The 576,716-nt window shown below is 37.0% G+C and overlaps 1 protein-coding gene and 1 non-coding gene across 3 annotated transcripts; one reads left to right on the top strand and one right to left on the bottom strand.

The window, feature by feature from the left end:
• Positions 1–64,761: 64,761 nt before the first annotated feature.
• Positions 64,762–64,894, bottom strand: LOC122112927. Its single transcript, XR_006148309.1, has one exon. It is a non-coding gene; the product is annotated as a U11 spliceosomal RNA (small nuclear RNA).
• A 127,807-nt stretch (positions 64,895–192,701) lies between these two features.
• Positions 192,702–547,461, top strand: Pde4b (phosphodiesterase 4B). Of its 2 annotated transcripts, XM_042676846.1 has the most exons (15): positions 192,702–193,146; positions 424,278–424,472; positions 432,551–432,587; positions 432,694–432,764; positions 440,908–440,957; positions 505,577–505,689; positions 529,393–529,486; positions 534,512–534,690; positions 535,785–535,883; positions 536,030–536,194; positions 538,037–538,136; positions 540,233–540,387; positions 540,483–540,605; positions 541,285–541,467; positions 545,054–547,461. In XM_042676846.1, exons 1-15 carry the CDS (start codon positions 192,911–192,913, stop codon positions 545,417–545,419), a joined length of 2,166 nt encoding a protein of 721 aa, XP_042532780.1. In that variant the 5' UTR covers positions 192,702–192,910; the 3' UTR covers positions 545,420–547,461. The 2 variants fall into 2 exon arrangements, with proteins under 2 accessions (XP_042532780.1, XP_042532790.1); XM_042676856.1 differs by lacking the exons at positions 192,702–193,146; positions 424,278–424,472; positions 432,551–432,587; positions 432,694–432,764; positions 440,908–440,957 and adding an exon at positions 504,941–505,104.
• The last annotated feature ends 29,255 nt before the right edge of the window (positions 547,462–576,716 follow it).

The raw sequence follows: 576,716 nt of genomic DNA, 5'->3' as shown, positions 1-576,716 counted from the left end.
TAGCTACTCAAAAGGTTGAGATCTGATGATTGCAGTTCAAAGCCAGCCATGAAAATTTTATCTCCAATTAATAGCAGGAAGTAGAGCTGTGGCTCTACTAATAGGTCTACTCAGGTATACAAACCTCTAACCTATTATGCCACCTGACATGACTGCAGTTCTTTCTTATCATCTCCAAAAGCTTTGACAGATGATCAGAAATCTCTTTACCACATAGCCAAGCTATGTGGTAAATAGCTGGAGGTAGAGCTGTGGCCCAAGTGGTAGGGTACTAGCCCTGAACAAAAAAGGCTCAGGGATAGTGCCCAGGCCCTGAGTTCAAGCCCTCATACTGGCACAAATATAAAACAAAACCCATCCAAAATGAAAACAAACAAAAATTAACAACAACAACAACAAAAACCTCACCAAAAACCACATCTTGTGTCATTCTTTGAGTAGATCAATATGAATTTATTTCAAAACAGTAGATTTTTAAGGGAGTTTGCTACATCTTATAACAGATATACAAATACACCAATTAGTTGGAATAATTCCATAAAGTGGACAATATCACCCAATGTTCCAAACCAAGAATTGAGCTAGACCGGCTGCTTAACATATAGAGCAACTTTCTGAAGAGGTTCCCAGGACTCATTATAGCATATGAGTAGGGGTTAGAATGAGAAGAGTATCCTAGGTAAAACTTAGATGCAAAGATATACGTCAGTAATGGTGCAGTATTTTATGTAAAAGTTGTATTTCTGATCAGAATATAGATGCTATGTGTTCATGTGCATCACGAACATCCCAGTTTTGCACATCAAGCATGCACTCTGCTAATACATGGAAACACTCAATTTGTAACATGCTACATTGCTTGACAACATTTCTAGATCAGATCAATAAGAATTGAAAAGACTGCTTGTCACACTCAACCTTGACAATTTCCTTTACACAAGAAAGATATGAAATGGTCATGTCATCTTTTCCCACCCAATTACTCAAGACAGACAAGGCCTTAAGAAGTAATGACTTTATTCCTTTCATCCATTCTCCTTCCTATATCTGTGTGTTTACAGAGGCTGAATAGACAGCTCTGAAAGCTGGAGGTTCAGAGGATAATAGCAATCCACAAATGTCTATTTAGCTGATAAAGTGGGGATGCCTTTATTTCTCTTGCTTAGAAGTCACATTGGGTATCAATCTGTGTCTCTGAGGCTTATATCAATTAATTTATTGTTATTTGTGACTTTGGTTCTACAGTTTTTGAATACAAATAGCTTGGCTATGTGGTAAAGAGATTTCTGATCATCTGTCAAAGCTTTTGGAGATAATAAGAAAGAGCAGCAGTAATGACAGGTGGCATTGTAGGTTAGAGATTTGTATAACTGAACAGACCTTCAAAGTTTGTGAGCTACCAAAGTAACAAAAATCAGATGTACTAAAAGATACAGTTTGGTAAAGAGGCCAGACAATTTTTTTCATCACAAATAATTTTCTCCTCTAGTCTTATGGTGTATGTTTTATACTTGGAGTAAAGTAAGGATTCAATAAGTGGACAATGCTTATTGAATAAATGAAATAGGAAAACATTACATGTCCAGCCTAATTTTATTTTCTACTAAGTCTGTGTAAAAATTCTACAGTGAAGATGAAGTAGCATGTAATTTCCTCTACTATTTAAATTTCCTTTAATACTTAATTGAATGAGAAAAGAAGTACTACTCCAATAAAACAAACAAGCAAACAAAATGCTAATGAAAAAGTAAGCATCAGAAACACGCCAGAGATATCGCCAATGATATATGGCATAAAAAATTACAAAGATATATATGTAGCCCTGGGAAAAAGAAAATTTCAGCCTTGTTTGGCTGTCTCCTAAACTGGCTCCATCTCCATACATTCAGTTCTAGGAGAAAACATGAGTCAACTACACTCTGCTCATTCTATTTTGCCTTTAATTTAGAAGACATATGAGGTCATCTCTTTCCTAATGGAATAGAAGTAGACTTGGGTGGGCAGGAAGAATAAATTTACCAATAGCAATGTCTGAGTCCGATGAGGTATAGATGCCAAATCTCAGAGCCAAAGATAGTCCCAGTGTAGGAAGTAGCTCCTCCAGGTCAAGTGTCAAAAGAAGTAACAGAATGTCAAATCATAACAAGAACCTCCTACAAAACTTGCATAGCTGGGTATCTGTGGCTCATGCCTGTAATCCTAGCTACTCAGGAGGCTGAGATCTGAGGATGGTGGTTCAAAGCAGCTTGGGCAGGAAAGGCGGTGAAACTCATCTTCAATAATTTGTGGAGGGGAAGGGGAAAAACAAATCGTTTAAATAGGGATACAGGTGGACCCATTGCAACAATGAGATGTACAAGCCGTTATGTCAAAAAATGAACTTTACAACTTTGGTGCAGGGCGGGGGTAGTGGGGAGAATTGGGAGGGGCAGGGGGGGAAGGATGGGAAGGGATGGGAAGAGGAAACAAAGGAGGAGGCTACAATGCTTGATAAGAAATGTACTCATTATCTTGCCCATGTAATTGTAACCCCTCTATACAGTAGTTTCACAATAAAAAAATACAAAATCTCATTGTGCATAATCTCACTACTAAACTAATATCACAGACTTTTATAGGCAGTTATCCTTGGAGAGACAGCTTTTCAGTCATTTCTTTTATCTCAAACCTAGTGTGAAGATACTAATAATGCTTTGAATCTGAAAACTTGCTGTACGTTTGGACAACTCCCTTTACTTTACTCCAAGCAAATTATCTCTTCTTTACTAAGATTTGGATATAGTTCGGCTCCCAAAGTTCCTGTCTAGTAGCTTGATACCAACTTTGGAACCTGTAGGAAGCAGGACCTAGCAGGAGATAATATGTCATTGGGGATTCCAGTTGCTGAGTGGATCTTTTGGAACTCAGTGTGCACAAAAATGAGCTGTGAATAGGTTGTTACAAAAAGTGAGTCCCACACTTCCTTGACCTCTCACTTCCTGTCTTGCCAGAATTTATGGTCTGTACACACAACAAGATATTTGCTGGCTCCTTATTAGAAATCCTACTTCTCAAACACTAACGTCTGGAGAGCCAGGCATCAGTGACTCACACTACTCAGGAAGCTAAGTTCTGGAAGATCTCATTTCACAGCTATTTCAGAGAGAAAAGAAATGTGGGACTCCATCTCCAACTAACCAGCAAAAAGCCAAACTAGAAATGTGGCTCAGGAGGTAGAGTTCCAGCTATGCACCAAGTCAAGCAAGCAAGACGCCCCGAATTCAAGTCCTACCTCTGGCAAAACAACAACAACAACAACAACAAAACACCTAAATTTGGTTATGAGTTTTTCCCTTTTCTTAGTTTACCTATGATTATATCTAAGTCATTTTGTACCCTTTATCTTATTTTCTCTTCACTCAGTGTGATTACTTCAACACTTTCTTCCTCACCAGTAATTTGGATGAGTCATGTACCGTTCATTTTCGGTGTCTCCCATTAATTTTTTCATTACATAATGATGTTATTCTGCTAGAACATTTCATTTTCACCTCCTAAATTTCCTGTATCAACTTGTTCTGTTGATTTATCAGGACTCACCAAATTGGTACTTGTACCATGCTCTTTCAGAGCGAAAAGCAATCATGGGCAATTGCCTTGTGACCTTGAGTTATATCTTTTTTTCAGACTGTTTCAATTTGTCTTTTTATATTATGTGTCTGTCTTTTCCATCTTTTTATTGTGGTTTTTGGCATAATTGCTCTATAATTTCTCTCAGATATGTCAAGAGCAGCCACTCTGAACATGTTTTAATTTCTCTGATCTGTGGCTCGGTTCTGTAAATTCCTCTTTCCATTCCACCTCATCCAAGCTATGGCTTGAGAATGGAGTTTGGACTTGGGGAGATAACAGCTTGAGGTTCACACAAGTTTTGTTTTAGTTTTCTTTTTTTGTCAGTTGTGGGGCTTGAACTCTGGGCCAGCACTGTCCCTTATCAATTCAGCTCAAGGCTAGCACTTTACCACTTGAGCCACAGAGCCACTTCCGGTTTTCTGGTAGTTTATTTTTTTTAAATTTTTTTTAAATTGTGAAAATACTATACAGAGGGGTTACAATTACATGGGCAAGATAGTGAGTACATTTCTTATCAAGCATTGTTCCCTCCTCCTTTGTTTCCCCTTTCCATCCCTTCCCAACCCTTCCCACCTCCCCCCACTCCTGCCAAACTTGTAAAGTTCATTTTTGACTTAACGACTTGTACATCTCATTGTTGCAATGGGTCCACCTGTATCCCTATTTAAATGATTTTTAATCTAGCTCATAAATATATGAAGTAAGCTAGGCGTAGAAAAACAAAAGCCATATGTTTTTTTCTCACACATAGGTGCTAGATCTAAAAGATAAAATGTATATGTAAATACACAGAGGATTATATATATTTCTTATGTGTGTGTATATATACATATGCTATATATTTGTCACTTTGGAATTATTTGAGACAATTAGAGAGGGAAAGGGAGAAGAGAATGTTAGAGGGTGAACAATATTCAAATATGGTACATCTGTGAACAAAGCCAGCAAAATCAAATTCACTGAAATCAGTTGAATTGCAGAATAGGGGGATGAGGAGAGAGAGAGAGTAAGCAGGGGATCATTCTTCTTAAAATCCTGCATGTACACATGTGAAATGCCACAGTCAACAATGAACATATGCACTGAACAATTAATATAAACTTCATTTGTTTTTTGGTCGGTTGTGAACTCTGGGCCTGGGCGCTGTCCCTCAGCTCTTCAGCCTAAGGCTAGCGCTCTATCACTTGAGCCACAGTGCCACTTCCGGGTTTTTTTGATTATTTGGTGGTGAGGAATTGAACCCAGGGCCTCATGTATGCAAGGTAAGCTGAGCCACCTTCCCAGCCCCTAATGTATACTTTAAAAAATGCAAGGCAAGAATGTAAAACATGCCCTGACCAGGAGCATGGATACTAGTGGGAGCTGAGAGGATAACTGGAGAGAGTAGCGAAGGGTGAATATGGTCAAAATATCTTACCAACATATGTGAAAATGGAACAAGGAAGCCTCCTGGAATTGTTGTGAGGTAACTCAATGCCTTCAGGAATTGGGGAAGGGGCCATGAGGGAGGATGATGGGGGACACAAATCTACTCAAGCTACATTGTATGCAAGTACTGACATGTCAAAACTCCCTGTACAACTAAGTGATAATAATAGAAATGGTAGAAAAGAGTAAGTCCTGTCAACTGCAAATTTCTGTTGCAATTTAAGAAAGCCAACTTTCTTATCTCTCTTAGAGTGTTTTATGTTCCAGTAACATCTTTGGGATGAATTAGAAATGTAGCTGAAAGATCATCCTATTCCTTTAATTTAAAAGTATATAAGGATGAGCTGGGTACCAGTGGCTCATGCCTGTAATCCTACCTACTTAGCAGGCTGAGATCTGAGGATAACAGTTTGAAGCCAGCAGAGGCAGAAAAGTCCCCTATGAAACTCTTACCTCCAATTAACCACGTCAAAACTGGAAGTGGCACTGTGGCTCAAAGTGGTACAGTATTAGCCTTTAGCAAAAGAGCTCAGAGACACAGCCCAAATCTGAGTTCAAGCCCCACAACTGACTAAAAGAAAAGGGTGAATTATTTTATTTCCTTGAGGCTCATTTTTATTAGTTTCAAACACCCTATCATATCATGGAACAGGATGTCCTGATTTTTGTCTTCCTGCTTTATGTTTGTCTCAAGTAGCTTTCAATTAGGATGATATTTGATCACAGAGCACAGCAAGTGGTACCCTCACAGGCCCAGGAGAAAGGATGGTTCTTTCTGTTCTTTCTTTTTACTGCCCAAATATGTCCCATAGTAGCTGATTCAACCAAAGGAAGAAGGGCAAATGAAGTTTACTAATGCATCAGCCCATGAAGTGGGAAAAATAGGAAGAAGACTTCCAGAAGAAAGATTATGATAGGACATTTATTAAATAAACCTGAGTTCAAACATTTCTCATCCTGGAAAATCAAGTTAAAACATGCAGCCTTGATGCACTTGGTATTTCTAAACCAGTTCCTGTGTAGCTTTCCTGAAGCTATCCAGTGTTTTCACTGTTGCCCCCAAAAAATAAACAAAACAAAACAAAGCATTGACAGCCCTGCATTTTCTATGCACTATTTAAAAATTTATTTTTGTTTGAACCATTTGTTCAACAAATACTTATTGAATTCTTACTTCAATGTGTCAGGTAATAAACTACATATGAAAATATTAATATATCCAATAAGGCACTTTGTTGACCTAATATTAGTTGTTCATGTATTCCAATGGCTGATTGGTTAGTCATGGCTATCTGCTTATCTAAGTAGCAAGACCATGCTAGCCTGGCCTCAGGTGTGTCCATAGTTAGGGACTAGACTGTTGTATTCTCTCTCTCTCTCTCTCTGTTTCATGGCTCTCCCATTTGCTCCTTTATCTGTTTCCAAATAAGTTATTGCCTTTCTCTTTTTACTTTGCCTACTAATTTCTTTTTACAAACTCCTTGAGCCCATAGGGAGCTCTGGATGTTTATCCTTATATATTTGTTTCTGGAGAAATCAACCCATTTAAGTTCACCAGAAGTGTACTATTGTACCTGAGGTGTGTTCGATTTGGATTAGGTCCTCTTGTGATCATATTTCATCCCTATGGTTGGAAGATAGGCTCTGCTATTATACTATGAGCTAGAAGGAAGAGATAAGGTGTACAATGTTATGTGAAGAACAGCTTTACAATGACAGCATCTCATTAGTGTGCTGTTCTAAGACATGCCCCCAAAGTTATTTAACATTATATGTTCACTTTGAAAGCAGGTAAAGTTTTGGTTAAAAGGCTCCTAAGCACAGGATCAGAAAAATCTAAGAATGAATAAGTAATATAACCAAAACCAGTTTTTAAATGTCCAACTACATCCCCCAATCACCAAGCCCCTCTATGTAATTTCCTTGCTATGTATTTACCTGACCCCAAATTGTTCTTATGAGCCTTCTCATTCCTAAGATTCTCTTTATTGTGTATACCTTGCAATAGCAGTACGCTCACAGTTGCCACAATGACAATCAGTTCCTCATATATTTAAGACCTTTCGGCGATATGTGAATGGTGTGAGAGCGGTATCAAGTCTAGAGCCTAATGTGACTGATATATAGTGAGTATCAGGGGATATTAATGAATAAAAGGAATCAAAGGGAAATCCATTTCCATCTCTGCAAGTCTTCTTCCAACCTGGGCTCACCTGCCCTCTGCATCTAGAAACTACAATTTGCGGCACTCAGTGAAATTTCCCATCACCCAACATTTTCTGCAAATACATATCAACCACCCTTTCTAAATTTATAAATATTTTCATTTGGTATCTTAATTCTTTTTATGACGCTTTCTCTGTTTACATTGCTGTGTAATTACTGCATTCATTGTCCTCTGATTGAAATACAGCAATATAGGAGATTTGAAGGATGGAAGTGCCTAAGGAAATGGGATTCTTTCTGTTCTAACCCTTAACCTGGACCTCAGGCATTTAAGCCTTGAGAGCTTGCTAGTGGCCTTTAATAGATCTCTGTTTTCCAGTCATTTGAGCTAAGCTATGACTATGACTATTTACTCACTCCTTGCATGAAAATGTTTGTGGAGGGCTGGGAAGATGGCTCAGTGGTAGAGTGCTTGCCTTGCATGCATGAGGCCCTGGGTTCAATTCCTCAGCACCACATATGCAGAAAAAGCCGCAAGTGGCGCTGTGGCTCAAGTGGTAGAGTGCTAGCTTTGAGCTGAAGAGCTGAGGGACAGCACCCAGGCCCAGAGTTCAGGCCCCACAACAGGCAAAAAAAAAAAAAAAAAAAAGGAAAAGAAAATGTTTGTGGAATAAATAAGAAAGCCTGTTTATCTCAAGGGATGTGAATTTTGGTTATATTTCTTTAAGAGATTCCAGGTCTAGTTTTTGTGTATGCATCTAAGAGTTAGACATTAAAAAATAGCTATGAATCTCAACTTTGAAAATTTCCTTTTTGTGTAAATTGTGAGACAAGACCTTGCAAATGGCCTTCTAATGGCTACTCTCATTTGATTTGTTTTAACAAAATTAATGACACCTCTCTTTAGTCACAGTTGCTGGACTACAGGTTGATGAATTTCAGTTATGCTTAAGGCTGGTTTGATTTTGCTTATTGAGAATAAAATGCAAGGAACCAAGGTCTAGAAAGCTTGTTTCTTGCATTACTAAATGCAAACAGTTAAGATCTTTTATTTACAGTAGTCATATTGCACAGCTCTTCTTACTCCAATGAGTCTTGCTGTGCTGTCATCCACTAGAAGCCTCCAGACAATAAGAAAGATATACAAACAATCAGCAGCAGGTGTGTGTTCCATAGTTATAAATTTTATGGAAAACACAGATGGTCTAATACATACTGAACAGTTTTGGAGCATGTTGTATGTGCTGAGCATGTGTTAGAGCATACTGGAAATATTTGTTTCTCACAAAATTCAGGAGTTCATTTGTTATATAAATATTTCCTGAAACTCTGTTATGCCTAAGCACCTTCTTGCTCTAGGTCTTGATCATGTGGCAGAGAATCACCTTAGTGCTTAGGATTAGGAATTAGTAGGAGAATTGGTGGTAGAAAGGAAGTGATGTATTTTCCTTATTTGTGAAACATTCACATTGTTTCCACTTGTTCTGTTCCTTCAGAATAATCAGACTCTGGATATATTTTGAAGATAGAATTGACTGCTACACCACCTTTATAAATAAAGGTTTAACACAGAGTTCATGAAGGTAAGATGAGGATAGGTAGACTTATAAAGCTTAAATATGATGTTACCTGAGTGACCACTGTAAGGTATTATTTTTTCCCACAAAGATAGTTCTCTTGGCTAGAAAATGCTGTCTTGCTTCATGGGCCAATCCAAAGCTCTGCTACCAGTGCAATGTACCCAGAGCATGACAAGCAATTTTTTTGGGGGGTGGGGGTCCAGTTGTGGGCCTGAACTCTGGGCCTGGGCGCTGTCCCTCAGCTCAAGGCTAGCACTCTACCACTTGTGCCACAGCACCACTTCTGACTTTTTTTCTGCTTATGTGGTACTGAGGAATCGAACCCAGGGCCTCAAGCATGCAAGGCAAGTGCTCTATCACTGAGCCACCTTCCCAGCCCCTACAAGCGATGTTTTGACTGTGGGTTACTCCATGTGGATTGGCCAGAGAGATCATGTGATAAAGCAATCCCTCTGTGAAAAAGCAAAGGGCCTAGCACGAATCTTTAATTTGGCATGGTTAACAAGTAGATAACCAACAGATGCACCCACTAAGGTGCTGAATAAATCTTCTTACTGATAATCTAGGAAGCTGACTGGTTGCTTCTTCAAAGTTTTAGAAGCAAGTCAAGAGAGTTAACGCTGAAAAGTTATGATTGAGCCATTTGAGAGATGTATTTTGGTCAGCGAATCTTGGATGCTCTCCTGCTCGTGATTCCTGTCATGGTATTCATGTAGCAAATTAGAACACAGTGCTTTATATTTGCTTGGTATTATCGTGTAGGCTTCTTGCCCTGACTCTTGAAAAATGAGTCAAAGTTAATAGGAAAGTATTTAATTCCTCAGATAGAAAAGAAAGCCAAGCAATGAGAAGTGACATGATTGGCATAGTGAGATCTATGGAAAACAATACTCATGTTTTTATATTTCTGCCCCCAAGATCACTCCATTGCTCCATAGTAGCACATCAGTGTGTGTGTGTGTGTGTGTGTGTGTGTGTGTGTGTGTGTGTGTGTCCCTGTGTGAGAAACCAACTCTGAATGTCAGAACCAAGTCATTGTCCAAACGAATTTACCACTGCAAAGGAAAAGCACATCCTATGACCTCCGAAAATACACAGGAAGCACTCTGGGTTAAAGAAGTGCTTTTCTTCTTAATTTGCTTATCATTTATATTCAGGAAATGTGATCTGGTGGTAGGAGTCACATTCTATTTGGCCTCCTGCTTATTACTTTTGCACTGGGCCACCTTCTTTTTGTCATTGAGGAGAATGACCGTCAGTACCGCACGCTCAGACTCATTTTGCCACCTCTTGTGAGCTTACCCCTTCTAAAACAAAATGGACACATTAATGTATTGCTACTTAAAGTCCCTGAAAAAGGTTAGGAAATGTGCATATAAATCATTGAGGCATTCATGAAGACTTAATTGCTTTCAAATACCAAAGACACTCAATAAACAATTGAAGAAAAATTAAAAGATACCTTAGTAGAAGCAGAAGGCATTAGTGAGCCATTTTCTTCTTTATAGGACTTGAATACCAAGGAATATAAAACACTAAACTATCTGCCTCCATCTCTGTATGCGTATGTAAGCAGGATTCTTACAATAAATCCTTTAAGGAGTGATATAATTACTTTGCTTTACTTGCTGAGAAACCTAATACATCTTAAAGAAAAATACAAATCAACAAAATTTATCAATGTCTTCTCTTGAGAGCAAAGACTCTAATCTTTGATTTCTAAATGCACCAGCCATTCTTACAACTTCCTTTTCTTAGCCTATTAGCTATTTAAGTTTGCAAAGTTGCTCAAATACTTAAAATTTCATCGCTTCTTTGTCTTTTAGATACACTCCTTAAGTTTCACAACTAATTTATTTATGCTATAGGCATTGTTTCAACATGTTTGAGTAGGTATTCTCAACTGGAAACCATCTTAGAATATCAGAAACATCTAAGAAGATTTCACAGTTGACCTCACTTTTCTTTCTCTCTCTTTTGCTATGCTCTGATTCTTCTCTTGACAATGATTTTTAAAATCATCCTTTATAGGATGACTTTGAAGAAATTCATGGGAGCGCTCGAAGATCATGCTCTCTGAAGCATTTCAGGTGACATATTTACCAAGGCAGCAAAGAGATTTACTGATTAGGAACAAGATTACAAACCACCCAAGCTTAGCAAAATACAGAAAATGAAAGAGGGCAATGAAATAGGAAAGAAAAAAACAAATTATATTTTTAATATTCTTTCTACATCAGTAATTTCTAAATTGTTCCTGAAAATAGTTGTAAGGAATTTAAAAATGCATTATCTCTGTGCAATCATGCTCCCAGTAGTTTATTAATATAAGGGTATTATTTGACAGAATAATTCCAAAGCATTCCTCCAAGTGATCATGACTTTGTAAGATCACTAAAAATTTGGCAAGTGCTTATCAGACACATTCAAGGGTATTCATGACTAACTATGCATACCTTCATTTAATGAACTGAGTACAATAAATCACTATAATAAGGTCTAATTGATTTGTTCAGTCCCTTCTTTATGAAAGCAATAAATACAAGTACAAATTAAGCATTTCCCAAAAGAAAGGCATGAAATTTAGTATGGACCAGGAGAAAAATTGAGATGTGTCAGCATGGATCAAAAGACTACAGAGGAAGCAAAAACAAACAAAACAAAACAAAACCCTAATGCTCAATGTTGGATGTTCTTTCACTCTGGACATGATGTCTTCTGTTCTAAGCTTTGAAATCTTGAATATCAGAAAATCTTGCCTCTCTGAGACTTTTCTCAATCCCCCTGAGTGGGATGGATCCCCGTTTGTGCTGTATTATCAGCACATTGTACACTGCACCCGTCCCACTGTTAGCTCCTAGACAGTCTTCATTTACTGCCATTGCTTTCTCCCAGCTATTGACAGCAAGATCACGAAAACAAACATGGATCTAAATTGTCATCAGTGGGCCAGCGCCAAATTCTGATATAGGGTTAAAATATGCTTTCACTGTATTTGATGTCGGTATAATTTGTGGAGGGGAAAGGGAAAAACAAGTCGTTTAAATAGGGATACAGGTGGACCCATTGCAACAATGAGATGTACAAGTTGTTATGTCAAAAACGAACTTTACAACTTTGGTACGGGGTGGGGGGGGGGGGGAGCGGGGAGGATTGGGTGGGGGGGGCGGGGGAGGATGGGATGGGAAGGGATGGGAAGGGGAAACAAAGGAGGAGGCTACAATGCTTGATAAGAAATGTACTCATTATCTTGCCCATGTAATTGTAACTCCTCTGTATAGTATTTTCACAATAAAAATAAAATATGGGGGCTGGGAAGGTGGCTCAGTGGTAGAGCGTTTGCCTTGCATGCCTGAGGCCCTGGGTTCGATTCCTTAGCACCACATAAGCAAAAAGAAAAAAGCTGGAAGTGGCACTGTAGCTCAAGTGGTAGAGCGCTAGCCTTGAGCTGAAGAGCTGAGGGACAGCGCCCAGGCCCAGAGTTCAGGCCTCACGACCAGACCCCCCCCAAAAAAAATATGGACCAAGCAAGTGAGATTTTTCCCTTTTGACTTCTGGAGTTGAAATGCAGGTTCTACAGAGAATAACAAGGTAGAAAATCACAAAAAAAAAACACAAAGATTAAGTCTAAATAAATATTTATACCCTTATTAATTTTATGGCAGGTTAAAAGAAATAATAGAAAATGGACAATAAACAATTATCCAAACCCTTGCAATAGACAACAGACTTTATTGGGGGTTCCTTCAGGGAAGTCTTGACTTTTCTTTTTAATGACTGGGCATTTTTATTTTTGAAGTACGGTCTCATTTTGGAGCGTAGGCTGGCCTTGAACTCACAATCAGGCACCAGAACACTGGGATTATGGGTATGGCCATGTCCAGCTTTAGACTACCTCATTTTATATCTGAGTTTGGCAGAAAGAGATAAGTAATAACTCTTGTATGGTCAATAGGTAAATCCTTTCCATCCAGCGGAACAGATAAAATAAACTTACAATTTATTGTGCTTGAAAACTTCACCATTTTTCTATTTAAGCCAGCTATAGTATCCTATTATTCTTTTCATTAAATTCCTCATAAACATTTTATTTCAGAAATATTCTTTTGGCCTATTTTAATACCTTTCTGATCAATGAATTAAATAAAATCTTTGCCTTGGGATTTAAATTGTAAGAGATCATAGTGTGTTTTCTTTTTGGCATTTTGAGAAGTATTTCAACAGTTTGGAAGCCAGCACTCATGTGCCCAATAAAACTAACCTAACAGAGAAAGTAAATTATGCCTCTGGAGTTGTGCACCTCTTGGAGCACTAAGCCCAGTTTCATCTTTTCTGGACTCCCAGAGTAAATTCCAAGTAATAAGGGAATTTTAAGCTTTGCTGACTCAAAAATTGTTTTCTCTGCTGTTTCAGTCTTTGCCCTTACTTTTTGATGGTTGGGATGCCATTCCCTGTGGGTGGAAGCTCAGACTGTGAACTTGTATTTATGATCTGATCGTTTGCTGATTGCTGTTCAAAGAAGGTGGAAATGCTTTCTCTGCAGGGCGAGAAAATAACAGAAGCCACTTGGCTAATTTTGTTTGGGTCTGTTCATGAGCTCAAGTCAGTTAAGAATTTCATGTCCACGGGGAAGAAAAAGCTATCTAAGATCTGCAACAACGAGTCTTATTATATTTCCTATATCTGATTGTGATAGAGCTCAAAACAAGCTAAAAACTGTATGTGTTAGTGTGTCTTAGATCCAAAAAGTCTACCTTTCAGGTATGTGAAACATTTTCCTAACGCTGGAAAGTGTGAATGAATTAGATTATTCTGATCCTTAGGTTACCTGAACATTGGTTGGATTTACGTAATGAGATCAATTATTACAAACTGTAATATTTGCTAATTTCACAGAAATATAAACCTCTGGACATCTAATTATTTTAAGTATGCTATATTAATTTTGCATGTGACCAGTGGACTATGAGTAAGCAAAGACACTCTCCGATTAAGGAATATCTGTATTTTGAATCCCAAGACAAAAGGAAGCAGTCAGGAAGCTGCTGGATAGACCACAGCCCTCTGAAGTTTTGGTCTTTAGCTCAAGGCAAAAGAAAGGCACAGGAAGCCATAGCTGGCCTCACAGTGTATATGATCCATCTGTCTTATAGGTTCCAAAGGAAACATTAGACTGGCACTTTAAATGGCAGTTGGAAAAATTTTACTATGGGAAGGGTGGAATGGTCATTGGACTCCCAGAGCAGGACAAAGTGTGGACTTCAGAAGTAGCAGATTACGACCCAGCAGATGTCTCAGAGACCCTTCCACTCACACCTCACTGTAGAAGAGACATAAAAGCTCACTTCAGATTAATAGAGGGAACAGTCCATAAAGAGGACATAACAATTGTTCACATTTGTGCATCAAATTTCTGTGCACCCCAAACACTATTAAATTTAAAAATAGAAATGGACTCCAACACAGAGATAACAGGAGATTTTAGTACCTAACTCTCATCAATAAACAGGTCAACTAGGAAATTTTCAATAAAGAAATCTGAGAATGAAGTGACGATATAGACCAAATAGATTTGACATCTATAGACTATTTCATCTAAGACATGAACAATATACATTCTTCTTAGCAGCTCATGGAATTTTCTCCAAAATAGATTCATATTTTAGCGTTGAAAGCAAGTCTTGGCAAATATAAGAAAATTGAAATAACTTCTTTTTTTTCAAAAATTTTATTGTGATTGAGTGGTTACATATTTTCCCAAATTTCACAGTATTGTGGGATAGTGATGCTTAGTTAAAGTCACAAACACATTCTAATAACTTCTTGTATTCTATCAGAACATAATGTAGTAAAACTAGATCTTCATAGAGAAATAAACAGCAAAAAACAAGATATGGCCTTACTAATCACCAGCATGCTTCATGCTCATTCTGCTTAATACTGAATTCTAAGAAATTCATTTCATTCAGGGCCTATAGAGTATGTGTTGTATGTTTGATAAATATTGTTTGAATGACTAAACACAGAGTAATCTTCTTTCATAATATTAGATATCAAATAAAGCTTTTTATTGTTTTCCTCTTTACAATTAACTTCAAATTGTCATACAAAATGATTTCAATATAACATGACTAGTGTCACTCTTTCCATCATTTTCCTTCCTTTCCCATCTATTCCATCCTTACCCATCTCAAGTGTTGTAGCTCATTTTCACATATGTATATTTGAGTTGTTATTATTATATTCACCTACTATTCCTTTCTCCATTTGTTCATCCCCCTTGGCCTTAGCCTCCACCCTACTCAGACAAGACAATTTCAACTTCCTGGTATTTATCTTGTTAAACTGTTAATTGTTCAAAGGTGCTTACACTATGGAACTCAGCATACATATGTAGTATTTTACTCAGTTTGATTGTATATGTATATATATATATATATATATATTGCATAAATATATATATATACATATATATGTCTTTTATATATGTCTATCTTTTAGGTCTAACTTCCACATATAAGAGGAAACATGCAATTTATCTCTTTGAGCCTGACTTACTTCACTTAATATGATTATTTCTAGGTCCATCCATGCCCCTACAGATGTTATTTTATTCTTCCTATTAAAGGAATAAAATTCCATTATAGTTAGAAGACTAAAACACCATTGTTTATGTATCTATGCACTTTCTTGATCCATTCATCAGTTGTAGGATATTTAGGCAATTTCCATAACGTGGCTCTTGTGAACAGTGCTGCGGTAAACCTTTATTGTATCCTGAATTGCAATATTTTGGATAAATGCTCAGTGGTATGGCTGGTTCATAGAGTAGTTCTAATTTTAGTTTTTTTTGTACTAACTTACTTTCTTGCCAACAGTGTAATAGGGTTCCCTTTCCCTTACATCCTCTCTAGAACATGTTCATATTCTTCATGATGGCCAATCTGAATGGAGATGAAATAATGTTGTAATGATTTGCATTTCCTTTATGGTCAGATATGTTGAGCATTTCTTCATGTACTTATTAGCCGCTTGTATTTCTTCTTCTGAGAAGTTTCTGCTTAGCTTCTTTGCCCATTTATTAATTAGGCTATTGGTTCTTTGGGGTTTAGCTTTTGGAATGCCTTGTATGTTCTGGCAATTAGACTTGTGGGAGTCATACAACTAGTAAAGATCTCCACAGGCTGTCTTTGTAGCTTAGTGACTATGTCCTTCACTGTGGTTGATACAGTATCATTTTTCATTTTATTGATGATTTGCTGATCCTATAGAATTCTATTCAGGAAATTCCCATCTGAGCCAACAAGTTCTACTGCTTTCACTGCTCTTTTCTGTAGTAGTTTCAAGGATTAAAGTATTCTTTGAAGTTTATGACCTTTTTTGAATTAATATTAGTACAAATTGACAGACATGTGTCTGCATGTGGATACCCAGATTTCATAGCATCATTTGTTTAAGAGGATATCTTTTTTCCAACATATATTTTTGGCTCCTTTGTCAAATATTGGATGACTGTAAATGTGTGAGTTCACTTCTGTTCTAGTCTTTTTTTTAATTTAAGGTTTATTTTTCAATATGTCATCAGAAAGGGGTATTTTTGCCTTCCTGTACAATTAATAGAATAATATGAAAGTAAACTTGTGGAAATAGACATGCTATATCTTGTATTTCTTTCATACCACTTTGTCTTTTATAGGATAAATAGTGCTTGCAATGAGATTAGAAGTTACTATTCAAAATTAGTTGAAAACATGTATTGCTGTAACTTCTTGGGAAAATGGTGAGAAAATGTAAATTTTAGACAATAGCAGACAATTGGTTAATAGATTTTGTTTAGAATTCCCCAAATTGTTAGAAGACAAAAAAATTAACCCTAGCTAGGAAGGTGGCAGAGGTTGAGGCAAGTTCAGGTCAAACTGAGACCTATTTCAAAGATCAAGCTGGGTGTGATGGAGCATGATTGTAACCCAAGCTAGTCAAGAGAAAATGTGAGATCCAATATGAAAATTAAATGAAGAGCTGGGGATATGGCTTGAGTACTAGAGTACTTGCTTAGAAATTGTAAGGCTTGTGGGGTATCTGGGTTGGTTCTATATCTTAGCTATGGTAAATAATGCTGCAATAAACATGGTTGTGCTAGTAGCTTTGGTATGCCTTGGTAAGCCTTGTTTGTGATCATTTGGGTAAATGCCCAAAAGTGGGATTGCTGGGTCATAGGGGAGCTCTTTGTGGAGTCTTTTGAGGAACCTCCATACTGCTTTTGAGAGTGGTTGAACAAGTTTACACTCCCACCAACAATGCAGTAGGATTCCCTTTTGGCCACCTTCCCTCCAGCATCTGCTGTTATTAGAGTTCTTGATTATAGCCATTCTAACTGGGGTGAGGTAGGATCTCAATATTGTCTTGATTTGTATTTCTTTTATGGCTAAAGAAGTTGAGCATTTCTTCATGTGTCTATTGGCCATTCTTATTTCCTTTTCAGAGAAGTCTCTCTTTAAGTCTTTACCCCACTTATTAATCAGGCAGTTGTTTCTTTGAGGATTTGTTGTTGGGGGACTTAATTTTTTTGAGTTCTAAGTATATTTTAGATATGAGACCCTTGTCCATTGTATGGCTAGTGAAGATCTGTGGACTTTCTATTGATCTTGCTGGCTATGTCCTTTGCCATGCAAAAACTCTGCAATTTCATGAAATCTCATTTGTCCAACCTTTCTTTCATTTGTTGTGTTTCATATATATAGGAATTCTATGCCTTCATCAGACAGAATGAAACCACCCCATTAGTTAGAAAATGGAAAGACTTGGAAAAAAATATATTAAGTGAAGAAAGCCAGACCTAAAGTGACATAGGTCCCATGGTTTCCTCTATCTGCAATAACTAGTGTATGTCTAGAATAAGCAGAAAAAGTCAAAATCTATGCACATATAACCATTTAAGATGATGCTAAGTGAAATGAACCCCAAGATAGGGACACAAGAGGCTTTTATCTTCCTTGCTCTTGTTTTTTTAATGTACTTATAATGTACTATGTGATTTTTTTGTTTCTTTTGTATGCTCTTCCCCCATGGTATAACACTTGTTTTCATTGTATTTGTTTCCGGTGCCCTGTATCTTGTATATACATTTTTCTAATTTGAGGAGGGGAAGGGAAATAACAAAATGCTGAAATAAGGATACAGCTGACCCATTGTAACAATGAGATGTACAAGGCACTATGTTGCAAACAAATTTTACAACTTTTGGGGGGGGAGGAGGGAAGAATTGGGGAGGCGGGGAAGAAAGGGATAGCAGGGGTAAAACAAAGGAGTGGTAACAATGTAGGGTAGGAAATGGACTCATTTCCTTGTTCATGTAACTAACTCCTCTGTATAGTATCTTTTTTTTCTTTTTTTTTTTTTTTTTATTGTAAAGCTACTATACAGAGGGTTACAGTTACATGAGTGAGGTTATGAGTACACTTCCTCTTGAACATTGTTACCCCCTCCATTGTTTTCCCCCTACCATCCCCTCCCTCCCTCCCTTCCCCGAGGTTCTTTTTTTTTTTTTTTTTTGATTGTGATTAAATGATTACATAATTTCAAAGTCACAAGTTCATTCTAACTTCCCTGGAGCAAATTGTCTACCACAGTCTGTAATATATAACAGTGTTCACATGTTATATACCATATTTGTGATCAGCAGCATGAGGATATTTAGTAGTGGTTCAACCAGATGAGCGGGAGTTCTTTGTTTCTTAAGTCCTGTTAGTTTTGTCGTATCACTAACCTTTTGGATTTAGCATCCACTTATGAGGGAGACCATGTACCGTTTGTCTCTTCGTTCTTGGCTTACCTCGCTCAACATGATTCCTTCTAGCTCCATCCATTTCCCTGCAAATGCCATTATTTTGTCATTTCTAATGGCTGCATAATATTCCATTGTGTATAGATACCACAATTTTTGGATCCATTCATCTGTGGTGGGGCACCTAGGTTGTTTCCATATCCTAGCTATTGCGAACAGTGCTGCAATAAACATGGAGGTGCACGTGTCCTTGTATATTGGTTCCTGTTGTTCAGGGTAGATGCCTAGAAGTGGTATGACTGGGTCGTAAGGGAGGTCAATCTTTAGCTTTCTAAGGACCCTCCAGACTGCTTTCCAAAGTGGTTGTATAAGTGTACATTCCCACCAGCAGTGTAATAGGGTTCCTCTTTCTCCACATCCCCTCCAGCATTTGTCGTTGGCTGATTTGTGGATGTGGGACATTCTGACTGGGGTAAGGTGGTATCTCAGGGTTGTCTTTATTTGCATTTCCTTCACCACCAGGGATGATGAACATTTCCTCATGTGTTTCTTTGCCATTTTTATTTCTTCATTTGAGAAGTCCCTCTTTAGTTCCCTTGCCCATTTAGTAATTGGTTTGTTAGGTTTGGGAGGGATTAGTTTCTTGAGTTCCCTGTATATACAGGATGTTAACCCCTTGTCTGATATATTGCTGGTAAATATTTTTTCCCAATTAGTTGGTTGTCTTTCTAGCTTAGTTGCGATAGATTTAGCTGTGCAGAAGCTTTTTATTTTAAGGTAGTCCCATTTGTCGAGTCTCTCTCCAACTTGTTGTGACCCTGGGACTCTGTTCAGGAAGTTCCTTCCTGTGCCTATTAGTTCAAGTGTCTCTCCTACTCTGTCCTGCAGTAGTTTCAGAGATTCAGGTTTAATGTTAAGGTCTTTAATCCATTTTGAGTTGATGTTGGTGCATGGTGATAGGCTGGGGTCCACTTTTAGTTTTCTGCATGTGGCTGCCCAGTTTTCCCAGCACCAGCGGTTGAAGAGGCTGTGTTTCTTCCATTGTATGTCTTTGGCTCCTTTGTCGAATATCAGCTGGCTGTAGGCCTGTGGATTTATATCTGGATCTTCTATTCTGTTCCATTGGTCTTCGGGTCTGTTTTTGTGCCAGTACCATGCTGTCTTTGTGATTATAGCTCTGTAGTAGAGTTTGAAGTTCGGCATGGATAGCCCTCCCATATTGTCTTTATCCCCTAGAATTGTTTTGGCTATTCTAGGTCTTTTGTTGTTCCATATAAATTTTTGGACTGTTTTCTGTATTTCAGTGATGTACGTCATTGGGATTTTAATAGGAATTGCATTGAATTTGTATATTAATTTTGGAAGTATCACCATCTTTACTATATTAAGTCGGCCTATCCAGGAGCATGGGAGGTCTTTCCATTTCCTAGTGTCTTCTGCAATTTCTTTCTTTAACTTTTTATAGTTCTCATTAAATAGTTCTTTTACATCTTTGGTTAGGTTAATTCCTAAATATTTTATTTTTTGGGAGGTTATTGTGAATGGGGTTGCTCCCTTTATTTCCCTCTCTTCCTGTGCATTATCAGTGTATAGGAAGGCAACTGATTTTTGTGGGTTTATTTTGTATCCTGCTATTTTGCCGAAGTGACTTATGATTTCTAAAAGTTTGGGGATGGAGTTTTTGGGATCGTGGAGGTATAGTATCATGTCGTCTGCAAAAAGGGATAGTTTCACTTCTTCTTTCCCTATGCGGATCCCTTTAATGTCTTTTTCTTGCCTTATTGCCCTGGCTAAGGGTTCTAGGACTATGTTGAAGAGGAGTGGAGACAGTGGACATCCTTGCCTTGTTCCTGTTTTTAGGAGGATTGGTTGTAGCTTTTCCCCATTAAGTATAATATTGGCTATTGGTCTGTCATAAATGGCTTTTATTGTTTTTAGAAATGTTCCTTCTATTCCTATTTTCTCCAGAGCTTTTAGCATGAATGAATGTTGAATTTTATCAAAGGCCTTTTCTGCATCTGTGGCGATAATCATGTGATTCTTGACCTTGGCTCTGTTGATATGCTGGATTACATTTATTGACTTACGTATGTTAAACCATCCCTGTGTCTCTGGGATGAAGCCTACCTGATCATAGTGTATTATTTTTTTTATGTGTTTCTGGATTCTGTTAGCTAGAATCTTGTTAAGGATCTTTGCATCTGTGTTCATCAAGGAGATTGGCCTGTAATTCTCCTTTTTGGTTGGGTCTTTGCCTGGTTTGGGGATGAGTGTGATATTGGCTTCGTAGAATGAGTTTGGGATAGCTCCCTCCTTCTCTGTTTCTCTGAAGAGCTTGAGGAGTATGGGTATTAGTTCTTCTTTAAAGGTCTTATAGAATTCTGCTGTGAATCCATCTGGTCCTGGGCTTTTTTTTGTTGGAAGACTTTTGATAGCTTCCTGTATCTCATTATAGGATATTGGCTTATTTAATTGGTTAACTTCTTCTTTGCTCAGTCTGTATAGTATCTTTACAATAAAAATATATAAGAAAATGTAAGGTTTTTGATTCAAACACCACAAACACACACAAACAGAACACAGACACACATACAGACACACACACACACACACACACACACACACACACACATACACACACACACACACACACACACACACACACCCAAGGGCCAGAGAAATTTGGTTGATTTTTCTTGTGGCCAAGAAAATACTGGTTCATTTCACTACTCAGAAAATAAGTGAATGACTCAAATTCATGCCAAGAGCTCTGTATTTAGATTTTCATCCAATCTCCCATCAGCTCTTTGGAGTACATACCATTGTGTACTTTGCAAGTTATCATATATTACAGATATCAACCAAATATATCCCAGATTCTGGCAACATCTTCTGCCAAGAGAATGCTGTAATTTCCATTATAAAGAAGACTGTTGAAAGCAGGGCACCAATGGTTTATGCCTGTAATCCTAGATACTCAGGAGGCTGAGATCTGAGGATCACAGTTCAAAGCCAGCCCGGGCAGGAAAGTCCGTGAGACTTTTATTTTAAATAAACCATGAGAAAATGGGAAGTGGCACTGTGGCTCAAGTGGTAGAGTGCTTGCTTTGAGCTGAAGAGCTCAGGGACAGCGTCCAGGTCCAGAGTTCTAGCCCCACAAACAGCAGAAGACTGTGAGCATTAGTGGCACAGCACTGCTGGTTCTTTTTGAGGATGAAATTAAGGGAGTGTCAAGCATTGCATGCCATCTTGTATATTGGTACTTTAGAAAACCAGGAGGAATTGAAGTTTATTTTGGAGGTAGGTTATACAGGGGATAGGAAGACTTGAGTAGCCTGGAAGCCAGGCTTCTACTTCAAAATAGGAAACTATTTTACTTACTACCCCAAAGGCTGTATCAGAGAGGGGAAGCCAGAGTTAAGTATGCAGTTTCCAAGATCATATATAAAACCCTTGTTGCTTCAGTACTGGTAAAGACCCCTCGAATTTTCTGCCGGTGGTTCTCTATAAGATGAGCTGAACTTTGTTCGGAGGCTGGCATCTCAAAGGCTTACTCTGCTCAAGAGCCATGAGTTAAGAAGAATAGAGTTGAATCTGTAGCTATTATAAGTTCATTAAGTGTCTAGGCTGATGATTTGACGAAGCCATCTTGGTCTAAAGTCTAGTATGAAGAGCTTTCAAATATAGCTGCAGTGTCTTTGGATGTTATCATTCCTTTTGACAGTTGAATATATGATTAATTAATAAAAAGAAAGATTACCTGAAATAAGATGTGAATTGTGCCTGTTCACATGATTATACCTTGCATGTGAAAATTAGTTTGACCTTTTCATGGAAAGAAATTACTTGGAGCACTGTTATTGCTCTGTGGAACAGCTTTTGGAATTATGTATTAATTGTACTTTTACTTTGGCTCTGAGGGTCAAACTCATTGTCTTACACGTGTTAGCTAAGAACTCTTTCACTGAGCTTTACCTTGGTTCCTCAAAATTTTGTAATTATGTTCTTCTGCTTTCCTTCTGTTTATTTATTAGTTGGTTTCTCTTTAATTTGGTGCTTAAGTCATTCATATCAGGAGGAGTATAATTTTCTAGAAATCTTACAATTTTTTTCACCAGAATTATTTAAGATACTTTTATTATTTTTTTCAGATAGAAATACTTACCTTTTTGGTTTTTTTACTTAAAAAAAATCATGATTACAGAATGTTGTACATTTTCCCCATAGTTTTGTATTTTGTCTTCTTGATATATCTGATGTAAACATGGCATTGTTAGTCACTTTTCCCCACTGTGACAAATAACCAAGGGAAACCACTGAAAGGAAGACATATGTATATTTGGACTTCCAGGTTCAGAAATTCAGTTCATGGTGACTTGGCTCTGTTGCGTCTGTGCCTGTGGGTGGAGATGCAGAGCATATGTTGGGAGCATATGGTGGCTCACCTCAAGACTGAGGAAGAGATAGAGCAGCTCTGGACAAGTTATAACCTCCCAAGGGCTATCCCCCAGTGACCCACTTCCTCCAGCAAGGCTGCACCCTTCAGTTTCCAGAACTTCCCAAAATACAACCAGCTAGGCAATTCATGAGCCTTCTGAGGGACACATCATATTCAAACCATAACAGTACCCTCTCCCCTCCCCACTTTTTGGGTTGGTCATGGGTCTTGAACTCAGCCTGGTGCTGTCCCTGAGCTCTTTAGCTCAAGGCTAGTGCTCTACCACTGGAGCCACAGAACTACTTCCAGTTTTCTGGTGGTTAATTGAAGATGTTTCACGGACTTTCCTGCTCAGGCTGGCTTTGACCTACCATCCTCACATCTCAGCCTCCTGAGTAGCTAGGATTACGGGAGTGAGCCACTAGCGCCCAGCTGCTCCCCCTCTTTTTATTTTGTCGGCTGTGAGGCTTGAACTCTGGGCCTGGATGCTATCCCTGAGCTCTTCAGCTCAAGGCTAGCACTCTACCCCTTGAGCCACAGCGCCACTTCCGGTTTTTTGAGTGATTTTTTTTTGGAGATAGGAGTCTCACAGACTTTCCTGCCCGGGCTGGCTTTGAATCGTGATCCTCAGATCTCAGCCTCCTGAGTAGCTAGAATTACGGGCATGAGCCACTGGCGCCTGCTGCTGTCCATTTTTTAAATGGATGAATATAATATTAGTCCTCAATCTCTATTTTTGAGGCACAGAATTGAATTATGTCCAAAATTAGCTGGAGAGAGATGCATAAAATTCTTCTACTTTTTAGTTTATTTCTTTTTACAAGTCTTTCTATCTCCTGTAACAGCTGTTTTATACAGGAGCCTGCATTTGGTTCAGAGACACTCATGACTTTCACATCTTCACTGTGATTCTTACATTTTCCATCAGAAATAATGATATTGTACCATTTGTAAGGAAATAGAAAGATTTGGAAACAATTATATTAAGTAAGCCAGACCCAATGAAACATAGGTTGCATGTTTTCCCTCATTTGTGGAAGCTAGAACATGTCTATAAGTCTACAAATAAATACACTGGATGAAAAAAACAAACACTGGAAAATGATAAAGTATGCAGGTCTCTAGGCATTCACACACAATGAGACCAAAGAAGATACTCTTCAGAGAGGAACACACAAAGGCACAATACTTGTGTGTATCTGATCATATAAAATAATATTTATTGAATTGAATTCCAGGAAATGGAAATGAGTCTTTTGTCTTTGTTGCTATATTGCTTTGTTTTCTTTTTATCTTGTTTGTTCATTTATCTGTCCTTGGGAGGGTAAGGGGGGCATAAAAATAATGGGACAAAAGGTGATCAAATACAGCAGTGGTACTCACTAGACACTAGGGTGAATATGAACTATGCAACTTGTGGATGGGGAGGGGAGAGGAAAACTGGGAGAGAGCGAGGGAAGGGGTGATCTTGTCCAAAAAGAAATGTACTCTTTACCTGACTTATATAACTATAAACTTCTATACATCACCTTTACGATATCAATAAAAATAAATTTTAAAAAGTTATGTTTTGTTTGACATAGTATTTATTCTGATTCCAACTTGTCTTCTGTAACCTTTACTTCACCATTTATTAAATTTCTTTTCTTCTGAAGTAGGGATGGGGCATTTTCTTGGTAAATCATTTACTTAAAAGTAACTAAAGTTAACTGGAACTTATTTTTAGTGTGTAGCTGGAATAAAGATATAGAATTTTGCTCTTAATGGTGAGTCTTACAAAATAGCTTCAATATTTAGCAACTAAGAAGCATTTGTCTTAATAATTTAATATAAATATACATTAAATATATAATTATCACAATTATATTATATTATATATACTATTATATAATAAAATATATAATTATAATTTACTGTATATAATATATATGTTATACTATAGTATATATTATGTTACATATATGATATATTTCATATGTAATAAAATATATACTGTAATATAATTATAATGTATTAACTTACAAAATTATAATATATTATATAATATGTACTTGTGATCACAATTATATATTATATATTTGTATAGATGTGTGTCTTTTTACTATATGGTTGGCCTTGCTATATGTATTTTTGCACATATGTACATGTAAGAAGGTGTGTCTTATGATCTAGATTGGCTCTATGTCTATGAATAATTACATCTTAAAAAACAATTTTTTTCTGCCTGTCCTAAGACTTGAACTCAGGGTCTGGGTGCTGTCCCTGAGCTTCTTTGCTCAGGGCTAGCACTCTACCACTTGAGCCACAGTGCCACTTCCAGCTTTTTCTATGTATGTGGTGCTGAGGAATTGAACCCAGGGCTTCATGCATGCTAGGCAAGCGCTCTACCACTGAGCCACATTCCCAGCCCCTACTTTATTGTTATCAGCTCATTTCAACATCCCCATCTATTATAGAAGTGGTTTTTTTTTGAGGAGGCAATGAAGATAATTCTTAAAACTTTTAAGTCTCCCTTTATGCATTATATTAATATTCATATGACAAAGCATTCCATTTACTATCACTATAATTCAATAAATACTTCACAGATAAAGCCCTAGAAGTCTATACTAGATTCAGCTACTTTAATAAATCATTAAAATAATAAAATAATGAAAATATTAGTATAATTATTTTTGAGCAATGCATTAAGAGGTAGTCTGGGAAAGAAGTTCTCTGAAAAGTAAAATGTGTTTTGTAACAATGAAATGTACAAGACATTATGTTGAAAATGAACAGTACTATGGTGAATAATGCTGCAATAAACATAGTTGTGCTGGTACCTTTAGTCTGGTCTTGTTTGTGACCAATCAAGTAAATGCACAAAAGTAGGATTTCTGGGTCATAGTGGAGCTCTATGTGGAGTCTTTTGAGGAACCTCCATACTGCTTTCTAAAGTGGTTGAACAAGTTTACACTCCCACCAACAATGCAGTAAGGTTCCCTTCTGTCCACATCCCCTCCAGCATCTGTTGTTATTAGAGTTTTGATTTTAGCCATTCTAACTGGAGTGAGGTGGTATCTCAATGTCTTATTTGCATTTCTTTTATGGCTAGAGAGGTTGAGCATTTCTTCATGTGTCTATTGGCTATTCTTCTTTCCTCTTCAGAGAACTTTCTCTTTAAGTCTTTAGCCCACTTATTTATCAGGCAGTTGTTTCTTTGAGGATTTGTTGGTGGGGGATTTAATTTTTTGAGTTCTAAGTATATTTTAGATATGAGACCCTTGTCCATTGTATGGCTAGTGAATATCTTCTCCCAATCTGTTGGCTTTCTATTGATCTTGCTAGCTATGTCCTTTGCCATGCAGAAACTCTGCAACTTCATGCAATCCCAGATATGGAACCAACCCAGATTCCTCTCAGTAGATGAATGGATCAAGAAAATGTGGTATATATACACAATGGAATTCTATGCCTCCATCAGAAAAAATGACATTGCACCATTTGTTAGGAAATGGAAAGACTTGAAAAAAAATTATATTGAGTGAAGTAAGCCAGGCCCAAAGAAACATAGGTCCCATGGTTTCCCTTATTTGCAATCACTAGTATATGTCAGAGACAAGCAGAAAAGGTCATGATGTTAAGCGAAATGAACCCCAAGATAAGGACACAAGTGTATTTATTTTCTTGCTTGCTATTGTTTCTAAGGTATTTATAAGGTACCACATGATTTTTTTGTTGTTGCTTTGTATGTCCCATTTTCCCTGTATTTGATGGTATAATTTGGGGAGTGGAAGGGAAGAAACAAATTGTTTAAATAGGGATACAGGTTGACCCATTGCAACAATGAGATGTACAAGATGCTATGTCAAAAAGCGAACTTTACAGTTTAGGAGGGGGGGTGGGGTGGCGGGAGTGTAGTTGTGGAGATGGGAGGGAAGGGATGGTAGGGGAAAAACAAAGGAGGAGGCAACACTGTTTGATAAGAAATGTACTCATTACCTTGCTTATGTAACTGTAACCCCTCTGTACAGTATTTTTACAATAAAAAACGTACAAAAAAGTAAAATGTGTCAATGGCTTCAGATTAACTGAATTTTTCATATGTATCTGAATTTTTCATTTGTACTGTATGGTCTTTCTTAATTAAGTCACTTATTTAATACATTATATTAGTATAGTAATGAACACATATGCATTTCACTTAAAGAGACACTCTCAGTTGAAAAATAAGTAAATTAATAAATGAATGTCAACTCAAGCAAGACTAACTGGGTTTAAGAACTGGCTCTTTGCTGGACACCAGTGGCTCACACCTGTAATCCTAGCTACACCGGAGGTGGAGATATAAGGATCCTGGTTCAAAGCCAACCTGGGCAGGAAAGTCTGTGAGACTCTTATCTCCAAATAACTACCAGAAAAAATGGAAGTGTCACTGTGGCTCAAGTGGTAGAGGGCTTGCCTTGAGCTGAATAGCTCAGGAATAGCGACCATGCCCAGAGTTCAAGCCCCACAACTGACCGAAAAATAAAAAACAAAAAGCAAAAAATAAAAACAATAACAAAACTGGCTTTTCTTCTCGTAAGTTATCTGATATTGAGCAAGTTATTTGTACCTTCTTGTTTTCATTTATAGAGTAGTAATAACAGCAGCAGTTAACTCACAGATTTGTGTTCGAGTTCATGTATAAAGGAGTAAGCAAAATAAAAAAAAAGAAAATTACCATAGGGGGGAAAAAAAGGAGTAAGCATATTACCTGATAACAGTAAATACAATGCAAGTCTTGTCTTCCCTTATAAGAGTTGAAATATTATGAAATTAATAGCATCAATTAAAAAGTTGTTATAAAATTAGTAAAATTTTATCATGAAATTAATAGTCAAATGTTTTATTGGTTCTGTGACATTTTTCTCTCATCTGTTGGTGTTGTTTTTTTTTTTTTTTTCCTTTTGTCAATCATAGGGCTTGAACTCTGGGCCTGGGTGCTGTCCCTGAGCTCTTCAACTCAAGGCCAATGCTGTACCACTTGATCCACAGTGCCACTTCACATTTTCTGGTAGTTAATTAGAGATAAGGGTCTCATGGATTTTCCTGCCCAGGCTGGCTTTGAACAGTGGTCCTCAGATCTCAGCCTCATGAGTAGCTAGGATTACAGGTGTGAGCCACCAGCACCTGGCTGTTAGTAAGTTTTAATGGCTACTCTCAGAACTTTTCTTATAGTACATTATTTTGGCTTCTGTCATGTGTCACTATTCATTACAGAATGAATTATTATCCTGGTCAAAGTCTTTAGGGAAATTTCCTGTAGTGGAGGCTTCAAACAAAAAAAATTAAACAAAATATTTTAAAACTCCCACTTTTGTGGAAGGTAGTTATTAGCTATTAGTTATATTATTTAGTTATATATTAGCATATTACTATGCTAATTATTACTATATTAATAACGTACTTATCTATATCAGTTATATTCATTGATCCTCAACAACTGACAATCTCTGTATCCATGCTCTTTTACAACCCTCTTACATTGGTTCTAGACTTACTGTTTTGACTTGCTTTATAGTCAGTGCTACATTAGAAGCATGGCCTATCCTGAAGCTTGAAGGATTGTTGAACATTAAGTCTGCTCTTCTTGTGAGAACTCAACTATCTGCATTGAAAAAGTTATACTGGCTTCCTAGGAAGAGATCCAGGTGCCTAAGTCATCCCTGCCAAGGCTCACATATATGAGTCAGACCTGATACCAAACGGGGCAGGGATGAAACTCCTAACCTGAGCCAGCCCAATTTCCCATGTAACTGAATTGTAGGCAGATTGGTAGTTCTTAAAATCCATGTTTCTTTCAGGGGTTTGTTATGAAACAGTAGATTGTAGATTCACTTTTATTGCTGCCTCAAAAATAGACTGCTTTCAGGAATTATGGTGTCTCTGTATACTTACTTCCTCCCAGTCTCTAAGGTGAATCAGGTCAAGAAGACTTTCTGCCAATAGGTCTGTGCTTCTCAGTACTTACAAGCAGTGCATTTCACTTCTGCATTTCATAATGATTTCATCATCTTCAGGGATTTAAGTTTTGCTGACTCCAAGATCTGCTACTACCTTGTTCCCTGTAAATTCAGACTCTTCTCTGCATTTGTCTTTCCATCTCTTTTGCCTTATTTCTTCTGCTTCTGCTCCAGTCTTTGAGAAACATAGCTCTTGCCTTTAATAAGTCCTTCATTTTTGGGAAGCACAGTTTTGATGTCTTTTTCTTTATTATTGACTCATGTTATATCTCTTTGGGCCTTTTCTGTATGACCTCTATCTCCAAATTCAACTGCCATTGACAATTGTGAGATTTGCAGGTGAAATCGATAGCAATTTGATGAAAATGATATTTAACCATTTGCCCCATTATCTTAGTTGGTTTATATAATTTCTAGGAACAGACAGAGCAGCTTTAAAATTGGCCGATGAATGTACTGGCATCTATTTAATTCTTTTTGTAATAAGAGCCACTGGACATGTTTTTTTTCTTCTTCTGAAGATGATGTAATAAACTTGAGAGCCTTAGTTACTGTTAGCATCCTTTAAAGTTCTAGAATTCAGAGACAGAAATCATGACGTTTAAATGTTTTTTTCTTCTTAGATCAAATCACATTTTAGGTTCTCATCCACTCTCTTTGGACAGTAATATCATCATATTTAATAACTGTAACTGACTAATTTGCACTGTATTCAGGAAAGGGTATAGATAGAGACCAGCAGAAGCATGGTGTGCTGTAGATCCACACTGTCTCAGTCTGATTAACTTTGGTTTGGGGCTCAATTTCAAGGTAATGGATAGTGTGGGCGATATAGAATACAAAGCAGAAAGTCCACTGGATCCTTGAAGAACTGGGTCTTAGTTAGGTCAGCAGCCAGTGTTTGAAAACACAGTGTAGATCAAGAGTCCATTTTGCCCCTATCATTGATAAACTGTGAGGTATGTCTTTCATTGTTAAGGATGTAAAAATGGTCCAAGTTTGGATTGTCATATCCTTGGTAAGCCTTATTCCGCCACCCCCTCCTTCTCTTTTTCTGTATCTCGTCAGATGTTATCTTCTTCCCTCACCCATTATCTCTCTCTTAACATAGAGAAAATTGCTTCAACTGATGCAATTGTTATGTGCTTCTTCTTTACAGAAAAAATAAAACTTGTATTGTCCATTTGGGGCCTGTCATTGTTTCTCCTATTAGACTGAGCTGCTTGGGTGCAGAAATTGTGTCCTCAAGCAGAAAAGGTCAAAAGCTATGTACATATGACCATATAAGATGATGTTAAGCAAAATGAACCACAGACAGGGACACAAATGTTTTTTATTTCTTGTTATTGTTTTTAATATACTTATAATATGCTATGTGATTTTTTTGTTTCTTTTGTATATTCTTCCCCCATGGTATAACCTCATTTTCACTGTACTTAATTCTGGTGCCCTGCATCTTGTATATACACTTTTCTAATTTGGGGAGGGAAGGGTAAAAACAAAATGCTTAAATAGGGATACAGGTTGACCCATTGTAACAATGAGATGTACAAGACACTATATTAAAAACTATCTTTACAACTTGTGGGTCGGGGAGGGAGGAGTTGGGGAGGTGTGGAGGGAAAGGATGGTAGGGAGGAAACAAAGGAGGAAGTAACAATGCTCTATAGGAAATGTACTTATTACCTTGCTCATGTAACTGCAACCCCTCTGTAAACTATTTTTACAATAAAAACATAAAAAAAGAAAAGAAATTGTGTCCTCATCATCCCTGTACCCCCAGGATCTGATGGGGGGAACTGTATTCCAGGTAGAGAGGGTGTGCCCTAAGGTTTATTGACATGAATGGAGAAATAGGCGAATATACTTCATTCAAGTCTTCTTACCCTCCAGCTAGGTTATTAGTTCAATAGGCAAAGTCATCCCAACCATATCTTCCATTTCTGTTCCTTACCAATTTCCTTCTCTTCTCTGACTGAAAGGACTAGACAACCAGGGAGAAGGAAACTTATGTTTCCCTGCATGCATGCATCCCTCCTCCGCTTCTCTGCACCACCCCTCCCCCTCCCCACACTGATTCAATCCAGCTGGTTTCTTAAGGCAGCATCAGATGAAGTTCTTTGGTGCCTGTTCCTGCCTGTTGCTCCATCGCGGGCATTCTCCTTCTCGGACCCACTGCCAGGGTGTCTTGTTGGACCTCCTTGGTGATGATCTGACCTCTTTTGGTTCTGGAGCACTGCAAGCATCACTCCAGAGTCCTTTGTGCAACAGGAGAGCAGCGCGCTCTTTCGCTCACACCAGCTCCTTCCACCAGCTCCTTCCAGGTAAGGTGCTTTCCAAGCCTCCTCTTCTCTGCCTCTGCCCACCTCTGGCCCTGCGTCTTCCCCATCCCTGCTTAGCTCCTGCCCCTTTGTGCATCCTGGATCTACGAGGAGCCCTGGGTACTGTATTTGCGGCAGATGAACAGCGAGGGACTGACACGTTCTAGGGATGGCGAATGGGAGTGCGCGGGCGGCCGGGAGGGGGCGGGGGGGGGGCGTGTAGTGGCAGACGGCCGCTGGGATTATGAATGGGGGCGGCGAGTTGAGGTTCAAACCAGGATTTTCAGCATCTGGCTGAGAAGGTACGCAAGGCTGTGCGTAATCCTTCAGCTCTGGCTGGAAAGGAGATACTGAGCTCCCAGCTGGAGTGAGGGCTTGCTTTATTTATTTATTTTTCCTGCTGAACACCCCAGGTACGGTACCCTGCAGGGTAGAGTATTGCGTGAGGGTGGCAAGGTAGGTGGGAAGGGAAGAGACGCAGAACGGGCAGTCTCGGGGACCAGCCGACTGGGGACCACATGCATCCCTCCTGAGGATTGACAGGTGGTGGCCGCAGCAGTTAGTCTACTACACAACATCTAATCCCGCAATATGGTCATGCTGTAATCCCCCCGCCCCGCACGGGGCTGAGGAGTGCAGCAAGGCAGCCCCAGTGACCCCCAGAAGCCGTCTCTTCCCCGGGGTGCAGGTGGGGGGCTAGGAACAGAGAGAAGAGCTTCGGAGCGCATTGCTGTCCACCGTGTCGTGCTTGCCTCGGTCCTCCACTCCCGTGGATCGGCTGTTTGGTGTGCGCTCCACCACCAGCCTGGGTCGGCCCCCGCGCGCGCGCCCCATTTCCCTGGGGGCTCCCAGCCCCGCCTCAGAGGCTGCGTGCGGGTTGCTGATTGCTGATTGCCGGCCAGGCTGCATGCGAGCCAGCGTCCTCTGGCTGGATCTCGCCCCCGGCGGGAGCTGGGAAGGCTGCCTTGCAGGGCTCCGTGGTGGTGGTGGAGCTGCTGCGGTGCCGGGTGGAGCCTCAGCCAGAGCCCAACTGTCCACAGATCGGTACCCAGCAGCGTGGTGCAGCAGAGGCAACCCGGGGCAGCAGGGCGGCTTGCACCAGGGTAGCCTGAGGTAAGAGCTGCTTAGGAGGCTGTGGCTTTATTTAATGGAGAGTGTGGAGGTACGGTGGGGCTGATGCAAAGCTAAGTGGGGAATGAAGTCACTGAGCCAGGATGGTTGGCGTCATTGTCCCCTCTGGCACTGCTCTTTGCTCTCTCTTTCTCCACTTCTCCATTACCCCCCCCCCCCCCCCCCCCCGCCACCTGCATAGATCTCTAGGCAAGTCATTGAGAAGGAGGAGGGAAAATGGAACGAGAAGCGATTCAGGGCTCTGAGACCCACGAGTGGATGTTGGCCAGGTGCTGGTGGCCAGGGATTGACTGCGGTGGCATAAGCCGCCGGAACCCCGAGTACCCAAGTGTTTGCTGGTTTGCGGGGACCCCAGATGATTGTGTACGCCCAGGCCCAAGTGTCCTGGGTTCTGTTTAGAACTTTTGGAAAACATTGTCTGTTTTTTTTTTTTTACCTGGCGGGGTGGTGGTGGTGGTGGTGGTGGTGTCTGCAGTGTATTACAGGCCTGGCTCATTCTGAAAGTGGGGAGCAAGAGACCCGCCTGCACCCCACCCCACTCTCGGGTTTTTATACCCCGCCCCCCTAAACAGGCACCTTTCCTATGCTATAAACACAAACATTGGAACCCACTGTAGGGAGAGCTGTAAACCACGTATCACGTCCAAGTATCAAAGGAATAGCTCTTAATTATGCGTGTATATGCTACTCTTTCTTTTCAAGAAAGTCTTTTGAGATGTACACCTAAAATTACACTGATTTTTACCTTACATTTGCATACCATGTGTTTCTTGCTACTGAATGGATATGTATTCCAATATTAGATCTGTCTGAGATAATCATCATTCCTTGAATCATATGTATCTTTTAAATTCAGAGTTTTTCAGCTGCTTAAAAGTTCTGGGCCATATTGTAAGAAACCAAAGTATATTAAGTTGAAAATTATGATTAAAAATATTCAAGTTCAGCCACAGATTTTATTGGAACATAATTTTCTCCCTCTTTCCATTTGCTAAGACCTGTTGTTATGCTCATATGCTTCATAAAAACAAAAGCATTTTCATAAAAACAAAAGCCCCAGCACCTCAAATATTTTAATCCAGACTACTTAAGCTACAGGGAGAGATTTGGAATCTTTCTAAACACGAGTCAACAAGAAGATGGAAAAGACCAATGACTTCACTTCAGGTAAAAGGAGATTTATCCCATGGTACCTCATTTATCTTCTGGCATCCATGAGAGAATCTGTCCCCCACCCCCATCCCATATCATCATGTGTCTTCAGCACAACATTGGTCTATTCAGTGTTTCAAATCAATAACACATTTAGTGTATGTCTCTATCCTTAATCTTTTTTATAAACAACATAGTGACAACTTGTTAACTTACCCCAAATAAGTAAGCATTATGTGGACTTGCGTTTTTGACATGGCATAATTGGTGCCCTGAGGTTGCATTGTGTTGACTTACCTTTTTCTCAGCTGATTTCAATTTATTTCTAGCTTGACATATTTTGCAAAGATGAATTGTCTCAAATGTCTCTAGAGAGTATCCACTTGGACATGCTTGCTTGCTTTTGTAATAAGGTTGGTTTTGACTTAAGGAATAAGAAATCAATCATATATGGTTATGAGTCCTTTACTAGCTAGAGACAGGTAAGTAAGAACAGCAGGTACAGTGGAAGGAAGAGTTTGTTGGTTAAGATGGGAAGGGATGGGAAGAGAAAACAAAGGAGGAGGCAACAATGCTTGATAAGAAATGGACTCATTACCTTGCCCATGTAATTGTAACCCCTCTGTACGGTATTTTCACAATAATTAAAAAAATCATATTATATATAGGAATCATATTTTTAGTTTTGTTTCTAAACTGTACAATCCTAGCTTATAATATTTTTGTATGTACATTTGCTGGTCCTGGGGCTTCTACTCAGTTCCTGATCACTATGCTGAGTTATTCTTTTTCTTTTTTTACCTCATCAAAGCTAGCCCTTTACTACTTGAGACACAGCTCCACTTCTGGCTTTTTGGAGGTTAACTGGAGATGAGTGTCATGGATTTTCTTGCCTAGGTTGGCTTAGAACTAAGATCCTCAGATCTCAGACTCCTTCATATCTAGGATTACAGGTGTCAGCCAATAGCACCTAGTTTAGGTCTCTTTCTATCTTACTTGGCTTCTTTTGTTTAGAGAGCAAGAATAAGATGAAGAGATCTTGAATAAGAAGTATTTGGGTCTCTTATTATGATATGCAACTTCACCTATTTTTCTTTTTAAGAAAATTCAAGCAGCATGGTTTGGAGGGATGAGGATGTTGTTCATCACAAGACAAATGGATTCATTGGAGTACTGTTGCAAACAACTTGCAATATATGGCAGACACTTCTTTAAGAAGGCCCTGTTGCCTTAGCTGCTAGAAATATTGTTGACAGACAGTCTTCAGTGGCCAGAAATTTGGAGGGATGCTTGAGGTATAAGAAGGTTATACTCCTTTCTGGCACAGCTCATCTCCAATGGTTAATCCATGTACGGTTGTAAAGGTCAGGCTGTCTCAGCATAATTCTGCATAATTAGGGTTTTTTTTTTTTTTAGCTCTGGAGCTCCCAGGATTTGTGTCGGGTCTTGAATGGCACTTTTCTTTCTCCATTTGTCCACTTCTATTTTTCCTTGCTTTCCTACCTTTCTTCCTTTGACCATAGCAAGAAAGTCCTCAGTGAAGCGGCATATTGATGTTCCTATTAGCATGGCTAAGGAAACCAGCCTGGGACAATGACCTTCCAAACACATTCATTTTACTGGTTTGAATCCATTTGTTTTGTGAAACATTCTTTCTAGACTTTTATTGGATTTATAGTTTCTGTAGATCTTTTCATACTGATTGAAGTGTTTTTTATGTTTCTTAATTGTAAAAATAGTGTACAGACGGGTTACAGTTACATGAGTAAGGTAATGAGTACATTTCCTATGGAGCATTGTTACCACCTCCTTTGTTTTTCCCCTCCATTCCTTCCCTCCCCACCTCCTCAATTCCCCTTTTCCCTCAAGTTGTAAAGTTCATTTTCTACATAGTGTCTTTGTATATCTCATCGTTACAATGGACCATCCTGTTTCAGCATTTTGTTATTTCCCTTCCCCTCCCCAAATTAGAAAAATGTACATACAAGATGCAGGGCACTGACATCAAATACAGTGAAAACAGGGATTTTACTGGGGGAAGAACATACAAGAGAAACAAAAAAATCACATTGTATATTTTAGATACATTAAAAACAATAGCAAGAAAGAAAAAACAATTTATGTCCCTATCTTGGGGTTCATTTCACTTAACATCATCTTATATGGTCATATGTACATAGCTTTTGACATTTTCTGCTTATCTTAAACTTATACTAATTATTGAAAATAAGGGAAACCATGGGACTTATGTCTCTTTGGGCCTGGCTTACTTCACTTAATATAATTTTTTTCAAGTCTTTCTATTTCCTAACAAATGGGGCAATTTCATTCTTTCTAATGGAGGCATAGAATTCCAGTGTGTGTGTGTGTGTGTGTGTGTGTGTGTGTGTGTGTGTGTGTGTGTACCACATTTTCTTGATCCATTCATCTATTGAGGAGCATCTGGTTTGGTTCCATATCTTAGCTATGGTAAATAATGCTGTGATAAACATAGTTGTGCTGGTAGCTTTAGTATAGCCTGGTTTGTGATTGTTTGGGTAAATGCCCAAAAGTGGGATTGCTGGGTCATAGGGAGCTCTAAGTGGAGTCTTTTGAGGTGATTGAAATGTTATACATCCTATTTGTTTTTCTTGTTCTGGGGCTTGGACTTTGAGCCTGAGTATTATCTCTGAGCTTCTTTTTGCTCAAGGTTAGTGCTCTATCACTTGAGCCACAGCTCTAATTCTGGCTTTTTCTACAATTAATTGGAAATAAGAGTCTCATGGACTTTCCTGCCCAGGTTGATCTTCAGATCTATGCCTCCTGAGTAGCTAGGACTGGGCATGAGCCACCAGCACCTGGCTATTTTTTAAGTTTTTTTAATATTGTTTTTATTATTCAGATTTTGTATTATTGGGTGAAATGAATCAAAATACCAGTTCCTGTCTTGAATTACGTAAGGTCTTTATAATGTTACAATTCAGATCATCTATTTCAAAATGCCATGTTAATAAAGCCACCACAATTTTATACCTTGCTTGTCATTATGTAAGTAGTTTTTATCTTTAGTTTGTCTCTTATAACCAATGATTATTTAAATGTACCCACATTTTCTGTTTACTGTTGCTTCTTGCATCTGTCTTCTTCATTTCAAATTCACATTCCTTCCTTATGAACTCTGTTTTTTTGTAAGCATGCACAAATGATAGAAATATATTAATCTTTTTCATTGTTGTTTGAAACTATTTCACCATAACACATAGATAATGGGTTGTATGAGGAGAATCCTAAGTTAACAATTATTTTCCTCATCACTCTTGTCTTGTAGTCCGGACTGTTGAAAGTGAGAGATTTATTTCTTGGTTACATTAACTGTTCTTTGTCGTTGGTATACTGCAGTTTCTCTGTAGTGTTCCCAAGTGCGGGTTTGTTCCTTCATGAGGAATCTTGTTCTCCTTTAACCCAATGACTTCTGTGTTTCTTGATTTATTAAAAAGCTCATTGTAGAATCTTAATACTATAATGCAAGATTAGATGACTCTATGTTGTATTGTCCACATTGTAAACATGCTTTAAAAAATTCCAGTTTAACTCTTTATTTAAATACTACTCAGATATTGTCTTGATTCTGTCCAATTATTTTCTCTGAATTTCTAAAATTTCTTTATGTACATGTTAGACACTTTTAAAATTATCCATTCTATTGATTTCCTGTTAGTTTTTAGTTACAAATGTTTTAAAGAGACCTTCAGGTGAGTATAAAGAACAATTTTTCAGCTGTCTCTATTTTCATTGATGCTTCATCTGTTGATTAAATTGTTCATTGACTTAGTTTCATTTGATGCTTTTATTTTGCTCACTTTCCCTGCTGGATTTTCTACTCTTTTCTTACAGATTCTTTAACTTTATTTCTTAGTATGATACCTGTATTTGTTTTCAAGTATTTTCTGTTGTGATTGTTGTATTTTAATATATATTATTGTAAAGATACTGTACAGAGGGGTTACAGTTATATGAGAAAGGTAATGAGCACATTTCCTATTGAGCATTTCTCCCCCTTCTTTCTTTTTTCCCTACCATTCCTTCTCTCCCACCTCTCTTACTCCCCCCCACCAGAAGTTGTAAAGTTGGTTTTCATCAGTCTTGTACATCTCATTGTTACAATAGGTCAACCTGTATCCCAGTTTCAGCATTCTGTTGATGCAGGAAGAGGTTTTAAAAAAATCTTTCTTGCTGTTGTTTTTAATGTACTTATAGTGGTTGTTGTTTTTAACTTGAAATCTTTCTGGGAGTTACTTCATCCTAGTGGCTATATAGACTGGCTCTTTTTGTATTAATTAGTAGCTTTTAATGTGTATTATTTCTTTAGGTGGGGTATTATTTGGGTTATGAACTCACCTTTGACCAGTTTACTTTATCTGCCTTGTTCAGATTGGATACATTCTGTTCTCATGGTCATTGATTCCAGCCACTGTCATCTCCATTACAGAACTCATTCAATAAGTTTCAATTTGACTACTTTATTTTTCAGTTGTATACATTCTTTGGGTCTTATATACCTGCTGATACTTTCTAGATTCTTATTTCTAGAGCATTTAGGTTTGTTTGTTGAAGGATTTTTGGTAATGTATGAATTACACTTCTTGTCAGGAAATCTTCACATCTGATTTACTTAACTGCTAGTATCATTTGATTGTCTTTTATCTTTCAAATTGTGAACATATCCTGTATTTATTTATTCATTTTTACTATGACATCAGGGGGCTCTCGATCATATTTAAATCTTGTATTTCATGTTTAGTACATAGATCTTGGTCTGTTTTTGTGGGCAGTGGTAGCAATGTCAATTTAAGTTCTAGGCATGTTTTGATGCAAGTTTAGTCTGCCTCATCTTTCTGGTACTTCTGGAGTTTCTGCTGAATTCTTTCTGGGGCCACCTGAGTAGGTTGAAGAAGCCTTCTCAAGCCAGGCCTGGGATACCTTAGAAGACTTTTTTTTTCAGGCCTACTAGGAGAAGGCCTTGACTTGGCGCTGCTTGGAACATAGATACTTCTAAGTCCTAATCAGGACAATCTGCAGCTGGGTAGCCTACCATGGGGTAGGGTATCAAGATACTACTGCCATTCCTACAATCCAGAAATTACAGGCCTGCCCACCACCCTTTCACCCCTCTTCTGAGGCCTCCTTTATGTGGCTATTAGACTATTTCTAGGGTTTGCAGTTGAACTTGGCAGCAGAAGCAGGGGAATTTGATGTGTGTTGTCTTGTCTTCATTGGGAGTATGCACTTAAACTCTCTGATTGAACTTAGCCACATTGTCCATTAGTGTAGCTGAGAGTAATGGTTTGATTGTGTTTCCCCACAATATGTGTTTGCTGTAGAGAAAAAAGTCAAAACTTCAGTTTAAATAATTTGAGTTAAATCAATGGATGCTGCTGTAGCTAGAGATTTAAATGTCAAGCCCCATCCTATCAGTGGAATCTAAGACAAAAATCTATGCGATATTTTCTCTATGAAACATTTTTTCTCCATGTTGTCTTAAATCATTTGAAAAAGCTTAGCAGTTTTTGTCTGTTGCCATCTCTATGGGAAATGCTAAAAGACCCTTTAGTAGATGGAAACTTTAAATCTGGAAAAAAATAAATAGTATTATTTGCACAAGCAACTTGCTGATATTTTCAATGGATTATGGAAATAATACTAGGGTCTTGGTGTTTGGCCTCCTGATGTGTGCCACAGTGCTGGTTTGTAAAATCCTGGCATTTCAGAACTGAAAGTAATTTTAGAAGTCAACTATTTCAATCTTATTGTTTTATATTTAAGAGAACTGAGACTTTGAACTATCATAAAGAAATTAAATTCCTTCAATTCAATGATGTCAGGACTTCTTTAGTCTGAGTTCTTAGTGTTTTGTAATACTGCTTCCTTAAAGTACTTTGGAATCACCTTCTTGACATTAAAATATATAATAAGACGTAATTCTTTTGTCCTGCCTTTCCTTGCTTCCTTCCTTCCTTCCTTGCTTGCTTGCTTGCTTCCTTCCTTCCTTCCTTCATTCCTTCCTTCCTTCCTATCTTCCTTCCTTCCTTTCTTTTTTGTGCTGGTCCTGGGGCTTGAACTAAGGGCCTGGGCACTGCCACTGAACTTTTGTGCTTAATGCTAGTACTCTACGAGTTGAGCCACAACTCCATTTTGGCTCTTTTCTTTTGGTGCTTAATTGGAGATAATAGTTTTATGGACTTTCCTGTTCAGGCTGGTTTTGAACCAGGATCCTTAGATATCAACCTCTTAAGTAGCTAAGATTAGAGGCATGAGTCACCAGTGCCCAGTTTTGTCCCCTAATGAGAAAAAATATGTTGAGATGACATGATAATCCTTTAAGAATATAGACATGTTTGAAAATTTGATGATCATACAGATCAATTATCCAGAAACATGTACATATCCTCCAAAATTTGCATCCAGTATTGACAGGATGAACTTCTAAAGAGAACTTCCAGGTATGGTTTTGTGTTATACTTACTATGCATTAATTGTGGATTGTCTTTGCTGGGAAAAGTGACTTAGGAATAGTGACCTTTACTGCCTGTATCTATAGTGGTAACTGCCCTGTGCACAGCCCACTGGTCCCTTACAGGTTTATTTTCCTACAGATTCTAGAAAGCCAGTAGGTGAGAAGGACAAAGCAGGACCAACAGATGTTCAAACAGACTGCATGAAATACAAACAGGCAACTCAACCCACAGTGCTTCTCTTTTCCTCTATATGAGTGGGCAGGTGTGAACACACACACACACATACACACACACACACTCACACACACCTCACATGTACCTTAAGACTTCTTGGAAAGATTCTTCCATCTGCTTCTGTCTGCTTCCACCCTTTACTGTACAGAGAAACAATGCCTCTTTAAGATTATACTTTCTCTTTTCGGAGAAGCTGCTGCTCTGATGGTCACTTAAAACTAATTTCATCCACATCTCAAATGTTAGTGATTGAAAAAAGAAGAGTAGAGTGGCATTTGCTATATTTCCTGTGGGATTTTTTTTGATGGTAAAGGAAAAGTACACTCATATCTGTTATTTTTTGTCTTAGACCAAAATAATTAAAGATCACAGAACGGTAAGTCAATGAACTAAGAGTTCAGGAGGTAAGGCCTGATCTTGTTTTAGTTATTTATTAAAGTATTTGAAATTACTTTTAAGCAGGCTTTAATATATATTAAATATATATAGTATATATAATACATAATTAATATATATGTATGTATGTATATATATACATATTATATACATATTATATATATATGTATATATATATATAATGGCCTATGTACTTCTCAGGATTAGTTCAACTCCCAGGGAAAATACTCAATTGTATATTGTAGTGCCATGAAATATATAACACTGTGAAACAAGTGCAAAAAAAAGAAAGAAAAGACAAAAATAACAACAGAATGGAAGAGCTTTATTTTCTAAACTTTTCTAAATATTTTGTTTGCAAGGTTATTCTTTAAGGACTTAGTGAAGACTAGGAAATGATGTACTAGATTCCTGTTAAGTTGCAATTGAATGGACAGTGGCATTTTTTTGTAAAAATAAAACTATTATTTGGTCAGACTTCAGTCTCACAAATATTATTTGAAAAAAACATGGAAAGAATTATGTGATTGGTCTATGTAAAAAAGTTGAAATTGGAATATTACCTTGAAATTGTTGCAATTTACTCAGCTACAGTAGTATAGCACATGGCACAGTGAAAAGAACAAATATCTATGTGTGGGCAATGATCATAATAACAATAATGCTGCTTACGTGGATTGATTTAGATTTCATTGGTCTGGAGGTATGGTTAATACTGTTGGCTCATTCCACATCCATTCATCCTCTTTCTCACTCATTTTCCTTTGCTATACAACTTGAAAGGCTATACATTCAATTTCTCGCATCCACACTGAAGGAGGGGCTCCCTTAACAAACTGGATGGAGATTTCTTTCTGAACAAAAGATATATATATATATATATATATATATATATATATATATATATATATATCTCAAGGCTTGGTCATCCATGCCCTGTTTTTGGTGTGAGCAGCCATCTTGCAGGCATGATGCTTCATATGCCTAAATGATAGGATGAGGAAAGAGAAAAACAAATGTAGCTTTGATCCTCAGTGAGATCTTGTAGATTTGCTGCCTACCTCTTGACTTAATGTTCATGAGATAAAATACTCCCTTGCAAATTATTTCCTCCTCTCTTTGTTAGGTTTTCTGTTCTTTCAAGCCAGACACATTAACAGCTGAATACAAAAAGTAACTGTTACGATTCTGCATTAAAATTTTTGAAGGATAAAATTAATGTGTAAATCTTTGCAATTACCAACCTTTGGTTGCAAAGTTTAGGCCACTTTGCTGACTTTATTGCAAATATTTCTATTTTGAAGAAGCTTGGGGGTGACTGTTTTGGATAACTTCTAAAATGTTTATTGTTTATTGAATAAGGAACGGCGGCATGAAACTCTAAGAGCTTCTGTTTTGCATTACTCAGAAAGGATTTTAAATTTTATTCAATGAGTGAAATATACAAGGGGACAACTCTATTTCTGTAAGTCACACCTCCTACTGAGCTATAGTCCTTGGTAAGATGAGGATACAGATGGTGAATACCAATGAGCCTTGAAAAAATTGTTTTCCCCATTTGGATGAAGGAAAAATGTATAGCAGAGTGGGGTACCTTCTTTACCATTTAATGTTTCTTTCCAGCAGTTTCCTTCTGACTTCACACTACCACAGAGATCAGAAATACTTTAAAAGATAGATTTTAAAGATTAAGGAATGGTGTCCATTTGCATGAAGTGCGTAAAAGATAGAATTTTGTTTTTGCATATGATATATATTCTTCACTTGGACTTGCTTGATTTAAGTGGAGGGACTTAATAATTGTATTAAATCATTAAGAGAAAAATGAAAAATCCAATTGAGATATAATAGTCCTACTTTGTCTGTTGGGATTGTCTGATGGAATGGTGTCCATTTGCACGAAGTGCATAAAAGATAGAATTTTGTTTTTGCATATGATATATATTCTTCACTTGGACTTGCTTGATTTAACTAGAGGGACTTAATAATTGTATTGAATCATATAAGAGAAAAATGAAAAATCCAATTGAGATATAATGGTCCTATTTTGTCTGTTGGGATTACATTTATGTGACATATAATGCTACAGGTAAACTTATCTTTTTACATGCTATAAAGTGTTTGGAGAGAGATGGTCATTCAAAACTAAAGGGCTATGAATCAAGGACCCAGGCCTTTTTAAAAATTCCTTGGTTTCATGAGAGTGAATGTGTGCTTTTCACTCTCCAGGTAGAAAGACAGTAACACTTTCCAGGCACGACATCTGCTTCACAGACAGGAGCAGGGATCAGGGCAGAAGACATGCAGAAACTGAATTTATCTTGTAAAGAAAAAGAAAGCTGTCTGGGAAGATTCATCAGATAGACTTCTACTAATAATTTATTGATCAGAATTATGATAATGGCCATCCTTAAGTACAGAAAAGTCTAAACAATAGTTTTATAAATTTTATTTTAATCTAGCAAAATTGATTCCTTAAAGAAATATCTGAATTATATTATTCAATGAAGAGAAAAATAGCTCGTGGTTTGGTAATGACCACTGTCATTGCAACTGAAGAAAATGTCTCAGCTTTTGAAATCATACTTGTAGTTTTGTCTCATTAAGTTTATGATCTTGAGATTTCTTAAAATATATATGACAGCCAAAATATATATGACCGTTTAATAGTGATTAGCATTTGCATTAAGTTATTAGAAGGTACAATCATTGAAAATTTATCAGTTGTCACTTTGTATCATGAAAACTGACTTGATGTATAAAATGGAAAGGAACTTTGGTAGTTATTGATATTGAACTAATTATGGCCAATTATGTTCTATTTTCCTTCCATAAATAATAATGACATGTAGCAGTGTACCTATTGAAAATCATACAGTGAAAATATTATTCACTATTTAGTCACAACTTCTATGCATTTTATTGCTCAAGTTAGTGTCTATGGATTTTGTTTTAGGGGGCTATTTTGTTGTCCCAATATTTTAAAATGATATATGTGTTTATTATCTGAGATAAATATTTATTTCAAGAAAAGTAAAATTGGCTGAATCCTAGAGGTTTTACTTAGCTATTTTCATTTAGGGTATTGGCAAAAACAGCCTGAGAAATTTAGGATTTATTCCCTAATTAAGGTAGGCTCTCTACTTAGAAGGTATTTGTTCACATTAAGTAAGGATAATAGATCTTTTTTGATTTTTTTCTCATCAAAATGGAGTGAGACAATGGTTTTTTTTTTTTTTATTACATTTCAGGACACATTACAAACATAAATGAAATAATGAATGTACTGTATAGTATTATGTTCTGGATAATATTTTCTAAATTTTATAAATAATGCTGTTAATGTGTGAATGTTTAAACGTTTTACATTTGAATATATTTTTATTCGGTTTTACAGATGGATAGTTTTATGTGTATAGAATCCCGAGGAAACATTTTTGCTTCAGAGTTTTGAAGACATAGTTTCGTTTTGTTGTCTTTTAATTAGAAAAGTATTCTTAATCTTAATTATTTAAATTTGATTTCTTTAAAAAAAGTTTTATTATCTTTAAGTGGTGTACAAAGGAGGTGCCATATAACAATGCAGTTTATGAACACAATGCATCTTATCAGTGTCACCTCCTTCAACATTCTCACCCCACTTAGACATGAACTAAACTGTGGAACCTCCATATGGTTTCCCTACTTTTGTTAATTTTGTGATATATACAATGAATTCTTGACTGAATTCTCCCCACTTCCTTTCTTTATTGTCTATCTCTGTCCTTTTGGTCCCAATCCCACTCTGAGGCTTTGATTTTAAATAGATTGTACTATTTAAGCTCCTCATTGAGTCTATTATACTTCAGTTACCACATTTGTAACCATTTGCATACCACCCAATGTATTTACTTCTAGTTTATAGGTACATTCTAACTACCACAAATGAAGGAAACCATGCAACCTTTGTTTCTCTGTGTCTGGCCTACTTCAATTAATATGGTTTTTTCCAAGTCTTTCTACTTCCTTATGAATGGTACAATATCATTCTTTCTAATAGATGAATAAAATTCTATTATGTATATATGCCACATTTTCTTCATTCATTTGTTCATTTAGGGGCATCTGGGGTAATTCCATATCTTGGCTATGGTAAATAGTGCTGCAGTGAACACGGCTGTGCTGATGGCTTTACAGTAACCTTGATTGCGTTCTATTGGATAAATGCCCAGGAGTGGAAATGCTGGATCATAGGGTAGCTTTATGTATAGTTTTTTAAAAAACCTCGATAATACTTTCCAGAGTTGTTGAACAAGCTTACATTCCTCCCAGAAGTGTATTAGAGTTCCCTTTTGGCTGCACCCTTGCCAAAATTTGTTATTGTATTCTTGATAGTGGCTATTCTGGGGCCGGGAAGGTGGCTCAGTGGTAGAGCGCTTGCCTTGCATGCATGAGGCCCTGGGTTTGATTCCTCAGCACCACATAAGCAGAAAACAACAACAAACCGGAAGTGGCGCTGTGGCTCAAGTGGTAGAGTGCTAGCCTTGAGCTGAAGAGCTGAGGGACAGCGCCCAGGCCCAGAGTTCAGGCCCACGACTGGACCCCTCTCTCCGCCCCCCCCCAAAAAAGGATGGTGATAGTGTCTATTCTAACTGGGGTTAGGTGGAATCTCAGTGTTGTTCTGATTTGCCTTTTTTAATGGCCAGAGCTGTTGAGCATTTCTTCAGGAGTTCATTGGCCATTTTACTTCTTCTTCTTCTGAAAAGTCTCTCTTTAAGTTATTAGCACATTTATTAATTGGATTGTTGTTTCTTTGAGGATGTAATTTCTGACGATTTAATATTTTAATCTTAATTTCTAGTATTGTCCCATTATCCTTGGAATTAAAAAATTTCCAGACAATTTGACTTGGCTCATGTGAGTTCTAATATATTGTATGGAGAACTCAATGGATGTCTTCTTTCTAGACATTCCATTGTGAGAATTTTTGTTATATTCTATTATATCAATACTATCTAAATTTCTCTTACAACTAAGCATCCCAAACTAAAATTTCAAAATGCATCTTAAGTCCACTGAGTCTTCTATTTTCTAGGTGGCAGTTACAGCCTGTCAATGTAAAAAATATTCTGTGGGCACTTTCTGATATGATAAAGAAATATACTACCAACAAAATGTCTTAGATGCCGTGAAATACTGCAGATTACTTCATTTTATTTCCTTCATTTCATTTTTTTCTGAGATTTTATTACAGTTTCATCTAATCTAATATTCTTTTGATTGAAAAATACATAATTCTTTTATGGAATAAAATAATGTCTCTAACCATTACTTTAAGAAAAATATATTGACAAACTCCAAGCAATGTTTTCTATCACTTAAAAAATTAGTTTTCTTTTTTTTTTACTGAATTTTTATTGAAAAAAATGGTTAGACTCAGTTAAATATAAAATATATCATATATATTTCCTATGAATGCATAATAAGAAACACTAAATTGCATGGATTATCTTAAAAACTTACTCATATTCAGAATGCTGAGAAGTCATAAGACATAATTTTCTAACAGTCCCTCTTCATAGATTCGTAATTACACGAAACATGCAGATTTATAACTTGATTTTCTACTCAAAATTGATTAAACGTGTAAATTTCTGGTACCTTCATGCAGGGTTACATTACAAATACAATATGTTTCATTTAACGATGATTTTTTGGGGGGAGTGGTCCTGTCGTGGGGCCTAAACTCTGGGCCTGGGCGCTGTCCCTCAGCTCTTCAGCTCAAGGCTAGCACTCTACCACTTGAGCCACAGCGCCACTTCCGGCTTTTTTCTTTTTGCTTATGTGGTGCTGAGGAATCGAACCCAGGGCCTCATGCATACAAGGCAAGCTCTCTACCACTGAGCCACCTTTCCAGCCCTTAACAATGATTTTTTAAGTTGTTTTCTATATTTAATTTTTACAATACACCAAATAAACCATCCCAATGGTTGTAATCAAGGGATATATACACATTGTAAACCTTTGTAACCACATATATTTCCATCCAAAAAGATTATGTCAATTTATGCTTTAACTAGCCATCAAAGTGGTCAGTTTTTTCCCTATAATTCTGCTTATCAGCTTTTGATCAATATGAGGAGCAAGTTTAACAATTCCTTGGCTATTGTCTGTTTTTTCTGAGCTCCAGGAAGTCAGCAAAACTTTTTAATGTGATGTGGTCCTCTTTATGAGAGACAGAGCCTGCTGGAGGAGGATGGGCATGGAATGGAGCACCTCCTTGACTGACTGTTAGCAGAAGAAATTTGATTGGCAGGGAATGAATAGTTACCTATTTAGAGTCCTGAGGTCTGGGGAACTCTGTGGCTTAAATCTTTTTACTCTGTATAGAAATGCTTTTCATTGCCTTCCCTAGCGGCTGGATGGTGTCCAGGTACCACAGTATCTGATATTTTGACCACAAAATCTACGTGAGCACAGAGTCACAACCTCCAGACCACAAGATGGTCACTCAACTTACATACTTGAGTCACTTAAGGGCAAAAACCAGTGAGATATAAGTGGTCCTTTGAACCAGTGGAGATCTGTGGGAAGACTGACCAAGCATATTGAAAAACACAAACATCTGAAGGTAGAAGTTATGAGGTATGGCTTGAAAATAGTAACTAGATAATTGTTTTATAGGAAAAGAATGGTAGGATGGCTTGGCACTGGAGGCTAAAACCTATAACCCTAGCTCTTCAGAAGGCTGAGATCTGAGGATCATGGTTTAAAGCCAGCCCTGGCAGGAAAGGCCTTGAAATTTTTATCTCTGATTAACTACCGAAAAAGCTGGAAATGGAGCAGTGGTACAAAGTGGTAGAGTGCTAGTCTTGAGCACAAAAGTTCAGGAACAAGACCTGGGCCTAGAGTTCAAGTCCCAGGACTAGCTCTAAAAAAAGAAAAGGAAAAAAAAAGAATAGTAGGATATACTTGAAAGGTAGCTGAAGTCACATTCACATTATGAACTCTGAGTGGGCTTCAAGGGAAATTTAAGGAGTTTATTCTTTACCTCAATGACATGGAGTTTATTTTTTACCTCAATGAGCAGCCATCTGAAATCTTTGAAATTTGGATATGAGATTTGATAAATAGATGTCCAGTTTGAGGAAAGTTAATCACATAAGACATAAAACAGCATTGGAAATAAGAGCAAATAATCTGTAAGGTTTCATTACTGATTTCTACATGTAGCTTGTATCCAATAAAAGTGAGCTTTTTAAATTTTTCATTTGTGGCTGACCTGAGCTTAGGACTCTCATAGAATCACTTGATTATTTCCAGTACAGGGCTGTTGTTATTCATTTTCCAGAAAGAGAACCTTAGAAAAATAAGAAAATAGCTCAGTTTGTAACAGACAGATCAGATCTTTTAGAATATGTATAGTTTGTAACAGGAAGTACCTGTGCTGTTAAATGTGTCATGTAATTTGTGAGTAGATTTTTGGCATATTAGATGCAAAACAAGTTCAGAAAATGCAGTCAATGTGCCCTATAGCCTGGTCTTAAGATCAGCTTTTCTAGAGGACAACAAATGTGTTATTTCCAATGGAAAATGCACTCATTAAAACATTTAAACTAGTAAAATTAAAAAGTTGCATTTGTAGCATATTATATTTTATATTTCATTTGTATATGAGCACATCTTTTGTACTAGAAATAAGATAAACAAGTATTTATCATAAGCAAGCTCACAATCAGCCTTCATTTGATTGGGATATGGTCTTAAGCTCTGGTACAAGATATTTTGGAATCAGATGATTTCTGATTAGATGATTTTCATTGCACTTTAAACTGCATTTTCTGTCTTGGCATTTTTTAATACTTTTAGAGATAATCTATCTTGGTGAGGGTGTCAGTTACTGAATATGTAATTTCACCTCTGGTGTTACTGTGTGACATGCATTCAATTTCAGAGACGGTTATAAAACCATCATTCACCATCAGTTTTAGAAGTGTAGAATGGCAACTATCTCCTGATAAATCATGCCTGGTGCTTAGTTCATTTATGAATAGTTACTGCTGGGGATCTTTTTGGTGCATATGAAGTGCAGTTAATTTGTAGCTCAAGAATTCAATTTTTCTTCTTCCAGTAGCTGCAGCCCAGGGCTATGCTCTTATTCAGCCTAAATAAGTCATGGTGACATTCCTAGGCCAACAGAGGGTTGCTTGCAGAAGGTTGGTGGGTGGAGAGGAGATGCAGTCAAGAGCTTCTACTCAAATGCAGTGGCAGGACTTGGGTGTGGATACCTCATTCATTTTCTGTGCTGCTCTAGCAAAGGCAATTTGTAGTCTTTATTTCAACTTTAGTATCTTTATAAAGATTTTGTTTTTCTTTTCCATTGGAGACTCAAGAACAAATATTATTGAGTATCCACCAAGGGGCCACCAGTCAACTTACTAAAATGCCATCACATGTAATGTTTAATACAATGTTGTGAGGAAAGCATTATTATCTCATTTTTGAAGATGAAAACACCTAAGGACTAGCCAAGTAAATGCCTTTCTCCTTCTCATCGGTCCAAAACCTTTACTTTTGTGAATCCCTGATACTCTCAAATATCAAAATTAAAAATATGGAGCTTATTATGTTCCAAGCCCATGAATTATCTTATTTATTTATGATACAAAAATGGGTAGGTATATTTGTGTTTATTTTAAAAGTGAGTAAACTAAGAGGTTCAGAGAGTCTGGGTAATTTGTTTAACATCATAAAGAGATAGTATCAAAACTAGCCAGGAGCTAGTGGTTCATGCCTGTAATCCTAACTACTCAGGAGGCTGAGATCTAAGGATCACAGTTTGAAGCCAGCTTGGGCAGGGAAGTCCATGAGATACTTGTCTCCAGTTAACCACTGAAAAACTAGAAGTGGAACTGTGACTCAAGTGGTAGAATGCTATCCTTGCCCATAAAAGCTCAGAGGCAGTGCCTAGGCCCTGAGTTCAAGCCTCACATCCAAAACAAACAAAAACCCAACTTATGTATATCTTATGGTCTAACCTAGAACGATGGCTTATTGGATTTTTTGAATGATTATATTTTTAGAATATTATTATTTTTTTTACAATTACTTTCTACTTAGCTCTTTTGTTGCTTACGTACATCAAGGGCACTACTTTTCATGTAAATGCAATAAAGAAATATAAACGATCTACTAAATGCCTTCAGCACTTTGCTGAATTCTATGTCTACATTAGGTTTCTTATCCTTGACTCCTGGCATTCTAGGCAAGACTAGTCCGTATTATTGGGCAAAGAAGATGTCTCGTGTCTTATGAGATGCTTAGTAGCATCTTTGGCCTCCCTCTGTCTACCAGATTTTAATAGTACTCTTCCCTCTGACCTAAGATATGAAATAAAACTACAGCCAGGCAAATAGCCATTGCTGGGAAGGAAATCACCTACAGTTGAGAACCACTGTCCCATATTATCGCATCTTATCCTCAACACCCAGTGAGCTAATATTTTTATGATCTTATTTATATTCAGTAAGAATGACTTGCTGAAGGTCATATTTCTCGGAAATGATATTGCCAAAACTCATACTCATGTCTTTGGGTTGATTTTTATTATCTTTTATGGATTAAGTCTTGTCTTCAAACTTGAGAGTTCTGGAAGACTTGGGTTATGTTACATTTTCCTTTCCCCTTCCCCCAAAGACACCTAGAAAAGCACTTAATATCCAGCAGTGCTTTGCCAACTATACCTATGCCACACTTTATGTGGGTATGTTTAAATGAAACTCATTGAAATAAAATGTAGGTTAGTGAAGTAATTAAAAATGTGGGTTTTAGAATTAGACATGCCACATATTTGTCCCTTAGTATTGCCATTTAGTAACATTTAGAAACATTTTTGGTCTACCTTTTAATTTTACTTTTCTCATTTAATTGGGATTATTAATCTCTTCTGTGGATATTGTCAGGAATTTATAATCTACAGAAGTCATGCAGTATAGTATCTGACAGAGGGTTACTAAATTTTATTAGTAATAATAAATAGTAGTAGTAAATAGTAATAGCTAATAGTAATGTAATACTAATGTTAATGTGAACAAAATGGCTCAAACTTTCCCTCTATGAGATTATTATATACACTTTCATTGAAACCAAATTAGAAGAATTATTTTCTTTCATTTACTTAGCATAACTTGGAAGGTGCTATTAACATCAAATAACTGCATAAAATAAAAAAATACAGAGCTAAATTAGAAAGCAGAGGAAGAAAGTAAAGTTAAACAATAACACAATCCACAAAGATTACACAACTAAAATAATGTAGTGCATTGCTTAGCTCTCAGAGAAGAACTTAGTTTAGTGGATGGGGGAATGAATACAATTAAATACTTTATTTGCATCTATTAAAACAGAGTGTTGAATCCCATTAACAGGTAAAAAATAATGAGAAGGAATAAAAAGTGGAATAGAAGGTGTGAATTTGATCAAATCAGAGTATATGCACATTTGGAAATATCAAAATAAAGCCCTTGGGTACAATTAATATATTCAAAAATTATAATCAAATACAAGAAGTTATTATCAACCATTTGGGTAGCTTCAGAGGGACAGGTTTAGTTGACCTCAAGGACAGCTAAATTGACTCATTTCTGATCTCAGCCCTCAGCCTTCTGCTGGCCTGGCATCTGTCGCTTCCTTCTCCAAGGTCTGACCTTTTGCTACATTTCCTCTGAGTCACTTTTGGGTTATGCTCTTGGCTTTTAGCCTTTGTTTTGGGGTTTCCTTTTCCAGGTCTCTGGTAGTTCTTGAGTTGATTTAGTTTACCCACTGGACTCCTTCCATATTGGATAACACTCTTTACACTGTCACGCCTTCATTGATGGGAGTTGGCATTCCTCACCTTCTGTTGTTCCCCTTGGTCCTGTGCCAACTTGGATGAATCCTTTCCCAACGTAAGTGGCTGCACTCATGTATATTTTAACCTAGATTAGACATGCTGAATTTATCAGACAGTAAAATTCCATGGTGATATTTTTTGTTGGTTGTGGGGCTTGAACTCGGGGACTGGGCAGTCACTGAGCACTTTTGCTCAGGTGAATTCTCTACTACTTTGAGCTATAGCATCACTTCAAATTTTAGAATGGTTAATTGGAGATAAGAGTCTCATGGGGACTTTTCTGCCTGGGCTGGCTTTGAACCATGATCTCCAGATCTAAGTCTCCTGAGTAGCTAGGATTACAGGTGTGAGACACTGGTGTCTGGCTCCATGATGCATTTTTAAGTGTCTATCTAATTTTTTTCTATTGCATTTTGTCCTACTTTAAAAATGTCAATATGTGTAGGAAATACTGAAATACATAGCAAAAATGTCTTTGTTTCAGAACCTGTATAGCTAACTTGAATACCTCAACTTCTTATGTAAAACTTTGCACAGAGGCATAAGGGGTAGGATGCCTTCACAGTAGCACAAATAGATAATCATTCCCTAGCATTTCCATATCTATTTTGTCTTATCAAATATTTTCTGAAAAATCCCCTCAAGCTATTAGAACCCGAAAGAGATTAGGAATAGGGAGAGAGCCCCTTATTGAGAAAAGTCAGGTTTAAGGTATTGACAGTTTAAAGTATTGGTTACTGTCTTAGTACTTTTATATTACTATGATGAATTACCTGAGACAATTAACCTTACAAGAGGAAAAGGTTTATTACCTCATGCTTTTAGAGGTTCCAATCCAAGATGGAGTTGTCCCATTGCATGGCTCCCTGGTGAGGATGCCAGTTGGCAATGGCAGGGAATCTGTGTGTCAGAACAAAACATTCACATTGAAAGCATGAAGAAATGGAGGTTCTACTTCAAGGGAGTGTTTGTAATGTGGTAAGGACCAGCTAGCAGGCCCAGTTTCTCAAAGGTTCCCCACTTTCAAACTGCAGTACTTTGAGGACCAAACCTTTAACACTAGCCCAGCTCTTTGATATGATAATACAAGCACAAGATGTACATCTAACCTCTTGCTTGGCAAATGGAAATATATTGACACAACCAATCCACAGGTGACAACAGGTCACCATCATTACAGTTTGGACGTGAGATGTGTAGGAAGAAAGAAGCTAGTATTAACATTCATTTTCATTAGGTTTGAGTGAAGTGTTGTCATTGGTTCATAAAATAGGCATAGGAAGAAGAAACAGTTTGGATAGGAAGAAGACATGTTGTGAATTGAAATTCTAGTTCAGAACAAAATTACAGTTATCTGAAAAGTATTTGGAATGTGGTTCTAGAGCACTTGAAAGTCAAATCAGAGAAACTAGATTTTAGAAGTAAATCTTGTTTTCATTAGTGGCTCTATGAAAATATACAAAACTATGTGGAAAAAAATGTTGTGTACAAGCCTAGCTTTTCTGAGGAGAACATTTCTTCACAGTTTCAAAATAATACTGTTATAAAAAATAAACCAGAAGGTCAAATTCAGGGATTGTAGTTTTTAATATAAATCAAAGATCACTGTAGGGTATTTTGTTCTTGATGGTAACACAAGAATAGGAAAGAGAATCTTTTGGGGAAAGACATGTTTAGAAATACTGAATTGAACCAGGTGTCAGTGACGCATGCCTATGATCCTAGCTACTCAGGAGGCTTAGATCTGAGGATCCCAGTTTAAAGCCAATCCTGGCAGGAAAAAAACCCATGGAACTCTTACTTTGATTACTCACCAATATGCCAGAAGTAGAGTTATGGTTCAAATAGTAACCTTAAGCACAAAGGCTCAGGGATAGTACCAAGCTCTGAGTTCAAGTCTCAAGACTGGCAATAACACAAAAATAAAAACAAAACAAGACGAAAAACTTGCTAAATTAACAGTTAAAACAGAAATCTGGGAAATAATTCCATACTGCCTGAGCAGCAGGAGTTTGTGGAGAGTAAAGTATGTAAGAGATCCATAATATGGATGGTTTGGTCTGTATTAGAGTGATGGAATTAGAATGAAATGGTTAGGAGAAAGAATAGTGAAGAAAGCCAAGTTTGAAGCCTTAGGCATAACACAGAGTAGAGGGCCAGGTGAACAGAAGGGCTGGGGCACTCCAGGTTCTGGACAGAAAATTCAGTCGTGAATTGACTACAGCACTTTGCCTGCCAAAGCCTTGCTAGAAGCAGCTGCTTGTTGAAAGAAATGCTCCAGATAGGTACCAGCACTTGGCCTCTAGTTTGCTAAGTTGTTGTTCTCAAAATCCTTTCTCATCTTCACTCTTGTAACTCAATTTCCTTCAATCAGACTATTTTAATATAGGCCTGCGTGCAGATATTTTCATGGACAAAAACAGAAAATTTCAAAGGTAAAACAAATGGATACACAGATCGATTGGAATGGATTTCTAGAACTGAGGTATTTTGTACACCTTCTACAATTATTAAAAATCTTTATTGACTTCTTCACTAAGCACAATGAGTGACATTCATTTGAAGACTTCAGTCTTGGGATTTTCTGTTGAACATGTATTCAATTGTGAAACTACTACAACAAAGATAGCTCATTATGGCCTCAAAGTTTCCTTAGGAGACTGGCATCCAGCCTTTCCTCTAGCCCAGCACTTAACATCTATAATCTACTTTCCTATGTTGTTCATTAGTCTGCAGTTTTTAGGATTTTTAGTAAATGGAGTTATATATCTATACATTTTGTCTCTTTCTTCAGTTATTGTTTTTCTTTCACATGTCAAAATTTGTTCATCCAATTACATGTGGATTGCGTTTTAGATTATTATAAACCCATATGTTTTTTGTATAAGTGTCTCTGGAAATGTGTTTTAATTTGTCATGGGTAAAAACCTTGTTAAAAAAATAGCATTGTTGTGGTAGGTAATTAGAAAGTACAAGGCTACATGGAAGTTATTGCCTTTCTCAGAATAAGTATGTTCATTCATTCTTCAGTTAGCACATTGTTGAGCAAACAGACTTGGTGATTTGAGAGCCAAAATTAAATACTGCATCTCTGCTTCTGCAGAAATTTAATTTAAGGAATACCGATTTGGAAGCCACTGATATCATTAAATTGAAATTTCAAGTCACAAGAGAACATAATTATTTATCAAATATTTAATTCTTGTAAGGGAAGAAATTGAACATTTCTGGCTCTTTCAACCCAAAAGAAGGACAACTAAAATTAAAAGCCAAACTGGGATTACATGCAATATGGTATCTGGGATCGGAAGCTAGAAGAACAAGAGAACATAAGTGGGAATGGGTGAAGAAGTATTTATGGCAAGTCCAAAAAGCCTTGCTTTTTCAACAAGTTATTGAGATAATTAAGAGTTTCTACTCAATTAAATTTGTACTAAAACCTTAAGACAGAGGGAAAAGCATTTTGTGTGTTTATGACAATTTCCAACCTTACTAAATCAAATGTAGTTCCAAGTCAGCAACAAGAATGCCAAACCTCCAGAAGATAGATTGGCCAAGAACATAAAGGCAAGCAGTGAAATAACTTGTGCGTATTGCTATTTAAGAAATGAACCCTATTCATCTGCCACATGTTTTTCTGTAAGGGGAGTTGAGCAATCTTGGGGCAATTTCCCCATTTGTTTCCATTTTTAGTGAGAAGAATTTACTTACCATTTTAAGGGTTTTGGAGGAAGAGGTCAAATATGTATGGCTCAGTTCTCTGGATTTAGTTTTTTTTTTTTTTTTTAAAGAAAAGTCTTGATGGCCCTATTTACTGTCAAACTCTGAGTATCTTTTTTTTTGTTTGTTTGTTTTTCTTGTGTCTGCCTTGGGCTTGAATTCAGGGCCTGGGCACTGTCCCTGAGCTCTTTTGCTCAAGGCTAATATTCTACCACTTGAGCCACAGCTCCACTTCTGGCTATTTTGGTGCTTAATTTGAGATAAGAGTCTCACAGACTTTCCTACCCAGGCTGGCTTCCAACCACAATCCTTAGATGTCAACCTCCTGAGTAGCTAGTATTATAGGTATGAGGCATTGGAGCCTTGCTTTGAGTATTCTTTTTAGATGAGCCTAAACATTGAGAAAGCTATGTGTGCGCGTGCGCATGCGCGTGCAAGCACTCTGATATGGGAGCTTGAACTGAGGGCCTTGGTGCTGTCATTTTGCTTTTTTGATCAAAGCTAATGTCTACCAGTTGAGCCACAGCTTCATTTCCAGCTCTTTGGTGGTTAAATAGAGATAAGACCCCCTAACTGACCTTGCTTCAAGCTGCAATCCTCAGATCTCAGCTGCCTGATTAGGATTACTGGTATGAATGACAGATTCCCAGTTTAAGAAAGCTATTTTTTTAATCAACACAATTCCTGTTTCTATGATTTAGTGACGATTAATTCACTTTGGGTACATGTATGAGCATGTATGTGCAAACATGTAGTAATCTGGAAGGGAGAGGTTGAGGAAAGAGGGAGTCTTGGGAAGGGAAAGAGGGACTGTGATGCTTGTGATATGATGAGTAATTATCTCAAACCCTGACAACTAACAAATACTTGAATGTATATTACTCCTTCATAGTAATTAAGTAATACAGCTTAAAACAAAAATAAATCAAGCAAGTCAGGAAGGTTGATGGAATTGATACTATTGAAAGAGTTTATAGTGAAAGGATCTTTACAACTGTGAGTGAAATATTAATTGGTATAATTTTCTCAAAAGGCATAATACTATGTAGAATCAATATCACAAAATGGTTCATACCCAATTCCAATGTTAGGATAATATCCAAGGAAGTGATCAAAAATGAATTTAATCATAGCAATGTAAGTAATGGTCTTATTGTCTGGTATAGGTATATTGTGCTACTTAGGATTAAATCTGAATATTTATTAAATTGGGAAAATGGATATATAGCATCAATTAGATAAAAGCAAAGCACAATCCCAAGTATTTGACTTAAATAGTTCATAAGCAGCTTCTCTCAACAAAAGTATTTTTCTAAAATTATAATTTTGACAGGCATTTGCCTTCCACCAAATCAAAACTTCTTACTCTATGTGCTCATTATGAGCTGGGTGCTCTTCTGCCACAGCTAAATTTCATTCTGGGATCTATCTGACAGAGCATTCTCTATTTGGAACATTGCCATTTATCACAGCAGATAGGGACATGGTGCCACAAAATGACTTTTAAAGTCTGTTCGGTTTGATTGGACAAAGAAAGTCACATGGACAGTTTTAAGTACAGGATAGTAGGTACATGTGTTGTTGTATAATGATGGTACACAGGGAGGAAAAATGAAATATGTGACAAAAAATATAATCTTCCATACAGTGGGCCTAACTGTTTTGCTGACCATTGTTCATGCTCTAACCTATTCCTGTCGCAGTTCTCAGAATTTGATAGATGCATGATTTAATGTCATTAGCTAGGGTCCTGGAGCTGTGATTTATCAGCCTAATTTCAGAGAACACCCCAAGAAACTTCATATTTATATTACTTGGTGTAAGTACTTACTAATATCCTTTCTCTGCTCACCCTCTCTTATTTTTGTTTTGTTTTTAATGTATCCTACAAATAGCAAGGAGTTAGTTGCCATGACCATAAAAGAAGTTAAAGAAAATGTAAAATTTGAGGCAAGTCATGTTAAAAATAATCACAAACATTATCAAGTATAATAAAAAAGTTATTAGGGAATAAAATGGTCAATAATAAGATTCCATTAGTTTACATCTTTTCCATAAGTCATTTAATAAAGCAAATTTTTTTCAAAATATAGACAAATAGATAAAAATTTCAGAGAACTAAGTTTCAAAGTAGAAATCATGGTGATAATAGGGTTTTTTGTGGAGGGCATTCTGAGATTAAGGATAGAGTTTCAGGCAAAATCCATATTCAGTATAAAGAGATCGTTTCTCTTTGTAACTTAGTCAGGGGGCTGGCTCTCTATTTTTCAGACACAATAAGGGAAATATACTTAAAAGTGAAAATTAGATTCAAACTCTGCACATATAATAACTGAAACTAATATCAGTAATTCACTCTAGAAAACAATGTGATTTCAGATATTGTGTCTTAAATAGACATTCTTTTTTGATTCTAACATTCCTAATATCTGGTGAAAGTAAATATGAAATCACATTCCTCAGAACACTGTTTTCTCATATATGAGATTAGATTATGTGTGGTCAGAATGACATATTAGTACAAGAGACTTGGTAGGATGATGTGTACTTCCTTGGGAGGAAATCTAAAATCAGCAAAAAAAAAAAAAAAAAAAAAAAGCATAGGTTTTAAATAAGACGGCCCTCAGTTATTTCAAAATTATGGGGAAATTAAATCCTTTTGGTTCTTCCTTTCTTTGTTTGTAAAGGGAGACTACAATATTCACCTTGATTTTTAAAAAATAAATAATATGTGTGTATGTTGCTGACTAGTGCTGGTGAGATATTGTTAGAAATAATTACAGTGATCATTGCTTATCTATCCACCTTTAGCTCTTTGGACAAAACAGGGAAAGTAAGGGTAGAAGAGTAGAATTTAATCAATGATGATTTACGGTTTGATCTGTGTTGATGTCTCTGTGGTGGTTTTCTGTCACTGGGATAGGTATCTGAGGCAAATTAATTTAAAAAGAGGAAAGGTTTATTTTGTCTCATCCGTAGTTTCAGAGGTTACAGTCCAGAGTCAGTGGCTCTGATGCTACTGAGGAAGAACATGACGATAGATAGAATAATGGAGCCAAGCTGCTCATTCCATGCATCTGGGAAGCAAAGAAGGAGGAAGGAGCCGAGATCCCAAGACCCACTTCAAGGGCTTACCTCTCCAGTGCCCCCATTTCCTCCCACTGGGCCCAAGTTCCTAAGTTTCTTACACTCTAAATAGTGCCTCAGGAGAGTGAACAAACCTTTAAAGGACCCTCTACCTCTGGCCCAAATTACTACAGTAAGGTAAATCAGGTTTAACAATGCTATATGGAGGTCGCTGGCAGAAGAAGATCTCCCACTATTACTGGCTTTAATTCGCAAATCCTACAGCTTGTCTGAGTCTACTGAGGAGAGAAAAGTGCGGGGCAGGAAGCAGGGCACTCTGTCTCTTATGATGACTCTAACATGACTGCGGCATGGTCAGGCACAATGGAATACAGCTCATGCTGCCCCCAGAAAGCTTAAAGTGGTGTGTCATCTTTAAACAGCCAGGATGCTTTCTTTTCTTTTTTTCTTCCTTGTTTAAAGTGGCAGGAGAGTTATTACCATAGCAACAGCCACCCTTTCCGATTCAGAAAAGTACAAGACTGGAGGTTTGGGGTATTCTAATCCTGTTGTTATTTATTGAAGAACTCCTCAGTATTAAAGCAATCTACTTCTTTCGCTACTGTTTCCTGGAAGGTAGCATAGACGCTGCATCACAATTCATAGGGTGACAAGCTACTGTCTAAGGAAATATGTTCTCTCAAGCCTGGTCTTCAGGTAGATTGAAGTTCTCTATTTTAAGAAAAACAACAGAAAATCAGTTGCTCATTCATGTACTATGCCTTAGATGCATTTTGTCTGCACCTCATCCCATTCCAATTCTTCGTTTGACTTCCCATTTTGATTAATGGCACCCATTCCTCTTTCTACAAAGAAAAGCTCAAAACAGTGTTGTTTTACACTCCTTATCAACAAAACTTCCATTGGTTATCTGCCCATTTTGCCTGCCAAATCCTCATTGCTAATATATATGAGAGTCACCTATGTGTCCTGTAAAAAAGATTCATTTTGAAACCCTTCCCTGGATACACTGGGGTAAAAGGATCCATCATTTTGCATTGTGGAAGTTTTGAGTATATTAAAAATTGAAGTGTGGAGGGCATAGCCAGTACATACTCCCAGCATGTAAGGACACAGAATTTGTCCTCCCTGGAGCATACAGCAACAAGGTATCGTTTTGGAATAAGAAGAGATAGCCCTTTCAAGGCACCAAATTTACCAATGCCTTGACTTTACACTAGTCAGGCTTCAGTACTGGGCAGAATACGTTTTTATTATTTGTAAAATATATGTCTGTGATTTTGTTATGCCAGCTAAAACAGAGCAAGGCATTATTCAAGTTTTTATTTGTACTTTTCATCCAGGATGTGAATTGCTATCTCATAGTGATTTATTCCTTTTATGGTATTCTTGGGACTGAACCCAGGGTGGCCTCTTGCATGCAAAGCAAGTGCTCTTCTACTGAACTATACCTCCATCTCTCACAGTGATTTTAATTTATACTTCTCTGGAAAAGAATGAGGCTGAATATATATGTGCACCTACTCGTCTTGCTGTTGTGCAGAATTCTTATTCTCTCTTGTTCATTTGCATTTTAAAAAATTCCAGAAGAGCAGCCGATGGGATGAGCCAGCAACAGCCTTTATGTCTGTTCCTTCTGTTTCTTCCTCATGATTACCAGTTCTGTACTAGCTCAGACGCTCAGCATCTTCAACCGGCTCATCTATTTGTAGAACTCTTCTCACTGATCTCTAAGCCTCTACCTTCCCATTTAGGAAGCTTTAGGATCTTCTTCCTAAATCTCAGTTCTGACTGATCATCGAATTTTCTAGCTCAAAATATTGGTAACTTTCCATTTTCTCCAATTAAAATCGGAAGCTCATCTGTGCTTCTCAGGTTCAAATTTACTTTCTTTTCGAGTGCTGAGCCTAATTTCATCACCATCTTTACATTAACCACAACATAACTACTGCATTTTCTTTCATTCATGCCTGTGAACCCATATGTGCTGTTATTTTATTCCCCACCTACCAACTCTAAATTGGAACAAGCTCTTTTTTTATTTTGTTGTAACATTTTTATGTATGTATGTATGTATGTATTTTCGCCAGTCCTGGGGACTGAATTCAAGGCTTGGGCACTGTCCTGGAGCTTCTTTTGCTCAAGACTAGTGCTCTACAAATTTGAGTCACAGCGCCACTTCCAGCTTTTTGTGTATGTGTACTGAGGAATCGAACCCAGAACTTCATGCATGCTAGTAAAGCACTCTACCACTAAGCCATATTCCCAGCAACATTTTAAAATTGTTTATATTTCCTTATCCTCTGAACTTCTGCTTGGTATTATTATAGTTGTGTTTTCCAGAGAGTAAAGCTATGAATGTACCGTCTTTTATTTTCCCCTTGCCATCTCAGTACCTTTTATATGCTAGGTGATGATACTTTTTGGTGAATGAATGAAATTGTGAAGTGGAAACAATCTGTTTGAAATGTCTGTATTTTTATATCTGTGTATCTGTCTATCTACCCATCCATCATAGCAGCAAGATCTTGTAGAGTTTTCAGTTATCTGCCCTGAAACGAGAGCAAGAGCTTCCATTGGTATTTTTCCTTGAGACTTTTTAAAAAACAACTTCTTACTCATTCTCCTTATATACAACATCCTTCTGGCACATTTGTGAATAATTTTACAGTGATGATATTCTCATCTTTAGGGTAATCTGACTCATATTCAAATTGCATCATATTTTACATCTGGACTAACATCAGATATTCTATACTCATCTACATGGAAGCTTTGCCTGGTTTACCAAGGAATTGCTGATTCTGGCCAAATGCCAATTGCTAATTTTAACAAAGTCATTAACAGATTTTTTACTTAAACATTGGTTTCTCTTTAAAAGTCCATATTCGCTAGAAATTCATGGAACTTTTAATTTTGGACAGGTTGTCAATGGGGGCTAGATCCAGCCATAAATCTTTCCATACTTCCCTGGCAAAATTACCTTAATGGTTTAAATTATTATGCTTTTACCCATGTTCCCATGTTCCTAATCACTGAGTTTGCAACAGGCATATCTAATAACTATAGTCTATTTTTTTAAAAATCTAGAACTAGAAGCAGTAGACTCTTTCAGTAAAGCAGTAAGTAGTATGTAGTTAAAGATGTCAGTCTTGGATATTTTGTTTGTCTTTGGTTTTTATACCCATTCCAAGATGTAAAATACATTCTCAACTCATGGGTCACACAGAAATAAAGTTTGGTATGGACTTGTCACATAGATTACGGTTTGCCATTTTTCTTTCTTTAGCAAGACTTTCTTCAACATAAGTCTAAGAAGCTTGTACCATTTGAAACCCAGGTAAAACAGCTTGGGGTACTTAACAGAGAGACAGACCCAAATGAAAAGACAATATTCTAACCTTCCATGATTCTAGCCTTCCAGCATTTGCATGTGTATAGTAAGTGTGAGGGCAACTTTTTAGCTTGGAAATATAGAGAACTAAAAATAGTGCTAGTTATACAAAGAATACCAGTTCCACCCCTATAACAGAAATAAATCTTGACAAGCTGAAATTTAATAATGTCAAGGAAATCCCATAAAGGAAATGAGGCCTCAAGGCAAACAACAAATGTAATTTGGAGAATGAGAGGTAGCTACAGTGAGGTCCTGAACATTGCTTATTAGGATATTTTTGTGCTGCTAAGCACACTCATTATTAACAATTAAATTATATAAACATAAAGGGGAAGGGAAAAAACAAATTGCTTAAATAGGGATACAGGTTGACCCATTGCAACAATGAGATGTACAAGACGCTATGTCGAAAACAAACTTTACAATTTAGGCCAGGGGGTGGGAGTGGGGGAATGTAGTTGTGGAGGTGGGAGGGAAGGGATGGTAAGGGAAAAACAAAGCAGGAGGCAACAATGCTTGATAAGACATGTACTCATTACCTTGTTCATGTAATTGTAACCCCTCTGTACAGTATTTTCACAATAAAAAACATTAAAAATTATATAAACATAAAATGGAAAGAATAAAAACAACCCAATAACTTTAAAACTCACCATTTCCTGTTTACTATATTTTGTGATTATGTGTGTTCATGAACTTATTTACATTTACCAAATCTGATTAAGGGATACATTATATAATGGTTGCTATTGACTGTGTTTCTCCCAATTCTCCATTTGTGGAGTCACACTGGCAGTTTGAAGTCATCCATGGTAATTTGATCACTGGATAACGAAAAATTATCAATTTGATTATGCACAATTATCAAGTAGTACGAACTAGAGCCTCACCTTGGAAAACTACTAGTTCAGCATTTACCAGCACATCATTGCACCTGTCTTTCTGTCTCTGGAATTTAGGTTCTATAAGGATACAGATTTTATTATAATCACTGTAGTCAGTGTTCACAACTATTTGCTTATTGAATAAATTAGTGGCTTCCTCATAACAGGGCCAGCAGGACTTTGAAAGAAACAAGATGAGAGAAATCAGGGATGGAGCCTGAGTGGGAAGGCTTAGATGGGTTTAAAATTGCTTTCTGGAAACAGCCTGCTGTGACTGTTTCATAGGGCCAGTGCATCGGAAATGGCATCTAACACCATTCAGTCTGCAAATCAAAGTCATCCCCCTCATTTCTCCACACACAGCTTTCCAGAGCAACCCCAGAGCCATTCACAAGTTTGTGACGAAAAGTTGACATTTCCTTCCCTTCTTTTCTGGTGTTCAGTGCAAGTACATGTAGGCAGCAGTGTTGATTTTATGGGCAAAGAGAGAAAAAGCTTGACTCAGAAAAATCCTAATCCTCAAAAGTCGATCTTATGAAGCCTCAAGTGAAATGGTCTATCTGTCCGTTGAGAAGGCAAGTTCAACTAGGTGACCCTCAGGGGAGGACAGGTAAGCAAAAATGCAGATCATACCAAGCATCTTGGAGGATTTACTGAAAGGTCTCAGGACTGATAGTGTTTACTGTATTGGATATCCTAATGAAGCCACTAGAGGTGTTACTTTTTGACCAGTTTGGTCACATGTAAAAAATGTTATTTGAAGACATTCTCACTGCTGTAAACGAGTTCTAATGCTTCACTTGCAGTTTGCATGGGACTTGAAGCAGCAAAACATACTGATTCTAAAAGAGGATTTTAGAATTCGGAGAGAACAATCTCTTTTTTACTTTCACTATATTTTCTCAGTGTCATTTGTTTATATAAAGAACCAATTCCAGTTGGTGAAAATGTTTACTTCATACTTCTCAGTCTTAAATGTCAGCCAGGACCAGTAATTATTAAGCTTCCATGGTGATAGATATCCTAGACACAGATGTGTAAAGATCAATTCGCAAGCCACGTGCTGGTAGCTCAGTCTGTAATCTTAGCTGCTTAGCAATTGAGAACTGAGGATCAAGGTTCAAAGCCAGCCTAGGCAGATAAATCCAAGAGACTATTATTTCCAACTAAATAGAAAAGAGTGGAAAATGGATCTATGGCTCAAGTAGTATATTACTTGCTCTTGAGTGAAAATGCTAAGTAAGGGGGGGGGGGCCTTGAGTTCAAGACTCAGTACCAGCACAAACACACACACACACACACACACAGACACACACACACACACACACACACACACACACACACACACACACACGATGAATTGCATTTCCTTCCTTCCATTCTTCCTTCTTCCCTCCCTCTCTCTCTTCCTCCCTCCATCTTTCCTCCCTTTCTCCCTCCCTCCCTCCCTCCTCTCTCTCTCTCTTTCTTTCTTTCTTTTTTCATTTTTTCTTTCTTTCTCTCTTTTTTTTCTCTCTCTCTCTTTCTTTCTCTCTCTCTCTTAATTTTTTTTTTGGGGGGTCTGGTCGTGGGGCCTGAACTCTGGGCCCTTCAGCTCTTCAGCTCAAGGCCAGCGCTCCACCAGTTGAGCCACAGCACCACTTCCAGCTTTATTTTTCCTGCTTGTGTGGTGCTGAGGAATCGAACCCAGGGCTTCATGCATACAAGGCAAGTGCTCTACCACTGAGCCACCTTCCCAGCCCCCCTCCCCCGGTCTGTCTTTCTTTCTTTCTTTCTTTCTTTCTTTCTTTCTTTCTTTCTTTCTTTCTTTCTTTCTTTCTTCTTTCTTTCTTTCTTTCTTTCTTTCTTTCTTTCTTTCTTTCTTTCTTTCTTTCTTTCTTTCTTTCTTTCTTTCTTTCTTTCTTTCTTTCTTTCTTTCTTTCTTTCTTTCTTTCTTTCTTTCTTTCCTTTTCTTTCTTTCTGCTGGTCCTGGGGATCGAACTGAAGGCCTAGGCACTGTCCCTGAGCTTTCCTGCTCAAGGTTCGTATTCTACCACTTGAGCCTCAGCTCCACTTCTGGCTTTTTTAGAATTATCATTATTTTTAGGACACCAGGACCAATGATCACCAGCTGTCCAGGTACCAAAAAAATATACTTCTGAAATCTCTTGATGTTGGTTCTGCACTCAGAGCAGTGGAGTTGCCTTACATGTGCCACTCACGCAGAAGCTCTTTTTCCTGGTTTTTTTTTGGGTGCTTAATTGGAGATATGGATCTCATGGACTTTTCTGCACAGGCTGGTTTTGACCCTTGATCCTCAGATCTCAGCCTCCTGAGTAGCTAGGATTACAGATGTGAGCCTTGCATTTTTATTTATTTATTTATATATACTAGACAATACACTCATTCTTACAAAGGACAAAGTATTCTTCATAGCTATCTAAATGGATAACTTCTGAGATAGCATTTTTCAAACCTGATTCATGAGAATAAGGACTCTGTCTCTAATATACTAGATGACCTGGCAACCTGAGGGCTACAGTGTTGGTGAGGGTAAAGATGAGAACAGCTCTGCAGGAGAGGATTATAATGTGAGCATGCCAAATATAGAGTACTTTTGTCATGTCTTTCTTCCCCCTTTATTTGTAGAATGGTGATCTAAAGTAGCAATACATGTTACTTTAGTTTAATAACTAAAAATACATGGTTGTGTGAAAGGATTGTTTTTAATACCCTTTCAATTTATTTTCTCTTTAAACCAGAAATACATTTCTCCCAGTTAAATCTCAGCATATAATCTGTAAAGCATTGAGGAGCTGATGTTTATTTTTTTGAAGCAGTCAAGACATTTCACAAATATATTTTCTTATTTTTGTGTTCTAGATCAACAAAAAGTACACAGTGATAAGAAATTTAATTGTCTCCTGGTTGTGGAGGATGACATTAAAGATTAGATGAAGATACAATCAACAGCAGCAATATGCTTTAAATGCTTCATAAGGTACCTAATTTAGAAATAATTTGGATTAGAACAGCTTAAACTTCACCCCCAGTGATTCTTCTTTGCAGTAGGTCATTACAAACATATGTGCTTGTGTGTGTGTGTGTGTGTGTGTGTGTGTACACAGGTATTATCCTTTCTTTAAAGCAGGAACAGTGTCCGTGATCCATCTTGCCCTGGGAGATGGCTGGATAACAAAAGTATTCCTTGCATTGCTTTCCTTAATAAAGCCTTCCTTGCATTACTTTTGTTTTCCTTTAATAAGAAAGACAGAAGAACAATCCTGTATCCCTGCATGCTTGGAAAGGCTCCTTTTACTACTAAGTATTCCTAATGATTCATAAGATTCTGAATTTTTGTTTCTTAAAAGTGACACGTTTAAGGAAGGTTTTTGTGGAAGCAAAATAATAATCTTGATGCTAATAAATGCTTTGTATAATTTCATTATGTTGGATGATGAACATAAAAAGTTGTATTAAGGAAGATAATTTATTTGTGAAAGCTGGTTGTAACTAGGGACTTGTGCAATGAACATGTGATATATGTATTTTAGAGTTTGGAAAGAACTGTGGAAGTGAAAATCTCTATGATTTCCTTCCATCTTTCCAAGATTGAAGTTCTTTTGTTAGGTTCATAGATTGCTGTATATATATATATATGTTTGTACATACATGTATATATATGTACATACACACACACACACACACACACATATATATATAAAACTCCCATATGTAGTGTGTGTAAATTTCAAGATGTAACAAAAAAATAACTACTGAAGTTAATAGTTATGTTGTGGAATCTAATCTTGAAGCTCAGTTAATAAATATTTGTGTTAAGTGTATTGTTCCTCAACAAATATGGTAAGGATTTTGGTTTAAAATAAATTTGTGCATATATGTGGATAAATAATGTATACATGAATATATACATATATAAGCATATATAATGAGAAGTCCAGGAAAGTTTAATAAATGCAAACAAAATATATTATAAATTCTTCTAGATTAGACAAAGGAACACATATTTTTCATGCAGCATCTTTTCAAATAACTAATTAAAATCATAGATTAAAATTGAAATATTTAAATTTAATATTCAGCACACAAAATTGAATTTTAAAATGATTATTTTCTTAAAATATTAAAAGTCATACAAATTTTGATGACTAATTTCCCTTTGAATAACTTTAAAGAAATTTAGTTGATTTATGGCATTTTCTTCATAGTATTATACGCATTGACAGTGCTAATACAATGAATCAAAATAGCATTGAATGATTCAATCAGGAATAAAGAAACCAGTAGAAAAATGTTCAAAGAAAATATGAGCTATTTAAGGCATGAGCCAGTTCTTAAATTGTTTCAGTCTCACAAATAACTCATGTGCTCTTTAGCTACCAACCCTATGCTGGGTAGTGAATGCTCTAGACATCCTTCCTGTCTTCACAGATGAAGTGGCTCTCTGTGTTCCCAGAATGTGTACTATTCATTCCTGTCCTTTTAGTACCTTTCACATAGATTAACACAGAAACATTAATCAATAGCTTCATCAAGTAAAATTTTTGTTGTCAGACTGAACAATTAAAAGTTTGGAATCACTGTGTTGAGTCATGTTTGGAGTCTTAAAAGTTTTGTCAGTTGAACACAGGTATAGGATCTCTTGAACTTGCTAAAACTACAGCAAGGATGCAAATGATTTAAGAATATTCAAATAAAATTATTGCAGTTGAAGCTTACTATATTAAGCATTCTCATTAAGTTTAATGCTTAATAAAGTAGCAAGAGCAGGCATCTGGCAATAGCACTGTGATCTTGGACAGGAAGCCTACCCATTTTTTGACCTTAAAATTTCTCCCACTTTAAAATGAATGCAAAAGAAGCATTTGTAGCCTGGAATTTCATGTGGTCTTAAAGGAATCCTTGAATTACTTACAATGGAATATAAAAAATGATACTAGAAAGTTAAAAAATATATTTTACTTTGAGAGGGTCCATTAGATATAAATTATCTCAAAAGCTTATTTTGCCTGGAAGACATAGTCTTCAGATTAATATGCAAGAAAAATCCATCTGTGATAAAATCTAAAAAACAAACTGTCAACTGTTATAAGAGAAATGCTATTCCAGATTGTTCCTTCCTTTACATCCTAATAGAATAATTAACTCACAAAGTAACTCACAATCATTTAATAATAACCACAATATATTCTAAACTGAAGTAACACCAGACAATAGTGAGAGACATACCTATATCTTTCTTTAAGAAACCCACCACCTAGTTAGACCAATCTGGTCTGATGAAATCAACCCAGTGTTTTCATCCATAGTGGTCTCGGAAATGAATTTTGCACCATGGAAAATTACAGGGAAGCATATTTAAATTATATTGGCTTTAACTGAAAAATATTTCCTCAGATCTATTAAAATGTATCATTTTCATGGTATAGTCTAACCCATTTATGTATGGCATATTATACTTATGGATTGACTTGATGCCAATAGCAAAAATATGTTAAATAATATAGAATCTTTCAACATTAAGGATTATTTTATTATAGAAAATAAACAGAGACAAATAATTGTATTGCTGCTAACCAGTATTTAGTTTAGATTTGAAAAAGTTGCATTAGAAAAACAAGACTCATTCTAAAGTTACTTGCTTTATTTTAGTGGTCTCAGGTCTAGCAGAATGGTCCCCCCAAATACAAAAACAACTGAAAGCTGGACAAAACACAGTATATCACAATTAGTTCTCAAGTGTCCTGATGTTACTTCTGAGAAAAAAAGGCTAACTATCTGCTACATGGGTAAGGAAAGTGAGCAAATAACCCAAACAAGACTTAGTTGAAAAATGAGGAACCATGACTGGGTAGATGAGCAGGTGGGGTGGCAGGAACAAGGACAATGTCTGAGGAACATTTGTGTCACAGAATGTCTTGTTTGGCTGAAGCAATTCAGAGAAATGTCCAAGAGTAATAGTGTAAGATCACAGGGTAGGTCTATGTTTAGTTTTCTGAGGAATCTTCAAACTGCCTTCTATAGTGGTTGTGCTAGTTAACATTCTCAACAAAAAATGTAATAGGGTTCCATTTCCCCACTTCCCCACCAGCATTTGTTGTTTGTTTTTGATGATGGCCATTTTTACTGGGGTGAGGTATAATTTCAAGGTTTTTGGATTTGCGTTTTCTTTATGGTCAGAGATGCAGATCGCTTCTATCTGTGTTTATTGCTTGTTTTTAACTTTAACTTTTGAGAATTCTCTATCTCGTTTGCATAGTTGTTAATTGGGTCACTGATTCTTTGGGGATTTAGTTTCTTGAGCTCCTTGTACATTCTGGAAGTTGGCTCTTATCAGAAATACAGCTTATGGGATCTTCTCCCATTCTGTTGGCTGTAGTTTGTAACATAGTAACTATATCTTTCACTGTGCAGAAATGTTTAGCTCCATGCAATCCCATTTGTTAGTTTTCTCTCCTATTTGTCGGGACTCTGGAATTCTACTCAGAAAATTCCTACCTCTACCAGTAAATTCTAATGTTTCTCTTACTCCTTACTGTAGTAGTTTCGAGTCTTACACTGAGGTCTTTGATCAGTTTTGAATTGATATTAGTACAAGCTTACAGATAAGGTTTCAGTTTCACTCTTCTACACGTGGATGTACCGTTTTCCAAACTCCATTTGTTGAACAGCTTTGTCCAGTATATTGTTGGTTCCCTTGTCTAATATCAGGTGACTCCAGATATATGATTTTATTTCTAAGTCTTCTATTATGTGCCATCGATCTTCAGGTCTGTTTTTGTGTCAGTACAAAGCTGTATTTTTTATAGCTCTGTAGTAAAGTTTGAAGTCTGGAATTAAGATACCTTCAGCAATGCTTATTTGCTCAGGATTGTTACTATTCAGAATCTTTTGAGGTGCTGTATGAATTTTTTTCATTCGTGGGGCCTGAACTCTGGGCCTGGGTGCTGTCCTCAGCTCTTCAGCTCAAGGCTAGCGCTCTACTACTTGAGCCACAGTGCTACTTCTGGTTTTTTCTGCTTTTGTGGTGTTGAGGAATCAAACCCAGGGCCTCATGCATGCAAGTCAAGCACTCTACCACTGAACCACCTTCCCAGCCCTTGTATAAATTTTTGAATTGTTTTCTCTAGCTTTGTGAAGCATGCAATTGGGATTTTGATGAATATTGAATTGAGTTGTAGATTGCTTTTAGGGAATATAGCAATTTTCATGATATTAATTCTGTTGATTTATGAACATGGTAAGTTTTTCTACTTCCTCATGTCTTCATCCATTTCTTTCCCTTAGATTTTACTGTAGAGGCCCTATAGTAGATGAGAGGATCAAACAAATGTGGGATATATATGAATAATATGTTTTATATAATATATATCATACCTATCTCTATCTATATTAGAATTTACTCATCTTTATTAAGAAGAATATGTTAATTTTATATATAGTCCTGGAAAATTCTCTGTTAGTGAAGTAAGTCAGGCTTAGAGAAATGTATGTCAAAGTTAGATTCAAACTACAAACATGTATGAAAACAGACACAAGGTCATATACAATATATACCAAAAAATTTGACTAAAATATGATATACACAGAAAAGCATCTCATCATTTAACTCCAATAAATAACAACTTACAGTTTGAAAATTATTATCAAGAAGCTGAACCATGTATTATTGGGAGGAGGAAAATCAAGAGAAGAGAGGTTGGGCTATGGAAGAGAGGAAAGCTGGGCAAATACAATCATAACATTCACTGTTCACATAGGAAAGTGGTACCAGATAACTTGTAGAGATGGGTAGGGTTAGAAGCGATGGGAGAAAATGATGGGTGACACTGATAAAGATGCATTGCACTCATAAACTGGTATGTTGAATTGAAACTTCTTTGTAAAACTAGTTAAGAATAATAATTTTTCTAAGAAGCAACTTGAACAAAGATTAGAAAAGTGAATAAGGGTATGAATCTTATCTTTTAGTTGGTGAAAAAGTATTGTAGAAAAAAAGCCAGGCTAAACTATGCTATTTTGAAGCTTCACTAGAGGTGGGCTGAAGCCTGAAGAGTATCAGAGAAAGGCCTGCTGCAGCAATAGAAAAGTAATGAGAAGCTAAGCAGAGGGGATCACAGTAGGAACAAAGATAGGGATGGATTTCTATGGTACCACAGATGCACAGTAGGAGGATCTGACAGGGGCTGAAGTGTGAGAATGCACCAGCTAACAAGCAAAGATGAATCAGTTCCCTCACCTCCTCCAAGTCACTGGAAACGTGCTGTTGCAAGTGACAGAAAGTCAGAAGGTCAATTGTGTGTGGACAAATGCCACTATCATGTTTTACTCTCACTGGCATCAATGTGGGGAGGAACAGCCCTGCCAACCCTTGAAGTATAGAATATAGGTTCTGAAGGACATACTCAATTTGGATTAATATGAAGGAGAAGTTTGGATGTTCCAGCCGGAGAGACTAGGGACTCTGAAGAGAGATTTAAGCAGACCATCATGAGGAATATTTTTAATTGGTCATATTAGAAATATTATTTAATATGTCTTGAATGATGCTGGATTTCAAGTGTTATAAAGTTCATCTGACTTGCTATTCCAAGCTTTAGATGCTGCCCAGTAAATACCATGTGTCCAGTGCAGATTTGCTGAACAGACGCATGGAGACTTATTATATGCCAGGAAGGATTCATATATCCAGAGTAGAAGCAGACAAAAGAAAGCTCATGTCCTCAAAAAGCTCCCATTGTACAAGATGATGTGCAATATGGTCACTGAGTTATTTGTGGCATGTAGGGAATACATCCAAATGGACCTAACAGAAATGACAGACACTCCTAGAACTTGAATGATTTCTGGGAGAATGGGTAAGAGCTAATGTCACAGTGAATTGGAGGAAGGAATTACAGAGGGTATCTCATGTGTGTAAGCATGTTGAAGGGAATGGATAGCTTTATAGGATGTCTGTGGATAGGACTCAGTGGGATAGGTAAGACTGAAGATGTGCTTGTTGAAGAACCCATCTTCCGTATTAAGGGACTATGGATTATTCGGAAGGTCTCGGGTATATGAAGGGATTATAATGAATGAGGTGATGTAGGAGCAAAACTTTAGAGCATAGTGGGCAGTAAAATTGGACTGGGAAGCTCAAGCTTTGTGCATACCGGAAGTGTTCTCATAACTTGTAGAAAAATTCAGTAAATCCTTTTAAAGGATATTGCAAATTATTCATTTGTTGCCATCTCTTCTATTTCATTTAGTTTGGCCTTTAGATCCTGAAAGAGCCTATAAAAAATTTCCATTACTAAAGCCATAGGTGGCTGTGAGAAATACGTGATATAAACAAGTTTTTTTTAAAAGTGTTACGTTAGCTCTTCAGCTTTTCTATTTCTTAAATATGTGACTTGGGCTCATGTTTATAAGGTATCTAAACATAACTATATGTATCTGGAAAAACTAAGCTTAAAAGTTTATAGGTAAAATTGTATGGATTTGATCTATTTGTTGGATTATGTTTAAAGCAGTCGATGTTTAAGGACAAGATATATCTTTTCTGAGTCTGATTTTTTCTTATATCTGCAAATAAGTTTTGTACATAAACATCATTCTTACAAAATTAAAAAAAAGATCCAATTTTTAAAAAGCACTATTACTTAAAATTCCCTTTGGGTTAAATATACTTTTCTAAAACTGGCATATCTCTACATATGCTTGCTTGATGCATGTAACATGACTGGCCTGTTTCTAGATTGTGACATAAGTGGGAATAAAACAATTATAGACAATTGTGGTAACAAAACAAAAGCATATGAGGTCTATATAAATGAATGGCTTAGATTCTCATTTTTTAGTGACTCAAAGTTTTCCTTTTTAAAAGATGTTCTGTTTGACCTTGAGGGAAACTAATTGCATTTATTGCGAGCATTTCTTATCCATATGTCTTCAATATATAATCATAATATTAGGTATACCTGAAGTGCCTGGCATTTGGTGCTCATAAATTGCTTTATAAATGTGGACTTAGGCCTGTGGGCAAGACAAGAAAAGCAGTTAACAGAATAAGAGAATTTGCTGGCAACTAATGATTGTATGTGTGCTGTAGGGTATAACAAAATTGAGAAAGAAAATGTTTTCTGTGCTTTTAGGTAGCCTGCAATTTAGCTAGACAGCCAAATACAAACACTTTAATACTTCTTTTTTGAGGAGGGCAAAAGTAGCATACATGGGTGTAAGGTTACCACTGTCTTCGTATTAGGTAAAAAATTACCAAAGAAATGTGTTCTCACCGCTTCAATTGTAGAGACTATTGTATTTTCTTTGACAAATGGAAACTTTTTAGCAATATCGGTTTTGTCATTACTATTAATTTTGGCAGACAAAATAGCTTACTAACTAATTTTGTGCTGGATTTGAAATAAAAAAACAAAATAAAACTAAGTTTTATATATATATACAGGTAATCTGTCAGTGATTTCTTATAGAATTAATAGGGAATTCAGGAGTGAAAATGATTCGTAAGGCATTTCTATCTAGGAGGAATTCTGTAGAGCCTAGGGGTTGTAGTTTGACAAATGAAATGATAACTACAGGCACAAACTGTGCTAGCTTTGAAATATACAACTACAGTAAAGCTTTCTGTCCACCCTCATCTGTGTAGGTATCTTGTCTCTGTACTCTGTACTCCTGGATTCTGTAATGTGATAAATTATGTTTAATTAGTACTTCAGATCATTGTTCCTTGTCTGCATAATATCTCATCATACAAGATAACATCCAACCTAAGAACTTTGGCAGCTCAGAAGAGAGCTTTTGTAATATACTTACTTCACTGATGAATATTCCTTCCAATATAAACAGGAAATACCTTTTTTCCTATATAAAATTTTATCTCTCCTTTCTGAGTCCTTTTTTGTTTTAACAACATAATTCTGAGATTTTTCTGTGGTTATCGAACTATGTTTTAGTTATTAGAACTTAGTTTAGCCCAGTCTAATACATCCAACTAACATATCACCCAAAGCTCTCTCTTCTTATCATCTTTAGCCCTGACTTTATAATAGGAATAAAATGTGGTCTGGCTCCCAGAAAACTTTATTTTATTTCCTCTTTGAGGTTAAGCATCTCTTGTTTGGAGAAAGTAGACAGCATGAAGAAACAAGAAAACAGAGGTTTGTAAGTGTACCCTGTGTCATAGTAATGATACTGGGATGTCACTGTCTTTGTAATAGTCCATCCTGGTACTAGCTTTTTCTGGTGGTCTCTGTCAACCTAGAATGATGTTCACAGAAGTACTGGGAGGAGTCTTCTCTGAGTAATGGTCTTCTTTATGCCTTTCCTCTTTATTCCCAAAGATTCCTTCAGACTGAAGATGTCAAATCTTTAGTATAGAGTTCTGTATCTCAATACAGGAACCCATGAAAACTCCGAAGGATATCTCCAAAGACTTCCCAGGAGCTTAGAGAATGGAGAAGTAGGTAATCATCTTGCTTTCAAAGCAGATTGTATGATGGTCTCTAAATTTTGCTAGCGTGACTACCTCAGTGGGCTTTCTATCTTCACAACTCTTTTATAGAATAGTCCCTAATCCCTATGTTCATATATTCCCTCAAATTTCTAGGACTATATTCTAAATAATCCCTTACCTTAATTCCAAAATATCATGGGGTAGGCATGAATGCTCTTTTCTTCTGGGATTCATCCAAGCTGTGGAGATATCAGGAATTCTAACTAGTTATAAATGAGTTTTCCAAAGCAGGAAGGGCAAAAAGATGAGCAATGACCTTTCTCCATTAGCTTTTCACTCCACAAAGCATGTAGAGACCAACAAGCTTCAGCAGACTCAATTAAGTATTAGCTAAACTATATATCAACAAGCAAACATAGGACAAGATTAAAAGGTGTTAGGAAATGGACAAAAATGAACACAGTATTGAAGCAGAATGTTTGTATTAAAAACTAAGGCTAATCTGGTCATAACATAGGGAAGTAATAAAAATTAAATTGAAGACAGGAGAAAACATTGAGACATGAGATTTCTTTGAACAGCAGGTTGACAATCTTTAAATATTTAAGAAGAGTTATGAAACTAACATTCTAAGGACTTAAATTGGGAAAAACAGAGAGAATAAAGCTTACAAGCTTGAACATTGTCTGTGCTGCATTTCCCAAACCTGTTTGGTGAAGAAGAGCAAATGCTCCTGAAAGTTCTCGAATTCCAGTTTGGTATCTGGTACTTGTCAGAGGCATTTCATCTATAGTAATAGAGAATTCTAATGGTTTATATTTCACTGACCTGATACATGTGAAATCTATTTTTGGCAGTTTTGGAATTTGAACCCAGGGCCTTATCCTTGGTAGGCAGGTACTCTACAATTGAACCATGCATATAGCCTTATATTTGAGATAAGCTCTAACTTTGCACCCCTGCTTGGTTAGAATTGTGATCTACCTGCTATTTATACTTCTTCCCGTCATAACTAGAATGAGTGGTGCATGATATTGCATCCAACTTCTTTCTTTTACATGGAATCTTGGCAGTTTTTGTCTGGCTGGCCTAGAGCTTTGAACTTCCCTCTTAGTCTCCATGTAGCAGGGATAACAGGCATGTGACGCTTCAACCTACTGTTGGGTGAGAAAGATGTCTTTTGTGTGTATCTATTTGGGCTGGCTTTGAACCACAATTCTACTTATCTCACCCTCTCATTTAGGTAGGATTGTAAACATAGCTGCTGGCACCTGTCTGAGATTGTTTTTTTTTCTTATCAGAAATTTGTGTTATTACAATTTTCTGAGTTTCACATTTTCGTTTCTGCAAGATAAGCTCAAGAAAATGGGCTAATCGATTCAATTCTTTACTTGGAGTTATACAGATAACATCTCTGTCTTTGTATAGAGTAAATAACACTTCCCTAATATTTATTCAAAATGTAGAAAGACTTGGAACAACAATGCAGGGGCAATAAGTTCTGATTGAACTCATTCATTCTGTAGATTTAAGAGATAGTTTTGTGCTAAGAGTCATATTGTTAGAGAGTAGCATTTATTTCTCTTGGTATAACCACAATTCTAAACACAGTGCAAAAATAAGAGTGTCTATGAATGTATGTATGTGTGTGTGTGTATATATAATGTATTGTACTATTTGAGCTTCATATGTGTGTATACACATATATATTAACAGTATGTAGTAGAACAATAGTAGCAACACAGCATAATATTGAGATCTTACTATGTGCTTACATTTATTTCTTTATTGGTAAAATATTTTTGCTATCTTTAAGTAGTTGTACAAAGGAGTTCCCATTCAATGAAGCAGTTTATGAATCCAGTACGTCTTGATCCATGTCACCCCTTTCAACATTCTCACTACTCCTTTCCAAACCACCCCTTGAATCACTTGTGATATGTATTGAATATTTGCCATTTAACGCGAAGTTTCTGAATACAATGCATCTTGATCTATGTCACGCCCTTCATCATTTTCACCCCCTCAACTCACCCCCAGCAGAAGCATAATAGCCTTTATAGAAACCTCAAATCATACAATTTGTTAGAAAGACTAAGTCAAAGCCCAAACAAAATAAGCACCAGGAAATGGGTACTTGCAAGAGACGGGGTGGGGGTGGGCAAGGGAAGAGGGGTAGATGAATGAAGGAAGATGTGGGGGAAGAATGCAGTCAAGTAATGGTCAATAGCGATTCCATTCATCCCTACCCTCCTGTGAGTGATAGACTGATAGAGAATGCTCAGATGGTATCATGAGAAGTGGCAGAAGGTGGCTGGCCTATAGCATAATATCAATATTTAGTATTAAGTCCTCACTTTGGAATGTCTGGAAAATAATTCTGTCAATGTAAGCTTGGAGAGATAACTATGTCAAAAGTAAGTGGATATCAACTAATGTGTTGATTGCTTTCATAAATTCACTCGCTTTTAAGGCAGCTATGAAGAACAATTTTTCAATGATAAAATCAGACTTATTTTTAGATCCAAGACTTGATAGATGTTGTCAAATGTATGAAACAGTGAAAGAATCCCACAATCAGCTTGTTGAGTTTTTTTTTCTTTAATCCTCAAAAGTGGCTTTTATCATCCCCTTGTGACTTTCCATGCATTATGTTCAACTCCAGGCAAACATGATAGGGTATCTTTTCTTTTCTTTTTAAGTTTTATGTAAAGATAATCACATACTCTTACATATCTAGTTTCTCCATAAAAATGTTTGTAAGACTGCCAGTTCTATCCAGCAGATTCTGGGGAGATGGATGAAGAACTGCTCATGCAGTGATATCTCAGAAGATTGTCTATTAAATAATTAATATTCCAGGTACCATCATGGGGTGAGGAATGAATTTTACTAACAGATTTGCCTTAGCTGAAGTTATCTTCCTCAATCTGTGCTATATAGATTCATATTAGCCTATGCAAAATTAAGGTGGTTACAGGAAAATAAACAAAAGTGCACATTTGAAAATGTAGAAGACAAAGAGGCAAGAAGCACTAAGCAGTTTTATTAAGGGATCTAGAAATTTCCTCACTAAGATAAGTATATACAGACATCTGTCATTTGATAGAAATGAATACAAAAGGTCAAACATTCATAATCCCGTGTCTTTAGACATAGGATAAAAGAAAGCAACCCACTATAAGCCAGTAGGATTCCATTGGTATCATTCATACTAAAAGCGCAGAGTCAAATCTCCTACAACCATTCTCAGTTCCCATAGGGCTCTAGGATTCCCACAGAAGACTTATTTATGTTCTTTCATGTAGTTCATTCCTTCATTTATACTGCTAATAATATTTTACTGTGTTGATATATAGCAAATTGTTCATCCATTTACCTTTATTGAACATTTGACTTGTTTTCAACTGTTAGTTAATGTGAATGAATATTTCTGAATATTTAAGTAAGTATAAGTTTTTTGGGGGGAATAAAGTTTCTACTTATCTTGGACTATGAGTCAGGGCCCAATTAAAAACCAGATACCACAAAGTAATATGAACATGGCACATTCCATTAAAAGTAATATTAAAATTATTAAGTGGGGTTTATTACATTGATGTAGTAATTAATGTAGTTACATTATATTATTACATTATTAGAAGCTTATTATTAGAGTGTTGGAGAATTGAACAGTGGCCTTTGAGAGGAAAAGAGAGTTCTAAAAATATGAAATTAGTAGAACAAGAAGGCAATCTTCCCAAGACTGAGAAAGAATAGCCAAAGAGGAATCTACTCCTCATCTTGGGCTGAGAGATATGGCTCACTGGAGAAGACAGGGATGTGGCTCACAAGATGGTGCAGATGTTCTGTGAAGCATCTCATCCACAGGACTCCATGGTCCATCTTCCCGCAGGCGTGTCTTCTGTATTTGTGGTAGAGAATAGTCCTCAGGGTTGCGCTTCACTAAGAACCCACTGCACAAATTCCCAAAAGAAGGTTGTGAAGCAGTTCAAGAGGCGGTAGACACACTACTCTCTGAATTATGAAGGGAAATTGTTTATACCAAAAAGGGATATGCAGTAGCACTTAATAGGAAGCAGCCCAGAGGAATCCAAGGAGAATGTAGGAATTCTCAGGCTAGTAGAAGCATCCTGGTGGAGTGTTGAGGAAAGCCAGGGAAATGGAGTTGGCCTACCAGGGAAACTTTCCTCTGACCAGGAAGAGGTATTCAAGTGGATTTGCCTAGCACATGTGGAATCTATGGTATGGACCTAGGGGCTATTGACAGATTCCCTATGGGGGTAGGAAGGAAAGTGGCATATGATTTTGGCCACTGGCCACTACAAAATAAAGCACAAAAGAAAAGAAAGAGTCTTGTGTAAAGAACATACCAGAATCAGAAAAAGAAACCTATTTTTATCATTTATATATTTATTGTGAAGATACTGTACAGATAGGTTACAGTTACATGAGTAAGGTAATGAGCACATTTCCTATCGAGCATTATTACCCCTCCTTTGTTTTTCCTCTACCATCCCTTCCCTCCCCACCTCCCCAACTCCTCTCTCCCTTAACCAAAGTTGTAAAGTTCATTTTCAACAGTGTCTTGTACATCTCATTGTTACATGGATCAACCTCTATCCTTGCTTCAGCATTTTGTTATTTCCCTTCCTCTCCCCAAATCAGAAAAATGTATATACAAGATACAGGGCACCGGAATCAAATACCATGCAAACAGGGGTTGTACCATGGGGGAAAAACACACAAAAGAAACAAAAAATCATATGGCACATAAAAACAACAGTGACAAAGAAAACCTCTTGTGTCCCTACCTTGGGGTTCATTTCACTTAGCATCATCTTATATGGTCATATGGTACATAACTTTTGACCTTTTATGTTTGTCTGGTAAGATTATCTTAGACATATACTAGTTATTGCAAATAAGGGAAACCATGGGACCTATGTTTCTTTGTTTCTTTGGGCCTGGCTTACTTCACTTAATATGATTTTCCCAAGTCTTTCCATTTCTTAACAAATGAAGCAGTGTCATTCTTTCTGATGGAGGCATAGAATTCATATATATATATATATATATATATATATATATATATATATATATCACATTTTCTTGAGGGGCATCTGGCTTGGTTCCATATCTTAGCTTTGGCGAATAATGCTGCAATAAACATAGGTGTGCTGGTAGCCTTAGAATGGCCTTGTTTGTGATTGTTTGAGTAGATACCCAAAAGTGGGATGGATTGCTGGGTCCTAGGGGAGCTCTATGTGAAGTCTTTTGAGGAAATCTCCATACTGCTTTCCAAAGTGTTTGAACAAGTTTACACTCCAACAATGCAGTATGGTTCTTTTTGGCCACATCCCTTCCAGCATCTGCTGTTATTAGATTTCTTGATTACAGCCATTCTAACTGGAGTGAGGTAGAATCTCAATGTTGTTTTGATTTGCATTCTTTTATGGTTAGAGAGTTGAGCATTTCTTCATGTGACTATTGGCCATTCTTATTTCCTCCTTAGAGAAGTCTCTCTTTGTCTTTTTTTTTAAATTTAATTTTATTTTATTTGTGAACATACTGTACAGAGGTCTCTTTAAGTCTTTAGCCCACTTATTTATTGAGTGGTTGAAGAAACCTCTTTTCTTATATTGTCCTTCCAGAATACGTTCTTACAAAGTTTCACATTGTGCTACTTGGTAAAGGAGAGATGCTAATTAAAATTCAGCTCCGTTATCACAGAATGGAAAATGGTAAGTGGCTATGGAGTTGAGATTCAATCACTTGGGAACCAACACACTTGGTGAGGAGAGTGACTATATCATATGTCACTACTGTGGGAACATATAAGCAATTTTCAAACTGCTTCCGAAGGGGTTGCCCCATTTGTCTTCACTGCCCATAGATGAGGACTGCAGTTGTTGCAACTTATTCCCACTTGGTAGTATTATTCATCTTGTAAAGTTTATATTTTTATTATCTGTAGGTAGTTGTACAAAGGAGTTACCATTCAACCAGTTTATGAATATAATGCATCTTGATTGAAATCACCCCTTTACTCATTCTCCCCCTTCCCTGAGAACCAAACCTCTCCCCTCAGTTTAATTTCACAGGATATGCATTGACTATTATGCCTGCATTCTTCCTTTTCTCTCTTCCTATCAGTCCTCCTCTCCTTGACCTCCTCCCACATCTGTCCAGTACCAGGTTTCCATTATACATTTTGTTGGACTATGAGTTTTTCTAAGGAGTTACATTCTTTGAATTCTCTCCTGCAAATGCTATCTTTTAGTTGATACATTTGTGTACATTTGCATAACATTCTGTACATGATTACCTGTGTTTTTATAAATTAGATCTACCTGTTACATATGAGAGAAAACGTGAATCTTTTGTCTCTGAGCTTGGCTTCATTTAACAAGTTTTTTTAGGACCATTCAGTCCTAAGCAAGTGATATTATATCATTCTTCTGGATTTATGAGTAAAATTCCATTGCATATACCACTTCCCTTCCCTTCTCCTCCCTTCCCCTCCCTTCCCCTCCCCTCTCCTCCCCTTCCCTTTCTTTTTTTGTGCATCATGGGGCTTGAATTCTGGACCTGCAGTGCCATTCCTCAGCTCTTCAGCTCTAGGCCAGCATTCTATCATTTGAGCCACAGAGCCACTTCTGGTTTTCTTAGAGGTTTATTGGAGATAAGAGTCTCATGGCCTTTCCTGCTCAGACTGGCTTTGAACTGTGATTCTCAGATCTCAGCCTCCTGAGTAACTAGGATTATAGGAGTGAGCCACTGGTGCCCAAGACATATTACATTTTCTTGATCCATTCATCTGTTGAAGAGCATCTGGGTTGTTTCCATATTATAGCATCATTTTTTTTTTTTGTTGGTTGTGGGGCCTGAACTCTGAGCCTGGGCGCTCTCCCAGAGCAACTCAGGTCAAGGTTTGTGCTGTACCAGTTGAGCCACAGTGCCACTTCCAGCTTTTTCTGCTTATGTGGTGCTGAAGAATCGAATCCATGGCATCATGCCTGCAAGGCAAGCACTGTATCATTGAGCCACCTTCCCAGCCCTCATCATTCAATTTTATTAAGCCAGTTTTAGTAAAATTTCTTGTGCGGAATTTTTTTTAACAATTTTATTTATGTTTTCAAAGAACCTGCCTTTATTTCCATTCATTTTTCTGTTGTTAATTCATTTTGCATTTCATTACTTTCTAGTTTATCTTTATTATTTTCCGTGACTTTATCTTGATATTCTACACTCAGGATGACATCTTACAGTATTGACTTTGAAAAATTATTCTTTTCTAATTTTCTTATTTTATAACTTGTAACTTAAAGCTATTTTTTCCTTGTAAACACTGAATTAGCTGTGAATCACCACCGGGGTTTGAATCCAAGGCCTTGTGCTTGTTCAGTTTCCTTGCTCAAGTGATGTCACCCTCCAGCTCAAAACTATTTTAACGCTAGCTACTAAAGAAGCTGAGATCTGTGGATCTTGGAAGCCAGTCTGGACAAACACATGAGATGCTTGTTGACAGGTAACTAGCAAAAATCCAGAAGTGAAGCTGTGGCTCAAGTAGTAGAGCACCAGCTGTAAGCAAAAAGCCAGAGCATTAGGTTCTGAATTCAAACTCCAGTATAAGTACTAAATAAATAGATAAATAATTTGTTTTGAATCTGTATGTACTTGCAGATGGATCTTTTCTAATGATTTCTACTTTGTTGTGGTCACACAGTATTATCTCAATAACTATAATTCTTTAAAATTAATTAATCTCTCCTTGATTGCCTCTGCTGTTGTTATCTTGAACTTCTAGAAATTTTGAATTCTATTGTGTTTCAGCTGTATATATTATGAATATTAATTTGGTAAATTTGATGATAATCGTGTGCAAGAATTCTTGGTTTTTAAATTTTTTACTTTTATCACCAAGAAAAAAATTTAGATTGTAGGTTTGTTTTACCTTTCAGGTTTGCCAATCTCTGTCTCATGTATTTTGAAGCATGTAAGCACATACACATTTGCAATTACTATGTTCACTTTATCAGTTGATACCCTTATCATTACAAATGCTACCTTTTGTCCTGGTCAGGTGTTTTTTTTTTTTTAAAAATCCCTTATCTGATATTAACATTATATTCATAGTAGGAGTACTACTATTTTTCTAATTATAGTATTTTTGACAGGTCGATTTATTTTTTTAAATCAATTTTATTGTCAAGGTGATGTACAGAGAGGTTACAGTTGCATATGTAAGGTAATGAGTACACTTCTTGTTGAACATTGTTACCCTATCCCAGGTTATTTTTTCTGACACTCCCTCCCCCCATCTCCCTCCCAAGTTGTAAGGTTCATTTCCAATAAATTGTTTTGTGAGGATTGCTATTGCATTGGTTTGCCTTTTGTCTTTTGTCTCACCATTTTGTTGTTTCCCGCCCATTCCCCAATTCAGATAAATGTATATACAAGACACAGGATACCAGAAATGAAGTACAGTGACAATAGGGGATAAACCAAAGGCAAAAAGAACAAAAGAAAAAAGAAATACCTAGTTATTAGTATTTTTATATGTTTTCCCATGCAATCTATTTGTCCTTCTGTATTTTGAGTTCTCTGTACACAGCATAGAGTTAGAGCCATTTCCTTTGTTTAGTCAAATTCAATAATCTCTGCATTTTAATTGATACATATAAACTTCTATTTCATGTAGTTATAAAAATTTTAGTTCAAAATAAAAATAGCTTCTTCTTTTCTTTTTGTGTTCTATGTAGACCAAGATGGGCTTAAAATTTTAATCGTATTGCTTCTTCCTTCCAAGGGCTGGGGTTACAAGAATGTTTTTACATTATAAATAATATGTTTTTAATTGGTGAAATTTTTATTTAAAACTATTTAATCTGCTATTAATATTAAATCCAAATATTTATTCTTTTCAACTTTTTATTTCAAAATATTCCATTTTGTTCTTTGTTATAATTGATGTCCCATCTCATTATGGGTAAATTTTCCTTTAAATAGTGGGAAATAGTTATATGTGCTTTAGTTTTTTTTGCTTACCTATTCCCTTATTTTCTTAATTTAGATCTGGCTTGTGTTAACTGATCTTATTTAATAGTGTTTTTCATCATTGAACTAACCCTAAGTGTTTTTCAATTTTGTGTTATTTTTTCCTTTATCCAACCTAGAATGTGGAATTGCTGGACTATCTCGATTGTCTATAAAATTACTGAGTACATTTATATAATCCATAGAGATTCCTGATGGATGTGTAGCTAGATGAATATGTGGCATACAGTATCTCACTGACTAGATATTTTATACCTTCTCAAATCAGAATGTTTTTGCCCTTGATGGTGTTATGTAAAAATTTCTCTGGCACTGTTTTTACACATGCCAACGGTATTGCCAAGTTCTCCTTTATGTAGATATGCGACTCAATATAGAAGATTTGGCTAGAGCTTGCTTTTGTATTCAGACATATTTTCCTGGCATTGCAAACTGGTTATTTGGCACAGAATTAAAAGTCTCCAAATAGATTTAGGTGTATATCTTTTGTAGTGAGTTATTTCAACTGAGAACTAATTTTGTCATTTGTAGTTTCTTTCTAAAGATTTCTTTCTCAGATGGCAACATTAATTTAAGTTCCAAGGCAACCCATTGTAGTCACCAGGAGCCCTGTGAAAGTGCTCAAAAGGACTTTAGTTCAGCCGTGAACCTTTGAATTCGTATAATCAGTGTTTATTCTTTGCCACCTCCTTGTTGTAAATGGTGGTTCATTGCACAAGCCAACCCACAAAGCCTATTTTATCCACATGCATCTTAACTGTAGTTCCAATAATACTGTGTATACATGATTTATACTCATTGTGACCTCATAACTGTATCCAATTTCTTCTATGCTGCTGTGAAAGTTATCTAGTGACAAGTGCCAAGTAATTGATCTCTACAAAGTTTTGAAATATAAGCCAGTGATAAACTGGGGTGCACATTTAGTTGGAAACAAAGCAAAGATTTGTTGGATCGAAGATTGCAGTCATTGTTGGTGAGTATTGTTAGCAGAAAGACAAATAATATACCACAGAATGACAAGGAGCTATTCTTGTGGTTCTTGCTTTGATTTTCATACAACCTCCTAACAGAGTTGGTGAGTGATGAGTATATAGTTTAGGTCTGAATTCTTTTCTGGAACATTCATGCAGGTAAATCATGTTCATGCAACCAAAATGCTGGAACTGCAATCTCTTGGAACTGCAGAGTGAGCTATAGGAGAAAGAGATTAACATCTTTCAGAAAAGTGAGTGAACTTCCAAATCTCATCATGATCATTAGCAGTATGAGCTGAGACTATGTGATGCCTCTGGGCTGATTCAATAGCTTAACAAAGGATTTTGTGCATGTGCTTTTCTTACAGCTATCAATATCTCTTTCATTTTCTAATAATTACCATTCTTCAACAGAGCAGCACCAAAAACGTTAGGAAGAAGGAGGCCTTTTCTTTCATTTCAGTTATATTTGCTTTGGCAGTATGAATTCTCACTTGAGGGCATTTAAAAAACATTGTTAAATACAGTATTGCTGCAATGTAGTATCTAAATATTCTACTTCAGGCAATTGTGCATTGTCCTTCAGTGCCCAGCATTTTTCTTAAAGTGATATCCACATATCCATGGATCTTTGAGAATATTTTGGATATCTATGAGTATATTGATAATGTATAGGCCTTCTACTTGGTGATTCAAAAGAATCCATATGTTATAGTTTATCCCATACTCAGTTAATATTTTGAGTTCACATTTACAATGAAACAAAGGGAACATTAACTAACATCATAATAGATAGTATTCAGGTATTTTTTTCAGCTGAAGATGCTCGATAAATATAATTGTTTAGAGTTTGTGATTTTAAACTAATGTTGGTTGAAGCATATCCTGAAAGATGAAAGGGTAAGATGAATAGGTGTGTGTATGTGTATGATACAGACTTAAAGACTGTAGAAACCAATAAAGTATCACAAAAATCTTAATTTGTGAACTGTGAATGGTGATGTCATTACATGGGTTTAAATATCAGTTATTAGTTTCCAATAACAAGAATTTATGTGAACATTTTTCACGAGCTGAGTGAAATTTAGTGTTTGTAGTATCTGAGATGTGATTTTTACTAATTTGTTTTAGTATTTAGCCACTATGTTGCTGGAAAAGTTGTACCAATAAGTTGCATTTATCACATCCTAAGCAATGCGAGTTTTTGTATCATTTAGTAAAAATGACAAACTTCTAATTCATGTTAGTTTCTAACTAGTGACTTTTCCCCCCACAAGTTCATGGAAATGTTTCCGTTAAAGCAATTAGAACCATTAGTTCTCAATTTTTGTTGCTTTCATTAGAGAGGAGAAAAAGAAAAGCTTGGTTATATGATTAAAGAACTAATGACAGCTCACATATGTCATAAGTTAATTTTAGACCAGGTTTTCTTTCCACTTAATGCTCACTGTCTTCCTTCATTTTACAGTATCTTGCTAAGGAAAGAGATAGGAAAGAGATTTTCTATGAGGGAAAGAAGGATAGAGTGAGGGGAGGAGAGAGAGAGTGTGAGAGAGAATTGAAAATTGCTTCCCAGGGGAATTGATTTATTATGCATTTATATTCTTCTCCAAGCTGACTAAATTGTAGAATGAGGCTAAGAAATATAAAGAAGATTTGCATAACCTAACCGTGTCTCTAACACGAGGATATTCATTCACTCAGGTATTATTTTGTTTTCAAAATACGTTCTAAATATTCAACAGCAGTAGGTTTTATTGCTTAACAAGCATAAAGAAAAGTAGAGCAAAAGTCTTCCATATAGTCCTTGATTTTCTTACTACATCCCACTCCAAGGAAAAAACCTACTAAAAATCTAAGGACTAGAAATAGCTAAAATGCTCTCTTTTTTGGGACACATCAGAATTATTGAGAGATTATGTGAGATTTAACTTCTGAAAGTGGAAGAAAAACCAATCAACATATTTCCATCTGAGTGTTTAGGTGGCACTTTTTTTTTTCTTGGCCAGTACTGGGGCTTGTGCTTAAGGCCTGACTGATGTCCCTGAGCTTCTTTGTTCAAGGATAGTGTTCTACTACTTGAACTATGACTCCACTTCCAGCTTTTTGCTGCTTAATTGAAGATAAGAATCTCACAAACCTTCCTACTCATGCTGGCTTTAAACTGAGATCCTCAGAGCTCATTCTCCTGAGTAGCTAGGATTACAGACATGATAAAGTGGTGCCTGGTAGATGATACTTTTTAGTAAAAACAAATCTTTGCTATAGACATGGTGGTACATATCTATACATCCAGGTTGTGGGAAGCAAGTCCTTGATTTAACCAGTGATCAAGGTCAGCTTGAACTACATGATGAGATCCTGCTCAAAAAACCAGTAGCTCACTGGTAGAATATTTGCCTAGCATGAGTAAAGCCTTCAGTTCAAACCCCAGCAAAGAAGAAAATAACCAAAATCTTTGAGACGAAAAACAAAATTAGCAAAATATATCACATGCATTCTCTTTCAAATCATCAGTAACTAAAGTTTCCAGTTAGAGGAGCGTGATTGCATTTTTTGATGTATATCAAGCGACGTAAGCAAATTATAATTAGTAAGTTCAAGTGTCTTATAATCACATGGGTCTGGCTAAATTTATTCTTGCTTACATCGGATCTTAGCAAGATTATCAGATGACATAATGATAGTAATATCTTGCAATCTGGTCAGGTCCAGGTATAAGGAATTTTTAAAACATTTTTATCAGCATATATTTCGTTGTGATATATTAATATATGAATATAATTAACCCTAAAAAATTATCCCCTTTACCACTCTTCTATATTTCCTGATGTCTTGTTAAAGAAATCAACAGGTTTCATTACTCCATTTTCATACATGTATATGAGGTATTTCAATCATATTCACCCTCATTCAACCTCTACATTTTTCTTGCTCCTTACAAGTACCCATCTTCCAACAGAATGATATTCCTGTCATTCATTATTTTTAGTGTATATCAATTGTATAAAGAGGTATCACCATATTTTCCACATGAACAGAATATATTTCAATCAGATCAACTCCTTCTATTTCTTTCTATTTCTCTGTTCTCTGCACTATAGTTTCCACACCCTAGTTTTCAGTTAGTGTCCTTATACCATCTTGATGCATAAACATAATATATATGTTAATATTATCAACACTCCCTTTTATCTTTCACTTTTTTCTTTCTCCCTTGTTCCTCCAAAGAGTCTCAGAATTATAATCATATCCTCTTTCTATGTGTATTTATAAAATCTGTGTATATGCATATTTTCAGGTATATATTCCATATATGAGTAAAAACCTGTGACCTTTGTCTTTCTGAACCTAGATTACTTTGCTTAAAAGGATATACTCCAATTCCACCCATTTTCCTGCAAATAATATATTTCATTCTCTATGTCTGGATAATACTTCAAAGTGTATTTATACACCACAATTTCTTTATCCATTCATCAGTTTCAGGAATTTTAATGAGCCAGGTATGTAAGAATAAGGATATCAGATGGAGGGAATTTGACATAGAGAATTTGACATGTTAGAGATACTAACATTAGAGGGAGAATATTCTGCAAGCCTGATGCCCAAGGGTGGCAGAACTGTAGCTCTGGGTTAGGATCCACATTAGAATCCTGGGAAGAATATTTAAACGAGTAGTGAGGATTGATACCTGGTTTCCTCTATGTGAGTTTAAAGTAGAGGCTTGTTCCCAAACATGAAATAGAAGCTGGTGTGTTAGGTAAATTCTGATTAGATGCCTTTGGATAACAGCCTAATTTGATATCTTTGAAGTTAGCTTCATATCTTTTCATAATAAAGGTAAGAATTGATCCTAGACCTAGAAAGGCTAGACCAGGGCTTGTGAGGAAGAATATGAATACAGATGTTCTCCATGTATGATTATGGTGAAACACCGAGTATCTTCACTCTAAGCTGACCAAGTGTGTTAGTTTAACTACTGCTTGTGTACAGCATAGTGATGAAAGGCGGAGGCTGTAGTAATTGACAGATGCCCTTAGTTGCTTTGGAGACCTATATGATGCTATTCTTAAAACTTCTGTCTCCTTATCTATAAAATGCAAATACGAAGATGCTTATACCATGTTATTGCTAGGGTTGGTACAGAACACATGCCATTCTCCTTGGCATTTTGTTCATCATAATTTCTGTTTTACTTGTATTTCTAAGTAGTTAGCAGGTAAGAAGAGATGACCAGAGGCTTGCCTGAAGGATTGATGGTCAGCTCCCCAGGGACACGCAGCTTCCCATCATCTGACTGTGCATCAGCAGGCTTCCCCTTCTGCTTCCTTCACTCTACCTGTCAGCCTGGCTGGATTGTGTGACAGTCCTATTATAAGTATCAATAAAACCCTGTAATAATGGCATGCCAAGAAATGCAGTATCTGAAGTCCTATCTCTAGAGATCTTTTAAATATATTAATCAATTCAATCTAAGCTTTGAATATAACTTCACTCTTGACTACAATAGATTTTTCATATACAAATCTTTTGTGGAAATGTGAGCATTATGCTAAGTATAAGACTTGAGCATCCTTTTCATAATAAAAGCACTGAAGCTTAGAATTTTTCTCTTATGGTGACTGTTTGGTTTCATGTGTAATTTTATGGGAAACCATACATGATTCTGCTACAAGCTACCTTCTAATATTTTCCTTTGTGCAGAGCAAGCTCATGTCTGTCCTCCAAATTTGTATGTACCCGATGTAAACATATTTTAGAGAATGTGAATTTAAAATAATATTTTTTCTACTTACTCATCAAATTATTTCATACTTTGAAATTCCACGTAGAAAAAAAGGGTCACATTTATCAGCAATGAAATTACTTTTTACTGAATAAATGTTAATAATTGATGACAAATAATGAACCCCAGTCAAGAGGACTGATTCTGCCCTTGAATAATGAACAGTCTTAAAAATGATGATCAGAGAGTGGTCAGTAAGGCCAGCCTTTCAGCTGACACAGGGTTAATGGAGAATGAGAAGGAAACGAAGGAGGCTGGTGCTTTTAATGCTGCTTGTACTTAATGTCTACATCAAAGTCACTAACAATTCTAAACCATAGCAGCTTTACAACCCTCAGCACTCAGTGACTAGATTGTCAAAGTAATCTCCATTTGTTTAATGTCTAGCAAAGCAGGAAAAAGCAGCTAGGAGCCATCACCATTTTCAAAGGACAGAATGACAGTGCTAATGGACGTGGAATTTTCTGCATTCCTCATCAACTATCACACTTCATTGGATATTGTTTGCTACATATTGCAATGCTTGATAAGAAATGTACTCATTATCTTGCCCATGTAATTGCAACCCCTCTGTACAGTATGTTCACAAAAAAATAAAAATAAAAATTAAAAAAAATAAATAAATAAAAAAAAGAAAAAAAAAGGTACTCAAAGCATTTGTGTAGTGCTTTTCAGATAAAAGAAATTCTTTGCAACATCCGTGTGAGGAAGGACCTATACATGTTATGTGATTTTCTCAATAACCTACAAAGCTGGCCTTGGCTCTACATCCTCATATACAAACATACATTGAAAAACAAATTATTGATTCACTAGACTTGTGAAGCACTCTCCCAAGCACTGCTACTCTTTTTTGGGGGGGGGGGAGGGTCCAGTCGTGGGGCCTGAACTCTGGGCCTGGGTGCTGTCCCTCAGCTCTTCAGCTCAAGGCTAGCGCTCTACCAATTGAGCCACAGGGCCACTTCCGGCTTTTTTCTTATGTGGTGCTGAGGAATTGAACCCAGAGCCTCAGGCATGCAAGGCAAGCGCTCTACCACTGAGCCACCTTCCCAGCCCAGCACTGATACTCTTGTGAAACAGTCTCCTGGGTTTCTCTAGACCTCTTATGGCAGAAGGAAGATGGCTGTATAAACATTCCAGGTAGAAAATACTGGGCTCCAGATAGGTGACAAAGGGAAGTGAGATGCCATGACAAGCAGGAAAGGGAGTGTTGTACAGAAGAAAGGGATTTCTGCCTAGTGCTTGTGGGATAAGTATATCCTGAAGGGGAAGACTGACTGATAGCACAAGTAGCAAGTTGGAACCTGAGACTTACCACCTACGTAAGAGGCAGAAATAAAAGATGACTAGAAATTTTAGGATCGGTGTTCTCAAGATCCAGACAAAAAAGTCTGAACTGTGTGAGGTGAGGTACACTGACAGATTTCACAGATTAGAGTGATCTAAAAAAAAAAAATCAAGATAGTAGAGATGGATGTGTACATTACAATGTGTGAGATTAGTGGCAAGAAGTCATTTTTAATGATCAATTTAAAACATCATCTTTTAAAATTAACCATGCTCTGTAATGCAATTACTATAAAAATCTTAACAGATGTTTCTTAATTATGTGGTTGAACTATGCAAATGATATTTTAAAATATTTGAGATAATTAAGACTTAAAAGTAATTAAGATTTTAACATAAAAGAAACCTTTTGATTTCATATATAGGATGAGCAGTTTTCCTATTTGGTTACTAAGATAGCTTTTATACTGTCTAAGACCTAGACAGTAGTCTACTTACATGTGCTAGGATCCACAAGGTAGTCTATAAATAAAGCTAGAGACTTAAAAATTCTGTTTATTTTTCTTCTGTAATTTATACAAGGACATTGTCTCTAAATCCGTTTTCTTCGGTTTGCACTCTAATATTTATTGCTTTATTTTTTAAGAACTGTCCAAATAATTGAAAAATTAAGTTGGGAATGGGATGAACTTTTCAGAACTTAAACAAGAACATAGATGAAAAGCTTTACTACAAAATTCTAGTCAAGGTTTTTAAATAAAAATAAGTAATTCCAGAGCATCAGTTCTTTTTTTAATTGCAAACATTTCTTTGATATTTAATACAGCCAATCTTAATAGAAATTCAATGAACTAAAGCATTATCCCTAAAAATGATCTCTTTTAGAATCATAAACTTCTCATGAAGATAATATCACATGATAGAAAAATACATATGTTTATTCAAATTGTTAAATATTAATAAAACACACACAGTTGTATTACATAATACATACATACACACATATAAAATTTGTTTTTAAATTAGAAAAATTAAAAGGAGTTTATTTTATTAATTTTTGTGTGAGTATGAGTGCCTGGCCATGTTGTTTTTTAATATAATTAATAATCTCAGTTTCCTAAATATGTGATCTCAAAAAAGCTATTGACTAATAAATTATAGACTTGTTGATATAATACATATACATATAGAATTATTAACATGAAAACATTTAGAAAATACCCAAGTGAGAATAATTTGCCACAGTGTTATGATGTGCTATTTATTATCTAAAGTTGTTGAACACTAATCTTTACGTATACTCTGTGCTATTATTTTCACCTCAGAAATGTAATATCTGAGAGGCAGAAGTGCCATCTTGATTTTTCCCCTTGTCATAACCTCTTTTTCTTTAAATATGAACATTTTTATTGTAATGATACTGTACAGAGGGGTTACAGTTACATGAGTAAAGTAATGAGTACATTTCTATCCAACATTGTTACCCCTCCTTTGTTTTTCCCCTACCACCTTTTTCCTCCCCACCTCCCCAACTCTTCCCTTCCCCGTCCCCTCCACCCTGGCAAAATTGTAAAATTTGTTTTCAACATAGTGTCTTGTACATCTCATTGTTACAATAGGTCATCCTGTATCCTTATTTCAGCATTTTGTCATTTCCCTTCCCCTCCTTTAATTAGAAAAATGTATATACAAGGTGCAAGACACTGAAATCAAATGCAGTGACAACAGGGGTTATACCACGGGGGGAAGAACATACAAAGAAACAAAACAAAATAATATAGGACATTATAAATACATTAAAAACAACAACAAGAAAGATAAAACCTCTTGTATCCCTATCTTGGGGTTCATTTCCCTTAGCATCAGGTTATATGGTCATAGGTACATAGCTTTTAAGGAGTGGAAATCTGTATTCTTTTTTTTAAAAAATTTTTTTATTGTAAAAATACCGTACAGAGCGGTTACAATTACATGGGCAAGGTAATGAGTACATTTCTTATCAAGCATTGTTGCCTCCTCCTTTGTTTTCCCTTCCCAGCCCTTCCCATCCCCTCCCCCCCCACCAAAGTTGTAAAGTTCGTTTTTGTTTTATTTTTTTTTTTAATTTTATTTTATATTATTTGAGAACATACTGTACAGAGGGGTTACAATTACATGGGCAGGATAATGCATACATTTCTTACCAAGCATTGCAGCCTCCTCCTTTGTTTACCCTTCACCTCCCTTCCCCCCTCCCCCTCCCCCCCACTCAATCAAACCCCCCCTCCCCCCCTCCCCACTCCGACATTGTAAAGCTGGTTTTGACATGACATTTTGTACTTCTCATTGTTGCAACAGGTCCACCTGAATCCTTAAACGACTTGTTTGTCCCCGTCTCCTCCACATGTTATACTGACATCAAATATAGTGAAAGCAGGGGTTACACTGTGGGGGAGGGACATACAAAGCAACAAAGAAATAATCTTATAAATGCGTTAGAAACACATGCATGAAAGAAACAAAAACATTAAAATACATATTTGAGGGTTCGTTTCCCTAACATCACATTATCTGACTTTTTCCGCTTGACTCATACCTATACTAGATATTGCAAATAAGGGAAACCATGGGACCTATGTTTCTTTGGGCCTGGCTTACTTTAAAGTTCGTTTTTGGACATAATGACTTGTACATCTCATTGTTGCAATGGGTCCACCTGTAACCTATTTAAATGGTTTGTTTTTGCCCTTCCCCTCCCCAAATTATAACAACACCGAATACAATGAAAGCGGGGGTTATACCATGGGGGAGGGACATACAAAGCAACAAAGAAATCATCTTACAAATATGTTAGAAACAATGCAAGAAAGAAAAAAAAAACATTTGAATACTTATCTTGGGGTTCATTTCACCTAACATCGACTTATCTGACCTTTTCTGCTTGTCTCAGACATATACTAGTTATTGCAAATAAGGGAAACCATGGGACCTATGTTTCTTTGGGCCTGGCTTACTTCACTTAATATAATTTTTTCCAAGTCTTTCCATTTCCTAACAAATGGGGCAATGTCATTCTTTCTGATGGAGGCACAGAATTCCATTGTGTATATATATACCACATTTTCTTGATCCATTCATCTACTGAGGGGCATCTGGGTTGGTTCCATAGCTTACCTATGGTAAATAATGCTGCAATAAACATAGTTGTGCTGGTGGTTTTAGTATGGTCTTGTTTGTGATCATTTGGGTAAATGCCCAAAAGTGAGATTGCTGGGTCATAGGGGAGCTCTATGTGGAGTCTTTTGAGGAACCTCCATGCTGCTTTCCAAAGTGGTTGAACAAGTTTACACTCCCACCAACAATGCAGTAAGGTTCCTTTCTGTCCACATCCCCTCCAGCATCTGTTGTTCTTAGAGTTCTTGATTATAGCCATTTTAACTGGGGTGAGGTGGTATCTCAATGTTGTTTTGATTTGCATTTCTTTTATGGCTAAAGAAGTTGAGCATTTCTTCATGTGTCTATTGGCCATCCTTCTTTCCTCTTCAGAGAAGTTTCTCTTTAAGCCTTTAGCCCACTTATTTATTGGGCTGTTGTTTCGTTGAGGATTTGTTGTTTGGGGATTTAATTTTTTGAGCTCCAGGTAAATTTTAGGTATGAGACCCTTGTCAGTTGTATGGCTAGTGAAGATCTTTTTCCAATCCGTGGGCTTTCTATTGATCTTGCTAGCTATGTCGTTTGCCATGCAGAAACTCTGCAACTTCATGCAATCCCATTTGTCCAATCTTTCTTTGATTTGTTGTGTTTCTGGGTCTCTATTAAGAAAATTTTGGCCTGTGCCAAGGAGACCCAGGGTTTCTCCTATTCCATCCTGTAATGTTTTCAGAGTGTCTGCTTTGACTCCGAGGTCTTTGATCCATTTGGAGTTGATTCTGGTGCAGGGTGATATAAAAGGATCTAGCTTTAGTTTTCTACAAGTGATTAACCATTTTTGCCAGCACCATTTATTGAAGAGGCTGTCTTTCTTCCATTCTATTTTTTTTAGCTCCCTTATCAAAGATTAGATGGCTATATGTCTGTAGGTTGATTTCTAGGTTTTCTTTTTTTTTTTTTTTTGGTCAGTCGTGGGGCTTGAACTCTGGGCCTGGGCGCTGTCCTTGTGCTCTTCAGCTCAAGGCGACCGCTCTACCGCTTGAGCTACAGCACCACTTCCGGTTTTCGAGTGATGAGAGGTCCATGGACTTTCCTGCCGGGGATGGCTTTGAACCGTGATCCTCAGATCTCAGCCTCCTGAGTAGCTAGGATTACAGGCGTGAGCCACCGGCTCCCTGCTGTAGGTTTTCAATTCTATTCCATTGGTCCTGAGGTCTGTTCTTGTGCCAGTACCAAGCTGTTTTGATTACTATGGCTTTGTAGTAGAGTTTGAAATTTGGTATTGATATTCCTTCAGTACTGTTCTTTCTTAACAGGATCGTTTTTTGCTGTTCGGGGTCTTTTATTGTTCCATATGAATTTTTGGATTGCCTCTTCTATGGAAGTCTTTATTGTGACGTAACCTCTTGTCTCCCATTAGCAACCTATTGCCTGAATCCAGACAGAAGTCATCTGATGGAAGCCTGGAAAGAGGTATATTCAAAATTTAACAAAGCAGAGAAATGATAAAGAGTGGCACCCCTGGGTAAACAGACCCAGAACTAATAGGTAACTGCTAGGTAGTGGGCACAGGTTTGTGTTATTTGCTTTTGATCTTTTCAAGGCTTTATATGAAATTTGCTTGATCATTCATTTATTTAAATATATTAAGCACTTGCTATGTGAATGTGAAGATAGACAACCAGGTTAGTTGGGAAAGGAATAAAAGATCATAAGTAAGTTCTGGAAGATATAATACCTTAAGGTAAATATGTAAAAGGTATTATAGAAAAATAGGTGAACTGAGATTTAATTTTCTTGGAGGAAAGAGAAGTCTGCAATGGTTATGGAGAAAGAATGTGATGTCAGCTGGGTTTTGGGGTAGATTAGTGGCACCCTGTTTGGCACAGGATAATCATAAATTAAAACATAAAAGATGAAATGGAACTTGTGGATCTAGTACAACGACTAAATCTGTACTGTTGTTTGTCATAACAAAGTCTATAGAAAAGTGTGGAAAGAAAAGTGTCCATTGCAATTTAGTTCATAATCATTTATACATTTGAAGAATCTAAAGTTCTGACTATGTTAAATGAAGATTAGTTTTCTCTGTTGCCTTTCTCTTAGCATTTCTTTATCTATCATAGATTTATGTTGCATTTTTCTTTGGTCTTCATTTTTCTTTGGTCTTGTATTATGTAAGAAATGGAATTGTAAGGAAAAATGTAGCTGGCTTGCCTTCCCCAAAAGACTTGTGTTCTCAGCTTCCCAAAATGTTTGCAATTTGCACAATCACTGTAACACATTTAAAGGTGGTGTCAATGTGTCTGACTCTTTACTCTCTGTGCCTTTGTGGTGTGGGGATAGATTTGAAGTCTGGCCAGTGAAGAAGCCATCTTGACAATTGTTCAAGCTGTACTGATTCAGCTTCCTCTTTAGTACCAGATCAGAAGCAGGCTTCTGCTGTGTGGCCACTGTGAACACCTGCTAGTCCTTTACTCAGACTTTGCAGGAAATTGAATCATGTCAGCCTGAATAGGTGACTACCAAAGCAAGGTAAGACTTTTGCAGTAACAAAATATGTCCCTTACAATGCTGGTCATTCTGTCTGCTTCTGCAAACCATTCTCTGTTCTTCTTTGCACAGGGGTCTTGCTTGAAGGAACTCTAATTGTGGTCTAAATGTTTGCTCCTACTTCTCCCTAATTCACCTCAAGATTCTAATCTCCAAGCTGATAGAATTAAGATGTGGGAATCTTTGGTTGATGATTAGATCATAATGCCTTACAGATAAGACTAGTACCATTGTAAAAGAGACCCTAGAGAGCCATCATCCTTTCACACATCTACCACATCATCTCTTCCTGTGGTAAACACTGAGAAAGCAGTTTATTGAGCCAGGATGTGGGTCCACATCAGACAACTAAGCGATTTATTTCTTAATTTTGTATAGCTCAGTCTCTAGAACTATGAAGAATATATTTATATGGTCTAAATGTCACAAAGTCTATGGTATTTTGTTACAACAGCCCAGAAATTCTAAGACAAAGCTCCTTATCTTTGGATTCCAGTTGATTTTGGCCTTGTGGAGACAATAGAAGAAGGCAAAGAGAATAAGAGGACCAACTTTAATGAGAACTGGAGTCAGTTCAAGAACACTGTGCTTCTTTCCTTGCCCTTTAGGCCTAAGAGTAATAACAATTTCCTAATGTTGTTAGTTTATGGGTTCAGTTTCCTTAACTCTGGACATCCCTCTATAAAGTCAGCCTTCATTTGGTGCTCTTAGATTCAATTACATTCTTTGTTTGTCTTGGATGCTATGTTATATCATGCAGATCCCCTTTTCAGAACTGAAAAACAACCCAGCTGTTAGAAATTGTCCCGAGGCAAATTGCCCTCACTGAAGTCCTGTGCACTTCCTAGGGGCAGCCTGTATCCAATGATTAAGCAATGAAAAGTTCTGAAGACTGATTGATTGGACTCAACATAGTATAACCCTAAGATTGAGACCCTTGATTGTAAAACAACAAAGTTTTGAATCTTCTGCCTGCCATACCACCTTCCCTGTGCTCATTTCTACAAATGTGGGCCCTGAGAATGCTCTCCAATAATAAGTTTCCAAGGTGCTGCTTTCACTGTCTGAATTATGGATGAAGCAACTTAAAACATGATTTCTTAAAAGTATGTATGCTGGTTAATTTGTGAAGACTGTCTTCACTTAGCCCACCAATAGGAACTACGACAGGCATGTAACTTTGTAGTAACTTTACAAGGGTATGAAAGTACTTCCCTTTTCCTGGGTTCCTTTATGATCTTACACTTATTTTAGTCTGTGCTTTTGAAAAATGATCCACAAATACTAGCAACAACTTAAATAATCAGTTTATGCCTGTTATGTTAGCAAGCATTTAAAATATATTAGCCTGCAGTATTAGTGAAGTTGTTAGGGCCAAGATGTACTTATGCAGTGCCTGGTGATTGTAAAACAAAACAACTCTTGAGAAGAATAGCAAACCATTGTAGCAAGCCATCATGTGTCATTATACTACTTGAAATAATGAGCACTTTCATGAGATTTATTCTTAAGCAATTAAAATGAAGAACAAATCTACATGTACAAATTATCCTCTTTCATAAAAAAGAGACCACCACTCAATAACTGAATTTTCCCTCACACACAGTTTATTTCTTTTTGAAGCAAAAGGGAACCTTCTTGTGAGACAGTGTACTTGTGACAAAAGCCTGAAGCTGATTTTATGTGGAATTTTGGGAAGGGTGATATCCAGGAATTTTAAGGTCTTCTGAAGTAGGTCTGTTTAGTGATAGGTTGACCCTTACTTTTAGTGGTGTATTTGCCAATATGTGTCTATTGCTGATTGCCTGACTGTAAAAGTATGGTTTCCGAAGTGAAGCTGTTTCCCATGGACTGAATTTCAGAATCCTGAGCTGTCTCCATTGACTAGCTGGCTTGTAGAATGGAGGCTACTGAAAATGTGTTACCCTTGACCAATTATATATGTTTAAACACATTTGAAAAGTTATTTATTACCATGGCTATTGAGAAATTGGATTTTTCCTAGAAATGTAGAACATTTTTACTCTCAACAGTATATTCTCTAATAGAAACCTGGACATTATCTGTATGTCTATTAATATGCAAATGGTTAATGAAATTATGATAAAGACAATGTGCTGCTATACCGTTAATTACAGTTATTAATATTAGATGCGTGCATAGTTAAAAATTTATAAAAGTAGTTAAAGGGCTTGTTTTTTAAATTTAAGTTATCTTTAAATAGGAGTTGCCATACAACAAAGCAGTTTATAAGCAACGTAAATCTTTTTTTTTATAATTATCTTTAAGTAGTTGTTCAAAGCAGTTGTCATTTACAAAGCAGCTTATCAATACAATGCATCTTGATCAATGTAACCCCTTTTAATGTCCCCCATCCCTTGCTTTTTTATGCTTTGTAGTATATACCTTGAATTCTCCACTGCCTTCTCCCCTTCCCCCACCTCTTCATTTACCTCTCTTGCTTTGATCCTCCCCTGCCCCTTTCAAGTACTTGTTTCATGGGGTTTATTTTGTTGAGCTTTGACTTTGCCTTTCTAAGGAATTACACTATTAGACTTCTCTCTTGAATCTACCATAATTCAGTAAATACATTTATATATACTCTTGTACCACCCAAAATATTTACTTATATGTTTATAAGCAAATTCTAGCTTCTACATATAAGAGAAAATATGTGACCTTTGTTTCTTTGGGCCTGACATCTCATTTAACATATTTTTTTCAGATCTTTCATTTCTTTATAAATTATATAATTCTTTCTAATGGATGAGTAAAATTCCATTGTGTGATACACAGCACATTTTCTTGATCCATTTATCCATTGAGGGGTATCTTAGCAGATCAAGTTTTCTTGATGATGAAAGGTGTTTTCAATGTTTTCTGTTATGTATACATGTATGGCACACATACACTGTGCTTTTCAACACAGATTTTGAAAGAAGAAACAATTGAAGTAGAGTTTGCAGCTTAATACGTGCTATGGTTTTTATATGGTTTGTTTGCTCAGAAACTCATCTGAAATTCAGTTGTCATTGTGACAGTGTTGGGAGGTTCTAGTGTGAGTTCGTGGCTTACAGGAGGACAACCTTTAAGAATAGATTCATGGGCTGGGAATGTGGCTTAGTGGTAGAGTGCTTGTATAGCATTCATGAAGCCTTGGGTTTGACTCCTCAGTATCACATAAACAGAAAAAGCCAGAAGTGGTGCTGTGGCTCAAGTGGTAAAGTGCTAGCATTGAGCAAAAGAAGCTAAGGGACATTGCCCAGGCCCTGAGTCCAAACCCAAGGACAAGAAGAAGAAGAAGAAGAAGAGGAGGAGGAGGAGGAGGAGGAGGAAAGTCAGAGAAGGAGGGGGGAGGGGGGAGGGGGGAGAGGGAGGGGGAGGGGGAGGGGGAGGGGGGGAGGAGGAGGAAGAGGAGGAAGTCTAAGTAGGAAAAAGAGGCCTGAATTTCAAGCCCCCATACCAGCATCAAATAAACAAAGGAAACATAGCTTCAATATATGATAAAGTTCCTCTCCTTAAATGAAAATTGGCAGTATTTTCCCTTCTTTCTATACTGTCTCTTCTATACTGAGTTGTAATTTTTTTAAATTTTGTTGCTTATGGAGCTAGAACTCAAGGCCTGGGCACTGTCCCTGAGCTTCTTTGCTCAAGGTTAGCACTCTGCCATTTTAATCACAGCACCACTTATGGTGTTCTGGTATTTAACTGGAGATAAGAGTCTTACAGATTTTCCTGCCTGGGCTGGCTTCAAAGAGTAATCCTCAGATCTCAGCTTCCTGAGTAGTTAGGATCACAGACATAAGCCGCCAGTGCCCAGTTTTGAAAATCATTTTTTAAGTTAGTGTAGACAAAAGTCATATAGCAATGTGGAATCCTCCTTTCCTGTCAATGGCCATTCAGATATTTATAACACCATTGGCAGGCCTACATAGTTATCAGCACAGGCAGACGGCACAGAGCAGTTCACAAGAACCATACAAGGGGCAGATGTGTGTGTCCCATCATGTCCCAGGTAAATTTTGTGGCCTCGTTTGGCTACCAGGCTAGAGATTCCCCCACCCCTGGTGCTGAAAGTGCACTGGGGATAAATTGGAGGGTCAGATCTTCCTTTCATTTTCAAAGACCCCAGACACACAGTGTCAACTTAAATGTTTTCTTTCTTGAGAGGAAAACAAACCAACAAAATTGATTATTGTGTTGAGTAAGCATACACAAAATTTCTTTGTTCTTTTCCCCAAAGCATGAATACCACATTATTACAAACTTCCTCTAGGGGAGAACATATGAAGAATTTTCTTAGTGTATCAGATGAATTAATTGCATTATATTTACTACTTTAGCTAAATGAATTGGATAGTAACCCTGGCAATCATTACTCCCTACTTAAAAGCTGATACTCAATTCTGGGCCAACATTCTAGTCTAGTCATACTTAAAAATAATCAAGGAATTCAGAGCCATGTAGACGTTATGATCTCAATCTCAAAAGTGTAAACTAATGTAATAACAATAGAATGATATGTAGTATTGTTTTGCTAAGTCACAAAGGAGTATACAAAAATAATGAATGATTTTTAGGAATCTTTTTACTCACAATTATTAACTCCACGTTTATTTTAAGAAGCAAAATTAGGCTTTGCCCTCAGAATGAATGAGTTCACCCATGAATTTGACAAGTATCTAATACAGTTGGTATTTAGAAAATGCAGAAAAGCAATTTTTCAGAAACAAGAGGTTCAGCAGCCATAGTATCAGTTTTTATTGATTTATATTCTAGAATTCTACATATGATTTTACTGAAGAGGTTCTGCTACTTAAAATAAAACTTGAAAATCACCACAGTATTGCCAATAATACACTCCGATAAAATGTCAAAAGTGATATCCAGGCTCTACTTGAAAATATCACATGTGATTTTTACCATAAATTATTCCTCCAAAAGTCATAACTGTAAAAGTTAACTTATCATTCACTTAGTTAAGCTATTAATAGTTCTGTAATTGCAGCCACAGCAGAGTACACTCACATTTTATTTGATACAAGATCCTGGTTGACTTAAACAATGTTAGTCTAAAGTAGTGACTCAATTCAGGCAGCCTGTATTAAGTCATACTATTGCTATTAGGGGGCACCCAGTTGGAAGGTACTTGGAAACAAACAAAAAAAGAAAACAGTTCCAATCTGGATTCCTGCCCCTCCCATACCAAGTCTTAAATAAGTATGATAATTCAGCAAGCCTGTTTCCCCACCAGGTCTATATATAGCTTTGTCACATTTTAAAAGGCACAGACGTAAACTCAGGGGGACTACTATTATGAAAGTTTTTCATTGATCAGGGCACAAATAGATGAAACTAAAACAAAATATGCACAGATGAGATTAAAGGGCAGCTTTACCTCAGACAAGGATATTTAAGGGGATTATCAGGTCCCAAAGGTCTGACATCATAGGTCATTCAAGCAGTTCTCAATTCAGTTAATGACTTCTAGAACAAATGCTTGACCTCTAAACGATATTGAATTCATTTTCGACAATGAGAACTAAAACTCCTATCCTTTTAATATTAATCAAAATCCATCACAATTTACATATTGTCAGCTATTATTAGTTTATTGCACCTTGGCAATCAGCTATAGTTTTCATTACATAAGAAAGCATCTCAGCATTGCATGTAGTAAAACACTGAGATTAACTAAGATCAGTCACATCAATATAAATCTATTCAGTATTTTTCTTGTAACAGAGACTTCTTTCACTGAACTAAGAAAAGCATATTTTGTAATACTGACTTTGACATGCGTGATAAGCTACTTCCTCTACTCATAGAACACAAAGATGAGTCACCAAATGAGAACATAGCATGGTTATTATAAAAGCTATCTACTAAGAATTAATTGAATTGCCCAAAACATGTAAGTGGCTAACACTGAGGACAGTATGGATTTCCATCAACTGATAATTACTAACTTTAATTCAACAAGCTTGAATTATGTAACTCATGTGAACACCAATACCTTTTCCTAAATTATCTCATTTTAAACAATTGACCTAATAAAGCATGGATGCTTAATGAATTAACTAATTAAAACAAATGACATTTCTATAGCAATAACCTTGATATTATGTGATATGATATATTTTATATGTAAACCATATGATAAGGTATACAGTCAAAAAACACTTTCCTATAGGTATTTCATCCAATTTTCTTAAACTTATGGCATTTGAAATTATTTGCCCCATTTAAAGGTAAGTAAAGCTTTGAAAATGGTTTGCCAAGCAACATGACAAAGAGAAGACTCCAATTAAGAATCAGTTCTGTGGTTAGTGCTTTTTCCACTTTTGTAGACCAAATGGAGATGAATTAATTTATTAATTTATTAATTAACTAGCCTTAGTTTCCTTAGTCAAATTTCTTTACTAGAATACCTGAGACTTGGTAATTTACAAAAGCAAGAGGTACACTTTGTCTTAAAATTCTGGAGGCTGAGATATCAGGTGACTACCTTGTATAGCTTCAAGTCATGGCAGAAATCATATGCAAGCAGATGCATGTAAAAGAAACAAAACACAAAGGGTGGACTCGCTTTGTTACAACTCACTTTCAGGGTAACTAATCCAATCCACAAAAGCAAAAATATACTCATGTAAGGAAGGCATGAATCTCTTCTTCTTCTTCTTCTTCTCCTTCTCCTCCTCCTCCTCCTCCTCCTCCTCCTCCTCCTCCTCCTCCTCCTCCTCCTCCTCCTCCTCCTCCTCCTCCTCCTCCTCCTCCTCCTCCTCCTCCTCCTCCTCCTCCTCCTCCTCCTCCTCCTCCTCCTCGTCCTCCTCCTTCTTCCTCCTCCTCTTCCTCCTCCTCCTCCTTCTTCCTCCTCCTCCTCTTCCTCCTCCTCCTCCTCCTCCTCCTCCTCCTCCTCCTTCTCCTTCTTCTTCCTCCTCCTCCTCTTCCTCTCCTTCTTCTTCCTCCTCCTCCTCTTCCTCTTCTTCTTCCTCTCCTTCTTCTTCCTCTCCTTCTTCTTCCTCTCCTCCTCCTCCTCCTCCTTCTTCTTTTCTTCTTTGTTTATTTGATGCTGGTATGGGGGCTTGAAATTCAGGCCTCTTTTTCCTACTTAGACTTTTTCCTTGAGGCTAGTGCTCAGCCACTTGAGCTATGGTTCTACTTCTGACTTTTTGCTGGTTAATTAGAATTAAAAGTCTCTCAGGTGTATCTGTAATGCTGGCATCAAACTTCAGATCTCAGCCTCTGACTAAGTTAGGAGTGCAGGCATGAGCCACTAGCATGTTTTTAAAGCTATGTTTAGATGTACAACGTTGTACATATAACCCTAACTTTTCTAATTTAATGCAACTTCCTCTTAGTGAAAACTTCAGAGCCTTCTTTTTTTGTTTTGTCATTAAAACAGTCTGGTTTCTTTCTTCTTCTGAAATCTCATTTTTATTCCCAGTCATTATTTATATCTTGGCTCATATATGCTGCTTGTTCTCTGATAAATGCTGCTGCTTCTGCTTCAAAGATGAAGCAGAGGATGATGATTGGTTTCTTTTTTTCTTTTCTTTTTTTTGGGGGTCTGGTTGTGTGACCGGTCTGGGCCTGGGCGCTGTCCCTCAGCTCTTCAGCTCAAGGCTAGCGCTCTACCACTTGAGCCACAGCGCCACTTCCAACTTTTTTCTTCTTGCTTATGTGGTGCTGAGGAATCAAACCCAGGGCCTCAGGCATGCAAGGCAAGCGCTTTACCACTGAGCCAACTTCCTAGCCCGATGATTGGTTTCTTAAACTCTGTAGGTTTACACAGATGTGCATAGATAATACACATGTAATTCTGTGCACAGATGTGCATGTACCTGTATATACACATATATGTATATGTGCATATATACATGTATGTGTTTGTAGATGGGCACTCAGCATAAGGAAAACCCATCAAACGTGATTTGAAAAAGTGGGGGAAGGGAAAGAGGGGAATGAAAATATAAAAGTGGGATAAACTTCTTCAAGGTACACTGTAAAGATATACAGAATGGTCACAAGGAATCCCTCTCAGGTTATTAATGTCTGCTAATTATACAAGGAGAAAATAGGGCTAGCCAGGCAAAATTGAAAATGCATTTCAGTGTACAAAAGTTTTTAGATAAGTAAAGTATGCTTGATCAACTCTAAATCCAGTTTGACTACGGTTAAGTGAATTAAAAGGGTAGGTTCAGGAAACCAGAGGGAGTCAGGGCAGGAAATGAAGCTGCAAAGATAAATAGGGACCAGGTCTGCAGGAGCCTCTATTAGTCATCATAATAGAGGTTTTACATTTTGCTTGAAATGACAGGAAATCGTTATGAATGCAAAAAAGATGAAGAATATAAGAAATAGCTCTTGAGCACTCTAAGAATTAAATGGGGAGCTTGACTGGGGGCTTGTTTCTTTGTTCTTTAGCTACAGTGCATGTAAGGGGACTGTAGCTTTCTCATCCAAGCTGCCCTTGGATATTTTCTGTCCACAGAGGTAGCCTTCACTCATCCATCCACCTAATGAACCTATTGTGTATTCCTGTCATAGCCCTTCTCACGCTGAACTGTGAGCCAGACTCCTGCCAAGGACACATTCAGTATTATAGAATGAATAATCATTGATTCTTGTAGACAGTGGGCTTTTTAAGGTCAAGGACTATATTATATTCATCTTTGTATGACTCACCATATCTAGCATGCCTCAGCTACTTGTTGGATATTCAATTACTTTTCATTGAGGAACTAACAAAAAGAAGTAGACAGTATTCATGGTGTGTTAAAATAGGGGTATTGGGACCATGAATGTAATTCAGTTTTTTATACTTCCACTCAAGGTTGGTAAGATTAGTTGGGATCTAAGAGCAGTTGTTGTAGGATTATAAACTTTTCTAAATAGTTCTGACAGTAGCATTAGAAGATCTAAATTTAATAGAACATCTAGAGGTAGGGGTGAGAAAGATGTGGGAGAATGATGAAGTTGATATTGATCAAGTTGCATTTGTACTTAACCACCTGACATACTTAATTGAAATCCCTTATACGACTACTTAAGGAAAATGAAAAAATTAAACTCAGTCATGAAAAAAAGAACTAAATTTGAGCATGAACTGTTACTTATCTGCTACGTATTAAGTATACTGACGGAAATATGTTACAGCTTTCATTTGTTTGTGTAACTTCTGTGGATCATTTTAGGAGCCAGTAAAAAATCCTGAATCTCTCATTAATCACATTAATCACATGTTGAAAAAGCTTGAAAATTATTAATCTATTACTGATTTGAATAGAGATGTGATAGTCTGCACCAGCAATAACCCTCAAAGACCTCTATGTTGAAGACTTGGTCTCTAGTTCATGCTACTCTTTGGTGGTAGAACCTCTAAAAGATAGGACCCTTGCATAGAGTGGAAGTTAGGTCAGTGAGAGTGTGTTCTTGAAGGGGGTATTGGGATGTCAGACCCTCCTGCCCTGTCTTTTGCTTCCTGTCCACTATGAGGTGAACAGATACCCCGACGATGTGCTCCTCACATGAAGTATTGTGTAACAACAGGCCCAAAGCAACGTGGTGAAGTGATCATGAATTGAAACAACTATGATGTAACATAAACCTTTCCTCTTCATAAATCATTAAGCTTGGGTATTCTGTCAGTGATTGAAATGGAACCACATATGACAGGAAAAAAACAATGTATATCATGATATGATCCTTTAATACACAGATTAATTAATGTACCAGCTATTTTTTTCTTTTCTAGTAACCAAAGGAAGAACTCAATTCCTTAAAACTTTCCCATTTAGTATTTACCACAGAGAAATCCACTAAAAATGCATTAAAGTGCAATTTACAAAAGGAGAAATGTGGGATTAATCTGTCACTGATATGTTATTGTTAGAAATTAACATTCATCTGATAAATTGTATGCTCAGTATTCTTTTTGTCAACATGGGTATAGATTTCAATTTTGTACTCTATTAGTAATTTACAAGAACAGCTTTTATAGTAGAATGTACTTCTAAGAGGTCGTCTGGAGACATGTTTTACACAGAATAGCATTTAGTGCAGCTACTTTGCTTTCTGAAGACTGTTAAAAGATTGTCATTATCTTTGCTACTTATCATTTTCTTAGCCTAAGTTAATGGTTTAAGTTCATATTAATACCTTGTACTTTTCAATTTTGTTATCAAAATTCTTAGATGCTTATTATCTTGTGAAACAATCTGGTTTTTCTTTCCAAGAAGTACTTACATTTAAAAATGTTGATGTAATCTTAAACTGCTTTACATGGAACATGACTTTTCTTATTTCTTATAAAATTTTCTTAGGTTTGTTTACTCTCCATTATTTGAATCATCGCCTCAAACCCTTTTTGGTATGAAGTACATTTGTGTATCCTGTTTATCCCCACTGCTATTCTGACATGAAGGTAGCAATTATCAAATGCAGTAGATCTGAGCTCTAGCAAGCATAATGAGACCTGTAGAAGTGAACTCAGAGGGAGAATTTAATAATATATTTGTTGAAATCTGGAAATATTTATTTGATTGTTGAGTCTTGGGGTTTGCTTTTTATTTATTTCTAATGGTTTCTTGAAATTTTACCAGACCCAAGGAGTTCATAATAATTATAATCTATTTCTTTCATCTTGACAATTGAGGGAAATAAAATTCTAGAACTTAGAAAATGATTACAACGAGGAGGACTATGAGTAGAGATGGGTTTTTGGCTTCCTTTGTGGTCATTATTTCTTCCCTCAATTCGTACTACTTTAAATGCTAGCTCAATCTAGAACATCCTCAGTTTCTTGAAATTGGCTTTAAAAAAGTATTGAAAAGGGTCAAGACCCACTGGTCTAGTGTCAACAGATCTCCACAAAATTAAAAGCCTGATATAGACTTGTCAACTTTTAGTTTTCTTTGTTAAAGTCAGGCTTTTCCATATCTGAAAATTTGATGAGTAGGGAATTTCCTGATATGCTAGGTAGGACAGCTGTAACTGAATTATAGTTGGAAAAAACCACCAAAGAACTTCACATCCTTTAAGGTACACCATGTGCAAATAGAGTCAGGCATCTTCCGCTGTGCCCACTCGATTGTTTATTAACAAACATTAAGTTGTTCAGGGTATACGATTTCAATGTGACATTTTTACATGCCTATGGTATATTTTGTTCATATTTTCTCCTTCTGTTATGCTTCCATATCCCTGAACCCAACAAGTTCTGATGTGGATCATCATCCTGGCTATTTCTGAACTCTAATATAAATACACTGAGTATGGACATGAGGAAATGCAAATAGATGTTGGAGAAGGATGATATTGGCCTACTGAAAATGAAGGACCACTTCTAGAGGTGGGAGGACTATCTTCAACAAAGGGAAGTTTAGTTAGTATCTGTAACCCTTATCATTCCAGCCAGGAAAACCAAAGTCTGATAGTGCCAGGGAAGCAGTGATACATGAAAAAATATCTTTTTAAATTGTTCCTTTTTGTTCTTATCCTATTAAGAGTATGATTCATGAAAACTGATCTACTTAATTTGTATTTCCAACATTAGAACAAATGAAAAACTAAAATTATTTTTTTTCGCTCCTACCTAGAAAAGCTGTTAATAAGACTCAATCAGTTGTATGACAAGGTAAAGGTATGCTTATAGCTTAGTTATACAAAATAATAGGTTTCTTTATGACTTATTCATACACACATATAATGTACTTTGGTTATATTCACCCCTTATTAATTCCCCCGATTCCTTTCCTTTTCCTCAATATTATTCCTTCTGCTTTCATGTCATATGAGAGGAAACATGCTTATGTTGCAGTATGTAGCTTTGGCATGTTCCACTATCACCCCCAAACTTGATTTCCTCACATGGCAAGAAAATCTAGGCTACCTCATTGGGTTGATTGCTGTTATGTGCCTAACGAGGCCCAAAGGTTTCATTCAATATGTACAGCCCATGAGAAAAAGGCAGACAGTAACCATCAGCAGTAACAGGCCACATGTAATCCCTGTTCTTTTTTTTTTAAATCTCTTGTTTCAGTTTCCTGAAGTTTATTTAGATAAATATTATTTTGTATGGTCAGATGCACAGAGGCATGATGCCTTTGTGTTCCTCTCCTAAATGTATTTTCTTTTGGTTTCACTGTGTGGATGCCTAGAGTCCTGTATAATTTATCTTGTCCTGGTGCATTTTCAATCTAGCTTCTGCATATGAGAGAACACATGTGCCATTTGTTTGTCTGAGCTTGGCTTACTTCACTTAACACAATTTGTTTTCAGTCCACCCATGTCCCTGCAAATGACATAATATTCTTTCTAGTGGCTGTGTAAAATTCCATTGTGTATAGGTACCATTTTTAAAAAATCAACTCATCCATTGTAGGGCATCTGGGCTGTTTCCATAACTTGGATATTGTGAATAGTGCAGCAATGAACATGGACATACAAATGTCTTTATGGTATCCTGGTTTGTGGTATTCTGGATAGATGCCTAGAAGTGGTATGGCTAAGCTGTAGGGAAGACCTATGTTTAGTTTTTTTGAGGACCCTCTGGACTGCTGTCCAGAGTTATTGTACTAGTTTCCGTTCCAACCAATGGTGCAGTAGGGTTTCTTTGCCCTCACATCTGCGCCAGCATTCTTTTTTGTTAGAATTCATGATGTTGGCCAATGTAACTGAGGTGAGATGGAATCTCAGAGTTGTTTTGATTTATATTTCCTTTATGGCTCAGAATGTTGAGCATTTCCTCATATTTTTTTTTGCCATTCTTACCTCTTCTAAGAAGTCTCTCCTTAGCTCCTTTGTTTACTTAGTGATTGGTTGACTAGCTTTGGGAGGGGTTGGTTTCTTGAACTCCTTGTATATTTTGGATATTAGACTCTTGTCAAATGTATTTCAGGTAAAGCTCATCTCCCAGTCTATTGACTATCTTTCTAGTTTGCTTTGCAGAGACTTTTAATTTTTATGTATCCCATTTGTCAATCTCTCCTATCTGATGTACCCCTGGGACTCTTTCCAAAAATTTTTGCCTATGCTGATAATTTTTAGTGTTCTCTTACTCTCTCTTACAGTAATTTCAGATTCAGGTCTGTCAGGGAAGTGTTTGATCCACTTGGAGCTGATATTAGTAATGGAGACTTTTAGTTTTCTGCATATGAATGCCCAATTTCCCCAACACCAATTATTGAAGAAGTTATCTTTTTGTCCATTGCTTATCTTTGACTCCTTTATCAAGTATTAGATAGCAATAAACATATGATTTTATTTCTAGGTCCTCTATTCTGTTCCATTGATCTTCAGGTTTATTTTTATGCCAGTACCAAGTTGCTTTTGTTACTATAGCTCTGGAGTAGAGTTTGAGGTCTGAGATTGTGATACCACCAGCATTGCTTTTTTTTTGCTTAGAGTTGCTTAGGCTATTTGAGGTTTTTATATTATTCCACATGGATTTTTGGATTTTTTTTCTCTATCTCAATAGAGAACACCATTGGAATTTTGATGGGGATTGCGTAAAATTTGTAGCAATCACTGCTCTTGATGTTTCTCAGAATTCCCAGAGTCAAAATTGCCACCCATAATTGAAGATGTAAAACTGTTTCTGCCCCCCTGAAACCAGCTTGAGATATTGCCCATTAACTTTTTCTCAAAGTCCTAAAACCATTTTATAACTCCAACTAGAATTTGCTCATGTATTCTTTGAAGAATTATTTATGGAGACAATAATTTTGTCAGTCAGTGTACTAGGCACTGAGATGGGACATTTTTAAATTGCCTTCTAGATTTGGAAAGATTAGAGAGTAAGTAAATCTCTGACTTTCAGGGCCCTAGTAGGAAACAAATGGCAATTCCAAAGGAACGAAAGGAAATATCCTTGATAAATGGTGTAGGCCAGGGCTGAGAATGGCCATAATGAACGATGCCTCTCCAATGAAACAACAGTGAGAAGCTGCTACTAGTTAGATCTACCTAAAGAAGAAGGTAGGTTTGCAGCAACTGCATTCTAGAATGCAGGACTTGGGCTGGTGTTGCTCCATGGAACAGAGAGGTACTTCTCTTTCTTCTTTGTTTTCCACTGTCCTGACATATTCTCTGATTGGCTGAGTCTACCCAGGTGTCTACCCAGGACACAATACCTGCAGACCAGCCTCCTAGGTGGGAACACAGCATGATTGAGAAATGTGAGAGGGCATATCTTTGGAGGGGCAATAAAAACCATCCAGAAAAGAATCTGTCTTTTCTACATTCTTGGTTCTTGACTCTAAATGGATGTTGGCTTAAAAAAAAAAACGGACTATAAAAGTGATATATTTTTATTGGAGAACATTTGGAAAACTGCCTGAATCTTGCAATTCTGCTTTTGCCTGGTCAGGATAAGTTACTGGATGAAGTCACGGAGTTTGTCCAGTAAACTCTGACATCCAAAGAATCATAAACTAGAAAATTTATTTCTATAACCATGACTTCACAGAAGCATTCTTGCTTTTCAGAAAGATGTACTGACATTACCTTGTAATGTTTTAGTGATCATAACTTTCCTTAGCATGTATCTTCCTATATGGGCTGCACTTGGTATATTACATTCCTTTCAATACTTTTGAGTGTAATATTCTTCTATACTATTTGCACTGAAGTCATTATACATATGATTTAATACAAAACCGTTGTATACCCTTATGAAACTTCCACTGTTCTCATTTTACATAATTTCTTTAATAGTCAATAGGCCTGTTTATTAGTTCTATAGTCTGTATTTAGAAACAAATATGAAGTGTACCTTTCAATTTTCTTTATTTGGAGGTACTAGATTTTGAACTCAGACCATCCTGCTTGTTTAAGCCTCCCTCTCCAGCCTTAAGTTTTGGGTTTGGGGTTTTTTTTTTTTTTTTTTGCTTTAGTTTTTTTCAGATAGAATCTCTATTATATTAGCAACCTCAGACCATGGTCTGCTTATCTTATCTTTTACTCCCAACTATGGCTATAGGCATGACCTACCACTCGACTGATACTTGCTTTTTTTTTTTTTTTTAAAAAAAAAAAATGTCTTAGTAATATAAGCTTCTTTTTTCCAGGTCAGCCTTATAGGGACACAGATTGAATTAAACTGGGATGAAATAACTATTGCTTATCTACTTTTGCTTGAATTCAAGCAGATTTACTGTGAGAGCTTTACAGTTTCATTTGCCACTGTCTGGCCAGCATGAGAGGAACATAGTATTTGTACTCACTCCCTGGTGTATACTGAGAGAATGCTTTATTTGGCACATTGAATCAGATGCCTGACAAGCGTATGGGGCTCACTACAAAGGCAAAGGCAGAGAGAGTTCTCGCTCCCCCACTCACTTAGCTACCTTGTCAGGGTTCACTGCAGTCTTCTGCATAATATAGTCAAATTATGTGTTAGAAATTTAACCCTGGTTTCCTGGGTGATGGTACGATGCCACTGCTTAGTATTCCTATTCACACATCACATAGCTACAATTCTATTGCTCAGTCACTCTATCTATATCTATTTATCTATCTATCATCTATCTGTTTCTTCATAGTAGAGAAGTAGACTTTTCAAATCTGTATATTAAGAATTCAAATATGCAGTAAAAGGAACATATAGGACATTAACATTTTGCAGGTTTGGGTATTGGTGTTTGTGTTTGCTAGGCAAGTGCACTAATATTTGAGCCATACTTCCAGCCTATTTATTTATTTATTTGTTAATTGCTTTTCAAATAGAGTTTCATGTTTTTGCTTGCATCTGGCCTTGGATGCAGTCTTCCTATCTATGGCCCCCATATATCTAGGACTACAGATTTGTCTCACAAGCCCAGCTTGTTTTGTTGAAGTAGGTTTTGCTAACTCTGTTGCCTGGGTTAACAGTCAGCCACTATCCTTCCATTCTCTCCACCAACTCTGCCTCCTGAGTGGCAAGGATTACAGGCAGGAACCATAGCCATAACATTTGGCCTCGATGCTCTTGAGCTCAGCAACAACCCAGGTCACTTTTATGAAAACATTATATGGGCTAGCGGTTTCTAGACTTGATATTTCTTTTCTTTTTATTTTTTATTGTGAAAATACCATATAGAGGAGTTACAATTAGATGGGCAAGATATCGAGTACATTTCTTATCAAGCATTGTTGCCTCCTCTTTGTTTCCCCTTCCCACCCCTTCCCATACTCCCTCCACCTCCACACACCCGATCCTCCCCTCCCACCAAAGTTGTAAAGTTCGTTTTTACATCTCATTGTTGCAATGGGTCCACCTGTATCCCCAGTTAAACGATTTATTTTTCCCCTTCCCCTCCACAAATTATACCAACATCAAATACAGTGAAAGTAGGGGTCATACCGTGGGGGAGGGTCATACAAAGCAATATTTCTTTAGTATGTTTCCAGTTAAATTTTCAGAATCCTTTGTATTCTCTTGTCATCTACCATATGGGTGGATTTTACACTGGGTCCTATGTTAATAGCCCGTGTCTTCATAAAACAGTGACTAATTTGCCTCTGAAGCTTATAGAATCAAGGCATGGCTTGATGTTTTAGTGGTGCTGCTGAAGTTCTCCTAACAAACCATATAAAGCAAAACTGTACTGTCTTGACTTCAAATTGGCTAGATTTGTGATTGAAACCAGGAGATTATGGCTCATTGTTGATACTGGTTGCTGAAGTTATTTTTGTTGACTACTTGTCTATGCAAGAGGTTAAAACTTACATATATAGACATTGAACTTATAGGCACAGGCAGGAACTTCCTGAACAGAGTCCCAGGGTCACAACAAATTGGAAAGAGACTTGATAAATGGGACTACCTTAAAATAAAAAAGTTTCTGCACAGCTAAAGAAATAGCAACAACCAACTAGAAAGACAGCCAATTAACTGGGAAAAATATTTACCAGCAATGTATCAGACAAGGGCCTAATATACATTATACACAGGGAACTCAAGAAACTAACACCTCCCAAATCTAACAAACCAATCATTAAATGGGCAAGGGTGGGCTGGGAATGTCTCTTAGTAGTAGAGTGCTTGCCTTGCCTGCATGAAGCCCTGGGTTTGATTCCTCAGTACCACATACACACAAAAAGCTGGAACTGGCACTGTGGCTCAAGTAATGGAGTACTAGCCTTGAGCAAAAGAAGCTCAGGGACAGTGGACAGGTCCTGAGTCCAAGCCCCAGGACTTGCCAAAAAAAAAAAAAAAAAAAGGCAATGGAGGTAAACAGAAACTTCTCAGAAGAAGAGATCAAAATAGCAAAGAAACACATGGGAAAATGTTCATCATCCCTGGCTGTAAGGGAAATGCAAATAAAAATAATACTGAGATACCACTTTACCTCAGTTGGAATGGCCTACATCCTAAATTTGGCCAACGACAATTACTGGAGGGTATGCAGAGAAAGAGGAACCCTACTGCATTGCTGGTAGGAATGTACACTAATGCAACCACTTTGCAAAGCAGTCTGGAGGTACCTCAGAAAGCTAAATATAGACCTCCCCTCTGACCCAGCCATACTACTCCTAGGCATCTACCCTGAGCAACAGGAACCAGTATACAAAGACACATACACCTCCATGTTCATTGCAGCACTATTCACAATAACCAAGATATGAAAACACTCAGATGCCCCACTGCAGATGAATGGATCCAAAAATTGTGGTACCTATATACAATGGGATATTATACAGTCATTAGAAAGGACAAAATAATGGCATTCGTATGCGACTTTAAATATCACTACTCAACAATATTGTGAAATATGTGAAATTTATCTAATCACCTAATCTCAATAAAAATTATTTAAAATGAAAAACTTACATATGTGAGTGCTTTAAACTGGAGATAAGAATTGAGATGAGGGTTTTCTCTCTTATGTTATTTTTTATTGGTTTACTTTTACTTTCTTTTTTATTTTTACCATATCAATGAGCCATTTATTTTAATTCTGAATCTGATACCTTTTAATGCCTTAGGCAAATAATTTTTCTGACCCCTTTCTCTCATTAGGAAGAAAAACTCGAAAACAATGTTATAATACATAATTGTAATTGTAGCAGAATTTGGAGGGATAAGGGGAGGGAATAAAGGGAAAAGGAAGAAGAAGGATGTAGGGTAAATAATATTAAACTGCACTGCATCTATGTATGAAGATGGCATAAAGAAACTCACTGAAAGCTCTTGAATAATCAAGAGTTATTAGAGGGAGGCAGCAACAGAGAGATGCAATCTAATTAAAATATAATGCATGATCGTGTGAGCAACCATGCTGAAAATCTTTGCACGATTAATATACCCTAAAAATGAATGAGTAATGGAAAATATGTTTGTTTTGGATTAGGTATCAGTGGAAGAGGGAAGGTAAATTAGAGAGCGAAGGATGAATATGCTTAAAGTAGTGTGTGTGTGTGTGTGTGTGTGTGTGTGTGTGTGTCCGTGTGTCTGTGTGTCCATGTATCTGGGAATCGAACAATGAAAACTGTTGAAATTGTTCTGATGGGGGATGGGAGGAATGATGGGATAAATTTGACCTGGGCATAATTTATACACATATAGATATCACAATGAAACCCCCTGTGCTACTCATATATGCTAATAAAAATGGGAAAAAATCTTACAGATATCAAGGGGTTCAATAAAGTATTTTATTGGGAAGTACAATTAAGTATAAATGCTCATTATTTTCATATTCCATGGTCAATGATCATTTGGAAGCCTAATTATTAACCACCATGTTTTCTCAATAGCTTTGTACTGATTTCTTGTATGGTATGAACTTCTTAGCATGTCAAACATAACTGGCTTGGTAAATCATTATATTTGTTTAACACACACAATGTACACATTTCAAATGTTAAAGAATTTACCATATGTTTTTCTTTAACTAAGGATACAAAGCTATGCCATTTTGTGTATGTTTTTCTCCTGTAGGTCTTAATAACAGTCAGCAAAACTGCATTGAACAGCAGCCATTGTAAGAGGTGATATTTCCCACCTCTATAATGAAGAAAAGCAGGAGTGTGATGACAGTGACAGCAGATGATGTAAGTAGATGATGTAAGTAGAGCTGATGTATTCTTATTGCACTTACTTCAATAAAGAAGTCATACAGTAATTACATTCAAAGGCAGACAAGGTCTGTAACTAGATGACTGAGTGACATGGACACAATCAGAATCCAGCATTTTGTGAACTGGCTAATAGAAACAATTCCCTTTCGGCATTCTGTAGATTCGTTGAGTTTCATCTTTGTAGTTTTCATTCATGAAACCAGCACTCTCCAATCTGTGATCACATCCTAACTCTTAGCTAATTTGTTTGTCTATATTGCTTTGTTTAACATTCTTTGATGAGTTCCTTCCACACTTTGCCCATGTGTGGCTAACACTTGAACAGAACAGATCTTTGATGACTCCTAAGCTACTTGTGATAAGCACAATGTAATGTAATATTACACAGTGTAGTATTAGCCTTACCTGGGTGCATATTAGGAAGGGAGATTGTCAGACATTGCTCATATTTACAAATCAGACTATTTTTTTGTTTTTAATTTTTATTTTTTATTGTGAAAATACATACAGAGGGGTTACAATTAGATGGGCAAGATAATGAGTACATTTCTTATCAAGCATTGTAGCCTCCTCTTTTGTTTCCCCTTCGCATCCCTTCCCATCCTTCCCCCGCCCCCCACCAATCCTCCCCACCCCACCCCCACCAAAGTTGTAAATTTCGTTTTCGACATGACAACTTGTACTTCTCATAGTTGCAATGGGTTCACCTAGATCCTTATTTAAACGACTTGTTTTTCCCCTTCCCCTCCACAAATTATACCGACATCAAGTACAGTGAAAGCAGGGGTTATACTGTGGGGGAGGGACATACAAAGCAACAAAGAAATAATGATTCTAGAGTGGCTTGGTAATTACTTTCCATTTGAAAAACCCAATCGAAGTCATTTGAAGGAGTCTACAGACTCAACTATCTTCATAGCTTTGGATTTTATTCAGTTGATATTCATTTTTCTTACTTTTTTTCTATTGTGAAAATACTGTATAGAGGGGTTACAATTACATGGGCAAGATAATGAGTACATTTTTTTTTCATTTTTTATTGTGAAAATACTGTATAGATGGGGTTACAATTAGATGGGCAAGATAATGAGTACATTGCTTATTAAGCATTGTTGCCTCCTCCTTTGTTTCCCCTTCCCATCCCTTTCCAGTCCTCCCCCCCACCAAAGTTGTAAAGTTCATTTTTCGACATACTGTCTTGTACATCTCATTGTTGCAATGGGTCCACCTGTATCCCTATTTAAATGATTTGTTTTTCCCCTTCCAATCCACAAATTATACCAACATCAAATACAGTGAAAGCAGGAGTTATACCGTGAGGGGCGGGGGAACATACAAGGCAACAAAGAAATCATCTTACAAATATGTTAGAAATAATTGCATGAAAGAAAAAAAACATTTGAATACTTATCTTGGGGTTCATTTCACCTAACATTGACTTATCTGACCTTTTCTGCTTGACTCAGACATATACTAGTTATTGCAAATAAGGGAAACCATGGGGCCTATGTTTCTTTGGGCCTGGCTTACTTCACTTAATATAATTTTGCCCCATTTGTTAGGATATGGAAAGACTTGGAAAAAATTATATTAAGTCAGTTGATAATCATTTTTTCCCTGCTTTCAATTGACTGGTCCCTCACTAGTGTGCCTTTATTGTGTAATCCTTAACTATTTATCCTAAAAAGTATTTGTCAGTAATCAGATTGCACAAAGAAAGTAGAGAAAAGAGAACATTTATCCTTCTTTCTGCAGTAGTTCTTCTTACTGTTAAGCTATTTCACAGATGGGAGTGCTGGGAAGCACTTCATCTAAAATATCTCATAGGAATGTTTCATATTTCAGAATTTCATTCAGTTCTTATTCTTTTTCTTTAATTAAGTGATGCATAATCAAATTGGAACTTTGAACTTAATTACATTATTATAGAGAGGAAAAGAGGTATGTGGCACTGTCCTCGTCTTTGTCTTTTGTACTAGCTCCTATTGTTATACAGTTGAAGAATCACTCATTTCCTAGGCCTTTTGTTGTCATCTGTCTTGTTTCAGTACTGATTGGGCATGATGGCATGTATAGCAAAAAGATTATTGCTTTCCATGTGAGCAGTGCACTTTTCCAGTTATAGAGAGCTTCAACTTTCCTTCCATGCCTGAGCTCTTCACCTAACCTCTGAGTGGAACTTTAATAATTTAAAAACTCATCCCAGCCAGGTTGGGTGGCTCACACCTATAATCCCAGCTAGTCAGGAGGCTGAGATCTGAGGATCGCTGTTCAAAGCCAGATGGGCCAGGGAAGTCTATAAGACTCTTATCTCCATTAAAATACCAGAAAACCAGAAATATCTCTGTGCCTCAAGGGGTAGAGTGCTAGCCTTGAGCTGAAGAGCTCAGGGACAGCACCCAGTCGCAGAATTTAAGCCTCATGACCAACCTTAACATCAACAACAACAAACAAAAAACAAAACTAAGCCAACAGCCCAGTGTACTTGCCAGCCCTTTCTTTTGAGTGTTTTCTTCTTAGACTTCATAGTCCCTTCTTACTCTATAGCAGACAAATTGTCAGGTTGGTTTTAGGTTTAATTCACAGCCTTCAGGACTTGTGAGAATTTCTAGAACTTTAATGGTCAGAAGCAAAGACGTACATGTACTGTTTTGGCTATTTCTTCCAAAACATAATCATGCCCATTGCCTATTTGGTATTGAGAACATTTGGTATTGAGAACATTTAGTATTGAGAACATTTTTGGCAAAGGGAACAGTGAATGCAAAGGCCTTTGCTCTGTAGGGACACTTGCTTGGGCTCATGCATATACATCAATAAATGAACTATGGATTCTGCTTTATATACTTGTAGTACACAAAGATCATTAACAGGAGCTTAGTGTGATGAATGTTGTAAGAATAGCATGCATTCCATTCTTTGCATTTGAAAATTAATTTCTAGTAGTAAGAGGTAGACTAAGTAGAACACAAGTACTGAACACAAAAGCTATGTGTGTAGGTGACAGAAATAGAGATAGAAATTCGTATATGTACATATGCATGGATATGTATGCATATTATATATGTATGTGCTAGAGTTTAGAATATATGTGTACTTATATTATACATATTTGTATGTATATATATATGGTATCATTGCAAAAAAGACAAATATCCACATCTACATCCCAGTTATAGTTTTGTATTTCTAGTCACTGGCCTTAGGAGAACGTTTCAAAGAGGGGAACATAGCTACTAAGAGCAAAGAGAATTACCTCCAGGCAAAATTCTCTTGTAATTGGTGATAACTGTGATAAAAACCACATTTTTAAAAAATATGAAATTACTTTTTATAATTGTCTCATAGAACATCATGATATTTAGTCTTGCTGGGAGCCCTAAGTGTCATTTGATACATTACATAATTTTTTAAATGTGATTTCATAAAGTTTGAAAAACAGCCTCTGGTCAAGATTTAATGTGACCCTAAGCACACTACCGGTTCTGGGAAATACATCTTATTCTATTTCATAATATCCCAAAATACAACTGGAAGAATTGTAAAGAATTAAGAACCAAGAAAACCTTTTGCATATAATATTTCTTACTGGGAAGGGTGCAAGGAATATGGGTACAAGGAATGAAATTAATTGGAGTGCAATGTGTAGAGATATAACAATGAAACATGAACCCCTTATGTAACTGACACAATCAATGAAAAAGAAACATATAAAATAAAAAATAAAAATTAGGAACACATCAAAAATAGCTTAAAATAAGACATGTTTCTTTTTTATGGCTAGAGAGGTTGAGCATTTCTTCATGTGTCTATTGGCCATCCTTCTTTCCTCTTCAAAGAAGTTTCTCTGTAAGTCTTTAGCCCGCTTATTTATTAGGGAGTTGTTTCTTTGAGGATTTGTTGTTGGGGGATTTATTTTTTTGAGTTCCAGGTATATTTTAGATATGAGACCCTAACACTGAGATACAATCTCACCCCAGTTAGAATGGCTATAGTCAAGAACTCTAATAACAGATGCTGGAGGGGATGTGGAGAGAAGGGAACCTTACTGCATTGTTGGTAGGATTGTAAACTTGTTCAACCACTTTGGAAAGTAATATGGAGGTTCCTCAAAAAACTCCACATAGAGCTCCCCTGTGACCCAACAATCCCACTTTTGGGGATTTATCCTAATGATCACAAACAAGACACCATATTAAAGGTACCAGCACAACTATGTTTATTGCAGCATTATTGACCATAGCTAAGATATGGAACCAATCCAGATACCCCTCAGTAGATGAATGGATCAAGAAAATGTGGTGTATATACACAATGGAATTCTATGCCTCCATCAGAAGAATGACATTGCCCCATTTGTAGGAAATGGAAAGACTTGGAAAAAGTTATATTAAGTGAAGTGAAAAAGTTATATTAAGGCCCAAAGAAACATAGGTCCCATTGTTTCCCTTATTTGCAATAACTAGTATATGTCTGAGACAAGCAGAAACAGTCTAAGTTGATATTAGGTGAAATGAACCCCAAGATAAGGACTCAAATGGTTTTTCTTTCTTGATATTGTTTCTAACATATTTATAAGGTGAATTTTGTTTCTCTGTATGTCCCTTCCCCACAGTATAACCCCTGTTTTCACTGTATTTGGTGTTGGTATAATTTGGGGAGGGGAAGGGAAAAAAACAAATGGTTTAAATAGGATACAGTTGGGCCCATTGCAACAATGAGTTATACAAGATGTTATGTTGAAAAACGAACTTTATAACTTTGGCAAGGGGGGAGGGAGAGGGGAGGGCAGGGATGTTAAGGGGAAACAGGAGGAGGCAACAATGCTTGATAAGAAATGTACTCATTACCTTGCTCATGTAATTGTGACCCCTCTGTATGGTATTTTCACATTAAAAAACTTATTAATAAAAACAAAGCAAAACAAAAAAAAACATGTTCAGCAACAGAATAAGATCTTGACAACTTAGGCACCAATATATTGTATTTGGACATATGTCTTAATTTTTAATATGATGATGAATGAAGATCAGCCCCTTTGTTGTCTCTTTGCCTTCCTGTAGTATAATGGCAACAACACTGATTTCTAAAGAAATAATTGTTTAAAAAACATGAAGATAATAAAAAGGAACTAGCTTGTTTCTTTTTTAAAATAATTACTGTACTGAGGGGTTAGAGGTACATGAGTAAGGTAATGAGTACACTTTCTATCAAGCATTGTTACCTCCTCCTTTGTTTTTCCTCTACCATCCCTTCCCTCCCCACCTCCACAACTTCTCCCTTTGCCCCCCCAAAGTTGTAAAGTTCATTTCAACTAGTGTCTTGTACATCTGATTGCTACAATGGGTCAACCTCTATCCTTATTTCAGCATTTTGTTATTTCCTTTCCCTTCCCCAAATTAGAAAAATGTATATACGAGATGCAGGGCACCAGAATCAAATACAGTGAAAACAGGGATTATGTCATGGGGGAAGAACATAAAAAAGAAACAAAAAAATCACATGGTACATTATAAATATATAAAAAATAGTAGCAAGAGATAAAAACCACTTGTGTCCCTATCTTGGGGATTATTTTGCTTAGCATCATCTTTTTTTCTTCTTCTTTGTTAATTGTGAAAATACCATATAGAGGGGTTACAATTACGTGAGCAAGATAATGAGTACATTTCTTATCAAGCATTGTTGCCTCCTCCTTTGTTTCCCCTTACCATCCCTTCCAACCTCCCCCCCCACCCCCTAATCCCTCCCCAGCCCCCCACTCTGCCAAAGTTGTAAAGTTCATTTTTCGACTTAATGTCTTCTCATTGTTGCAATGGGTCCACCTGTATCCCTATTTAAACCATTTGTTTTTTCCCTTCCCCTCCCCAAATTATACCAACATCAAATACAGTGAAAATAGGGGTTATACCGTGGGGGAGGGACATACAAAGTAACAAAGAAATCATCTTATAAATATGTTAGAAACAATATCAAGAAAGAAAAACCATTTGAGTCCTTATCTTGGGGTTCATTTCACCTAACATCAACTTACCTGACTGTTTCTGCTTGTTTCAGACATATACTAGCTATTGCAAATAAGGGAAACCATAGGACCTATGTTTCTTTGAGCCTGGCTTACTTCATTTAATATAATTTTTTCCAAGTCTTTCCACTTCCTACAAATGGGCAATGTCATTCTTTCTGATGGAAGCATAGAATTCCATTGTGTATATATACCACATTTTCTTGATCCATTCATCTTCTGAGAGTCATCTGGGTTGGTTCCATATTTAGCTATGGTAAATAATGCTGCAGTAAACATAGTTGTGCTGGTAGCTTTAGTATGGTTTTGTTTGTGATCATTTGGGTAATACCCAAAAGTGGGATTGCTGGGTCATAGGGGAGCTCTATGTGGAGTCTTTTGAGGAACCTCCATACTACTTTCCAAAGTGGTTGAACAAGTTTACACTCCCACCAACAATGCAGTAGGGTTCCCTTCTGTCCACATCCCCTCCAGCATCTGTTGTTATTAGAGTTCTTGATTATAGCCATTTTAACTGGGGTGAGGTGGTATCTCAATGTTGTTTTGATTTGCCTTTTTTTTTTTTTTTGGTCGGTCTTGGAGCTTGAACTCTGGGCCTGGGTGCTGTCCCTCAGCTCTTCAGCTCAAGGCTAGCGCTCTACCACTTGAGCCACAGCGCCACTGATTTGCTTTTCTTTTATGGCTAGGGAGGTTAAGCATTTCTTCATGTGTCTATTGGCCATCCTTCTTTCCTCTTCAGAGAAGTTACTCTGTAAGTTTTTAGCCCACTTATTAATCAGGCAGTTGTTTCTTTGAGGATTTGTTGTTGGGGGATTTAATTTTTTGAGTTCTAAGTATATTTTAGATATGAGACCCTTGTCCGTTGTATGGCTAGTGAAGATCTCCCAATCCATGGGCTTTCTATTGATCTTGCTAGCTATGCAGAAGCTCTGCAATTTCATGCAATCCAATTTGTCCAACCTTTCTTAGATTTGTTGTGTTTCTGGGTTTTTATATGGTCATATGTACATAGCTTTTGACCTTTTGCTTATCCTATATACTAGTTATTGCACATAAGGGAAACCATGGGACCTATGTTTCTTTGGACCTGGCTTACTTCACTTAATATAATTTTTTCCAAGTCTTTGCATTTCCTAACAAATTGGGGCAATGCCATTCTTTCTGATGGAGGCATAGAATTTCATTATATATATGCATATATATATATATATTCATATATCACATTTTCTTGATCCATTCATCTACTGAGGGGCATTTGGGGTGGTTTCATATCTTAGCTATGGTAAATAATGCTGCAATAAACATAGTTGTGCTGGTTGCTTTAGTATAGTGTTGTTTTAAGGATTATTCAGGCATATGGTGAAGTTTAGAAAGTATGGTGCATGATGTTCCAATTAATGTTCCTATCCCCTAAACACTGATTTGCTGTGTAGCTTACAGTTAATTATAACCATAATAGTCAAAATAAGAAACTATGGTGAAGATAAGATCACAAATTTAGTTACTGAAATAACCACTTAGATTTTGCCTTTGAGGCAGTTAATAATTTGAGGGAGTAATATGAATTATGAGTATGAGCTTTGCAGAGTGTGGTAATTATGAATAACTCTACATGTATTAATGGGTGTATTTTAAAATAATGTTAATGTCTTCAGTAGTTAATTGAATTTCTGGAAAGTTATTCCATTATGTTTTTCTTTTGTGGCAATACATGTTGCATTAACTAAGGTTTTCTGAAACAAATGCTTTTGTCAAAGATATGCTTCAAATCTGCAAACTCAAGCTTGTTGTTGGCAAGTTAGTGTGAAAACTATTTTGTGGTAGATGGGATTCTGTTAGTTGTCAAGTCCCAAGTATAAAACAAAGATCCCTTTCATTCATTTATTGTAATTAAACCTGGTATGTTTAAAAGAAAAATAACTAATAGCTTTACTGGCAGTCCCAGTGACTGGCAGTTTTGCTCAAGAGTTTCTTTACTTATGCTTTTTAGGATAATGTTTCTTGTATAAAATATAAAAAGACATTGCTTTCCAGGTAACTATGACTTTTTTACAAGCATATTTAAAGCCAGATTAATTAGTTATTACTATGATTTCTGATGTTTAATTTATTCTTAAGTTTCTTCAGGAACATTTTGTTTACTCTTGCTCCTCAACTAGTTTGAAACTTTTTTTAGGAAGGACACACACACACACACACACACACACACACACACACACACACACACATCCCTTCAGTCTCTAATTTCTAACAAATACATACCTACTAACAGACATACATACTCACCCTCACCAACTCATACCAGCATTCAGTAAGTGCTAAATCTAACCATTTGCTTAGAATATTTCTAGAATATTTCAACCTCTGAAAAAATCTTAGATTGTTTTATTATCTTCCTGTTATCAAATTGTGGTTCTATTTAAATTTAAATAAGGGCTATTTCTAAACAATAAGTCAAGCATACGAAAATATAGTAACATCCCATTTCCAGAGAAGGAAAATGGGATTCGTGAAAATACTTAAACCTTGTCTTGTCCAACTTTCTGTCATATGAATGTCATCTTGTCAGTATATTGGAAATGAACTTTACAACTTTGGGCGGGGAGGGGGGAGGAGTGCGGGAGGTGAGGGAGGGCAAGGATAATGGGAGAACAACAAGGAAAGGGGTAACAATGATCAACAAGAAATGTGCTCATTACCTTACTCATGTAACTGTAACCCCTCTGTACAGCATCTTTACAATAAAAAATTTAAAAAATAAAATAAAACTGTTTAGGAAAGCAAAAATAAACAACAACAACAACAACAACAAAAAGATTGTTGTCTTGTGTGGGTCATATAAGTGCAAGAGGTTTCATCAGAAGAGATACTATGCTTCTTTTTGCTGTTGTATCATTGTGAAGTAACAGTACAAAATTATAATAGTTTTACACCAAATATTTGTTGAGTGAATAAAAACCTTGAGACTCCAGAACATTGAATGTGAGTTACAGGTTCCTCATTGAATAGAAAAGATGAAGATAGAGAACTTTTGTTAGTTTAAACCCCAGAAAATCAACCTCAAGTTGATGGGCTGGCAGGAAATACTTGTGATTTTAGTACCATAGATTTTTAGGTGAGCAACCTTGATTTGATGGTAGGACTTCCATAACTCTCTGTTAATGTAAGTGGAGAGGATCAGGTATATGGTGCAAACCAATAATCCCAGTACTCCACAGCCTAAGGCAGAGGAATTGTGAATTTCAGACCAGTGTGGGCTACGTATGGAGTTGGAAGTCAATCAGGTCAACATAGTCAGATCTTGTCCAAAAAAAAAAAAAAAGGAAGTGGAAGTCATGGGTTTTAAATGCCAAGTTGCTCTAGGTGGTCATTGTATTGTCATAGCATTTCCTGTCTTTGATCTGGGGAATCTCACTCCTAGCAGTGCCAGGAACCATAGTCACCCCAGAGATATGGGAAAGATGAATAGCTCTTATCATGCTTCCAGCACAATGCTTTTGTCTTCTTACAAGTACTCAATTCATGGCAGCATTAAGGCATGGGGCTTTAGCACAGCAGTTCAAGACTGTATTGAGTACTTATTCTGTGAGCTCTGATCCTTTCTCTGAGATCTTCTATAAGTTTAATAAAATCATAACAATCATCATCTACAAGAAGGACCCCCCCCCTTTTAAAAACAGAAAGAGGAACAGTCAGTCAACCCATGTATCATCCTGCATCCTAATATATGTTTTTTTGTGTGTTTTAACATCAAAACACTTCCTAGTTTATTATAGTTTTTATATGCCACACAGTGATAACACTTATTTTCAAAATATACTTTCAACCTTGAAAATTAGAAAAAGAAGAGAAAATAGGAAGTAAAACATAAAGAGAAAGAAGAGAAAAAGCCTTCCAGTCCATTTTTGCCATTCCTGGTAAACATTATCTATGGGCATAAAGATCTCTGGAAATTTTCAGCAGATAAGTTTATTTACCTTTGCAGTCTCTTAAGCATTTGAAATCAGTGTTAGTTTCCAAATAACTTGTCAGAACTGCATAGTGGCAGATTGATGATTTATTTTCTTATTTGCTTTACCAGTTTATATATTTGAATTTCATTCTCTTTTTCTTCTCCCCCCCCCCCCTTTTTCCATGGCTCCTACAGAATGTTAAAGATTATTTTGAATGTAGCTTGAGTAAATCCTACAGCTCTTCCAGTAATACACTGGGGATTGACCTCTGGAGAGGGAGAAGGTGTTGCTCAGGAAACTTACAGTTACCACCATTGTCCCAAAGGCAGAGTGAAAGGGCAAGGACTCCTGAGGGAGATGGCATTTCCAGGCCGACCACACTACCTTTGACAACGCTTCCAAGTATTGCTATAACAACTGTTAGCCAAGAGTGGTGAGTAGCCTTGAAATAAATGTCCATGCTAAAGTTCGTTTTGTAATGACTGCAGAATACAATTCCGTGACCAAAGAGGTGAAATAATGAAGTTGCTGACATTTTGAGAATGTAGTTACCAAGATGAACCTTTTAAACAGTAGCAATATTTTCTATTTCTTGAGCTCATTTTATATAGAGTCCATTGAGGAGGGAATGAAATATATTTGCATTTGTGACCTGTTGTTCATTTAAAACAGAATTATGCAGTGAGTGTTAATATTTCCTAATTTAGAAAAGCAAAAATAGTTCCAAGTACTTTGTGTAATATATATTATATTTTTTTTGCTTTCATCTTATACTCTATATGTGTTCCTAGTATCTTTATAATTCCATTTTATAAATATTTTTAATTATCTATAAAAATGTTTATAAATCAAAAGAAGAATTAGAGGTGAGAGTCAAAAGAGCTATAAGAAATGCCTATTTTATGGTCTATATTTGTGAAGTTTTTTTTTTTTTTGTTTTGTTTCTGTTTTGTTGGTCATGGGGCTTGAACTCTGGGCCTGGGTGCTCTTCAGTTCAAGGTGAGTGCTCTACCACTTGAGCCACAGCACCACTTCTGTTTTCTGGTGATGAACTGGAGATAAGAGTATCATGGACTTTCCTGCCCAGGCTGACTTTGACCTGTGATCCTCAGATCTCAGCCTCCTGAGTAGCTAGGATTACAGGCATGAGCCACCAGTGCCCAGCTGAGAGTTTATTTTTAACCAGTGTTAAAATACTAATGAAGAATATGATATCAAGTCAGTGTGGTAGTGCACACCGAGCCCTCTTGAGGCTGAGGCAGAAGGATCTCAAGTTCTAGGACAGGTTATACCTTCTAGTCAGACTCCCTTAAAAATTTAAAGTAAATATAATTTTGTAACTGTGATTAACATTGTGCCACAACACTACTCAAAGCGGTGTTTAGCATATATTTAATTATGAGTAGTTCCTCACTTTTTCTTTTCTTGTTCCTCACATAACTTTCAAATATTTTCCAAAAATACCTTGTTTGCCTAAGTTGGAAAATTATTGTTAAACTGAAAAACAATCTATAACTTACATAATTATAAATTGCAATAATGTGGTGCTTTTTTTTTTTTTTTAACTCTGGGCTTGGGTGATGTCCCTGCGTTCTTCAGCTCAAGGCGAGTACTCTACCACGTGAGCCACAGTGCCACTTCCTTATTTAATGTTTTGGTTATACCTCATTTAGCAAATTATCTCAGTGTTTTGTTTTTTTTTTTTTTGTCAGTCGTGGGGCTTGAACTCTGGGCTTGGGCACTGTCCTTGTTCTCTTTAGCTCAAGGTGAGCGCTCTACTGCTTGAGCCACAGCACCACTTCCTAATGTGGTGCTTTTCAAATCCTGTTTTGTTTAAATCATTTATTAAGGAGGATTGAATATAGTGAATTATTGTGGGACCATCACTATAATAAATTATGTAAAGTCTATGCCTTTGATGGTGTGCTGTGTGGCCTCGGTACATGCTTAGCTGCATAGTGCTTACAAGCAAGCCCTGGGTGCTCTTTCAGATAATACCAGACATCTTCAGTCTGTGTTTATTTAATATTGTGAGAATCTAATTATGAAAACTCTGGATATCACTGCTAACAGCAGGAAGCACATCAAACAGCCTGAATATGGCAAAGCAGCACAGAAACTATTGCAGGGAGAATGCATTAATACCATATAGCTCTGCTTCCCCTCTTGTTTTGCTGAATGAGTATGGCAACCATCCTAGCCAATTATTGAGAACTAAAATGGGCAGATTGCTCCCATAGAGCTTACTTGGTCAAGTAGCTTGCATGATTAATCTTGTTCTGTTGCTGCATAATTGTAGATTTGGAGTCTTAGAGACTTCCAGATTTCTATTTTCAGCAGTTTGGTACTGGTACAGTTGAAGCTGTTGTTAAAATATTAAAATGCATTCCTGAACTTTCCAACTACCCTTGTAAAACTAACCCCTTCCTCCAAAGCCCTCATTTCCCCAAATTCAGCCATGGCAAGGTGTGTTGTTGGTAAGTGTTGTTAATGTCATTGTTTTTTCATGTTATTTGAATACCTAAAACATAGTGTACTTTAAAGTGTAAGTTCATGTCACTGAAGGACATTTTAGGATTTGTGGAATTGTCTCTCCCTTAGGAGTATCAAATCTAGACTCTGATGCTTACAACTTTCTTGTTTACTTCTCTTAGTTGACTGTTTTTTTTATCCATACAGTAAAGGTGATAATTATACATAGGCCATTGAAGTTACTCAGTATGAGGTTCTGTGCTTATGTAAGGCTATCATCAGAGGTTACCTTCCCTATTCTTAATCATTAGGCAATAAATTCTTTGGAAAATTACAAATCATGTCATTTTCAGGATCAGTAGCTTCATGCTGGTATCTATATTTTTGTATGAATTGCAGGATTTAGTTATTACCCAGAAAGATCGTATTGTATATCTAGCTAACATCCCATGTTACTAATTCATTCATATCATGCTTATTTTAGTTAACTATATACTTTTAAAGGTGTTGAAACCTTAGCTCTAGTTTTATTTCAAAGTATTACAACTAAAATCTTTTTTGTATACATCCCTGTAAAATGCTTCCATTGGGATATGGGTGATTGAAAACAACTGTGATTACTCTAGCGGAATCTGTTCCAAAGATTATTTGATTCAAGTGGATGGGGTCCTAGATGTCTTTGATGTACCAATTTGATGGAAAGGCAGCCTCAGTTGCGCATAAGAACAAATCACAGTTAACAAATAACAAGAATATTGTGTCTCTGTCAGTGAGTTCTCTGTACAATGTCAGTTAGGGAATATTCCCAGTGTTGGAAGTTGTATGGTATGTCATAATTATTCAGCACTGCTGCAGTATGGTGAAAATAGCCATAGATAAATTGTCTATGAGTGAGCCTAGTTGTGTTCAAATAAAACTTGTTTACAAAAACAGGGACTGGCTTTATTCTTCACTCCTAAACATGTTAGAACAGAACTTTTTATTTTTATAATTGCTTTGATGTTACCAAGGAGAGAAACTGACCTTGGGTCCCTGACTTGTGTGTTAAAATTCATGTAAAAAATGGGATTAGGTATGCTAGATCAAGCTATCAAAGCTAGTGAAAGGATTTGAGTGACTACTAATGAAAAGTATTGGCTTGTTGTATATAAAGGGTAGAGTACATTGATGAGGAGGGATGCCTGTCATTACAGGAGAAAGGTGTGGAATGTAAGGATACAGATTTTATTTATCATGGGGAAAGAAAGCATTAGGACATTACATGACCTTCATCACCATCCCCCTCAACACCCAAATGAATTAACAATGAAAACGATAAGGCCTACTTTTCTGGATTTGGGTGAGATGTAAAGAAAATGTTCACGATGCACATAGCACATGAACTAGTACTACTAGGATGCTGACTACTTGGATGCTATTCTTTTTGTTGTTTTACTGTCCTCTGTAGATGGAGTAGCAGACTGGAGGTTCAAGGGAACTTCACTGCCTGAATTCTCAGAACTAATGTTGAAAGCAGAAGTCAGATGGGGATAAGATGTTACCTTTATTACTGATAATAATACTGATGCTGGAATTTGTAATTTATGTCACGCCAGAACTAGGCTCCTAACACTGAGTCTCTGTGGTTAGTCTGATGTTCACATAGTAATAGGAGGTGTTAGAGTTAGGCAGGTTTTCCTCCATCCCTATATACACATGCAGAGAAACCTATTCCTATAAAATGTAAAGGCCAGGAAGATCTGGAGAAATCCTACTCTTGGGAAAGAGCTAAAGAGAAGGCTTGCATTGTTCATGGCTAGTTTATCCTTTGCCAAGAACCAAGTAAACTTAAATTGCCCCTTCTCTTTGACAAGAGAGGAAAGATGAAGAAGAAGCTGCTACTCCTGACCCTTGGAAGAGACATCAAATTGTGGTAGAATCATACTCATCCTTAAAATTCCAGAGTTTAATGTCATAACAGGAGCATAGGAATTCTTTATGGGGAGACCCTGGGAATGTACCAGGACAGTCTTACTGCCATCTTGTGAAGTTTTTCCTCACAATATCAACCACAGTCCTTTTGAATCTTCAAAGAAAGTAAAAGCTGAAATCAAAGTTTCTTGTCCTTCCCTGTAAACTAAATTACAAAGAAATTAAAGCTTCAAATTTTTCCTCCACCTTCTTAATTTACTAATTTTATTAGTGGATTCTTAAGGCTTTGTGTAGAGTGTAGGTTTCCTATACAGTGGAGCCTCTGCCATCTTTTGCAGAATAGGCTATAGTTCCTCTATTCACATGTAAATCTCATGTAAATCACATGTAAAGTCCCTGGAAGACTTTACTTTTTCAATACAGGACATTTTTGATTTGTCAAACTTATCAAAGCAATATATGGCAATCAAATTTTAAAAAGCTAATTCTGAACCTTGAAAATCTATAGCTAGTCTATAGTATTAATCTTTCTATAAGATGTAGAGCCCTTTAACTCCTCCATTCCTTCTCCTTTTATAATTTAATTTCATGTATTATAATTCTATCTATCTATCTATCTACCTTCTATCATTTTGTGTATGTCCTCCATAATACATTAGCATTAGTGTTTTTATTCGGCTTTTGGTTTAAAACTTTTTGGATATTTACCAGTATTTTTGTTTTCAGTTCTTTCTAAAGTTCTCTAGAAAAGGAAAAGACTTAGAACAATTCTTATAATAAATACTGAGGAACAAGGAGAAGCAGAAGGGGAGGAAAGACGATACAAAGTCTGAAGACAAACATACTTGATTCAAGATTAATTATATAAGGCTGAGAAGGTGGCTCAGTGGTAGAGTGCTTGCCTTGCATGCATGAGGCCCTGGGTTTGATTCCTCAGCACCACATAAGCAGAAAAAGCCAGAAGTGGCACTGTGACTCAAGTGGTAGAGCTCTAGCCTTGAGCTGAAGAGCTGAGGGACAGCGCCAGGTCCAGAGGTGAGGCCCCATGACCAACAAAAAAAAAAGACTAATTATATAAAGGAAACATGTTTTCTCTCATATATGGTGATTACACCTAAAATATTTGTAAACACACACAAGGTCATATGCATATAATCCTGATCAAAACTGACTAAAGGGTAGTATAAGTAGGAGTGAGATTCTGTGGTATAACCCCTTTTGAACAATTCAAGGCAATTCAACAATATGAATACCAGGAGCTAATGTGTCTTGACTGAAATGAGATAGTCAGGACTAAAAGTAGAAGGAAGATGATGAAATGGGGAATGGTGGATGAATACAATCACAATACTTAATATAACCCTGAAACTTGTTTAAAACATAGAACTCTGAAAAGACAGGTGGGGACAGGATGCATGAAAGGGTGAGAATAATGGAAGAGGTGATTTTGATTCACATACATAATACATGTAGGTTAATGTGTTAAACAGAAACCCCTTTCTGCAACTTTGAAGACAGTAGTGAAAAAGATTAATGATAAAGCCACAATAATCAATATTGGCAAAAAAATAGATACACCCATCAATGGAATAAAATCACCCCCAAAATTTCCTCACAAAATATATCCAACTGGTTATTGACCAAAACAACTCCCCAAACCCAAAGTTCCAATAACAAAGATAATTTATTGGAAAAAGTGTTGGGTTTTCAGCAAATGATGTTGGAACAAGTTAATCTAAACAGAAACCCTTATATTTTTCATAAAAAGTAGCTCAAAAATGGTCATAGATCGACATAATCACAAGGTGCAAACCTATAAAGCTCCTTGCAGAGAGCAGGAAAATCTTGGTTGACCTTTATCTTAGCATAGAGATTTTACACATAACACCGAAAGCACAGTTGTGGGAAAAAATAAAAGATAAATCAGACTTGATGACAATTCAGAATTTATGTCCTGTAGAAGATAATGTTAAGAGAATGAAATGAAAAATCATAGATTTGGAAAAAATATTTTCAGAACCTATCTGATAAAGGACTTACAGCCAAGAAAAGGAGAAACCAAGAAACTTGGAAACACTTAACAATAAGAAAACAATTTCAGTTTCTAGTGGCTCACTCTTGTAATCCTAGCTACTCGTTTTCAACATAGTGTCTTGTACATCTCATTGTTACAACGAGTCAATCTGTAACCCTATTTAAGCATTTTATTTTTTCTCTTCCCCTCCCCAAATTAGAAAAATGTATATACAATATGCAGGGCACTGGAATTAAATGTAGTGAAAACAGGGGTTATACCATGGGGGAGGAACATACCAAAGAAACAAAAAAAATCACATAGCATATTATAAATATGTTGAAAAATAGCAAGAAACAAAAAAAGAGTCTGAGAGCTGAGGATAATGGTTTTAAGCCATCCTGGGCAGAAAAGTCCATGAGACTTGTATCTCTAATAAACTATTTAGAAAAAGCTGGAAGTAGCCATGTGGCTCAAGTAGTAGAGCATTAGTCTTGAGCAAAAGAAGCTCAGGGACAGCACCTAGGCCCTGAGTTCAAGCTCCAGGACTGGCAAGAGAGAGAGAGAGAGAGAGAGAGAGAGAGAGAGAGAGAGAGAGAGACAGACAGACAGACAGACAGACAGACAGACAGACAGACAGACAGACAGACACAGAGACAGAGAGAGACAGAGAGACAGAGACACAGAGAAAGAGACAGAGAGAGACAAAGAAAAAGAGGAAAAAGAGAAAAAGAGCGACAGAGAGACACACAGAGACAGAGAAACACACAGAGACACAGAGAGAGACAGAGACAGAGATGAGAGACAACAATCAACTCAATTAGAAAATAGACAGATGATGTCAACAGACATTTTCCCAAAAAATGACAGATGGCAAGCAAACATTTGCAAATATGGTCAATATCATTTGCCATCGAGAATTACAAATCAAAACAATTATAGATACTACAGCACATTAATTGACAATGGGTAATATTCAGAGAATTAAGAATATTTTCCTGCATTAATAATATTTTCCTATATTTTAGTGTTCTTTTACATATTGGATGTTATTGTAAATGTAAATATGTTGGCTCACACCTATGATACTAGCTACCAAGGAGGGTGAGTTATCACAGTTCAAAGCCAGCAAGGGAAAAATGTGAGACTCCATATCAACCAAAGAAAAGCTTGGTATGTTGTTGTGTGCCTGTCATTCCTATTTGGGAATGATAGGCTATTTGGGAATCATAAGCAGTACAATGAAGGCCACAACATCCTAGAAATGAGCATGAGACCTTATTCAAAAAATAACTAGAAACAGAAATGCTTTAGTTATAGCTTAAGTGTTAGATGGTCAGCCTTAGCAAGCATAAAGTTCCAAGCTCAAACTAATTACTGCAACAAAGCAAAACAAAAAGGGTTAACAGAGAATAGAAGAACATTTTAAAACACGCATCCATTATAGTTGAGAAATAGCAATAAAATTTGCTTCATTATATTTTTGTCTGTCCCAGCTTACCACAATCTTGTTCAGCAAGATCTCTACCACTTGAGCCATGCTCATTCTCTCTGCTTCTCTCCCTCTCTCTTCCTCTTTTTTCCTCCCTCACTCCCTCCCTATCTCCCTCTCTCTCTCCTTCCCTCTATCTCATCTCTCTCTTTTTTCTCTCCCTCTCTTCTGTCCCTCTCTCTCTGTTTCTCTCTCTGTTTCTCTCTCTGTGTTTCTGTTTCTCTGTTTCTCTCTCTCTCTCTCTCTTTCTCTCTCTCTCTCTCTCTCTCACTCTCTCTCTCTCTCCCTCTCTCTCTCCCCCCCTCTCTCTGTTTTTGGCTTTAGTTATTTTTTAGAAAAGGTCTCAGTGTTTTGACTATGCTTAATTGAACTGCAATCCTTCTTCATGCAGCCTGTGTGTACCTGGGATCAAGAGATCGAGAGGTCTCATTAACGTTTTGTCAAGGGTGGCTTTGAACTTGATCCTCCCACTTATGGATGTGAGGCCCCGTGTCTGGCTCTAAAAGGCCTTTCACAGGATTATTGCTGGTGAAAGCAGAGTGAGAGCGGAAGCTGATTAGGACTTAAAAAAGTAGCAAGGAAAGTTTTCCAATGTGGAGACTTGGCCACATCAATCTTGAAGAGAAGGAACCATTTGTTGAGGAGGAGTAGTTGATGGGCAGTAGTTGATGAAGTCTGAATTAAATGATGCACAGGGGAAAAGTTGAACTTTCAATAGGATCAAATACATCTTTTAAAATGCATGCATCCAATAGAGAAAAAATGATTAAATTGGAAAAAAAAACAGGAAGAAAAATCAGGATAGGAAAGTTACATTTTCAAAGGTAGAGCACAGTAGTTATAAAATATAAGGTGTCCCACAATGTCCTCAAGTTGTAACTGTTTGCTGGACAGTGGGAAAGGAAGGGGGAAAGGATTGGGAGGGGGGAGTGGGACTGAGGTGGGAGACTTGAGGATCTGGGGGAGGATCTGAAATTGTGTGTCTCTAACAAGTTCCTAGGTGATATCTGTAGTATATACTTAGGAACCTCATTTTGGGGACTATTTAGATTTTCTCATAGGCTAGTGAGGTAATCTGTCCGCCTCCTTCCTTTCAGCTATAGGAAAGAATGGTCCAGATCACTGAAGTGTTTTAGTTGCTAAGGTCTTGCTTGGAAAGACTTTTTTATTTTTACTTTTTTGGTATGCCAAGTCAGCTGATCTGTGGTAGGATTGAAACCCCAGTTATATAACTGCTAAAGTTGGGAGGATATTCAGGTCTAAATGATAAAGCAGGGCTAAGGTCAGCCACATCTTCAGGTGAGCAGGAAAAGGCAAAGGAACAAGGAAGGCAGGGAATTTAGTTTCAAGGTTTTCCTGAAGAACAGTTCTGATTTTTCTCTTATTGCGCCCACAAAGCAAATATAAATCTTAAGTTTTTCTCCTGCCTCAAGGTGCCTGAAGACTGTGCTTTGCTTCTCTAATAATTCAGCTGTGAACGGATTGGGCATCTATTAACTTAGTTGTAATGTACTTAGTGTTTGCTGCCCCAACTTCCACCTCCACTGGGCAGTCACACTGTTGCTGCTGCTGCCTGGCAGGCTGCAGTCCGCTTCCAGTGTTCTCATTACACTCACAGGAAACCTGGTCCTCTGGGAAGGGGGCTGTGAATTTCAGATTACTTCTTCCCTGCTCTGTTACAATTTAATAAAAAATATTTCATACTTTCATGCTGCCTTTCCACTACAGATCCTAAAGCGCTGTTTGCAAGATCAAAAGAACCCGTAGTCTCTGTGTGCAAAAGCCAGTGATTCAACAACAAGCTGGTGTGAAGAGAGGAAATTGATGACACACGTAGCTGTTCAGCTCTCACCAGACTTTGACTCCCACTGAAATCTTCTGGCTACAGAAAGCATATTTGTGATTTGTGCACCAAGTGTTGCAATTGATAACTCAGCAACTCTGAAAGTCCCCTTTCAGCTCCTTATATCAGATGTATAAAATAACTGAATGATGTATATTTAAAATCTCACATCATCTCCTCTGCAGTCATTGCTAATAACATTCTGTTATCAGCACAGGTATTTATAAAATGTACCTATTATTGATTCTGGCTTATATGATTATAATAATTACTGTAATGCTTTATAGGTAATATTCTCATTATAATCCATGAGAGTATATAATGTATAATTTCCATTCCCATCTTATTGAAGCTTAAATCCACCATGACCTTGTTAGGTGGACATTATTCCTTCAGGTAAAGCAAAAATACAAACAAAAGTATCTATAGTTAAATATATGATACCTGAGGTGAAGAATTTCACAATTAGAAAAGGCCCCATTTGTGTGTGTGTGTGTGTGTGTGTGTGTGTGCGTGTGTGTTTGATGACTAATAGATTTCAACTCTTACCTTTCTTCTTTCTCCTTTGCCTCAGATCTATAAAGAATAAGAAAATTTGTGGATGTGGGAGGGAAGGGATGGTACTGGGAAAACAAAGGAGGAGGCAACAATGCTCAATAGGAAATGTACTCATTACCTTGCTCATGTAACTGTTACCCCTCTGTACAGCATTTTTACAATAGAAAATGTACAAAAAAAAAAGAATAAGAAAATTAAGCACTCCCTCTGTTGATGATGGTGGCGAAGTTCAGACTATGCAAACCCCTCCCTCTCTAGGAACTCTCACCCAGACCCCCAGGTCCTTAACCTGTCTTCACTCTCCACTCCGCTTCCCCCCCCCCCCCCATTCATTGGCTTATTTCAAGTTAAACAAAACCTGATAATTTCACCTTAGAGAACACATGAATGGTAAACTTTATTTCTATTGTTCCTAGGGAATATTCATTCTGATTTTGGAAGTTCCTGGCCAGGTGGCTGCCCAGCTTTGGAAGGACCTGCTACGTGTTCATAGAAACAAATTTCTTAGTTTCATATAGGATAATGATACTTCATCCTGTCAAATGTTGTTGTTATAGTTGTCTCCAGGCTAAGAACTGAAAGCAGAACAAAACATGGCCCCTGCTCTTCCCTGTTATGGCTCTAACCTAATGGGTTCAGTATGAACTGAATCTACACAGCTTAATGTAGCGCTATTCACAGTAAGCAGTAGCTTTACTTTGCATGCAAGGAGGAGAGTTATAGGCACATAAAACAGTATAAAAGAATGTCATACAAGGCATGTATGAGCTACTGTGCGAATGCAGAAGGGGGAATTAAGGAATGAAGCAATAAGTATACAAAGCCATGAAAAAGGTAGCATATTGAAGAAGCTATATTTAGCTTTCCTAAGTTGGAGAACAGGGTGAATATGGTGAGGTGTAATTGGAAATGGCCTTGAAGGCTCTGCTGGAAAATTGGATTTTATCCTGAGGATACTAGACCTTTATAAGGGCTATACAGAATGAAATGAAAGAATGTTTTTATTTAGTTCATTCTGATGGCAGCCTGAATGATAGGCTGAGGGAATAGAGACAGGAAAATGGTTTAGAACAATGCATCGTTAAGGCCAAGCAAGCAGTGATAGTGACTAAATTAGGACCAGGGTAGGGAGATGATCAGAGGAAATCTAATGAGCCAGGCACTATGCTTGGAGCTGGGGGACAATATTGAAAGAGGACAGAGAAATTCCCTGTATCCATGTAGTTTATGTTCCAATGGGCTGTAGGGTAGAGCCCCATCCACTTTTCCTTCTCCAACAGCAAGAGAACTCCAGAGCTGAGGCTCAGCCTTTTTTATTGCTTCCTCTTAGTTTTGCTAGAACCTAGGAGACTAGATTGTGGCCATATGATGCCCTGGGAATGACATAGTAGCCTTCTCCTCCCCATTTCTGTTTTACTGCTGGTTGGAATGGGCATTCAGTGGTGACATGTCTGTGTTATGTGGCCAAGGGAACAGCACAGGCCTAATGGATCACCAAGCCTGAAGGCCCTGAGCTTGTGATAAATCCACCATGCCAGATTAGATTTTAATGTGAAATAAATAAAAACCTATATTGTTCTGGGTTTCTCTCTGTCAGAGAAACTTAGCCTGTATTATAGATGATATTTTTACATGATGAAGATACTTAGGTTATGAACCGTATAAAGACACTTAAAAGTATAAATTATACAAATACAGGTATTTACCTAAGTATAAACAGAAGCTGTTCAACTTAATATGCTGTTATTCAAAATAAGCAGTTGCTTTAATTTGCATGCAAGGAAGAGGGTTATTGGCTGTTCAAGCATATTCGCAGTGGTAGCTCTCCTGAGACCAGAAAGAGCCCCCGGAACTGATATTATTTTATCATGTTATCTAATGCAATTGTGAATCCTACATCTAGTAACTGATTATGGCAAGTCCATTTATTGAGGTGTAGCTGATCACAGAGTAATTACAACTTACAAGAATACGGTTGACCAAAGGAATGTGATAAGGAAATAAGCAGGGTGAAATTAAGTTGAGGAAAGGAAATGTTTCTTTACATATAGTAGTTCTGGAATTTCTCAAAGATGGGATAATATTAGATTAACACTAAAGTGATAAAAGGCAACTATTCTATGTCAACTAAGAGGCAGGGGAGAAACTTTAGACACAAAGGAAACATAAATATAAAAACCCTGAGGTGGAAAAACATAGTAGAAAGGAGGCCAGGGGCTCTGGAGTAAGAAGGAGGAAGGAAGCTGTGATTGTAGAGCCAAGAGTGAGGACATCCCCAAATTACTTAAGGAATATGGGAAAGGATTTTTTTTGTCTTGTTTTTAAGTTCAGTGGAGAGAGTAACTTTAGTGAAATGTCCCTATACAAAATGATTGCTTTCCAGGTGCCTATGGCTCATGCTTGTAAACCTATTTGGGAGGCTAAAAATAGGAGGATCACAATTTAAGGTCAATCTCAATAGAAATGCTGAGAAACTGTCTCAATAGAAGAAATTGAGCAAGACAGCATAGAGAATGGTCCAGGTGCACACCAGTAGCAGGAAGCAAGACCCTATCCCCAAAATAGTGCTAAAAGGGGCTAGAGTCATGGCTCATCTGGAGATTGTTTACCTAGTAAATGTCAGGTCCTGAGTTCACTGCTCTTAATTATTTTTTACAATCTTATTGTCAAGGTGATGTACATAGGGGTTACATAGTAAGGTAGTGAGTACATATCTTGGTGAACTTGTTCGTTTTGTATGCATAATGTTTATTGGGTATCAGACATTGTAAAACCATCATATCAGTGAATTAGTATATCCATCAACTCAAATATTTATTATTTCTTTGTGCTGATAAATCACTTATAATAATCTTTTTTTGCTATTTGGAAATACAAAAAGTTTAATATTAACTATAGTCAACATGCATTTGCTAGGATGTATTATTCCTATCCATCAGTAACTCTGCGGCCTTGAGTAATGTCTCCCCTTTCTCTGTCACCATTCCCCCAGTCCTGGCCCCTAGTAACCAACCTTTTACTCTCCACTTCCATGAGTTTAACCTTTTAGACTCACACGTAAGTAAATTCGTACAGCATTTGCTTCTCAGTGCGAGGGTATTTCACTTAGCCTAAGCCTTCTAGATTCATTCGTGTTATTGCAAATGTTAGGGTTTCCTGATTTTATAAGGGCGTATAGTCTATGTGTTGTATGTGTGTATGACATTTTAAAAAATCCAGTCATCTGTTGATGGACATTAGAGTTGCTTCTATCTCTTGGCTATTGTGAATGACACTGCAGTGAATATGGGAACAGAATCATCAGTGTTGAGGAATTTTATCATAACTGCAATGAGAAGCCATTGCAAGGTTATAGATTAGAATGTGATATAATTGGACTTAAAAATAATGTTTGCGGTATAGGCGGGATGAATTTCAGGGGCAAAGTAGAAGCAGATTACAGCAAGCAGGTGGTATGAAACAGATGGAGTGGAGAGAAGTGAAATTGTTTAGCTGAGTTTCAGAAGTGTGTTGAGAGGGCTTGCTACTTACTAGATGGTGACTACTGGGAAAGGAAACCACCAAAGACCTACCGTGCTGTTTGTTCAGATAGCTGGGCTGGTAGTGGTACCATTTGTTGACAATGAAGGCACCTAGGAAAATAATTCTGAAAGTAAAAAACAAATGATACACAAGTATAATGGTACCAGTGAGTTGTAGACACACCGTTATGTGAGTCTAAACTTCAGAGAAGAGGGAGAAATTGGATAAGTGACCATAATAAATGTGGTACTTTAAAACACATTTACAAAGTATTGAAAATAAAATAGAGAGAACAATTTAATAGACATCATCTATTGATGTGTCCCATCAAATGTTGACTTTCATAATTCATACTTCTTTTGGTATGTATGCTGGTCCTGAATGCTGTCCCTGGACATTTTTTGCTCAAGGTTAACACTCTACCACTTGAAACACACTCCACTTCCACCTTTTTTTTTGCTTGTTAATAGACATAAAAGGCTCACATACTTCCCTTCCTGTACTGCATTCAAACATGATCCTTAGATATCAGCCTTCTGAGTAGCTAGGATTACATGTGTGAGCCATTAGTACCCAGTTAAATTCATACATTTTAAAACTGTGATGTCAGGATAAGACTAAAGTAGTGAGGGCATGATTGAGGATGTGGAGGAGATAGTGGCTTGGGTGCATCTTAGTTCTCATCCATTCCCAAATCTACCTCTTTTATGAGTAGACTGCTTCTGAAATCTTAGGATCTGTCAGTTCTGTCAAACAGTATCAGCAGGAATTTCTCTTCGTTATAAATTGGAGAGCTTGGAGGCTGGCACTGAAGAGTCACAGGATGATTAGAATGCTGGGATGCTGGGACTGTGCATTCCTCAGAGACACAGTCTTCCACAAATCCATGTCTGTATTAATGTACCTAACATTCTTTTGTGCATTCTTAAACACCAAGGAACAACCTAATGGGCAGGCTAGAGACTTCCTACCTCTTAGATTGTGAGAGCATAAAAAGGCCAAAACAAAATCAAAGACTTTCCTTCTGATGCCTTGACATGGTACCAATAAAATGCTCACTTGGGCACTACCGAATGTTAAGAGCAGAATGTTGTAAGACACTTATAGAATCCCATTATCTGTGAGCAGCCCACGGAATATCGATGATATTGCTGAGGGTGTTAAATTGTGAGAGAAATGAAGAGGAAGGTAGGAAAAGAGAATATGTGTCTTTTAAAAAAATTTTTTTTATTTTATTAATAACTTTTTTAATTGTGAAAATAGCATACAGAGGGGTTACAGTTACACAAGCAAGGTAATGAGTACATTTCTTATCAAGCATTGTTGCCTCTTTCTTTGTTTCCCCTTCCCATCCCTGCCCTCCCAGCTCCCCCACTACCCCCTCACCGCCCCCCCGCCACCGAAGTTGTAAAGTTTATTTTTCAACATAACACCTTGTACATCTCATTGTTGCAATGGGTCCACCTGTATCCCTATTTAAACATTTTGAAATATAATTACTTGAAGACACTGTCTTAGAGCAAAAATACAATGTATGTAAGGGGATTCCAGTACAGGACAAAAATGATGTCTAGATGAAGCAGAATTAAAGCTGCATAATACTATGAACAGCGCATACATAAACACATCACTTACACAAAGACAAGCTAATGTTCTGGAAGGTCATGCAGGGGAACTATCTCTAATGGAGAGAGAGAGAGAGAGAGAGAGAGAGAGAGCGCACCCTACTGGGAGGCTAAATCAATAAGCCTTAGCAATACTGTTCTGGGAGAGGGCAATGAAATAGAAGCTAGCCAATAATCAAATGAATGTCAATCAAACATTTCCCAGAGCTTGAGGAAGTCCTAGTTTGCAGACTGAAAATGGTTCTAACTCCATGCAAATTTACTAAGAACAGACTCATACTAAACACATCCTAGCAGAGTATCTGAATTTCAAATATACAAATATATACACATAAATGTATACAAATTTACATTTTCAGTAGAATAGTGCAATTTATTAACAAGAAGAAAAATTACAAAATAGGAGTTGACTATTAATCTTTTTTTTGTCTGTATGTATGAGTGCCAGTCCTAAGGCTTGAGCTCAGGGCCTGGTACTGTCCCTAAGCTTTTGTTCTCTATGCCAGAACTCCACTTTCAGCTTTTGACTATTCATCTTTAGCATAAGAAACTAAGTAAAAGATAGGTATCATCTATATTTTACTAAGGGATAAAGAGTACAGCCCATTAACCCTGTACTTAGCACATTGTCATTGACAGCTGTATTAAAACAATGGAAGCCATTAATTTTAAGGACTTGCCATGGAGAATTTATTCTGGAAATATCCAAGTGGGTTCTATCTAATAACATGCATACTTAAATATAGAGAACATTTCCCAGCTGCAAAGTGGCCATGTGAGAAGGACTTGGCTTGCTGTTTCTAGCTTTGATAGTGAAGAAAATGGCCATAAGCCAAGGAAGGAGGGTGGTATCTAATATTTCAGAAAGTCAAGGAACAGATTCTCCAGAGCCACTAGGAAAGAAGTCAGGCCCCTGTACACAGTTTTAGTCCAGTGGGACCTGAAATGAATTTCTGACCTACAGGACAGTGATCCAGCAAAACTTGGTGGTTAAAAGCCACTAAATTGGTCATAATTAGCTGTGAGAAGAGTAGAAACTAGTAACAATTCATCTTGACAAACAAGTTTTTTGTAGCACTAGAATGATTCTTAGAATTTATCTGTATGCCCAGTCTGAGAGAAGTTCTTAATAAAGAACAGGCAATTCCAGATAGTAATTTAAAAACCATGATTAGAAATAAATACCCTCCTCCCCAAATAAAGAGAAATGGACATTGTAATATATAGACTTTAAATTAAGAAGGCAAATGTTCATGTAATTGTTTCTAACATATTTATAAGATGATTTCTATATTGCTTTGTATGTCCCTCCCCCATGGTATAACCCCTGCTTTCACTGTATTTGATGTTGGTATAATTTGTGGAGGGGAAGGGCAAAAACAAATCATTTAACTAGGAATACAGGTGGACCCATTGCAACAATGAGATGTACAAGTTGTTATGTCGAAAAACGAACTTTACAACTTTGGTGGGGGTGGGGGGAGGATTGGGTGTGTGGAGGTGGGGGGAGTATGGGAAGGGATGGGAAGGGAAAACAAAGAGGAGGCAATAATGCTTGATAAGAAATGAACTCGTTATCTTGCCCATGTAATTGTGACTCCTCTGCATGGTATTTTCACAATAAAAAAAAAAAGACACAGTTTGTTGAATAACCAGAAAAAAGAAGGCAATTATGGACTATTGGGGAATACATTAGGAATAAATAAGAAATGTGAAATAAAAGGGCATGAAGAAATAACTCATAATAATCTGATAATAAATATGGTGAATCTTTCAGCACAGGCAAGGAATTGGGAATGCATATAAACGCCTTTCAAAGCTCTCTTCTGAATAGTTTGGGAAAGGGGTCTTCCAAGGATAAAATGTAAAAAGTCCAACCACATTTGGAGGGCAAAAAACATTATGGTAAATGATATATTTCAAATTGTGTTGTCATGGAATATTGAGAATTTGATTTGATTACAAACACTGGAAAAGGTAAAGCCATTATTAATGGAATATAAAAATAGAGCAGTCTTTCCAAATTAAAGTAGGGAGAAATAAATGTAAATTTAATCAAATCAGAAGAAAAGAAAGGAAGATGGAATTCTCAAAGACTTTCTAGAATGCGCAAGGTCATTTGAAAGAGCAAGATAAGACAATGGGGAATGAATGTCCCTGGCAGTATAGGGATTAAGGACATCAGTGTCAGCAAACTAAAGGAAATTCCATTTTCCATACTGTGGAGAAGCCAAGTAAAATGAGGGCAGAAGCTAGAATTTGAGTCGGGCAATATGAAGACTGTTTAAATTTATATTTACTAACTTTAGGCTGTATATGAATCTAGTTTCAGCTCTGTGTCATGTGTTTCTCATTTTAGATACTTCGTTCTGGGCACATTCACTGGGAAATGGCCTTTGGTATTTCAAGGGCTTCTTCTCCAGTGGTGGGCATGACCATACATGTCGCAATTTTCACTCTGTGCCCACTTCTGTAGATCCCTCTGCATGGGTCTTACTCGCAGCTTCTCAGTCCAGTCTTCCAATTCTGCTCACTCCAAGACCCTAAGCAGTCAATCTTTAGTCCACACATCCCAATTTCAGGCCACTTTTCTTCTTCTAATGACTACTTATCAGGGGTACTCTGAAATGCATTGACAATTTATTTCTTGTTCTATTTATATTTTGATTTGCTTCATCTATGAACTAGTCCTGAGCTTTTTCTTCCTTCATCAGCTCAAAATAGAAAACTTTCCTTGAGTACATAGGTATGAAATAATGAGAAATAATTTTGCAATAGTGGCAGATTGCCTGGGAGCATGGGTTGTACATTTCTATAGCTTTTTTATAGCCTCTGGACCTGCTTAAGTCCCATCCTGGATGTATCACACCCAGGTTATGGTATGATGGATTACTGCAGGACTCACCCGACATCATAACTTGTATCTATCATGGGATATTCATTAGTGTTGAATAATTACATCTAAAAAATACTGCTGTATGTTGCAGCTCTTGTAAAGTTCTGTGGCATAAATATTTCCACTAGGGCTTATTTCACATGCCAAGTGATTTCATAGAATGTAGAATCCAGAAGAGATATATTGGTGCTAAGTGTCTCTAGTACAACAACTTTCAGAGAGTGATGACCAGTTTGATTGGAGTCACAGGATTTGATGTTCAGTTTCTTTTGAAGCTTAATAACATTCCACAGACTGTTTGCGTATTGTTTATAACTCTGTGCTGCAGATGTCGTAGTTTTGCTCTGGAATTCAAATGCAAGTATGAAATCATGCCAAAGTGCTGGTGGCTCACACCTATAATCCTAGGTACTCAGGAAGCTGAGATGTGAGGAGTCCAGTTTGAATATAGCCTGGGCAGAAGAGCCTGTAAGACTACTATACCCAATTAACCAGCAAAAAACTAGAAGTGGAGATGTGATTCAAGTGGTAGAAAACAAGCCTCAAGAAAAAGAAACCACATGAGAGCATTCAGCTCTGAGTTCTAGCCCTACTACCAACACACACACACACACACACACACACACACACACACACACACACACACACACACACACACACACACACTGTAGATTCTACATATTTTACTACCTCAAATTCAAATTCCAGGACCATGAGTCTATACAACAATTGTGAATGTTATGCACAGTCCTTCTGAACTCTGGGCTATCATTTATTTGCCTCACCTGGCAAATGGCCCATGGCAGCACTTTGCCCTGTCCCCTGTATTACAGGATTCTTCTCAAACTCAAAGAGGTCTATCAAATATGTGGATTCTCTCCCAGTGCTGAGAGATTACTAATAAATTATTCTTTACTTTGGAGTATATATTCCAGGATGCCCAGATCTGGACACTATAGATCTCTAAAAATATCTATATGGCATTTTCTGGAGTCTCTCTGGGTTTATCTTCCTCTGGGGAAAACATACATTTTTCCAAAGCATCTAGAATACCTGCCACTTCCAGCTCATCAGGTAATTAGTCTGACATCCTTAACTGAGTGGCCTGGCATGATGTTATACAGAGTGCCCAAATGATCCAAGATTTTATCAATAATATAATATGGCAGTGAGCAAGAGCATCAGCAGAGCCCTGCTGTGATCATCCACTGTTATCTTTATGAACAGGAACTTATTTAAATGCTTCTTCCTGATGTGAATGAAACAGAAAACATTTTTTATTCAATAATGACATACCATGTCTAGATAAGACTCTATTAATCACTACTAAATAAACCACATATGGAGACACAGCTCAGTTAACGTGATATTTTGATGTAATCTTTTATGTTATTTTCATAGGGCAATGTTAGCATAGTATGTAGAAATGTTTTTTTACTATACTTTTTCTATGTTTAGCTGTGCTTAAGACATACATTCTTACTTGTATCTGTGTATTTATTGTAGGCATTGTGTCACCATACCTACAGTGTTCAAGACAATATTATACTGTGCAGATTAGTGGCTCCATGTGATTTTTTTGTTGCTTTTTATGTTCCTCCCCCATGATTTTCACTGTATTTGATGTCTGTGCCCTGCATCTTGTATATTCACTTCTCTAATTCAGGGAGGGGAAGGGAAAAAACAAAATGCTTAAATAAGAATACAGGTTGACCCATTGTAACAGGGAGATGTACAAAACACTATGTTGAAAACGAACTTTACAACTTCGGCAGAGGGGGAGTAGTTGTGGAGGTGAGAGGGAAGGGATGGTAGGGGGAAAACAAAGGAGGAGGCAACAATGCTCAATAGGAAATGTGCTCATTACCTTGCTCATGTAACTGTAACCCCTCTGTACAGTATTTTTACAATAAAAAAGTACAAAATTAAAAATAAAAAAAATAAAAAGAGCAATAGGCTATTTCATATGGCCGAAGTGATAGCAGGCTATTCTGTTTAGATTTATAATGTGAGGCTACATTTAAAAAGCAATACTTTTATTGGCTGCCCATCTATCTTGCTTCCAAAGATAAAAACTTCTATGGGCTATTTGCATAAATTCTGTGTGCTGGGAATTGCTGACTCTCTTTAAACTTGCTACAGATTATAGTAATTCTGTTCACTTCCCTTCTAATGGCTGTGTGCTGCTAGCTGGGCCCTGCTATTCTCAGCTGCTAACATCTTCATTGTTATTGTCTCCTTTCTACTAGTATTCCCAGCCTTTTGAGTGATACAAATGTCCCTCCAACCTTACTGCCTTGATAATGGAGCGTTTTCTGAGATTCCTTAAGGAATATGGGCAGTTACAGGGCTTTATGTTTTATACCATGGACTCCATTCCTGGCAAGTATGCTTTGCTGAGCCTTTGAAGCCCTTACTTCTTCATTTGCTACAGCTATTCGGGCATGTCTCTATGTAGACCTTTCCTTTCTGTCAAGCTTTCAAAGACCATTCCAACTATCACTTGCCAGACGGTTGAATCCCCTGTCTCCGGAAAGTATCACCGCGTTGCCGAACTTTCTCTAACACAGCTTTATATTCTGCCCATCTTAGCCTAATTCTCCTTAGCCACTACATCCAATTTCTCATGGTAACAGGTAATCTAAGTCCTGATGTTTTATAGGCATATCATTCCTCTTTTGTCTTATCTAAACAAGCATTTGCTGAATCTGATTACACAGATATTTCACTCTGCTTATGAGCCAAGAGAAGATGTTGAAGAAATCCTAGTTACAAGAGATGTCATCTAAGCCACCTGCCTCATTTGAGGCCTTTGTATGAACTCTGTGTATGTGTGTGTGTGTGTGTGTGCGCGCGCGCACGCGCATGAGTGTGTGCACATACTTGCGTTTCTAACTCAATCTTCCAATAAGAGAAATGTAGCCACTTCTTTGGGCACATGGGATTCAGGATAACCTCCAGAGTTTAGGTTCTTAATGGTGTCTACAAAGAAACCCTATTCCTTCTCTTTTAGAGCCCTGAGTCTAGGTAAGAGACCTGCCTATGCTGAGATTCAGCTCCTTTGAAAATCTGCTAGTAAATGAGTGCTAGCTCTGTCCCTCGGCTGTGGCTGCTATCCAGCTGTAGCAGGGAAGTTCTATTTAAATGATGACAAGGAGGCTCTCTCATTCTCACACTTTGCTTTAATTTGTTGATTAATAGCTTGAGTCTGTCGTGTTTTTTATTTCATGCCAATCAATAGTGCTAAGCAACAGCCAACCAAACCTTGAGTTCTTATAGTTATTATTGACCAACCCTTCTAAAATACCTAGGATATTTTTTTCCAGCAATGGCATCCTCTTGCATTTGCATCTGACCTCAAGTCACCATGGGTGAAAAGCAACAAAATGTATCAGCCTTCCAAGGACTGTTAGTATTCTTCCTGTCACCAGTGGAAAGCGCTCAGTGTGAACAAGCTAGAAAACGATCAAACTTCACAATCTCCATCTTTAAAATCTGCTTCCTAGCAACACATTCTAGTATCAATTATTCTCATTTGACTCCTCTAGAGCAGAACCTGAGATAAGAATCCTTGTTTAGAATATTTGTTGAAGATGTGCCCCCCCCCCAAAAAAAAGAGTGTGAGAAGAGAATAGGCGGAGGGAAGATGACAGAAGATGTGGCTTCATATCTTCATTCTGATCCCACAAGACACTTGGAAGGACAAATTGTATGACAGAGCTAGTTCTAAATTGGAACAAAGAGACTAGTCTTATAGCTACCATACCAGCAGGTTATTATCCAATTTGAACCTGATGTGGCCTTGAGGCAAAGAGACTCCCATATGATATAAGGCAAACATACTGTAGACATGCCATTATCTCCATCACTCACCGCAAATAGGAAGAAGGTGGGTGCCTGCAAGAGGAGTCTGAGTGGACAACAGCATCATCTACTGCAATGCACAGGATGATTAGGAAGTGGAATGATCATTATTCTTAGACAAAGGGCCTAATCTCTAGGCGTGGGTAGAAATGTTATGTTTTAATGGATTTTCTCTCAATCCCACTGGCCAAAAAAGCCACATGAGCCCTCACACTATCTCTTTAATCAGTTTATTTTCTTCATTAAATTTAAGTAGTTGTACAAAGGGGTTTTGATTCAACATGGCAGTTTTCGAATACGGTGCATCTTAATAAATGTCGCCCTTTCATCCATCCCTTCATCACAGCATCTTTGGTTCAAGAGGCCCTGCAAATGGGATTTCCCCTTCGGTTCTTCTGTCAACTGAGTTCACAGATTGAAAACATCATTTCTCACTCTGACCTCAGGCTAGTTTAATCTTTTTCTTTCTCCTTGTCCTTGTTCTTTTCTTATAATTGAAATATGTATTTGTAACAAGAGTTTTAATTCCTACCTCTTACAGTAATGAGCCTATGATTCCATTATTTACATAGTCTTTAACATTACTTAGTTTTATAAAAGAACAGGAAGAGAAAGTGGGGAAGGATTTTCTTTGAACAAAATATTTTCAAGAAACAATGGGGAATACTTCACCGGAGGAAGACGAAATGAATGGAAACAGAAAGAAACTAGGAGCTGTTAACCTTGTCACTGTTTCTATGACATCCATGGATTAAATGTCAATCTCTTTTCTTAAGGAGAGATGACTAACATATTCCACATAAAATGATATTTATTATCCCACTGATAAACTCTATATCATTTAATTAGCCTTTCAAAATTCTATACTTACAAGAACAAATTGTGAAATGGTGTTTGGTATCATCAAATTGATGGAATTCTAAGGACTTATTGTTATGACTACTATACATAACATGGAGGAAATTTGGGGATATTATTGCAACATGAGATTGACAATGAAATAATTGTTTCTCTTTGTTATTTTCCCAGAATTATATAAATGATGTGATCTAGCTACCTCTTGTGTCTTAAGAAATTATATCATGGATGATATCAGAGTGCTATAACATTGAATTTCTTCAGGTTGAGGTCTAGATATTTTGTGTTTTTATACCCAAGAATTTATGGAGTTGGACATTACAATGGTTTTAGGCATGTACTATACATTTTATAGTTATAAGACATATTTATACTGTTGAAATAACAAAACTAAATCATTGAAGCTTAGGCTATAATTTTTCTTTTATAAGTTATTTATTGTTATTGTAAAGGTGATGTACAGAGAGGGTATGGTTATGTAAGTCAGATAAAGAGTATGATATCATTTACCATGATTTGGTTTCAAACCCCTGATAAAAAGAAATCACATAAGCAAAGCAGGTAACATCTGTACTACACACACTGTAAGTCTTTACATGGCAAAGACAAAGTTAGTCTTACCTGTATTCTTATTCTGTTGCTTGAGTGACAGATTATAAGACCATCTTTTACATGTATTATCCAATTTGGACAAAAAATGTTTTATGCTTTTGCTTTCCATGTGTAGGTGAAAACATCTCTAGTCTAATATGTTCTGTCTCTGAAAAGGGGACAGTTAGAAAGAAATCTATAAATGGTTGAGAGATGTTGATTTTCTATATTTGCATCCTGAATTCATGAGTTTGTATTATTTTAATTCAGCAAAAAGGATAAAACACAGCTCAGGTTTTCAGTGTGCTGGAAGGGTCAGGATCTAAGTCATTGTGTCCTGTATTGATTTCAGGGAGCTTACAATAAAAACTATCATGTCCCTTTTTATTCCTTCAAAGCCTGAGCACATTGCTGAGTGACTATTCTCTGAAGTAGTTGAAAAATAGTGATACATGCCAAAATGCTTTGAAGACTGCAAAAATAAAGCCACAAATCACTCCCTCATTTCTAATACACAACTACTTTGCCTGCTCCTCCCCAAAGTCAGCACTGAAGTTGTATTTCACTTTATATTCAATTTCCTCCATCAATAACCGCCCCTTCTCGGCCTTAAGGTTCTTTCATTCACTTTTAAAAGAATATAAATTTCACTTTCTCCTTTCTAGCATTGAAATTTCACCTTAAATCTATGTGTGGTTTAAATCTCACTGGGAGGAAGCAAGCCTTAGAACATTAAGGAATTGCAATGGAGGAATATGATAATGAAAATCTACCTGTGAGGCAAATGATAATGAAAATCTACCTGTAAAGAAAATGATAATGAAAACTTCACTTAGGCCCACTAAGATTCTCTTTTCTCAAAGGAACCACCTTTCAACAGGATGTTGTTCTTCAAGTATAGTCTCCAGGCAGAGTATGTGAAGAAGATTTCTGGAAGTTCCCACTACAGAAATTCTTAAAAATAAAAATTACTGGTACTATCATAATAATGAAAGAAATTATTATGCTTTTTATTAAGCCACTTTTACTTGTTGCAATATGGAAATGAAAGGTATAATATTAAGGAACATAAGCCAGACACAGAATGATAGCTATTGCAATGCTATCTTATGTAGAAACTAAATAAATTAGTGATGAGTAGAGACTGGAATGATTACAAAGGCTATGGGGAGATTAAAGAAGTTTTGTTAGAGGGAATCTCTTTTCAATCATACTTGGTATCTCCTCATGTTGGCCTGAATAAGTACTCACCAATGAAACACTCCAATCAAATCAAATCTTAACTTTCATAGTACATTTAGAGTACTCACACTAACTTTCTTAATGGCTTGTCCATAATAGAAGGGAAATTTATTCCTTGTATATAATGAGCTATAATGATTCATAAGATCTAGAACAGCGTTACAGTGGTTAAAAGCACCATAATTTTAGTCAAATAAATTAAACTTTGATTCCAGCTAGTCACTTAATCATGTTCATGTTAAGGCTCTGAGGGTGTGAAATGATGATAATAACACATACATCTGTAAGACTGTTCAGGAAGTTGAGATCTTGAAAGCAAAGCACTTAGCAAAGCGCTTGATTTATGGAAGGTGTTCATTAAGTTATATTTAGTCATCATTAGTTTATAGTTTCCTACTGCAGTGGGTCTCAGTGACAACCTCCTGGCCACCTCTACAGGAAATGGAGCAATTTGCACTCTAGAAATCCCATGCAGCCCATATTTCAAACTCTACTACAAAGCCATAGTAATCAAAACAGCTTGGTACTGGCACAAGAACAGACCTCAGAACCAATGGAATAGGATGGAAACCCAGAAATGAACCCCAGACCTATAGCCATCTAATCTTCAATAAAGGAGCTAAAAAAATAGAATGGAAGAAAGACAGCCTCTTCAGTAAACGGTGCTGGCAAAATTGGTTAATCACTCGCAGAAAACTAAAACTAGATCCTTATATATCATCCTGCACCAGAATCAACTCCAAATGGATCAAAGACCTTGAAGTCAAAGCAGACACCCTGAAAATATTACAGGAAGGAATAGAGAAACCCTAGGTCTCCTTGGCACAGCCCAAAATTTTCTTAATAGAGACCCAGAAACACAACAAATCAAAGAAAGGTTGAACAAATTGGATTGCATGAAATTGCAGAGCTTCTGCATGGCAAAGGACATAGCTAGCAAGATCAATAGAAAGCCCATGGATTGGGAGAAGATCTTCACTAGCCATACAATTGACAAGGGTCTGATCTAAAATATACCTGGAACTCAAAAAATTAAATCCCCCAACAACAAATCCTCAAAGAAACAACTGCCCAATAAATAAGTGGGCTAAAGACTTAAAGAGCAACTTCTCTGAAGAGGAAAGAAAGATGGCCAATAGACACATGAAGAAATGCTCAACCTCTCTAGCCATAAAAGAAATGCAAATCAAGACAACATTGAGATACCACCTCACCCCAGTTAGAATGGCTATAATCAAGAATTCTAATAACAGATGCTGAAGGGGATGTGGACAGAAGGGAACTCTATTGCATTGTTGGTGGGAATGTAAACTTGTTCAACCACTTTGGAAAGTAATATGGAGTTTTCTTAAAAGACTCCACATAGAGCTCCTCTATGACCCAGCAATCCCACTTTTGGGCATTTACCCGGATGATCACAAACAAGACCATACTAAAGCTACCAGAACAACTATGTTTATTGCAGCATTATTTACCATAGCTAAGGTATGGAACCAACCCAGATGACCCTCAGTAGATGAATGGAACAAGAAAATGTGGAAATGGAATTCTATGCCTCCATCAGAAAGAATGACATTGTCCCATTTGTTAGGAAATGGAAAGACTTGGAAAAAATTATATTAAGTGAAGTAAGTCAGGTGCAAAGAAACATAGGTCCCATGGTTTCCCTATTTACAATAACTAGTATATGTCTGAGACAAGCAGAAATTGTCAGATAAGTTGATGTTAGGTGAAATGAACTCCAAGATAAGGAGTCAAATGGTTTTTCTTTCTTGCTATTGTTTCTAACATTGTTTCTTTGTGTGTCCCTCCCCCACAGTATAACCCCTGTTTTCACTGTATTTGATGCTGGTATAATTTGGGGAGGAGAAGGGAAAAAACAAATTGTTTAAATAGGGATACAGGTGGACCCATTGCAACAATGAGATGTACAAGACATTATGTCGAAAAACAAACTTTACAACTTTGGCAGGGGAGGGGGGAGCTGGGAGAGCAGGGATGCTAAGGGGAAATTAAGGAGGAAGCAACACTGCTTGATAAGAAATATACTCATTACCTTGCTCATGTAATGGTAACCCCTCTGTACAGTATTTTCACAATATAAAATTATCAATTAAAAAAAAAGAAATTCCATGGATCCTCAAGCATATATTGAGTCCTTGGAACCTAGGTTAAGATAGCAGCAGGAATTCTTTCTTTCATGTTCAACTCCAACAGTTCAAATTCAAATTTACTTGTCTCAACAAGAAACCCTAAGTTTTCTGGGACACTTTAGGGGTCCTCCCAACAATTATAGTACCAGGGTCATAGAAATTGGAGTAGTAGAATTGGAGCATCTATTTATATTTATAATGTGCAGAGCACATTAAAAACGTGTTAATCTCTATGAAGTCTGGAAAAAACAACCCTACCATCCCTCGATTACATGAATGTGTGATTTTATGATTAGTGGACATGACAGCTGTCAGTAAGTTAAGGAGCTGAGATGAGAGGGTCAGCTGCATGATTTAGCCTAGAAGGTTCTTACAAGGGGGAGGCAGGGGTGGGAGGTTCCAAGAAGATGTGACTGAAGAACCGAAGTTTGGTGGTGATAGCTTCTAGAAGCTCTAAGAAGGCAGAAGGGTGGATTCTGGCCTGAGGCCTCCAAAAGGTATGCAGCAATGCTGGCCCACTTTAAATTACTAACCTTCAGAATAGTCACATAATACATTTACATTGTTTTTATACCAAGTCTGTGGTGGTTTATTATTGCAGTAATAAGAAATTAATAACCCTCCTATCTTCAGAGCACTGAAAATAAATACATAAATACAAATATGTTTTAGAACTCAGAGTAGAAACAATAGCAGCGACAATTGGCTTTAGTGATTATTTTGCATTGCAGAAGTCTTTGAATGGTCTAAAAATAGTTGAATGAATGTTTAAAAATGTAATTTATTATTTTAAATGTAGAACACATATATTTCTTGCACGTATTTCAACACAATTATGAATTACATTGTTGAGAACTTCTTAAAAATAGAAATATCTGTCTTCAGCTATTTTATTTCTTGGATAATTTCTTAAATTGATTCATTTTAGGTAAGTGGTTCTACTGATACAAGAATAGCTGAATTATTATTAAAATTCATAGAATACTTAGATTAAGAAATAAAACATAGGTTTATATATTTACATATTTCAAATTGATCATATATGTGATCTCTAAAAAATTAACAAGTTTAACTGAATAGATTATTGTTGCTATACATTGTAACTTTCAACAACTTTAAAATTAAGGGTTTTTCCCCTATAAAAATCTCCTCATTTTTACAATAACAGATTATTTTTTGTATGTTTTTATTGTAAAAATGCTGCACAGAGGGGTTACAATTACATGAGCAAGGTAACGAGTACATTTTCTATTGATCATTGTTGCCTCCTCCTTTGTTTTTCCCCTACCATCCCTTCCCTCCCACCTCCAAAACTACCCCCTTCCCCACCCCTGCCAAGGTTGTAAAGTTCATTTTCAACATAGTGTTTTGTACATCTCTTTGTTACAATGGTCAACATATATCCTTATTTAAGCATTTTGTTTTTTCCCTTCCCCTCCCCGAATTAGAGAAGTATATATACAAGATGCAGGGCATCGACATCAAATACAGTGAAAACAGGAGTTTACCATGGGGGAGGAACATACAAAGCAACAAAAAACAATCACATGGTACATTATAAATACATTAGAAACAATTGCAAGAAAGAAAAAAAGATATTTGTGTCCCTATCTTGGGGTTCATTTCGCTTAATATCATCTTATATGGTCATACATACATATTTTTAAAAATTGAAAATATAAGTCTTATGCTTGATTTGTTCACCCTTCTGACTTCATTTGAAGCTGTAGTTAGAGCTAGAATGCCACAATGTTGAAGCACATTTATTTATACATAAAACTTCTCCTTCATGCTCTTGCAAATTACTTTTGATTTCTTCTTTCTACTTAATTTATATTTTATTTGAATGTAACTTTGTTGTTATTTCACATACATTATTGAATTCAACTTGGGAGACCATTTACAAACATTTTTTTTTTCTAAACAAAATGGCCAAACCAATGTTTGATTTGTTTTGTATGCTTTTGCTAAGTTATTAATGGTAAGGCAATTTGCACTGTAATAGTTTGTCAGTGCTTCAAGAACCATGAACAGAAACATAAGAGATGTAGGAAAATGAAATTTTGCACTACTGGACAAAGTGATACATTATAATACAAGAATCCATTGCATCTGTTCTATCTGAGAGGATATAAATGAGCAATTCATCTTCTCTTCTAACTCGGTTCTCTCCTGTGTCATGTCTGTCTCAGATGTCATTTTAGGCACAGCTCGTAAACCTTCAGGCATTGACACGCAATGACCTTTTTTTCTTTTTTTCTGGGACAGAAGCTGGAGGTGGGTGTTTTCCCAGCAGTTTATGACATACTATCCAATTTAAAGCAGGATTCTGGAGCTTAATCTACTCTTTCAGGGAATAGGGCAGTCAAAGAAATGCCTATTACCTTCTCCCATCCAAATGACCATATAACACAATGAGAAAAGTGGTCCATTGTGCACTGCCATGGGATTGCACATACCAATGTAGAATTTAGATAATTATCCAAACTTCCAGTAGTAACAATCAGAGCTGAGATTCAAGACTCGGTTTGTCTCCAAGGGACAGATAGAAGACTGGAAGTGCTCTGTTTTGATTCTGTGAATAAAAAGAATCTGGTATCAAAGAAGTGACTGTGTTTTGGAAAGAGAAAGAGAGGAAGAACATTGGAAATCACAATATAGGCGGCAAGACAACAACAAAACTCTGTACAGAGAAACAGACGCAACATGGAAAAGCAGGAAACAGTTCCCTATCCCCTTCCTAGCTTTCTGGGAGAGGGAGAAGCTACAGACACAATCACAAAGTAAGTGAGATGACCCTGGCGATAGATGGGCAATTCTGGCGACAAGAAAAGTCTCCAGGCACCTTAAACTCAGTGCAGGAATTTGACACACAGCCTGCCCGCTCCAGTGTTATGAATAAAGCCCCTGTGAAGGAAGACATTCTGTCACAGCTCTCTCAGAGGGCTCTTGCAGAGCACTGTCTTGAGAGAGAGTGCTATTGGAGCTGAGCTACGCTGGGGGCTTGTGAGTAAGGCACAATCCTGGCTCAAGGAGTCTAACAACGCGCCGCCATAACGTGGGTGGGAGACAGCTATGAGAAGCGGTTGGGAAGAAGAGGGTCTCACAGGCAGCCCATTGACAGTTAAGCAGTGGGGAGTTCCAATAGTAGAGGATGTGATGGGCAAAGTGCCACTCTCCCCACTAAGGAAAGAGGCCCAGTCCCTGAGGGCCACAAACTGAGCTGTGGCTGCGGCTGATGTACTGTGACTTCCTGGTCCTGCTTTCTGATGGTGTGCTCTGGCTGTTGTCAGGTGGGGCCGAGGAAATGAAAAGTACGGAAAAAAATCAGCCACACAGAACCAACCAAAAGGGTGCTGGAGGCATGGGTTCAGGTGGCAGAGCGTAAACATCAGCTCTTAAGTTCAAGTCTCAGTCCTGGCAGAAAAAATATGCAAAACAAACAAAAACAGACAAAGCCCACTGTATACAGTAACAATTGTGGTACTCATGGTCGCAATTCTATGAGCAGAAGACACAGACTGATGGCTTATATTTAAAAACGAAAACAGAAACAAGATCCAAGCATGTGTTATTTAAAGCAAAAGCACCTCAGTAACTAAGGCAGAGATTGAAAGTAAAAGAGTAGGAAAATATTTCCAAGCAAATGAAGGCCAAGCAAGCAACAGTTTTTATATCTGGCAAAGCAGGCTTCAAGCTAAGATTATCCAGAAGAGACAAATAAGGCCCTTCCTTATGATAAAATGAGTGTGTTCAACTTCAGAAATCAAACACTACTGCACTTAAAAAGCACAGGTAGACACCCAACACACCAATAGTGGGTGATTTTAATATCTTACTAAAGCAATATACATAATTTAGTAATGTTTCTATATGTCAACAATGAGCAGGGCAAGAAGAAAGAACCAGTAAAGAGTTCTATCCACAGTGGCTTCAAATAAACACCTAGGAATAAACCTAAAAAAGCCTTAAAGAAGGAATGAAAGACCTTAGAAGAGGGAAAGATATCCCATGCTCATGAATTGGTAGAATTTATATTGTAAATTTGGTCATTCTACTAATAGCAGTCTACAGATTCATTGCAATCCCCATTTAATTTTCAATATTTTTATAGACATAGAAAAAAATCCTCAAATTTATGTGGGGTGACAAAATAGCCTGAATAGATAAAACAATCCTGGGTTAAAGCAAATTACTGGATGAATCACATTACTTAACTTCAAAGTTATAGCACAGAACTATAGTCACACAAAGAGCATGGTACTGGAACAGAATTTGGTATATAAGCCAGTGGAATATGATAGATAATCCAGTGATAAATACAGCTATAACCAAATGATTTACAACCAAGGCATGAAAAACATACATTAGAGAAAAGATAGACTCTCTAAAAAATGATGATAGAAAAACTGGATATTTACATGTACGACATTGAAATTCGATTTCTGTATCTTATCATATATAAAAATTAATGTGGATGAAAGTTCTAAATGCAAGATGTGAAACTTTGAAACCAGTAGAAGAAAACAGGGAAAACCCTCGACATTAGTAAAGTCTTTGGTAATGTCTTTGAAACATTACTCCAATTGCTCAGGAAAGAAAGCACAATAATTGATAAATGTGTACTGCGAAACAGCAACAATAACAACAAACACCGAATTACTAGAATCAGGAGACAATCTACAGAATGTGTGAAAAGCTTTGCCAGCTATTCACTGGAGGATAGCCGACATACACAATACATAAAAAGCTCCAAAAATTAAATACCAAAAGAACAATGATCTAACTAATAAGTAGGAAGATGAATTGAAATGATACTTCTCCAAGACTAATTATAAGTGGTCAAAAACAACATCATTAATCATAAAGGAAATGCAAATCAAAACATTGAGATTCTATCTCACTCCAGTCAGAACATAAACAACAAGTGCTTTCAAGAAGGTAGGGAACAAAAGAAGTCTCACACATTAATGATAGGAACTTAAATTAATAAAACCACAATCAATGTGGAAGTTCTTACAAAAAACCCCTAAAAGTAGAACAGTAATATGAGCCTGCTATACCACCTTGGGGCAGATAGCCAAAGAATATGTTGGCATAAAATAGAGATCTTACCTGCACATTCCACACTATTCACATTAGCTTGGGATCAACTTTGCTTTCTATCAACTGACGAATGGAGTAAATAAAATGTGGTGTAGATACACAATGGAATGTAGTTAGCCATAAAGATGAATGGAATTGTAGCTTTTTGCCTGAAAATGGATGGAACTGGAGATGATGATAGTGATATAAACCAGATTGAGAAAGACAAAAATGACATGTTCACACTCATAGGCAGAAATAAATGATACAAAGCTAAGTAAGGACCTTTTGGGGATAGAAACCAGACAGGTAGAAAGGCAAAAGGAAAAAGTGAAGGAGAGTGAATTTGATACAGATACTTCATTTGCACACATGAAAATAGAACAAGGAATACTGATAAATAGAATAATAATAGAATAATGTTGTAAAAGGGGGGAAAGGAGAATAAAGAGGATGTAATTAACGGGTGAATTTCACCAAAGTATAGTTTATATGTATCACATACCACTATATTAATTTTTCAAATACATTTATACACTCAAAAAAGTTTTCAAAACACAGATTTGCTTTACATGGGTTTTTATTCTGGTACAGCAGGTATTTCCCCCCAGAGTAGGATTTTATCCTGGTTTTTCTTAATTTAATGACCTAGTATCTTAACTATATGTGTCACTCCAAACTGGCTCCTATTCAACTTGTTAACCATCTTTGAGCTCCTGATTGTCTCTTGAACTTAGTATTCATAACTCAGGACTTCAAGTAATATGTGAATCAATGCATTTATTGGATCGAATGATAGTTTTAGGGAGGGGAAAATAGAGTATTGGGAATGTATTAAGACCCAAATATGGTATTAAGTTTAAAATGAAATAAGCTCTTGATTAAAAACAAGAAATTTAGTATCATAACTTGCAAATATAGAGCCAAGCAACTTAAGGGCATGTCATTCTGAAGTCACTCAAAAGTCCCAGACCACTCAGAAGTCATTTAAATATCCCAGACCACTGAGAAGTCGTTTAAATGTCCCAGACCACTGAGAAGTCACTCAAATGTCTGCTGGGATATTTTAAGAAGAGTGTTGAGAAGATTTCACAGTTTTCCTCAATAATTTATTCAAACAGGAGCCATTGTAGGGTGTCAGCAAATTCTTTCTGATATTTAACTTGCAGTGGAACCCTATAAATGATACACCAAGGTCATAAGAGAAGGCTGTAATTGCCAGAGATTTATTCTTACTACTAAGGTTTAGGGAAGTCTTAACTCAGCACAATGTAAATGCCAATATTTTTAGATCCTTGAGAACAGGGTCTTATTTTAATTCAGGAAAGAAAAGGTGTTAGTTTGATAACTAATACCTAACTGTTAGCTAATAGGTCGATAGTACCTTCAATTGTTTTCAAAGTCTGTGAATCTATTCCACTGTCATTCTCTCAAAATCAATATGCTTGCCATCTTTTTGTAAATTGTATTTTTTGTTGTCAAGGTGAGGTACAGAGGGGTTACATTTACAGAAGTAAGGTAGTGAGTACATTTCTTGTCAAACATTTTACCCCTTCCTTCGTTTTTCTCTTACTTTCCCTGCCCCACCCCACCCCTCAAGTTGTACAGATGATCATTTCCAACATATTGTCTTGTGTATATCGCTCTTGCATTGGTTCTTTGTTGTTCCCCTTCCCTTTCCTAATTCAAATAAATGTATATATAATACTAGGATACCAAAATCAAATACAGTTACAACAGGGGACAAATGTAGTGAGAAAAACATACAAAAGAAACCAAAAAAAATCACATAGTACATTAAAAAAAAACAACAAACACACTTCTAGTGTTCATGTCCTGGAGTTCATTTCACTTAGCCTCATCTTCTATGGGCATACATTCATAGCTATGGAGCCATCTTGTTTAAACTGCTTTATTTGAAACACACATCCATGCCTATAGGTTTGTATACTCCTCCCCCACATATAATTATAATACTACCATTATACTGTATTTTAGGTAGTATGCTTCAGTTTTTGAGGATTTTCTCTTCATGTCTTTTCAGTGACTAGCAAATTTCCAGGAAATGCTTAGAAATTATTTGAAGAATGAATGAGAAAAAGTGAAATGAGCTAATATTTTTGTGAATATCATGTGCACATGTCTTTTAGAATGTATGCACAAAGTTTTTCTCTAAGAGATGTGTCTTTATGTTTGGCATTTACTGTAATGTGTATGCCTTCAATCTGACCAAGAAACAAAAGTTATTTTTCAGAGTAAATGAAAATTTACACTATACTAGCAGTGCTTGAAAGTTTGGATTCCTTGGTTTACTCTCTGGCCCTTGGTAATCTCATTTGCTTGTCCCCCGCCCCAATCTAGTCAGTTTGGAGTGATATTTCATTGCCGTTTCAATTTGAGTTTGCATAATTATGAATTTAACTTTTAAATAACTTTTAAATCTATAATAGCATTTTATTTATAATTTCTTAAGTTTAAAATTCCTTTGTGTTTTTTTATTGTCAAGGTGATGTACAGAGGGGTTACAATTACATAAGTGAGGTAATAAGTACATTTCTTGTCAAACTTGTTAGCTCTTCCCTCATTTTTCTCCTACTTTCCCTTCCCAACCCCTGCCAAATTGTACAAATCATTTCCAACATATTGTCTGGTGTATGTCGCTGTTGCATTGGTCCCCCTTGTCCTTCTCACTCCTTTGTGTTTTGCATGTGTGAATTTTCTGCAAATATTAACAACTTACCTTTCTCTAATTGCAGTAGCTGTCCAGTATACTATTAGACAGAAATGGTGAGGTCTTATTTTTTGTTGTAAAGGGGACCACCATCAATATTAAAATGATGCTTACTTAGCATCTTTTTTATCAAGTTGTGGAAATTTCCTTGCATTCTTGATTTTATAAGGTATTTTTGTTGCTTATATTATGCTTGGGCTAGACTTTTTAAAACTATAGCGTTTATTCATTCATTGAGGTGTTCTCGTGTAGTGAGAGAGAGTATGTATTTTCTAATATAAACTACCTTTTGATTCCCACATTCAAACCAACTGGGTGAAGATAAATTATCTTTAAACGTGAACATTGGAAATACTTTGCATTGAATTTTATTTTAAAAATTTGTACCTACTTTCACAGTGAAGATGATCTACATTTGTCTAAATATTTGTGATATTGTGTTAAGGGTTTACTAGCCCTAAAACTGGGCTGAGTAATAAACCATCTTTTTCTTTTGGGGGGAATAACATAAAAAATTGTTATGAAAATGTGATGGAATTTAACTACATAATATTAGGACCTGGTATTTTCCCAGTGAAAAGAATTTTAAAACCATAATAAAGATTTTGATTGGTTTCAAGCTTGCAATTTAGTTTTAATATCTTCACCCAGTTCATTTTATTAGTTTAAATAAACAGTATATTTTTGAGATTGTGCTCATTTGCCCTATTTTTTTAATTTGACACAAATTTCACTCTACTAACAAGAAATAATCTCTCCATTTTGAGTTTTGGTGGCCCCTGCTGAATATCATTCTTTTACCCTTTCTCTCTGTCCTTCTGAGAATCTAGTAGCTAAATATTCTATTCCATTCTTCCGTTAAGACTGACTTATTAATTTCTAAAGTAAGTGAGAACTTGTGATATTTGTCTTTCAGTTTCTCCTTATTTTACTCCTCGCAATTGCTTAGTTTACATTCACACTTCTGCAAATGACAGGATTTTTTAAATGGCTACACAGTATTCCATCATGTATAGGTAACAGATTTTTTTTTTAAATCCATTCATCCATCGAAGGGTATCTAGATTGATCCCATAGTTTGGTTATTTATTCTATTTTGTTTTGTCAGTCATGGGTCCTGAACTCTGGGCCTGGGCGCTGTCCCTCAGCTCTTCAGCTCAAGGCTAGTGCTCTACCACTTGAACCACAGCGCCACTTCTGGCTTTTTCTGCTTACGTAGTGCTGAGGAATCAAACCCAGGGCCTCAGGCATGCAAGGCAAGCACTCTACCACTGAGCCACCTTCCCAGCCCCATAGGTTATTTGTGAATTGTGCTGCAATAAGTATGGTAGTGCAAGTATCTATTCGTTGTAATGATCTCCCTTGGAAAGATACCCAGTAGCAGAATTGGTAGACCAGGAGCTAGGAAGAAGCAGAGGAAGATTTTACCCAGAATTTCAAGGGATGTGGTTGATATTTTTTTTTTGTTTCAGACTTTTATCTTCCAGTCCTAGGAGAGAATACATTTTTAGTATTAGCTCTCTAATTAACACCACTTTGTTAGAGCAGCCATAGAAATCAAAAGCACTTACATATTTCATTCAACCAGTATTCTACTTTTGTTTTTAGTTTTTCTTCTTGGTGGTTGTCAGAAGTTAACATTGCCTTCAGAGCCAACAGAGAAGACACATAGGTGAAACATAGAACTACCTTATGATCCAATGATACCATTCTTTGCCACCAACCCAGAATTTTGCAAGTCAAGATAGAGTAAAGATATTTGAACATCCATATTCATTGCTGAACTAATTGTGATAACCAAGTTATGGAAACAGTTTAGGCTCCATCCAACAGATGAATGGATGAAGGAAAGGTTGTACATATACATAATGTAACTTTACTCATCTATCAGAAAGAATAATATGCAATTTACAGGGAAGTGGGTGGACCCAAAAAGTAATGCCAAGTGAAGTAAGTCAGGCTTAGAGAGAAAAACAGCACGTTTTCTCACGTGTGAAAATTAGATCTAACTTACAAACATGTGATAACATATACATGGTTATAGACATATACACACAAACCAACTGAATGAAGAATAGCCTACTTAAGGGAGGAAACCAAGGATACAAATCCCCTGAACAGCCAATAAAAAATTTAACAAAATTAATATAAGGAAGTTGGACCATTCTGGCAGGAAGGAAAGGAAAGGTAGGAAGGGACCCAAAAGGAGGGAGGAAATGTGATGAAATACAGTCATTATAGTCAATGCACATTATATATATATATATATATATATATATGAAGTGACATAATTTGGGGTAGGAACAGGAAGGGGAAAGATGAGGAGAACAATGCATTCTTACAATCTGACATCTAGAATTTAAACCTATTTGTACAATTAACAAGGAAATAATAAAAGACACATAGGTATAAAGATCTACGAGCTTCTAGTTATCTAGTCTAAAAGATCATCTTCAAAGGAGACTTAGAGAAGGTATAGAATTCATGCCAAAGTGCCCTCTGATCTCTCTCTGACCCTTAGGTGTAATCACCAGCACACAAAATGTACATATGGCATATGGGAGGTGATTTCACGCTGTGCCATGCCAAATAACCCCAGGATGTTTGCCTTACTTGTGGAGCTAGCTGTACAAAAGATAGTAGTAGAGCCATGTGGCAGTTGGCACGAAAGAGACACTTCTGACTACGAACATGTTCTTTTTAGGACTTCTTTTTGAAAAAAACGTTAAATTTGTAACTATGCACCAGAAGAGTAGTGTGGAATATGTTAAGATAATCACTGATTTAAGTGTGCTTTCAAATGTATGAGTATTTGCATCTGTTTTCATTTTTCAACACAAGGGGGCACCATTGCTGCACCGTTCATTACTTGCAGACTTACCATTGCATGACTGTAGGTGTGAATACACACTGCATCTTTTTCAAATTGATAAATCGTTTAAAAATTATATACACATAGTCTTGGTTATTTATCATGTAGGAGACATTCATGTTAATATCAGTTTTGAACACTGTACCTGTTTTATACACGTATATTTATAGACATGCTAGATTTGCTTCATTCTTCCTAATTATGTAACCATCAACGAATTTGAAAACACCTAGGCACTGCTGTGTTCCATAGAGTGTGTATCTGATAATTTTCTACAAACATGAACTCCTTTAAATTGGCTTTTTAATCATGTTGTTGGGAAATAGATAGGGTACCAGAAGATAGACCTATTTGACATCAAAGATTAGTAATCTGCGAAGATAAATTTCCTGTTGGATGTGACAATATATCAGTAAGAAACAAAGTACAATTTAATCCAGATACTGTTGGAACACACTTGTGATCTTAGCTACTCAAGACACAGATCTGAGTATCATGGTTGGAGGCTAGTCTAGACAGAAAAGTCTCTGAGACCCTTCCCCTACAGAAGCGGCCTAGATGTGGTAGCACATGGCTGTTACTCCAGCAATGTCAGGGGGCCTGCAGCAAGCAGATTAAATAGTTCAGATTAAATACTGCACTTGGGCAGGAAGAAAGGCTGTATCTCAAAATCACCTGTGATAAGTAGGACTGGAGCTGGGGCTCAGTGGCAAAACACTTGCCTAGTAAACGTAATAGAGGCCCTGAATATAAAACGCCAGTACCATAAAAAAAAAATAAGTACATAACATTTTTTAAAAGAAAATACAGTTTAAGTCAACAAATTTTCAGGTTCATACAAATATGTTTTTTTGGGTAGGAGTACATATCAGTAGTGATGATACTATTAAATGTTTTGTTATTACCTTACTTTTGTCTACTTGATCTGTGTGTGTGTGGGGGGGTGGGTGGGTGAGAGAGAGAGAGAGAGAAAGAGGGGAGAGAGAGAGATATGAGGGGAAAGAGAGATTGAATATGAAGACTTGAACTCAGGATCTGGACTCTAGCCTTTAACTTTTTCATGCAAGGCTGATATTATACCGCTAAAAACCACATCTCTACTTCTATTTGAAGGCCAATTGGAGATAAGAGTCTCTCTGGCTTTTCTTCTGAAATGTCTTCAAACCAGGACCCTTGGATCTTAGCCTCTTGAGTAGCTAGGATTACAGGTATGAGCCACCAGTGCCTGGCAGATGTAATCCTGTGTTTGTGACCCTCTTGCTTCATTTTCCTTGTTGGTTATCAATGTGAACCTCTATGCCCAACCAGATTATATCTTATATTCTTTATTTGTTTTATTTAGATTTTTAAACTAAGAGAATCTGGGGCTGGGAATGTGGCTTCGTGGTAGAGTGTTTGTCTAGCATGCATGAAGCCCAGAGTTTGATTCCTCTGTACCACATAAACATAAAAAGCTGGAAGTGGCACTGTGGTTCAAGTGGTAGAGTGCTAGTCTTGAGCAAAAGAAGCTCAGGGATAGTGCCGAGGCCCCAAGTTCAAGCTCTAGGACTGGCAAAAAATAGTAAAGAAGAAAAGCCAGCAAAATAGGTGTCCTAACTCCCATTTTTTTTCAGCAAAGTAAGTGGAAGCTTGGTTTGGTCGAATCACCCCTTCTTCATGAAGTTCAAAGGTCGCGGCACCTACACACGGACTCTACATTGCCACTCAACCAGTACTTACAGAGGCCCATTAAATGGCTCAACAAAAGTAAATTTATTTGCTATTCATATTTAATCATTGACCACATCTACTTTGTATATTTGACTTAGTCTAGGTTATCCTAAGCAAAATACAAAATGCCCTATTACTCTTCATTTTATTAGTTTATTCATTACTTTTAGTGCCTTCTATTTGGAGAGTTATTCAATAACTTATATATGAAGAACTTGATCTCCAAAGAATGGGAGGAAGGTTCCAGGAAACCCCAGTACCTTTAAGAGTTCTTGTTTCAGGATACCAGTGACTTAATGACTAAGAAGAGGTGTTCATTTTTATACAGGCAGCAGAGTAGATTCACATAACACAAGGAGGGACTAACGATAGCATATCATCATCTGCATTATCTGCCAGCGGCTGATTTGGTTTTTGGCCCATGAGGGTCATGCATCTTTTATAAAATGCATTTTACTGCTATTACAAAGGTGATATACAGAGGGGTTACAGTTCTAGAAGTCAGATAAAGAGTACATTTGCTTTTGTATAATGTCACCCTTTCCTTCTCTCCCAGTTTTTCCCTCTTGTCCCCACCCACAAATTGTACAGTTTGTTTTCAACTAGTGAGTGCATCGCTGTATCGATTTTCCCTTTGTTCCACCATTTCTGTGCCTCCCTTACCCTCCCAAAGACAGATAAATGAACAAACAAGACAAGAGGAAAAGAAAACCAAAACAGGAATAAAGGAAAAAAGACCCTCTGTTTCCATTTCCTGGAGTACATGTCAATGATCAGATGCACATAGCTATTGTGCCTTTGTGGTCCTCTCCTAAGAATATCCTTCTTTGATCTCACTGTGTGTGAATGCCTAGAGACCTGTATAATTTATCATGTTCCAGTGTATTATATTTTTTTACCATCCAGAGTGTGGAAAGACTTGAAAAAATTATATTAAGCAAAGTAAGCTAGACCCAGAGAAACATAACTTGCATGGTTTCCCTCACTTTTGGTAGCTAGAATGGTAGCCTATAAATCTACATGGTTTTTTTTAAAAGGTAGGATTCCATCTTTTGAGAAAAAATTGAAGCAAGGCTCCATTGCTGATATAAATTCTCAATTATATGAGAATTTGAAATATGAAAGAAATAAAGAAGAGTAGAAAATATTACAAAATATAGACATAAAAATTATTTAAAATCCACCATTAATCTTTTTTTTTTTGCCAGACCTGGAGTTTGAACTCAGGGCCTGGGTGCTGTCCCTGAGCTTTTGTGTTCAAGGCTAGTACTCTACCACTTAAGCTACATTTTTACTTCCTGTTTAAAAAAATTCTCAGTTATTACTAATATTTGAAGTTCTTGAGCTAGCCTTCCCTCCTCCACCTTGGTGCTAACAGTGCTTGAACTCTGGTCCTTATGCTACCTATGCAGGTGCATCATAGGCAAGTCCCTGGGTTCACTGACTATTTTTGAGATAGGGTATTGCTTTCTACCTAAGTGCATGCCTGGACCATTATCTCTTATTTTAGGCTCCCCAATATTGCTGGGATGACAGACATATGCTACTGCATCCAGATTGTCTCCCTTGAGATGGAGACTTGTGGACTTTTCCCTTGGTTCCAGGCTAGCCAGGAATCAGAACTAGGATTCCCTGAACCTTAGCCTCCTGAAGAGCTTAAGATGAGAGGCACACATCACTGTGATGAACTATGGGTTAAGAAATGACTTTGCAGACTTTTCTACCTATGCTGTCTTCCAACCCCAATCCTATTACATGTATAACATTATTACATGTAGGAACCATAGGGCCTCACTGAGCTAGCACCTCTTATTCCTGCCCCAGGGCTGTGCATTTTAAGTTTTCCATCACTTGGAGTAAGATATGCTTGAATTTCATTCTCAGCTCTGTCTTTTTCTAGCTCTTTGGCCTTGGAAAAAAACTCTCTGAGCTTCACAACCTTCAGCTATGAAAGGGCACAAATACCAGTTTTTAGACAGCAAAACAGAAATTTACACACATATGTAAACATGTGTGTAAATATATGTATTTATAGTATATATATTAATATTTGGATTGTATATATATTATATTATATGCATACATATATGCAGTATACACACACAATCTACACCTGCAAGAACACTAAGCATGTTTTGTGAATCTACCCAGATTTGTGACAAGGGTTTGAATCTCTCATGCAAAGCATGTTCAGTGCAGTATCCATTGAGGCCATTAGGTGTCTCTAGAAAGCTTAAAGGGGAGGAGAAAAGTTGCTGATGAACAAGCTTTTAAGCTGTGATGTGAAAAATGAAATTATTTTTCTCTGAATTCAACTTCCAATGCCTGTGAATTTATACTAATCTATTTAATTCACCTCAACAAACATTTAATAAACACTACAGAATCATTCACTGATTTAAAAATATTCATTAAAGATCTATAAGGTACATTGTTCCAAGTACTAGACTTTGAACAAGGAAACAAGACTTTCCCCACTGGGGAATATGTAGAATTTTTGGTGACAACATATAAAAAATGGAACATTTAGAGTAAGAGGGCTGTTGGGGCTGGGAATGTGGCTTAGTGGTAGAGTGCTTGCCTAGCATGCTTGAAGCCCTAGGTTTGATTCCTCAGTACTGCAATAACAGAAAATGCTGGAAGTAGCACTCTGTCTCAAGTGGTAGAGCTAGCCTTGAGTAAAAAGTAGCTCAGGGACAATGCCCAGACCCTGAGTTCAAGTCTCAGGACTGGCAAGAAAGAAAGAAAGGAAAGAAAAAGAAAGAAAGAACACAGTAAGAAGTTTGTGAAGACTGCTATTCTAGATAGAATTATCTAAAAAGCCTTCCTTGAATAGATAAAAACTGAGGAAAGAGATGAAGGAAGTCAGAAATGAGCCACACAGACACCTCAGAAAAGAGAATTCTTAGAAAAAAGAACAGAAATCCCAAGGTCTTGAAATAAAAGAAGTGTGCCTGGCATGTTGCAAAATATGGAGACCAAGGAAAGGCACATTGATGAGTTTCTATTGTAGTTCATTGTCTCTGAGCGGTAATATTATGATTTATAGTTCCTCCTTTATAAGTGTTCAGAGTGGTAATAATTAATACTTCTTGAGTCCTTGCTATGTGCTAGCTTAGTCCTCACAACCTTTCAAAATAAATATAATTATCTGCTATTATTTGAAGAATCCGAATAGCTTTCCTATAGTAACATATCCAGTAAGTCAGTGAGATCATACATTATTTTGTTTCCAAGTGCAGACCACAGAGCTACCTAAGGGCAGGACAGAGGAGTGAAATTCATCTGTGTGGAGGGGTTGTGGAGAGGTAGGAGAGCAGTTCATGTGACTTAAGCCAGGGAGGAAGAGGTCGAGTTCATGAAGGAAGGAGCATGTGGTGATAATAGATTGGGAATCCCCTTGTAGAAACAAAAGCATGAAAGCTTGAAGACTACAGCATATGCACCCATGAGGTAAGAAAGAGAAAATGATGGGTGAAGAGTCTGTAACATTCATTTGCCTATCCTGCAGGCAGGGTCAGCTGCTGTAATGTAAGACACCTCCCAGCCATGGCTGATTGGGCAGAGGTGGAATTTCAGCTTCTCCACAAATGTAGCAGGACCTGTTCTTTTCCTCGGGATATCTGATTTGTGTAACTTGCCACAACTCTCTGAATCAACTTATCAAGATGGGTGCTGAGAACAGTATCTTTCCTCTAGTCTGTGGAAGGACCAAGAATATGGAAGCTGTCCAAATTTGGAGGCTCTAGAAATCATGTGAGCATATCTGAAATCTAATTAGGAAGCTGTCTGGGCAAAGAAAAATGGAGCATGCTCAGAGAAGAACAAAGATAGAACCCTAGGTCTCCAAGAAAAAAGAAGGAGGGGTGGTGCTGGCATCACAAGGACCTCAGTTTCTGTATCATTTTTAGTTCCCACTTCCTTAGTTCTCGTGAACTGAGTTGGTCTCTTGTCCTAAATCCCAACAATCTCTAGATCCTCTAATTCAGGTGACAATGAATTTCTAACCCAACCTGGCACACTTTTAGATGCTATTAATAATCATAAATATTATACTGGGAAAGTTCTGAGGAACTTGGGGTCTGTGCTGGGGGTCTTGGGACATAAGAATAGCTGGCCAACAGACAACAGCAGAAACAGCATCCACAGTAAACCACAAATGGCTTGGCAGTATGGGCCAATTTCCGTGTTGTAAATACTGCACCATGGTTCCTGATGATCAGTGTGCTGTCCACTGCCTTGAAATCTTTCTGAAATTTCGTATCAAATTTCTCAAGCTATGGCAGATTGGCTATAGCACACCACAGCATGCACGCTTCCCACTGTGATGGCCTCCCTTTATTTTTACTTGGGTCTTTTGAGTATATGTGCTCTTTGAAACTGTAATATTGCATTTGGACCTGCAACAGGACAGTGGGAAGCCTGCTGCCAAGCTCTGTGCAGGAAGAGACTGAGTCATATTTCCTCTTCATTCCTCATCATGGCCAGCACAGCGAGGAATGGTAGCTGTAGGTACGTAGTTGCTGAGCTAAAGCTTCAGGTTCCACTTCTTGCACCCCTAGGGAGGTTATCCAGCTGTGATTTACAATTTCCCTCCCAGCAGTGGGAGAGTAACTTGAGACAGCAGTTAAGCCAGCTTCTCAAGGGACTTTGAGACCAGGACTCTGACAATCCACCCAGATTTGATTGTTGTCAACCATTCTCAGTCAAACTCACCAATAGAAAATGAAATTTCTTAATTCAAGAATGTGTTTGTCGCTGGGAAGGTGGCTCAGTGGTAGAGCGCTTGCCTTGCATGCATGAGGCCCTGGGTTCGATTCCTCAGCACCACATAAGCAAAAAAAAAAAAAAGCCGGAAGTGGCGCTGTGGCTCAAGTGGTAGAGTGCTAGCCTTGAGCTGAAGAGCTGAGGGACAGCGCCCAGGCCCAGAGTTCAGGCCCCATGACCGGACCTAAAAAAAAAAAAAAAAAAATGTTTTCAAGTCGTTTAAGGATTCAGGTGGACCTGTTGCAACAATGAGAAGTACAAAATGTCATGTCAAAACCAGCTTTACAATGTCGGTGGGGGCGGGGAGAGGGGGGTATGATTGGGTGGGGGGGAGGGGGGAGGCTGGGAAGGGAGGTGAAGGGTAAACAAAGGAGGAGGTTGCAATGCTTGGTAAGAAATGTATGCATTTTTCTGCCCATGTAATTGTAACCCCTCTGTACAGTATGTTCTCAAATAAAATAAAATAAAATTAAAAAAAAAAAAGAATGTGTTTGTCTTCTGTAGTGACACAAGGATCAGCTGACTAATCAATGCTTCTTAGTTTATTCACATTGTACCAAGTCAAAAACTGTCATGGCCATTCTTCATTTGTTGAGTGACAGAATTTTGGCCTTCCAAAACCCCAAATCTTCTTCTATTCTGTTTTTTTTAATCAGTTATACCAGCTTATTAGATGAACGTAGGTTTTATAATTTGATTTTTGCTTAAAATCTAAAATTTTCCTTTTCATTCCAGTTTCCATTGTTTATATATAACAAGGCTTGTATATTTTCAAAGATTTATGAAATATCAAAGCACTCAGTTTCAACCAGATATTCTAAAAATGAGTATTTTACTTTTCTGGGAAGTGATAAAATGGAAGACATTCCCTTTGAATATCTTAAATATCTTAAATAATTAACATAGTACCTGTGCTGCGATAAAACTTCAAGTCAGCCATGTATATGTGCTCACATGTGCACACATGCATGCGTGTACAGACACACACATCACAACCCTTCTCTAGTACTGCTCAGATGAAATAGAATCAAGTGAAATTCTATACTTTTGTCTTTTAAAATAAATTGCTAGATAACAGTTTATTCATAAAAGTCTTCTCCAGTTATATGCCACGCAATAAAAATGGCTAAATGATTAATGTTTCCAATTCAAGTTATACCAAAATATTGAAATCACATGTGAAACTAGAGACTATAGGCCCAAGTACACAATAGACACATATTAATATCAAGTAGTTTAACATTCACTGTTTCTGGTGCTTTTGATTACAGGAAGAGAAATGAACTTTTAAACCACAGAATGAAAATCAGTCCACCACACGATATATTGTTATTCAATGTATCTATAAATATCCTTTAGGGTCAATAATAGAAGCTCATTTAGTACTACATACATATGTATTTGCTGGAGAATTCTTTAAAATTCTGAGAAAAAATACTAGAAACTCTCCATCTCAAACAAGTATGATTTAATTGCAGGTAGATAATGGATTGCTGTCAACCATTTAAAGCCATTAAAAGAGGACTATTTGCTACTGTGCAAAGATATTAAGAATATAGAGCCAAAAAATTTATGACAGCACTTTTTAATGTAATGTATGTGTATGTTTTATAGATATAAGACTGGAGAAAATAGGATTTGCTAATAGTTGTTATACCCAGTGGTTATTCCTGAATAGAGTGCTAAACTCCAATTGCATTGTTTCCATTTTCCATTGTGTTCTGTGATTCTTCTTATGAGCTTACCGAATTTTGAAGGAACAGAGCTTATTCTAATAGTGACAGAGTTTACCATAATAGAATAAGGGACACAGTTTACTATAATATGAGGTATATTTAAACTAATTTATGGAGCAGGGATATGTAAGTCATTGAACCACTGTCATTTTACATAGGCACAGATTTTAGGAAGGTGAGCTGGGGTAACTCAGAGGAATGAGAATACCTTGGGCAGTAGAAACCAATGCCTAGTTAAAGAGTTAAGGCATCTTATCCCTTTCTGGAGCAAAGAGAACAAAGCCTTTACTGTACTATTAATTAGAATTCAGCTTTGCATAGTCTGGTTACAGACTTCAGTGAAACTGGTACAGGATCCTATTTTCACAGGGTTACAAAGCCCATATTGTCAAAGTAAATCCAACACAGAAAGATGGCATCATTGGAATAAAAATTAAATATATTTGATATGGAGAGTAAAACACATTGGCCACTTTCATACTTTTAAATATAAAACAATAGTGAACGGTTCCAGTGATCTTGTCAGTTTTTTACTGAAAAATTAATGCCCTTGTTTCCTGGAAATCTAAGTCTTCTCTTTTTTGAAAATAGTTTATCTGAGAGAAAAAATAATCTAACAAAATATTGCCACAGTGATTTCTAATTCATGGATCAAAGTTATTATTAATTCATTCCCATAAAGCACAATTTATGTTAGTCACCTTTAACTTTCAATTCTTAGAATAGTACACACATGTAATAGGTACTCAATGACATTGTGCAAATTTTATGGAACTAGAAAGTATGCTTACCTGGAGGTCTTTAGTCAGTGTTTGCTATTGAACAGAACGAACTGATGGGAAAAATAATGGAAGGAGACACCAGTGACTTGTGGTCTAACAATGTCTCGATTTAAATTAAATCTATAACCTACTGGATGGCTCCTCCTCTTTGTGGCTTCATTTATCCAATTATTTAAAAGGGGGTTGGACTACACTAACTTCAATGGCATCATTTTTTTTTGTATCTAAGTACTTACTATTCTAAAGGATCCCTGGGCATCTTTTCTTCCCTTCCTAGTGCCAGAGCTCCTACATTCATTAATGTATTCTGCAGATGTGCACTGAATATCTTCTGTGTGTGTCAGGCATTGCAATTTGGAATAGGCCTGAAAACAAGGCATACACAGTTTTGGTCTTAGCATCCCTTCCTCCAGCAAGAGAGTTGTTTTCACTTGCACTATATTTTACCTATTATTTGACATGAGATGATGGAGAGGTGGGAGGTTATTCTTACTGAGGAAATGGCTGGTCACCAGGTAATGCTCTTTGACAAAAAAGAGAAATTTTAAAAATTTAAATGTGTAGCTTGCCTTTGCTAATGAATTATTTATATGGACCAAAATGATGACAACCTTGAATTTTTCCATCTTTTTAGTGGCATTGTGGCCATATTTCTCCTTACATTGTATACACATGCTTAAAATGCAGCTTATAGAATATACTTTACAAATTGCCATATTTTAGTCTACCAAAGTTTGATCAATTAAGAAGAGATTTGAATAACATATAGTGAGTCAAATTGTCATACAATTACTGCTCAAGCTATATTTTCTTTTACTGTAAGATATTTCTTTTTTTGTAAGAGATTTCTTAACTCAAAGCATCTCCAAATTTTAATACAATGGAAATAATTATAATGAAATATTTATAGTCACATTTTAGCATTCACATTGCTCTTTTCATTGCTCTGGACAAGAGAGAATGTACTAAACTATCTTATCTATGGTTATCAGAGAGGTACTCTACTTTTTAAGTAAGTCATGTGAATCAGGACACTTGGTTATAATGCTTAAAAAACAACTTGAAAAGCTCCAAGATGGACTTTTCTTCATCCTCACACTACACATTAATCTTGGGCATAGATTCACTATAATAATAATGTTCACTCTGGAACTGGAAATGACATTACTGTCGCTGCTATCTCAAATGTTTTTGTGTAAGTACAAGAAGGCAAAAGGTGCTTTAGAGAGAGTCCCTGGCAGAGAATTCCTTGCTTACATCCAGTGACAAATCATTGGTCAGAATTGTTCCCATGCTCCGGATGCTCACCATGGCCAGGAAATACCATCTGGCCATCTGCTTCAGAGGAAGACAGCTGGGATACATGATAAATAACCCTGATTACTTTCTTATCACACACATGGTGTGAAAGAATTGTTTTCAGGCTCTTTTAATTTGGTATGGAATCAAGTTACTGTTGGCTATTGAGTTGGCAATATGTTTCTTTGAGAAACTATTACTTTAAAAACTATATCAAAGTCTTAACTTTCCCTAAATGACCTAATGCTTAAAATGAAACATTAGAAACATTACTTGAATTGTATATCTTCAGGAATTAAATTTATATTGTGTAGTTTTACATTGTGTGTGTGTGTGTGTGTGTGTGTGTGTGTGTGTGTGTGTGTGTGTGTGTGTGTATGTGTATGCCAGTCCTGGGGCTTGAACTCAGGGCCTGAGTGATGACCCTGAGCTTTTGTGCTCAAGGCTAGTGCTCTACCACTTAGTCACAGCTCCAGTTCCTACTGTTTTGATAGTTCAGTGGACAGTTAGAATCTTACAGACTTTCTTGCTCAGGCTAGCTTTGAACTGCAATCCTCAAATCTCTGAATAGCTAGGATTATAGGCTGTGAGCTATCTGTGACCAACTTGTTTTTACACTTTATTGATGAATATTAAACATTTTAATTCCAAAAGTATCAGAAAAAGCAAGAAAAGTTAGTTTGTGGTAGAGGTTTTACTTTTTTAATTATTTATCCTTTTGTGTCTTTGTAAAATTTGGAGCCACACACTGGTGGCTCCACCTGGATCTGAACACAGAGAACTCATAACTGACAACTGAAGCTTGATTTTGCAGTAATTAGAATCTAGGTAACTGGAATAGTTGAACAATGCTTGTACTTTACAATATTTTGACTCTGTACTAAAGAATGGCAGCTGGTCCTTCAATAACTCAACTGCTATTTCTACATAAAACATTTCCATTAAATTTCCCTTGAAGTAGCAGTGCACTTGTTAGAAAGCAACAGAATTGTTAATAGCTATTGCCTCTTATAGCTGTGAAAATCTATGCAGTATGGACTACTTCTTATGCCGTTCTCTTAAGAGATAGTAATGGGTATGTTGGGGAGATTTCTAAGGATTCATTTCCTGAGGAACCTTATGTGATTTAAATCCAAGAACTCTTTAGCAAGTGAAGACATATGTCCCATATGTAACTATTAGCATAGTTTGAAAACTGATAGGGAACTGAAGTGAAATTACTGAGTTGGATTTTTATTCTACCAAATTCAAAACTGGTGTTTTAAAAATCTATAATAAAAATGAAGCAGAATTACAAGTGTCAAACTTGATTAACTCTAAATACTATCTCTATAATAATTAGGTAGGTATATTGGTATTCTTTACAACTATCACGGTACCCAATGCAAGATATTTCAGAAACAAGAATTGTTATAAATTTGAAACAAAAGTAAGTCATACTTTCTTCTTTTTGGATTTTTAAATTCCATGTATTATATCTTAGGAATGTAAGCCATTGTCTGGGCTCTAAGAAATGCCCATCTCTGTTAATGCTCTTTGATATGAAATCATAACTGTTTTTACAGTTAGAATGGATATAGACTCTGGTACAAAAAAACCCTTTGGATTACATATTATGACTGTGCACTTATGGGATTTTCTGTTTCTTTTAAATAGACATATTTGATTTTTAAGTTTCTAGATATGGTTAAATATATCAATAAGCTATATATACATTTTATATCTATTCATATCTATTTATATATTCATATATATTCTATATACATAACATATGCACATATATATACCCATATAGGTGTATATACACCCATATAAGTCTATATATGCATATATCTCATAGATGTATTTATATGCATATATCTCATATATGTATACATATATATATATTGTGTGTATATATACATATGTTTTGTTTAAGATCACCATTTGGATAGCTGGTCCCAAAATTTCCAGGAGATTACTTCATCAAATTGTATGCTGGACATATTTATATAAGTCTCTAGCTTGCTGTATCCATGAACATTATTTGGGCTATATATCTACCTTTCAGAAATACATACATTTCTGAGTATATGGAGTCATAGAGCCATGTTTTTCTTACAACATTTCATGGGTCTAGATTATTTGAGAAAAGATATGCTAAATCTAAATATTTCTCTGAAGAGAAGATTATTTGTAAACTTTTTGTTCAGACTTTGTGGAATGGAAAGTACTTTAGCCATAGGTAATTCTTCTATTGGTAAATGTAGCATTAGATGAGAGACAAAATCAATCTAAGGCTCCATGCTATTTACTAGGAAGTAGACTAACAATAAAGAAAAAGCTCTACCAGGAGTTATATTCTATTTGATATATTTGACTTAGTGTTTCTGCATAGCTAGTGTATCAACTTTTCCCTTACTTAGAAACAGTTGTATGATGCATAGTCTTCTTACAAAAAAGTGTTTCCAATAAGAGACTAAAAACAAAACCCAAGGGTTGTTTCGGACATCTATAGGACAAAACATTTATTAAATGCTCACTTTATATCAAAAATAAAATTTAATATGACAATTGTTGCTTTGGAAAAGTTGTAGATAATCACTATTTTGTCCGGAATAGTTTTGTGATTGTGTTTAAGTGAAGCTCTAGCAGCAACATGTTCTGTTTTTGGAAGGACAACTCAAGACTAACCAGCTGTTTGCATTAGGTAACTGACAATAGTGGGAAAAAATACCATCTTCAGAAACAAGTCATTTCTCTATTAATCAGAATTACACTCACAAATATACTTAAATGTAGTCCCAATTCACAGATGAATTAGTAACATAGAAATGCTTTCATTCATACATAATTATGAATGAATGTAGCCTTACTGTCAGCTATTCAAACTCAGTGGCAATTTTTACTTTATTTTTATTTTATTCCCTGTTTAATAAAGCAATTGAGGTTTAGAGAAGATACATTAGGTGGAGAAAGAATTTGAAAGTAGCAGAGCTGGATTTGAGTAATGTCTCTCACTCTTATTAGTTTTGGGGTTTGAATCTCGGATCATGAGATTTAAGTGTACAACGGGAGATGAAAATATATGTATTACAAAATTATTATTAATGATGTAAAACAGCTAGAATAAAGTAGATACCCATGAATCTAGCTCTTTTTTTGTTAATTTTTTTTTTTTTTTTGTTAGTCGTTGGGCTTGAACTCTGGGCCTGAGCGCTGTCCCTGAGCTATTCAGTTCAAGGCTAGTACTCTACCACTTCAGCCACAGTGCCACTTCCATGTTAATTTCTTTATATGAGTATTTGAGTGCTATTATAAGCAAAAGACTGCAGGAAATTATTGCAGAATGATACTGAAGACAAAGATTGTAAGATATTTATCTGTAGTAGAGAATTTGGTTATATAGATAGACATACTCACAGATTGAGCAAATGTGAAATATATTCTGTTGTAAAACACATAAAAAATGCAATATTGTTGCTTAATATTTAGGCCACCAATCTGAATATTCTAGACCATTAGTCTTTTCTGTTTCATCTCTTTTTACAGATCTTCCTAGTATCATAGATACCAAAATACTCTTACTAAACTTGAAGGTGTTCTTATCAATACATGCATGTTCTTATTAATTCATGTGCTTGCAACCACAATCAGAATTTGCTTGTGAATATGATAAGATTTCTTCAACTCAATTTCATATTAACATCTCATTGTGATTTCCAACAAATCATCAATCTCTAAAATGCTATCTTTAAAATAGTATCTTTAAGCCGGGCGCTGGTGGCTCACGCCTGTAATCCTAGCTACTCAGGAGGCTGAGATCTGAGGATCGCGGTTCAAAGCCAGCCTGGGCAGGAAAGACCGTGAGACTCCTATCTCCAATAAACCACCAGAAAACCGGAAGTGGCACTGTAGCTCAAGTGGTAGAGCACTTGCCTTGAGCTGAAGAGCTGAGGGACAGTGCCCAGGCCCAGAGTTCAAGCCCCACGACTGACAAAAAAAAAAAAAAAAAGTATCTTTAAAGTTGGTTTATTGCATAGAAAATAATTAGATGGTAAAATTACAAGTGCTCACAATTGACCATATTGCTTGGGTGCTGCCAATTGCTTTTCCTTCTCCCGTGGAGGATATTGATTATGGTACTCCATTGCAATGAGTGCAGCCTCACAAACCTCTTACCTTTGTGTTTCAACCAGTCTCAGCTAAGTATTTATTTGACACCTAAGATAATGACTATTTTTCATCCTGACAGTAAGCATTTTTGTGTTTGAGAAAGTCCATGCGAATCATTATAACTAAAGATACCTTCAGATTCCCTTCCCCCCCAATTTACATTCCAGAAATGTGAACAACAAGCTTTAATACCATTATTATTATTCTTTTTGGTCTCAGCATATGGTGAAATTCCATAGTATCAATTCTGAACATAGGAAGGAATGTATTGGTTGGTCAGAATCACACACAGAAATTGTGTCAAAAGCACAAATTTCCATGTCTTACCACTAGACATTCTGACACAAAAGGTGAAAAGCTTTAAGAATGTCAGAATACTGAGGAAGATAAAATTCTAAGTGATAACAATGGTAAAAATCATGGAATCACATTTAGAAAGCCATATGTATAAAGAAAAGAGCTAAGAATGACAGATAAAAGCTTTTAAGTATAATTTCTTAACTATAAATTGTTCAAACCTCAAATTTTCTCTATAAAATTTCCTTATAGTTAAGATAGTAGACTGGGAATATGTTACCAATAACCTGAGAGTACACTTCAGACATTTAGTAAGAATAATCTTTCAGCAAATATTTCCCCCATATTGTATTTTTTGTGATTTAATAAAAATATAATATTGTTCTGGATACTTGACAGTGATTTATTGTTCTTGTTCTTTAAAAAGTATCACATTTTCTAATTTTTGGAAACCCACTGTGTTTTATTCTAAAAATCATACCATGTTTGTCCTTTATTCTGAAAATCTTCTTAGTCTTGAGAAGAAATCTTTTACTAAATTTGGGAAAATGGAGAAATGGTAATCCAGGAAATAACTGATTATAAAGGCTAGATCTATTATTCCATATGAATTTTTATATTGCTTTCTCTATCACTTTGAAAATATTGGGATTTTGATGAGTATTGCATTGAATTTGTACATTGCTTTGGGAAGTATTGCCATTTTCACAATGTTAATCCTTTCAATACAGGATAGCAAAAACAATACTTAGCAAAAACAGTGTTGGAGAACTATCAATTCCAAACTTCAACCTCTTTTATACAAAGCCATGGTAAAACAACAACAACAACAACAACAACAACAAAACCCAGCTTGGTACTGGCATAAGAATAGGCCTGAAGATAATGGAACAGACAAAAAGACCCAGAAATTAACCCACAGATACACATCTACCTAATATTTGACAAAGGAGCCAAAAACAAATGTTGGAAGATAGCCTCTTCAACAAATGATGTCAGCAAAATTAACTGTCCAGCTGCTGAAAAATGAAGTTAGATCCTTATATATCACCCTGCACCAGATCTAGTTCCAAATGGATGAAAGACCTTAATATAAGGCCAAACAGATACCATGAAAATATTACAGGAAGGGGTAGGGTAAACACTAGGGCTCTTAGGAATGGATTGAAACTAGGTAAAACAACAAATCAAAGAAAGACTGAATAAATGGGATTGCATCAAACTGATGAGTTTCTGCACTGCAAAGGACATAGCTAACAACATAAATAGAAAGCCCATAGAATGAGAGAGGATTTTTACTAGCTATGTATCAGACAAGGGTCTCACATCTAAAATATACTTAGAACTCAAAAATTAACACCTCCCCAAAAGTAAACCCTCAAAGAAACAACCCAATGAATAAATGGCTAAAGACTGAAAGATACACTTCTCAGAAGAAGTAAGAATGGACAATAGACACATGAAGAAATGTTCATCATCTCTGGTCATAAAAGAAATGCAAATCAAAACAACATTGTGGATTCCACCTTATCCCAGTTAGAATGGCCATTATTGCTAACAGATGCTGGTGGGAATGTGGCCAAAAGGAACACTATGCTGTTGGTGGAAATGTGAACTTGTTTAACCACTCTGGAATGCAGTGTGGAGGTTCCTCAAAACACTAAACATAGAACTTCCCTATGACCCAGCAATTCCATTCCTGTGCATTTATCCAATAGAGCAAAAACAAGGCCACACTAAGGCTACCAGCACAACCATGTTCAGTGCAGCATTGTTTACCATAGCCAAGATGACTGGATTAAAAAAATGTGGTATATATACACAATGGATTTCTACTCTTGCATCACAAAGAATGATATTGTACCTTTTGTAAGGAAATGGGAAGAGTTGAAAAAAAATCATATTAAGCAAGGTAAGCCAGGCCCAAAGAAATAGAGGTTGCATGTTTCTCTCATTTGTAGTAACTAGAATGCCCCTATATATCCACAAGTAAACACACTGGAAGGTAAAAGACAAACACAAAAAATACCCTGGGACATGATAAACTATATAGGTCTCTAGACATTCACAAAGAGAGATCAAAGAAAGATATACACTAGGAGAGGATCATAAAAGCTCAAAAACTGTGTGCATATGATCACATAAAATAATATTTTTGAAATGAACTCCTAAGAAATAGAAATGAAAGGGATTTTTTTTCTTTGTTGCTGTTTTTGTTTTCTTTATCTTTGTATTGTTTGTTAGTTTCCCTATCTTTGGGAGGGTAAGTGGGGCACAGCAGAGTGGAACAAAGGGTAAACAAATGTAGCAGTGGTACTCACTAGGCACTTTGTTGAAATGAATTATTCAGCTTGTGGGTTGGGGAAGAAGGGACAAACTGGGAGAGAGAGAAAGAAGGGTGACATTGTTCAAAAAGAAATGTACTCATTTGACTTATGTAACTGTAACTCCTCTGTACATCACCTTTACAATAGCAATCACAATAACTAGATCTTTGTTGAGGCTGGAATTTCTGTCATTACTATTACTCCTTAAAACTAAATGAGATTAGGACTGGAATCATGGCTTAAGTGGTACAGATTCTGCCAAGTAAACATGAAGACCTGTGTTCAGGCTGCAGTAATTCCAAAAAAACAAGAATGTGATCATGCCTATGACACTTTTTAAATCTTGCAAGATTCTAAATTTACATTGCAAATGTAGTATGATTTAAATTTTAAATTGTAATTTGTTTATTTATATGAATCACCTTGCAGAATACTTGGTTCAAACACTTATATCTATGGATGAGAAATTGAAAATCAGATGGCTTTCAGGAATTGCCCAAGGATGATGGAGAAGGTAGCTTAGGTTTGATCTAAAAGCACAAACTATAAATAATTCACTCATTTAGGCCATTCTACTTGATTGCTCTTCGATTTAAATTGTTTCTGCATACGTATTTTATATGCAGATTCTTCACAGGCTGCTTTATTTTTGTCTTTAGCAATCGTAATAAGACACATCAGAAGTACTCCTTAAGAAATACAATGTTATCTATTGCAAAATAGTTCTTAATTATAATGCTGTGTTTGGGGACAATATAAATGGTACCTCAGGATTAAGAAGAGAATTACTACACTTCACATAAATCTCCTTAACAACAAGCTCAGTATTTCAAATATTGAATCAGTTGGAATTTTATGCAGATGTACAGGTTTCTCACCTTGGCATCTTATTCATTTTTCTTCATCTATTATGCAGTATTGCTCACTACAATTGTTTGGCATTCTATGTCTGTTGCATTTGGCTTTTTAATCTAATTTTTGCTATCATCATCATCATCTCCTTCCTCCAACATTTATTGAATTGTGAAAAATCTAAATTAAATGACTTTTTGTGAAAACTAAATTCAAATAACATTTTGATTGATTTACTGAAATGAAGGCTCTTATCAGACGTCTCTTTTAAAAAGGAGTGATAAGGATTCAGGGGTCCTTGGTCTTCTACCTAAAGAACATATGACATTAGGGCAGTAAACCATCTTCCAAACTGCTTTGCTTCCCATTTTAGAATCCAAAGAAATTCCTCTCAGCATATAGTACTCTGTACAGATTGCCTTCCTGCACTTGGCTGAGCTCCTGCTTCTCCTGTGAATCATTTCTCAGAACACAGTGTTACCATTGTGTTATCTGAAACAGCCAATCCTGCTGGGTGGTGGTGCAGCTACTCCACTGGGAAGGTCACAAGTTCACCTCTGCTTTGCCGTCTGTCTAGCAAGAAGTGTTCTCCCTATGGAATGGAGAATCACAATATGTCTTGGTGTATGGACAGTCAATCTTTCAATGGAACTCCAGCAGTGGTGGCTAAAAGGCCATTAGTAATGGTGAATTTAAGACAAGGCCTAGCCTGGCCTATAGTCTACCATTCTGAGTATGTGTTTCAGCATCTCTCTTTGGTGGCTATAGAAATGAAAACACCTATGAAGTTGGTTGACAGGGCTGAGAATGAGGCAGATGGTGCCAAATGGGAGCTCAGAGAGCATGCTCCTGCAGTTTAATTACAAGAGCTGTCTTTATTAAACAGATACTTATTGAATATCTACCATATGCCAGGCATTGTTATAGGTGCTGAAATTAGTGTGGTGTATAAAATGTCAAAGACTGCTGCTCTCATGGGTTTTTTATTTTACTGGGGAGTGTCAGACAGTAGCAATGCACAAGAGTGAGACAAGCTGGTGGAAAAGCAAAGCAGTAAGGTGGGAAGGACAAAAGGTCATTAGGGACAGATTCCCTGAGGGGAAGACATATGAACAGAAAAGATAGAGGAAGGAAAAAGGAGGGAGACATAGAAAGATACTGAGAAAGTGCTTTCCAGGAAAGGGTAAAGCAAATAGTCCCTGAGCAGTCCCTGTACTTGGCCACAGGAAGGAACCACATGTAAAGTTAACAGTTGTCTTCAAAATGAGAATGCACTGATAATGGCTACTATACATCTATATAAAATATGTTTGAAAATATTTATCAATTAAAAAGAACAGAGGTTGTAATGAAGGCATAAAACCATAGTTTTACATATCTTTCTCCCTGTGAACATCATAGGGTTAAAACAATAGAACTCATATATAATGTACTGTAACTGCTTTTTAAACAACTGAAAATGTACAGAAAATGGTGTTTTGACTGTCTATCTTTAGTCTTCAGCTGTTGCTGTCACGATTCAGAAGTTTGGATCTGTGCCTTGGGAGGCACATTTTCTTAGCTGTAAAAAATCTGATGGAATTTACAACTGTAATCAGAGGCTCTGATTTTAGAATATAAATCACTTGTTATGAAGAAGGGGGGTGTTGGTGTTTCTTTTTTCTTCATTTGCATCTCATTTGTGTTCTCAGTATGAATTAGTTTGAATTCTTTCACATTTTGACTGCAACATGTAGCATGCAGTGCCCGTTTATTTGAATAGATAGTATACCAAGAAATCCCAATATGTGTCAGAAAATGCAGACATGAAACCCAGAAATGGTGCTAGGCAGAGACAGAAGGAGGAATCAGAAAACCTCTGTGTTACTTTGATAGTTGGTGTGAAGTGGCACCTTAATGTATCTTTAGAAATTTTCATCTGCATGTAAACAATGTGGAAAAATTTAAAGAGATTAAACAAAGGTAGAATTAATAATCATTTAGTCATTTGCCTCTGCAATTTTTAAATTACCAAAAACAAAGTGAAATTATTGATTGTAGCTAATGGATCACAAATTAAAAATTTTCAAATTTCAGCAGAGTTGACTAAATCAGTGAGAAATCTTACCAAAACATTGGTCTAATAATGATAGTAAAGAGAATTAAGTATTGAACTCTTAATCAGTCCCACAACATCAGGAGTTTCTTTAGAAGGTAAAAGAGGTTAGACATAGAATCATAGGACAGCATTCTATCTTGAATATTTAAGATAAGAAAATAAAAATGATACATAAGGGGCTGGGAAGGTGGCTCAGAGGTAGAGCGCTTGCCTTGCATGCATGAGACCCTGGGTTCGATTCCTCAGCACCACATAAGCAAAAAAGAAAAAAAACGAAAGTGGCACTGTGGCTCAAGTGGTAGAGCGCTAGCCTTGAGCTGAAGAGCTGAGGGACAGTGCCCAGGACCAGTGTTCAAGCCCCACAACCGGACCCCCCCCCCAAAAAAAAATAAAAATAAATGATACATAAGAAAAATTTCTAGATTTTTAACAACACATGAAGGCCAAATAAATTCTAATTTTGAATTGCAAATGAATCAACATCCCAAGGCACATTGAGCCAATAATTCTCTTCCAAATTGGCTTAAGATTGATAAAAGGGAATTTAGATAAATTTATTTTTAAATACCTCATTAATAAAATTAGTTTACTGCCTGTGAAAACTCAATTTTTGTCACATATTCAAATTCCTTGGCGTAGCTCTGAAATATTACATATATGGAGATGCATGGAGGATTCTAGTCTCAGGATAGGACATAATTAGGATTGACAGGTGTTTGTAGAAACAAACAACATTCTTATTTAGGGCATATCTATGCTTCTTTTTTATTTAAATCATTTGAATATAAATAATTAAATCATATTTTGTTTTAAATGATTTAAACATAATCATAAATGTTAAGTTTTGAATTTTATGGCTTTTGACTCTAATTTTTATTAACAGCATGAGCATGGGTAATTCATTCTATCTTCCTGTAACTCATTTTTCATCTTTAAAGGATACATTGTATCATTTAAAAACATATTATTAAGATTAAATGTGGGGTTGGGAAGGTGGCTCAGTGGTAGAGCGCTTACCTTGCATGCCTGAGGCCCTGGGTTCGATTCCTCAGCACCACATAAGCAAAAAGAAAAAAGCCGGAAGTGGCGCTGTGACACAAGTGGTAGAGTGCTAGCCTTGAGCTGAAGAGCTGAGGGACAGTGCCCAGGCCCAGAGTTCAGGCCCCAGGATCAGACCCCCCCCCAAAAAAAAAACAAAAGATTAAATGTGATAGTCATGTGGCTAAAAATGCTTATACACACTAACCTCTTATTCTTCAAAGCATTCCTCTCCTTCCACACTTCTTTTTTTTTTTTTTGTCAGTCATGGAGCTTGAACTCTGGGCCTGGGTGCTGTCCCTGAGTTCTTCAGCTTGAGGCTAGAGCTCCACCACCTGAGCCACAGTGCCACTTCTGGTTTTCTGGCAATTAATTGGAGATAAGAGTAATCACAGACTTTCCTGCCCTGGCTGGCTTTGAACTGTGATCCTCAGATCTCAGCCTCCTGAGTAGTTAGGATTACAGGTATAAGCCACTGGTGCCCAGCTTCATTCTTCCCTCTTGCTGCTCAGAAAGGCCTGGAATCCAACCTTCATTCATGTCCTCAGGGGGGAATAAGATCTCAATCCTGATGAGTTTTTGTTTTTAGATTTCTAGCCTCTAGAAATGTGAGACAATAAATCTCTATTGTTTAAGCCAATCAGTTTGTAGTACTACCAAGAAGGAGTAGAATTCTATTGTAAAAAATATTTTACATGTGGAAAAACCTTTGGAATCTCACTAAAATAGACTTGAAGTATTTGATAGAATAACAATAAAAAAACCCACTTTATTTCCTTGAGGAGACTATTGGGGAAAATACAAATTAGAGGTGTTTCAGATAAAGTCATAGATGGAAATATTTTATTGGAAAATTAAAGAAAAGGTGATCGTCATTATAACAGAGAAGCTGAGACGCTGGCATAATTAGGCTCCTTTTCTGAAATGTAGATTTGCAAGTGATGAATTTGGTATTTTAGCTGAGGAGACATCTAAGAAGTTTTGCAAGCACCCTGCTTTCATCTTTTGTCTATGGTAAAATGGGAAAGAGAGAGATCAATTGAAGCAGGAATTGTTAGGCAAAAATAATCAGAACCTGAAGATTTGAAGAAAAATTCAGCGTAGATATATTTAAACAAATGAATGTACATGTTTTAGAAAGAACATAAAAACTGTGACTGGACAACTACTTATTAAAATTGAAATTATATAAAGTCATTTTTATCTTTTAAAATATGAATTAATGCTGTACCTGAGTTCAAGGGACAGCATTTAGGCCTTTAATTCAAGCCCCAGGACCAGCACCATAAACCATAATAATAAGATATTAAACATTAGCTCTTGCCCTAAATTGGAGAGAAAGTTTATTCCATTTTTGACTGATGTATTCCATTTTTTGTTTATTCCATGTGTTTGTTTACTGTCTTTCACTTTCTAGTGCTGGGGAGATCAGCTATTTACTCATTCAACTATTATTTATTTTAAACCTTACTATGCAAACGCTTACCTAGATTGAGATTATAGAAATAAAAAAGGTAAAGTCCTTCCCTTCAACTTAAATTTGGAAAGGACAAGATAGATAGTTCATAGGTAATTAAGTACTATTTATTGTATTTAATGCTGAATTTTCTATAGAAAAAAGTAAAGTACTATGGGAGGTTGCAGTTTTAAGCAGGTACAATTTCATCAGGCAAGGGCTGCTGGGGCAAATGATGGAAGGCCATGAGGAAGCATGCTTACCTTGGAGAAAAGGAAACTTGCAGGACATATTCAGTTAATGAGGAGGCAAAGTGTGATGGACGAAGAATGAGCCTGTGGGAAAGGGAAGGAGGGAAGGTTAGTGAGGGACAGCTGGCCATGGAGGGCTCATGTCAGGCCATGGAGGATATCTTGTGACCACTGAGTTTTGAGAAGGCATTGAGAAATTTACAGGGATAATTCTTTTTTGATTTCTAAGAGTTACATGCTTCACAATTCAATAGCAGAATATGAATAAAAGTGAAATAGCAGTGCTGTGGCAGTGCTGTGAACACTGCTGTACTATAATGAAATGGATGCAATGGATAGAATGGGAAGGGTGTTAGATTATTGAATTCACTCTTTGATAGCTATGCAAATTTCTATCTTCATGCTCTTATCTGAAAGATGGGCAAAATAATACACATTTACGCAAATGAGGGTCTACTATTAGTCTCACATATGGTATTATAGAACAGTATCTTAGAGTTAATGTCAAACAAGAAACTTGAATGGTGTAGGAAGATAAATTTAAAATATTTGATAAAAATTCTTTCTACCATATTTGGAGGTTATAAAATCTGAAATAATGTGTGATACCTTGGTAGTGTTTGTTTTGTTTTGTTTTGCTTTTGTGATTGATAGCAAACTGAAGGTCTTGAGCATATCAGGCAAGGCCTCTACCACTTAATATATTCCCCAACCCTTATAAGATTTTTATTTTCCAATTTGATTCTACAGATCCTAGGGCTTGAACTCAGGGCATGGGTATTGTCCCTAAGCTTTTTACTCAAGACTAGAGCTCTATCATGTGAGTCATACCTCCACTTCCACCTTTGTTGGTGGTTAATTGGGGATAAGAGTCTCTAGGTCTTTCCTTCATGGGATAGCTTTGAATCCAGATCTCAGCCTTCTGAGCAGCTAGGATTACATGTGTGAGCCACTGGAGTCTGGCAAACTTTTTATTCTTAAGAGTTATTAGTTAAGGGCTTAACGTTACATGTCAAAATGAATCTAATTGATGCTAATAAAAAAAGTAGAGGCAAATGAGATGTTAATTAGTGGGTTTTTTTTCAAAATTGATAGAGAACTATTTTTATTCAGTTTATATTCTTTTTCTAAAAATCATTTTAGAAAAGTTTTCTGGCTACATTTCTTTTTTCTTTTTCTTCGTTTACAGTCCTGGGGCTTGAAGTCAGGGCCTGGGCACTGTCCCTGAGCTTCTTTTGTTCAAGGCCACAGTGCCACTTCTGGCCTTTTCTGTTTATGTGGTACTGAGGAATCGAACTTAGGGCTTCATGCATGCTAGATAAGCGCTCTACCACTAAGCCACATTCCCAGCCCCTGGCTGTATTTCTTTAAACTACAATGGAACATTGGAGAAGTTACAATTTGTGGTGATACAGTTGCATGTAACTTTGTGTCTATTGTTTTACATGGTTAGATGAGGCTATGTATGTTTGTAGCTTGCTTTTGTGTTCTCACTGTCTACCTGTGAATTTATGTGTCTTTCATTGAATAGCAATAACAGCAATGCTCAGAAAGCATATTGTCTTAGCAGAAAAGACCTAAGAAATGAAAGAAGACATACTTAATAATTTAACAATTACATTATTATTCTTAAAGAGGAGTCTTTAAAAAAAACCTTTGAGAATGTTGAAAGGGGTGACACTGATCATAATGTGTTATAGTCATCAACCACTTTGTTAAATTACAACTCCTTTGTACATCTACTTAAATGTAATTTAAAAATTGAAAAAAGGGTGTAAAAAAACCCCCCAAAGTATGAAGTAATTCTTTGCAAATATCCAGTTGCTTTTGTTTTTGTTTTAACAGAAAATTTGAACATTTTTATTTGAGTTTAGTATTACAGGAGATACAAGATTGCTGTACACACACACCACAGTTAGTTTATTGTCTTTAAAATACTTTTGTTTTGCAAGGTGCTGATGGCTCACACTTGTAATCCTAGCTTCTCAGGAGGCTGAGATCTTAAGATCACAAACAACAACAACAACAAAAGCTCAAGCACAGTGCCCACATCTGAGTTCAAGCTCTAGGATGGGCACACACACACACACACACTAAAAAAGAATAAAAAAGACTTTGGTTTTATAATAGTGAATTACAAAACTTGTCTCTATGAGAAAATGTACTCCATGACAACTTTTAGAGTTCTAACAACATTAAATAGATAAAGAATGTAATAATTTTCATCTAAAATTTTATTAGTAGGCTATTGACTTTTAAAAACATTTAAAACAGTATCACTGCAGTTGTAAATTTATAATTTTGGTTGTAATTAATTGGCTTCCCTTTTCAATTTAGCAAACACTAAAATATGTTTAGTTTTTCATAGTATTTATAAATAATACATAATTTGACTATAGTTACTATATAATTTTATTTTTTATTATTATGTTTTTGGCAGATTGTAGATACTAGGAGTTTCATTATTTGATAAAGAAAACATTTAGTTGGAATTCTCAAGTAATTCTCAAAGGAAATATTGGTATACTGATAAATTGAGAAGTACCCACTATTCCTTCTGAAGTGCCATGGGCTAAACATTATATTTGGACAGGCATGTTTCATTTTATTCAATAGCTCCTTCTTAGTTACTAAACAGGATATTATATTTTGAGTCTTAAATGGCCTCCATCAGATTAGCCACCAGGCTTTGATTTTATTGGGACCTGGTGAAACCTTTGGGAGGTATAGCCTAATGGAAGCAAGTTAGGTCATTGCACAGTGTCTTTTTTTTTTTTTTTAAATTTTATTTTATTTTATTTGAGAACATACTGTACAGAGGAGTTACAATTACATGGGCAGGATAATGCATACATTTCTTACCAAGCATTGCAGCCTCCTCCTTTGTTTACCCTTCACCTCCCTTCCCCCCCTCCCCCCTCCCCCCCACCCAATCAAACTCCCCCTCCCCCCCCCCCATTCCGACATTGTAAAGCTGGTTTTGACATGACATTTTGTACTTCTCATTGTTGCAATAGGTCCACCTGAATCCTTAAACGACTTGTTTGTCCCCGTCTCCTCCACATGTTATACTGACATCAAATATAGTGAAAGCGGGGGTTACACTGTGGGGGAGGGACATACAAAGCAACAAAGAAATAATCTTTTTTTTTTTTTCTTTTTTAAAAAGTGTTTTATTGTTACTATTAGGCTGTTGTACAAAAAGGTTATCATTTCGTAAGTCAAGTAATAAGTACTTTTTTTTTGGACAATGTCACTCTTCCCTTTCCTTCCCCTCCCCCCTTATCTCTGCCTTATAAAGAAATAATCTTATAAATGCGTTAGAAACACATGCATGAAAGAAACAAAAACATTAAAATACATATTTGAGGGTTCGTTTTCCTAACATCACATTATCTGACTTTTTCCGCTTGACTCATACCTATACTAGATATTGCAAATAAGGGAAACCATGGGACCTATGTTTCTTTGGGCCTGGCTTACTTCACTTAATATAATTTTTTCCAAGCCTTTCCATTTCCTAACAAATGGGGCAATGTCATTCTTTCTGATGGAGGCATAGAATTCCATTGTGTATATATACCACATTTTCTTGATCCATTCATCTACTGAGGGGCATCTGGGTTGGTTCCATATCTTAGCTATGGTAAATAATGCTGCAATAAACATAGTTGTGCTGGTAGCTTTAGTGTGGTCTTTTTTGTAAACATTAGGGTAAATGCCCAAAAGTGGGATTGCTGGGTCATAGGGGAGTTCTATGTGAAGTCTTTTGAGGAACCTCCATACTGCTTTCCAAAGTGGTTGAACAAGTTTACATTCCCACCAACAATGAAGTAAGGTTCCTTTCTGTCCACATCCCCTCCAGCATCTGTTGTTGTTAGAGTTCTTGATTTTTGCTGTTCTAACTGGAGTGAGGTGATATCTCAATGTTGTTTTGATTTGCATTTCTTTTATGGCTAGGGATGTTGAACATTTCTTCATGTGTCTATTGGCTATCCTTCTTTCTTCTTCAGAGAAGCTTCTCTTTAAGTCTTTCGCCCACTTACTTATTGGGCAGTTGTTTCTTTGAGGATTTGTTGTTGGGTGGTTTAATTTTTTGAGTTCCAAGTATATTTTAGATATGAGACCCTTGTCCGTTGTATGGCTAGTAAAGATCTTCTCCCAATCCGTGGGCTTTCTATTGATCTTGCTAGCTATGTCATTTGCCCTGCAGAAGCTCTGCAACCTTATGCAATCCCATTTGTCCAACCTTTCTTTGATTTGTTGCATTGCACAGTGTCTTAAGACCCTCTGTGCTTTTTGCTTTTTGGCCTATGAGGTTAAAAGAGCTCTTCACCCATTTTTTTTGTTGTTGTTGGTTTTTTTGGGGGGTGGGGGTTCACCATAAGACACTGGCTTGCCACAGGCCCAAAGACAATAAGTACAACCTCTATACTGTGAGTCACAATAGGCCCTTCCTCCTTTTAAGTTGGTTATAGAAGGCATTTTGTCACTGTGATTGAAAGCTAACTAACACATAGTACACATAAATTCTATTTTCTCTCCCATAAGATACTATACTTTGCTGAAACAGATCAGGCTATTTTCATTCACTAGCTTTTGTGCACTTTTTCTTAGCATTGTTTGTTATCTGTCTTCCAGATTCATTTTTTTTTTTTTGAACTATAACACAGGGCCTCAAATTCAAGTTCTCTACCACCTGACTCAGTTCCAGATTTACCTTTGATTTCAATATTTGGCCTAGTATCTTTTTTTGGTGTGTGAGGGATAGTTAATGCTAAAAAAAGCCCAAACAAACAAAATCAGAATTTTTGGATTTTTCTCTAAACATGCATACTCTTGTTATCTAGGTGATAAGGAACTTGGGCCTTCAAAGCGTTTTCTTTTCTTTTGAATTTCATATTTTAATCAACTCTCTCTGGCATTCCTGAACTTTAGCTAATGTAGATGGAATTAATAGGCTTTACATATTTGTGAGAACTTTTCAAAGCTTCTTTAGCTGAGACACTGAGATAAATAAAGCAAAAACAGTAATGAGGAATGCCATATAAAACCCATTGAATTGGCAATGAAGAGTCAGAAAATAATTTTAATTGCATTATTGTGCTGCTTTAGTTAAATTTATATCAGTATTTCCTGATTCAAACCCCAGTTTACATACAGCTAAATCTGAGTTATGAAGTCTGTCATAGTATTTTTTGGAAGAGATTTCTAAAGTGCTTATTGTATTTTGTTAGCTTTGAAAATTAGGTGTGATAAATACCTTTCTTCCAATTGCTATTTTATTTTTTGCTGAGAAGGCACATTGAATCACTGTAGAAGTAAGAGCATAATTTCATATTATTAGTGTGGAAAGTCTCAGATTTCATTTCATAATACAGCAAATAATAAAAATCATTAATCTTATTTTCTCCTACAGTATTACTAACAATCTGTCCCTTCAAATAGGGTAATCAAAATGTCTTTAGGTATTAAAACACATGTACAAGGGCCTAATTGGACAGAAGCGTGTGTTTGTAATTGAATTAAAGGGACACTCCTTTGGGAATCAGGAAATAGGCTTTAAGTTAAGGATAACATCCATTGCCAATATGACTTTGTACTACCCAATTCAGTTTTCTAGCTGGATTTCCTGATCTTTGGAATAAGCTGCTAAACAAATCTCTACTAGGGCTTTATGTAAATCTAAAATTCCATGATTGTGCTTTTGTTCCTAATGTATGTCATTTAAATATTGATAAGAGTTCTTATCAATATTTACGTAGTATTTGTAAATCAGTAATCTAAATGCCTCCTAGTATGCTTGAATCAGTTCCCAAAGGGCTGCTATAGGATCTACTTGCTCCCACATGTAGGCAATAGTCTGCTCTTATTTAGCCTTTAGCTATTTAGCACATTTTAGCTGGCATGTATGACATGTATGAATGATTTTCTAAGGCTGGAAGACCTCACACATTAGGAGAAAAAGAATCTCTTCCCTGTTCACTGACATCCTGCTACCAATCGTTCTTTTTCTTTCATTATTCCAACTAGACCTGTTTCTGCTTTATCAAATTAGTTTGAGATCTGGTTGACAATCATTTACTGATAGAGAATTTTCACTGCATCCAGAAACTTCAAACACTATGATATTCCTTCTACTTTCATCTTCTTTTTAAAAACTGTAAGTTGTATTATTATGCTAAATAAAAATATCAGATTATACTGATCTTACTTTTGGACTGAGACTTTCCTACCCATATGTCTAACTTGGAATTCTTGTGAATAAAACTGATACCCTAGGAAGTACATATATCTACACACAATCATACAGCATACAACATGCTTGTCTGTACCTACTGCACACACACACACACACACACACACACACACACACAAACACACACACATGTACATTTGGTACTTAACCTTTGACTAGATTTTAAGTGGGAACACTCATTTTTTCTTAGTTGTCTGGGGATGATTTTTGTTCTCAAAATGCTTTGCTTCTAACATCAAGTAGCTGCTGAGAGAAACTCAGCAACAGAGCCTAAACAGAAGAATGAGGGTAGTATTTGTTGAAATAAAAAATTAGATTTTCAATTCCTTGGGGGAATCAACCAAATTCAATATTTTCCTGCTCACTGACATTTTCTTATATTGATGCTTTTTTGGATCTTCTGGAGAAAGGAGGATTAAAAAAAAGAAAACCTTCAGCAAATCAGCTTTTAGATTCAGAAATGGAATTTGGAAGACTGTTTTAGCTAGGCTTTCTGACAATCTCTGATTTAATCAGCTTGAACTGTCTTGAAGACAGTAGCCTCACAAATTCAGTGAAAATATGAGCCGTGGAGAGTGTTTAGAAAAGGAAACAGAGTGCAGTGGTTTAAATAATCCTGGGCCAATAGCATTTGGTAGGTGGAGTTATCATTTGCATTACAGAACTAGATAATTCTGAATGAAGACTTTATACATTGCACATGCTGGATGGATTCCGGTTCTGCTCTTTGTGCAAACAAAACTAGTGACTAGGTAAGTAGGTTTTACTTACCATCTATTAGTGAATGCAGCTTGTTCAATAGGATTTTTGAAAATATATACATGTAAAGGATTTATCAGGAGCCCTCATGAATATTCATGAGTTGATATATTCAGCTGAATGAATTCAGTGAGTGTCAGTGTGTAGCTTGCAGACAAACCTCATCCACAAGGAGGCTACTGACATAGGAATCACTTTGGCGTGTTTTCAGAGGCAAAGCCAGCCTGATAAAGCTCCTTGTGACAGCCTGACTTGCTATTCTTTCAGTATGCTGCCTTTGCTCTGAGCAGCTCCAATATTGAAGCCCCGAGCTTCCCCAATGAAACTGGAGTTTGGAGATTGATCAGCTTTTTAACCAGCCGCACTGGCTGTTATGTGTGTGGTTTTTGTTTTGAATGGTGAAAGCTAGCACTCCATACAAGACATGACAGCAAAAAATTCTTCAAAGGAACTTCTTGCTTCTGAATCTGAGGTTTGCATCAAGACTTTCAAAGAGCAAATGCACTTAGAACTTGAGCTTCCGAGAATCCCGGGAAACCGACCTACATCTCCCAAAATTTCTCCACGCAGTTCGCCAAGGAACTCACCATGCTTTTTCAGAAAGTTGCTGGTGAATAGAAGCATTCGTCAGCGCCGTCGCTTCACTGTGGCACATACGTGGTAAGATGGGACTTGGAGGTGTATACGGTATTGGCAGCAGTGATTTAGAAGTATAGGAAATGGAACATCTTAATTTTGTTCCAAACACATACCACAAGTGTGACAGGAATGGAGAGAGGGCAGCTGAAGGTACACACATGCCCTGTGTGCTAATTTTTCATTGTACTTGCTGTTTGCAGAAAAACGAGAGACTTCAAAATTACGATTTAGCCAATTACATAGCTCATTCTAGATAATGGGGTAGTAAAAGAGTCTTTAAAAGCCAGATTTTTGTTTAGTTTCTGTTGAGGTGGTAGGTGACTTTTTTGTTGTTGTTGTTGTTTATTTTGAGGTAGTTGCTTTTTAATGTATTTTTTGGTACAAGAAACTGTTTTTAGTTTGGTTCTAATTTATTTTATGGCATCATCAGGTTTATAGCCTGCGAACCAGTGAGCTTTTGATATATTGACTTTCATCTTTGCACTAGGAAAAGAAAAGGAAACTAAGTTTCTACTTCTGAAATAGTACAGTTAATTACTCTTATCTTTAAGAGCCTTCTGTTTGAGATAAGTTAATTTAAATTTATAGATAGAGAAATTTATGTCTGTTAGTCCAAGACCCCTTTGTAAAAATTGCACCGATTCTGTCACCTTTGATATATATATATATATATATATATATATATACACACACACACATATACATATTGCAAGGAATGTAAATAGATGAGGTGTCCTCCTTAAACCAATGTATTAATGAAATAAAATTTAAAGGCACAGTAAAATTAAGTCATATTGGCTTGCAAGATTTAGGCAACCCACATTTCTTTAAAGATTATACCTTCTCCCAGATTAAGGTGCCCTTCACAATTGGGTTTCTGTATTTCTACTTTGTTTCATTGAGACCATAACAAAAAGGGAATGAGTAGCTCTTAAAAATTAATTTTAGCAGTAATTATTTTGTGGCTCTAGGCTAGATTGCCAATCAAAATTATAAGCTGAGGACAAAAATTAATATTCTGGGGGATTTTTTCTACTCATCTGTAATATTTGTTTCCTAATGCAATGCATGAAGTGTTAGGAAAATGAAGTTAACCATCAGAGGATGTAGCTTGCTTTTGATGGGTACCATATATTTAGCCAACATATCCTGTACCTGACTAGATATGATATGATTATTCTTTTTTTTCTGACTGTGCACTACTATATGTATCTACTAACTTTATTGGAGAATGTTTGGTGCATGATTTAAACCTTATTATTAATTGGTATCTATTACTCATAGAATATATGTGATTTGCTTTAAAAAAAACCTACCAATTGTTTTAGCATTTTTAGAAAGGCAGGGTTTATAGAAAAGTATGCTTTAAGTTGAGGAAGTCCTGTCTCTCATGCTTTATCCAATCTCTGACATATGCATATTTTCACAGAGTTTGCTGAATGGTATAATTAAACAGAAGAAGATAACTCTATTGTTAATTAGTTCTCCTAAAAGGAGCACATGTACAAAATATACAAATAATTAATAAATGGACAGATGGGTCTTATTATTTAAGTCAGTAATAAACTATTTTTGTCCTCAAAGGATTTAATTTAATAAAGTATTTTATAAAAGATTCCTCTTAAGACCTTGGTAATATCTTCCTCAATATAGGGGGATTTTTTTTCCCCTCTGCATGTAATAACGTGACCTTTCTTTTTCTTAGAATAGATTTTTGATGTGCTAGGAACATAGAACTATAAATACTGGTGTTATTTTTTTCTTTTCAAATAACTCAAATTTTAGAATGATTAAAGAGCCAGTTTTACTCATGCATTATACAGATATTTCTTGCAGTAAGTTGCAAAAAGAACAATTTAATGATATTTGAGGTTACTTATGCTAATAAGATAATCCACTTTCAGATGAGTTAAAAAAATTACCAAAAAGAACATGTATGACTTTAGTATAATGGTAACATAGTATAGACTTAGAGCTCATTAATCATCTGATGTATAAAATAACTTCAGTTATGACTATGATTCATTTTCTTCCATTTTCCTCCCAACTCATACACTCCCATGCTTATATTTCTTAGTATAGCTGTTTCTTCAACTCTTGATTACATCTGCATTTATTCCTATGTTTTTGTCTGACTATGTGCTTAACATTTCTCAAATGTATTTTCATTAAACATACAATGGAAATGTCACTTTGGGGAAAATAGACATGTATCTTCTGTATTTCAATGACTTTTCCCCAAATCTTAAAAACTTTATGTTGTTTCTTTTGCATAGCATAGGAAACAGTTACATAAGGAAATAGAGACATAAGAGCATTAATTTTGACTCTATTGTAATACAATTGAACCAGCCTTTCATGATCAATGATTGGTGTTTTCTAAAGCATACATTTAAGTTAGAAATAAGTCCAAGATATGCACTTAAAAGTCTCTAAAAACATGTTATTACTTTGCAGTAGACAGTAAACTTCTTTTAAGAAGATTGGATGGTTTGGATTCCAAATTAAAGTAATTTTCATGATGAAACTAAACAATGCAGAAGATGCAGTTTATATCTGTAAACCAAATAGTTTGCTTTTTAAATTTTTAGTTATTTGTAGATTTGGTCAGATGAATGTGCTGTTCTGGTTTTGAAAACCCAAGTTGTGAAGTACAGGCTAATGACAGAAGATTTAGGAAACATGAAATTCTAACTCTGGTATTGTTTTTAAAAAATATCTGAAGGAAAGTAAATACCCAATATGATGTCACTAATCAGAATATTTCATACCTAATATGGATGGAATTGGCATGATTATCTTGTCTTTTTAACCTTGGGCAGAACTTCAGTTACTCCATCTTTGACATATGGGAATCTGTCCTACTTTTGTGATGGAGAGCAATCTTCCTACACCCTTGATCGGTACAATAGTATTACTGCTTTGTAGCCCAGATATTGGAAAATCCATTGTCATAATCAACTCATATAATTTTTATGCAGTATGCCCCCCAGTAGATATTTAAAAATCCTGTAGTGATCCACATGAATCTTTAGTTCATTATCAATGCGTCCCAAGGTTTTTTTTTTTTTTAATTCACTCATCATATATAATAGGTATTAGCAAGAAATGAAAAACATTCAGAGTTGGAATACACACAGTAGGTGTACTCCAACAACTTCTACATTTTAAGTCCTTCACTAGAATGTTCACCTATATTATCTTATTTCAGTTTTCTATTTTCATTCTCAGTATTATGTTTTGCAGATGTATAAATTCTTTCAATTGCTTTAGCTTCTTTAAAAATTTTCAATTTCTTTATTCATTACTTAAACTTGGAGCCACCACTCCAGATTTCCAAATTCTCCTTGCATTAGGAATCCTCAAAGTGAACACGAGCTCCATTGTTTGGTGATATAAAAATGTAGAGTAAAAACATATCATATACAGCAATATGTTGAGGAAATGTTCAGTAGGAAGATTACTACCAGAATTCTCAGAAAAGCTTATTGCATATTCACTAACTCCAAATCTGAGACAACTTCTGAGACACAATGTCATCCCAACTATCTTTGTGGCCTACCTATTATGGACTGGCACTTGCCACACAGTCTCTGTAACTTTTTCAAACACATCTCCTATGCTAGTGTTCTAACCTTATTAATCCATTCTCCTGCTACTGGTGCTCTTAAATACATCTGGAGCCTACTATGCACCATCCACAATGGCTCTCTTGTTGAAGAACAAATGTGCTATTAAGAATCAACCTCTGTAATTATATGCTTACATACAGAAATAGCATGCATTTATTTAGCAGGTATTATGACAAATGTTCAGGTTCTTCCTTTTCCCTAATTTAGTTTTAACTATTTCTTGAAAGTCTTCTTCATTTTAACAAATATTTGGGAAGCATTTACTTTTATGGCTAATAATTTAATGTAAAAGTACTAAAGGCCATATTTTATACTCTAGAGAGAAAAAATATTATTCAGTCATAAAGAAGAATTCAAGTTTGTGCTTTGTAAGGAATGAATGGAGGTGGTTATCTTAATACTAACCAATGCAAGCCTGATTCAGAAGGCCAAAGGCAAAGACAAACATCTTTGTGAATATACACATGATTTTATGCATCTATGTACACATATAGATGTATAGATATACATTTATTTGTGTGTATGATTACTTTGCAATCACAGGAATCATTGAGGAAATTAGCAGGATGGGGAATATGAGACTCTTAGAGGATTAGAAATACTGAAATTCATTGCATCTAGGAATAAAGATGGACAGATGAAGCTCATTGAAAGCTGGGTACAGAAATGAGGGAAGCAAGAGTAGGCAAGGGGAGGTAATCTGATTGAAGTACTGTATGTGCATGTTTGAGATACCAAAATGAAGCTGCTTTGGACAACTAACATGCACATTAATAAAATGAATATTAAGAAGGTGAAATGTGTCCTGTCTTGGATGTTGTAGGAGCAGGAACCTGAACAATGAAGATAAAAAAGAGTGTGAATATAGTCCAAACATTGTTTTGAAAGTGTGAAAATAGAACAATGAGGATCACTAAGTTTGGTTTGAGAAGAGAGGAGAGGGGATAAAGAGAAAAACAGAAGGAAGAATTTGATTAAAGTATGTTGCATTTATATATGGACATGTCAAAATGAAACCCCATAACTAACTCATGCTAATAAAAAATGGAAAAAAGACATACTTAACAAGATAATATTGGATAACTGGAAAAGAATAAAAACAAATAATAAATATGGTTTATGCTTACCATTTTAGCATATTTAGTTAGAGCAAAAAATATAATGTAGTTCTAGTTTGTTAGCTAAATCTAATGAATCTTTGTTGGTTATTATTTTGAAATTTTTTTGTATTATACAATTTTGAGAGCTGTCCATATTTTTACATGTTTACCTATTGAAGAAAAATATTTATTCAAAGCATCTTATGCCCCAGGCCATATTAGAAGGAAATTAGAAGGAACTCAGCCCTCAAAGAGCTCATATCCTAGCTCTGGAAGACAAACTTGTGTATTAATAATTAATCAGTTAAGTGTGAATAATACTATTAAAGTGTGATACTCAGTATGTCATATCACTAAAGAATAAGACAATGTGTTTGAGAAGGTGTAGAGAAGAGATGTCACTTGAGTTTGGTATTGAAAAATGAATGAGTCTCCAGGAGAAAGGACAGAAAGGACATCTTTCTAGCCCCAAACAACAATATTAAACAAACAAAGGAAATGGAAAGACTTGGAAAACATTATACTAAGTGAAGTAAGCCAGACCTGAAGAAACATAGGCTTCATGGTTTGCCTCATTTGTAATAATGAGAATGCGCCTATAAATCTACAAGTAAACCCCTGGGATATTAAGAGACAAATCATTACACCTGGACACCATTAATTACACAGTAGTCTAAGCATCCGCACAGTGAGAACAAAGAAGGATATTCTTAGGAGAGGATTGCAAGGGCTTAATAGCTATGTGCATATATATGGTTATATAAAATAATGCCTATGAAAATGAACTCCAAGAAATTGAATGTTTTTGTTTCTTCTTTCCTTCTGTCTTTGGTTAATTCTGTTCTGTTTCTGTTTCTGACTTCTGTAGCCTTTGTCTTGTATATAAGTTTATCTCATTTGGGAAGGGGAAGGGGAAGTACAGAAAAGGTGAGACGAATGGTGAACCAACTCAGCAGTGAAACCCACTAGACACTATGTTGGTAATGAACTATATAACTTGGAGGGTGGGGAGGGTGGAAGGAAGCTGGGAAGGGTAAATCTGGGAGAGATTGAAGGAGGGGGTGCATTGTTCAAAAGGAAGGAAATGTACTCATTACCTGACTTAGGTAACTGTAATCCCTCTGTACATCACATTTATAATAAAAATTTAAAAATCTAAAAAACAAAGAAACAAAAATACTCTCATTTATTCAGTACTAACACTGTATTTAGTACTGTTTTAAGTGAATTTACTGATTTAATCTGAAAGCAAACCCCATAAGTTATGTTCTAAAGAATGAGTGTTTCTTGTTAAAATATTTAAGATCAAAAGTCTTTCAGATGGTTTTATTTTCAATTTTGCAACATTTGCATAATACAATGAGATATCTTGAGGTTGAACCCAAGGCAACACATGAGACTCTTCTGTCTTTCACATTCATCTTATATATATCCTTTGAAATTAATCCAACATTTCAAAGTTACTTTGTATATGAAACAAAGTTTCACAGTGTGACATTTTCTTCTTAAGATACCATATTAGTGCTCAAAAAGTTTCAGATTTTGGAGCACTTCGTATTTTTTTAAATTTTGAATTAGGAAGGCTTAGCCTGTATTATTATTTCCATTTTATTGGCCAGGGAATGAAGGCTATGTCATAATAATGAAGGCTAGAGAAAAATTACAGATCCTCTGTTTGGGTTGGGATTACACTGTGAGCCTGGGTAAAGTAAGTCTGGTTCTCTGGAATTGATGTAAAGCTGTACGTTGGATAAATAGAAAGTAAAGCTGTGGTGGTTGATTGGCGTTACACCACGTAGTGCCATATCTTAGCTATGGTAAATAATGCTGCAATAAACATGGTTGTGCTGGTAGCTTTGGTATGACTTTGTTTGTGATCATTTGGGTAAATGCCCAAAAGTGGAATTGCTGGGTCAGAGGGGAGCTCTATGTGGAGTCTTTTGAGGAACCTCCATACTGCTTTAAAAGTAGTTGAACAAGTTTACACTCCCACCAACAATGTAGTAGGGTTCCCTTCTGTCCACATTCCCTCCAGTATTTGTTGTTATTAGAGTTCTTGATTATAGCCATTCTTACTGGGGTGAGGTGTTACCTCAATGTTGTCTTGATTTGCATTTCTTTTATAGCTAGAGAAGTTGAGTATTTCTTCATGTGTCTATTTGGCCATTCTTATTTCAGAGAAGTATCTCTTTACGTCTTTAGCCCACTTATTAATTGGGCAGTTGTTTCCTTGAGGATTTGATGTTGGGAGATTTAATTTTTTGATTTCTAAGTATATTTTAGATATGAGACTATTGTCCATTGTATGGCTAGTGAAGATCTCCCAGTCCATGGGCTTTCTATTGATCTTGCTAGCTATGTCCTTTGCCTTGCAGAAGCTCTGCAGTTTCATGCAATCCCATTTGTCCAACCTTTCTTTAATTTGTTGTGTTTCTGGGTCTCTACTAAGAAAATTTCAGCCTGTGCCAAAGAGCCCTAGAGTTTCTTCTATTCCTTCCTGTAATGTTTTCAGAGAGTCTGCTTTTATTTTGAAGTCTTTGATCTGTTTGGAGTTGATTCTGTTGCAGGGTGATATATACAGATCTAGCTTTAGTTTTCTACAAGTGTTTAACCAATTTTGCCAGCACCATTTACTGAAAAGGCTGTCTTTCTTCCATTCTATTTCTTTTGCTTGAGAAGAGGGTTTTGTGTAGGTTTTCTATATAGGTTTTATTTGGAGAGGTAATTTCAAGGCTCTTTGAAGAATGGATTAGGGAATGATGTGATTGGGCATTTGACAGATAATGACTTATAATTACATTGTAGATCCTATAACATTGAAAACTGTACTTGAATACTTGGCATCCCTTTATCACCTACAACAGATGCTCGGCACAGTGGTAGCTTGCACACTACCACCACATGCATCGCACGATCATAGTGGAAATTGCTTGGAAAGATGGGTGCATCTATGAAAACACTATTAACTCAGTCCCTATTTACCAAAAGTGTCTTGAGTTGTGTTTTAAGCACAGAATAATAATTATCTTATTATTTGAATCAAATAACAGTGGAAATCTGTGCCTTCTATCCTGAGTGTATTACTTTAATCAGAGCGAGTATTTTTATCAGTAAGTCCAGAAATAGTGTTTAACTAGCCTTTTGCTGTTCTCAGGCCTTCCATTTATTGGACTTTTAAAAAAAGATCCTTATTGTAAAAAAGGCTTTGTAAAGTAATGGTGTAAACTCTCAGGACAAATGCTTGTAGGTGAACTGGGAAGCTTTCCTGCTGTCTGACTTAAAGTTTTAGCATTCTTTGCATAATCCCATTTGCTCTCTGTTCCCATTTCTTCCTCTTTTACTATCTCCCAGTTTTGCTTGAATTTAACAGTGTTCCCTTCTTTTTACAACACTGTCAAGTCTTAGCCACATTATTCTTGGGGCATTGAAATGATTCTTAGACACAGATCTGAAAGGCTAAGCATGGTTTATAAGCTCTACATTGTCTGGCCTTGCGCTAACTCTGACCTCATCTCCTGTGCTGTAGCCTTGTAAGCCTTCTGGTCTCCAGTAAACCAAATCTTCCACCTTTGTTCTTGTTTTCTTCTGCTTAGAATATTAGTACCATAGATGCCATTCAGGCTTCCATTTAGGCTTTAGCTCAAGTATCAGTCTAGAGAGATCTTGAGTAGCCTACCCCAGTTAAAAACAAGACTGACACCCTTCCATGCTCTAGTTTTTTACTCTGCTTTATTTTTTTAATTGGCACTCCTCATTACCTGAATAAACATTATAGACATGCTTTCTCATTATATTAGTTTATTCCTCCCATTCATTGTGTGTGCCCTTGCTAAACTGGATTGGGTCTTGTTTTCTTTTTCCCAGGAACTCACAAAAAAGGCTGATACCTGAGACATATTTGTCTAACAAAGTTAAAGAAAGCATGAATATTGTTCCTTTCCTGCTCATTAGTCACAGATCATGCTTCCTTTAGCCTAATATGAAAGAGGAGTAAAGGAAGCTTAGTTCATAATACTTGTTCAGAAAGCATCTTTTTTCTATCCATTTCTTAATAGTTCCTCTCTTTACATCAGCCAGCTACTCTAACATGCTTCCTATTTTGTGTTCTATGATGTTGGAAATGCAGGGTTCATTACTGTATCTCACTAGAGGCTAAGCATTTTACACAGTATCCTATTTAATTAAGCCACCATATTCAAATCATAACCTCTAACCTGTAGTGCTGTAAAGTCAATATTCGTCTATAGCACTGAACATTTATTTCTTTTGTTATTCTTCATGCAACAGACTGTGCGGCTGGTGCTTCAGCTCAGGAGAGCTCTACATATCTCTCATTAACTGAGTGGAAAGAGATGCAATCTATTTGTTACTTAGCTTCAAAATGTTTGCATATTCTATATTAGAATGTTTAATTATCAAAGTATTGCACTGATGCAATATTTATAATACTAACATTAGCAGTAGCTATAACAAGTTGAGCTCTTTATTGGATTTCTACAGGGAACATGGAAGTAAGAGTTCACAACTTACTGAGCAAGAAAAGCACAAATTAAACAATCTTTGCTTTCTATGCTTTACCAGGCATAGAACTTTTTGCTTAGTTCTATCTGTATTTCTCTGAACAGAAATGTTCAAGATCTCTGTCATTCATATAATCTTATTTGACACAGGTATGTTTGAATACCAGTGTGTGAATTTAAATAAGATGCTTTTATTATACCTTAAGTATTTTCTATCTGAGAAACACTAGGGATGGCTGTATCTCAGGGATGTCTGATTCTGGGTTTGAACAAGTCAATACAAATAACTATGGGCTTGAGCAGTTTTGGGAGATTTGCATACAGATTTCATAGTGTGTGTGTGTGTGTGTGAAAATACCGTACAGAGGGGTTACAATTAATGAGTACATTTCATATCAAGCATTGTTGCGTCCTCCTTTGTTTCCCATTCCACCCCTTCCCATCCCCCTTCTCCCCCCCAGAGGTACCATGTTTTCCCTTATTTGCAATAACTAATATATGTCTGAGACAAGCAGAAACAGTCAGATAAGTTGATGTTAGGTGAAATGAACCCCAATAAGGACTCAAATGTTTTTTCTTTCTTGCTATTATTTCTAACATATTTATAAGATATTTCTTTGTTGCTTTGTATGTCCCTCCCCCATAGTATAACCCTTGTTTTCACTGTATTTCATGTTGGTATAATGATTCCATAACTTCTGAGTACTTACAAACCAATTTAAGAGATTGATGAATGGAGAGAAGAGTGATATGTAGCTGTGCTTGACAAAGTTATTGACATTTCTAGGTAATTTATACCATATAAATCATGTGCATCTAATATGGCAGCTGGATACATGAGGAAGATGAAAGTATCTATGGGTCAAAAAGAGGCCATTGGTAGCAAAAAATTAAAATAAACAGTTAAATGGTTCAATGAGTGTTTTTATGTACATGTTTATGTTATACTACATGTTTATGTTATGTTTATAACATTAATATTGTGAAACACAATATGTTTCCTCATCACTCCACATATGAGATCATTTGTACATTTTCTTTTAGTAGAGGAGAGAAGATAGAGAACAAAGGCTGATAAACATTTGGTATGCACTGATACCCGTTCTGTTAGCAAATTCTCATATCCAATTTCCGAGTTTAGTTTTCAGCAAATTTATTCAGCAATTTATTCAGTTATGAATAAATGTGTGGCCCTGTGCTTTAAAAGTGAACTTCTAGTTCGAAGCATCTACAATAGGTTGTTACTTGATACATTGTTGGGTTTTGGTACTTGAAGTGGTTTCTAAGAGCATGTGTGTGTTAAGCTTTTCTTCAAGAGGGATGAGAGTTATTTTTCTAGAACTATAAAACTTCTGTCATTGTAATCAATATTTTATAATCTTATACCACACTTGGATTCTATCATTGTCTAATTTTGATGGTACTGTGATTTTAAGTTTTACTATGAATCTTTCTTGTATGCTACTTTATCTAGAGTCTAGGAAACTAGACTACTGGTTGTCAAATGTTTTCTCTGGATTTACTGCTGAAATTTTAGATTAACCTATTAGTTGTCTTAAACTATAATTTCTTCATTTATAATATTCATACAAGAGACTTGTGTTTAAATATTTGCAAATGTCACTTTAGTTAAAACACCCACTTATCTAACTGGATACCATGTATGTCTTGAGACAAAGTATTAAAGTATGTAGGTCTTTGTTTCATGTATGATAGCTATGCATAAATATTGCTATCTAACTGAATCTAAACATATATAAATACACACATTATTGTCAGGCTTAATTGTTAAAACAGAAGTTAATTTTTGTTTTTGAAAAGCAAGTCTGCTTTGGAATGGGCCTATTTGTAAGACTCAAAGCACACATGGGTTTGTAATGAAATAAATTCACAATGCCCACACTTAAAACATGTACTATACTATAAAAACAAAATGTGATTCATTTATTATCATCTAACAATAAAATCCTAATGAACCAAGGTAATCTATGCTAAAATGCAATAATTTTCAGGAGACCCAGTAGGAACTCAGTGTCTTAGAAGAAATGTCTAATTTTCTAGTGGTGTTTGGATATCATCAATATATTTCAAGAAGCCATTTAAAAAGCCAGTGTCAGTCACTGTGTAGAAGAGATTAAAAGGAACCATTATGAAATCATTCCATCCTCTTGCACCAATAAGCTTGAAAGTCAAGAAGAAAAAAAAAACCCAAACAAACGTAAGAGTTGCTTCATCTATTTCAGGATCCTGCATATAAAAGCCAATATAAGATTCAGTGAACAAATGCCTGGGAAGAATTCCAGTGCCATCTAAAACTCATTTATCTCAAGATGTCTCCTAGCTTTCTTTTCCAGAATTAACAAGCTCAGACTGTGGGGGATCCCAGAGTGCTTCCATGCCTCACTGAGCTGATTATCTCAGCTGTTTATACAGGAAACCTTATCAAAACTGTTTATACTCTCTACAGAAAGATCAGGGAAGACAGAACAACAACAACAAAACCCCAAGGTATCAGTCTCTCTCTTGGTGTCTTCACTGTCCAGTACTATCAATGAAGATTTTTTTCCAATGAATTCCATATATACATTTTTATTTCATAGGGGGTAACATCGGCTTCTGACTTAACCTATGAGACTCCTTAACTCGGTTTAAGCTCACCTATAAAACACAGTTGTGTCCCTAACATGCTCATGTTTAGCAAAACAACATGGAAACTTGAGGGATGGGGGATGGGGTGGGGAAAAAGCAAGTGGTCTGGTTTAAAGAGCAGTGAATTTGAATTCTTTTTTCAAGTATCTTATTTATTTTTTGTATTTATGTGGCACCAAGGAATTGAACCCAGGGCCTCATGCATGCTAGGCAAGCACTCTACCAAGCCACATTCCTTACATGTGAGTTTGAATTCCAACTGTACCTTTTACTCCTCCCTGGGTTTGGAAAAAACATCCAATATCCCCAGGTTCCTTTTTCTGCATCTGCAAAATTACAAAAGTAAACATGCTGTGTTTTACCTCACGTTCACGAAGATTAATTGAAGTAATATAAGTAAACTGTTTAGTATAATCCCTGGCCAATGTGATGAAATTATTAAACACTTTACTCATGTATCCAGAGCTCATAATTTCTTATAACAACTTACATAACATATCATATTAATTACTTTAATATTTTATGCTATAGCTTACTTGAATAGGTTTTTATTGAATAACTGCAATATAACTTCAATGGCTATTTTCTGACTACTTGGATTTTAATTTTATGGGAGATTACTTTATCTTGAACTTCATGTTAAGTGTCTTTATTCCAATAAAATATTTTTACAATTTTAAAAAGTCATTGTGCTATGGGATATAATCATACTCATTCTTCAGAAATAACTGGCCATAAAATAATATTTCTAGTTTAAAAGAGTAAAATACTCTTTGAATGTGGTACTTTTCTCTATTAATGGAATCAGATAACTATGAAATATTTTAAATTTATACTAAGGCAATACATTTCAACTAACTTTTTTCTTTAAATAAGTTTTTTATTGAAAAAATACTGTACATAGGGGTTACAATCACATAAGCAAGTTAATGAGTACATTTCTTATCAAGCATTGTTGCCTCCTTCTCTGTTTTTCCCCTACCATCCCTTCCCTCCCATCTCCACAAGTACATCCCCCCCCCCCAACCCCCGCCTACCCTGCCTAAATTGTAAAGTTTGTTTTTCAACATACCGTCTTGTACAGCTCATTGTTGCAATGGGTCTACCTGTCTCCCTACTTAAACAATTTGTTTTTTCCCTTCCGCTCCCCAAATCATACCAACATCAAATACAATGAAAACAGGGGTTATACCACGGGGGAGGGACATACAGAGCAACAAAAAAATCATGTGGGCCGGGCGCTGGTGGCTCACGCCTGTAATCCTAGCTACTCAGGAGGCTGAGATCTGAGGAAATCCGTTCAAAGCCAGCCTGGGCAGGAAAGACTGTGAAACTCCTATCTCCAATAAACCACCAGAAAACCGGAAGTGGCGTTGTAGCTCAAGTGGTAGAGCGCTCTCCTTGAGCTGAAGAGCTGAGGGACAGCACTCAGGCCCAGAGTTTAAGCCCCACGACTGACAAAAAAAAAAAAAAAATCACGTGATACCTTATAAATAAGTTAGAAACAATAGCAAGAAAGAAAAAACCACTTGTGTCCTGATCTTGGGGTTCATTTCACTTAACATTATCTTATCTGACCTTTTCTGCTTGTCTCAGATATATATTAGTTATTGCAAATAAGGGAAACCATGGGACCTCTGTTTCCATTTCCTAACAAATGGGGTAGTGTCATTCTTTCTGATGGAGGCATAGACTTCCATTGTGTATATATACCACATTTTCTTGATCCATTTATCTACTGAGGGGCATCTGGGTTGGTTCCATATCTTAGCTATGGTAAACAGTGCTGCAATGAATATAGTTGTGCTGGTAGCTTTAGTATGGTCTTGTTTGTGATCATTTGGGTAAATGCCCAAAAGTGGGATTGCTGGGTCATAGGGGAGCTCTGTGTCGAGTCTTTTGAGGAACTTCCATACTACTTTCCAAAGTGGTTGAACAAGTTTATACTCCCACCAACAATGTAGTAGGGTTCCCTTCTGTCCACATTCTCTCCAGCATTGATTGTTATTGGAGTTCTTGATTATAGCCATTGGAACTGGGGTTGTTTTGATTTGCATTTCTTTTATGGCTATAGAGGTTGAGCATTTCTTCATGTGTCTATTGGCCATTCTTATTTCCTCTACAGAGAAGTTTCTCTGTAAGTCTTTAGCCCATTTATTTATTGGGCAGTTTTTTCTTTGAGGATTTGTTGTTAGGAGATTTAATTTTTTGAGTTCCAAGTATATTTTAGATATGAGACCCTTGTCCATTGTATGGCTAGTGAAGATCTCCCAATCTGTGGGCTTTCTACTGATCTTGATAGCTATGTCCTTTGCCATGCAGAAGCTCTGCAGTTTCATGCAATCCCATTTGTCCAACCTTACTTTGATTTGTTCTGTTTCTGGGTCTCTATTAAGAACATTTCATCCTGTGCCATGGAGACCTAGGGTTTCTTCTATTCCTTCCTTTAAAGTTTGCAGGGTGTTTGCTTTGACTCCGAGGTCTTTGATCCACTTGGAGTTGATTCTGGTGCAGGATGATATAGAAAGATTTAGCTTTAGTTTTCTACAAGTGATTAACCAATTTAGCCAGCACCATTTACTGAAGAGGTTGTCTTCCTTTCATTCTATTTTTTTTAGCTCCTTTATCGAAGATTAGATGGCTCTAGGTCTGGGGTTCATTTCTGGGTTTTCAATCCTATTCCACTGGTCCTGAGGTCTGTTCTTGTGCCAGTACCAAGCTGTTTTGTTTACTATGGCTTTGTAATAGAGTTTGAAATTTGCTATTGATATTCCTTCAGCATTGTTCTTTCTGTTAAGGATCATTTTTGCTATTCAGGGACTTTTATTGTTCCATATGAATTTTTGGATTGCCTCTTCTATTTCCTTAAGGAATGAGGTTGGAATATTGATAGGTATTACATTGAATTTGTAGATAGCCTTGGGAAGTATTGCCATTTTCAGGATGTTGATCCTTCTAATCCAGGAGCATGAGAGGTTTTTATACTTCCTAAGTTCTGTTTTGATTTCCTTTTTCAGGTTTTTAAAGTTTTCATCATAGAGGTCCTTCACTTCTTTGGTTAAGTTAATTCCTAGGTATTTTATTTTTTGTGGGGCTATTACAAATGGAGTTGCTTTCCTAATTTCAGCCACACTTTTCTCGTTGTTGGCATACAGAAAAGTCATTGATTTTTGAGGGTTAATTTTATACCCTGCTACTTTGCAAAAGTTTTGAATCAGCTTGAGTAATTTGGGAATGGAGTCCGTGGGATTCTTTAAATACAAGATCATGTCATCTGCAAAGAGGGAGAGTTTTACTTCATCTTTCCCTATTTGGATCCCCTTTATGTTTGCGTCTTGTCTTATTGCTGTAGCTAATACTAAATTGAAGAGAAGTGGAGAGAGTGTACATCCTTGTCTCATTCCTGAGTTTAGAGGAAATGGCTTTAATTTTTCACCATTAAATATAATGCTGGCTGTAGGTTTGTCATATACAGCCTTTATTGTATTGAGGAATGTTCCATGGATTCTTAGTTTTTCCAGAGCCTTCATCATAAAGGGGTGGTAGATCTTTTAAAATGCTTTTTCTGTATCTATTGAGATAAACATGTGGTTCTTATCCTTGCTCTTGTTGATGTGATGAATTATATTAATTGATTTGCATATATTGAACTGGCTTTGCATCCCTGAAATGGATCCTGTTTGATCGTGATGTATGATTTTTTAGATGAATTGTTGAAATCGATTGGCCAAAATTTTGTTGAGAAGTTTTGCATCGATGTTCACCAAAGAAATGGTTCTATAGTTCTCTTTAGTCTCTGCCTGGTTTTGGGATGAGTGTTATGATGGCTTCATAGAAAGAGTTCAGTAGTGAACTTTCTCCTTCAATTTCATTGAAGAGTTGAAAGAGTATTGGTGTGAGTTCTGTGTTGAAGTCCTTGTAGAATTCTGCTGTAATTCCATCTGGTTCTGGGCTTTTCTTAGATGGAAGGTCTCTTATTGCTGTTTCTATTTCAATGCTTGAGATGGGCCTGTTAAGTTGGTTTAAATTATCTTGGATTAGTTTTGGCATGCCGATATTTGCTAGGAAATCGTCCATTTCTTCCAGGTTCTCAAATTTATTAGCATAAAGGTTTGAGAAGTATTTCCTTATAATGTTCTGGATCTTGGTTGTTTCTGTGGTGATGTTTCCATTCTCATCTCTGAGATTGTTTATTTAGGTGTGTTCTCTTCTTTTTCTGATAAGATTTGCTAAGGGTCTGTCATTTTGTTAAATTTTGAGGAATCAACTCTTTGTTTTGTTGATTCTTTCTATGGTTTTTTTGGATTCTAATTCATTTAATTTTAATTATTTCTTTCCCTCTACTGGATTGGGGTTTAGCTTGCTACTCTTGTTCAAGGAGTTCAGATGTCTCATTAAATTGTTGGTTTCAGATTTCTTCAATTTGTTGAAGTAGGAACTCAAAGCTATAAACTTGCCTCTGAGTACTGCTTTTGCTGTGTCCCAAAGGGGCTGGTAATTTGTGTATTCATTTTTGTTGAATATCATGAACATTTGAATTTCCTTTCTAATCTCTTCCATGACCCACTGGTGATTCAACAGTGTGTTGTTCAGTCTCCATGTGTTACAGGGCTTTCTTTGGTAGCTTTTGGTTTTGAATTCAATTTTATTTCCTTGTGGTCTGAGAGAATGCAGGGCATAATTTCAATGTTTCTGAATTTGGACAAGTTTGCTTTGTGACCTAAAATGTGGTCTATTTTGGAAAATGTTCCATGTGCTGCTGACAAAAATGTGTATTCTGATGCTGCTGGGTGAAATATTCGGTAGATGTTTGTTAGATCTAGTTGATCTATGTAGTTGTTTAGATCTGTGGTTTCTCTGTTGAGTTTTTGCTGAGTTAATCTATCAAGTGGGGATAGTGGTGTGTTAAAATCCCCAACAATTAATATCTTTGGATCTGTGTGAGATTTGAGGGAAAGTAGTTTTTCTTGGATAAATTTGGGTGCTCCATTGTTTGGCAAATTGATATTTAGAATTGTAATATCCCCCTGGAGGAGAGATCCCCTAATTAGTATGTAGCGACCTTCTTTTTTTTTGGGGGGGGGGTCTGGTTGTGGAGCCTGAACTCTGGGCCTGGGCACTGTCCCTCAGCTCTTCAGCTCAAGGTTAGCACTCTACCACTTGAGCCACAGCGCCACTTCCGGCTTTTTTCTTTTTACTTATGTGGTGCTGAGGAATCTAACCCAGGGCCTCAGGCATGCAATGCAAGCGCTCTACCACTGAGCCACCTTCCCAGCCCCTGTAGTAACCTTCTTTAGCTCTCCTCACTAATTTTAATTTGAAATCTATTTTATCTGATATTAGGATTGCAACTCCCGCCTTTTTATGGGGGCCATTTGCTTGGTAGACTTTATTCCAGCTTTTTACTTTCAGAATAGAAAGATCTTGCTTTTTAATACAACTAAACAGTCTGTTGCTTAATTGGAGAGTTTAGTCCATTAATGTTGAGAGTTAGGACTGAGAGGTGTTTGGTAGTTCCTGCCATGTTATTCACCCTCTTGGGGGCTGCGACATGAGTTCTTCCTATGGTTCTTGGATTCTCAGTTTGGGTACTGTTTCTTGGCCTTTATTATGCTCTTGTTGGTTTTTATGTGTAGAACATCTTTAAGTATCTTTTTGTAGGGCTGGTTTGGTGGAGATATATTGTTTCAGTTTTTCTTTACTATGGAAGGTTATTATTTGGCCTTCCATTATGAAGGAGAGTTTAGCGGGGTATATTGTTCTTAGTTGATAGTTGTTTGTCTTTAGTGGGTGGCATACATCATTCCAGACTCTTCTTGCTTTAATTGTCTCTGCTGAGAAATCTGAGGTGATTCTAATTGGTTTTCCTTTATAGGTGATTGATCTTTTCTCATTGACAGCTTTAAGGATCTTTTCCTTGGTCTGAATTGATCCTGTATGGATTCTGATGTGACGGTGGGATGTCCTGTTCTGGTCTGGTCTATTTGGGGTTCTAAAAGCTTCTTGTATCTGAATAGGCCTATCTTTTTGCATGTTTGGGAAGTTCTCTGCTAGGATCCTGTTAAATGAAGTTTCTAGATCATTAGCTTTTGTTTCTAGGTGCTCCTCTACACCCATTATCCTCAGATTAGGCCTTCTGATGGTGTCTTCCAAATGTTGACTAGATCTATCATATTTCTTGGATTTGTCTTGGATAGTTGTATGTTCTTTCTCATAATATCTAGGCTGTCTTCAGTACCTGAGATTCGATCTTCTGTATGGTCTAACCTACTGTCAAGACTTTCTACTTCGTTTATTATTTCCTTTCCTCCTATTTGGTCTGCATTGATGGCTTCAAATTCTTCGTTGGAGCTTTGTTTTAGATCTTGTATGAATTTCTTTAATTCCTTAATTTGGTGTTCAGTGTTTACTGTCAAATCACTTAGTTGATTAGTTATGGTTTCCTTGGACTCCCTTTCATTCTGACAAGCTTCATTTCAGCATTCCCTTTGTGGTCTCTCTCTATTCCTTCAGCAGTCTGTTTATGGATTCCATGAATCCTCTATTGATCTTTGTCTAGTCTCATCCTGCTCACACAATTCCTGTATTACTCTTTGATTAACTTCTTCATGCTCATGCAATTCCTGTCTTTCTGTTTGACTGTTCTCAGCCTGCTCACACAATTCCTCTGTTTCTCTTTGACTGTTCTCATCCTGCTCATGCAAATCCTGTATTACTCTTTATTCTTATCCTGGTCACATAATCCCTGGTCACAAAATCAAAGATAATCTTTGATTATCTTTCTCACGCTCATGAGATTCCTGCAGTAATTTTTGGTTAGCCTCAATATGCTTGTGAAGTTCCTGTGTTAATCTTTGGTTTGCTCCCTATCATGCTCGCACTGAGTCCTTTGCAGGTTTTCAATCTTTTTATTCACCATGTTCACTAGTAGTGTTTGTAGAGCTTTTTGGGAACTCTCCTCTGGATTATTCATTAACTGTTCTGTCACCTGATTATTCTGAGTGGGAGCTGAGATACCTGGACTTGTAATTTTTCTTTTGTTTCTCTGGCTTGTTCTGCCCATTTGGTATGTAAGTAACCCCAATTTTGTGCTAGAACAAAATATTAAGGCAAGCATCAACCAGGGTACTGTAGTTGCACAGTCAAAATGGCTGCAGATACAATCTAGTTCAAGAGATATAATCAAACAACTATGGATTAATGGGCTAAGAACATTCAAGAGGATTTCAGCAAACCAGAAATTATTAGGTTTATGGAGAATTGTGGGAAAAAATAGGATTAGACGGATATGGAGAAGTAAAAGGAGAGTGAATTTAACTAAGTTCTAATTCTCAGAGAGGGAAATGGATGGGACAGAATGATAGGAGAGAGAAAAAAAACAAGAAAAAAATGGAAAAGCAAAAATTTAAATTTAGAAAATGAAACACTTAAAAATTGTGTAAGTATAAAGAACTGATATTGAGAAAATAAAAGGATAGGATGAGAGTTGGGGAAAGATAAGAATGAAAAATGAAAAACAAAAATTCTTAAAATTGAAATACTTGAAAGTTATATAGGTATAAAGAAATAATACTACTATTAAAGAAGTTAAGCCTAAGAGGTTGTGAATTGAGAAATAAGTTTCTGGATTATGTATGTACACAATGGGTGATAAGGTCTAATAATCAACAATGGGTATATATCTGGGGATGAGCAGAACAGCAATTAAGTCACTCAAAAAAAAAAAAAAAGAGATAAGAAAAAAGAAAAAGAAAAAAAGACCAAAAGGCCAAAAGATTAAAAAAAAAGCACACACACTCCTAAAATAAAAATTATTAATAAAAAAAGAAAAAATAATAATAGAAAACAATTAAAAATTTTAAAAAAGGTAGAAAAAAGGGTTCATAGATTTTTTTTTTTGGGGTGGGGAAGAAGATCTTGTATCTCCCCTGTGCCTGTAACCAGTCTCTTGGTGAAATATCTGGTCTGCTTGTGGTGTTGGGTTTTCCTGTGGCTTGATTGGTTTCTTATGTCAGTTTGTTTGAGCAGGCAAACAGCTCTGCCTTACCCAGAACTTTGTGATCCTCCTCCCAGGCTAGTTCAGCAGGAGGGAGATCTGCTTTGAAGATCACAAAAAGGGAGATTGGCTGTTTCCTCTAGTTTGGAGATGCCTTGATGAGGCTAGGTTTTGGGTAGGGTTGAGGGCTTTCAGCAAACAGTAGCTTTTCCCTGAGAGGCTACCTCCTGAGACACTCACAGAGCCAAGCCTGGAGCCATTCTCAGGGTTTATGTTTACTGAGTTTCAATTGTTTGGCTAGGCTGCTGTGAGGAGGGGCAGCCTCTTGCTGTGTTTACCAGTGAAGAAAGTTACTCCTCCGTGGGCAGCGCTTTCTTTGCTAGGCAGGGTAACTTTCCCCTGTTTGGAGCTGAGCCTGGCAGGTCAGGCCAGGTTCCTGTGACCTGCTAATGGCTCCAATTATGTCCTTCCAAGGCCTGGGTTGGAGCTAGGTGCTCCGCCCGGCCTTTGTCAGCATCAAAGATGGAGATCTTCTCTGGTGGTGGGGGAGGACCTGCCTTCCCACCAGGGCTCCCTCAGAAGAAGGATGTCAGGTTTCTACTCATGCTGTACTCTTGGTTCCTGGGCTGTCCCTGGTCTGTGATCAGCAGGATGAAGATTTATGCTCCTTGTCAGTTCTTGCTGGTAGTGACTAGAATCCACTTGCATGCCGCATCTGGCACCTTTGTACCGGCCTTTTTTCTGTTGGTATGGCAGCTGTAGCTACCACTGCTGTGGTTACCAGCAAGTGCTCAGATCTGTCTCCTTGACCAAGCTGCCTGGATTTTCCCTCTCTGGCTAAACTCTCTGTACTATGATGGCACACTTGGTGTGATTCTCTAGCTTAGGACTGTTCACTGGAACACTAAAACTGCTTTCTGTGTGAGAGCTTGTTTAGCCTCCAGCTTCTCCTCTACCATCTTTCTCCAATCCCTTCAACTAACTTTTTAAGAGGAGTTATTTTCAAAGTCTTAGAATATCTCTCAGGATGTTTTCTCTAGTTAGTAACCTTCCTCATGACCTGACTGCAAAACAAAGTATAAAAGAGCCTTGAATTCTGAGTCAAAGACCTAGATATATAGCCTGGTGCTGCTTCTCAAAAAACTTTTTTGCTGGGTGCTGGTGGCTCACACTTGTAATTCTAGCTGCTCAGGAAGCTGAGATCTAAGGATTGCAGTTCTAAGCCAGCCTGGGCAGAAAAGTCCCCTGTGAGACACTTATCTCCAATTAACCACTCAAAAACCAGAAGTAGCACTGTGACTCAAGTGTTAGAGTGCTAGCCTTGAGCACAAAGAGGCTCAGGGATAGCACCCAGACCCTGAGTTCAAGCCTCACAACCGACCCAAAACAAAAAATACAAAAATCAAATAAACAAAAACAACAACCCAAACTGTTACTAATTGGTTGATTATTAGGGGGAAGAGAGTAATTTAATTTTTAGGAGCCTCAACTTTCTAGTTGGCAAAGTAGATATTATTTCCCTAATTACATATGATATTTGGAAATATTAATCAGTATTGTTGAAAATGGGAACAGAAAGGTAAGTTTACTGGACAGAAAACTTACAAATATATAAAAAGCAATGCTCTTGACTTCAGTGATGCAGGTTTATTTGGTTGTTTAAGAAGAGTAGCTTGTCCATTAGCATTATTAACAATCTTAAACATTTACTTCTCATTTTTTTCATGAGAAAGGAGGGAGGTCCAGTTAGGTTAGAGACTGAGTAAGTAAAGATTAGGAATAAATGGTGCCTTTGGATCTTATCTTCCTGCATGGTCATTTTCATGCTTCCTGTGGAAAGATAATAACAAGCTCATATGACTAATATATAGTGTAGTGAATGTTGTATTTAACCTTTATCTGGATGACTTTACAGCATTTAAATCAAATTACTCTCTATTTCTTGGTTATTTCCAAGAGTACTTCTGGATTAAAGCAAAATTAAAGGTTATTACTGCTTTTTTTCGACAACGGCCTCCTTCTCACATTATCTTTGGTCAACTTGATTCTGTCTCCTGGCAATTTAAAGGTAGGTAAAGGTTAAAACAAATATTTCCAAATTTCTCTTTAAATGAACTGGTGTATCATTGGAAAATGGCTGCTAAAATAAGCTCAAATCTTCTAACAGTGAGAAGGGAGAATGATGGAAGAGGTGACATTGATCAGGACGCACTGTACTAATAACTTGACATGTTGAGCTGAAACCTCTTCATACTACTGTTTAAAAATTATAAAACATTAAAACAAAACAAAACACTAAAATTCTTTGGAGCTTCATAGCATATCTTCCAGTTTCTGTTTAAATTGGTGAAGGTAGAATTTTTGGGAAATTGTGGATTAAACAGCTGCATTATCTGAACGCAGCTTTGCAGCTCCTACTATTTTGGAGGAGCTGTCTTCTTAAACACAGTACTTTCCTGGGATTCAAGGGATTTGAGCTTTATGTCTTGTCAAACCCCCAAAGTCTAGGAAGTACAAAGCTTTTTTGTTTGTCATTTGGGACAAATAATTACCTGCTTTTACAGCTCTACCTTATGCCTTATGATAGGAATATGATAAAGTATGATAGGAAGAGAGTCATGTAGTGTTCTGCAAAGTCATTTGATAGAAACATTCACAAGAAAAGGAAAGATTTCTCATGTACATCAATTTTTAAAATATATCTTAGTGTTAAATACATTAATTAAATTTATATTTCATATGAATCTTAAAGATTGCCCCACCTAGTGTTTGATATTCTGTAAATTTGTATATTTATGTCCTTGATTTCTTCTAGCATTCTTGCACTATTTCTTTTGCACATTGCATGATGCCTAGCAAGAAGCTGTTGAACTAAGGTTCTTAATTATTTTGTAAGATATCTGTACTTTTGTTCCATTTAGGACACTTAATTTTGGTTCTTATTTTGCCACTGGGATATTGTCAGTCAAGAGGGGGTCTAATAATATAACAAGTGAAATTATACATTAGAAGGGAACCCACACACATTATCTGTTGAACAATTAGGATATTTCTAAAATGCGAACAGATGTATAATAGAAATTAGCAGAATGAAAAACAACCAAATTTTAAAAATATATTTGATGTAGACATAGTGAATTTATATATACTTTTGTAGTTTTATGCTAGTTAATATCACTTCATTCCAGGGCTTTCAGGTTTAAAAAAATTCATTGTTATTGAGATCTAAAACTTACCATTGTTTTCTTTTTTGTAAGAAGAATGAGCAAACGTCAAGAGTCATATCATCATGTTTTTCCCTAGGTCCAAATACTGATTTTGAACTTCTTTGCCAGCTATTTTTGGCCAAGATTTTGCCAGTGGGTAACTTTTAAAGGTTGTTTAGATTTCAGTGAAAAGTAACCTCTTGCAGAGTTGATGTCCTAAACATTTTCTGAGTTTGCAGTAGCATGCATTTGATATAGTCATTGGTTTGAATTGGGATCTTCATTTTTAACATGTTCTCAAATTCTCTGAGCATTTAATGTTTCCATCTGGTCCTCGTAAAGGATTTTACATTTGCAATGCTGCTCAGGCTCCTGGTCAGAGTGCATCATTATCATTCCAGCCATGGCTCCTGTTTCATAGGGCAGAGACTTTGCAAACTTTGGATTTGTTTTGTTTTGTGTGGGTTTTTATTTTTGCTTTTCTTTTGCCTCTTTCTTAATCCTAGGACTAAAACTTAATTTAAATGGTACTTTCTCTCCAAAATAATCATATTGTGTGCACATGACAATAGGCTTGCTCCCCACTTGTTTCTGTGATGTTGAAAACTGCTACCATAGATGTCACCCTCCTGAGCCCAGTCCCAGGAAACTTAGCAGTGGTCATAGTTTCTCTTCACTTAACAACCTGTTTTCTGTCATCACAGATGATGGAGCTGAAGTTCAAAGCTTCCAAGAAGGTTTTGCCTATGTAGTTCAAAGTACAGAACAAGTTTGTGAATACACATATGTGGATTCTTGTATACTCTCATGGCCCTTCCTATATGCTAGACTGTGCTCTAACAGTTTCACTAATATTAGCTTCTTAAATATTTTTAATAACTTTCATGGTTGCTCTTGGCATTTGCATTTAAGAATGAGGAAACTGAGACAAAAAGGCAAAAACAAGCAAAAAACACAAAAATTTCAGGCAAAGCCAGAATTCAAACTCCATGGTCTTCACTATTCAACTGTGATATACTACAGAGTTCTAAGAATCTATTCTTATTTTCCAAGAATTAAATAACAAGTTCTAGTTAACAATCCACAATATCATGCTTGCTCATATTTATCACTCAATGAATATTTATTTTAGAGTTCAATCAAAGACTTTAAAAAAAATAATTGGAAATAAGCAAAAATCAAAGGAAAATAATAGCAGTAACCACTGGAGAGGCTATTCTTCCAGAAGGCCAATGGGATTTGTTTGGGGTGGAATTTGTTTGAGGATTCATGGAAAACTCATGCCTATGTCCTAATGCTCCCAGAATAATGCTTTGACTTTTGTATTTTCAAATATGGGGAAACACAGTTTTTAAATCAAACTAATTGTTCTTTACTAACACCTGTTTTTTTTTTTTTAAAAAAAAAACTGTAAAAATGTTAAACACAAATAACATGAACTTCATCATCTTAAGTATTTCTAAGTGAGTAAGGTTTAGTAGTGTTAACTACATTCACCTTCTTGTTAACCAGCCTCCAGTACTCTTTTCAACTTTCAGAGCTGAAATGTTCTATCTATTACACGGCTTCCCACTTTCCTTCTCCTCAAATTTCTGCAACCACCACATTTTGCTTATTCTTCCATCTGTCTATGGATGTTGGGATTGCTTTCATCTTTTGGAGATTATGAATACTACTGTTGTGAATGGGAGGCACAAATATCTTTTTGACACCAACTTTTGTTTATTTTGGGTATATACTTGGAAGATGAAGTGCTGGATCATATCATGAGTCTATTTTAAATTATTTTTGAGGAAATGACATGCTTTTTCCCTAGCTGCAACATTTGACAACACACTATATCACCAAGACTCCACCTTTGTTTTGTTCTCACCAATATTATCACTTTCTCTTTTACTGAGAGTAGTCACCTCATGGTATGAGTTGGCAAATCAATATAGATTTGATTTATATTTCTTAATGAGTAGTAATGGTAATGATCTTTACATATGATTGTTAACTGTGTTACATCTGTTCTTTAAAGAAATGTCTATTCAAGTCTGCCTCATATTTTAAACCAGTTTGGGTTTAGATTTTTGTTTTTATTGTTATTCAGTTACAGTCATTCAGTTCTTTATAGATTTTTAGCCTAATTTTCTTATGTTTCTTTTTGTTGCTTATGAGTTTTCACTTTATATCCAAGAAATGTCCTGAAATTTTCCTTGTGAATTTCCTTATAAATTTTCAAAAATAATTTGTGCTCTTATGTCTAGGTATTTGATAAAATTTGAAGGTTTTTTTTCCTATAGGCTATAAAATAAAAAGGTGATACAAGTTTATTGTTGATTTGAGGAAACTAAAAAAACATAGATATAGACCTGTAGCTCGCAACTGAGAGCAATTTTATTCCCCAATGAAGATTTGACAGTATCTGCAGATATTTGGACTCTTACATTCTAGGTGGCAGGACGGGTGGTTGCTACTGGTTGACAGTGGGTAGAGGTCAAGATGCTGCTAAACATCCTATTATATAGCAAGTAAATTCCTTTTATTATCTGTCACCTTTGGGTTTGAGAAAACCTGGCCAAAATACAATGAGTAAGGAACCAGAATATTAGAGAATTCTCTGTTTCTTCCCTTCTTCCCTCCCTCCTTTCTTTCCTACCTTTCTTCTTTCCTTCTTTCTTTTTATTTGAAATTTGGTTTAATTATATGACTAGGTAGTTTTAAAACAGACTTGAATTGTATAAACATTGATCAAACAACAGAATCATAGTTTGCGTTTTTTTTTTTGCTTTCAGTATTGCAACACACATAGAACAAAAGGGACACAAGGTAAATTTGAGAGCTGTTAGGTACTTATATTACATGGGTCATGATAATGGTATTACACATGTTTATATTTCAAAACTCATCAGATTGTACACATTAAATATGTATAATTAATATTTCAATTATACATGGATAAAACTGTTAAATTTATTTTTTAAAACAGACTATCTTTTCTTACTTTAACTCGCTATGACTTTGCTCATTTATATCTTCATTTTCTGTTTTCAATCAGGAAGTATATAGCTAATGGAAATGTTGGCCAAAGGATTTGGGTCCTACAAGAATGCTTACAGAGTGCTTATTCAGCTATTACTTCTATTTCCAAGCTTCTCAGGAGAAAATTGCCCAAAGGACAAATATAAACAGGAAATATGTTATTTTACAGTAATACGTGGATTTATAATAGCTGGGCTATTACAGCCCAGCTATTGAACCAAGTTAGCTATTATATCCAGCTATTGAACCAAGCAGGAACAGGTAGTAATTTTATATTGGATGGTAATGGTCACGGAAACCTTATTGAGGTGGTAATCACTGAACTGACTGACTAAAATCTTTAGTCCTGAGAAAGTTTGGAACAAGAGTATTTCTACCAGAAAGTTATGAAATTATAAGTACACAGGTCTTAATCTTGGCATGTTCAAGAAATAGAAATGAGCAAGGAAGGCTGATGACATAAGTTAGTGAGGATAGCAGTGGTATGATGTAACAGGTACTAAATTAATGTTTCTTTCTCTGGAGGAAAACAACATCAAAGAAAAGAATTTCTTGTGGAAAAGGGAGAATATTTGAGAGAGCCTTGGAAATCATTAGTTGGCAGTTGTGTTAGTCAGCTTTCCATTAAAGTACCATATATATATATATATATATATATATATATATATATATATGTATACATATATATATAAAACTAACAAATCATCTTATAAAAACAGAAGCTTTATTTTGGCTCAGTTTTATTCTATTGCTTTGGGTCTGTAGTAACACATTACATCAAGGCAAGAGGTATAGCAGAAGGCTGTTTACTTCCATCAGACTCTTTATTTATTTATTTTTGTTTACTTCCTACTGGAAAGTGTACAATCAAAAAGATGCCTCCAAACTGAAGTATGGATAAGTAAAATATTATATATATGAAAACATAACACATATATACTAAGTATATATTATTGTAAAAATACTATGGACCATTGCTCAGCTATTTAAAAAGATGATATTAAGTAATTTTCACAAAAAGGAATGTATCTCAAGGTCATGTTGAATGAGATAATTCAAACACACACAATATATATTGCTCATTTGTGGAATAAGATCTATAAGAGAATGGCAGTAATAGTAATATTTGTTAGGAAATGGAAAGACTTGGAGAAAATTATATTAAGTGAAGTAAGCCAGGCCCAAAGAAACATATGTTCCATGGTTCCCCTTATTTGGAATAACTAGTGTATGTCTGGGACAAGCAGGAAATCTCAGATAAGATGATGTTAAGCAAAATGAACCCCAAGATAGGGACACAAGTGGTTTTTTCTTCCTTGCTATTGTTTTTAACATATTTATAAGGTACCATGTGATTTTTTTTGTTGCTTTGCACGTCCCTCCCCCATGGTATAACCCCTGTTTTCACTGTATTGGATGTTGGTATAATTTAGAGGGGAAGGAAAAAAAACAAAATGTTTAAATAGGGATACAGATTGACCCATTGCAACAATGAGATGTACAAGATGCTATGTCAAAAAGTGAACTTTACAATTTAGGCAGGGGCGTAGTTGAGGAGGTGGGAGGGATGGGATGGTAGGGGAAAAACAAAGGCAGAGAACAATCCTGGATAAGAAATGTACTCATTACCTTGCTCATGTAACTGTAACCCTCTGTATAGTATTTTCACAATAAAAAACTTATTAAAAACCTAGCAAGACTTTCTAAGAGGGGATCAGTGGGAGGGAGAAGAAAAAGAGAGGATACTGATGATTGAAGAGGATTGAAGGATGTGATGTGTGCGTAACGTATCTGTAGTATGATATTTATTATATATAATATATTCTGTGAATACAAAATAATAAAACCCACCAAGCACTGTTTGAAAAGTGTAGGAGAAACAAAGGAGGAGGCTACAATGCTTGATAAGATATGTACTCATTATCTTGCCCATGCAATTTTAACCCCTCTGTACAGTATTTTCACAATAAAAAATAAATAAAAATTAAAAAAAGAAAAGTGTAGGAGAGGAGGGAAGGCAAGAAAGGGAATGTGATGATGGACTGGGTGAATACACTGTGTCCTTGTTTGGAAATAGTACAATAAAATCTCATGAAGTGTGTGAACTTAAAATGTAAACAGAGAAGGGAAGAGAAAGAGAGAAGTCCTACATTTCCCTTGAAGAACATGCTCCAATAACCTAAGGCCTCCCATTAAGGCTCACTTCTGAAGTTTCTACCATTCCCTATTAGCTTCATGCTGGGGAGCAAGTCTCTTAAGAGACATTCCAAGTCCAAACTACAGAAGGACTTATATAAGGAATTGGTTTGTTTTTCAAGATTGGGTCATATCATTAATCATTAATGATTGTCAAGCATTTATTTATTTATTTTTAAATATCCCATGAAATTTCTTCCATATTTTAAATACTTTCCTGGGGCATTGGAAAAGACTGAAATGAGTAAGATGAAATTCTTATATCAAGGAGCTCATGATGGTTGTTTATGAATGCATAGTTTAATAGAAATATCCAGGTTATTGGCTATGTGACCCAAAGCAGGTTACTTAAATTCCCTGTGTATGAATGTTTCTGTCTATAAAAGGAAGATTTTACTGCAACTATCCCATGAGATGTAAGGATTAAGTGAGTGAAGTACTTTGAAATAGTACATGGAAATATAACAATAACTAACTGCTAGCTCTTATTGTGGTAATTGTTTTATAGAACAGAAACAGACCATTTATTCCAGTCCCAAACTTTGGAAAAGAAGAATCGCAATTTAAAGTCATCTATTCATTATCTATTTATTTAATAAATATATTCCAAGTGCCTATTTTGCTCTAAATGATACTTTCCTACTTTTTCACACACTCCCTTTTACTTCCTAGATTATTTCCAACACTACATCTGTCAAATTTTAATACCTGCATCGTCCTCCTCAATGTAACTTCCTTAAGTGCTGGAAGTACTTAAGTATATATGCATACATACATACATACATACATATATACAAATATATATTCAAAAATATAAAATTATACATTTACAATCATGAATAATTGTGAATGATAGCATGTAAACTCCGGTCCAGTGAGAGTCAAAAATGCAAACATCTATAAAGAATGAAAGATAGATTTCTTTAACCAAGAGATGCAATATAGAAGAGATAAGAAGCACAGGATGTCACAAGAAAAAAACAGAATTATCAATAACTTCATAGACTTTTTAACCTTTCCATACTTCATATATTATCTTCTAATATTCTAGCAGCAACATGCAGACTTTATGCTTATTTTGGTATGGCCATAAATGAATAAGTTGAGGACAATTGTCCTATACTTTCAACCCTAAGTTGGACTTGAGTTGGGGAGAAGTTAAGAGATGGACTATTCTAAATGTGTAGGGTACCTTCTGAAATAAGGAAATGTGAGCCCTTTGTGTATTTCTGCAGAGACAAATACAAACAGTTGGGGGGTGGGGGAAAATCAGGCTAGAATAAGGTTTTGTGGTTCAAGCAGGGAAGGAGGAGGGTAAATCTTTGGAATGAGATTGTACCTATGTGAATGATTTTTTCCATTTTTGGTAGGTATATGTAATATAGATATATAGACTTTTTATTATTCTCTCTTAAACTGCTGATTATTAGAGCGAAATTTTGAGAGCTGAGAATTTATTTTCATTGTATAACTCCAATCACTTTGTGATTATATGGGCAGATATATGTGTATTTGTGTGCATGTGAATGACATATTTTAATGAATATTTACTGAATTATTAGATGAAGTAATAAAACAAGTTTGAGAGAATTTATATCCGGTAAGTATAGCCTAGTATATTTGTTCAATATTGATGCATTTAAATTTTTTCACAAAGGTTCCTTACTCCTCTTCTTGGGTTTAGAAATTCAGTTGAGAGTAATTATTGGCTACCTTTAGCTGGGGGGGGGGTGCACAAATATGAAAGATAACCCAGTATTCATGGCCTTTTATAATTATTATTCAGGAATATTCTCTAAGGGCAGTTTACATATCACCCAGTTATATACAAAGACCATGTACAACATTTAACTGGCATCATTTACTATAGTTACATACTAAAACAACATACTTACTGACTCCTTGGTAGTTTACTGTGTTTTCTATAGCTCTGCATAGATCATAGTCTTAGAGAAACAGTTCTTCAATCGCTTTTTCTGCTCACATGCATTTGCCATTTTCTGTGAAGGAAAACAAACATTTTCATTTTAAGTGTATGTGGGTCTGACTTTTATAATAGAGTAGATTCTTAGATTAAATATTTTAAGATTGTTCCATTTTTCCTTTCCTTGTAAATGCACAATAAAATATCACAGAATGTTTATAATAGGTAGTTAATGACTTACTATCTCATTTCAAAAGCATCTGAGCACCAAGAATCTATCAGTATCAGTCAATAGCTTAGATGATCTTTAAAATAACTCATCTGAATGGGAGGTATTGGGAAGCATATTATCATACTGAAAATATCATTTCATGAAAGTATTTAAGGATGATAATCTTAAATTAGTGGAACGTATAGCCAAGATGCTAACCAATATCAATTGAGGTCTTGCTGTAGGTTGAAGCATATAACACAATGTATATTGTCATAATTTAAGGTTGAGATATATTTGTGATTTGAAAATAAAATTCTATTGGGTGTAATTACCATAATTTCACATGTTGTAATGATTAAAAACTATAAAACTAAAACCACCATTTTATGTTTTTGCTGCATTGGGAACAAGTTTTATACTTAAATTGATGATGGGAATTCTTGCAGATTTTCTTTTAAATGAATCTGTATGATGACATATAGCTTTGATGATGTTGTTAGTACTGATGAAAATTTTTAGTGCCATTGCCTAGTCTATTTCAATATCATTGCTATAATAACTAAATGTATTAGTTGTTTTCCTAAACTACAAACAATTCATTTAGAAACTAAAGCCTAATTAATTTAAAATCCTTTTAGAATATTTTATAGCTTCCATAAAGTAATTTAAATCTTCTATGCTGTTCTGTAGTATCAAATATTTTTCTAAAATTATTTTCAACAGCATATGTCTTTTTTTCATTTGCCAGTTCTAGGGCTTGAACTCAGGTCCTGAGCACTGATTCTGAGCTAGTGTTTTACCACTCGAACTACAGCTCCACTTCAAGCTTTTTGGTGGTTAGTTTGAGATAAAAGTCTCATAGATTTTCCTATCAGGATGTCTTTGAACCACAATCCTCATCTGTTGGCTTCTTCAATACCTAGGTGTACAGGCGTGACCCACTGGTGCCTAATGAATATATCCTTTTGACAGGCATTGCAAACCAATATGACAGGGTGTTCCTTTTTATCCAGGAACACAGAAAACTGGATATTTATATCTCTAACTACAGATTTATATATCTAACTATCTAACTATCTAATGTTCTCTGTTGGATCCCTTGTGTAGGTTTCCATGCTAAAGTATGTCTAGATTCATTTGTGGGGACTAGTTAAGTGATGAGGGATGCAGAAGTCAAGTGTTAAGATATAGTAGCTAAGTGCTAGGGTTTGGATTCTTTGGTTCATAGCATTCACTCAATAGGAGTTCACTGAGGGATTGGTCACTCATGATTTACTTGCACTATGCTGTAAAAATAAATTAATCAGTATCAGCAAGTATTTATTAATACACAGAGCTACAATTTCTCTTTGAAGAGATTACATTACATGTTGAAGATCAGTTTGAAATCTGGTTAGGAAATTTTGTTGCTGGTCAACAGTGTACTGGGTCAGATGAAAGAACATGTCAGGTACATTGGGATGCTGTTAAGTCAGGTGTCAGGCATAATACTAGTAAAATCAGGAAAGTAGGATTCCAATATAGTATCATTTCAAGATATAGTATCATTTCAAGAACACTTAGCAATACTCTTACATTGGTGGTACTTTGGAAAGTTATCAATAGCCTCTAACTTTGACATGAAATCCTACTGAGGCTCTTTATCCTCCTAGCCCTATGCCTACTTGATTCTTTTAATTCTGGTAATTATAGCTCTACTAAAAATTTCTGATTAGACTGTATGATACTGGACTTCACTTTAATGCTATCTTTATAGACTGTCTGCACTGAGGAAGACAAATAGGCTTCTGAGGACTTCACAGTATTGGCATACTTTCTCTCTTAGGGAAGGAACAATTTCTGGCTGCAATAGAAGAAGCATTGCCAAGGAGAAGGTGGCATATGTTCAGTTCCAATTAGTGCAATTAGTGGCAGAAACAATAAACACTATGAGAGTTTAGAGAAGGAAGTTGTTGCTGAGGGCTATAGAATTAATGGAAGATTCCATGCAACAAATGGCCCCACAGTGATGGAGGTGCTAGGACAATTTAAGAGATGAGAGAAGAATTCCAGGTGGAGAAAATGGTTAACATCCAAATTTCCTTGATTTCATGGGAAGAAAATTACAAGAAAAGGTCTTCGTCTTTAAATAGCCTATAATCTACTTAATGGAGAAAAGAAGCATACAAGCATGAACCAACATTAGAACAATTACCAGTTGCATAGTAAAAAGAGTAAGGAGGTATAGCATAAACCTAATGAAGTTTTAGAAATAAAGGATCAGCGTTGGATATTTAGGATTAGGGCACTTTGGTGGAGCCTGTCTCCAGGTCTAATTTATAATGTTCTTTTTCTTACGTTAATACTTCACAATTATTTTGTGTGTGCTGACAAGTTGAACCCACACAGAAAGGAAAGAAAAGAAAGTAAATAAGAAAAATCCTCTTGGGCTGGGAAGGTGGCTCAGGGGTAGAGCGCTTGCTTTGCATGCCTGAGGCCCTGGGTTCGATTCCTCAGCACCATATAAGCAAAAAGAAAAAAGCCAGAAGTGGTGCTGTGGCTCAAGTGGTAGAGCGCTAGTCTTGAGCTGAAGAGCTGAGGGACAGCACCCAGGCCCAGAGTTCAGGCCCCACGACCAGACCCCAAAAAAAAAAAAAAAAAAAAAGAAAAATCCTCTTGTATATGAAACAATTTTTGTTATACATAATCATTTATATATAATATATTTATACATATTCATTTATATAATATATTCATAAACAATATATATTTATATATTTATTATACGTATATTATCATTTCAGATTGAGCTTATTTTTAACTCTTTGGCTGCCTTTCCTCTCCTGCCTTACTCTTTTTTTTTTTTGTGAAAATACCATACAGAGGGGTTATAATTGCATGGGCAAGGTAATGAGTGCATTTCTTATCAGGCATTGTTGCCTCCTCTTTTGTTTCCCCTTACCCTCCCTTCTCATTCCTCCCCTCTCCCTGCCTCCCCCCTGCCCCCCCCTTACTCTTCACTTTTGGATGCTCTACTCTGAGGCTCTTGTTGTAAGCATCTTCCATGAATGTGGAGGGAAGTTGAATAGAGTTGCAAGGATAGTAAAATAAATAAAAAATTACTGCAAATCATATTTAATTAAAAATCATTTCAATAGTATTTAATTTGGCCTTTGTAATGAATTTTCAGAATGTGCCTAAGAAATTAAATTTGGAATGAGTCTTTGCCAGAGCTGAAATTTTTTCAGAGGTCATCTCATTGATGCTGTAACTAATCAGATGGCCATCCAACTTGCGCCAATCTGACAATTCGTCACCCAGCTCTTTGTAAACATTGTAAACATTTAGCCTCTTTACTGTTGAGTAACACTTAGAATGGTCTTATGTTAATCTAGAAACTGTCTCTATTACTTTAAATTTATGACTTCAAGTTTTTTTCAGAAAAGATGTACAAGTGGGTGATTTTGTAAATTTATCCTACAAACTTATCAGCCAAACAATTTACACAAGAAATTTTGGAGTCCTACAAATTATTAAATTATGAATAAGGATATGATGTTTTCTCTCAGTAGAAGATATACTCTTAAAGTTCTTTTGCATCAGTAGACTGATGGATAAATAACTAAGTTATAATTTGTGTTCTTTCTATCATTATATATGGGTAAAATTTATACATTGGTTAATTTGACATCTATTTGATGTGTTTGATATATTTTTCTGTTGGTTGTGGGGCCTGAACTCTGGGCCTGGGCGCTGTCCCTCAGCTCTTTGGCTCAAGGCTAGTGCTCTATCACTTGAGTCACAGTGCCACTTCCAGCTTTTTCTGCTTATGTGGTGCTGAAGAATCAAACTCAGGGACTCATGCATGTAAGGCAAACATCTACCACTGAGCCACCTTCCCAGCCCTGATATGTTTTTCATAAGTAAAAATGTAAACTGGAGCATTGTCATATCCTAATGTTTCTTAAATTTAGCATATACTATTTATTACATATTATATTAGTGTAAAAGCCTCAGGAAAATCTAATATATGCATTTATTTAAGAATTATAAATATGAATTAGTATATATCAATTAGTCAATAGATACAATCATGTTTATATTCCAATCCAACGAAGTCCCTTCTACACTCTATTTTGCAAACTAGAGAGTAGGTGAAATTTATGTCTTTGTTAGCTGTTCAAATATATAGACCCTCTTGAAAACCAGCATTTTAAATTGACCATTATAACTTTTTTTCTAGTTGGCATCAAGTGATAACAATATGGTAGCATTTAAGATTTGGCTCAAAAACATGTTAGAGCTCACCACTTTTAACAAATGGCTTTGAGACAATATTGAAACACTTAGAGTACTTCAAGGAAGGACATAAGTAATGTCTGAACAAAACAGCTTATAAGAAAGCTGTGTACTTTTAAAATAGTGCCACAGGGAAAAAAAATCCCACTAAATTAGCACAAAGAAAGGAGTAGAAGTATGAAATAGTGCCAAATAAATTTAAAACAGTGGTCTCTTTAGATGCCTAATCACTTAGTACACATACTCCAAAGAATTCCTGGATTTTATTAAAAATAAATATTTTCAAAGAACACAATGTAAGGTACAGAAAGACAACAATGCCGTTTACCTTTCATCCTTCCTGTTTGCTCTGCCAGTTTAGATTGCCAGACTGTAAAGCTAACAAGCTTGAAACTGGCTCATAATTCTCCTAAGACTGATGCTTTCCATATGAGTTTCCTATGTCTGTTTATTGTATTGCTGTCTTCTAAGTCTTCCAGGCTCTGACCCTGGACTGGAGGGACTTTGCTTAGGATAAACTCTTAAGTCTTCTACCAACCATATAGGATCATGATTTTAGGTCAGTTATTTGCTCTGGAAAAATTCATAGTATTAAGTTTCAAAGTTAATAAATTTGAGTTTTGTTTTTAGTTTTATTTTAGAGGAATTTATGATATATATAAATATGTGTATCTCAGACAACATACAAATGATTAACAATATACTTTCTTTGTCCATTCATTCAACTAAATGATTTACGTTTGCTCTTCCTTTTAGCTTACAACTCTGAAAAAGAATTTTAAATATCCATAACATTTTTTTTACTTATGCAAGCTTAAGAAATTACCTTGAGTTTTAATGACAGTATTTCTTCAAGAATCTGATATCATATTACCATTGAGGGACCATCCTTGGAATTCAGACCTAGACTTCCTGCCTTGTCTGAATGTGGGTTCGAACTTTGTGTTTATTTTAGGAAGAGTTTAGTCTTGATAATGTCAACAGTCTTCTTCTACATCTCTCTGACTCTGTTCCTCAGGTTATCTGGGCATGAAACACAGATTGAGCTCTCAGAGTCAGATGATCTGTATATACATCCTGGTTTTACTATGATTACAGGGACATAGTGTTCAATTTCTTTATGATTTTTGTTTCCTGGACTGTAAAATTGGGTTAATAATAGCACTTAGTCCATAGGATTATCATGAACATCCCATTGGTCAACACAGTAAGAAGTAATTAGGACCACAACTAGTACACACTAACTCCTATGTGGTTGCCATTACTGATATTCATACAAAGCATTTAGTGTAGTGCCTGACAGACAGTGTGTGATCCCTAAGCATTAGCTGATATTATTACTGCCAGGAACCTTACTCTGATTTCTGTAAGCCTTATTTCGGACTTTGGTTACAAAACAAAACAAATGGAAGCATATCTTCTTAAAACAAATCCATGTGCTCTTTGCTTCAGTGAACAAACCAACAAAACAGATTTGGGCAAATAGTCCCCTGAGGAAGAGTGTATGCTCACCCTGTGAAGTCCACATATTTGCCTGCAAAGGACTATGTGCAGTGCAAGTATAGAAATTTGCTTTTCCCTTTTCAAAGCTGTGAGCCAAGATTTCCTTCAGGTAATCCTATTAGCTTAAGCTCAGTGTTATTGTTAGCTTTAATGCACTTCATTTTATTGTATTGTAGTTCAGTAAAATTAAAAACTATGTGGTCAGATAGAAAGCATGTTTGAATTCGGTAGCAGGAAATTTGATCCAAGAGGTCAGAATAGAAATATTTTGAGATAAATAAGAGTTACATCACCAGTATTTGATAGAAAATTGTTTCTCATTCGCCTTTGTTTTACCAAGTGTAAATTCCTAGGATCTAAAGTTTATTGACTTTCTTTTTTAGCCTAGACACCTCAATATTGATTCAGACAACAATATTTTTGAACATTAACCTTACATTTTGGTATGAAATACAAACCATGTATCTATAATTAGCACTACTGATGAAATTATTTACTTAAATAACAAACACAATGAAATAATTTCCTTATAACCAGATTTCAAATTGTGGAAAGCTTTGAATATTTAGCTTAGAATAGACTTTAATATAATATTCAATTGGAAATTACCTATTTCAAATTCCTTCTCCACTGATTTAATGATACATGATACTTCCTTAACCTAGGAAGTACTTTCCAGCAATTGCCTTATTGTTTCTCATCAGAAATTATTATCCCTAATTGCAAAAGACTTCAAACTTTAGGTAATATAATCAAGTGCAATGACACAATTTATATTCAGACCTGAACTTCTGATTTCAAACAATACATTCAGAAATATTTAAGGTAAATGTACTTAAATTTTGATTAGAAAATTGTAGGTGAGAATCTAACAGTCTTTCTCATGCATTAATAAAAAAGGAATTAAGATTCCCTTTCTAAAGTGTTATTTAATATTCGTTTGTAGAGAAGGACAATGGAGAGGTGAGAGGACCGGGAGGAAGGAAGTGACCAAGAATTGTCATAGTTTTTCTGGGAAGAAAACTAGGTAGATCTTATTGGTGAGCATTTGGTGCCCAATACCCAAAATAAAGTCAAATTCATATTATAAAATTCATGCATTTTTTTGGATTAGGAACCTACAGAGAAATTGAAGTACTTCAATGATCCATGCATTTATTTTTATGTATGTGGGTGTTTTCCCCCCTTTATTCTAGAAATGGATTGTAGCCTGCAAGTAAATTAGAGAGCACTTCTTGTTTTCATTTTTAGTTATTAATTAGCTGCCTGTAAGGTTCATTTTTTATTAATGCGGAGGAAGAATTGTATTTTTCCATTGCTCTTTAGCTCTTGATGTACTCCATATGGTTTTGGTACTCACAGCTCTTCAATTATTCAAACCTATCATAGAAAACAAAATTCACCAAGTTTCACAAATCTAGACTGCTAAGTGCATCACACGGTTATTTTTTCATCATTATCATCATCATCGTCATCATCATCATCATCATCATTATCATCATCATCAATAGGAACATTTCTTTCTAGTTAAATTATAGAATTTTAAATTGTGTGTAGGCAGAGTTGCTTGCTTTGCATTGAAGTAGGAATATTTCTTCACCACCCATGGACTTGTTCAACTTTCCATCCCTTGCTGATGCCCTCAGAGATAAGGGTCATCCCTAAAATCCTGTGGTACTCATTGAATTAACGCTGATGAACACTAGTGTGGAAGATAAAATGACCATTTAGAAAGATTTTAGATCAGACATAAGCTGAAATAGAGCAATTTGTGTTTAAGTCATTATCTTACCATCGGCCAGCCCTGCTACATTCAATAAGTACTCCAGTCTGACTGTTTCCTCTTCCGTAGGAAAGGGGATACAGTAATGTCCATCTCATAGATACAGGGTACTCATAAACTGTTTGGGTAAATGGCAACACTTTTGTACAACTACTTAAAGATAATAATAATAATAACAACAATAAATAACTGATTTGAGGACTGATGTAATACATTTCAAATGTATGGTTATTATCATTATTAATATCAGTAGTTAATAATGTTTTCTAAGAAAGACATAATGTGGTACTCATGGTACTTATGGGTTTCTTGATGGAAGACAAAGTATTTTGAATTGAGCTCATAAAATACATAATTCATACCTTCTTCAACTCTAAAATTTGTGTAAAGACATATAAAATATATTCACTTTCAGTAATGTTACAAATTATCTCCCAACATACTGCCCTGGTGAAAATCCTTAGGATACTATATAATTTTCTTTGACAGCATGTACAAACATTTCTGGTAATTTTATAAGAGCAGGATGGCAAATCTCATTTTTCCTCATGCAAGTAGATTCCATTCTATTCTATCAGAGTCCCTTAATAAGAACCTATTTTTCTTCCTTTTTCTTTCCTTCTCTCCAGCCCTTTCTTCTCTCTTTCATTTGCTTCTACTTGATGCCAAATACTGTTTTATGTATGATATAAAAAAGTGACCGCCACAATCTCTAAGGTAGTGGTTTGCAACTAGATTCTGTGCCATCTACAACTAGATAGTGCTTTTATCTCCATGCTGAAGAACTACACTTTTCAGTAGACATTCAGGTGAGAAAACTAGGGAAAGTCTTTTGACTAGACCATATAAGCAAAGTGGGTCAGAACACACACTACTGCCTTCCGTTCTGTATCCACCCACCCTTCTTTGTTTTCATGGATTCTTTGCCACATATTGCCTGGCCCAGACTCGGCTTCCTTTTCCTTCCACACTGCTCTGGCTCCTTAGAATAGTGCACTAAGCTTGAAGAAAATCATGACTTACTTGCTCCAACTCTGAGACCTGGTGCATATATATGATGTTTCAATTTACTAAATACATTACAAGGCTACTTCTCAAAACAGTTATGGGCTGTCGGGAAGTAGTATACTTGAGGATGCACTTTAGTTCTGTTTAGAACATTAGTTGGGATGTAGTGGCAGCCAGCAGGAAAGAGGCCAGAGATGACAACCAAGAGATTTCAAGAGCACCAAACTGAAAACAAGGAGGGAACAGAAGAGGCCTTCAGGTCTCTTTGTCTTGCCTGCCCCCCCACACCCTGAGTGTTTAAATTTTGCCTTAAGTTCTCTACTCAAATCATCTTGTGCATCTTGGACTAGTTTTAATACTAGGCTTTTGGATAAGTAGCATTTTTAGGGAGGGAGAAATGTTATGTAGTGATTCTGTGAGTCACCCACTCCACTAAATGATATCTTGACTAACCTAGTGACACCCCAACCCTGCTCCTGACTTCCCAGCATCCTTTCCCTTCATCTTAAACAACATGTGTTTCTCTCATTTAATTTTATATGTTTTCTTTTGGCTCAATGTCTTCTAGTTTCCTTACCTTTCCTCCTGTCTTTCTTGTCCTATATTTTTCTTTCTCCTTGTTTGTGAGGTAGCTTTCTCTCTTTCTTCTTGTTTGTGAGGTAGCTTTCTCTCTCTCTCTCTCTTTCTCTCTCTCTCTCCTCTCTCTCTCAAACATTGTGCAAATCTTTAGCTATTTACTACATATACCATTGATTTTGAATGCCATGTTTAAAATCTTAACTGCAGTTATTTCATAAAGATTTATAACCATAGTTCTTGCTTAAATAGATAGTAAGTTAAAGTAAGCTAGTAATTTAGATTTCATGCTTCAAAAGAGAAAAAAGCCTTTACTGATGGTTGTTGTTTATTCATTTAAAATGTAATTTAATTCTCCTTTCAACTCTGAATCACAATATCTCAGCAGAAAAATAACCATCAGTTCTAATTTAAGCTGTTTTTTAATGTTATTAATCAATGCATTTTGCTTATAATACTCCCATAAAATATTGCTGGGTTGCCTGGCCTTGAACTTTATGTAACAAAAGTTTCGTGAACTTACCTAACTACAGAAACCATTATTTAAAACATATACTGGATGATAAAGGAGACAAAAAAATGGGACAAAGCATCCAGATACTGAAGAATTCTGCACCAGCCTCCACCTACAAATCCACTGAGCTCATGTCTTTGTTCTCTTCCCCTTCTAAGCTTTTGTGTTCAGATTCCTGATGTATCATTGCATTGTGAAATCTGGGAAGTGGCCCTAATGCCTCCCTTTTCTTTTCTTTTTTTTTTTTTATTCCATGGAAATTTTATTCCAAAGAGACTGTAGGAGAATAACTGAGAACATGAAAAAACAAACCAGATACAGTTACACTCATATTTTTATACTTTTCACCAAGAAAAGTCTTACTGCATCTTTCCAAGTCCAACAAAATACATTTCCCATATCATTGAATTATATCTATCACATGAACAAATAATTTTGATTGTTTTCTCTGTTGGACTCTTTCTTTCTTTCTTTTTTTTATTGTGAAAATACCGTTCAGAGGGGTTACAATTACATGGGCAAGGTAATGAGTGCATTTCTTATCAAGCATTGTTGCCTCCTCCTTTGTTTTCCCTTCCCATCCCTTCCCATCTCCCCATCCACCCCTTCCTCCCCCCCCCCCCCCCCGCATGTGCCAAAGTTGTAAAGTAATGCCTCTCTTTTCTACCTCTGTTCAGCTCCAGCTGGTCATAAAGTTTTGAACTGTTACATTTTCTCCTAGGAGGTTCCTGCATTGGACCAGCATTGCTATTGTTATCTGCTAAAGCATACCTTTCCCCTTGATGGAATGGAAGGAGGGAGGTTCTTAAGCCTTTTTACTTATATCTTGACTCTTTCCTTTCCAGTATGAGTCATCTCTGCTAGAGAGCATCTGCCCAGTCTACTTGGATCTTTTAGGGTATCTGGACCTGTCTTCCAATACTTCTCTGCATTGTACTCTTGCATAGTTTGGGTTATTCTTTCCTGTTAGTTGCAAAAATTAGCCAAATAATGATATTTTAGTTGAATAAAAGATTTGTAGAATTTGTAATGATACACACGCACACACACACAGTCAGTCATGGGGCTTGAACTCTGCATTGTCACTGCACTCTTCAGCTCAAGGCGAGTACTCTACCACTTGAGCCACAGTGCCACTTCTGGCTTTGGATGGTTAATTGGAGATAAGAGTCTCACAGACTTTACTGCCTGGTCTGGCTTTGAACCGAATTCCTCAGATCTCAGCCTCCTGAGTAGCTAGGATTGTAGGTGTGAGCCACCTGTACCTGGCTAGATAAAAATATTTTTTAGGAAGTGGTGCTATGGCTCATGGAATAGCACAAGCCCTGAGCTGAAGAGTGCAGGGACAGTACCCAAGCCCAGAGTTCAAACCCCACAACTGAAAATATATATAGTCTTTATATATCTCTATATAAGTATATAGATATATATGTTAAACTTTGAGTTTCAGTAAAAATTGGTTTTACTATTGAAAGAAAAATTATGGATCAGAAAAAGTGGGTGACATATCTAAATTGTGGGGTAAATCAGAAAGAAAAGATAGCTAATAAAAGACTTTGTAGATCTCTAGAAATTTTGGGTGACTTCCATGATTTGAATTGGAAAAAATTGGAGCATCCAAATAGCTCAAAGTGGTAGGGTAAAAGGGTATTAAGGTAGTAAAATACAATTGGTATGCATTGATATCTGTTGATTTGTAGCAGTTCAAATTCACTGTGTAAGTGGGTCAGTCAGTCACGTATTTAAAGAAACTACCTAGTTTTTCCTACCTTGTGCCAGTCACTGCACTAGGTGTTGGAATTACTGTGGTGAAGAAGATCAGATAAAAGTATGTTCCTATACAGACATTAAAGAGTATAACTAATATAACCTTCCTTTAGATGTGTTCAAGCCAAAGTAAAATAGACAATGATCATATTCAAAGTACATACTTGGTTCAAGCTCATAATCTTAGCTACTCAGGCTGCTGAGATCTGAGGATCTTGGTTCATAGGCATGCAGACAAGTCCTTGAAACTCTTATCTCCAGTTAATCAGCAACTAAAAGCTGATACAGGAGGCATATCTCAGGTGGCAGATCACCAACCATGAGCAGAAACAGCTGAATAAGAACACGAGGGCCTAAATTCAAGTCCCAGAACAGGCACACAAGAAAAGTATTCACCACAATATTTAAACTATAGAAATGATTATAATTTATCAGAATAATAAAAGTATATAATTTGCAAAAAAGAATCATCACATCCAAATTTAATGACACATCATGATACATTGTATTTTATAAGAAAAGAACTTTAAGTCATTTAAGTATGGCTGAGGCTTGATATCTGGAATGTGGAATCAGGAGGAGTTTCCATGATAAAATAATACTGACATAAAATTTAAAGTGGCAGTGAAGAGCTGAGCCCATATTGTGGTACACATGAGCACATGGGATGCTGAGGTGGGAGAATCTCTAGTTTCAAGCCTGGTATAGCAAACACTGAATGGAAAAAAAGAGCAAACAACCATTCTTTGTAGTTTTAAGATTGGCAAACATTTGGCATCTTCTTGAAGTTTAAATAAAAATATTCAGTACCCAGAGAACAGTTGAAATGAAGAGTAAAGGGCAGGTAGGGGAGGTGATCACAGGTGGTAGAAATAAAAAAAAATGATGTAGGATTTTAAGTGAGATGATATTTGGTGGTACTTTCAAAATCGGAAAAAGTAGTTGTGATTCTTTTATAAATAAGCTTCTTGAGCAGGGAGTAAGCTGGTAAAAGGTAGCTTTGGATTGTTCAATAATTATATTAGAAAGAATGCAGGACCAGGGCAGGTGGCAAATTGGCACATATGAACTCTCAGAATAATAAGGAAATGAATCAATATAACTTAATGTCCATGTGAAAATTTTTGAGTGGATTTTGATTTTTGACACTTTCTCACTTTTACTTCACCTCCTCCTCCAAAAACAAACACCCCAACTATTTTACTTTTTGAGAATAACTCATTTCCACCAGGAAGATTTATTACTCCTCCTCCTACAGGATCCCACAGAATTCTATTTCTACCTCTGTTAGCACACATCTATAAAATATTAATTATTTATGTCCTTGCTCCCTGAATAGAACTGTTGACTTCTCACAGGCCAGGAGAGTTGTTATTTATTTTATACAAGACACCAAGAGAAGAATTTGAACAATAATGGACACACATAGACACAGTTACTTGCACATTATTATTGGTTGATGGATGATGTACCTAAATTAATAGAAACAGAACTTGCTTTTGTGTTGATTTTATTCCACATATGCTCTGTCCCATTACTTTGCTTCTCAATGTACCTTCAAATAAAATAATTCCTAATTTAGAAAAAGCCAGTATTTATCTTATTGGACTCAGTTGTATGTCTAAAGAACAAAGATTGGTAGCTTTCCAAGATATAAATTAATAACTGAGTTTTCTAACAGCCATCTTATTTATTTTTCAGTTAGATGAATAATAAAACATTCTTTTTATTTTTAGTGTCTGGTTCTCAATGAAAGATTTCTCTTCTCTTCTCTTCTCCTCTCTCTTTCCTCCATTGATCTACAATTCTATGCACACACAAAAATGTACCCTTATGCCAGAATATACAAGTTCAAATCTTGTTGGGTTCAATTAGCTCTGACCCAGATATGTTGTATAGTCACCAAACTTCAGCTTTCATATTCGGAAATGGTGATATATTTTCCTCATCTTGCAAACTTTATAAGAGGATCAAACATAATATATATGAGGCATGTACTAATTCATATGCAATCTATAGAGACTATTCTTGGGGATGTTATTTGGTAGCTTTGCTATGCTGCTTTCCTAATGCAATGAATATTTTTGTTCAATTTTGGTAGAATCAATCAATCTTGGGAGAATGTTTTGAATTTAAGACTATCCCCTTGAGATGGGAGAGTTGTGAAGAAGTGGCTGTGATTTTTGCTACCCTCCACGCTCCCTCTCCGCCTCCCCCCCAGGATCTACATTGAAGCTTTCAGAATGGAGATACAATGAATTCTGTTGTTAGGGAGGTAGTTGTGCTGTTGCACCTTTTATTGTTCTAGTCTGTACCTCCATCTTTCAGCCTTTGCTTGTAGTTGTGGGAGAGGATTGTTTTTTGATATGGTTTTGTGACTATGCCAAACTTATAATATGTAAGCCTTTTAAGGGTCAAGGACACTCAGGCACTGACTTATTGAATGAAACTTCAATACTACTGAGGAACTTTTGGGTCTCTAACAGCAATGTTCAATTCTTTCCCTTTCCTTAACCAGCAGAAAAAAGGGGGATGGAGGAACAAATGCATGCTGCTTCCCACTCCCAAAGAGAGAGACTGGAGAGGGAGTAGGTTGGATGTAACAACTGGTTGCTGCATTAAGAAATTGAAATGACAGGTGACACTTTTTCCTTTTATAAACCAGGCATCCAGGGGGAACAAAGTTGCTTGCTTTTGTTTCTTTTTAATAAGCAGAATTTGCTGAGGTACAGGGTGGGTAGACACAAATGAAAGTCTAGGCATATGCAGTTTTATTTCTAGTACAGTATCAAAAATACATAATCCTCTAGTATTTAAGAGTTTTGGGGATGCAATATCCGAGAAGCAGCTTTACAAAGGAAATGAAAGGATTTTTTTTAAGGAGATGCCAGTTACAGAGGAATTTGGAGTATAGGTCTATTAAAGAGGGCTTCACGTGGTGATGTATGAATCTCATCAGGTAGTCAGTTTCGAACCCAAAGTCTGGGGGAAGCAGAGGGAGCAGAAAACTTAATTAAACAAAATAAAGAAATAGAAAAGCCAAAAAAGTCTGCTTGTTTCCCACTTGATGGCTTTAAGATCTTACATGTCTGATGTTGGCTTACTCCTCTCCTTTTCTTCTAAACCTTTCATCTCATCTTTTCTCAAATTAGAAAATGTAGGAAATGCACAGGAGCGATGTGTGTCTTCACGTGATTTCTTGCTGAATTCCTTCTTTAGAACTGATCCATCGTAATACACCAGGCGTGGGTGCTGGTAGCTAGTTATTTATTGAGTAAATATCTAGGCAAGTATTTATATACTGCTTCATTACTACATGCATAATGGAAATAATTATGTTTCTCAAATAAATTTTCAAATGAAAGATATACTGGATTTGAGAACAGAACAATAAATTACAGTACCTGATTAGGTAGATAACTGAAGCAAATAACTGAGTCAAACCAACTTGAATTCAAATACTGATTTAATTTGCTTCGATTAATAAATTACTTAATCTTTCTGAACTCCTTTGCCCCATCATGTTCAAGCTGATAATGTTAACTAGTTCAAGTTGTTTGAAGAGTCAAAGTGGGGAAATCACTATGACCTCTTCCCAGCATACAATAGGTGCCAGGTGAAGCATCATTGATTGAAAGATATGCTTTTTATGGTTCTTTATTTTCCCTTTGAGACTACTGAGGTTTGAACTCAGGGTCAGCTTGCTAGACAATGCCCTACAGAGATGCTGTAGGGAACTCTGGAGCTGAGCTGTAAGACCTGGAATGGGTTAAGCCATTGGAACTCCTTCTTAAATAGCTGAGGAGCTGGGCCCTGAAAAGATCCAACAGCCAAGGCAAAGCAGAGGTCCAAGTTGCTACCATAGGTGTGAGCTTCTTTGGCTCCAAAAATCTGAGACCTTGTAGATAAGATGAAAGTCTATGTTAATGTTGGAGTGTTTACTGCTTTCCTCCACTTCCTAGGAAGAGGAAGTCAATTATCACTTGTATGCAAACTATGTCTCATGTTGATTGTAACTTGGAAAATAGATTCATACCCTAGTTTCTGCTTGTACCTGTAGACACCTGCCCTGTACTGAACTAAATAAAAAGACTTGTTAATGATATCTTGGAATTCAGAAACCCATGATGAGCTCTGGGTCCACCCCAATCCCCAAGCCCAGGGGTTGGGGGATGGGCTTTTCTTATTTTCTTTCCTTTCTCAGTTCTTCCACCCAGTATCATGTTGTTTCTGGTCTCCTTTAGCAGATTAGCGACACATGCCACAGCTCCACTCTTTTGAGAAAGGGTCTCACTTTCTATTCAGGAATGTGCCTATGTACAACATTACTATTTAAGGTTTTCCACTACAACTGGAAGGATAATGTGTACCCTATGCCCAGCTTCTTCCATTGAGGTGGCATCATGCAGCCTTTTCTGCCTGAGCTGGCCTATAACAGAGATCCTCCTCATTTCAGCCACTCACATAGCTGGGATGATAAGAATTGGTTGAGAAGGGATCTTGTGTATATTCCTGGTCTGGTCCCCAACCATTATCCTCATTATTTCAGCCTACCAAGTGGCAAGAATTATAGGTGTGAGCTATCAAGCCCAGAAAAGGTAGAGTTCTAAAAGCAGAGTATTTCAATGGTTTTTAAGTCAGTCTGGATTTAATAAGACATTTCTCTGGCATAGAAAAGATTTTGATCTGTCAAAGGGTAGAATATTTTATTGAAAGACTAATCATTATTTTAGAATAGCAAAAAGTAGATATCAATATTGTCAATATAAAAATAGATTAGGTGTATTACTTAAAAATCTTTGGCTAGGGGGCTGGGAAAGTGGCTCAGTGGTAGAGCACTTGCCTTGCATGCATGAGGCCCTGGGTTTGATTCCTCAGCACAGCATAAGCAAAAAGAAAAAAACCCGGAAGTGGCGCTGTGGCTCAAGTGGTAGAGTGCTAGCCTTGAGCTGAAGAGCTGAGGGACAGTGCCCAGGCCCAGGCCCCATGACCGGACCCCCTCCCCGCAAAAATCTTTGGCTATCCAATACCTTTCCAATTTATAACCAGTAGAATGAACCCAACAGACATTGAATCTTGGCACTCTACTCAACAATAGCACTGTTCTGCACAGTGTAAGCTATTATATTCACTATTCTCTTACTGTGTGAAATTCACATTTTTCCCATGAGCCTGAGAATATAAAATGATGCATTTTGTGGGGTTAGAGCTATCAACCAACTTTAACAAGATCTCATAGCCAGGCGTGGGTGGCTTCACACCTTTAATCCTACTCAGGAGGCTGAGTTCTAAGGATCATGGTTCAAATCCAGATTGGGTAGAAAAGTCCATGAGTCTCTTACCTACAACAAACAACCAGAAAACCAGAAGTGGCACTGTGGCTCAAAATGGTAGAACACTATCCTTGAGCAAAAGAGCTCAGAGACAGCACCCAGGCCCTGAGTTCAAGACCCGTGACTGACCCAAAAAAAAAAAATCTCATAAAGAACAAAGGTATACAGGAGGATTGATGTGCCTACTGTGTTGTTGCCTACTAAGTGCTTTTGTGGTATGTTGGGGTAAAGGGGGAAACAATAGCTCTTTGAAGCCTTTCAAAATAGAAGAGGAAATTAAAGAACACTTCTCTGCCTTTTTTTTTTTTTTGGCCAGTTATTAAATAAGATAAGGTGAAATGTCGAAGTCAGCTGTTGGATTTGTTTTTATTAGTTCAATCAATCTGTGTTAAATCTTTGAGTAAAAACTGGTTGAACAGCTTACATGACAGTTATTCAAATAAATGGAAATTTCCCAAACTCATGCTGGGTAAGAAACAGAGGCCCTTTTTAAAACAGCGCAGAAGTCAGCAGTTTGGGTTTCATTGAATTGGTTTAGTGGTTTCAACGTCCATATGGAAACTTAAGGGCAATGTAAAAACGAAACCTTTTATTGCATCCACCTGAGAGTAGCAGCTAGTTCAGAGATCTCTGTAAAGTTGCCCAGAACCCTTGAGATATTTTTTCCTGAAGAATTGGATTTCTTTCTAAACACCAACAAAACCTTGAAAGTCAAACTTACAGAAACTAATTTCTAATGTGTTTGAGTAGGGCAGAATCAGAGCACACAAGTATCAGAATTGGGGGCTGTAGTAAAACATGGATAATCTAATTTTAAATAAACCCAGAAATTAAAAAAGACTCCCATAAACCTTGGCTGTGAATCATTGAAGGTCTATCAAATATTATACTGATTTTAATATGTATTTTCTCATTTAACTTTCTGACCATCTTTATGGTGGTAAGAATTTTTTTTTTTTTTTTTTTTTTTTTTACTGGGAGTTGAACTCAGGAACTTGCAGCTTGCTAGGTAAATTCTCTACCACTTAAGCCATATACATCTCCAACTGCTTTATCTAGTGATTATTTTTTATGTTAAGGACTTGTTTTAAAAAATGATAATTTTCATCCAAAAACTGATTATTTGGGGTAATCGGTAATCTTCCTACTTGTGTTTCCCTGTGTTGCTGGAGTCAGCCAGTGGTTGAGATGGAGTATGGCAAACATTTATTCCCAAACTATCCTTGAACTACAATTCCTGCATCTCTGCCTCCCAGGTGGCTCGGTGCAGACTTGAGCCACTATGCCTGACTTGGTAGGAATTACTTTAGACCTGCTTTAGTTGCTAATGAAACTGATGAAAAGAGGCATAGTGTCTTGCTACAAGTCAAATAATTAAAATCTAAATCAAATCCTAGGCATGTTTCTACCTATTTTTAGCATCTTAAACTATATTTTGAGGTATGTATAATTCATATCCTAGTGGTTATGAATTTACAGATTACAAAGGTAGGTTGAGCCATCCTTAAAATATTGACAGCTTTTCCCCAACAAATTATTATAAAACCTGTTCATGCCAAAACATTTGCTATTCCTTTGACCAAACTTACACATAATTAGATGTCTGTTGTGAGATACTAAAGCTTATCTTTTAAGGGAAAAAAGATACTAGTTTTGAAGATTGTCCAATGCATCTGATTTTTTTTGTGACTTGAAAAGCTTGCTGTTTAAATGACTGTGGCAAATTTATCATAAACTTGGCATTTTTAGGTAAACATTTGAATCATTGGCTATGGTTTTAATTAGGTAAACATTTCTGGATTCATAATGAGCACAACAGTTTTAAAAAATCATGATAATAAAAACTTAGTTGCCTAACACAGTTGCATTAATTTATTTTATACATTATGAAATATAAATGAAACACAACTAACACCAAACTCATAGGGAAAGATTTTATTTTTTGAATTTTGGATAAAGTCCTCTTCTTAAAAAAAGATATACATGTTCCGCTTTATGTATGATGTACTTTTTCTGGAACTTGGGGACATTATTACATACACTAGTTATTGAATTACTCTTTTAACTGATGATGATGATGATGATGATGATGATGATGTGTGTGTGTGTGTGTGTGTGTGTGTGTGTGTGTGTGTGTGCGTGCACGATAGTGCTCTGCCATGATTACATCTCCACTCTCAACCTTTTTGGTGGTTAAAGAAAGTACAGAAAGATGAGAGAGAGAGAGAGAGAGAGAGAGAGAGAGAGAGAGATACAGAGACAGAGACAGAGACAGAGAGAGAAAGAGAGAGAGAGGCCTACAGACATCTGCAGAATGAGAATGGAATAATCAATCAGGCTCTGCAAAGAAACTAGTCTTGATTCTGTCTGGGATTGGGTGCTTCTGCAGTATGTGATGTTAATTAAGTTATTCTCTAACAATGTAACAAAAGAAACATTTGAAAGGGACATCACTAGAAGCAGGGAAAAAAGTTTGGGAGTGACTGTCATCTAACTGGATATGCAGAAGATTTAGCTTAAGAATAGAATAGAAGACCATTCAGAGGAATATTCAGTAAATCACCTATGACATGAGAATGTTTACAGAGAGCAAGAACAAATCCAGGTTTTGTGAAGCCTAAAATATAATAAAATTAAGAAAAAGAAAGTGAACAAAATGTCACTAGGTCATATACTTTAAAAAATATATCAAAAGCCATACACTTCATAACCATCCAAGAAAAGAAATGGATCCCATTTAGCATAAACTAAATGCTCATTATCTCTTTCTCAAACTGTTCATATGGTATGACATGAAGAATGTGACAGATATTCAGATGACATCAGAGTTCAATGAGAATGAGGAGAATGCAACAATGCAGAACCTTTTGTTCTGGGTAATAAATCAAGCAATTATGTCTAGTGGATATTGAGTACAGATGTAATGTTTTTTCTTATTTATTTAAAATATTTTCAATTTTTTCAGGTAGATACTAGATTAGAGGGCATTACATGGTTTGGATCACAGAATAGAACAATGACTATAATTACTAATTACAAAAATGAAGGAGGGTATTCAATGAGGAAATGTAACCTTGCTTTACCTTTACACAGGACTACATTTTTCTCTGTGTTGTTTCTGTCCCTTGCAGAATGAACTACCCAAAATACTCACATAGAGAAGGTTTGGTAAGAACCCAAAATGTAAAACCCATAAGAATCATTGCAGAAAAATTTTTGTGAACTTCAATTAGACTATTTCTTTTCTTCTGGTTCTGTAGCTCAAACTCAGGGCCTGGGTGCTGTACCAGTCTCATTTGTTCACAGTTAGCACTCTAACACTTATGCCACACTGCCACTTCTGTCTTTTTCTGAGTAGTTTATTGAACATAAGAGTCTTCAGGACTTTTTTTGTCCCAGGCTGGCTTAGAATGACAGTCCTCAGATCTCAGCCTAATCATTAGCCAGGATTACAGGCTTGAGCCAACATACCTGGCTTTTACCTAATTTGAGGCATATGCACAGAAACAAGATCATAAATCTAAGAATAAACAGGATTTTGAAAATTGTTATACAGAACAGCAAATAATGCCCCCATATTTTTTCTGTGATTTTGTTTACATAGCTCATACAACCAGTATTTCTAGTGATAGTTTCTAGGTTTGGTGAAATAGGGCATTTATGAATCTCTCCTTTAAAGGATGGTATAGCACAGGAGTCAAGTGCAGTGACTGGAGATTGATGAGTGAGTTGGACTTGAGGCTTTGCTACTTGCTGGTTGTACTTACCCTTGTGATGCATCAGTTATCTGTTAAACAGCAATGATAATGCTTATCTTGCAAAAGTGATGAGTGCATGCTAGGTATCAAAGTACAGAAAGATTTAGCTAGGCACCAGTGGCCCATGCCTGTAATCCTTGCTACTCAGGAGGCTGAGATCTGAGATTATGGTTCAAAGCCAGCCTGGGCAGGAAAGCCTGTGAGACCCTTATCTCCAATAACCACCAGAAACCTGGAAGTGGTGCTGTAGCTTAAGCCATACAGTGCTAGCCTTGACTGAAGAGCTGAGGGACAGCACCCAGGCCCAGAGTTCAAGACCCATGACTGACAAAAGAATAACAAGTACAGAAAGATTATAGAAATCTTTAACAATTTAAGTAGAGTAATATATAAGTGCTCTTTGTTGTTGTTACTCAAAGAAAGGAGGCAGTTTTTCTTAGAAGTTTCTGTACAACTGTGCCAGTCTTATTTTTCAATGTTATTCGTAGTTACTCTGCCAAGTATGCTGAGCTCAAACCCAGTGTTCCGCAAACTGTTTTTGACATGGGTATTTCGAGATGTTCTTGAGCTATTCATTGAATGTCGAACTGAATTAAATGTTTTAGAGGTGACAGAAATGTCTAGATAATTTTGCATACTTTATATCCATAACTGTTTCTCTAGGAAGGGCTTCTGAAGATGGTTGAGGAATAATTATAACACCAAAGGCATATTGTTAAGTTGGACCTTCACTAAAATTGGCTAGAATCATCGAAGCTAAGATTTTGACCTCTCTTATTTTTTTTTACGTGGTGCAATATCAAAATCCTTCACTAAATGCATTCCACACCAACATTAACTGATCAGTCCTGCTACAGAAAATATTGCTTGTTTATTTAGCAGTTGTGATCTTGTTAGTACTGGTGATGGCCACCTGTGGATGGGAACAGGACTGTTGCCTGCTCACTGACAGATGTATCATCTCCACAGGGTGTGCACATAAATTCTGCTCTTTGCATTGTGATTAGAGTTGTCCTTGGCAGACCATGGCTACTTGAAGACTTGCCTCCAGTATCCTCATGTATTTGTTGCATCTGGGCAACCTGTCACTTAGGCAGAGAGCTCACTGTCCTCTTCCTGCTGTGCCTCTTGTACAATCCTCTGAGCCTAAGGCTAAGGTGACTGCCACTATCACTTCTATTGGCTTTTGATCACTAAACTTCCACTATCCAATCATCACTTGTATTTATGAGTAAACTTTTCCTTTGGAGCCACCCCCATACTCCAAGGTTTCAAGATGAGCTGTTTCCTGACAGCTAAGGAGCAATCAATTCTGCCATCCTCCTACAGAACAGTGAATAATCTTTTCTACAGTCAATAATGCAGGCTCCCACGATCATATCCTCTTATGACTTGGGGGTGGTGGTGAAGAATCTTGACCAGGGCTTATTTGATTTGGGAGAGGAGAAAAATATTTATATGACATTCAGTGTTCTTGGTAGTAATTATCTGAAAGACATAACTTCCATGTTAGACATAATTTACGAAGTGGTTAAGGAGAAATAAACCAAGGGGCCTATGGAGAGTTAGTACTAAAAGGAGGAATGAGATTGTCTGGTATACCTCCTTTGTTTTATACTTATGTAAGCTGGGGAGGGCACCGCTAAACACACAGTCAGGTGCAGCAATGACACTGGAATAGAATTTCAATTCGAGGTCCCCTGTTCTTCACTGAAAGGTTCCACACATTTCTGGTTGAGATGCTTCTTGAGACATTTAAGTTTTCACCGAAGATGCCAGAGGGCATGCAAAGATCACTTTTCGCACATCAGTATGTCAGTGACAGATTAAGTGAAGAAGGAAGTGTGGAGTCCTCTATTATTAACTTACACTGTTGGGATGAGAGGAGAAAACTCCTAATGATTTATCTCTAAATCTTTATCTATATGTTGATTAAACACTATAGTACTCAATTGCCCAATTGAACTGCAGAGCATTTTACTAGATTCTCCATACCTTATATTTGCATTAATTTTAAAACATCCATTATTTGTGGATAGTAGAAATAGCATAAACCTACAACACGGAGAGTAAATACTACATTAAACTCTACTATGAATCTAAAGCCTGTCATGAAAAAGTCATGTCACTTTTTGCCTCTGGTATCTTTTGTGTATAATGGGGACAATGATCTAAATGACCTCATTTGAAATTCATTTCAGTTAGTCTGAAACTAAAACTACAATCCAAGTGACAAATGTCAATTCAACGATCCTCATATATTTCATTTATTTTTAGTGCCTGGGTTTTAGAGGAGGGACAGTGTAGGGTTTGGCATGTGTGTTAATAGTGTCAATCGACATACTTTAAAACAGGATTAGAGTTTTAGTTGCAAAAACACCTTTTCAGAGTGCTCCACAAAATAGTGAGTCCTGTAGATTATGAGATTGATATCTAACTCAAAAAATTAAACGCTATAGGTTTTATGTATATTCTTGCTTAACAAAGAAACTTGGAAATTTGTTTCCATAGCTCTTGTGTTCAATTGATTATATAATTCCATATTTGAAAATCTATTGTTATAAATGACTCAGCTGCCAAATGATTTATTGAACCAGTGACCAGTGGCCGGAATGAATCTCTGTGCAGTACTTTTGTCACCATGACATTAATGACATCACTTAGTGGAAATAGAAGCGAGGATTTTGGGAACAAAATCCTCGTGATTTCCGTGCATGACCCTGTGAGAACCTAGGGAATACTATGAAAGTGCAAGCGACTATGGAGATTTCCTTGTGTATATGTAGCAATGTTACACACACAAACAACTAAATATTGTATTTAGATGTTTCTACTAATATATGAGATTCATTGTGCCCTGTAGATACTGGGAAGTGTTGATTGACCATTAAATTGTGAAACTATCCTCTAGTTTTAAAGCAATAGCTTTAGATTGTACTGTAAGCATGTGGACACACAGGGCCAATATACATATGCTAATGATCTGTACTGAAACAGACCTTTGTTTAAAAAAAAAAACTTTCGGTTTTTCTTATCTCTACCTCATTAACTAGAAATGATGGAAGAGGGTATCCTGCATGGGTATGTTAGTCTGTGATGTTTCAAGATTCATGAGGGGAGCATCGCTGTTGCTATGGAAACTGGTGCTGCTCTAATCAGGGACCATAAAGGCAAACTGAAAACTAAGGACTGGAAAAGCAATAAGAGGAATAGAGCCATTCATGAGAATGTGCATGAAGCCTGCATTAGGAAAATTAAGAAGTGGTGGATATGGGAATCCAAATATTGATGTTACCAAAGGAAATGTGGACAATAGTAGCCTAACTTGGGTGATACAAAAAAATGATGACTTTCCTACTTTCAAAAGGTAAGTATTTTTCTAAATTAAGTATTTACTATTTTTGACATTAAAACTACTTTTTTATTGTGAAAATACTGTACAGAGGGGTTACAGTTACATGGGCAAGATAATGAGTACATTTCTTATCAAGCTTTGTAGCCTCCTCCTTTGTTTCCCCTTCCCATCTCTTCCCATCCTCCTCACCCTCCCCCTCCCTACCAAATCCTCCCCGCCCACCCTGCCCCCATACCAAAGATGTAAAGTTCTTTTTCGACATAACGACTTGTACATCTCATTTTTGCAATGGGTCCACCTGTATCCCTAAAACTACTTTTTTGAAGTCTTTCAAAATTAATGAGAAAACACAGTAACTATTGGCAAATGCTAGACTATGAACTTTATTCCCAAGTCTTAGTACTTGAGATAAGTTACTTGACTTGTCTTTAAAACAAGGAAAATAATATGATGGTCACAAATACTGTCTGAGTATTTAGAAGGAAAATTTAAACTCTATCTGATAAAATGAGCATTTTTATTTCAGTGAAAAGATTAAGAAATTAAATCCTGGAATATAAATAATCTTAGCATTTGGAAATGAAGAAGAGGAGGTCTCTTCCTTGGTTTCTGCCTCTGAAAAGGAGAATGTGGTTTATGTTTGAAGACTTTGGATTGAAGTAGAAAATATTTATTATACACACATAAAACTTTTAACTGAATTATAATTTACAAAATAATTGAATTAATAGTTCAAAAAAATTTTTTTGGATGGAAGGGGTGACACTGTCCAAAAGAAATATATTCTTTATGAGTTATGTAACTAACCTTCTGTATATTACCTTTAAAATAACAATAAACATTTTTTGAAAAAAGAACAAAAGTTAATTTGGCCTTCTAATAGGTTTGATATCATTTAGTCATTTGGAAATATTGACAAAGTAAAATTCATGTTAATATATTCATACTGTGAATGGCCTATAGAAGATGATGTTTCCATAAAATTTGCTATAATTTCTAGAAAAGTTTACCTGTATATAAATTATCATCAAAGAACATCATGACATGGTGATAAGCTATTTATAGACCTCTCTTACAAATCACTTCCTCAGCCTGTAGTTACTAGCAAGAGTTATGCCATCTCTCCAAGGTCATACCTTCCCTACAGTAGCTACTTTTATAGTTGGTAGAAGTGGACCTCTAAGCCATCTTGGAGCAATGACTCTGACCTCTTGTGATATTGGCCAAAGTTGTGAAAAGGCTTGTGATAAGGCTTTTATTGTAACTCAGTTTCTTCTAATGTCAATCTCAGTTTATTCTCCTCCTTTCCACGTGTTGAGCCCAAGTATACTTGGTGTGTGTGTGTGTGTGTGTGTGTGTGTGTGTGGCATACATGCTTTGTGGTTTGAACTCAGGACCTTGTACTTGCTTGGCTGATGATCTACCTCTTGAGCCACACTTAAGCCCTGCCTTTTGCTAATTATTTTAGAAGCAAAGTCTAAGGACTTTTCTTCACTGGCTGGCTTTGAATTGTGATCATATGTCTTTTAGTCTCCCAAATAGCTAAGCTTACAGATATAGCCACCAGAGCCAGCACTAATAACACTTCTTACTAAAGGTTTGTATGTCAAATTCCCTCTTAGAGTCTTGATTTCTGGAGAGCCCAAGAGCAGATACTTATTTCTATTACAAGTAAATTTCCATAGGGACAATTTGTTTTGTCCATTTGAAATATCAATGAATTAAATATCATTTTTCAAATACATGTATGCTATCAAACTACTTATAATAATTGCCTTAAGATTCACAAAGGAAAGAAGAAAAGTTTACAAAATTTTGGTTTTACAAGCAGAATCTTGATTATTAAGGAGTTTTCAGACAATGTGAAACCCTCCCAGAGAAATGATCAGCTTTGTGATATCTGTTGAGAGGTATACAAAGGGTACATACAGCTCCAGCAATTCTGCCAACTTGTACCTGTGCTACAGATTTATCAAATTAGAGGGTGATTTCTGAATCCTAGAATACTAAGCAGCTCTCCAGGATGAAGTGAGTATTAGCTAGGCTTCCTGTGAATATCTGAGTATCTGGGAGGCAGGAAAACTTCCTGTGCTTTCGGGATTACACATTTGTTCCTCCTTCCTCATGAGCACTAGAGGTGATTTCAGTATTTCTTAGGCATTGGAGTCAATAAGATGCCATTGGGTATTGTACTCTAGAAAATAATATATTATTTCTCAGGCCATTTTAGCCTTTTCAGTGTGGGAAAATAGTGTGTTCATTGCTAAATGTGTGGCCTGGCTTTATTCTGCATTCCTTTCCTATCTAAGTAGATATAGAAGTAGTTGACATTTGTTTATCTTTCCTCTCATACTCCTTAGCATATATAGCTACTTTTGTGTAAATATATTAAATGCTTCTTGAAAGTTTGTACCAGACATGCTTTTATATTCATTCACTAAAAAATTCATTCACTAAAATGCAGTAATCTCACTTGATTTTTTTTCCTTTTTTATTGCCACGGTGATGTACAGAGGGGTTACAGTTACACAAGTAAGGTAATAAGTACATTTCTTGTCGATCTTGTTACCTCTTCCCTCATTAATCTCACTTTATTTAACCCTTCTAATTACGCTGTGAAGTAGATATCATCTTGATTTTCAGATAGGAAACATTAGGCAAGTCAGTGTAGATTTATGGCATGTTTCATTCCCTCTTCTCCCATAAGCCACTCTTGAACAACATTTTCTCATGTGCATATTACTTTATCTTCACTTTCCCACCTGAGACTAAAATACATGATATAAATACTGAGTATACACAGGTTCTTCTCAGCTGCCTTTTCTGACATGGCTCCCCTTAAAGACCCCCTTTCTCTAGATGTGACTGTTTTCCTTCTTCCTTCCCTTACAGTGCCTTAAGTCACTTTTACTCTATCTCACTATTATATAGTACGGGTCACAATGGCTTAGGATTTGAGAGACTAGGAACCCATTAGACCAGTGCTATGCTATGGATGCCTATGTAAAAGTGATATTCACTAAGCTTAGTTGATTTAACTGAGCACCAAGTAATATCAAAGTTTTAATTTTATTTGAAAGGATATTATGGTCTGGAAACTTGAGGGAAATTAAATTGTGTTTTTGACTTTTTATTTTATTTTATTTATTTTTATTTTTTTGGTCGTGGGGCTTGAACTCTGGGCCTGGGCGCTGTCCCTCAGCTCTTCAGCTCAAGGCGAGCGCTCTACCACTTGAGCTACAGCGCCACTTCCGGTTTTCTGGTGGTTTATTGGAGATAAGAGTCTCACGGTCTCTCCTGCCCGGGCTGGCTTTGAACTGCGATCCTCAGATCTCAGCCTCCTGAGTAGCTAGGATTACAGGCGTGAGCCACCAGCGCCTGGCTTTTGACTTTTTATTATTGCATGACCTCAACCATGAATAACGGAGTTTATCTGTTGGCTAACTTAACCAGTTTTTGTTTGTTTGTTTTGCCCCTCCTGACACTTGAACTCAGAGCCTGGGTGCTGTCCCTGAGCCTCTTTATGCTCAAGGCTGGTGCTCTACCACTTGAGCCACAGCACCACTTCCAGCTTTTTCTGAATACTTTATTGGGATAAGAGTCTCATGGAGTTTCCAGTCTGGGCTGGATTTTCCTGTCTGGGCTGGCTTCGAACCTCGATCCTTGGGATCTCAGCCTCCTGAGTAGTTAGGATTATAGGCATGAAGTACCAGTGCCCGGCTTAACCACTTTTTGAAGTCTTTATATTGAAGGAAGTGTTTCATAGATATGTAAAGGCTCATGGCAATTAGTTTAACTGGAGGTTTGTTTTGCACTGTAAAGATCCTATTATATAACACTTACCAGCCAACTAACTTTTGCTTAACTAGTTTTTCGTGAACTCATCTGAGGTTCAATTATATTTTGGCTAGCAATACCTGATACATAGAGTTGCTGTGAAGATAATAAATTGGTAAAGGATAAACAAAATAGCCAATTACGTTTCTGGTCCATGGTAGTTGCCATTCATGAGTCTTACCTAAAGAAGTATTATGGTATTTACTAAGGGAAACATCCTAGAAAGCAACCAATTATTTGCTTGTCCCAATACTCTACAGGATTAACATCCACGGGAATGATGAGTGTAGTTAGTCTCTAGGTCAGGAATGAGAAATTATTTTTAAACTCTTCCTACTCTTTCCCTCTATAGCAACGCCTTCTTTTTCTGGATTGGGATTTATGTGGGCGCTTGCCCTGCATGCTTTAGTACTAAGTATTTAGGAAACCAAATACTTTAACTGTTTAAATCACACATTTTTGTATAAGGTGATGCTTACTAGGCTGGTGTTCTACCAGTTCATCAATACCCACTGCCCCTCAGCCCTTTTAATTTTATTTAATTTTCAGTAAGGTTCTTATACAATTATATATATATGTATATATATATGTACATAGATGTATGTGTACATACACATGTCAGAGAGATGCATTATAGAACAGTCAAGAAGATGCAATATTGATGACTTTGAAGATGAAGGAGGGTAATCAGTTATGAGTCAGGAAATGTAGACAGCACCTAAGAGCTGCAAAAGATGAGGAAGTAGATTCTCCAGAGATGCCAGGAAGGAAAATGGAGCCCTACTAGCATTTTGATTTTTTTTGTCCAATGAAACCTATGCAAAAACTATAACCTCCAGACATGCAGGAAAATAAATGTATGTTATTTTAGTCACTAAATCTGAGTTAATTTTTTATAACAGCAGTTTTCACAGTACATGTGCTCATTTCATGATACACTAAAGGGACTATATACATTTTGTCTTTTTGTATGTATGTCTGTTCCCCTCTGCCATGAATGGTTAGCAATACATCTTTAAATGACCATCCCCTAGCCAGAGAATATTTAAGTTTTCTTCACTGTGAACTTGCATACATCTCTATCCCTCATTCAATGGTGCCTTATGGAGCACTTGGGATATAATAGGAACTCTGAGAGCCAGAAAGGCTGAAGAAAAAAGTGGTTTGCCCTTTATTACACTGTCACTGCATGAATCTTGATTAGTCTTGCCAGATTTCTTCATTTTGGGGTTGTACATTTCTTGAGGATAGAAACCCTGCTTCCCTTTGTTTCCACTCAGCACTGCTTTCACATTATTATGACATAAAGACTGATTTCTAGAAGTGAAATCCCTTTTTTGAAGCTAATATATGGATGCTCAGATGTTTTAATATCTCCACATATAATGTAGCATAAGGAAATAACTGATTTTGGGGGTGGGGTTATCACATTATTTCTAAGATTCATGTCATAGTAGAACCTTGGAGAATTTAAAAAATTGCTGGCCAAAATATTAATGATCAAGGAAAAAGTTCAAATAGAATTCCAAGTCTAGACATACATTGGGAACCCCACCCTCACTTCAGAAACAGTTTTAAAGAAGTTGTTCTAAAAATTGAATCATAAATGACGGAAGTGTCAAGATTAATTCTACAGCATAACATGCTTCATGAATGCCAACAGCCCTTATTTGATTCAGAGGGGACTGAGGCCAACAAATAGTATCTTGTGGTTTCCAGTCTGGCTTCATTTGTCACTGGATTCAGGATTAAATTTTGTAGGACAAATATCTGTAATTTTTCTCTGATGCTTTTGTCTACTGCTTCTAACTTTAAAGCATTATACACAAAGTAAGACGAAAATACAAAAGACACCCTTCTCAAGAGTTTTCAAGTTTCAGAGTTTTCAAATTTCCATAAAAATGTATGATACAGAATCTATTCTCATCTATTGCTCTAAAAAGAAACATCCAGAAAGAGGTAATACTGTCAATGTGCTTTCCAAAATGAGAGCCAACAAACGCATATGTGAATATTGAATGCTGGGAATGGGCCTAGTCTAAATTGGATATAATACATGTATAAAGAATGTACTGCATTCCAAAGACTTAGTACAAAAGAAAAAAAGGTATATCGAGTGTAAAATCAGCATAATAAATTTTATGTTGAATACATATTGCGATGGTAAATTTTAAGATATTTGGCTAAGTATACTATTAAAATTATATTATTAAAATTAATTATTAAAACTTGTATTTTTTCTTTTTATTGTTTTATTGTTTTTACTACAGATATGGCTGTTAGGTCATTCACATAATGTGCTTTGTGTTGGTGATTCACTTTATGATTTTTTGCCAGTCCAGGGGCTTGAACTCAGGGCCTTGGGGACTATCATGTAGATTTTTTTTACTCAAGGCTAGCACTCTATCACTTGAGCCACAACTCCACTTCTGGTGCTTTTGGTAGTTAATTAGAGATAAGAGTCTCACAGGCTGTCCTGCTCAGGCTGGCATTGAACCCCGATCCTCAGATCTCAGCCTCCTGAGTAGTTAGGATTATAGACATAAGCCATGGTGCCTGCCTGATTCAAACATTTTTATTGTACAAAGCTACTTTCCATAATTTATTGGGTCACTCAATCACAGGAGGATAGAGATGCTAGAAAGCTGAATATAATGTTGAGATCTCTTGCTTGGTGAGCACATGAAGCTTGATTCTTCTCCTCTACCTGAGTAGCATGCAAAAAGAGAGATTATCAAGTAAAACAGATAGGAGAGAAAGATGAGAATACCACTGGCTGCCATAAGAAATTGGAAAAATTGAGAAGGGGGAGTGATCAGCATATTATAGCTGAAATAATTAGGTTCCTTGTCCTTCTAGAAGCTGTCTCTTGAAACTGAGAAACACTATCTCTGTACTCATCAGATAAAGATTTCATGCAGTCTTTAGTAAAATATGTGAACTCAGGAGAATGAGAGAGAGAGAGAGAGAGAGATTTTGACCTTATTAAAACAGAGAAGGAGTGCTGGGTTGAATGGATTGTGACTTCACGCTGCCCTTGCATTAACTAATGACTAGAATTGTTTGAATTGTGGAATTTATCATGCTACTCTTTCTTCTCTCTCTCTCTGTCTCTCTGTCTCTCTGTCTCTCTGTCTCTCTGTCTCTCTCTCTCTCTCTGTCTCTCTCTCTGTCTCTCTCTCTCTCTCTATTTGTTCTGGAACTTGAACTCGGGGCCTGGGCACTGTCTCTAAGCTTTTTTTATTTGTTCAAGGCTAGTACTCTACCACTTGAGCCACAGCTCCACTTCCACATTTTGGTGACTAATTGGTGTCTCACAGATTTTCCTGCCTGAGCTGGCTTTGAACCTTGATCATGAGATCTCAGTCTCTTGAGTAGCTAGTATTACAGACATGAACTGCTGACTATTTATGTTATGCTTAGGGCATGGGGGAAGTGGCTACCCAAGAGCTATACTTTCTAAAGAAATAAACAATGTCCCATGTCTCCAGGACTTGCCTTCAGACTATCCTCCCAATAAGAGCAAAAATATCTTAGTTTCACTGAGAACAGACATAGGAAGACTATGTACAGTCTATACTATGGATATACCTAGAAGGAACAGAACCACACAATTTTCAAGCCTTTTCCAAACATAAAACTTTTTCTTTTGATTTTAAGTTTTGTTTGAAGTACTATGATGGTAATCATCATGTGGAACTGATGAAAGTTAATATTGCCATCTGATCTGCTGAATCTTACTATTTTATTTAGCTGATACAACAAAGGAAACCATGAGCTCTGTGTTAGCAAAAAGGCAGAGATTTTCAATATCCTTTTATGGCTTCTGAGCATCTGTTTTAGGAGTTCTTAATATCTCCAGGGAGAGAGGGACAAAGCTGTAAAGTTCATACAGAAGCAATTTAAAAGTGATCATACTTAGTTGCCTAAGTAGGTCTTTGTTTTAGGAACAGAAGTGATGGGCAGCATATTCATTTAATTTCTCAAAACATTGAACAGTTTAGCTATCTTCTATATTCTGAGATATCCAAACAGAAATAATCTTGTCTAAGCAAGCAAACATAAGGAATATAATATCATCATTAAAATAAAAAGCAGGAGATACCTTGGATTCCCTTCAACCAAAATGAAGTTTGCTTCTTTACAAATAAACTCCTGGGTATAATCATGGAAAATCTGGGAGCTATAATTCTTAAATAATAATGGCACTCTATGCTCTGGTGCTGTGAAATCCTCCGTGGAGGGATTACACACATATACTGAGGAGATGGGGGTTCTGGGTATCTCTTTTTCAAGAATTAAACATGCATCCGGGCGCTGATGGCTTATGCTTGTAATCCTCACTACTCAAGAAACTGAGATCTGAGGATAGTGGTTCAAAGCTAGCCCAGGCTGGAAAGACCATGGGACTCTTATCTCCAATAAACTATTCAAAAAAAACCAGAAGTGATGCTGTGCCTAAACTGGCAGAGCACTAGCCTTTAGCTGAAGAGCTAAGGGACAGCATCCAGGCCCAGCATTCAAGCCCCACGACTGCCCCCCCCCTCCACCCAAGCTCATTGATTGTAGAAGGAATTTGACTTGTTCTGCATATTTCATTTCAAGTGACTTAGGAGGAAGAAATGATATTAAGGAAAAAGAAATCCACTGAGTTTTACCAACCTGCCTCCTAACAGAGATAATAGCAAAACTGGTGGCACTAGGGAAGCAAGCACTAGCCTAAGGCCTGGCAGTAGTATATAATGTGTGCTAGCATGGGATTTCAGCCTTACGTGGAGACTAGATAAAGTATTCGAGTCAATTTTTTAAAAACTTTTCAACGTTAAGATTCTACGAAAATCAGAGTTTTGTTCCTCTTATCAGTTCTCTAAGAAAGAATGCTCAGTAATTGCACTGTGTTACGCATTGCAGATCTGGACAAAATGTACTTAAGTATTTAAAAGTGTTGACCATTTTTTGTTCTACACTTCATCATGATTTCTTTCACATTCATTTTCACTTCAGAGAAGAATGTGTGTTTGCTAGCATGGATCTTCAAATTCCAAAAGAGCCCTTCTGCTAAGAGATAAGCAGAGAGAAGTTGTTTCTGGAAACTTCTACCAGAGAATACAGCCCTAGAGCTAATAGTTCTGTCAGAACAGCTCACTTCTGTTCTGACCTTAATAAAACATTGATCTACTGAGACTCCATGGAGCTTATTTATTCCCAACTCTCACAGCAGACATCATTCATATTGGATCCTAGTGGTTTTCTCTAAGGAATATGTGAAATAAGTCAAATTTAAAGCAATAAAGTATTTAAAACTTTGCCTTTATTATTTTTTTACTTAATTGGAATGACAAAATATTAGAGCAAGAGAGAATGTAGACATCATTTCTTTTAGTGATTGAGAACTTTTGGTGTCCTTTGGAATTGCCTGGAGATTGAAAAAAAATGTTTACCAGTGTCTGGGATCACTACTCAGGGATTATGATGCAACTGATCTAAAGTGATGGTGAACTCTGGTATTTTTTTTACAACTTCCCAGTTAATCCTAATATGAAGACAAGGTTTAGAATCAATATTTTTTGTATTTATTTTAACTTTGTAGCTTATTTTCCAAAGCTCTAAATCTGAACAACACATGGAAGAGAAGCAGAAGATGAAGAGAGCTCTCCAGACTGCATCCTGTTTGAAAGTCAGTTCCATGACCTTCCTCACCCAACATTCCATCTCAAGGATATTTCCTTCTTATTCATCACTTGGGATACAGTAGGTGATGTCAGTCATTGTCCCCCAAATGATTAATTACTTAATCCATCTTCAGTAGTAAGAGGAAATAAAGTTCTGTAACAGAATAAACATGAAGATTTGATCTAACCAGTAAAATTAGAGAAAAGACTTTTTTAATTAAAAAAAAAAGTTTGGGCAAGATATAGCTGAGTCAAAAGTGAGAGAGCAGACATTTCTGGCAAAGGACAGTAAAGAGTTTCCTAAAAAAAAGTGCCACACAGAGAAAATAGAATTTCATAGATGGGTCCAAAATTAGCTATGTACCAAAGAATGGTTTATGTGCCTAAGGATTTCAGTTGGAATTTAACAAATACCATGAGAATAACATGACCCTTTATAAATGTGGAAATGATTTGTTGAGTGAAAATTTAGTTTTTGATTTTTATAAGCTCCTAAGGAAGAAAGGATACTTTATAGATGACTTTGGGATTTAGATGCTAAACTAGCCTTTCATGAAAGGTACATTTTATAATTGGCCTTTTGAATTTATTCATGTTTATTTATTTGTATAAGGACGATTTTCAAGGAATAGTCATTCTGGCCCAGTATTAAATTTTAAATCCAATGCTTAAATTAATTTAAATAATACAGTTTGTTTAATCCAGATGAAGTCATTTGCATATTTTACTATTCCTTTCTTGATTTCTCAAATAGGAGACAACAATTTCTCTTTTTTATGACATTAAAGACCTACTAAGGTCTAACATCTATATTTCAGCATGGTAATGTCTTCTAGAGCTTCAAGGAAGGCTGAGAGTTACAGGCCAGGCTTTTCTGTTGAAAGCATACAATAAATAACAGACCCAGATGTTGGTGTTCTTGATCTAATAGAAGGAAAATATGGAACTCATATAAGTGTAGAACATAGTAGAACTATCCTCTATACCTTAATTAAAACAAGCACACATTTTTAAAAAAATTTTTCTTTCTTATCTATTTTGACCATTATATATAATGGATAGAGAACCTCTTTATTCTAACTATTGGCTTGTTGAACCAGTATTCAATTCTTCAGAGAGTTCGAGGCAGATCTTTTTAAAAGAGATAATGGAATGAGTTCCCTTAGAAATCATTGTCATCACCTCCTCTAAAGTAGCAGGTCAGTCTCTGAGGTAACTGCTGCCCTCTTGAAGGAGGAGTGAAAGACTAACACACAGAAGACTTCCCTTTACTGATTTAAAGCCAGTGCACTCCTGTACCTTCAGACCAACTTGTTTTTACTTTGGACCATAGAATATCTATTTATTTAAAATTCAATTCCTTTGCCGTTCTCCCTGAAGTTATTCTTTTAATTTTCCAGGAAGTAATAGCTGCTCATCTCATCTGCATACTTAGTTCATTTCTCTCATGAATGACATGTTCCTTTGTACAGCTTATTTACCTTCACCTAAAATCCTTAACCCTGAACTTACATACCCTGCTTGGTTTACATTCCAGTATAGATTTTGGCATATGCTTTATGCATTAGGTTCTCAGAATGTTTATTAATAGAAGATAATTGGGTGGAGACTGGGTGAACATTAGTGAAAATGTATAAATGCTTATTTGCACGGGGATGCTCCCAGAGATTAAGCAAGTGCTAATGCCATTAGTTCTGCCTTGAGCTGTTCACTGCTAGGTACATGAAGGATATCACAGGAATCTTGCATCATTGTGGAATAAAATATCTAATATCTTTCATAACAAAAGCTGACTCTAAGTTAAGTAGAAGGTCCTCAAGAACTGACGAGGTCAGCCTGTTTCCTAGCAGTATTGTTAATGGTAGTGCATTGATGATTATGAGACTATGTCATTAATTTTCAGTGCCCAATGATGTACGCCTGAGTTATGAAAATCCAGGAGCCATGAATTTATCACCTATTACCTTTTGCTTGCCTTTTTCCTTTACATTCTTTCTTTCCTCCTTTCTTTTTCCTTCCTTCCTTCTTTTACCTTCCTTCCTCCTTCCCTTCCTTCCTTCCTCCCCTCTTCTCCCCTTCCCTCTCCTCTCCTCTCCTCCTCTCTTCTCCCCTTCCCTCCCTTCTCCTCTCCTCTTTTCTCCTCTCCTCCCCTCCCCTCTTCTCCCCTTCCCTCTCCTCCGCTTTCCTCTTCCTCTCCTCTCCTCTCCTCTCCTTTCCTTTCTCTGCCTTCATGCCTTTTTTTTTTTTAAGGGTCTTGTTATATAACCCAGTTTGAACTCATGATCTTCTTGCTTTAGCCTTCCAACTGCTGAGATTACAGGATGAGCCACCATGCCCGTGGAATATGAGTCTAGATGTTTCCTGTGAAATAGAGCCAGCCTGTTTTCTGTACAATGCTTGTAACATGTATGAGAAATCAAAATGCCTTCATATTACTTGAAGGGAAATTACCCTAGAAGACCATGTGGACAAAGCCATTTAGAGCACAGAGGTTTATTGCCAACAGAGCTGACCAGGCCAAGTTCTCACAATGGAGGAAAATGGCGCCATCTGGCGTCCAGGAGGACCCTTTTTATACAGTTGGGGCTGGAGGTGTTTCAGAAAGTGGAGATGCTCACCTGCCCCACAGGCCCTGTGGGGCGTTGGCTGATTTACACTACTTAATATCCAGATTGTCTGCCCAACTCAAAAACCTTGAGCATTGAGAAAAACTACTAAAGTCTTTGGCCAACAGACACACTCAATTACTATGTCTACACCATAAAGAAAATAAATGATTGTCATCTTGGTGCTTATTAGCAAATCTGGCCATCTCTTCAGTGCATCTCATGTGACACATGCCATTTTTTCCTTCTTGCTGGTTCTTTCCCCTCAGTACCATATCGATGCCATATATCACCCCTAAGGTCCCAGAAGCCCTCAAGCTATAGTTGTGCCTATCTAAGATAGTATTGTGGACAAATATTGTATTGATATTTTTTAATTCCTATAAAAACTTAGCTTATATTAATAATAAAGCAATTATTTTAAATTATTTAAAATACGATTGAGTAATTGTTCCTGTTGATTTGCTTATTTCTCAAAATAGGAAATTTCTGGATATGTCAAAATAAATGAACTATCAAGTCCAATATTTGAAGCAGGAACTTTTATGGAGATGTTTTTGCAAAAAAATATAAATAAATCCATAAATTTCATGCACTGTGTTTTCTCTTGGTCCTTTGTATGGGCAGATACTTTTCTATTTCATTAAAACTTCAGTACTAAACATGATAATGAAGTTTGGGAACAATCAGAATTAACAATGGACCATTGAGTTACTCCTAAGCATAATGAGATAACTTGTGAACAAAAAAAAATGAGTATAATTAAACAGAATTAGATTTTCACACCCATGATAATCCACATTTTAGATTTCACTTAAATTTCTCCCAGCTTTGTCAATAAGAGCTCCAGCAAAAACACAATTTGCCCTACAAGATTCTAATGACGAGTTGTTACTTAAGGAATTGTTTGTTCATGAATATGGCTGGGGCAAGGGACAAAGCAATGGCTGGTAGATGAGATACCAAAAACACTATTAACAGTGGGAGAGTTAGCTCTGAAGAGACAAGAAGTAGAATATTGTATAAAGGTGATGAGCTGAAGCTGAGAAGAGCCTCCTCCTGGAGCTGTGGCAATGCAGGGTCTTGACTGCTAATAAAATAAAGGAAAAATAAAAGGAAAGCATGAAAGGAAGACAAGCTGGATCTAGGTGACAGACAGTGGGACTGCCCTGGGCTGTCTCTTTTTGATCCCTCCCTTTTTCACTGGAGTTTAACAATAGTCAAGTCGAAAGGGAAGTCCAGTAGATGTTTCTTCTTACATGTTCTTATCTTCTTATTTTTTTTTCCTGGCTTGTTTTGTTTTTAGACTCCTGCTACTTATGTGGCATCATCTATTTGCAGTATGTCTTACTGATTTCTTGGACTCTGCACCCTGCTCTTCTGTTTTTATTAGAGTTTTATACCATATGTTTTAACTTGACTGCCAACTCTTAACTCTTAGCTATTAGCAGCATTTGCTAAAAAAGAATTCTGATTAAGCTTTGTCTGGGTATGTCTTGCCAAATCAGAGACTATATTCTTTTCCAGAATATTTTTGCTGTTCTTTTTCTAGAAACTATATTTTTGCTTTTTTTATTTTGAAACTATAGAACATGAATTTGGGAATGAGATAAACAATATTGTTATCTTTAAATAATATATATGAAATTTGCTATTTTTTGTTATTGATAGTTAAACCAGTTTTATCTATTTCTTTAGAATTCCGCACAGAATGTTTTCTTTCAATATTTTAAATCAGTGTTCAGCAACAACTTATAGGTAGTTTTAAAAATAGCAAAGCAGGGCTGGGAAGGTGGCTCAGTGGTAGAGTGCTTACCTTGCATGCATGAGGCTTCAGCAGTACATAAGCAGAAAAAGCTGGAAGTGGAGCTGTGGCTCACATGGTACAGTGCTAGCTTTGAGCTGAATAGCTGAGGGACAATGCCCAGGCCCAGAGTTCAGGCCCCTCAACTGCCAAAAAAAAATAGCATAGCAATAATTTTTTGACACATAAAAAGAATATTATGGTATCATCATTGATAGAAATGAAGTCAGAGATTGAAGTCAATTTGTTTCTAGTTCACATTAAACTTTATTTCCTCCATAAAATCATTTATTCTTTGAGCAAAATATGTATTCAAGTGATCAGTGTCTATTATCATATATCATTGAGCACAAGTTACCATAAATATTAATTTAACAAGTTGCCTGATTTCAGAAGCATTAAAATGTGAAATAATGTGTATATTTTGGAATTTGCAAACTAATACATGTGATGATATGGAAATAATGAACACGCATGCTATTTAGAGAAAGTGGAAAATAGTTGCTAATTGAAGGTTTATAACTAAAAGCAAGATTATTTGAGTCCTAGTTGTCATTTTTGCATTCTTTTTTAAAAGTCATTTTGTTCCTTGAATGCAGGTACTGTGTTTTACTTTTTATTTTATTTTATTTTTTACAATCTTTGCTATATGACTACAAAGAATAATCATAGAATGTTAGCGATGGAATAGACTTTAGAGCTCAGTTAGTGATACAATCCAACTTCTTTACCGAAGGGGAAATCAGAGAAGTGCTAACTTGTCCTGGTCATCTAGCTTATCAGGAACAGAGCACAGACTGAAATCCCATTCTTCAGTTCTTGATCCAGTGCTTTATCCTGTAAAGAGTGGAGTAATTAAGAAGTAGACATTAGTGAACTGTATCATGTGTCTACTATATTCTTAACAGATTAAGGTATTAACTCCGAAATGAATACTCCTGTTAGGTGCTAGGATTTTCTGTAATTTACTTTGGATAAAAAAAAAAAAAACACCTTAATGATGGAAGTGGCACTGTGGCTCAAATGGTAGAGTACTAGTCTTGAGCAAAGAAGCTCAGGGACAGCACCCAAGCCCCGAGTTCAAGCCCCAGGATCAGAAAACAAAACAAAACAAGCTTAATGATATATTTGTGTCACCTATAAGTGCTAACAATAGTTTTACCTCTTGAGAATCTTATACATTTTCTGTTTTGCTAACTGGTTCATCCTGACTTCTTTGGGTTTCTCTTGTTGTTCCTTCCAGCAACAAAAATTAGCATTAAAAAGTGTAGACATGTGGGGCTGGGAAGGTGGCTCAGTGGTAGAGTGCTTACCTTGCATGCATGACCTTGGCTTTGATTCCTTAGCACCACATAAGCAGAAAAAGCCGGAAGTGGTTCTGTGGCTCAAATGGTAGAGTGCTAGCCTTGAGCTGAAGAAGTGAGGGACAGCACCCAGGCCCAGAGTTCAGGCCCCACAACTGACCCCCAAAAAACTATAGACATGCAACAATGATACTCACAAGACGCTATGTTGGAAATGTATCTTGGGAGGGAGGGGAGAGGGAAAGTGGGAGAAAACAAGGGAGAGGGTAACAATGTTTGATAATGTTTGACTTGTACTCATTTCCTTTCTTAAGTAACCATAACTCTGCAATCACCTTTACAATTCAAAAAAGTGTAGACATTTTGGGGATGCTGGTGGCTCATGCCTGTAATTATTCAGGAGGCTGACTGAGATCTGAAGATTGAGATTTGAACTAACAGGTGCTGAAAAGTCTGTGAGACTCTTATCTCCAATTAGCCAGCGAAATACCAGTAGTGAGAGAGCACTAGCCTTGACTGAGAAGCCCTAGCAAAGGCACAGGGTGCTGAGTTCAAGCCCACAAAACCACACACACACACACAAAAAAGTGTAGACGTAATTTGTACAATTGCATAGATAATATATAGAACATGAATATGTAATTTCTCCACTGATGCATCCAACTTTTACCAAGTACTTCATTTTCAGTTTTGACAATGAGAAATCTCAGATACTTAATACTGTTGTTCTCAGTGAGGTGACAGTCCCCACCCAACTCCCATCATCTATTAGCTAAATTAACTGCACATTTCAAGTCATGTCGATACCATAGGATTCAGAAGGAAGAAATGTACTGAGCACATTGAATTATCTTTCACTTTGTCAGAACATTTTCTCCATGGTAATGTGATTTTAATCTCCTGTTTTCAAGTATATAATTGTCTAAATTTATTTTTCATGTTATGGATTGCATGAAAAGACTTGCCCTGAAGCTTTGTAGACATAGTGAGTAGTATTTATTACACAAATTTCCTAAGTGTTCAAAGGCACAATTATTTTCTTCAACATAAGTGGGGAATGATTGGCAATATTTCTGTTGAGTAAACAAAGCTGATTTGTGTTTGGATTTAACTATTGCACTTCAGCACTCACTTTGTTGAAATGCTGACATAGATGTGATATGTTAACATTTAGAAGAATGTAAATAAAAGGAAGCATTCCAGGTAGATTCCTATTTCCATAAATGCTGTAGAATGTAGTTTGGCTTTTCTTTTCATTCTAGCTAAAATGTTTTTAACTTCATATCCATATTTTCAATACTTTTTATTTATTTTCTTTTTAATACTTTTTATTTACAGCTCTTCTTTGCCCTCCTCAGCTAACCTACAGTAAGCTTCATATTTAAGAATGTCGGCATTTTGAGTTTCTAAGGCAACAATATGGATGTTGGCTCCAGTTCCTAATGAATTGTATTCTTTTTTTTCTCTCTTCCTCTCTCCACCCCCTGTCCCTTTTTTTGGGTGCACCAAAGATTAAACTCAAAGCATAGTGCTAGACAGGTGTCCTACTACTTGAGCCATGCTAACAACCATTTTTCCAATAGGTTATTTTATGTCTGGGTCTTGCTTTATATCTGGGTTCACCTGGGCCTAATTATGATGTTTCCTCATTTCCCTGGGGATGTCAGGCAAGGCATGCATTCAGCCATTGAGAGATATGTAGTCTCATGAACACTATTATGCCTGACCCGGCCTAGAACTGTGTTCCTCTGATCTCTTAGCCTCCAAAGTGGCTAAGATTACAGGCATGAGCCACTGTGTTTAGATTTTTGTATGGTTTTAAGCATTGTGGTTGAATTTCAGTCTTGGTTTTCATATGTAGAGATATAGAAAATAATAGACATTTTATAAGACAATTGTGAGTATTTCACAGGAAAACAAATATGTTGTTTTGGTTCAGTACATAACATTGGATATTTTAGCTGATGTTTTCTTTTTTTTTTTTTTTTGTCGGTCATGAGACTTGAACTCTGGGCCTGGATGCTGTCCCTCAGCTCTATCAGTTCAAGGCTAGTGCTCTACCGCTTGAGCCACAGCACCACTTCTGGTTTTCTGGTGGTTTATTGGAGATAATAGTTTCACAGACTTTCCTGCCTGGGCTGGCTTTGAACCATGATCCTCAGATCTCAGCCTCCTGAGTAGCTAGGATTACAGGCGAGAGCCACCAGCACCTGGCTAGCTGATGTTTTCATTTTATGAAGTTTACATTGCGAGGGGTAGGAAATATATGGCCACTAACGGCCTTGCCTTGAGGCCCCTGCGTCTGTAATTGCTCTCGTCCCACTGAAAAGTCAGAGGCAAAAATGTAACAATAAACTCTGAGAAAAAGAACAATACGAGAGTAAAACTACAGCTCAAAACTACTGAAGCAAAGCACAGGGAGGGACACAAGGGAAGACCCAGCAAGCATTGTACAAAGCATGCCTAAGGAGAGGAGAATTCCTTGGAGATTTCTCATGTAGTTATTACATTCCTTGTTATATTAACCAATACATTTTTTTATTGTGAAAATACCGTACAGAAGGGATACAATGACATGAGCAAGGTAATGAGTACATTTCTTATCAAGCATTGTAGCCTCCTCCTTTGTTTCCCCTTCTCATCCCTTCCTATCTCCCCCAACAACCTACATTTTTCGGCATAACGTCTTGTACATCTCATTGTTGCAATGGGTCCACCTGTATCCCTAGTTAAACAATTTGTTTTTTCCCTTCCCCTCCACAAATTATACCAACATGAAATACAGTGAATGCATGGGTTATACCACGGGGGAGGGACATACAAAGCAACAAAGAAATCATCTTATAAATATGTTAGAAACAATAGCAAGAAAGAAAAACCATTTGAGTCCTTATCTTGGGGTTCATTTGCCTAACTCATCTGACCATTTTGGCTTGTCTCAGACATATACTAGTTATTGCAAATAAGGAAAACCATGGGACACATGTTTCTTTGGGCCTGGCTTACTTCACTTAATAAATTTTTTTCCAAGTCTTTCCATTTCCTAACAAATGGGGCAATGTCATTCTTTCTGATGGAGGCATAGAATTCCATTGTGTATATATATCACATTTTCTTGATCCATTCATCTACTGAGGGGCATCTGGGTTGGTTCTATATCTTAGCTATGGTAAATAATGCTGCAATGAACATAGTTGTGCTGGTAGCTTTAGTATGGTCTTGTTTGTTATCATTTGGGTAAATGCCCAAAAGTGGGATTTCTGGGTCAGAGGGGAGCTCTATGTGGACTCTTGAGGAACTTCCATACTACTTTCCAAAGTAGTTGAACAAGTTTACCAATAATGCAGTAGAGTTCTCTTCTGGCCACATCCCTTCCAGCTTCTGTTGTTATTAGAGTTCTTGATTATAACCATTCTAACTGGGGTGAGGTGGAATCTCAATGTTGTTTTGATTTGTATTTCTTTTATGGCTAAGGAGGTTGAGCATTTCTTCATGTGTCTATTGGCCATCCTTCTTTCCTCTTCAGAGAAGTTTCTCTTTAAGTCTTTAGCTCACTTATTTATTGGGCAGTTGTTTCTTTGAGGATTTGTTGTTGGGAGATTTAATTTTTTGAGTTCCAGGTATATTTTAGATATGAGACCCTTGTCCATTGTATGAACCTTGTCTGTTCTTCCAATCAGTGGGCTTTCTATTGATCTTGCTAGCTATGTCCTTTGCCATGCAGAAGCTCTGCAGTTTCATGCAATCTCATTTGTCCAACCTTTCTTTGATTTGTTGTGTTTTTGAGTCTCTATTAAAAAAAATTTTGGCCTGTGCCAAGGAGACTTAGGTTTTCTCCTATTCTGCTCTGTAATGTTTTCAGAGTGTATGCTTTGACTTAGAGGTCTTTGATCTGTTTGGAGTTGATTCTGGTGCAGGATGATATATACAGATCTAGCTTTAGTTTTCTACAAGTGATTAACCAATTTTGCCAGCACCATTTACTGAAGAAGCTGTCTTCCTTCCATTCTATTTTTTAGCTCCCTTATAGAAGATTAGATGGCTATAGGTCTGGCATTCATTTCTGGGTTTTCAATCCTATTCCATTGGTCCTGAGGTCTGTTCTTGTGCCAGTACCAAGCTGTTTTGATCACTATGGCTTTGTAGTAGAGTTCGAAATTTGGTATTGATATTCCTCCAGCACTGTTCTTTCTGTTAAGGATTGTTTTTGCTATTTAGGGGCTTTTATTGTTCCATATGAATTTTTGGATTGCCTCTGCTATCTCCTTGAAGAATAAGGTTGGAATATTGATAGGTATCACATTGAATTTGTAGATAGCCTGTGAAGTATTGCCATTTTCACAATGTTGATCCTTCCAATCCAGAGCATGGGAGTTTTTGCCACTTTCTAAGTTCTGTTTTGATTTCCTTTTTCAGGTTTTTAAAGTTTTCATCATAGAGGTCCTTTACTTCTTTGATTAAGTTAATTCCTAGGTATTTTATTTTTTGTTGGACTATTACAAATGGAGTTGCTCTCCTGATTTCAGCCACGCTTTACTCATTGTTGGCATACAGAAAAGCCATTGATTTTTGAGGGTTAATTTTATACCCTGCTACTTTGCCAAAATTTTTAATCAGCTTGAGTAATTTGGGAGTGAAGTCCGTGGGATTCTTTAAATATAAAATCATGTCATCTGCGAAGAGGGAGAGTTTTACTTCATCTTTCTCTATTTGGATCTCTTTTATGTTTGCATCTTGTCATATTGCTGTAGCTAGGCATTCTAATACTAAATTGTAGAGAAATGGAGAGAGTGGACATCCTTGTCTCATTCCTGAGTTAAGAGGAAATGGCTTCAGTTTTTCACCATTAAGTATAGTGCTGGCTGTAGGAATGTCATATACAGCCTTTATTGCCAATATATTTTTTTTAGTTGCGGATGAAAATACAGAAATCTTCTCATCTAAACACATTTCCTAGAACATAAAAGACCATAGTACATGTTTTTATATGAAGCAACTGTACTGTAATATAGACAGAAATTAGATGTAGAATATAATAAAACCTTGAAGGAGATTGAGTCACCCACGATTGTGGAAGGAGACGATACAAATGAGTTCAAGTTAGTTTTCATTGTTCAGATTAGTTCCTTTTTGCCAGAACAAGGATGCTGTTTATAGCTTGTAGAAGGTAGGTGTATATATTCAGTTCACTGTTTTCAGTTAACTAGAGGTAGACTTCATCTCAAAGTATAGCCACATCATTTTGAACTAAAATTTGTATTGCTTTCATAAAGTCTCAAATTGGAATGATTCCATTAAAAATGATGCTAGTACTAAATAAAACTTTAAATTGTGGAGAGAGGTGCCAGGGCCAGATGGATACCTTACTGATAAATGCAGTTAAGACTTGTTTGACAAAGTGTGGGTGGAACAGGCTGTAGCCATTCTAAGAATAATTTCCTGATAAGGCTGCTTCTTTTCTGTGACTGTTAACTTCTTGCTTTGTCCTTACATGATTTCTTATTGTCTGCTACAATGATGCTGTTAAAGTTCATCAGCAGAGAAGCTCTCACCCGTGGCTACAATCAATTCTCCAGCTTTATTCTCATTATTATGTCTTTGACATCCAATTAAGCATATCTTTCTCCAAGCATCATCTATGTAGTTCTTTTTTTGGGGGGTGGGGTTGGGTCATGGGGCCTGAACTCTGGGCCTGGGCGCTGTCCCTCAGCTCTTCAGCTCAAGGCTAGCGCTCTACCACTTGAGCCACAGTGCCACTTCCGGCTTTTTTCTTTTTTTTTTTTTGCTTATGTGGTGCTGGGGAATCGAACCCAGGGCCTCAGGCATGCAAGGCAAGCGCTCTACCACTGAGCCACCTTCCCAGCCCCATCTATGTAGTTCTTGTTCCCACAATGTCACTCATAATATTTCCACTGTTCAGAAATACCCTTTGTGCCTTATCACTGTGTGAGCAAATCCTAACCAAACTTCAAAACACAACTCAGATTCACTATTCATTAAAACAATTTGCCTGCTTATCACAATACTAATTTATCTTCCTGGTTCTCTTCTGGCACCTTGTTTTGTTTCTGCTTTCAGTAATTGCTAAACTTATTTTTTTGCAATACTACTTTCCTGATAGCTTTATTATTGATAGTTGTTGTTCACAGCAGAGTTCACATGTTTATAAAGCTCATATTATATATTTGGAAACAAACAGTATAGAGATAAAAATGGCCATACTCTTTGCTCTTTGAACTCTAGTATAGTCAGGGCACACACATACACATGTCTCTATAATTCATTAAATAAATATAATGAAGTTTTCTAAAATAATTATACTTTTTCCCTTAAAAAGCTATCTTTTTCAGCTCTAGCTTCTTGTAGATAGTATTGGTTGGGAGTGGAGATAGACTACATCCCTGGCCCCTGGAAATAGGAAGAGGGTTTTCATCTAAGCTTTGGCAACTAGAGTCCAGTGCTAAATCTGTCTATGCCAAAGTCCTGGCTTTTGTTATATTTTTTTCTATAAATTGTAGTGTTGCTATGGGAAGCAACAGAATGGCTCTGTCCCCAGTTTGTATCCATATTGTAAATAAATCCGTTTTTCCATGTGGTATGTTTTGTATCATTTCCCTGTTAGTGTAAGTAAGTTGTTGGACACAGAGCTAGGCTCTTGTAGTTGGAGCTCTGATTACATAATTCCCATCATTGATATAAAACAGAGTATCAGGGTATGGAAACTGATGACATTTAAGTTAACTAACTGTGGCTCTAGATTAGAAAATGTTTCTATAAATATAATAATTTTCTTATGTAGACTATTATGAGTTTGATTTTACTTCTTTTGGGACCTTATGTCCTACATTTTTAATTATTAAAATCAGGTTTACTCTTTTTCAATTATATGTACAAACCTTATAATGTTTATCACATGTCTCCTTGTGTTTATATTCGTGTATGTTTTATAGACTAGGAATTGTATGTGTGTGTGTGTGTGTGTGTGTGTGTGTGTGTATATATATATATATATATATGCTGTTGTGTACCAGGTGTGTGTATGCACTAGATATTTTTTTGTGTCTATGTGTTCTATACTAGGGGTTTTGGGATGTGTTGTGGTTTAGGTGATTTTGTGTTCATGTGTTATGTTTGGGTATGTGTTATATGCTAGATGTCTTTGTGTGTGTGTGTGTGTGTGTGTGTGTGTGTGTGTGTGTGTGTGTGTGTGTGTGCGCACGCTGCATATTAGGTGTTGTATGTGTATATTGTTGTATACTAAATGTTGTATATGTGTGTCATCTCCTAGGCATTGGTATTTTTGCTTACCCAGTGGTGCTATGAAATTGTGATCAGATTCTACATAGCATTTCTATAGACTTGTTACTCTGAAATGATCTGTTCTGTCTCTATACCCATACAAGATTGAGAGCTTTTTTTGGAGCAAATGCCATTACCTTCTCATAATCATCTCCACAGGTGCTCAGCTAAGTGTTTGTAACATATGGGGAAAGCACTCAGTCTTTGTGGTGAACTAGATTGACTAATGTGTCTATAGATAGTTTTTTCTTTGGGTGGAAAAGGTGTGCTGCAATTTATAGTTAGAATATATGAGTGTTCTTGTTACTATATATAGTCTGTAACTACACAGAGGAAAGATTTTGAGGATAGAAGAGACAGATTTACAAGCTTGAGAAAAAGGACTGTGTGTCAGCTTTCAGGAGACTGGCAGAGACAGAATTCAATGGAGTAGGAAGCTGAGGGTGAGGAAAGGTGCTAAAATGAAGTAGCGCTGTGCCTCATGTAATAGAGTGCCTTGAGCACAGAGAGGCTCAGGGACAGGGCTCAGGCTCTGAGTTCAAGCCCCAGAACTGGCCAAAAGCACAAAAAAAACCACCAGTTTTGTTTGGGGCTGGGAATATGGCTTAGTGGTAGAGTGCTTTCCTAGCATGCATGAAGCCCTAGGTTTGAGTCCTCAGTACCACATAAACAGAAAAAGGCACAAGTGGCACTGTGACTCAAGTGGTAGAGTGATAGAAAAAGAAGCTTAGGGACAATGCCTACACCTTGTGTTTGAGCCCCAGGACTGGCAAAAAATTTTCAATAAAAGGGAGAGAGAAAGGTGCTAAAGTTAGACACAAAGTGGTAATAAACCACATAGAAGCTACCCAATGTGCTGGTTTTTCAAAATTAATTTTTGTTAGGAAATTCTATGTTTTTGATCACCTTTGTGGAAGGTGGACATTTGGAGTAAAGGAAAGACAGACAGGTTCAAATATCCATGGAAAGAATCACCATAAAATATTGATTACCTCATTTATTAGGAAACAGGGAAGAAAAGAGAGAGTTGCCATAGAAACACAGACCTTCAGCAACATGCATTTGAAGGAATTCCTCCTTACTTATTTTAGCCAAATAGATGATTAAACCAAAGTTGCTACAGCTTGGTGTAGCTTGCTATTTTTTATCCCTAAAGATTTAGAACATTGTTTTGCATTCATATATGTATTTATAAGAATCACTTAAGATATTCAGTTATATTAACAGAAAATTTAAGGAATTTTCTTTTGTTTTAATTCTATAGTGCATCATTTTTATGATTATAAAACTAATTTAAAATAGGACACATTTCCCATATAAGCTATGAAAATGTTATTTTTGCAAAGATTAATCTTTTTAATTTCTCCTTTCCTTACTGTATGTTAACAGTCACAATTTTCTTATTGAAAGTTAAATTATTGCTTTTAATTTTCACTAAATAGCAGTAGAAAATATCTATAAATACCAAGAGAATATTATTGTAAGTATCATGCTACAATAACAGCAAGCTCATTTTTTTCTCCCAACACATTTTTATGACATGCTTTTTGATCCATTTTAGATTTATAATTTTATTTTATTATATAGGCAGTCAGCTTGCTATTGAGACATGAAAGAATTCTATTAAATTGTCTATAGTTGAAAAATTTGTAAAAATTATGTGATTCAAAAGTACCCCATGTATGTAGAAATGCAGCCTGTAGAAATTCAAGTAGATAAATCAGCATAATCGATGTTAGTGTTGTCTGTAAATTTGTAGGATTTTGATTTTAAAGTGGCCTCTGCAAATGCTTTATATAATATATTCCAATTTTTTCCTTATTATTTTAGTCTTAGAGAACTAAAATAAAATGCTTCCAGAGAACATATGATTTCCTACTAAATATGGTTATAAGTTAAGTGTCACACTTAGATTGAATTGCCTTTCTTTACACAATTTCTTTCCACTTCTCTGGTGTTGAGTTTAGCATTCTAATAAAATAGCACATGTGGACCTGTTATCGATGCTCCCTCTCCCCATTTTGACTGATCTTTTATAGTTTAAAAAGTTGAGCCAAGCGCTGGTGGCTCACACTTGTAATCTTGGATAGTTAGGAGCCTGAGATCTAAGGATTGCAGTTCAAAGCCAAGCCGCAGTGGCAGGGGGGTGGAGGGCGCGCGCTCGTGCGTGCGTGCGTGTGTATGTGTGTTTGCGTGTAAAGTCTCTTATCTGTAATTAACTGCCAGAAAACCGGAAGTGGCATTGTGGTTCAAAGTAGTAGAGTACAGGCCCTTAGTTTAAGCACCACCACCACCAAAATAAATAAGTTGGTTACCAGTAAGGCCATTTTAGATGATCTAGCATTATTAATCTGTTACATTGGGAAACTGAGCATATTAACTTTATAGACCCTGCAGGCTACTAAAACCTTCCCTCATTTTCTTTGGGTCATACAACCTGAAGAAGTAGGAAGTAGAGGTGAACCTAGCCAACTCTCCTATTGTAAGGGGAGAAAAATCTGAGGCACAAAGAGTTTTGGTGATGTATTTAAGTTCATGACTCTTATCTGTTGTATTAGTGTGTCCACAAAACCAGAAAATCTTCAAAACATAGCTTGAATATACTTTGGACTATACCCTCATTACTATTAGCCTACTCAGATGCCATCTCAAATAATTATACACAACTAGAAATCTCACTATGCCAGGGATGCTTCTTTGCATGCTTACTCAATAAAGAAAATTCTGGAAGACTATGAATTCCAGGGAGGCTGCTTAAGAAATAATAATACAACAGTAAAGAGTGGTGAAGTATTAAACAGAATTAACCTTCTACCCCCCAAAATATGTAAAGTACTACCAACATTTATATTCATTTGACTCAGAATTTTCTTATCTCTTCTTCTGGGAACTGGTATCTTCAATATCATTGCCTTGCTATTTATCTAAGAGAAATTATACTGCCTAAATGATCTTTACATTTTAGTCTGTAGATGGACCGAAGAGGACAGTCAGGGAACTCTCCGGTACACTGTGCTAAGTAGCTAGACAGTAAAACTTGCCTTATAAAGAGTAGACATGGCAGCTTTATGGATGTTAGTGCTTACATAACATAGCTTTCCAAAATGGTGCCCACTTGGTCAATTTACTGAGATTCTGCCTTTTCAACCTCCAAAAGAAAATAAAAATAGCTAGTTAGGCTATTGAGCCTAACTATCATTCGTAGATATCATGAATATCTACTGAATACCTGTAGTGTTGTAGATTTTCTGCAGGATTTTAGCAGCTATGATATGAAGGTTTTAGTCTAGTTTGTAGAGAATAGGAACCAAAGAGAAAAGGAAGTATCAACCTTGGTATGACAGACATGGGAGCCTAGAGCCAAAACATCCACGACACATTTGTTGAATCGGAGTATGGTTGATAGAAGTGACAGAACAATAAATTATCAAATCAACAAGAAAATCTCCTACTTTCCTGGCCTAAATTCTTCCTAATCTCTAGTTTTTAAAAGTTAAATCAGCCACATTTTTTTTTTTTTGTCAGTCATGGGGCTTGAACTCTGGGCCTGAGTGCTGTTCCTCAGCTCTTCAGCTCAAGGTGAGCGCTCTACCACTTGAGCTACAGCACCACTTCTGGTTTTCTGGTGGTTTATTGGAGATAAGAGTTTCACAGACTTTCCTGCCTGGGCTGGCTTTGAACCGCAATCCTCAGCTCTCAGCCTCCTGATTAGCTAGGATTACAGGCGTGAGCCACTGGCGCCCAGCTCGGCCACATTTTTATAAGAAAATTGATGCCCCTGTAGAATGATTTGACAGTACCTTGGTATTGGGGGAGAGCACTGTGGATTTGTGCTCCTTTTGGGCAGGAGTGGTACCTTGATGTGTTGGGTATGATTTCATATGCCCAGAAGATTGAACCCTCTCCCCAGCACATCTGTGTTCTTTTCTTTGCAATGTTACCAAGAAGCTAAGAGCCAGGGTTGTGGGTTTGGGCAATTCTTTATTCAAACTTGACTTTAACATAGTTTCTGCAGCATTTATAATATACTAGACAAATATAGTACAATAGACATTTGCTTCAACTTCTCCCAGTCTAGGCCATGTATTTGAGTAAGAAGTCAATGAGACAGCACTGACTAATATTTTAGAACAATTCATAGACAATGCAGTATCCTTATAGTCAAAGACTGATGATGACAGGTATACGATGGAAGGGATCAGAAAACTGAGTGCTAAGAATCTTAAGAGCTCAGATTTTTAGAGATCAGACTGTATCACCCTTTTTCTTCAATCTTTAGATCTGCTTTTCCCATTCCTACCTCTCATCTCTTCTTTTGGATATAATGATGCAACTATGAGATCATTTTATCTTCCTCTTGTGCTTTATGAATACAAAATGTAATTTGTAGCCACCTGAAGTTTTTAGGTGGCCACAAATGCTCCAGGAACCCCCAAATCACATATAAATGTTAAATATGACAATGGAACTTTCCACAATTCCTGGAATCTTTCTCGGGCATACTCTAGATCTTTGGCACACTTAGCTTAGTTTTTATGCTACCCCTACAGATCTTAACAAATTAGAAAAGGGCAAGCAGAGGGATGGGAAGAAGAGAAGTATGTGGTAAGAATATTTGACTTAATGGTATGGAAAACAAAACATGTCATAGAAGGAACAGTGAGTGAAGTAGGCATATTTCTTATGGAAAATAGTAGACAGAAGTATTTATTTTCAAATAAATGAAGTATAGGCTTTAATGAAGAGTAGTGCTCATTTGGTCCCCCAAGACTGGGATTCTCTTAGCCGTTGCTTATATTATGTGAACATCATAAGTCAGTTATAGACAAATAGCACCTGTTTGTTGTACAGGAACCTCTTCCATTAAAGAATTATTGCCTGTGCCAGAAAAGGCTCTGAAGATGTGATTATCATTACTGTGTACTGATAAGAAGAACTGGAAGCCTTTGGCATAATGAATATATATACTCATTTATAATGACAAGCATATCCAAGTATTTCCTTGGTGAGATAAATGTTTAGTATCAGTACATTTTACAAAGGGTAATCAAGGCATGTCTTCCTTCACTTGATAACTATGTGATATCCAGCCTCCTAGACCTTATTAAGCCATCTCATAGTTTGTTAAGAAAAGATTACAGAACAAAGATAACTTGACAAAAGACAAAAGAAGTCTTTTGTGTTCTTTGAGAACATACATCTTTCTCAACTGTTGTGCAACACAGATAACATAATATTTACCATTGTAACTACTTTAGAATGAATAATTCAGTCGCATTTCATATATTTTCAGTTTTTAGCAGACGTCATTATGTGTGGTAAAAATAGAAATGCCTACATATACCCTATACAATATTCTTTTTCCTTCCGGTTTACAACAATCTTGTAGTTTGAACTCAGGGAGTTGTATTTATTGTGCAGACATTCTTCCATTTGAGATATGCCCCCAGCCCCATGGCACAGTATATATGTGTATACTTCATCATTACTATTCAGAATATCTTTATCACCCCCCCCCCCAAAAGATAGCCACTACAATGATCACGCCTCACTTCCTTTGCTCTACCCACTGGCTAACCTTAGTCAGCTTTCTACTTCTATCTGTATGAAGTCGCCCATTGTGGGTATTCATACAAACGGAATCATGCTATGTAGCTTTTTTGGTCTGTTTTATTTCCCTCAGCAGAATAGATCATTTATCCTGTAATATGATAGGTATGTTTTTATGGCTGAATTCTATTCTCTTTTATGGGCATACCATGCTTTATTTGTCTACTTTTCCATTGATGGAAATATGATAATTATACCTTTTGACTACTATGAATGATTATTTAGGAAAATTTTGGGGCAATATTTATTTGGACAGTTTTTGTCAGTTATTTTGTGTATGTAAATCTGGAGAAAAACTGCTAGGTCATAGGGTAATTCTTTATTTAACTTTATTAAAGATTTTTTGTTGTTGTTTTTAGTCAGACTCTACATTTGTGTTTGCTTTTTTGGATGCACTTTGAGGTTAAGAAAGTCTGCCAACAGCTTTATTTCCATTTTGTTAGAAATTAACAATATCTTTTTCCATTTGAAAATGAAAAACAATGAATTCCTAACAGTGACCGAAATTATAATCTTATAAATACATTTTTAAAGTACAATATGGATCCAAATTGCTCCATGGCCTGCATTATCTTCCTTTACAAGAAGATATACAAGGAGAGGACTAAAATCTCTGCTTCCATGTAGATCTCACACTGCATGATGGGAAAGGATGTCAGAGCTTCTGGAGTGGTCAAACCAACTCTCTTACTGGTGTTGTCCATCTAGAAATGTAACTTCAAATGTTCAGATTTCTCAGGAAACACTAGACATCTTAATTTTTATGTGATCCAATTTTTAAGAGTTGGCAACTCATTCATGCAAAAATTTAAAAAAACACGTAAGACAGTAAGCCACACAAAACAGTTCTGGGCCTCAATTTGCCATTACTGCTTACTTTTTTCTATACAACCACTTAGAGTATTATACCAACAATGAAACTGATAATTACTGTTACATTTATACTAAATACTATGCTCTAGGCACTCGTCTGAACATTAATATTTGATACATGTCGACTTAATTTAATTCCCATGGCAATGCAGTAAGGTAGGAGTAATTTCATTACCAACCTTCTCATAACGTATTTCTCAGAGTGCTTCAATTAGTTCTCAGCTTGACTTTCTTTAGCTAGTGTAAGCTTCTTGTTTGCAAACCCATGTGTTATTTATATTTATGACCTGAGGATTGCGTTTTGTGGAAGTATATACAGAACAAATAAATGTTACTCGTTCCATATTTGATTCTAATAGTAAAATGATCATGAATATTCAAGATTTTATGTACTGTGGACACTGTTAGGCACTTGACATAGATATTAGCATATTATTCAAAGCAAAATTGTGAGGAAATTAGGTTCTTGAATGGTAGAATTCATCTGATTGAAACCTTGCCTTGGCCAGTTATGGTTTGTGAGATTGTAATCTAATGACTTGCTTTTACATACCTCATTTTTATTACCTTCAAGTAGTGACAATGTTGTGGTCATGGCTACTCAATTCCAATGGCCCATCATGCAGTCTAAGCATTGTGTGGGAATTATCTGTCTTATGGTAGCTAGTTTGTATATTTTGTGAGAATCAAATGGGTTAATATATGTAAACTATATTATTAGACACTCAGTACAGTTGGCTATTCTTTTTCTTCCAGAGAAAAACAGATAATATAGAAATTGAAATTGAGGCTGTTGATCAGTTGTATGGTTAGCCAATTGCAGAGCTGACATTCACACTATTGTATTTACTATCTATCATAAAGCTTCTTTCCTTGCCAACAAGGCTGTACAGCCCATTCTCTGACTGTTCCTTCCCCTTCTTCTTCTCCCACCTATGTAGTTTCTGTCTAGTTCCTAGAATCAGATGAAATCAGTTTTGTCTCCCTTCGTCAACATGCTCTGGTATTTATTGGCAGTTCATTTCATAGAAAGTGGTTACATTTCCCCTCTATCATTATTGTCATCTGTACTTTAAATTTTTTAGATTTTTCTATCCCATCTTCTTTTTTTTCCTTCAGCACAGCTTAGCATAAGACCTGATATAAAAATCATCGAAACTATACCGTTGATTAAAGAATGTACCTGTGAATGCCATGAATGTCACTGCAATGTGGAGGAAATGGACAATAAAAAGGGAAAAAAACGCTGATTCAACCTAACCTCCCATCATCTACCCACCATTTCACTCATTCAAGAAATGTCCTTCATTTCAGGGTCTCTACAAAGGTGCTGATGCTAGACTTATTCTTTACTTCTATGGAGCTTAACCTCAGATAAAGCTAGATACAATGTGGCAAGTACAGTGATCAAAAATGTGATGAGTTTTGTAAGCAGATAACATTCATGTCTTCTTCACATGAATGTTTATTCTCTTTAAATTGAGTTTAAATTGAAAATATGTTCTCTGAGCACTCTCTCACACTGTCTGAGTTCTGTTTTCTTTCCTTTTCTTTTGGTCTTTCTCAACCCACACAAAAGTTTCTGGGTGTAGTATGGGGTATAGACAGTACTTTTGCTTCAAAATATAGCTACTTCTAGTTGAAATTCACTCATGCTGGTAGGGTCATGGTTCAATGGTGCTTTCGCTGGGAGCTTGAGTAGCTCAAGGATTCTGACCCATTGTTTCTGTTGTTTTAGATATGTGGTAGCCTGCAGAAGATCAGGGCAAATGTATCACATTAACTTCCTGGTGCTCTAAATTCTCCCATGGACTCTGTGCAGAGTATTTAATTAAATCTATTGTGTATAGTTTTGTAGTATACCTATAAAGTCATGTCTAATACAGCTCAATAAATGCCAGTAAATTAAAGAAACTTCAGAGAATGCACCGCAAACTGATTAAGAATACCGAAAGAGTTATTCAGAGAAAAGATTAAGGGAGTTAATTATACACAGCTTGACTGAGCAGAAACTAAAAGGAGAGTTAATGGCTCTTTGATATTATTTGAAGACACTAAATGTCAAGGAGAAAAAATGTTTCATGTGATACAATGAAGTGCTATTAAGAGCAATGAGACAGAATTCAGAATGAGAGTATTTAAATGAAGTATGTGTGACTGCTATTAAAATAAAACTTAGGAAGTTATGAACTAGTCATTCCAATTATAAGATAGAGCCCTTTCTTCAAAGAAGTAAAAATAAACAGAAAATTAGACCAACAGGTTTTTTATCGCAATACTTAATTTATTTTTCAGTATTTATTAATTTCTAACTTGAGCAATCCTTTCATTCTAACAAACATCCCTTCTACTCCCCACTGATTTTTACAGTATCTTTTTTAAATCGTATGTGTCAATTTTCATGACAGAGGCCTAGGGTTCCAATATTAAAATAATTATGCTATAAGATTTTATTTCATTGTTCATCTCTAAAAATAATGTAAGCCATTATGACATATTCATGTTTCTATGCCATTGTATTTTTTTCTATGAACGTTTTCCCAGTTCCACAGGGAAATATATACCAAGCCACCACAAATTACAATGAGACTAACAGAGAACATTAATGTTTGTTGTTGAAAACTGAGCAGATGAAATAAATAATTACTCTGACAGAAACCAGCCAATATAAGAATAGAGTTACCTTATCAGTAAATGAGAGGAAAAAACCTTGTTTATAACCTACACTTTGAGGGGGAAGAGGAGGATAACTTAAACTTTGAGGGGGAAGAGGAGGAAGCTTGATACCATGAGAAAAATTCAAAATATAATCATTGGAAAAAGTTGGCAAGGACTTTAATCTTTGGATGCTATTGTTAAGATATCCCCAATTCATACGAAGAATGATAAAACATCTATCTTACAACACACACACACACACACACACACACACACACACACACACACTTAAGTGGAAGGGTCATATCTTTACCAAAGTATAACCAGGTGCTAACAGGGAAGGCTCTCTATAGAAGCAAGGTTGAGGCTATCACTGTATTATAGGGACATACATTCAGGCTATGTTATCCTTATTAATATGATATAAAATTTTAAAGGAGGAAGAAGTCTCTCCTATACATCTGCTTCTTATAGACCTTCTAAAATTTCCTTCCCTTTTGAGTAGTCTTCCTGACTCATTGCTGTTGTATATCTTGTAGAGCTTTCTTTATTATGTTTTCCTCCACATACAGAAATACATTTTTAATTTTTTTTAGTTCTTTTTTTCTCCACAATAATTATTGTTTAATCTTCAAGAAGTAAAGCTTCTAAGACTGGTATAGATTGATATTAGTTTGCATCCAGTAAATGCCTTTTCTATTGTGAGCATTCTCAATCACATTCAAAGATCAGGGTAGAAAGAAGACAAATAATAATAATAATAATAATAGTAATAATAAAAGAAGAAGAAGAAAATCTACTGTGCTCTTCCTCAGTCAAATTCATACTAAGCCAAAACTCAGAAAAATATTTAATTGTCCACTAAGTTAAACTATTCATATACACAATAGACTACTAGTCAGCCTTTCACAAGATTTTATTGGGGTAAAAGAGATGAATCTACATTGTATTACAGTAAGTGAAATAACAGGCACAAAATAACCACTGCATAACTTCTCTTACATGTGGATTTCAATTAACTTGCACTCACTGAAGTAGAGAAGAAAAAGGTAGTTATGCTAGGGTTGGTGTAAGAAAAAGGAATTTTTGATCAGAGGGTCAGGGTTTCAGGCAGACAGGAGGATTAGGTTTTGATATGTATTGCTCAGAGTGACTGTGTTCAGTAGTGTGGTTTCCAACGTAGATTAAAAATTAAATATAAATATTTCACTATAAAAATCAATATGTAAACGAGATGAAGTGTTTACTAGCTTTATTTTATCATGACATGTTGGATACATGCATCAAAACAGTACTTTGGGCCTAGTAGACATGTAGTTAGGCTTTTTCAATGAAAAATATTATTAATAATAATTCCCTCTCTAAAAGTTCAGTGCTAGACCTCCTTCACTTGGGTGCAAATTCCCAACAGTCTTTTTCTGAGACTGTAGCATAGATGACACTATACATCTCAACCATTTTGTAGACTACACTTTCTTCATTAATATATTAACAAAAATTAGCTGAGGGAAGAAATAATTAAAAGTAACTGTCTTTAAACATGTCTTTAAAAATCTCATTGAAATATATAGTCTAATCATCATTTATGTGTACTAGTTCCTGAAGTATATATATTTTATATGTACATATACATTCTTATATCTAAATTACATATAAGAAGAAATCCAAGAATACAGGACATCCTACTGCTATAATCAGCAGTTCAATTCTACATTGCTGATGAGCCTAAGGGAGCTTTCATCTTTTTGGCAGATAACTTGGTAGCAATGTGAACTAGCAGAAAGTTCTATAATTTACCTACAGGGAATTTGCAGAGTAGAAAAAGAAGACATTAAAGCAACACAGATATTAAAAATGTAATAAAAGTAATAAAACCTAAAAGTAGGATGGTATACATAGTTGAGGCTCAAAAACCCAAAAAAGGTATCCCTTGCTCTGGGAATCCAAAAGCCCTGGAATTAGGAGGCTCACCCTGCTTATGCTTCTGGACAGGTGCGTACAGGATCAGAAATAGGTAGAAAGTCCATTCTATCACCTTCCATCTTTCAGTCTTCCACTGGGGCCTTCCACTGGAAGAGTCTGACTTGAAGCAAACTAATCAGGCTGGCTGAGAAATGTAGTCCGTGTAGGTTTGACTTCTGCTTCTATCCTGGTTAAGTGGCCTTGAGTGAATTGCCTAAATTTTTGATGCCTCGTTTTACCAGTTCTAAATGGAGATGATTTTAGTTTCCACTACACAAAAATTTTGTTAATATTCAAATGAAATAATTAATGAAAGTTACTTACAGCGATCCATAAGAAATCCTACATCGTTTGATGATGTTGGTGGTGGTTGTGGTTTTTGCTTTTGAGTTTTTCTTAGGGGGGCAAAAGAGCGTTACAGAAAGAGGAGAATGACTAAACAAATGCAATCATGTTATTCAGTGTACACAATGTGGAAAAAGACCTAGGTGGGCTGGGAAGGTGGCTCAGTGGTAAAGTGCTTGCCTTGCATGCACGAGGCCCTGGGTTTGATTCCTCAGCACCACATAAGCAGAAGAAAACTGGAAGTGGTGCTGTGGCTCAAGTTGTAGAGCACTAGCCTCAAGCTGAGGAGCGAGGGTCAGCACCCAGGCCCAGAGTTCAAGGCCAGGATTGGCAAAAAAAAAAAAAGACCTATGTAACTTATGGGCAAGGCCAGAAGTGGGAAACTGGGGGAAAGCAAATGAAGGGGTGACATTGTCCAAAAAAAAAAGTGCTCATTACCCGACTAATGAAATGGTATCCTTCTCTGTATAACACTCCAATAATAACATTAACATTATATTTAAAAGAAAAGTGAAAAAAATCACACATCAGCAATGTAAATGTGAATGTTTTAGAAAACCTATTCAAATGTATTTACACTTGTAATTATCATACATAAAAAGTGCTCAGTAAATTTTCCTGTTGCTGTGAGAATTATCATTGTATTACATATTATATATTCAGTTACTTTTCCAATAACAAATTCCTTTATTATTCAATAATAAAATTGTTTGAAATATTGTATCTCCTCTACTTTGAAAATGATCTGAAACGCTAGTGAACAAGGATCTAGTGGGTGATGAAGGCAAACAGTAGGCAATTACTGGACAATTACTATGATTAAGCTTGACCTTTGACTCATGTCTCTCTTGTATAGCAGTCACAAAATCCTTGCAAAGTAAGTTAAGAAGAATTGTCTTTAAAGTATTTCAAAGCCTCTCTTTTGCTGTCTTCTGCCACCTCCTGCATCCTGTCTTTTGTCACTTTGTTCTATTAATGACAACAGTCCTCTACTTAGTGTTCATGCTTGTAGTATTTTTCTCCTTCTCTCTTTTCCTGTACTGCCACATTAATCTTCTTTAAATACTGCTTTCATCTTGTCACTACCCTGCTCTGTAACTCTAAATAGCTCACTCCTTCCTCTGGTATGAAATTCAAAGTTATTTGCTAACTTGCATCATGACCCACTATTTGTCCCCAGACTAACTTTGTAAACATAGTTCTTACTTTTCCTATGGGTACACTAGCTGCTCCACCGAGACTGATCATACTAAATTCTTCTCTATACTTCCTTGATCAGTATTTTCCCAGAATTGGCTAACCTGTGAGTGTTTACCGATCGTGGTTTGATACAGTTTATCAGGCGTTTGTACAGAAATCAATGTTCTTCTTAAGAAGACCTTATTATTCTGATTTACCGGCAAGGAAAAGCATTATTCAGGCAGGTTAAGGAATCAGAATAAGAAATCCAGGATACACACCCAAATTTCCCCCCTCCCCTGGGCTTTCTTATCCTGCTTTGCTGGACTGTGTTTGACCCAGAATGTCTTTGTCTTTGTTGTATTAATCCACACCATTAAATTCTCTCCTTGGCCTAAGTGCTAGTTTCATTACAATTGCATGGAAAATATCTAACACTTTTTGCCTTCCTTGATTTTCTTCATCTTTGAAATGAAGTACTAATAATCAATACCACCTTTACCATTGCATAATGAGTCAGTCTTCTTGACACAGCTACTCTGGATAAATGCTCTATTTCATAATCCCTCCATAAATTGCAGTTTTTCTGGACATGAAGTGACCATATAACACATGCTTGCTGACAAGAATAGTCGGCACTTAGTGTTTGAGTTATTGTGTTTTCTTGAGTCCAAATAGAAAATATAGGAAAGAATCAAGAGTAAAACTTAATTCTACTTAAAAATATTAACACAATGTACAAGGGATGTGAGAAATATAACAAGAGAGCATGTGCTGGTATGAACTGGAAAAATAAAAGTGGTTCTGGGACTGTGCTTCAGGGAATGGGATTCAAACATACAACTTAAAATTACAGTAGACTCTGCTTCCTTGGGGTCAAAAGTCAAACAAGCTTATAAAATTTAGTTTCCATGAGATGAACAAATCAATTGCTTATGAGCAGTAAGTTTACGTTTGGTATGTAGTCCAGACAAAAACTTCTCCCCATAGATTCTCATTATGAGGAAATTGGGTAAGGGAGTGAACAATATCCTTGCTAAAATAATTTATGGTGGGTACAATAAAGAATTCCATAGAAATCTTGCTTATAATGACCACAGTCTAGCCAGTAACATCATAGATACATAATGAATCTCAGTAAGAAAAATTCTTCAGATGAGGGTTAGGACAGACATTGTGGTTAGCACCCTTAAGAAACTCACCCTGTGGAAAGCCTGAGAAACTAACCCTCAAAGAGGTTCTGATTCAAATCAACACTCCAGGGATCTGGGAGCTCCAATACAGTTACGCAGGGAATGCATGCATCTAGAGCGTCAGACAGGGGATGCCTTGACTGCTGTATTATTTATTTTTCAGGTATATGGAGATCTTTTCCTTGTAGCTAAGGGTCTATCTGAGTTTCAGTAGAAGATTGGCTCAAGCTAAAGTGGAATACTTAATGGGAATAACAGGAGACCTAAGCCAGTATGGCTGGACATAGCTCTTGTTTTGTCTTAGAATAGAATTTCTAGCCAAAAAAGTAAAACAAATAGGTGCCATAATAACAGAATCAGAGCCAGAATAGTGGAGATATGGACTTTCCTTGATGAACTTAGAGGTGGGCTGGGATGCAGCCCACCTTGTGTCTGGATTAGTGAGAATAGGGTGAAAATATGCCTTTCTGAGTTTTTGTTCTTATTGCCTCAGTAGTGATCTTCCATAGTTGGAACAAAATCACCTGTGTATTCTTGTCAACCTGCACATATACCTCCGGGCCCACTCAGAACCTCCTAGGTCAATGTCTACCAAGGGAGGGTCTTGGGCAGCTGTATGCTTAACAAATTTCCAAGGTGCTTCTCCTGTAGTCTAAAATTTGACAGCCAATGGTTCAGGAACAAAATTGGCCAAACTTGAGTTGCAGATAGAAATATCTGCTCTTAGGCAGACTTGAAGCTGATATTGGACATAGAGAATTGATAGTGAGACCTTGGGGATTAGACAACATTAAATTTTTAAAAAATATTTTGTTTGTTTATTGCATCATGTGGGGCAGATATGGATTCTCACCAAATGTAGAAGATGAATTTGTGATCATCTGATTTGTAATTGTATATATTTATATAATATATATTTTTTATTTTATTTTATTTTTGTTTGTCGGTCGTGGGGTTTGAACTCTGGGCCTGGGTGCTGTCCTTCAGCTCTTCAGCTCAAGGCGAGCACTCTACCACTTGAGCTACCGCGCCACTTCTGGTTTTCTGGTGGTTTATTGGAGATAGGAGTCTCACGGTCTCTCCTGCCCGGGCTGGCTTTGAACCGCAATCCTCAGATCTCAGCCTCCTGAGTAGCTAGGATTACAGGCGTGAGCCACCAGCGCCCGGCGACAACATTAAATTTTTATGAATCAGAATGAACAAATGACTTAGGACAAGTCATTGAATTAAGAAAGAGAGTTTTATAAGAGAAGTGCAGACAGGGAAATTTAGAATTCCTCTTAATAATGGGAGAAGGTAAAAATTTAATGAAAGGGAGAATTTTAATATGAGTGAGCAATACATCCAGCCATTTACCTTCCTGTGAAGCAGCTCTAAGAACATCTAGGAAGTTTTATTTTGGGAGCAGGGATATCTAGAGTGTCAGTACATGCAACTAGGGAAATAATACCTTGGCCACAGAGGAAAACAGAACGAGAGGTTGCCATAATAAGCAGAGTGATTGGGCACTTAGACTCTAGAATATTCTCTTGCTTCTGGATTCATTTTGTCAGCAGGTAACACAAAAATTTCAGCACACACAGTGCATATTATATCTTAGATTTCATAGGTTATAAGGAACCGTGACAATTTTGTTTGTTGGGTACACTCAAAAAATAAGTGTTTTGACTGCCAGTGTGTGCAATTGTCTTTGACATGGAGGAGCTCAGCCCACGCTTCTTCTTGTTGTGTTATTTTTTCATTTGTTTGTTGTAGGGATCTTAACTAGAGAAAGGGAGGAATTTGGATTAAAGTTTGAACCAAAGCAATCAGGCAACTCTAATAATGAAAGGCTATCCAGGCTTTTGCAATAGGAAATCTATGCAATCCCACTGCTAATGCTATTCTCACTATAGGGTTTCATCGAGCCTATTTTATCAGCTCAGTGGGGTTTGATGCTTCTCTATTCTGAAGGAAAATGGAGAATTATCACAAGGGTAATGAAAAACACCTCTCCCACATTTATGGGGTGTTTTATACCAGTCTTGTATACCAGTTGCATTAGGTGAGCATAAATGTGAGAATAGCTTTCAAGGGAAATACTTTCCTTTGTGATAATTTAAAATTCCTCAAAGAGTATGAAGTCAGGTGTGATGTTAATATCTTATGTCTTTGCTACCTGAAAGTTTCCTAAAGGTACTGATAGGTGAAGTACAGTAAAGCTTCAGTTGAGCTTTGGAGTTACCTCTCTAGGGCCAGTAGTTTATTATGATTTGTTTTTCAAATGCTTTTTTAAAAAAAAACTTTCCTGATATACCTCATTAATTTCTTCTGCCATTAGGCAGCAGAAAATTCTAATTAGTGTGCCTAGGCCTAGTGACTAGGCCAATTACCTTCTGCTTTTTATTCCTCTTAATAACCATATTTTACCTTTTATAAATTAAATCTTTCTTTCGCCAGTGGTGTTTCACATTTTATTTCTAGTTTCTGAAAATCTTAACCCAATGTTGCTTTTGGCAAACTCCATTAGTTCCATGCCATTAGCATTCCATTCTACAGCTCATCTCCAACCTGATTCTTCCAAAACTTTAAGACCTGTATTAAGTTCAAGGACGATTAATTCTACCACAGCATGTCACCTCCTGGAGGATATAGACTTGTAAAGAAATAATGTCAATGTCTTGCTAAAAGGGTAATAATAGAGATGCTTGAAGAGAGAAGCATACGTGAAAACAGTTCTGAGTTTGAATCTTAGAGCAGACTTCAACATGAAGACACTCATGTTAGAGAAAGAGACTTCCAAGGGTGGGGTTGTAAAAGAACAGAAGTTCCACCATGCTCAGAGACTAGTTGCAGTTCTATGCCCATAAAGTAGGGATTGAAGGGTAGAAGACAGCCAGAAATATGGAACCATATTGTAAAACCTCATATTTTGTATTAGTTGAGCTTGGGCATTTTCCTATATCTATTGATATGGAGACCCTATTTTGAAAAGCATCTTGGAAAGATCACTCTAGAATTATACAAAATGATTTGGAGTTGGCTAGGAGATCAGTTAAGAGTTTATGGAAAAAGTTCCAAGAATTCCTGAGAGGAACTACAAACTTGCGCTCAGTCCCTAGAACTGAGGAACAATTAGTCAGGAAAGATGAAATGAACTTGAAGATTGGCTATTTGAGGCAGAAGGGAGAAAGAGAACACAGTGAACCTGCGCTTCCTAATAGAGAGTTATATAATATTATATAAGGCATATAGGAGAAGATGATTTGATTTTTAGGAATAAAAAGTATGTAAGTTCAGTTTGAGGATGTTGTATATATCTGATTGTATAAATAGACATGTGTAGTATTAGGAAAAGAGGTAATTTAGCTTGGGAAGAAACTTTTGACAAGAGATGTAGATTTCTGAGTATGGGGATCTTCTTATTGGCCAGTATGAATTATGACTTTCAATGCTATTAATATACACTATTCATGTGGCTTCATTATATAGATGACTTATTTAGAATTGTACTATAGGCCTGGGAAGGTGGCTCAGTGGTAGAGCGCTTGCCTTGCATGCATGAGGCCCTGGGCTCAATTCCTCAGCACCACCTAAGCATAAAAGAAAAAGAACGGAAGTGGCACTGTGGATCAAGTGGTAGAGCTCTAGCCTTGAGCTGAAGAGCTGAGGGACAGTGCCCAGGCCCAGAGTTCAGGCCCCACGACCAGACCCCAAAGAAAGAAAAGAAAAAAAGTAGAGTTGTACTATAACAATTTGAAGGTTATTTTTATATCTGCCTTGCCATGACAGCTCTTTTCTGTGCTGGACTTGTACTTCTGTATGTTTTTAGCCTAAATGAAACACAAGCCAGTGGAATTCTGTTTATTCAGTGTCACATATTGTATATTCAACAAGGTGGAATGAGCCAAACTTAGACTTTGGAGACAGGGATTGTTAGGGACTTTCTTCTCTTCTGCCAACAACAATATGATTGTATCCCTCAAATCCCTTTTAAGTTAAAGTTAGCTATGTGACTAGCTTTTATCTCTGAAAAGGGAGGTAGATGGGCCATGCCATTGCAGTGCCACTTCCGGTTTTCTGGTGGTTTATTGGAGATAAGAGTCTCACGGTCTTTCGTGCCCAGGCTGGCTTTGAACCGAGATCCTCAGATCTCAGCTTCCGGAGCAGCTAGGATTACAGGCGCGAGCCACCAGCGCCCAGCTATTTTCATGTTTTTGTGTGTGTGTGTGTCGGGTGTGAGGCTTGAACTCTGGGGCTGGGTGCTGTCTCTCTCTCTCTCTCTCTCTCTCTCTCTCTCTGTGCTCTTCACGTTCCTAGCCCTCCCCCACTTGTTTTGCCAGTCTAGGGGCTGGCAAAAGAAGAAGAAAGAGAGATTGAGTAAAATTAGCCATCCATCCTTCAGCCATCCTCCTTGAGACATTCTCAATGAAGTGGGCTGGGAATGTGTCTGGGTGGTAGACAGCTTCCCTAAAAACTCGGGCCTAAATGGCAGCAGCGGCATCCATCTTGTTTACAGACCGAGTGTCCACGAGCTCATGTGGGCTTTCATGTTCTCCGTGGGTTGACACGGCCGGCCGGCGGGCGGGCGAGCGGATGAGCGAGTGGGGTGGGGTGTGCGATTCATTGGAGATAAGACACCGGTTCCTGCTCCCTCCTTCCTTCAGGGACAGACACACAGACAGAGACAGAGACCCAGAGACCGACAGAAAGACACACAGGGAAAGAGCTGCAGGGGGAACGAGAGATCCACAAGTCCAACTAGATTCCCCTGAATCAACAAACAGACGGACGGACGGACGGACACACACACACACACACACACACACACACACACACACACACACACACACACACACGGAGACGGACACACGCGGAGACAGACAGACAGAGGGACACATGGAGGGGGAGCCCTAGAGACCAAGAGTCAATTTGCAATTCACCACATTCTCTTTTACTGCTTCTGCAACCTTGGTGAGAAGGACCCTTGACAGCCAGGTCCTGGAGTGGCTCAAATGAGCAGAGTTCCTCATGGAGCCCATGTTGGACACAGTGTGAGTGAGAAAATTTGCTACATTGAGCCACCGAGATTGTTATTATTGTTCTCAAAGCATAAAAAGTCAATTCGATTAGTAGAGCTAACCATGTATGGGCCAATTTCTGCCTCTGTCACTAATTAACTAACTGTAAACAAGTTACACAACCTCGGTGAGTCCCTGTTCTTCATTTGGAGGATAGAAATAGTAATATTGAATTTGTTAGAACTTAGTGAACATATAAAGGCAAAGCATATAAAATAACTTCTAAATAGTAGCTACTCACTACTTCACAGTATCCTCCCATCCTTTTAGATATTCAATTTTAATATGTTAATTTACAATAAATTATGTGGTAATTCTTCCCAGATCTCCGTTGTATTAAGATATGCTCATTGTATTAAGATATGTATGTGAGCAACAGCTAACTGAAGGCAAAAAGAAAGGAACAAAGACATGACTGGGCAATCATGTCAACACAGATCTCACAGATACTCGAGATATTAATGAACTATGGTTGCATAGAGTTACAAAAGTAATTTACCTTGTAGTAAGTGTGAATGTTATCCTTGATAAGATAAAATTTTTTTAAAAGGAGGAACCATATGAAAGGAATACTTTGTAAGGCAACTTGTTAGGATCATGTATGACTTAATTACATACCATTCTTGGACATTTATAACCTCTTTACTTAGAGATAGTTTGCCCTTTTATTTCAGACAAACTTATTCTGTGCATTTGGAGATAGAGGATAGTTTCTATATAGAATATATATTATATGTTATATATATTCTGTATATTATATATTCTGTATATTATGTAATATATATTATAATATATTCTGTATATTATATAACATATAACATAGTATACAGAATGTATTATATATTATGTAATAACATTGTATATTATATAATATTCTGTATATATAATATTACATAATATTATATATATTCTGTATATTATATAATCTATAAAGTTATTATATAATATATTATATAATATATAATATCATAATATTATACATAATATGTATTATGTATATTATGGATAATATTATATTATGTATATTATACATTATATATTATATATAATATACAGAATATATTATGTAATATATATATACTATATAGAATATTCTTTATATTCTTTGCTTCTGGTGTAATCCTATGCCAAAACCTCTATTACTCTGCAATCATAGAATTATCTTGCTCTCATGGTATGATTACCTGCTTATGGACCCTTGCCTATAGGACAAAGTTTATGAAAGATTTCACCCATTTGAATATAAACTGAGAAACCTAAGCTGTCTTAGAGAAAAGCATATAAGATGCTTTTGATTTATTATAAAGATTCAACTCTTAGAAAATAAAGCATGATAGTAATTGCATCTAATATGTTCATTTTACAAAGTAAAAATTGATTGTGATTGTAGAAGAGCTGAAAACTTTGGAGTGAAGTGACCCAGGTAATATAGGAGTAATGGAACTAAAGAACAAGAGTGTTAATAAGATGAATATATTTCTAGCACAAAATCAAATAAAGTAGAAAGGATTACCTTCTGGGTTAGGTATCTTATAAAGCAAAGAATTGCTTCCTATGATGATCTGGTCTGAATATAAATCCTAAGTGTGATACAGGCTAGGAATATGTTTATGTTCTCCATTTAAATAGAGGTTTCAATAAATATATTGATAATATGCTGTGGAAGACAAGATAGATAATAGAAGCAGATGTACAATATTTGAGGGGATCTTTGTTTGGCCCTATATTCCAGGAAGGAAATTGTGTGGCCTAGTTCTAGAGCCTGACGAAGTTTGAACATGTCTTTGCCCTTCTATTTATTTGTTTGCATGGCTTAGTGTCTCAGAGAAACAGATAGGCACAGATTCACCAGATTCACAGATGACAAAATCATTTTCATGGATATTTGTATACAAATATGCTGACATCATGAAATACTGATTCAAAAGAATTTTGACTCTTTTTGGGGGGGAAGCAAGCACAAACTTCTTTGCATAAAGGAAATTAGAGAGTGAAATACTCGGCGAATGTACCTTTTCTTTAAATCTTTCTCTCAGCTGAGGTGAGAATAGTTGTTGCTACATCCTTTTCCCTCAGACATCAAATCAATGGGGAGAAAGAAGAACGTGTGTGCTGAAACACCCTGTTAATGCCCCTTCATCTTACCTATATGATGGCCTTCAGAAATGACAAACAATTTCCTTCAAGTGGAGAGATTTAATTGGCAATTAAAGAATCATCTTAGGTTTTTTTTTTTAAGTAACTGTAACTTTATAATTTTACTTCCCTAGCATCTGTTCTATTCAAGCCAAGCCTACTGTGGTGATCTTCATCGAGACAATTCAGTGGTTTCCTAGCAACCAAGTTTCCCGTGGTTTCCTTGGTTATATGCAACGATATAACTCTTGTGGGCAACTTCAAAAGCACAGAAGAAAGCCTTCCCAAAGAAAGATTCCAAAAAAATTCAGGATTGTTACTTGCTGAGTGTCTATAAAGAAGAAATTTCTACCAATGTGCATAAGTAATGATATTAGACAATCATACAGACATTGCAAAGTAGAATCATATGTTAAATTACCTGTTTTTTTCATGGTCTTGTCATATATCTAATACTAACTTTTCACCTGAACTTGAAGTCTTTCTCCCATATCTTTTAATTGGCTACTATTTTTAGGCATATCTAGTAGATGAAATATAGATGCTTAATACCTTTCCATGAGAGGTTACTTATTTAGACAGCAGAGTTGCATTTATTATAGAATAGGATAGTAGGATTATAGGATACAATAAGATCATTTTGTTTTTTCTCATAAAAGGTATTATAGAGACTTTATCATTGGTTCCTGGTAGAATCCATTAAATAGCTTTTAACCCAATTGCATCTACAAAAGCTGAAAAAATGCTTAGGAACAGTTAACTTATTGGAATAAATTAAAATTGTTAGATACAATAAAATTAATAAGAACAATTAATTTTAAGGAACACTATTATTAACTGAACAATTTAATAGTAATAGTAATTATTAATTAAGCAAATAATTAAATTATTAGGGACAATTAAAATTTTAACAGTAATTATTGGTGAAAGAGCTGGACATTAAGAACTATAAAACATTGATGAAAGAAACTGAAGGACACCAATAAATGAAACTCTCTTGAACTGGAATACAGCTCAGTGTTTGAGAACTGGCAAAGCATTGAAATGTCTTACAATGAGATCCTTAATACATTTTGAACTGATGGTGGTACAAAGAGATCTATAAAGAATATAGTTTCAGTTTTTGACATGTGGATATCCATTTTTGCCAGCACCATTTGTTGAAGGGACTCTCTTTCTTCCAAACTGTGGTTTTGGCTCCCTTGTCAAATATTAAATGAACGAAAGTCTCTGGTTTTATTTCTGGGTCTTTTATTCTGTTCCACCTTCCAGCCTTTTTTTTTTTTTTGTCGGTCGTGGGGCTTGAACTCTGGGCCTGGGCACTGTCCCTCAGCTCTTCAGCTCAAGGCGAGCGCTCTACCACTTGAGCTACAGCGCCACTTCCGGTTTTCTGGTGGTTTTATTGGAGATAAGAGTCTCACAGTCTCTCCTGCCCGGGCTGGCTTTGAACCGCGATCCTCAGATCTCAGCCTCCTGAGTAGCTAGGATTACAGGCATGAGCCACCAGCGCCCGGCCCAGCCTTTTTTTATCTCAGTATCAAGCTGTTTTCATTCTTTTTTTATTTTTATTTTTTATTTTTTATTGTGAAAATACTGTACAGAGGGGTTACAATTACATGGGCAAGATAGTGAGTACATTTCTTATCAAGCATTGTAGCCTCCTCCTTTGTTTACCCTTCCCATCCCTTCCCATCCTCCTCTCACCCCCCACCAATCCTCCCCCTCCCCCACCAAAGTTGTAAAGTTCGTTTTCGACATAACGACTTGTACTTCTCATTGTTGCAACCAGTCCACCTGTATCCTTATTTCAATGACTTGTTTTTCCCCTTCCCCTCCACAAATTATACCGACATCAAATACAGTGAAAGCAGGGGTTATACTGTGGGGGAGGGACATACAAAGCAACAAAGAAATAATCTTATAAATGCGTTAGAAGCAATCACATGAAAGAAAAAAAAATTTGAATACATATCTTAGGGTTCATTTTCCTAACATCACCTTATCTGATCCTTTCTGCTTGACTCATACATATACTAGATATTGCAAATAAGGGAAACCATGGGATCTATGTTTCTTTGGGCTTGGCTTACTTCACTTAATATAATTTTTTTCCAAGTCTTTCCATTTCCTAACAAATGGGACAATGTCATTCTTTCTGATGGAGGCATAGAATTCCATTGTGTATATATACCACATTTTCTTGATCCATTCATCTACTGAGGGGCATCTGGGTTGGTTCCATAACCTCCCTAGCCATAAAAGAAATGCAAATCAAAACAACATTGACATACCACCTCACCCCAGTTAGAATGGCAAAAATCAAGAACTCTAATAACAACAGATGCTGGAGGGGATGTGGACAGAAGGGAACCTTACTTCATTGTTGGTGGAAGTGTAAACTTGTTCAACCACTTTGGAAAGTAGTATGGAGGTTCCTCAAAAGACTCCACATAGCGCTCCTCTATGACCCAGCAATCCCACTTTTGGGCATTTACCCAAATGTTTACAAACAAGACCACACTAAAGCTACCAGCACAACTATGTTTATTGCAGCATTATTTACTATAGCTGTTTTCATTCTTATGGCTGTGTCTTTGAGTTTGAAATTGGAGATTGTTATTCCTCCAGCACTATTCTGCCTGCTAAAGATTGCTTTTGCTATTTGGGGTTGTTTGTTGTTCCATATGAATTTTTGGATTACTTTCTCCATTTAATTGAAGAACGATGTTTGATTTTGATTTGTATTGCATTGTATCTATAGATGGCTTTTGGCAGTATTGACAGTTTCACAATGTTAATTATTCCAAGCCAGGAGCATGGAAATTATTTTCTTAAAGTCTTCTCTAATTTTCTTTTTAAATAATTGAATTTTTCACTATAGATGTTCTTCACATCTTTGGTTAATTCTTGAGGTTTTTTTTTTGAGGTTATAGCAAATGGAGTTCTTTCCTGATTGCAGTCTCAATCTTCTTCTTTTTTAATTAAATGAGTTTTTTTTATTGTGAAATACTGTACAGAGGGGTTATAGTTACATGAACAAGGTATTGAGTACATTTATTATCCAGCATTGTTGCCACCTCCTTTGTTTTTCCCCTACCACCTCGTCCCTCCCACCTCCTTAACTACCCTCTCCCCCCACCCCACCCTGCCTAAATTTTAAAGTTTGTTTTTCGACATGGCGTCTGTACATCTCATTGTTGCAATGGTCAATCTGTATCCCTATTTAAACATTTTGTTTTTCCCTTTGCCTCCCCAAATTATACCAACATCAAATACAGTGAAAACAGGTTATACGATGGGGGGGGGGGGGGACATACAAAGCACCAAAAAAAATCATGTGGTACCTTATAAATATGTTAGAAACAATAGCAAGGAAGAAAAAACCACTTGTGTCTCTGTCTTGGGCTCATTTCGCTTAACATCATCTTATCTGAGCTTTTCTGCTTGTCCCAGACATATACTCGTTATTGCAAATAAGGAAAACCATGGAACCTATGTTTCTTTGGGCCTGGCTTACTTCACTTAATATAATTTTCTCCAAGTCTTTCCATTTCCTAACAAATGGGATGATGTCATTATTTCTGATGGAGGCATAGAATTCCATTGTGTATATATACCACATTTTCTTTATCCATTCATTTACTGAGGGGCATCTGAGTTGGTTCCATATCTTAGCTATGGTAAATAGTACTGTGATAAACATAGTTGTGCTGGTAGCTTTAGTATGGTCTTGTTTGTGATCATCCTGGTAAATGCCCAAAAGTGAGATTGCTGGGTCATAGGGGAGCTCTATGTGGAGTCTTTTGAGGAACCTCCATACTACTTTCCAAAGTGGTTGAACAAGTTTACACTCCTACCAACAGTGCAGTAAGGTTCCCTTGTGTCCGCATTCCCTCCAGCATCTGTTGTTATTAGAGTTCTTGATTATAACCATTCTAACAGGGGTGAGATGGTATCTCAATGTTGTTTTGATTTGCATTTCTTTTATGGCTAGGGAGGTTGAGCATTTCTTTATGTGTCTGTTGGTTGTTCTTATTTCCTCTTCAGAGAAGTTTCTCCTGAAGTCTTAAGCACACTTATTTAACAGGCAATTGTTTCTTTAAGGATTTGTTGTTAGGGATTTAATTTTTTGAGTTCCAAGTATATTTTAGATATGAGACCCTTGTCTGTTGTATGTCAATCTTCTTGTTTATATACAGAAAAGCTACTGATTTTGTGAAATAATTTTATACTCTGCTATTACAAAATTTTTTTGGCGGGGGTCCAGTCCTGGGGCCTGAACTCTGGGCCTGGGCGCTGTCCCTTAGCTCTTCAGCTCAAGGCTAGCGCTCTACCACTTGAGCCACAGTGCCACTTCCGGCTTTTTTCTTTTTGCTTATGTGGTGCTAAGGAATCGAACCCAGGGCCTCAGGCATGCAAGGCAAGCGCTCTACCACTGAGCCACCTTCCCAGCCCCTATTACAAAACTTTTGAATCAGCTCCAGTAGCATGGGTAAGAGTCTATAGAGTCTTTTAAGTACACGATTATGTCATCTGCAAAAAGGAAGTTTTTCTTCTTCCTTCCTTATTTGGATCCTAGTTATATTTTTCTCTTACCTCATTGCTCTTGCTAAGAATTCAAGTACTATATTAAAGAAGAGTGGAGCTAGTAGACATCCTTAATTTGTTGTTGATTTTATAGAGAATGATTTTACTTTTTCACCATTAAGAACAATGTTGACCTTTTGTACAACTACTTAGATTAAAAATAAATAAAAAGGAATAACATACTGTTGTAAAAAAGAAAAAGAATAATGTTGGCTATAGGTTTGCCATATGTACCCTTTATTATAATGAGGAATATTATTCTTAGCATCTCCAGAGCTTTTATCATAAAGGGATATTTGATTGAATCGTATGCTTTTTCTGTGTCTATTGGGATGACCATGTGACTCTTGACCATAGTTCTGTTGATTTGTTTTATTACATTTGCTGATTTACATATGACAAACCAGCTTTACATCCCTATCATGAATCCTTTTTTGATCATAGTGTGTGATTTTTGGGGGGTTAGTTATTAAATTGGTTGGTGAGAATTTTTCTTGTGAGAAGTTTTGCATGAAGAGAGGTCCTATCTGACTTTGTGATGAGTGTAATGCTGGCTTTTGGTATCTACCCTTCCCTTTCTATTTCATTAAAGAGTTTGAGGAGTATTGATGTTTATTTTCCTCTGAAGGCTTTATAAAAATTGGCTATAAATCCATTAGATATGGGCTTTTTTTTTGGATGGGAGGTCTTTTCTTGCCATTTCAATTTAAATGCTTGTTATCAGTCCATTTATATCATATTGGCTGTTTAGGTATATTGATGGTCTCTAGATTCTTCAATTTATTGGCATAAAAGTTTGCAAAATATTATCTTATAGTATTCTGGACTTGGCTTCTTTCTGTTGTGATGTTCCCATTTTTGTCTCTAATTTTAGTATTTCGATGATTTCTCTTTTCCTAGTCTGCTTTGCTTAAGGGCCTGTCAATTTTATTAATTTTTTCAAAGAATCAACTTTTTGTTCTATTGATATTTTATATGGATTTTCAGTCTCTGATTTGTTTATTTCCAATCAATATTTTATTTCTTTCTATCTACTGGTTTTGTGTTTGGATTCTTGTTTTTCTAGAGGTATATCATTGCATTCTCTCTAATTTGTTTATGTAGGCACTCAGATATAAACTTTCCTTTTAGTACTGCCTTAGTACTGCCTTTGCTTTGTCTCAGAGGAGCTGATATTTTGTATGTTCATTTATATTGAATTCCAGAAACATTTAAATTTCCCTTCCTATCTTTTTAATGATCCACCAATCCCATCCAGCAATGTATTGTTCAGTTTGCATGAGTTTGAGTATTTTCTATGATGGCTTTCATTGCTGATCTCTAATTTTATTCTACTGTGTTCTGACAGGATACAGGGAGGAGTTTCAACTTTCTTGTACTTTCAGAGATTTTCTTTGTGACCTATGATATGGTCTATATTGGAGAATGTTCCATGGGCTGCTGAGAAGAATGTATATTGTGAAACTAACTTGTAAAAGATTCTGTAGGTCTAGTTGGTCAATGCAGTTATTTAGCTCTGAGCTTTCTTTGCTAAGTTTTTGCCTGAATAATCTATCCAGAGGTGACAGTGATGTGTTAAGGTCATCAACAATCAGTGTGTTTGGTTCTATATATATTTTTAGGTCAGGTAGTATTCATTTGCTGAAGTGCATAGATATTGCATAGAAGTGCATAGATATGTTCTCCTGATGTGAGTTCCATTTATTAATTTGTACTGTCCTTCTTTGTCTCTTCTTACTAATTTTAATTTGAAGTCAGTCCTATCTGAAATTAGTATTTCTACTCCAGCTTGTTTACAGAGGTAGTTTGCTTGAAAGACTTTGTTCCAGCCTTTCACTTCAAATAGATATTTGTTTCTGTCAGTGAATTATCTCTTATAAGTAGCAGATGGATAGGTTTGACTTTTGATCCAACCAGCTACCCTAAGTCTTCGGTAAGAGAATTGAACTGATTGATATTGTTAAAATTCAGAGCTATGTAATAGTTCCTGTCATGTTAACCCCTCACCTTTTAGGAGTTGTGTCTTTTCTATTCTTACTATCTGCTCATATATCTATATGCTCATCTGATAGGGTTTATTTTCTCTGCCTAATCTAAGTGCATGTTGATTTTCTGAATGTAGGATATCTTTGAGTGTTTTTATTTTTGTGTTGGTTTGGTGGTGATAAATTATTTTAATTTTTGTTTAATATGGAATGCTTTTATTTGCCCTTGAATTATGAATGGAAGTTTGACTAGATACAGTATTCTTGCTTGATAATTGTTCACATTCAATGCTTAGTATACATCATGCAAACCCTCTTTGACTTTTGGATTTCAGCTAAAAAATCTGCAGTTACTCTGATCAGTTTTCTTTTTAGGTAATTAGTCTTTTCTCTCTGAGATTTTAAATATCCTCTCCTTGTTTACTGCTAAACCACTTTGAATAACAATATGATGGTAGGAGATTATTGTCTGGTCTAGTCTGTTGGGTATTCTAAAGGCCTCTTGTACTTGGGTGGCCTGAAGACCAATGGAACAGAATAGGAGACTCAGAAATGAAACCATGGGGCTACTGCCATTTAATATTTGATAAAAGAACCAAGGCTGAAAGAAAGGCAGCCTCTTCAACAAATGGTGTTGGCAAAATTGGATAGCCACATGTAAAAACAATACTAGACCCTTATATATCACCTTCCACCAGCATCAGTTCAAAATAAAACCACAACCTCTGTGTAAGACCTGAACAATGGAGCTATTACAGGAAAGAGTAGGGAAAATATTAAGGCTCTTGGGCACAAGTAGAAACTTTCTGAATAAAAATTCAGAGGCACAACAAATCAATGAAAGATTTGATAAGACTATATAAAACTAAAGTGTTTCTACATAGTAAAGGTCATAGCCAACAAGGTAGAAAGACAGCCTACAGAATGGGAGAATATTTTTGCCATTTACACATTAGACAATGACCTAATATCCAGAATGTACAGAGAATGAAAAAAATTAAACACTCAATTAATAAATGGACTAATGTTCTACAAAGAGTCTTCTCAGAAGATGTAAAAATGGCCAATAGCTCCATGAAATAGTGCTCAACATCTCCATCTATAAAGGAAATGCAAATCAAAACAACATTGAAATTCTATCTTACCACAGTTAGAATGGTCATCATCAAGAATGTAAATGATAAGAAATGCTGGTAAGAATGTGCCTGAAAGGGAACAGCTTTAATACACTGTAAGTGGAAACGTATACTTGTTCAACCAGTCTAGAAAGCAGTATGAAGATTGCTCAACAAATTAAACATAGAACTACTCTATGAAATAGAGCTACCCAATGCAATAGAACTACCCCTTCAATTCCACTTCTGGTCATTTACTCAAAACAAACAAGGATACAGTATAGCCACCAGCACAACCATGGAAAGACTTGGAAAAATTTATGTTAAATGAAATAAGTCAGACCCAGAGAGACTTGCATTGTTAGAACCTTACTAGAATTTTTTACTTCTGGACTGAAATATTATGACTCATCAAGAGCTGTTTTAAGTCTCCTAATATTTGAGAAGAAGGTACTCAGAATCCATTATTAATAAATCAATATGCTTTAAAACGTTGCTGTAATGTAAATTTTGAGGTTATTCTTTTAAAAAGTAATTAATCTGAATATACATAAACAATTTATATACTGATATCTTTCATAGTTTGGGGTTATTTTGAAAAAAAAAGAGTTTTAAATTCCAACTTTTTATTTGTACCCTGCAGTTGTGTGAGACAGGTTTTATTGTGACATTTCCATATATGCATACAATATATCCAATCAAACTCACCCCTCTATTTAAGGTCCCTAGTCACTCCTCCCTCCTTCTTAAAACAATTTCAGCAGGTTTCATTATTCTATTTTAAGCATAGTCTTTATGTTTTGATTATGGGATTTTATCATCATATGTAGAAAAAAATGTATCTACCTATTCTTCTTTTAAATGTTATGGGAATTTAGCTCCAATTAGGGTAAGTTCTGTTAAACAGAAATCATCTTTTATGCAGCATATGTGCAAAATTGGGATTAATTTTGCTTTTTAGCTAGTGAAATGAGCAGTATTGTTGCAAGTAGATTATCTGGTGTTTTGGAAAATTGACATGGAGGCTTTTATTCGTGCATTTTGGATATCTGAAATCCAAGATGGTAGGAGATTTTTCTCCTAAAATTAAATCAAATGCATCTCTTTTCTTAAATTTTGCTTTGAGGAGGTGGAGTTGTGGTTCAAAGTGGTAGAGCACTAGAGCACTAGCCTTGAGCACAAAAGCCCAGGGATATAACCCAGGCCCTGAGTTCAAGCCTCATGACTGATAAAAAATAAAGTAAAATAAAGTTTGCTTTGACCTCCATATTTGTTTTATTAGTTGAAACTAGAAAATAATTTTATTATTAGAATAAAGCACAAATAGGAGACATCTGCATGGTCATTTAGCTGGGTTTCTTCAACTTACAGATGCAAAAACAAATGTATTGTCTGAAGGTGTAGAACATGAATATTCAAAGACACTGAATTAATGACTGTCAGTACCAGAAACCCTTCATTCAATTTATGCACAGAGTAAGCACCTTTGACTGCATACGCTTTAGATATAAAGCCTCAAGTATTGTCTTAGAAGTTAAAATTTCCTCTTGGAGGTAAATTTACCAGAGAATACAATATAATCTTCTTTTTCAAGACATTAATTCCATAAATGGAAGGATCCTATGGTGCTTTATGAAACTAATAAGGTTTACAAGTGTCAAATTGAAGCTTATTAGAAACAATTGAGTTAAATCACTGTGTGTCCCTAATAACATTTAGCTTATTGTGGGATTGCACAGTAAACATGTTTGTAAATTGATGAGATGGTTGAAAAACATCATTCATCTGCTCTGAAAGAACCACCAGGAATCATGACTGAAGGTTAAAGTCAGTGCTGCTGCTGTTGAAAACAAGAACTAAGAAATCTTACTCTATTCCATGTGAGCTTTTTGATAGAGCCTCATCTCCCTGGATACCGTTAGGAAGTTCAAGTATCCAAGAAATATGTGATGACTATCTCTCCAAAGCATCGAACTTTCCAAGTTTTGTCCTTTCCTGGCTTCAGGTTTCTTTCCTGTTTTATAGTTTGAATTTCTGATGTGAAGCTAGCATACCTGCCATCGAAAAATGACCTTAGGCTTCCTCCTTTACTAAAGTTGGACAACTTTCCATATGCATTAATAGTGTTATAGTAGACAACAACCTGGTATAAGGCTCTAAAAAAGAAAGTTGGCTTTTCTCATGAAGATCATGGAAAATTTAACCTTACTTGATTTCAGCATGGTACTAACTCACAAGGAACAAAAAAAAATAGAAATAAGTGCAAATAATATAATTCTATAATATTCAGCTAGTGTGATCACCATTATGTACAAAGAATTGGCTACCAATATTTTCCTCTTTCTCCATTCAATCATCAGAACATTTGGGGCTTCTATGAAGTCTCTGAGTAAAATTCAAATTACAAAGTCTGTTTATATGACTTTCTAGGAAATAAGAAATGGCAGGCTACCTACAGAAATCATATAAAAACATACCAAATACATATACATTAAATTAAGATTGACAGGCATAATTCATTGTAATGTTTACTTGAAATGTGAAATGCACATTTCAACTTGTGTTGTTGATGTTATGTTTACTTATTAGAAAAGATGATGTTTGATGGGCTTGACTATTTACACTTGAAATTATTTTCACCTGTTTATATATAATTTTGGATGCAGAAAAAAATTACATCCATCAGGATGAGCATGTCAGCCTCCTGACTGCAGGAAATAACATATTGTCATGCAGATGTACTTATTTCCAGGCAGAAAACCAAGATGTAGCTTAGTATTTTTCCCTTTATGAACTTTCATATTTCTAAACCTTTTATGAAATAGATAAAGCAACACTTTCTAAAGACAAATATGCTACAATAGCATGTAGAACTGTTCTGTTGCCAGAAAACAACCATTCTCAGATGTGTAACTATCTACTTGAGACAATAAAACCTGTTTTCCAGCTCTATTGTTGTGAATAAATGTTAGTATAAATAATTTCATGATAAACTAGATAAACATGATAAAAACTAGAGTTTGTGATATTTATTTGGCTTTTAAAAAAAGATTCACTTACACTAATTGACAAATATTATATATATATATATATATATATATTTATGATGTGCAATATGACAAAACCTAGATAGAATTCAAGCCCAAGTAAAGGGGGAAAAATCTATTATCAGCAATTTTTCTAGTAATAGATTGATCTCCCTCAACGTATTCCTCCTGTTCAATTAAAATTTTGTATCCTTTGACCACCATCTTTCTAATCCCTCTTCCTTTCCACCATAAGAATCCTTTTATTAGTTTTGCTTCTACAGATTCCACATATAAATGAGATTGTATCATACTGCTTTTCTTTTTTTTTTTCTTTTTTTTATTGTGAAAATACTGTACAGAGGGGTCACAATTGCATGGGCAAGATAGTGAGTACATTTCTTATCAAGCATTGTAGCCTCCTCCTGATTTTCTGTATGTGACTTATTTCACTTAACATAATGTCTATCAAGTTTATTAAAATGGACTAAAGCCTGGAGCCAAATGAACTAAAGACCTCAATGAAAGCCCTGAAGCTCTAAAACTGCCAGAAGAAAACAGAAGAAACGTCATATTTTCTGCAAAGATATATTGAAATGGATGCTGTGACCATCGGAAGCCAAAGCAAGGCTAGACAAATGGGACTGCTTCAAACTAACAAGTTTATGTGCAGCAAAAGTAGCAATTGACAGAATGAAAGGACAGCTGCAAAATAGAAGACAATGTTTGTGAGCCATACATCTGATAGTTGATTAATACATAAAGCATGAAGAACTGAAACTACTCACTAGTCAGAAAACAAATAACCTGATTTTTAAAATGGGCAAAGGACATAAAAGACATTTTTCAATAGACATATAATGGCTGGAATGCTCAAGGTAATTGACCACCAGAGGAATATAACTTTGTTGTTTTATTAATGATGCATGGTGTCAGTATATATCTATTAGTACAGATTGTCTAATATCCAGAATATTCAACTTCTACTTATGTAACTGCTGAATTATTTTGATTCAGTTGGTTCATCAAATTAAAAAATGATTTGACATTATTTCCTAACAAAATTAGCTTGCCCAATTCCTACTTTTTGAGTGAATGTAAGTCAATCCATTGATCAGGTGGAAAATCTCTGATCCTCTGCCATCAGCCCCATTCCATTAGGCTCTTAATCAAATATCTTTTTGCCCATTGTTTTAACTGTTGATGACAGATAAAAGGAGGAAAAATCTGTATAAACTGAAATAAGCATGATATTTAAATATCCCTTGCTAATCATTGTACTTGATCATTAAGAGATAAGCAATTAATGCATAGTAATTAGGACATAGTGTCTGTGAAACTGTTTTATATGTCTGGGTAGGAATATATGAAAAATAGAACAACAGATGTCTTGGGAAACTTTTATAAATCCTTTTTATTTCTTATAATTCCTTTATCAAATTACATGAGAATGCAAGATGTCATTGGTAATAAGATTATTTTTGAGTCAGTGTAATATCGTATTGGTAAAGTAAAAAAGTCATACTTCTTTTTTATTAGGAATTATAAATGTAACAAGCAAGTTACTGTGAAAACACCATAGATGTGTACAACATACTTTAAACAAGTTCACCTCCTCTATTATATTCCTTTACCTTCCTCTTTTAATAAACAATTTTTGGTATATTTTATTTTCTCTATATATAACCTATGATATACAGTATTTACAAAAGTCAGGTATCCTAGCCTGTAGCAAACAGTATTAAAGCTTAATGGCTCAACACATAGGCTCTAAAGTATATACTTTGAAACTTTTACCCCTCCAGTAACCACCCCTTCTCTCCTCCTACTCTTTTTTTTTTGATAAAAGATTTGTTTTTTTTTATTGTGAAAATATTGTACAGAGGGGTTGCAATTACATGGGTAAGATAATGAGTACATTTCTTATCAAGCATTGTAGCCTCCTCCTGTTTCCCCTTCCCATTCCTTCCCATCCTTCCCCCCCCTCCCCCCTCCCCCCCCCCCCGCCCCCCACCCAATCCTCCTCCTCCCCCCCCACCAAAGTTGTAAAGTTCGTTTTCGACATAACGACTTGTATGTATCATTGTTGCAATGGGTCCACCTGTATCCCTATAAACGATTTGTTTTTTCCCTTCCCCTCCACAAATTATACCAACATCAAATACAGTGAAAGCAGGGGTTATACGGTGGGGGAGGGACATACAAAGCAACAAAGAAATAATCTTATAAATGTGTTAGAAACAATCGCATGAAAGAAAAAAAACATTTGAATATATATCTTAGGGCTCATTTTCCTAACATCAACTTATCTGACTTTTTCTGCTTGACTCAGACATATACTAGTTATTGCAAATAAGGAAAACCATGGGACCTATGTTTCTTTGGGCCTGGCTTACTTCACTTAATATAATTTTCTCTAAGTCTTTCCATTTCCTAACAAATGGGGTGATGTCATTCTTTTTGATGGAGGCATAGAAATCCATTGTGTATATATAGCAGATTTTCTTGATCCATTTATCTACTGAGGGGCATTTGGGTTGGTTCCATATCTTAGCTGTGGTAAATAACGCCGCAATGAACATAGTTGTGCTGGTAGCTTTAGTGTGGTCTTGTTTGTGAACATTTGAGTAATGCTCAAAAGTGGGATTGCTGGGTCATAAGGGAGCTCTATGTGGAGTCTTTTGAGGAACCTCTATACTGCTTTCCAAAGTGGTTGAACAAGTTTACACTCCCACCAACAATGCAGTAAGGTTCCCTTCTGTCCACATCCCCTCCAGCATCTGTTGTTATTAGAGTTTTTGATTATAGCCATTCTAACTGGTGTGAGGTGGTATCTCCATGAATTTCTTTTATGGCTAGGGAGGTTGAGCATTTCTTTATGTGTCTGTTGGTCACCCTTCTTTCTTCTTCAGAGAAGTTTCTCTAAGTCTTTAGCCCACTTATTTATTGGGCAGCTGTCTCTTTGAAGATTTGTTGTTGGGGGATTTAATTTTTTGAGTTCCAGGTATATTTTAGATATGAGACCCTTGTCCATTGTATGGCTAGTGAAGATCTTCTCCCAATCCGTGGGCTTTCTATTGATCTTGCTAGCTATGTCCTTTGCCATGCAGAAGCTCTGCAATTTTATGCAATCCAATTTGTCCAAACTTTCTTTGATTTGTTGTGTTTTTGAGTCTCTATTAAGAAAATTTGTGCCTGTGCCAAGGAGACCTAGAGTTTCTCCTATTTCATCCTATAATGTTTTCAGAGTGTCTGCTTTGATTCCGAGGTCTTTGATCCATTTGGAGTTGATTCTAGTGCAGGGTGATATATAGGGATCTAACTTTAGTTTTCTACATGTAGTTAACCTATTTTGCCAGCACCATTTACTGAAGAGGCTGTCTTTCTTCCATTCTATTTTTTTTAACTCCCTTATCAAAGATTAGATAGCTATAGGTCTTTAGGTTCATTTCTAGGTTTTCAGTTCTATCCCATTGGTCCTGACGTCTGTTCTTGTGCCAGTACCAAGCTGTTTTGATTACAATGGCTTTGTAGTAGAGTTTGAAATTTGGTATTGATATTCTTCCAACACTGTTCTTTCTGTTGAGGATCATTTTTGCTCTTCAGGGTCTTTTATTGTTCCATATGAATTTTTGGATTGCCTCTTCTATTTCCTTAAAGAATGAGGTTGGAATGTTGATAGGTATCGCATTGAATTTGTAGATAGCTTGGGAAGTATTGCCATTTTCAGGATGTTGATCTTTCCAATCCAGGAGCATGGGAATTTTTGTCACTTTCTAAGTTCTGTTTTGATTTCCTTTTTCAAGATTTTAAAGTTTTCATCATAGAGGTCCTTCACTTTTTTAAAGTTAATTCCTAGGTATTTTATTTTTTGTGGGGCTATTACAAATGGAGTTGCTTTCCTAATTTCAGCCACACTTTTCTCATTGTTGACATACAGAAAAGCCATTGATTTTTGAGAGTTAATTTTATACCCTGCTAGTTTGCCAAATTTTGAATCAGCTTGAGTAATTTCTCTCCTCCTACTCTTAACCATTCTCCCTCCACTGTTCTCCTTTTCTACTCATGTCTCATTATTATTTTTATTATTGTCCTTTTAGAGCTGTATTCTGCAGATAAGTAGTAACATGATATATGTTAGGTTTGAGCTTGTCTTTTTTCACTCTTTGATGATCTGCTGTTTTATGAATTTTCCTTAATATGACATAATTTCATTTACTTTATGGCTGAATACTCTCTTGTGTTTATATAGCATATTGTCTTTATTGATTCATAAGTTGGTTGATTCCACAGCTGGGCTATTGTGAATAGTGCTACAATAAATATCAGTATAAAAGTATCGTTCTTTTATTTCCTGTATATATACTTAAGATATATGCTCAGGAAAAATACATTAATATCATAAGTTATGCCCATTTTTGGCTTTTTCAAGAACGATAGTGGTTGCACTAGTATAAAGTCTTACCAATTGTCTACACACACACACACACACACACACACACACACACACACACACACACACACACACATGCTATATCCTTGCCAGCATTTGTTCTTTTGTTTCTTGATGGAAATGCAAAATTTAGCAATACTTGTAGATTAAAAATTTGGTGACTTTAGGGACAGGAGTCATAGATTCAAAATTTTCTAGTTTGTCTGGTTGCAGAAAGACCATATAATTGATTGTGAGTACTTTACAATGGAAATATTAGTCTTAACATGAATTTCCAGAACTACAACTGAGTTCAGGTCACCTATAAACCTGACTGTTTTAGCAATAAGTTTGAAACCTTCACAAATGCAGAAAAATACTGGGTCTAATTTTGAAACCATTACTTAATCTCTCTATTTTCAATAAAAATGCAATCTGCTTAAAATTTGAGATAAAACTAACCAGTGAATACAATCAAAATAGCAACTTTAATGACATTTCTAAGGATGAAACAATGAAGTAGATATATCTACAGAAAATGGAGCTTGTCATTGACTCTCTACTTGTAACTTAGGCAACCTTAAATAGATTAGGGCAGTCCCAGTGTCAATGTGCCTAGCTTTTGGAGTCCACCCTCAGAGAGAGTAGAAGAGGGCAATGCATAAACAGATTCCACCAATGTATCTGCTACTTAACCAACTCATTTTATACAAAAGACAGGTAGCATGGTTCCTTAGCATGCAGCAAAACAAGTATTAAACTTTAATGATTAAACACATGGGCTCTAACGTCAACTATTTAGATTTACATATCATGTACACAATTTCAGCTGGTTAAATTTGAGAACATCATTTAACTTCTCTGAGGCTTGCAAGATAAATAATAGTATCTGATTTATATAGTTGGCAAGAAAACAAATGAATGGGAGTATACAGAAAGCAACAGTTAGTATGTATTAAGGCCTCAATTGACTTATAACATTTCTCAAATGATCTATAAACTATTCCTAGTACAAGTATAATTCACACAATGATGACAAGTCTTCGTCTTATCACTCCTACTAGGACTAGTGCTATATCACCTATTTTGGTACAAACAGGCTTAGAAGTGGCACTGAGTTTGGAAGAGTGGGGTTGGATAACTCATCTACTGACTCATAGAACTAATTGAGAAGTGCAAACGTTTACCTTGTAACACCCATGAAGCAAATGTGTACAAACAGATTATCATGGTTATTAAACTACCTGATAAAGTGACATTATTAACTTCATCAATCATTTATCAGTAAACAGCAAAAGATTACAGCAAAAGCCTGGAAATATAAATATACAGATTTAGCTTGGGCCTCGGATACCATAGCTGAGGTTATTTTATTCATCGGCTTAAGAAACACCAAATTCTTACCAATAAGAAATGACCTAAGCCCCTAAAAACCTTTATATTACACTTTAGATTTCTAATGGTTATTTTACATACTTTAAAACAATTGATACCTATTTCTTTTTTTGTGGTAAAATATGCTTGCATACCATAAATTTACCATTTATTTACCATTTTATCCATTTGAAGCATATAGTTCAGTAGCACTAAGGATATTACCTGATTGTGTAACTGTCATCACCAGCGACTGAAACTTGACTTCATTTCCCATGAAAACTATAATTCTGTCTGTGTCTATGCACAGACTGGCTACTCTCCAGGTACTTTATACAGATAAAGCATTGTATTTTATATTACATAGCATTAGAATATAATATTTGTCTTTTATTTTTAGTTTATTTCACTTATCATATCCTCAAGGTTCAGCCTCATAGCATTATCAAAAATTTATTCTTTTTCAAAGTTGAAAATATTCAGTTGCTTATATAAGAATATGTAAATAAATAAACACAATTTTCTATAGATACATAAGTATTAATAAAATCAGTTCATTCATCTTTTGATAGACATTAGTTTTTTATACATTTTTACTTTCATATATAATACTTCTATGAATATAAGTATGCTTATAATTATTTTTTAAACTTGAGCTATTTAAAAAATTGCTTCCTTGATTATTCACATTGGTATATGTATTTATCAGCTTTGCACTATAGTAACTAAATATCTAAGTTAATCAATGTAAAAAGAGGAAGGGTTTACTCTACTTACTTGTTTAGGATTTTCAGTCCACGGTCAGTTTGTTTTGTTGCTTTGGGACCTCTAGTAAGCTAAGCACAGGACAGAGCATCTATTTACCTCATGGCAGCCAGGAAGCAAAGGAGAAAGGTGCCATGGTCTTGACATCCTTATCCAGGACACATTGCCAGTCAGTTAACTTCCTTCCATCTGGTTCCACACCATAAAATTTCCAATACTTCCCAACTGTACCATAGACTAGAGAAGAAGCTTTAACACATGGGCCTTTCCGGAGCCATAGCAGTAAATATTTTCTATATCTCACTAATGCCATCTTAGAAATGGTAGTCATTAAACTTTATTGTCATTGCCCTAAAATACTTATTAAACACAGATTACTGGGGCTGACTCTAGAGTTCTCTATCCAATAAGCCTGAAAATTTGGGTATCTAATCCTTACTTACTGATATTATTACTTTTGGGACTAGAACCTTGTCTTTGGAGCATTGTCTTGGTTAATAAAAAATCAACCTTTGGTACTATATTTTCCACTAATATGGTCACTTTGCTCAAGGAACTTTCTCTCTCCTCACCTACAATCTTAAGAGGGTACATTAATATTCTTGAACTGAAATGTAAAAATGGTATGTATAGAATATATGTGTTAGGAAACCAACTAAAACAAGTTGATGATCTCAGTTGAGGAGCATTTGATGAGATTTGTACTGAAACTTATTTACAAAGGTACATAAAGAAAGCCCTAAAAGATAGTTTGCCTGCCAGAATAATAAGTGGTAATAGCATTACTGTTCCTATGTCTTAAGAGAAGGAAGGCAAAAGCTACACACAAAGCTAAATGAGAGAATCACATTACATATCAGATGAGCCTTTCAGTTGGTCCATGATGACTCCTTGGGAAGGAGACCCGAATGTCTCTCTCATTCTGTCCCACTCATCATTGGCTTAAGTAGGAAAAAGAGAGTCAAGTGATGTTACTTGATATTCAAGTGATTTCTAGCACAGAGCAGACTTGTGAAAGCTCTGAGTACATGGGGAGGGATCAAACGGCATTTCTAGCACTATGGAGAGTGAGAATAAGTTTATTTGGTGCTTTAAAAATTTATCATAGTAAGATTTTAAAATATAGCTAACATTTTTCTTTGCCATTAGCCAGTCTTAAAATATCTCAAGTCATAGGGATTTTTGGTTGGCTTTTTTTTTTTTTTTTTTTTTTTTGCCTTTTCAACCCAATGTGACCATAATTTTTGGTGTCTAACAGATGTTCGTTAGTCATAGTTTTTGTAGTCTGGGGCCTTGTTTATACAATGATGTGCTGATGTGTGCATGTGTCACTTTCATAGATTGTGGTTTAGAGAAGAAAGGCATGGTTCTATACTTGGCTTCAGCTGGATCATTAAGATTCATTTAGCTTTGCCTGATTTGCATTTGATGAGAAGGGCCCATATTTTCTTTGATCAGGTATTTTCATATTTTCTTTTTTTTTTTTTTTTGGCTAGTTGTGGGGCTTGAACTCTGGGCTTGGGCACTGTCCCTCAGCTGCTCAACTCAAGGCAAGTGCTTTACCGCTTGAACCACAGCACCACTTCTGGTTTTCTAGTGGTTCATCGGAGATAAGAGTCTCATGGACTTTCCTCCTCAGGCTGGCTTTGAACATGATCCTCAGATCTCAGCCTCCTCAGTAGCTAGGATTATAGATGTGAGCTACCAGTGCCCAGCTATATTGTATTTCTTTCTTTCTTTTTTTTTTTTTGATCTAGTCATGGGGCCTGAACTCTGGGCCTGGACACTATCCCTCAGCTCTTTAGCTCAAGGCGAGCATTCTACCACTTGAGCCACAGCGCCACTTCCGGCTTTTTTCTTTTTGCTTATGTGTTGCTAAGGAATCAAACCCAGGGCCTCATGCATGCAAGGCAAGTGCTCTACCACTGAGCCACCTTCCCAACCCTATTGTCTTTCTTAATAGAAGAATCAGATCAGAGTTTGCCACAATCACCACTTACTAACATATAATGAGGCAACTGTATGGTACCAGTATCTTTGACAGGATTATATCTTATATTGGAACCCCCAAACTTTTAAGCATAAATAAGTCAATAATTCTATCATTTTAAAACAATTGCATTTTATCTAACAATGAATATAGGGCAAACAAAATGACCAACTAGAAAAGTATAGTGGTTGTGCAACTTACTGTATGCACTGAGTACTTATAAACAATGAATCAGATGAGATGCCAAGGAGATTGCAAAAATCTAAACTTCAGGGCCTAACTACTTCTTAATAAGAAGGAAGAACGTTTTCCTATTCTTAGCGGGATGTTCTTGGATTGCTTCCTTTTGTTCTTTATATTACAATTTATAATTATGTACTAAGAGAAACTATCAAGTGTCTGTTTCACTCCAGGAAAGAATCCTGTCATTATTTGCTATCACTGTGATAAGGAACATTGGTAAATATCCAATGAATTTACATAAATACAGACGTAAAACAAACCATAGGTTAGCAACCCAATGGGGGGAAGGGAACAAATCTGGCAGCTATCAACTGGGAGTCAGATGCATTGATAGTTTCTCATTGAATTGCTATAATCAGAATGCAATCTGAAGACGAGTATGAACCTAATGCACAATTCTCTGCCATTGGTGCTGCCCGATGGTTACAGGGTCAGTCTCTCTTTGTTTCTGTCATTGCTTGAGTTTTATTCCTGTTCCTCTAGCATCAGTTCATTGACATCTTATGTTTAATCATCTCGAAGTGTTTTGGCATTTACAGAGGGCTTCATAAGTCAACAAGTCCTCACAGCCGCTCTGTAGAACAAGTACTGTCTTCTCAAGTTAACAAAAGTGGAAGACTCAGAGCAATACAGTGCCTATCTCCAAGATAACACACACACACACACACACACACACACACACACACACACACACACACACACACACACACACACACACAGACCCTAGCCTAACAGAACACGAAAGCAGGTTTTTCACTCCCAAATCTAATGCTGCTCCGAACAATGATACTATATTGAAGTTTATCCATAGTGATTACAATAGCTTCTGAAATAGCCAAGTGTTGTTTTTTTTGAGACACTAGCGGGATTCATATTTACAATTCTGTAGCCATGAAAGGTGCTTTCCCCCATGGATTTGAATGAAATGTGTGAATAGCATCCAAAAAGGTTAATCTGTTTACCCAACTAGAACATTTTGCACTGAAGAAAAAAAAAAAATCTAGGATTTGCTGCTCCAGATGTCCTATGCTTTGAGCTGCTTTATTTGCATTTGGTATTTCAAAGCTTGTGATCAATTTACAATTAAAATTGACATCAAATTTTTACTTTAACTAGCACTTTGTGCAGGAAAACATCAATTTATATTATCTTGCAGAGCTGGAGAATATCTAATGATTTATAAAACAAAAATGGGTTTCATCAAGACAAGTGAGCACAAAATTGCTACTGCGGCTCTCTGTTGCCATCATTTCCTAATACAAGATCCTGTTATTTTCATACATGCATTTTATATTCTCTGAGCTAGACCATAATATAGTAATACTAACTACTGAATTATGCAGCTGCTGTAAGAGAATGAAGAGCACAAACGTGAATAAGAAAATGAAACAGCTTATTATGAAATGTGCATTGGATGTTTATCTTGATGGCACTTGTAAGTAGACTAAACAGTGGGCCTGGATCTATGTAATGTGTTTCTTAGTTTTCATATCTTTAAAAAACATTCAAAAAGCCAGGTGCCCACTGTTCACGCCTGTAATCCTAGCTACTGAGGAGGCTGAGATCTGAGGATTGCAGTTCAAAGCCAGCCTGGGCAGGAAAGTCCATGAAATTCTTATCTCCAATTAACCACCAGAAAACTGGAAATGGCTCTGTGGCTCAAGTGGCAGAGTGCTTGCCTTGAGTTGAAGAGCTCAGGGACAATGACCAGGCCCAGAGTTCAAGTCACATAACCAACAAAAAAAAAAAAAAAAATCAAAAATGGGTTTATACTATGAATAAAGTTCTTATCAGTGAATTGAAGAAGTTCTTAGAATTTTTTAGGTTATTTTTTTTCAAGGCAGAAGGAAGAGATTGTAAATAGTGTATTAAACATACTGTTTTGATCATCGAGATGATAGCAAACAGTTGTTTCTTTGCAAAAGGTTCTATGCTAAGAACATTGTTTTCATGAGTTCACTTAACATTTGAAAGAATTATTTTTGAGTAAGAATTATATACAATTATCTTTGAGTCAGCACTTCTGTTACAAATTGCTGTCTTCTGAATGCTTATGTCATTCCCATATTGATATACCAATCATCTCGTCTCTCACATGATAGTACTGGGATTCATGATCTTTGGGAAGTGACTAATTGAATCTTGAGGGATGTGGTCCCACAGATCAGAATGCTGCCTTTACAGAAGAGGCCCCAGAGAATTGTCACGTCCTTTCCACCATGTAATGTCCCAACATGGTTCACATCAATAAACCAAAAAGACAGGCCCTCATCAGACAATAAATCTACTAGGTCTTTCTGACCTCCATAACTGTAAGAAATAAATTTCTTCTGTTTATGGGAGACTCACTCTACTATTTTTCCAAAGCAAGCTAAGACTAAGGCATGAACCCTTTCTCAAAGATAAAGAAACTGAGATTTAGAATGGTTAAATTGTGTAAAGTTCTACAGCCAGAGGTAGACAATGCATCAAATCCTAAGTTAGATTTTTTTTCAGAGAAAAGTGAGATGCAGGAAGAGGCAGAAATGACTGCTATCTAGTTCTGAATTTAATTATTAGTCTGATAAAAATAAAATAATTGATGTGTAAATTGTATGAGCTTAGAATGGAAACCTTAGGCTGAAAACAAAGACTATGTCTGCACTATTGTTGGTTTTTCTTGTACAGAGAAACCCACAGAAAACTTTGTATTGAATTTTGTCCAGCCTCAAAGTCTTCTACAGTAAGTTATTAACATTCTTCTCTTAAGAAGATTGCAGGTGTCAAGAAACACGTTTATCTATTAAGTAATGACCTTTCTCTACATAATTTCCTTCCATTGAATTTGTCTTATCATAGAGCATAAATGAGTATGATAAGTATCAATATGGTATTATGTTCAATGTGGATGATGCAGTCAATACTGAGCTGACTATAAATCTTGACCTACACTGATTTTCCTCAAAGCAATGTTCCCTACTTTTTCTTAATTTTGAAACAACTGGAAAAGTGTTTAACACTTACCAATACCAGTTTCTACCACAGATCAAATTGATCTTAATATCTGGATTTGGTCTAAGCATGATAACTTAAAAAAAAAAAAAACAACTTGCAAATAGGTAGCAAATGTTGAGAACTTCCATCACAGAGAAATACAAATATAAATTCAGACGATTCTATTTAAAGTCAGATAAGGAGCTAATTAGCTACACATCCAAGGTGATACATGTTGTGAATTTATCAAGCATTGAAGTTCCAAATTTAATTTATTTCCTTGCAGTGCTAGAAATCTATCTGAAGGATTTGTCCATGCCAGACAAATGCTAGAGCCCTGAGCTACATCCTCAGCTCTTCAAAAGAACCCTATTATAAGTTTATCAGACCAAAATAAATTGGTCACATATTAATAACACAACAAATTGTCTGGTGTCAGATGCAGTAGAGTGCAGAGACTATGAGGATTTTCTATGTGGCAGACCCACTATCTGAAAGACTTTCTCTTCTTGGTCTGGGAAGACAAATTTATCAGGTCATTGTTTGTTCTGGAACAGAAGAATCTGAGCAGAAAGAATGGATAACATTAGGTTATTTGGCTTAATCCTGTTAAATAATCGTGCCTCAAAAAATGAGTCACTGTTAACCAATTTTGATATCCTATAGATTTGAGGTTCTCTGTATATTCTAAACTGACACCACCAAATCTACATGCCTCCTATTTTCTATAATTTTATACACAAACCTCCTTATTTCATCCTAAGTCTTTTATCATTGACAACATTCTATTTCTCCTTACTTTTCCTAGATTACACTAGTCAAGAATTCTTGGGCTCCTGAAGCATAGCTTATAGAACACTCATTGCCTGCCTAGAAACTTGGATGGACAGGGAAAACATTAGAAAAGCCATTAGTTCCTAACATACTTTTGCACTTATCAACTTGATGCTTATCAAGGTTGATATCTGCTTTCATGGACACATCCAGATTTTGAAAGCTTTTCCAAATTACCTCTATTTCTGCTTCTTTATCTGAGTCATTTTCAATGTTTTAGACTTCTCTCTAATGCTTAAGGATTCTTGATTGTCCATTTATATTTAGGAATGAGTCAATTACAATGCTGTTTTGGAGCTATCTGTTCAAGGGTAGGTCTAGCTTCAGGGTAATCAAGTAGAGAGAGCAGATAGATCATTCAATTAGCTGTTTTGTGCCTAGCATCTTCCCTCCCCTATTTTATCCCCAACACACCACACACACATACACACACACCACCACCACCACTACCATAACCATCACCACCACAACAGCCCAGAAGGGATCAATGCTCAAATTTTGCCAAATGGTTTAGTCAAATTCTTTTCAGAGACTCTACTTATTGTTTTGCTAGCATATTGGTAGTGGAAGTGTAAAAATTTGAAAGTTATACTTTTCAGTTTTGAAGCCTAGGATTTATTATACCTTCCGCTTCCTGTTCGGCTGTTACCCCCACTCTTCCCACCACCATGCCAAGGATGTCTCTGAACCCAAATCTTCTCATCCTTGACTCATTATTGTCTACTGTTCAGTCTAGCTGTGGACTTCCAAAGTGATGAAGACCACACTTGACCCTTCTTTTCTTCTTTGTTTAATTACCACTTTTTTGGAAAATAACATTTGTAATTTCAAAATATTTACAAAAGAAAACCACTGTGGATAAAGAACAACAGATGTTCAAGAAAATTATTGAATATGGGCTGCAGTACAAACAGTAGATATAAATTATGCACAAATTTTAGGTCTTTTAATGCAACTTATCACATTGTTTTCTCAAGAAACTTTTTTCTTAATTACATATCAAACAATGATGATAGTGTAGAGACTTTTATAAATCAAATTCATAGGTCTCAGTTTTTTATTATCTACAAGAAACCACTTCCACCAACCCTTCCAATTATAGTTTATACTACAAGCTATAATTATAGAAATTATTCTGCAAAATAACAATAATATTGTGACATATAAGACTCTACAAACCAGTAGATTAGTAGATTAAATATACAGGTGGGAAACTATAGAATGTGTTAGTCAGCTTTCCAACACTGTAACCCAATCCCTGAAGTAACATTTTTCCCTCCCAGGAAATGTAATAGGAATTGAATGATACCAATGTGAAGAAAACTGTAGGATGGAAGAAATAGATTTTGTCCACGCAGAAGGTTTATTTTGGCTCACAGTTTGGGAATTTTCGGCCCATGGTTGATTAGCCCATTGTTTTTGAGCATTTGGTGAAAAGGTACATCTTAGTAGGAATATGTGACAGAGAATATATTTTTACTTCATGGTCAGGGATGAAAAGAGGGAGAAGAAGGAGAATGAAGGGGAGAAAGAAAAGGAAAGGGATGGATAGGGAAAGAAAAGAAAAAGAAAGAGGAGAGAGAATGTAGGAGAGGCCAGGATTCCACAATCTCCATTGCAAATATGCTTTCCAATTACCTAAGATCCCTCACCACCCTCAATCTCTTCAGGATCCATCACCTTCCAATAACACCAGAGGACCAAGCCTCTAATATAAAGGCCTTTGGAAGACATTTCAGCTCTAAACTATAGCAGAGAGTAACACACACAAATTTACCTAGATTTTTTTAAGTCCCCAACTAAGGTTTAAAGTATTTTTATAACCCTATCACAGCATTCAGGATAGAGTTTTATGTATTCTGAGTACTCAATATTTCACCAGTAAACTGAGTTAATAACTGGAACACTAGGAGCAATTCAATTGGTAAAAATGCCACAGCTGAAAGAAATTTATCAGGTCATCTAATCTTCATTGAGACTGGTTTAATATTTTAAATAATTTTATATGTCATGATTGCTGAAGGAGGTTTATGTATTAGATAGTGTTAGTACTTTTCTTGTCCAAAACCCCCACAGCTATAATTGCATTGCTGCCCTTTCTTAGAGTAGGCAGCATTAAAGGATTGAGTGAATACAGTCTATCTATACTTGTTCCAACATGCTCAATTTTTTCCCCTTTACTTTTATCAGTGATTTTTCTTTTGCCAGATGTATTCATTTATTTTGTTTCTTGGTGAATGTATCAACAGTTGTTTGCAAAATGATTTCAAACGTTACCTGTTATTGAATTCATCCCATATTCCTGCAGGCAGAGATAAGGCTAGCTCTTCTAATACACTACTATCTTTGCATTTACACATAAACTTTTTCTACTTTTGACAAGCAGCAAATTTTGTCCAGAGAGCTGAAATTATATTTTTGAAGGTTAAACATCAAAAGAGTCTCAGCAATACAGAGAATTGTCAATCAATAACTGTCTAATCTCTATCAAGCTGAGAGGCTCAGATGGGTTCTAGATCATCTCTGTGTTAGATGAGCTACAAAGCAATTGGATGAATGATTAGGGGTGTTGAAAGGTTGAGTTGTTGGAGACAGTTTTGGAAGTTTACTATGTAATTTGTGATTTTGACAAGCTCTCCATTATATTTTCCACCATGAATTTAGCATTTAGCACACTTAATCCAAAAAAATCAAGTGAGAGCTGACCCTTTAAGGTTATTACATGTCTATAGTAGGACACAGAACAGTTGTTTGTGCAGCTCATATGTACAGAAAATGTAGTGTATCCTCAGATAGCAAGGAGGAAAGCTATATGTATTATGTATATATAATACACATTACAATATATACTAAATATAATATATAATATAATATTATGTAATTGTATCTACTATAGTATATACTATTATGTTAATATAATATATAATTATTTTAATATAATAATATTTAATATTTACATATACACACATATATGTAGGACATAGTAATATCTCTAGTGTTGTTCATAAACCAGAGCAGAAGAAAAACCCTGTGCTCCTGGACTCTGCTTTGTAACTGATGTTGCTACCTCAATTCTCACTTCTCTTTTCCTAGTATGAAGCTTTTGCTGGTTTTTCAGCTAGCAGAGAGTTCTATCAAAGTACTTACTTACTGTGACAGCATCCCTGCATTAAGTTGGATTGTGTTACCCAAGAGTTGTTGAGGAGGCCTAACCCCTAGTACCTGTGAATGTGACCTGACTGGGAAATGAGTCATTATAGATGATCAGATTGAGATGAGGTCCTTAAGGAAGACGTAATCCACTGTGACAAGTGATGTTATAGATGGGAAATTTGGACATAGAGATATATACTCTATTCGTTTGCTTTTTGTTATTATAATGAAATATTTCAAAGCTCTGTTGTGTAAGCCACCTAGTAATGGTACTTTATCATAGCATCATTACAAAACCAATACTGTCATTAATTAGCTTGGTCTATGTTTGCTTTTCCAAGTTTCAGTTCTCTGCTTAAACATAATCTCTAGCTTCAAACTATCCTGGCTACTTCTACAAGTACCTTGATGCACTGGTTGTGCAGCTTTGTTTCCCTTGGTGTTTTACCTTTAATTCCTTTTCCTAGACCTTTGGTTTGGATGGAGCATGGCTCCAGGCCCTGGAGAGATTCACATCCTTTGCCTCCCATTGTACTGAGGACAAAAATTAGAGAAAAGACTCACCGTAAATAGGAAAAAAAGAAGAATAGAAGGGGTCAAGATGGAAATGTAGTGTATCCATCAATAGACATGTTAAAGAAAACCTCTGAACCAATAAATATCCTCTTACGAATGTTAAAACAAAGCAACAAAAAGACTTCTTGTGCTTTATGCAAATGGCTAGAGCATTGACACCTTGTTTATCTACTCTAAATACTTTAAAATTTAAGGACAGATATCCCGTAATTTGTTTGTTTGTGTTTTATTCTTTTTACAAAATACTTAAAATACAAAAATTACAAAAGAAGTCAGTTGGTGAGATTTAAAATTGTATGATTTTAGAGCAAAGTCTGCTTTTCTAGCCTCATGGGCTGGCATTCCTACACAATAACCACGAGATATTTCCAGCTCATTTTCAATGAGGTTCCCAATCTAGAGGCATGTTCGCTCTTCCCTTTGTCACTGTCTCCATACCTACCTACTCATCCAACTTAAGACCTACTTCTGCTGTCTGTGCATGCCTCTTTATCCTATAAGTGAGTTTGGGGTTTCTGTCAACACTAGAACAAGAATCATTGATTCATGTATTATTTTTTTCTGGAAGTACCAATTTGCATTCATTTTATATGCCTCATATTCTATACAATGTGCATTATATTCCAGAATATGCATGTGTTGTATAATGATTATGAAAACAACACCAGAGTGTTCCTTTCTTTATGGAAATTAATCAGATATTTATGTAAAATCTTTTTTTCTATTATCTTAACAAATCAGTCCTTCAAGTACCAGGAGGTCTATAACAATAGATCAGGGGTTAGTGCAGTGTTTATACTCCACCTTGAAGAAATAAGATATTGAACAATGTAGGTGGGAGATCCAAGGAGAAAAAGAAAGGTATGAAGACTGCTATGGGCAAAATTACAAGAGAATTCAAAGGAAGGAGAGAGCATTTCTGACCTGAGCCTTTAGGAGGATTTTACAGTTCTAATAGTAGGACATTTTAGTGAGAAGTTGCAAAGATGATAGGATTCAACAAGGATGAAGGAAAATGAGCATGTGGATTGGCAAGTACAAGATGATTCATGGAAATAATAACTAATTCTGTTTAGCTCAGGGTAAATGTGGGTATGAGCTAGAACTCTCCAACTATGTCTTGGGTGGCAGGCTTGAGTTCAGGTCACATTGAGTTATGTATCTCCTAATGGGTTACATTTATTCTTTGGACATGGCTAGAGATTAGACAAAACGTTATGCTTAACCTCTGTTTCTCACCAAGAAAACAAACATTTCTGCTTCCACTTGATTTAAAAGTTTCAAGGCAGAAAATCTCTTTTATAAACGTCATTCTCTTATTAGATTTCAGAGAGAGTTGATCCAACCTAACTCCTGATAGGGAGTTTTAAAATGGCAGCACAGTATTTTTATTTTTGCTTCGATTTCTCCTCCCTTAGCTTTCTCAAATGAATATATTAGCATCCTTCACTTTCATAGACATGTTCTTGATAACTTATTATTTGAATATTATGACTGTTTATCAAGAGAACTATTTTTTTCTTTTCAAACTTGAGTTAATGATCACCTTTCATATTTCACTACCTTCCTTTTGCCCTTCTAATTTTCTTAGATCAGGTCCCTTATATATTTCTCTGTCTCCTTTACTAACTGTCTTCCTTCTTTCTTCACTTCATTCTGTCTCTTGCTCATTTTTTCTATCCTTATCTATGTATGATTACATAGAGGTTAGAAACAATGACTGAACTAGTTTGGCCTGCGTTATGATCTTAATGCTACTAGTGATTGATTTTTAGCACTCAGAAATATCTGGAAGTTTTGCTGAGCTGTGTTTTCTATTTTGCAGACTGAGATATTAGTAATTAGTAATACCCACAGAGTAATAACTCTCAAGAGTTATGAGAAAATTCATGTATTAACACATGAAAAACAGTGTTTAAAACAATGTTCATAACAGTGCCTGGCTCAGACTAATTCCCAGTATGTTTTAACTATAATTCCTGTTGACAGAGCTGATTCTCCCTTTCTTCACATTCTTCATCGTATAAAAGAGATTCATGTAAAATGTGCAAAGAAGAAAATTATGTCTGCTTGTTGTCTAAGACCTAGAAGTTCTATTCTGGTTACAAATATTTTTGTTATAATGTAACATATTGAATAATATAATAAAATATTGAGCTCATCACCTTGATGCATACATTTAATAAAATATATTATTGGATGATGCCTGCTAAGTGGGTTTATTTTGCACATATAATTTTAAGATCACTTTTAAAACATATGCCATAATGTAGGTGCTGATGGGCTTGGCTGTGATAGGACATATTACACACACACACACACACACACACACACACATATATATATATATACATATATGAGATCAAAAGTGGCTTTGGGACATTTCAAGAGTTTTATGTTTTGAATATCAATCCATTTTTCCTTGCTTTTTCTTTATTTTGGAACATCTAGAATACCATACCTTGACATTTGAAAAGGTTGGTATTTTTCCACACTCTAGTAAACACACTTTACTCAAAACTGGTGAAGGGATGAAATTCAGATCTTTTACTAAGTTTTACAGAAAAAAAATAAACACAACTTTAGGTTTGTTTTAATAACTTGTAAATTCAATGTGATTGACAACTGAGATCCTCATAGATTTGGAAAAAAATGTGTACATTTCCAAGATGATTTTGAAGTCTTTCTACACTACCTTGTACATCTCCAAAATGTGTTTTATCAGCCTTTTCAGATATTTGAACTACAATTTCGCATGTGGTTTCCCAAGTTATGAGATAGAATATAGGTGGGAGATGAACCTTCTCCTTGTCCGCCTTTCCCTCCCTCTGTCTTTTATTCTTTCTGTTCTTCTTTTCTTTCCTTCAGTTTTATTCTGCTTCTCTTAAGCTAATACCTTTGCCCTCCCCCATCAAATACATCAACTGTTCAAATAAAAGCAAATAAAAACAAGACAATTGATAATATTGATGACATTGTAAATGCCTTTAGGCTAACAACAAAATAACTAATGGAAGGGATTTACTCAGAGCACACATGAACATGAGAAATCCTAGAAATCCTTGACTCTTACATCTTTGTTAATTGACTTTTGCACTAAGATAAAGATTCTCTCCTTTCCTTCCACTAGGCTATAACACCATTGTAATTGTATTTAGAAGGTAAGACTTACATTCAGCTCATAAAAGTGTTTAAGAGAGCCAGACCCTGATGGTTTAGACCTGTAGTCCTAACTACTCAGAAGACCAAGATCTGAGGATTGTGATTCAAAGACAGCATGTGTAGAAAGTATCTCCAATAAACCACCAGAAGTGGAGTGTGGCTTAAGTAGCAGAGTGCTATATTTGAGCAACAAAGCTCAGGGACAGTACCCAGGTTCTGAATTCAAGCCCTGGGACTGGCACCAAAAATAAAATAAACAGTGTGAGGTCTCTATATACAAAATGATTGCAACATTTTTGGAAATATAAAATAGAAAGGAAATGCAAAGTATTCATTAGCAAATTTAAAGTAAACTATGCTACAATAAATTTGTGCAATGACAATTAGGCATTTAATTTTGTTTCTCAGATTATGGATTTCTCTCATGACAGGTGATGTGCTTAACAACATTAACTTGAGTAAAGCAGGACCAGAATATTGCATAAATATAATTCTAGGAGAGCTGGGAAGCATGGAAAAATATACTTAGTTTTGCCATAGCTTGAAATGGAATATGATCATTCTTCTTGGTTTGTTCTGAAGAGCTAACAGATTGACAGTAATATGAAACAGGATCTAATTTTATACTGATGTAATTTAGATAAAATATAAATGTTCTAAGGCTAGAAAGAACACATGTACTTGCTTAAACATTTTATTCATCTGGACATCTTGAGAGGAGAGTATGGTGCTCACATTGCTATAACATCCAAGGAGACATTCAGATGACGGATTGTACTGTTCAAAGTGTATGGATAATCTAATCAGTTAATTTGCGAGGGAACCTGAAGCTCAGAAAGGCAAATGTTTTTGCTATGATCAGATGGTTTTAAAAGCTGGGCAAGATTATATACTACATCATATTTTTTTCTACAAAATTTTCATTTCTCACAGATTGAACTCCTTAGGTTTAGGTACTTTGACTCATCAGTGTATCCATCCATCTATCTATTCATCCATCCATTCATTCATCTATCCAGCAAGAATTTAATGTTAGCTGTCTGTTAAAGTTGTTAGCACCTTTTCTATTGCACATAAGAATATAATTGACACTGAATATTTACATAAAATATAGAATTTTATGTAGCTCACTCTTTTGGAAGCTGAGAGTTTCGGAGTATGGTGATACCTTCCTGGCATCGGGAAACCCTTCTTGCTACTTAGGATCATGGCATAGTCATGTTCCTAGAAAGAACAAGTCATGCTTCAAGAGAGAACAAGGACACAAGCTTGAGACTTCCTGTTCTTACAAAACCAACAACATTATCATGAGAGTATCATCTAGTCCTAATTACTTAATTACCTAATTACTCCACAAACCATTAACTTGTGGATCTGACTATTAGGTTTCTAAAACATGAACTCTTGAAGAATCCATTTCAATCAAAGCACCACCTATGTACTAAAACTTGTGTCAATTGTGTTTGTGTTCTGTGGCCCAAAAACATGGAAGGGAAATCTTAAAGAAGAGATCATGGTTTGGTTCAGTCCATAGTCCCTTGGCATTGCTTATGCTATACCCATGGCACAGCAGAGGGAACATGTAGCAGAGGAACATCACAGCAAAGAGCCAATCATCTATTCATAACCTGACATGCTAACATGTTGAATGGAAATTCCTTTGTACAACCACTTAAAGATACTTTTGTTTCTTTTTAATTAAAAACAAGAAGGGACCAAGACACTGCTAAGAACACACCCCAGTGAACTCTGTCTTCTATTTAAATTCCAGGACTTTCCAAATTACTGCTGTTAGCTGGCGACCAAGTTCCTAGCATATAAGCCTTTTAGGGGGATGCACCATAACCTAGCCATAATAAAAATGTGATCCGATGCCAGTGGTTTGCCACTGTAATCTTAGCTACTCAGAAGGCTTAGATCTGAGGATTGAGATTTGAAGCCAGCATGGGCAAGAACGTCTGTGAGACTCTTTTCCCCAATTAACCGCCAATGAAGCCAGAAGTGGAGCTGTGCCTCAAGTGGTAGTACACTAGCCTGGAGCAAAAAAGCTAAAGGGACAAGATCATGCCCCAGGATCCTCAGTGACAGAAAAAGAGGTTAACTGATGAAAATATAAAGACAAATAAAATGATATAGCTGATTGCAAGGAGTTGTCTTTAGAGAAAGGATATAAACAGTAATATATTGGCAGTTAAATACTATGTAATGAATGTTTCAAACATCAGAAGGGCCTAAGAAGATACAGTTAAAAGGAACAATTTACTCTCTGGAGTAAGTCAGAGAAGAATTTTCGGATTTTTTTCAGTGCTATTTTCCTTGAAACATGGAAAGGTCATTTCATCATCTGACCAAATGATCAAGATGTTGATAGCTTTCTACTATTTACTATTATGAAACAAGTAAAATTTTCAATAGTATAAGCTGAAATAAATATACTCAAATCAACTTGGTGCCAATGCCTCATATAATCCTCACTACTCAGGTGGCTGAGATCTGAAGGTCATGGTTGAAAGCCAGCCTGGGCAGCATGATTCAAGTGATAGAGCACCAGCCTTGAACATAAAAGCTAAGCAAGCCAGGCCCAAAGAACACAGGTCCCATGGTTTCCCTTATTTGCAATAACTAGTGTAAGTTTAGGACAAGAAGAAAAGGTCAAAAGCTATGTACATATGACCATATAAGATGATGTTAAGTGAAATGAACCCCAAGATAGGGACACAACTGTTTTTTCTTTATTGCTTTTGTTTCTAACGTATTTGAAATGTACTATGTGATTTTTTTGTTTCTTTTGTATGTACTTCCCCCATGGTATAACCCCTGTTTTCAGTATATTTGATGTTTCTGCCCTGCATCTTGTATATACATTTTTCTCATTTGGGGAGGGGAAGGGAAATAACAAAATACTGAAATAAGGATACAGGTTGACCTATTGTAACAATGAGATGTACAAGACACTATGTTGAAAATGAACATTACAACTGGGGGAGGGGGGAGTTGGGGAGATAGGGAGGGAAGGGATGGTAGGGGAAAAACAAAGGAGGAGGTAACAATGCTTGATAGGGAATGTACTCATTACCTTACTCATGCTACTGTAACCCCTCTGTACACTATTTTTACAATAAAATACGTAAAGAAAAGCTAAGCAAGAGCCCTGAGTTTAAGCCCCAATACTGGCACAAATAAATAAATAAATGAATAATCAGCATCATATATATTCCCAAAGGATGTCATTAGAGGGTGTATTGGTTCTGGGGAAATTTGACAAAAAGATGTAAGGCTGGGGGCTGGGAAGGTGGCTCAGTGGTAGAGTACTTGCGTTGCATGCATGAGGCCCTGGGTTCGATTCCTCAGTACTACATAAGCAAAAAGAAAAAAGCCAGAAGTGGTGCTGTGGCTCAAGTGGTAGAGCACTAGTCTTGAGCTGAAGGACTGAGGGACAGCGCCCAGGCCCAGAGTTCAAGCCCCATGACCAGACTCCAAAAAAAAAAAAAAAAAAAGATGTAAGGATCAAGATCATGAGTTAAAAAGAAAGAGACATAGTACTAATTGCAGATGAATAAGAAAATTGAAAGCAAATACAATATGAGAATCTGAATTATGATACAAGCAAAATAAGTGTAGAAGATAGATGAATACTAATAAAACTTGTAGTTTAGTTGTCCTACCTTGCTAATTTTCTTGGTGTTGATAACTGTCCTATATGTATGAAAGATGTTGACATCAGAAAAGCTTGGTAGGAAGTGGTGCTGTAGCTCAAGTGGTAGAGCGCTCGCCTTGAGCTGAAGAGCTAAGGGACAATGCCCAGGCCCAGAGTTCAAGCCCCACAACCGACAAAAAAACAAACAAACAAACAAACAAACAAAAAACAAACAAACAGAAAAGCTTGGTAGAAAGGTCAGAATTCATGACAAATTTCTGTTCCTTTACAGGTTTTCTAAGTTTATTTCAAAATAAAATAATCTGCAAAAGACAATTGTCTTTCACATTAAAGATATTTCATAGGGATTTGATCTTTAAAGATAGGGTATATTGTTCAAATATGATCTAAATCATTGTATTATTTAAAGAAAGCTTGTAGCAGAAAGATGGATGAATTTCTGTAACATCTTCATTTTAAAATGTAAGTATAGAAACGAAAGCATGAAGTTTAAGTATATTATTATTAATTTTACCAAAGTAGTTATTTTGAGTCCAAGAATAGTCTTTACTAATTTCAAAAGTAGTCTTAACATATCTAGTGCTTCATCTATATTTAAATATTTGCACTAAAAGTAAAATATAATACTAAATAAGAAAGAATACCTTCAATATATCTAAGAGGTTGATTCCATGTTATGGTTTGACTATAAAATTCCTTCCCATAAGCACATATGTTCAGTCCAAGTTCCCTAGCTGGCAGTACTATTTGGGGATGTTCTGAAATTTTCAGAGGTGGGACCTAACTGAAGGAAGGAAGTTATTGAGGGCTGGACCTTAAGACTGTGTATCTTCTCCATTCCTTCTTCCTGTTTCTGCTTCCTGTCTGTAAAGAGGAGAAGAAGCTTCACGACTGCATGTACTTGCCATCAAGAGTTTTTCCCAAGAGCATGGACTCATGACTGAACCTCCGAAACCTTCATCTAACATCAATCTTTCCTCTCATGCATTTTGTCATAGTGACATAAAATTAGGCCATATGGCTGCTCTTTATTTCCTTTTAGAGGACATAGTCTATTCTTATAAGATGTCAATGGCTTGAGACAACTAGCAACAGTGTTAACTATTTTATTACAGAACTTTCTAATAGCTAACACTTTTTACTATTCTACTATGCTTTTCTCAGCTTTTTATTGTTTTATTTTCTCTTTTTGTTGTAGTAGGGCTTAAACTCAGGGCCTGGGAACAGCCCCTGAGCTTTTTCACACAGGGCTAGTGCTCTACCACTTTGAACCGAAGTGCCACTTCCAATTTTCTGGTAGTTAATTGGAGATGAGTCTCATGGATTTCCTGACTGGGCTGGCTTTAAACTGAAATCCATAGATCTCAGCCTCCTGAAAAGCTAGGCCAGCTAACATTTCCCTTATTATAGGAGATTATGGTACCGAGCCGTTGATTTTAATTGGGGGATTTTTAAAATTATTCAAATGTAAGCGTTTTTAGGGTATTCTGTGTCTGTCTTTAGAATGCTAGACAACTGTTCTTTTAAGTCACAAAACAGTTTATTTGTTTGACCTCAGCTGAGCTAATTAGATTTTATTGCACATTATATTTAATAATACGTGTTTGGAAATTTCCCTAGTTTTAAAATAGATAGATTCTGGGCCTTATTGCTAAATTTCTTTGCTTAAAAGTCTGTACAATCAAGGTGAAAGAGTTTGTTTCCAAGGAAACAAATGCGCTCCATTTTTATCACACAACATGTTTTCTGCAAGACAAGTCCAATACCAGTCTCCAGGGAGATACCATGTCATAAGATAGCTCTCATTGGGGATTTTTCCAAAGGGATACTTTAATTTATTTTTATTCCTTCAAAATTATCCTGTATTGGTATAATCATCATGATATTTTACTTTAAGAAATGGCAACAAAGCTATTGTCATCACCTCATTATAGCCATAAAATGTACAATTTTAAGAAATTGTGTTTTTCTTCTGACCATTATATTCCATTTATATCAGAGTCCAAGTAGATGCAACCAGAATGTTCACTTGAAAGGAAGCACCCTATTCTAAGGATAATATTTTCCATCCTGGAGGCTGAAAAAGAGCATCAGTCCTTATTGATATTTATTTGCAGTGGAGTTGACTATTTCATTGTAAGAAGAAAAAATTTAAATACTTAAAAGGCCTGGCTTTGCATACTCTTGAGCTTGATTTAAAGATAAGAAAATTAAAGAGAGTATATTCAGGTCACAAAATACAGAAGCTTTGCTCTGATTTGTCTCTTGTCCAAAGGGGTGTTTGGATTTATAGACACTGCCCATTTTCTTGTGCCTCTCCCTGATATAAAATCACTGGTACACAAATGTTGATAAGGAATAAAAGAATGACCATTATACATTAAGCAGTAACCTTTCTCAAGTAGAAAACAAAGGAATTTTGGAATTACAGGGATGTGAAAATGATAGAATAACCAGAATCCAGTGTCTCCCTCTTAATGACTCATTGGCTTAGCATGACTTGAAGCTCTCTTTGTAAAATAGAAGTACCCATTTTATGAAGTTGTTAATTAGTAACATACATAGAATGTATATTTATAGGAGTTATTTCATTAAAATATGGTAACTGTTCATAAATGTGAACTCTTACTTGATAACAGCAATAACTACATATGTTGTTTTCATTCAGATGTATTGCATGTTTCTCATTGAAACTGTAGACCTCGTGTATGGGCCAGTTATAGTGAAATAATTGTAAAATACAACCTCCCTAAGTTATCTGTGTCAATATCTATCTATCTATCTATCTATCTATCTATCTATCTATCTATCTATCTCTTCAGAATTGAGCCTTTGGAAGTCTAACATATAACTGCCTAACTTGATCCACTTATCAAAATTTTATGACTCAGAAGTGTAGATTGGATGGATTTTGAGGGCTCATACCTGTAATCCTAGCTACTAATGAGGCTGAGGTCTGAGGAGTGTTATTTGAAGCCAGCCTAGACAAGAAAGTACAAAAAAACTACTCAGAAAAAGCTGGAAGTGGTGCTGTGGCTTAAGTGGTAGAGCTCTAGCCTTAAGCAAAGGAAGACTGGAGACAACCCGCAGGCCCTGAGTTCAAGCCCCAGGATCATAAAACACACACACACACACACATACACACACACACACACACACAAAGACACACACACACATAAACACACAAAAAAGAAATGTAAATTGTCAATCAAAGGTAACATAAGAGGATTGATTGATTTATGAAATGGAAACAGATCCCTCGGAAAGAACTTTTTAGAGAGGGAGGGGCAGAGAGAGACTAAGACAGTAACATATAAGAAATAGCAAATACTAGCAAGAAAATACATTATCATTAGAATATTTATACCTTTATTCAGTCATGCACATGGCAATTATTTTTTGAATGCTAAGAGTCAGTGGCCAGGTTAAATCCTAATCCACATACATGTTCTCATTTGAAACTATGACAAAGAATATTAATAACCCCACACATCAGACATTGAGGGGCACTGTCCAGTTCTCTTTAGGAACCAAACAATACTCAATCTCTCATCTGCCCCCAAATAGTGGCAGTTAAAGGCTCTTGACTGACTCCCAGTCCAGAAACTTGTTCTTAACCAAAGAAAGCCATCTTGTCCAGGATTATCCTCTCTTTTGGGCAGCCTCCACCCCATTCTTGAATGGCATGAAGTATGTTCTTAATTTGGGACATTTCTGAAAGACTATCCCAGCCCCAATGTCCTAAAGGTTCAGCCTCTCTCATAACAAAATAACGGGTTATTTCTGTCTTTCCAAGTGGATTTCTTCTTCCCTCATAAGTGTTGTTCTCAAGTGCACTGGCCAATAAATTACTCGCTCACAAATCTTAAAGTCTCAGTCTGTTTCCTGGAAATCCATTTGACTTACAAAACTCTAAAACCCTGGGAATTTTCTTTCACCCAATCCAACACACACGATTTGTAGTAGAAGATTTCATCTCCAAATGTCATGTGAATTGCATTAATTCAGCAATTAGAACTAGGGTGCAATGTTGGAAATAGTCCTTACCAGTCACTTCCATTTTTTTAATCTGAGACTTACAGTAACAAGTTCTCAGAATTTGTCAGAAGGGTTATGTGTAACTAAATCTAAAGACAGAGGAGATAAATCTAACTTTCAACAGCAATAAGAGGAGGGTAAAAGCTAGTATGCAGAAAAGGTTCAGAAGTAAGTGATTTTGTTGGGACTTTGTTAATAAGTCACTTTCTCTAAGTAAATACTTATTTAACCTCATTATTTACAATATGTAACAAAAATGATCAAAATAAGGAACTATTAAAATGTAAAACATGTATGAGAAAAATATAGGTTTAAAAATAATGATACAGATACTGAATAGTGAATTAAAAATAAGCATGCCTAAACTGGGTGAGGCCAGTGAGAAGTGGTAATCTATAGTCCTAGCCTTTCTAAAAGTTGAGATGTAGAAGGCAGTGGCTTGAAGCCAGGATGCGGAGAAAAGTCAGCTAGACCCTACCTCCAAAAAGTCAACATGTAGGTAGGTTCAAGTAATAATGTGCCAACAAATCAAGCAAGCCAAGCAATTGTAAGGTTCTGAGTTCAAACCTTTCATGTGAGAGAATTAGCATTCAAATTTAAAATGACAATGGGAAAATCAGATAATTCTAAGGTTAATGTTCTATATTTGTGAACTAATTATATGTTATAATTAGTACATTGATGACAATTTGACAGTTGGAAATTTTCTAGTGCACATTGTGTATCTCTTATCAGAAATGCTTGGAAGCAGAAGTATTTTGGATTTCAGATTTTTTACAATTTTGGAATTTTTAGAATTTGAAAAACTTTGAATATATATGTATATATTGAATTTTATATTTATTTTGATGTCTCAAACATAAATATAAAACTTATTTATAGCTCATTTGTACCCAATATACATCCTGAAAATAAATTTATATAATACCTTTATTAATTTTGTGTGTAAAAATAAAACTTTATTACATGGACCGTTCCACTTATAGCACCACATTGCCACTTTAAAATTTTTGAAAGGTAGAGCATTTTGGCTTTTAAATTTTCTGAGGTTGGATGTAATATTTCTTGAAGGTTTCCTGTGTATCAGGCATTGTTCTAAACAATGGGGACAAGACAATGAATGAGAAGTTGGTCTCTGCTCAACAGTTGCTTGTAGTATACCAGGAGTACCCAAAGATCTCAATAAACACACAAATATATAAATAACATTCTTGGTTGCAGGATTCCTGAGCAAGTGAGAGGTCAGCCAGGTTAGGGCATGGGGGAACCTTCTAGGCAAAAGACCATCATACAGCCCAATGGGGGAATGAAGTGAGCTTTGAAAAACAATAAGAAACTTGAGCTTTTTAGAAAAGAGCAAATGGTAGGATAGATGTAGATGAGGCTTTAAAACTGGGTAAAAATACTCTGGTTTCTCTTCAGCTTTATAAATCTTTCACCTTTTACTAGAGTTGGGTAAAAATTCATCATGTATGGATTCTCAAGTGGAACTTGGATTTTATTCTGTATGTGAAGAGAATAATTCTGCTCTACTAGTAATGAAAGGTGTGCCTTAAGCAATGGAGTAACTTGATATGATTTGTATTTTTATACGTGTATTCTGCCTTTGGAGGCCCAGAAACTGTGGACATAGCCAACAGACAACCAGCAGTATCCCCTACCTTGTGCTAAAGAAGAGCAGTACAATAGAGTAGATAGAATGTAAGCTTGGGAGTCTGATAAATCTAAGTTCAAAATCAAGCTGTTTTGTTCTAACTGGTAGCTGTCCTCTGGGTCTCTGTTTCTGTTTCCCTCTTCACAAATGACAATAATGAAATTTAGACTGCAGGGATGCTTTTAGATTGTATGGTACATATTTAACCACCAGACACAGGTTGGTGCTCAATATTGTGTGGTATACATGAGCAGAGTAGAGGATTGCGGTATAAATGTAAATCATGCTGTCTTTTTATTATCTTAGCTTTGGTTTATTTTAGAAAGGCCTAAAACTAAATGGACTATTCTTCAAAGAGAAAGATTTGTTTTTATTGTGTTTTTAGCTTCAAAGGTGGTTAGAAGTGAAGAGCTGTGAGGCTCTGAGTCTGAAATGTTTCTTCCTTACTTCTCCTCTCCTGTTTTCCCTCACTGCTTTGAAATTCCTTACCTTGAGACCTCAGGCATACTGTTTTTGTTGTCTATGGATCACACTAAGCAGCCTTAGCTAGTAGCCTGAGCAGACTAGAATATATTTGTACAATGTGTGCCTATGCATTCAGTGTTCCTCTTCTTTGCTTTAGCAGTGATTCAAGAACAAGGCCCTCAGGAAGACTAAGGTGATCCAACTGGTTCAATAGGCCTTTTAATAGTAAAAGATTCACATGGAACTCCTAGGCAGTGAGTGGCATGTATAGAAAACATATTTGGAAAAATCTATTCCTCTGAAGTGTCCAGTAGAGGCAAATGTTGATTCAACCTGGGCTACTGACTTGGAACACTTGCATCAAAGACAGAGTCCCAGCAACCTCCTTCCTTGTGGCTTTTTTTGTGTGTGTGATTTATGCTTAAAGCGAAAAACGTGGCATACAGAAATCTAAAGATAAAAGACTGACTCAGATACAGAAGTGGGAAAGTTACCTCTGTTTTCTTTCAGTGAGTGATTCTCTATGTGACATTATCCACATTTTCCCCACAATGGAATGCCCACAAAAATTGTAACTTCCCAGTGAACCTCTCAGATTTCTCAGATGCTACACAGCATTGGATATGACTCTCAGTCAAGTATCTGAAGAAATTGAGTGCTTATCAAGAATGTCATTGCTTATCTTACGATAAGTATTTTTATTTTTTACTTTTATTTATTTATTTTATTTTTTGGGTGGGGTGGTCCGGTCGTGGGGCCTGAACTCTGGGCCTGAGCACTGTCCCTCAGCTCTTCATCTCAAGGCTAGCACTCTACCACTTGAGCCATAGCACCACTTCCGGCTTTTTTCTTTTTGCTTATGTGGTGCTGAGGAATTGAACCTAGGGCCTCAGGCATGCAAGGCAAGCGCTCTACCACTGAGCCACCTTCCCAGCCCCAGTATTTTTATTTTTAATTGCACCAAAATATCTTCATTTTTTATGTTGTATCCCTTACTGCTGACTTGATGGAAAACTGAAGCTGAGATTGACCTGGTATCCTTGCCCTTGTAGATGAGTCCCAATTTCTAGAACTTACTTCCACTATGAATATAGGACAACTTTCTATATCACTATTAGATCTGCAGGATGACTTGAAAATGAGGGGATACCCTTTGTCTCTGTCATCTTGCTCCTTTCCCTCTTGGCAGCCTGTTCTGGCCTTCTCGCCATGACTGGAGCCCAGGAGCCTTAAGCACAGATTCCTCTGATCTTATCTCCCTGGCAACTTCATGAAGCCATCTCCCTCCTGGGAATATGCCACTGTCTCAATGCTACTACAAGGAGGAGAGCCTGAATCTTTCCATTCTCGGGATATGGATAAGATTCTAGAATCAAATGGCATGTGCTCAATTGACACAGATATCATGTGATCAATATGAGTAAGGAATAAGATTGTGATATAAATTGTGTTGGCTTTCTTCAATGTTACTTTTGTTGATCTTAGAAAGGCCTAATTATAAACTCTGATTTTTTTTCTTAACAGAGATTTTTTTTTTTATTGGTCTTTTAATTTCAAGGGTGTTTAGAATTGGAGAACTAGAAATGGGAAGAAGTTGAGAGCTAGAATCTCATATCGTGTATCTGCTATCTTTTGTCCTAAATGCTTTCTTGAGCTACCCTGGCTCATTTCTTCCTGGAAAATAAATTCAGAGCCTACATGATGTCTCAATGAGACTGAAGGAAATGGGGAAAAGGCATAAAGATAAAAGGATAGATAACTATCTTAAATATCATATAGACAAAACTGGGAGTAGGGAGCAGTCTCACATGCCATAAAAGAGTAGAAATATTTTCTAAGATAAAGCAGAGATGCAGATGAACATGTTGAAACCAAAAGAACAGTTTTCTTGTCATGCCAGAACCATGCTGGCTTTCCAGGGAAAACATATTGATTCAGCTCAAGAAACAATGATGTGCTAGGTCAACTTGGCACCATCCAGTTGCCTAGATAAAACAATGCAATTATGTGGTAGTTTACAAACTTCTCTATGGGGCTGGGAAGGTGGCTCAGTGGTAGGACGCTTGCCTTGCATGCATGAGGCCCTGGGTTTGATTCCTCAGCACCACATAAGCAAAAAAAGCTGGAAGTGGGGCTGAGGCTTAAGTGGTAGAGCACTAGCCTTCAGTTGAACAGCTGAGGGACAGCGCCCAGGCCCAGAGTGCAGGCCCCATGATCGACAAAAACGAAACAAACAAAACAAACTTCTCTATGTAGCATGTATGTAACATGATGCTCCCTAAAATAGTTATGACACAGGAAACAACTCATTTCTCAAAAGAACCATGTCCCTTCGCCACTTCTCTGAAACATCTTGGCACTCAAATCCTTGCTGTATTTAAGTCTCCATATATATATAGATAGATAGATCATATATAATATCATATATGCAATATATAATGTAGTCTTCTTTATGTATATACACACATATATAAAACATATAATATCATATATGTAATATATAATATTGTTTCCTTTATATATATATACACACATACACACATATATACATGTGTATGTATACATATGTATGTATGCATATGTATATATGCATATATATATATATATATATATATATATACATTCAGGGCTAAAGGAAACTCCTTTAAATGTTGTCATACACTCTATGCCTAATTTCATATATGCATTTAGATTTAGAATCCCAAGGATGCCAGTATGGCTGGATATGGCAAATGTGGATCTTGGACCAGGAAGACATAGAACACCTGCCTTGCTACACTTATGACATTTGGTGATCTTTAGTAGATGGCATATGCAGTCAGCCATTTCCCCTGTTGCAAAATATAATTTAAAAATAAATTTACTAATTTTATTCTGAAAGCCAAATGAAATAACATGATGAAAGATGGCTTGTACAATAGTTTTCAACAATGCTGCTCTTCTCTCCTAACTTCCTTTCAAAAAAGTCTTTATTACATGTTCATATGTGCCCACCCATTATTTTGGTCTAGACTCTGTAGCTGTACAGGTGAATAAAATACAATCACATTGGTCAAGTCATATAACCTAGTAAAGGAGACTGAGAGCTAAACAGAAAGGTACAGTGAGGCGTAATTACAGCAGACAGATACATTGTCTATAAGAAAGAGTGGCAGAGTTGGCTTCCAGATGAGACTGATCTGTTACTTGAGTTTTATAGAATTAAGAATTTAGTGGTTTGAGGTAGACAAGTAGAAGGGACATTCCAGGGATAGTGATAGAGAAAACAAAGACAGCAACACATCAGACTTCTTGGTGTTAGTGTATACTTGTGGAAGTAAGGGTCCATAGTCATATCAATAAATCAAGGGTTACAATTTGGAATATATATATTTATATTTATACATAGTGATGAAAATAAAGAAGTAGTAAAAGGATAGATTAATGTAAAGAACTCAGGTGAAATTCTTTGAGTGAAAAGAAGTTATTGAAAGTATTAATAACATCAAATTTTTTTGGGGGGGTCCGGTCGTGGGGCCTGAACTCTGGGCCTGGGCGCTGTCCCTCAGCTCTTCAGCTCAAGGCTAGCACTCTACCATTGAGCCACAGTGCCACTTCCGGCTTTTTTCTTTTTGCTTATGTGGTGCTGGGGAATTGAACCCAGGGCCTCATGCATGCAAGGCAAGCGCTCTACCACTGAGCCACCTTCCCAGCCCCAATAACATCAAATTTTTATTGCTAGTAGATAACCTAAGAAATATACTGCATTTCAGCCAGGTGCCTGTGGCTCACGCCTGTAATCCTAGCTACTCAGGAGGCTGAGATCTGAGTATTGCAGTTCAAGGCCAGCCTTGGCACGAAAGTTCGTGAAACTCTTATCTCCAATTAACCACCAGAAAACTGAAAGTGGTGCTGTGGCTCAAGTGCTAGAGCACTTGTCTTGAGGTGAAGAGCTGAGAGACAGCACCCAGCCCAGAGTTCAAGCCCCACAACCAACCTCCCTCCCCCCCCCAAAAAAAAGAAAGAAAAAGAAAAAAAATATATACTACATTTGAAATTAAAAGACCAAAACCAGAGAGATAAGAAAGTCTTGTAGCTCAGGGAAGCAATGACACAAGCCTGAATGAACAAAATAACAAGAAAGACAGTGTGAAAATAGGCAGATGCTTGAAAATTGACTTGAATCTTGAGAATCAACCATGATGGATGGCAGCGACAAAGGCAAAAAAAAGACAGAGGACAAAAATTAAGTTTGGTAATGTGTTTTGTTTGGAACATTTGTAATTTGAGGGCATGTGAACATTCAGTTGGAGATACATGACCAAACACTATGAAATTGAATCTCAGAGAAGGAGATATTATAGATGCATTCACATATTTAACAAATAAAACCTAAGAGACGGCACGGTTGAATACCCTTAGTCACTTTCAGCTCCTTGAGGATCTCATTTTTAAGATTAAAAATTAATTTAAAAACTAATTGGATTAAAAATTAAAGATATCTGATCTTACATAGAAAAAATGTACAAGTTAGCATTTAAGTTAAACTTTCTGCAAAAGATGGCATTCACAAAGAAAAAGCAAGGAAGGAAGCAGTGATCTCTGGATTGACACCAATGTAACCTGGTAATGAATTGCTCTGGCCACTTCAAGGTGTCTCTTTCCCTTGTGGCTACTTTTAAGTGCTCCCAAGAGAATGATCTAATGAGTTAACCTGATAAAAAGACCCTTTGAAGCACAGGTTATTTAGGACCCTTATCTAAGACAATCTTTCTCCTCCTGTCACTCCTGTAGCATTTTATTTTTGAATATAGTAAAATTGAAATAGGTTTCCTTGGCACTTTGACCAAGACCAAAGTATAACAAACTTAATTTTTATATCCTTCTCAAAGATAGGTGAATCATTCAATTAGCAGTGGTGACTGGTGAAGTCATCCCTCCCCCTATACTCCTCCTTCCCAATAAGAATGCTTACAAGGGAAGGTAATGGAATACAGACAGATTACAGAATACAGATAGAAGACAGATAGATTGCTGGTACAAGCCATCATGTGCAAGGTAAGCAGAAGTGGGAAAGCAGATGGAGAAGCAATGGCTAAGGAGGTAGAAAGAAATCCAATAGTGGAGAGTCAGAAATTACCAAGTAGGGAGTTACAAGGAAGACATAGAGATGCAATTAGATACAGACTAGATCATGGAAATTTTATTTAGCAATGAGATTTCTACCCTGCAAAGCAAGTCTAGTTAGACAAAGGAAAGTGGTGCCGGAATTTGAATTTGATAAAGGAGATGGGAAATCAAAAGGTAATTTGTAAAATGAAAAAAAAAACACTTTAGTAGTGTTCATAGGCTGAGAGAAAGGCAGGCATCGATGAAGGCTGATTAGAATGTCCAGGATGAATGGATCAAGAAAATATGGTATATATATATATATATATATATATATATATATATATATAATATATATATATTATATATATATAATATGGTATATATATATGGTATATATAAGTCTATATACCATATCTGTCTATCTATCTATCTATAGATAGATAGATAGATAGATAGATAGATAGATAGATATGTATGAATCCTATGCCTCCAGCAGAAAGAATGGCATCATCCCATTTGTTAGGAAATGGAAAGGCTTGGAAAAAATTATATTAATTGAAGTAAGCCAGGCCCAAAGAAACATAGGTCCTATGGTTTCCCTTATTTGCAATAATTAGTACATGTCTGGGACAAGCAGAAAAGGTCAAAAGCTGTGTACATATGACCAGATAAGATGATGTTAAGCAAAATGAACCCCCAAGATAGGGACACAAGTGAATTTTTTCTTTCTTGCTATTGTTTCTAACATATTTATAAAGTACCATGTGATTTTTTTTGTTTCTTTGTATGTTCCTCCCCCATGGTATAACCCCTGTTTTCACTATATTTGATGTTGGTGTCTTGCATCTTGAATATACACTTCTCTAGCTTGCGGAGGGGACTGTAAATAACAAAATGATGAAATAAGGATACAGGTTGACCCATTGTAACAATGAGATGTACAAGACACTATGTTGAAAAACAAACTTTACAATTTAGGTGGGAAGTGGGGGGTAGAGGGGTAATGGAGAGTGTAGTTGTGTAGGTGGGAGGGAAGGGAGGGTAGGAGAAAAACAAAGGAGGAGGTAACAATGCTGATAGGAAATGTACTCATGACCTTGCTCATGTAACTGTAACCCCTCTGTACAGTATTTTTACAATAAAAAAAGTATTAAAAAAAGACACTAGTAGAAAGTCCAGGGAGAGGATAAATTGTTATGGAAAGTTAAAGCCAATCTTTTTCCCCCCACTGTGTGCTCCTTCATGGCCTCCTGTGGTTTAGGAAGGAAAGGGATCAGTGGCAGACAGATAAGGTTGGGGCTGATTAGAAGGAGGCATATCTCATCTTGTAGATAGGAGGAGAATGACCTAAGCATGCACTTTGATATATTTGTTCATGGTGACAGAAAGTTAAAAGTGACAGAAAATTGAAAGTGATCACATCACATCGGATGGCTTTAGTTTTCTCACTGAAGTAGGGAATAGAGCTACTGAGCATGGTGAGTCAGGATCTGACTCACTTATTCTAATCCACTCATTTAGAAACCAAAAAGGCTGAGGGGAGTACAGTGGTATTATTATACCTAATATAGCAATCTGGAAACAGTGATTCAGAACTTTTAAGTGGCTTGCTTGAGATCACCCAGGTAGCTACTGCTAAAAGTCTAGACTCCATTAGGAGTCTCCAGATTGTTAGGAAATTGGTACTTGGGAACCTTAGGACAATTTTATCATTAATTTTCTTGGTTCAACCAAGGAATAAAAATACAAAAAAAGACAAATATATTTTCATGTGTATAGATCCTTTCTCACCTTTCCTCTTTCTTTCTAATAGATAAGCTGTTAATAATTATTGACTGAATATCTAATGGTATTGTTTGCCACTATAGGAGTATGTTGGGAAATCAAATCTGTGGTTAATAGTTAGTGAACACTTATTATGTGCCAGAAACTATTGTAGATATTTTACACTTATAAATGAAAGTAGTAGCCAGGTGCTGATGGCTCACGCCTGTAATCCTAGCTACTCAGGAGACTGAGATCTAAGGATCATGGTTCAAAGCCAGCCTGGGCAGGAAAAGTCTGTGAGACTCTTATCTCCAATAAACCACTAGAAAACTGAAAGTGACGCTGTGGCTCAAGTGGTAGAGTGCTTGCCTTGAGCTGAAGAGTTGAGGGATAGCGCTGAAGCCCAGAGTTCAAACCCCATGGCCAAAAATAAATAAAAAAAAATAAATAAAAATATGAAAGTAGTCCTAATAGCAACCCAATGAAGGTAGCAAACTCATTATCTCCATATTATGTAGAACACAACCAAAGATCAATGAGGCTAACTAACATATACACAGATACTAAATGACAAAACACATTTGTTTAGTTCCACTGCTATATTTCTCTCCATGGTAATGTAATTCCTAATATCAAGAAGAATATCTTCTTTGGGAAAGCAGAAGGAAAACAAAATTGGCTTTAGCAAATAAAGCAACCAATAGCAAGATGAGGTGGTATTAGTAGAATAATTATAGTAGTAGACATGGTGAATTGAAAAATTATGAGTCCAGACCATCAGAAATATAAAAAGCAGAGCTCAATGTGGACTAATTTGCCTGGCAGGTAGGACTCAACTGGTTTGATTTCATCTAATCTGTGTAAGATGGAAAAGATAGAGCTTGAAATTGATGACCATTCCATATCAAAATTATGTGTATGCTTTCCTTTTCATGTGAAAATAAAGCAAGAATTACACTTTAGACAAAGCAGATAATACATATTCAGTTATGTATGCTTCTCTCCACCCAACAAGTATTTATGATGTCTTTGCTTCTGTCTTAGAGCTGTCAGGATGCTTGGGTCAGAGATCATACCTTCCTCTCTTCTGTATTGCAAAAGCCTAATACTCACTAACGTTTATGACTAAGGAGTGTTTGTTGAAGTTACTTGGGCAACCTAGAATCATTACTTAAGTAAACTTTCCATGTATGTCTCTGTCATGAAGCTAATATCCTCCTAATCTCTGTGTTCTGTTGAGCTAGAACTATGAGTGATCCACTAGCACCCAGTTTCTTTCCTTGATAGATTGTTTCTATATAGCCCGGGCTATGTTCAAACGCGCAATCATCCTGCCTCAATTTCCTGAGTGCTAGGATTACAGGGACCTACTTTCATGCTGTTCTTAATGATTGTTCTTGATGCTCATTTTAAACTATCCTTACTCAGATAAAAATAACAAAAAGTGTGGGGAGCAGTTTGTTACCAGGAGATTTACTCCACCTGCTGCTCACTCCCAATGCAATGTCAATCTTCTAAATCCAGCAGGGCCAGACACTCAGAGATGGTGAGGAACTAGAAAAAGTCAGCAAAGCCTGCTAGAGTTAAGAAATAGAGAACCAGGAAACAAAGGATTCCTGCAACTTTTACAACCACAAATTAAATGCAAAAAATGACACAGCATTACATAAGCAGCATAAAATATAATTTAAATGTCAAAAGAACTGAGGATTCTTAATTCATGTAAGAAAAACTTGCAAAATGTGTTAACCATCTCAATTGGTACTATGCAGAAACAGTAAAAATGGCACTGTTTTGTTGTAATGTAGAAATTAAGGAATCGGCCATGTTTCCCCCGTGTTTATAGGTTTCCTCATGTTTATTTTACTCAACTTTAAAAATAATTCATCTTTTAAAAATTCTCATGATTTCAGGGACTGTAGATATATTTGGGAACAAGAGAGTTATTTAACTTGACAGTGCTTAAATGTGGTACGTGCGCCTGTTAAGTTACAATTAGTTCTTGTGTACAGAGGCTACATTTTCACTGGGAGGAGTGGGTGAATCACAGATTGCTCTACTACTTGGAATAGGATTTCGCATACATTTTTGCTCTCTTGAAAATTAGCTCTATGGCAATTGGATTTTCTATTTCTACCACCCACTTACATTTTACAGCTCTGTTTTGAAGCTTATGAGATATATTTAAAAACATCATATTAACATTTTAGGTCTCTGTCTGGATACAGCAGTTTCACATATGCTGTTCTTTGGCAGATGTAGGGTTTTACTAGTTTGTAGTTGTCAAAGATATCCATCTAAGCAAAGCTAAATATAAACAGATACACATACATGCACACACACATATATATACACACATATGCATACATGTATGGACTATATATGTGGTTAACACTACAATAACAGTCCATAGTGCATGTGTAGAAAGATTTAGGAATAGATAAAAGTGAGTATCTAAAATGGTTATCCCTCTGTATAACACCTTAATAAAAACACCTTTAAAAAAGTGAGTATCTAAACTAAAGGAGAAAGAATTGAGCAATATTCCTTAGAGATGGTTTTATTTTAGTGAATAAGCCTCTAGAAATAATTTGCCTATTTGGGTTTTAATATTTTGATCTCTTTCCAGACTAGATTAATTATTTAGTTTAGTAGAAGGGAGGATATCAAAAGAAGTAGAGTAAGTTAGAGAAGAGAGAGTGAGGAGTCCTACAGGTAGACCTGCATGGCTTCCTTGGGCTATAATTTCTGTGCCAGGTGTTTGCATCGCTGCTCTGCACCACTTAGGAGCACAGAGCAGGCACCATATTCCTGAATTGGAGAGAAGTGACAGCAGAGTAAACAAGGCTTTCTGCGCCAGTGGGAGGCAGGACTTGAAAGGTATGAGAGAGAAATTGCCTTTAGCATAATACTTTCCTGGCCATTCTTAAGTGTTACTGCCTGTATCCACATGGGCTTCTTTTCTAGGTCAGTTGTTGCTCACTCTAAGCCATACTACATATTGTGTTCTTTGGGAATCTTGAAAACAGCAAAGAATAGGAATAATTCAACCTAATCTGTAAGAAAATCAATAAATGCTGGTGATGAATAGCCTGAAGTCCACACATCACTTTGCCTGCCTCAGAGCACCACGAAATTAGAAAAGCTATAGCCCTTTGCCAAGAATTCAGTATGCAAATATCTGCTAATAAAGAACACCATAGGAGGAAGTTGAATTTTGTTGCAGTGTGCCAACACACTGACAGTGTTTTTTTGTTGACAGAGTGCAACATTAGAAAGCAAGCACAATAGAATTCATTTACAAGAGCACCTGCTTTAAAAATAACCCTACTGTCAGGAGGAAACAACTCTGGTCTCATTTTAATTTTTGGAGTGGAAAAATCCACAAATGAATTAGAATTATAGAAGCATTGCTGTTGGTTATACACAAAGTGGTTGCACTGTAGGCAAAGTTTTACATTCCATTTGAAGTGTCACAGTCATATTCTAATTTAAGGCATTGACATGCCTACATATTGCTCTTTTGTGGACATGTCTCACATCTGGTAGTTTTTGTGTGTTCATAGCCTTCAGTACAGAAAGGAGGTAGAAAATATGTCATTTAATAGTTGTATTCAACCACGAAATCATTCATATCGGCTCCCAGAAAGGTCTCTAGGTGAAATTACTCTCTCAGCAAAGATGGAAAATGAGAAAGATGGAGTAATGTTAAGACAGAGAAGTAAGATGGAGATTAAGCTTAAGCAGAGGAAACAGGCCAGCTCAGGTCCATATTCTGCATCTATGTGGCAACAGGCATTTATAAAAGGCAATAGAGCTTATGTGAAACCATTGTTCCAAGAGCCCAACAGTGGATTAGAATAAGAAGCACAAAAAATGCAAGAAGAGTGCAAAGAAAACCACATTTTCTCTAAAGATACTTGTCAAGGACCTCCCTTTTGTCAGATAGTGAGCTATAATAAAATATACATCAGATTTCTTGTATTCATGATTTCCTTTTAATGAAAGAACTTCTTGTTATAAAAAAAATAAAATTCTTCTTTTTAAACCACTGTGGTCAAGTTTGTACTAAAGAAGTTATCTTCAAATTTGATGATACAGTGACTTATGGAGAAAAGTGATTTTTTTTTCTGTTTTCAGGCCAGAGTGAGTCTGCCTGGAAATTAGCAGCCCAAAGAAGGAGTCTTTTCTTATCTTCCCAAGAAGGTGCTTTGCAAAAGTTTCCAGATGTTTTATCAATTAAGGAATTATATATTCTTACAATAGCCATCCATTAGAGTAATCAAATAAGTGTTTCCTGAGCCCTTGCTATGTGAGAGACATTGAGTTGGATGGTGGGACTATGAATGAATACATGTTATGTCTCTTTTTGGAAGTTTACAACCTAATCGGAATAACGTTCAGGGCTAATCACAAACTGTCTGGATTTGAAAATTGTAATTTTAAAAATATACATTATCGCAATAAAACAATATAGTTATACCAATGATCTTGAATTAAAGGAAGGCAAACTGTCATTCTACAGGAAAATGAATTAAGGAACTTTATATCTTGGGAGACTAAAAATGCTATTTGTAGACAGTTATGTTCTGCTTTGGTAACTTCCAAAAGCTCTTATCTCTATTTTTTAAAATCCTATGAAAGTTCTACTAATTTTTATTGTTATTGTATCATTGATATGTGGAGGGGTTATGATTACATGAATCAGGTAATGAGTAATGAGTACAATTCTTTTTGAACCATGTCCCCCCAAGTTTTTTCCCTCCTGTCCCCACCTACAAGATATGCAGTTCATTTTTCACAGTGTCTAGTATCACTGTTGTATTTGTTCACCCTTGTTCCATCTTTCATGTACCCTCCTTTACCCTCCCAAATACAAACAAACTAACAAGACAAAAAGGAAAACAAAAACAGCAAGTGGCAACTAAAAATTGTCTCGTTTCTTTTTCTTAGAGTTCATTTCAAGACTATTATTTTATATGATCATCTACACAGAGCTATTGAGCCTTTGTCAATCCCTCCTATGCTTACCCTCCTCATACGCTCAGTGGTGAATGTCTAGAGCCTTATATAATTTATCATGTCCCATATATAATTCAGTATGTTCACTTGTTTATTTATAGACACATTCTAGTTACCATAAATAAGGGAAAACATGCAGCCTATGTTTCATTGGCTCTGGCTTACTGCACTTAATATAATTTTTCTAAGTCTTTCCATTGACTTACAAATGGTACAATAACATTCTTTCTGATGGATGAGTAGAATTCCATTGTGTGTATATACCACATTTTCTACTAGAACTTTTTGGCAACATAGTGAATTGGTATGTGGAATATGACCCCCTATTCCTTGATAGCATTGTTGTCCACAAGTAACAATCTGAAAACTCAACATTAGTGCCTAGAATAAGCATTTAACTGGACCCTTAATTTATTCCTTTTTGGATATTTGTCAAATGATATTGATCACCTACCATGTATCAGACACAGTGGCATGTGATAAGAAAACAAATCAAAGCAGTGGTTTCCCACAGCACTTGGGAGTCTGTATATAAAAAAAAAACAGGCAGGTAGCAAGATCCAAAGTAGGCATCTAAGAGAGTTTCAGAAAAACATGGAGAGTAATTTGTAGTAAGTGAAGTAGATTTAATATTATCCAACTCCAAGAGACTCTTCCAGTTTATATAACTCAGGTAATACTAGAGATCACATAGCCAGGTAGTGAGCTATTATTCTCTTCCTTGACATTCGAAACTTCGTATAAACAATTAGATAAGAGCTTTGAGGTATGTAGAACCAGTCAGGTATATGACTATTGAAGTATTGTGAGCTGGTATGTACTACAAAAATCAAAACATGAGCCTTTTATAGCCATAAAGGCATTCCATCAACAAATGTCTTTGTATAATGCATGCAGTATGTTCTGAGGTCATGAGTCTCATGGACATTTGCGAGTCATTTCCAAGCTTTAATTCTAGTATTAATCCTGGGGTTTTTCAGACCATAGTAAATGATTTCCATGAAAGCTTTCATGCTTTCTTATTCACTACCCTTTAAACAATGTGGGTGTGATTAAACAAAGAAGGCATCTTTCCAGCTGGTTCATTGTTGCTTTGTTTCTCATGGTTGTTTCTGTGCTTGTCTTGATAGATATTTTATTCTTCCTCTTAATTATTTCCTTACTGTGATGGGGTTACCTCTCTGATGTTGTATAATGATCCCTGCTATTACCAAGAATTTGTGTGTTTAGAAAATTATGTGACTAATATATGATTGTAATATTTGCTTGCTTTACCATCAGTAAGGAAACCTTTAACAGATCTTGTCTACCATCCATTCCTGGAAATGATTTATAACACTTGTTACCAGACTTGTCCAATATAGGTTATCACAGAATTGGGAGAGGGACCTTGAGTTCTTGCCCTCTGGAGCATCAACAATGTGCCATCCATTTAATTTTCACTCACTAACTGCACAAATTCAGAAAAGAAATAGGCCACATGTATTACCTTGACCTTTCTGGTTCAAATATCTGGTAGAGAGTAAAAGCTATTTTCTAAATCTGGTAAATCTTGTCATCTTAGATTCAGTAGACTTCAAGATAGAATAAGCAAATTATAGATGTCAGTATTGGGGTACTGGGAGGTGCATTTCTTACCTGCCTCTTAAGTGTTTCACTTGGAAATATTTAAAGTATTCTGAAAGGGAAACCAGAATGAAGAAGCCAGACTTTTTGTAGGAGCTCTGTGCTGACAAGTGTCTTTACTGAGATAATATTACCATTGAGGCTTTAATTACTTGTAATGTACAGGAGTAAGCCCTACAAAATTTTGCAGTAAGACCATGGAAATAAGAATAAAAATGTGTTTCATGGTTTGAGAATCATGATCTCATTTGTATCAGTAAAGGAATACATTCATACAAATGTAATAATTTGCAAAAGCTTCCTCATGAAATTCTTTTATGACCTGCTTCATTATTATCCAATTCCTATTCATCACAGACATTGAAATTGCCTTTTCAGAAGCTTTCTATAGTAATCCTGACATTCACTCTCCATTTTTATCCCCCACTTTCTGCCACCAGCACTGCTCATATGCTTTCTGTCTTCATACAATGGACTCAGATAATGTATGTGGCCTTTTTGTCATTCAGTGTTTTCAAAGTTCATTCCTGTAGCACATAACAGCACCTTTTCCACTTTTTTGCTGAATGATATTCCCTGGCATGAACATACTGTGTTTTGTTTAGCATTCATTGGTTCATAGACATTTGGATGGTTTCCTTATTTTGATTCTATGAGCAGAGAATAGCATTCATGTATGAGTTTTGTAAACAGCCAGAAGAGGAAATAACAGGTCTTGTAGCAGAACTTCAAGTTTAATCAATGGAAGAATTGTCTAGCTTCTGAAAGTGATTGAACCATTTTATAATCTCAACAGAAAGGAATGGGCATTCTAATAACTCTGTGTTCTTACTAATATTTGTTACTGTCTGTTTTTATCATTTACATTTACTTTATTCATCCAAGTAGATATAAATGATATGTTTATTTAGATGCATATCTCTATCAAATATTGATAGAATTTTTTCATGAGTTTAATTATACATATACATTTTTTAAAATTACTATTTAAATCTCTATTTTGCATTTTTTCTTTTACTTACTGTATCCTTTGTATATTTTAGACACAAGAATATCTACTTATTAGTTGTAATTTTTTCATTCTCTGGATTATCTTGATTTAGCTGAAGGTATCATTTTTTTGGTACATTATTTGGTCTGGCCAAGTTTGTGTATGCATATGTATATGTATGTGTGCACACACTTTTGCTGTTTATATCTATAAAACCATTGCCGAACACAAAGTTATGAGGATTTCTTCCTGTGTTTTCCTTTAAAAGTTTAAAATTTTGGTTCTTACATTTAGGTCTATAAAACATTTTAAAGATAATTTTAAAAAATATATTGAGTAGACGTCCATCTGCATTCTTTTATGTGTGGTTAACCAATTGTTTTGGCACCACTTATTGAAAAGACTTTTCTTCGACTATTGAATTACCTTGGCACTCTTGTAGAAAGACAATTAAACATAGATGTATGAGTTCATTTCTGGATTCTCAAGTCTTTCCCATTCATCTCTGTGTCTACCAGTATGCCAGTACCGCATTGTCTTCATTACAAGTTAGATTTGAAAGTCTGAAGTACTGAATGATCCAACTTTGTTCTTTCTCAAGATAGTTTTGGCTATCAAGGGGCCTTTGAATTCTAAAATTGATATCCATTTTAGAATTAGCTGTTCCATTTTTGCAAACTTATTAAGTAAATAAATAAAAGGGAGAGGCTGTTGGAGTTGGAGAGGGATTGTATTGAAGCTATAAAGAGCTTAACAATATTAACTCTTCAGTACACATGAGAAGCCTATCCAATTTCATTCATCTTTTAATTTTTTTCAGCAGTGTTTTATCATTTTCAGCATAGAAATGATCCACATCTCTGTTCAGATTTCCTCTCAAGTATTTTATCCTTTTTAAGACTATAATAGTTATGAAAAATATTTACAATAAAATTATCTCTTAATCAATTTTTCTGTTTATTTCCTTGCACACATAATTTGTATATATTAACCTTTGTCCTTCAACCTGATGAGATTCATTTTTATTAGCACTTTTAGTGTTCTAGTGGATTTCTTTAAGATTTCTTGTTCATAAAATCACATAATCTGCATATAGAAATAGTTTTATTGCTTCCTTTCCAATAGTAGTAGATTTTCTTTTTCCTGTCTAATTGTAGTGGCTTCTTGTCTAAAAGGAGTGATAAGAGCAGAAAGTCTCATCCTGTTTGTGATATAGGAGGAAACACTCATTCTCTCACTGTTTATGATAACACTAACTTCCATGAGATGGAAGTTTCTACTCATAGTCTAATAGACTATGAGGTTGTCTCAAAAACACATACAGATTTTGTCTTGTGCTTTTTCTATATCCATTGAGTTAATTATGTAGTTATTATCCTTTATTCTGTTAATGCGGCATAAACTTTGATTTATTTTGTTGTTGTTGGTTGTGGGGCTTGAACTCTGGGCCTGGGCGCTATCCCTCAGCTCTTCAGCTCAAGGCTAGCACTCTACCATTGGAGCCACACTACTACTTCTGGCTTTTTCTGCTTATGTGGTGCTAAGAAATAAAACCCAGGGCCTCATGCATGCAAAGCAAGCACTCTACCACGGAGCTACCTTCCCAGCCCCACTTTAATTGATTTTTGAATATTAAAACAACCTTGAGTTCTTGAAGTAAGTGTCACATGATCATGGCATATAATGCTTTCAGGTGTTGCTGTTCCCTTTCTAAGCATTTGTTGAGAATATTTAGACCAGTACTCAGCAAATATTCGTCCCTGCTTTTCTTATTGATGAAGCCTGTCTAGTTCTGGAATCATAATAATACTGTACTCATAAAGTGAGCTGGAAAGCATTTCCTCTTTTGTTTAATTGTTAGAAGGGTTTGGTAAGGATTTGGGTTTAACCTTTAAGTGTTTGATACATTCAAACACTACTGAAGCCATATAGTTTTGGAATTTTCTTTGTTGATTGTTTTGTGAACCAAGGACCTTACAGGCAAAAGAACAATAGGATGTAATAGAATTTCACTTTTTAAATTTAAGCTTTAACAAAACAGGTAGTTGGACCTCATGTGTCTGCTCATTTGCTATTTATCACAATTTAATCTCCTTTATCACGTCTGTTCCAAATGTGCTTAATCTTTCAGGTTCATTCATTTCTTATTACCATTTCTTTCACACTGTAGACATCATCCGTGCTGTACTATAAATTCCTCTCTTCTAGGCACGGAGTGAAGTCGATGACCCACTCAGTGAATCCTTGTATTAAGATTTCAGAATATCTTTATTACTTTGTTCATGAAGCTCTTAAATTATTTCTTTATTCATCTCTGTTCCCTGTCTGTATTTGTCTTTTGCAGTTAATCAATGTCTTCTTAGGACAAAAGGCTCACCTCAAATATCACCTTCAAAGTGACAACTAGTTTTATGCTTCTAACAGAATACCACTAAAGAACATCTGAGAATCTGAACAATGTTTGTTAATCCCCCACCCCGCCCCCCATTTCTCCTCAGTTGTATATCCATTGATGGCAGGAACTGTGTTTAATTCATCTCTTTGGCCTAAATCTACCAGTGTGCCTGGCACCTAGTAGACATGTTAATGAATATTTGTTGACTTTAATGAATAAACCTAGCTATTTTGGATTTTGGAAAGCTCGGATATTATTATATTTCTCTTTATCACAAAGCCTGGTGTAACACTGATAAATGCTCATTGAAACTAACTTTACTGAATGACAAATTAATATTATAATGTCAGAAGCACATTTTGAACTCTTCAGTGAAAAAGTACCATAAAAACCTCAAGTAGCTATAAAAAAAATGAAATGATAAAAATCTGTTTGGATGACATCTCTTTTCAAAAAATACAAAAACAATTCTGTTGTGTTTTGATATGTAATTACACTTGAAGATTTGGTGTAACAGAGCTGTGTTTGGGGAATCTGATGATCATGACAACACTGCTGCATACTACAGAAGAGAAAATAAGTATAATGACATGCTTTGTTTTCTGTCAAGAAGCAATTCCCAGAGCTGTTTATACCAAAAATGCCTTAGAATATGCGAAACTCAAGAGCACCGAAGAGTTGCCAAAGATAGAAGCAGATCTCAAGTTTCTTCTATTTCCTCTTGTCACAAGACAAAGATGAGCGGATAGCTTGGCAGTATTGGCTATGGTAACAATGCATGGTGCCATTTAAGCAGGTTTCATATCAATAAGGATTTTCCAGAGAAACAGATGGCCAGCAGGATTGGGGCAGGAGGGGATGTGGGGGGATGGGGAGGAAGGAAGAGAGGGAAATTTTAAAGAACTGATTCTTGCAGTAGTAGAGTCTGGTAGCTATGAGTTCTGTTGGGACATCTAGAAGATTGGAAACTTGGGCTAGAGTTGAATCTGAAATTTGTAGTTGAGGTTAACAGGTTGGGAACTCAGGCAGGAATTTTCTCTTCTCCAGGAAAATTGTGCTCTGAAGGTCTTTCAACTGACTAGGCCAGGTATCTGTCACAGGAGTGAGACTCATCTTTCTTTAAGAGAACTGACTGTGGAGCCACATATGGTAGTACATATCTATAATTCAATTCCAGATGTTTGAAAGGTGGAGATAGGACAATTGTGGTTTAAGCTAACTAGGCAAAAGTTAGGGAGTCCTGCTTCTGTAGCAAGCTGGGCCAGGTGCCAGTAGCTCAAGGCTATAATTCTAACCATTTGAGGCTGAGAGTGGCAGGATTATGGTTTGAGGTCAACCCAGACATAATTGTGAGACTCCATCTCAATCAATAGCTAGACACAGAGGTATATCCCTGTCATTCAAGCTACGTAAAAAAGGCAGATTACCATCCAGGCTGGCCTGAGCATACACACAATACCTTATTCAAAAGATAACAAAAGCCTTTAGGTTGGGGAATAGGTCAAGTAGTACAGCACGTGCCTACCAAGTATAAGGCCCTGCATTCAACAACCCCCTAATATCAACAAAGTAAAAAAGTATGATAAACTGGATATGATCGTGCATACCCATGGTCTCAGTTACATGGGAGATGAGGGTAGGAAGGTTATGATCAAAGGCTAACCTCAGGAAGAATTATAAGACACTAACTGAGAAACAAAGTGAAAGGATTAGTGCATGGCTCAAGTACTTTGGGACACTTGCCTTGTAACCTGGAATCCTGAGTTCAGTCTCCAGTACTTCAAGAAGGAGAAGCAAAAGAAAGCCAATGGATGTAGATTTTTTTCAGTCATAGCTACAGCACACCTTCCTAGCTGCATTACATAGGGGAGTATTACAGTCTAGCAAAGTTGATACATAAAAACAATCATTGAAAAACTCTGTCACAAAGCACCAGACTACTTTTCCTCATCTTATCGCCCCAGCCCGTTAATGGCCATACCAGAGACTGCCTCTCCTCCACTGAGACACTTCCCTGTCTTCCATACCTTTGCTGAATCCGCCATCCATATCTTGGATTTTCTCTCCTCCTCTCCATCCCAGTTGTTAAAATTCTACTGTCTTTTAGACTAAGTGCAAATACTCTGGGCCTTCCCACATCTTGACTGCTTTCTGCTCAGATAGCATCCTTTATACCGCCTCCAGATTATCCTTCAGTGTATTCATGGCAAGCTTTCTCCCTCCCCTTTGTAGCCTGAAAGGGTCAATAACTCATGACTTTTTTGTTTTGTTTTAATTTCTCGGCTCTCTACAGGGACTAGATCACTCATTCCTGAACCAATCTTTTTCTCCAGTCCATGCCAGGTGCGGTGCCTGCTGCCCAGGCTTACAAGGGTCAATTAGAGAAGCTTCGGAGGCAGGGTGAGGAATATGAGTAATCTGTAAGCGTCCGTTTGTACCTATTGAACGGAATTAATTTCTGCTGTAGAAAGATGGTCACTTTCTCCTCAGCATCCTCTCCCTTTAGCCCTCCTGTGGACAGACATTTGCCAGCACAGGTGAGGGCTTGCAGGGCGCTGGGAAACAAGGTTCTGTCTGTCCTTGTAAGACTTGTAGAAGAGCAGCGTGTGTGGTATGATCTGAGAAACATCAAGGAGGACAACTGATCCAAAAATATCTCTGTTGCTAAGATGCCTGACACCCCACTATTGGTAGGTAATTCATTCATTGGGGTTCAGGAATGATTTATTATCAAAGACATCTGGAAGGAATTACTAAATACCTATGCTGATGCTCTTTGAATTTCTTTCACTTCTTTCTTTGCTTCTGCATCTTTTTCTTTTCTTTTTTCTTTTTAAGGACTTTACTAAGTTGCCCTCCTTGAAAGATTCTCACGGGTCCCTGTGACATCCAGAGCCTGTTTAAATCCTCTATTACTTACCTATTGTTTGCCTGACTTTCCTTGCTAGACTGAGCTCTTAGAGGGAAAAAAATATGGTTTGCATCTTTGTGACCCCAATATCCACCACTGTGCCAAACACATAATGGGATGTGCTTAAAGGGGTTATGGAATGACCCTGTAAGTCTCCATGAAGATGTATCTGTCTGTTGCTTTCCTCTTTGAGGAATAAGCCTTGAGCATGTGGAGAAGACAGTGTTGATGGAAGGAATGAGGGGTAGGGAGCGGGGAGATGGAGGAAGAAAGACCTCAGGGAAGCTGCTCTTGTGTTTGGGCCCATCCTTGATTCTGCTCTCTGCTATGGTGCGCTTTTTGGTTTCATTCATGGGTAAAATTTCTTGTGAATTAAACATGCTCTTTTTGTTTGTTTGTTCTGTCATACACAATCCAGAGCACCAGTCAGCTGGCAGAAGTTTGTTTGGAAGCATTTTGTCAAGTGTAAAGGTGACTCCCTCTGCATGCTTCATTTACAAAAGAAAACAAAAAGTGCTTTCGAAATCTCTTTTCCTTCTGCATGAATTGAGAACACAAAGTTTTCAGGCCTTGCCCTCTCAACCCCTACTGTTTCTCTTTGCTTCAAAGAGCAAGCTAGTAAAGACAGCCCCAAAGTGTTTTTCCCTAAAACTCTTGTGGCTGCAAGCAATGTAGATCTGCACAAGCTTATTCAACTTATAGGACCAAAGGTTTCAAGATACATCTGGATTGTGGCTAAAGTCAAGCTGGACATTCAGCACCCTCAGATTCTGCTTGTATCTGTTTTTCACTTAGCTGAATGAGCTCTCTTTCTCCTGATGTCTCTTTGCTCCACAGACTTGTTCCATTTTCCTCATGTTCTGCTTGAACCCCCTAAAGTCCCACTTTCCTCACCTCTTCTGCTCACTATCATTGCTTCTCCTTTATGATGACTTCACAGGATTTCTCAGGCTTGCCCCTCCCACTACCTCATGACTTCTCAACTTCAGGCATAACATTTTTTCCAGAAATATGTTTTAAGAGCTAATTGTTAGCAGGATTGAGCAACATATTGGTTAAATTACCCTATCATATCCAAGATCTATTTATTCAGCTAACCTATAAGTTTTTACCACTGGATTACTTATTGTATAATATATATCTTTAAAAATGCCTATTTATAAATACATATATATATAACTGTACTGTAATATATAAACATACTGACATGTATATAGGTATACTGACATGTAATATATCTGTAATATATTATATATAATATATGCATATTATACACATATGTATTATATACTTACGTGTATCTTATATAAGATATATATTTGTATATATACACATACACACATGTATGTATGCATATGTCTATACATATATGCACATATGTGTATGTATACATATAGGTATATACATAATGTATGTGTTTATATTATATTATATGTATATATTATATGTATATCATAGTACCTATAAGATGCATGGAATTATTTAATTTTGTTATTAATAATAAAATACTACAGATTTAATGTCATAAAGAATAGATATTTATTTTTGACTCATGACTCTGATCCAGGTTTGAAGGGAAAAATCTTGTTATTTCTGTTTGCTGGCAAAATCTGGAAGTTATGCAGGATATCACATAATGGTAGACAGAGGGTATTTATGAGACCAAATCAAACTGGTTTTTATAGCAGACACTCTCAGATAATATATTAATCTTTGCTTACATTAAAAGACTTTTCTATTGATGAGGACAAAACCCTAATGGACCAAAAAGATCTAATTTGTTCTACTTATTGGTATTCTCACAATGAAGACTAAAATTTAACATGGGTTTTAGCAGGGACAAACCACATTCAACCCACACTGAAAGAATACCACAATGAGGACTGAGAAGGTGGCTCAGTGGTAGAGTGCTTGACTCACAAGCCTGAGGTCCCAGGTTCTATTCCTTAGCACCACATAACAAAAACAGCTGGAAGTGGTGCTGTGACTCAAGTGGTAGAGCACTAGCCTTGAGCTGAAGAGCTGAGGGACAGCACCCAGGCCCAGAGTTCATTCTCCATGACAGACAAAAAAAAAAAGAAAACCACCGTGAGAAAATACAACTCTGTCTTCATAATAATAACTGCTAATAACCCTATACTTTATTCTCTTCACATTCACATTCACAAGTGTAATCTCTTTAAAATGTAATTTAAACCATAATCTTGCTTAAAAACATTAATGTCATTTATCATCTAAATTAGCATAAGGATGTTTATTGTCTCTCTACTTCTCTAGAGTTAGTTCTTGCTTTTGCTTAATTTCTTCTATTTTATGCTAGCATAAAGCCAGTGTTATTCATGAAACTTAGCTTTTACATGTCCTTGACATTTTACATGGGCATCATCAGGAAAAAATGCTTTTCTATCAGGTAAAGAAAAGATAAATTTAAGAGACAGATTGATAGAATTCAAAGTATAGATGATATTGTATTAACTAATGTAGAAATCTTATAAAACCTCCCATACCTTTCTGTATAGTAAGCATGTGGCATGTTTGTATTAGAATATAATTTAAAATGGAATTTATTTCTCTATCTGGCTTTAGATCTGGTAGGAATGAATGAATAAAGAAAACCTAAATGGATGAATTCATCTAGACATGAACAATTTCATCCTTTTTCAAACTCAATAGCTATTATTGTGGTTAACAAAGCAATTGTTATAAATGAAACAAACAAGTAGTCAGAAGAGCATTTATGATGTTATCATGAATATTTATAATAAGGATATGATATAATGTTTTGTGAAATGGGTTAGGAAAGGTCACCTTGAGAATGTTAGTGTAGACCAAATTATGAAACATTTGACACTTGCACAGCTTTTTCTAATTTGTGAAGACTATTCCCATTTATTATTCCATTTGCATTTCTATTTCTAAGTTTCCACTGCTTTAATGTCTCAGTCCTTAATATTTCCTCTTTCATACCACATCTCCCATCAGACATAATCCTTGTGGATCATCTCTCTTTACATACACAAATCCCCAAAGCTGTCTACGTTTGCTGTCTCTACATTTCCTCTTCAAGTTCTTTGTAGTCAGCTCAGATATGCTTTTCATCCAGCGCGCTACTGAAATTGTTTTTAATCAAGATCAATAGAGCTATATATCTTTCTTATGCACCTCCTCCTTCTGAAAACACTGTTGTGCCTGTACCTTCAGACACAGTCTTTCCACTGGTTTTCCACATCCGCCCTACTGCCCCTTCTTTCAGACTTCCAAGGCTCCCACCACTCAGTTCTTGTCTTGTCTGAAGTGATCTCCAACAGGCCATGGGTTTCAGTGTTAGCAACAAGGGAATGACTGCTATTTTTATCTTCAACCCAGTTTTTTAAGCTCCCACTTGGTGTAGCCAACACACTTCATTACTCTCTTTAGATAGGTTTCTTAAACAGAACTTGGGAAGGTCTTCTTTAATACCAGTGTTCCCTCTCTCCCAAAGTGGTATTAAGTTCTTCCAGATATCCTCACTCCCCACCCCCCAAAAAAACCCCTGCTTATTATCCTTAATGCCACTTTTTCATCAGGCTCAGTATATCATTAACCAGCAATTCTTGTAGAATCTACCTTCTAAAGTGTACCTGGAATTTGGTTAGCTATTACCATTTCTGCAAGTACCAATCAAGGCACAGCTGTCTTTACAAGAGCCAACATTTTAGAATAGTTTTCTAACTGGGCTCTCCATTCCCTTTCTTGTCGCTTTTGCAGTCATTTCTCCACAGGTGCAAAATAATCTTTTATAAATGTAAAGCAAGCTAGTTAGATTCCCTTCACATTTTAACTAAAACCCAGTCGCTTTCAGAACCTCTAAGACCTGCATCATCCGGCCTCTTCCTTTCTATCCAAATTTGTATCTGCTTGAAATGTTTGCATTTACTGCTTCATCTGGAATGTTCTACCAGATCTCTTATGCTTCAATTTCTTCTGATTTTTCTTAAAAGCCATCCATCCTCCACTATTCTTTTGGTCCATTATCTCACTTTATTTTTTTTCTTATTCACTTAATTATCAACAGTATAGATTTATTTATGCGTTTATGGTTCCTTTTTCTCTCACTGGAATCTAAGTCAGATTTAAGTCCCTCTTTTAGTTCTACTGTTTAGAGTCTTATTCTGTTATTAGCAGTGCTCTAAAGGTTTTTTAGGAATGAAAGAATAAGCCTGGCTTTTTTTTTATTATCATTAAATAGTTGTACAAAGGAGTTATTATACAACACATCAGTTTCTGAATGCAGTACTTTTTTTATCTATATTGCTATTTTTGTCATTCTTCCCCAGCCCTCCCAACCCTATCTTTCCCCCTCAATTTTCTTAATTTTATAAGACATGCATTATATTTTATGACTGAATTCTCCCACTCCATAAAGTTGAGTGGTCTATCCATGATTCAAAGGCCACATATAAAGGGATAATCTTATCTGGGGGAATTTCTAATAACCTTGATGTTTGATTATTTGAGAGAAATGGAGATGTGTCTTACTGAACAAGCATATAATTCTAGCTTGTATTTCTGGGGTGTGTTTTTATGATGGGTACAATAGTACCATCTCTTCTGGTTCAGTCATTTCACACAAAGCTGATTGTTTAGATTTAGACACAAGCAGTGACTGAGAGAATCACTGTAAAAAATAAGAATTTTTCAGATTTCTACATGTTAGCCTACTGAAGTTAAAAAGAGTGGAATAGTAAATATAAGCCTATGAAAGCTATTTTAGAAGTATCATGGATAATAAGCTCCTAGATGTGGGTCAAAGAAATCTTGAGGGTCCTATCTGTTTTTTCAGAACTCTAGTACACTGAAATAGACTTTAAAAACTCTTATAAATCCTGTATTTATTTATTGCTTATTAGGTCTAGGCTCCCCCCACTTGCCTGGTAGACATTTAAAATTACTTCAAGAAATTTATCATAAGATAAAGTTGCCCTATGTGCTGTGCAAATGTACTTGTTATTTTAAATCCATGGTTATTTGATTTTTAATTTTCTGAGTAAAGTATTTGACACAGACATCTGTAGCTTTCTCTACCCAGTACAGCTTTCCTAGAAAAGTTATACAAATACTGGATAGTTCTTTTGTTTATGTGCCAGTACTGGGGCTTGATCTGAGAGCCTCACACTCTCAATCTGCTTTCTTGCTTGTGGCTGCTGCTCTACCATTTGAGCCTCACCTCCAGTGTAGCATTTTACATGTTAACTGGAGATGCAATCTCACAGAGTTTTCTGCCTTGACTGGTTTCAACCTCAATCCTCCAGATTGAAGTCTCTTGAATAGTTAGTGTTATCTATGTGAACCACCAGCACCTAGCTCAAACCTGCTTTGTTTATTTTAATAGATATTTTACTGCTTCCTTCTGCTGGCCAGCAGAGTTGAAATGTGACTAAAGATGAGTTGATTTGAGTCCTCACACAGGACATTTATAGTAAGTGCTAAAGGTGAAAAGGTCTCTCCTATTACCAGCCAGAAAGGAAAGGCTCATGTCCACACCATATTGTGCTGAGGAGCTTAACTGAGAAAATGTACATGACATACAGATATTAGGAGAGACAAGAGACAGAGAGAACTGCAGGTGTTTGAATCCTTCTATTCAATCTTTCTTCAGCTTTAGCACTAGCTAACATTCTGGTTCTGACAATAGCTTTTTATATGAACCAATCATTCCATCTTTTCTACTTACACATATTTCATTCAAGTCCTTGACATTCCCAATCACAAGATCCAGAAATAACACAGTATAGGATATCTTCATTTCAAATATGCAAATCCCACAGCAGAAAGAAATAAATTGCTATTACTTGTTAAGAAGCTAAATGAGATGTGAATTCCAGTCTCTAGACTTGTAGTCATCTTCTTTGTCTGTCATACCATATTACCACTCCTCTAAAGGAGTTAGAAATCAGCAAGTGGTTGAACATGTGGTACAACCTACTGAGGTATGTGTTTTTTTTTAAGTAGAGACAAGCATCAAGCATATTTTCAAACAAAAGGCAAAAAAGGCAAGAAAAGAAAAACAATAGAATGAATGAATATCCTACGTATCCCTATGGCTTTAAACCATATCTGCTTAAGTTTATTTATGAAAAGACCAAATTGGACTTGATGACTAAAATGAACTTGATGTATTTTTCTTGTTTTCACAAGAAGTTTCCAAAAGTCAAATCGATTCATAGTGCTGCTGAAGATCTCATTGTACCGCGCGTGCCTGTATGATTTATTTAAATATGAAAACAAAGAAGCATTGAGAGGAGGTGCCTGTGTCAGGCTTTAGGATCCTGAGCCAAGTTGGCTTCTAGCCCTGGAGCAGTAACTCCACAGAGGTGCTGTCAGAACATCACTATGTTATTATTTCCAGATCAGAGTCCCATCCTAAAGGACATGTGTGCACTGCCAGGGAGGAATTAAAAAATATTCACAAGCAATCTTCTGGAAGATGAAAAGGCAGTTCTTTTTTTGTTTCTTTGATAATTATAGTATATACTCTTAGATCTTGGAAACTCATTACTTCAGAGTAGTTATTGTAAGTACCTTACTTTGGCATTTTACACAGGGTGCAGAACAACTCCCCAGAACAATGGGGGCTTTATGGATGACCAGTTGGAACGCTAACATACACTAACAGGCAGAGACATGAAAAATCTGAAAAGAAACACATCTCTCTCTGTATCTCTCTGTGTCTTTGTGTCTTGTGTCTGTGTCTATCTGTCTGTCTGTCTGTCTGTCTGTCTGTCTGTCTCTCTCTCTCTCTCTCTCTCTATCTCTCTCTCTGTCTCTCTCTCTCTCTCTCTCACACACACACACACACACACACACACACACACACACACAATGACTTTTTTGTTTTCTTTGGAATATGTTCTTATACCGGATGCTAAAAAATTCTCCTGTGGGAGATTTTTGATACTTGCCCCAAGTCTAAAGCATCAGAATAACATATTTGGGCTTAGCAATCCATTTTTTGCACACACACACACACACACACACACACACACACACACACAAAACAGAAATGATTTTAGAAACTGTTTTACATAGGTATTCTACTTTTTTATTCATAGTTACTCAATATCTTATTCTGTACCAGTAGTTTTCATGCTAATTACTTGCTTAAATCACCTACCAAACCTATAAGATCAGTATTAGTATTATTTGTAGTTTGCCTATTTGTCTTTCATTATCACAAAAGATCTATTATATTGTTTGCATTTAATGATGAAGACCCTGGGGCTTATTGGGATACATGACTGATCCTGGAACACATGAAAATAAGTGATGCAGTTTTCAGGTTAAGTCATTTGTTACACTAATATTCTACTCTGGTTTCTGACAGTGCAAGGGGCAAGTACTTAAGAGAAAGAGATTGAAGAAAGAGAAAGAGAAATGTGGATTGAAATCTCAAATTTACCCACTAGCTTTGTGACCTGAGCAGTTGACATAATCTCTTGGATTCTTGATTCCATTGTCTTTGAAATGGAATTCATGACAACAAAATTATAAGCTTGTTGTGGATACTAAATGAGAAACAAGATAAAATCCCTGGTTCGTCTCAATGTTATACTCATCAGTGTTGTGTTAAATACGTATTAAATGACACTCGTTTGAATCTGGGTTCTTGACTGAAAAGAAAAAGTATTCATTCAAAATATGAAAGTCTATAGCAGCTCATAATGTCCTTCAGAATTTTTTTGGGGGGGAGGCCGGTCTTGGGGCTTGAACTCTGGGCCTGGGCATAGCTATCTCTGCGCTCTTCAGCTCAAGGCGAGCACTCTACTTCTTGAGCCACAGCGCTACTTCCGGTTTTTTTCTAGTGTTTTATTGGAGGTAAGAGTCTCACAGATGTTCCTGCCCTGGCTGGCTTTGAACCACAATCCTCAGATCTCAGCCTCCTGAGAAGCTAGGATTACAGATGTGAGCCATCGGCGCCCAGCTTCTTCAAAATTTTTATAGTATGAAGCAGTCAGTGCTGAGATGCTTTTCTAGCTCCTTATGCTGAAAAGTAATGCATAGAGATACTCGGATCTTACAGGCCTTTCAGGTGATAAGATTCATGAACTTACCTACTTTGCTTTTTGCCATTGTGGTGACCCTTTAATTCCCTACTCCTCCTCCCCAGACCCTAACGATTAGTGTCTTTCTGGGAAGGGAATATTATAATCTCTTAGAGTTATCATCTGGAACTAGGATCTAACAGAGGTAGTAAACTGCTAGACAACTTATCTCTTGAACTCTTCCATACCAGCTATGGGAGGTCTTCCTCTCTGGTACTAGCATGGAACTAAAGTGGCAGTTCTTGTTCAGGTGAGGCTTTTGGGTGTTGTTCGTGCTGTTAGCTGTTGATGGACTGCCTACATGATTTTGCTCTCTCCGATAACCTGCATTCCTTACTGCTTTTCCTGCTAGTGAGCTGTAAATTTACACATCTTGAGATGCATTTGTCTATAAGTATACAAGTCTCTGACTTCATTTTTATTTCCATTTATGTCCAACTTCTCCACTGGAAACCAAGATTCAATCCATCAGTAAGACATGTTTTAACAGAAAGCCAAAAGAGTCATTTGTGTATATAATCCTAAAACCATGTAAATCAAATGTGTATCTTTGTCCTACATCCTGGAAGGATTTACTACCACTGGTAGTTCGGCTAACAATTTCAGTTATACACAGTAGGGAATACTACACATGTAATGACAAAGTCAGAGGACTCCAATTCAGGGGCTAAGCCTGGAATTTTCTCAATCACTTTAATCTATGTCTCTCAGACTTAGTTTCTTTAACTTGTGTTTAATCCTTACAAGGTCATTATAATTACCTTTGTCCTTGGGGCAAGTCAGATAATACTTTTCAGGCTTATTTTCTATTTTAAAATGGGACTAAAAAGTGTTTTTACTTCAAACGTTGAAGATTAAATAAGATACAATTTGATAAAAAAAAAAAATGTATACCTGGGCAGATGGCTCACACTAGATATCCTAGCTACTCAGAAGGCTGGTATTTGAAAATCATGGTTCATAGCTAGCCCAGGCTGAAAAGTCTAAGAGGCTTTAATCCAATTAATCAGAAAAAAAAAATGTTTGGCTGCAGGTGTGGCTCAAGTGGTAGATTATTAGCTATGAGCAAAAATATCCTGAGTTCAAGATCCAGTACTGACTGGCACAAAAACAAAATACTATTAGTTTCTACCTGTTATCCTACTTACTTAGGAGACTGAGATCTCAGGATTGTGGTTCAAAGCCAGCCTGGGAAAGAAAATCCATGAGAATTCTTTATCTCCAATTAACTTCAAAGTGGTAGAGCACTAGCCTTCAGCACAAAAGTTTAATGATGGTGCCCACGCCCTGAATTCAAGCCCCAGTACTGATTACAAAAAAGAATAGAAGAAAGAAAGAAAGAAAGAAAGAAAGAAAGAAAGAAAGAAAGAAAGAAAGAAAGAAAGAAAGAAAGAAAGAAAGAAAGAAAGAAAGAAAGAAAGAAAGAAAAAAGAAAGAAAGAAAGAAGAAAGAGGAGAGAGAGAGGGAAGGAGGGAAGGAGGGAGGGAAGGAAGGAAGGAGGGAGGGAAGGAAGGAAGGAATGGAAGGAGAAAGGAGAAAAAGTCACTTCTTTTCATGTATGATAACTATGATTATCACCATGATTTTGTCATAGTAACACTGCAGCATTTAATACGAGACATGAATCACAGTTCATTATTTTTTCTAAAGTTATTATCAATACATTTCCTTCAAAAACTCAAGGAACCCCTTTCCCTCTTTAGATTTTGATCATCCAGATAAATAAATTTTATTTTCAAAGAAAATAAAAGTGCAGATAATGTAACATATAGGCATAATCAAGGAAGTACACATACACATTCTTCCCTAGTACACACACCACAGAATAAGAAACTAATAAATGAATTGAGTACAGTTGCAGGATAAAAGCTCAATACATAAAATCAATTGTAACTCTGTTGACTTGAGAATAAATTATAAAAACAATTATATTAGCAATAGTATCAAGAAGAATAAAGTACTTAAAAATAAATTTTCTGAGGAAGTACATAAGGTATACACTGAAAACCACAAAAACATTCTTAAATGAAAGAAGCCTTGGGTAACTGGAGCAATTCCATGTTCACTGATTAGAAGATTTGTTTTTATTTGTTTATAGTGCTGGTATTAGGGCTTGAACTCAGGGCTTGGACACTATGTTTTAGCTTTTGTACTCAAGGCTGGAGCTCTACCACTTGAGTCACAGCTCCATCTATCTTTTTGGTGGTTCACTGGAGATAAGAGTTCATGGACTTCCCTACCCAGGCTGGCTTCAAACCTCCATCCTCAGATCTCAGTCTTGTGAGTTGGAGGAGTACTAGCATAAGCCATCAGAAGAATATTTATTTATTTACTTATTTTTATTTATTTGCTGTCCTGGGGCTTGAACTCAGGGCCTCAAGCCAGAGCTCAGCTTTTTCTCTTGTGACTGCTCTCTACCACTTTGCCTACACCTCTACTTCCCTTTTTGCTGGTCTGAGATAAGAGACTCTTGGATTTGTTGGCTCCATGGGCTTCAAACTTCAGTTCTCAGATCTCTACCCTTTTAAGGTTTGAAGCCAGACAGAGCCAACAAATCCAAGATCAAAATGTAAAAAGGGAAAAGGGTTTCTTGAGTTTCCTGAAGGAAATGTATTGATAATAGCTTTAGAAAAAATACTGAACTGTGTGTGATTCACGTCTCTTATTCAATGCTGCACAATGCTATGACAAAACTGTAGCAATAATCATAGTTATTACACATGAAAAGAAGTAGCCTTTTCTCCTTCCTTCCTTCCTCCCTCCCTCCCTCCCTCCCTCCCTCCCTTCCTTCCTTCCTTCCTTCCTTCCTTCCTTCCTTCCTTCCTTCCTTCCTTCCTTCCTTCCTTCCTTCCTTCCTTCCTTCCTTCCTTCCTCTTTCTTTCCTTTCTTCTTTCTTTCTTTCTTTCTTTCTTCCTTCCTTTCTTTCTTTCCTTCCTTCTTTTTCTGTCCGTTTTTGTTGCCAGAACTGGGGCTTGAACTCAGGGCCTGGAAACCACTGTTGAGCTTTTGTGCTGCTTTTTAAATAAAAATTAAAAGGCCAATTCAGAATTAATATGGAAATACAAGAGGCATAGTGTAGTCTGAGAAAACTTGGAAAAGAAGACAACAGGGAGAAGACTTGAGGGTTCTGATTTTTTTTAATCCACACAACAATAATATTGCACTGTTGTCGTGAAGGTATATGGAATAATGAAATAGTGATGAAAGACCATAAATAAGTCCTTCCAGGTATGATCAATCTATTCTTTTTTTGTACTTTTTTATTGTAAAAATTCCCTTCCCCTCCCAAATTACAAAAGTGTATATGCAAGATGCAGAGCACCAACATCCAGTGAAAACAGGGGTTATACCATGGGGGAGGAACATACAAAGCAACAAAAAAATCACATGGTACATTATAAATATGTTATAAACAAAAGCAAGAAAGAAAAAAGATATTTGTGTCCCTATCTTGTGGTTCATTTCATTTAACATCATCTTTATGGAACAAGAAAATGTGGTATATATATACAATGGAAATCTATGCCTCCATCAGGAAGAATGGCATTGCCCCATTTGTTAGGAAATGGAAAGACTTGGAAAAAAAATATATTAAGTGAAGTAAGCCAGGCCCCAAAAAACATAGATCTCATGGTTTCCCTTATTTGCAATAACTAGTACATGTGTAAGACAAGCAGAAAAGGCCAAAAGCTAAGGCTACCAGATCAATCTATTTTTAACCAAAGTGTCAAGACAGTTCAATGGGGAAAAAGTAGTCTGCTGAAAAAATAGTGGTTTGACAACTGGATATACACATGCAAAAGAATGGAGTTGTATTACTCAGTCAGTCACAGTAAAAAAAAAAATAAAACATTAATTCAAAATGAATAAATCTAAAAGTCTTATACCTATAACTATAAAAAATTATGTAAGAAGCATGTGAGTAAATATTCACAGCTTTAGATTACACAGTAATTTAGCTATGACACTGAAACCACAAATAACAAATAAACAAATCAACTAAATTGAATCAAAATTAAAACATTTTTGATTTCAAAGGGCATCATTTAAAAAAGTAAAATGACAACCTCAGAATAGGAGAAATATATGTAAATCATGTATCTGAGAAGGAGCATGTTCATAGGCTTTATTAAGAACTCAAAGTTAATGTTAAAAGAATAGTCCAATTTTAAAGGACAGACAAAAGATTTTTGTTTTATTTTGGTTTATTGGTTTTGCCTTTTAGGTTTCAGTCAAGTACTCTACCAAGGAACTACATCCTTAGGCCCAGGCCAAGTACTCAAACATTTCCCCAAAGAAGAAATGCAAGTAACCAAAAACCATATAAAAGTTTGCAAAACAAAACCACAATGAAACACCAAATTACATAAGTTAAGACTGCTACCACTAAAAAGACTGAAAATTAACAATGCTGGAGAAGATATGCAGATACTGCAACTCTAAGAAAACCTAATAAAAATAATGAAGCCAATTTGGAAAATGTTCCATTTTTCTAATGTTAGATATACTTACAATATGACCTAGTGATTTTGCTTCTAGATTAATATCCAACAAAAATGCAAGCATGCATTTATATAGAAAGTTGTAAGTATGTGAGTGCTCATAGAAATATTGCATGTACATAATAGCTAAATTTAGAAACGACTCAAATGGCAATAACATTAAATGTGATATATTCACACAATGACATATTTTTGGTAGTAAAAAGGAATAAAGTACTGATACATGATACTATACAAATAAATCTTGAAAACTTCATGTTCAGTGAAAGAAGCTATACAATGTATGTATATAGTATGCATGGCAACAATTATGTATTTTACATATAATTACTGCAGAATTCCATTCATGTAAAATGTTCATAGAGTGGAAAGTTTATTTGTGGTTGCCAGGGCTGGAATGGAGGTAGGTAGAGCTGGGATTTCTTGAGGGATGATAAAAGGTTGTAAAATTTGATAGCAGTAAAAAGGTACATAACTGTAAGTATATCAAACACTAGTGAAGTGGATACTATATGAAGGTAAATTTATGACACATGGATTATATCTCATAAAGCTATTATTTCAAATAAGAAGTTTAATATTCTTTATGATTCAATCAAATTGCAAAATATAATAAGGTGGTCTGTTTTTCTTTTTTTTCATTATTTAGTGTGAAATATATAGTGAGTTAGTCATATGCCAATTATAAATTCCCCTTATCAGAAATTCCAGGTAGCCATTATTAATTTACACATCTTGAATTCTTCATAATCCAAAAACTATCCTTAAAGAGCATCCTCAAAAATCCTTCCTGATGCCTGATTTGACTAACTGAAGTTCACCCAACAGTGGCTCTTTCTCTGCTCATTCTTTCACAATAATTATTTTGCTATCCTAACTATCAGAAAAAATAAATTATTTTCTTTCATATGTAGTAGGAATAGGATTTGACTTAAGCTCAAAAGTACTATTTTCATGAAAATCACCTCTATTAAATTATGAAATAAACCAATCATCTTCATTCTTGTTAACTACTAACTGGAGGAATGGTCCTTGTTTTTATTCATTTTTTTATTCATTTAATAATTGATTTTTCAAGAAATGTTTATGGAGTGCCTGCTTTGTACTGAATAATGAAGTAAACAGTGGCAACAAGGCAGTGATTAAAAAAAATAGAAATCTGTTTCACTTGGATCATATGTTAGTGTCAGGTGACAAATAATGCACATAATAAATCATGTATGTAAGACAATGTTAAATAACATTAACAACATCAAAATAGAGAGTTCTAGGGTAGAAGTGGTGAGGTTAGGCCTCAAACAGGTGACAGTTGAGAAATAGCTTGACAAAACATGGAGCCATGAGCAAAATGGGAAAGATAGGGAGATAAACCATTGTAAAGTTTTTGAGGCAGGATTGCACTTGGCACGGTGAAGAGACAGTAACAACCATGGCAGCTTTAGCTGTATGATAAAGATGGAGCAGTGGGCGCTTGCTGAGATAGTGGAGGCCATATTGAGATAATGGGGAACATAGCTAGAATATCTTGATGGTTATAAAAACTTCGGCTCTCACTTTGAATAAGATGAGAGCTTGAAATACAAAAGGTAGGAGAGAGACTATCATTTGATTCAACTGTTCATTATGAAATGTGACCAAGAAAAATCTCCCAACATGTTGACAGATCACCATACATAGAGGAGAAAATTCAGAAGGAGAGACAAAACAACCCATCACCAGTGTTTGGCTCATGAGTACTCTGTGTCTTGAGTTAGGTTTTCAAAGAATGGCCCTCGATGCTATTTTGAAAATAAACTGTAGGGTGGCAGGGGCACAAGAAAAATAAGTCCAGTTAGAAAACTGGTTTTCAACATGAACCAGTATCTGCTAGCTCAGGTTTATAACCCTAGCTACCCAGTGGGCTGTGATCCACAGGACTGAAGTTTGCAGACAGCCTGGGTAGACAAGTCTACAAGACTCAGTCTCCAAAATAACCAGCAAAATGACAGGCTGGAGGCATAGTTTAAGTGACAGAATGCAAACTGAGCAAGCACATTGCCCTGAGTTCAAACCCAAATAACAACCCCCAAAAGAGAACTCATTTTCATTTCTAAGTGCTTATCTTGTATGAATATATAAAACTGTTGCTACCATTGCAGAATGTGAGTGTTACCCTAAAGTGAACTTTAAAGTACAGAAAGGGCTGGGAAGCTGAGATGTGGAGACAGACCTGACATACGCCAGACATCCTTCTCCAGAAACTAAGAACCAAGGAATAGACAGAATTGTCAAGATCTGAAGGGAAGATAAGTAAGCCTACAGCCTGAAACAAGAGACAAGGGGAAAACCATTCAGCCATGCCTTCTCTTTTGATTGCAACCTAGTATTTGTCTGTTCATAATTATCATATTCCAAAGAGATCCAGAGTATAGGGACCTTGTTCTCCCTGTTGAATGTACTTGGGGTATAATTTGTCATAGTGGGAGATTCCTTTACTTCTTTGGGATTGTGAGGGCTTTTGAGCCTATTACTGTTGTGCTGAGTTAATGGTGATCCCAGTGGTCTTCAAGGGCTAGTGTGTCTGCCTCGCTCCCAGGCTTTCTGTGTTAGAGGTGAAAGTTTCAATGTACACAAGCATGCTGAGAATCGTCAGGGGATTGCTTTCAAACCTGAAAGTTGAATTCATTATTCCAGCCCCACTGTTATTTCTTTGTGTAACATAGACATTTTCTTTGCTCTGTAATCTTCTGCAATGAAAAGGACTTATAATCTCTCCAGGGTTTTCTCCTTTGCTGTGGTCTAACATATGTCATTCAGGAAATCTAACCCCGTGTGTTAGTTAGGTGTTCTTGCCCAGCCCTGAATGGGCTAAACAATGCAGAACAAGTCAGACAGGAGGTTCGATAGCTCCAAATGCAAAGCACAAGGTAGAAGGAGAGAGAATTTCATTTGATTAATCTGATCACTGTAAACTTCGGCTACAAGAAAAACCCCAAACATGTTGGCATATCACCAGGCATGGAAGAGAAAATGCAGAAAGAGAGACAAAACAAAGAATATGATTTAAAGGGAGATTTTTCCTACAGTTGTGGGAACTCATATTCTTTCTTTTTTCTGAGGTAAATTGGATGAAATGCTACACACACTCTGGGAAGCTATCATTCAGATTCGGCTGCAGATCGATTTTCTCCTTTGATTCCTAAAGGAAACTACTGACGATGTTCCTGTAGAATGCTTATGTGTTGATTGCTAAATCATTTATATTCGTATTGAAAATGATATCTACTCGGCAATGGAAAGTGACATGCCACCAGAAAGAAAAACAAAAGGACAAAAAAGCTCAGTAATAACTGTGTGGCAACAAGAACACGGGGAAATTAATGGAAATGAAGTAATTGCTGAGTGGTGGGATATTGATAATCTACCGGCTCTTCACGATGTTGCACGTTAGTGACTTGCCTCCTCCCCGGCGACATTCCTGGATATGGTAGGTGTTGTTAAGGCTATGAACAGCAAACTTTATCTGACAGTTCAAGCATCGAGCTGAGAGTTGGTTTCATATTTAAATCACTAACAAGAAATTTAAAATAGGCAAGATGCCTAGGGGAAAATTTTGTGTTTGAAAAAAATGTGATTTTTATTTTGTTGTGGTTGTTCGCTTGTTTTTAGGAAAGAATGTGCTGAACACATACCTATAATAAAAGTTCTTTCTTTTAAAAAGATTTTAGGAGTAGATATTAAAAGGAGTGGAGATTTTCTATAAAAATAAATTATGTTTTGTCAGTCCTGGGTGGAATTTGTGAATGCTGTGTCTTTAAAGTTCAGGAGTTTAAAAATATGTATGTTTGAAAAGCTTTTACTCTTACAAAAAGGAATATAGGGCAATGAGCAGTGTTCATACATTGCAAAGATGTTTGAGCCATTCTCAAGCATATTTTTATGTGGCTAGAAGAGTATTCCTTTATCTTGTGCTTTTGAGCTATGGAAGAGTTTTAAATTAGTTTGCATGGCTTCAAGTATTTCTAATGTCTGTGAACTGTGACTCCATTTTGAGGATTTATAGTAAGAGACATGAAATTATCAGTTTGTGGAAACAACAAATAATATAACCAGAAACAAGCAATAATTGGTGCAATTCTTGCACATCTTTGTTCTTGAGTAAATAATCCCAGATTGACTTATGTAACCAAAAAGAGGAATGTGAACAGATATTTTAAATACAGACATTACTTGTTTCTGGATTAATTTTTGAGTTGGTCTACATGCAAGCCAAGCCATCCAGAAGGCAGAAGTTCTGGTAATATACATTTTTTGTAAAATGTCTAGCTCAATGCTTCTATCATAGTTTATTCAACTACAGAGACTGGATGGTGAGCATAATTGTGTCTTAAACATCAGACACAATTGTTCCTACTCCATTTTTTTCCATAGGATCAGTTAAAACTGTGGGAGAAAATAAAGAAAATGAGCTTTGAACTTTCACTATTCCCAAAATTGTGGAATTCCAAAGGGAATTTTGACTAATAGAGTCAAAAAAGAACCACCCTCCTCCCATTTTTGCTATAAAGTGAAGGCAGTCATGTTCCACAGGGTAGAACACTGACATTCTACCACAGACATTAAAAGTAGAAACTGTCTTAAAACTGGAAAACAGTTGCATAGGTAATTAAGTAAGTTCTTGGTTTAAAATCTGTGATGAACAGCCAACATGACTATGAATTTCTAAACAGAGGACTAAAAGAGGACTCTGAAATAATAATTTAAAGCTATCTAGTCACACACCTTTTTATGGAGGTGATATGCCTATTAGTCTCTGATACAGTTTTAGTGATGCTATATAGTTTCAATGAAACAAATGCTACCTAGAGAACACTTGAAAATTCCAGCTGTATTGTTTACCAACTATAAGAACTTGGGTATTTATAAGCTCAGATTTTCTTGTTTATAATAGGCTTGTAATACTTTCCTTGAAGTGTTGAAGTCTTTTTGACATGATAAGAAGTCCATTCCTAGGTGTTAGCACAAATGAAGCACCCAATGGAAAGCAAGTTCATATTAAAAGGAAAATATAACCAAGTAACATTAATAATATGGGTCTCATTATAGTGTTTGAGATATATAAATACACAGTGACTGACCCAAAGAACTAACTCAGTTCCTCTTCATGTTACACTGACATTGAGAATTCAAATCACTCTAATAATGATATACTGTTCAAATTCACTTTTGAAAATTTTCACTTTTCCACTGAAATGTTCATTCCAGCACACATTTGTTGAGCACTTACTATTTCTTGACAACTATGCTCAGTTTCAGTATCATAAGATAGGAGGACAAACCCAGAAATAAATAAGCAATTATACATCAGTGTGCTACAATCATTGTCAATGTGTACATAATCTGTATTGGGCATATGGATGCATCTCAATTAAGTGGGAATGAAAAGGAGTTAACACATAAAGAACTTTGATACATCATCATTAAACAGAAAATCAGAAAAACTTTCCAGTAATAATACAGCAGAGTTTCATTCACTTGGGGGAAGATATGAATTTTCCTCAAAATATGAATTTTCTCCTTCAAATCACAAGAAGAAAAGTGATTGCCTGAAACAATGCTAGAAAGTCAGGCATAGTGGAAGGAGTTGTCATAATAGTTTCAACTTTATCCCAAAGTCTATGAGAAACCAGTAAGTGTACCCAGATAGGAAAGGACAGAACCCAGTAGGGGATAGACTAGAGGCCCAAACTGGCTGATTTCTATAGAAGCAAAGGGTACTTCCAAAGAAGTAGAATTGTATTCCATTTTAGGAGGAAAACATTGAGGCCAATGCTACCCAACCAGCAAGAATCTATTGCCATATATCTATGATCTTTGAGATCTATTGATTAAGCAATCAACTCTTAGAGGCTAATTTAGATATGGAATACCTCAATTTGTCTGTAAAAATATAAAGAAATGTTTTCAAGTTTCAACAGCTAAAGGCTTGGAAATCTGCCTAAGTATCTGTGTAAACCTTTCACCCACTTCTTAAGAGTTAAGTACACCTTTATCTTTTCCTAGTTAAACTCATTTGACCTACATATTTTTAAGCTACTTTGCCTACTTGTTTTCTATTAAACTACAGTTAAACAATAAACTCAGGTGAGAAAATAAAATTGTGATCCTTTTGTATAATAACAATAATAATAACAATAAAAATAAGACTCCATTTTCAATTACACCCACATTAATTAATTATATGCAAACAATCACTAAACTTTAAAGGAATCCCAAGAGAAATTCTCTGGTAAATAAAAGTATTATTTTTTATAATAAAATTGCTTCTCCATTTATGAAACATATACACATACACACACATACACACATATCCAAATTTCATACTATTCAACTCCCTACAGCAGGGTTTACTTACATTTAGTATGTTTAGTAAGTAGACTTATGGGATTAACCCAAAACTGTGTTTGCTGCCATGGCCACATCATTTTTTAGAAACATTATAAACATTTCCAGAAGTTAGTAAATATTTATCCTTTTAAACTAATAGAAAATCAATAGAGCCTGAAAGAATGTATTTGTCTCTGCTAAACACTGTGCAGAAACTAATGGTCAAACTGTGCAAGAACCAATTTTGGCAGAAATTATGTTACGATCTTGTGTATGGTTCTGTTGTGAAGGATATCTTTTTCTAAGCTCAAAAAAGTCCTTCATTTTAATTACCCAAACCAACACGAGGACAAAAAAAATTATATACATGAGATCAGGTCCCTGTGACAAAGATAAATACTGTAAAATTTGATTATTCACATAATTTGAATGAATTACCTTTTACTGATAGTCATTGGTAGGCACACGCACACAACAGAAAAAAAGAATCATTTCAATCAATAGCTAATATTTTATAGACACTTAAGACTCTGAAGAATGTATTTTCACAATTAAAAAAAGACTCTGAAGAATGTATTTTTGTATTTTTCTGTGCTTTGGACATTAAGCTTCTCTTGAGATTTTGGCATAAACTACGTAAATAGTAATAAGAAACTGTCCCTAATTCTACTTTGATAAGAAAAACAATTATATATAATATTTGAGGAAGTACGTTCCTTTTTCTTTCCTGTGCTACTTTAAAGAATTGAGTACAGCCTCCTTACCAAAGTGTACATTTACAAATCATGCATATGTCCCTCATCACATATTTGTGGTGTTCTGCATGAAGGTAGGTGTTAGGGGGTGGAGGTGAGAAAGAAGTATGAATGAACTTGCCTCACATTCCAGGTAGGAGAACTCACAAGATTGTTTCCTTGGAAAGGTAAGCAAAAGAATTTTTCAGTAGACAAAAGAGCAAGAAGAAAATATGTTTGTATTCAGTCTAAAAGATACTTAGTACCTAGAAGCTGGTTAAAGGCAGATGGCTCATGATAATATCAGTTCAGTAGAAGACCTAAAATTATCCTGAGAGTTGATTGCAGGAAGGGATGTTAGATCTTGCCTAAGACCGTCCTCTTTGTTGTCAGAAGTGTAGCTTCCATTTTCATTGCAAGATTGCCTCAACCCAAGCAGCTAAAGATAGACCTAAGAGAGGGTCCCATGATTGGATTTTAACTGACAAAGAAGCAGAGAATCTGAGAGGGTTTTTGTTTTGTTTTTGTTTTCCAGTCCTGGGGCTTGAACTCAGAGCCTGGGGTCTGTCCTTGGGCTCTTTTGCTGAAGGCTGGTGCTCCACCATTTCAGCCACAGCTCTACTTTCAGCTTTTTTTCAGTTGTTAATTAAAGATAAGAATCTCATGAATTTTCTTGCCTGAGCTGGTTTTGAACCATTATCCTCATATCTCAGCCTCCTGAGTAGTAGCCAGGGTTACACATGTAAGCTACCAGCACCTGGCTGAGATAATGTTTTGATAGAATCTTGGGTGCAAAACCACAAATCAGACAGATATGTTCTCTTTATACTATCTAAAGGCTGCAGGTCTGTCTACTCTTCCAGTTTCCTAACCTCTTCCTGTTTCCTAACAGATGCTCTATTTATTGTTCAAACACAGTAAGTTAGTCAGACCAAGACTTCCCTCTTAGAATAACAGTAATTTAATTTTCTTTTGCTAATTATAAGGTTGAAAAAAAGTAAACATTTTAACCATATTCAACTAATTCAAAAGGTGATAGCACAGATGAAATCAAACATGTTAAAAGATCATCGAGCTGTAAAATTACTATTTCTACCAAGACTAGGTCAACTAATTAAAAGTTAGCTTTTGAAACCATGTCTGCTGAATCAGCCTTTCAGAAAGCCATGCTAATGTATTTTCATATAAAATACTTCTATTTCAAAAGCAAAATATTTCTTAAGGTCCTAGATTATTCAAATTTTGGTACAGCTAGTACACAAAGAAACATCCTAATCCCAGTTAACCTCAATTAATCTTTCGTTTTTTATAGTAGAATAAAACTGTACTCATTGAACATTATGGAGCACTCTACATTCCATTACTCTTGTGATCCATGGCCCTATTGATGGAATACTTAATACAAATTAGTATTGCTGAGTTCTGGCTTAGGAAAAAGCTTGTCTTCTAGTGGGAGAGACAGACGCAAACTTGAGAATGCAATCTGTTGAATGCCAGAGGTATACAGAAGGTTCCAGGAGGTCTCAAGGAGACCTAGCATAGCTTTCAAGAAGAGATGGCATTTGACCTCAGTTAAAGGCAGACATTCTAGATAAGGACCAAAGCAATGGGCACAACTAACCCACAGAAAGACAAAGCATACTGAATCTCTTGTGTTTCATATCTGTCGCCCCTCCTCTCATAGTACTCACAGTGACAAAATGGAATGGTGAACTGTATGAGGGCAAGAATTTCTGGAAAACTTGTTAACTGATATATCTAAATCCTTGGGATGGTGTTTAGCACAGAGAAGACACTCAGCGAATATTTGCTAAAATAATGAATGTGTGTATGTGTGTGCTTGCGAGCAGCTGAGTAGCAATGGTGTGACTTGGGGCTTAGTAATCGCAGGAATTTAAGTAATGGTATAGAAATGACATCTGACCATCTTTTTACCATATTATCTCCTGGGGAACATTTCTCCTGAAGGATGGTTTTAGCTGAAAATTACGAATCCTCTAAAGTTTTAATTCCTTTTCTATTTTTCTCTTGTGACAGTCCTGGGGTTTGAACTCAGGGTCTGGGAACTGTCCCTGAGCTATTTTACTCAAGCCTAGCACTCCACCACTTGGGCCACAGCTCTACTTGCAGCTTCGTTAGATGGAGATAAGCATCTCAAGGACTTTTCTACCTGGGCTGACTTTGAACCATGATCCTCAGATCTCAAGCCTCCAAACTACCTGGGATTCTAGGTGTGAGGCACTGACATTTGGCATGCAGTTTTTACTCTTATTATGTTGTTGTTGTTTACACTAAAAAACCTTCTTGTTTCCATTTCTTGGAGTTCATTTCAATAAGCATCATTTTATATGGTCACATGCATATAGCTATCAAGCTGTTGTGATCCTCTGCTAAGAATATCCTAAACATATTGTAATTATTACAAATGAGGGAAACCATACAGCCTAGGTTTCTTTAGATCTGGCTTGCTTTGCTTAATATATTTTTTCCAAGTCTTTCACAATTTTTATTTTTTTTATTGTGAAAATACTGTACAGAGGGGTTACAATTACATGAGCAAGATAATGAGTACATTTCTTATCAAGTATGTAGCCTCCTCCTTTGTTTCCCCTTCCCATTCCATACTCCTCCCGCCCCCCCACCCAACCCTCCTCCCCCCCCCCCCCACAAAAGTTGTAAAGTTCGTTTTCAACATAATGACTTGTACGTCTCATTGTTGCAATGGGTCCACCTGAATCCCTATTTAAACGATTTGTTTTTCCCTTCCCCTCCTAGGTCCCAAGGTTTCCCTTATTTCCAATTTTTATTCTTATCGCAGCAATGTTTCAAAGTTCTGAAAAGTTTTGTCACTGAGCAGAATCATATACTTCAGGTGGTTACGACAGGTTTTGGTTTGTGGCCATCACATGTCGAACAAAGGCAGATAATATTCAGGTCTTATGACATTTTCAACACCTCAGTTCAAGTATATTTAAAGTAGGCCCTTGGTGTTTTATTGATTTCCAAGTTATCAATCAAAGTTACTAGAATGACCTCTTAAAAATAGGTTGTTATGAATTAAAAAAATAGATTAAAAAAAAAGCTTCAGACGAGTAAAACAGATGTTGGTAGGCAGGGATTTTTGTGGTGGTTGTTTGTTTTTTACTTTGTTTTCAGTGACAATCCAATGAAACTTCAGTCGTACAATGAAAACTACCATTTAAAATAGCAAAGAACACAACTAGAGTTATGCAAATTAGTTATAATTTACATTTGAAAATGTCATATAGTTTTATTGCAATGGTGAACTTTCCTTTAAAGAAAGTTTTTTAATGGGATTGTACATAAGACTGTTAGCCTCTTCTATATTATTTGAAAAACTCAGGTAGGTGATATACTCTGAAATAACTATATAACAATTTCCCTTTTCCAACAAATTCAAAATAGATGAAAATTTATTATATTAAGTAGAAGTATAAAATTGCTACTTTTGCCAGTTTGAAGTACTTTATGTATACTCATTTGTTCTTTTTTATGATTTGTTTCTATCCTATTGATAGAAACTCTTATTTCTATATTATGCATTGCAATTGAGACTGAGCCAGACACTAGTGGCTCTTGCCTATAATCCTAGAAATTCAGGAAGCTGAGATCTGAGGATCACAGTTTGAAGTGAGCCCAGGCAGGAAAGTCTGTGAGACTCCAATAAAACTACTCAGAAGAAGCTGGAAGTGCTGTTGTGACTCAAGTGATAGAGTGCTAGCCTTGAGCAAAAGAAGCCCAGGGACAGCACCCAGGCCCTGAGATCAAGTCCTAGTACCGGCAAAAAGAAAAGAAAAGAAAAGAAAACAAACAAAAACCTAAGACTGTAATGGATATTAATTTTCCTGATTGCATGGAACAAATATTAATCAAAATCTAAGAAAACTCAATTTTATATGAGTTTTACAATGCCTGCTCTTTCATGGTGTGATAAACACAATTTAGGTAGTTTCTCTTTTTTCTAACTTTTAAGTTATTACTTATAAAGTTTATTAGTGTTTAAATTTTAGTTAATGAATACATTGTCACAATATATTGTAACCTTTATGAACAAAACTGTAATATTTATTCCTGTTTATTTAAAACTAATGCTTTTATCTATTAATGTTTTGATTGCTTCCTAATGCAGCAGTCAGTAATGTTTATGACATTTATCCTATACTATGTGCAGGAAAGAACTCTGGAAAATAAACTGTGTACTGAAACTGTCATAAATAAGGGACAGGCCCTGGAAGATCCTCCAGTTAAGTTTGTGTAATGAAGCATACATACTTAATTCTAGTCTCTGCATACCAATTGTATGTCTGAAAGAATCCCTCTTCATTTTTGATTCCTTTGATGGATTCAAAGCCACTGATTCATTAGTGTTTGTCAATCTTACCACAGAAATTTACCCAGCAAATCTTGTTAATAGCAAAGAACTAGCAACTAAAAAAAATGGGAATGCCAGACCACAGAGGTACGTATTCATACTAAGCAATGATCCTTTACTTCTTTATTTGTCAATGGACAACTGCTGGGATTGCACTGAGGATATGATAGAGAATCTGACAAGAGAAGCGGCCAGATAAGAACAGAAACCACATGGAGGAGACCTTCCCATAGACAAAAAGGATGCTCTTCATGGACTAGTTGCAAATCAAAAATATATTAATATACCAGAGTAGATATTCAACAATTATAACAAACGATTGATCATCAAATCGTCAGTGTCTAGGAAGGAGCAGTTGCCAGTTAATATTTGCTGAATAAATAAGTAATTTAAATAAGTAAACATAGGATATTCAGATTATTTGGACTAGTATAAATTGTCAACAAAGGACTGGTTGGCTGACTGTAGGAGCTGAAGTAAACTGTTACATTACACTCTATTTTCTGGATTGACATGGTAAACTATGTCTTACAATCACAGGGAATTTTTTCTTGGTGAGGTAGAGCATCCTAAGTTATAAATACTAATGCTCACTAACTCCTTGAGAGAGCAGCATGACATCCCATGGCTATAGGTGTTATTCTTTAGAACTTACAGTCAGGTAGGAGGAAGTATGAAGCAAATATATGGACTGCAATCTGATGACCGTTCTGATAGAACCATTTGTAATTAGAAGTTAAATATGGAGGAGGAGGACAGAAAATATGTGGGATAATGAGACAACACAACAAGTTGAAAGCCCGGAAAGATTATGGCATAAGCAGATACTGAGTCATATCAGGAAGGCTAAGTTAGAAAAATTAACCAAGCTACATACCAAACAAGACAAGTTACCACATGTGAAGAAACAAGTATTTTTAAAAGCTTTGAGGTAACATGGAGGATTTTAAGTAGGATTTTTGTGTGTGTGTGTGTGTGAAAATACTGTGCAGAGAGGTTACAATTACATGGGCAAGATAATGAGTACATTTCTTATCAAGCATTGTAGCCTCCTCCTTTGTTTCCCCTTCCCATCCCATCCTCTCCCGCCCCCCACCCAATCCTCCCCCCACCCCTACCCCCCCACCAAAGTTGTAAAGTTCGTTTTCGGCATAACAACTTGTGCATCTCATTGTTGCAATGGGTCCACCTATATCCCTATTTAAATGATTTGTTTTTCCCCTTCCCCTCCACAAATTATACCGACATCAAATACAGTGAAAGCAGGGGTTATACTGTGGGGGAGGGACATACAAAGCAGCAAAGAAATAATCTTATAAATGTGTTAGAAACAATCGCATGAAAGAAAAAAAAACATTTGAATACATATCTTAGGGTTCATTTCCCTAATATCAACTTATCTGACCTTTTCTGCTTGACTCAGACATATACTACGTATTGCAAATAAGGGAAACCATGGGACCTATGTTTCTTTGGGCTTGGCTTACTTCACTTAATATAATTTTTTCCAAGTCTTTCCCGTTCCTAACAAATGGGGCAATGTCATTCTTTCTGATGGAGGCATAGAATTCCATTGTGTATATATACCACATTTTCTTGATCCATTCATCTACTGAGGGGCATCTGGGTTGGTTCCATATCTTAGCTATGGTAAATAAGGCTGCAATAAACGTAGTCGTGCTGGTAGCTTTAGTGTGGTCTTGTTTGTGAACATTTGGGTAAATGCCCAAAAGTGGAATTGCTGGGTCATAGGGGAGCTCTATGTGGAGTCTTTTGAGGAACCTCTATACTGCTTTCCAAAGTGGTTGAACAAGTTTACACTCCCACCAACAATGCAGTAAGGTTCCCTTCTGTCCACATTCCCTCCAGCATCTGTTGTTATTAGAATTCTTGATTTTAGCCATTCTAACTGGAGTGAGGCAGTATCTCAATGTTGTTTTGATTTGCATTTCGTTTATGGCTTGGGAGGTTGAGCGTTTCTTCATGTGTCTATTGGCCATCTTTCTTTCCTCTTCAGAGAAGTTTCTCTTTAAGTCTTTAGCCCACTTATTTATTGGGTAGGTGTTTCTTTGAAAATTTGTTGTTGGAGTATTTAATTTTTTGAGTTCCAAGTGTATTTTGGATATGAGACCCTTGTCCAGTGTATGGCTAGTGAAGATCTCCAAATCCATGGGCTTTCTATTGATCTTGCTAGCTATGTCCTTTCCCATGCAGAAGCTCTGCAATTTCATGCATTCCCATTTGTCCAACCTTTCTTTGATTTGTTGTGTTTCTGGGTCTCTATTCAGAAAATTTCGGCCTGTGCCAAGGAGACCTAGGGTTTCTCCTATTCCATCCTTTAATGTTTTCAGAGTGTCTGCTTTGACTCCAAGGTCTTTGATCCATTTGGAGTTGATTCTGGTGCAGGGTGACATATAAGGATCTAGCTTTAGTTTTCTACAAGTAGTTAACCAATTTTGCTAGCACCATTTACTGAAGAGGCTGTCTTTCTTCCATTCTATTTTTTTAGCTCCCTTATTGAAGATTAGATGGCTATAGGTCTGTGGGTTCATTTCTGGGTTTTCAATTCTATTCCATTGGTCCTGAGGTCTGTTCTTGTGTCAGTACCAAGCTGTTTTGATTACTATGGTTAAGCAGAATTTTTTAAAGCACATAGGCAGATATCATTTAAAAGGATGATCATATATGTAGAACTCAAGACAAAGGGAATCCTTACAAGGCAGCTACAGAAATCCAGAAAAGATGGTTAGGAAGGATAAAAACATGGGTTGCTGTAGCCAGGAAAGAAGAGACCAAGACAGGCAAAGAGGTAGAATCTGAGGACCAGGTAATGAACAATTTGACTTGTTCATGACACCACAATGGCTTACTAAGCTCAATTTCAGATATCTATGAAAGGACTTTTCTTCTTTTTTCCTTTTTTTTTTCTCCTTGTCTTTTATACAACAGTAGTGACTAGTTTCAGGAGATAAGAATGATTCTCAAGCTGTTGTTGTTGTTTATATGAGTGTGTGTTATGTGCCTGCCCCCTGCCTGTGTGTGTACATGCATATGTGTATGATTTCCCTCTACCTAGCACTGTACTTGGCACTGAACCATATTAAGACATATTTTTTAAACACACATCAAAAAAGAACAGGTATCACATTCAGAGTGCCTCTGAAGTATTTTTCTTAGTGTGTCATTTTAGTTCATTATCATTGTGCCAGTGCAGAGTCATTTAAGGACATGTATTTACCAAGAGATGAAATGATGAATCCAAGCAATTGTAGAAAGTTTAAGGCTGAGTTGGTTAAGAAGCTCAGTCTTGTCAATAACATGCCAGGTATTTTCAGATTTAACTGTGACTTGTGCATGGAGAGAGAGTAAAAAGAAACATTGTTTAAATTGAAATGATAAAGCACACGTTAGTTAGATCCCTATGTAGGATAAACATGACTCGATTGGCAAGTAGTTTGTTATTCTAACTAATCTAAACTCTTAGCTCTGACATTTAAACACATGTTCTCTTGTTTGTTCCTCTCTGAAAAATCAAGTCTCCTGCATAATGACCTTTTGTATTTTTGGAGTGTCTTATTTAGAATATCCTACATCATATATAATGTTGGCTGATGTGGTTACAGAGAGTGAGTACAGGTGATGTTTCATGAACTATAGGTAATTTCTAAGAGTGTAGTTTCATATTTCTTGATCTTGGCTGGTTTGGACCAGTGAGTTTAGATTCTATTTAGTTTGGCCATATAACCTTGAGATTGACGTTGACATTTTCCTTGTATTTCACCTCCAGTCTTGAATCAACTTTAAGCTTACTCTCTCATTAGTGTTGTTTACCAAACATTGTTGCAGAAGAAACAGATAGGCAACGGAAAGAAACAAAACTCTGTATTAGAAGTTTGTATTAGTTTCACCATGATTTACCCTTGGAAAGGCTTAGTAATTGAAAGGAACTTTCAATTTGCAGAACAAAACAGAGTGGAGGACCTTTACTTTAAAACTATGTAATTGGGTTAAGTGCTGTATTTTTCAAGGTAACATGATATATATACTCATGCAAGCAGTACTATTCCTGAGAGCTCAAAAAATCTGTAAATACTAATGCAGTGCTTAACAAAGACTCAGTTGGTTCTCCTTTCTTCTTTTTGGTTTTATTTTGAATATCTATGAAAGAAATGTTTGTTCATAGAGTTCTAACTTCCTTCCTCTCAGTTGTTTTAAGATGTTCGTTTTTTTTTAAATGATGTAGCTATACTATATATATATATATATATATATATATATATATTCATTTTTATTGTACCTTTGGACATTGCTTAGCTTTTGGTTAATGTTTATTATTTGACTTTAGTTACACTGAGTTTTTATTTCAAAATGTATGTGGAGAGTAGTCTTTATTTTTCCAGATTGACTGTACTTTTTCCCCCCGATTTACTTTATTGTTGTTTTAGAGGTGATATACAGTGGGGTTACCTTTACATACATCCAGGAATAAGGACATTTCTTTTCACATAGTGTCATCTGTTCCTGCTCCGTCCCTCCCATCGCCACCCATGAGTGGCATTGTTCACTTTCGTCAATGTCCAGAGCAGCCAGTGCACTTCACCTCTGTACTCTTTCACCCTTTTTCCTCTGTGCCCTCCTCACCCTCCCACAGATGTGGATGTGAACGCACCATATATATAAAGAATACAGAGTCAACAAAAGAAAAGAAAAAACAAATTAAGAAAAGGTCCTTTGTTTCCATATCTTTTGAGTTCATTTCAGTATGTATGCTATTTTATAATGTGATAAATTAAACATTAAAGAAAATTGCTTGCATATTTAAATTACATATTTTAGTAAGCATTCCCTTGTTTGATTCAGTTTTAATTGCATTATTAATTGTCATGAACATAATATTCTTAGGGAAAAAGCTGAGCAGATCCTCTAATTGCAGCTCTTACTGCTTTGAATGATAAAGTGCCTTTGATTTGGTGTCTGGCCAGAAGGGCTTGATTGATAATATCTGTCTCGGATGTCACCCTAGGAGAAAAGAATAAAACCTCAGTAGACTTGGTGCATTGCAGCTGTCTCCGCTGCTCCAGTTTCTGTGTCCCATTGACGTCATTGGGAGATTTCAAACCAGCCCAGGGTGTCTAGTAAACCTGAACAGAAATGAAAGGAAGAAACAGAAAAACACTGATTCATAACCCAGCTCTCATGCCAAAGAGGGGGCTGCTCTATTCTCTCAGATAACAGGCAGATGTTTTCTTCTTTCCTACATTAAAAAAATAAAAATAAAAATAAGGGAAAGAAAAGAAAAGTGAAATATCATCAGCTAGCCAGAAATGTGGGAAAACCTCAGAGGAGCAATATAAATTGTATAAGCCTTTCCAAACTCAGATTATATCACAATGGGCCACATTTGTCCAGGGTTCTCAGATATCATAACCTGCACCCAGCTTGTCTGTAGAATGAGTAGTATCTAAAACAAAATGGCATGGGAAACAGTTTATCTAGGGACAGGCTACTCAGACCAGCCAGGCCAATCCCAGAACCATTCACTCCTTCCCTTAGACGCAGGATTTTGTCCTGGGTTCTAAATTCAGGGCCCCATGGACAATGCCAGGAACACAGAGGAGTTGTAGTATTTTTCTAGGAAAGAGATATTTTTGGAGGGTGGCTGAGTTTCGGAGGATATATTTTTTTAAACAAGCTTCTCAACCAGCTTAATACATTGAATATGTGATACTTTCTAAATCTCAAAACATTGCAGGGACTCTTCTAAATCCTGTCACATAGAATTTTTGTGACTTGGCTGAGCGTTAATGTTAAACAAATGCTAATTGTTCATCTGTTGGGCAATTTGGCTGCTCAGGAAAGGAGAATGGTCTCCTTTTCCCTCTCCTCTCTTTTCTGTACCAGAAATAGCAGGAAAAGACTCACAAAAATCAAGTTGTTTTCATTTCTTATTCATGCAACAAGCTCAATGGCATACAATTCAAATATAACTGACTCTTTATAATAACTTCTAAAGTTAAGAGAGCATTGGAGCTTTCATTTTCCCAGTGATGTGGGCCTAGAAGGTAGACAAATTAATTATAACCATTTTAAACAATCCTACCACTTACTTTTGGGATTCATTTCAATGTAGCAGGCTTGTATTGGCCACTTAGTACATATGGCATGTGATTGAGGGTAACAGATGAGGAAGACATAGTTGTTGTGACTTAGGGCACTCAGAGAGACTGGAGATAAGACGTGGATCCACACTTATCTATACCACAAGGCCAGGCTGGGCAAGGTGTGTAATACAATGGAATAGCATCTGTCAGTGGATCTTGAATGAAAGGGCACTCTAGAAAATATTGAGGGACTGATGGTATTTCCACGGTCAAGTTCAAGGTGGGCCTTTGTAAGCCAAGGGAAATAAATGAACAGTCAAATGGTCTGAGGGAAGACAAGAGAGATCCAAGGAATGTTGTTTTGAAACTGAAGACTACCTTTCACTAAAGTGAAAGTAGTGGCCATTATCAAATGCTAGAGGATGAGGTTTCTAATGATAAGGAAATATTTCAATGCTTTAACCAGGGAATAAAACTATAACTTTGTGAAACTGATGAAGCATCAATAATTAAGCCACAAGAGAGAAAGGAAAACCTAGCTCAGGATGCTAATTAGGGATGAGGTTTGAGAAAACAATGAAGTGAGATTATAGGAATCCATTCATTTCTTGTAATATTTATTAAATATAAACTCTATGCCATGCACCTTCCATGTCTGGGAATATAGCAGTCACCCACTCTACCTTTCATTAGTCTTGCATTCCATGAAGGAAGAAATGGAGGTAGGAGACAAATCCATGGAATGCTAAGTAACAAGTGGTTTTAAGAGATGGAGATTCACAGCTGATTTTTCTCACCTTGAAAAAATATTCCCCTTAACCCCATATTAGATAATTCACTTACTTTATGAACTCAGCTTGTTATGGACACTGTGGTAGCAGGTCACATGGCACCACAGGCCCCGATCTGAAGGGCTAGGGAAAGATATTTGGAAAATCAGGAAGCCCTGCATAAATATTGGCATTAGTGAAGGATGGTTGCTCTCAATTATTTTCATTGCACATTATTTCAGAGTGTTTATTATGGGCAATTGCTTCCTATTTTTCTTATCATTTGAAAACAATTAGTTGAAATGTTTCATATTTCCTATGTATTTTTGGTTAATCTTGGGAAACATTTTAACAGACTGATGTTTGGAACTTACCTCACTACGTAATATTTCCTCTTGATGCTGCTCTGATTCCTGCTGATAGGATATTGCAGTAGATATTATGAAAAATTATACTATGTATAGGAAGCTTGTAACGCTTTCATATGGAACTCCACTGCCTCTTAAAGGAACTGGATCCAGAGACTAGAAGAACATGTCTCCTGAGAATTGATACATTTGGTGAGCTCTAATTAATGTTTTTAGTGAGTTATTCAAATGTCTTAGGAATCCTGTTAGAAGAATAAAATATGAATAAGACTGTTTCCTTACATTGATAATTGCACTCCCCTCATACCCACATTGTAGATTTGTTAAAATAAGGCTTACTTGGTAAAAATTACTGCATTTCTCTATTTACTGCATATCTATATTTACTGCATATAGACATGTAGTAAATCTTTACATATTAGATATAACTATATATGTATATAAAACTATATATAACTGTACATATACTCTGAATATATATAGTTTGCATATATAAATATACATATGTGTGTATACACACACTTATGTACATACCCATTCATACATACATATATAGACTATTAAGACTTGAGAAAGTCAAGGTTAACCCAATTTTTTTTTACTCTACAGCTCACTTTTAACAATGGGAAATTTCAAGTTGACATCTACAAACCCATAAGAAAAAGTCTATTTTCCTCATAGTTACAAGTTAGTACTGTCATATTCATGGAATGACTGTTGGACATTTCTTTTGGTGCAGGATGGCACCTGATTTTATGATTGTAATATGGAGAGAGAGTCAGAGGCTTCTACAAAACTTTTCATATTGCTTATTTAGTCTTTGAAACATCTGGATATATTCTGGAACATACTCTTTAAAAAACTGTCTTTGAATTAGGTCTTTAAAATGAAAAAAATGCTTTAGAAATAGTCACTGTAGAGAGTTGAGTGGAAAGAAAATCTCAATGCTGTATTTACAAAGCTATGCAACTCTGCCCAATTCAAGTTGTTGAGTTGTTGGTTGTCAAGTCAGTGAACTGGATGGAATGACATACTGACTTCACTGTATCCCATTTCTTCCTGTTTCTCTGCTGTGCTTCATTTGCTTCTAAGCTATTCTAAAGCGAAATGTCTACTTCATATTATTAGAAAAATCTTAAATCTTGTAGAGATACTTGGAGGGAAATATTGTCATCTCAGAGCTTTAAATAACAATGTCTACTCAGTTCTCCATGGTTTATTATGAAATATAATGAATGAATGCAACAATAGTTTCAAAATGTAAGCAATTTCACACACTTGGCTTTTTAACTTTTAGAAACGTTCACCAAAGCATTTTTTAATGGATTATAGCTGATTGTTCCTAAGAAAAATCATGAATGGAGTTCATACCACTAGGAATGCTTACCCATGACTGTAAGTAAAAGGGATACCTTAGGTATGGCAGGAGAATGGTTTTAGCAGCTGAAATGTGATAGAGTCATTGAACTGGAAGCAAACTTAGGAAGCCACCTAGTCCACCTTTCTGCCTGGGGCCATGTCACATTTGAACTATAAAAAGAGATTAGAAATCTCACTTTGTTGTTGTTTCTAAGGGAGATTCCTCAACTCCCTCTGGTATCCTGTTTCTATAACTGATAATCTCTCCTGTCAGCAAGTAATTTTTCATGGTTAACCTAAATCCCTAGAGCTACAGTTTGAATTCATTTTCTTCTGTCCATAAAGGTAATAAAAAATATCAGGTAGTATAACAATTCCTTATATATATGAAGTCTGCTATCAAAATGTTATTCAAATCTCATCCGAAAGCCCAATTCAATAATTCTCACCCTTTAAACGTTTTTTTTAAAAAAAATATATGGCTCTTTCCAAGTCTTCAACTTTTCAGCTATGAGCTCCAAAGTGATATATAATAGTATGCTTAGCAATCATATCTTGTGAGCTGAATGGCTGGATGTATTATATCAACTTAGATTCAGGTTTTGTTTAGGCAAATACATGATGGTAATTTTCCTTTTTGCTAATAGTACCACAACACTTTGTGTTAATAGCGACAGAAATTACCATGACATACATTTCTTTTAAAATTTATAAAAATCATGAATTAAAAACTTCAATACATTAGGGAAATAATTTAACAAAATATGTCTATGACAACTTTAGCAATCTATTCCCATGTTAAGTGGAAGCATGTATAGAAAGACATTAATAACTTTTGGTACCAAATAAACTCCAGCTTTAATCTGAGAGCAAAAGGACTTCAAGAGAAAGTTTCTTCTAATTTCTGAGCTTTACAGAAGATGATAATCAAAATACTGAGTTCATTGAGGACAACGGATATTTCCTGTTTATAACTCCAAAGCCTAGCCAATTCAAAACACTGATTAATTTTCACTTGCTGACTGAATTTTACTGCAAAGTGTTTGTTAACATTAGAGATAATATATATGAAAATATTTAGTCAACTATTGAAAATAATGTTAGTTATTACTATTAATAACTTTAAGTTATAAGTTAAAGTTATTAGCTACAAATTTTAAAAATTAAACTAAACATTGATTTAGCTACAAATTTTAAAAATTAAACCAAACATTGATTCATAGTTTTCTTTCTGGGAGTACCTCTTTTATCCATTTGTTATATACCTTTAAAAAACCACCTATAAGCCAAGCACTGGTGGCTCTTCCTAACTACTCTGGAGGCTGAGATCTGAGAATTGTGGTTTGAAGCCAGTCTGGGCAGGAAAGTCTCTGAAACTCTTATCTTCAATTAACCACTAAAAACATAAACAAGAAATCTGGAAATGGAGCTGTGACTTAAGTGGTTTGAGTGTTAGACTTGAGGACTAACACTAACAGACACTGCCCAGGCCCTGAGTTCAAACCAGAGAATGGCACACACAAACACACACACGCACCCCCCCCCCACACACACACACAAAGTATATCTAAAAAGGAATAATCAATGGGTCAAAGCTTACTGCTTGGAATTCAGTGCTTGATCTCTCCTGATGAGCAAGCTGAAAAAGGCAAATGAACTCAAGTGTAACTATGACAACCTCCTGCAGCCAATCAAAAGCCACCTTGGCACGTGGAAAACAAAGCTGCTGTGAAACATTTCTGTTTTTCCAGGGCATATGTGACCTTGTCTACATTTCCCTATGAGGGAGAAAAAAAATCATGGATACCTTTTTCTGATAAAAGTACCCAAAGGTTTAAATAACATGGCTTTATTTATTAAAACATGACTAAAAGTAGTCTTTTAAGTACTTGACCTTCTTCCATGGGAAATACTGCCAAAGGGCAGGAAAAATTTTATTTCAGAGACTTAACAAGCAGTATTTGTGAATTTTTATATCTTTTTAATGAACCTCTTATAGTGGGAGATCAGAAAGAATTGAGCGAAGGCCATGAGAGGGAGAGTCAGTATAATCATAGTATATTAAATACATGAATAAAAATGTTATCATAGACCCCCATTAGTTTGTGTAATTCATAAGTATGGAAAACAAACAAACAAACAAAATGAACTCCAAATGAGTTCCAAAGTTAATGTGGCTCAGGTCTGAGGTTTTAGTGCTGCAATGCAAGTAGATCCTGGAGAAAATTACTCAGCCTTTCTAACCTCAGCTTTCTCTTCAATAAAATGGGAAATATGTAACCTAGCTCATAAGATTCCTGGCACTATTAGGTTGTTGGTAACTTAATTACCTCCTCTACCTTTTGTTATCTTTTTTCTTTGTCTGTCTTGTTAGTAGAATATGGCTGGCTATTATGATCCACAAAACTAGTAAGTTCCATGGACTTAAGAGACACTGGCAAGAAGCAGCTGAAACTCTTCGATAGAACATTTTATTGACTTCTTTCCAAGGGTGATATTGATTGCTTGATAATGACACAAAGCTATAAACCTCTGAGAATGTGTTGCTTTTTGAGGAATTAAGTTTAATAAAAGAAGAAACTAGACTTAAAAGTAAAACAGAAAATATTTTATTACAACCTGCTAAGGCCAAATAGGCTGAGAAATTATTCTGGACCAGGAATCAAAAGACCCAGGTTAACCTCAGTCAAGTCAGTTTTCTCTTCTGGATCTATTTACTTCTAAAGTAAGAAGTGATTTTTGAGGCCTTGTCCCACCCTCAACAGTCTATCTCTGAGACTGTCCCAGATAGATACTGCCTGGGGCATGGAAGGGTCAGCTCTTGCCTGGATGCTATCTATCAACACTTCAGACATTGAGGACATCTGCAGAAGAATATGCCTACACAGGAATACAGACCTTGAGAACACAGCTCTTGAGCAATATTCAGTTGTGTGAACAAAACACAATCCTAGAGGCACATTGACTCTCACATTTCTATTTTAGATGAAAATCTTGCTACTTTGTTTTTGTGAGAACTATTTTCACTAAATAGAAAGTAGAGACAGAAAAAGAAGCGATAGGAAAAAAAAAGAAATAAAAGGTGTAAGTAGGAGTTAGGGATACACAGCAAAGAACAAAAATAGTAAAACCCACAAACATTTGAAATCAGGCCAGTAATTGACTTTAGTAAATCAAATTTCAAAGATTGAAGTCTAGATCAGCTTGTGTTGCTGCAATCTCTCTTGAACTTGCCAAAGGGGGATATCACTCTCGGTAATTTAATTTCAGTGGCACTAGAAGGTATAGGTATTTGCAAATCTCTCACTTAAGACCTAAATTAGATCTCCTTATTTAGAACAAAGAATATATTTGAAAGCCTTTTGGGTTTTTTTTCTCATGTTTTCTGCACTTATAAAGGAACTGTATCTAATTGTACACTTAGCCTAGAGACATATTCCTCGCCATAAGGGAGGATAAATCAACTTAACTCTCCCAACTCAAAGGCAAAATAATCTATAGATGTTATTCTGATAGTGCTAACAATAGTCTTTCTTGTTTTTAGAGGAATAAAAACATCCCCAGAAATGTACACCATATATATTTAAAATAGAGTAGTTAGAAACATTGTTTCTCACAATTAAACTAAGGTGAAATCCGAAATGCTACTACTTTGCCCTTTTCTTGTGCTGTTGATGACAAATATAAATCTCAAGGAGTAATGGTGTCTTCAGAATACCTTATCTGAAGATTGTCTTCAGAATACCTTATCTGAAGATTGGCTTCTCTATATTTTTTTTGTTGATCGTGGGGCTTGAACTCTGGGCTTGAGAGCTGTCCCTCAGCTCTTCAGCTCAAGGCAAGCACTCTACCACTTGAGCTACAGTGCCACTTCCAGTTTTCTGGTGGTTAATTGGAGATAAGAGTTTCATGGACTTTCCTGCCCGGGCTGGCTTTGAACTACAATCCTCAGATCTTAGCCTCCTGAGTAGCTAGGATTACAGGCGTGAGCCACCGGCGCCAGGTGGCTTCTCTATTTTGTGTAAACTCATTTTTCTCCCAAGCCCTACAATAAAAACTAAACTTTTTTTTTTTTGGGGGGGGGGGGGAGTTTGAAAGGAAAGCAACCAAGAAAATATATAAAATCCACAATCCTAAACAGCTTGAGTCTGATCCTAAAAGTGTTGCAAAATTCACTATCATTTAATTTAAGAAAGTAAAGGATGACCCAGCTGCCATGACTTTCTGTTGGAATGGTGGTGCTGTTTCACAGGACTAAAAAGGAGCAAGTTTCGGGTGAGTTGGCAAATTTGTGGGCGTGATCCCAGTGAAGAAAACAAGCCAAAAAATCATGTTGCTTTCAATGCTTACTTTGCAAAGAGCTTTCTTGGATCAAATCCACGATTGCTACAAGAAAGTATTCAGTGGCAAGAAGAATGGGAGTGGAGATCCAGTAGGCTGTGGCTTTGTATTCATACACTATTAATGTTACTAATGTTGACTTGAATCTGGAGATTTAGGAACAAATCAAATGACTAATATTCAGCAATGGACCCCAGTTTCCTTTCCTAGACTTTTAGGACTTCAGAGCTCTTTATTCAAGCCTGATCTTAAAAAAAAAAAAAAAAAAAAAAGCAAAAAATCAAAACAACAAACATTTTTTTAAAAAAAACTATCTTTTTTTTGTGAATGATTGAAAAAGTAGTGGTTATTAAAGTCCTACATCTTACTTTTCTGTTCACTTCTCATGTGCATGGTTATTTAAAACTTTTTTGTGTTTATGTTTAAAAGTATGCCCACCGTGTAAAGTTTATAAAAACTAAAGAAGTGAAGTATCTTATATTTAATTTAAAAATCAATCAAAAATCATCATCAAATTAAAGCAAAAAGGAATGCAGGTATAATGGAGAATCTATAACAGGAATGATAGCAATGATGAAATCTTAACTGTAGCGTCTTCCTGCTTCTCTGTCCACTTTTCCTGAGAAGTCCAGTCTTTGCAACTCACGTAACAGATGGCCGGGCCAAAAATCATCATAGTCTCAGAGCTTATGGCCCAGATGTATAGAGAAAAATATAGATTTTTCTGCATCCTTAGTCTAGATGTTTTCAGAAAGACTCATGAGCCCAATTTAAATCAAGGGACTACCTCTTGTATATATGTACAGGTCAGAAGAGAGGATCATAATGAAAAAATTATTTCCACTACAATCAAGTGGACCAGGCAGGAGCCAGTGACAGGCATTTAGCTTATTTTAATGTGCTTAAGATTATTCCATTGAGATGGGAAGGGATGGGAAGGGGAAACAAAGGAGGAGGCAACAATGCTTGATAAGAAATGTACTCATTACCTTGCTCATGTAATTGTAACTCCTCTGTATGTTATTTTCACAATAAAAAAAATGAAAAAAAGAAACACTTCAGAAATAAAAAATTTCAATGCTGCTGATGCCTATTAATATTTCATCACTAGAATTGATTGTGGTATAGTGTTGCCAATAACTACAAAGTACCAACAACAATAGGTAGCATGTAGCAAATGATGTATTACTGAAATGCAACTTTATGCAATCTTCGCTCTTACAGTGGAGTAAAGTGTATTTACCTATATCTAAGTTACTACAGGATACAGTTCCCTTTCGTAGCTAGCAGGACATTTCAGCTTCTCCACAATACTGTGATTAATTAGGTTTCAAATAAATACATTAATGAGGGTATTATTAATTTCCCTATTTTGCATATGAAAAAGGAAACAGGAAAGTCATTCAATAGTGAATGCTCCTTTCCAGTCAGCTTTCAAATTCTATTACCTCAAGTCCATGCCCTGAGGCCTCTTGATATTTTTCTGCATTTGGGTATAGTGACTGATTAATTGTCCTCCAAAGCAGCCATTCACACTGTAATACTGCTCCTCTGCTAGAGATTTTCATAACCCTGGCAGTGATTACAGTTTGGGAGAAGAGCCGAACTAACATTCCAGGGAACAGGGGGCTGTAAACTCTCCCAGATCACTGATATGGGTGGTATTTATACATGCAGCCAGTATCATTTCCAAACGGTCAGTTACAGCCTCACTTCCTTACAGATGTGCCTGTGTTGCTCCTCTCCGAGGCTTGAAGCCAGCCACCTTCCTATCAAGACATTCTCCTCTCAGAGGCCCCTATTATGTCTTTCCTTACAATACAGTTTCCTTCAGGGAAACTGAGAACATTCAGTACAGTCATGAGATGTGACCTTGGATTAGTTTCAAAACAAAAGGCTTCATTTTCCAAGTTTGAACAGGCAATGACAGGACACTGCTTGGCATGGGTCATAGACAAGTCCTCTAGGGGGCGATGTGTCCCAGTCCAACCTACAGTATTTCATGCCAGGTGGAGACCAATGACCAAAATGTAGAAATACACTGGCAGCCCTGAAGGCAGGTAGAGGAAACAGCAAGACAGAAAACTTAGTCACACTACGAACGTCAAACCTTCTGTAACAATTTTCTATCTTAAGAAATGCCTTCGGTAGGAAATGTAATCATTACCTTGCTCATGTAACTGTAACCTTTCTGTACAGTATTTTTACAATAAAAGACGAAAGAAAGAAAGAGAGAGAGAGAAAGAGAGAGAGGAAGAAAGAAAGAGAGAGAGAGAAAGAGAGAGAGAGAGGGAGGCAGGGAGGGAGAGAAAGAAAAGAAAGAAAGAGAGAGAAAGAAAAAGGAAGAGAAAGGAAGAGAAAGGAAGAAAGAAAGAAAGGCAGGCCTTCAGAGCCGGGCACCAGTGGCTCACTCCTGTAATCCTAGCTACTCAAGAGGCTGAGATCTGAGGATCACCGTTCAAAGCCAGCCAGGGCAGGAAAATCCGTGAGACTCTTACCTCCAATTAACCACCAGTAAACTGGAAGTAGTGCTGTAGTTCAAGTGGTAGAGTGTTCGCTTTGAGCTGAAGAGCTGAGGGACAGTGCCCAGGCCCAAAGTTCAAGCCCCACAACTGACCTCCCCCCCCCCCCAAAAAAAAGTTTTTGGATGGGATAATGATAATAATACAGTGAATCGTCACAGATCAGCTGTTGTATTAATCTTCCTCCATTTTGTCATTAGCTCATTTGTTTCAGAAATACACTTTGCTAGTAATTTGTCACCAGTAATGACATTGGTAAGTGGCAGATTCAGTATCTACCCCAGGTAGTCTGAGTATGGCTAGCACTGATATATATAACTGATTGCCTATAGGGTAGAGAGTATGGAGTACATACAATCATGTTGTAGAACTTCTGAGACTGCATGGTTTCTTGTGTCTTTGAATCTCTAGTATGGGAGTTTAATGCAAGTTAAACTGAAATTCCATTATAAGCTAAATATAAGGAAGAGTCTATATTACAGTGTGGCTTACAATTTAGACTGACCACCCTTGCTACCCTGTAGTGCTTTGTTTGTTTGTTTGCTTATTGTGCTATTAATGGGACTTGAACTCAGAGCCTGGGTACTGTCCCTTAGCATTCTTGCTCAAGGCTAGCACTCTCCCACTTGAGCCACAGCTCTAATTCTGGCTTTTGGGCAGATAATTGGAGATAGAAGTCTCATAGATTTTCCTGCTGGATGGCTTCAAGCCCCAACCTTCAGCCTTCTGAGTAGAAAGGATTAGAGGTGCGAGCCACTAGATCCCTATCTGTGGTTGCTTTATTGTGTGTGTCTCTGTGTATGTTTGTGTGTGTTTCAGACAAATTGCAAGACTGAGCCTACTTGGTTAAAAATTACCCAGGCTTGTACTATTTGTATCCATGCTCCAGCTACTAGCATGGATGGAAACAATAGTGGAACTGGTTAAGTACATACAAGTTACTAGGCAAAGATGTATATATTTTTATGCATGTTGAGGTAAATGTTAGGTTAAAGGATTTAAGGTATATATTTGTTTATATTGTAACTTTATATCCACATTTTCCCATCACCTATTATATTTTTAGACTTTTTTGTGGCATCATTTCCTACTAATAAATGTTGATTCACAATGAGATTGCTTAACAAATGTATGGATTGAAACTTATGCAAATTCCAAGTCTCTGAATGTGATTGGTAGTGTTAGTATCAAGAACCCAGGAACTGAACCCCCGTTATTTACACAGATGGCATTTTGCTATTATAAATATTTATGAACCACAGGTCACTGAAAATATAAATGAATTTTCCATCCGTTAAGGCCAGAACTATAAGGCAAATGAGAAACATTTTGAAAACAGGATTTTTTTTTTTTTGTATTTTTAATCAAAGCTTGACTCTATCATTGACCTTGCTCCTGGCAAGAATCTTGGGAATGAAAATCAGGTTCAGAGAATTGTCTAAAAACTTTAAAGCCACTAGGAAACATGGTCTGCTTAATTTCTGAAGTGATCGACAAAGGGGAAAGAGCTATTCCAGGATGTGGTCTCGACTGTAATGGTGAGTCACTGCCGGCAGCAGCTTTAATGATAGAGGGATCTATTTATTACTCTCTAAGTTTTGCACAATGAAGCCATGCAGAAATTATATAATTATTCCTCCTGGATGGATCTTCTTATTGGTTTGTAATTACAAAATATACTTGGAGTACTTTCCTATCCTGAAATTAAGTCTTCAAAATTGCATAAAGAATCATAAGGTTTGGTCTCAGTTTGTTTATCCTCTTTATATTTGATTTTACCAATTAATAGTGTAGCTTCCTAGGTGTTAAATGGTAACTTTGTTAGCTTTCGCATGGCTCAATGACTTAGACTAAGTTTAAATAAATCTTAAGCCTCTTATTTTCACAATGACATACTATATTTTTCTCTTGCTTATCACTGCTTCCTGTACAAATTATAAGCCTATTATTCCTAATATTCTATGTTTTCTATGTTTGATCTCTTCAATATTCTTTGCTACTTATAGCCATTGCTCATAAGTGATAGCTAACTCATCAAAGCTATTACTGATATTGGCTGCTTTCACTTTTATTTCTTTTCCAACCTTGCCCAGACTAACCACTTTGTTGAGTGAGTACCATGAGTTAGCCAATGGAAAAAAAAGAGAGATAAATGAACCCTCAATGCTTTCATGGTATAAGTGAGCACCAGTGCTCATATTTGTAATCCTTGTTACTTAGGATCCTGGGAATGGGAAAAAGTGTGGTTTGAGGCCAGCCTGGGAAGAAAAGTTGATTAGAAACCCTTCTCACCCTGTAGCTGAGCAGTGACACCTACCATCCCAGCAATGACAGGAAGCCTAAAATAGGTAAAGAGCCATCCAAGTAAGTATAGAGGAAGAAAAATCCCATGTCAAAAATAACCAACAGAAAATGGGGCTGAAGGTATGTCTCAACAATAAAATACCTACCTGGCACAAGGGCCTGCACACAAACCCAGTATCATTTAAAAACACAAAGAAGCATGACCTTATGGTTTACATAGCACCTATATGATTCTCATGCAGTTTATTAACTCCTGAGGATTCCTTGGAGGGATTACTAAGGCAATCTTCTTGTTTATAATCTTACAGAAAGCCAAAGCAATGCTTCAACATAATAAACTTAGAACCTTCTGATAAACTTATCACTTAAATTCTACATATTGTTATTGTTTAATGGGAAGTAATCATCGATAGTATGTAATGCCATACGTGCAGTATGCTCACAGCAGCTCCTTGAAGTAACGACACTTTATAGTGCAATTTACAAATGAAAAACAAAATGAAAAAAAAGTTTAGGGAAGGTATTTGCATATGCCAATTTTTTTATTAGTAAGCAGCAAGGGTGTCTGTAATGACACAAAAGAACATGTTCAGATTCTTTCACCAGTGCACATGATACTCAATAATGTATACTAAGAGAAGATACAATCCCTTTGTCTCACACCAACCCAACTCATAAGGCTTAAATCATTTTCATGTATCTTACTGACAGTGACCTTTCAATATGATAATCTCTTGTCACAAAGCAATCTATGTACAAGAAATTGCTAAACTCTATTTTGAACAGAAGGAAACTTGTGTCTATTAGTTATAGCACCATGAGTAAATTCAGTTTATAGTGAAACTATTATGCATTGCATTTCTGCTATATTTGTATTGCTGTATTAATCAAGTTTCTTAGTTTCAGACAACTTGAATCTCTTAAAAGGTTGATGAGCCTGGTGCCTGTGGCTCACACCTGTAATCCTAGCTACTCAGGAGGCTGAGATCTGAGGATCGCAGTTCACAGCCAGCCCAGGCAGGAAAGTCCGTGAAACTTATTTCCAATAAGCCACCAGAAAACTGGAAGTGGCACTATGGCTCAAGTGATAGAGTGCTAGCCTTGAGCTGAAGAGCTGAGGGACAATGCCCAGGCCCACAGTTCAAGTCCCAAGACTGACCAAATAAAAAAGTAGATGATTTTATTTAAGGATAGAGGACAGTTCATTTAATCACCAGGAACCCAGAACAAGGCTTAACAAGCAAGTAGCATCAAGGAAAGCAAGGCTGGTCCACAGCCAAGGTTTGTGGCTGCCACTGCTGCCACAGCTGCCCACACTGGACTCTGTTTCTGTTCTTGATGATAAGGCAATAATCAGCTGTATATGGCTCCTTTTCCAGTACCTAGTCCATTCCCTCCTTGCCTTCAGAGGCAAGGCTCCTGAGAAACCTGCATCAAGGCCATCGGTCTGTGTGGGGTGGGAATGGAAAACATGTAGATCTTCAGTGTACACTTGATGTATAGGTAAAAAAATTATTAAGATATCAGGACTTGCTTGAACACTTTCTCTAGTGTCAAAACATTCAGGGATATGTATGACTGACTTTACACCTGGGAAAATAAAATGTACTATTTATGTTGGATAAGCTGGCCACAAGGATACCAGAGTACTTGTGGTATGAACATGATATTATTATATAGTTTAAGGACTTAGTCTTCCCTAAGATTCATATGCTAGACAGGAACAGTGTGTTATCCCAAGCCCATCCTCTCTCTTTTGAGTCCTTAATATACTCTAGTGTTGATTGATGAAGTCTTCTTTCCAAACCACTGCATAAATTGAGGACACACGGAGACTTCCACATACTCTCAGCTACTAGCATCTGCCTTTAACTTCCTGCCTATGCTTAAATTAGCTGTGCTTCTTTCTAAAGCCAATTAAATAATACTAATACTAATAATGCTGTCTAGTAGAGTTAATGATATTGGTTTTGATGTGTGGTGGGTTGTTTTTCTCTGCCAGTATAGAAATCAAACCAGGAACAATGAGCATGGTTGTAGAGTTTATTTAGCAAAGAGAAAGTAAAGGCCACTCAGGAGAGTGAGCAGAGGGACCCAGAAACTTGTCCACAGTGTAGTTATCCCTCCCCTCTTTTCTTCCTTCCTTTAGACAATTTGTCAAATGTGGTTGACTTGTTTGAAACAAACAAGACCCTCCCCTGGACAGTAGCCATTTTGGTGATGGCTGGCAAGAGGGCTGGCCTGAGTTATGTCAGGACCCCAAACTCTCCCTGGGTGTTAGTTACTGGGTTGAGGTTTTTCAAGGCAGGATAAGCTGGCCTGAACCAGTTGGCTATGTTTTCCTTCCATTTATTAATGATAAATAATACTGTGCCAACTTCTGTATATGCATCATCCAACTTAATTTTCTCAGAAACATTTTCACTTCATAAAGAAACTAAACTTGGGAGAGTTAAGGAACTTCTCCAACATTCTACTACTACTAATATCTGATGGTAGATTAATTTTGCTTAACTTCAGATTTTATCCCAACTTCAGGTTGCGTTTTTAGTATACCCTGTTCTTTGACAGGTCTTTCATACCGAGTTCCTTAATGGTAGATAGCTTTATCCTATGGGGAAGCTAAATTGCTATTTTAGGTGGAACTAAGCTTTAAAATCCTGAATACTCATCTCTTGCCTTCAACTCCTGAACTGTGAGTATCCAAAAGTACTCCAAAAGAGTAATCCTTATTCTCTCAATGTTTTCCCTGTCTCTCTCATATATATATATATATATATATATATATATATATATATGCACATACATAAATAAGCAATTATTATCAACAACCTATGAATATATTTGGAATTGTACCTTAGTCTTTCCTATTTCAAGAAAGTGATAGTAAAATGGTTCCTCCACTGAGAAAACTTCTTGCTTTCCTTAAAGGCCACCCTTAGGGAACTTCTGTTTCATATCACAGAAGGTTTCTGTACCAATAACCAAACATTCTCATTTTCATTCTGTCATAATCTAAGTAAAGAACCTGTTGACTCATCCAGCCATTATTTCGTAGCTTTCTAATTTCCTTCTCATCCTTTTCACTCCAGCTATGTAGGCTTCCATGTTGTTCTTCAAATATACCACTTATTCCCACTCCTGCTCCAGTCCCATATCAACGTGGCCCATTCTCACACCTCTTCCAAGCCTAAGCACCAACTGTGTGTTTTCAGCAAAGCCAAGCTGTCTCCTTCTCTCTAATCTTACTCCATTAGTTTTTACTTTTCTCTGTAGTATTTATTATGTTCTAATTTACTATATAATTTACCTGTTTCCTTTTTGTCATCTTCTCCCTATATTAGCAAGTGAACACTTAATGCCATCTCATTTATGATCACTGACATATTGCACATGTGTTGAATAATCCTGGCACCTGTTAGGCTCTCAAAATATTTGTTGAATTGACATGAATCGTGGAAACACCCATGCTGGGACTCTAAGAGACTTGCTATAGACTGCATGGAGTAGTTCTCTAGAGCACTCTTAGAGCAGCATTGGATAGGCTCAATAAGAAGAGCTAAGTGGAATAGTTGCTTGCATGGAGCACAGCATAACAGCGAGTACCTTCTCATGCACTGCATCTCCTCAAAGCTAAATGTTTTTAGAGCACCTAATGGGAGATTCTAGACAGTAGACCATACATGGTATTTATTGCTTCCAAGGCCAGGAACAACTAAGCAGCTTTGTTTCTCTTCTTTGGTCACCTCTCTTTCTCAGTCACCTCTGTTTTCTGGCTCTCGATTTTCTTCCCCTTCATTTTATTTTCTTTCATCATTTTTTTTTACCCTCATCAGGCTCTGCTCTAGAGATCTGTGATTAATTAGAGTATATTCCTATAGATATTCTTTTATTGTACATCATTAAATTCCTAAAGCAAGTCTCCTTACTCAGGAAACAGGAAGAAAAGTTTCTTGATACAAACCTGGGTGATATCTCAATGGCGCAAAATGAATAAATGTCACCAGAAAGGATCAAGGGCCCTTGAATGTCTTCTTAAGAGCAATTTTACTGCCTTCATCAGGAATATCTTTCATACTTTTTTCTTCTAGACATAAAAATAAAGACCATTAATCCTAAAATCCCTTTCAACATTTACCCTAAAATGCTTAATATATCTGCAAATTTAGTCCATTGGATTAGGGTCAAAACTGTTCCTTCTTGATGGCTATGAGAAGCTATTAATTTTTGAAAGTCATAAGAGCTATTATTTGTGAGGTCATTACATTCATTGAATGTTCACTACAGCATTGTAGTGATCCTTGGACAGACAGAGAACAGATCCAGCTGTGATTGTTAATAGAATTTGGTCAAGATTTAATCACAGAAAGTAGAGGCAAAGTTGTAGGAACCAATAAGTGATGCTGAGCTGTCCAAAGGCTAATAGGAAGTGATTAGTACTGCTTGGCAGGGGGAACATGTGGGAAGACAGAGCCTACTGGGTGTAATGCAATAGCCCTAGACCTGCAGTACCATCCTTGAAAGAACAAGAAAACAGCTGTGCTGATTTATTTCTCCTCACGTCTGGCTCTCGGTTACTGCTATCTTTTATTGGATAAACTCAAACAAAAGCCAGAGGACAAGAGGATGATGATCAATCTCCCAGATCAAAGTATGAAGGATGGATTGAGGATAAGGAGTGAGAGAAGCAAATGGAGTATAATCATCACAGTTGTTTCAAGCATTTAATCCATTCATCCACCCAGCCATCTATTCTTTCTCCAAATTCTTTTGGTTTTGTGGCGGTAGGGTTTGAACTCAGGGCCTTGCCTTTATTAGGAATGCACTCTGTCCCTGAGCCATGCTTCTAGCCCCATCGTGCTGCTTATCTTACAGTACAGTATCAATTATATCCGCGTTCACACAATGAACTTGCTTATTTTAAGCAATCCATCTTAGCCAGGATGACAGAAAAGGGGAGTCTCGCAAATTTTTCTTTCCAGGCTGGCCTTGAATGGTGATCCTCCTAAGCTCAGCCTGCTAATTAAGTAGGATTACATGGATGAGCCACCAGAGCCCAATTTCTCTAAACTCCTTTGATGAGTAATTTCAAGCAATGGAATGGACAGGGAGTTTACCAAACACTTCTCTGCCACCCATTTGTATGGCTGGGAGCAAGACACATGAATTCTTTGAGACTTAGGTTCTTCATCAGAAAAGAAAAGTTGTGTCGTTTAATGACTCCAATTTTGTTGCTTTAATTACAGTAACCTTAAAAAAATAACAACCTAGGGGCTGGGAAGGTGGCTCAGTGGTAGAGCGCTCGCCTTGCATGCATGAGGCCCTGGGTTCGATTCCTCAGCACCACATAAGCAAAAAGAAAAAAGCCGGAAGTGGCGCTGTGGCTCAAGTGGTAGAGTGCTAGCCTTGAGCTGAAGAGCTGAGGGACAGCGCCCAGGCCCAGATTTCAGGCCCCCCAAAAATAACAACCTACACAGACAGTACTATTCCATAGATGACTCTAGCTTCTAGAGAAATCCTCTGAAGTTTGGTTTTCATGGATCCTGACTACACTTGAGTTCGCTCCCAGGAGTCTCTAGTGAAGTGAAAGTGGCCAGGTCACTCCAGGTCATCCGAACTCTCTAAATGTGTACGCATCTGTAATTGCTCTCCATACTGCATAGACAAAAGGGAAGGAGGAGCTCTTCTGATCATGTTTTCGGCAGCAATCAATGGCAACACATTGAGTGAATTTTCAGAATATAAGGAAAAAGAGAATGTTTACAGTTTCTTAATTAGTGGATTTTGGCTGCTTTGTGAAATCACTTTGTTTTCTCATACCTAAACTTATGAGATACCACCCTTTATGATCTTCTACTTCCAGATTTTACACTCATTCTCAAACTGTATAGCAGTTCTTTTTTTTTTTATAAAATTATAACCAAAATGAGGCCACAAAGTTGAAGAACATGTATGTCTTAAACTCCATACAGAATAATGGGTGTTATTTCTTCTACCATGACCCAGATAAGAAAAAATGAGATGAAAGTGCATTTTTACTTTATATGTGTGTGTTTGCATATATATCTATATATCTATATAGATATATATAGACATAAAACTTTGTGGTACTGGTATCTAGTATGTATAGCAGTCATATTTGTTCAATAATCTGGTGCTGTTGACTATGTTTGTCATGTCTCCAGTATGTACTTGATTTCTTAACATTATTTAAATACTAACTACTGTGAAGAATTCTCTTTGCATCCCATTGCATCTCATCTCATTGAGCCTTTTGGAAGGTCATTACACATATAATTCATACATTTTCTGGAAATAGCATTTGCAAAAAGTCTTAGAGATTGGATTTGTAAGGTAGAACTGCTCTTCCGGCAGTATAAAAGGCAAAGCCCAGAGGCTGAAAACTGAATTGTACATATGAAACTAGAGGAATACTGCTTAGTTGCTGGTTAAAATTATTTTATTAAAGCAATGCATGAAAAGGCAAAACTTGGGCTATGCTTCACTACCCAATGAGTGGGGTGTAGCTGCAACGTGGCTAATAAAGACTCCTTTGCCCTTTAAAAAAGAAAGAAAAGAAAAGAAAAAAAGAGAAAGGAAAAACTTGAAAGTATTTTGGGGCCAGGTCATTAAAAATGTTCATGGCTAAGAGGATGTATTGAGGTAAAAAAAGACTTAGAGGGATGTTGGTGATGGAGGGGGATTATATCAAAATGGGTTATAGAAAGAGTAAGCTGATAAGCTAATACCAGATAGATGATGAGAAAGGACTTAAAATCATGGAAAGAACTGAAGAAAACAGCATAATATTAACAAGGGTGGAATCCTTTCACAATTCCTGTGTCAGACTAATGGCTGAGAAGTCAGTGGGTTACTTCCCAGTGCCTTAAAGAAGCAGAAGAATTCAGAGCCCATCCAAAACAGCAGTTCTTACCTACCAGATTGGGGTTTAATTATTGGATTTTAATTGTAAGACTCACTATGTATTTCTGATAGAAAATCATGATATCATCGCAAGCTGAATAAATAATCTGTCTCCTCTGCCTTTTGACAGAAAAGTACAGGGTAAAAGATGTAAGATGAAAGATGAGGCCATACTTTGGCCTCACTGATTTCTTCTCCTTAATGGTCTCAGTTTTATATGCCAACAAGTTATGCTTTTGGTACATAATCAACCTTTCTATAATTTGCTCACTAATAGACCCCCAGCAAGCAACTTTTAATCCCTCATGAATCCCCGGAACATCTTTCCTACCCCTAAAAAATGCTACTTCTTGGAAGAAATCTGTTGTCAGATCTTTGTGTGTACATGATTCCAATCCTAGACTGCCAATACCTGAGAGCCAAGATGGCATTTATTCATCTAAGCAGTCTTAGCATGGGGCACACAACCCAGTAGAACTAAAGCAATGTTGGCTGAATGGTTGCACAGAATCAGAAGGCATAAACAGTAGCCTTTTTAAAGTCTGTTTTATCAGATTCCTGTTGCTGAGTTCCATTGTGTATTTCTTATAGGAAAAAAAATTCTATCATTACATTTACTAATTGCATTATTTCTGCCAATCACAGTCAATAGCATCAGGGTTTCTGTCTTTTCAAGCTGAATCAATAAATACAAATTACCTATAACATAGGGGCTCCAAATACACAGGGGTCCCACTATTGCATAATTCTATTACAGTGAACTTAGTCCTAAGTAACTTCTCAAATACTGACTCAGGAACTTTCAGTAGAAAGTTCTTCTAATACGGTTTTCCCTGGAGATTGGTTAAGTGGCAGGAGCAGAAGAATGGCAAAAGATTGGAAGTAGGAGCCAGTGGGCATGGCATGTAATATCTTACAATGTTAAGGCAACAGGTGGTTCACACAGCTCTGTTGGCTGCTCTCGGGAATGCATATTTTTATTAGGTGCCATCAGAGTTTCACAGCTGTTTACAAATCTAGACAATTAAGTCCTTGTAGAAAGAGATTTTATAAGTGATATATTTCACACATGTACTTTCCTAAACTGTATTTTCTGTAGTGATCCTGAGGTGTTCTTTCTCTGTTCTTCCTATGGTGTTAGAGATCAAGTCCTAGGGAAAATTAAATTCTGGGAAAATGTACAAAGCCCAGTGTCATGCTCTCCGCTTGTTATTTGGCCTACATTTACAATCTGTGCCCCATTTTCATGCTTCTAATAAACTTTTTAAAATGTTTTAATAATCACTTGGTCTGACAATGACATTTGAGGCTGTTTTATTTAAATTAATCAACACAGATATTAATTATTCAAATGAAACTACCTGATTAGAATCTTCTTGTCAAACAACTGCAAGAAGACCCTTGTTGAGAAAGGATTCTGTGTTATCTTTCAGGAAAACAGGATCATATAAAGTACAGACATAGAGCTGAGCCTTATCCTTAATAATAAAACCAGACAGTAAAAGCTATAAAACTTTTGGTCACTCAATCTGCAATAAGAAAAAAAATGATGGCTACACACTTTGTACAATTATTACCTTTGCCACATTTATAGTTTGTCATCCCTAAGATTTTTCCTATAATAGTCAGCATGACAGCTCATAAAATTAGAAGGGCCTGCTGTTTACCTACCAATGCATTAGGGAATGAGGGACTTGAGGAAAGTCCTAGGAAATGAGAAAGGCTACTTAATGAGTCAAGTAAAAAGAAAGATAGAAAGAAAGAGAAAGAAGGGTAGAGAGGATAGGAGAGAGGGAGAGAAGAAGGAAGAAAAGGAATTCTGAAAATGAAACATTCGGAGCTTGGAAGTGGTAGTGTGTGGGGTGTTAAATGAAAAAAAAAATCTCTCTGGAAGACTGGCTATTTTAGGCATTATTAGTAAAAAGAAAGCTGATTTGCTAAAAACAAAGATACCCTTTGGTCTACTCATACTTTAAAGCATTATAACTCTAGACTAATATTCAATACTTTTAAAAAATACTTTGCTTTGAGCCTTACCTCCTATCCATTAAAGTGAGAAAATATTTTATACATTCCAAGTTGTGTCTTCTTAAGTTCTAAGAGGTAAAATGGAGACACTCTGGAGCCTGATACATTAGCATCCTCTTAATGCAGTATGAAGTTGAGGGGCTTTTCATGTGGGTATTAGTTATCAAAGCTGATTATTAAAATTGCAAAGAAGCCTTGTAGGCTGCTTGCAGGCTAAGACAGATGATGACAGTGGAGCCTTTTGCACTGTAAACGAGAATGGATGTTCCCTTTTTAAGCCATTGCTCTTTCAGGTTTCTAAGTTAACATTTTATCCATGATATATCATTCCCCACTCACATTCTCAAACTATCTTTCCCTCTGTCACTCTTGGATTTACTGTGAGTGACCTGGCAAATTTTGAGCTTTAGAAAGGTATCTTAAGATTGTTGCTGAGAGCTTTCTGGTGATGGGTAATAGCACTGGAAGTGATGGTCCCTTGAAGGAGAATAAGTTGAATATGTTGCCAGAGCTCCAGAGAATGTCATGAAGCTGATATTTCCAATTAAGCTTTGGTGAGTTATGCCAAATGGGGTAAACAGGTGTGTTATTTTAACTGTCCTTAGTAATAACTACAGTAAAAGCAGTATTTATATAATATATATCAACAGATTTTGACTTTGATTAACTTAAGCAAAGAAGAATTTAGAGGAAAAAAAATGTTGGGAGCTACTATAATTCTCAGAAAACTAGAAAACCAGCTTTGGAAGTAGACAAAACCCAAAGCATCCCTAGAAATAAAGTCAGGATTTTGCAAACAGGTCTCCTGAATGTGAGTACCTTGGGAGTTCTTCCTTGGGAGTACCTTGGGAGTACCAAGGGGAGTTCTTCCCCTTGTAGGACCTTCCTCCCTCACGCAGGTTGGGAGGATGGGTCATATTGTTTGGCCTAACTGGGACATGTATTTGCTTATTCGTTGTATCGGCAAACATTAATAAGGAAAACAGAATTGTTTAACAGCTATTTCAGATAGTACTATAAGCATAAAATGAATTGTACATTCAGTGTTCATAAAAATGTAAAATATTTTCTACGTCAATCTTTGTAGCAGAAGTATGAAGGCAATGTTATAACAATTTTATAGATAGGAAATTAAGAATTCAGGTTAGTAGGTGAATTCTATCTAATCATATACCAATTGGCTCACAATAATATTCAAGACCAAATTTGTTACACACACACACACACACACACACACACACACTCACACACACACACTGTTTATATCAGTGCTGGGGCTTGAACTCTGGGGCTGGGCAATGTCTCTGAGCTTTCTTGCTCAAGGCAAACATTCTGCTACTTGAATGAATAGCTCCAACTCTGGGTTTTAGTGATTAATTGGAGATAAAAGTCTCATAAAATTTCCTGCCTAGGCTGGCTTGAACTATAATACCCAGATCTCAGCCTCCTGAGTAGCTTGTATTACAGGAATGAGCCAGCAACACCTAGCTTCTATTATATGTGTATATGTGTGTGTGTGTGTGTGTGTGTGTGTGTGTGTGTGTGTGTGTGTGTGTAGTTTCTCTTATTCCTGAATGCTTTCATTTACAAATATATAAATCTTGAGGAATTTTCTTCTGCTCTCAAATCTTTCTTTTCCTTTCCTCCCTCTTCTCTTCCCATTCTCTATCATTTTTACTTTACTCAGCCCTTCAGTTAACATTATCAGAAACACACCAAGTTCTTTTCCTCAAATAATTTGGAAGTTAACCTCAAGTCAAACAGAATTCAGGCACAGTCCAGTGACGGATTTCCTTCTCTCTCCATGTCTGAATGAATTGGGGTACATTTTGTTGGAATATGCTGGGTATTCCAAAATAGCAGATGCTTAAACAAGAAATTGAGTGTTCTCTCACATAAAAACCAAAGTGAGCCAGGCATGATGTGATTGTTTTGGAAAGTTGTCGGCAGCCTGACTTCCCTTTGTCTTTCTCATTACCTTATTAGCTTTGTCTTCCAACTTCAAAACTTCTGTATTAGTCATTATAATGACAAATTTGCTGCTTCGTTCAACATCCAAATCCCCAGGCTGGAATAAGGAGTAAAAGCAGATGAGCCATAAAAGTTTTCCCAGGTTCTCCATGGTCTTCTTAAGAAACATTCTAGCAAGTTCCTTCCCTAAAGCTTCTGCTTTTATTTCATTACCCAGAATTAGTCACAGGGCTAGACCTAATCCAAGTTTAACACAATCTCTTGCTTAACCTTTAATTGCCTTTAATTAATGAGGATATGAAATCCTTGGTATAGTTGTGAGAATTAGAGTAAGGGGCATGTGCCTCCTTACAAAAAGACCTTGCAAATAATAAGCATCTAGCAAAAGTTAATCCCTTTCTACAGTCTCCCTGAGGCCTGGAGTTCAAGATACTTGTGCTGTCATGTTTCCTGCTTCCTAACTTTTCTATGGACTTTTGTGACCTAAAACAGAAGAGAGGCACATTAAAATCAGTGAGTAGATTCTCCAAGCGTAAAGGTTGTATTAACTTTATGATGGCTATAAAACACCTTATCCAATCCTACATTTGTTCATAGATTAATGTGAATAATAATACCTACCTTATAGAATTGTATGAAAGTTATGGTATAATGTAGAAATGTCTCCAGTGCTGTTCCTGGTGGAGGAGAGATGCTGAAGAGATGAGACTTGTTCCTCTACCCATCTAAGAGACCCTTCTTTTAACCAAGAGTTTATTTAAGATGATTTCTGTTTTCCTAAAAGGCTATCAAGAGGAACTCCAACTTCTCTTCAATTCCTTTTTCTAGTAATTGCCATCATAAGTTCATGGCCTCCCACACTGTTTGCTCATATGACTTAATAAATCCCATAATATGAACTAACCTGTCTACCAAGTTGCTGGAATCTTAATATAGAAATCATCATGATTTTATCCATCCTTAATCTTTTAGTTTATGGTTCCATTTCCTTGCTCAAACTAATTTCTGGCCAACCTCTGAGCAAAACTTGGGTGTTCTTAAAAATTATCTCCTTTCATCAGGCACTGGTAGCTCACAAAAGCCATCAGTCCTCACCGAGGAATAGCTTTGGATAAATCGGACAAGGAAAAGAGAGGAATCAAGAATGGTGTTTCACTTGAGAAATGGGGTAGAAAACTGGGCCACTTACAGAGATAGGAAACACTGTAAAAGAATTAGAGTCAATTGAGAAGATGAGAAATTCTGTCTAATCACAAATGGTTGAGGATGCATATTAGATATCCATGTAGATATATTAGACATTCATACTGAGTAGGCATTGTATATAGGAGTCACTTTATACATGCCCAGTACCCCTAAGGGCTTCTAAGTTTGCAGGTCTGATAGACTGTGTAGATTAGGAACATCAGTTCAAAAGTAAAAAGATCTTTGCTTGAATCTAGGTTCTGCTATTTATCAGTTCTCTGTAGCAAGTTTCTTAGGTTGTACAGACTTCTGAATGTTTATTACTGTGAAGATTAAATAATTTCATCTTTATAAAGTGCTCACCAAGGTGGGTAAATAAATGTTGAGTACGCAATTATATATTAAGTATCACTTATTAAATAGCTGCACTGAAATGAGCCCTTTGTATAAACTGCTTGATCTAGTCCTCCTGAACTCCTAAAAGCAGCACTTTTAAGAATAGGTGAATAAAAACATAGCTCTATCTTTTGCTGTGCATACTTGCAGAAACTGCCCCATATTTACATACATATATATATATATATATATATACATATATATGACATTCCAATGAATCTAAAATGTGTTTATCTTCTTGTGATTCAGATTCATACCTCCAGCTGTATGCTGACAGCTCTTTTTTGATATATGTCATCAGAAACTTAATATGATATGATCTTTACCCCCGAACTCCATACTTTCTTCCTCTGATGACTTCTTCATGCCAGGTGATATTGTCTTGGGCCTTCTTGTCTGTTTGGTATTATACCTTGCTCAGGTATAACACCTTGTATTCATTATCGGGCCCTATTTTACTTGCACTTGCTTTATGAAGGCTTCTTGTGAAATAGCTTTGTATTGCCCCTGACATTATCTCCTTTTATTTCATTGCTGTTATCCTGGCCTACTTGTTGTTCGAATATGTCAGACATGTTATTGTCTTTATACTTTCTGTTTTCTCAACTTGATACCCAAATATCCAACCAATCTCCTGCTTTGCTAACTTGACCACCCTGTTTAAAATTAAAGCTTCCCTGTTTTTTTTGTGTGTGTGAAAATACTCTACAGAGGGGTTACAATTACATGGGCAAGATAATGAGTACATTTCTTATCAAGCATTGTAGCCTCCTCCTTTGTTTCCCTTTCCCATCCCTTCCCATCCTCCCCACCCCCAATCCTGCTATTCTTTTCCTGCTGTTCCCTTTCTTTTACTCCTTTTCCATTATTACCATGTTCCATCCAGAGACAACAAGACATCTATTTCTGTTCAAATGGTTTTCTCACTGAGCCTATTTTCTATGGAGGCAACTGTTTATCTCTTAAAGATCTCCTGGCCATCTCTCAGCAGATTTAGAACCTTGGATTAATTGTTGTTCTGTCTAGCTGCAATGTAAGTTACTAAACAATTAGGGATATATGAGTCTCAAGCAACAGGAATTTCAAGAGCAGATAGTCTTGGGCTCTTTTCATTACTCAGTGGTATCCCCAAAGATTCAAAATCATTTTAACCACCATTTGCCACCATTCTGGTACTCACCTTAAAACTGTAATATTGCTACTAACTATGTATCAATCCTCTATTCTAGGCAGAAAAAAAGAGAAAAGATTCTAAATAACAAAATTTGTTTTCTATTGGTTGAAGTGCCTGTAATGAGTAACTTTCAACTATATTTTAACCAATAACAATGGTAATTTCTATGGGATGGCCTAATATATAACATTTTTCCTGGAGACTTTGACCTACATCTCATTAGCTACAACTATGTCCCTAAAACACTCGAACTCAAGAAAATTAGGAGACAAAGACAGTGTGTGCCTTTGGGGAAGCTAACTCAATGACTGTTAGACACAGTTGGACTCCTCCTGAGTCACTAATCTTCCAGGAATCTGTTCCCACTCTTTCCCTGAAGACCTTTCAAGGTGATCACCACTCTTTCATAGACTGCTCTTCTTAACCCTGCTAAGTTTCTTCTGTATACTTCAGCAGTCTCTCTAGCACATTACCTCTTTGGGGGGGGGGGGGGTTGTTGGCAATATTGACAGATCTTAGAGAATTACATTTCAGAAAATAGGGAGAGACTGGCAAAATCCCACCCTATATCTACAGAAACCTGCCATCTTTGTCCTGTTGCTAATGTGTCCAGAAACCTGGAGAGCTAAACACTTGAATCTTTTCCTTATTCAATTTCATCATCACAGTAAGCTTGGCGCTTTCTCCTCTATCAAGATTTTGTCTATAAGGAAACTATCAGAGAGAAATTAAATGCAAGGATCTTTGGCTAGTAAATGGCAGAGCTTCTATTCAAACCCACATCTTCCTTAATACAAAGCTTCTGTCTGATTCATTACATTAACCTGCTTAGAGGAGGAAAAGAAAGAGCAAAAATGAGTAAACAGAGCTCCAGGAAAAAAGTACTGAATCAACTTAGTTAGAGGATAGAAAAACAATGGTGGCTCAGAAGTTTAGAAGGTCAAGCTCAGGTCATACCATTAGGACTCTTTTTTTAAATATATTTTTTATTGTAAAGATACTGTACAGAGGGGTTACAGAGCAAGGTAATGACTGTTGACTGTCAAGATCAGGCATTTGAATGGTGATGAATTAGAGGTTTTGATACAGAAGAGTAAAATGGTACTTTGTGTTTATGCTACTACTCAATGTTTTTTAAATTTTCTCTGAGCATCAAGCAAACATGATAATTATACTATAGGGATTTATGGGTGATTTGAGTGTTTTGTCTCATTTTCCATTATAGTATTTTCCTCTAAACTATTTCTGAGATGTAGTTTGTATCAGAAGAACTGCTTACTGTTTAAGAATAGACAATCGAGCCGGGTGCTGGTGGGTCATGCCTGTAATCCTAGCTACTCAGGGGGCTGAGAGCTGAGGATCACAGTTCAAAGCCAGCCTGGGCAGGAAAGTCCATGAGATTCTTATCTCCAATAAACCACCAGAAAACTAGAAGTGGTGCTGTGGCTCAAGTGGTAGAGTACTAGCCTTGAGCTGAAGAGCTGAGGGACAACACCCAGGCCCAGAGTTCAAGCCCTAGACTGACCAAAAAAAAAAAAAAGAAAAAAGAACAGACAATCAACTATCTCTGAATTCAATCTTTCTAGTAAGACTAAAACTTGTTGCTATTTACACTCAATAAGAAACTTGAGGATCTCTTGATTCTACATTTTAAAATAGTCTCTAAATTGTAAAAACAGCCCAGACAAAGACATGACTTATGGCTTGCTTGTCAGAGTAGAATCATAATATATTAGAGTAGCATTATTTTAATATTTGAAAGAATAGCAAGGAATTTTACTCACCTATAAAATTAAGATGCAGTATACAATAAACCAGGTGGACAGCTTAAGGTGGTTTTTATTCACCCAGTATGCAACATTATTGAGGTGGCACAGCAAATAGTACATCCACCTGTGAGTCAGATATATGTAGGTTAGAGACAGTGCTGAAAAGCTGTCTGTCCTTTTGATTACAGCAAGTAACATTTTGGCTAGGGTGGGTAATTTACCAGTAAGTTAAGATAATTGAGTATGAAAGAGGAAATCTATATTGAGAGAATTGGTATTGTGTAAGGTAGCTATTTCCAAAATAGGAGTTTCAGTAGAAGACAAATAGAAATTCACATTGGTTGGAAAGTAAGGTTTTTTTTTGGCTACTTCAAAACACTGTTCCCCTATTTCTCTTTTGAAAAGATTGCTCTGGGGGAGCACGAAAATGGTGGGACAAAGGGTAAACAAATACAGCAGTGATACTCACTAGACACTGTGTTGAAAATGAACTGTACAACTTGTGGGGGACGGAGGTCAGAAGAGAAAAACTGAGAAAATGTACTCACTCCCAGGATTACGTAACTAATCCTCTGCACATCACCTTTACAATAACAAAACAGAAAAGAAAAGGAAAATTGCTCTAAAGTTTGTCTTAGTCCTTTAAGATTTTCATATACCATGCAAAGGCTACATTCAAGTAAAAGGATTATCAGTTTACAAAGAATAGTGCAATCATGAAGCCATTTTCTAAACCTGCCTGCTTATTTTTTACCTTAGCCATGGGGCATAAAAATGGAAGACTGCCCAGCCTGATCAAGGGCAAGCTGTGGACCCCCACCCCCTTCCACCCCCCACCATAAGCATTTTGGGTACCAAATTACAGGAAGATCAAATTTCTAAAAACTATTGACAAATACCAACAAAGCCTAGAAACATTGCTTGATCTCTAATAGAATCATTTATTTTTGGAATGCTGATGTTTCTGAGACTCTTCGGTTGCTAAATCAATGCTAAGTGGTTTTGTAGAACCTGGATGCATTTTACATGAGATCATCACCAGAGCTGAGGTCACTGATGCACTAAAGTGGTGTACAGACACAGGAATAACCTAGAACTCAGTCTGAGGCCCTTTCTGGTAGCGTCTATAATTTCTAGCCTTTATCCTCTGATAGTTTCTGCTCCTCTTGAGGTGTCAGTGTACTGGCTTTGTCAGTGTCATGGCTTTGTCATTCCTCTAGTTCTCACTGATTGAATCACAGTCATTGGTGAATAGCTGATAAAAATAACCAAGGAAATACTTAAAGTTTTGGAAGATATTGAAGACATAGGAATGGCTGTGAGATATGAACAAAACTATGGAAGTTAAAGAATAACTTGCATTAAGTATTCCTGACATTTGAAAACGATGATGATTGGGAATTGACCATTGGTAGAGGCAAGATGTAGAATACTAGTTCATTTTATGAAAAGGATTTCCTGTAAAGAGCCATGGAACAAATCCTGACTAGACTATTTGGAGAAGAAAGCATCTATTGAGGAAATAGGAACAGCAATAAAATCAACTTTTAAAAGTTCCTTACAACACTTTTAGCCATTGCATTGAGTACTAACTATTCTTTTCCGGAGTTAAATATGTTTTTTTTATTTTTTGAATGTATTTTATTGTGTATATTTCAGTTTAAACATGATGATGTCATAGAATATATGACAGTAAAACAGATTATATAATATATATTAACATACCTATAATCTCACACAAATATTTTTTAGTGACAAGAGCAACTAATATCTACTTAACTAAAATCCCTGATGTAGAGTCATTTCAATAATTTTAATCCTTATGTTGTACCTCAGTTCTCTAGATTTCTTCATCCTATGTGTTTAGTATTTTGACCTCCTCATTTCTTTGCTATTCCTCCCATATGTTTAAGAACTCATTCCCTCTCCCCACCCCTTTTATCTCTCTCTCTAATAGAAATCTGCTTACATAATGACTTGAATTCAGTTTATGACATAAGGACTTGACGTAAGAAACATAGTTAAGACAATTTTTTTTGTCAGTCATGGGGCCTGAACTCTTGGCCTGGGCGCTGTCCTTCAGTTCTTCAGCTCAAAGCTAGCGCTCTACCACTTGAGCCACAGCACCACTTACAGCTTTTTCTGCTTATGTGGTGCTGAGGAATTGAACCCAGGGCCTCATGCATGCAAGGCAAGCACTCTACCACTGAGCCACCTTCCCAGCCCAGTTAAGACAGATTTATTTTAACCATTCATGATATAATTATTCTTCCTTTTTGTTCTATTTTGATTATACTTCTACTTTCTCTCCTTTGTTAATATGTTAGCTGTAAATCTTCATTTCTTTGTAAAGTTTAATGAATACTATAGTATGTGTAGCATAAACCTTTACCTTATTGAAAACTACCTGTATGCAATATTATTAACACTTCACATATAGTATAAAAATCTCACAATATTGTACTTTCATTTCTCCCTCCTTTGCTTATATGCACTTGTTTGTTTGTTTGTTTATTGTTATTGTGAAGGTGATGTACAGAAGTACATAAGTGATGTACATAAGTCAGAGAAAGAGTACATTTCTTTTGGAACAATATCACACCTTCCCTCACTCTCTCCCAGTTTTTCCCTGCTGTCCCCACCCACAAGTTGTATAGTTCATTTTCAATATGGTGTCTAGTGCATTCACTCTTTGTCCCCAGCATTTCTGTGCCCCCTCTTACCCTCCCAAAGACAGATTAAACAAGCAAACAGGACAAAATGAAAAGAAAAATATCAACAAAGAAGAAAAAACCTCTTGTTGTGATACATTTTATTTATGTATATGTCATGAACTTCACTATTCATTATTGTTATTTTTACTCCTTAGTCAATTATCTTTTAGAGGATTTTGCTTTTTTTTGCAATACTGGAGTTTGAATTCTAAGCCTTGTGCTTACTAGGGAGATGCTCTAGGCAGGAGCTATATCTTCAGCTCTGTCTGCACTTTGTTATTTATTTTTTTGAAATAAGGTCTCCATTTTTGTCTCAACACATATGTGGACAATATACTGCCCATTTTACCCTTCCAGTATTAACTGGGATGGCAGGTGCACACCATCATATATATCCAGTTTCCTTCCATTGACATAGAGTCTTGTGAACTTTTTTGCCTGGGTTGGTCTTGAACCACAATCCTCCCCTTCTCAGCATCCCAAGTAGCTAGGATTACAACTGTGAGACACTGGCATAAGCTACAGAGATTTTAATAAGAAGACAAGAATCCTTTGTATAGAACCAGATTTCCATCAGATGCCATTTTTCTTCTACATGAAAGATTTCTTTTTTTTTCTTTCTTTCTTTCTTTCTTTCTTTCTTTCTTTCTTTCTTTCTTTCTTTCTTTCTTTCTTTCTTTCTTTCTTTCTTTCTTTCTTTCTTTCTTTCTTTCTTTCTTTCTTTTTTTGTCGGTCGTGGGGCTTGAACTCTGGGCTTGGGCGCTGTCCGTGAGCTCTTCAGCTCAAGGCGAGTGCTCTACCACTTGAGCCACAGCACCACTTTCAGTTTTCTAGTGGTTTATTGGAGATAAGAGTCTCATGGACTTTCCTGCCCGGGCTGGCTTTGAACCGTAATCCTCAGATCTCAGCCTCCTGAGTAGCTAGGATTACAGGCATGAGCCACCAGCACCCAGCTGAAAGATTTCTTTGAACAGTTCTTATAGTGCAGGTTTGCTAGTGATGAGTTCATTAAACTTGCCCATGTCTGATAGAAGTATTTGTTTGGGGGTTGGCTTGCTTTAAATACAGATATTTACGATTTAATTGTTTGCTGATATGCAAGATGGAAAATGACTCCGGACAGAGCAAATGTACTATAGCAACACAGTCCATGCTTTCTGCTGAAGAGAAGAGCAGAATTCAGAACCTAGGGATTGATTTCAGATAAGACCTTAGAAACACATCTGTCCTAACAGCATACAAAAAAAATGATGTTTACAGATGATGGTTTTGTTAATGTAGCCACCCAATCAAACTGTGTTTAAATCCAGGATCTTCCATTAGATTGCTGAATTGAATGTCTGCAAGTTCTTTACAGCCTTTGACCTTTAATTTTCACATCCAGGAAAAACAAGTTCCTTTCTTCCTCAGAAAGTGATTAGAACAATGAAATGAGATAATGTTTTCCAAGTGCTTAACACAGTCTGGCACAATGAATGTGCTTAATGAGTTGAAGAAAAAAGAAAAGAAGAAGAAAGAAAGTGTAGCTTTTCTACACTTACTGCCTAAGTAAATGAGAAAAAGTCCTAGGATCTCATTATTCTACTTTCCTTTCCCTGTTTTCCTTTCTCTCCCCCTTTCTTCCTCCCCAAAGCACATATTTAAAATTGAAATGCCAGGTTGTCTGCAGGTGCAGTGCTCAAGACTGATAACATTTGGAGGCCAGATGTTAACTGATATAAACACTATTAACTGCTATGCAGACCGGAGGTTGAAGCATTGATTTTCAATTTTATGATTATTATTTGAGTTACTGTCCCTCCTTCCACCCCTTCTATTTCAACCAAAAAGGAGAAATATGGCCTCTTCATTCCCAAGAGAAGATAAATTATTTTTTAATACGAAATGTTAAAATGTTAAGTAATGGCATTTTCCAAACCCCAGTGTAGACCTCAACATTTCATCAAAGCTCTCTCTGAAAAGCCAATAACTTATGAAATTTGATGTGAAAACCAGTCGCTTTTTCTGAAATCAATCCAGAGTAATAATCACAGAAAACATTTCAAATCTGTGAGATGCTTCTACATCAACTGGTATTTTTAAATTTGAGTTTCCTTAGGGATGTTTTGAGATCTGTTCCCAAGTTCCAAGACACATAAATTCATTCTTTTCCCAAATGAAAAAATGTTGTCCAATACTAAATTTCTTATAAGATACTAAGGAGCATGAGATTTTTTTTTTTTTTGTCAGTCGTGGTGCCTGAACTCTGGTCCTGGGTGCTGTCCCTGAGCTCTTCAGCTCAAGGCTAGTGCTCTACCACTTCTGGCTTTTTCTGCTTATGTGGTGCTGAGGAATCAAACCCAGGGCCTTATGCATGCAAGGCAAGCATTCGACCACTGAGCCACCTTCCCAGCCCTGAGAAGTTTTTGAAAGACAAATAAGTGCAGCATAAAGCTGTAGTAAGATATTGTGACAAAAAGATGAGCCACTTAAATACTGAGTTGGGGAAGCAATTTTCAAGTACTTTTCTAGAAGGTACCTTACTTCAAGATTTAATCAAGGAGAAGAGGGGAAGCAGAGAAGAGGGCTACCATACAAAGAGCAGGGGAGAAAATGAGCAGAGAGACCTGCATTTAGTCATTCACTCAACAACTACTCACTCAACACTTGGTGAACTAGAAACTGTTAGAAGGCCAGAGGACATGCCAGTGGGGAACAAACACGCCATATGAAAACTCACTGAAATGGGAGATGATTTGTAATGAATCTGAAACAGAAGCTGGGCCACACTGAGAGGAGGGTAGTGTGGTACATGAGGTGCCAGAGTGGCAGGAACTATGCCATGTCCAGTGTGTACTTCCTTGGGAAGGAGTTTGATTTTATTCTAAGATGGCATGCTTTTATTCCTTAGTAAGACTGATCTTGCTATTCCATGAAGCAGGTCTTTGAGAGCCTTTGGGGTGAAGAATGGAAGCAGAGAAATTTATAGGGAGTTACTCTCGTTCAGATAAATATTTTAATGCCCCGAGGGCGGGGGGAGAGAAAGAGAGAGAGAATATAAAGTTTTGCTATATGGTGAATGACAATTAGGGGGTCTGCTGAAAATGAGAAAAGGTAAGTAACAACTAATTCTGCTTTAAAGAGGCCTTAATATTTGTTATCTAAATCAAACTCAATATCACTTGACCCAGTACTTTGGTTAAGGTGGGTATAGAAATGGAAATAGGAAAGAATCTGGGGACAGCACAACCTTTATCAGATTTCAACTTAATGACACCATCTAAAATGGTACCTCTGGGAATCAATCAATAGATAATCCAGACAATCATAAAAGGTGGTACTGTTGACTATGCAAACTAGAGAAGTATTTCTCCCTTTGTCTCTACAATACTGTTCTTTTGTCATTTCCTCATAGCATTTATCATTATCTGAAAGAGTCTTACTAGTTACCATGGTGGTTTATACCATAGTCTCATCTAGTCCCACGGTGGCCTTTTCTGTCTTGTACATTGCTGGATTTTCAGGTCAAGAACAGACTCTTGTTTCAGAGTGAATGCTTAAGAGGAGTGAGTGAATGATCATAACCATGAATACAAAACCACACTTGAGATCCTTTCCTAGTTACAACCTGTCCATCCGATGGCTAATCGGAGAGCCACCTTGAGAATATTCTATGCCACAGCTTTTATTTTGGTGGTGAAAGACAGATGCGGGTGAGGGGGGCAGGCCGGTACAGGGAGTCCCTGTTTGAACTTTGTTTCTCACAGAACAGGAAGTAGATGCAGATCCCCAGAGTCCCAGAGCTTGTCAGCATTCCAGCACCACCTCTGGTTAAGCTTTTGGGTGGAGAAATCAGTTTGGGATTACTGCCATGAATGTATTTTTTTTTTTAAACCCCTGGGAAGTAGAAAAAGCAAAGGACAGCTGCTTCGAGATTTCAGATGGGTTAAGCAGCAGAATTATCTTTCCTGATCTGTAGAAGGAAAAGCTGTAGTCTTTGAAACTATATTCTCAGGGAAGACTTGCAAAGATTCATTTGTGGCGGTGACCAAAGTTGATGTACTCACCTTCAGTCAGGTCCTGGATTCTCCATCACACTGCTTATGATTTTGCACAGTTAAGTCCTTTGTTAGAAATTAGGCCTGGCTAAGTCTGCAGCCATTAGTTACATAAAGATGGATTTCTATCACTAAGGGTAGGCATGCTTGTTCCTGCTCAGCTTCCCTTCTCCAGGGACCAGGTAGCTCAAGAAGATGTTGGTCAACTAAAATTCCTAAGTACATGAGTAAATGGTTGTTTGTAGTACAATTGAGGGGATGGTTTTCTGACAAATAGAACATTAAAGAAGCAATTTAATCATGAACACCCTCTCAACACACACATACACACACACACTTTATACACAAACATACACCATATTGTGAACACAACTGCCCTTATAAATTCTCATCCCTCCTGTGACAGTTCCTGGGTTCCTAGGTTTCTGCAAAGCAAGTGGTACAGAAGAGGCCAAAGAAGATCTGAAGATGGTAGCGGCTCCATTGGGAATCCCACTGTGAACTTCCCTTGCCAGAGATGAGTTTTGGTTTTTGGTTTTTGTTTTTCTGGTCCTGGGACTTAGAACTCAGGGCCTGGACACTGTCTCTGAGCCTTTCTGTACTCAAGACTAGCACTCTACCATTTGAGCCACAGTACCACTTCCAGCTTTTTTGAGTTGTTTATTGGAAATTAGAATTACACGGGGACTTCTCTACCCCGGTTGGCTTCGAACAATGATGCTCAGATCTCAGCCTCCTGAGTAGTTAGGATTACAGGTGTGAGTCACCTGTAAAACCAGAGGTTTTAAATCCAAATGAAGCTGGCTTTTCATGAGATAAGAAGAGGGAACCTGTGAGATCTTGCATTCCCACTACAATATAAATATATATATATATATATATATATATATGCTTATATATGTGTGTGTGTGTGTGTGTGTGTGTGTGTGTGTGTGTGTGTATGCTGATCTCCTGTTTTAAGGATGCTTATGAATGCTTATCTCCTGTTTTAAGGTCATGGTATGATGGAATAAGAGGGGTAACTAAACTGTGAAATATTCCAATAGGACAGATTCTGACATCAATAAAGGATCTTGTGTCTTGGAGTAAAGATGTGATTTAAAAGCAGGAAGCCCTTCTCAATACTCAACAGCTTAGATGAGGGTGGAAAAAGACACCTATAAAATTGATTCACAGGAAATTAAAGCAATGACACAACACAGTGATCTAAATTCCACCAACATCCCATGAGCTTGCACGTGCTGCCCTGAAATGACACTAAAAGAGATCCCGCAGACTGCCACTAGCCCATAACCAGAATCCCCATAGAGATAAAGGCAGAGCACTACAATGAGGTTGAGTGACACTTTCACCCCAGTTCCGTGTAGGAGATGGCAGTGGCTGAGAAAAGCAGAAGGATGGAAGAGTAAGAAAGAACCCACTGATCACAACAGAAGGAGTTTATGGGAAAAGGGAAAGAAGGAAGCCAGAGGTTAAGTAGAAAGTAAGCAAGCATGGGGGACTAAGATATAACCATTTAGAAGGCACTCACTGGAGGCTACTCAAACACTTCAAGTTGAACTTAGACCCGCACCTTGCTGAGGATCTTCCATCAGAGCAAGTTAACCTGTAGCTATGTTGCCATCTGCTGGTCAGAATGATACAACAAACATTAAGTTTTTTTCTTAATTTCATTTGATTTTTGCCACTTTTTCATTATTTTGTTTGCCATCTAGATTTTTTTAAATTAGCTCTGTTGTTTTTGTACATCTGATTTATTTCTGTTCCCTCTTTCTCCATTTCTTGCTAGATGCTCTTTCTCTTTTCTTGCTAACACTAGATCTGATGTGCCATATCCCTTTTCAATATTCAATTTAAATTTATACCTTCTCCTTCCTCTCCAGTCACTCTTTCCATCAACACATTTCCTCTGTTTACAAATTGAATAGCTCTCTTCTCTTGCCCCTCCTTCTACCTCTAATCCTCCATCCTTTCTTCTTTCCTTGAATTATTGTACACTTTTGTCATTCTTATTCAATATAGTACAGGCATTCCTAACCATAGAAGTGAGGCAGAAGAAACAAAGAGAAAGGAAGGAAAAAGGTCAAATTATCTCTAGTCATTTATAATATGATTTTGTACTTAAAAGGCCTTAAAGATTCCACCAAAAAACTCCTATATCTGATAAACACTTTTGACACGTAGCAGATTATAAAATAAATATTTTTTTAAAAACCAGTAGAATTTCCAAATATGAACAGACAGAAGGAAATAAGGAACTTAATCACATTGAAAATACTACCCACCCCCAATACCAAGATATAACTTTAACCAAAGAAGTAAAAGAAATTGACAATTGAAGCTATAAAACTTTGACAAAAGAAATCAAGGAAGACATTAGAAGAGGGAAAGTCCTTCCATGTTTAGTGATTGGCAGAATTAATAGTGGGAAAGTGGCCATACTACCAAGACAATCTAGTGATTTAATGCAATACCCTTTTAAAAGTCCTAATGTCATTCTTCAAGGAAATAAAAAAATGAATCGAAAAATTCCTATGGAAACATTAAAGAAAATGTGAATACCAAAAGTAATGTTGAGCAAAATTCACAATGCTGGGGGTATCACAATACCAGACTTCAAATTACACATATTTATATTTAATTGTATGTGCATATTGATTCAGATGTATGCATATATAACAATGTAATATATTGTTTAGGGGAACAAAGAGGAACAGGGAGAGGGAAAGAGAATGATAGAAAGTGAATAATATATGTTTATTGTGTCTGTGTTTGCATAAGGAATCTAAATGAAAGCTCTTGATCAATGGGATATAGAGAAGGTTGGGATTATTCTAATTAAAGGATTATTCTGAAGGAAAGATTGTTCTGATTAAAATATAATAGATGCACATGAGAGATACCAGAGTAAAACCCCTTGATATAGTACACATATACAAAAATGAAATACAAGAAAGTAAAACAAACTCTGTTGTATGTGCTGGGGTGGGGGAGGTGTTTCAAATGGAGATGGGTAAATGCATGTGAATATGATTGGTATGAATATATGAAAATAGAACATTGAAATCTATGGATGGGAAAAAATGAGAAGGTAACAGAGGTAATATTGAGGGGCACTGTATGTTTCTGAGGGTGTTGCAGTGAAATCATCCATATGGAGCTATTTATGCTAAAAATAATAGAATAAAAAGAGAATAAGAAAGAAAGGATAATGGAGTTGTGGAAAAAAGGAACTGGAATACAGGCATATTATATCACACATAGCTATTTAGGAGGTGGAGTCTGGAGATAGCAGCTAAGGTAAAGTTGGTGAGACCCTATCTTGAAAATCAAATAAAAGCAAATGAGCTTAAGGCAGACAGAGAACAGTGATAGAATGTTTGCCTAGTGCAAGGCTGTAGCAGTAGCAGGTGTGTGTGTGTGTATGTGTGTGTGTGTGTGTGTGTGTGTATGTGTGTGTGTGTGTGTGTGTATGTGTGTGTGTTGGTGTGTGTGTTGGTGTGTGTGTGTGCAGAGACAGGATTTAGGATTTCTTAAATGAAATTTGACAATTTAGGGTTTCCACTTTTCTCCTATTTAATAATAAGATGAAGATAATTAAGTGATGTGAGGTTTAAGTGATGCAGAAAATAGTCAACGCATCATCTTTAAGTAACACAAGTATAAAAGACAGTAAAGCTCTCTCCTGAAATAGCAATGAGAAACTCTGTTGACCTAGAGCATGTGTTCTTTGCAGTGGGACTTAGAACAAGCCATAAAGGTACAGCTAGAAAATGGCTGAGTGAAAGAAGAAAAGTCTCTACTAATTCAGAAATGAATTATTCCTGGATTCTGCTTCCTTGTTCTTTGTTACAGAAACTGAGGTTTATGTAGGTAATTGGGGATCAGGAAACAGCCACCCTGGAGATAATTCTAGGCAAGCCTGTGACCACCCAGCTTAGCTTGTACATCTGGAAGTAAAGCTTCTCTTAGTTTAATCAAAGGTTTCCTATGCACCGTGTGGTTCTGTTCTTTATCCCTGATTTTTCCTCCCAGGCTGATGAAGAACGTGTCAGTCATATTTCTCCCTCTAAGCCTGCTGCTCCGATGAGAGGCTACAGCACTTCAAAGCAGTGGCAGTACGCTGCCCTCTGCTGGCTCTCTCCTGTCACCAACACAGTGCTAGCTTTGCAAGGGTCATGGAAGCCACAAAGTCTAGAAGGCATGGGCAAAGGCTATCCTTTCTTTTATGTTAAAAAAAAAAAAAAAGATAAAAAGAAGGCAAGCTGAAATGGGTTCATAGGGCGATTCCTCTACTAGTGGCTGGTGTTTAGCTGTCAGAATTGTCATCATCTAGGCTACCATATCTCTAGGCAGGTTTGTTTTGCTTGGGCCGAGCACAGCTATGCTTTTCAAAAACTATTTTTAGGCCATTGCTTCACAATGCTGATCAAAGAAATTAAAGTCACATCTCTACAGACTCATTTGGAGGAAACACCAGACATCTGTGGTGGTGGGAGCTGAGGTGAAGGCTGGAGACATAAAGGGTTGAAGAGAAGGCAGATATCTCACAGCAACTTACATCATTCTTTAACTGGCTCCCTGGGCATTTTTGAAAGCTCTCTCTTTAGAAGGCTCTGTCCCAGATTCCTGGGATACACAAATGAATAATATAATAATATCTTGGGAAGCAGCTAAACAAGCGGGGAATTACAGAGAAGTCGAAAGCTAGAGTTTAATCTAACGTTGTCAGTATCTTCTGTACCCATGGTTTCAGTGGATGCAATCAAGCACAGATAGAAAATACGTGAAAAAATAATGGATCGGTACATACAGACCCTGTGCCCACTCTAGTTAAATATCTTTCCTTAAAGAATATAGCAGAGCAATATTTACCTTGAGTTGCTATTTATAGGAATATAGAAATGATTTAATATATGCAGGAGGTGATGTGTGGGGTGTATGCAAATGCTGAGTGATTTCATGTAAGGAGCTTGAGCATCTGCAGCTATGGATATGTAAGCATGTACTGGAACCAGACTCCTGCAAATACTGGGGGATAATTGCATGGTAAAAATGACATGGGGATGTGCCAAGGAGGATCATGTTTCTAAATACATCTGGAGAACCAGATGATCTGAGCTGAAGTTTGGAGATTATGGCTTAATAGCCACAGCACTGGGAAGGGCACTCCAGTTGCAGGGAGCATCATGGCACAAAATACAAAACAGGGCATCACTTGCTAACCTGGCCCCAGTGGGCTGGTAAAAAAGTACATATAAATCTAAAGTTTTAGACAACAAACCATCAATTCTATGCTCAGAGGTCAGTGGAGGCAAGGGGAGAAGCAGACAGATCCAAGCAGAGAAGCGGAATATAAAGTCTCAGAGGGCAGAGTAGAAGGAGGGGTCTCAGACCCAGAAGAAAGAATGCATGAACATTGCTTCAGTCTGCATATTGGATATGGGCTATTGCTTCCAGGCAGGTGTATGTCCCAGTCATAGTCAGAAATTTGCAAATGGCAATCTCTTGGTACCTGTATGAAATGTATATACAATGGCCAGAGGTAAGGGGGAAATGTTAAGAGAATTGTGGTTCAGCTGCTGGATGAACTGATAAGTACCCTCTGGAAAAATAATCATTTTAAAAAGCTTTAGGACATGGGAAAATCTTGTGATAATTCAAGATCCAAATATGTGGGAGAAAATGAAATCCAGATGGAAAAATACTAACAATAATGCTATTCTTTTCTACTTTGTATATATGTTATTGAACATCTTTATATTACTTTTATAATTACTTTTTTAATCTAAAGAAGCATAAAGATAAAATGTATACCCTGATAAGGCAGAGACAAAAATTATCCTAATTACCCTACCTAAATAATGACCCTCTTTATGTGGCCACTGTAGATTAACTTTCCTTCTGAATTGTATTTCAGTTTGTGTGGTATATTCAACTTGCTTGTTAAGCCTGTCTACAGCCTCCTCCTTACCCATACACCCGGCTCCCCCCTTGCTCCCTAGATGTGTGGGCAGTATTGTGATGTCTGCCTGTTAATTTTGCTGTGACTGGGGCTGGTGTCTGGTTGGTGATTCATGTTTGTTCCAAAGTTGTACATCTGTGTTGGTTGCTTTGAAACTGTGCCCCCAGGGAATATGAAAGGCCATTTGTCTGAGACTGCTTCTTTGCATCAGAGAATTCTCCCCTGTCTTCTTCTAAATTCCATCAAGCTCTCTTGTGAGTATAGCACTGAAGAAAGAAAAAAAATCAAAGACAAATATATAAAGAGAGTCTGGGTGTCAGCTATGCTGACACTAGTGAATATCTTGGATATTAAAACTAGGAACAGAATGCCCTCTGAACCTCAATTTTAGACTAGAGTTTTGTGGACTTACCCTCTGCCCACTAGGAATGCTTCTAGAAGAAAAGAGGGCAAAGTGAGCTCTGATGGTACACCCAAGGGAAAAAGTTCTGAGAGCTGGGTGGGCATATCCACTTGGCACCTCTTCTAAGATGTTAGTACAGATACACACAGCAGTGATATTCATAACATTTAATGACTAGTACCACATGAACCAAGTAAATGGACTCAGGCCATCATGCTGGAGCTCAAGATCCCCTGTTGTTCCAAACACCAAACCTTTAGTTACTGGCTCACCATGAAGTTCATCCCATCCTGGAGGGCCTGGGGCAGCGGCTGGATGCCAATGACTTAAAAAATATTTTGTTGCTTTAATATCCAAAAGTCTGTACAGAATCAAACCAGATACAAGAATACCCAAGAACTTTCAAAGCTTGTGATCACTGTTAGAGTTTGAGTAATCCCACTTGCACCTTTTAAGAACTTGCACTCCGTGTCCTTAAAAAGGGTTCAGAGACAGCATCTGGACCTACCGGCTCTACAAGATTCAGGTGGCATGAAAGAAATCTTCTCCACAAACGTTCTCTTCATTTTGCTCTACAACTAATACAAATCTCACCCAAGGGAAGGTTGTAGTTTGTTTCATTATGTTTTTATCTGCTGTAATGTATGTGGCTTACAACATAACTCTACCTCCAGCAAGCTTATGAGACATCGCTTTGGCTGTCTGTCTGCAACCTTTTAAGAGCCTATCCCATGTCATTGGCTTGCTGAGGAAATTCATAGGTGGCAAATTGAAAACCCAAATACCTATTGGGTTGCTGTAGCTTTTTCTTGTCCTTTAACCCAGTGAGTCTCTGGATCTAGACAGTGAAAGGAACTCACAGTTCATTGTCCAATGGATCCTACTGGAACTGTGTGATTACCAAAGTCTCAGGTTATGAAGAATTGTGTTGGAAGACTCAGGTCTTCCAAGACTCCGTCTACAGTTGTTCCCCTTCCCTGCATCCTCATTTTGTGCAGTTTTGGTTACCTGTGGTCAACTGTGGTTCAACAATGCTGTGGAAAATTCCAGAAATAAGGAATTCATAAGTTTTAAATAACTTATCATAGTATATTTTATAATTGTTATGAGTTGCTTATCTCTTACCATGTCGAACTTACAAATTAAACTTATCACCAGAATATATGTACAGGAATAAAGTACAATATATGGAGATCTGGAATCGTCTACCTGTTTTTGTAGATGGGAGTTTTCAGTACATCTCCTGCATCATATAAAGGGGTAGTAAAACTATTCTTATGGCCTGTTACTTTAATAATCAGGGTCTATTCATCTCCTAAACCTTGTTTACCAAAATTGAAGAGTGGGATAGAAGTAGGATAGAATTATATATTTTACAGAATTGTTAGGGTCAGATGAAATAATATGTCAGAAAATACCTTGTCAACATGTGTGTGTGGTGTGTATACATATATATAGGTATATATATGTATATATGTGTATACATGTATACATATATATCTATACATATATGTATATATACGTATATATATCTACATATATATACCTATATATGTGTATCTGTTTTCCCTTTATATATATATATATATATATATATATATATGCTCTGTTTTCTCTCTTTTCTTTCTCTCTCTTTCTCTTTCTATATAATCAAAATATATCTGAAGAGAACATCATTGTTAGAATTAGTGGAAGAAAAGAACCAAGAACTTAAGTTATGGCAGATGTGTGAGTATAAGAGAAGCCAACTATTATGGTCTAACTTGGGGGAAAAGGGTATCCTTGCCTAATACCCCTTTCACGTTGTAAAGCTTCAGCTAGAAAGTGGTGGGTGTTCTAGAGAAAGGTTGTTACTATCATTTGAGGGTAAGTGAAGTTGTATGTATAGGAAAACGTATATGGACAAATGTGAGAAGAACACAATACTTAGTATGGGAGAGAGAAAATGTACCAAAATCTCCAGTGCTTTTGTTTGTGTGTTCATTGATCCCAGCTGGTTCAAATAATGCTGGGCTTGATAGCACTTCCCAGAGCTGTGAGGACTGATCAGAAATCTCACTGATCTCACTGTGGAGCTAGTGAAGTTATCGTTCTCTACAGCCAAGCTCTATAGAAATTTGGTGTTACTAGATTAAATCATTTCTGTGGTTAAACTTTAATATGAATATTAAGTCTTAGGTCAGACTTCTCATCTACTCAGACAGCATATATATATATATATATATATATATATATATATATACACATATATATACCTATATATGTGTATCTGCTTTCCCTTTATATATATATATATATATATATATATATATATGCTCTGTTTTCTCTCTTTTCTTTCTCTCTCTTTCTCTTTCTATATAATCAAAATATATCTGAAGAGAACATCATTGTTAGAATTAGTGGAAGAAAAGAACCAAGAACTTAAGTTATGGCAGATGTGTGAGTATAAGAGAAGCCAACTATTATGGTCTAACTTGGGGGAAAAGGGTATCCTTGCCTAATATCCTTGCCTAATATATATATATATATATATTCAGAATAACCATTTGTTCCCAAAACACTTAGAAATGTGAGTATTGTATCTTTAATGAAACCATATTTATTTGTGGCAAAAAAAATCCTTGCAGTTAGGAATACTCATTCCCATGATATTTCAGTTTTTGACTGTAATATGCGAGATGCCCTCTCTGGAGATACTATCACCAAACTATTTTGCTCTTGGCTCCAATTCTGAACTTGTCAAATACGCTCTTGCTAATCTTGGTGTTTGTTCCTGGCACTAAATTCTGGCTTTGCTAATGGTAGGCTCAAATAAATGTCTGAACAGTCTCTGTAAGACATAGTTTCCCATTACAAAATGGAAATTATAATGACTATAACGCAGAGCCATTTTGAGAATGAAAACTTTCTGTAAAGTGTAAAGCTTTATTATATATTCCTGGTACAAAGTTTGCCATATATAGGTCCTTGATGCGTATTAGATGTCTTCCACCTGTGATTCTCATGTGACCAGAGTTCTCTGCTTTCTCTTCAAGCTTTGATGTGGAAAATGGCCCTTCACCAGGTCGGAGCCCACTGGATCCCCAGGCCAGTTCGTCTTCTGGACTGGTGCTTCATGCCACCTTCCCCGGCCACAGCCAGCGCAGAGAGTCTTTTCTCTACAGATCAGACAGCGACTATGACTTGTCACCAAAGGCAATGTCGAGAAACTCATCACTTCCAAGCGAGCAGTGAGTACAACTCTTCTTGTCTAACTGCTAAATCTCATACTTTCTTCACATTTAACCCTGTCACAGCAAGATCAATGGCTCTCCTTTAAGGGAATAGGAAAGAGAAAAGTAAACAGAAACAGAGTTAACAAAAATGGCCATCTTACGAACATTACTGTTCTATAGCATGTGGCTTTGTAGCTTGGATTTTATCCAAGAGGGCTAACTGAGCACAATGCTCAGTTCACATCTGTTATTGATATTATAAAAAAATTCATTGGGCTTCATTTCTTAAACTGCTGAATCATTTATAGGATGGAAACCTGAACATATTTTGCAGGTCACATTTGAAATTTTGGCTGCACATGCATTTTGTATGATGCTACACCAGAGAATGGTAGTTGGTTATCAGCATTTGTCCCCACTTGGATATTTAACTGAGGTGTTATTCAGTATGAACCTGTGTATCTTCTTGAGGACATTCACACAACAGTCCCTTGTTTTCCTGGATTCTTGATGAGACACAACAACATATACTCCTTTGCCCTGGGTAGCACAGATAATGTTTTTGTTTTGCTGCTATTAAATGTAGGTTGCTAACAATTACTGGATTGCCTATTTATTAAATTCTGAAACTAAATAAAATTGGATGCTGAAATCTATGCTTTAAAAGGTTTCCAGGCACACATACAAGTGTTTTTAACATCATATGTTGTAAAAAATATCAGTAACTACTTAACGTCTACAGCCTGGAAAATTCCACAGGATTCTCTTCCTCTGTTAGAAAGAAAGCCACAAAGGTCTGCCTTCTTGTGAAGGGGCAGAGGGCATTTTAAAGCTAGCAGCAAGAAAATATTGCCCAGGATATTTCTGCCAGAAAAATTTAATGGAACTACCCCAGATGTATTTTAATCATTGTGAGGACCAAAGTTCATTTTTTGTAAACTCATTTGAAAGAACTGAAACTCTCTGATATACCATGCAATATGCTAGGTTCTATGGATGACATACAAAACCATAGAAAAATAACAGATGAGTCTAAAACAGATTTCATACCCCCAAAGTTTCTAGTCTATGGGAGAGTACAGCTAAACATACACACACATACACACAGAACCACAGAGTGGATGTGAATCATGAGACCATATTCCCTTACATCAGTTATCTCTGTTAATTGTCATAGAAATCCTGTCCAGTAGGGTTCACTATTTACCCCACTCTTTAGATGACTCTGAGACATTGAGAGACTGGCTTCTATCTCATAACTAAAGATCATGCTATATCCCATGTTGTAGCTAAGGATGATTGTGTTAGTCAGTTTTCTGTTGTTATAGCAAAATATATAGGACTATGTACTTGATAATTAAAGAGGTTTATTTGGTGATTTCAGTGGTTGGAGGGTCAAAGATCATGGCTCTTCTCTCTGCCTACATTTATACATAGCAAAAAAATAGAAAAGGAATTAGCCATGCGCAGAAGGGCAAAGTGAACTAGATGATATTGCCTTATAACAACTCACTAAAATGATAACTAACTCCCGTTAAAAGATCTAAATTAATCTTTTCTGAGCAAAATGCTTCCAATGACCTAACTACCTGGCACTAGGCTCCACCCCTTAAAATTCCCATCATCTCCCAACATCACCACATTAAGGACCAAATTTATAACACATGGATCTTTCCTTGGAGGACACAATAAATCCAGATCCAAACCATAGTGACGAGCATATTCAAAACATTTGCATTTCTCTTTGTTTATATTCTTCTAACTGTGAATAGCATTGGTATGACCAGGCTGGAAACAAACCAATGCAGAGTAAGGGCTACCTAAGGCTAGAGGAGAAGTAAGCATATTGAGTTGGCTTGACTATCATTCTAATTCTTTCCTCTACCAAGATAAAAACATAAAAGCTTTCTAGAGTTCACCATGAAGGAATGTAGGAAATTTGGTGAGCTCAAAATAATTGAGCTTCATTCACATGGTAATTTGCAGACAAAAGACTAGCTTTAGAAGTGAGTCATTCTCCAAATTAATTCTCATTTCAGCTACTAATTCTCCAAGCTCATTCTAAACAGCTTGATGAATCTCCAGATTCTTCAGATCCTTTGAAGGAGACTTTGAGCAGATTCCAGAGCAAACTTTGTTGTTTCTTGACTTGGAATCAAAGGTTTGTAGAGATTTTAAACATAAAGAGAATTTAGAGATTACAATGTATACCTGATGAGAGATGTAGTTTTGCGTGTTATATGCTGAACCTCTGATACTACTAACTTCTCTCTTTGCAATTTACTGACCAGAAAATATTTCTCTCTTCTAACATTAAGACCTATTGAATGTCACCAACTTATACTTAGGAAAGTAAGAATGAATATATAACTTACCTAGTATTGTGAAGAGAAAGAATTTTTAAATAAGAAGGAAAATCCTACTCCTATAAAAATAAAAGAGAGTCTTGCCCAAGAATACAAAATGGGCAATGTAATATTACACTATGTTGATAACAGAATATATTAAAATATTTGTGAATAAAAATAGCACAAGCTTGCGCTTTGAAAACATTTTACATTACAATATAAACTTTCATGCTTGCCAGCTTAGAAATGTATATTTACCAATATGAAAGAAAACAGAATCATCTGGTATTTCATTTCATCAGGACTATGTCAGAAAATCCAGTTCCACACATACATCTGGATCTAAGCTGAAGTAATATTTATGAAGCTCTTTCACCCTAAAAAGCTCAGGATAAACCAAAACAGAGAACAAAAACGTCCTAAGCACCCCACTTCTTCATCTGCCTTCTTCCAATAGATCTAGGGAGATGACGCGTCAGTCTTGAAACCTCTAGTTACATGAATTTCCCTGCTAAGAAATCCCTCAGACAAGCCGCCACCAGTGACTTATGCCTGTAATCCTAACTACTCAGGAGGCTGAGATCTGAGGATCAAGGTTCAAAGTCAGCCTGGCAGAAAAGTCCATGAGACTCTTATCTCCAATAAACCACTAGAAAACTGTAAGTGGAGCTGTGGCTCAAGTGGTAGAGTGCTAGCCTTGAGCTGAAGAGCACAGGGACAGTGCCCAAGGCCAGAGTTCAAGCCCCATGACCAACAAAAATAAGAGAAAAAAGAAAGAAAGAAATCCCTCAGACTCAACACACAACTGTAATGCATTTATATAATAAGTGGGAGCCTTCATATAATTCTGCTATACTAAATCCTAATAATAGAAAGAAACATTGGTTTTTAAGCATTTCTTGTCCAAATTCTCTCAGAAAAATGGGAGAAAATTATAGGTGGGGAGACTAGGCAAAGGGTATTAATTGGGGGGAAAAAGATTGAAAGATTGAAAATGGCGTTAACTTTAACAACAAAGGAGAGGTAGAAGTAAAGACTTCTAGTAAAGAAAAACAAAGTCTTCACAGAGTCCCCAAAGAAACATCAGACGCTTTCCTGGAGGTGGCAATAATCTGTTTGTGCTATTCTGTTTTTGGATTATAGTCAACTCTATTGTAACCCCATCTCAGGTTGAGGTACACATTTTACAGCAGAGTATTAAAGTATTGGAAATTGACAAGGGTAATTTTATTGCTCAAAGTGTTGCAAGAACTGCTCTGTATAAGAATCAGCTTTGATTATGGACCTACCAAGCCACAGAGCAGTAGCCACCATGTTTTTTCCATATGGTCACATCATTTGCAAAGCCTTCCACAGACAGTTTTTGAATGCTAACATTTACATGGAGACTAAGAGGTTTCCAGAAAGGGTTGTCAGGGGAAATGAGACCTAAGGACCAATATAAAAAAAGTACAAATAAGAGTTCACTCAAATTTAAGACCTGTTTATTAATTGACTACCAAAAAGTACTCTGACTTATATCCATTCCTCTTACTAGTACTATAAAAGTTAAACACATTGGATCTTTTTATGATCTAAATTCTCTGTCAGGAAAACCACACAGTTCTCAAATATGCAATATTTAAAGTACTTTCCATATATCAATTCATCTAATCTTTATATCCTCAGGGTGGTAAGTACTATACTCTCCTTTAAAGAAGAGGGCATTAGGGAAACAGAGTTTGAACTCAAAGAGTACAAGCAGATAAGCTTTTGAGAATATCCAGTATATCAATTCTGCATGGGGCTGAAAAATAAAAATAATGATGTTATTTTCTGCTTGTCTGCCTTTCCAGCTCCTAAAAGGATCATATTCGTTTTATCTTTTAATAAGGATTCATCTAAGTAGGTACTTGACTGTGCCTTCAAAGGAGCTAAAGATTTGGCAAGTCAGTAAGTGGTTTTAATAGGGGCAGAAAGGTACATAAGAGGGAAGGCCAGTGTGATAACTAACTCTCTAGTTCTGGCTGGCACTGTGGGAGGCCCTGCTCAGTATGGCTGAAACAGCCAACATGAGGGTTAGGGAAGTGGTGAAAGAGAAGAAACAAGAACCTTGTCATTAAAGGCCCAGGAATTGTTCTTTATGCTGAACACAAACTGTGGGGAGCTAGTACAGGCCTTAATTTTAGGAAGGAAGATACATGATCAGATGTTTGTTTGTGACAGATGGCTCTAATTGCAGTGTGAAGTAAGATTTGGAGAATGGAAAAGCTTAAAGAACCAGATGGGAGGCTGCTTTGGTAATACATATAATAGACGATGGCAAGCCACATCTGAGTAGGTTTAGTGGGAGATTCATAAATATTTGCCAAATCAACAGGGGTTGGTGGTTAATGTGAAGTAAGGAAGAGGGAAGTTTCAAGCTTGGCCAATAAGATAGGCAATTGCATCATTTCCCTGAGATCAGGAACTTGCTTTCATCACATGAAATAATGTCTGTGGAAGCACTATGTAAACTAGTGTGCAATGGAAGGTGAATTTATTAGACTACAATAGAGGAAGGCATTGACAACTTAAGTACACTCTGAACAGCTGGGAAGAAAGGCATTCAGCTCTTTCATTTTAATAACAAAGATAACTCCTTCTAATATGAATAGCTTTTTTTGTTGATCCTGAGGTTTGAACTCAGGGCCTGGACCCTGTCCCTGAGCCTCTTTCTGCCCAAGGCTAGCACTCTACCACTTGAGCCACAATGCCACTTCAGGCTTTTTCTGAGTGATTTATTGGAAATAAGAGTCTCATGGACTTCTCTGTCCCAGCTGGCTTTGAACCACAATCCTCAGATCTCAGTCTTCTGAGTAAATAGGATTACAGGCATGAGCCACTGGCACCTGCTAAGAATAACTTTCACTAAATAAATGTTTTATGAAACAAAAACTTATTTAAAATTGTACAATAGCTCATTATAGGAACCCCATTTTACAGATGCAGAAATCAAGATATGGAAAGATTGCCTAATAACTTGCCTAATAACTCACAACTAATAATACTGCAGTTGACAACAAATTGATACTGTCCAATATCTGTCCACTAGTGTCCATCACTATATAAGACAGACTAAAATCAATTACAAGGGAGCCCATGTACAATTCTGCGTTTAAAGAGGAAACAGTGAAGTGAAATTTATTAATAGAGTTCAGACTCTAATCGTTAGAAGCAGAATGTTTTGCTTTCTAGATAACTATATCATTTTCTAATTCACACCTACACCTCAATTCCAAGAGTCCAAGACTCAGTTCTATGACTAGTATTCTCAGTTCTACTCTATATTCATCCTGTAATGCACTGCTTTGGTCACTAGAGGGTACTCGTGCAATAGTTGTGCGTATCTAGCCTGGTTCCTGAATTGTTTTTAGTCGTTTAGGAAATTATGATAAATTCATCCGTTATTTATTTTATTGGTTCTGGTCCTGGGTCTTGAACACAGGTCCTGGGCACTGTCCCTGAGCTTCTTTTTTTCAAGGCTAGCACTCTACCACTTTTGCCACAGCTCCATGTCTAGCTGATTTTTGGGTTTTTTTTGTTTGTTTGTTTTGTTTTTTAAAAGCAGAGATAAGAGTCTCATATACTTTTCTGCCTGGGCTAGCTTTGAACCATGATCCTCATATCTCAGCATCCTGAATAGACTATTTAAAATTTAATAGGAAGTATATAGGAAAAAAGTCATGAGGACAAATAAGAAAGCAAGAAGATGTTGGAGAAGTTTTAAGGTGCTGTTGAGTTCTTGGGGTACATGCTGAAAGTAAGATAACCATTGGTATCTAGATGGAGACATCAAGCATGAAGCATGAAATAAGGGCATTCAAGCTATAGATTTAGGAGATGGTTAAGGCAATGATAGCAGATAGATTCCTAAGGTGGTGGTATGAATAGATATTGACTCCAAGCTTAGGATTCTTGGGAGAGAAGAAGAAATTATATTAATAATCTATGGTTTTTTAATTTCTCATTCTATATTTATATCTAAATTTATAGTTCTTTTTTTAAAAAAATGCTTTTCAGTGGTCAGGGACTAGAGGAAGAAACGCTTATCCCTAAGAGAAATGTTCATATTACCTGAACTGTAAAATGGCAACCTCTCTGAACAACCCTTTTGTACAGCAATAAAAGTATATTAAAAATACTTTTCACTCTCACATTTTGTTTTAATTTGAGGGATTCTGTACAATTCTGTACAATTTGATATGACAGCTGTGCAAGATCATAAAATGAGAAGCATGGTATTTATAAGCACAGATTTGGGGAATCAGATAGTTCTTCCACACACTTATGGGGTGCTAGCTAAGCAACTGTTTAGTGGCACTGCATCCTGATGTCACGTCAAACATGGAAATGGGACGAGTACTTGCCTCTTAAGTTTGTTACAAAAGTTAAGTAAGATAATGCACATAAAAAGGCCTGACGCGAATAATCACTCATGGAGATTGTGTAATTACTCTTTGGGTCATTTTGTAATTGTTCTTTGTGTGTTGGTGTGTGGTGTGGTGTGGTGTGGTGTGTGTGTGTGTGTGTGTGTGTGTGTGTGTGTGTGTGTGTGTGTGTGTGTGTGTGTGTGATATAAAGTGAATACACAGAACATTTCTAGTTAACCTTGATGAGACTTCTAGCTAAAGACAAAGGAGGAAAGTAGCATATGAAATAGAATACCATGTTAAAAGTGTATGCTACAGAGGCCCAGGTGGATGTATATGCTGTTCAGCTCTGGATCCTCAGCTCTCATCAGGTCCTGGTACCAGGCAGATTGCTGTCATGTAGCTGCTGAATCAGGTGTTGTCTTTGTTTGGTGCTAGTGAGGACAGAGGAGTTTAGAATAGACAATCAGGGGAGCTTAGCATCACCAGCTCCTGTGCTGCTATCCACATCATAACAGTGAATTGGTCTGAGTTTGTGACTGCAGCCCAGGCCAGCATATCTTTTTATAGCTTTAAAACCTTGCTAAGGAATGTTATGTTGATTTATTAAGAATGAGTGCCAGAGAGATAATATAGTCTTAAAAATTGCAATACATTAAGGATGGCATAATTAAGTTTTGTCCCAAATGAAGGACAATGTTATGATTTTTGTAGGTTTGGTCTGACCCATTAAAACCTTTTCCTTGGGTATTTTTAAGGAAAAAAAAGTATATTAAAAACCAAAAATGTAATGGGATTCCCAGAGAGGAATTTCTGTTTAAATGCCGTTAAAGCTGTGGTTCAAATCAACAAAAGCCAGGAAATTCAAAGTTAACCTTTATCCAGCCTGTTATACCTTTTTTCCGACACTGTGTGTCTGTGAAGAACAGCTCCCTCTTTGAATTTCCTGGCTTTAGTAACCAAAATCCACAAGTTGCTTTGAATTACAGTACTCTGGGCTGCTATTCAATGGAACTATACCCTGAGGATACATGCTTACTTGCAAAGGCTTATATGTGGAATCCCTGTAAATCTAGAATCCATGAACCTCCTGATTGATACATGGGGGGGGAGGGCGGGTGGTGGTGGTGGTGGTGGTGGTGGTGGTGGTGGTGGTGGTGTGTGTGTGTGTGTGTGTGTGTGTGTGTGTGTTCCTTTCTTTCCTTCTTTCTTTGAGATCCCATGGGATCTCAATTTCTGCCCAATTGGAAATTCTGCCATCTATGCACACAGAATTGATAGAACATTTGCTTTACTTCTACTGACAAGGGTAATATTACACTTTTAATGCTTTTTTTTTTCTCTTTTTCACTAGACACGGTGATGACTTGATCGTCACTCCTTTCGCCCAGGTATGTATTCTGCTTGTCCTGGCTTGCTCTCACTCATGAGATATTCTAAATGTGACTTCTAAGCATGAGCATTTGTCTCTACCAATCTTCTGAAATCTTCTCCTAGGTCCTCGCCAGCTTGAGAAGTGTGAGGAACAACTTCACTCTACTCACAAATCTTCAAGGAACATCCAACAAGTAAGTTGACTGTGTACACTCACAAATCCCTTCCAGAAAAGCAGAAAACACTGCGCATCATGTTTAAAAGTAACTATTGCACAGAGAAATAGTCCCCAAGATAAGTTAGGCTACACAAAGAAATTTGAAAATCCAGTGGAGCAATATATTTTAAAATTGGTAAAACATGAAAAATTATCAGGTATGAGTGTTATTAATTTTGTACCCTTAGCACAGTATACCATAGGGTCTCAACAAATGAAATAATGATATTTTTGTTTGACTCTCTATCCAAAATGGCCATAAAGGTTATTTAAATTCTTTTTCAGTAAGCTATCAATTATTCCAGAAATTCAAACTCAAAGGTATGAAACAGTCCATACAGACTGTTTTCAAATGATATAAAAACAGGTTCATGAAGTTTCATTCTTCTCTGCCACCAAATAAATATATGACCTTGATCACTTCAATTTACATCTTTGATCCTGGGTCTTCTCACATGTAAAATGAAGGAATTGAATTTGCTTTTTCCTACAGTAACTTTCTCCTCAAAATCTATGAGCCTAACTGAACTTCTGTGCACTCTACTCTACTGCGTGTTTTAAAAGGTTACCTCAGGCTTAGGAAACTGTAGAATCCATGATTCTGGGATCCAATATTTATTTTGTATATACTATTCATTCATGCATAGGCGTACGTGTACATTATCAAATACTTACTGCGCACCTGTTTTGTACTTAGCACTGATGATTCAACAATGATCAAAACATAAAGGTCCTCTGCATTAAGGCATTTAATATGAAGTTCCTAGAGATGATGTGGTAAATAATCAGACCAGAACTGTAGCCACATGGGACTATGTTCGACAATTGTGGTCTACAGGCTCCCTCTATGTTCCCTTCTCCATCCTTAATAATTAGCAGCCTCTTCTGTCTTCCTGAGACATCTTTCTCTGACCTATCACACCTAGCTGAATTGCTCTCATTTGGCTCCAAGGCACTTTAAATACCTTTTCATGCTGTTTTTTTTCTTTTTTAAAGTGGGTACTTGTGTTTGAACTAAAAGCATCCCACTTGCCAGGCAGGTACTCTACTATTGAGCCATGCCTCTAGCTCTATTTGGCTGTTTGGCGTTAGTTTTTGAGATAGGGTCTTGATTCCTGGTCAAGTGTGTACCTGGACCATGATGCATATATTTTTGGCATCTCACCGTAGCTGAAATGATAGGGAATGTGCCTCCACAGCCAGCCTCTTCCACTTAGATGGAGTAGACTTGTTGACTTTTCTTCCCAGGGTTGAAATTATAAACGAGAATTATAAACTTCCCAATCACATCCTCCCAAGTAACTAAGGTGATAGCTACCATCATCCAGATCCTTATCATTCCCTTTTTGGAATTCTGCCATCCTAGACTGTGTGTCCCTGATGCCTAAACTTGTGTTGGTTTTTCTTTGAATTTTTAAGTAGTAGAATGTCACATAGTTCACACTCTACAAATATTGATTTTTAAAAAATGCTCATGACTGTTATTGTCATGTCCACTCTCTGGATAAGGAAACAAAGCTTCAGAAGGTACATGACTTACACAGGACCACACAGCTTCTAGACAACAACAGCCATACAAGGAGCCTGGTGTCCTGTCTTGCAGTACAGCGTTCTCATTGACTGTACCTGCAGAGTTCCCCTAAATTATGGGAGATGTTCCTGGAAACTTTTAGAAGAGAAAGATACTTAAGAAGAACTTGTGTAATAGAGGACAGCAAGCTGGAGACATTAGCTAAGGAGGAATTCACACATGAGGATGACACTCTGGGACTGAATAATATAGATGGGAACATGGAGGAAAGGATGAAAAAGGACACATTTTTAAGGCTTCTTTAGTACAACTGGACTTAGAAGGGCTACATTACATAGCTACAAGAAGTAGACACTAGTTTTTCTATTTGCTACCGTGGCCTTGGGGCTTTCTCCTCTGTTAGCAGTAGCTGGGCGTCTACTACCCTGGTGATTAATAACCTATGTCAGCTTAAACCACTTTCTCAATAAGCCTGTGGGGTTCCGGACCACATAAACGTTCAGGAACTAAGTACCTTGAGCTTATTGTTCCCATACACAGAACTGACCCAGAGCCCATTTTCAAGTCTGCCTGAGAATCCTTCAAATGATGGCCCTTTGTGCCACACTAATTAAGGAGAATGTGTCTCTAGCAACAAGACATCTACTCTTCTTCCACAAACACACATCCATATGTGTACAGAGTTGAGCCTGATGTCCATTTCAACCTTTTTTTTTTGTATAACCAATACCAAACAACAAAATTTTAAGGCAGCCTAATTCCCTCTTGTGCTTCATCAAACTGAGTTAAGATTGTCTCAACGTAGCCCAAGGAGGGAGACCTGGGTCTCAATCAATTAATGGGTTTCAGCTATAGGTGGAATAGTGTGTGGAAATCTGAGAGTCCATGTAATGCACCCCATTCTATTTGTGTTATGTTCAATATTCTCAAAACAACTAAAGAAAATCCAAGAGAAGTCTCCGAAAGGAAAATTTGCAGCCAGGAGTGGATACAGCATGCGAAGAGCATCTCTTCATCTCCCACACACATATTCACTTACATTAACACAGAAACTGGAAGATTTATGGAATTCAGACGTTGTTTTCTTGGCTATTTAACTTTGGTTCCAGAGTGCCACTCCCTGCCTTGAATGTAACGTTTAAGCAATAATTATGTCCTTGGAGTAGTTTTCATGAGACATCTGGTTAGTGTGGTTTATTATATGAAAAAGAACTCCCACATTGAACTACGCCTCTCACAAGTTGGGGTTCCTTTTATCTTTTGGCTCTCTGTGCTGCATAAAAGTGGTCCATTGTCTGCCTGAGCTTTGGCACCCAAAGGGTGAAAAATCTCAGAGTTCCTGTGGAGGTGATTTCTTTGCACTTTCATGAAATGTCCCATTGAGGTATGTTTGATTGAGCCTGTATTTCTTGGCTGCAAATTAAAACCTACATTTCCTTTGTCCCAGGAGCTAATTTTGAAAAAAATGTGGCTTTCATTTGGGATTGTTAATACAGATAAGCACCCCTAAAGCATTTGCTAACTTACAATAAACCAATAGATTAATGTATTGCTCCACCATAATGTAGAGTAATAATGGTGAGTGGATGAGTGTCCATTAGCCAGTAGTCTGAAATTCAAGAATGGAGTTTGAAGCAGAGTGGTCTCCTTCATCATAATCCCTGTCACTAACATAATAGTATGACATGTGTGGCTACCAGGAAATCACGTACCATCACTGCATTAACATTCTTCCAAAGCATGGTTCAGTCAAAATGAATGTAATCTTTGAGAAATAATTAGTAACCGCTTTTTAAAATATATACCTGAAATGTCTTTCACTGCTGTATATACTTTGGCATGGGGTTTAAATTAGCTGAGAATCATAAAATCTTGAGCATTCAGAGCTGGAAAAAAACCCTAGCCAAATTTCCTTAGAGTAAGAGAGGAAATATATGGAAAACCCCTCACGCAGGACCTAGCACATTGTAAATCAGCAGTAAATGTTAGTTGCCATCGGCTCACCTCAAGTGAGGAAGAAACGGAGTGGTTCTGTGAGTTGCCGAGGGCTACATAGTTGGAAGGTGCCAGAGCCAGGCAGAGGATTCTTATCTTCTTATTCATAGCCCAGTTCTCATTCTGCTCTGGGAAGTATTAACTGCTGTGGCCCTATCCCCTGCCCTTCAACTCCCCCTCCCCCATCTCGAACATCCAGTTTCCTCTTATTATTGTGTCATACATTAAGGACCATTGGAAACTGGGCAAGCAATATAACTTTCCCCAATATCATTTTTCCCTCACAGTCATCACTGTTTTCTAACTTGCAGCCTCATGCTTTACATACCATGCCTTCTAGAGTTATTTATTCAGTTAAAATGTATGGAGTCTCTTCTTTGTACTGGGGATCAAGAATAAAAGATAGCCCAAACAAACATGATTTCTGCCTTTCGAATGCTTGGTCTTAATTAGCAACTCTAAATAAAGGCCATATAGTTACAAATGACATCCAGGAAAATGGAATTTTTGTATTATGTCCAACTTCCAGAAATCACAGAGGGAATGAAGTCCTGCAAATAGTCATGTTATTAAGAAAGGAGAGATTTCCAACATTTAGGATCACATAGTTAAATGGCTCCTTAACAAAAAGCTTTCTTTGGAACTTAGCAATAGATACGCAATAAAGTTATTAAAAGCATTCTGTGAATTCAATGAACATGCTTTGAATGCCTGTGTCATACAAAATATTATGTGGGAGTGCAGGGATGCAACGGAGAAGGAGATTCAGCCTTTGCTTTTACTTCTCCCAGGTGAGTTAGGAGGAGACACATAGAAAGATGTGAATTGCAAAACAATATGTGCAATGCAATGAGGGTGGGCAGAGGAGAAAACAGCACAGGCAAGGAGGGCCAGGCACAGGACAGAAGGCTCACCTTAGCAGGAGATACCTCAGTATAGTCCCAAGATACATAAAAAGAGGTTAAAATGGAGGCTGGTGAAGGAGGAGGAGACAAGTATTACCTAGCAAATCTCTGCAAAGACATAACAATGGTAGGTAGCATGTAGACTTAAGACCATAAAAACACCAGGTGATGGTTGTTCACATCTCTAATCCTAGTTACTCAGGAGGCTGAGATCTGAGGATCATATTTTGAAGCCAGCCCAGACAGAAAGGCCATGAGACTCTTATTTCCAGTTAACCAACACAAAGCCCAAAGTGGAAGTATGGATCAGGTGACATAGTGTCAACCTTAAGTGAAAAATCCAAGTATGAATGAATGTTCTGAATTCAAGCTCCACTACTAGCACACACACAAAGATTTTGTGAACAGAAAGCCAGGCAAAACATTCCAAGAGAGTACTTGGTTCCTCACATCACTTTCACATCAGTAGTTCATCTAATTAACAACCCATCAGCATTTTTTGGAATTTGCAGTATTTCATAGGAAATTCATTGGTAAAACAGAAGGAAAAGGATGCCAAAGAGCATCCTGAAGGGAATGAATTGTAGATGAGTGGTAGAGATAATATGTTCTCATCCTCATTAAGATGAGGAAGTAACCCTAAAGATAGAGATAAAACACCATTGGAGAGTAGAGAAGGGACTGTTTCAGCTAAGTAGTATTCATTGGAAAAGATATTTTACCTTGGAAGGGTAGAGGAGATTTAGTGTGCACAGAACTTCTCTGACAGAGGAATCACCTGAGAAATGACACAAAAGGAACAACACATGCTCAAGGCAAAAGGAATGATTGTGCTTAGGCTTGGTAAGCTCTACATCAGTTCTTTCATTCATATATCCATCCCTTAACCCATCTATCCTACCATCCATCATCCATCCATCCATTCATCCATTCAACTAGCCACTCAATGTGTATTACTGAGCAGTTGGTATACAAGAGGCTGTCATGGATGGGATCCCATAAGTTGTTCCCTACCTACAAAAAGCTTAATTTTAGTTTAAGAATTCATATACTACACAGAGACTAATTAGATAATGCTGTGTGTGTGTGTGTGTGTGTGTGTGTGTGTGTGTGTGTGTGTGTGTGTGTGTGTGTGTGTGTGTGTGTGTGTGTGCTAGTCCTGGGGCTTGAACTCAGGGCGTGGGTGCTGTCCCTGAAGTATTTTTCTCAAAACTAGCACAATAACACTTGAGCTACAGCTTCACTTCCAGCTTTTTGGCGATTAATTAGAGATAAGAGTCTCATGCACTTTTCTGTCCTGGCTGGCTTTGAACCACAATTCTCAGATCTCTACCTCCTGAGTAGCTAGGATTACAGACATGAATACTGGTACCCAGCAGACAGTGCCTATTTCAATTACGATTTTTAAGTTCTACAAAGGAAAAACACAAGCTGTGCAAAAGCACAAGCCAGTCGGTAGTTTGAGATGATATGTCAGGTACAGAGGAGAAATCCTGAGAGATAAGCGGGGAAAAGTATGTTGAGGCCAGAAGAGCAAAAGACTTTTTATACCATCACAAGGAGTTTAGAATTTAATCTCTCATTTTTCCTGAAAAACAGCCCTCAATATTAATGCAGGTGTTGTCAGCTGATGATATAGTGAAAGAGCTTACACTCTGACTCAGAAAAATTTGGCTTTGAATCCTGCCATGCCAGTGAGAAACCAAGTATGTTTCAGTATGTTTCTTAACTTCTGTAAGCGTCAGTATTTTATCTTTAAAATTTAATGATAATGCTCTCAGGAAAAGCTAAGAATTACCTTAGTACTGTGTCTCCCAGAGAAATATCTCTGGATGATAATTTCTCTCCTCTTGTCACATAGAAAACTTTGATGCTTTGGAGTCAGGTGCCTTTGTCTAGGATCACCCAGCTAATAAATTAGCACTATCTAAGATCCTTTCAATAGACTCTGAAGCCACAATGTATGATTGCATAGAAGCTAGGTCATCCCTAATCCACAAGAGATTCACTTGCAGCATGTGAAAACTAAGGAAAATAATCTACGTGATCAAACCAGTATGAAGATACTTCCTTAGCAACATGATGAAGGTCTTTCTCTGCTAGTTATGTGACTTTTTTCTCAAACTTGCTTGTGTAGGGAAATTCATGGAGAAATACATATGTATGTATATATGTGTAGATAGGTACATATATATACATATGTATGTATATATTCTCAGGCCTCATGCTGGATGTATGTATGTATGTATGTAGGTAGGTAGGTAGGTAGGTAGGTATGAATTGAAAGATGCTCTCAGTGACTGAGAAAAAGAAAAAAGAAAATGGAGCTCACTGCATGTACCTGATGCTCACACATGCTCAGTAACTACTCTCTTGCTCATTGCCAGTGCTGGTACTCAGCGGGACTGAGAATCACTGGCACCTATTGTTGTAAAGATGAGGTCACCTGACTAGCAGCATGGCTACACCAGGAAACTTGTGAGCAATGCAAACTCTGAAATACAACCAGCCCCACTGAATCAGAAGCTAGAGAGAGAAACTTCAAAAAGATTTTGGGGGGGAGGTCCAGTTGTGGGGCCTGAACTCTGGGCCTGGGCGTTGTCCCTCAGCTCTTCAGCTCAAGGCTAGCGCTCTACCACTTGAGCCACAGCGCCACTTCCGGCTTTTTTTCTTTTTGCTTATGTGGTGCTGAGGAATCGAACCCAGGGCCTCAGGCATGCAAGGCAAGTGCTCTAACACTGAGCCACCTTCCCAGCCCTCAAAAAGATTTTTTAATAAGGCTCCTCTTGGGGATCCTGATGCACCCTCAAGTTTAATGTCTTTGTTCTCTCTGTTCCAGGAAGTCTTCCTAGAGTTTTCACTGGGAATCTGGGAGCATTTGGTGGAGAAAGTCTTGCAAAGAGTAAAAAGAATAACATGGTTCTGGTGGTACAGCCTTGAGCACAAAAGCTAAGGGACGACACCCAGGCCCTGAGTTCAGGGCCAGTAATGGTGCGTGTGTGTGCACGTGTGCACACGCACACACAAACACAGACACATACACGAGAAGGATCGTGAGACTGCACAATTAGAGTAAGGATAGAGAGGAAGAAAAGCAAATAAGAAAGAAAAAGAAGAGGAGGCTCGGTATTAATGGAACATGAGTTTGTTTTCTTGCTCTAAGGAAGAGTGACTCCACACTTCCCCCTTGTCATGACAGTTCCCTAGCTTAAGCAAACTGGATTACTGTTGCCACTAGCTGTGTGACCTTTGGCAAGTGACTTCACCTCTGAATTTCAGTTTCCTGAACTGACAGATCTCCAACAGTTCCTTTGCATTTAACTTTCTACAATTCTGCTCAAAGGAATGGGAATTTATTCAGACATGTGGAGTGATGCCTAAGCATAAGCATCTCCTCTTCTGGGAGACTTCTGGGGCTGCAAAACCTAAAACATAGGGGCTGCCTAGGGACCTGGAGTAAACAACTTCCTTCCTGGCAGGTTGGAGCATCCTGAACAGAGCAGAGGGAAATTCCAGGCCATCTGGATGTGAGAGAATTGTAGTCATCTACCCATGTTACAGGAGCCTGCCTTCCGGAGATAGCATTATGTCACTTAATTGCTCATTATGACCTGGAAAACTCCTCAGGGATTCTAGGGGTGGGAGGTGTTAATGCACCAACTCAGGCCTTCTTTTCCTGTTCCCCACAGGAGGTCCCCAGCGGCCAGTCAGCCTTCTGTCTCCAGAGTCAACCTGCAAGGTAGGCTATGCCCTGAGATCTTTTTCAGTGTTTCAAATTACACATGTGTCACTTATTCACAACCAAACTGCCAAATAATGCAGCATTCCTTTGCCTGCTGTGGTTCTCACATATGTCTCTTGGGGACTTTTTTCAAGGTGCTTGGCGCTTCACTTTGTTTCACTGAGAGGACAAATTACAAGCAATAGTAAATAATTTGAGAATCCAATGAACAAGTGGTGCTGATGGTTCTGATCAGGAGCCTGAGGCAGAAATCTGTTGAGAGTACAACTTGACTTCAGCTTACTGGCTCCAGTGAACTCCAGGAAAGCTAACCTCAAAGACCCTCAAGGTGTGCACCTTGGCCCCGAGGCTCCCAGGGGCCTGTTAGTGGTTTTCCTCTTAGCGTCACCTCCAGATCCCACTTGAATCTATATCCTGGCCAGGTGTGAAACCAAAGGTTCTTTCCAAGTTACAAATCATTTCTATTGGAAGTCATCCAACGTTGTTCCTTCAGGGTGTTTTGTGTGTGTGTGTGTGTGTGTGTGTGTGGAGTAGATCCGCTTTTTCTGTAGGAGTGAGAGCTGCTGAAAGGAAGGGCCATCTTGAAGGAAAATCATAGGAATGTGTGTGTTCAAGGCACATTCTTCTTGCTTAAAATACAACCAGGTAGATGCCCTTTAAAAAAAAAAGCCAAATGGGGCTGGGAAGGTGGCTCAGTGGTAGAACGCTTGCCTTGAATGCATGAGGCCCTGGGTTTGATTCCTCAGCACCACATAAGCAAAAAGAAAAAAGCCAGAAGTGGCACTGTGGCTCAAGTGGTAGAGCGCTAGCCTTGAGCTGTAGAGCTGAGGGACAGATCCCAGGCCAAGAGTTCAGGCCCCACGACCGGACCCCCCCCCCCCAAAAAAAAAGCCAAATGTAAGTCTTTCCCTTGAACCTAACCCATTACTCTAGTGTAGGCTTCAGCAAAACAACAAGGGAAACAATTAAGATGTACTCTCATACTTAAACCACCTGACAGCTAACACTACCCATACAATTTCTATTTTCAGAAGAGCTGCTCTCATCTCTTTATTCTTATGATCTTCCTTACTTGGATGTTGTGTTCTGTTCCTATTCTGACCCTAAGTGTCATAGAAGTGCTATAAAAACCTAACTTCTAAAAGAAGGGAATAAAGGCAGTGGATTCCTTTGGCTCATTGGCTTCTGAAGTATTTATGGTATATGCTTTAAAAAATGTATGTATAAGACTGAAAACAGGAATAAAAATAAAAGAAAAGACATTAAATAAAGGTGAGTTTACTCCAAAGCTCTATGATATGAAATAAGAAGCAAATAATACTCTATAGACTTCAAAAACCTGGGTGCTGGATGTTCTGTTTCCTTTAGAAATTTTATAAAAAGAAATAGACTGGCTTAACATATAACTGGTGTTGCATACCTGGAGATCAAAGGAGAGGGTTTTGAAACTTTTATTTTATCTTGATGGCCCACAAGAGAGGAACTATTGCTAACCTTTGTGTTTGCCAAATTAACTAAGATGCTTTTGATACTCATTGGAATAATTAGATTATATTTTTCTATTTCTTAAAAAAAATTCTGACACATATTAGGAGAATGTGCGTGATATTTGTGGATCTATAAATTAAATCCTTAGCTAAGAGTCGGTTGCAAAGATCATTTTGTGATTATTGGCATAGTAGCTACAGCTTGCCAACTAGAGTTTCTTTTGCTATTTTTTTAAACAATGGAGTAAAGCAATGACAATAACACTTAGGCAATTTGTTTTTGTCTGTCTTTGTGGCAAACTACAAAAATCCTGGCTTTTTATTGGGAAGAGACTATAGTGGTACCAATTATTACGTAATTATGGGTTTCAAAATCTCCCTTAACAGTTAACCACAGTCAGAAAAGGAAGGAGGAGCCACACATCCCGTGTTTTGTTCTTATTATCAGCTTAAATAAGTCAGGCAGATTTTTCCTGTTATTTTAATATTTATCGGCATATGACAAAGAGGTGTGTTTAAATAGAAACTTTAAAGGGGAATGAAAAATAAATGGCCCAAGCAAACAGAATAGAGAGCCAGAGTACTGCTTAAAACATACTTTTTTTCCATGACAGTAAGATCAAGTTTTCACTTATTTCAAGTACTGAAGTTGAACTCATGCATTTCAATATGAAACCTAAGATACAAGGTACAAAATATTCACCAGAAATTTTACAGATTTAGCAACAATGTAATTGGTTAACAAAGCCTGACTGCTTGAGATAACTGTACTCTTGTACAAAAGCAAGTTTAAGACAAAGCCAGATCTTAAAAGACAGCTCCTCCTCCCCCTCCTTACCCTCACTCTCCCTCTTTCTGCTCTTCTATCACCTTTCCCTTCTTTCCCTTCTTTGTTCTTATTTCTTTATTGATATAAACAAAGGAAATAAAATTCATTGCTTAAAGTACTTGTCAGAAGCCAAAGTTAAGCTGATAAATTTATTCTTACAAAGTGATCATTAACTGAAACAAGCGGTGGGGATTATAGATCTCTCTGTCTGAAATACCTTTCTTTTCACTGTTAAAACAATTCATAGCTGTCCTGATTCAAAAGAAATTTCTCTGCTTTTTGGCATAATTGCTCCGTTTCTTTTTACTGTGGCAACAGTTTGATTCTAGGATATGCTATGATTTCTGGCTGGTATGTCTCTCTTGGAGCTACACCTCATCTCTTTATTCATGAAGGTGCTTAGCATAATTATTTCCACATAGTTGGAACACAGAAAAAAATATTGGATTTACCAGAGAACTACCTATTTGGACTTAATCTGCAGGCAAATGCTGATAAAATTGCAGTTTAACCATAAGCTAATGTTTTTATCTTTATGGCTATGAAAAGTATTCAGTTGTCTTTTTCTTTTGTAATAAAAATCAATTATTAGCCAGGTGATGGCAGCTCATGCCTGTAATCCTAAAATCAAAGTTCAAGGCCAGCAGGGGAAGAAAAATTTGTGATACCCCTCTCAACCTATAATTGGGTATAGCAACATGTGCCTTTCATACTAAGCTACATGGGAGGCCAAGATTAGGAGGATCGAGCTTCCAGGTCAGCTAGATCAGAAAAGTCCAGTGGATGCAGTGTCATGCACTGGTCATGGGAAGCCCATGATGGAAGCCTAAAATAGGCAAGTCGTGGTCCAGGTGCACACCAGGGCAGGAGACAAGCTCCTAATTCAAAAACAAAACAAAACAAGCTGAAACTAAAAGGCCTGAGTCAAAACTCAGCCTCTAGTTCAAACATCAATACTACCAATTAAAAAACCAGCTATTACGTTGAAATTAAAAGAGCTTTGGAGCACATTCCATAAACTGCTTACATAGGCTGATGTATTTATACATATTTTGATTAAAAAGTTAAATCTGAGATATTAGAACTTTGACTTGTGAGTAAGAAAGCCAAGTTAAAAGAAAGGCGAACTTTAAACCCAGAAAGAACAGTGTGGCAGCCATACACCCTCAGGTTGAGGGGAGCAAGGCTGTAAATCCTTCTGGGGGTGTTGAAAACATGAACATTGTAATGTTTTTAATGAGCCTTCAATCTGTATCACAGCTTGCTTTTCCACAGGCATAAATTCCAGGCTTTTGCCATAGGGAACTGAAGGGTTCAAACAGAAAGGGAGCAACAACACAAAAGAATCAATGAAAGAAAACTGTGAGACTGGAACTTGAATTCTGCCACCAATACAAATTCAAAATGGAAACACATTTTAGCAATGCACCTCCCTGGAATTATTTTCAATAGACAAGATCAGATACTATTTTTTTAAAACTCAGCATGCATACACACATGTGTACGCACAGGTAATCCTCCCACTTTTCCAACCCATTTATCCTTTGCTTTTGCATGCATTTCATTAGTAGTTACAAGTACTCAAAAACTGGCCAAGAAGATGAATTATCTTGTGGCGACTGCCATTACACCATGATTCCTCCCTTTATCATCATTTCTGAGTCATATAAACGTGGCATGATTTAAACCAAAAAAATGTCGTCCCTATATTATTTGCGCAGCTAAAGTGACCTATGAGGTGTGATATCCTATGCTCACATTTTTGCTCTAAAATTTGCCTATAAACATTACGAAGATTGTAACCCAGGAGTCTGTAGGTCATCATGAATGAGAACAAGTCACAAGATAAGTAGAGGATTGCCGTGAGACGACCAGCTGGCTGCAGACACCAAGTCTATCTCAGCTTGGGTATCCACAGCCTTGATTGATGGTGGTTTCCAACACTGGTCACTTCAAATACATTTCAAGACTCTATTCGGAGAACTGGGATGAGGCAGTATAGAGCTTTCCAGTAAAATCTGAAATGGGCTGGCCTAAGTGAGAAACAATCTTAATTAAGATTTCCAGTGCTCCAGGGGATCCAATTCTTCTAGTCTAAGTGTAGGCCTTTCTGGAGGAGGATGACTCCACCAGTTGATTAAACAAAAGAAGAGGCCTTTTCCGAGGAAGCCGGTTTCTCCATGCAGATTCCTCTCATGCTAACCCTTGCCTTTTGAGCTTCAGAGGGTGTACTAGATTCAGGGTCTTTTTGAGATGTCCTCCAAAGGCTCTGAGAAATCTGAGATTCTAAGCAATTCAGAAAGTCAAGACATTGGTTTCCTTCTCTTTCTTTGCCCCGGAACTCCCAGAGCTGTAGATAAGAGGGAGACTGTGCATGGGCAGAAGGCTCTGTGGGAGCAGTAGTGATGGCTTGAATGCTGAGTGGTGTCAGATGACTGGAAATGAAGCCCAGCATAAGCAGAACCTTTGCTTGGTTTCTACATTAAGCAAGAACTGGCAGGCAGGATTACAACATTTATGGGCAAATAGGAATAAAATCAATTCTTGTTACCCAAGGCTGTGAACACTCACAATAAAGGAAGGATAGAAGGTAATAAAAATAAACAAAAAAAAAAAAAGTAAAAGGAGAAAAGACAAGGAAAACTAGAAATAGTAGACTATGTTTTACTCAGTATTTTGGATGCAGTGTCACCTGAATTATTGGGATAATTTTAAAAATAATTATTGGCTTAATTTCTCACCATGGGAAGTTTAGGAAACCTGCATATTAAACAACAGAGAAAACACCAGAAAAGTTCCAGTAATTCTGAGAATACTTCTTCAAATTTTCATTTCTTGATCATTATTTTTACCCAAAATGGTCTTCTTTTGCAAATTTACCCTAGAGCATCAACACTGAGCTTATTTATATTGATTTGCAATCATTTCATATGTGTCTAAAATCAAGCATGGTTATTTACAAAACTATTAACAAGCCAGTTGAAGTGTGAATAGTTGTAATGTTACCCTTAAGCAAAATATTGCCAAAAAATAACACCTTTCTCATTAATGGCTCATTCGTTCAAAATTAATTTCTCAATTTGGTATGAATCTTTTTTATTTTTTGCGTACTTTAATGGAACCAATGAGACCCATACCACTTCATCTCTTATTAGCTGCCTGAAGGGCTGAGTTCATTCCACCAAGAATCCACTTCATGTTTTTGTTCTGCTGAGAAACACCATCCTCCACCCCCCTCCAGAAAGTTGGAATCATGCATGTTAGTAAGTATTTCAGTTATGCTATTGACGTCAATGGAGTCATTAAATAGATTGCTGGCCCTCCCAGAGGCAAATCGCTGCCAGGGACCTAGATACAGACACTTTCCTCTCCCTCCCTCCCTCCCTCCCTCTCTCTCTCTCTCTCTCTCTCTCTCTCTCTCTCTCTCTCTCTCTCTCTCTTTTATAAAGACAACCATCAGGTTTTGCTGTAGCTGTAAGCCAGAGAAAGGGGAAAGTTTATACTGTTAGACCTATCTCCAAACAGTTTCTTTCTTTTGCATTTAGTCCCAGCCTTTCTTTTCTCTTTGGTTACAGTCGGCTCAGTCAGAAAGATACCCAGAAATTGTTGCCTGAATGTTTTGTGTGCAAAAGCATCTCCTTGCAAATGAGACCATGAAAAAAAAAAATGAGTCTTACCTTTTGCTCTACACAGCTCATCTTAATGTTTATTTGGTGGGATAAATTTCTAGGCAAATCACTATTGTCTGTTAGTAAGATTGTGTTTGCTATCTAGTTGCCTGATTAAACAATTTACACACACACACACACACACACACACACACACACACACACTTTTGATTTTCGACCACCTCTGCATAGCTTCTGCATAGCTTTGAGCTCTAGCCTCTGGTCTTTGAGTCAGCCTTTATGTGCAGCCAGCCTGGTGCTGAGCTGTGGCAGGTTGACTCCATAGTTAGGGGTGGAGGAGGAGCTGGGAATAAAAGCTTCGTTTCCCTTGGATGTCTCATCTGCTGTGCTCCTGCAAGAGGCTGTCCACGTGCGTGTGTCCTCCCAAACCCCAGCTGCTGCCCGCCTCAAGCCTGGTCATGCAGCTACCTGGTGTGTTGGCATGTCTGAGAAAACCCTTCAGGAAACAGCTGCCTCCTTCTGGGTGCTTCTGACAGCTCTATTTACCTGGGCAGCCCTAGAAGTCAGAGCCAAGATTCTTCAAACACCTGGACTCTTTCGTGTCCCAGGCTCAAAGTTAGGGAAGCTTCTATAGTAGATTTCTTCAAAGCTGGCCATCAAAGTCTGCCATAGAGCCTACAGAATTCACTTCTCACTTCAATCCCTTCCTTTCCCACCTTGTCCTGGACTTACCCCACCCCCACCCAAGGAAGGGTATGTACTTATCACCAAGTATGTATGCCAGACATCTGAACATTTAGGGGGATCCTTTTATGTCACCTGGAAACATATTCATCACCTCTTCTCTTCTGTCCATCTCCCTGCAGTCCTGGCTTTGAGGGATGAGATCACCATTTACCTTTTTATCTCTCTCAGCACCAACTGTAGGTAATTCTTTAGTCTTTTTCCTAGGCTATCCTTGTTTTTGTGTTTTGTTTTGTTTTATAATCCACTGCCCTCTTCTAGCTCAGTGTTTTGTCATCCTGTACCAAAACAATTATGATGAACCTCCAACTTGGATTATTTTCCTGTTTTTCTCTCACCCCAATTCAGCCTTCATTCTAATTGTAATATTACTCTTCTAAACCAGGTAATATGTATTACCTAGTCTTGGTTTACCTTGGCCTTTACACTAAGATGAAAACTTACTTTAAAAAATTATCCTTAAATACTTGTTCTTCTTTACCTTCACCTACCTCGTTCTAATGGCCTTTCTGTAAACACACACAGCTAATAGCTAGGGCACTGAAGGTACTATTTCTGAGGATGCCAGGCCTGTCTAACCTTTGCTTTTTTACAAGCTCTTTCCTTTCCCTGAGTTGTTCTTTCTCAAAAATATTACCCTCATTATTCAGCTCAAGAGTTTCTTGCATGAAAGCTTTATGTGTTCTACTTCTTAGATTCTGTGGTTAGGATTAAAATAAATGTATAGTCTTAATCAAGGGCTGGCGACATAGTATATGCTTAGAAAACATGACTTGGCTCATCTGAAAAGTACTTTTCTGATCCTTTAAGTCTCAGTTTTTCTACCATCTTCAGAGTAATCAATGTTCTTCTCCCATTCTAAATCAAGAGTGTACCAAGTTCAAATACTAGTTCTTTTTCATAGCCCCAAATTTATAGCACAGAACATAATAGATGCCCAATAAATGTTTATAGCATGGACGAGCCAAAGTGGAAGAATGCCCATATCTGAATCCAAAAGTGTTTAAAGGAACTAAGGTACATATTTGTCTTCGTTCAGGCTTGCCTAAACATCTCTCTACTAGTTCTCACATTGTGATGCCCTGGTTAAACCTGACTGAATACGATTGTGAAGGTACTTGAATAGAAATCTAGTATATCAGTGCAGCAAGAAGTGTCAATGTTCAAGAAGTGGAATAAAACAAAACCACACGATAGAGTATTGTTCTGTTCATACCAAGCCCAGTGCCTAACATAAAATAGGTTCTTCAGTAACATAATGAATTGAGTTGGGGATCTAGATCAATATCTGAGACAAATTGCACCAGAGACTCAGTTTTCTCATCTGGAAAATGGGAATTTTCATAATCTATAGTATAAAATTAGATCAGAAAAAGCAATGTAAAATGGCTACAAGTGAGCTAGAGTGCCTCTTTCAAACGGCAGCTCTAACCCTATGCGATCTTGAGACAAATGACTTAACAGCTCTAGAGTTCCTCATCTTAAAAACTGAGATGGGAAATAATGCCTATCTGATATGTGAGTTATTAAAATTAAATAGTGTCACATAGGTAAAACACTCAGGAACTTCCAAGACTGATGCTATTAGTCCCAGGTAAGCATGTCTCACATAGCACTGATATAGAATGGTGAAGTTAAGAACCCAGGCCTTGTTTCAGTAAGAAAGCAAAACAAAAGGCTCCTGTTGAGGTCTTTCTAGAAGATTCTGGTGTACTTCCTTTCCCAGTAATACAATCTTACCCACATCCATCTGCAGTTTCGCTTTTTATGGTTTCAGTTATCCTCAGTCAACCATGGTTAGGAAATATTAAATTGAAAAATTCCAGAAAGAAAATAATCATGACTTTCAAATCACATACTCCTCTGAGTCACATGACAAAACCCTGCACCATACCATTGTATACACAATGGGAATTATCCCTGTGTTTTGCAAATCATACTATTTCATTCACCTGCCTGTTTGCTCCGAAGTAGCATCTCAGCTATCCGACTGATGCTATAACAGTACTCGTGGTCAAGTAACCTTTTTTGTTTTATTGAATACAGTAACTATTATATTTAGTCGTTGGCTGCTGTTAATCTCTTGCTGTCCCTAATTTGTAAATTTGTAAATATAGAGTGGGCAAATGTATCAAGTAGGTATACATACATATCCTATACATATACATATAAGGTTCAGAACTATCTGTGGTTTCAGGCATTCATTGGAGATGCCTTAAAAATATATCCTTCAGAGATAAAAGGAAACTAGTATATAACTTCCTTGAAGTATTTGTTGTTGTTAGGTTTGGTTCTGTTTCTAGTTAGTACTGGAGCTTTAACTCAGAGCCTCATACTCTCACTTGGCTTTTTCACTCAAGGCTGGCACTCTACCACCAGAACCACAACTCCTCTTCTGGTTTTTTGCTGGTTAAATGTTCTCCTTCTATAACCATTAAAATCTAGTTAGATAGCAATAGATTTAGAGCTGGAGAGCTGAGAGGAGAGAAGAGCAAGCAGGCCTGAGAAAATACTAAGCTTGGCTGTTTCTCTTAGTAGCAAAGTACAAAAATTGTGAAGTGATGCAGGATTCGGATAATTTAGTGAACGGAGAGCTAGTTCTTCTGAAGCCTAGGAGGCTGTCACATTGTAGGATCACATAAATACCATTGTTTAGCTCATGGAGGTTTCATTTAAATCCAGCCCCCAGATTTGACACACGCTTCTTCTTCGGGCCCAGGTATCTCAGCCCAGGCAGCTCAGCAGGAGCTATAAATAGAAGTTGATGAAGAGTTGCCCTTTGCAGACAAGCAAAAAAAAATCCTACTGGCAGGCCCAGTATCAAGGAGGACTTCCATTCTTTTTGCACAGACTTCTTGCCCCCTCTCCCACCCACAGTTACTGTTGACAGGAGACAGCAGCTCACACCCACCTCACCCTCTTCTCTCTTTAGAAGGATTTTAGGATGGGCCTGGAGAAGAAGGAACCTGGGCGGTTGCTTAGAGAAAAAGGAGGGAGAAAGGGGGAGCATCTGTTTCCTTTTCTGCCCCTTTCGGCCAGAGACAGCATAGTCCTGGGGGCAGGGTGCATTCTGCCTGCCTGCTTCTCGCCAGCCCCTGGCCAGCACATTATAGAGTGGCCTCTGGAGCTGTTCTGGGAAGCCAGGAGCACTTCAGGGAACAGTCTTTCACCCAAGAGAAGAGAAACAAAGCAGGGACTGTCCCCTTGAAATAGAGAACAGGCAACAGAACTCACTGAATCTTCCTTTATTGTTTTGACTTCCTCCCAACCAGAGCTGTTGACAAGGACCAAAAGTGACCCTCGCAGTTTTTGTGATTTTCCTACCCCCACCTTGGCTGTGTTCACAAAGTGAGTTGGGAGTATGGTAATCAACCAGCTCCTTTGATTTGTGGAGGCAGCAAAATGGATTCTGCAGGATTTCTCTGCCCCCAGTTAGAATTTGGGCCTACAGTCTTCGGGGCCTACTTTGGTTCATACCACTAGAATGACAAACCAGGCAATTTACAAAGCCTCACATGCCCACCTTGGGCAGCTGGTAGAGAAAGGCATTCATAGTTGTCCCATTCGTGTTGCGTGCCAGGGACCCTGTACATAGAACTCTGTGTCTCCATTATTGCGGGGGCAGATTCACATCTGTTCCTATTTCACAGACTGGAAAAGAGAGGCTTCAGAGAGAATACAGAGCCAAGTACATCATCAGCAAGTGGTAAAACTGGAGCATGAATCTATAATTCTGGAAAACCATGCTGTTTTCTCTAGTGTCTCTACCACATTGTCCCTGCCTTTAATCTATTGCAAACCTATTGAATACCATAGCCAATAGAACAGTAAGAATGGTAGGAATGTCACAATGGGAGAGCAAACAAGATTACATGATTATCACTAACCTGAAATTATTACCTAGGAGAAGCCTCTTTTTTGTGTTGTTTTCATTCTTAGTTGTTGCTGTCTTTCTATGTGGGAGGGAGCAGTACTGGAATTTGTACTAAAGGCCTGTGCCTGCTAGGCAGGTGCTCTACCACTTGAGATATACCTCCAGCCCTTTTTTTGGTCGAGTTATTTATTATTCAGATAAGGTTTTACATTTTTGCCACAGTCATCATTACATGCAATACTTCCAGCTATGCCTCCTGTGTATCTGGAGAGGCATGCATCACTATGCCCCACATTAAAAAAATATATATATATATTGTTAACAATCATTGTCATAGTATTTTTATACAAACATATAACACATATTGATCATATTTACTTAGATATAGCTTTCTTCAAAGTAGTTCATCTCATCTGTTTTATTCCAAGTAGCAAGAAAGCACCTAAGTCTTAAATATCTCTTATGTATTTATAGTTTATTTATTTGTGCAAAAAGCATTTATTAAATCCCTTCTGTATATGAGGTACCATGTTAGCTGCTGAATATATGAGAATAAAGGAAATACCTGGAGAATCATAGTTCAAAGCCATCTTTAATCAATCAGCAAAATACTAGACTGAAGGTGTGGCTTGAGTAGTAGAGCACCACTTAAGAAAGAAAGCTAAGTGAATGCATAAGGCCTTAAATGAAAGTGCCTGTGTGCATGTGCATACACACACACACACACACACACACACACACACACACACACACACAGAGGCAGGCAGGCAGACAGACACAGGAACTAGACTGGTTGTGTTTAAGTCTAATGCTGTTCCTTTCCTTATGACTGCAGATGAAGCAGATTCAGTAGCTTTGGACCTTGGTTTTCACATCTATTCCACACAGAATAGAAAATTAGCCAATTGTATATAAAGTGTTTTGAGCAGTAGCTAGCTCATAGAGAGCACTCAATACATACTAATTACTTCAAATGTGTTATAGCTTCTTGACTATTAATTAGCCTGTAAGCCCAGACCTGGCAGAAGATAGATGCTTCAGAAGTATTTTATTGAAGGAAGAATGAATAAGAAAAGAGAGATAGTTCAACAAATTACAATTGAAAAAATAAAAATAAGAAAAAGAATTTCTATCCTGCTCATGGAAAAGGGGGTTTCTTGAGTCAGAGGTAGATATTTGATAAGGAGGAGTTTGCTTCTAAAGACAGAACTGTATGGCTTTGCAACTGCCCGGCTGCTCCAGCTTTGAAGAGCCTGAAACAATGTCCATGGGCAAAAAATTTGCTTCAAAATCTGTGATACCCATCTGGATTGCCATCTGTACAAACAGAAAATAGAACTTATGAAAAAGATTTTTTTTTGTTTGTTTTTCTTTCAGGCAATGTGAGTGTTTCTCTTGCAACAAAGGCAAGCCCAAACCTCTGAGTTCTTCATTTTGGAAGGACAGGTGCAGTGGAGCCAGCTGCCCTACCAAAACAGTGACTGCCATTGCATCCCTGCATTGCTAGCAAGGTCTCAAAGGAACAATGGCTCTGAGCTGGCAAGTAAAGTCACAGCCTAAGTGTAGGACATATGTAGGGAGGGGCTTTGCACGTAGTTTTGTAAGCTTATAGGCATTCCATGCCAAAGGTGCCTTTGCTTCTTGCAACTCCACAGAGGCCTTGCTTTGACGGTGAGTCTTGCAGTGGGCTGAGTGCCCCAGCTCTGCGTGGTTTGTGGATGCCTCAAAACTGGTTTGTTACTTTTTTGTGTCTTAGGAAAGAATAAGGGCTCTCTCCATGATTTTTTTCATCAACACAATGGGTCTCTGTTCCCACTGACCTGGTTTTCCATTATTACTTTCCTCTCTCACTGCAAGCCGGTCTTCTCCCAGAAACCATTCTAGGTCTTCCATTGATTTACCCCTCTATTCATGCTCCTCTTTCCCAGCCACCTTCCATATGGTCTTCTTAATTTAACTAAAAGGCTCTGGAAAGCTTCCTACAGCTGATTCAGAACAATTTCAAGAATAATTGTCAAGTATTTCCCATTCAATCACATTGGATTGGACTAGCATATTCTGTGTATTCCCACATCATTCATGTCAGCAACTACAGCCTTTAGTTATGGCTTAATCCAAGGGTAGGAATGGATATCCTTGTGTATAAGATTCAAACTCTTAAATTTGATACATCTAGAAATAAGGAATAAGGGGCAGGAAAATAAAGACACTACCAGTCAAGACCCTCTTCTTTATTTCCAATTTAGATGCTAGCCAAATGTGCAAAATATTTTTATGGCAATACTTCAATGCATGCTTATGATTCAATACTGTAACATTCTCAAGTTTACACATCAGGCTAATTGTTACAGGGACCAAGAAACCAACCACCAAACCAAAAAAAAAAAAAAGAAAATCTGTCTTGAGAGTCAATAGAATTATATCTCATTTTGCTATAAATAAGCTATATAAAATCCAAGAAAATAAAAGTCTTTCTGACCTAGACTGTATTTCAAAACACAAGAAAATAACCATTCTTCTCAGCTCACAGAGTTGTTTTGGAAACCAAAAAGTAATTAGGAAGATCAGAAGTACAAAAGATTGCTAATTTGAATGCCTTGATGGAACCCATAATGTGACATCACAGGCTCACCCCTGTTCTCCTCACCATTCCCATTCCTGAGAAAAGAGAAAATCTGGGACTTTGGCCATCCAACAAGGCCAATCTGTTTGTACTCACTGCCTGGAGCCCACACCAATATCTTAGGTGAGGGAAGGGGTTGGTGAAAGTCTTCTTTATGTACATTATTGATTTTCACAGAGTGATGTTTAAAACAAAATTTAGAAATTTGAATGTCAAATTCACTGAGTCATCTTTGAGATTGTCTTCTTTCTCTTGTTGGAATATTTAAATTGTCCAGTTTATCCTTGCCCTCTTGAGTCTCCTGTTTCTGACTGACAAAACCCCCAGCCCTTTGCACAATGCATTGTCACCAGGTTACCCTCCATTCCAAGTCTCTTTCCAGCCTTCTGCTGACAACAGCATCAAGCACTGGATCTCCCTCTGAATTCAATATCTCCAGTGAAGTTTTCTAAATGGGAAGATATCTTAGACCTATTAAGCTTAGATGGAAGAAAAGTCATATTGGATGTAGCTCAGGGACAAAATATTGCTTCCATGGAAAGCTGAGAGTAGGTGGACTAGCAGTGGCAAACCTCAACCCAGAGGCATGTACCTTAAGACAAGTGCCAATGTGGCATCTTTTGCTCCCTGACAATGAGGATAGTTCACAGGTCTAGATATCTAGGCCTATGAGGACACCTTCCATGGACAGCTTCTACTTCCCATCTACCTTTCCATAAAGAACTACTCTTACCAGATCACTACACAGAACCCACGTAACTATTTTTTTGAGGCTTAAGTTCTAACATCTCACCATGTTCCTTCTCTGTAAACCTTTTTGTAGAGGGTCTTGAATAACTAGCTTTTGCTTCAGTGGTGAAAACATTTGTCTGAATCCCTCAGCAGTGGAATATGCTTCTACTCTCTCATTCTGTGTGTTTGTGGGATGGCTTAATACTATACCCTTTAAGCTTCTGGGGGGCGGGAGGGGAGTAGGGAGTGGGAGGGAGACTCTCCAGACAACTCTGAGACTTTTCTTTCCTGCTTTGCAGTTGTAAAACACAGAACTGCACTGTAGTTTGATAAATCCATTTGGTTCTGTCCTCCTCCTGTTTCATTTGTTTGCAAAGATCTAGCCATGAAGCTTTTGTTTAAAACACCAGGTATGGGAAGTGAGCATCAGCATGAGCTTTTTTGTAGAGTGAGATTGGACACTCAGTTAAAAAAAAAAAGAAACCTTCTATCATCAAGAATATTAACTCTCAGAAAGTCAATATTATGATTCTCTTTTTTTTAACCCAAATGAAAGTATGCCTCAGCAAAGTAAACTAGCAGAAGAGAAACTCAGCCAGTAGGTCTAGGAGCTAGGACTTAAAGCCTCACTCTTCTGACTCCCATCTCTATGTACTTGGCTCTAGTCCTAGGTATAGGTGCTACAGGTAACATACACACCTGTCTTAAAGGTGTATGTTGCCGGTTCTGAGGTTTATGTCTGCTATTCTAGTCACTTAGCTTCCCCTGAACAACACCCATGATTTTCTGAGCTATTCTTTTCTCCAAAATCTAAAACTACAGACATGATTCCAGTAAAGACTGTTTTCACTTCCAAGAACAAGTCCCCTGCTCTGAAGGAATGTGGGGCTTGGGGTAGGCCATCTTGGCAGGGAAATGAGGTAAGGGAAAGTTTGAGGACATAGCAGAGTGCTGTTCCTTGCTGGCCAGATATTCCCAGTCTCTGACATCACAAGGAGAGAGTCAGATTGCAGATCTATAGTGAAACTTAGGGCGTGCCTTGCTTCAACAGAAGGAGGCAACCATCCAGTTGTAGAGCAGCTCTGGAAAGTCCCATTTTATATAATTTGCTTTGTTCAACTTCCGACCTCCGGTGAAATTAGATGACTTAAATGAAAGATCACTGGGCTGGAACTCAAGAAAGTTAACATTTTAGTAGCAGTACCAATCAGGTAAGTGTGGGACATGGAGGTTCATCCTTTACTCTCCCAGACTTAGTCATCTTGTGTCTACAAGACCAAAATCCAATCTTATAGCATCTTCAAACTTCTAAAATGGCCCCTGGCCACAAATAGTTGGGTGTTGATGTTAGAGTGGAGACTTCTTTGCCAGAGAAGAAATAGCCCCTGAACTAGTAATCGAGGAATCTGGAATTCAAGCTCCACCCCCAGATCTTAGTCTGATTCCAAAACTTGATCTTCTTTCTAAAACACAGTGGGTTTTAGTCTTTTGTCATTCCCTCTTGTAGCTGTCACAAGTCAATTGCAAGTATGCATCCAGTGCTCATGAATATTAGGTAAACACAAAATGGACTTCACCCAAATGTAAAGATATTTGCATAGGGAGGACGAGAGTATCTTGCATTAGATCCCTAACTATTCTTAAGGTAAATATTCCCTATATATTCTCTATACTTCAGTTTCTTCCTTTTGGTTCTCTTCACCTTTAAACACTTCATCTTGGAGTTGTAAGGAGGGTGAAATGAGTTCTTTCATGTAATATGGCCTGTTACAGAGCCATGATTCCATCATTGTTGCTACTATATTTTTGTCTGCTCCTCTTGTGCCAGGAACTGGTTGATATTGGGTCTTGATCACTGACATTTAATAAACACTTGTTGAATCCAATTATTTATTTAACAAATATTTAAAAAGCTTCTACTATGTGGAAAGCTGTCTGATTGGGCCTTGGTAAAATCTAAAACATTTTACAACTTGCTTAGGGTAAAACATACAGCTTGTGTAAATCTTTTTCTTCTTCCTCTTCTCCTCTTTTCCTTTTTTACTCATCTGTCCTCTTCCTTCTCCCCCTCCTGCTCCCCCTCCTGCTGCTGCTGCTGCTGCTCCTCCTCTTCCTCCTCCTCTTCCTCCTCCTCCTCCTCCTCCTCCTCCTCCTTCTCTTCCTCCCCCTCCTCCCCCTCCTCCTCCTCCTCTTCCTCCTCCTCCTCCTCCTCCTCCCCCCCCCTCCTCCTCCTCCTCCTCCTCCTTCTTCTTCTCCTTCTCCTTCGTCTTCTTCGTCTCCTTCGTCTTGGTCTTCTTCGTCTTCATCTTCATCTTCGTCTTCTTTTCTTCTTCCTCTTCCTCTTCATTTCCAATGAAATTAACCCATATGTAATACTTAATAAGGTAGATTATCCAAGAGGAAGTAGGATTCCCAGCATACTAATAGGAAGATTAGAATCTTAAAGGGAAAAATCTCTTAGAACTCTGAGGTCAGACAAGATAATGCCACCTAATTTTGAAAAGTTCTCTGTGTGTCACAGAGAAAGAAGAGGAAGAGAAAGAGGCACATTATCTCATTTGTTCACATTCTTGTTCACAAATTCATTCACTCTAAAAGCACCTGGTAAGTATTAACCACATTATGAATCAGCCAATGTGCTTGGTAGAGAAGATACAGAAATGAGTAAGACAGTTTCTTCCCTGGGGGAGCTTACAGTCTTGTGGGGCAAACTAAAAGTGATGGGTGATACATCATAATAAGAATTTGCCAGCAGCACAAATAAAGTTCTCTCAAAGCATACAGAAAGGCAGGTAGTTTGGAGCCAGGATCCTAGCTTTAGGGAGTAGGTGATACCTGAAAAGTTTACAAATTGGGTTTTATCAAATTTTAAAAATTAAAATTTTCCATACATGGCTGTCATTTTGGCTTTCAACCAGCACATTCAGTAAGTACCCATTGCAAGCAAGGGCATCTGAAGACAGGTTAATTTTGACTAGGCCCACTAGAACAAGGAAGGTATAGGTGATAGGCTCTGAGCACTACCTTAAGATAAAGTGAAAAGTATTAAGAATGCAGACCATCTGAAATAAAGGGATAGGAGCCAAAAGACTGTAAACTATCATTGGAATGAAAGTCATCCTGAGGTTTCTTTGCAGGCAGGGAAGATGGGAGAGATGCGGTAGGATTGGTATGAAAGATTGAGGAGGAAGATAGTTAGGATTTTCTGTACCCAGCACATGAACTGAAATTTGATTTTGGTTCAGTAAAGTGCCATAGATATTTTTCTAGCAGGATAATAAATTCTCAGCTCTGTATTTCTTAGGATGGTTAATATAGCATTGGCTTCTCTGATCAGAAACAGGATCAGATGGAGTCAGAAGACATTAGAGAGATCAGTGGATCCCATTTTGCCCACCAGTGAGCTGTCTGATCTTGAATACGTTGGCAATCACTTCTTAGTCTTAGCCTCCTCATCTTTATCATAAGCAAGGAACCCCTCCCCGCCCCCACTCCCCACCAATACAACAGCAGCACTCTTGTTGATATTTGTTTTCTGAGTAGCATTCTGCTAGGCCATCTCCTAATAATGGATAAATCTCAAAACAACTCTAGGAGTACTTAAAAAAATAAAGGTAAAATTTCCCAAATACCTACCAATTGCTCTCTTAAATATCCCACAAGACAACTGAAGACAGATGCATGCAAAGTCTTAAACACAGTACTATGTTTAATAGTCCAAATTACAAATAAATCATCTGTCCATCAACTGCTGACTGGCTAGACAAAAGACATCATACCCATGCAATGAATCATTACTCAGCACTAAGACGCAAATGAGCAATATGCTAATGTCAACATGGAAGGACCCCCCAAAATTATGCTTAGTGAAAGAAGGCAGATGTGGGATGCTACATATTTTATGGTTCTATTTATATGAAATCACATGATGAGGCAGAGGAAAAAAATCCAAAATGCTTACTTTATGAGACTAAAGCAAGGAACATTAACAGTAAAGGTGCAGGAGAGAAAAAGTAGGGTGAGAAAAATGGAATTAAACTGATTTACGGAAAGGATTTTACACCATAGCAACTCTGTTAAAAGCCACTGAGTACTTGAAAAGTTAAACAGATGGTACACAAAATCAGCTTCATTGTAACTATTTAAAACACCAAAACCAATTCTGAAGTAGATATGGTTCATATGTCCACTTTCTAGATGGGGATATTAACTTTCTCAAAATCTCTACTGAGAAGTAAAGATTCAAAACTCTGTGTCTGAGCCTGAGCCTATGTCCTTGGCTACTATCCAATACTACATGCTCCCTATGAGACAAAGTGGTTGTGAAAATGATATTAAGCAGAAGACACATAGTTTTACACATTACGTACAGAACAAGCATGCATAATCCGCTGTCAAAAAGTAAATTTTTGCTGATTCTGATCTGGGTTGAAGTTAGCCAGAGGGAATGAGTGGAGAGACCTAGGAGGGTCTGAACCATGATCTAGGCTGGAAGGTACCAGGAATCTGCCCAGGGCACTGTCAAGAGAAAGAACAGAAGTTATGGAAGATGAAGTCAAGAAAGGGTTATGTGTTTCCTCTACCTCACTTTCACTCTTCTATTAACAAGAGGAGACAAAGAACAGAATTCTTCCTTTCCTTTGGCAAACAGCTGACACACTTTCCCATCATAAACTTCGTAATTCAGGATGTAAAACCAAATTCAACAGCCCAACCCAGCCAGAAGGTTAAATAAATAGATGCCAAATAAATAAGGTTAGTTCCCCCACACCCTTTGCCCACAAGTCTCTACAGGAGATACCATGTACTACTGCTCATTGATGTCTCCTAGTCAATTGTGCTTCCTATGGAAATGTGGAGGAAGGACTTATGCAGGGTTGTGAGTTGAAATTTTGAGGAACTGGTCCTGTTTGCTTATTTTGCTTTACATTTTCTAATTATAATACTCATCATTAATAACTGAATCACAGGTGAGATGGCATACTTGTACTTCATCTTTAATTTAAAAGTACTGCTAGAACTCCAAAGCTATGTCTGCAATATATGAAGAGAACAAAATGGAACTCGGTGAAAGCTATTGAATAGTAAGGAGTGGTGGGAATGGGAAAAGTGAGAGTAAATGAGGGAGTAAGTTGATCTGATCAAACTATTGTCTATGCTAAAAGAGTGGTGGGGGGGGGGGACAGTAGCCCAAAACAGGTCTTATCTGGGAGTGGAATACTAGTGGAAAGCCGAGGGAAAATGGAGAAGGTAAAGGAGGGAAAACATATCCAAAATGCTTTATGTACCTGTGTGAAAATGAAACAATAAAGCTTGCTGAGATTAATTTGGAAAGAGAGTTTGGAGATGAGAAGCACAGGGAGGGGAAGCCTCATGAACATACACTGTATGCAGATAAGCTTGTGTCAAAATGACCTTGTACAAATAATTGGTCCTAACAAAAATGCAAAAGATATAGGCCAAAAAAAAAAATCCCTCAAAAGTCAGAACATAGCCTGCAGTCTTGGCAGACAGGAATAGGTGACTTAATTGGGTTTTTCCTACATTACTTTCTATGAGTGATATGCTGTGTACTGAGGTACTTGCCACATTGTGAAACTTTATTATTAATAAATCCACATTTCCCAAAACAAATAAGATAGCACAGCAAACAGCAATGTTTGCTCTGTATACATTTGAGTGAGTTGCGTTTTCATTGTATCCTCAGGCAAGGCACTGGTGTTTCACATTGTATTGGTACGAAAAAAAAAGCAGTGTGAGAATTTACCATTTGCCTATTTTGGCAACATAAACATGGGACACTTTGTGGTCAGAGTCAGGACTCCTCATTCTGTAGGGCTTGGTAGCAGGAAGATGGAGCTGTGAGTTTCCTTAGAGAGGACAATTTTGAATCTGGAAGTCAACATAACTTGACCCATGAGGTACAGAGAATTCTGAAAACGCTGGTTTCAATGACATGCATGTGTGTCTGCCATTGTAATTAAGAGTTCAAGCTTGAAGTAGCTTGAAGAAATCTCAAATGTAGCAAAATTCAACCAATCAGTCAGAATGTGTACCTGGGTAACCAGATTCTATACACTGAGAGAACATTCTATCAGTCTCATCCTCAAAGAGATCATACCCAGAGCTCTCAAGGATCATACTTAAATGTGAGGCATTTTACTTTAAATAACAATAAAAGTGGTAAGTGGTATTTGTTTTCCTCAGAGAAGGCTTCCAGAGCTGCCCAACCCTTTCCCTGGCAAGTTACATTTAACTCTGAACCCAAACAATTTGATTTACCTCTATTACTAAGGGTAATGGAAAACCCACAAACTTTGGTGTCAGTAACTCTTTAAGTCTGTAACGTCCATTGCCTATGTATTAGCTGGGTTGTAAACTCAGCCAGGAGGGTATCCATTTGAACTTGTTGTGTACCTCAGAAACTGGCAAACTGCTTCAAAAGTTACTAGGCACTCTATAAACATTTGATATTGAATACATACATTAAAGGTGAAGTTAGCCTGAGTCCTGACTCCTCATGATGAAACAGTAATCCGACCTACTTCATAGTAGTTGAGAGATGATGCCAAGGGTGATTGAGCATGAAGACAATGGAGCTTCCTTGCTGAGGCCCAAATTCTGGCCTGATGTTCATCAGCTCTGTGATTTTGAAAAAATAAATACATAAAACAAAACAACCACAAAAATTGTGTCTCATCTTGGCATCAGTTTCACAAACTACCAAGCAAGGATAAAAATACTGTCTGTGTCTCAGGTTTGTTATACGCAATAAATGAATATATTTTAATAGTTCTTAGACTAAAATCTGGTACTTAATACTTCTTTTGTTGTTATTGTTTGCTTTTGTTTTGCACAGATCCTGGGGCTTGACCTCAGGGCCTGGTTACTATCTCTGAGCTTTTGTGCTCAAGGCTAGCACCCTAGGACTAGAGCTACAACTCTTCTGGTTTTTCTGGTAGTTAACTGGAGATTAGAGTCTCACGGACTTTTCTGCTAGGGCTTGCTTTGAACCAGGATCCTCAGATTTCAGCCTCCTGAGTAGCTAGGATTACTGGTGTAAGACACTAGGGCTCAGATAACATAGTGTGTTTTATAGACAGACTTGTTAAATAAAGATAAATAGAAGCCAGGCACTGGTGGTTCATGCCTGTAATTCTAGCTACTCAAGTAACCCAGAAGCCAGCCTAGACAAGAAAGTCCATGAGATTCTTATCTCTGATTAACCACTAAGAAGTAGTGATGTGGCTCAAGTGGTAAAGCACCAACCTTGAGTGAAAAAACTAAAGGAACAGTGTCTAGACCCTTAGGTTAAGCCTTACTACCTGTCAGCCTAAAACAAACAAAAATTAAATAGATGTAATGATAAGGAGAAAATTGGGTTGGTATGAAAATTAATGTATTTTATTATTACAAAAGGCCTAATATACCCAATCCAAAAGATACTGAATAATTTTAAATAACTTTATGGTGGTTTCTACTTCCTAAACAAGTACTTGACAAATGAACAAAATAAAATATAATCATTGAGTGCCCTGAATTTTCTAGGGATGTAGAGCACCTGTGGGTTAGAAGTATGGGGGAAAGATTCCACCAAGGACAGGGAGCTCAAGTTAGATCTGGATTAGGAATTGAATGGCAGTGGCAAAGAGTGCAAGAGGAGGTTTATAATCTGCAAAAACAGGAGGAAGAGATCAGGTCAGTCATGAGATGTTCCATCATCCACAGGATTTGGCTTCAGTTTTTAGGAGAATAATTTGTCATGGTCCAGCTTTTTAAGTTAGTTTGGCCAAAGCTCTGCTTTAGTTCAATGGCTTTAACTGTTCAGATGAACCCTTTGATAAATGTTTAGTGTGGGTGTATCTGTGTGAGTGTATCTGTGTATTCATGTCTGTATGTATCTAATATTCATGATTTCTCATTTATTGAGAAAGTATTTAGGTAGATTCCCAGGCATTTTGTTGTACCATAGTAAGTAAAATGGAAGTTATACTCTATTTATCTTCATCAAAAATGATAGATTATATAAGAAAATATACAATACACCCTCTCCTATCCTTTGAAGGATATTAAAAGGAGGCAGCAAAGATAAAATAATAGGAGGTGAAGGAGGATTGTTTAGATTGGAAAAGAGAAAAGGTCTCTCTGGGGAGGTGACATTTTTACATCAATAAGAAAGCTCAGAAAGAAAAGGACTGTTCCAGGCAGAGGAACATAATGTTCAAAGGCTTGTAAATGGTATATTGAGAAAGAAGGTCAGGATAGCTGGAGTGGCGTGAGCTGTGAGTGGCAGAAAGCAGAGTCATTAGACAGAGGCTAGATTTCCTGGGTCTTCTAGGCTATGACAAGCAGTTTGGATTAACCAATTAGGAGCTACTACAAAAACAAATTTGGAAAAAAATAGTCAGGAAAATGTATCACAAATTTTTATAAAGTTCTCTCTGACTTTAATTATATAATGTTAAAAATGATGGAGGATTGAGAAGAAAGTTAATGCAGTAGAATCCTCAAGCAATGAGATTCATTTGAGATTTTAAATCAGAAATATAAAGTGACTCTAACAATTGAATAGGAAACTTGAGGGAAAGGTTGGGATGAGGGAAAACAGGGGAGAAGAATGGAAGGGGTGGCATGGATCAAGATTCTGACTTATGGAATTGAACCTTGTTTGTGTAACTACTTAATGAAAATAATCAGTAAAAAATCAATTAAAAAATAAAGTGAATCTAACAAAATACAACTGGATTTGCTGCAGTGTTCAGCAATTATGCTTCAATGACTTGACTTAATTGATGCTTTTTAGAGGCAGGGATTATTTTCAATGCCACAAGTAATAATTGAATACACTATCAACCCCTACAATGACCCACGCCCTTAATGTATGTTCATGAAGTTACTCTGGAGACTTGGCCACAGGATTCGCCATACTACCTCTCATCTGCCAGCTCAGAGGGAGGAGACAGAGAGTCAGCAGCTCAAGAGAATGGCAGGACTTGACTGGTTGAGGTAGAGCTTTACATCTAAAAGAAGTCTAAGCTAGAGGCTTTGTGCTCATCTATCACAGTTGGCCAGGATTTTCTCTGTGAAGGGTTCTTTCTTTACCCAGGAATTCACTATCTGCAATCTCCATTGTCAAGATCTTATGAATGGGAAAGGGGTGCAAAATTGTTGCTTGACTCATAATGATGTAGAATGGCAATAATAGCAATAGTTAACTTTTACTGAGCATTGGTTCTGTGTAAAATCAGAGCTAAGTGTTTTCATTCACAGTATCTCTCTTAACCTTTAACCAACCTAGCAAGATAGGTATCCTTCTGATCTCTGTATTACAAATAATAAAATGATCGTTTTTTCTACAGACAAGAAGGAGCTAACAAGTAGAAAAGTCAAGAGTAAACATAAGGCATCCTGTCCAGACTCTAGCCTCTTTAAACAAGGATAAAATCAGGGTGCATTCCTATGTGTTATCATATGTAGCCGCCATTTTATAAACTTAGAAGATATATGGTTTTATTTCCAACTGTCTTAGTCTGGTTTCTATTTTCCCTTCTTCTCAAGATGAGGGATTAATTTGTCAGGACTGGCTAGAGAATTTTATTCACATTTCTTTCTTTTGAGTCCAGTTGCTAGGAGAAAAGTTTGTGGTTCATTGACTTTAAAAAAGAAAAGACAAGACAAGAAAACTGATTACCTACAAAAGGAGACTTTCCACCTGAAGTCAGATGTATTGACACATGTGATATCATTAAACCGTATGTTCCTCTGGATTAGTTATGACTTGACCTTTTCCTACCATGTACTTACAAATTGAAATATAGTTATCTGATTCCTTTCTGTATTAAGTAATGAGAGGAATTCCTCAGGATGAGAGTAATTAAATGATCTTCTACAAAATAAGCTATGTTATCCCTACAATACTAATATAACCCAATAGCTGGTTGAATGTCGATTCTGCCTATAAGTGTTTAATATTTTATGTATAACATATTCATAAGCAGAAACTACCACTAGCCCCATTTTGATGATCAAGAAAATTAGGTGGAGAGGTTTAAATATTTATTCTAAGGTTACACAGAGTTACTGATAGGTAAATGAGGATAATTCTTCAGCCTTTGAAGTCTAAGTCATTATTTGGAAACTGATAGCGATGAATATAAAATCATAATTTTCTACTGACCAGTTTGAAGAGGAAGTTAATACACACTTTGTTTGGTTATCTAAGAATGATAGACCAATACACATAAAACACTAGACACCTGCCAGGTAACAGATAATTGGTACTAATAGGTACCTGTCATTGTCAACTGAAGAGAGCTACAAAGTTAAACTACTATGATTTTGATGACTATAATCAGCAACCACAACTAACTGAGCTACTGAATTCATATAAAATATATTTTCCTCTTATTCCCCAGTTATTCAGATAACCAGCTATACTTCCTCTTTCCCTCTATTTATTAGATGTGATCTGTGCCTTAGCATTATCTCATACATAATAATCCAACATCATTTTAAGTGACATGTATATTTCTGTCCTTTCTAAGTCAGTTTGAGTGAAGTCAAGATATTTTGCCAATGACTTTAGGTACTGATGTTTCCAGAGGGCCAGAGCTCCCTGGGGGTAAGTTGCAAACAAATTCAGCTAGAATATTCTGGTGACCTAGCTGCCTAGACCAGCCATAATAGCCTATTTGGGGAGGACATAGTAATTTAGTCCATTGCATTTGGCTTAGTGGTTCTGATTGTGACATATGATGATTCAGGTTTTTCTCATACACACACCAGAGTTTCACAGAATGACCTTTTGTGAGGTTCTTGAGGTCAGGCAAAGGAGGAGGGAGGAATAGCAGGGCTTTCTAAACAAAGTGGCTTTGTTTCTACACCACTTGCTTGGACAAGTGTCCCTCACGTGCAGCAGCCACTTGCTATGGGGTTGTTGGCAGAGTGACGAAAATGTGACAGAGATGAAGGGCAAATTCTGAAGTGCCCTGAGAATTCACCTTCCCTCCCTGGCACATGTGAAACCTAAGACTGTAGCTCAACGATTTCTTTCTTGTTCATTTTTTCTGCCTCACGCTTTTCTTTTAGTAGGCATTTTGAAGGTAGTTGAACTGAATATTTATTGAGCATCTGCTGTGTTCATTGTATGCAGTTAAAGTTTTTTTGTTCTTTCCAAAGCCCTATTTTGTGTTTATTTTCTTTGCATATTGGCTAGCTTTATTAATTCAGGATGATGAGACAATAAAAAGAAAAAGGAAAAGAAAATGAAACCAGTAAGAGGGGGAAACATCAAAAAGCAGAGAAACTGGCAAGATTCATTGACTTAGAAAAGAAAGTGAGGAATAAAATCCAAACGGAAACTTTAGGGGAAAATCCCCTTGCAAGGAGAAGAAGACAAAGGTACAGCCCGAACTGTGTTGTGACTCATGGCTTGGCTCTGTACCTGGATGACACATTGGATGGAAAACATAGCTGGTCCGAGAACTTTTCACAGGCCTCAAACATTCTTGGAATCATTTGCTACTTCACGTTGTGCACCTATTTTTTTCTCATGCCGTTAAAAATGGAAATATGAATTGCTTACCAGAAATACTCTTGATATTGGCGTTTATTTGTATAGTCACTTGAGATTTAAAATTAGACCATGGACTTTAGAATATAAAACATGTTTAAGAAAGCAGGAAAGGATTTGTTTTTTTCCATAGCAGCCTCTCTGTCTCCTAAAGGAACAGACAGTTGGCAAATCTCAAAGAGGTCCTGCACAGGCCCTTGCAAGGTACAGGTTTAGCAGCTTTCACACTTTTTTGATCATGACTCACAATCAGGCATGTATTTTACATCAGTTCCTATACATCTAGGTGCTTTATGAAAAAAATAAATACTTAGCTTTGCTATCCATGCATTGCCTGCTGGTTTCTATTCCACTCCATTCTGTTCTGTTCTTTTGTCATTTTAAATAAATAATTGCCTAATTCTTATTAAATACATTTGACCACTCACCGCTGGATCTCTAAAGGCATCCCTTAATTTCTGTCCTGTCTGTAATCCCTTCTAACTTCATATATGGTTAAAATCCAGTGCAACCAATATTTAACTATCTCTCTTCTCTCTTCTATCTTTTCAAAACCCTCACAGTTCACACTAAACTGTCTTTCACTTGCCTGTGTATCATTTGTTACCTTTTCTCTGAGCACTTTAGGGTTGTACCACTCTCTTGCCATCAAGCTGTTGGTTTGTTTTCAACACTGAGTTTCTGATGCTTCCCTTTACTTGATCTTGATCATGCTATGTTGTAATGATCCATCTGTATGTTTCCTTCCCCATGAGACACCTGGAAGACAAAGTTATGTCTTATTTTATCCCTAAGAAATAGTCTAATGTCTGATACATGCCTGATTATTTAGTATCTTCTTATTGGTAGACACTTGGTATGAAGTGAGCTACTTTCTTGATAAGCTATAGTCAGTCTATTTACCAAAAATAAGAAAGAATACTTTGTGGAGAATTGTGTTGTAGTTGGGGTGGATAACCTTCATTAGATTCATTTTGTTTGCTGCTAATCAGTGGTAGTAAAGTAGAGTAGTTAAGAACTAAGCTTTTAGAGCTGCACAGAACTGGATTTTGAATTCTAGCTCTTTGGATTGCTGCTTACCAATGACAGTAGAGCAACATAGTTTAAAACTCAGCCTTTGGAGCTATACAGAACTGGATTTGAATTCTGGCTCTCAGAATTACTAGCACTGTGACTTTTAGCAAGTTACTTGATTGCATCTGTTTCCTCATCTGTAAAATAAGAACAATAACCACTCTAGCTTTGGTTAAGATTGTGTGAAAAGTTTTAATAATATTATCTTGGTGGGGATTTGCTGCCATATTTGGAAGAATAGCTGATATATAGTTTATTAAATATGTATGTACAATACATATATACATGTATATATTGACTAGAAATAAGTTCAATAATTTCAAGATTGTTGGATTCTCTGAAGTTCTACTCTTCTGTTGCTGAGTCGCCACATGGTGTATTTGATTCTTTCCTTTTCTCTATTTTCATCTTTTGTTATATATCCATTAGTGGAACATCACATACCACATATAGACTCACAGATTCTGATTCAAAATCTTGATGAAAATTATGGAATATTTCAGTGCTTCTAGAGTTGTTTTGTTCTCCTCCTTCCCCACAAAGAGCTTGTATAAGACACCTAAGGATGGAATGGATACCCATTATTACCTAATGTCCTTTTCTGTTTCCCATTTCATGAATGGATGTTTGTATTCCAAGGTTTCATTTTTGGGCTTTCCCATTTCCAGTACTTGTTGGCTTTCAAACAACTTCTTGTGCCATATAATGAAGGTATTGTTTTGAATGGACATCTCTACATATTGTACTTCTACCCCAAGCCAAACAAATATATTTTAAATGTTGTTTTCAAACTCCCTGACTAGACAGGCAAAATAAAGGAATGACATTAGTTTATTTCTGTAATATGTTGAAGCAATAAGGAGGAGAATATCTTCCAGTGAAACTTTTCACCTTGCCTTTATTTTCCCATACATTTACCCCAAACGTTCCTGTATTATAGATATCCTAGTAGGTGCTTTTCAATAACAAGACTAAACAATTCACATTGTGGCTGCTTACCTTGCACTTTTTATAGTGTTAAAAAATAGGGTTCATGTACAAAGTTGTCTTATTACCCATCACATTTAATATAAATTTACCCGGTGCAATTTCACTCATCACTGGAGTTAAGTGCATGCTTTATCATAAATTCTTCAGACATATACTAAGTGGGAAAATAATACAATTGAGAATAAACCTATAGCATAGCTATATTAATTTAGTGTTTTGAGTTTATCATCAGTGCAGAACCTCTCATCATGAAGGGTGCATTTCTAGTTGTAGCTGAGAGTAACTTGCTGATTGAACTTTCTTCTCTTTCTCCACCAAGGAACTGAAGGCCATATTGGAATGGAAAAGCAGTATGGACGTTCCCCCTACTCAGAGACCTGTCAATTCAGTTAATCTTATCGATGTGAACCTATACTGCTTATTTCACATGCAAGAGAGATTTGGAATAACTTCGCTGTTCTCACATATCAGAGAATAGAGTATAAACTGCCACCCACACCTCCTGACCCCCCTTCCAGAATGCTTTCCATTCCCAGTCACTCATTTATTCAAACATTCATCTCACATTTATTAGATGCCAACAATGTGTGATTAACTGTGACTTCAAAAATGAATTCAGTGAACTTAAGGCCTTTATTCTATGGTGTGATTTTAGTTTTTGGTTTCCCAGAAGGTCTGAGTTCTACTAGGACAGCAGCACTAGGCCAGGACAGTCCCACGTCCCTGGCTGGGTTAAGCAATCCCTATTGGCTATGTGTAGTCCCATTTCCCAAAGTCAAATGCAATCTTCATCAATAGCCTATATTCTACATCCTTTAATTTCTTTTTTTGGGAAAATACAGTACAGAGGGGTTACAATTACATGGGCAAGATAATTAGTACATTTCTTATCAAGCATTGTTGCCTCCTCCTTTGTTACCCCTTCCTATCCCTTCCCATGCCCTCCCCCCAACTCTCCACCTGATCCTCCTCCCTCCCACCAAAGTTGTAAAGTTTGTTTTTCGACATAACAACTTGTACATCTCATTGTTGCAATGGGTCCACCTGTATCACTATTTGAACAATTTGTTTTTTTACCCTTTCCCTCCACAAATTATACCAACATCAAATACAGTGAAAGCAGGGGTTATACCATGGGGGAGGGACATACAAAGCAACAAAGAAATCATCTTATAATATGTTAGAAACAATTGCATGAAAGAAAAAAAAACATTTGAATACTTACCTTAGGGTTCACTTCCCTAACATCAACTTGTCTGACCTTTTCTGCTTGACTCAAACATACATTAGTTATTGCAAATTAGGGAAACCGTAGGACCTATGTTTCTTTGGGCCTGGCTTACTTCACTTAAGATAATTTTTTTCCAAGTCTTTCCATTTCCTAACAAATGGGGCAATATCATTCTTTCTGATGGAGGCACAGAATTCCATTGTGTATATATACATTTTCTTGATCCATTCATCTACTGAGGGGCATCTGGGTTGGTTCCATATCTTAGTTATGGTAAATAATGCTGCAATAAACATAGTCGTGCTGGTAGCTTTAGTGTGGCCTTGTTTGTGATCATTTGGGTAAATGCTCAAAAGTGGGATTGCTGGGTCATAGGGGAGCTCTATGTGGAGTCTTTTGAGGAACCTCCATACTGCTTTCCAAAGTGGTTGAACAAGTTTACACTCCCACCAACAATGCAGTAAGGTTCCCTTCTGTCCACATCCCCTCCAGCATCTGTTGTTATTAGAGTTCTTGATTATAGCCATTCTAACTGGGGTGTTGTTTTGATTTGCATCTCTTTTATGGCTAGAGAGGTTGAGCATTTCTTCATGTGTCTATTGGCCATACTTCTTTCCTCTTAAGAGAAGTTTCTCTGTAAGTCTTTAGCCCACTTATTTATTGGGCAGTTGTTTCTTTGAAGATTTGTTATTGGGGGATTTAATTTTTGAGTTCCAGGTATATTTTAGATATGAGACTCTTGTCCATTGTATGGCTAGTGAAGATCTCCCAATCCGTAGGCTTTCTATTGATCTTGCTAGCTATGTCCTTTGCCATGCAGAAGCTCTGCAATTTTATGCAATCCCATTTGTCCAACCTTTGTTTGATTTGTTGTGTTTCTGGGTCTCTATTATGAAAATCTTGGCCTATGCCAAAGAGACCTAGGGTTTCTCCTATTCCATCTTGTAATATTTTCAGTGTGTCTGCTTTAACTCTGAGGTCTTTGATACATTTGGAGTTGATTCTTTCATAATGAGTTTATTCACCCAGACATAGTATTATTGATGAATACTAATGGATGAACTGTGAAGATCAACTATTAATTCTACAAAGGTGGTATTCTTTTTCTCTAGTGGGAGAGACAAACAGACAGATGTGCATGTGTTTATACCTGTGTGTATCTGCATGTCTGTAGGTAAGGGATGGCTTCCTGAGACATTCATAAGTAAAGAACTTTCTTGCTCATCAGTGGATCAAAGTACAAGCTTCAAGTATATTTTTGGATTCACATACCTGCGGCATTCATCAAGCTACTACTATCAGATACATATGTTTCTTTACAACCCTTAATTTTTAAAATAATTTAAGGACATCCTTTTACCATTGGTTTCATACACCTAATTTGGAACTCTTTCTTTGACCAACAAACATTTCGCTATGGCCTGTTGTATCCTCTAACCTGTAGGAGATTAAGGATATGGTCAAGTGAGTCAGAGATCATGAGATCATGATTTTCGCACCCCTTTCACATTTGTTTGTGATTGTTATTCTTGTTCTTGAGTCTGAGCTTAACAAAGATTAGTAATACTATTTTCTGTCACAAAGTAGGAAACTTAGGCCTGGCTGAGACTATCATGATTGTAAGTAGCGAAACTAGGATAGGATACTTAGTCTTCTTTGTAGTAGTACAGTGCTTTTATTTTTCTTAATTATTATAACTTGCCTACCTACATTTTTTAAACATTAGAAGTATTAGACAAAGAAATTTATGTGTATGTGTATGTGGTTAATGGGAACAAACTTGAGTGTGTGTTCCGTAAGTGCTGTGTCACTGACCTACATCCAGAGCTCAAGAGAAAGAAATTCTTGCAAACACATAAATGTGACCTCATAATAGAATAATAAATAACAAAGACATAAAAATATTGAGGTTCACTTAAGTGCTATTAGAAACTAGATCATACGTCTATAATAAAGCCTTTTCTCCTTGCAGGCATAATTGTATGTCATAAATGACAAGTTTGGAAGTTAACACCCATGTGAGTTATAAGGACTATTTTCTTACAGTAATTGATATTGGACTTAGGTGATGACTTGGTGATGAGAAAAACACAAGGAACTTGGTCACTGGACTTTTATAACCCTGAAGGCACCTTTAGAAGTTTGAAAAGTAATGCTTGTGTCACTGATTGAGTTTGGCTGGAAGGTGGATTTAAGAATGTCAACCATAGGGTTTTGGCTGTTCGATTATAGCAAGCAAGCCTAGAGAGATAATGCATACCACCAAAGAGTAGGATTGAGCATATATAAACTGTTTGTAATAGCAGTACAGTGTTCATATTGGTTTGGGGAGAACTTGGGAAAGATCTGAAGCAGAGGGACCCATGGGATTTGGATTTAGAGATTAAAGATAATGGAAATACACAGTGAGCCCATACACCAGCCACACAGAGCTTTAATCCCTTACTGGATGAGATTCAGGACACCTTTTCCTTATACTAGTTTCCTGATTTTTTTAAAATGAGCAAGAAAAACAAAAAATTATAGACTGGTCAGTTTTGTAAGCTATCTTCATGGTTACCTACTGTCATCTTTTGCCATGACATGAACTGTGGTATACAGTGGTCTAGGAGAATCCAAAAATCTCGTCTTTGGGCTTTGGATCACCTAGTTGATTTACTGTCAGCAGATGGTATTAAAATTAGCTTGCATTAGCTGAGCAGGCAATGGAGAATAGGAATAGGGAGTGTCCTGGGTGTTGGCTGGAATTAGAAAAATAATCCTTCACATTTTAGAGATTGCAAAGCACTTTCCCACATATTGTCTTATTGGATCCCTACAAATCCCTGTGAGGATATTATTAGCACCATTCAGCAAATGAGAAAGGTGATGTTATAAAAGGTAAAGTGACCAGCTAAAGTTTGTGTAAAAAATGCCAAACAAAAAAGGCAATGCAAAAAAAGGTGGAAGGAAAAGGCCAAAGGTCTTGCTTCCTTGTGCAACCACACAAAGTGATTAGGAGCTACCATGAAGCTTTTAAGCACTGAAGGGATTGTCAATGATTGTTAGCCCGCCATTATTAACAGGGGACTTCGGTGTTCTATTCTCTCAAGGCCATCACGTCTGCTCTTGGTGTTGTTCTTCCTAAACTTCATTAATGGTGTAACTTCTTCACTTAAGTCCCAAGAATTTGTTTGAGATGCCTATCTAGGAGTTTCTGTGATAGTACCATTCTATTGTTACAACTCCAATTCAGTTTTCTGTGTTGGAAAGTAACTCCATCTAGGCACTAACTAAAACTAGTCATTCTCAAGTAGCTATATTTTTCATCTTTACAGCTCTACCACCAAGCAAAGTTAAGACTTTGCATATATACTTTTTAAGTATATGCTGTGTGGACTACAGCTAAGAGAAAATTTTGTCTTCACATTACCCTTGAGAATAGGCTAGGACTGAGAAGTTTGTCTCCACTTCAAGCATAGCTTTGTCAAGGTTTGATGGTCAGATAAACATACATATTTCAGTGTACAAAGTGATAGTTTGTTCTGGATAACTTCATAAAACCACTAAACTGACCTAATTAGAAAATGCATTACTTCACATAATTACCTCTTTTTTTTTTGTTTTTGGTTATATGGCTTGAACTCTGGGCCTGGATGCTCTCTCTGAGCTCTTCAGCTCAAGGCTAGTACTCTACCACTTAATCCACAGCACCACTTCTGGCTTTTTCTGTTTATGTGGTGCTGAGGAATCGAACCCAGGGCCTCATATGCAAGGCAAGCACTCTACTGTTGAGCCACCTTCCCAGCCTACAATTATCTTTTTAGCAACTTTCAAGTTATAACTATAGTCACGGAGGTATACAATAGATATCTAACTGAACCCATGCTTTCACTGTATTTGATGTCAGTATAATTTGTGGAAGGGAAGGGGAAAAATAAATCATTTAAATAGGGATACAGGTGGACCCATTGCAACAATGAGATGTACAAGTCATTATGTCGAAAATGAACTTTACAACTTTGGTGTGGGGGGGGGGAGGATTGGCGGGGGGGCGAGGGGGGGAGCATGGGAAGGGATGGGAAGAGGAAACAAAGGAGGAGGCTACAATGTTTGATAAGAAATGTACTCATTATCTTGCCCATGTAATTGTAACCCCTCTGTACAATATTTTCACAATAAAAAAAAGAAATGGATTTCAGTAGAATAAAATACTATGTAACTGCCAGTCAAAATCCAATTGTGTACCCCTCTGTAACAGTATCTTTACAATAAAATTTTTTAAATGTGAAAAAAACAATAGATATCTAACTTTTTGACCAACATATAATGCTATCTAAAATGGTACTATCTCTAAAAGGGGGAATCTCAGGAAACCATGCTCAACACATTTGCCTAAAATATTAGCTTATTCCCAGAAGTACGCCTTAGAGTTGGGACATTATTAGAAGTATAAAAGGAATAGAGATTAGTGTTTGTGTAACTATATAGGGAAAGGTAAGAGCAGATATTTTTGGAATCACTAGAAAACTTAGCTATGACACTGGACCTACTCATGAGTTGGTGCTATTGCTGGGAACCAACATGCATGCCAAGCCTCTAGCTGTCACATATCACTTTCAGGAAGAGACTTGAATTTGCCTATGTGGTTATTTATAACTATTTTCCTATTTTAAGTAAGTTTAGAAAGCCCCACTATACCACTGAGATATATTAGATGGGATGGAATAAGTATGCTGGGTGATAAATAAGAGTCAGGACTGACAAATCATATAAATATGTAACCCAGCATTCAACCTAGTACTTGAAAATCTTTCCAGATGTTTAGAAATTTATGAGTATATAACTAATAACATATGAAATGAATTAGTCTAGTCTTGTCAGTAAGGCTATTCTACAATGGTAGAATCTAAGAGGACCTGTACAGTTTGATAAGAGAGGGTCACTATATGCATTGAACTTTCATCAAGAAGTAGACATGGGCAATATATAAACCAATGCTGCATTCCAACAAAGCTTTATTTACAAAAATAAGAGGACCATGTTTTGTACACTATAGTTTTCTGACCCTATTGCAAATGATAGCTACAAATTCTCACTTTATTTTGTTTCCTTTTGATAACTCTTCCTGTGTTCTCCATTTTCCAAAAGCAGAATCTTCTCTTTGTTCTAATCTAGATCATGCTTTCACACTTGGTATGTTTAATGCCTTCTTTTTCCTCTCATTGTGGTCATCTTGCATTGTCCCATACAGATATATATATTCTTCCTACCAAAACCTACCCATCCTTTATGGTAGGAGTCTCTAAAAACCTGAGAGGGGTCGTTCAGAGTCACCTGAAAAGTCCTTTGGTACTAAACTTAGTGCTCATTTGCCATGTTAAGGTCTTAAAGAGCAAGAGAGGAGAACTGGAAGAGCCAGGTCATATGTACTGAAAACATACCCCAGCATGTTCAGGAAAGCCCCACCTCTTCTCACATTATCCCTTTGTGGCATTATCAACATCCAAGTTCCTCTAGGAAGCCTTCTCTGGCCAGAGTAATTGAGACTTAGGTTTTCTTTCCTTGGATGCTCTCACTTACAAAATTCATTTTTAGTATCGACTATTATTTGGTTCTTTGAGCTTTTTCTGGACCAGACATTGTTCTAGTGTGAACAGTAACCTCACAATACAAACCCTTCTTCCTTGAGATGGGAGAAATAGACAATAATATGTGCCCAGAAAAGTGAATGAGGCATTTTCAGATAATAAGAAAACTAAATAATGGCATAAGGAGTAGAGGATGGCTTGGAAGCATAAGGAGACATTACTTAGAGAGGGAGGACAGGAAAGTCTCAAGGCGTCTCTACAGAGCTCCACACTGAGTGCTGAGATCCAGCAGAAATGAACTGCAGGCAGAAGACATAGTAGTTTTCTCTACCCATCTCTGAAAATGTTACTGAACCTACTATGTTAAAGTAGGAAGATTTATAAAAATGATTCGAAACAGTCCCCACATCTCAAATAGCAAGATAAAATACAGAATTCTTAGTTAAATTTGAACTTCATATGAACAAGTAATTTATAGTATAAAGACCAATTGTAAGCTGAGTACTTGTGACTCACATCTGTAATCTTGGCTACTCTGGAAGCTAAGATCTGAGGATTGCAGTTCAAAGTCAGACTATGAAGGAACATCCATAAAACTCTTATTTTTAATTAACCACCAAAAGTACAGAAGTGGAGCATTGGCTCAAGTGGTAAAGCACTAGTTTTGTATAAAAAAGGTCTAGGACAGTGCTCAAGCCTTGAGTTCAAGCCCCAGAATTGGCACAGACAGGAAGAAATACTAATTGTAGTATAAGAACTTTTTTTTTTAAAGAAAATGTTGTTTATTTGAAATTTAAATTTAATTGACATCATTTCATTTGTCTTCATTTGTTTGTTTGTTTGCTTTTACTAAATCTGACAAACATAATTTTACTCAAAGAAAAATGACCCAAGGTGACCTGTCAGTTCCTTGAAGCTGACCTGGAATCAAGTATGGATCCAAAGCAGAAACAATTCAATTTGATGTTGATATTTCCATAATTATACATTGTTTTCTAATGGTTCTATTGGATGGACAACTCAGGTGCATGTTGCCTATGACTTTTATGTTCTTTTTAATTTTGTTTTGATTTTAGTCTTGTTTTTGGTTTGTTTCATTGTAAGAAGTGGATTATTAAATTCATAATGCATGTATTTGCCTTCTTTCCATTGCAATCCTGCAATAGTAATACTTTTCTGTATACAAGGTATCCAGAAGGTATCCTCTAGATGGAAGTAATCTCTGGAAAGGTGTCCTCTACCTGAAGTAAAATAAGCAAATTAGCCTATTGAATCACTTTGAATCAACTTGAATCTTGATAAAGAGTATCAGCAGAGGCACACAGTGGTTTGGATGTTAAAGCATGAGTTATGGTTTTAATCATGGTGATCAAGGAAATATTCAGATATAAGTTGATAACCTATGTGGGCCATGATTATGGTAAGAATTTCATAAGGGAGCAGGATGTGATTCAACCTGTAATATATGGGACCTCTGTAACCTCAGCACTTGGGAGGATGAGACAGAAAGAGCATAAGTTTGATATTAGCCTAGTCTACATAGTGAGACCGTTTCTCAAAAAAACTCAGAAAACAGGATGGATTTCATGAGAGATTATAAAGAACTTCATCCAAGGAAAACTGATCAGAGAAAGAGAAGATGGTGAAAATAACAGGACTTGGTTTTGGAACAAGCTCAACTCTGTGTTTGCAACAGAGAATGACTAAAGAAAAAGAATAGGAGATGTTCAACCAGCATCGTGAAAAATTGGAGATGTCATGGGAGTCAATAAAAAGACTTTTGATCTAGCACTTGATTTAATAAAACCCACAAATGAAGAAACACAGTCTAAAGGTAAAATAAATCAGAGACCAGTAAAAATGACTGCAGAAGTCCTAATTAAATAAAAGCCTGACTCCAGCTTATGATAAGAGTCTAGGAAACACAGGGATAAATGTAATGGATTTTTTTGAGGTAGAAACTCACAGCCCGCCCAGCAGTAGGATATAAAAGTTAAAGATGTAAAGGAACTGAAGATAAGGCCAAGGTTTAAAGTTAAATGACTAGAGGAATAATAAAAGTGCTGTCCACTAAAGTATGGAAGTTATGGAAAGAAATGACTGAGGGTGAGGAGAATTTGATGATTGTATCTTTATTCAACGTTGTATTGTGGGATTTTATGGGCTATATAAGCTATCATGATAATGTATAATTTGTCTATGCTATATGAAAGAAAATCTAGTGAAAACTTAGTAAGCTAGTAAAACAGGTGTTTTGGAAAACTCTTATGTCCTGTTTTCCCTCAATTGCACTCTCTTGCATAAGATGACCTGTCCTATGATTAGTTTCAAAAAGAGGATAATCATGGTGAGATATTTGATGGGTTCAAAATGTAGAAACTCTTATCTCCAATAAACCACCAGAAAACCAGAAGTGGCGCTGTAGCTCAAGTAGTAGAGCGCTCACCTTGAGCTGAAGAGCGCAGGGACAGCGCCCAGGCCCAGAGTTCAAACCCCATGATGGACCCAAAAAAAAAAAAAAAGTGCCTTATGTCGCATGAAGCAGTAGGTGGATGAGACTCAAAGTGAACTTTATCTTTCCAACAAGGCAGGAAGTTGAGTCCTTCCTTGATTAAAAGTGAGCAGTAAGGATGGGTATCTGTGAATAGTGTGGATATTTTGGCATAATGACTATGGCTTAGCCACAGTCATTACGAAGTCATTATTGCAGCAGCAGAGGATGTTAAAACTATATTTAGGACCCTACTGAGCTTCAAGTAGTGCATTTGTAGTATAGCTAATCAGCCTATTGATGTTTTCTAACAACAGGAAGAGAAAATATGGACACTGGGAGTTTCCCCCAAATTACAAGGTGGTGATGTATGGTGCTGTCTTGCAGTAGTTGTTGTTATGGTTGTTTTATTTGCCTTTAAAATTAGTGTTATAAATAAGATGGAATTTAAGTGTATAGCCAAGTCAATTGGGTAAATGTGTGGGGAGGGGGAGTTGAAAGATTGTGGCCACACTGAACATCAAGGTCAGATTTCTAAGATTGCCTTTACTAGTAGCCTTTGCACACATTCCTTTATTTAATCCTCATGTTGAATAACAATATATAACCTTATGATGTCACCATTATTATCCAAGTGTTATAGGCAGAGACTTCAAACTTAGGTTGAGTAAGCAGTTTACTTAAGAACACACAACTACCATGGCAGTAACAACTCTTCAAACCATGCCTGCCTGCCATTACCTCTAATGACAAAGAAGAATATGCAAAGCTAGGTAGATAAGGTGAGATATTTTGGAATGACTGGGATAGTTTGCTTTAATAACCTTTAAAAGAAAGTGGCAGTGGATGGAGAAGAAACAAAGTACTAGTGACAGATATAAGTCCCAAGAAAGCAGAGTATTTGAGTTTTTCCCAAAACCTTACAACTAGATTATAACATTGTATGAGTCTCCACCTGGATAATGTATGAAGAACGAATGTTTATTTTTTAGTATTGGAGATTGAAAGTCCAAACAATATGACACTAGTTCTGGAGAGGGTCCTCACAGGCCACATTATGTCATGGCAGATATTACCATGGTGGGAGGGATTAAATCTGAATGACTGGAAAGGAGCCAGACATTCTCATTTATGGCAATCTTCTCATAAGAACTCACCAGGGTCCTAGGTGAACTGTATAAAATTCCCACTGAAGGCAGTGCCCTCAATGACCTAATTACTTCCCAATAAGCCTCACCTCTTAAAGATTTCACACACTTTCCAACACCACCACATTGAGAAGCAAGCCCCCAACACATCAACCCTTGGAGGAACCGTTCATACATATTCAAACCACAGCAAACATGCTGAGAGAGGAAAGTACACAAATCCAAATTTTAGAAGTCAGTGAGTTTTCATAAAATGATCATACGCATGTAACCCATGCCCAGACTATCCAACAGATCATGGCCAGTGCCATAAAAGTCCTCTCAAGTCCTTCCGGGTCACTCCTTGCCACCCCCCCACCCCCAAAGTAGCCACTCTCCTGACTTCTAACATTACCAATTCATTTTTTGGAATGAATTTGAAACTTTAGAATCTTTTTTTTCCATATACTTTTTTAAAATATCTGGTTTCTTTTGGCTTTACACTTAAGCTTAGGAGATTCATTCACCCTGTTTCATGTGGCATTTTTTTCTGATTAATTTAACCACTAACACAACTTTGCAAATAGTTGCCACCTTCTCTAGTGGGAAAAGGTCCATTTCTATAAGGCCAATAAATCGTGGTAATGTATTTTTCTTTTCTTGTACTTTCTTAGGCTAGGAAGTAAACAGACCTGCCAGATATGCTTCTAATATAAAGACTTGTTTAAAATTGTGTTTACTAGGTATAGTTTGTTTTTTAATCTGCAAGAAAGGTCTACAGGGTCTTTTATGTGATAATATAGACAGCTTTATAATCAGAAAAGAGGGTACATATTTCAATGTAGTTTACAGATACATCATCAACTCAGGCTTAATGACTATACTGGCATTTTAAAGGAAGAAAAATAGCATTGCAAGGGTTTGGCACTGTAGGATTCACCCAACTATTCTTAGTTGTTTGGAAATGATGTGTATGCTCATAATCCCGGAAGAAGATTTAAGGAAACACCAGCTGCCGTTCAGTAATATCTGTCCGGGAAAACCCTCAGTTAACCATTCTGCAATACGAATATAAATAACTAACTACGTTTTAAGATCCAAGACATAATGTTCTGAAAAATGATGTCCCTGAGTGGACAGAAATTTAGACAAGTGCGTGATTAGAGTAGTAAGGATTTCTTTTTTTTTTTTAACCTCTAAGTTACTCAATCTCCCTTGAGGCTCAGTTTCTTTGCCTATAAAATAGCCATCATGTTCCACCCAGTTCTTCATGCTGCTATAAGAATCAGATGACATGACATTTGAGAAAACACTTTGCACATGGTAAGGTAAGAATATAGTATGATTCTCACTGGCTGTACATGCTTGTCAGCTGCTCATTGCTCACAGGTCCCTGTGAAGGGAAGATACCAGATGGAATGCATCATCAATTACAACCAAGTTTAGCAAGGTGAGGACGAACTATGGCTTTGGAGATCCAATTGTCCTGGCCAAGAACATAGGCTTTGCCACTTAATCAGAGCTATGTGGCTTCAGGTAAGATTTTTAACTTCTATCTGGAGCCACAGATTAATTTCAAGAGTGGAGATGAATAAAACTTCTTTGATTTGCCAAGAGAAATAGATAATTGTAAGTAAAGCATCCCTTGGGGTACAGCCCCTTGTATATAGAATTATCCCAATAAGTAGGGTCTGAATCTTGCCCATTCCCATATTTTCATATTAATAACAAAACTGGTAATAGCAGAGCTTCAAGTAGCCACTTGGTGCTGCTGATGTGCAAGGTATCTGATAACCATTGACCTCCTGAGCTACCTTTCAGGACTTAGGGGACAAATGTGCCCAAGATGGAGGGCTCCTGATAGAGTATATGGTTGGCCCCTCTCCACTGCAGCCTCCCAAGGCTCAGGTAAACCTTATTTTTTCATATATATATATATATATATATATATATATATATATATATATATATATATATATATATAGTCCATCATGGGGCTTGAACTCAGGGCTTGGGCACTGTCCCTAAGTTTTTGTTTGTTTATTTTTTCTTTCTTCCTTTATTTTTTAAATCAAAGCTAGCACTCTACCACTTTGAACCACAGCTCCATTTCCAGTTTTTAGGTAGTTAATAGGAGATAAAAGTCTCACAGGCTTTTCTGCCCAGACTGGCTTCAAACCCTAATCCTCAGATCTCAGCCTCCTGAATTGCTAGGATTACAACTGTGAGCCACCAGTACCTGGCTTCATCCTATATTTCTATGATAAGTCTTAGAATAATGAAATATCAGAGCTAGGTAACCTGTAGACATCATCTGGTTTAGCACTCACCTAAAAGTCAAACCTTAACAAAACCTACGAATTCATCTAGATGAACTGATGATAATGCTGGGTAATAAGACACAACCATCAGATTTCCATCTTTTACTAAATAGTGCACTCAAGAGGGATTTCAGTTCCATACTTCATTGCAAGTATGAGATTATTATCTCCTTCAAAGCTAGACTTTCATCTTACTCCTCATGAAGGACTCTGGATAACACTTTGCATGTAGTAATTAGTCAAGAAAAATATTTCTAAATGGAATTAAATTTCTAAGCTACCTTCTTTATACATCCAACTTTCAGGGCAGAGAGAACTTTAAAGATCATCTATAAATGGCCAGGTTAATTTTTCTGTTTGCTAATGTTCTGTTTCCTGGTGAATTCTCTAATTGCTCTGGACAGCAATGATCTTTCTGTTGCTTGCTACTTTCCCTAGTGTAAAGCAAGATGCTAATGCTTTTCTTGGGATAGCAGTGTTATGGTTGTGTATTAGCCAGGTGATGGTGGCTCATGCCTATAATCCTAGCTACTCAAGAGGCTGAGATCTGAAGATCGCAGTTTGAAGACAGCTGTAGGAGGAAAGTTTGTGAGACTCTTCTTTCCATTTAAACACCAAAAATCCAGAAGGGAGCTTTGGCTCAAGGGGTAGAGCAGTAGTCTTGAGCAAAAGTGTTCAGTTGCAGCACCCAGGCTGGAGTTCAAACCCTATGACTGGCATCAGAAAAAAGAATATTCATCTGAAAATAGTATGAGAATACTGGCTGACACTCATTATAGGTACTGACATCTTCATTAAGGTGTTAAACATTAATAACGTGTGTGAAGTTCTTTGTACAATGGTTGATACATAGTAAGTATTCTATAAATGAGCATCATAGTAGGAGATTGTATCACAATTTCTTCATTGAGAAATCTGTTCAAGTCTAGAACCTTACTCTGGTTAACTTTATGTCCATAGGAACTTGGATGATGTTGTCTGGTAGTATAGTAGATACTCCTGGCTCCAGAAGAGAGGGAGCAAGAAAAGGAAGGAAAGAAAGGAGAAACAGATGTGGGCTGCAGTTGAGTTCTTTCCTAACAAAACTGCAAAGCTAGGTTTGAGCCCCAGTGTCTTCAGCTACGAGCTGTACAGTTTTAGTCATCTTTCATTGTCTGTGAACCATATTCTCTTTATCTGCAAGAAGGACTCAGTCAAGGCTAGCGCTCTACCACTTGAGCCACAGCGCCACTTCTGGCTTTTTTTTCTGCTTATGTGGTGCTGAGGAATCGAACCCAGGGCCTCAGGCATGCAAGGCAAGTGCTCTACCACTGAGCCACTTTCCCAGCCCCTTCATCTTATTCTTATAGAGATAATTTATATTAATGTAAGGGAGAATGTTTTGTAAATTAAAATATAGTTTACAACTGGAGTCTCCATTGTTGCAAGAGATCTGCCTTCACTGTCTCCTTTGTTTTATTTAATAGTAGCTGTGTGTGGACTGCCCATTCACAGCACTATGTTGGGTGCTGGGAGGAGGCCTTTGTTTTCAAGATGTTTACAATGTGGAGGGAAGTTGTAACTCACAGTCTTTGCCAGTAGCCATGACAAGTAGCTTGAGAGAACTTCTGGGAGGGCCTTTGACCTTGATCGACCTTTGCAATGAATGCTTAGCAGCAGTCTTCTCTGAAGTCACCCTGGTGCCAAGCCTGCTCCAGCTCTCCTGCTGTCACCTTGTCAGATGTCACCAGTACCATTTTCTTATTTCCTTCATAACACACATTTAAAGCAACAAGCTATATTTCCCATGACGTAAATGATACAGTAGCACAGCAGAGGGGGTGGTCAAAGAGTGCCCTGGTGCCAGTAGAATAGAAAAAGTCAGGGCTGACTTCTGGCAGCACACTTCCTTAATCTTGAGCACTGAATATTGGACTTGAGTCATTATGAGGCTTTTTTCTTCACTCTCACTCCCGCAGCTTCTTCTTTATAGGTATAAATCCCCAAGCCTGAGATCTGAGAAGCCTGAGGAAGATCATCACCATACCTCTTTGACTCCAAAGCCTTCTGGGTTGTAAAAGCAGCAGCTCACTTAAGGTTCTCTGGAAGCATGGCCTCCATGTCAGCATCTAAGTGACACACTGAAGAGGATATGGAACTGGCACTCTTAACTCTAGGGACTTGGGTTTCTCCAGAAAGATTAGAAGGTGCTTGCTTTCTATTGCTGTGGTGACAAGTTAAACAAATGTAGAGGCTTAAAATAACAAGGGTTTTGACAAGGTTGCACTCCCTTCTGGAGACTTGAAGGAAAAGCCAACATCTTTGCCCTTTCCAGCTTGTAGAGGCTGCACACATTCTCTGGCACCTGGTCTCCTTCTAGCCTCCAAGACAACAAATCAAGTTTTTACATCCCATCACTGTGACACTAACGCCCCTGCTTCCCTCGGTCACATTTAAGCACCCTTTACTTGGTTGGGGCCACCAAATAATCGGCAACATGCTCTCTAGTTTGGCTTATTCATAACATTAATGCTACCTGCTGTTTCTGTTCCCTTTTACCATACAAATTAACATGTTTTGGGATGCAGGATGAAGATGTAAACATCTTTGGGAGACTATTATTCTGTATACAGCAGGGCTGGGAAATGACTACGCTTTTTGCAAAGTCCTGCAGTAGGATTGGCAAACTGGCTTGTATGTCAGTCACCCCTTTTGACAAACACAAGTACACAAGTCAGCTCCTGCACAGTCTACAATAATTTCATCATAACATGTCAGATTTGAGTATTTGTGATAGAGATCAGACAGCCCACATGCCTGAATGATGACTGTCTAGCTCTGAAAAAAAGTTTCTGGTTTGTCTATAGTATTCTATATATCTCTGATTCTGGCTGTAACTCTTTAAAACATCATTCAGACATATAAAATGTCTTCATCATGAGTTTGTTGTTGTGATGGTGGTGGTTTTGTTTTGTTTAAACTACTTCCTAGTGCCCCCTTTCAATTCAAGAAGTACTCTTTACCTCTCCAGATCTTCCTCCTCTACTTTCAATTACCATAAAACTACTCAACTCTTGTAGCAATCCTAAGTATCACAAAACATCAGTTCTTGTCACTTTGATAAATGTTCCTCCTCAGCTTGAAATGCATTTACCATTTTCTTTTTTCCCTTGCAGCAATGGAAATACGATGCTCCTATTCATCCTTTAAAACCTTTCCAAAGGACAACTTCCTTCAGGAAATTGTGTTCCCCTTAATATATCCACTCAAGGAGAAGCAGTTTATCCTATTCTTGAAATACTCTTTCTCAACTGACTATATGCACCTTGATGGCAGTGAGCACTGTAAATCCTTTCTGATATCCCCTGGACCAGGCAGGAGAACTTAGTATCTTCTACATCAGGAAGGCAGTGATTGTGTTTTCTTGCAGTTCTCTGGGCTTACCACCTGTGAACTAAGGAGAGAGATAAAATATAGTTGGTCTCAAAGAGACCTTTTAGCTTCGATGCTCTTTTTTGCCATCTGGGAGGATTTGGACTAGTTCTTTATAAATGCTGAGGACAAAGAAATCTCCTGCATTGAGTGTGTGGCTGAAGAGCTGGAAATAATTTAAAACATTATTGGTCATAGCTTTACTTTTACTGTCTAGCCCTTGGGAACCAATAACATGAAATCTACCTTTCTCTGTGAGCCAATTAGAAGGCAGCACACATAACCTTCTGAAGCATCCTTTGCAGTAAGTTAGTATATCTGTCTACTTGTTGGAGATGCACACAACATACTTGTAACATATGTAAATCAGGCCATCTCCATGTAGTTCTGAATTAACATCTTTTCCTACCTCCCCAAGCACCCTCATATCTGTCAGTAATTCTGCTCTTGTTTCCCATTCCATAGCTAAAAACAACAAATTTGAGCACCTTTCTCTTTTCTCTATCCCATTTCTTATGACGAGAAATTATGTCTTCTTTCAAGCATTCTCTTCTTTTGTATCCATTCTCACCAGCACGGTTTTCAGCAGAGAACCTGAAAGTAGGGCATTTCTGGGATTCAAACCTTAACTACTTCCCATTACTTCTTACTTACTCCCACCAATCTCATTACCTTGTACTGCCTTTCTCTCTGTGTCTCCCTTCTTTTCAAGAACCTTATCAAATCTATACCCACTTACTTCATGATCTGGCCCTGCTCTGGCTGTTTTCCTTCAACACTGTTCAGTGAGAGCTATCTCTTCTCTGTTTTTCATTTCATTTTGGTTCTCTAACCTCACTCTATTGCTTGCCTTTACCAGGCTTGTTATTCAGTTGTGTTGTATGGACTTCTACCAATACCAAGGAAGGATGTGCTGGATTCAAAGCACACCTTTACTGCTTCCAGTCCTTCTCTGGAGATATGCTATGCAACTCAGCTTAACCTTGCTGTTTTAATTCTGTGTTTATGTGTTTCTTTGTCCCTTTAGGCCACACATTTCTTGAGGCAACAAGGACTGCATCTTCTGCTTTGTGTATCCCTCATTTGGGATTCCCAGTTGTAATCTGCTGTTAAGTCTAAGAACCCAGGTCAAATTTCCTACCCCATTGGCCATTTCCTTTCCCTTTGTCCTGCCATCTATAAATGAATGACAATAAAACTATGTTAATAGGTTATTTTGAAGACTATTTTGGTCAGGGTGGACCTCAACTGATGTTTGTAATTATTAATACTATCTTCCTTATCCATCCCATGGTGTTTTCAGACTTCGATGTACAAAGGCTTTTACTGCTACCAGACGTAGAAATCATTCCCTCCTGTAAGTCTGGATTGGAACATTCCACACTCAGCCTCACAAATTATATTAAAGTTAACGTATCTTATTTCACCTGTACATAAGGAAAGCATTTATATAGCCTTTTGTGTTGTTAAGCTGTTCCTTCTTCCACAGCTAAGACTCACCCTCTCTACAAAAGCAGAAGTGCAGTATGGGAACTGTGTAACTCATAGTTTTCACAGAGAACTAGATCCTGAGCTTTGACCACATAAACCTCACTCATTCTCCACTCTCTTGGGCTGTGTTTATGAGTTTGAGGCTGCCAGGTGCCAGCTGGACCTTTCTGTTTGCTAGTTGGCTAGACTATTCTGTTTCAGAAAACTAATTTCTAATCCAAACTACAACTACTTGAAATTCATTCAAAGTGTAGCCATAACTTGTTCATTCAATAAATTCAATCAGCCCATAAACTCAATTCAGTAAAAGTTGGCTAAATTAAAGCAATCACTCAACAAGACTGAACCTTAGCATGTCTGCTCTACTCTACTGCAATAAGATTGGTAGTATAATCTATTTTTCTTAAAAATGATTATTTCCTTGTTTACTATTATGTCAAGCAATTCAAATTCTTCTAATTCTAATGACGCTTTCAAACTACATCACCTGACATTGCATGATAAATGACAGATGAATGCCAGAACAAAAATAATCAATAACAAATCCTAGCTGTTAAAACTTTAAAACAATTAATCTAGAAATCTATTATCTAAATTGTCTCATGTTTAAGATTGTTCTGAATCAGTCTTCAGTTGCAATGCCTGTGAAGCTGATAAAAATTAGGCCATCATGTCAGAAGTGACATGTACAACTCTCACAGTCCTTGTCTGAATGTGTGTGTGTGTGTTCTAGGCGAGATTGGTTTAAGCCAGTATTTTCTACCTAGCCTGCACATTTACATTGGCAGGCTTTCACTGGTAAATATTGGTTTGAACCAAACACTGAAATCTTTAATCACATTTAAACAGACCCTGCATTATTCTGCAGTAGACACTGCATTAGAAAGGAAGAAACAGGGAAAGAACTAGCAGAGCCCCTAGCTATGATCTTCAACAGTAAAAGGGGGAAATCAGAATTCAGTAAAACTGTGTAGAGGAAGAAATGCCAAGAAAACCACTGCTGAAATACAAAATTTTGTTTTTATAAAGTCTGAAGCTGTGTTCAGTTAAGTGGCGTAGTTTACAAACCAGGAGAAATTAGGACAGGAACGGAAGTATTGCTAAATTAGGAGAAACTCGCTGAAGGCAAGCAAGCTAGCTGTGACACACACAGTGCTGGCTTCTCCCTCTCAAGCAATTCTTGTTTGCCTCCATGTCAACTGAGTTGCCATGAAACCCAAGCCTTAATTTTATAATTTTTTGAAAGTTCTGAATTGGTTATATTAAGCAATAGTTTGTCTACCTGCAGAAACTGTAAAAAAGCACACTGCCAACCTTTGTTAATATGCATACATACAAAACACTGAATCTAAGAGTCATTTGAGTCTGTTCGTCCTGTGTCTTTATTCATATCCAAGACTGCTTACTGAGTAATCCAGAACCTCCTTCATTATCAGAAAAGGCTGTGAGTTTCCTGCCAATGTGCTTTATCCCTCACACCCTTCCACCTTCCTAAGTCTCCATCTTTCCCTGTAGACACAAATCTGGGCTGTGTTAAGAAAGTCTTCAGGAGGACCAGTGTTTCATCTCTGAAATCTATGATTATCTCTGCTTAATTAAACCATTGCACACCACATTTTAAGGCAGATGATGGGATTTGAGATCAGCAGGGATCCTTTTGAGATGGGTGGTTAGCAATAGTGAAGGCTGCCTAGAAGAAAAATTTGGTTTGCTTTTCTTTTTCTTTTCTTTTCTTTCTTTCTTTCCTTCCTTCTTTCTTTCTTTCTTTCTTTCTTTCTTTCTTTCTTTCTTTCTTTCTTTCTTTCTTTCTTTCTTTCTTTCTTTCTTTCTTCCTTCCTTCCTTCCTTCCTTCCTTTCTTCCTTCCTTCCTTCCTTTTTCTTTTCTGTTGTGGGACTTGAACTCTGGGCCTGGGCGCTATCCCTGAGCTCTTCAGCTCAAGGCCAGTGCTCTACCACTGGAGTCACAGCTCCACTTCTGGTTTTCTGGTGGTTTATTTGGAGATAAGGGTCTCACAGACTTTCCTTGCCCCAGCTAGCTTTGAACTGTTATCCTCAGATCTCAGTCTCCTGAGTAGCTAACATTACAGGCATGGGCCACTGCCACCTGGCTCTTTTCCTTTGTTTTTTTTTTTTTTTTTTTTTTTTTTTTTTTTTAATTTAAATCTCATAAAAGATAAAGAGGAAAAGAGGTGGAACTTTTAGAGGAAAAAAAAATGGTTGAAAATGGTAGACCCAAATAGAGCTTTCCTGGAGCAAATCTAGAAAGAATAAGTTCCCAGAAGCCAGCTTAAAGAGACTGCTTTATGCATCTGGGTTTAGCCTGGGAATCACCACCAGGAAGTTCAGAGGCAGCTCTTTTACAGACCAGTATAGTGATAAGGATCAGCTTTCAACTGAGATTGGATTAGAAGTTGAGTTCTAGCATGTACTAGTGGGTTGACTTTGGGCACATTATGTAATCTCTCTGAGCCTCAGTCTGCTCACCTATAGAAAAGGGATAATAACTACTTACTAGGGTTGTTGCAGAGATTAAGTCAGATAATATAAAAAGTTTCTCATGCACTGCTTGACTTACAGCAAGTCAAAAATAAAGTTACACCAACCCAAATGTCTCTGGGATTTACGTAACAGTAACCAAATCATTGTTGATAACACTGGGAGAAGATCACCTAAATCTGAACTCTAGCTGCACTAAGAAAATAATTGAATATCATTATTTTTCTAGAAAATAAAATGATTTATTATATATAAAGTTATATTCAGGGCATTGAATCATGATAAGGATTTAGTTAATGGATTTAAAGTACTTGGAAACAATATATGATACTCAATAAATAGTAGCTGCAATCACTATTATCATCACTCCATTCAAGCAAAAAGTTATGGTGAAATGAATATAGGCTTTGACACGGTTGAATCCTAGATACAGAATTCTGATCTGGCACAGTAAGATCTAACAAAAATACAATGCCAACCCCATAAATATCTTTAAACTTTCTAGTATGCACATAGAAATATGTAAGCGCATGTCTAGAGTCATGGCTTAAGTGATAAGAGTACTTACTACTAACTATAAGGCCCTCAGTTCAGAGCCTAGTGCTATGAAAAAAGCAAGAAAGCAAATAAAGAAAGTTTATTTTAATAATTTATTCTACTTCATCAATACCATTTCGACATACAAGGAAACACAAACTTTGATTGAGCTATTTTGTATTACTGTTTTCCACAGAAACACTTTGAAATTTTACGTGCACAGTATATCTCACATTTTAAGTGCTCACTACCATGTTTTGAGTGTTCAATAGGTACATGTGATTACGAGCTATTGTATTGGATAGTGCAGAGATGCCAGATTTTAAAGCAAGTTCCTTCACCATGATGAGCCTCGATTATTTCACTTGTCAAAACAGAGATAACTTTAATGTCTTTGCTTGCAAAAGAAAATGAATGAACTTTAAAGTCCTGTGTCAGCTGAAAAGACTACATGTTTAGGCCTTCTTTGCAATGCTTGTTCCTGTAAACTTCAGTGTCTTTCTCAGTGATCTGCCCAAAGTACTGTATGATCTGAGACATCACCAAGATAGTGGGGACAGAGAGAGGTTCCTATGGGCAAATGAAAGAGATTTTATCTGATAATTCTTAAAGAGATTCAAAGCTTATAGTTCTCTCCACTTGTCACATTTGCTTCTACTTTCCACTCATTCATGAAAAATCGTTTGACAATTTTCATTCTAAAAGTAAAGGTAAAAACCAGGTGCTAGTAGCAGAGCTACAAAGGAGGCTGTGATCTGAGGATAGCGGTTCAAACCAACCCAGGCTGGAAAGTCTGTGACACTGTTATTTACCTCCCATTAACCACCAAAAAGATAGAAATATAACTGTGGCTCAAGTGGTAGAGTGCAAACCTTGAGAAAAAAAAAGGGGAGGGAGGAACTTAGGGTTAGCCCATGCCTTGAGTTCAAGCCTTCAAGCCCCAAGACTATCACAAAAAAAAAAAAAAAATAGGGGGCTAGGAAGGTGGCTCAGTGGTAGAGTGCTTGCCTTGCCTGCATGAGGCCCTGGGTTCGACTTCTCAGCATCACATAAGCAGAAAAGGCCAGAAGTGGCACTGTGGCTCAAATGGTAGAGAGCTAGCCTTGAGCTGAAGAGCTGAGGGATAGTGCCCAGGCCCCACAACCAGCAAAATAAATAAATAAATAAATGTATAAATAAACAAACAAATGTAGAACTAAGATGCAAAAAACCATTGCATTCTCACTGATAATACCTTAATCTGAGAGAGACCTCATCATGTCATAAGATCCCAACTTTTCTTTTCTTTTTTTTTGTCGGTCGTGGGGCTTGAACTCTGGGCCTGGGTGCTGTCCCTCAGCTCTTCAGCTCAAGGCGAGCGCTCTACCACTTGAGCTACAGTGCCACTTCCGGTTTTCTGGTGGTTTATTGGAGATAGGAGTCTCACGGTCTCTCCTGCCCGGGCTGGCTTTGAACTGCGATCCTCAGATCTCAGCCTCCTGAGTAGCTAGGATTACAGGCATGAGCCACCAGCGCCCGGCTAGATCCCAACTTTTCTTATGATAGTAAAATATATTATCATATGCCTTTTCTCTACCATATCTTGTTATTGTTACGATTTACTGCTCTCAGATCAATACTTCATCTTCTTTGTTGGATATGGCAGAAAGCCAAACTTCACATCTTTAATTTGCTACATTTACTCATTTTGTATTTAGGGCAAGACATTGAAATTCCCTAAGCTTCAATCTCTTCCTCTACAATCTAGAGACAATAATAAGTCCCTCACAAAGTATGATGAAGATTAAAAGAGATGACATGTAAGAAAGTCATCTACAACTTCAGAGCATTAGACAACTATAAAGTGGTATTAAGAGATTTATAAAGCACTTTGTGCTTGCCCTTCTTCTGTTGAATAGTTTTCAATGGCTCCACATTGCTTGCCAAAGAAAGTCATATTGCTTATCTAACATAAAAGGATCTTAAAGATCTAGTTGTGACTGTATTGCTTTTGCGAATATCTGATTCTATTCAAACCAAATGTTCTTAATTAAATAGAACTGGATTGCTTATCTTTTCCAAATAAGACTGAATGATGTACTATACTTTTAATGTCATACCTTTCTTATTGTAGCCCATTCTTCACTTCATTTTTCTGTCTCTCAAAATGCTACAAATACTTTTTCTGACCCTCATGATCTCCCTTTCCCCATGCCCTTAAACTCTGTGTCTTCTGACCCTAAATATTGCTTGTACTTTGTTTTGACAACTGAAAATTCAATCTTGGATTCTAGCAACATTTGGTGCAGAGAAATTTGCAGAAAGTTTACTGAATACAAACACTTAGTGAGAGTTAGAAAACAAAAGTCTACATGTGGCTTTTGCAGAAGTGCTGTTGACAGAATTAGCCACCTGAGAAATCTAATCAAGAATGCAAAATGAATACAGAGCTTGTTAAGTTTGGCAGGGTTGAATTAATTGACAAAATGCTGGTTTATTTGAAGACTAGTAAAACTGAACAAGGAAGAAGAATGATTACTATTATATCTTCAGTGGTGTTCAGTAGCAAAGGCCCTGGTTTTTGTTTTGTTTTCAGTTGTTTTGATAATGAATTTCCAATCTTTTGATGTATTGAGCATGCCAATAGGTCAAACAGTCTTTCCTTGAGCTGCTACTAAATAATAGATTTTGGACTGCATGAACAGCCAGCCAGAAAAGGTAAGATCCTTGCTTTCAGAAAGGTTTCCACATACTTGTTGAGATTAACAGAAATAATTGCAATAAAGTATGATTACTTGGTCATTATAGCTGGCATATTACAATGCAAGAACTTAGAAAAAGAATGTTCAATTCAACTTCAGAATGTTCAGAAAGTGATGTAGATAAGATAGTTCTAGGCTGAGTCTTAGATAAGTAAGTGTTAACTGGGTAAACAACACTGGAAAAGGCATTTCTGGCGGATGGAAATGCATAAGCAGAACAATTGCAATCTATCTATTCAAACTGAATATGTCAGGTCTGAGGAGAGGAGCCATTTAAATCACCAACTCATACACTGACTTTATGCTTAGAAGCCATCTTAGGACTATAATTTTATCTCCCATGTAGTGAAACATGACAAGAACACTACAAAAGCTTTTCATAAATTAGAGTTCTCTATATGTTTTGGCTTCTGATTTGTCATTAGAGTTTTGTAAGCTAGACTAGAATGAGTAAAATGAACTCAAAATATACTCATAAAGGCTGGGCACTGGTGGCCCATGCCTGTAACACTAGCTAATCAGAAAGCTGAGATCTGAAGATCATAGTTCGAAGCCAGCCCACAGAGAGAAGTCTATGAGATTCTTTATCTACAATTAACCAACATAAAAGTCAGAAGTAGAAGTGTGACTCAAGAAGTAGGTTCCATCCTTGAGCAAAAAGTCAAGAGAGAGAGGGAGAGGCCCTGAGGTCAAGCCTAAGTACCAGCACAAACAACAACAATAACAATGGCATATACTCAGAAAATTGACAGTTCTGAATCTGAAAAACTGAAGTGATGGATTTTTTTTCTTAAAACACTACCATACTTGTGTGTTTCAAATCCACTGACCTCTCTCCATTTCCATTGCTGCTACATAGTTGTAGCCATGGCTATCTTCTAAGTAGGCTAATGCAATTAAAAAATAATTCCCTTCTTTTATGTTGCTAGGACAAAATATCTGAGGATAGATAATTTATGAAGAGCATAAATTTATTTCTCCAATTCAGGAGTCTGGAAGTCCAAGACCAAGGTCTCAGCAGGCTCCATGCTGTGCCTTTGTGCTACATCCTCTGGTGGGGACCAAGGATTGGTCTTCATGTGGGAGAAACAGACAGAAGAGTAAAGAGGCCTGGTTCCTTTCTGCCCTTTTATAAGGTTGCTAATCCTATTCTTGAGGCCTCTACCTTCCTGATTTATTCCCCTCCTGAAGGTGAATAATCCTATCTTAATCTTAATCCTATCACATTATCAATTAAGACACACTATATAAATAAATATTTTTATTATTCTCATTAATTGAAGCAACTGGGAGCTAGAGAGCTTAAATACAGTCTCCAAAATTAGATAAGAGAAGACTGTGGAACTCAAATCCAAGCCTAGCCAAGTCTAGCTTCCAACAAAAAGTTTTTAACTACTGTTTTTTTAATCTTTATAGATCATTTTGTATAGGCTTGATTTGTGAAAACTTGTCTCCATTTCTGATCACTTCCTTGGATCTTTGGTCATTAACAGCAGCACAGGTGTTCTTAACTGAATAAGTACTGGCAATCATTGGCAAGTAAATGACCAAGTCAGTCTTTCTAGTTTAGGTAAGGGTAAAGATATTGGAAAAAGAAAAAAAAGTAGGGCAAAAGATGGTGCTATGAAGCTGGTACCTCAGAGACATAGCTTTGCCTTGTCTACGTTTACCTCAGGAACAAAATAAGAAATTTGTAGTATTTATTTGTAATAGGTCCCATAGCTTAATGACAAAAAGGCACAAGATTTAGAATCAGGAAACTTAGATGTTTGTCTCTTTCCCTTCCTCCTTATATTCCTCTTCACATTTGTCTTCTCTCCTTAGTTCTCTCTTCTGTCTTTCCCAACTTTGAGCAAACTGTTAGGCATGTCCAAGCTATGGTTTTCTCACATGCACTATGGAAATATACATGTCATCCTCATAATCATTCCTATATCATGGGTTTTATTTTTCAAGGAAAAATGAGATATGCAAGTGAAAGTGCCTGGTAAAATGTCAAGTTATATATACAAAGCTAGTTGTGATTGGAATTAAAAAAAATACTTGCAGTGTTAGAGGAGATGCTAAAGAGAAAGGCAGCAAAATGACCTACTTTTTCATTGTTATTTCCCTGAAGGCTCCCAACCTCTTCTTCAGTGAACCCACCAGAGTAAAATCCCTGTCATGAGCAATTGCAAAATTCCATGTTTATAGAGACACATGAACAAATGCCTGCCTGAAGAAAAGGTACTTAGGGCTTAAAAACTTTGCCTTTGGAAGAATCTCATTGCTGAGTATATACATCTTCAGTTCCTGTCATTTTTCCAAGAATATTTTACTTAAAGTTAAAACATTTTGTCTTATTGAAATCTTGTATTCTAAGTATATTTCATTTACTAAACATTCATCAAAAGAAAATGGATAGTTTGAGGATAAGTTATGATAAAGGAAGACAGTTTAGTAGAAATGAAGAAATCATGACTAAGATTACCAAATAAATAAGTCAATAGCCTCAGCCTCTAAATAATGAGGTCCTGGTCTCCATACTTTAAGCTATTTTATACTTTAACAAATGTTTCTTATACTATTAGAAGGAATATAAGAATTGCCTTACTCATGTAACTATAACATCTTTACAATAAAATAAAATTAAAAAAAAGAATTTTAGAAGGGGTTACTCTGATTAAAATGCACTGTACACATAAATGGACATGTTAAACTGAAACTTGTTCATACGACTATTCAAAGAAAACAATAAGAATAAAAACAAAGAAAAAAGAATAAAATAAGCACACTAACTTCAAGTCACCAGGAATGAGTCAAAGAACTCAAATCAAAAGTGTCAGTATGTATGTTAAAGTCCCTAACAATTATTGTTTTGGGATCTATGTGTGATTTGAGGGAAAGTAGTGTTTCTTGGATAAATTTGAGTGCTCTGTTATTTGGTGAGTAGATATTTAGAATTGTAAAATCCTCCTGAAGGACAGCTCCTTTAATTTGTATGTAGTGAACTTCTTTATCTCTTCTCATTGATTTTAATTTGAAGTCTATTTTATCTGATATTAGGATTGCAACTCCTGTTTATGGGTTTATGGGGGGCTGTTTGCTTGGTAGATTTTATTCCAGGCTTTCACTTTCAGAATATATTTATTTTCTGTGGGCAAAGTCTGTCTCTTGTCTTCTGTCTCTTGAAGACAGAAGATAGAGGATCTTACTTTTGATCCAACTAGACAGACTATGTCACTTGATTGGAGAGTTAATTCCACAAATCAAAGAAAGATTGGACAAGTGGGATTGCATGAAATTGCAGAGCTTCTGCATGGCAAAGAATATAGCTAGCAAGATCAGTAGGAAGCCCATGGACTGGGAGAAGATCTCCACTAGCCATACAATGGGCAAGGGTCTCATATCTAAAATATACGTAGAACTCAAAAAACTAAACCCCCCAACAACAAATCCTCAAAGAAACAACTGCCTGATTAATAAGTGGCCTAACAACTTAAAGAGAGACTTCTCTGAAGAGAAAATAAAAATGGCCAATAGACACATGAAGAAATGCTCAACTTCTCTAGCCATAAAAGAAATGCAAACCAAAAGAACATTGAGATTCCATCTCACCCCAGTTAGAATGACTATAATCAAGAAATCTAGTAACAACAATGCTGGAGGGGATGTGGCCAAAAGGGAACCCTACTGCATTGTTGGTGGGAGTGTAAATTTGTTCAACCACTTTGGAAAGTACTATAGAGGTTCCTCAAAAGACTTCACATAGACCTCCCCTATGACCCAGCAATCCCACTTTTAGGCTTTTACCCAAACGATCACAAACAATATCACACCAAAGATACCAGCACAACCATGTTTATCGCATTATTCACCATAGCTAAGATATGGAACCAACCTAGATGTCCCTCAGTAGATAAATGGATCAAGAAAATGTGAGATATATATATATTCTATGCCTCCATAGGAAAGAATGACATTGCCCCATTTGTTAAGAAATGGAAAGACTTGGAAAAAATTATATTAAGTGAAGTAAGCCAGGCCCAAAGAAACATAGGTCTGTGGTTTCCCTTATCTGCAATAACTAGTACATGTGTAGGACAAGCAGAAAAGGTCAAAAGCTATGTATATGTGAGCATATAAGATGATGTTAAGCGAAATGAACCCTAAGACAGGGACAGAAGTGATATTTTTCTTTCTTGGTATTGTTTTTAAAGTACTTATAATGCACTATATGATTTTTTTTGTTTCTTTTGTATGTTCTTCTCCCACGGTATAACCTCTATTTTCACTGTATTTGATTCTGGCGTCCTACATCTTGTATACACATTTTTATAATTTGGGGAGGGGAAGGGAAATAACAAAATGCTTAAATAAGGATACAGGTTGACCCATTGTAACAATGAGATGTACAAGATGTTGAAATGAACTTTACAATGTCGGAGCAGGTAGGAGGGAGGAGTTGGGGAGGTGGGAGGGAAGGAATGGTTGGGGGAAAACAAAGGAGGAGGTAACAATGCTCAATAGGAAATGTACTCATTATCCTACTCATGTAACTGTAACCCCTCTATACAGTATTTTTACAATACAAAATATATGGAAAAAAATGTCAGGGCTAGAAGCTTGAGCATAAAGCTAGAGGTCATAAGATAGTTAAACAATCCAATGAATACATTTCTAACTTTCAAGGGTCAACAGAGTGGTAAAGAAAGCTGATAAAGCAGATTTCATGGAATTAGCATTTGGAGAATGGAGACAGGTTTTCAATAGAGTCATTCAGTGCAGTGACCATACCATTTCTACAGTATCTTAAAGCTAGACTGTAAGTGCTCTACGAGCAGCAGGCCTGGAATATACTTCTAATGAATGAGTTAAATGAATGACTAGTTTTTGTGCATTTCTCCATGTCTGATGGATCGCTGCTCTGATGCGTCTGTTAGGATTTGGTAAAAAACCAACAAATTTGAACCTTAAGACCACTACTCTACCCAGGAGGAGGCAGTTTTCTGAAGTCATGCAATAGAAAGGACATTTTAGGATTTAAGGCTAACTTTATACATGTTTTCTTATGATTAAAGCTATCATGATTTAGCTACTTTAGTTAGCTATCAAATACATCAATCTGCCCTGAGGAAAATGACCCAGGACCAGAGAGTAAAGGACTAATGAGGAAGGACAAAGTTCCTGCCATGTGCCAAGCATTGTACCAAGTGCTTGATATTCATTGGTTCATTTTATTCTCAGTCATTTCAAGCTGCCCTCCTGACACATAGGTGCAGAAATGGAGGCACCGTGACCTACTTAACCTGTCCGAGATCTTTGTCCTAACAAATGGCTCAGACAAGAAAATTTGAGCAGCTAAGTCAGATTCCAGAGGAGTATACTGCGTTTCGATTTAGTAGGAATATCTGGGTCTATGTCATCAAAACCCACAACATTTTTGTTGTTATCAATTGTGTGGGAATTATGCAAACTCTGTTACACATACCCATTTCTATAGCTCAACAAAAGGAAAGGAAACATGTTTTGAAGAATCCTGCTCTGGTTTTCTTTCTATCTTTTTTTTCCCCGCAGTTGATTTTCTCCTAGGGGACTCTGTGAAAAGAAAGCTTGCACATAATTCCAGAAAGACAAAGAGGAAAGTACAAAAATTTCAAGTATAGGAATTAGTGAATTTGCATAAAATGAGAACATTCATGCAATCAGTCTCCAGACGAACAAATAGATCATTACCAGCTCCCCCTACACACACACCCCAAGAAAGCCTCTGAAATCCTTCCTAGTGACCAATCCCTAAAGGTAATCATTATCTTCACCTCTAATAGCAAAAATTAGTTTTTTTGCCTCTTTGGTTTTATGGAAATAAAGAGTTTTAGGGTTTTTATTTTATTGTAAAGATGCTGAACAGAGGGGTTACAGAGTAAGGAAATGAGTACATTACTTGTCGATTATTGTCACCTCTTTCCTTGCTGTTGTCCCACTGTCCCACTATCCCCCTTTCCCTTCCCCCACCCTCCTCCCACCTCCCACCGAGTTTGTAAAGTTTCTTTCCAATATACCGTCCTGTGGGTGTCCTTGTTGCAATGGGTCGTCCTGTGTCCTTGTTTCAGATTTAGTTATTCCCCTTCCCCTCCCCAGATTAGACAAATGTGTATACAAGACGTGGGTACCAAAATCAAATACAGTGACAACAGGGGATATGCCACTGGGGAAACATACAAAGGAAACAACAACAACAAAAAAATAAAATCACATGATACATTTAAAACATTAACAATAAAGGCAGACTTCTTGGGTCCATATCATGGAGTTCATTTCACTTAGCATCATCTTATCTGGGCATTTACCCAAATGATCACAAACAAGACCATACTAAAGCTACCAGCACAACTATGTTTATCGCAGCATTATTCACTATAGCTAAGAAATGGAACCAACTCAGATGCCCCTCAGTAGATGAGTGGATCAAGAAAAAGTGGTATATATATATATATATATATATATATATGTACACATATATATATATATACACATACACATATATATACACATATATATATATACACATTTACACACATATATATGTACACATACACGTACACACACACAAACACACACACAATGGAATTCTATGCCTCCATCAGAAAGAACGATACCACCCCATTTGTTAGAAAATGGAAAGACTTGGAAAAAATCATATTAAGTGAAGTAACCAGTCCCAAAGAAATTTAGGTCCCATGGTTTCCCTTATTTGCAATAATTAGTATATGTATAGGATAATCTCATCAGATGAGCTGAAAAGCTCAAAATCCATGTGCATATGACCATATAAGTTTTGGAGGTTTTTATGTGCTTTTATTATCTGGTCTCTTTTGTTTCACATTTATGTTTAAGAGATTCATCTCCATTGTGCATGTAGTCATTGTTCTGATTAACATAACAACTCACATAACCTTGCAGATAATCACCACCTCCCTAATGAGAAGAAAGTCGAATCATGTGAGGCTCATAAGCAAAAAGTTATTTACATTTGCTTTCTTTGAGTAGAAAGTCGGGCAAGACTTGACAAATACATCTCTGATAGATTCTGAGTTACATTATACTTGCATTTAGATATGATGTCATTTATAGGAAAATTATGTTTTGAGTATGTTGTAATGTTTTCACTTTTTAATTACGTGTATTTGGGGGTTAGGATACTCTTGAGCTTCAGTTTCCTCATCTGCATTAAGAATAGTGCTGTGTAGAGTTTCCAAGTTGAATGATATTAAGCTTGTAAGGGGACCTCTGTCACCACTTCTCCTTAGCTGCACACATTGCAGGACCAGCTTCTAGACCACCTGAGGGCTGCTACCAGTAAGGTCACTGAATTCATAACTGCAAAAATCTGTCTCCATGTTTTCTAACTATGAGAAGCTAGCTATTTGTGGCCAGGCAGAGGTTTCTAGTTACCCTCCTGCTGCTATCCTCTGGATTTGTTCCTCTTCCAACACTATCCTTCTCTCTCTTTCTCTTTCTCTCTCTCTCTCTCTCTCTCTCTCTCTCTCTCTCTCACACACACACACACACACACACACACACACACATTAATATAGGATTTACTTAAAAACTCTGGGGAAATCTATGAACCAAAATAATAAATAAACTAAAAAGTCATTAAAAGAGAAAGGGAAGGTCATTGACTGAAAAAGAATGTCTCTCAACATTTTATCCAGTGACTCAGTTTCTCCTAGATGTATGTACACACAAATACATACCAGCAAGGATATGCATCAAGGGTTTAATAATGGTGATCTCTGCTTGGTAAAAATGTGAGACTTTGATCATGGCAAAGTTATGTTTCTCTGTAACTCCCTCTCTTTCTAATCTATATCCCATCTATAATAAAAACAAGATACGTCTGCAAGACGTATCTGATAATGAAAGCTTAAGTGTGTTTGTGTGTATTCTCTTACTCTACCTTCTGCATGAGAATAAGATATTTTCTTCATTTCCATTTTAGAGATAAGTAGTCTTGGAGAACTTAAGTAATTCGCCTGAGAACAGGACAGTGAAGCAAGCTACAGAATGGGAACTATACTAGTTCTTCTGAGTAAATATTGCACGGTGCCCCAATGCTAAAGGGCTGTATTAGGTAGATCAGAAAAAGAAACATTTAGAAAAGCAATTGTGCAATTTTAAACAGAAAGGAACCAGGGTATGATGTGACTTTAAATGTTGCATTTTCGGGAATACAAGTGTTTGCTTTCTCTGTGGTGAGTTGAATATTCCTTTTCACAGAGTAAGACATAGTTTTGCCAGGAAACTAAAGGGGACTGTGGGCTCTAATAATTTAACCTCTGACTTCTCATATAGCTTGGGATTTAAAGTAAACTAGAGATAATCATACCTTTTCCACATCTTTCATGTAGAGATATTGCAAGGATTAAAGAATGGCATGTTTGGAGCTCCTTTGAGAAAACAGCCATTTGAATGACATTTATTATTAACAGATTAATATTCATTTCTCTCCTGGTTTCTTAGGATCAAGTGCAATACCTACTTAGACCTACAAAAGAAAATCTTTTTTGTGCTCTTGTTGTTGGTGTGAACAAGGGAAAGAAGAAAGGGAAGAAAAGTTCAGCTCTCCCAGATCAAAATTGTTCTCCCATCTCCCCAAATTTTCTGTCTAAAATTTTTGGAAACCAGGGTTGTGTACATAACCATCTATGATTCCATGAACTGCCCTTACTCAGTGGAAACATGCTTTTGTGTTATTAAGTATCATTGATTCTTAGGGTTATCTTACAGAATGCAGGACAAGACTAGCCTGATGGGCATTCTACCTGTGTGTTGAAGAGCCTCCATATTTGCTGTTTTGCAACATAATTAATCTATAAACTTGTGTTTTTTTAAACATGAAGTCTGATGTGTGAATGAAGTATAATTGCAATGACTGGAGCCCTATGCACTGTCCTACCACCTCTCTCTTGTCTATCTTCCCTGAACAGTGTTTTTGTTTTGTTTCATTTTCACTGTTTTGCTGTTGTTTTGTATGTAGGGCTGAGAATCAAACTCAGGGCTTTCTGCATGCAAAGCCAGCACTGTACCACTGAACTACATCCCAGCTCCAGGTTCTCACCATCCTCTTTCTCTGACCTCTGGAACCTGGTGTACCTTCCTTACTCTCCCTCCCTGTGACCACTGACTTTATCCATTCACAGCAGGTGCCTAGGATAGGTGCAGAGAAGATTCTAAGTTGAGCAAGTATATCTTGAAAAGTGTAAGGCGGGGCCTGAGAGATGCAGTGTTCCCTGCCCTGGGCTGGAAAGAGAGACAAGATTATGTCTGGGTGAGGATGAACCTTTTACCCAGCTCTGATACAGGTAGTAAGCATGTCCCAACGAAGAGGCTACAGCGCCCTCAGGGATACACCTAAATATCTAAGTGATTTTGAGCTCTGGAGGGTAAGACTAAGAACTGCCTTGACTTCCCCCAGTACCCACATCTGGCCAGGGCACAGCATGACTGTCTGGATAGTTGGCAAGACAGAGTGTCTTGTAGCTGTTAAGCTGTACGTATATCCACAGTCACAGGATCCAGAACCTCTGGTCTCCAGAGGGCTCAATACTCACTTTCCACTATTTTTATGTTTAGAAGAATAGGATATTAAGTAAAATTTGCTTACTGAACCATTCATCTATTGTGACACATGTGTCATAATATATGATGTTAGCAATCAGGAAAGCAGGATGTGAGGTATGTGGAAACTATGTTTTTTTGTTGTTTTTTTTTTGTTTTGTTTTGCAACTTGTCTGTCTAAAAGTATCTTAAAGTAATGAGTGAAGAAATATAGGAAAAATAAAAAGATAAAGTTTTGTGCTCTAGAACCTCTAAAGGAACTCACTCCTGCTTTTTTTGAACAAAAAGCACTTTCATTTTGCACTGGGCTCTGCAAATTATGATGCAGATTCTTACGGTAAAACTCCCTGTGAAATACACAGCTCTCATGCTATCTCCAACTCCTCCCCCAACCCTCATGCAATGCCAAGCTCTCATTAATAATCACTCATCTGTACCTCCAACTAAAAGACTGGCTACCAAGAAAGTTATCTCATTTAACCCACTTGTAAGTTTGTAAGAGAAATATATATATATATATATATATATATATATATATATGTATGTATGTATACACACACACACACACACACGAGTGTGTGTGTGTGTGTGTGTGTGTGTGTGTGTGTGTATTGCCAGTCCTAAGGCTTGAGCTCAGGGCCTGGATGCTCTCTGGAGCTGTTTTGTTCAAGGCTAGAGCTCTTCCACTTGAGCCACAGCTCCATTTCTGGCATTTGGGGATGCGGGGGTTGCTTAATTGAAGATAATTGTCTCCCGGACTTTCCTGCCTATGTTGGCTTCAAACCATGATCCTCTGATCTCAACCTCCTGAGTATGGAAGATTACAGGTGTGAGTCACTGGCACCATTCTTATCCCCAGTCTACAGATGTATGAAATTGAGGTCTAGGATAATAGAGAAGGGCAGGGTACTTGATTCTCATTTTAGAGCTAGTGTTTTTTAAAGCTCGCACTGCATATGGATCTTTCCGCCTGTAAGTGTCCAAGGCTTTTTAGTAGCTTGGGCAGCTCTTGGGTCTCCAATGCCGGAAGCATTTCCTGGGCATCTGCTGGGTGTCAGGCTTGGGGGGTGATGCCAGAAGCATGCAGCTACAGCCTGATAGACCTGAGTTGCACTGGTCATTTTCTTTGGTTGAGCAGTAGCTTTTTGAGCCTCCCCCTTCCCCATCCTGAGCCTACTGTAATATCTGTGCCCTCTGCCTCATACTGAGCCTACTGTAATATCTGTGCCCTCTGCCTCAGCTACCATGGTAAGTGAGACACAAAGAAAATTTTGGCTGTGTATTAGGAGTTTGGTAAGGCTTTAGTCTTACATGACTTCAAAACCTAATAAATTTTGCTTTAAAAATAGTGTAGTTGGCTTGAACTCGAAAGGTAACAAAGGAAGATACTTCTGAGACTATCACCAGTCAGTCATATCTCACATTGGGCCAACTAGAAACACAGTACGTTGTACCACTCGTTCTTTGATGGATGTACAATTAATGAGCTTGTGTTAGATATTAGTAATTCTACCTAATTGTTGTATCTCTGAAGAGGCCTCTTTGTCAATGCTGCTTGTGGTACAATGACTGTATTTTCTATAAGAAGCTGGAATGGAAATCGGATCCCTTTTTTCCTCTTCACGAAGGAGAAACGTGCTATATCATCTTACAGTGCCTTTTGCGTATCTGCTGATTCAAAAGGCTCTCGCTAACTTTTACTCCTCACTGTCCTGGTGACTGTCTGGTCCTAGTTTCAGAGGACTCACTGCAGGTTGTCAGGGGGAAGGTATCCAGGCAGAAAAGCCCAAGCATCTGGGAAGCGATTGGGCTTTTTCTTCTACTAGAGGCAGGAAATGAGGAGAGGAGAACTCTGTCCCTTTGGGAAAAGCTTCCTTGAAGAATTGCTTTTCTAGATGAAAAGAGAGAAGGTGAGGAGGTGTTGCCAACATATGTGTGTGTGTGTGTGTGTGTGTGTGTGTGAGAGAGAGAGAGAGAGAGAGAGAGAGAGAGAGAGAGAGAGAGAGAGAGAGAGAGAGGAAGAGAGAGAAAGCTTTCTGTGGAGGCAGTTTTACAAAAGTGAAGAAGAAAGGTATGTCCAACCTGCCTTGAAACTAGACCTTTTGTTTGATTGGGTTTATTTTTTGTGTGGGGGGAGTTATTTGGGCTTGAACTCAGGGCCTCAGCACCTTAGTGCTGTCCCTGATGTCCTACTACTAAAAAAAGGCTGATGTTCTACTACTAAAAAAAGGCTGATGTTCTACTACTAAAGCCACTGGTCCACTTGCAGCTTTTTGGTGGTTATTTGGAGATAAAAGTTTCAAGACTTTTGCTGCCTAGGCTGGCTTCAAATTGCAATCCTCAGATCTCAGCCTCCTGAGCAGATAGGATTGATTACAGGTATGAGATATAGAGCTGGGCTTAAAATTAATTGTATTTAAAATACTTCCATTTTTGTCTGCACATTTTTGAAGGGTGTGAAAAAAATGGAGGAAGTTACTGCCAGTGGTTTTGTGGCTTTTCAGATATGATACAGAGGATATCGAGTTTTAACCCCTGAAATCCTGAATACGTACACACTGGATGATAAACAAAACAACAATTTTCTGAAATCTGCATCTATGGCCATTCACTTTCCGTTTCAAATATTTGGGAGAGGGGTGCGCACACACACACACACACACACACACAATTATTCAAGTAGCAAAAAGCAATGTGATCCCACCAGGATTTCTGTAAAAGCATTCAAATGTGTTCTCAATATGACAGGAATGTTATAGTATAATTCTGTATGAGATTTTTTTTATTTTATTAGGTTTATTGTATGTTTGCTTACCAGAAAGCTTGGTAGAGTTAATGAATGTGGTTCTCCTTTTATAACTGTGTGTAGCTTCATTAATTTATCTAGTAGCATAAAATAAATCCAGTGTTTGTTCACACAGATTTCTTAATTTAATAACTTGTAGTATTTGTTCAGACCCACAAACTTTTAGATATGGAAAGGCATCCTGTGGATAAGTAAAAAGAGTTCTAACTGTCCAGCCAAGGAAAAGAAAGAAAGACAAAGAAAAAAGTCTTGAAAACCGTTTCTTGGGGGGCAGGCAGGGTAATCAGAGGAGAATGGAATGCTTGCAAATATATCCAGAAAATCTAGCTTTCTAAAGTGACAAATGAGAGCCCCCAGCTTTAATAGAAAGAAAAAATCTGCAGCATTCACATCTGGCTCCACCTGAAAGTCCGGTTCAGAATTTCTCTGTGATCCTGGCACTTGCAGAAGGGAAGTTTTAGCTTTGTTTAGTATAACTAGAGCTGCAAGACTCCCCAGCCAATAAACACGTTTCATGTAAAACTCCAGACAGTTTCTCTTAGACTAAAGTCTTATCAGGGAGACCTCATTTCACCTCTAATTAAAGGGGAGATTGTAAGGAGAGAAAGGAATGGCCTACTGTGTGTGCGTGCGTGTGTGTGTGTGTGTGTGTGTGTGTGTGTGTGTCTATTTGCTGAATCCGAAGTCATTCTCATATGAGCACACTCCCCAGAATTCTGAATGACTACCCAGCTTTTGAACAGAGTTTTCCCTCAGATCACAAAGGTCTGTTTCACTTAGAGGAAGAGCAAAATGAAGCAAAAGCTTTCCTCATTTCTCCTCTCCACGGCAAATACTCAGAAATGACATCACACACCCTAAAGAGTACCAGGATGACTAAGGCAAGGGGCGCCTGAGAAAAACTCCTCTCTGCCTCTGCGTTTAGTTTTAGGACACAGAGATGCAGATGAGCCTCTAAGCGAAGGTTCCCCGCCTTCTTCCTCAGAGGAAGTTTCTTAGTAGATCACTGACACCTCATCCAGCGAGGGGGAGGTGAAAACTTGGCACCAGGCGCCCCTGCCCAGCACCGCAGTGATTCGTCCTCCGGGTGGAGCAAGCTGGAAGGAAGGAATCATGAAGGAACAAGGGGCCACCTTCAGTAGCGCCGGGATCAGCAGTGGCAGCAGCAGCGCCGACTCTGCTATGGACAGCCTGCAGACGCTCCAGCCTAACTACATGTCTGTGTGTTTGTTTGCAGAAGAATCTTATCAAAAATTAGCAATGGAAACGCTGGAGGAACTAGACTGGTGCTTAGACCAGCTGGAAACCATTCAGACCTACCGCTCTGTCAGCGAGATGGCTTCTAACAAGGTAAGAAGAGCGATTTGTATTTGGAAATGTGTGGGAGAGCCAGACGTGCAGTAGCTTGTACCATAGTGTGAGAGACCTAAGAATGGATTTGCGTGTTGCTCTGTCTCTGGGAAGACTTTTCCAAAGTGCTCTACTTTGCGTGGTGTTGCAGCCACACATACAGGAGCGTGTGCGCACACGCACGCGCGCACGCGCGCACCAGCACACACACAATCGTAAATGCTCAATAAGCTTTAACACTCACAAACAAATTACTTTATTGACCCGTCTGGAATATGGTTTGAAGAGAGAAGGGTCTATAGAGCTAACAAATTATTAGACAGATGAAAAATGCATTTTCAGAAAACAGTTTTATGAGAAAGCTAACATGTGAGTGAGCCCTTGGGATAAAATGTACAATACGTTGCTTTAGTATCAGGTGTGAGACGTATGTTTTTGAATATGAGAATTTCTTGACGACTTTACAACCATGGGACAAAATGCTTTGCATTTGAGTTTGATAAAATTCTTTAGAGAAGAACATTTGCAAATTTGCTCCTGCTGCTTTTGTGATGCTGGCATGGTCTAGGATGAAAGAAAGAGAAAGAAAAGAAAGAGATGGAGAAAACGAATAAAAAAGAAAGAATACATTGTATCTCCAAAGACCGAAAGTTTTCTTTTAAGTTTTCTGATTTTCAAAGTGGAATCATTTGATATTCAGTTGCATCCATACTTGGAGGGGAAAAAAGATTTTATTTACATTCTGTAGACAAAACTTGGTGTTGAAGAGCTTTAATTATCTCTCATTATATCATTTGTTTAATTAACATCTGAAGCTAAGCGTGCTAATTTACATAGGTTATATAGTGAGAAGTGTTGTTTGTTTTTTTGTTTATTTGTGTTTTCCCCCCCTCTGGAGAAATTTAACAATTTATGTCTGGTAAAAGCTATATTTTATATTCATATATGCATCCATACTTTGATGGAAAGCCTTGATACTATACTTTCAAAAGTGCACGTTTTCATAGCTCCTTAATCATTCTAGCTTAAGGTATTATGATATTGTGTTCCATTTCTGAGGCTGGGAAGAGATTCTGCTGCTCACCGGTCCACATGCCCTTGCCACCCTGAGATGCACTTGTGACTAATTCCCTCCTTCTTCTTTCCTGGGGTGAAAAGTGGCACCTTTGGATCAAGGCTTACTGGCTCCCTTTCAAAGGATCAAATCAGAGGAAGCAATGTGTCCTTAGGAGATCCTGATGTACAGGCAAGGGCTCTTCATATTCTGTAACTATTTAAAGAGCAAAAGAGAAGTCCCTGTCTGAAAGTTTAATTCTGAGTTCAAGTTGTCAGGGGTAAAGCAAAGGCTAGATTTAGGGTTAACTAGAATGTATTGACTTCTCAGTTGAGGTCTCACTTCAGGGACTTTCCAGACTGGTGTAAAACTTAACCAACTGCTTCCCCACAAAAGGGGGCTTCACTATGCAACTTCTCCAAATCACTTTGGGATTCCACGTGGAAGGGCTTGCACACATGCTGAGCCTACTTGGGAACATTGGATGACCCTCTGTTACCTGTATTTTTGTAACATTTGATACCCATACAAGATAGAGCCAATATTTAGGGTTGAATTTTCAGCACAGAGAATATAATGAATTTCTGAAGTCACCAAGATAAAGGCGGAAACTAACTCCAAGAGAAAAAGAATAGTCCCAGACAAACTACAAATTATTACTGCTTGGCAGTGGGAGCATTGGGGCCCTGCAGTGTTCTAACCACACTGGTGTCTAGAGTGCTGGGATTGGACATTGTCTTTCTTTGTCTTCCTTGCAATGTTATTAAGAAGCAAGTTCATATCCAATTAGTAAAGCTCTGACACCAGGCACTGTACTATACCGGTCCTGGTAAGAATTCTAGTCTCCTCTGGGCTTCTATGCCTCATTTATGGTGTCCTGTGCAGGAAACAGTGAAAGTTGAATAGAGCTAATCCTAAAGAAAAGACTAAACCTTAATGTTGATGTGGTTATCTTAAGTAGAAGTTGCTTCATTTATTTTTAAGATCTACAGTAAAAGTTTTCAGGAGTAAAAACCCAATGGTGAATGATGACTACCTGACAGATAAAGACAATTTCTAATGTTTAAAGTATCTTTTTTATTTACTTACTGTTTAAAATATGAATTACTCAATAATTTTCTTGCATAAGGGTTAAGCATAGTATAAATCACAACACATATAAGAATGCAATGAGAATATTTTAAGGTTATTGAAAAGAAATTAACCTATACTTGTGTGGGAAACTGAATTATTTATGGTAAAAATAATATTCCTCATAAAAAGTTTAATGTAGTTGAAGTTATTTGAGATTTCCTTATAATTCAATGTTTTAAAATATCATCATCAATATAGCTATTGTAATTACATAGCCAAATTTGGTCATATTTTTCGTACCCTCACTGAATGAAGGAGTGTCATGAATCTCTGTGCTACAGAGCTAGAAGCAAATGTACATGCACTTTACAAAGCAGGGAGGCAATATGAAGACCTGTAGAATGGGAAAGCTGTTCAAATCCCATGGATACCATTTTACTAGCTATTTAACCTGAACAAGCCTACTTAACTGCTTAAGACTCTTATTTTCTATCCATAAGGCAAGGATTAAAGCAGTACCTATCTCTGCAGATTGCTATGCTTATTTAAATAACTTACCTAAGCACTTAGCAAAATACCTAACATGTAGTAAAAATTCAGGAGGTGATCACTCATTGCCAACACGAACTATATTTTTTGCAAAACATTAGCTAAGTGACTATGGAGGTGTGTGGTTTTTTTTTTTTAATCTATTTATCCGTTTTGGGTTTTGCCATTTCTGAACTTACTTAAGAGTGAAGTTGAGAGCCAGTGTCATGCACAGGGTTATGTGTGGTTGACACAGGTACAGTTCTACCTGCAAATGGTGGAGAGTTGTCAGTGTTTGGTAGAGGAACAGCTAGCAGTCTTCCAAGTTTATTCCATCTGCTTAAGGTCAGGTTTTGTTGTTGTTTTGAGTTATTACCTCTTTTACAGTTTGAAGAAAAGTGAGTGACTCAATGATTATAATTGACCTTACAGTCTCCTTAAAGCATACAGAGCTGATTCAGAACTTCTTCTGTGATTAAAAACAATAACAAACAAACAAACAAACCATTCTCCTAGCTGGGTCCTCATGGTTCATGCTTGTGATCCTAGCTACTCAAGAGTATAAGCTCTAGAAGATCTCAGCTAGCACAAACAAACAAAAGTCCATGAGACTTCATCTCCAAAATAATCATTCAAAAACCTGACTGGAAGTGCGATTCAGGTGCGAGAACACCAGTTTTGCAAGCAAAGTCAAGTATGCACAGGTTCTGAGTCCAAACCCTGATACTGGTACGAAAACAACAAACAAGCAAAAAGTCAGCATCCTTGTTGGCTTATGTTTTCTTGATTCCTTAGTGTTGGCCACAGACCAAATGGAATTTGAGAATTTTAGAGAAAGTGAGACTAGATGAGTTCATATTGTAGATCATTTTCTCCAAAAAAAAACAAGAAATGGGAGTTTTTGAAGGCAATGACATTGTTTCTCATGATGAAAAAACTCCACATCTACTGAATCTCCTGCCAGCAGCCCAAGTTCAGTTAGGTATGTTAGGGCTGTTTTGCTTAACAGCAGATTGCCTCCTTAGACTTGTTCGTTAATTTTTGTGCTTCAACTTTCATCACCTCCTGAATTAGAAGAATTGTCTTGCACTTCAGCAAAAGGCATCAGAGCATGAGTTCATCAGTGGGAAAAAAAAAAGTCTGATGTTTTGAAAACAGGATGCTTTGGTTCTGCTGTATAAAAAAGAGGAACGGAAAGAGAAACAGTATAGAAAGGAAGAAAGCAAACAGCCTCAGCAGGATCTCCAGCCCAACAACAGCATAAACAGTGACCTGTCTTTCTGACCTTCTCTATGGCTCAGTTCCTGACCTCCAGTCACCAAAACCAACCCACGTCATTGGAAGAGGATAGGAGGAATGGCGCAGCTGCTGAAAGGGTGACTAGAATTTCCTGTCTCCTTCCTCACAAACACAGTCAAAAAAGTACAGGGTTGCAACAACAGGGGCTGAAGAGGCACCAACCAGAACAACCCCAGGGAGTCATCGCTGTGACTGACAGAGAATGGAGGGCCGATTCTCCCCCCCATTCTATGAATAAGAAGCGCAGCCCCTTACCTAGAATTTTCAGATGAAAAAAAATGTTCATCAAAAGATGTTCAGCAAGTTGTGGTGTTCAATAAGGAACAAGGTTGAAGCAACTATCCACTTTCCTAACTGTTCTCCTGAAAGCCATGCTCTGATCTTCTCTTTCACAACTAGCTTTGCCCCAGGGAAATTTTATGTGCAGGACAAAAGTCGGGGCTGAGTTTACTGAAAGAAACATCAGGATGCAGCAGTTAGTAAAACTTTGCTGAGAAAATCTCTGTGATTGGAATGGGAGATAGGCAGTGCTTTCTTAAGATATCATGAAATCAGCAACAGATACCCTCCCTGGGAAAGTGAATCCTCCTGATTCCTTGGGTTTACTTTTCTAGTTTTTCAGGAGTGGAGTACTGAATACTCAGTGTAAAGCCAATGAATTGCCCTTGTTCTTGGATAGGAGGGAATAAAATCACACAATTCTACCAGCTTGTAGCCACCCAGGAAACAGGCTATACATAACACAGGAAGGTGATCATAACAATGACAGGCTGATTGCTGTAATGTTGGGTGAGTCATTTTTGGTATAACTGTATAATCAATTACAACGGGAAATGCCAGATCTAGCACAACTGAAAGGAAATAGATCTTATTGACCAAGAAATTCATCTTATAACTTTCTATCAGTTGATGGTAGGCAGGTTACTGATTGTTGGAAGGGTTTAATACTAGTACAGTTAGCTCAGATCCACTGATGTGATACAAACAGCACTAGCCTTAGCACAAATAGGTCTTTTTTCCTCAACCCTGTGTTTTAACAGAGTCTCAGCTTGGACTTTGTCTGGCTCCTTTCCAGTGTGAGAGATAAGGGTGGTTGGATCAAAGGAGCAGAAGTGCTTACTCCCCTAGATCTCACTTTGTATCTGCCCAAAGGATTGTAAATCCATTTCTGGGGTCTATATAAATCTCTTTCCTTAGATGTGACTCGAGAGTGCCACATGCTAAGGCTTCAGGGACAGCCAAGAGACAGCCATGGTTTGGGGGTGGGGCACTGGGGGTGGGGGGAGGCCATGGTATATGGGAGGAGAGGAACTCAGGCATGGTGGCAAACTCATACAAGCCTACACATGAGTCCCAGAGGTAAAGAAAGAAGAGGGCAAGGTGTGGTCTGAAAGGTGGATCTGTTATACTACTATATACAAGAAGGTCAAGAATTCTAAAATCATTCTGACATTCTAGGCCATGATGAAGACCTAATCATCAAGGTGGGAGTTTAGAAGGCTTAATTTATATTTTATATGTTAGACATACAGTATATGACCCCACAAATAAGTCAGAGGACAGAGTAGAATGAAAACTAGTTCTGACAGCCATGTTGACAAGCATGTACTTTTTGGTCCAATCTTTCCCTTTTTGCTGCTCAGATTTATATGGAATAAAACATCAAGGCAAGAAAGGAAAGCAAAAAGAGCTTGAGAATCAGCCACAGGGTTGCTGTATCCTGGTCTGTTTTTTAGGAACAATTAAATCATTCTGAATCTTTACATTTTCTTATCAATGAGCCAAAGTATTGGGAGAAAATGATCTCCATAGTCTACTTCAGTTGAATTTATTGGTGGAAAAGCAATAGTAAATAACTAAACCATTACTACAGGTATTGATTCTGAAATAGATATTATTAGTTACCCTGTTATACAGATGAGTAAACTGAAGCTTAGAGAGTAGAAATCATTTGCCCAGACTAAATAAATAAAAGTGCCACTCACAGTTGGGAGTATAACTAATTGGTTGAAGCTTATGGTTGAAGCTTATGGTTAATCCTTGACACTACTGAGAAAGAGAGAGAGAAAGACAGAGACATAGAGAAGGAGAGGGAAAACAAAGGCTCAAAGACAAAAGAATGGGAGAAAGAGAAAAAAGAGGGAATGAAAGAGAAAGGAAGGAAGGAAGGAAGGAAGGAAGGAAGGAAGGAAGGAAGGAAGGAAGGAAGGAAGGAAAAGATAGTAAGGAGAAATATGGGGAGGAAGGGAAGGAAAGGGATAGACAGGGACAGACACAGAGACACAAAGGTAGAGACAGAGACAGAGAGACAGAAAAGAGTTTTCTTGAGGATGAGTGGTAGAACACTAGTCTAACATGCATGATGCCCTGGGTTGGTCCCCAGGAAAAAATTAAAGAGGAGAAGAGCCAAGATTTGTACCAAGGGACATCTGACTCACCATCAGTGATCCCAAAGAAATGGAAGGAAAAATAATTAGAGGTATTTGATAATCCTACATTGAATTTTGTAGCGTTTGGTGGGACATCTATCCATCATTGATTAAGTCTGATTCAGAATTCTAATATGTAACTACCACATTCTAGGCCTGCAAGCCAGCTGCTAATCACTTCTAGCTCAACTTTTGGTAAACAGCATCTACTAATATAAGTAAGTTCCTTATCTTCAAAACAAAGATAAGAGAAAGTATTCAGCTATTCATTCCTCAGCTGTCATTATTTTAACTACTCTTTCTATGACAAAATAGTTTAATTATTGAATGTAGTTCAGTATTTTAAGTTCTGGCCTTCTCAAAACATCCAAGTAAAAACTTTGGTTGTTGCCTGGTATACTGTGATAAATCTGATTTGTAATCTATTTTGCTTGATTTAAGTATTTCTACATTGGCATACCTAGGACAACTTGCTTCACTCAAGGCTAATTCTACTTAGCCCAATAGGAGAACCACTTAGGCCAGTTTTTCTGTTAACTCCCTCAGAAGTTCCTAAATGAGGAAATCTCTCAAACACAAGAAAGAATGAAATGAGGGAAGTTACCTTTCTTTCGTGGTGGCAATCTGACAACCTGATAAAGAAGCACTATAAGTCTCAATATCTAGTAAGTCATTTTAAGAAAAGTCTCACTTTCCTGTAGGCAAAATAGATAAATATGTACAGATAATCAAATCTGAACCCTAATCTTGAAAACATTACTCATGAAAAATAGAATTATCGTACATTAGCAGAAGAAACATTTGGTTTCTATTTGCTTATGCTTCCTGTGTGTGTGTGTGTGTGTGTGTGTGTGTGTTATTGGAACATACTCTAAAAGATCACTCACACAATCCAAGGGTAGAGTTTGCTGTTGTACTTCTCATACAAAACATTTAACTTGTAAATAATCGGAGGCTCAGTAAGTGGGGTTAGCATAGCCATCTGGGAGGCATGACTTACAAATCTGAAGACCTCCTAGGACACTTGTGCCACATTCAGTAGGTGTCACTCTCTGAAGGCATTGTGCCAATGGCCTTCCTGCTTCCCTTCCCATTCTTCCCTTCAGCTCTTTTCCAGGGACCTGCCAGCCTCCTTTGGTATGTGATATTTTCCTCCACTGGTGCCAAACTGTTTAGTCTCTTGGAGACTTTACTGTAACTTCCTTTGTTTGATTTACTTTAAAGTAGCCAAGTGCTTCCACAAAGAAAGGACTGTCAAGTTATTTAGAAATGATGAAGACAGTAAAACTCCTGTTTCTTTTGTCTCTTGGTTTGGGAAGCCCTTGATAATCTTTTCCTCTTCATGCAGTAGATTTTAAAGCTATAAGCCATGCAGTACTGCTCATCAGTCACAATTTCCCCTCTGAGGATGACTGAGAATTTTAATAAGGATCATTTTGGAAACCTAAATTGCCTGGAGACTACAGTTTAGCAAACTAATTAAGGTAAAATTCATCTTCATGCCTAGGTTCACTTTCATCTTGAAAATTTTTATTCAAAATAGAGTAAATAGTAAATTAATTATCAAAACATCTTAACGGGCCATGCTCCCCTCTCTTTTTGCCTACAGTGAATGTATTGCCCAATGTTATAACCTTAAGCAATTATACAAATGAAACTAGAGTATCTGCCTCTATCATTCGAGTTTCTTGATAGACATACAAATTTTTGTCTTCTAAGATAACCAAAGTGAACAGTTTCATCTTCCATTAAAATGATGCCTTAGATTTTTGGGGGGAGGGTTGGTCATGGGGCTTGAACTCTGGGCCTGAGCACTGTCCCTCAGCTCTTCAGCTCAAGGCAAGCGCTCTACCACTTGAGCTACAATGCCATGTCCAGTTTTCTGGTGGTTTATTGGAGATAAGAGTTTCACTGACTTTCCTGCCCGGGCTGACTTTGAATCGCAGTTCTCAGATCTCAGCCTCCTGAATAGCTAGGATTACAGGCATAAGCCACTGGCACCCGGCCTTGAGGTTATTTTCTTTTTTGTGGGGGGGAAAGGGAGGGTGTCAGGTCGTGGGGTACTCTGGGCCTGGGCACTGCTCCTCAGCTCTTCAGCTCAAGGCTAGCGCTCTACCACTTGAGCCACAGCACCACTTCCGGCTTTTTTCTTTTTGCTTATGTGGTGCTGAGGAATCGAACCCAGGGCCTCATGCATGCAAGGCAAGTGCTCTACCACGGAGCCACCTTCCCAGCCCGAGTTTATTTTCTTAGGTTAGCTGCAATTCCTACAAATAGGGTTAAATGGGCATAAATATTTTTAAAGGGCATAAATATTTTTAAACTCTGGATCATTGTTTTTCTCACTAATCCTAGTGCCAGGGTATAAGTAGTAAAACTGTGGTTACTGTAACTGCTCTTAACTTCATTCTGCTTCTTCCTTTCCTCTCTCTGAACCTGAAGATTATAAATTGGAAAAGTCCCCCCCCCCCCCCCCCACACACACACTGGTAAAAAGAAATAGTAATTAAGTCATAGATTCATTCTACCATTTAGCAAGGCTATTTGTTTGGGCAGTTGAAATCAAGCTGGTATCTCAGCTTGATCCTCTTTCTATACCCTACAATGTTTTTTGGTTTTGCTCAGAGGATCAATGTGAAGCCCTCACAACACCACTGATTTCCTGATTCTTGAGTCATATTACCAATATCCTACTGGAGTTGGGATCAATGGTTTGAAAAGCTGCCTATAGAGAAACAATAGAAATGGAACTCATGGCCCTATGCATTTGTAATCAAACAAGCCTCATTTACAGCATAGAGAGACATGTTTTATATATTTAGGCAGCTGTAGTTTTACTGTTTATTTAGTGTGGAGACCTTTGAGTCAGATACCACAAATATTTCTCAATAAATTATAAATAATAATAATCTATTGATCTAATTACTTAAAATGAAGAGATGCCTGGAAAAGTAATGAGAAAATGACTTATGGAGAATTGATTGTGGTAGTATAATATTTATTAAGGGAAAATATTCCATGCCTAAAAGATCATTAACATTCTAAATTTAACACTTTGAGTTATCTACCCATTTTTAATCATTATTTATATTGCAATGTAGGACAAAGTAAGAAAAATTTTTCTTAGCATGTGACATAAGAAATTAGAAAAAAAAATGCCTGATTCAAATTTGACATTTTGGCTTTTAAAATAAGAAAGCAAAGATTTGAATTTAAAAATGTTTTATGCCGGGCGCTGGTGGCTCACGCCTGTAATCCTAGCTACTCAGGAGGCTGAGATCTGAGGATCGCGGTTCAAAGCCAGCCCAGGCAGGAGAGACCGTGAGACTCCTATCTCCAATAAACCACCAGAAAACTGGAAGTAGCGCTGTAGCTCAAGTGGTAGAGCACTCGCCTTGAGCTGAAGAGCTGAGGGACAGCGCTCAGGCCCAGAGTTCAAGCCCCACGACCAACAAAAAAAATAAATAAATAAATAAATAAGAATGATTTAAAAGGAGTCTCCACTGAGGGAAAACATTTAAGAGCCAGAATATTTTAGTATAAGAGAAGAATAGAAACACATGAAAAAAATATACTAAATTTTTTACTCACTGAAGTGGATTAAAATGGTGGATTTCCAGCTTTCTCTCTAATCCTGATGTCAGAAAAGTCTATTGAAAATATGACTTAGTAGTATCATAAGAGTTTTATTATCCTTCAAGAATGGAGCAACACTGGCCTTTATGCCTCTTTTGTAACTTCAATACCTAAACAATATCCTGATTGCTCAAATTAACAATTAGGTTCTGCCCTATGAACCTATCTATCCTGGTGTGATCTTGGTTTTGTCTTTTGAAGCCCTACCTATACCAAACTTCAACAGACCATTCTCTCACTTATCCTATCAGTTAATGTCCTTCCTAACATTTCATTTTCTGAAATTGTATTTATGTTTTCTTCCAGATTGTAGCTCCCAGCTTATCTTCCTTTTAACCAGTTCTAGCTCAAGGAATGAACTCAGGGTTATACTCAACATGGTGCTGAAGATGGATCTCTTTTTATCATTTGCTAAAAATTTAACTTATTGAACATCTTTAGACTATCCAAATATAGTGTGTATTTCCAGTATTCTTTTGCAAATATCTTTGATTATGAGCCACTAGAGAGCAGATGGGTCACTCATGAAATGGACTCCAATTCCCTCTATGGACCCCATACATAAATCAGTTACTACTCATTTGCCAGGCTAGTAAAGCACAGTGCCCTACCTGACTGTGTCCCTGCCTTGCTCATTGTGGTTGTTACTGCTGCCTCCATGCTGTAATTGAGTCAGATGATTTAGACGTATCTATATTTACTGATGCAATGGGTATGTGTTTCTTGGCCAGGCCAGCACATTATTTGTGTTCTTAACAGGATGAGCTGCCATTGAACTTTTCCCTGCTATGTTTTAACACTCAAGATCTGGTTGCACAAAGATTATTTGCATCTGTCTTATTCATTGCATGGGAACCTCTCTGAACATGAATCATTAGGATTTACAAGTATTATTTTTTAAGGATTTAAGGGTCAGTATCATTTAACTTTAGAAAAATATATTTTTATTAGAATTGATTTAAAACACTCTTGGATTAATCATCCTTTGTATATTTGAAGACTTAAACATTATAACATTTGCAAACTAAAAAGGGACCATACATTTCTCTTAAAGAAAGACTGTGTAGAGTTCTTAACAGTGTACTAACATGAAACTGCCAAAAATAAACAAAAATATGAACTCCTAGATAAGAATACATTATCTTTTTCAGGCAGGGTATTTACCTTGAGCTAAAATTACTAAAATATGAACTCTATTTTGTGCATAGTTTTCTTTAGAAGGAATTCAAGAAAGATTTTTTTTTCTTTGTTGAAAAGGAATTTTGATCCCAGCTTTACAAATCTAGTCACATTATCCAGAACTATGTTTCCCAGAAAACTTTGTATCTGCTTCAAGGAACATTGGTTACTAGGCAAGAGAGATTTCTAAGGCCCATTTTTCAATTTAAAATTTTTCTTGCTCACAACAAGTCTTGTTGTTCAAGGAAGGAGCACTGAATGCAGAGTCATTCTCTTTAAGTGTATGGCAATTCGTTATTCTGATGTTAGATTCTGGATAGCATAGTAATAAAATATACCCAAAGAGTCCTTTCCCACATACACAGTACTTCTTATATTTTCAAAGGCTACTCAATATGAGGGAATTTTTATTATATCCTATAATTAGATGTAAAAGCAAGAATCAATATAGATAACCGATTTGTGCAAGCCCTTTGATTACTAAATCTTGAGGCTTAGATTAAAATATTGTTGTCTTTGTTTCTAAATATTTAAAGTTAGATGTTAAAGGAAAACCTTCAGGAAATGTATACCGTTCTTATATTATTGTTCTTCTATATCTTCTAAAATTTTTCTTAAATTTTATTAAGTAGTTGTAAAAAGAGCTTACAATTCCATAAATCAGATTATGAGTGATCAATGTCACTCCTTCCATTGTCCTTCCCCCCATTACTTTTCCTCCCTTCCCTACCCTCAAGTCACATAGCTTTATGTGCTACACAATGAATATAATGACTATGTGCTCCCCTTGATTCATTATTTCTCTGTATATTTTGTATATTCTTGTATCCTTGTTCTTCAACTATTTGTTAAAATATAGAACCACCACATTTTGAAGCCAGAGGTCAGTTAACCCAGGCTTTTTCTTCATTTTCAGCCCTAGTCAGATGCTCTCTTTTGAGAGACTTTCTCTAATCATCCTAATCAGCAGCTTTTTGGTATCATGATGTAAAGTGATTTGGGTTTTTACTCCTCTCCTTCATTACATTGTGAAGTTATGAGGGACATGAATTGTGTCTATTAGATTCATCATTGTACTCACAGCATTTAACTTATTTTAATTGTTTCAAAGACGACACACTGTAGAAAATCTATTGGAACTTAGCATTCCGGTTTCCTGTTGTTCTACATAGGTACTTGCTATGTATAAATCTAGTTTTTGTCTAATTTTTAGGTTATGAGGACCCTCCCCCATTTGGTTTGTAGTGACCCCTCAAAGTACTCTCAGGTGGTAACAGATATGAATGAATGAAGAGTAATAAACATGTACAATATAATAGAGTGAATGTTTGCTCCTGAGCCTTCTCCTACGTTCAAAGTTGGGTAACAACAGTTGTTAGAGACAAATGGGTCCTTCCTTATGAATGCCAATGTGAAACATGTTTCTGTTTGCTTCTTTGTCTGTTAGGTTAGTTGGTTGGTTGGGTTTGGGACTGTTTGGTTTACTTTTCTCCCAGAAAGTCTATATCCTGTGAACATGAACCTAAGGTTTGCGGTATCTGTTGTATAACCACCCAGGGCATACTTATCAGTGGGTGTTGAATCTAAAACTCAACCATTCTCCATATCTGCTGTATCTGGAAGAGAACAGCTTGATCACTTCCCATGGTTCAGCCATGCTTTTTATCTTAACATGCACACTGTCACTTCTTTTAGCCCTTGTCAATAAATTAATACCTATTACCAGATTAATCTCAACTGGGCAAATCTAAGCAAAATATGTACTTGGTACAGTTTTCCTTCTGACAGACAATCTGTGGTTATTTGTGTCTTTGATCAATGCTTGACGAGTTCTAAAGTATCTTAAATTATGGAAAATGATTAAATGAAGAAAGCATGAATGGCTAGAGTTACCAATAACTTGGTTGAATAGGCTTCCAGATGGTATAGCATCAACATTAACCATTTTAAATATGGTCTTCTTCATTTGACATGCTTCATCTGCCTTTCTGGCAATTCTGGTTTACACTCCTTGGTCTGCTGAATAATCTAAATGCCCAACAAGCAAGTCTGAACTTCTCTGAGTAAGTGATGTGTCATGTAATCTATATGACAAGGCACTGCATCACACACACATTGGGAATTCTGGAGCTAGCACCTGTCAACAATGAAAAGAGTTAGATGTCAAAGAACCCACTGGAACCTCCACCCAGATGTAAAACCAAAATGAGGAGGAATACATTCAGAAACCTCAAATTCAAAAACACAACACAGATCCAAGTGAAACCTATCTCATGGGATAAAGAGCACTTGTCAATAATTTTACATGAATATTTTCTACCCTCCCTTTTTTAAAAACAGAGAAAGTACCCGAGAGACTCAAGGATTTGGACAGTTTTTCAGACTACATGGCAGTATAGGAGTTTCTTTCCAGAGTTAGGTAGATAAATATTCAGTTGCTTCTCACCATGTGATCCTGATGTTACTATTGTTTTTAGGGTTTCTTTTGAGTTAATAGAGCCCAGTAGCAAGGCAAGCCTGTTCTTCATGTAGTAGCTTGGTAGTCCTCTATAAAATTGCTTTCATCCTCCTCCCATGAGCCGCCCCCTCCAAACTCTTGCATCTTGGGGAGAATTGTTGTTATGCATCCATCTCTTCTAAATTGTAGTAACTCTAATAGGAAAGCATGCAGTATAGCTAGCTCTTTGAAAATAGGATAAATTACTGGGGAAGTTTTATTCTTTGTAGTTTAAACATATGTTCAGACCTTCAATCTGTGGCAAATTCTTCTCAGTTTCCATTTGTGTAGTCTAAAATGAGGATTAGCAAAGTACGAAAACTGGTAAGATGCATGTTTGAGGGAAGAAAAAGATAGGTCTGTGTAGCTCCGGGTTTTTATTTATTTATTTGATAAATGCCAGAGTGTAAAATTACTAGATTCTTCCCCAGCCCTGATGAAATGTTAATCCAGAAGCAAGGATTCCTAAGGCAGCTCTGAAGCATCCTTTTTTTTTTTTTTTAACCTCAAGGAACCTGTGAACGTCACTAACTGAAATCCATGTACCTAATACTAAACACTATACATGCCACATAGTGTCCTTAGAGGGATAGAGTAGTTATCTCAAAATCAAGTTAGGGTAGTTTTTTGTTTTTTGTTTTGTTTTGTCAGGCATGGGGCTTGAACTCTGGGCCTGGACATGGTCCCTGAGGTCTTCAACTCAAGGCTAGTGCTCTACCACTTGAGCCACCACGCCACTGCCAAAGGTAGATTTTTTTTATAGCAGCAAACATCTTGGAAAGTTTAGGATTTATATCAATGCAGGAGATGTTATTTAGATGCCTGAAACAGAGGAAATAAATTCTTCAGAAAACCTGTAACAATATTTGTGGGTAACATGGAATGTGTGGGTGGTGGCTTTCCTGTTCTGTATAATTGCTTTCACCTTAAGAATGAAAATCTTGGGCACTTTTCTGGTTTACCACTAGCCAGAAAACAATAGATTGGATGGTACATGAGTCAGATCCATGATTTCCAGTGTTTTGTTTTGTTTTTTAAATAAATCTTCTAAGTTGTAGAGCTTCTGACTGTAAAATGTTTGCAAAGAAACCTTTTATATTGGAATCCTGGTAGTATGTTGTCACCTTAGAACTGACTCTGAAATTTGCGGTTGGATATTAGCCTTTATGCCTACATATAAAAACCTATAAAAGCTTAAACTGAAAAACAAAACAAAACCAAAAAAATAATGTACCTTGTTTGAATCTTTTGTTTTTCTCAGTAGCTACAATGATTTTAGCCATCTGTTGAAAAAGCAACATGTTATAGTTAATTATCAGGTCAACAACCCAAAATTGTCAAAAATATTTTTGTCTATGTGCCTGTCTATTAACAGATTAAAGAGAAGTGACAAAGAACATAAAATAAGATTGTAAATTTGTGGGAACAGTTATAGATCGTATGTTTCTCAAAGCAGGAAGGGCCTCTAACAAAAGTAAATTTGAAACTGGGCACTGGTGACTCACACCTGCAATCTTAGCTGCCCATAAGGCTGAAATAGGAGGTTTGTGGTTCAAAGCCAGCTCAGGCAGAAAAGTTCCCATGAGACTTTTATCTCCAATTAACCACTCAAAAGCCAGAAGTGGAGCTATGCCTCAAGGCGGTAGAGTGCTAGCCTTGAGCAAAAGAGCTCAGTGTGTCCCTGCCCAAGCCCATAACTGACAAAAAAAAAAGTTAAAAATTCAGAGTTTAAAAATTTCTAAACCTATGTAGTTGTTCTATACCAGATATATTATGATGAGTGTTGTAGCTTTGCTGCTCTTTATGAGATACTTGGACATGGAATACCTGAAACACATATATTAGAAAACTGAAATCACATTTCAAATTTAACTGGGTGTCCTGAATTTTATCAGTTAAATCTAGCAAGACTATAAATGCGAAAATGTAACTATATAATAAAAAATATATAACAAATATTTTATAGAGCTCATAAATATTAAATATAAAATGCAATGTATGTGTCAGTTTTAGGCATAAATAGTTATGTTGTTTGTCAATTTAGACACATCATATTAGCAATTTTCATGGGAAGAGAAAGTTGAGTGATGAAAAATTTCTATAAACATGCGTATGGGTCTAGGAAAGATAATTTTTTCAGATTTTAATAATGTATGTCATGTCTCTCAAAAGGACTTCAGAAATTCTAAGTAAAAATGAACAGCTACAAGAATAGGTAGATAGTAGATGGATGGACCGATAGAGAGAGAGAGAGAGAGAGAGAGAGAGAGAGAGAGAGAGAGAGAGAGATAGGAATAGCCACAGATTTGGGGGTGCTACTCAGTTCTTCATCTCAAGATGCCTGGTAGCTGTGAGCATATTCTTTTGATTTTTTTGTAGGACTATATAGGAAAGCACTAATGATTAGTCTCTGCTTTGCTTTTCTATGTCACTAGAGAAAATTCTTGTCCTTTAGCCAGCAAGTAGAATTTGTTCTAGTTTTGCTTCATCATAAATGGCAATATACTGTTGCAGAATTACAGTACACATATTCATGTTTATTTTTCCTTTTTATCCTGTGTATGTGGGGGAAGAGGTGCTGAGGCTGGAACCCAAAGCCTGAAAAATGTTCAAAAAGCATTCTACCACTGTACCACCCTCCTAGGGTTTTCTTGTTTCTCATTACATACCTATCATGGATTATTGTGTCACTGGGCAGTTAGGAAATTATTCAACCAATGTGTTTAGGAGAATTTCTTTCTTCCTGGTTTGGCACCTGGATAGTAAACATGATCACTTTGGTGTCCCAGAGCTTGGCACCAGCAGAATTCATTTGCTTCAATGTCCCATCAAGAACCATAGTCTGATATAGTAGATATTAATTGACATTGGGTATGTCCATTTTTCCTATTACCTGGTTATCATCTCACCCAATTGAACTTCACTTGCCTCTCCAATAAGACAAACCCATTAACAAAAAAAAACTGCATCAAGTTGTTTTGGTTTTGGGTTTGGGTTTTGCCAGTCCGGGGGCTTGAACTCAGGGCCTGGGCACTGTCCCTGAGCCTCTTTTGCTCAAGGCTAGTACTTTATCACTTGAACCACAGTGCCACTTCTGGCTTTTTTCTGTTTATGTGGTACTGAGGAATGGAACCCAGGGCTTCATGCATGCATGCTAGGCAAGTATTCTACCACTAAGCCACATTCCCAGCCCCTGTACATTGTTTTAAGCAGAGAAAGAGAGAAAAGAAGGGAGAGGTTAGATACCTGATATCAGATGATTTGAAATGTTAAGAACTGTGGAAATTGGAATTTTGAAAAAGCCAATTACATCCTTGTTTGGTATCTTTCTTCATTTAAATCATATATGCAAAGGAAAATGTAGGTGCTTAAGAGTTAACATCTACATCTTTGGATCTTCATCACTTCCCCTGGAAGACACAGTTATCTATTTATTTATTTGTTTATTTATTTATTTATTTATGGTGCCAGTCCTGGAGTTTAAACTAAGGGATTAGTAGGTGTCTCTGAGCTTGTGTGCTCAAAGCTAACATTCTTCCACTTGAACCATAGCCACTTCCAGCTTTTTGGTGGTTAAGTGGAGAAAAGAGTCTTGTGAGGTTTCGTATCCGTATTGGCTTCCAACTAGGAGCATCATCCTTAATAGCTTATAGGCACAAGCCACCAGCAGACAGCAGACACAATTTTTAATGTTAAAAAGGAACTTCAGATATTAAGTACTTTACAACTGAAAAGTTGGAGCCCACAACTAAAGAAGTCAATGAATCTTAACCGAGAGTATAGATTTAATTAGTGCCAAAGCAAAGCCAGGGCAAGCTCTGCATGCAATCACTTCTCACTGAACTATGTTATCCAGCTGTGACTCTTTTCTGTCACTACTAACATTCTTTGATTTCAAGAGAGGAGTTTCAGTCCTGTCGCTTCCCTGATACCCGGGAATTCTTATAAAGTTATGACTAACAAAGTATAAAATATGAGTCAAAAGTTAGTCCCTAAAAAAGTCATTGTGACTTTAATGACTTCGGCAGTTGTTTCATACTGCAAAAACAGGAAGATCCCACACAATAAGGCGCCTGTCTCACAGCTGGGCTCATGCGTAGACAGCTACCCACAGGACTAACCACTGGGGCTGTCTTCCTCTCTTTGGCACCTCTTTTTTTCCCCTGACCTTACAGTTTTCTCTGACTTCATCGGGAGGTTATCAGAAAGTGCTAGCTTTACCTGTCCTTAGTAGTCTGTGTGTGTGTGTGTGTGTGTGTGTGTTTGTGTGTTTAAAGTATAATCTAGCCATTTTATTCTTAGTTTTTATATATAATTACAGAACCTTTTTAATGGTGTATTTCCTTTTTATTATCTTGAAGTAGTTGTACTAAAGAATTGCCATTCAATGAAGCAGTTTATGAATACAGAGCATCTTGATCATCACCACCCTTCCCACCCTCCCATCCCTTCCATTACTTAATTTTACATTATATACTGATCTCTTTTTTTTTTTTTTTTTGCTTTTTAACAAAGCAGTTTATGTGTACAATGAATCTGATCTGTGTCATCACTTCAACTTCTTCATCCCTGCTTCAATCCACCCCTTCTCTTGAATTTCTCAATTCTTTGGTATACACAGCGAATTTTTGCCTGTATTTTCCCTGCTTTGTTCTCTACCCCTCTCCTCCTGGCCCTACCCTCCCCTTTTGCAAGTACACATTTTTTGGCTCTTATATTGTTGGGCTTTGGCTTGTCTTTTAACGAATTATACTATTTGTATTCTCCATAGAGTTTATTACACTTGTCAATTCATTTGGAATACTTCACTTACCCCCCTGTGTGTTTATTTGTAGATTTATAGACACATTCTAGCTACAACAAATGAGGAAGCCAGGCATATTAAAGCTACCAGCACAACCTTGTTCATTTTAGTGTTATTTACCATAATTGAGATAGGGAACCAGCCCAGATGCCCCTCAATGGATGAATATATGTACACAATGGAATTCTACTCATCCATGAGAAAAATAATATTATACTATTAATAAGGAAATGGAAATACTTGTAAAGGATAATAATAAGTATTTTTTTGATAGTCTAAGATTCAACCCCAGACAAACCTGGATTACTTTTAGAAGTAGCTTAGATGTGTTTGATGTTAGCAACTTGTATTATCTCTATTCTTACTTTCTTTAGCATGAAAAACATAAAATTATCATATCTTATTTCTGAAGATTCCAAAACCCTTTTGGTCCATTTCCCTTATGTGATTTAATAAAGATTTCATAACTATGATAGTGCCTAGCATGCTTGTGAATCTTTGACCAGGCCTTCAATTAGTCCTTTAAAATATGTTTGTGTCAAGTGTAATTGAATTTCTATCTACTATTGCTAGTTATTCTATGTTTTCCCCATAACTTCTCACTAGGAAAGGAAAGCTATTAAAAAATCATAGATGATTTCATAGAGAAGGTATATTCTAGGAAAATAGCCTTCAATTATTTATACAGAAAATGGTGCCTTCTCTTTTCAAAAAGTAACTGCAATTTCTTAGCAGTGTTTGCAAATCTACTGCTGGAGGTGTTGGGGGAATTTGTGTTATAAGGGTTCATTCACAAACTTTGCTTGTCTGTGTTGGAAAGGGGCTTTGGCCATTTTCCCTAGGGACATTATTTCTAGGTAGACTTTAAGCAGGGTTTTCTTATGAAAGCAGATTCTTAAAGAAAAATAAGATCTGTGTACATTAGACAGTAGAGACACATTGATCTTTGAAATAGTGCACTCCTGTTTGTGGATATCTCTCCTGTGATTGATGAAGTAACAAATGTGCATTCCTTTTCAACCCAGTAACTTCTCTGGACAAAGCTTTTTATTCAGGAGTGGTTTTACCTTTGTATCTAGACTAAACATCTAACTTGATAAGTAGACAGGGAGACTCCAAGAGTCTTAGGCTATAAAACTCTGAGACATGATAAATACCTCCTTTCCTCTCTTAGTGACTTATTCTCACAGACTGAAGCATGTCTTATTTTTTGCTGTTTTACTCAGTAGTGTACAAAATTTTATTTCCTGGTAAACACTAGTTGCTAGTAAATACTGAATCTAAACTGTTGGAGGCTACCACACAATTTATCATAAAGTCATAAAAGTTTAGGCTGAGCGACTGAGATCCTGAATTCATGCATCACTCTTATTTCACATCAAGAGAGGGGAAGTGACTTACCAAGACATTAACTAGAACTAAGAATGAAAGTTGAGGTCATCTATTACAGTGTGGCTGCTTCTAGTTCACCAGAAACAACTCTTAGTTTGGAGCCAGACATTGAAAGTCCAGCTATGCTGATATTTCCAACTGTCTCCTCAACCATCAGCCTTAAAAATATAGCTGTGCCTGTCCTTGAGGTAGCTAGTCACAGGGTACAGTACTAATCTACTAATCTTACTAATTGGACTTTATCTTACTAGAATAAGTCTGCTCCCTGAAATCCATATCTGCTTTCCTTAGTTTGTACAGAGCACAACATAAGTGGACCCTTCTTAAGTGTTTTTTGATGAGAGCAATGATTGCCTTAGTCAATGTGGTTGGGCCCTCCCTTATGGAGGAGGAAAACCAGTGGTGGTTGCTAAGCAACATTTAAAGGACTGAGCTGGTTTCTGACACTGAATAACTTCCGTTTGCGTACTTCATCATGTGTGTTTTATGGTTGCCTTAAAATGTCTTTGTTTTTTTTAATAATATTGCCATGCTTTTAGCAAAAGGCTTATAGGAGAGTTGATTTAAGCTTGAGAAAGAGGGAGATGGCATTCATCTCTTAGCTACTTCCATGAGCACACTGACCCTTTCTGTAAGGATACAAAGATGAAGAGTGTGGTTTATTCTGAATCCTGTAGTTGAAAGTCATCACTCTCAGTTGGGACTGATGGATGATGCATCCTGACAAAGTTCTGAGGCAAGGAGCAGCTATAGGAAAACATACACAGAAAAATATTTTGCTCATTCTAGCCTTTATTGAGTCAGCTGAGGGGCAAATATGGCTAATAAAGAACCATTCCCATGATCTCCAGGCTGTTGACTATGGTGGTTGACCAATGTGCCCTAATAGATTAAAATGTTTGCACTAAAGTAAACACTAATTCAAAGCCTAAAAAGAATTTCTGTTCATATTTTTTCGTTGCATGGATACCTTCATTGGCCATTTTAGGTAATCAATATATGTTAGTTGAAAGTGATAAAACAGAATTATAGAACTAATTCAAGCCTGATTAATTCCAAAAATTTTTCTAAGCAGTTTGGAGATATCCAAAGAACCAACAAGGGGATAATTCCTTGAATGTTATGTTTGGCTAAGTCTAGTGTGCAAAAAAAGAAAAAATATGGAAGAAATTTATCTCCAAGCTTTGTGAGGAGGTAGTTTTATAACAACTCAAGTGAAGTTGGCTTCTTTGCTAATATTCAGCAGAGTTTATAAAACTATCCTTCCTAGCTTCATAGTCTTCTTGAGTATTGAAAAGGCCATTGTGACAGAGCAATTTTATCTATAAAAATAACTAACTTGGAATTTATGCAATTCATGTGGAGTTCAAAACTACAAGGGATTCAATAAGTAAAATACACTGGCTGAGAAAATCAATTCAGTGATGCCTGGTTACTGTTACCAGCAAATGTTGTCATGGGAAAACACACACACACACACACACACACACACACACACACACACACACAATGTTATACAGAAAGAGAGCAATTGTGCCTCTCTGAGAATAATGTATAGTGCAGTGAGCCAGCACTGATTTGCATTGGCTTCACCTCAAAAGGCCAGGTCTTCTGGGCACAGGCAATGTCGTGACCCAGGGCTTGGATGCCTGAAGTGAAGCTATTGTGAGATGTAGGATGCTCATTTGGAAGGAAGCTACCTCCCAGTCAAGAGAACCAATTACAAGTTCAAGTTGTTGCCATGGTGCTTTGCTGTCCATTCAGCATGCTGTACATCAACTCCTGGAAGGGTAGGGATGTGGTTACAAGGGAGGAAGGAAGAGTGGGAGAGCTCTGAGTATGAATCTTATTACAGCAGGAAACTAATCCCAGCCTTTCCTTCTGTGTAATGTTGACAAGGAAGGTGGCAGGGGAACCTACCAAAAAGGAATGACATTTCAACATGCCCTAGGTCACTAAGACAAAAAACTAAAATCAAAATTTAATTCCTATTTTGAATATAAATTAGAATATATAACATTAAAACGTCAAGTAAGCGTGGTTACTCCTAACTCCAAAAAGTTCATCATTTATTCAGCACAAGATACTGTTATATTTCCTAAGATAGTCTGGATCCCACAGGAAAGGTTAAATGAGTTTAATCTATTGCTCAAATTCAGTCTAGTATGCATATTAATGAGCTGGAGTTCAGAAAATGGCACATTACATATGAAGCACTCTTCAAATGAAATCAATCAATTCCATCCCCTTTCATTTCATTGTGAAAGTAAGCTAAATGCAATCAGCATCGCTGGTGAGCAAATAATCCTCCACAAAGCTAGTTACAAAAAATGAAAAGAAAAAAGTCTTACATACTGGAAGCTTAGTCTGAAAACAGCTATAGAGTTCTAACCGTTTTCAATTTTTAAACAATGCTCAGAAAGTAAATGAATCACAGACACCCTCTCTTTGCAGCAGTAATGAGCGTCTGAGCTCTGCAAAGGCAGCGTCTGCAGAGCTGGTCTGCCATGCAGGGAGAGGGTTAAGGAATACCTAAGTGAAAGGGAGGAGGGTGCAGCTTTACTTAAATATTCATGGGGCTTCCTCCATTTTAATCTTCTCCCTTTTAAAAGATGGCTGTGTTTCCCCTGTCTGGCAACTCCCAGGGAAAGGAGAATCGCTGCTTCATTACAGAGTTCAGCTAAGGAGGACTCATCTAGGGTGGAAATCCCTTCAGCCACCAGGACTCTTCATGATTGATGAGTGCTGCAAGCCAGCCAGATGAATGCATTTGGACAGGCTCTTGCTCCTTCGTGCAATTCCTGATTTCATTACTCATTTCTGCCAGCAATAATCAGGGAGCATAGGCTTCTTGCGAGAATGGAGTGTGAAGACGGGCTTTGTTTGAAATAGGAAATGCTTTAAATTTTGGAGGCTTGTCTTTTGTAAATTTGGATTCTTCTGCCACTGGAAACAGCAGGGCTTTCCTGCCCCTCCTTTTGGGGATTGCTCTCTCAGAACTGAATTCTTTCAAAGGGATTTGTGGATTGTGACCAGAACAGCATCCAAAATGCCTGAGGCAAACTATTTGTTATCTGTGTCTTGGGGTTACATCAAGGTGGGTTAATTTGATTGCTATGTGTCTTTGATAAGAAAGTGAAGCCTTTACATCTATATGTGATCTATGAAGTAAAAGCCATTTGTGATGATTCCGTTTGTGAATTCATTTAACCCATTGGGGCTTGCTTTTGTGAAATGAGGCATGCAATGATATAATGCATTAAAAATTTAAAACTTAATTTTACTGTTATTATTAAGGAGTTATACAGACATTGCATTTAAATTTGTGTGACATATTTAAACCCTGTTCTTACTCAAATTTATTTTTAAAGGATGCTTTTATTTTCTGTCATTTTCCCTTTAACTTTTCAGTTAATCTCCATCACTGAATAAGGTTATCAGTTTAAATTATCTTTTGGATTTCTTTTATAATTTTCCATTTTAAAAGTAGTTATGTTTTCAAGGAAAATTATTTTGACCTCTTCAGAAATTGAAATTCCTTTTCCTGGGTTTATTTTTAAAAAAAAAATCAGATGTTAATTGTAAGAAATCTTAAGAACATCTCCATCTTCCCTCCCCCACTCCCTTACCCCAGGAGACTGGAATAATTTCAAATTAAAAAGCTATTATATTTTACAGGATCAATATCATCTATCTACGTAGAATTTGCTCATACAGTCTTTTGGTTCCTAGAAAGTAAAGTTGGAAATATTTAAAGTGATCATTTCCTCTGTTTTAGATGGTTAATACATTTTTTTCCTTTCATAAACAGTTCAAAAGAATGCTGAACCGGGAGCTGACACACCTCTCAGAGATGAGCCGATCAGGGAACCAAGTGTCTGAATACATTTCAAATACTTTCTTAGGTAAGGTATTAACTGGAGGGAGTGGGGGAATCTTATCTCATAACTGAACTTGGTCAAAATCAATTTTGGCAACCCATTAAGGCCATGCCATTTAAGATTTGGAATGAGGTTAAACATAGCATACCAAATCCATTGAAAATAACAACAAAAGTCAGTCTATAAGGAAAAAAAATAGTTGATTTATAAGATGATGTTAAAAAAAAGAATGATAAGTGCCATTCAAGACAGAAGGTTATTAGCGGATGATTACATTTATCTGACTACAGGTTCCCCAATTATCGACCTGCTCATTTCCATCTTTTCCAAGACCTGTGAAGTATCAGGGAGGTACATTCACCGAAACCCTAGCAATCACTCCATTAACTCCTCTGACACACTATTCTTTCAATTCCTTCAATAAGTGAGCTTTGAAAAATATATTCTGAGGTGTTTTTCAAAGGATATGCTTGGGTAATAATTTTATACTGGCTCTCTGAGAATAAACTTGGGCAATAATGTAAGTTATTTCTTAAAGATACCTGAGTGGGGGAGGGTATTTTCATATCTCTGACTTAGTCTTCTTTAAGCATAGTCATTGTCTTCCCCATCTGGTTAGTTAGCTATTATTCTCCAATGCTACATTACTAGCACTTAACACATGATATTGACAAATAAGGTTGCACAAATGATCCTCAAATACTGCCATGTGTCTTGTTTGATTAGTAGGGACTTCTGAGCTCAGGTAAAGGCAATTCTATTGCACAAAAAATATTTTGACTATTTTAATGTAATAATACAGAATCTGCACACATATGCACTTCAAAGTGCACAGGATGCATTTAGATTCTGATGCTGCTGACTTGCAGCGACTGCTGAAGTATGCTTATTTGCACAACCCCATTTTCGAGGGAAAAGACCCATTCTAACAGCTGAGCATCATTAATCAACGAACATTTGCCTTAATGCAGAAGGAAGCACATACCTCTTCTCATTTTATTTTAAAAATCAATCCCATTTTTTGAACTTCAAAATAGTCCTCACTACCAGCAGATCAATCAGCTTTCTCTTCCAGCAGTTCAGTACAAAACCAGTGCATTACTGTACAGTCTGTGATCACCAGGCACATTCACAGGTGCTTTGGAACTGTTTGGATATGCAGGTGTCTGCAGCACCCAGGATCTCCAGCTGCAGCTGCATCAACCTTTGTCTGAGAACAAAGAAGAATTTTTATGCATCGCCTCTCACAGAGGTGGCTAGAATCTAATGGAACAGAAAACCTTACTGTTACTTTGCTGATCCCCTTTATCCCTTTTGAACCCAGAAATCTTCCACTGACCATTTCAAATGGACCTTGTTTTGTGTGACACTCAGTTTATTTCCAGAGGCTGGGGATCATTTTAGAAATATTTTCTAGATTATTGACAACAGCTGAGAAGAGTAAAATCAAAAGTGCATGAACTCATTTTGATTTTCATACACATTACTTTTTAAAACTCCAAGGCTTTTCTGCTTGGTAGAAGAGATTCTCCCTATTAGAGGTAAAGCTCCATAGAGTGTTTGAGTCCTTCATCGTTCAGTACTAGACTGAAGTAGTCCTTCTCATTGGTAGTCTCTTCTAATAGCTGCTTTCCAATGACAATGAGAATAGCTTACCATACTAATTGATCATTTTATCAGCATTAGAAGCTGATAAAAACGTCTCTTCATCTTCAATATTCCATTTTCAATTTAGGTACATCTAAGGAAAGTTATTTGTCTGGATTCTCATTATTCACAAAGTTATCAAGAACAAATTGTGGAGAACAGTTCTATGAATCTTTTTTTTATTTTTTAAATTATTATAAAAGTAATGTACAGAGGGATTGCAGTTAGATGTCTGGTAAAGAGTCCATTTCTTTTTGGGCAATGTAACCCCTTCCCCTGCTCTCCCAATTTTTTCCTTCCCATCCCCACCCACAAGTTGTACAGTTCATTTTCAACGTGGTATCTAGTGAGTACCACTGCTGCATGATTATATAAATCTTAATCTTTACATACTATTATCATTAGAAGGGGGTGGTGGTGGTGGTATGTGATGGTAAAACCCATTAAACTCTTGGGCATCTGCCTCTGCCTCTTTTGTGATCAAGGCCAGATTTTCATTTTGACAATCAAAAACATATATAGTGGACATACAGAAAGACAGATAACAGGTTATTTACCAATCCAGGCAGTTATTGACAATGGGCTCTAGACTACTTGGACAAATGGATATTAAAGTATCCAATTTCAGGAAAAAGTATAGACAGCAGAAATAAGAGTTCTAGATGCTACATTACAAATTAGTAAAGATTTTCACAGAAAAAAGGCCATCTCTTAAAACCCCATACCTAACATTTTAATACCTAGAGCTCATTTTAAATAATCTAAAAATATGAAGGAAAGCATTGAGGGATTTTCATAATTAAATGATGTTGGAATCAAATAAGCAACATGCCTCAGGTTATGCATTAAGATAATTGAAGGCAACCAGCTCTTGTAGCTATTTTCTTTTTACTTCACACTGGTCAACTATTTCCCTGATGCATTCTGAGCATTGTATAAATGCAAATCAGCTAAGTGTTCCCCATCATTCTTTGGATTTGTGTTTCAGTTATTTCCATACTGTGCTGGCTAAGCATTTAATAGTGGAAACTCTAAATAGAGGAAATTCTAAGTATGGAAGCCTAACAGTTTTCCTGGGTCTGCAGGAGAACAGCGGGGCTTCTTTCTTGCAATGTTCCAGATGCAGCAAGGGTTCAGCTCAATTACTCCCTGTTGCAGGCCATCTTTAATTAAACAAAGAGGACAAGCTGCCGGTCCCACCAGAGCTGGTTCTATCTGTTAGCAATACAAGGGAATCCATCAGCCTCTTTACCCAAATGTGAAGATTAGTGGTTTAGAATGCCCTTTTATCTTGGAAAAAAGTAGTCATTGTTTAGTAGTGAAGTGACGGGAAGAAAAGTAATTTCAAAAATCATATACTGTACAGTTTTCATGCCAGAGACTATGTGGCAGGAAAGAGATTTTTAATGGGAACCTCAAGGCCTTCTTATTATTAAATCACCATGTCTGGAACAAAGTAATTGCAGAATAAATATCTGTTAAATAAATTGTTCTTTGAGCTTGGCAAAGTTGCTGACTTCATCTGAAAAAATGAGAGTGTGGGATTGTTATCGATTCCTAGACCTGTCTGGGAATGCCTGATCATCCAAAGCACGGGGGAATTAAAAAAAAACAACACCAAAAACAAAAACAAAAATACAAACAAACAAAAAACTAGTTCAGTGAGGCTGGGTGAAGCCTGTACATTTTTTTTGAAAATTTCCTGCGTGCTCCTGATTAAGTTGGAAATCCCTAAACTAATTGAGATGACTAAACTTCTTCCCTAACAAAAAGGCACCGTCTACAAGCTTGTAGAAACCTAGAGATCACACAGAGATGGCCAGGGAAGGGGAATACCTCTGCCTCAGCCCCACGGGCAGGTGGCAATGTGCACAGAAAGCTAGTCCTGTTTCACCATAGTTGCTCAGCTTGGCTGGAGTGACTACCAGGGCAAAAGTCCCTGAGGAGAACATGTGACTATGGACTATGCTGACATCTAGAAGAGTATAAAAGCTATGGTCCATCTCCCAGCATATCAACTGCGAACATGTCCTTCTCAAATGGAGAACTTACCTTTGTACTCATTTTCACTGTAACAAGCAGAGATCAATGTCAGCCTTTGTGAAAGCCACATTAACTCTTTCAACCATGGAGTCCCATTTTAGTTCAATAAAGCAATTGAAACAGTCATTGCTGCTGCATACTCACTAGCATCCTTGTGGCCTGAAAGAGTTACTGCATCTGTCAGTACTCAGGATGTATCCCTATGAAATCAAATAGAGTATTTGTTTACAGGCATTTTCAATAAAGGAGGGAACTTCTGTAAACAGGTAGACAGACATTTTCACTAATCCTAGTTCTGCTATTTCTGTGTGGCAAAAAATTTAAATATTAAATGCCATTATTATAAATATTTAGTAAGCATAAATGTGTTATTAAGTGTGATGCCTATTACAAATGAGATGCCCTATTATCTATTAGTAGAGTTAACATATACAATGTATAAAATAAAAATGAAATTATAGTCTTCCTCTAAACCTCAAATGTTAACTAATCAGTGTTTTAAAATAGTTCTCCTCCTCCTCCTCCTCCTCTTCCTCCTCTACCTCTTCCCTCTCCTCCTCCTTTCTAAATTCCTTCCTTCCTTCCTCCTCCTCCTCCTTCTCCTCCTCCTCCTTCTCTTCCTCTTCCTCCTCCTTCCTTTTTCTTGCCAGTACTGGGGATTGAACTCAGGACTTCAGGCTTTTACTTGTCCTTTTTAATTGTGGCTAGTGCCCTACAACCTGAGCCACACTTTTAGTCTAGCTTTTTTGTTAGATGATTGAAAACATAGTCTTGAGGACTTTTCTGCCTGGGCTGGCTTTGAACTTCAAGCCCCTTGAGTAGCTAAGTTTAAAAGAGTGAGCTATCAGTCCAGATGAATCTTTTATTTTTTTTAGCATATATTGCTCATTTAAACTGAATCAGCTAAAATCATTTTTAAAGAATGAATGAAAATGTATCAGCAGAGCTTATTTTCATTAATCTTGCTTCAACCTATGAACGTTTTTGTTGCAATATAAGTTAGTCACCTTAATGCAAAATCCACATGTAAGTATTAATATTTTTCACCTCAAAAATGTGTTGTATAATTCTCCTAAATTCACTAAGAACAGGAAACTGGGCTCGAGTACTATGTCAGTCACTTCCTGGACAATTTACTTAACTACTCTGAGCCTCAGTTTACTTGGCAATAGCATGGAGCAACAAGTCTTATTTTTTTCACCACTCCACAAGGTTATCCAAGATCCAGTGATGTTGCATTGTACAAGTCCTTTATACAATTTAAAGGCTATTACACATTGTCTGAGCTGTTTTGAATATTGCTGTGTATGTTCACTGGCACAAATGTGATTTGAAAAACCAAACATTCCTTTGTTGCAGACAAGCAGAATGATGTGGAAATCCCATCTCCCACCCAGAAAGACAGAGAGAAAAAGAAGAAGCAGCAGCTCATGACTCAGATAAGTGGAGTCAAGAAGCTGATGCACAGTTCAAGTTTAAACAACACAAGCATCTCGCGCTTTGGAGTCAACACAGAAAATGAAGATCACCTGGCCAAGGTTTGTATGAGCTAGGCCTGGAGGTGCACAGCCCTCTGCAGCATACGAAGCTTGTTTACCATTTAGACATATATATGGGTCACTTTTGCTTTGTCATTATTTGTCCAATGCTGGGGCAATCTTTCTTCTATATCAAAGACTTTACTTTGGGTCCTGAATTGGGTTTGGTGATGGATAGCTCCTTATGCCTGGAGCATCCTGATGAAAGAACTCTAGGACATCCAAAGGAAATCCAGGAGGAGAAATCTGAATTATCCCTGGAGATGTTGTCAGAACTCTGTGCCAGAGGGCCAGAGGGAAAATCTACACTGATTGGCAGTGCTAGAGAAATAAACAGATCAGGAGAGTAATGACTCCTGAGTGAAGCAATGACTCCAGTAGTAGAGGCAAATGCAGACAGAATGCATCTGTCCTCAAGAGGCGGTACAGAATCACTGCTGAAGTTTTCATTGCTTTGTGAGACAATGAAATGAGCTTCCTCTGAGCAAACAACATTCGGTGAGGCCTTCTGAATTGATTAAACACCCAGCCAGGCCTCTGAGAAGTTACTCAGAATGGAATAAATTGTTCCTTCAATCAGATAATCTTAGACTGATCCCACAACACAGGCCTGAATGATGTTTCTTCCAGGTTTCTCTTGGTCATTCTTAAACTGGGGTTGATTTCTGCACGTTCTGGTAGCTCAGTCTCCCTGATCTGACGTCAATGATAATAACCAAAGGACAGGGGCGTTTCCTTGACATTGTTTTCTACCTGCCACTGATAGGCCAGTAAGTAGCAGGGGGAGTGATGGGGAAATGGGACCAGCGTAATCTCTATTCACTCAGGCAACATTGTTTGAGGAAGGATGCAAAGCAAATATAGGTTAGCAACTATATTTATAAATAGATATACATTTATAATTATTGCATAAAAAGATCCCAAACCACCTGAGTTATTCCACCTGAGTTATTTTCAGATATTAGAACACTCTAATTATAGTACTCTATATAGACTTAGGTAGCCAATTAATATAAAAAAAAAACTTACAAAAATTTTGTAAACTTACAAAAAATATTTATCCTTATTCCTAAATTCCTCTTTATTTTTTGTAGGAGTTGGAAGACCTGAACAAATGGGGCCTTAACATCTTCAATGTGGCTGGATATTCACATAATCGGCCCCTGACATGCATCATGTATGCCATATTCCAAGTGAGTAACATGAGATGATGTTGATTATCCAAATGGATAACTCCTTGTAAGGGATTTGTTTTTCCCATTCTAGTTTAGGTTGCCACTTAATCTTGCTACATTTTTGTAATCCACATATTCATGTTCTAATCCATTTTATTACATAGGAAAGAGACCTCCTAAAGACTTTCAAAATCTCATCTGACACATTTGTGACCTACATGATGACTTTGGAAGACCATTACCATTCTGACGTGGCCTATCATAACAGCCTGCATGCTGCTGATGTAGCCCAGTCTACCCACGTCCTTCTTTCTACACCAGCATTAGATGTGAGTAATTGTCATCTGGTTTGGATTCCTGCCCATTCCTTTAAAAGCACCATGCAACGTGCAATGTATTTACAAAAATGATGTAACTGGCTTAACTGACCCCAAATTTATACACTGGTTCTTTATGAAATATAGAAGCATAAATTGAGTAATAAAACTAGACATTTCTACCTTCTTTACTCTCTAAGAATAGAGTAACGTTTCCATCTCTTCCAATTGAAAATTATTTAGTTATAAAATAATCAACAGAATCCATGCTTGGTTCCTGGTGAAGGATGCAGTTATCTCAAAGTATGGATGGTAAAATAAGGAGAAACAGTGGCCGAAGGGGTGACACGAGCAAGATGCATTATATTCATGAGTTGCCATGTGGAATTGAAAACCTTCTGCACCACTTTATAAAGATCATTAAAAAATAAATTTAATTTAAGAAAGGAGGAACAGAATCCCTTGTCCTCAGACAAGATTTGAGAAGGTGATTGGGACTCCTTTCCTCACAGATTAATGCCTTGTATTAGTAATGGGATAATTATTGTAATTTGCCAAGATTGCTGAAAACTGTTAGTAAAAGAAGAGTACAGTGTGTCCTTAATTATCAGGATTGGTCCTTTGTGGAGAGATAGAAAATGAATTGGCATTTAAGGAACCAGAAGACTTAAATAATCACAGAGGATGAAGAAAGACATTTTGGTCCTAGAATCAGCATCAATAGACACCTAATAAATACTAGGTTTAAGTCATTTTTGCCTGGGTAGAGACAGATATGCCTTTATGACATGACAGGAAGGAACTAAGAATAAAGTATTAGGAATATTTTTCAAATCTTGCCTATAAATAAACATTAAGTAGACATGGATGGAATGAATGAATTTATAACTGGCAGCTTGTGACCACATTACAAATAAGCTTTGTGAAATAATTCATTGCTGATGAATCTGAAGTTTAGCCTTTTCCTCTAACTTATGCAGCCTAAACATGAAGGGTATTTATTATATCTCATAGCAGAGCCATCTGCCTTGCTTCTGTGACTTGATTGTGCTTATGTTACGTAAGCACCATGCTGCTGTAGACCTAATCTGAAAGACAAATCAGGAGTTCACATACACCATGAACAGTATGCTAATGCCAAGCCTCAGCCTGCAGTCTTAAATAATGTGCATATTTCCAGGGGCTGGAAATATGGCCTAGTGCTAGAATGCTTGCCTAGCATTCATGATGCCCTGGGTTCAATTCCTCAGTACCACATAAACAGAAAAAGCCACAAGTGGTGCTGTGGCTCAAGTGGTAGAGTGCTAGCCCTGAGCAAATGAAGCTCAGGGACAGTGCTCAGGCTCTGATTTTAAGCCCCAGGACTGGAGGGATGGGGGTGGGGGATGGTGTAGGGGGAAGAGAGAAAGGGGGAGAATTTATTTTTAGCCGGGCACCAGTGGCTCACGCCTGTAATCTGAGCTACTCAGGAGGCTGAGAGCTGAGTATCACAGTTCAAAGCTACCCGGGGCAGAAAGTCCTAGAATCTGAGGAAGTGGCACTGTGGCTCAAATGGTAGAGCACTTGCCTTGACCTGATGAGCTCAGCGACAGCTCCAAGTCCACAGTTTAAGCCCCATGACCAATAACAACAACAACAACAACAACAAAAACGTGTAAATCAAGGCTGGGCATCATTCCTTTTATATCAGGAACTTTTTGGTAATAAACAGAATCTACATTTTTTTTATTTAATCCACACCCTATGAGAGTATACAAATCCCTCTCTCAAAGAGAATGAAATGGATCCTTTGAAATTAACCGGCAAAATGAGCAAAGTAGCTACGGAGTTCAATGTGTCCAATTTGTTTCCCAGGCTGTCTTCACAGATTTGGAAATCCTGGCTGCCATTTTTGCAGCTGCTATCCATGACGTTGATCATCCTGGAGTCTCCAATCAGTTTCTCATCAACACAAGTGAGTTCACCACTAGAACAGTCATTTGAGATAATTGTATGATTCACTGCAGTTTTTTTCCCTCCTGATGTTTTCATTATGGGTAACAAAAAGGGCAGTAATGAGGTAATCCTTCCATTCCACTCAAACTGGGTTGAGTGTCCTTTCCTGGATACTGTGTCCAGTCTGGCAACACCATGTTTGAGCTGCATGGAGAACTTGGAGAGGGTCGGAGGAAGCCATAAAATGTACTCAAAGTTTGGAAAGTACAATATGGAAGGAAAGAATAACAGATGTGGAATTATCCAGTAAGAGAAGAAAAGGCCTGGGGATGTTGTGATCAGGGCTCTTACACCCATTAATGTCTTACTGTGCTAGGGAATAGGCACTAATGCTGGGTCTGAATATGGGAACTTTCAAGTAGAAATTAGATTTCCTCAAAAAGCACTGAAGTAGATTTCCAAAATTCAAGAGGAAAGTCATTAAAGTCCCATGTACTCTGTTCCATGTTGTGCACGTGTGTGTGTGTGTGTGTGTGTGTGTGTGTGTGTGTGTGTGTGTGTGTGTGTGTGTGTGTGTGTATGTTTGGTTATAGAATGGTCTACAGAAAAAAGGGTAACCTAGTAGCTTTCAGGGTTAGTCCAGCCTTAGGACCATAAGCTATACTCCAAGTTTTTGGCAGGCTCAAAATATTTGGTTTCCATACTAATGAAAATGTATTCAACCACTCAGTTAATACGTTTTCCCTAGTACTAAAGATCTAAGTACTTTTTCTTCTAACATTAATAGTCGTATTGTCAATGTTGTAACTGGCATCAAATGTTAACAGTTTTACACAGATGCTGTTTGAGCTGCTTGTTACCCAAGAGTTTTTGTTGTCACTTCTTGTTTTTGTATTATTGTGTTTTTTTAATCAAGCTATCCAAGTTATCTAAGTTTGGGGAAGACTTTTAAACCTCATTCATCTATTGATCAAACAAATTTTTCTGTATGAATTATATCAGCTTGTTTAGTGTAAAGTCATGAATTAATTCATTGATAAACCAATAAGCATCACACTGGAAAAGTCTTTTCTGCCAGAACCATCTACATCATGGTCACATGTAGATCCTGCTCAAAGATGTGTGTTCATAATCACAGATAAACATAACAAGAGTGTGCAAATGACCTCAGAGAGTTCACTCTTTCTGAAAGTAATGGTATAGGAGTAGCATCCCTGCAGTTAGCAACACATTGCTATCATATTGCTGTTACTCTATTTATGCATGTATTTAGGTATCTATTTATTTTTGAGACAGGCTACATTGTATTCTAGATTGATTTCAAACTTAAAATCTTCCTCTTGCATCAGCCTACCAAGTGCTAAGACTACAGGCATCTACCACCATGCCTGGCTTAACTCTGATAGATGATTTCCTGAGTTTCATGACTGTATTCTCAGATGCAGAGCTTTTCTAACAGAACGTCCCTATGATATCCTCAGTATAAAAGGCATGCTAGAATCTATAGTTTGAATACACTGAAATTATTTCTGATATAGAGAGCCAGTAGACAGAAAATTGAATGCCAAGGTTTTTTTTATTAAAAAATGTTTAGTTAGCATATTTATGAAAGAATTCCAAAACTACATTATGGGCATAAAACAAAATTTTACACCAACGCACTATCTTTTGAAAATATGAAACACAATTGCCAGAGGTTGGCAAATAGGAAGGTACTTCAGATAATCAGAATATACTTGGTAAAGTTTGTGGCATTTCTATTTTTATCAAAAAAAAATGTTTATGATGACATAAAGGAAATTACAACTGAAACAAAAAGAAGAGGGAAAAATACTTAATTCTCCATCTGAGTAGAAGAGAAATAAGATTTTAAGACAATGAATTTTAATGAATGAGAAAGTACCAACATCTCCTAAAACATTTTATTTTTTGGTTAGAAACTTCCTAGTTCTATTTGTATAGTCACAATGTTTCTCTAAGAGGCAATGACCTCTGGATGGCAACTCTTAAAATAATTTGAGCGAAACTCGATCTGATTTCACATGGAGGTAATGCAGTATCTCAATTACACAATTTTTATTGTATCTTATTGTCATGATGTTGTTAATCCATTAGATTCGGAACTTGCTTTGATGTATAATGATGAATCCGTGCTGGAAAACCATCACCTTGCTGTGGGTTTCAAGCTGCTGCAAGAAGAACATTGTGACATCTTTCAGAATCTCACCAAGAAGCAGCGTCAGACACTCAGGAAAATGGTGATTGACATGGTAAGGCTGTAGCCTCTCTACTTTCCTCATTAACTTTCGACCTTCTCTTTTGTGGACTGCATTTAATAAGAATCTTCCTTTTGTCTTTACCCAAGGTATTAGCAACTGATATGTCCAAACATATGAGCCTGCTCGCAGACCTGAAGACAATGGTAGAGACAAAGAAAGTCACAAGCTCAGGTGTTCTTCTCCTGGATAACTATACCGACCGCATACAGGTATTTGATCAAAGACCAACTCATCAAACACCATTTAGAAAAATAAAACATGAATTTGGTTAGCTGCATGTCCTAGAGGACTACTGGTGCATCTGGCTTATTTTAAGAAGAAGCTAAGGAAAATGGACATTTAAGTTTATCCTCTGATCAATTAGGAAAAGCATGACTATGCAATTACTTAGTTCTGAAAATAAGTTGCAATATCTATTTGTAATTGGGCGCATATGACTCCTCCTCCCCAAAGCTCATATCTGCATGTAAATCTTGCCAACTGAAAGTTTGTTCTATCTGCTTTGGTTATACCAATTCCTGTCTTCTGGTCTCCTCTTTCCACAAATGAAAATCCTGACATCTACTTTGAGCAATTCTTTACATTTTTCCCAAATTGAGGGAAGGAAATGGTCTCCTCATCTGATCTGTAATGTTCCTTCTAGTTTTTAAATTAAAAAGCTATCACCCTAAGGAGAGATATATATATTTTCCTTCAGGACCTTCTAATGGGAAATAACTACCCTTGGTTGGCACCATTGTCATTTTGCCTTTTTGGTGTATGCATCATCACTATACTGGAACAAAAGTGTTCTTGGATTTGGTACTAAGTGTACTGAGAGGGATAAGATGTTCTGACAGTATTTACTCTTAATTTTATGGGATTTCCAAAACTTAATGATTATTTCAGGTCCTTCGCAACATGGTACACTGTGCAGACCTGAGCAACCCCACCAAATCCTTGGAATTGTATCGGCAATGGACAGATCGCATCATGGAGGAATTTTTCCAACAGGGAGACAAAGAACGAGAGAGGGGCATGGAGATTAGCCCAATGTGTGACAAACACACAGCATCCGTGGAAAAATCCCAGGTATCTAAAATGAATGTTTTTGTAAAGACCCTGACCTGAAAAAATCCAGCTGACCCTTGAAGGCTGCTGTCTCTACTATTCCTTCTCTCTCTACTTTTCTTCTGTCGCCATCTTTACCCAGAAGCTCAACTCTGTACCCTGGTTTTAAGTCTCTGCTATTACCTCTCCCTATTCTAGCACACTGCCACCATCATCAGAAATAATCAAAGTTTTGCCAAAGTTGCTTCTATGTCTATGTATTTGGAGATATTCAATCATTTTCTGGTTGTGCCAAAATGTTCATGGTATTCTAATAGATAAAATACTCTGTGTGTGTGTGTATGCACATGAAGAAATTTTTAACACTAATAACTGCAGAAGATGTAGCATTAGAAAGCATTAAAAGGTCATTGTAATAAAAAGGCTTCAAGGCCCACTGAAATATCATTTTTTACAACAAATGGGCCGTGCCTCAGAATGAATTCATAGAATATTTGCAGTCTTTATCTCTCAAACACATTCACACACACACATACACACACACACACACACACACACACACACACACACACACACACACTGATAGTGTTTTGGGTTAATTTCTTTCTCTTTCCTCATTACTGAAAAACACCAAATTTCACATATTTGTAATATCAACGTATAGTTCCTTTGCAGTTAGTATTTTGCTGCTTCTTAGAGAAAATCAACTAGATGACTTTAGTACCTGTAAGCGCAAAGTCTGAATGCTAAAAAAAATTCATGGTAATGTTAAACTAGTTAGGGCTGATTAATTTAGAGCTTTAACTGGGACAAGATATGAAGAATTCACTTTTTCTTAACAGTGACATTTTATGTGATGTTCTATGTGGTTTTTTCATGCATTTTCCTGTAGATTAACCTATGTAGACCCCTAAATAATTTTATGAGGTAGATAAAATAAATGTTTCCTATGTCAGGTGAAGAAGCTATTCTCATGCTTCATCTTGTTGGCTTCTTAAGGAGCCAATTGCCCTCTACCCGAGGAGAAGGAAAATAATGTAACCTAGGCAGAAAGTAACCCCAAAGAAAGTAACCCAAAAGACCATACAGACAGAAATCAAGTAGAAGAAAATATTTATTACCAGCAGAGCTGACAAAGCCAAGTTCTCATGAGGAAAGGGAGAAAATGGCAATGTTTGGATCCTTGGAGGCCTCTTTTATATTGTTGTGGGGCCAGAAATGGGAGGTACCACTTGAGGACGGAAATTAGGTCTGTGAGGTGGGCATTTCCTTATATTTCCCCCCTTTAATATGTGTAGTACTGTGCAGGGCGTATGGGCGAAGGTCTTGTCTTCTGGACCTACTTCCTGCTGAGAGAGGGCCATGCCAGGAACTGTACATGAAGTTGACCAAGGTCATGATGGTCATGATGTTACTTGTCCAGAGCAGGGTCCAATCATTTTATCCGTAGAGACAGGGGTCCAGTTAGCTCAGATGTATATGAAGGTCCATCAGGCACATGACATTTAATGTGTCAGATGTGCATCCAATGTGGACCGTACCCAAGGAGCAATGAAGCAGGGACCTCTGAGTACTTCACCCCTATACAGCAGGAAGCAACTCCAAAATAAATGACCCCCATCCACCTCTCCCCCTATTTTTGTTAAACAACAGAGTGGGGAATGTAAGTACTATGCCCACCTTTGGTCCTCAGCTCCACCCAGATCTGAGTTCCTCCCAGCCCTGGAGTTCCACCATACAGCTGGCCTCTCCCTCTCTCTGCCCAGACCTACCTAGGCTCCCATTTATCTCACTTCCTACCCCCAGACCCTGCTGCTACCTAGATAGTGGAGGGTGTCATGTGCTCCCTCTTGGGTGAAATATGGCTCCTCTAATAAACCTTGTAATACTCTTTCTCCTGAGCCTGCCTTCCTCTGTGTGGTTCCCTGGGAAAGATCTGATGGATCCTTTTACTAGGTCCTTCACTCTTCATCACTGAGGATAGGCCTTAGTGCTGCCGTGACATCAACTCCCTCCTCTGATGGTCCCACTGATGGTCCAACTGAGCTCTGTCAGACCCTATGTCATTCATCTGCAACCAAGCTCTAAACTAGTAGTTCTAAGGATTCAAGAAAGGTGCTTATCCCATCTCTAAGAAATAAGCAGCTAATGGTTACCTTTCAAAAAACAAAAATTCTTATTTCTTAGTAGAAACATAGCAAATAATGAAGAGAAATGGCTCAGTATGTTCAGTTTATTCAATTTTTTCCATTGCCTGCTTATTTCTAACCCCTGGAAACCATCTTGAAAATAGCCCCTAAAATCCATCAAATGTCCTTAAAGAAGTAATAGAAAGGAAAAAGGAGTGGGCAGAAGCAAGAGAAATATCTGAATCATCCACAGTTAACTTTTCATAACCCACAAAATATATATGCCCAGACTTTGGCAAATCAAGTTAAGGCTAGGAAAGAACTATACAAAGAATGTATGTGCACACGCACACACACACATATTTGTTTACATATATGTACACACATGTATGAAAGAGATACAAATGATCAAAATTCTTGTATATAGTTCAACTTGAATATATTAAATGGCTGGACAAATAACCCAAGTATCAATAGAGAAAAGTTTCCAGCAAGGGGACAAATGGCTATATAGTGTCCCATGGGGGCCATTGCTCATCTCCCCCTGAATCCCAAACCAACATCTCTCCAGCTCCCCAGATCATGACAGGGGAATTCCATTCCCTCATTCAACTAGTGCCTATTCTGTCTCTACCTGCCCCCACCCTCAGTGTTTCCTGTTTGTCTGACAATGTAGAGGTCAGCCTAAGGCCAGGAGGCTAGCTCATGCAGGATGCATAGCCCCTGTGTAGACCATAACAAAGCCCTAAGCCTCGGATTTCTTCACAGGAACACCAGCAAAAGGAACCGCTTAATTGTTTTTATTTTCCTCCTTTCTTTGGATGGAAATGAGTATGTGTCCTACAGATCCAAAACAATAGCAAGCATGTCCACAGAGGGGATATTTGTTTAGGTCTTGAATGATTTTCAAGTGTTTTATGAAACTGCTCAACAAGCTAAATGCATTTCACAGAAATTGAGAGATTCCACACTAGTGGGCATATATGAGACTCCTGTCATTTTGACACCGCAGCATATTTTAAAGTGAGAAAGGGAGGAGGAGCTGTTAAGTCAGAACACTTTAGATTTGGGAATAAGGGAATATAAGTAGTGACTAAGTCATCCCAAACCAGTGTTGCTGCAAGACTTCATATCTGGTGTATAAAAGGAAAAGCAGTGTGGTAGTGACATAAACATGGGCTTTGGGATTAGATGGAGCTAGACCTAAGTACTAGCTGTGCCATTCACTAGTTAGGTGACTTCTCCAAGATGTTAAACCTCAGTGAGTCTTAGTTTACTCCTTTGTAAATGGCAGGCAACAGCTTTTCAGGATTAAGGGAGATCTACCATATAACCAGCATTTCAACAAAGGAATCCATTATTATTATTGATCTCTCTGTAAGGTTCTTATGGTTCTGTCTTTGTTTGGAAAGCAGACAGCTTATTTAGTTTTCAAAGGCCCATGGAAATAACAAATCTGTGATCTTATTTGTCTCCAGGTTGGTTTCATTGACTATATCGTCCATCCATTGTGGGAGACCTGGGCAGATCTAGTACAGCCTGATGCTCAAGACATTCTGGACACATTAGAAGACAACAGGAACTGGTACCAAAGCATGATACCCCAGAGCCCCTCTCCTCCACTGGATGAGAGGAACAGAGACTGCCAGGGTCTGATGGAGAAGTTTCAATTTGAACTGACCCTTGAAGAAGAGGATTCTGAAGGACCTGAAAAGGAGGGAGAGGGCCACAACTATTTCAGCAGCACAAAGACACTTTGTGTGATTGATCCAGAAAATAGGGATTCACTAGGAGAGACTGATGTAGACATTGCAACAGAAGACAAAACCCCAATCGACACATAATCTCCTTCTCCCTGTGGAGATGTTCTTTCCACCGTTGACAAGCATGCCAGCTATGCGGTAGGGCCAGCCTGCAATGACGGCTGAGGCCTGCATAGGACAAAGGCCATCTGGCCTTTCCAGTTACTTGAGTTTGGAGCCAGAATGCAAGGCCATGAAGCAAATAGCAGCTCAGGAAATGCCATGGTTGACTTGCCTTGCTTGCAAGCTTGGCAAAGAGCTGAAGCTTTATGTAGTAGTGGCGGCCAGTTCCCATCACAACTAAATGGCTTGAAAAATTGAAGACACAAAACTGAGAGATTTCTCTGCACTAAGTCTTGGGAACTTGTCCTGACTAGTGACTGAACTCACTAATAACTTCACTTATAAATCTGCTCACCTGTCTTCTTGTCTGCCAACCTGTGTGCCTTTTTTGTAGAACATTTTCATGTCTTTGAAATGCCTGTTGAATACCTAGAGTTTAGTACCAACTTCTATGTGGATAAGTACTTAAAATTGACATAAATTTTTTGACTCTTTCTGGGGGAAAAAAAGGAAAGAAAAGTCTTCCTTCTTTCTTGGGCAATATCTTTTGCTTTCCTACAGTTAACTTTTGCAAACACATAGAAAGGACACATTGCTAACCATATTCTACTTCCATCTTGGAGTCTAACTCTACCAAGGCCCTTGTAACTTAGATCTGTTTGCCTGCTTCGAACAGTACTTTTTTTCTCTGAAGTTTTGCTGTTTTGCTGTAAGCAAAAATAAAGTTGAACAAATCAGGGGGTAGGAAGGGGCAGTTGTATGGTTTGCTATTACCAGCCTGTGTAGGTCAGCCGAATAGAACAATGCGCCCCCTCGTGTCTTAGCCCCCTGTTAGTTGAACAGCCCTTTGCCCTGTTCTCTTTTGCAGCTTTTTTTTTTTTCAGGGCTGAGGACTGAACCCAGGGCCTGTGTGCGCCGGGTGGGCACCCTTCCACTGGGCTAAACCCCCAGCCCCTTGCCCTGTTCTCTCTCACCTCCATGACTCAGCCCTGCCACTTGATGCTGCTGTCATTCTCTTGCATTGCCTTCTGCACTAGCACCTCCCCCGGTTCCTGTTTATAACCATGTATTTATTATATAATGTAAATACTGTAATGTTTTGTAAGTTATTAATTTATATATCTAACATTGCCTGCCAATGGTGGTGTTAAATTTGTGTAGAAAACTCTGCCTAAGAGTTGCAACCTTTTTCTTGTAACATTTGTATGGTGTATTATATAACCCCAACAACACGTAAGAGAGACATCTGGCCCCCTCCATAGTCAGGACAGGGAGGGGCATTAATTCCATGGATCTGCCCTCACCTTGTCTGACTTGCTAATTCTGCACAAGCCCTTTGTGAACCGGTTTTGCAAACAGGATTCTCACATTAGATACTAAGTGGTTTATACTGAGCTTTTACTTTTGTATTGTTTGATAGGGGTAGAGGGCAATGGACTATAGTTTTTAACCCATGTTCTATCCAAATCTGTATACACATGAATTGGGTTATACCTGGGTTCAGCTATCATTGTGGCTTCGGTTCAAAAAGCAACACTACATTTGCTCACAAGAGATTCTTCTGAGTGTTCCCAAACTACTGACTTTGAAGAGCTAGCCTCCTGCCTGCCCCTGATGCGGGAATGTCACCTTCGGATTCATTATGAGAGAAAACAATAAAACAATGTGAATTTTGATAATAAAATGTGAACTGGTGTAGTAAATTATGCAAATGTGAAGCTTCTTCTGATAACACTTGTTAGGCCTCTTCCTTGTGTCAGTTTCAGTTTGTAAAATGTGTTTCATGCTTCAGTTCAGCATTGTGACTCAAGTTTTAGAAAATGGCACAGATGTGCATGACCAATGGGTTTGTATGTCTATAAACACCGTTGTTTCTGGTTGACAGTATATTGTTTTCAAAAGTTTCTCACAGTGTATGTTATAATATTAGAATTATATATATATATATATATATTGTGCAAAAATGCATTCTTAAAAGACTTTTATATGAGCTGAATAAACAAAAGCATGATTAGCTTAGACTCTAGACCCAATTATTTGGCAGTTAGTTCTGATGTACTAACAAATCATTTTCCCTTTTCTCTCTCTTCTTTCCTACCATAACCTATTAAAATGAAAAGGTAACCACTTTGTTCAGCCAGCATCGTAAGTGAATTTTCATAATCTATGTCTAACAGTTCAGTTACTTGGAAATTTTCACATTTTTCTTAGCCATCCACCCAGCTCAGGGAAGAGGTGGTAAAGGACAGCAAACAAAACTGCTTGTTCCTCTTGAGCCATTTCCTTCTATAAGAACCTTTAGAGTTTCAGATCTACTATGCAACTAAAGGGCATCTTCATTTTGTCTGGGTCCTTGGAGAGAGTGAATCATAGACTCATTTCACCTAGCATAATGCATTCAGAGCAATCCCTGATTCATTTGACACATGAGAAAACTGAGATCCAAAGAGTCATCTTAAACCACAATCCACAGAACACTGATAGACAGACGCTCATGGTCTTTCAAATAACTGTAGAGACTTACGCTGATTGGATAGTTATGCTTTCCTTTCTGGAAAGAACCATCTTTATGTCATAAGTAAAATGTTTCATTGGAAGGAATCTTAAACTCAGCATTTAAAATAACTTATCCTGAGGGGGTGTGTGTATGTATGTGTATGTGAGTGAGTGTGTAAGTGTGTATGTTGGGAAAGTTTGCAAGTAAGAATCAGTAGTGTCTCTTACTAATCTAACTGCAGAAAAGTGATCTAATAAGCCAGTAAGAGACTCCTGCCAGGAAAAGCTGCTCTGAATAATCTGAAATTACTCTGCTTCTCTTTGGTGAGGATGTACCAACATTATAGAAACATTTTCTGCTAGATGTAGAATCAGCGTTTCTGGAACCCTCTACCATCTCTGAATAGTAACAGAATTTATTATAACCAATAAGTACAATTTATCATATCTACAGCTATAAAGCTTTATAAGTATTTGTTTTCTACTAAGAAGTTCTTAATTCTGTTGTGAATTAGGCTATATTTGTATGTATTCTTACTTATATACATAAATATTCATATCTACTTAAATACTGATGTTTGGACACTTCTCTTCCTAGATTTCTGATTGAAGTGGTCTTGGTTGGAGGCCTAGGCATCAGACTTTCAGAATTTCCCCCAGGAAATGTTAATGTGTTATTAGAATAGAAAAGCACTGCTTCAGAACCAAAACTATGCTTGCCTGGAGTTAGAACTTTCTTAGAACCATCTCCAGATATTTATTGTTCATGCACCATGCCCAGCCTAGCATGCTCAGAATATCTATTTTCAACAGTAATTTTCGCTATGTCCTGCTTTGATTTTCCAAATGACTTCTCACCTAATTCCAAGTAAAAAGAGACTTCATAGTTATATTCATTTCCTAAATGAGCTCAGGATTCCAAGCTAATGATAACCTCTGAGAGCAGGTACCATGTTGAGCAAAGTCTCCTTTCATCCCATACTCTTAACATCACAGTAGAGTTAATGCTCAGACATTTGTTGACTAGATGTAGATGTTGACAACAGTAAAACCCTAGTTAATAGGAAGATAAGAATGCTGTATAATGCAGGCAGTTGCCCTCTTAGCTTCTCTCATTCCATTGCAACAGTCTTTTATTATTTTTATTTTTACTTATTTTTAAGTTTTACTGTTATTATAAAGGAGATATACAGAGGATTACAGTTATATAAGTCAGGTAATGAGTAATTTGGGACAATATTACCCCTTCCCTTGTTGTCTCCCAGATTTTCCCTCCTGACCCCACCCACAAGTAATAGCCTGTGGTAATACCTGTCTCTACTTCAACTCCCAACCCCTGCAATATAAGATAGAGTTTCTGCTTGGTCTCTTTTTAAATCTTACTACTCCTTTTAAATGTTTTTATATTTTAGTACTCCTCTTCATAAAACGTGATACTGGGCCCTAAGCAAAAAGAGTAAGTTTTGATATTTAGCTAAGTAATGTCTCAAGAAACAAAGATTCCTTTTATTAAAATTCTTTGTGAAATACATCCTCTACTTGTATTTTGAAGTGGGAAAGTGTAGAGGACACAAATGTGTTCCAGGCTTTTATCTGAACCCTCCTTCACCTCGGAATGTTAGTAAATCATTCATATTTGAGCATAAATTTTCTCATTATTAAATGAATCCAATGATAGACATCTAGAGATAGAATCAGATCCATATAATAGATCATCAGTAACTATTGTCTGAATAAATTATCCTGGATGGAGGGATTAATGAATTGTAAAATAGCTTTGAAAAAATTCCTTCTCACCTCAAATAAAATAGTTTACAACACATTTTGATTAACTTGTGATTTATAAAACCAAGTCCCAATTAATAGAGGTATTTTTTCTAAATGTATTTGAAGATTCTGATTCAAAGAAGTCCATAAAGTTGAGGAGAAATGTGTGAATTGTGAGTCATATTATCAAATCTCTTCCAATTCTATAGAATCTTTCTAAAAGTACATCTAAACGAAAGCGTGCAGCAGTAAAAACTCAGCAATGTCCATTTAAAATAATGTAAACTGTTAGAATATTTTATTTTATTATTTGTAGTGAAATCAAATGATATTCCTTTAGATTACCTTCTCTGGTTTTATCTTTTCTATTGATACCCAAACAATATACATAATTTCTCTTCTAATTCCTTATTCCAATTGAAAATAGCCAGACTTTTAGTTTCTGGCTTCTTGTAGCATCAGTTTTCTTATCTGCAAAACAGAGAAAACAATCATTTACAGTCCTAAATTGACTGTAAGAACGAAATGATAAAATAGTGTCTCCCCCATAGTATGGATTAAAAAGGTTAATTTTATGTAACTAGAGATAACATGTTTTCTACATTGTACTTTCTTCAACATCTTTTATTTGACCTGTACTCGGCATTCTGGTCAAATTATCCTGGGCTTGCTCACTTGGACAAGGATCTGAGTTAAGATCAATGTTCCAACACCCAGTCCCATATTGCATTAATGGTAGGGCAAAGTGTGACTCTTGTCTTTCTTCTAGGTACTCTTCCATAGCCTAAGTCTGTATTCATTTGGGGTGTCAGTGACTCACCCGCATGATTCACAAGGTACTCTCAGACAAACAAAACCTTCCACATCTTTCCCCATGAAGCGTTTGCTGCATTCTTTGCTTGTACAGTTGAATTTCTGAACGGTCCTGTAATTTTTTTACTTTACTGATGTATTTCATCTTGGAAGCCAGTAGGGTATAGGGAATAGGGTTTTTAGTTGGGGTGTCAGATTGAGCTATAAATATAAATACATAATATATAAATATATAATATAGAAATATACTATAAATATCAGCTCCAGTACCGCTGCTGAGACCTCAAAGAAGGTTCTTAACATGTTTGACCCTCAGGTTTCTTTTCTGTAAAAGGGAGAAATGAAATCTACATCAAAAGAGTTAGAGAGCTAAGGGCTTATGGCTCATGCCTCTATTCCTAGCTACTCACAAAGTTGAGATCTGAAGGATCACAGTCTGAAGCCAACCTAGGAAGAAAAGTTAGCAAGATTCCATCTCAAAAACAACCAGCAAAGACCAAGCTGGAAGAATTACTCAAGTAAGTAGAGCACCATGTGAATGAACAAGCTAAGAGAGCATGATGTACTGAGTGGTAGTCCTGCTACCACCCAATGTCCCTGTGTGTGCGTGTGCGTGTGCGTGTGCGTGTGTGTGTGTGTGTGTGTGTGTGTGTGTGTGTGTGTGTGTGACTAAATGATACCACATATTCAAAGGTTTTTGGCACATTACAGGCATATAATAAATGATACTTATTGTAACATTAATATCCTACTATGATATTTAAATGAGGTAATATGTGCATGGAGAAGTCATACTACTAATTGCTATTTTTTGGCCTGAAATTATTTTGTATTCTGATTCTGACCATTTATTAACTATGCCCTCACCAGTATGTGCTCTACATCTTTGATAATAATGTATTTTATATGCTTATTTACCTTGTCAATAAAAACAATAGGACAGGATGAGAAATGGAAGTGTGTTGTTGCCTGTATCTTGCAGATCAGCATTGACCCAAAAGTTAGTGTTCCATGGGCAATGGTGGTGTGTCAACAATAAATTCACCAAGACACACCAACCAGGCCAACCAGGCAAAAAATCATATCAGGAAAAAATGTAGTCAAAGTTTGGCTTTTTTTCCCTGAAAGACAATTATACTATGTCTAAAGCAATTTTCTCCTTAGTATCTGAATCCTAACTAACTGAGAAGAGAGCCTATTATAGCACTAGTAACCATCATAATTCTCTTATGTTTAGATGACTCTTCCTCCTAGAACTTCTCTCCCAAATGGCCTACATGCCCTATGTTAATCATCTGTTCCAGATTTTTATCATGCAATTGATGCTATGCTTGACAATCTGTACTTCATAGAAAAAAATCTAATTACATTATAAGCAGTGCTACAGTAGATATACACATGCAGAACACAAAAGTAGCAGAACCTAAGTCCTCCTTTGGGGGAAGAACCTCAGGGAGCCTTTCTCATAGCATAAGTAAGGAGAAGTCTAAAGAGCAAATAGGTTTGGAAGGAAATGACATGGAGGCCTAAATGACAGAAGGAAGAAAGCACGTGTGATAAAAGTAGAAAACGTGAATTAATATTTTTAAATTGTATATGTTTGTTTAAGACAAAAATCTCACTGTATAACCCAGGCTGGATTGGAATTTGTAATTCACCTTCCCTAGCTTCCCAACTCTGGGATTACAGCTAGATGAAGAGTGATTACTCAAAATTTTGAGACCCTTCTATAAAATTATTTATTTAAAATATTTACTGGACATGTAATATGAGTGTAGGACTCTACTGAACTTTGGAGGTACAGACACACAAGGAGAGCAAAACTCTACTGTTATTTTAAAAAGATCAAGTCATGCCAGTGATGGTGGCTCAGACCTGTAATCCTAGCTGAGATCTGAGGATCACAGTTCAAAGCCAGCCTGGGCAAGAAAGTCTATAAGATTCTTATTTCTAATTAACTACCAAAAAGCCAGAAATGGATCTATAGCTCAAGTGATAGAATGCCAGACTTGAGCCTAAAAGCTTACAGACAGTCCTAAATTCAAACCCAGGACACACACACACACACACACACACACACACACACACACACACACACACACACACACACACACGCACACAGATGAAGTCAAGGAAACAGACATAAATTTTAAAAAAAGATTTAAAGTGAATGTGTTATTAGGAATTGACACAACTCCTCTGCAGGATGGAATTCCAGTTCAATAATGGCAATTAATTGGCCAGTTTTCAAGGGAAGGAAAGAGAGAATCATCTTACGGCTGTAAAAGCCACTTGTACCCAAGCTCTGTAGTGGGCCTGGGAGAACTGAAAGAAGCCAGGGGTGACTGAGGTGGGAGGCGGTAGAAGGGGTACTGGGGTAGGTCCTATAGGGCCTTGGCAGGAAGGTTTTGCACTTTTCAAAACCCAATGGGAATCCAACAAAACTTTTGAGTAGTGATGTAGCCATCCTTCCTTTTTGGAATGATTATTCTCATGACAATGTGGGGCCAAATCCTGAGAATATAACAAAGAAAGTGGGAGATCAGCTAGTGGACTATTGCCAAAACAAAAAACAAAAATCCCGAGATGTTATCTCACATTAGGACAGGTCTAGGAGGATGAACAGGAATGGATAGATATGGAATTATTTTTGCATTTCCAGATCTTGGTGATGGAATCTGACAGAGAGGAGCTCTAAGAATATCGAGGTTTTGGTGTAAGTTGCTGGGAGGTTGGTAGTGTTATCCTATAGGACATGAAATGATAGGGTAGTATTAGTGGGCATAAGGCTATGATTCTAGTCTGGAATGTGATTGGAGGCTGTCATCATGACAGGTGAGTGCATCTAGAGAGTTGAATATGTCAGCTTGAACTCAAAGAAGTCCAATTTGTGAGTTTTCAAAACAATGGTCCCTGAACCCATGGAATATCCTAGGGATAGAGTGTGCAGTAAGAAAAGGGGTAGGAATGGGACTAAACTTTAAGGAACACTTTTATTTCTGAAGGAAAGCCTGGAAAAGAGAAGCCACAGAAGTAGTAACATTGTGGAAGAGAGTTTTAGGAAAGAAAGGTCCACAATATTCAATCTTGCTGAGAGACAAAGGAAAGAAAATTAATCCATTTTGTTTAGAAATGTGGACATCACTAGTGCACTTAGCTATTTCAGTGGAGTGATGGCCAATTAGCTAGTTTCTAGAGAGTAAAGAATTAAAAAGAGGTGAAAAATTAGATGCCAAGAACAAATAAACTGAGCTATAAAGAGGGAGATTGAGATAGAGTGATATCTAGAGGAAGAAGAGAGGAAGGCAAACTTTTCAAAATATCACAAAGATCTAAGAATGTTATAGTGAAAGTGGAAAGTATTCTGCTAACAGAAGGAAAGTGAAATATATAGGAGAAAGAAAGAAACACTATCTGCCTAGAAGAGCAGAAGTGATGTGGTTTCTCTACCAGAAACCGATCTTGGAATAAAAGGTGATTTTCTTGTGCCAGGCATGGTGGTTTACTCCTGTAATTCTATATTCAATGGAGGTATCAGTAGCAAGATTGCTATTTGAGGTCAGCTTTGAACAAGATCAAAAGACCCTTACTAAAAAATAAACTAAGGCCAAAAAAAAAAAACCAAGGTATGCATTTCTAAGCTCATGTTTAGCAAGCACAAGACCCTGAGTTCAAACTCCAAAAGATACCACACACACACACACACACACACACACACACACACACACACACACACACACACACACACACACACACACACACACACACACACACACACACACACACACACACACACACACACACACACACCATACTCCACTTTCTCTAACATATCAGAAAAAGAGTAACACAGAAATAAGTGGACTCATGGATTCTCTAAAAAGGAATTGAACTCCATTTCCTCTAATATCTGATGTGCTTTCTTTAAAAAACAATGGCCTCTTCTCACTCACCATTTCTTCAGATCATGATGAATATTTAGTTTCAATCAAGTTAAAACAGGTTCTGAGGATGATGATAAGATTCACCATTGACGGAATTGCTGGAAGCAAAAGACAGTGTTGATTCTTCAGTTAAAGAAACTCAACTTCAAGTATGCAAAGAAAATGTATGTACAAAAGTTAATTTCTTCTAAATTATACTACCCAGTCTAATGGAAGCCAGGGGAAAATTAGATTGAACTCAGAAACAAGACATATGATTTTTTAAAACTAATCTTATTGACTCAAAAGGGAATAAATTTATTTAGAAGTACTCAGAGATAGACGTGGTTATACAGGGAAATTTTTACTTCTTTTTCTTTTTCTAGTAGACATGATGTACAGAGGGGTTACAGTTACATAAGTGAAGTAATGACTAAACTTCATTTTTAATAAGTTTTTTTATTATAAAATTGCTGTACAGAGGGGTTATAGTCACATGAGCAAGGTAATGAATACATTTCCTAACAAGCATTGTTGCCTCCTCCTTTGTTTTTCCCCTACCATCCCTTCCCTCCCACTCCACAACTACATCCCCATCCACCCCCTCCACCTAAAGTTCGTTTTTCAACATGTGTCTTGTACATCTCATTGTTACGATGGGTCAACCTATACCCCTATTTAAACATTTTGTTTTTTCCCTTCCCCTCCCCAAATTAGATCGACAACCTAATACAGTGAAAACAAGGGTTATACCATGGGGGAGGAACATACAAAGTAACAAAAAAATCACATGGTACCTTTTTTTTTTTTTTTGCCAGTCATGGGGCCTGAACTCTGGGCCTGGGCACTGTCCTCCAGCTCTTCAGCTCAAGGTTAGCACTCTACCACCACTTGAGCCACAGTGCCACTTCTGGCTATTTCTGCTTATGGGGTGCTAAGGAATCGGACCCAGGGCCTCATGCATGCAAGGCAAGTACTCTACCACTGAGCCACCTTCCCAGCCCCCACAGGGTACCTTATAAATACATTAGAAACAATAGCAAGAAAGAAAAAAAAACTTGTGTCTCTATCTTGGGGTTCATTTTGCTTAACAACATCTTATTTGGTCATATGTACATAGCTTTTGACCTTTTCTGCTTGTCCCAGACATATACTAGTTATTGCAAATAAGGGAAACCATGGGACCTATGTTTCTTTGGGCCTGGCTTACTTCACTTAATATAATTTTTTCCAAGTCATTCCATTTCCTAGCAAATGGGGCTATGTTGTTCTTTCTGATGGAGGCATAGAATTCCATAGAATTCCATTGTGTGTGTGTGTGTGTGTGTGTGTGTGTGTGTGTGTGTATTCTTGACATATAGATTCTCATTTTCTTGATCCATTCATCTACTAAGGGACATCTACGTTGGTTTCATATCTTAGCTATGGTAAAAATGCTGCAGTAAACATAGTTGTGCTGGTAGCTTTAGTATGGTCTTGTTTGTGATCATCCGGGTAAAGGCCCAAAAGTGGATTGCTGGGTCATAGGGGAGCTCTATGTGGAGTCTTTTGAGGAACCTCCATACTGCTTTCCAAAGTGGTTGAACAAGTTTATACTCCCACCAACAGTGCAGTAAGGTTCCCTTCTGTCCACATCCCCTCCAGCATCTGTTGTTGTTAAAGTTAAAATGTCTGGGGTGAGGTGGAATTTCAATGTTTTGATTTGCAGTTCTTTTATGGCTAGAGAGGTTGAGCATTTTTTCATGTATCAATTGGCCATTCTTATTTCCTCTTCAGAGAAATCTCTCTTTAAGTCTTTAGCCCACTTATTAATGGGCAGTTGTTCCTTTAGTATTTGTTGTTGGAGGATTTAATTATTTGAGTTCCAAGTATATTTTAGATAGGAGACCCTTGTCCATTGTATGGCTAGTGAAGATCTTCTCCCAGTCTGTGGGCTTTGGCTTTCTATTGATCTTGCTAGCTATGTCCTTTGCTATGCAGAAGCTCTGCATCTTCATGCAATTTGTCCAACCTTTCTTTGATTTGTTGTGTTTCTGGGTCTCTATTAAGAAAATTTCAGCTGGGCACCGGTGGCTCACGCCTGTAATCCTAGCTACTGAGGAGGCTGAGATCTGAGGATCACGGTTCCAAGCTAGCCTTGGCAGGAAAGTCCGTGACACTCTTAACTCCAATAAAGCACTAGAAAACCGGAGTGGTGCTGTGACTCAAGTGGTAGAGTGCTGGCCTTGAGCTGAAGAGCTGAGGGACAGCGCCCAGGCCCAGAGTTCAAGCCCCACGGCCAACAAAAAAGAAAGAAAGAAAAAAGAAAAAGAACATTTCAGCCTGTGCCAAGGAGACCTAGGGTTTCTCCAATTCCGTCCTGCAATGTTTGCAGGGTGTCTGCTTTGACTCCGAGGTCTTTGATCCACTTGGAGTTGATTCTGGTGCAGGGTGATATAGAAGGATCTAGCTTTAGTTTTCTACAAGTGATTAACCAATTTTTTACTAGCACCATTTATTGAAGAGACTGTCTTTCTTCCATTCTATTTTTTAGCTCCCTCATAGAAGATTAGGTGGCTAAAAGTCTGTGGGTTCATTTCTGGGTTTTCAATTCTATTCCATTGGTCCTGAAGTCTCTTCTTGAGCCAGTACCAAGCTGTTTTGATTACTATGGTTTTGTAGAGTTTGAAATTTGGTATTGATATTCCTCCACCACTGTTCTTTCTGTTTAGGATCATTTTTGCTATTCAGGATCTTTTATTGTTCCATATGAATTTTTGGATTGCCTCTTCTATTTCCTTGAAGAATAAGGTTGGTATATTGATAAGTATTGCATTGAATTTGTAGATAGCCTGTGAAGTATTTCCATTTTCCCAATGTTGATCCTTCCAATCCAGGAGCATGGGAGGTTTTTCCACTTTCTAAGTTCTGCTTTGATTTCCTTTTTCAGGTTTTTAAAGTTTTCATTGTGGAGGTCTTTCACTTCTTGTTAAGTTAATTCCTACACATTTTATTTTTTGTGGGGCTATTATGAATGAAGTTGCTTTCCTGATTTCAGCTGCACTCTTCTCATTGTTGGCATACAAAATAGCCATTGATTTTTGAGGGTTAATTTTATTCCTTGTTACTTTGCAAAAGTTTTGAATCAGCTCTAGTAATTTGGGTGTGGAGTCTATGGGATTCTTTAAATATAAAATCATGTCATCTGCAAAGAGGGAGAGTTTTACTTTATCTTTCCCTATTTGGATCCCCTTTATGTTTGCATCTTGTCTTATTGCTGTAGCTAGGCATTCTAATACTAAATTGAAGAGAAGTGGAGAGAGTGACATCCTTGTCTCCTTCCTGAGTTTAGAGGAAATGGCTTTAGTTTTTCACCATTAAGTATAATGTTGGCTGTAGGTTTGTCATAAACAGCCTTTATTGTATTGAGGAATGTTCCTTGGATTCCTACTTTTTCCAGAGCCTTTATTGTAAAAGGGTGTTGGATCTTGTCAAATGCTTTTTCTGCATTGACTGAGATAACCATGTGGTTCTTCTCCTTGCTCTTGTTGATGTCATGAATTATAGTAATTTATTTGTATATATTGAACCAGCTTTGCATCCTTAAAATAAATCCTGTTTGATCATGTTGTATGATTTTTTGGATGAATTGTTGAAGTCAATTGACCAAAATTTTGTTAATCAAAGAAATGGATCTATTTTCTGTTTCTTTGATGAGTTCATGCCTGGTTTTGCGATGAGGGTTACAGTGGCTCCATAGAAAGAGTTCAGTAGTGAACTTTCTCTTTCAATTTCATTGAAGAGTTGGAGGAGTATTGGTGTAAGTTCTGTTTTGAAGAATTCTACTGTAACTCCATCTAGTCCTGGGCTTTCTTAGATGGGAGGTGTCTTGTATCTGAATAGGCCTATCTTTTTGCAAGTTTGGGAAGTTCTCTGCTAGGATCCTGTTAAATAAATTTCCTAGACCATTAATTTCTGTCTCTAGGTGCTCCTCTATACCCATTATCTTCAGATTAGCTCTTCTGATGGTGTCTTCCAATTGTTGAATAGATCTATCATGTTTCTTGGATTTGTCTTGGATAGTTGTAGGTTCTTGCTCTATAATATCTAGGCTGTCTTCAATCCCAGAGATTAGATCTTCTGCATGGTCTAACCTACTGTCAAAAGTTCCTACTTATTTTTTATTTCCTTTCCTTCTAATTGGTCAGCTTTGGTAGCTTCAAATTCTTTGTTGGAGCTTTGTTTTAGATCGTATATGGTCTTTGGTCTTCTTTACTTCCTTAATTTGGTGTTCAGTGTTTATTCTCAAATCCCTCTGGGGATGGAGCTTCCTCTGCCCGGGAAGGGAAACTTTCCCCTGGGTGTAGCTGAGCCCTGTGACCTGTGGAATGGCTCCCATTGTTTTCTTCCAAGGCCTAAGTTGGAGCTAGCTGCTCCAGCAGGGCCTTTGTCAGTATCAAAGATGGAGATCTTCTCTGGTCTTGGGAGGGGGGGGAGGGGCGACCTTCCCACCACTTCTGGGTGAGAAGGAGTGAGGATGTCTTGGGTCTATTCAGCTTCTTGGTTTCTGGGCTGTTCATGGTCTCTGATCAACAGGAGGAAGCTGTCCCGTCCTTGTCAGTTCTTGCTGGTGGTGAATAGAATCTGCAGCAGAAGCCGCTGCAGCCACCTCCACCAACACTAGCAAGTGCTTAGATCTGTCTCCTTGACCAAGCTTCCTGGGTTTTCCCTCACTGGCCAAACTCTCTGTACTGTGATGGCACACTTGGTGTGATTCTCTAGCCTAGGACTGTTCACTGGAACACTAAAACTGCTTTCTATGCGAGAGCTTGTTTAGCCTCCAACTTCTTCTGTGCCATCTTCCTCCCATGAGTAAATTTCTTTTTGAACAGTGTCATCCCTTCCTTTGTTTTCTTACAGGTTTTTCCCTCCCCACCCCTTGTCCCCACAAGTTGTATAGTTCATTTTCAAAACAATATTTTGTGCGTATCACTGCTGAATTAGTTCACCTTTTATCTCACCTTACCCTCTCCCAAACAGATAATCTTACATATAAGACAAAAAGTACAGAAGTCTACAGCAGCAACAAAGGGGGAAAATGCACACAAAATGTAAAATATCAAAAACCTCTTGTTTCCATTTCTTGGGGATCATTTTGACAAACATCATTTTATATGATCATATGCACATAGCTATTGAGAGCCTTTGTGATCTTCTAAGAATACCCTCCTTTGGTTTCATTGTTAGAATGTTTAGAGCTTTGTTTAATTTATCATGACCAAGTGTAATCTTTTCTTTTATCTTCTGTTGTGTTGAAGATGTAAAGAGAAACGGAAACACATCATGTGATATAGAAGGCTGTTGCATTTCTTTGATTTCTTTCTTGTCTTTTATACCATAAAGATATGTGTACTTTTTCCTTAAGCATGAAGTTTATTCTCTAGCCAAGAGAAGATAAAATGTTATAATTGCCAAGTAAGAATTTTTCTGTAAATTGTGTTGTCTTTGAACTAATGTTCCAAGCTATAAAACTCCTCTGTCCTTAATTATGTTTGGGTTTGTATGGGCATTTGGGAAGCTTGTTTCTTTGGCTTGTATTTTTTTTAATCAGATTTTTTTGAGTATCCTCTTCATTGTCCTCAGCAATTCTTCCTCTACCTTATTCTTATAAAGTAGGGTATATTCTGGTTTTATCAAGTGCTCTTCTTAACTCTAATAACTCCAATTATTTACAATTGCAGAAAAATGGTTCCTCCTCTTAAGCTTCTTTTTTTTTTTTTTTTTTTTTACTTTATAAACTGAAATCTTCAGAAACCATTCTTACTCGGTCACAAATTTATTCCTCAAATCTAAGCTCCTGATTATTTCTATATCACACCATATGCTTAGCAATCTCCATCTATAGACACCACTGCTTGTAATTTTTACCAAGAATCCACAAATATGTTATGTGCCATCAAGTTCATCAACATCACTACTATCATCATCACTATCAACTTCGCTGAAAGAAACTGAGACCCTGAAAAAAAAATCAGAAAAAGGCTTTAAGTCATCCATTGATGAAGTGAAAAGTACAGTCACACCAAAAACTGACCCTAAAGTCCTAGATTATTTCCATCTGTCAGGCCACTCCCCAGCTATCCACTTTAAACTTCCAGTTGGCTTTGTTATGTTATTTCTTGTTTGACTGTACTTACAGAGAATTATAGTTCCTATAGTTACTTCCCCAATTATTAAGAAAAAATGCTTATTGCATTATTCAGTGAACTTTCCCAGACCTTCCTTTATCAAATTCTCTTGAACACTGATGTTTCTTAGGTAGTCTGAACCATCTCCTGGTAGTCAAATTATTCTGCCTTTTTGAGTTATAGAAAAATAAAAGCCTAGAATGTCCCTGTTAGAGGCTTACAAAGACCATCCTTGACAATACAACTACACATTTGGTCATTCAGTCATTCAAAAATGATTTACTAATTGTTTGACACCTGCTGCATACTAATATAGACCTTAGGGTAGAAAGGTTAAAGAAAAAGAAAACAAGAGAATACACAGCCCACGTGGAGAAAGATTAAACAAATAATTGGCAAAATAAATATAAATGAAGTATCATCTTTGTTGTACCTTGTTCTTCTGTTGGTCAGAGATATATACCCCAACAACTTAGGTGTCTAACATATTATGACCTTTCCACCATATATCTTTCTCTACTAGAAAACTACCCCTTTCACAGGAGACTTTACAATTGAAAGATAACTTGGAAAGGAGCCAAAATCAGGCACCCCTCAAACCCAAACTTGCATACAAATCACCTGAAGACCTTGTTAAAATCATTTTTATAGTAGTAAAATAACTGGTGACACTTGAGATTCTACATTTTTAGCAGGCTTCCAGGATATATTGATGCTTCCAGTACATAGTCCAACATTTTAAAGTCCTCTGTTTTACAACTCAAAATATTCATCCAATTATCCTCCTTGTTGTAAACTACAGAGTCTAATTCTACCAGTGGGATTAAGAAGTGGGAAAATTAAAATAGCAGCCTCCACTTCTACTCACTATGGAATAACAAGAGCTTGGGTTTACCATCCTGCTTGAAGCTACTAAGTGAATCCAACCTGGCAAAAATATGATCTAATGGTTTTTCAGATGATAGACCTTAGTGAAGGACAGTGATCCCTGAGCAGCAAGGAGGCGAGTGAGGTGAGCACCATAATTGGCCCAGCTGACTGCCTTAGGAGATGCTAAGGCAGCAGAGAGTGGTAACTAAAAAAGACTCAGCTAATTACCGAGAAGAACAGAGCTGAGAGCCAGGGGAGATCCAGAAAAGAGGAAGCTACACAGAAAGAAAATGTCAGAAAATTTCCCCAAGTACACAGATCACCATCTAAATGTGATCAGAGATAACAGTGCCTGGTGCTTACACAGCACTGGTAATATTGTTTGTAGCATCAACCAGACTGGAATCCATGTCATAATTCATGGAACAGCTGTTAAAGGACTCTGGAATAATGAATAGTCTTACTAATGAATCATTAGTACTAAATACAGCACTGCTACAATATTACCTAACAAATCTTAAAAGTAATACTCAAAAGAATCAAACTAAACCCGTCAGTTAACTGCATTGCAGGATAAACTTCAAAATTATTTATAGGAATACAACACATCCAGCACCAAACAAGCTAAAATCCACAGTATAGGACATTCATTGCAAAGTTATCAGGCACAGAAAGAAGAAAATATGACCTACAAACAGAAGCCAAATAATCAAAGATGACTGTGATTCATATTAGGAGACAGGGAAAAGCTGTAGTCTATATGTTAAGAATGTTAAATAGAGATGCAGAAGGTACTTTAAAAACTGCAACGAATAGGACTCATAGAGGATTAAACACTGGAATAAAAAAAGATAGTGAGCTTAAAGATATAGCAATAAGATTCATTCAAAATATAGAACAGAGAGAAGATGATCAAATCAATCACCATTGTGATCAGTGTTTGATATAGCTCAAAGAAAGCCTCAGACTGTATAAGTGGACTCTCAAAGGAGAAGAACACCAACTCACTGTCTTCCCAAAATCTAAGGTAGATAACAGTAAGAATTTAATGAGTGCAAACTATATACAGAACTTATTACAATATTATAAAAATAAATGCTGGAAATGGTGTGAATTTGATTAAAACTATAAACCCACAAATTCAAGCTCACTAAAACTCAACCACAGAAAGCTTCATTAAAATACATCATGGTCAAGTTGTTCAAAGCTGGTCATAAAGAAGGAAACTTAAAAGCATCCAGAGAAAGGAAAAAGTCATGCTATATATAGAATAACAAAGATAAAAAATAAACAGATTCCAGATCAGAAATAACAGGACACAACAATGGAATAATATTTTTAAAGAAAAACACCTCAATACTAAATACTAAAAGAAAAACAACACTTTCAGGTAAGAACTGTATACTAAATGAAGACACCTTTCAAAACTGAAGGTGAAATAAAGTCTTTTAGATACACAAAAGCTGAAAGAATCCATGGCCAATAGACCTGATAGCACAAGAACTCTTTAAAAAAATATTTTCTTGTGAAATTGATGTACAGAAAAGTTACAGTTCCATCAGTGAGGTCATGAGTACATTTCTTGTCAGGCATTGTTACCCCCTCCTTTGTTTTTCTCCTACTATCTCTTCCCTCCCCTACTTTCCCTACTTCCTCCCCCAATTTGTAAGGTTCATTTCCAACACAGTGTCATGTGAGTGTCATTGTTGCAATGGGTCATCCTGTGTCCTTGTTTCAGCATTTTGTTATTCCCCTTCCCCTTCTCAAATTAGATAAATGTATATACAAGATGTAAGGTACCAAATTCAAACACAGTGAACCCTTAGCCAAGTCCTCAAGCAAAAGGAAAAGCCAGATAGAGACATGAATTGTCAAGAAAAAAAATTCACCCCCCCAGAAATGGCCAATAGGCCATTAAGTATGTAGTTTTACTTACAAAAATCTCTTTAAATGATAAGTCATCCTTTAAAAACTAAAAGCAATACGGTATCCAATTTGCAACATGTAAAAGTAAAAAATGAAAATTACAATATTAAGAACAAGAGTGAAAAAATTAAAATACAATATTGTAAGGCCTTTCATTACATGGGTGTTTGAAAACATACTTAAGGAGCCATGAGTCCAAAACAAGTGTCATTATTTTGACCAAGAAATTTTTAATATATATCTAGCTTAAAATTAAAAAGTTCTTATATCACTTCACTTCTTCATTTTAAAAAAACGTGCTGTTTTGATTACTATGGCTAGAGTAGAGCTTGAAATTTGGTATTGATATTCCTCTAGCACTGTTCTTTCTGTTGAGGATCGTTTTTGCTATTCGGGGTCTTTTATTGTTCCATATGAATTTTTGGATTGCCTCTTCTATTTCCTTGAAGAATGAGGTTGGAATATTGATAGGTTATCGCACTGAAGTTGTAGATAGCCTTGAGAAGTATTGCCATTTTCCCAATGTTGATCCTTCCAATCCAGGAGCATGGGAGGTTTTTCCACTTCTTAAGTTCTACTTTGATTTCTTTTTCAGGTTTTTAAACTTTTCATCATAGAGGTCCTTTACTTCTTTAGTTAATTGCTAGCATTTTATTTTTTTGTGGAGCTATTACAAAAGGAGTTGCTTTCCTGATTTCAGCCACGCTCTTCTCATTGTTGGCATACAGAAAAGCCATTGATTTTTGAGGCTTAATTTTGTACCCTACTACTTTGCCAAAGTTTCGAATCAGCTCAAGTAATTTGGGAGTAGAATCTGTGGGATTCTTTATATAAAAGATTATGTCATTTACAAAGCCATAGTAATCAAAACAGCTTGGTACTGGCTCAAGAAGAGACCTCAGGACCAATGCAATAGAATTGAAAACCCAGAAATGAACCCACAGACTTATAGCCACCTAATCTTCTATAAGGGAGCTAAAAAATAGAATAGAAGAAAGACAGCCTCTTCAGTAAATGGTGCTGGCAAAATTAGAAAAAATTAGAAAACTAAGCTAGATCCGTCTATATCACCCTTCACCAGAATCAACTCCAAATGGATCAAAGACCTCGGAGTCAAAGCAGACACCCTGAAAACATTGCAGGATGGAATAGGAGAAAATCTAGGTCTCCTTGGCACAGGCTGAAATTTTCTTGATAAAGACCCAGAAACACAACAAATCAAAGAAAGGTTGGACAAATGGAATTGCATGAAGATGCAGAGCTTCTGCATAGCAAAGGACATAGCTAGCAAGGTCAGTAGAAAGCCCACAGACTGGGAGAAGATCTTCACTAGCCATACAATAGACAAGGGTCTCCTATCTAAAATATACTTGGAACTCAAATAATTAAATCCCCCAACAACAAATCCTCAAAGAACAACTGCCCATAAATAAGTGGGCTAAACACTTAAAGAGGGACTTCTCTGAAGAAGAAATAAGAACGGCCAATAGATACACAAAAAAATGCTCAACCTCTCTAAGCCATGAAAGAAATGCAAATCAAAACAACATTGAGATTCTACCTGACCCCAGTTAAAATGCCTATGATCAAAAAATCTAATAACAAGAGATCCTGGAGGGGATGTGGACAGAAGGGAACCTTACTGTACTATTTGTGGGAGTATAAACTTGTTCAACTACTTTGGAAAGCAGTATGGAGGTTCCTCAAAAGACTCCACGTAGAGCTCCTCTATGACCCAGCAATCCCACTTTTGGGCCTTTACCCGGATGATCACAAACAAGACCATACTAAAGCTACCAGCACAACTATGCTTATTGCAGCATTATTTACCATAGCTAAGATATGGAACAACCTAGATGCCCCTCAGTAGATGAATGGATCAAGAAAATGAGAAAGCATATATCAAGAATACACACATACACACACACACACACACACACACACACACACACACAATGGAATTCTATGCCGCCATCAGAAAGAACAACATAGCCCTATTTGTTAGGAATGGAATGACTTGGAAAAAATTATATTAAGTGAAGTAAGCCAGGCCCAAAGAAACATAGGTCCCATGGTTTCCCTTATTTGCAATAGCTAGTATATAGCAGAAAAGGTCAAAAGCTATGTACATATGACAAGATAAGATGATGTTAAGCAAAATGAACCCCAAGATAGGGACACATGTGGTTTTTTTCTTTCTTGCTATTGTTTCTAATGTATTTATAAGGTACTATGTGATTTTTTTTTGTTGCTTTGTATGTTCCTCCCCCACGGTATAACCCCTGTTTTCATTGTATTTGATGTTGGTCTAATTTGGGGAGGGGAAGGGAAAAAACAAAATGTTTAACTAGGGATACAGGTTGACCCGTTGTAACAATGAGATGTACAAAGCTCTATATTGAAAAACAAACTTTACAATTTAGTTTGGGGAAGGCGGGGGTGTAGTTGTGGAGGTGGGAGGGAAGGGATATAAGGGGAAACACAAAGAAGGAGGCAACAATACTTGATAAGAAATGTATTCACTACCTTGCTCATGTAATTGTAACCCCTCTGTATAGTATTTTCACAATAAAACATTTATTAAGGGGCTGGGAAGGTGGCTCTGTGGTAGAGCGCTCGCTTTGCATGCTCGAGGCCTTGGGTTTGATTACTCAGTACCACATAAGCAGGAAAAAAAAAAAGCTGGAAGTGGCACTGTGGCTCAATTGGTAGAGTGCTAGCCTTGAGCTGAAGAGCTGAGGGACAGCAACTAGGCTCAGAGTTCTGGCCCCACGACCGGATCCCAAAAAAAATTATTAAAAAATTGCCACTAATGTATTTTGGAGAACCAATAAGAATATTATATTGCTTTCAGTTATATGCTCAGTGGTCTTAATGACTCTACATATGATTGAATCAATCAAAATCCTAAGGCATTTGATTCTATAATAAGACAACAAAGGAACAAGCTAAAGAGCAAAGGCAGGGTTCAAACCCAGACGTCCAGAGCCAGCATCTATAAACATATGAAATTTAACCACTGTAAAAGTACCCTCTTGTTGTTTGTTTCTGTTTATTTTGTTTTTCTGTTTTTTTTTTTAATTTGGAGGAGGATTTTTACTTTTATTTTGTATTGTTATTTGTGGGTTTATTTTTTGTTTCCTGTAAATTTCTCTTTGCTAGATATTCTGAGTTGAAATTATGGTTTTACCAGCTTTACAATGTCGGAGGGGGGGGGGGGGAGGGGGGGTATGATTGGGTGGGGGGGGAGGGGGGAGGCTGGGAAGGGAGGTGAAGGGTAAACAAAGGAGGAGGCTGCAATGCTTGGTAAGAAATGTATGCATTATCCTGACCATGTAATTGTAACCCCTCTGTACAGTGTGTTCACAAATAAAATAAAATAAAATTAAAAAAAAAAAAGAAATTATGGTTTTATTTAGCATGTCAGAAATTGATATCTTTATTATTTTTCTCAAAATGTTATCTAGGTTTTGTTGTTTAGCGTAGCTTAATTTATTATATGTGTTATTATAATATATTGCATTTACTTGGGGTGGTAGAGGCATTGATTTCATTGAGCCCCACTTAGCTCACCTTAGGGGGAGAAAAGGAAGGTAGGAGAAACTGGGAAAATTGTCATGCTATTGGTAAACAGAGGATATGATGAATAGGTTTTGCCAAGTCTTAAGGAAGTGTACAGGACATGGCCAGTATTCTGGGAAAAGCTTAAATTCTGTAGTTGCTTCACCATTTGATCTTTTGAGACGTAGTTTCAGTCATGCACACCTGTGATTGTAAATTCAGGTGCAAGGGTGTGCATTTAACACACATTGCCTTTCTCAGAGGTTGGCAAACAGAAAATACTAATATATGTCTGATAACACTCCATATATGTTTGATAAGTCAACAAAAATTCACATACATAGGTACACTTTTGCATGTGTGTATGTACACACACACATACACAAACATACACACAATCTATCAGAAATGGCCTTTAGTTTTTTTACCTTTCGCTTGCTATTTGTACATAGTTTGAAATCTCTCTAGCTGCCTTGGTTTAGACCTAAGCTTAGTGTCTCTCCAAACTGGTCTTCAGAATTTTTTGCCAATACAACAACCTTTGAGATTAAAAAAGTAGAAGTTGCCATAACAATTGACTGCAAACTTGGTGGCTTACCACAGATGAAAATTTCTTCTCACAGATCGGGGGTCCGAAGTCTTAGGTGAAGGTTCAGGCAGACCATGCTTTGATGTTATTATAAACGTAACGTACAAATGTACTATTACATTATGTAATGAGCACATTTTGAACACCGACACTTCCTTTGCTCTCTCCTAGTTTTTCCCTCTCATTTTCAAGCTAGTGTCTAGGGAATACTACTACTCTATTTGTTCACCCTTTGTGCCCTCCCCTGACCCTCCCAAACACAGATAAACAAGACAAAAGGAAAAGAAAACAGCAGTGTCTTAGAACACACGTCATTGTATTTAGGGCCCTTTTAACTATTCATGATGATCTAATCTTAACATCCTTCATCACATCTGTTAAGCCTCTGTTTAAAATAAGATTGACAGATGCTAGGGCCCAGGAAATGGGGGTGGGGCATAACTTAACCCATCAGAGGGCATTTCTTTATCTTTTTTTTGGTCAATCATGGGGGCTGAACTCTGGGGCTGGGCACTGTCCCTCAGCTCTTCAGCTCAAGGCTAGCGCTCTACCACCTGAGCCACAGCACCACTTCCAGCTTTTTTCTCCTTATGTGGTGCTGAGGAATGAAACCCAGGACCTCATGCATGCGAGGCAAGCACTCTACCACTGAGCCACCTTCCCAGCCTCAGAGGGCATTTCTAACAGAATCACAGAAAAAAGGATGAGACAGTCAAACCATGTGCAAACTTCAGTAAGCAGGGTAATAGTTTAGTGCCATAATTTAAATCAAACCTAATGTTAAAGGGTCAATGGTAATTTTTATTTTTACTTATTTATTTATTTTTGCCAGTCATGAGGCCTGAACTCTGGGCCTGGGCACTGTCCCTTAGCTCTTCAGCTCAAGGCTAGCGCTCTACCACCTGAGCCACAGCGCCACTTCCAGCTTTTTCTGATTATGTGATGCTGAGGAATCGAACCCAGGGCCTCATGCATGGAAGGCAAGTACTTTACCATTGAGCCACCTTTCCAGCCCCTAAAATAAAAATTTTAAGTGAAGACAGAACCAGTACCACTCATTTCTTTCCCTCTCTGCTTTCCAACGCAGCTCAGCAACTGCACTGAATTCCAGCAACAGCCTAAACTTTCCATCCATAGTGAGGTTGATTGAACTCAGCCCAATTCACCATTACCCTGGGCACAATTTAAATCTCTTTTCTCAGAAATGTTGCTCCAGGGAGCTTTACTCAGGACTCCTGACTTTTATGAGCTGGGATTCTCCCTTCCAATGTAGGCTTATTTGTCTTCTGAATTGTGCAAATACCTCCTGAGAAGCTAATTAAAATGGAAGTCACTGCTGCCAAATCCGGGAAGCCTCTGGGTGAGCATCAAGAGGCTGCCAGGCAGCCACACACCCAACTTCCCATGATAGTTCAAGTGGAGGAGTGGATTCTGAAGGATAAATTTAATTCTCAAAGGTAAATAGAAGCTGTGTACTGGTGGCTCACACCTGTAATCCTAGCTACTCAGGAGTCTCAGGTTTGAGGATTGCACTTCAAAGCCATCCAGGCAGAAAAGTTCCTGACACTCTTATCTTTAAACACCACCACCAAAAAGAAGGAGGAGGGGAGGGGGGAGAGGAGGAGGAGGGGGGGGGGGAAGCACCTAGGTTCTGAGTTCAAGGTCCAGACCAGAGCACATGCACACACACACACACACACACACACACACACACACACACACACACACAGAGGTAACTAGAAGGTAGAAGTCGCTGAGCCCATAGTCTAGCACAGTCTGAAGCCACCAGGTATATGTATGAATGAAAACTTGTAGATGGGGGCTAATGGATGCAGGTAAGATACAAGAACAGAATGGAATTCCTTGCTTCAACCACCATTAAATGTTATTTACAGTTGATTTGTATGCTACCATATGAAGGGAAATGAATAACATACATCAGTAAGTTGAGCCTAAGAGGAAAATAAAAATATAAACCTGGTATGATGTAATAATCAAGGAGAGAGAATAATAAAAATATAACCTTAGATCTATTATATTTTAGGAAAAGTTTATTCACATGTTTACCTAGGAGCAAATACCAGATAGGATCTGTAAGAAAAAAGCTTTAATGGCTTTGTTTAAAAGAACAAGGAAAGATTTTGTAAGCAGCAATACAAACTGTACTCCTGGCTCATGAGTAAGAAGTCTCTATATGTTAATATAATATAACAATATAATGTATATATTTGATGTAATTTCAAGAAAATGATCAGTGGTTGTTTGCAGGGAATATAACAACCCAATTTCCAAATTCATCCTAAAGGTCAAAACAGGAAGAGCTCTTGAAGGAAAAAAATAGAAAAGAACTTTCAAGTAATTAAAATTATTATATACTATAATACTTGGAAAAGTGCTCAATATGATGCCCTATGAAAAAAATATCCACCTAGCAGAACTAAAAACCTAAAAAACTGAGGATTCGTTTAAAAAGAAATATAAATGTTTAATTGTGTGTAAATAAAAAATAATCCTGTAACAAAATAAATATAAACAGAATTCCATTTTTCATATTGGCAAAATTATTTTTAAAACCCAGCAATGAGATTCTAGTGATATATGCATTTATATATGCCTCCTGATGGCAGAAAAGTACCTACTCATTTATTCTTTTCTTTTCTTTATTTTAATTTGAGTGTGTGTGTGTGTGTGTATGTGTGTGAGAGAGGGACAGAAAGAGGGACAGAGAGAGAGAGAGAGAGAGGATTGTGGCTTGGGCTCAAAGTCTTGTCCTCTTACTTGGCTTTCTTGTCAAGTCCAGTATACTCATCTAAAGTACTTTGTGTCTTACATAAAAAATTCAACTCTATTACCTAGAAATTATGTTTTTAAAGAAAGTTGAAGGAGGAAATGATTCAGGAATATTTATAGGCTTTAGATAACATATGTAAGTTTTCATGTAATCCTTCATGTTGTATTTCTCCAATGATAAAAATTTAAAATAATATCCGTATCAATCATATAAAAATAAGAAATGTATGATGGAATCCTATGATGCTATTAAAATTTATTTGAAGACTATGTCATTAGACACATGAAAATAGTATATTCGGAATATTTAAGTATGTAAGTATATTGAGCATTAAATGAGTTTAAAACTTGCATTTTGGGTTTGAACTCAAGGTGGTTTTTGGTTTGCTTATGTTTGAGATGGGGTCTCATGTTAATCTTCAAGTCAGCTCAGACTGTCATCCCCTTATTCATGCTTTCTGCTGACAGGTACATGCCCAGCTTTTTATTGGTTGAGATGGGGATCCCTGGAAGTTATTCCTGGGCTTGTTTCCAACCATGATAGTCCTATTTCCGTCATTGGAGCAGCATCACTCATCATACCCAGCCTACATCAAAAACTTTATAACACATACCATTTAAGAAGGAGAATAATCAACATTGAGATGTTAATATTAGCTGTTTACTTTTTCAAATATAATCTTTTGACTTTTTCACTTTCCATTTTTTATTGTTAGAATACCTTATTGGGGGGGTTAAACTCATTTTTTTAATTGTAGAGAAAGAATTGACAATATCTATAAAATTGTGTCATTTGTGTACTTGTAACAATCTGAGTAACACAAAATATTAAGGAAATATTTTCTGATATTCAAAAGTAATTGTTTGATTCAGTAGTATGGTTGCTCCCATCACAAAAGAATAAGTCATCATCTAGTTTCTTATTGCTTAAGGTAAATGAAAGCATCCAACAACATTTTCATTGTCAGTTGTGACTGGTAGGTTGACTATGAGTACAGTAATACAGAGAGAGAGAGAGAGAAACATTTATGCAAAATGCCTAGGTTTGAAGCACTTACTAATATACCATCAACACTTATTCAATCTGAATATAGTAGGTAAATTGATTGCTTTGCCTAATGAAAAACCAACATTATGTTTGGCAGGGTTTGGTGGGGTTGTTTGAGGCATCTTCGCTTGATGGCAGGAGCAGGAGGGCCAGGAATAAGGCAGGAGAAGCAGCTCTATTCTCTAGCCTTGCCTTCACCTACCAATTCCAGAGTGCAAGCTGAGAGAGCTGGTTTCATGGAGGAACAGTTCAGGGAATTAATGTTACTGCCACCTCAGTTGGAAGGGAAGTGGCAGGGTCAAGTGTAAATGGCAAGTGTGCACCTTAGAATATTTTATTTTATAATCAGGAAAAACATGCTTTTCATTGGCTTGACACCAGCTTATAGGATATCAAAACCAGAAGAGCAAGAACACCCAACTATGACATTTTTTTCCTGTTAGCTTGACTCTGAAAAATAGATTGCAAAGGTCAAATATTATTTGCGTCCAGTGTAACTACATTCATCATGATCCAGACCATTTCCAAGGATCCTTTTACAGATACTCCAAAGGAGAATTTACTAGCACACAGTACTTTCAGGGGAATTTGAGGCTAGTGATAATTTTTCTAACTGATCTCCATTAAGCCTGAAGAAAGAATAAGGCATATCTTGGTCTCAGTTCTACTACAGAAGAGACCAGATCCTCACCTGCCTCCACCTGGAGCAGGTTCTGAGCCCCTTTGTCCACAACCTGGACGACTCCATACATATTTGAGATGTGAAGAAACTGAGGAAATCAGCCGGTATACTAGATGGATCCTAGAAATATATTTAGGTGCCCTTTCTCCCTGTAGTAGTGGTAGTTAAGGATCATATAATAAGCACAATGTGTGAACAGTGGAGTCACACCATGTGGTGGCCCTGGTCTTGAATGGTTAGCAGGAGGTTGCCATTAAGAGATGGCAGAAATGGACCAGTTTCCCAGACAGTGGAAGCCCTGTGTACAAAGTCCCAAGACTTTGATGTGGTATGATGGGATGTTCCTCAACAGGGGATGCCAGGAAATGGAAGGGAAGGACAGCAGATGAGCCTGGATTGTGAAAGGCTTTGAAGGCTATGTGAAGGAGGGCTGTGGGAGTGAAATAGTGGGTGGACAGTGAGAGAGAGTGGGAAGTGGGCACAGCAGGACCTAGGCTCCAAGGGAAGGGAAGGTATCACCATCAAGAGGAGGCATACTTGCCCTGAAGGAATTATAAGAATCTGAAGGCAGTGGCAGTGGCACAGTTAGACAGCAAAGCCTGGCCCTGCCTGGAGAAGGGTCTAGATGACCAGTTCATGCTTTCTGTTCTGGCTACGCATTTTTCCTCTCCTGAGGCTGCCTGTGGACAGCCTCCAGATCTGTGGTTTCAAAAGCAAAGAAGAGGATGAAGTGGACCCAAATCCAGAAAGGAAGCAGCAGAAGTTAGCTCAGAAGAGTTTTCAGCTGTGAGAAAAAAAGATCTCCAGACATACTGACGAGAGCCTGGCCTACAGCTGTTTTAGCTGAGTGTTGCCAGCTCAGCTCATGGATGACAAACGGGCTTGGCTGGTAGATGAGTTTGGAAAACAATGGCTTGTGTTCACATCCCCACTCCATCAGTTCCCTATGGTTGTGGACAATCATTTATCAGCAGAAACCGAGTCTGAGCCTCCGTTTTCCCATGTGTCTAATATAGTAATAGTCCATCTCTTAGTGCTATTGTTAGGACAGTGTCGTGCATGGGGCATGAACAATACTGAATTATTATTAACTCTTGCAACTTCTCTTTTTCTCTTCCTAGTACTCAGACCTGTTATTCCTATTTGTGTTAGAAGAGTAAAGAGTTAACTGGGCTTCCCCGTGTTGAGATTCCTTACATGAATTATTCTTTTCTTTCACCCCAGGGCTCCATGAGGAGGGCATTAAGATCTCCCATTTTTAGAGATGTTGAAACTCAAGAGAAGCTAAATTACTTGGGCAATTCTCACACTAAGCTGATGCAGAGAAAGAATTCTATGTACCTCCCTAGCTTCTGCCTGTTCTGTGAACCAGGCATCCCCCAAGCTGAGCCGCCTTGGGAGCTTAAATCTCCGCAGGCTGTGCTTGGACTTCCTGGGCACACCTGCTGCCCGCCCCCTCAGGACTCAGCCCCCTCAGCCACGCAGTCCTGGAACAAGATCTCCATTTAAATGGCCAAGCTGACCCAGACCAGGATATAACCAGATGTGCCACTGCTGAGCTCCAGACAGCTGTAGGTCACAAGCACCACTTTGTCAGTGCTGTACCCCACATCACACTGAGCCACTGCCTAGAGAAACAATACAGATGGAAAAATCTGTGTGTTTCTCTGTCCTACAGGGAATTTCTGAGACTGGAGGAAGACCTTATAGATCCTGAGAACCCAGGGGGAGAAGGGACTGGGAACCATTTTAATGAGGCAGAATCATTTTAATGAAGTAGTAGAGAGCTGAGGGAAAGCTTTTTCACTCTAGATCCTATAACATCCTAACCTGATTTCAACCCTTTCACTGAATAAAGTAGGAAATGTAGGCTCAGGCTTGTTGGAGAGGCTGATTAGTCTGTTAGCTTGTGCACCCCTTATTCTTGTTCTTGCTTCAATTTCTGTACTTACTGTGCTGAGTGATGTTAGACAAGTGGCCCGCTGCCTATAATAGCATGGCCACTGTAATTGTGACTGTCACCGGTGGAAGACTGTAAGGGCCAGGCCATGTTCTAGGAGCTGAACAGTTAATGATGATGCTCAGTCTTCACCATCACCATAGGAGAGAAGAGACATTGCCTTTTCTCTTTCAACAAATGGGGATCATGGCACAGTGTGTGCTTACAAATCCTCCCTCCAGCCCAGAGGACTTGGCTGATGTTCTGAGGTCAACTTAGCAGATGCTTCTCACTAATCAGGATGACAGAGAAATCAAACACCAATGTCAAGATATTTTCCACTCTGGATTATGTTATCAAGGATTAAGGTGGACTCATGATAGTTCTGGAGGGCAGGAGTAACTGGCTAGAGCCATATTTGCTAAACTCAGTCAAGACAAGCCTCATTCAAACAGAATTCCTTGCCTCCCTCCACTGGACCCTGTGTTTCCAAAAGTTTGGGCTCTGTTCCCTAAGAGCCTGAGATATGTTGAAACTCTGTAGCATTCAGGGGAAATCTCTGCTAAGGCAGTTATTCCTCTGGGAGTTTCCCTGTTTGTAAAGGCACCGTGTCAATAATTTTGTTCAAGATCTAGAGCTGGCCAAAGGCCAGTCTTTAGTCTGTTGAAGTTGAGTGTGAGAAAACTCAAAGACAACACTTTTCTAAAAGGAAGAGAAATTGCTTCAGCTTGATTTTCTTTAGAAAAGAGGCTGGCATAAGGGAAAAAAGAAGGGTCCACCATTTGTCACATGTCAAGTGTGTTCAAAGATTTTACATCCACTGCCTCACTGTGCTCTTAGCTAGAGTCTGGGCATAGCATCCCTATTGCACTGACAACTGCCCTAACTTGGCCAGCATCATCTCAGTATCATGTCATGTTTGCTATGTAAGCATAAACTCTGAAGTCCGAGCTGTGTGACTTTATACAAGTTACTTGATCATTCTGAATCTCAGTTTCTTCATGCATAAAATGAAGGCAAACACACTTGTCTTTGCCTCATGAAGCTTTTGTGAGTTTGAAATGGATTAAAATTAGGGAAATGCCCAGAGCAATGAACTGACATCATGTCAGCTATTGCAATTATATAACATGTTTAGGAAAATTACAAATATTGTTGCCTTGCTAGTACGTAGTGTGGCCTTTTGGAAGGAAGAGGATTCTTAAAGAGTAAGTCAGACTGTGAAGTCCATGAAGATTCAAATTCATAATCCCTCATAGATATCCACAGTAATCCCACAAGGAGGTATTTGAAGAGCAAATGAGGAAATAGAAGAACAGAAAAGTGAAGCCATGTAACTACTGCTGCACAGCTGGAACCAAAATACCAATTGGATGCCAACATTTCCATTCTCCCCACCCATCCTACTGTCTACCAAGTGGAAAGGGAGCCATCCATCCATAATGCATGCCTATGTCTGGTCCTAAGTATGCTGCTGGGGGCCCACCAGAAGAGGAAGACAAGCATTGCACTCGTGTTACTTTATGTGATAAACACATCATTTTCAGACAAGGTCCTCCACACATGTAATTACTGTTAATACTTTACATGTTCAAAGGACAAAACAAGCTGGCTATTCTGGAGATTCCTTTAATGCTTCAGAATTTGATGACATTGGTCTGTTTTATTTTTTTGTGTGTGTTTTGTTTTGTTTTGTTTTGTTATTGTCTGCCTACCATGTGCCAGAAATGAGGCTAAGAAAGTAAATGGAAGAATGATGGAATTGGTTCAATAGTAACAGAATGAGTACATATTCCCATACAACGATGGGTACAGTTCTGGAAGATTCTACAGTATCTAAAAGGGTTGTTGGGGATCTGAGCTTGAGTGTGGCATCAAGAGAAAGTATGTGAAGGTCTAAAGAAAGAAAAAAAGTGACCATGTAAAAGACAAGGGACATAAAGTGGGAAGAAACAGCTCTCACTATGTCTCAAGCACAGAAAAAAGAAAGAAAGAGAGAGAGAGAGAGAGAGAGAAAGAAAGAAAGAAAGAAAGAAAGAAAGAAAGAAAGAAAGAAAGAAAGAAAGAAAGAAAGAAAGAAAGAAAGAAAGAAAGAAAGAAAGAAAGAAAGAAAGAAAGAAAGAAAGAGAAAGAGAGAGAGAGAGAAAGAAAAAAGAAAGAAAAGAAAGGGACCATAGAAATCAGGCAGAACATTTGGGAGCATAAAGAACTGGTCTTTCTTCTCAGAGGATATAGAGGTATTGTCACTAAAAAAAATACTTTTTTTTCATAAGGACTGTAAAAATTTAAGCAATCTATTTAGGTTATAGTTAACACACTGATGCCTATCATATTGTGAAAAAAAGACTTTAGTCTTCAGCTTGCTGGCCAACTTGAAGCGCTAACAGCTGGGTATTGGAAGAAGGGGTTGGCAATACTTGGGTCTACTAGATTCCATGGAAAGGAATATTGGTATCGATCGGTGGAGGAAGGCTACATGGGCTGCACCTGGCTATCTAGATCACACTACACAAAGCGCTGTAGTTCTGCCATCAGTCTGACAACAGTTTTGAATTATAACTCTGCCACCTGTTGTCTGTTGAAACTTGGGCATTATAGTTAATTCCACATATCAGCTTCCCAAGCTGCAAAATAAATCTAATAATACCCACCTTCGAGGCATTTTGTGAGGAACACGGGAGTTACAATGTTGAACAGTTCAGCAC

The sequence above is a fragment of the Dipodomys spectabilis genome, unplaced genomic scaffold (assembly GCF_019054845.1).
Source record: "Dipodomys spectabilis isolate Male_0828 unplaced genomic scaffold, ASM1905484v1 ptg000002l, whole genome shotgun sequence".
NCBI classification, from domain to species: domain Eukaryota; kingdom Metazoa; phylum Chordata; class Mammalia; order Rodentia; family Heteromyidae; genus Dipodomys; species Dipodomys spectabilis.
This window is presented reverse-complemented; position numbering and strand designations above follow the sequence as displayed.

Coding starts and splice junctions, on each gene's coding strand:
- Pde4b (XM_042676846.1), top strand. CDS start 192,911: ATGACAGCAAAAAATTCTTCAAAGGAACTTCTTGCTTCTGAATCTGAG. Junction 535,884..536,029: donor TCATGTATGCCATATTCCAA/GTGAGTAACATG, acceptor TTTATTACATAG/GAAAGAGACCTCCTAAAGAC. Junction 538,137..540,232: donor TCAGTTTCTCATCAACACAA/GTGAGTTCACCA, acceptor TTAATCCATTAG/ATTCGGAACTTGCTTTGATG.